This window comes from Notamacropus eugenii, chromosome 3, assembly GCF_028372415.1.
Source record: "Notamacropus eugenii isolate mMacEug1 chromosome 3, mMacEug1.pri_v2, whole genome shotgun sequence".
Taxonomy (NCBI): Eukaryota; Metazoa; Chordata; class Mammalia; order Diprotodontia; family Macropodidae; genus Notamacropus; species Notamacropus eugenii.
This window is the reverse complement of record NC_092874.1, coordinates 149,964,159-150,426,932: the sequence shown is the minus strand read 5'-3', so window position 1 is coordinate 150,426,932 and position 462,774 is coordinate 149,964,159. Positions and strand designations below refer to the sequence as shown.

At 39.2% G+C, this 462,774-nt stretch overlaps 4 protein-coding genes, 2 long non-coding RNA genes and 1 other non-coding gene across 20 annotated transcripts; 2 read left to right on the top strand and 5 right to left on the bottom strand.

Moving 5' to 3' along the window:
* Nucleotides 1–23,641: 23,641 nt before the first annotated feature.
* On the bottom strand, nt 23,642–91,444 carry PUS7 (pseudouridine synthase 7). 6 transcript variants are annotated; one of them, XM_072653105.1, is made up of 16 exons: nt 91,173–91,444; nt 83,094–83,523; nt 81,012–81,099; nt 80,776–80,877; nt 72,729–72,873; nt 66,421–66,532; nt 63,715–63,792; nt 59,529–59,657; nt 58,966–59,091; nt 51,145–51,206; nt 49,200–49,360; nt 47,626–47,752; nt 46,666–46,767; nt 44,210–44,339; nt 37,511–37,602; nt 23,642–26,136 (listed from the first exon to the last, which is right to left on the bottom strand). In XM_072653105.1, the coding sequence occupies exons 2-16, from the start codon at nt 83,489–83,491 to the stop codon at nt 26,000–26,002; spliced, it is 1,989 nt and encodes a 662-aa protein (XP_072509206.1). In that variant the 5' UTR covers nt 83,492–83,523; nt 91,173–91,444; the 3' UTR covers nt 23,642–25,999. The 6 variants fall into 6 exon arrangements, with proteins under 6 accessions (XP_072509206.1, XP_072509207.1, XP_072509204.1 ...); XM_072653106.1 differs by having other exon boundaries at nt 81,015–81,099; XM_072653103.1 differs by lacking the exon at nt 91,173–91,444 and adding an exon at nt 90,533–90,838 and having other exon boundaries at nt 81,015–81,099.
* LOC140497917 (small nucleolar RNA SNORA70) lies at nt 50,552–50,675 on the bottom strand. Its single transcript, XR_011964920.1, has one exon. It is a non-coding gene; the product is annotated as a small nucleolar RNA SNORA70 (small nucleolar RNA).
* A 6,538-nt stretch (nt 91,445–97,982) lies between the features above and the next one.
* Nucleotides 97,983–122,393, top strand: RINT1 (RAD50 interactor 1). Its single transcript, XM_072653098.1, has 14 exons — nt 97,983–98,825; nt 100,018–100,202; nt 101,293–101,534; nt 104,678–104,851; nt 104,942–105,088; nt 109,176–109,332; nt 111,025–111,135; nt 111,230–111,455; nt 112,971–113,108; nt 113,820–114,019; nt 118,874–119,088; nt 120,265–120,445; nt 120,528–120,646; nt 122,125–122,393. Exons 2-14 carry the CDS (start codon nt 100,029–100,031, stop codon nt 122,315–122,317), a joined length of 2,277 nt encoding a protein of 758 aa, XP_072509199.1. The 5' UTR covers nt 97,983–98,825; nt 100,018–100,028; the 3' UTR covers nt 122,318–122,393.
* A 1,409-nt stretch (nt 122,394–123,802) lies between these two features.
* Nucleotides 123,803–143,524, bottom strand: EFCAB10 (EF-hand calcium binding domain 10). Of its 2 annotated transcripts, none has more exons than XM_072653099.1 (4): nt 143,348–143,524; nt 126,726–126,890; nt 126,529–126,616; nt 123,803–123,998 (listed from the first exon to the last, which is right to left on the bottom strand). In XM_072653099.1, exons 1-4 carry the CDS (start codon nt 143,481–143,483, stop codon nt 123,962–123,964), a joined length of 426 nt encoding a protein of 141 aa, XP_072509200.1. In that variant the 5' UTR covers nt 143,484–143,524; the 3' UTR covers nt 123,803–123,961. The 2 variants fall into 2 exon arrangements, with proteins under 2 accessions (XP_072509200.1, XP_072509201.1); XM_072653100.1 differs by lacking the exon at nt 143,348–143,524 and adding an exon at nt 130,340–131,020.
* A 14,035-nt stretch (nt 143,525–157,559) lies between these two features.
* ATXN7L1 (ataxin 7 like 1) lies at nt 157,560–427,343 on the bottom strand. Of its 8 annotated transcripts, XM_072653092.1 has the most exons (13): nt 426,898–426,960; nt 426,269–426,337; nt 382,251–382,370; nt 332,713–332,817; nt 221,690–221,912; nt 197,361–197,638; nt 191,276–191,358; nt 190,183–190,442; nt 182,125–182,317; nt 177,008–177,129; nt 173,091–174,024; nt 168,780–168,854; nt 157,560–167,717 (listed from the first exon to the last, which is right to left on the bottom strand). In XM_072653092.1, exons 4-13 carry the CDS (start codon nt 332,813–332,815, stop codon nt 167,676–167,678), a joined length of 2,313 nt encoding a protein of 770 aa, XP_072509193.1. In that variant the 5' UTR covers nt 332,816–332,817; nt 382,251–382,370; nt 426,269–426,337; nt 426,898–426,960; the 3' UTR covers nt 157,560–167,675. The 8 variants fall into 8 exon arrangements, with proteins under 8 accessions (XP_072509193.1, XP_072509190.1, XP_072509191.1 ...); XM_072653089.1 differs by lacking the exon at nt 382,251–382,370 and having other exon boundaries at nt 426,898–427,343; XM_072653090.1 differs by lacking the exon at nt 382,251–382,370 and having other exon boundaries at nt 157,560–167,714; nt 426,898–427,343.
* Nucleotides 271,564–314,309, bottom strand: LOC140533425 (uncharacterized). Its single transcript, XR_011976916.1, has 2 exons — nt 303,611–314,309; nt 271,564–301,599 (listed from the first exon to the last, which is right to left on the bottom strand). It is a non-coding gene; the product is annotated as an uncharacterized lncRNA (long non-coding RNA).
* Nucleotides 427,344–427,849: 506 nt separating the features above from the next.
* Nucleotides 427,850–442,755, top strand: LOC140533426 (uncharacterized). The gene is made up of 2 exons (XR_011976917.1): nt 427,850–441,114; nt 442,583–442,755. It is a non-coding gene; the product is annotated as an uncharacterized lncRNA (long non-coding RNA).
* The last annotated feature ends 20,019 nt before the right edge of the window (nt 442,756–462,774 follow it).

Below are 462,774 nucleotides of genomic sequence, written 5' to 3'. Positions count from 1 at the left end.
GAATACAAAGGTGAAAAAATAGTACAATGTTTGCCTTCAATAAATTTATAATCAAAGAGGAAGATAGCATCCTCCCACCTGTACCCTAATCCTCAACTTCTCAGATACCCAATGATCTCATTATATACTAAGCTACCCATCGTAGAACTCCACCAAGACTTACCCTTACTTTACCTTTCAAATTGTTCTACATTTCATATTACCTTTTTACTGTCTCCACCAATCAAAACTTACTTTCACTCAGTGAAAGTCACAGAATCATATCATATAGATATGTCATATCATATAGATATGTCACATCACATAGATGTGCAAGGAGAAAGGTAATCAGGTTAAACTGATTCATAATAATGTGTAAATAAGTGTTTATATTTTATAAAAGATCTTTATTAACCAAAATGAATCTCTAATCAGCAGAATTTTAGATTACTGAAGAAAGTAGAGTGGAAAAAAAAATAGGAGGTGAGAAAGGGAATTTATTTTTGGGAAGGAGGATAACCATTTAACTGGGTCAGACAGCCTAAAAATCTGCTCCCTGGATGAGTTTTTGCGCAGATTATTTCCTTCCTCTACTTCCAAGCTACAGATTGTCTAAAAGCTTCAAGAGTTCTTCACGTTGGCTTTCATGAAAGTGGCAGTGGAATGTTTGGGGTGGGTAGAGGCAGATCTGGTAGCCAAGGGATGTATAAACAACCCATGTATATATATATATATATATATGTTGTTAATACATCAGTGACTGCTGGTTTTTGAAACCCTGAATATTTAACTTCCAAAATGGGTGCATGAGGAAAGAAATAAACACTTATTAAGCACTTACTAAGTGTCAGGTATTTTGCTAAGTGCTTAACAAAGATTGGTTGTCAAAACAATTCTGGGCAGTGGAAGGTGCTAGTATGAACCCCACTTTACATTTCAGGAAACAAAGGCAGACAGAAGTTAAGTGATTTTCTTAGTCACACAGCTAGTTAATGTTTAAGACCAAATTTGAATTCAGTTCTTCCAGACTCCAGGTCTAACACTCTATCCACTGTATCACCTATCTGCCTAAGAGTGGTCAGAACAAGGGAATAGCTGACCAGCCTAGGCATCTATATTGAAAATCAGGAAGACTTTAATTTAAACACTTTCTCTAGCATTTCCTACCTAAATGAGCCTAGGCAATTCACTCTCTCATTTCAGTACCAGCACCTACATGAAAAATGGCTTGACAGTGTTGTTCTGTGGCTCAAATGAGATAATTTGTGTTTTGTAAACCTTAAAACCCTATATAAATTCAGCCTTTATCATTATTAACCTCTGTAGCATATTGGGTATATTTATTACACTCTACATATAAAGAATAAGCCACAAATATATAGTGAATTTATCATCCCATAGTAAAAGAGGAGCCAGTCTTTAGGTAGGGCCCTGCTTTGATTCTTTCAAAGTCCTCACTTTCTGTGCTTTAATTCCAGGCCAGAGGATTGATAAGTTGTTTTTTCAGTTATATCTATCCCTTTATGACCCTATTTGGAGTTTTCTTGGTAGAGATACTGGAATTGTTTGCTATTTCCTTCTCTAGTTCATTTTACAGAAGAGGAAACTAAGACAAACAAAGTTAAGTGACTTGCCCAGGGTCCAGTAAGTGTGTGAGGCCAGACTTGAACTCAGGAAGATGAGTCTTCTTGACTCTAAGCCCTGCACTGAACTACATCACCTAGCTGCCCAGGAATGCCCAGCCAATCACAAATTGATTATGGTAAACTTAAAGGTAAGAATGTGCTGTTGGACAGCACAATACCCCTGCCCTTCCAAAGTCAAGCAAGAAGCCTGTGTGTACATTCTTCCTAGAACTTCGGATGGGGATGAACATTTTAGAGAGCAACATTGTAATAAGCAGTAATTCTCCAAAATGGTCATACCAAAGTAATAAAAAATGGAGCGAACAGAATGAGGAGAACCAATTATATGTTGATCACAGTAACATAAAGGAAAACAACTTTGAAAGGCAGAAACCTCAGATCAATGCACTGATTGATGCACCAACCAATCATGACTTCAAAAGACTGGTGATAAAGTATATCTCTTGAGAAAGACATGATAGACTTGAGATGTACATTGTGACCTACATTTCCAGACATGATCTGCATGTTGATTTGTTTTGTTCTACTGTATTTATTTTCACAAGGAGGGAATCCTATTAAGGAAGGGGAGGAGTTAGTGGGTGGAGATAGAGATGCAAAAAAGCATCAATTAAATATTTAAAAACACACTGGGGAAGACAAAAGGAAGCTCAGAGATTACACAAACAAATAGGGCAATTCAGTTACTCCCATGCTAAATTTTTAAAAGATTTTTAAAACTGTACATAAAAGAAATATGTTGTTTTATATAAAGTTCTCTCTTTTATCTTTGTGAATTGAAATGTTCATGCTTCATGATAATTAGGCTTATAATAAAAAGAAATTTTAAGAACTGACCATACTTTTTTGACTCTTGATTTTATCCTAAAAAAATCTCATATAAAGGAAAAAAGGATTCATCAGTACAAAAACATGGATAACTGCTATATTTGTAATCATCAAAAGATCAGAAATTATTTATATGTCTAATAAATAGAAAATAAGTGAATAAATTTAGATATATTAATGTAATGTCATAGTATCATAAAAATAATAACTATGAAGATCCATAAGGAAATATGGAAAGTTCTATAAGATAAAAAAACAAATTCAGGAGAAACAGACCTGTATGCACTTTAGTTATAACTATGTAAAATAGAGAATACAGCCAAAAGTAAAATTAAAACTATAGCTAGGATGAGGTAACCATGGCTCTCCCCCAGGATGCCCACAGTCCCAAAGTAGCTCAGAGACTTCCAATCCATACTTCATGTATCAAGGTCCTTTGTTGTCCTGTACTTCATGGATCAAACCCTATTCCCTCACATGTCCTTGCTATCACCTTCAGATTCACAATGGCACCCATCTCCTGGAGTCTTTATTTACGTACAACCCCTATAGAGGCATACAGCAGATTCACTAGAGGATTAGGCCCCCTACTTCCAGAGTGACCTTAGCTGGGTTCAGACTGCTCCTTTCTCCCCAATTATATTTGCAAATGAAAAGATTCCTAATTATAACTTCGAGTAATGTCTTCAAACAGACTTGCAAGGAGATACAAAGCAAAAAAAAATTTTTTATTCCATATTGTTAAAGTCTAAGCGTTTTTATGAAAGAATATATTTCTTATTTTGTGTACTTATTTGTTTTTGTTTATAAGTATTAAATATAAATTATAAATATAAAATATTGTCAGAAGTATTATCATTAAATACCATTCTTATTATAAAAGTATCATTTTTATAGTAATCGTAAAATTATTTTAAAAACCCAACAACTAGGGAATAGAGAGCAATGTGTTACATGCCAGAAAGAAGGAAAAACCAGATACAGTCCCTAGCCTAAAAGGAGATTAGAAATCCTGGGAATCATAACTCACTTTATGTGTCTATAAAAGGTAAAAGTTCATTAAGCTTGTAGAAACCAGGTAAGGCAAACTGGGGAACAAAGTTAAACTTAGCAGTCGCCAAACCACATGCTTATTCTCCGGCTGGAACAAACATTCTAATAGGAAAAAAGACAGACCTTCAACCATGTTCCAAAACTCAAAAGAGAGAACCGAACTGAATTTTCTTATATAACTACATACAGGTACATATATTTGGGGCAGTGGATAGAGCACCAGTGCAGGAGTCAGGAGGACCTGAGTACAAATCTCACCTCAGACACTTGACACTCACTAGCTGTGTGACCTTACAAGTCACTTAATCCCAATTGCCTCATCCTGGGTCATCTCCAGTCATCCTGATGAATATCTGGTCACTGGATTCAGATGACTCTGGAGGAGAAGTGAGACTGGTAACCTGCACAGCCCTTCCTCACTCAAAACAAAATTCAAGTGCAAGTCATGTCATTATTTCTCTGATAGCATGGTCTTCTTCGGCAATGAAGGACGAACACACACACACATATATATCCATATTACACATCTAAATATAGTTCCATAAGTAAATAAACAAATGACATTTATATAGCTATTAAAATTGCTTACAAATGAATAAACTAAAAGTCACTGGAAAATCATAGGAGTAAGTAGCTTGCATAACATATTCAAACCAGTCAAGGGGTGAAAAGTGATCATGTGTGGTTGTGGTCAGAAGATAAGTTATTCTTGAATGTACAAATCTCACGGTATTACAAGGAGTGTGGCAACGTTTACAGAATTATAAATGTCTCTCAAAGTTTTCTTAGATAGGAATTCCATAACATATAGTTCCAAGTACTATAGTTATACTATGGATTTTAATTGCCACCAGTTTCAGAAACCTCATGTTCCTGCAGCACCTTGGACAGTGAATTTGGTGGGTTTCAATACCATTAGCAAACTGCACAATACTTCATGCTTGGGAATTTTGTTTTAGTATCCTGTCATAATGTAATTTCAATTCCTAATAATCTTTGAAGACAGTGATATATAGGAATATAGGTATAAGAAAACTCTGTATGATGTTTTCTCCTGAATCTTTTGTTCAGATGTTTAGGGTGGGGTTTTTTTTTGGGGGGGTGAGGGTGGGAAGAGGATATATTCATAGAAACATATGCTTTAAAGGTAACAAAGATCACATTTCTTCATTATTTTAAGTAGACAGCATAAGGTTAGGATCTGTTTCCTCACATCATTCCACTCTGTGGTTACTCTTATCTTTTTATTGCCCTAATCTCCAGCTTCTCCTTACTTAAAAGCATTTTGCGTTAATCATATTTCTTGCCCATTACTTCTTGTTAGTCTGATACTCATAGCTTTAAGATAGCTCATCAAGGACTCCCCATAGCTCTTCACTGAAAAGCATTAATTCCCCCTAAGATCTCTACCAGATGGTCCCAATCTAGCTCTTATTTTTCCTCTTTGTTAAATCCCAGGAAATATAGCTCTTTCAAGTCAACCTACCCTTTTTGTGGCCCCTTACATTCTCCTGCTTCTAACCTTTTCCCTCAGGTGCCCCATACACATGGAATAAATCCTCTTCTGTCTACCATACCACAATCTTCCTCTTTATAAAATCTCTAATCCATTCTCCTCCACAAACCTTTCCTTCATTTACAGAACCATATAATAAAAATTATTCTTACATAATGGTAGCATAAACTATTATTTAAAGATTTAGGAACTCTCAAAAAGACCATGTAATAAATAATCTCACCTCCTAATGTTTGCCATGGTTTCTTAAATTCTAACATTAACTACTCATCTCTTTGGGTTAAGCCCTAACATTCTTAGTACACTTTGAAAATATTTCTGGAAGCTAATATCAATTATTAACTTCTTTTTGCCTGCTTTTCCAAAACATAGAGGGTATTTCAAAAGTCTCAGTGCAGTTTTAATCTATTAAAACTTAAATTATTAAGGCTAAAACTGCACCAAGATTTTTGGGATACTCTATAGAGGGAGTTAACCCAAATATTTATGACTATGAGCCATGCATGAATGGCTAAATAGTCAAAGGCTACAAGCAACTATTTCTCAAAAGAAGAATTGTAAAATTATTAATAATTTCATGAAACACTAAATCACTAATAATAAAAAAGGTGTATATCAGAACAATTCTGCATCATTGCCTCATACTCAATAAACTGATGAAACAAGGGGGGAATACTGTTGGAAAGATTATGAAGATACACACTAATGAACTGTTAGTGGATCATGGCTTGGTCTAGCCATCCTGGAAAGCAATTTGGAATCATGGTTTGTTGTGGGGTTTTTTAATTGGCCAAAATATTATACTCTTTGGCTCACTGCTAGGCATATTCACTTCTCACCTCAAGGAAGTCAATGACAGAAAGATCTCATATATACACAAATATTCATAGCAGTACTTTCTTTTTTTGTTAGAAAAGAAATAGAAACAATATATGTGCCCATTCATTAGGGGATGGATAGACAGAATGTAGTACATGAATGTAAAGAATATTTTTTTCCTAAGAAATAATGAATTGAAAAAAATCATGAAAAGATTTATATGAACTGATACAGGGTAAGGTTGGCAGAACCAAGAAAACAATATACACAATGACTACAATAATGTAAAAATAAAAAATAAAATAAAAACTAGATTGTGGTCTATGTAAATTATGATGACAAAGCTTGGTCCTGAAAAAGAGTCAAGAAAATAATAAAGTTCCCTACCTTCAATGAAGAAGCAGGGATTATGGGTATTTAATAATATATATTCTGATACCAGAAATGGCTTGTGTATATGTTGGTTAGTTTGGATAAGTCACTTTTTTCTCTTTTGAAAACATTTGTTGCAGGGGATGACTCATTGGGGGAAGCAATGGGTTTAGGTATATTTGGAAATGAATGGGATATAATAATAAGTAGTATCAATTAAGGATATTTTAAAAAATTATTAACACTTTTAAGATGATCAATTGATCAAATTACTTTCCACCATAACAATCAGATGAAAAGGAATGAATTGAGCCACAAGTTTTGGTATGAAGCGGCCTGATAAAATAGAAAGAGCTCTAGATTTTGCATCACATGACCTGGGTTGAAATCCTGATTTTCCTCAAAGTTCTTAAGTGACTAAGTCATTTAATCTAACCATAGGTTTCTTTTTCCTCAGCTATAAAATGAGGAGCTTGAATTAGATGATTTTTAATGTCTCTTCTAATATCGCATACTTTGATCTTTCAGGGGTGTGCTACAGCCAGCTCCAACCAGCTCCATAGAGCTGATTATTAAATTTTCAGTGTGAGCATTTATACCTCAGAAAAGAGAGGCCTACAAATCAAGTCTTGCTTTCTTGGTTTGCTGATTGTCACTCTGGACTTAAGAAAGGGAAGGAAAAATGTTAATGCATATTAAACCAAAAAAAGTGTATGTTGTGTACTTTATTCCCCCCAGAGAGCTGGTTGTTAAATATTTACCAGCATACTCTTGTCTATAGGTCTCAAATATCTGGAAAAGAAGGTGCTGCCCTGGGAGGATAGACCTGAATGTAGCATCATAGCTGGGAATCTGAACCTATCAGGAAAATTACATAGTTTGGGAGAAAATGGTATTGAAAAGGGAAGCAAGGGAGCAAAGACAGTTTTTGCCTTGCACAATTTTATTTAGCACTATCACCAAACTGTCAGCACAATCCCTAACCTTCAGTTATGCTTTTATACACACACTTCTGTTATCTCTTTGTTTCCCTTTTCTAGCCTAATAACTTTCTAGTACCTTAAAAACAGAGACCAAAGCAAATACCCTTCTCAACTCTCTCATATAATGACTCTGAACCTATAGTTGCTTGGTAAATATTTATTTACTGACTTATGATTTAACTTTTTTATTTTCAATTATTTTATAATCATAAAAATATGTAATTGTATTATACAAAATATATCATTTTAAAACATTTTATTTTCAAATTTGTTTTTATCTTACATTTTAAATTATTTTCTTCTTCCCATCCCCAATGAAAAAAGGAAAAGAAAAACAAAACCTTTCTAACAACCATACATAATTAAACAAATTAAATTCTCATGTTGGCTACACCCAAAAATATGTCTCATTCTATATATTGCTTAAAATTTTTTTTCTGATGTCTTTTTAAGAAATATGAAAGATCCCCTGAAACACAAACACGCATTGAGAATCCTTAATTTTCTTTGGTCTATATAACTATACCAAGCAGAAAGACTGATTTTAACACTTTATTTATTTGTAAAACAGCATGCTTACCATCCTTGACTTCTCAAAAGAAAAGAGATGAATCCTAAACACTGTCCTCTTCTTTGTTAGGGATTATTATCCATAAATTTGGATCTTCCACAACTCCAGTCATGAGTTAAAATTTATGAATTCATTTCTCTCCTCTCCAATTCATAGTCCACAAAGTTGCCAAAATAATCTTCCTAATGCCCAGTTTTGTGTATGAGGGAGTCATTTACCTGCTCAAAGACCATTAGTGATTCCCTTTTGCCTATTGGATACACTATACTAGGCTGAGTCCAGTATGTAAGGGCCTCTATAATTAAGTCCCAATCTATCTTTGCAATTTTATTTCACACTCTTCCCCTTCACATACTAATCTAGTCATACTGAATTGATAGATATTCCTAGATCTTGATCTGCTCTGTTCTGCCTCTGAGTTATTGGATAATTTGTTCCCTATACTTAGAATACGTTTCTTCCTTACCTTTACTTTTTGAAAATTTTCTTTTCCTTCATGGCTCAATTGACTTCTCCAGAAATCTTCCCTGATATCTCTTAGGTAAAAGCCATCTCTGATCAAATCTCCTTAGAGTACTTTTTCTGGGCCTTTTCTTTACCCTTATTATGTCCTCCTTATATTTATTTCCACAAATATATCATACTCTCAGGATTAAATCGTAATTGAAAAACAATAGTCCAGATGTAGTCTCACTAGGACCAAGTACAGAGGGACCATCACTTCCTTAATCCTGGAAGCAATGTTGTATAGCACTTTACATATGCTATTTATATATTTGTACCTTATGATAACCCTACAAAACAGCTGTTACGATTATGCCCATTTTACAGACAAGGAAACTGAGGCTCAGAAAGAGCAAGTGACTTGCCCATGGTCACATAGCTAATAATCGTCAGAGACAGGATTTGAACACAAATCTTTCTGGCTTCAAGTCAAACATGATAGACTGTGCCAGAATGCCTCCCAGATGACTGACTGGGTCTTTGGACTATGCTGCAGGAACTGACTGACTACACACAAAGGGCCCAAGGCTGCTGCTTGATCCCTTCAAACATTCCCAAAGTGAGCTACTAATTGGAGTGGAAGGGAAGGGCATGCTTTGGAGCAACAGCTGTGCCTAAGGGCCTTTCCATAAGTGGGTACTCTAAGAGTTGTCCTCCCTTGAGAATCCAATCATGCTCCTCTCAGGATATGAAGGGAAGCTGATATAGAAGGTTCCAGATCAATGGATCCACCTGAACATCTGTAGAACCTAATCAGCAGATCTTGTGATGGAATGTATATGGTGACTGTGATAACCATGTTAACCTGAAGGGGCCCAATGAAGCAGGTTGGCTGGGTGAGAATACAAATAGCAGACTGTGTTTCTAAACAGCGCTGCTGCTGGACAGTAAAACAGGAGAGAGAACTAAAAGATTGATATATAATAAAGCTTTATAGGATCATAGATCCAGGGCTAGAAAGGACCTCAGGAACTATTTAGTCTTTTGTAGATGATGATATTGAAGATCAGAGAGATTAAATAACTTGCCCATTTGTTTTTTTTAAATTCCCATTATTTAACCAGAAGTCCCCAATTTCTCTGCACTGGCAGGGATGATGCCACAGTTAAGCTTTAGGATAGCAGATATCCAGACATTTCAGAATACTTTCCACATATTGATTAAGACCTCAACCTAATTCTGAATTACAGGCTAAAAAGTGGATATCCAGAGCACACAGGTGTCACAGTAGATAGAGTGCTGGTGTTGAAATAAGAAAGACTCATCTTCCTGAGTTAAAATCTAGTCTCAGATACTTAGTAGCTGTGTGACTCTGGGCAACTCACTTAATCCTGTTTGCCTCAGTTTCCTCATCTGTAAAATGAATTAGAGAAGGAAATGGCAAACTACTCTAGTATCTTTGCCAAGAAAACCCCAAATGGAATCACAAAGAGTTGGACATGACTGAAATGACTTTACAACAACAGTGGATATCCCATTCATCTGCTCCTTACAGAGTAGAGTAGGTTCTGGCATACAAATTCATTCTGAAACCCAGTATAAACGATGCTTGAATATTTATGCTATGGTCTTCCCCTTACTATTCTTACCATTTCCCCCCAGATCAACATGGCTAATAGTGAGTTCCATTTAGTATCAGTTCTTTGAAATGTATCTATAGCTATATGAATACTCAAGCTTCATGGATCCACATATCTGTATATAAACACACACGTATATCATGCTATCTAAATGCTTTTTATTAGAAGCATGTCAAAACCGAGTGACTCATTAGATAGGAAAAATGATTTTTTTTTCAAATTCCCAGTTGGCTTATGTGAAATTCCTTAAGAAATATCAATGTCATCACAATAAGTATTATATCATTAGGTGACAGCTTAGGATAAAGGATGTGTTCACTTTCTTATTTTGATGACTGAATATTATAATGTATACCATATATTTTATTATTCCTTACTGGCTGGCGTGCTATAACTGCTAAAAGGTAAATATCTCCCTCTGGTGGCTACATTCACAAAGTGATAAGAGCTACATTTTTCAATAGTTGATATTAAAGTTCAAGTCTATTGTCAGTGGAATCCTAAGACCATAGAGCTGAAAGAGACCTTAAAAATCATCTCACTCAGCCCCAGAATTTTCCAAATGGGAAAAATTAGGTCCACTAAGGTCATGTAATTTATTTGACATCCCATAAGAGGTTGATGGCAGAGCTGGTATTTGAAATATAGCTGTAGACAGAGTGCCAAGCTGGAGTCAGGAAGTCTCATCTTCCTGAGTTAAAATACCAGACACTTACTAGCTGAGTGACCCTGGGCAAGCTACTCAACCTTATTTGCCTTAATTTTCTCATCTGTAAAATGAGCTGGAGAAGAAAGTGGCAAACCACTATGGTATCTTTGTGAAAAAAAACACCGAATGGGATTGCAAAGAGTCAGACAGGGCTAAAATAACTGCACAACAACCACTTCTGTCTCTAGAGTTAAATGTCCTTTTCCCTGTAATACACATATATTAACAATATATTAACTACTCTAGAATTAGCCTACTTTTAAAAATGGCACTTAGCTTCATGTTTTTATGTCTGTGCCATAACCAAAACATTGTCTCCAGTTTGCTCATAATTTCAAAAGACTCAGATTTATAAAAGGAAAAATTTGCTAGCTTAAGAAAGGAGAATAAAAAAACCCTCCCTAAAAAAAAGAAACAAAGCTAATCCATCAAGTTTGCACAGAGATACATTCATAAGTCAAAATGTTCTATATTGGTTGAATTATCTGGGTAGTCCTCTCTGCTATCTTCTGTGGGTAACTGGCCTTAAGCAGTAATATTTTTTTGTGGAATCAGAGAAAAAAAAAACTAAAAAAGTCTCAACTCAGCATTAATCTTCTAACTAGTGATTAAAATTAAATTTTTAAAATTTAAATTAATAAAAATTAAAAATAGTGAAAATAATGAATCATCTACATATGAATGTGTTTCTGTTTCTCTCATTGAGTCGTTTACCAACTCTTCATTACCCCCCTGGGGCTCTCTTGCCAACATACCAGAGTGGTTTGCTATTTCCTTCTCCAGCTCATTTTTTACAGAAGAGGAACAAACAAGGGTAAGTGACTTGTCCAAAGTCACTCTGCTAATAAATGTCTGAGGTTGGATTTGAACTCAGAAAGATGAGTGAGTCTTCCTGACTCTAGGGTCAGAGTTCTATCCCCTGTGCCACCTAGCTGCCTCTCTATGAATGTGTAGCTACCAGTAAATAAAAGGAATTTGAAAATAATGAAATGAAGAGCAATAAGGTAAACCTTATATTCCTATAATTCATTGCCTATTGTCTAGTTTTATCTTTTTTATAGCTAGATTTCACTGGTTTAAAAAAAGGAAAGATGTCAATATAAACAAATCAAATGTTTGATTGACTAGTTCAGGGTAAACATTTGGTTTTTTTTTAAATTTCTTTGTTACATTTTAAGTTCTAAACTGTCCTCCTCCCTCCCTCCCTCCCTCTACATATGGATATACATCTACATATAGATATATATCTGTATATGTAAAATCAAACCATGCATACTTCTATATATCTGGAGGCAGACAGAATATTTATAATACTCAGAATATTGCAGTTACTGTATATGACATTATCTTGGTTCTGTTCATTGAACTTCATTATTTCATGCAAGTCTTTCCATATTTTTCTAAAATCAACTTGCTCCTCATTTCTTATAGTACAGTACTCCGTCATATACCACATAGTACATATACCATATAGTACATTCTGTCATATACCACAACTCTTTTAGTCATTCCCCAATTAAAAGGCATTCTCTTAATTTCCAATTTACCACCATAAAGAGAGTTGTTATAAATATTTTAGAACATATAAGTTGTTGTTTTTCCCCTTGGTCACCTTGGGAAACACACCTAATAGTTCCATTGCTGGGTCAAAGGGTATACACAGTTTACTAACTTTTTGGGTAGAATTCCAGATTGCTCTCCAAAATGTTTAGATTAGGTCAGCTCCACCAATAGTGTATGAGCACCCCAACTTTTCTACATCCCCTTCAACATTTGTCATTTTCCCTTCTATCAGTTAAGCCAATCTGATAGGTGTGAGATGGTATCTCAAAATTGTTTTAATTTGCACTTCTCTAACGATTTAGAGCATTTTATGTGAAAATATATATATATGTATATGTATAGTTTTGATTTCTTCATCTAAAAACTGCTTGTTTATATCTTTGACCATTTTATCAGTTGGGGATTCACTCATATTAGTATTCCATTTACATTCAGACCAAGGTAGAATGAGACCTCTGCTTCCTTAATTCTGGATATTACATTCTGTCACTTGGGACTGGATTAGGTCTTTTGGCTCCCATTTCTCTCTCTTGACCTATACTGAGTGTGCAGCCAACTAAAATCAGTCTTTTCACATTAATTTCATTCTAGCCCGTGTTTCCTAAGCCTGTTCTTGGGCAGCTGTAAGATTAAATTGTAAAAGCTACTAATTTTTAAAAATTTATTTATTTAACTTTTAAAATTCATTTTCACAAAATTTTGGGTTCCAAATTTTCTCCCCATTTTTCCCCTCCCCCCACCCCAAAACACTGAGCATTCTAATTTTCCCTATCATCAATCTGCCCTCTCTTCTATCATCCCTCCCTTCCCTTGTCCCCATCTATTCTTTTGTCCTGTAGGGCCAGATAACTTTCTATACCCCATTATCTGTATTTCTTATTTCCTAGTAGCAAGAACAGTACTTGACAGTTGTTCCTAAAACTTTGAGTTCCAACTTCTCTTCATCCCTCCCTCCCCACCTATTCCCTTTGGGAAGGCAAGCAATTCAATATAGGCCATATCTGCATAGTTTTGCAAATGACTTCCAGAATAGTCGTGTTGTATAAGACTAACTATATTTCCCTCCATCCTATCCTGTCCCCCATTGCTTCTGTTCTCTCTTTTGATCCTGTCCCTCCCGAAGAGTGTTGACTTCAAATTGTTCCCTCCTCCCATTTGCCCTCCCTTCCATCATCCCCCCCACCCTGCTGATCCCCTTCTCCCCCACTTTCCTGTATTGTAAGATAGGTTTTCATACCAAAATGAGTGTGCATTTTATTCCTTCCTTTAGTTGAATGTGATGAGAGTAAACTTCATGTTTTTCTCTCACCTCCCCTCTTTTTCCCTCCACTAAAAGTCTTTTGCTTGCCTCTTTTATGAGAGATAATTTGCCCCATTTCATTTCTCCCTTTCTCTTCCAATATATTTCTCTCTCACCCCTTAATTTCATTTTTTAAGATATGATTCCCATCCTCTTCAATTCACTCTGTGCTCTCTTTCTCTGTGTATGTGTGTGCATGTATATGTGTGTGTGTGTGTGTGTGTGTGTGTGTGTGTGTGTGTGTGTAACCCCACCAACTACTCAGATACCAAAAAAAGTTTCAAGAGTTACAAATATTGTCTTTCCATGTAGGAATGTAAACAGTTCAACTTTAGTAAGTCCCTTATGACTTCTCTTTGCTGTTTACCTTTTCATGCTTCTCTTCATTCTTGTGTTTAAAAGTCAATTTTCTTTTCAGCTCTGGTCTTCTCATCAAGAATGCTTGAAAGCCCTCTATTTCATTGAAATACCATTTTTTCCCCTGAAGTATTATACTCAGTTTTGCTGGGTAGGTGATTCTTGGTTTTAGTCCTAGTTCCTTTGACTTCTGGAATATCATATTCCACTCCCTTCGATCCCTTAATGTAGAAGCTGCTAGATCTTGTGTTATCCTGATTGTATTCCCACAATACTTGAATTGTTTCTTTCTAGCTGCTTGAAATATTTTCTTCTTGACTTGGGAACTCTGGAATTTGGCCACAATGTTCCTAGGAGTTTCTCTTTTTGGATCTCTTTCAGGTGGTGATCAGTGGATTCTTTCAATATTTTTTTGCCCTTTGGTTCTAGAATCTCAGGGCAGTTTTCCTTGATAATTTCATGAAAGATGATGTCTAGGCTCTTTTTTTTGATCATGGCTTTCAGGTAGTCCCATAATTGTTAAATTGTCTCTCCTGGATCTATTTTCCAGGTCAGTTGTTTTTCCAATGAGATATTTCACATTATCTTCCATTTTGTCATTCTTTTGGTTTTGTTTTGTGATTTCTTGGTTTCTCATAAAGTCATTAGCCTCCATCTGTTCCATTCTAATTTTGAAAGAACTATTTTCTTCAGTGAGCTTTTGAATCTCCTTTTCCATTTGGCTAATTCTGCTTTTGAAAGCATTCTTTTCCTCATTGGCTTTTTGACCCTCTTTTGCCAATTGAGTTAGCCTATTTTTCAAGGTGTTATTTTCTTCAGCATTTTTTTGGATCTCCTTTAGCAGGGTGCTGACCTGCTGTTCATGCTTTGACTGCATGTCTCTCATTTCTCTTCCCAGCTTTTCCTCCACCTCTCTAACTTGATTTTCAAAATTCTTTTTGAGCTCTTCCATGGCCTGAGCCCATTGAGTAGGCTGGGATACAGAAGCCTTGACTGTTGTTGTCTTTGCCTGATGGTAAGCATTGTTCTTCCTCATCAGAAAGGAAGGGAGGAAATACCTGTTCACCAAGAAAGTAACCTTCTATAGTCTTATTTCTTTTCCCTTTTCTGGGCATTTTCCCAGCCAGTGACTTGACCTCTGAATATTCTCCTCACACCCACCTCACCTCCTGATCCTCCCAGCCAGCGTTTGGGGTCTGAGATTCAAATGCTGCTTCCCAGCCTCAGGGCTTCTGCGGGGGTGGGGCTGCTATTCAGTATAAGATTAAGTTCAGGTGCTCAGGTCAGGGCAGGGCCGCCTCACGGGCTCAGTTCCCTCAGGGGCTTTATGCAGAGACCTTCAACAATGGAGCCAGGCTCCTGCCTGCTTGGGGAGCCCTGGTCTGCCACTGCCTCAGCTGCTGCCTCCGGAGGGGGCCTGAGTTATGGGGGCACCCCACTCTCCTCTCGACCCGCCAAAAAGACCCTCTCACCGACCCCCGTCACCTGTGGGTGGAGGGACCCACATGGCTGCTGGAGATCCTGTCCCTGAAGCCCGCTCAGATCTGCTCCTCTAGCTGCCGCAGCCGGGGCAGGACTGGGCTGGGCTCCACGTCTGCAGCACGACGGACCTTTTGCAAGAGGTTTGCAGGTCCCTCTGGAACAGAAATCTCCTTCACTCCACTGTTCTGTGGCCTCTACTGCTCCAGAATTCGCCCTGAGTTCCTTTTTACAGATGTTCTATGGGTTGTGGGTTCGGAGCTATGTGTATGTGCGTCTTTCTACTCCGCCATCTTGGCTCCGCCCAATTTATTTATTTTTTTTCAACATTCACTTTTATAAGATTTTGAGTTTCAAATTTTTTTCTTTCTCCTTCTGTCCCCTCCCCCTTTTCCCAAGATGGCAAGCAATCTAATATAGGTTATATATGTACAATCATATTAAACATAAACACCTAGCATTTGGTTTTGTAACTACTGAACAATGCAATAGTATAGCTGTGTGACATAAGAAAAATAACACATTAACACAGGGATTTAAAATTTATAATGCATTTTCTTCATAACTTATGGGATAGGAACTGCATATATTGTAACCCACATTTCATAGAATATAGCATTTTGCCTCTCTCATGGATGATATTCAACATAGAGTAGAAATGGAAGAAGTCTTTTTAGGGACTTTAGCACAATGACTGCCCAGTATGTACTCAATAAATGTTTGCTGTATTTGTTGTGTTATATACTTTATTATCTTATTTTAAAATGGTTTATCAGAAAGATCATCAAGAAACTTCACATAGAATCGGTTTTCAAATGTCCTATTTATGGGTATTTCTTAGAGTGCATAGCCATATATATATATACACACATATATATGCACACACACATATACACATTATATATGTGTATGCTTTTGTATATATACATGTATATATACATGAGTGTATGTGTATATATATATGTGTGTGTGCATATATGTATATGCATATATATATATATATATATATATATATATATATATATATATATATACAGAGAGAGAGAGAGAGAGAGAAAACACAGATTAGAGAAATTTCAGTATAAGGAGTTAAAGCTCCAATAAGAGAGACCAATTATAACAGAATTCTAGAAGGTCAAAATTTTTAAAAGACCAGCATATATGGTTGTTTTTAAAAAGATATTGTAATTGCTCAAAAAATATTTACTTCTGTAATGTTGACCCCAACAAAGGTCATTGAAAAGCCTCTAAAAATTGTTAGTAGAAATTATATTGTTGTATGTGTGTGTGTGACCAACTGGGAGAGAAATTCATTTACAATTTGTTGTCTCAATGGCAAGACCAACAGTTAATAACCAACTCCTAATTATGGTCTAATAGATATTAGTTTAATTGCTTCTAATTATATGGTTATTTAACAATAAATGCATAGTTTCTTATTTATCTGCTTTTACTTTGATGTATCAGTGATTTCATTATTTCAGATCAATACATATTACAACCCACAGACATTTTATTTTGGGTAATTCTTATCTGTATAAGACTGATAGAATACTGGTATTAAAAGGAGTTCTGTGATTTCTTAAAGGCAATCTAGTTCATTATTCTCTTTCTGTTTATTTATGAGCTCTACTCATTTATTTGGTGCTGTGCATCCCAGATACAAGGGCATTCCAACAGTCAGTGCATTTTAAAATTTTGATAACTTTGTAGCATAAATGCTACAAAATTACAAAGCTCCATAATTTGAAAGTTTAGTTACTTAAATTTATTTAGTTTTGTGAATTTTGAAAAATAAATTTTGAATTTTAACAAGATAGGGCACTGTGTTTTGAAACAGTTTTCACATAGCACATTCTCAGACTGGTAGATTGGTAGAGGAAGTCTCCTTGCTGGGTCATCTTGATCATCTGAACTATTGCCATTATACTTTTTTTTTGATGGGGTCACAGCAAGATATCATTTGCAAAAACTTCCTATTGAATGAGACATTATTAGACATTGCCAATATGTGAAATTGTTTTGTTTGATTCTACTTGTTAGAAGAGAAGGTTTCTATTTGATGGTAGAGATAGTAATTAAAAAAAGAAAAAGAAAAGGTGCCTGTGAAACACTGAAAAAATAGAAGATGCCAGAAAAGTTCAGAAGGATAAGCAGAGTAGTTTTGTTACTATCATGTTAGGTTTAATATACACTTTAAAAAAACTGTTTAGCAAACTTCACAGGATTGTGTGTAATCCTTTTTTATATTCTTTGTTTATTTAAATATTCATATTTGTTGATATTTATTAGGTTGAGAGAAAGAAAAAAAATTTAAAGCCTGCTTCTTCCCTAAGAAAATGTACATCAAGGATTCTCTCACTACGTATATGAATGATTTTCATAAAAATCTTACAACAATAGAAATATTGGCACATAAGTCAATAGTTATTGATGTTTTCTAAGTTGCCTTTTTTGGATATTAATAAGGTCAGATATTTTCCCATGCTTTTGGTATCTCCCCCTACATTATATACCTTGTGAATCAGTTTCTAAATAATCTAACAATTGTGTAGTCTCCAAGGAAGAACCTCTGAATGAATATTTGGTCTAATCTATCTGCCTTTCCCATCTTTATTCTCTCCAGTGCCATTTCTGGGGCTTTGATGTCAAGTTCAAGGGCAGCAGTTCTTCTGTTTTTCATAGTGAAAAAAAAAATTTGTTAGAAAACCCTTGGCAAAATCTTTTATACTTTTCTTCTATCTACTGTCCTTCCACTCTCATCTTTAAATGCTTTTGAGATGCCTTTCTTTAGGAGGGTCTCTTGCTAAGCTTTCTTTAAACCAGTTTGATCTTCCTCTGCTTGTCTCTGTTTAAGGAGGTGATACTACTCATAATCTTCCAGTATCTTTCTGCGTAAGATAGAACAAATGAATCTGTTCTAAACCAGTATTGTCACTGACTGCCATCTCTCTCTGTATACCAAGTTGGCTAAGTATTTGGCGACTAAGTCATTTTTAGTCTCCTTATCAAAACAACTGTTTAAATGTATTATGAAATCATTACAGTCTATATTTATGTCTTTTCTTCCATCCATGACCCATTTTGCATTTTCAATAACTTGTCTGAACAGGTGAAGATTGAGTTATTTCAACAGTACATTCTATTTTCTCATTTTTACTCCTCTAGTTTCATACTAATTTTGACCTTTGCTTTAACAAATGTGATTCCCACGTGTCACGAGTCTTTTCTTGCCTGTTAGAATGTAATTCATCTCCTTTTTTTGTGACATTATTTGGTGGTCTCCATGTGGAGTGCCTGCCTATTCTCTTCTTAAATCAAGTATTCACAATATATAGGTCTATAGTTTCTGTGCAGTTTATTAGTCTTTGATCTGTTTTTTTCTGATCCATATTTTTCAACATATTTCATTTTCACTTATTTTTTAAATTACAGGCATTTTTACTAACAGACTATTAGAAAAATGATCACAGTAATCAACTTTAGTTCATTCCTCTAATACAAGCTGTTCATCTGGATGTTCCTGCTACCAGCATTTCCACCTTTCACAAATTATTCAGTCTTTTTTTCCTATCCACCCAAGGAGAAAACAATTTGAAGGGCCACAGGAAGTTGTTAGCAGCTTTGAAGTGCTTGCCAAAAGTATAACTCTCATGGGTCAAGATGTCCATGGAGATTTACCATGAGATTTTGCAATAAGGGTATTATGGTTTAGGGCCATTTTCAGTTTCTCGATCTTGCCATAATCACATTTACAAATCTAGTCATTCACAGATTTCTACTTTGGGTAATCTCCTGAAATGGACGGTTCCACAATCCTTGGCAGGAGCCTTGCTGAATTTAACAAACATTCCATTCAAGATTTTTAGAAAGATGTTGAAACTGCTGTATCTTACAGACCTCTGAGCTGATACCATTGATATCTCCAATTCTGACCACCCCTACTAGTGTGAATTAAGTCACTTCCTCTAGTATCATTCAGCTGCATCAAGGGTGTAGTAAGCCATAAGCAGTGACAAAACAAGGGAGCAAGGAATTTAAGAGTAGAGGACTGTGTGTGGTTTGGACTAATTAACCATAGGGCCAAGGTTATAAAGGACTGAAAATGAAGCCAGAACAGGAGAGATGGCCTGGCACAGCACTGCAGGGCAAAGGGTTTGGAGGTCAGGTTTTGGAGGAGGGAGGTATACGAATGGGTAAAATAAGATGGTATGGTCAAAGGAAGGACTTTCAGATTTCTTTATAATGAAAATGGAATAATTGGCAATAGTGATGATTCCTGTGTGAGACTGAGGTAGAGGGAAGGATTAGATCAAGGGAGTAGAAATTAATGAATTGGGAGGTGAAGGTGATTGAGGGAACATCAACTTGTATACTGGCATCCCTTAGTATAAGGACAAGAAGAATGAGCTAAGTACTGAAATCCTCGAAAAAGGAAGAATGATGGGGAGTCAAAGAGAGACTACTCATATTTTTGGACTAGCTCCCTTATCCATATAATTGGTATGTGCTTAGGAATTACACTTATTTCAATATTTGCCTAAGCAAAAGTAATTAGGAAAATAAATATGCAGCAAAAAAGCTGATTTACTGCATTATGAAACTATATGTATACACACGAATTATGTATGAGTATTTGCATTATTCATTGTGAGTTTATCTGGACTACTGCTCCCTTCTATTAGCACACATAATCAAGAGTTACCAGGAAATCTAATCATTGTAGGGGGAATTGAAAATTTTCACTGTGTCCTAGAAAGCAACAGGTTTAAAATATACCTTTATCTTAAATCTTTTGGTCCTTATTAACAGTTTAAAATGGCATTTTGAGATTTATAAAATGCATTCCTCACAAGAATCCTGTGATTTTGCCAAAAGTCACGTTTAGGTTTGATGTAAGAAAATTCCAAACAACTAAATTTATCCAAAAGTGGAAAGTGCCATGGAAGGTAGTGGGTGCTCTCACTAGAGATGTTCAAAGTAGAAAAGGGCAGCTGGGTAGTGCAGTGGATAGAACACTAGTGCAGGAGTCAGGAAGACCCGAGTTCAAATCTCACCTCACTTGATGTGTGACCTTGGGCAAGTCACTTAACCCCAACTGCCTCATCCTGGGTCATCTCCAGTCATCCTGACGAATATCTGGTCACTGGATTCAGATGGCTCTGGAAGAGAAGTGAGGCTGGTGACCTGCACAACCCTCCCTCACTCAAAACAAAGTCAAGTGCAAGTCATCATTATTTCTCTGATGGCATGGTCTTCTTTGGCAACGAAGGACGAACACACATCAAAGTAGATGACCAGATGATCACTTACCAAAGATATTCTAGAAGGTGTTCTTGTGCAGGTGTGGGCTGGAATAGACAACATCTAAAGGTCCCTTCCTATTCTTGAGGTACTGATTCTATATTATCCCCATTTTGTCGATGAGGAAACTAAAGTGAGGTGAGGAAATGTGTATGGTTACTGCTAATGTCACAGCAGAAAGGTAGACTTGGGCCTCTTGACTCCAAATTCAGAGTTCTTTGTACCATAAAGCATAGGACTGGGAAAATATCATTAAATATCACATTATTTCATACTTAGAGAATGTTATTTAATTGGTGGGAGTGCTTCCTTCATCAGTGCAGGCCACTACTTGTGCATGCCTTAGTAGATAATCTTTGAGTTTCTGTGGACAGTAAAATAAAGTAGCATCTGGTAACCAATCCTCTGGTAATACTTAATTGCAATAATATTAAAAAAAATACATATTGAAAAATTTTTTTGCAAGCTTGTCAGCTCTAGCCAGTAGAGGCAGTGTCAAGGCTTTGAGTGTGACCTCTGGCAGTTGAGGACAGAATGAGCTATGGATTCAGGAGAGAATTAGCCCTGGCAGTTGGCAGAAAAGACCAAACCTGGTTAAGGTAAGGAATCTACCTAGGACAGATGCTGCCCCCGAGCCAAAGCAGCTGGAGAACATCAGCAGATGAGATGGAACACGGGAGCCCTCCAGTGCTGGAGACGTGAGTTGCTTTGTCCTGTGGATGGTGCACCAATTCTTTCCACTGATAATGTGCACAGTTGCGAGAAAACAAACTGTAGGCATTACTACTATTACTCTTAGGCCTTCCCAGTAAATGCCTTTGCTTTGAAAAAAAAAACCCATCAACCCCTCCCCCCCCACAGTAAACATTCATTATTCATAAAGTTAATATGGCAGGTAGGTTTATTAAACAAGGTGAACGTCATTTAAACAAAAACTTTACTGTAGTGAAAATTAGATGGCTCATGTGTCCAGGTCTGAGAGATTTTACATGCTGAAAATGGTTTTTGTGAATAGTAAGGAAAGAATGTAGAAAACTGATTAGCCTGGCCTAGAAAGAACAGGGGTGGGTGGGTGGGTATCAGTCTGAGAAGAAAGTGGGAGTATTGTTCTCCACACAGTCACCGTTTGTGTGAAAGCAATGCTAACTGGTTGTAGCTGGAGTTGTTCCAAGGAAAGAAAGAAAGCAGCCCCACGTGAACTAAATGCATTTTGCCTTTCCCAGTCATTTCATTACTACTCCATAATGATCTCCACCCTATTCAGCCCCTGTTCTCAACTGATGACATTCCTCTGCTTCACAACAAGCCTGGCTTGCCATGGAAATCGAGTCCTGGCTTGGGTTCTCACTCTGGGCTGCTGCATTGTGGACTTCATAGAAGCTAGTTTACATGTGATTCATAAAGATTAGCTGTTAAGCTTTTACCTCTTCTCTCAATTGCCTGGCCCATGAAGATTTGTTTGCCTACTCAAGACAGAACAAAGGGAGAAAGATGAAAGTATGACAGGAAACAAGGAAGGCAGGACAAACAACACAAATCGCTTTAAAAAAAGATTCTATGGCTCATGAAACAAAGTCTCCTTTAGGAGTATGGTAGCTGAAAGAAAGATAATTTAACAGTGACCAAGAAGAACTTCAAATTTGTATCCTGAAACACTCGTGTGAGTTCTGGATAGAGACATTAACCGTACGTTACACTTAGAAGCAGCATCATGTTGTAGTGGATAAAAGGCTGTCCTAGGAGTGAGAAAGTCCCGAGTTCAAGACCTACCTCTAAGGCATACTGGTGATCATACTAGGTGATCATGGGCTGAAAGTCACTTAACTTCTCTGTGACTCCAGCAACTTTCTTAGGATGTAAGCTCCTGATGAGTCGCTGATCTGCACCAGTGAAGGAAGTTACTACATGGGAAGTTCCTCAGATGAAACCACAAGTCCAGACCAAAGACCTCTCAAAAGCATATGTATTAACAATGCATCAAATGTCCATAAGCGGGGATGTGACAGTGTTTAGACCAATGCAGATCTTCCCTTATCTTAGAAACAATGATAAAGAGCCACACAAAATCTATACTTATCTACCGGCTTTGTTGATTTGTCTCATCTTCCCTTTGTACTGTCTCCTGTGATTGACTCCAAGTTTCTAGGATTAATGAATTTCCTCAGTCTTATGATAGCATTTAGGGCAGGACCTGAATTATCATGTATCAACAATGTTTGGAATGGAATAAGCTATTCATTATTTCATACCGCCATAAAATGACATCATAATTACTTGGTCCTGCTTGGGGACCAAAGAATCATACCCTACTTGGTCACCAAGTAAATGTATGATCGCATTTTATGGTGGTATGGATTCTACTCTGTGTGTGTATATACATATTTAAATGTATGTAAATAGGTATATGTACTTACGCATACATACATGCATGCATGTGCATATACACATGTATACATATATTTATATCCTCACAAAATAGAAAAATGTTAAGACTACCTTAGATTCTTAAGTTCCTTCCCTACAAATTTAGATTTTCATGAGCACTGATGCATTTACCATAGATAAAATATTTAAGTTCTTTTACATGGATACAGTTGAGAACCCCAAAGTTAAAATACAGTATAATGAGCAACGGACCCAGAGTCAGAAAGTGACCATGGTTGTTGCATAATTCTTCTGAGCTTTAGCTCTCCATTTGTAAAATGGGAATAAATGCCTCTACTGGGTCTGTTATAGAATGGTTTTGAGCAAAATACTGTGATAAGGAGGGCGTATGAGGAGCTAGGTGGTACAGTGGATAGAATTGGGCCTGGAATCAGGAAGACTTGAGTTCAAATGTGGCCTGAGATACTTCCGAGCTGTGCTATCCTGGGCAAATCACTTAAACCTCTGTTTGCCTCAGTTTCCTCTTTTGCAAAATGAAGATAATAGCAGCAACTACCTCCCAGCATTGTAGAGAAGAACAAATGAGAAAACTGCAAAGTGCACGGTGACCTGGCACATAGTAGGTGCTATATAAATGTTAACTTTTATTATTATTACAAAGCTAGAAAAGCATAAGTTATTCCTATAGATAAATACTTGATTCATATATTGTTTATTTATATATATTTATATTATTTACATATATATTTATATACTCCAAAGAAGGAAAACCCGTTATCGTTGCTGCCAACAAAGACAGCCCAACATGAGGTACTTTTGCTTTACTGACTTCTCATCACATGTTCGCTATTGTGGGGGGAGAGAAGTGGTCAAAAGGGACCTTCAATTTACTTCAACAAACATAAAAATCATAGAGTGCATTACACAGGACACAAACCTCTCATCCACACTCCATTTCAGTTAATCACATGGCTCATTAAAAGAAACAGGTATTGACCCATTTGTTTAAATTTAAGTGACAGAAAAATCCAACTGGAACATAAACGCAACATGATGCTAGCATGGCTAATTTATTCTTCTGCGTCTTTTCGTCAGAAAACATTTTCCATTGCCAGCAATGGCAACATCAAAATTGCTGATGACCAAAAACACAACAGTTGGCATGAACTCGGTATTTCTAGTTACCTTTCCCACCCTTACCTTTCTAAAAGTACCTGTCTCTATGGAAAGAATCCTCAACATAAAAATACTTACAATAAAAATTATACCTTAAGCTGATAAAAAAAAATAACAGCTGTCCATTTACATCAAGTTAAAAGCCTCCGTCACAGTAGAGTTCTCTAGTATACTGACATAGAAGCTTTTGTGCAAACATGGAGTGATTCAAAAGCCCTTTATGCTGAAAATGTCTTACTTGCCTTCTGGACCTTACTTGACTTTTGACAAATAGGTGATTCTAGATAATGGAATCATTGTTGTACTTAAGACCACCCAAGGGCCATTCATTGTGACTTAAGTACATATGAATTTATATTTAAGTGTAAAGGTTTTTGAATTACAGAGGAAGAGGGATTTTAGCCTCATTCTTCATGTCCACCTATGTTAGTTGTCATTCCTAACAGTTTAAACAGTTAACTTTACAGCTTCTGGTGCTTTTCAACTCCTTTGGGTAGTAAAAATCCTTGCTGTCTCCTTAAGGAAATATTAAATCCCTAAAATCACTAACTTAATCCAAGACTGTTTTTCTTACTGAAAGCAAATATAATTGCCATGTTACCTTTTTGTCCCATTCAGACCAGTCATTTCACCTATGCATGGAGCTCTATCAGGAAACCTCCTCTACCAATAGTACCTGCTGTAAAATGATCAGGTCCACACAGAGCTGTTGGAGGGCACTGAGAAGTTATGGAGCTTGCTCTGGGTGACACAGCCAGTACATATCAGAGGTGGGGCCGGAAACCATGTCTCTAGTCAGTCAGTCAATAATCATGAAATGCCTACTATGTGCCCAGGACACAAAAACAGGCAGGCAATCCCAGTTCTCAAGGATATCACAGTCTAACAGGAAAGGCAAATACAAATAATTATCTATAAACAAGGCATATATAGGGTAAATTGTTGAGATAATTAACAGAGAGAACGCACTAGAATTAGACCAGGAAAGGCTTCCTATAGAAGGTGGGATTTTTAACTGAGATTTGAAAGAAGCCAGAAGGTGGATGGGGAGAAGGATAGAGGGCATCCCAGGCATGGGGGACAGTCAGTGAAGACACCCAGAGTCAGGAGGAGTGTTGTGTAAGGCCAGTGTCACTGGACTTCAGAGTACTTAGGAGGTAGAGGGTGGACATGGGTGGGAGGAGGGAGACTTGAAAGGTGGGGATGGCACCTGATCATGCTGTGAAAGAAAAATAAAGGTCTTCTTGATTCTGAGACCAGCATTACACTCATTATTCCTCATATAATAGTGATTTCCCCTCCATGCCTTGTAACCCTTCTTCCTGCCTCATTCTTGGTTTCTTTCAAGATTCAAAAGGCCAGTCACTTAAGTCTTCCCCCTCTAAGCCTTCCTTCTACTCTATTTGTACCCTTATAGTTAAGTACTTATCCACATGATGTCTCCTTCATTGTTATGTAAGCCCCTTGAGGTGGGGACTTTGCATTTTTGCCTTTCTTTGTATTCCCAAGGGCAGGCACAATGCCAGGTACACAGGAAGCACTTAATAAATGTTTGTGGATTTACTGGTTACTCCTCTCATGTCTCTGTGTGTCAGTATGAGTGAGTGTGTGTGTGTGTGTATGTATGTGTTTGTGTGTGTAAAGACACACAAAATAAACCAACCAATTTTTTGTTTTGAATTTTAGTTAGGATCTCCAGAATTTGTACATTTGTACAAACATTGCAAATTATTGATTTAAGCTACTAAAAACTTGAAAAAATACAAAGTCTTTTGCTACAAATTATCAAAACCCACATGGGGTTTGTACTAAGAAGACAGAACAGTGAACCGAGGCACTTCCACTTCCCCCATACATGGATCTTCAGAGAGCACATCAGCGCAGCCAAGTAGTATTCAGCTGTGTCTGGTTCTTGATACTTGTATCCATTTTGAGCACTTCTCGAATGGCCATTGTTGCATATGTGGAAGGAGGGAGTGAGAAATCCATCTTCAGGGCCCTGTATTTGCCTTCTGTCACCCAAGAAAGAAGAGAAGAGTCAGAAAAACAAAGGCAGCTGCAAATGAGCTGGAGGGTGATATAATCTCTAAACCAGACAAACAAAGATGGTGGCCATGCCCTATTCTTCCAACCACCAGCATACCTCATTGTACTGGGACAGCCCTCCAGTGTTTCTGAATGACAGATGTAAATGTATGCTCTTAGGTGAGCATCTAAGGTAATTCTACCTATGAACTTTCCTGGCACCTTATAGTGCTATCAGAACAAGGAATAAGTAGAAAACCAAAGAGGATGAGGATGATCTTGTGAAAAATAACAATCTTTCTTTTAACTGGGGCATAATAAAAAACAAAAAATTGATTCAAAAGGAAGAGATTTGAGGAGAGTCAACTTTGATGTCAAGAAATGGAAATCCAGTTCCAAAAACTGGGTTCCTGGCCTTCCCCCAACATTTGTTACTCTCTAGGGCAGATACAATTCTAGCTCCTGTATCACTTATTTGACCTATGCTACTCAACTCCTTTCTTACTGGGTTTTGTGTTAGTTCCAAACAGCTGCTTACTGGTCCAAATCACAAGGCACCGTGACATAGGAAGTACTGAACAGAAGGCCTTGAGAGAATATGAACTTGCTGACTATACTTATGGGATGCTTTAGAGGGTCTGATGAGTTAAATCAGAAATTTGGTCCATGAATATACTATGTCAACTTTGTTCTTTGTTCTGCCATGATGGCCCATTATGAGTTAATGGCTAAACAGTATAAAGATGGAGAAAGAACCTCCCAGTAATATTCACACCCACATCAATCACTTATTATTCCACTTGGCACTCATCACTATTTTTTGCTTTGTGTTTCTAAATCACCAGAAAGGAGCCCCCTATTTTCAAAATGTTGACTTCATCTAGATAAGTGTGTACTTGGGCCCAAATGACTCCATTATAGATAAAATGCTTTGGCATCTTTTTGTTTAGTAGCACAAGCAGCAAACATTCTAATCTTTGGTAAATCTGATTCTGAAATCTTGTGTTCCTAGCCTCCGACCATTACAATGCTCAAAGATTCCAAAATACAGATCTAGGAGCAGTGGTAACAGATAATACTTTACTTCTGCTCCAGTGCTTGAGAAGCCCTGGGGAAGCAAATAAAGCTGGCTGGAAGACTTCACAAAATGAATTCATCTCATTGAAAAGGAGAAATCAGGGAAAGCCATTTTCAGAACTGTTACATTCTTAAACATCCCAATAAGTTGCACTCAACTCATACTTTGGAATTTGCATTATCTCCATTTCAAGCCCTCCTGAGGTCTTATTCAGTTGTAAATAATATCTTTCAAGAAATTTCATTTAGATATAAGGGGTAAATTTTGTATATGAGTTCATTATCCTCTTCCCTCCACTGTATGGTGTGTAGCTTGACCTGAGGATCATTCATTTGGAGAGCGATCTGCCATTTAGTGTAGGAAAGAAAATTCTACAAACCTAAAAAAAAACCAAATCACTAATTCAATTCTGTGTTTCAGTTACTGATGCCTAAGTCAAAATTATGACTGCAGAAGAGAAGCTATCACACAGGCTGACAAAAGCAGTAGACATCTTGATCATTTCACAGACACTTTTTTGATATGTGAGAAAATTTGGGGGAATGCACAAACTTGGCATGGTGAAAGGAGAGGCACCATTTTAAGGAAGGTAACCATGACACTGAGAGGTAGCTTAGGAGAGTGGAAACAGCCAGGGAGTTTGGCATGAAAAGACCTACATTCAAGTCCAGGCTCTGACAATGTATGACTAATGTCAAGTTAATTAACTTTCCTGAGCCTTTGTCTCCGCATCTATAAAATGAGGATAACTATACTATCGCATTAGGATCATGGGGGAAAGTGCTTTGTAAATGTTCAAATTTTATATAAACAGGGGTTGAAATGGAGACTTCTGTATCCAGCACAGCCAGATTGTAGGAAGAGAAGGTGTAAAGTAGGAACCTAAAATTAAAAACCTTAAGCCACCAACAGAGAAAGCTAAAAAGGGGATGCTGGTAAGAGGGAAAGAACTTGAGTGAATCTCCTTAATTTAGAATTGCAAGTGACCTCAGACAGGGATTTTGCACTTGACAAAATAGTCAGACTCCCAGAACATTCATGGTGGCAGGTGGACTCCAGTGGAGTGCCCCAGGAATCCGTGCTTGGCCCTGTACTGCTTAACATGTCTTATCAATCATTTGGATACAGGCATAGATGACATGCTGATCAAATATGCAGCAGACACAAAGCTGGGAAGGACAGCTAATACACTGGCTGACCGAGTGAGGCTCCAACAATTGATAGAGTACAGCACAATTTTTTGTTTTGAATTTTAGTTAGGATCTCTAGAATTTGTACATTTGTAAAAACACTGCAAATTACCTAATAAAAACCTGAAAAAATACAGTCTTTAGACAAATAATCACAGCATTCGATGGAGGTGTAAATGTAAAAGTCATGTTACTCCTTGGTTCAAAAAAATAACTTCCAAGTTTGGGGAGAGAATGGGTACTCTGAAAAAGATCTAAGAGTTTTGGTCCACTGGAAATCCAAGGAATCAGCAGTATGATATGGCAAACCCGACGCCCCCCCCCCCAAAAAAAAACTCTAGTAGAGCAGCTAGGTGGTACAGTGGATGGAGTACCTGCCCTAGAGTCTGCAGGACCTGAGTTCAAATGTGACCTCAGACACTTGACACTTAGTAGTTGTGTGACCCTGGGCATTTAACCCTGATTGTACCACCACCCCCCAGCCCCACCCCCAAAAATTCTGGGCCACATTAAGTGAAGCATAGCTTCTAGAAGAAGTGAGAGTTCTTCTGCTCCCTGCCCTGGTCAGACCATATCTAGAGTATCATGTTCAACTCTCTGCAATAGAGTGTAAGGACAATGATGAAGTGGAGAACACCCAGAGGAGGTCAATGAGGAAGAGGAAAGGCATTTAGTTCCTGTCATATGAGAACTCGTTGAAGGAAAGAGAAATCCCCACCCCGGAGAAGATAAAGAGAATATGAGAACTCTCTTCCCAGACCTGAAGGGCTATTGTGTGTCAGAGGAATTCGACATATTTTGTTTGACTCCAGGGAGCAAAATCAGGGGCAAAAGGTAGAATCTGCAGAGACCAAATCAGGCCTGATGTGAAGAACAACTCCCTAATCCAAAAAGATGGTTGGGCTGCCTTGGAGTTGGGGGCTGAGAGGATGCTCGGAGTCCTCCTCTCACTGGAGGTCTTCAGGCAGAATCTAGATGACCATATGTCAGGGAAGCTGCCTGGGTTTGACTATATGGTCAATGAAGTTCTTTCCTACTATTAAAATGCTGCAATTCTGTGAAATTCCTTTTGTTCAATTCCTAAATTTTATGAATGAGAAATTATGTCCAAACACGTAAAGTGACTTGTTCCAAGCTACAGAGAGTAACTGCAATAGGGGTACTGAGAGCCTTACTATACTTTTTCTGATTGCTATTTGTTAAAAGAAAGGGACAGTGCTTTAAATTTAATATTAGTACTAATGCTGTCTCATGATGTGTTTGTTATTATTATTACTGTTCAATGTGGTCTTAATTTACAAAGCTGTAACAAGCATATTAAGTGTATGGGGAAGTAGGTAGTGGACAGAGGCAGAGGCCTCAGAGTTGGGAAGAGGCTGGGCAAGTCACCTAACTGATTATCCTCTGGCCACTGGGACTTTGAAGATGCACAATAACCGCTGAGCGGCATCTGCAAAGGTTTCTTTGTCAGAAGCTCCTATGCAGATGAAATTAGGTCCAGACCAAGTAAGTGCATAATCTGTTGGTCTTTTGATTTGGCTTCTTTCCATTTATAGCATTTAAATCAAGCCTTTCCATATTTCTTTGAATTCTTACATTGTTCTTTATGATTTAGAATGAGAATATTCATATCTGAGTGCTTTCAAGTTTGCAGAGTACATGTTATCTCATCTAACCCTCACAACAACCTTGTGAGGTAGATCCCATGATCATCAACTTTTTAGGTAAGAGATTGAAAGAAGGTAAGTAACATGTCCAGGCTCACAGGGGTAGGTAGTGAGCACCTGAGGCAGGATTTTCACACAGGTCTTTCTGACTTCAAGTCTGGCACTCTACCCACTAGACCAACTTAAGTCATATATGACCAATTAGTCAGCACTTTCCTAATAATTAGAAAAATAGTTTCCAACCTTCTGCTGTTATAAATAGTGCCATTATTGACTGCCTGTATATAGAAAGGTATTTTTTTCCTTTCAGTCTCCCTGGGTATAAACCTAGTATTCATACTGCCAAGTCAAAGGGTAAGAAGAATGTTGTATCTTTTCTTGTACAATTCCAAACTGTTTCCAAAATGGCCAGACTCTTCTTTCAATCCCTGGCCTATTCCTTCACCGACACCACCCTGGCTTTGTCCTGGAGGGGGAGTGAGAACATTTTTTTGTCTCCATTGGCACCTTCAGACTTTCTTTTTACCATCATCATATCTCTGTTCTCTGAAGTCTACAGTATCAGAGTTCTCCATCCAGACTAGCCCTCAGATCATTCTTTTTTCTCAGGGAGGTCAGCACCTCAGCCACCATTTTGCTCTTCTTTCCCTTATACTATATGACTTCAGCATCCATGTTATGTTTCCTTGTAAGCTCTCAATTCTTCAGTCTCCTCGTAAGCACAACCTACTGCTTTACTCCACCCCAACCAGAAGGTGATGGTCACATACTGGATGTCTCTATTACATAAGTGTAACTCCTCTCTACTGAAAAACTCTTGACATTCCTTTTTCTGACCCTAATTCCGTCTCTCTCTATGTCTCACTCACCCCAAACCCATTCTTTGTCCTCACTGAAATCTTCAATCACAAGTCCCCACCTCAGCTCCTTCTCAAGGCATTTTCCCTGCTCTATCTTCCCTTTCCTCGCTCTCTAATCTTGAACCTGTAGTTGGCCAGTTCAACTCAACATTGTCCTTTATGCTTATATCTCTTGTTCCTTTGTCCTCTCTCCTCTTCAAACCTCAGCTTTGGATTACTCCCACCATCTGCCTTCTGTACTGAATGGAGCCAGAGGAATAAATTCATATTATCTGACTTCCAATGGGCCCTCATTACATCAAGACAATCCTTCTCTTCTCCCCAATTCCCTAGCTCACTCTCCACAAAAGCTTTTCCAAACATTCTCTTCACTCAAGTCTCCTCTACTTCCCCTGCTTTCTTCTCTTTCAGCTAAGGACCTTTCTTCTTATTTTCTGGAAAAAAAAAAAAGGGGGGGAGGAGCCAAGATGGCAAAGTAGAAAGTTGCACATACACTAGTTCTTCCCCCATAGCCCATAAAATCCCTGTAAAGAAGGACCCTCAACAAATTCTAGAGCAGCAGAAGCCACAGAACAACAGAGTGGAGATTTCTAGCCCAGAGTGACCTGAAAGACCAATGGAAAAGGTATGTCACACTGGACACAGAGCAGAGCCCAGCCCAGCCTCGGCCGTGTACATCGGGAGGAGCAGGACCAAGCAGGCTTCAGGGACAGAATCTCCAGCAGCAGCACAGATCCCTCAACCCACAGGCGCTAAAGGTCAGTGAGAGGTTTTTTTCAGCTGACCAAGAAGGGAGCAGGATGTCCCCATAACTCAGTCCTCCTCAGGTGTGAGCAGCAGAGGCAGCAGCAGATGGGGTGCGGGGGCCGCTCCCAAGGCAGGCAACAGCCTGCATCTATTGTTGAAGGCGGCCCTGCCCCCACCTGAGCAGCTGATCTTAATCTCACACTGAATGGTGACCCTGCCCCCACCTAAAGACCCTGGGGGATTGGAGCAGCTCATCTGAATCTCAGCCCCCAGTGCTGGCTTGCCAGAACTGGAGGCAAGGTGGTTGTGGAGAGGAAACTCAGAAGTCAAGTAACTGGCTGGGAAAATGCCCAAAAAAGGGAAAAAAAATAAGACCATAGAGGGTTACTTTCTTGGTGAACAGGTGTCTCCTCCCATCCTTTCAGATGAGGAAGAACAATGCATACTGTCAGAGGAAGTTAAGGCCCCTGCCTCCAGGGCCTCCAAAGGGAACTTAAACTGAGCTCAGGCAATAGAAGAGCATGAAAAGTGAGTTAGCAGCTTACTAAAGGAGAACCAAAAAAATGCTGAGGAAAATAACACTTTTAAAAAGAGGCTAACTCAACTGGAAAAAGAGGTCCAAAAAGCCAATGAGGAGAAGGAGGCTTTAAAAAGCAGAATTAGCCAAATGGAGGAGAAGGTTCAAAAGCTCACTGAACAAAATAGTTTGTTGAAAGAGAGAACTGAGTTCAGGGAAATGAATGACTATGAGGTAAAGTAAGCAGTTAAAAACAAAACCAAAGGAATGAAAAAATAGGAGACAATGTGAAATCTCATCGGAAAAACAACTCACCTGAAAAACAGATCCAGGGGAAATAATTTAAAAATTATGGGGCTACCTGAAAGCCATGATGAAAAAAGAGCCTAGACATCATCTTTCATGAAATTATCAAGGAAAACTACCCTGATATTCTAGAACCAGAGTATAAAATAAATATTGAGAGAATTCACTGATCACCTCCTGAAAGAGACCTGAACAGAGAAACTCCTAGGAATATTGTGGCCAAATTTCAGAGTTCCCAGATCAAGGAGAAAATACTGAAAACACCGAGAAAGAAACAATTTGAGTACTGTGGAAATACAATCAGGATAACACAGGATCTGGCAGCTTCAGCATTAAGGGATCGAAGGGCTTGGAATAGGATATTCCAGAAGTCAAAGGAACTGGGATTAAGCCAAGAATTACCTACCCAGCAAAACTGAGTATAATACTTCAAGGGAATAAATGGTCATTCAATGATATAGAGGACTTTGAAGCATTCATATTGATGAAAAGACCAGAACTGTATAGAAAATTTGACTTTCCAACACAAGAATCAAGAGAAGCATGAAAAGGAAACAGGAAAGAGAAGTCATAAAACACTTTCTAAAGCTGAACTGTTTACATTCCTACATGGAAAGAAAATCTTTATAACTCTTGAATTTTTTCTCAGTATTTCGGTAGGTGGAGGGAATTGGACATACACACACACACATACACATATATACACAGAGAGTACAGGTTGTGTTGAATCAGAAGAGATGATATCCACACACACAAAAAAAATAAAATAAAAATTAAAGGGTGAGGGAGGAAAATACTGGGAGGAGAAAGGGAGAAATGGAATGGGGCAGGCTATAACTCATAAAAGACATAAGAAAAATCTTGTTCAATGGAGGAGAAAAGGGAGAAGGGGAGAGAGGAAAAGTGAAGCTACTCTCTCCACATGTGGCTGAAGGAGGGAATAACATGCTCACTAAATTTGATATGAAAATCTATTTTATATTACAGCAAAGTAGGGGAGGAGGGGACAAGTGGGGTGAGGGGAATGACAGAAGGGAGGGCAAATGGGAGAAGGGAGTAATAAACACTTCTGGGAAGGGACAAGGTCAAATGAGGGAATAAAAAAATAAAAATAAAAATAAGGGGGATAGAGTAGGATAGAGGGCAATATAGTTAGTATTACACAACATGATTATTATGGAAGTCTTTTGCAAAATGACACATATTTAGTCTGTACTGAACTGCTTGCCTTCTCAGTAGGGATGGGTAGGGAGGGAGGGAGAGAAGTTGGAATTCAAAGTATTAGTACCAAATGTTGAGAATTTTTATTGCATATAACTGGGAAATAAGAAATACAGGGAATGGGGTATAGAAATTTATCTTACCCTACAAGAAGAGAGAGAAGATGGGGATAAGGGAAGTGGGGGGGGGTGATGGAAAGGAAGGTACATTGAGGGAAGGAGTAATCAGAATGCAAGGTATTAGGAAGTAGGGGGAAGGGAGTGATGTGGAGAAAATTGGACATGTTACAAATTGATGTAAAAGTAAGTAGTATTAAAACAATTGACTGAATTACTGAGAATAAATCAAAGACATCTTTAGATTGGGGAAAAGAATTTCAGTCCAAATTTCTTAGAGGCAGGTAACCTCGGGTAAAATTTGGCATTGATAGAAAAGTTAAGGTTTTAATGGTAAATTTGATTTTATGACTGCTATTCAATCAGGAACTAGAACATGTATAGAAAGGTATGTAAGCCACTTAAGACTTACCTCAAAAGATGTTCCATAACCAAAGTAAAATTATAGTCATATTTGAAACCTGGTTATTGGAACTTGCTATTTTAAGATGTTATGGGACTATTAAGTGACTGTTCTTCTGAGTCTAACTCTAGGTATGGATAGCAAGAAAGTCAGTCAGAGCCTCCAATCCATGATGCCAGTAAGCCTGTGAGATGCTGGTATGGACTGAAAAAGGTGATCTCATGGGAAGGGCGGGAGAGCTCCTGTTCAGCCTGGCCTGAGGTAGGATTCTCCTGACTCAATTTCCCCACTGACACCTGGCAGACTTTAAGCCTGACTGAATGCAAGTGGACAATCTAATCCTGCCTGGAACTGACATGAAGTTGGGGAGATATTGTATCCCTGCAATGTCCCTACTCTTGGTGGCGATTTCCTATAGTCAAAAGGTTTGTAAGCTTAATACCAGATCTATTCAATTATAGATATGGGTAGGGGAACATCCGAGGTTAAGTCTAAAATTAAGCTATTAGGCATAGGACTTTAGACCAACAACAATAAGTTAGGGTCCTTTAATTCTTAGTAATACTGTGGAGACAATTAGGTCAAGAGCTTGTGAAGTTAGCAACATAAATATTATTTGTGTCTCAGTTGGTTAATGTTTAAAAAAAAGTTCTTTTGTGGTCCATATTGTAAATGCTTTAAAAAGAAGTATCACCTGACCAAAAGTTTGAACTGTATTATCTGTTATAAACTGTGTTAGAAATGAAAAATAAAATTAAAAAAAAATGGAGGTGATTCAACATGAGCTCTCTCTTCTTCCATCCCCTTCATCTCTCCTTTCCCACAATCTCTAACTATGAGGTGGCCCTTCTCTTTGCCAAGGCCAACTCCTCTATCTTTGATCTCATCCCCTTCTATTTTTTCTATAGGACTGCAACCTCAATAATGCTCGCCCTCCAGTCTTAATCTTTAGCTTTTCCATATCTACTACCACTAAACATACTCAAGTCTCTCTCATCCTTAAAAATATTTCATTAGTCACTATGATCTCTTAAGTCACTGTCCTATATCTTTCCTCCCTTTCTCAGGCAAACTACTAGACAAAGATGCCTATGCTCACTGCATCCACTCCTCCTCTCACTCACTCTTTAACCATTTGCATATTGGCTTCTGACATCAGTGCTCACTTGAAACTGCCCTCGCTGAAGCTGCAAATGAACCCTTGATTATCAAACTCCTTCCAAGGCCCTACATAATCCCTCAATGACTAAAATCTGGTGCTCTTTTTTTTTAGTCTTCTCCCCTCTAGGCCTCTCTGCTGCATTTGACACTGCAGGCCATCCTTTCTTCCTGGGCTTTCCTTCTATTAGGTTCTCCTGGTTCCGTGACCTAACCATTCTTTCTCAGTCTTGTTTGCTGGTTCATTACCTCCACACATCTCTCACATCCAATCCTGTTCCCTTGTTCATAAGCTGGCACCTTCATCTTTCACCCAGACTTCTACAATGCACTCCTACCTGGTTTCCCTGGCTCAAGTCCATCCTCCACATAGCTCCCAGTGCAATTTTCTTTAAGCAAAGATCTGACCATGTTATTTTCCCCTACTCAATAAACTCTAGTACTTTCTTATTTCCTCTAGAATCAAATAAAACCTCCTCATAGTGTTTAAAGCCCTTCAAAATACTGCCAAAGTATCTTTCCAATCTCTCTGTAATCCAATCAAACTAGCCTCCTCTCTGTTCCTTACGCATGACACCTCATTTTCCATCATGCTGCATGCCTGGAATGCAAACTCCTTCAGAGCAGGCATCACAGTGCCTGAGTCCATAATACAAATTTTAAAAATACAGGTTAACTGTCTGAATTAACATGCTTATTTCCTTCCATCAATCACCTTTTCCAATTTGAGTAAAGGGACACCTCAAAATTGTTTCAATTTTATTTCTTAATTATGAAATTCAATAGCCTTTTCTCAGTCCTCATTCTCCTTGACTCCTTTACAACTTCTGAATGTCCATCAATCATTTCTCCCTTAGTTTTCATGATGTCACCCCAATTCTCTTCTGTACTCGACTACTCCTCAGTTTCCTTTGGTCATTCAACATTCAATTCCCACTCCACTTTGTGTGGATGTCCTCTGGAACTCTGCCCCGTATTATCTCCTCTGGGGACAGCATGAACTCCCATGGGTTCAATTACCATATGCAGAAAGCTCCCACATCTATACATGCAGCTATACTCTCTCTCGAACATTAGTCTCATATCACCAACTACCTAATGGACATAAGATTATGGGTTTAGAGCTGTAAGGGATCACAGAAGTAATCTTGTCCAGCTCCTTCACTTTATAAATTAGAAACTGAGATCAAGAGAAGTTAAGTGATTTGCCAGGGTCATAGTAAGTGTCTGAGTCGGGATTTTAACCCAGATTTTCCCTGTCTTAAACCCAGTACTCTCTCTATTACACTATGATGTCCAGGATGCCCTATAAATTTTTCAAATATAACAAGCTCCAAACTCAAAATTCACTATTTCTACCTCATCCTGGCCCTCCAAATCTGACCCTGCTCCAAACTTCCTTATATCTATTGAGAATCACATCCTTTTCCTGGTTACCCACATTCATGAACTTGAAGTCTATGTGATCCTTCCTTCTCCATCACTTCCCAAATCAAATCGTTTCTAAGTCTTACTGTAGAACCAGAACTGATATCTTTTGCATTCATCATCTCCACTCACATGGCCACCACTCTAGTTTTAAGTCCCTGACTGCTTCCTCAAGACAGTCTGTAAGTCATCATGGCATTCAGCTTTAACTTCTTTATGTCTTCTGTTCTAAGTTACAATAAGAACTTCAATGTTAAGATAGTTCACTTCCTTTAGCTATATATACACCTGTTGGTCTTTGGTCAAGGATCTCACATTTAGTTTTGTTTTTCCATTGTTTTAGTCGTATTCTACTCTTCAAGACACCATTTGGGGTTTTCTTGGCAAAGATACTGGAGTGGTTTGCCATTTCCTTCTCCAGCTCATTTTGAAGATGAGGAAACTGAGGCAAACAGGGTTAAATGATTTGCCCAAGGTCAGTGTCACCCAAGCCACAGAATTTAACCCTTGGGAGCTCAGGTGGGATGAGAAAAGTTGTGTTTTCAACAGAAGGAATGCCCTCCTTCAAGACACTAATTTCTATTCATATATGAAACAGACCTCATAGTTTATGGCAACAATAATACAGCAACTGTTATCAAAATGCTCACAATTTAAAAGTGCTACTTACCAGCAGCAAACACAGGTGGTGGCTTTCCTTCTAGGTTGTCCAAATCTGTGTTGAAAAGCGGAATTCTAGGATCATCGTATGAAACAACCTCCCTTTAAAAACATATTTATGAAGGGATTAATTTGAATACAGTCTCATTCGAGATAAGAAACACTTCACTGTTAAATCTTCAAAGTAATCAGGGGGATGAATCTAAAATACAACATAAAATTATAGATTTTCAATTACAAAATTGGAGTAGGTTTCAAACATACCTCCATTTAAAAATCTGGCTGGATAATGACAAGCATTAAAGTACTTTAAGATGGATTAAAATACAAGAGGTATCTTCCTGCCTCTCTGCCCCCTCACTCACCAGTCTATGGAAGTCTATATTATAAGACATAAAATATTCCCTGAGGTGGCAAGTTCTTGCATCTAAACCATGTTACTTAATTACCAGGATACAACTGCTTAATACATTTTCTTCACTTGGGGACAAACTTCAATGGGGAGTGCCTCTCTCTAAAACAGCATAGCAGGAAGTAGGCATTGAACAGTGGCATGATCTGGATATTAGCATTAGATCTTTGACCTGAAATCTTCAATAGCTAATATAGAGAGTAAAAGAAAAATAGCCACTGGTAAGTAATAAGTCCTTCTTTATTCCATCTAGTCAATCTCAAATTTCTAGTGACTTGGAAATTAGAAATTCAAGGTTTTAATAAGTCAATTACTAGATTTATTTCTTCTGACAATGACAGGCATTTAAGTATTATAAAATGGACTGAAGTACAAAAAGCATCTTTCTGCCTCCCTGTCCCTTCCACTCATGGAGTACCTGACATGAAAATTACTAGATGAATTCTTAGAACGGTTTCAGCCAATTTGAAATAAAAGGATTCTTTTTCTTATAAATTATTAAATCGGAGCAGAGCCAAGATGGCGGAGTAGAAGGACTACCTGTAAAGCTCTCCCCCTACAACCCATAAAACACCTGTAAAAAATGACTCTAAACAAATTTGAGAGCAGCAGAAGCCACAAAACAACAGAGTGATAGAGATTTCCAGCCCAAGGTAGCCTGGAAAGCCAACACACTGGGCTTGGAGTAGAGTGCAGCCCAACCTAGGCTATGGTGTGGCAGGGACAGGAACAGAACAGGCTTCAGGACACTACCAGCAGCAACTGTGGTTCCCAGATCCCTCAAACCACAAATGCCAGAAACAGCTTCAAAGGTCAGTTAGAAAGCTGTTTCACCTGGGTGAGAAGGGAACAGGGTCCTCCTGCCTGAGCCCTAGACCTGGCCCTAGGTGGCCCAAGCATCTATTTTTGGAGCCCTCAGCCTAAGCCCCTAGGGGAATCAAGCTGCTGATCTGAGTCTCAGCTCTGAGTGGTGGCCCTGGGGTGAGAAGGAGTGCTGGCCTGGTGGAGCTGGTGGAGTCTCTGGAGAGGGAATTCTACTTGCAGAGCCTGGGCAGAAAAGCTTGCAGTAGCTCAAAGACCAGAATGCCACTTTGGAGAAACTGAGAACTTACAGGTCCCCAGAGTATACCATCCTCTTGACAAAGGACTCAAAAGTCAAGTAACTGACTGGGAAAATGCCCAAAAAAGGGAAAAAGAATAAGGCAGTAGAAGGTTATTTTCTTGGTGAACAGATATTTTCTTCCATCCTTTCAAATGAGGAAGAACAATGCATACCATCAGAAGAAGACATCAAAGTCAAGGCTTCTGCATCCAAAACCTCCAAAATAAATATGCAATGTCTCAGGCAATGGAAGAGCTCAAAAAGGATTTTGAAAATCAAGTAAGAGAGGTGGAGAAAAAATTGGGAAGAGAAATGAGAGTGATACAAGAAAATCACGAAAAGCAAATCAACAGCTTGCTAAAGGAGACCCCAAAAATGCTAAAGAAATTAACACCTTTAAAAATAGGTGAACTCTAGGGGGCAGAGCCAAGATGGAGGAGTAGAAAGACTCACATATGCTAGCTCCAAACCCACAGCCCACAAAATATCTGTAAAAAAGAACTCTCAACAAATTCTGGAGCAGCAAAAGCCACAGAACAACGGAGCGGACGAGATTTCTGTTCCACAGAGCCCTGAAAACCTCTCGCAAAAGGTCCTTCGTGCCCTGGACCCAGAGCCGAGCCCAGCCCTGCCTTGGCCGTGCGGTACTGGCACTGAGAGGAGCAGATCTGAGCAGGCTTCAGGGATGGAATCTCCAGCAGCTGCGTGGGTCCCTCCACCCACGGGCCCCAAAGGTTGGTGAGAGGGTCTTCTTGGCTAGCCGAGAGGGGAGTGGGGTGCCCCCATAACTCAGGCCCCCTCGGGAGGCAGCAGCAGAGGCGGGAGCAGACCAGGGCTCCCTAAGAAGGCAGGAGCCCGGATCCATTGTTGAAGGTCTCTGCATAAACCCCTTGAGGGAACTGAGCCTGTGAGGTGGCCCTGTCCCCACTCGAGCACCTGAACTTAATCTCACATTGAATAGCAGCCCTGCCCCCACCCAAAGCCCTGAGGCTGGGAAGCAGCATTTGAATCTCAGACCCCAAACGCTGGCTGGGAGGATCTGGAGGCAAAGTGGGTGTGAAGAGAATATTCAGAGGTGTAGTCACTGGCTGGGAAAATGCCCAGAAAAGGGAAAAAAAATAAGACTATAGAAGGTTACTTTCTTAGTGAACAGGTATTTCCTCCCTTCCTTTCTGATGAGGAAGAACAAGGCTTACCATCAGGGAAAGACACAACAGTCAAGGCTTCTGTATCCCAGCCCACTCAATGGGCTCAGGTCATGGAAGAGCTCAAAAAGGATTTTGAAAATCAAGTTAGAGAGGTGGAGGAAAAACTGGGAAGAGAAATGAGAGAGATGCAAGCAAAGCACAAAAAACAAGTAAACACCCTGCTAAAGGAGACCCAAAAAAATGCTGAAGAAAATAATACCTTAAAAAATAGGCTAACTCAATTGGCAAAAGAGGGTCAAAAAGCCAATGAAGAGAAGAATGCTTTCAAAAGCAGAATTAGCCAAATGGAAAAGGAGGTTCAAAAGCTCACTGAAGAAAACAGTTCTTTCAAAATTAGAATGGAACAGATGGAGGCTAATGACTTTATGAGAAACCAAGAAATCACAAAACAAAACCAAAAGAATGACAAAATGGAAGATAATGTGAAATATCTCATTGGAAAAACAACTGACCTGGAAAATAGATCCAGGAGAGACAATTTAACAATTATGGGACTACCTGAAAGCCATGATCAAAAAAAGAGCCTAGACATCATCTTTCATGAAATTATCAAGGAAAACTGCCCTGAGATTCTAGAACCAGAGGGCAAAATAAGTATTCAAGGAATCCACAGATCACTGCCTGAAAGAGATCCAAAAAGAGAAACCCCTAGGAACACTGTGGCCAAATTCCAGAGTTCCCAGGTCAAGGAGAAAATATTGCAAGCAGCTAGAAAGAAACAATTCAAGTATTGTGGAAATACAATCAGGATAACACAAGATCTAGCAGCTTCTACATTAAGGGATTGAAGGGCATGGAATAGGATATTCCAGAAGTCAAAGGAAGTAGGACTAAAACCAAGAATCACCTATCCAGAAAAACTGAGTATAATACTTCAGGGGAAAAATTGGTCATTCTTCAGGGGAAAAATAGAGGACTTTCAAGCATTCTTGATGAAAAGACCAGAGCTGAAAAGAAAATCTGACTGTCAAACACAAGAATGAAGAGAAGCATGAAAAGGTAAACAGCAAAGAGAAGTCATAAGGGACTTACTAACGCTGAACTGTTTACATTCCTACATGGAAAGACAATATTTGTAACTCTTGAAACTATTCAGCATCTGGGTACTGGGTGGGATTACACACACACACATGCACACGTACATGCACACACACATAGAGACAGAGTGCACAGAGTGAATTGAAGAGGATGGGATCATATCTTAAAAAAATGAAATCAAGCAGTGAGAGAGAAATATATTGGGAGGAGAAAGGGAGAAATGGAATGGGGCAAATTATCTCTCATAAAAGAGGCAAGCAAAAGACTTTTCAGTGGAGGGATAAAGAGGGGAGGTGAGAGAAAAACATGAAGTTTACTCTCATCACATTCCACTAAAGGAAGGAATAAAATGCACACTCATTTTGGTATGAAAACCTATCTTACAATACAGGAAAGTGGGGGATAAGGGGAGAAGCAGGGTGGGGGGGATGATGGAAAGGAGGGCATGGGGAGGAGGAAGCAATTTGAGGTTGACACTCATGGGGAGGGGCAGGATCAAAAGAGAGAGTGGAAGTAATGGGGGACAGGATAGGATGGAGGGAAATGTAGTTAGTCTTGTACAACATGACTATTATGGAAGTCATTTGCAAAACTACACAGATTTGGCCTGTATTGAATTGCTTGCCTTCCGAAGGGAAGGGGTGGGGAGGGAGGGAGGAAAAGAAGTTGGAACAAAAAGTTTTAGGAACAACTGTCGAGTACTGTTCTTGCCACTAGGAAATAAGAAATACAGGTAAGGGGGTATAGAAAGTTATCTGGCCCTACAGGACAAAAGAGAAGATGGGGACAAGGGAAGGGAGGGATGATAGAAGAGAGGGCAGATTGGTGATAGGGGCGATTAGAATGCTCGGTGTTTTGGGGTGGGGGAGGGGACAAAAGGGGAGAAAATTTGGAACCCAAAATTTTGTGAAAATGAATGTTAAAAGTTAAATTAAAAAAAAAAAATAGATGAACTCAAATGGCAAAAGAGGTCCAGAAAGCCAATGAGGAGAAAAATGCTTTAAAAAAACAGAATTAGCTAAAGGGAAAAGGAGTTTCAAAAGTTCACTGAAGAAAATAGTTCTTTAAAAATTAGAATGGAGCAGATGGAAGCTAATGACTTTATGAGAAACTAAGAAATTACAAAAAAACCCCAAAAGAATGAAAAAATACAAGAGAATGTGAAATATCTCACTAGAAGAACAACTGACCTGGAAAACAGATTCAGGAGAGACAATTTAAAAATTATGGGACTACCTGAAAGTCATGATGATGAAAAGAGCCTAGACATCATCCTTCATGAAATTATCAAGGAAAACTGTCCTGATATTCTAGAACCACAGGATAAAATAAATATTGAAAGAATTCACCGGTCACCTCCTGAATGAGATCTGAAAAGAAAATCGAGATTCTAGGAATATTGTAGCCAAATTCCAGAGTTCCCAGGTCAAGGAGAAAATATTGCAAGCTGGCAGAAAGAAACAATTTGAATATTAGGGAAATACAATCAGGATAACACAAGATCTAGCAGCTTCTACATTAAGGGATCAAAGGCCTTAGAATATGATAGTCCAGAAGTCAAAGGAACTAGGACTAAAACCAAGAATCACCTACCCAGCAAAACTGAGTCTAATACTTCAGGGGAAAAAATGGTCATTCAATGAAATAGAGGACTTTGAAGCATTCTTGATGAAAAGACCAGAGCTGAAAAGAAAATCTGACTTTCAATCACAAGAATCAAGAGAAGCATGAAAAGGTAAACAGCAAAGAGAAATCATAAGGGACTCACTAAAACTGAACTACTTACATTACTACATGGAAAGATAATATTTGTAACTCTTGAAACTTTTCTCAGTATTTGGGTAGTTGGAGGGATTACACACACACATACACACACACACACAGAGGGCACAAGGTGAGTTGAAGAGGAAGGGATGATATGTAAAAAAATAAAATTAAGGAGTGAGAGAGGAATATATTGGAAGGAGAAAGGGAGAAATGGAATGGGAAACATTATCTCTCATAAAACAGGCAAGAAAAAGTTTTTTCAATGTGGGGGAAAAGGGGGTAGGTGAGAGGGAAAAAGTGAAGCTTATTCTCTTCACATTTGGCTTTTGGAGGGAGTAACATGCACACTCAATTTGGTATGAAAATCTATCTTATACTACAGGAAAGTAGGGGATAAGTGGGGAGGGGGGAAGACAGAAGGTGGGGCAAATGGGAGAAGGGAATAATTAGAAGTAAACACTTTAGAGGAGAGACAAGGTCTAAAGAGAGAACAGAATAAATAGGGGGCAGCATAGGATGGAGGGAAATATAGTTAGTCTTTCACAACATGACTATTATGGAAGTCTTCAGCAAAACTACACATATATAATCTATATTGAATTGCTTGTCTTCTCAGTGGGGATGAATGGGGAGGTAGGAAGGGAAAGAAGTTAGAACTCAACGTTTAAGGAATGAATATTGAGAACTGTTTTTGCATGCAACTGAGAAATAAGAAATACAGGTAATGGGGTATAGAAATCTATCTTGCCCTACAAGAAAAGAGAGAAGATGGGGATAAAGGAAGGGAGGGCAGATTGGGGGAAGGGGCCATCAGAATGCACAGTGTTTTGGGGTAGGAGAAGGGAGAGATGGGGAGAAAATTTGGAACTTAAAATCTTGTGGACATGAATGTTGAAAACTAACAATAAATAAATAAAAATAAATTATTAAATCAGATTTAGGTTTTCCACAGCAGGGAAAAATTTATGCTCTATACACATTTCTTACTCATAATTTAATAATGTTATTCTACCATTAAGTAAGTCTCTTTTGCATCTGTCTGTCATTCCAAATAAGTTTATTTGTTTCTAGGTTTATGCAGAAACACTAAATCACAAAAATATGAAAAATTCTTCTAAGTGCTGTCAACATTATAGAGTAGACACAATTCAATTCCATTCCACTCCAAAATATATTACTCACCAGCTAACATCCTGAGGGCGAATGATGATCTTTCGGTAGGCACCTGATAAGGAATAATCTCGGATTTTATGTTTCATGTTTTCAATATTTAGATGGTCCGCAGCTAGCATTTCCTTATAAGTCTCACTAACTAAAGTGAAACAGAAAAGAATCAAAGGGAATGTAGGGTAACATGTTAAACAGTATGTGAAGGATTAAAAGTAAGTTTTATTGGACTTCCTCTTGGACAAAAATCCATCCTCTTGTTCTGTAAACATTAACATACTTTTAGCATTACATAAAAATGTATCTCCAAACTACCAGAAGCAGAACACCTGGAATTACAATACCCCAAAGCAAGAAGATCAAAAAACTTATTTATTGGTTTATATTCCAAAAGATGGTTGCTGATTAATTTTTTGGAAATTAGACACATTTTCTCATTCACATGCAGGTTAAACTAGATGACTTCTGAGTCAGTCTAGGTTAGAGTTGGGGCTTGATCCTCTAGAATACACTGCCACTCAACCAGGTTTATAAGAGCTATGTATTTGGGCCTACTAAGACACCACTGATTATAACTGATTCCCTATGCACATCCTGGCAGATCCATATTCTCCAAACTAAAAAATCCAGCAGTGCTATCAAAGGGTCCATACTGGGACCCAGCAAATAGAATGAGGAGGAAGGTGGTCACCAACTTTTCCCCTCTGTTTCCCTTCTAGTTTGGAGGTGCATTAGCTAAAACTCCATTAGAGGAAAAATGGAAGGGCTGTCGAAGGAGCTTTTGGCCTTTTTTAAAACTAGAGTACCTTGTGCATGGAGGGGTGAGGGATGGAGAGGCTTTTCTGCATAACCAGAAGCATAAGGAAGGCTTTCTGACCTTGAAACCAAAACGGTATCCTCGGTAAGCAGCATTAAGCTTGTGATTTCAATCATTTAAGTGGCATTTATAAAAACAACAGTTTGCATAAAGAGATTCTTGAGGATATTATAACAGCATAATCAATAGCAAAGAAAGACAACTTCCATTAGAAGTAGGGAATATGCACTCTGGAATATAGCAGTCATGTTTTATTCATCTTCTATTACTATACGGGCTATCTGAGAAGTCTTGGTGCAGTTTCAATCTTTAACAATATTGAGATTTCAAGAATATCTTATATATGCTACAGAACCCCCTAGTGGTGAAACTAGCAAGTATTAAACTCCCTGTATTGAACAACACTTATTCAATATTTTGTTCAAATTCCTTTTTTTAAAAACTCTTCTCCTTTCATGTTAATGGAATTATAGATGGGACAAGGAAATTCAGAATACAGAGCACCAGGACTGGAGGCTGTGGTAGCTCTGCTCTGCCCTTGTAGATCAAATCCCATTTCCAAGAACTCCAAACACTTCGGTGACACTTAAGTTTAGTCATACACTAAGCCTCTAGGGTATAGGATTAAAGTAGGTCAGCAGTTCCCATTCAGTGGTTCTCAATCCCCTTGGGGTTTTCTCAATGATGATCCAAGGGGCTGATGCTTAAAATTCTTTAATAATACCTTAAGCAATAAATTATTATGCAATATTATAAGCAGCATGTTAAATATTCCAAAGGGTTCATTGAGCAAAAAACACTGGGAACCAGTGAAGTAGTTGACTCTTAGAAGTAACATGTTCAGATTTCTACATTAATTTATTACTTTAATTATTTCCTATTTATACTTCATATAGCTTGGTTTAGATATGTTTTGTTTGCATGTCATTTCTGTAATGAGACTGTGAACTCCTTGAGGGCAGAGACTGTCTTTTACCTCTTTTTGTAACCCCAGCACTTAGAAAAGCCTGGCACACAGTAGTCATTTAATGGATGTTCATAATGGAATGAAAGAACTCTAAACACGAATAGGTTAAGGGAGTACTTTATTTCTAAATAAAAGCATACTTTATTGACTTTAATTCAACTTTCAGCAGAGATCCCAGGCTATCTTATGATAATTCTCTCTGTGTCCCCAAAATGTAACATAATAAAGAAAATCACATGATTATTTGCTTTAGTCCTTAATAACTATTTTTTTAAAATATGAAATTTAGTACTTTCCATCTGCCCTGGTAAACTACAAGGATTAGAAAATCCGCATTAGCTAGTTTCTGATTAACTTTATTTAACTAACTGAAAGGTGAATCTATAACATAAAGGTCACAAAAAAGCTCTGTATACATGCTAGTGCTTAATAAATATTTCATTCATTCATTCCAACAAATACTTATTCAGTAGCTTTGTAAACAATGCAAGTCTACTTGAGTTTGGAAGAGATTTAGAGTCAGGGTCCCCAAACAGCAAACTAAAGTTAAAAACTAAAGTAAGTGAATTTCTTTTGCCCTTCTCCCTCAGCTTCTGGAAATGCTGCAGGTGGCTAAGAATTAAGAAAGTCTAATCATCTCTAAACACATTTTTAATTTCTTAAAAATAAAACAAAAGAGAAGCTTACTTTTATGTTTAGGGTAGAGAACATCAAAACCAGGTAAAGGCATCACCACATCATGGATGGAGTAGGAATTAACATCTGCTTCCTCAATGTATGTGGCTGTAGCTACAAAATCACAAATATGAAATAATTGAAGCAAATAGCAAATATTCTCATTTCAGGCTGAAATGAGCTATTTTATGGGTATGCTCAGGAAAGGGCATTTTGAGAAAGAGGATCAGAACTACTTTTTCTTTTTTGAAAAGGATCCATCTGGAGACTAGTTAATGATTACAAGGCATCATAAAAGCTTCAGGAGGAAAGGAATGTTTTTGTGGCTTCTGTTTAATGGCAGTTTTAAATGACTGGTCTTTTAAATCAGTAATTTTATAATGGAATCAAGCTGACCAAAAAAATCGGTCACAGGATTCTGAAATCACTAAAACAAAGTCTGATAATAAATAAATAATAAAATAAAAGGCTCTACATGTACAGTTGTCCCAGATGAATGTAATGCGGGACTAAAGGAAAGTCAGCTTGTCTTTAAGGATAAAATAAAGATCTGTCTCCACATTCTAAAATCATTTTCCATAAGAATAAATCACTTCATTGAGTAGGGCTTAAAATTTGGCTTTTTACTAGTTATTTGAAGATGAAATTTCTATCCTAACAGAAACGGTTGTCTGGTGTTGTGTAGGTCAGAGGTTTCTGCTGGACCACATACCTGTGGCCACCATGAGATTAGCAACATGAAGGGAATGCTCCAGTCTGAGTCAGCCTATAAGCCAAATCTTGAACCACAGTCTAGAACCAGAGACTGTGCCATTGTCATTATCTGTTGGAAAAACTCCAAGTGTCCAAACACCAGACACATGCTTCCTCAACTTAGTTGCCAGGCTAAACCCAAAGCTATTTGGTGGTGTCCTAGCAACGGTCTATTCAAGGTCAGGGGCCAAAGATAGACTGACAGGTTTGCCTTTTTACCTCCTTTAAGTACAAGATCTCCTGGAACAGGTTCCAGTCCATATTCTTCAATTCTCTTGCTCACCATGTTATTCCACACATAACTCTGGTAACTATGAATATACATCAAACGATTATTTCTTGGTATCTGTGGAGAGGAAAACAACAGAAAGACACAAAAGTGAGTGAAGAAACCAGACACTGAAGGCATCTTTCAAATCATCTTAAGGGTTCTTAAATCTTTTTTATGCTATGTCATGGACCCCTTTGACAGAAGGGTGAAGCTCAGGGACCCTTTCTCAGAAAAATATATTTAAATGCATAAAATAAAATTCATAAGTTTAAAAGTGAACCTATTATCCTGAAGGAGTAACCAGGATATTTTAAAGAAACAAGTTCACAGAATATAGAGTAAGAACTTTTTTGAGAGATGATCTTGATTGTTCCTTATTTATTGTCTGCTGTTCCTTAATATACTAAATTTTTCAAGCTACAAAAAAATCCTCAAATCCCTAATTCTCACTACACTCTAGAGAAGTCTGCAAACAATTAACATTAATCTTCTTTTTATAGATGGGAATGCAGCAAAGCTGACATTGTCCAACAGTCATTTTCATCAGCTAATGATAAGGATGATGAATGGTTTATAGGTTACATTCAAATATACCAAACGCTACAGTGATTTTAAAAAATTTTTTTATTTATTTTAATTTTAATTTAGTGATTTTAAGAAAAAGAACTTGTAAATGTATGGAAAACCTAACAGGCCTTTCATCTCCATATTCTAAGGCATTCCTAAGTGAAAAAAATACAAGGAATTTTACTAACAGTGAGTTCTATGGAGAAACCAAATGGCTTTCTGTTTGTCATGCAGGGAAAAGAGACACCATTACTCAAATAAGTCTAGTCTGGATTACAGAGATCTAAATATCAGGTGAAGTTTCATCTCATAAAGCTATCATGATTTTACCAGATGCTTAATGTACAAAGCAAGAAGAGGGCAAAAATATGCCTTCAGTTTCATTCATGACAAATGCAAATTTGCTTAATTTCAGGTGTATCTTTTGATTCTACCAAGAGTCCCTCCCTTTCTATGTTCTAATAAAGAAAACATAAAGGCCAGGGACCCATTCCCTCAATTAGAGAAGGTCTGGATTTTGCAACTTTTAATTTTTTAAACTACCAAGAAAGTCTAATAGCAGGAAGCATATGAAATTAATTAGTTGTGAAATGCCCATTAGTATAGATTGCTTTTCCATCCTGTAAGTCCCACAAAGCCAAATGGTACTATTTTTAGTTCCTATATACCTAAGTTCCTAGCACATTACATACAATAGATATTTTTGAAGTGTTTACTGAATTGAATTACTGCTTTCTTCTATTAAAACTATTTTATCCATTAGTATTTATGACTAAAAATAAGTTACATAAATTCACCTTCAGAGTTAATTTTTCTTCTTTACCTTTTGTCTATAAAAAAAAATCCCAAATCACCCCCCTAAAAAAACCAATAAAAACAAAACTCTGAAGGTCAGCACCTAAAAGATTTGTTACACCTCTTAAAGTCATCACTTGACTTCACAAATCACACTCACTATGCCAAATGCAGACACAATATTCTTCAGTCCATATTTTGAAAGTCCTCGAAGCAGCTGCCCTTCCACACACCTTTTGACAGGTAGTTTTTTGAGGGCAGCATCAGGATCTTTGGTCTTGGCCCACTCTTCTCGGCATTTGACCAAGTACCCCTTTTCGGCTGCAAAAACAAGTGGACAGTAAACAATTTAATCAGTACAAATTCTTCCAAATCTTAAAATAAAATGCTCATTACAAAACATTTATTTCAACCCAAAACAGAGTCCTGTGGACACATCCTCATTTTACAGGACTGGTGAAAGGAAGAACACGTATAGATTTTCTGAAGTGGCTAAGCCGACCACTGTGCTGAGAACTGGTACTCATACCCTAGTTGACTAAACAGGAATATCTGCTTTTTCTTTTCTCTCTGCTCTTTTAATTCAATACTATTAAACTCCATAAGGCAAGTTTTCTTCTAATGAAGTGACTAAGCCACCTATTGTAAGCTCTATGCCTAAAGTTCAAAGGGGTCTCAGAGGTTTTCTAGTCCAACCCTCTCATCTGACCAATGAGGATAGCAGGGTCCAGAGAGGTTAAAATCTTACCATGTTTACATAAGTTTATAGTAGCAAGTGGCAGAGCCAGGAATTTAACTCAGACAAGTCCTTATCACTCCAAGTTCAGTGATATTATACTGTCTTTAGACCAGTACTACACAAAATCAGCACTGTCAAAGTCATTGTAAATTCAATCCTTTTTACAAAGTCTAGTTTTAGGGACTTTTTTCCCCACAAAATTATTTTAAAGTCTTAAAAAAAAATCCCCAGGCTTAATTCCACAAGGAATTAAAAGAATAACGTTTCTCTGTATTTTTAATAAATGTCTGTTAATTGATCTACTGATTCTAATACTTTTTGTTGGACTTAGAAGCATAGATTTCTTTGTGCCTGAAAAGGTATAGAGGCTGGTGTCACAACTGACACCTACCTATTCCTTCATGACGTTGGCCAAATTTGTCTAAGAGTCTTTGGCTAGAGATATATAGGGATGAAACATTTCTCAATGAGCAGGCTCAAGTTCATCAGCACTGAATTTGGAGAAACTCTCCCAGATGAGCATACCATTGTGCTCAGAGCTAAAACAAACAGGACCTTCTGAAAGCAAAGGACCATATGAAGTGAGCACTGCATATAGAGGCTTTCTGCAGTTCTAGACATTGGCCCAAAAGGCTACTGCGATTTCTCAATGACTACACAGTGCCCAAGGACTTCTTAAATAAATTCCAGGTATCTTGTCCACGGAAGAAAAGGTGGGGAGAGGGACAGAAGTCATAGTAGCGTCAGAAAAAGGAATCTAACCCAAGTCTGGGAAGTATGCCCAAGGTCCCTTATATACGGTCCCATATAAAGAACAAGGCATATACACAACCAAAAAGGGCTGCTTTCTACAATCACTGGCTCTTGACTGAAATGGGGCCAGTCAGCTTAATTAGATATGAGGATCCCAATGCTATCAAAGTTCTCCTGCATGGCATATGGTTAAAAGGAAATGGACTGAACAGTATATCACAGCAAACCATCAACTCCTATACAAAAGTTCTACTCTAAGAAAGCATCATCATGGCATGGAGATGACCCCTCAAAGGCTAGCACAATAGAGCTGTAAGCTCTGGGAAGTCCTAATCAAGCTGGAAACACTTCAATAATGACACAACTCCAGTGACAAATGACCTTTGTCACCTAAAGACTAGCCTGGCTAAGTTTGCAGAGGTTCATCACCAGACTGACCATAGCAACTCTTTAAGATCATTTGCTAATTCTCAGAAGGGCTTCCATCTGTGATAACAAAAAGAGTATAAAATCATGGATCTTTTCATTTTAACTATGAATTGTAATGCTTATATAAATGGATATATAATGAAATAAAGTTGTTGTTTTTTAAAATAAGAAAAAAATGCCTTACCTCCAGGACGAGGTTTCAATATTAAATCTACGACTTCATCCCAACAATTCTGTAAGATGGCTCTGAAATTGAGCAAATCATTTACTTTACTAAACTTTGTATTATAATAAATTTCTCTGCATGTGGATTATGTGAGTGTTGAGATATTTTATTTCCTTTGTTATAATATGTAACAGTATGATAAAGGATAAAGATGTTATGACAGATTCTAACAAAAAAATGCAAAAGAATAAAATAAAGGAAGAAATGGTTCTAGCTGTTTAACTTTTTTACATTTGACTTAGCCCTAATTAGCCATCATAGATTTAAAATGTTAAAGCACATTTATAGCAAGTATTCCAACTATTTGGCATCAGTAGCTGTATAAAATGTTCTGGATAAATGGGATGAATCAGTGCTGACCGTAAGACATACTCTTAAAATTTATTTCTTTTGATAAATAAATCCCTGGTGATGTAACCATGATTTCTTGCCATTTACTTCATTCTCATTAAAGAGGTCTACAGAATATGCAAAGCAACATAACTACTTTCTGGAAAATTAGTCATTAAATGAAAAGCTGAAAACAACTTTCTCACAAATTTTCTTTTTCTTAAAAAAAAATCACTATCTCCACTTGCCCTTATTAGTGTGCTCTGACATTTTAGCATGTTTCAAACATTCTTTTTCAGTAATCCCTGTATCCTCCTAGTCTTGTTTCAATTCATTCTTTACCTCTGTTGAATAAACTTCATGAGAAAGACTAACTAAAATCCTTTATGATATTGCCAGTAAAAACCATTAAAGCCAGACTTTGCGTTTTCACAACTAAAGGAAAAAACTGTGTCCTGTATCTTTAACTTCTCAAGCACTGGATGACTGGATGTGAAGAGATTTGGGCTTAAATACTAGTTCTGCTACTAACTAGCTCATTTCTAAAGTGAAAAGGTTACCCTTACACCTAACAGTAATACTACTAGGCCTATAACCCTGACGAGAAGGGGGAAAAAGTAAAAAGATAAATTTTGTGCTACATGTACAAATATATTTACAGCAACTCTTTGCGTAGTGGCAAAGAACTAGAAACTAAGAGGAGACACATCAGTTGTAAAATGGCTGAATAAATTATGTATACAATGGAATGGGATACTATTGTGCTGTAAGAAATTATGAAAGGTATAGTTTCAGAGAAGAAACCTTGGAAGATTTGTATGAATTGATGCAGCATGAGTAACCAGAACGAGGAGAATAATTTATACCAAAACAATAATGTTATAAAAACAAACAATTGTGAAAGACTTAAGAGCTCTGATTAATGCAATACCCTATACTTAGTATAGAGGACCCATGATGAAACATGTTTACACACCTTCTGACAGAGAGATGGGTAACCTCTGCCACACAAGATGGGACATGTCTTTTTAGATATGGTCAAACAGGATTTTGTTTTGCCTAACTATGTATATCGGTTATAAAGGTACTATTTTTTTTCTTTTGGAGGGGAAGGGTTGAGAGGGAGAAAATAATGCTTAAGACTTTTTTTTAAGTTAGTTTTTAAAAACACTAAAAGACCCTTCCAGTTCAAAAAACCTGTGATTTTACTGTATTATGTACAGTATGTACTATGTACTGTATTATTCTCATTTTTTAACTAATGAAGAATCATGAGTCAAAGTATAAAAGGGATTCCCAATTCTGGTCTTGCCATACTTTTAACTGTCAAAAATTATTTCAAAAATTTCTATATAGCTATTCCTCAAATTATAAGTGATCAAAGGATATGAACAGGCAGTTTATAGAAGAAGAAATCAAAGCATTCATAGACATATGAAAAAAATGCCCTAAATCACTACTGAGTAGAGAAATGTAAATTAAAACAACTGAGATACTGCCTCACACCTATCAGAGTGTCTAACATATCAGAAAAGGAAAATGACAAATGTTGGAGGGGGTGTGGAAAAACAGATGCATTGCTGATGGAGTCATGGACTACTCCTAACATTCTTGAGAACAAGCTGGAAATATGTACAAAGGGCTATAAAGCTGTGCATACCCACTGATCCAGCAATACCACTACTAGATCTGTATTCCAGAGAGCAAATAAAAAGGGAAGGGTCTTGTATGTACAAAAATACTGATAGCAACTCTTTTCTGTCGTGGCAAATAACTGGAAATCAGCTGGAGAATGGCTAAATAAACTGTGACAAATGATTGTGATGGAATACTATTCTGCTATAAAAAATGATGAGGGACATAGTTTCAGAAGCACCTGGGAAGATTCATATGAACTGATGCAAAGTGAAGTGACCAGAACCAAGAGACTGCTGTAGACAGCAACAGCAATACTGTAATGAAGATGAACTAACTGTGAGAGATTTGGCTATCCATGATAATGCCAAAGGATTCGTGAAATACGCTATCCACCTCCAGATAGGGAATTAATGAACTGAGTACAGAGTGAAGCATATTTTTTCACTTTATTTTTCTTACTTTTTTTTGTAACATAGCAAATATGGAAATATGTTTTATAAGACTTTGCATGTATAATAGGTATCATATGGCTTACCTTTTCAATGAGTAGGAGAGAAGCTATAGGGAGGGAGAGAATTTAGAACTCAAAATGTAAAAAATGAATGCTTTGAAAATGATTAATAAATTTTTTAAAATTTCCTAAGCACTTAAAAATAAATTTTGTAAGTAAGTGGAAAAACATCAGTTGCTCATGGGTAGGCTGAGCCAATATAATAAAAATGACAATTCTATCTAAATTAATTTACTTATTTAGTGCCATACCAATTAAATTATCAGATAATTATTTTCTAGAGCTGGAAAAAATAATATTAAAATTCATCTGGAAGAACAAAAGGTCCAGAATATCAAAGGGACGACTGAAAAGAAATGTTAGGGAAGGTGGCCTAGCACTACCAGATCTCAAATTGTATTATAAAGCAGCAAATATCAAAACCACTTGGTATTGGCTAAGAAACAGAAGGGTAGAGAAGTGGAATAAGCTAGGTACTCAAGACACAGTAGGCAATGAATATAGCAATCTCCTGTTTGATAAACCCAAGGACCCCAGCTTCTGGGATAAGAACTCACTGTTCAACAAAAATTGCTGGGAAAACTGGATACAGTGTGGCGGAAACTAGGGATAGACCCACGCCTGACACCCTACACAAGAATAAAGTCCAAATGGGTACACAATCCAGGTATAAAGACTGATACCATGGACAAACTGGAAGAGCAAGGGATAGTGTATTTATCAGATTTATGGAGAAGGGAAGAATTTTGAACTAAAGAAGAGACAGAAAGCATTATGAAGTGCAAGATGGATAATTTTGATTACATTAAACTGAAAAGTTTTTGCACAACCAAACCCAATGCAACCAAAATCTGGAGGCATGTAGTAAATTGGGAAAGAATTTTTACGGCTAAGCTTGGGGATAAAGGCCTCATTTCTAGAATATATAGAGAACTGAGTCAAATGTACAACAATACAAGTCATTCCCCAATTGATAAATGGTCAAAGGATATGAACAGGCAATTCTCAGAGGAAGAAATTAAAGACATCTATAATTATATGAAAAAATGCTTTAAGTTACTTTTGATTAGAGAGATGCAAATCAAAACAACTCTGAGGTACCACATCACACCTATTAGACTGGCAAACATGACAGAACAGGAAAATCATAAATGTTGGAAAGGATGTGGGAGAGTTGGAATACTAATTCATTGTTGGTGCAGCTGTGAGCTTATCCAACCATTCTGGAGAGCAATTTGGAACTATGCCCAAAGGGCTACAAAAATGTGCATACCCTCTGACCCAGCAATATTGCTTCTAGGACTGTATCTCCAAGAGATCATAAAAATGGGAAAGGGTCCCACATGCACAAAAATATTTATAGCAGCACTCTTTGTAGTGGCCAAAAACTGGAAATCAAGGGGATGCCCATCAATTGAGGAATAGCTGAATAAATTATGGTATACGAATGTAATGGAATACTATTGCGCCATAAGAAATGATGAACAAGAAGACTTCAGAGAGGCCTGGAAAGACTTATATGATCTGATGCTGAGTGAAAGGAGCAGAACCAGGAAAACTTTGTGCACAGCAATGACCACAGTGTGCGAGAGCTTTTTCTGGTAGACTTGGATCTTCATAGTAATGCAAGGATATTAAAAAAAAAAATTCTCAATGGTCTTCTAAGGCAAAATGCCTTCCACATTCAGAGAAAAAACTATGGAATTCAATTGCAGAATGTAGGAGATCATTTTTGTGTATGTGTGTGTGTGTGTGTGTGTGTGTGTGTGTGTGTGTATGTGTGTGTGTAATGTTTTGGTTTGTTATATGATTTCTCCCATTTATTTTAGTTCTTCTACATAGCATGACTATAATGAAAATGTATTCAATAGGAATGTATGTGCAGATCCTATATAGAATTATATGCCATCTTGGGGAGGGAGGGAAGTGGTGGGGAGTAGCTAAAGGAAAAAAAAAAATCTAAGTTTTATGGTAGTGATTGTAGAGCATTAAAAATAAATAAAATGAACATATTAAAAAAATGTCCGGGGAGGTGGAGCCAAGATGGTAGAGCAGAAAGACACACATACGGAGGCTGCCCCCCACACAGCCCATAAAACACCTGTAGAAAGGGACTCTCAACAAATTTTGGAGCAACAGAAGTGGAGAACAACAGAGTGGAGGAGATTTCCAGCCCAGGGTGACCTGAAAGACCCACAGGAAGCGTCAGCTGCACCAGATGTGGAGCAGAGCTTGGAGCCCAGCCCAGCCTTGGCCATGCGTGCATGGCTCATGAACAGCCCTCCAGGGTGGAATCTCCAGTTGCAGACTCCCCAGTCCCAGCAGCAGAAGGTCAGCAGATCCCTCAACCCACAGGCACCAAAGGTCAGTGACGGGGTTTATTCAACTGGCCAGGAAGGGAGAAGGGCCTTCAAATCGGGCAGGCGGCAGGAGTTCTCAGGGCAGCCTCTACAGCAGCCTGAGACCATAGCTGGATCGTAAAAACCACTGGGGGCACTGAAGAGCTGAGTTTTACCTCAGCCCTGTGTAGATGCCCTGAGGCAGCTGGTCTTTGTCTCCCACTGAATGGAGGCCCTGCCCCTGCAGCTTGACTGAATCCCAGCCCCCCAGTGCTAGCTTGGCAGAACTGGAGGTCAGGTGCCTGTGGAGAGGAAATGCTGCTAAGATTCTGGGCTGCTAAAATTCTCCCCTGCGCCCAGACCAGTACACACTTGATTGTGCCACTTTGGAGGAACTGAGATCTTACAGGTCCCCAGAGTATACCCTACTCTTGACAAAGGACCCAAAAGTCAAGTAACTGGTTGGGAAAATGCCCAAAAAAGGGAAAAAAAATAAGACTATAGAAGGTTACTTTCTTGGTGAACAGATATCTCCTCCCATCCTTTCTGATGAGGAAGATCAATGCTTACCATCAGGGAAAGACATAGAAATCAAGGCTTCTGTATCCCAAACATCCAAAAGAAATACTCAGTGGGCTCAGGCCATGGATGAACTCAAAAAGGATTTTGAAAATCAAGTTAGAGAGGTGGAGGAAAAACTGGGAAGAGAAATGAGAGACATGCAAAAAAACATGAGAAGCGGGTCAACACCTTGCTAAAAGAGACCCAAAAAATGCTGAAGAAAATAACACCTTGAAAAACAGGCTAACTCAATTGGCAAAAGAGCTTCAAAAAGCCAATGAGGAGAAGAATGCTTTCAAAAGCAGAATTAGCCAAATGGAAAAGGAGGTTCAAAAGCTCACTGAAGAAAATAGTTCTTTCAAAATTAGAATGGAACAGATGGAGGCTAATGACTTTATGAGAAACCAAGAAATCACAAAACAAAACCAAAAGAATGACAAAATGGAAGATAATATGAAATATCTCATTGGAAAAACAACTGACCTGGAAAATAGATCCAGGAGAGACAATTTAAAAATTATGGGACTACCTGAAAGCCATGATCAAAAAAAAGAGCCTAGACATCATCTTTCATGAAATTATCAAGGAAAACTGCCCTGAGATTCTAGAACCAGAGGGCAAAATAAATATTGAAAGAATCCACTGATCACCACATGAAAGAGATCCAAAAAGAGAAGCTCCTAAGAACATTGTGGCCAAATTCCAGAGTTCCCAGATCAAAGAGAAAATATTGCAAGCAGCTAGAAAGAAACAATTCAAGTATTGTGGAAATATAATCAGGATAACACAAGATCTAGCAGCTTCTATATTAAGGGATCGAAGGGTGTGGAATATGATATTCCAGAAGTCAAAGGAACTAGGACTGAAACCAAGAATCACCTACCCAGCAAAACTGAGTATAATACTTCAGGGGAAAAAATGGTCTTTCAATGAAATCAAGGACTTTCAAGCATTCTTGATGAAAAGACCAGAGCTGAAAAGAAAATCTGACCCTCAAACGATAGAATCAAGAGAAGCATGAAAGGGTAAACAGCAAAGAGAAATCATAAGGGACTTACTGAAGTTGAACTGTTTACATTCCTACATGGAAAGACAATATTTGTAACTCTTGAACCTTTTTTCAGTATCTGGGTAGTTGGTGGGATTATACACACACACACACACACACACACACACACACAGCACAGGGTGAATTGAATAGGATGGGATCATATCTTAAAAAAATGAAATTAAGGGGTGAGAGAGAAATATATTAGGAGGAGAAAGGGAGAAATGGAATGGGGCAGGTTATCTCTCATAAAAGAGGCAAATAAAAGACTTTTCAGTGGAGGGAAAAAAAGGGGAGGTGAGAGAAAAAACATGAAGCTTACTCTCATCACATTCCACTAAAGGGAAGAATAAAATACACACTCATTTTGGTATGAAAACCTATCTTACAAAACAGGAAAGTGGGAGAGAAGGGGATCAGCAGGGTGGGGGGGATGATGGAAGGGAGGGCAGTGGGAGGAGGGAGCAATTTGAAGTCAACACTCTTGGGGAGGGACAGGATCAAAAGAGAGAACAGAAGCAATGGGGGGCAGGATAGGATGGAGGGAATTATAGTTAGTCATACACAACACGACTATTATGGAAGTCATTTGCAAAACTATACAGATATGGCCTATATTGAACTGCCTGCCTTTCCAAAGGGAATGGGTGGGGAAGGGGGGATGGGGAGAAGTTGGAATTCAAAGTTTTAGGAACAACTGTTGAGTTCTGTTCTTGCAACTAGGAAACAGAATACAGGTAATGGGGTATAGAAAGTTATCTTGCCCTACAGGACAAAAGAGAAGATGGGGATAATGGAAGGGAGGGATGTTAGAAGAGAGGGCAGATTGGTGATAGGGGCAATTAGAATGCTTGGCGTTTTGGGGGAGGGGGAGGGGGAAAATGGGGAGAAAATTTGGAACCCAAAATTTTGTGGAAATGAATGCTGAAAAGTTAAATAAATAAATAAATAAATGAAAATGTCCTAAGCACCTAAAAATAAATTTTGACAAATTTTTTATTTTAAAAAACATATATATTCCTTATAAGATTTTTAGGGAAGGTGAAGAGGAAAAGATTTGTCAAAACCCTGAAACAGTTGGGAATCACTGTTTGATAAGAGCGTGTAGGCTACACAAGCAAAAATTTCTGCTAAATGAGAATCCTATTCAAGATCAAACTCAGAAAGATCAAACAGTTAAGTGATGTGCCCCAGGTTACATGGTCAATAAGGAATAAATCCATGAGAAACATCAGAAGTTCCACCATTTCCTCTTCCTACTATTTTCCAAAAGGACATTAAAACAGATTTTACAACAAGGTACCTTTTAAGATAAACAATGGAAAACAAGTGAATATGAATTAAACACGGACCTGCCAACCTGATATGTGGGGACAGCCGTAGTCCCAAACCGTTGCATCCCGTAATAGTTAATGAATCCAATTTCCTTGAGAGAATTCATCGCCTGCTGTACTTGATGGTCAGTTCCTGTTATATTTCTGCAAGGATTTGAGTCAACCAAATAAAGTTTTATTCCATGAACAGCTGCAAGACCAGTTTATCATAAAGTGGTTCTGATTTGGGCACTATTTCTTTCCTTTTCTTCAATGCCTTTGTCTTACTTTCTGACTTTTTATTCTGACCTCTTCCTTACTTAATGTATTATTAATAATGTTAAATATTTCTAAATTTTCTAAGAGAAAATACAATTTCCATTGAAATCCTCTGTTAGCTCTTTTAGAAGGGCATGGTGGTAATTTTAAAAACATCACTAACTTTTCTGGGTCATTTCCTTCCTTATTTTTCTTTTTTTCCCCCCTTGAATCTCTTTGCACCAGTTAACCTAAACATGGATCATTTTTCTTTATCATTCATTCAACACAATGACCAGGTAAATACCTGACAATCTCTCTTCCTCCTGACAAGAGCTTTTTACCTGAGGACAACAGTGAAATGATTTCCTTGAAGTTCTCCCAACTTCAGAGGGTTTTTCTGATAGCTGAAGTTGCCCAGCTTGAAGTTCATTAAGCACTTGTTCAAATGGGCAAGTCTCTGTGCAGTTATTCTAAAAAGAGAAAGGCAAAGAAAAAGTCCTTGTTTCATCGGGAAATTCAAGGACATGGGCAGATGATGGGGAACTGATGCCTACCTAATGTGATCATAGCTACTAAAGAAGGAAGAGCAGCACAGAACAGAAGAGAGGTTACATTTTTATTTGGGTTATAGACCTCCCTGTAAATCACAAGGCCTACAACCTAGGAGACTTAATTAAACTGTGTTGCTTGTACTTTTTAAAAACTCTGGACTTCAGCTGTGTATTGAATCATATTGAAATAATCCCCAAATATTTTTCTAAATGATCCATTTAGATTTAGTTCTAAATTACATATATATATATATATACACATATATATGTATATATATATGTATATATACATACATATATACATATATATATATATGTGGAACAGCCTGTCACAACTGAAAAGCATGTTAAAGAAAATGATTTATTTATTCCCTTTTATAAAGAAAATGATTTAATGACCAACCATGACTCCAGAGGACCAGTGATAATGCATGATACCTACACTGCCTGACGGAGAGGTGAGAGAGTTGAGGGGTAAATCTGATATACATTTTTGAACATGTTCAAAGATGGATTTGTTTTGCTTCACTATAGCTTTATAGAAATTTTGGGGGATACCTGACACCGTACACAAGAATAAAGTCCAAATGGGTACATGATTTAGGTATAAAGATTGATACCATGAATAAACTGGAGAAGCAAGGAATAGTGTATTTATCAGATCTATGGAGAAGGGAAGAATTCTTTACTAAAGGAGAGATAGAATGCATTATGAAATGCAAAATGGATAACTTTGATTACATTAAACTGAGAAGTTTTTGCACAACCAAACCCAATGCAACCAAAATCTGGAGGGATGTAGTAAATTGGGAAAAAATTTTTACAGCTAAGCTCGGGGATAAAGGCCTCATTTCTAGAATATATAGAGAACTGACCCAAATGTATAATCATACAAGTCATTCCCCAATTGATAAATGGTCAAAGGATATGAACAGGCAATTTTCAGAGGAAGAAATTAAAGCTATCTATAATCATATGAAAAAATGCTCTAAATCACTATTGGTTAGAGAGATGCAAATCAAAACAACTCTGAGGTACCACATCACACCTATAAGATTGGCAAACATGACAGAACAAGAAAATGATAAATGCTGGAGAGGATGTGGGAGAGTTGGAACACTAATTCATTGTTGGTGGAGCTGCGAGCACATCCAACCATTCTGGAGAGCAATTTGGAACTATGCCCAAAGGGCTACAAAAATGTGCATACCCTTTGACCCAGCAATATCGCTACTAGGACTATATCCCCAAGAGATCATAAAAATGGGAAAGGGTCCCACATGTACAAAAATATTTATAGCAGCACTCTATGTAGTTGCCAAAAACTGGAAGTCAGGGGGATGTCCATCAATTGGGGAATGGCTGAATAAATTATGGTATATGAATGTAATGGAGTACTATTGTGCCATAAGAAATGATGAACAAGAGGACTTCAGAGAGGCCTGGAAGGACTTATATGACCTGATGCTGAGTGAAAGGAGCAGAACCAGGAGAACTTTATGCACAGCAACAACCACAGTGTGTGAGAGTTTTTTCTGGTAGACTTAGATTTTTGTAATAACACAAGAACTTCTTACCAAAAAAAAAAAAAATCCCAATGGTGGACCTCAAGGCAAAATGCCTTCCACACTCAGAGAGAGAAATATGGAAGTCACTCACATAATGTAGCAGATCATGTTTGTGTATGTGTATCTGTTTGTGTATCATGTTCTGATTTGTTATACGGATTCTTTCATTTATCTTAGTCTGACTACATAGCATGACTATAGTGAAAATATACTCAATAGGAAAGTATATGTAGAATCTATACAGAATTGTATGCAGTCGTGGGGAGGGAGGGAGGTAGTGGGGGGTGGGTGGGGAGGGATAAAATCGCAATTGTATGGCAGTGATTGTTAAACATTAAAAAAATAAAAAAAATAAAAAAAATAAAAAGAAATTTTGGGGGAGGGGGGAAGAGACAAGAGACAGAGATGCCAAAAGTAGAAAAGAAATAGAAGGTCACTGTAGCATTAAAAAAAAAAAATCACACAACAGAAGAGTAGGAGGCTCCAAAGGGATCAAACCAGATAGCTCTGAAACAAGAATATTAAATTTGTTCTATTGTTGAAAATTATGCAAGCTGTGTATTAGAGAGATTTGCGGTTTCATGTACTATTCTCTCTTTCTGTTCTATGAATGTGGAAATGATCATGTTTGTATGACTGTTAAGTTCAGAGTAACAACAAAAAAAATTAAAATAGAAGTATAACAACAACAAAGGAAGTACTTGATTATTTGCCAATATCCAATCTATCCAAGTCAATATTTTCAAGCTGCTATTCCTGGTGTTTATTCCTGATGGTTCACAAGAGCAGAAACAACCCAACTCTACATAAGGGCAGAGATCTCAGAAGATCTTTTATTAGATGTGTTTCTCAATTTTGGAGATGCTGCTCCCAAAGGTCTAATATGGAGTTAGGAAAGCTCAAAAAGGCAGATGGGAAGACAGAAACAGACTTATGAAAGTATGTAGAACTCTGCTCTGAAGGGCCTTAATCTCAACATTTCACACCAAAAAAATATGAAATTTGTAATAAGAATTTGCCAATATGTAACAAATAAAATCAAACCCTAAGTACGCTGCTGTTGTTAAGTTTTTGCAGTCATGTCCAACTCTTCATGATTCCATTTGGGGTTTTCTTGGCAAAGATACTGGACTGGTTTGCCATTTCCTTCTCCAGTTCATTTTACAGATGAGGAAATTGAGGCAAATAGAATTAAATGACTTGTCCAGGGTGTCAAACAACTAGTGAAAATGTCTGAGTCTCTTTTTGAACATAGGTCTTCCTGGTCTCAGGCTCAGAGCTCTATCCACTGAGCTCGAGTTCAAGGAAAGTATATGGACCAAGATTTTAACCCTTTTCCCTAATTACAAAGACACAGGATTACGCAAATTGCTGAAAAAGCTTATATTAGTAGCAGTTTGATATTTATATGGTAAAACTGCTGTTTCTTTGCTTAAAGATTCCCCACAACTTTCTTCTTTCAATACTGATTTTAAAAAGTTATAATTATGTAATAGATTAGAATCTCTCTCTTATGAACTTAAGAGACACAGTTGACTTAAGATTTATATGATTTGACAGAGGAAAGGGAGCCAAACCAAATCAACTGATACAATAATAACATTGTAAAACAAACACACTTGATAGCCTTAATAACTCTACCAATGTAATGACCAACCATGATTCCAGAAGGTTTCGTAAAGAAGCACACTGCCTATCTTCTGACAGAGAAATGATGGACTTAAGGCAAAGACTGGGACATACTTTGGACTTGGGCCATGTAAGTATTCATTTGCTTAATCATGCAAAGTTCTGGCCATTTGTTGATGAAGGCAAGAAGGGCTACCTCTTCATCAGAGATTGGAAGGATTGCGGAAATAATGGGGGATGATGTCAGAGGGATGCAAAGTGAGAAAGGGAGAAGAGGGAGTTCTAAATGAATTGCTTCAATATTTTTTAATGAGATATGAGGCAAGGATGATTTATTTTATAATTAATGAAGAGTAAAAGGAACCCTTCCTTTTCTTTTCTTTTTTTTCTGCTTAGGGGCCATGAATCATAATTTATGCCAACAGTGGCAGCAACTGTGCAGAACATCAGACACCATCTCTTTCTTGCTACCCAGAAGAGAAGATGGTGCTGCCCCCTGGAAAAAGGAAAGCCAGGAGGAAATCTAAATTCAAAGCCCAGGAAGAATTCCTTTGGAATCAGTGAAAAGGGAGGGAAAAGAAACAGAAAACTATAAATGTACTCTAAGACGCCTGTAAGTAAATACATATCACTCAAACACCACAAAATATGAGAGTAAATCAATGAGTAAAGGAAAGCTACAGAACAACGATAGAAATTACACCTAAAAAAGCATCAAGTAGTCTACATTTAAACAATTATTTATCATGAAAATATAAGCATCATCACTCTATACTTACTTAAGAACAGCAATCTCTTGAACGGTTATAGCCCTTTTGTCTTTGGTTCCCATGTAAGAAAATATGTTTGGTTTAACTCTGTTAAGAAACAAACAAGCAAAAAAATAAGTGAAATAACCAATATTCCTGCTAATGATAACTATATGAAATTATATGTATACATTCCACAATTTGTTTAATCATTGCCCAGTTAATTGATGGGCATCTACACTTTTCTAGTCATTTACTACCACAAAAAAACATTGCTGCAAATCTAAGACCATGCTTTCTTTCTCTGACTTCTAGCAGTGGGATCTCTGAGTCAAATTCCGAATCGCTCTCCAGACTAGTTGCACCAGTTCACAACTCCACAAACAGTGTATTTGTGTGCCTCTCTTTTCATAGCTCTTCCAACAATGACTTTCCATCTTTGCCAATTTGTCTGGTATGAGGTGAAACCTAGGTGCTGTTTTAATTTGTAATTCCCTCACAATTAATGATTTGGATCTATGTTTTATATAACCTGTAACAGTTTGGAATTCTTCTTTTGAGAACAAAATATTCATTCATATTAGTTCTTTATACAGCCTGGCTATAAGGCTCTTATCAGAGATACGTTACAAAGCTTCCTTTGTTCCCTCCTCTCCCCCCACTGTCATCAATAGTTATCTTTTTATTTAAGTTGTATTCTGTTCATGCAAAGGCTTTTTAATTTTACGTAAGTTAAATTATCTAGTTTATCTTTCATGGCTGCCTCTATCCCTTGTTGCATTAATAATGTTCCCTCAAGCCATAGTTGTTATGAAAGGATACTTCTAATTTTGTTAAGAGTTGGACCTTTCTATTTTGTTCCTCTGTCCACTGTTATGATTTACTACAGTTTTCTCCATAAGATGTTGATCTAAACCCAAATTGTGCCAAACTCCTTTCCCATACTTTTAGCAATTCTTGTCAAATAAGGAGATCTTCCTGAAGTAAATTATGTTTTAAGATTTATCACACAACAAATTATTTAGTTAAGATGTGTCTGATTCTCCCATATCGGGGCTGTTTCACTGATCTACTTTTCTATTTTTTAAAATCAATACCAAATTAAATTATATTATAAAGCAATAATTACCAAAACTAAGTCCACAACTGTGATTCTCCTTTGAAATTCTGTATCTTTTGTTCCTGAAATGAATTTTATTTTTTTTTTGTATACGTAGTTCTAAAAAGTATCCCCTCAATTCCTAATACTTTGCCCCCTGGAAAGTGTTGCTATAAATATTTTCTGGGGGCAAAGAATTTGAAATTGAGGGGATGTCCTTTAATTGTGGAATGGCTGAAAAGGATGTGTTATGTGATTATGAAAGGATACTATTGTACTATAAGAAATGAGTAGAATGCTCTCAGAAAACCTGGAAAGACTTGCATGGGCTGATGCAAAGTGAAATGTACTGGATACAAAGTAACCAAGATGATCAGCTGCAAATAACTTAGCTATTTTCAGCAATAAAATGATCCAAGACAACTCTGAGGAACTTACGATGAAAAATGTTATCCATCCCCAGAGAAAGAAATGATGGTGACTAAATACAGATTGAAACATACTTTTTAACTTTATTTTTCTTGAGATTTTTGCATCACTACACACATATAATCTATATCAAATTGTTAGTCTCAATGGGGGGGGGGAGGAAGGAGGAAGGGAGAAAATTTGGAACTCCAGTGTTAAAAATGAATGCTAAAAATTGTTTTTACATGTAACTGGAGAAAAATAAAATACTAAATATAAAAAAGGAAAAAAAAACTTCCTTAGTAGTTGGGAGATTGCTGGCACTAAATCTGTAAACTAAATGTGGCATCTTTTTAATTATATTGACAAAGCTCAACCATGAACAATGACTATCCCTCCAATTATTAAACCCATTCTTTATTTGTTTAAAGAATGTTTTTTACTTACGTTATAATATTACTTCTTGGTGAGAATCAATTTTAACTTTTTCAGGAATGGAATCAGAAAAAAATTCAAGGGTTCTGTGTATGGCAAAATGAGATTTCTACAGTGTGAGTCACTTAAATAGAGATTTTTATAGGAGGGAGAAGGTTAATTTATATAATAAGCTATGTGCTAATTCTCAATTATCCATATGTGGATTATCCATTTTCTGGCAGTTTTTATATCAAATATTTGGCATCTGCTACATACTACATGACTTCAGGCAAATCATTTAACATCTCTGGGTCTCAGTTTCCTTATATGTAAATTAAGTAGACTAGACTAGATGATCTCTAAGGACCTTTCCAAATCTATGACCCTATGAACAAAAACAATTTTTCTACTACCCTAAACAAGGTTTATAGGATAATAGATCTAGAGCTAAAATGATCTTCAGAGGTCATCAAGTTTGGTCCTTCATTGTACAGACCAAAGAACTGAAGCCTGTGGGGGTTAAGTGGCTTGACCAAACTCACAAATGTAGTTAGTCAGAGATAAGATTTGAACCCAGGTCCTCCAACTCCAGCCAGTGTTCTTTTTTTTTCCTATTACACCATACTAATACAGACATGAATGTAATAGTCCAAAAAGCTATGTTTTCTTTCCCAATCCAAACAGAAATGACTTTTCTATTATCTATTTCTTCAGATTGCCTCTACCACAGCCCCTTCACAATGCTAGTTTAATTGAAAACTATCCACATTTTCATAGTACATAAGAAAAAGATTTAAAAAACCAAAACTAACCTCAAAAATTTGGAAAGTACATTAATAGCATCCATGGTGTCCTTGTTTTCCTTGTATAATACAAAGTGGCAGTAACTTCCCCTAGATTTTGGCCAAGAATGTTTCCTTGGATCTTTAAAAGCAAGCAAACAATATTAAATGTATTTAACCATCGCACAGATTGGCACTACTGCTTTGACTTTTGTTTTTTTATGATACTATGAGTGCTCAATTACTTGCTCCTGAATCCTGGAAGTAAGAAATTGATCTAACTAGCCAGCCCACACAGGTACTGGTTATAGTTTAAATTGACCTCCTGGGATCTCCAAAGGCTTGTTTTGTGGCTTTGGACAATCACTTAACTTGCCATAAATGCTATGAAATACGAGTGCTGTGAAGAGATCTACAAACTGATCTGTGACCTCTTCCTGTAAAATACTATAAGAGGCACCATCAATTCTGGGAGAGTCACTTTATAAAAAGTGTTTCTGGCATCTGAGCATCTCTCAGTTCCGTAGGAAGCCAGGGTTAAAATGGAATATATTTTCCTAACATCCACTGGTCTGTGGATTTTCACAAAGACAATTAAATTTTATGCTCTGTAATAACAAGAATAGAAAAAAATTAAAAAATGATATAAAGTTGGCTTTTAAAAAGACATTTCTAATGCTCCTTTCCTCTCAAAAATGTAATACCATCATTTGTTACATTGTATATCAATCTGGACCTTGCAGAGAAATTTTTTGGGCATATGAGGTCTGTTTACCATTTCTGGAGAAAGAGAGAGGTTGGGAATAAACATGACTAAATATACTTTAGGAGCTGCCGCTCTAAATGTTCCAGACATTTTTTCTTACCAGAGTGACATACATTTCATGAACTGCTACAGCCTGTTTTTTGAAACACTCAAGCAATAAAACTGTGTAGCTACATTTAAATCCATCTGAAGATCTATAATTAAATAATTTATAGGTTCTGGTTTGAGTCGTACCTCAAAGCTCAAATTTCAATGGGACCAAAGTGGTATATTGCAGTCTGGAAAAATCTACTACATGAACAGGCTACAGCTATATATGCCAAACGTTGTGTAATATACATTGGTCTTAGAGAATAATTAATTATATATGTTCCCTGAACAAACATAACAGAGTCACATATGTTTTACACAGCTGTTAGGAATCAGGAAGAATGTAAAAGGATATAAAATAAACAATCTCTTACTGCTGGTTATTCTTAAAAATGTTTCACTCATTTGCATGTTAATATGGATCTGTGCTCTTCCAAAAGTCAGATGCTTCTGTCTGCTGAAGCTGCAGCTAAAAATTATTTTGCAAAAGAAACAAATTATATTCTTACAGACTTGTGGTTTTAGCTGAGGAACAAGGAACATATAAGAATTATCAAATAAATGTCCTGAATATTGTCCTAGCATCTAAAAGTAACTACATGAATGCAGTAACACCAGCATGAAATGTTGCCTTATTGAGAAGTATATAAGAATGTTTTTCTATAGGTCTGCTATACTCTTCAATCTCAGTTCCTGGCCTGGGCCCTCCTCCAAAGTTTCGTCTTCCCAATTCCTCTCCACCCCCAAAAAATTCCTCCAAAAATTTGAGATGGAAACATTATCTTAGTTTTTCCTTCTGACTTAATGTTACTGAAGAAAAAAATTTCTCTGATTTTTATTACCTTTCTAGCCAGCAGATTTATGCATGAGAATTGCTGGCATTTCATTTTATCTACATGGAATGCCAACAGCTCTTACCTGTGGCGGTTCTGACCTCTGTCCAAACGCACAGCAAAAAGAGCATAAGAGAGCAACGTTTAATTTATAGACGAATCGAAGTGCTTTAGAAGTGAACATGCAAAAGTTACATTTGTACGTAGATTTCTGCAGCACCGAGCAGTGGTAGTGATAGCAATTCAGACAATTATGCAATGCAAAACCCAGGAGAGGGAACAGTAAATGTGTATGGGGGGGGGAGGGCAAATAAATTACCAGGCATAAACCTCCCTGAAGACAAAATAAACTGGGCTCCCCCAGCTCGCTGACACTCACCTCCTGCACGAGAAGCTTGTGTATACGTGAGTGTGTGTGTGTTCCTGGCCACAAAAACAAGAAACCCCTTCCAAATTGCTGCAAGATTCCATTTAGAGTTTTCAGTGAAAAGTTGAAGATGTGAAATAAAAATAAAATAATCCATAGTTTTGCTTTCTTGTATATAATTATCACAGATAATTATCATATAATTATCCATTTTTAAAGTGCCCAGTGGTGAGAATTCCTAAAATTTAATTGGATAGTCTCTTACCTAGAAATTCTACATTTCCACTTAGCTGCAAGGTTCTCCACAAAGGGAGAACCAGTAGAAAACACTGTATCTCAAAAGAAAATAAACCTATTGGGATTTAAGTTTTCATTCATACACCTGCATTCTCTAATTAGTAAGTGCATGAAAAAAACAAGCAAAGGGTCTCACATAAGCACACATGAACATATACAGGTATTATGGTCTAAATAAACACTATATACAGAAGTTAAACTTTATAGAATTGCGTAGGAAATGAATCTAATGACTTCAAGTTATTTAGAGCTAAGAAATATAATTAATACGCATTTTGCCTTCATGACATTTCAATTCCTCCTTCTAAAAGTGATACGGAGTTTCTAAATCCAAAAATAATTCTATCATTATTTGCTTAATTATTTTATATTAGTAACTAATAACAGCTAATATATAACACTTACCATGTACCAGCGTACTGTGCTAAGCCCTTTACAATTATTCTCTCATGTGCTCATCACACAATAATCCTGGGAGGCAGGTTCTTATGCCCATTTCACAGATGAAGAAACTGAGGCAAATGCGGATTAAATGACTTGCCCAACATCACCATGCTGGTATTTGGAATTCAGGTCTTCCTAAACCCAGGCCCGGCACTCTGTACACTACGGGGCCATCCAGCTGCCTCTATGCTCAATTCAAGCAAGTCCCATGATTTCACTGGTATGTAACAGACTCTCAGGTATAAAAAGTCCCTCTGCCAATTCAGGGCCTGCAACTCCTTGTCAACTTAAAAGTCTTGTAGAACTGCCTTGAACACTGGGAGGTTAAATACAAACACTATATATCAGGTGGGATTTGAACCCAGTTCTCCCTGATTTCAATAGCAAAGTTCAAGCAAATAAAAATAAATTTCCTTAAGGTTTTAAGGAAATTTTTATAATACCTCTTCTGAATTAAAGATACCCTTTGGAGTCCATTAGACATAAAAGATGAATGAATGAATGACTTAAGAGTTAATCTGAGTTCAAGCCCTAGCTTGGACTTTCAAGATGTACTTTAAGTCACTTAACTTGTCTAAATTCCGGTATCATCACGTGTAAAATAGGGATGATCCTTGTACTTGTGTTACTGGAGAGGTATGGGTATCAGAGCTCTTTCTATAGGATATTATCAACTGAAGTCTGCACACTTCTTGTTATTCAGGATACAGTAGTGCTATCTAAAACAAGTTTTTTTTAGAGATACTATGTACTACAGATTTACTAAGTAGCACATTTATATGGACAGAAAATACTTTAGCTCTCTTTTTAATTTTTGGGGGGCTTAGAAATAAGGGCTGTTCTGGGACTATAGTAAGGGCTTATTTAGCTTTGCAAAAAAAGAGGGAAAGTAAGGGGGGAAGCATTTACATGGAGCCTACTATGTGCCAGGCACTGTGCTAAGCACAGTTTCAAATGTCACCAAAAATGCCTGGTTTTTTTTCTCCCCTTTCAGGATTATGGAGGTGATGTCATCTGTAAATCTAGTATGGCCACAAGCCTATTGCTAACCAGCTTTTACTACCCCTTATATTTCTGCTTGTATTACACATCTGGTATGGTTTCTAGTCTTCTGTTACTAGTTTTTACTACCTCCTAATAGTATGGATTTTCTGTTCCCAGAGAGTGTAAGACAGAACACTGTGAATAAAAGAAAGTTAGAACCTGTACTCAGGTGGTGGCAGAGGGATCAGACAAAGAACAGAGGTAACAGATGTGCTGAGGAGTACCTGATGTGAATTGTTCAATTATTCAATTGGGATAACTATGAAATAATTCTATGGAATGAAGAGACAGATTTGGAGGGAAAAGAGTATGGTTCAAATCCACCTACTGACACTTATTGCCTCTATGATCGCCCACGGTCAGGCCACTTAAACTTCTTGGCCCTCAATTTCCTCATCTGTAAAATGAGAGGACTGGACCAGCTGATCTCTGAGGTCCCTACCAGCTCTAACTCAAAAGATATTATGAAATGAAGCATAAAAAAACCAAACGGTGGGTTGTGTAAGGACTTGTGGAATTGCATGAAAAGCAGAAGAGATGGAATGGAGAAGAAATACAAAGGGAATGGAGGGAAGATTCATTTGAGGTAAGCAAAGGAAATGGGTAAAAAAAGGTACAATGACGTAGAACAAGCCAAGACTAGATATACTTCCCTAAGGAAATAGTCATTTCCAAGAACAACCATAAAAACACCAAAGGTTTGAGGGGGTGTTTTTTCTTGGTGCTTTAACAATTAGACTGAATGGGGCAAATTATCTCTCATAAAAGAGGCAAGCAAAAGACTTTTTAGTGGAGGGAAAAAGAGGAGAGGTGAGAGAAAAACATGGTTTACTCTCATCACACTTGACTCAAGGAAGGAACAAAATACACACTCATTTTGGTATGAAAACCTATCTTACAATACAGGAAAGTGGGGGAGAATGGGATAAGCAGGGTGGGGGGGATGATGGAAGGGAGGGCAATGGGAGGAGGGAGCAATCTGAAGTCAACACGCTTGGGGAGGGACAGGATCAAAAGAGAATAGAAGCAATGGGGGGCAGGATAGGATGGAGAAATATAGTTAGTCTTACACAACACGATTATTATGGCAGTCATTTGCAAAACTGCACAGATATGGCCTATATTGAATTGCTTGCCTTCCCAAAGAGAAGGGGTGGGGAGGGAGGGATGAAGAGAAGCTGGAACTCAAAGTTCTAGGAACAACTGTCGACTACTGTTCTTGCTACTAGGAAATAAGAAATACAGGTAATAGGGTACAGAAAGTTATCTGGCCCTACAGGACAAAAGAGAAGATGGGGACAAGGGAAGGGAGGGATGATAGAAGAGAGAGCAGATTGGTGATAGGGGCAATCAGAATGCTTGGTGTTTTGGGGTGGTGGGAGGGGACAAATGGGGAGAAAATTTGGAACCCAAAATTTTGTGAAAATGAATGTTAAAAGTTAAATAAATAAATAAATAAATAATAAATTTAAAAAAAAACAAACAATTAGACTAAGGCATCCTTTATTGATACCTTTTTCTGATCTTAGAGAGACAGGTGTTGTTAACTAAAAATACAATGAACTAACCTGAATTTTAGATGTATCTCTTAAAAAGAAGATATCAAATGTCTCATTTTGATCTAAAATTTTCTCAAAATACTATTTAAATAATTTTGCTTATGGGCAGGAGAAAAATCAACATTTGCTTTTTTTATCACATACATGTTTCATTTTCTCAATACACTATTTCATTATCTACTTTAAGACATTACTTTGAGATAAGTAAGACATAATTCATCACTTTCACATGAATTTCCTTAATACACAGAAACACCTCTCCCACTTTTTTTCTGTAATGAAAGACTGAAAATATACAATAAATTTCCATTTCAAGAAAGCCCATATAACAAATACTATATACTGTGTTCAAAGCTATCCATCTTTTCTCTGTTTTAAGTTTTCTTTTGTTCTCTGCTGTGTACTTTTTATTTTGTTCTTTTTCCCCCACTTTCCCTCCAAGGAGGCTTCAATGAAGCTCAGAGATAGAGATACATGCACATGAGGGTGCGTGTGCACATACACATGCATGCATGCACGCACGCATGCACACACACACACACACACACACACACACACACACACACATACACACTCTTTCTTACCAAATTTATACCCAACCCTCTTCAGGTTACATTTACCAAAAATTATTCAAGAAAATCATAAGGATTTTATAAATTCTTTGTCCCCAAAGAAAGGGACCTTGGCAAAGCATATTATTTATTTCTAGCATTCTGAATTGGATCAACAATCCACACAATGCCCTGGGCTTCCAAAGGACAATATTCACCTTTTCTGAAGGACTGACATCCTGAACATCATTCCCTGGATGACAATTAAACAGTCATACAGATCAATAAGAAATGGACAAGTATCAATTACCCCTTCCCTGGAAAACTTAAGTGTCAAGGTCTCACACACACACACACACACGCACACACAATCACACACTCACTTACTTGCCAAAGCCTTTTTTCCAGCCGCATGGTAAGCCACGATGTATTTTTTCCCTTCTCTTTCCTCTGTTTTTGTCTCCAATCCGGGAAACAAAGATTTCACTGCCTGATGGATGATAGTTCTTTTCTCTTTAGTATCTTCAAAAACCTACAACAAAAATAGTAATCGACAAGAATTTCTTTTTTCTTCTTGACAGTTGAATACTTTTATTTAAACCCATACTCTTGTTTTAGGATTGTAATGAAGGAGAGAGATTACAGATGACTTGCCATGAACACATTAACACTGCAGTTACTAAGTGCAAAGGCAGTAGTAAAGTGGTAAAGAAGGCATCAGAGCAAACACTCATGTTCTTTCATTTCAACATGATTCCAATTACCTTTTTCGACAGCAAATTCAGGCAGAAATAGGAAATACACATTCATATTATGAGTGATGAACTGACAAAATAAGAATTTTTTAAACACCTATTATAACAGTACACATTGCATAAATGCTGGGTATTATCATCCTTATATTTTAAGGAATTTTCCACCCAAATTGGAAGCGTTTAAAATACTAATAATATAATAACATAACATTAGTAACAAGATAATAAGATGATTTAAATAATAACTAACATTTAGATAGTTTCTATTATGTGCCAAGCACTGTGGTAAGTGCTTGGTCCTATAATTGATCCTATAATAACTCTGAGAGATAGGTGATATTACCATCCCCATTTTCCACATGAGGAAACTAAGGTAAACAAGTTAAGTGACTTGCCCATAGTCATACAGCTAGTAAATGTGAAGCCATATCTGAACCCAGGCACTAGAGATTCAAAGACAAAAATATAAAGTGCCCCTATCATTAAGAAGTTTACATTCTGTCGAGAGGAAACAATGTGTATATATTCAAGGAAATACATACTATACAAAACAGAATTTTTGGAAGTGAAGACAATGGTCACTAAGGGGTTTGGGGAAAGGCTTCATTTGGAATTGGCATGTAAGCTTAGATTTGAAAGATGAGGACTTTAGGAGGCAGAGGTGAGGAGAAAATACATTTCAGGAATGGGAAATAGAACAAGATAGCCAATTTGGCTGGCAGGCCAAATAAAAAGCAATAATGTATAAGCCTGGAAAGGGAAGCAAGAGCCAATTAAGCAACCAGTCTTAATTAAGTGCCAGGCATTGTGCTAAACAAGACTGGAAAAGCACACTGAATGCCAAGCAGAAGAACTCATATTTTTCCTAGAAGCAAAAGGGAGTTATTGGAGGTTTGTAAGTAGGTAAAGAGCACGATAAGACTCCTGCGCTTTATGAATGTCATTTTGGCAGCTACTGGGAGTGGGGAAATAGAGGAGGCAGGTAGCCCAATTAGGAAATTATCAAAATAGCTCACGGAAGAGCTGATGCAAAATCTTTGTTATGTACTTTTTTTCTTGTTTGAATAGTAAGGCAAATCTATTTCAAACAACTAAGGATTTTATTGAAAAGGGTTTGTAGTATTCCAGGGTTTGATCTCAGGACTTCTTAAAACCTTCCACTCTGGACCCCTTTAGTTATGGCAGCATTCATTAGCTGCATGGCCTGAGGGCATGTGCAGTACAAAGTGAACATGTTTGTGTTGCAAGCTAAGGCTACAGTGCAATTGTACAATGCAACACAGGCAAGCACTGCAGAAACACCTCGGATCCACTCTGAGTTTGATTTTTAATTAATTTCTGGTCGTTGATATGTTTAGAAACCTTTTGTTGTTTCCAAATTTTTCTTGACCCGCAGTGTAAGAAGCACTGAATTCTAAACTAACATAACACTGGCTGAAAATAGCATCTAGAAGATCTAATAATAATGATGATGATAACAGCTACATTTATATAATATGTACCATCATGCATCAGACACTGTGTTAAGTGCTTTAAAAATGTCATCTCATTTGAGTCTCACATCAACCCAAAGAGGTAGGTGCTATTATATCCCCAATTGACAGTAGAAGAAACTCAAACACAGGTTCTAAATGACTTGCCCAAGGTCACACAGCTAGTAAGTGTCTAAAGCTAAATTTAAACTCAGGTATTCCTGATTCTAAGCCCAGTGCTCTATCCACTACGCCATCTAGCTGTCTCTCTCTCTCTCTCTCTCCATATATATTATATATATGTATATATATACATATATATATACATATATATGTATATATATATATATATATACACATGTATATAAATAAAATATAATAATATAAAAATCAGTTAATATTTATACAGTACCTAAAGGTTTGCAAAATGCTTTTACACATTCTCTTACCTGATGTTAGAGACAAAAAGGCTCAATTTTATTTTAATTTTAATTTAAAGTTTAATTTAATTAAATAAATTTAATAAAGTTTAACATAAATTTAATTTTATTTTAAATTTAAAAGTCATTACAGAAATTTTTTAAAAAGCAATGAAATGGTCAAACAGTTCCTGATATCTTATAAGTCATCTTTTTTGGTTAAATTGCCATGCATGAGCACTTCCCAAGTGCAAAAAAGAAGAGGCAGTTGGCCTGCAGAACATATAAAACTTCAAGAAGTGACTTCTGTTTCTAAATTATATGGCATGTTCTCTTCTAGTATTTGAATTCTCCTTCTCTCTGAGATTTATTGTAAAGTGGTCCCTGGATGCCTTTAAAATTATATCCCATGCCCATCAACTAGGGAATGGCAGAACAAGTTGTGGTATATGAATGTGTAATGGAATACGCTCCATAAGAAATGGTGAGCTGGCAGACCAGAAAAACCTGGAAAGACTTATATGAACTGATGCTAAGAGCAATGAGCAGAACCAGCAGAACATTATACACAGTAAGTGCCACATTGTGCAATGACTCACTTTCACAGACTTGGCTCTTCTTGGCAACTCAAGGATCTAAGACAACTCCAAAAGACTCATGATGGAAAATGCTGACCACATTCAGAGAAAGAACTATGGAGTCTGAATGCAGACTGAAGCATATTACTGGCTCTCTTTTTTGCTGTTACTATTTTGTTTTGTTTCTTCTTTCTCATGGTTCCTCCCATTGGCCCTAATTCTTCTTTACAACAGGACTAATGCGAAAATGTTTGATATGAATGTATATGAAGAGCCTATATTAGATTGCATGCTGTCTTGGGGAGGGAGGAAAAGAGGGAAGGGGAGAAAAATGTAAAACTGAAAAATTTATGGAAGTAAATGCTGAAAACTAAAAACAAATAAATTAAAAAAAATTGTATCCCACCCCCAGGTACATATTTCATATATACTTATTTGGTCAAGTCCAGCTATTACCTATCTTCATTTTAAGATCAAAGATTTAGATCTGAAAGGAATTTAACAGATCACCTACTACAACTGCTTTGCTTTTATAGATGAGGAAGTAAAGGTAACAGAAGGGATAAGTAACCAAAGGTTATATAACTAACATTTATAAAGCATCTACTATGTGCCAGACACCGAGCTAAGTGCTTGACAATCATCTCATTTGATTGTCACAACAACCCTGAGAAGTAGGTGTTATTACGCCCATTTTACATATGAGGAAACTGAGGCAAATGGGATTAAGTGATTTGCCTGGGGTCACACAATTAGTAAGAGTCTTGAAGCTGGACTTGAACTCACTCAGGGATTCTTAACTCCAGGCAGCTAACTGGCTCAGTAGATAGAGCATCAGGCCTACCCAGAGTCAAGAAGATCTGAGTTCAAATCCGGTCTCAGACACTGTGTGACCCTGGACAAGTCACTTAATCTGTTTGCCTCAGTTTTTTCATCTATAAAATGAGCTGGGGAAGGAAATGGCAAACTACTCCAGTACCTCTGCTAAGAAAACCCCAAATGGGGTCACAAAGGGTCAGACACAACTGAACCAACACAGCAAGAACAACAAAAGTCTTTGACTCCAAGCAAGGTGCTTTATTCACCACTCCACCTCGCTGCCTCATGTAAGTGCAGTAAGCAGAAGAGCCAGAATTTGAACTCACTTCTCCTTCTACTGCACCATGATTTTAACCATCATTCCAGTTTCCTCTCACAGTCCATGGTGTGCTCAGGTGGCAGGGATGAAAAATCCTCATTTCATTATTGCCAGCAATGAAAACAGAACACTATAGAAACATTGGCAGGCTCGTTTTACTCCTTCCCATTTGAGCTATAAATGCTCTTGGGATGATTTGGCTAAGCTGGGTCTCACACCAAGCTTTCTGTAGGCTTGTTTTCTCTTCTATTTGTTTTAATTGTTTTTGAAGCAATAGTGCTCATAACCTTTCATCTTTCTCTGCTATAATATTTTGTTAATGTGCTTGTACTCTAAATGGCTACCAGTGGCTGCTATGTTTCCCTGTTTAGCAAAGAAATCGTATTTGCTGGCTGAAGCTGTCTTAGATTTCTCCATGGTAACTGTTTTCCACTGGTGAAAAGGGATACACAGGGACCTGTGATTTTATCGGCATGGGGAACTCCCAAGTGAGGTAACTAACTCCATCAACGCAGGTCACTACCTCCACTGTAAATCACAGACTTAGAAAATCATCCCAGTGCACTGAGAGGTTAAGTAATTTGTCCAGTGTCACAAAGCCAGGATGTGTGAGAGGTGAGAATTGAACCCAGGTCTTCCTGGCTTTGGAGACAGCTCTCTGCTGCCTCTTGGCTAAAAATTGCTAAGAAGTGGTGATAAGGTTAACATCTTTATTTTTGTCCATTGTGCACTTTTGGACTTGACAGCTTGTCTGAATAGGTCAGACTAAAACAGCTCTCTTCAAGCACAGTCTCTTCTCAAGTATATTCTTTTTTCTAATTTGCTACTGATTTTGACCTTTGCTCTAAGCATTTAGGACTAAAGAAAGACTTTACTCATCTGTAGCATACAAAGATAAAGTCAATTTCATTTTCTGTGCTCACTACATCCATTAGCTTCTGAGTCTCTTCTTGAAGGAAACAGACATATCACAAAGGCATGAATGAGGCAGCTTCTGAATTCCCTATAGGTCTTTAGCCTTTAACTTCTTGATCCTAAACTACATCTTCTTATAGATTTTTCACTCTTTTATCTTGTATTCTGTCTGCACACTGAAGTCACCAGGTACAAAGGTGCATATTGATTGAGTTTACAGAACTCCTTTAAATCCTTCACAAAATTTCTACATTTTCATCTTCTGTAACAGCTGTTGGCAGAGAAGTTATCATTTTCACGATGGTGTGTTTGGCAATATATGTCATGAGCTTTCAGAGATGAGATTACCAATTGTCCCATTAAAGTTTTCTAACTGCCTTGGTGTTCATGATCATACAAACCCTGCCAACTCCTTTATTTGCCCCTCTATACGGTGTCCTATAAGGTGTTTCTCCTCCTCCATTTAAATCTTGCTTAATTTTTAGCAAGAATGTTAATGTAGCTGTGGTTCAGTATAACCAGCAATTGAAGTGTGGTGTACAAGGCAAGTCAAAAAACCTGGGCTCAGGTACAAGCATTCCTACTTATTAGCTCTGTAATCCTGGGCAAAAAAAGGTCACCTGTCTGAGACAGAGACCAGATTACTCATCTCAAAGTTGCATCTACTTATATTCTCTTATTTTGTATCCATTCACTAGTCACTGAATGCCAGGCCTAGAGGCCTGTGTGGGCTACCCGAGTCTTCTTACCTCACCTCCGAGGTCTTCGGTTGGCCAAAACTGGATGCTCATATGAGAGAAAGGACGTTCCAGAGTCGAACAAGGGTTGAGCTTTATTTCAGGGTCTAGTTACAAGTGCAGGGGAGTCTTCCTTAGGAGGAAGAGGGGGAGATTTCCTAAGGAGGCTAGGATCTTAAGGGATTGGAAGTAGAAGTACAAGCGGGGAGAGAGGGGGAGGGGAGAGAGGAAAGAAGAAAGCGGAGCCTACTGTCCTCTTGGCTCCTCACGTGCTAAGAGAGCTTTCAGGCTTCCTCAATCCTACTTAACCTTCAGCCGCATAGTTTGCATCTCAATACCGTGCTGTTAGGTAACTAGGTGTGCCCAGATCCGGGACAATCTCGAGGGCGGGGAGATCTCTCTCCCATCACGTTTCTCACGGGAAGAGGCGGAATTACTCGAGATAGCTCGGTTCACCTCGATTCCCTGCCGTGTCCTGGGGGGGTCTCGTGAGAGCTCTAAGATTTAGAAGCTCCCACCTTTACCCGCCCGAGACTGTCCACATGGAATTGAGCTTCCAATCCCAACAACTGAATATAGCTTGCACACTAGCTTTACCAGCAGGTAAATCAATGCTTGTAGATAATCTGAGAATACCAGGACTCCATGTTTGCAGTCATTTAGAAATAAAGGGAGGGAGGAAAACAGGGAAGAGGAAGGGGCCACACACTAAAGAGGACTGTTTGGAACTTTTGTTTCATAAGTCTCCATGGCTCACAACAAATTCACCACGAACTGGCCAACTGAACGACGAGATACCTTTCTCAGACAACAAATACAACCTGTCCCAGAGTCCAGACTTGAGGGCTTTCCAGCTTGGTAGAAACTGCTAGACCTTTTTTTTTTTCTGACAGCACATTCTTTCAAAACTCAAAGTTACCTCCACATCATGATAAAGCACTGGATTAGTAATATTTCTGGTTGGGGAAGAGGGGAGAGGAGCCACAAGATGGTAGATAAATATGACTTACTATTGCTACTGATAATAATAGTAGTAATGATGACAGTCACTAATACAAGAACTAAATGTGGATTGGAACAATATTCTAAAGCCAACTCCCATGCAAGTTAAGCTACCATTTCCTTAAAAGGTGTTGAAACTGTCCTTGAGATCTAATTGGCTCTGAGGGCTAAAGGCTTAAGACTGTTGATATCACTTCTTGGTCACCTAAGAACAAATAGTCAGGAGGAGCTATGGCCTCTCTCTGATCAAGAAAGATCACCATGTGTAGTTCAAAGGTAGGGGAGCTCAGTGCAGCTGAATCAACCTGCAGTGTCCTTAATGCATATCCTTCCCCAGCTATGAGAAAATCTCCTTTTGTTAACTATTAAATCATCTCTGAGCAATTCTTTTATTCCAATATTAAACTAATAATAAAATATTAAAACTAACAGGGGACTGTACTGAGTCTGTAGTGGCCAGGAATATTTAATGGTTAAATTCCAAACACCTGGAGGGACAGAGTGGGATAAAGAAGATTTTATTGTTATCCAGTCATGTCTGACCCTTTGTGACCTCACTGAGGATCTTCTTGGCAGAGACACTGGAATGGTTTGCCATTTCCTTTTCCAAATCATTTTACAGATAAAGAAACTGAGGCAAACAGGATTAAGTGACTTGCCCAGGATCACATAGCTAGGAAGTGTCTGAGGCCAGATTTGAACTCGGGAAGATGAATCTCCCTAACTGCAGGCCTGGCACTCTAGCCACTGCACCACTTAGCTGCCTCAAAGAGCATTTAAGCAATCTAAAAGGAAATAAGTCCAAAGCGTCAAATAAGGGAATGTCCTTGAAATTTCAAGGTGAACATAAAGTAACTGACACTCACATATACGTCCAAAAATAGCTAGTATTTATATAGCACTTTAGGATTTGCAAATCGCTTTACAAATATCACCTCATTTTATCTTCACAATGACCTTGGATTTAAGGGTGTCGGAAGAACATAAGTATTTATTAAAAACCTACTACGTGCCAGGCGCCGTGTCTTCACAAATATTATCTCACTTGACCCCCACAACAACCTTGGGAAATGGTGCTATGATTATCCCCATTTTACAGATGAGGTAGCTGGAAAGAAAGATGTTAAGCTACTTTCTCAGCTGGAGTCTGAGGCCACAGTTGAACTCAGGTCTTCCTGACTTCAAGGCTAAAGTTTTATCTACTGTATCACTGAAGGTCAAAACATTTTCATAAAGAGGAACTGCCAGAAATTCCAATGATGTTTCATTTTAAAGTGGTTATGTTGATGATTTACAAATAGCATGATTTATGTTAGCCATATTAAGGTCTGCCTTCAACAGAGCCTTAATCACATTCTACTCCAAAAAGATAATGCAAAAACACTGGTAAAACTATTCACATTTTTTCTGTTATTTACCTCAAGAGCTACACTAGTTTCTTTATTCTTAAAAAGCTGAAGTTCTTCCAAACGCTGCTTATTTTCTTCTGTCAGGACTGTAAATATATCATCAGAAGGATCCTTTAATATGACCAAAAAAAAAGCAAAGAAGACAAATTTAAAAAAAATACCACCACCACTCACAAATAGAATTCCAAGCAAGAAAATAACATGATCTTATTAAAATCAGTAACTTTGTTAAAAAATTCTACAACTACCTCATCATCCACAGGCACGGTTAAGTTATCCAAATAGCTTATACGGCCATCTTTTCCTATTTCATGAACAATGAAGTCGGAGTACCTAATAAAAAGAAAATAGGCAAATAAGCATTCAATTTTCATTAAATTTTAAGATCACACTTGCATGCAGTTAAGAAGTCAACAAAAGCCTTGAATAGGTTAAAACTATTCATTTTTTCTCCATCTTCACCATTAAGCTATAAGGAATCATTATTATGGTGGTGGTGGGGTATTTTTGTTTTTTTAATGAATGCTGACTTGTGTACAGTATGAGCCTAGCACTATACTTAATAGAGAGGTTTTGTGGACTTTTAAGGTAATCCTGCAGAGATGTACAAAAATATCAGTTCATGATTTTTTCCTCTAACTTATGCAAATAAAAATCAGTGTTAAACAAAAGGTGAAATAGATAAAAACTGTATTAATTTAGGATACTTTTTTATCACAATAATTTCAACAAGAAGCAGTATTGCTAGAGGGTAATGGCTACGGGTCTGGTCTTGGAGTTGCGAAGACCTGAGCTCATTTGTGTCTTTGCCTCTGACATCCATTGACTTTGGGATTCTGGCCAAGTCACAACTTTTCAGTGCCATAGGCAACATTCTAAAGCTATAAAGCTACATATTCATTACTGAGCTGAATTCATGGAGGGAAGTTTCACACCAAGAATTCCCTAGAGCAATGAAATAAAAAGATCCCAATCAGAAGAGGAAAAAAAATTCTGAGAGGTTGAAATTTGCCTTAGTATCCTCTATGAAAACACGAGACAAAAGGAGCTAAAGCAATTCAGTTATAACATTCCAAAAGAAAACTTTAACTTATTTAATAAAACAAATTGTTTTGGAAATTATCAGCAGCATTATTTATAGACTGATTACAAATTACATAGTTTGGAACAGGACTTCTACTTGACAATACAACCCAGAGCATGTAAATGAAACCACCAAGCAATCAATCAAAAAGCACTAAGTACTCACTGGGTACCAAGGACCATGCTAAGAGCTGGGCATACAAAGAAGGAACTCAAGGAGTTTACACACTATCATGAATATATAGGTACATACAGAAGCAAGAGTATATAAGAGCTGAGGGTACAAGCAGCTGGGGGAGTGGGGATGAGGGGGTGGCAGCATCTGAACTAAGTCTTAAAGGAACTAGGGATTCTAATAGGCAGAAGTGAGGTAATTTGTTCTATGTATGGTAGCCAGTACAAAGGCCTGGACATGGTTTACCATTTTCAGTTGTAGAATGCCACATATGAGGAACAGTAAGAAATTCAGTTTGATCAGACCACAGGGAATATGAAGGGGAATAATGTATAATAAGATTGGAAAGATAATTTGGGCCCAGGCTGGTGAAAGCTTAAATGTGCCAGAGGAGTTTACAATTAATCCTAACAGTAACAAAGAGCCACTGGAATTTATTGAAGAAGAAGAGCTTTAATTAGGGTGGTTACATGGGTGGAAAGATAGGGGCATGTGAGACAGAGATGTAGAGGCAGAAATGTCAAGATTTGGCCAAGTATAGATATGTGGCTTAAGGAAGAAGGAACAATCAAGGAAGCCACTAAGGTTGCAGACCTAGGTGACTGGAAGGGTAATGGTGCCCTTGACAGAAATAAGGAAGTTAGGAATATGGGATCGATTTGGTGGAAAAGATAATGTGTTTTGAACATTTTGAGACTGAGATGCCTACAAGGAATCCAGATCAAAATATCCAACAGACATACAGACAATAGTTGGTGACATGGATTTGGAACTCAGGAGGGAAACTAGGTATGGATATATGGAAATTAATTAAATCCAATTAACAACATATCATTTTTCTAAGTAATATTTTGCAATAGAGACTGGCCTACTTCTTTCTTTCCCTCCTTCTAAAAAAGGTCAAACATTTCAATATTAATAGAATATTATTATTTAATATTAATATTTAATATCACATTAAACAGAAATGGAAAGCATGAATTTACAGGCTGTGCTTTCGGAACCTCAGAGATAAATTTCAGCTCTGCACACAGCCTTGCCAAATCTCCTATATACAAAATGAAGATACCTCTCCTTTAAGATTCCTGAGAAGCCTTGATGAGAACTCACAAACTTTGTGATGCCCACATCAACCTCGGTGAGTCCATGCTTCATCATATCAGCAAAGCTCTCGCCATCCTCCTCCTCCTCTTCCTCCTCTCCCAAAAGTGCATCTTCCTCCTCCTCCTCTTCTTCAACCTGCTCCTCAACACTGTTTCTCCCTTCTCTGGTAGTTGTGGTTTCTGTCCGTCTACTCACAGTCTCATTGCTCAGGACACAATCATTACCCAGAGTCTCTTGATCTTTAACCAAACAGCATTCTGAGACCTTTTGTCTTTTAGCTTCATCAGCTGGGGCCAGATCATCATTTTCATCAATGGAAAGAGAACGTTTCATCGATACTCCAGTCACTTCCATTGTCTCCATTTTTAATGTCCCAAGACAGCATCCAAGATAATCTTTGGAAAAGGGGAAAAAAATAGAGTAAAGAAAGAACACAGACATTTTAAGAAGTATTTAACAAGTATGTCTTAGCACCTACTATGTGCCAGGGATCATGATAGGTGCTTCAGTTACAATAACAGCAAAGTAATAGTCCCTGTCCTCAAAAAGTTCATATTCTATAGAGGGAAAATCCACATAAAAAATTAAATACAACATTTAGAGAAAGGTGGCACTTGAGCTGAATTCTGAATAAAGCTAGGTTATTGTCTCACTTGAGAAATAAGGAAGGAGTTCATCCCAGACAAGGGGGAAAGTCTGTGCAAAGGTATGTTGATGAGAGATGGAATACTGTGTATGGAGAATAGCAAGCAGCCTGGTTTGTAAATTCTCAATAGGACTGGAAAAGTAGCCTTGTACCAGGCTGTGAAAGACTTTAAATAGTTTGTGATCTGTCCCAGAAGCAAAAGGGAGCCACTGAAGAGTGACATAATCGAACCTATGCTTTAGGAAGTCATTTGGGCAGGTGTGGGAGGGTGCACTTCAGTGGAGACAGTCTACAGGAAGGGAAAAGGCTTAGAAGACTACTTCACTAGCCCAGGCAAGAGGTGATGAGGGCCTATATAAAAGGAGAGAAAGAGACCTGTGCTCAACTGAGGTTGTGCTTGGTTTTGTTCAGCTGTTTGGCTCTTCCTTTCTTTTTCTGTTCTTGGTAAAACATGTCCTGGAAAGAGGGGAGGGTTTTTTTTAAAGGTATCATTTTCATCTGTTCAAAGAGATAGTTCACTTAGCACAAACTTTGATGAGTGTTAGAGTCTGAATGAGTGTAGTCAAAAACATTGTACAATTTGCTTATGCCTCACACACCCAGAAGCTAAGAATGTGTTCCTTTATTAGAACCTGACAGCCAACTCTTCATTTCCTACCAGCTGCTCTGCTTGGAAACATCACACCCCAAGTACAGGGTGGCCTCTAGTGGCCTCCCTACATCCACACAATTTTCAGCTTCCCTTAGAGTACTATCTTCCCCCACTAGATTCTAAGCTTCTTGAGGGCAGGGGCTATCTTTTCTTATTTGTGTTCTAGCACTCAGCACACTGCCCAGCACATAGTAGGTGCTTAATAAATGACTATGGAAAGAGCACTTTGGAGTCAGAGGACCTGAGATCAAGTCCTACTTCTGTCTCTTACTGCCTGGATTACCTAGGGAAAGTAATTTCCTTCTCTGGACTCAGTTTAACCATCTGTAAAAAGAATGGGTTAAACCAAATGGCTTCTAAGACTCTTTGTACTTCTAAATCTACAATCACTGATACAACCTCCCCCCAGGGATCATAAGTGAATTTTTAAATGGCTCTAGCCAGTCTACTGCTTGTTCACTGAAGTTTTAATACTGAAATAAACCACTGGGACTTATTTCTTAGTATTATACTCATATCTCCACAAAATGTTCCTCCTCCTCTGAATTCTCCAATTGTGCAGGTGACCCCAGGTGACCTATAAATGGAACATACACTCAAGTTGAGGAAAGGTTTCGAAGTATAGTTTGAGAAAGAGATTCTCTATTTTCCAAGGTCAACCCTAGGTCCGATGAGACTTATCATTAGTCAGTTAGCCACTGACAAATTCTTTGGCCATGGAAACCCAAAACAAAACAAAATACAAAATGGCCCTTAGTCTTATATACAGTGGCCTACAGTGGTCGAGTGGCAAATAAGGGGGGAAAGGATGCTAAGAATTACTTTGTTTTCATACCATCTATAAACATAAACTTAGCTCCTTGTACACTAAATATGAAATTCTTGTTCAGTAGCCAACTTTTCAACATCACATCTCTCTTGATGTTATAATAAAAGAAAGACTAAAGAAAGTTGGAGGAATGACTCACAGGTTTTCCTTGAAGAGGCAAATAAAAGAGTTGGTTATCATGTATCAAAGGCAATAAAAACATTTCACGAGACTTAGTCACTTCAAACTGCAATGTTCCTGGTAAATGTTTGCAAAAAAGACTACCACAAAAAAAACTGTGGTTTGTATGGCAATATCTGTTGCTGAGAATAAGAAGGCAGAGAAATTCCACAAAGAACTCAATGAGAGTCCTTCTAAAGTAAATCAACATATACTTTAATACTTGCTCAATCTGATGCAAAGGTGGACATGGTAGATGAAAAAATATGCTGAAAACTTCTAGACCCACATCTGAAAGGCAGCTTATTGCAGAGAGAACTGGCCTTGGAGTCAGGAACATGTAAACTGCAGTCTCACCTCTGACACATATTTGCTATGGGACCCTGTGCAAGTAACAACTTCTTAGTGCCCTGGGAACCCTGCAAAGAAGTATATAGAATCTGAAATGAGGTCTCAGAGATTTCCAGTCTGATCTACTTCTTTTTAACTGCCAGAGCAGGGAGAGAAAGCTGCCTTATTTGGATTTCCCTATAAGAAAAAAATCACAGGTCCAGTCTTTTTTTTTTTTTAAAAAAAAAAGCCCCTTAAGCTAGGCCATAGAATTATAGATTTAGAGTGGAAAGAAACCTTGGAAACCATCTCATGATAAGCTGGTATATGAATGAATGTCATAAGAAATAAGCAGCTGAATTTCAGAAAAACCTGGAAAGACTTATATGAACTGATACTTAGTGAGGGGAGCAGAACCAGGAGAACATTGTACATAATAACAGCAACATTGTTCGATGACCAACTTTCACAGACTTAGCTCTTTTCAATCTAAGACAATTCCAAAAGACTCATGATGGAAAATGCTGTCCACAGCCAAGGAATTATGGAATCTGAATGAAGATTTTTCTTTTCTATTTCTCTCTTTTTTTTTCCTTTTTCATGGTTTTTCCATATTGTTCTGATTCTTCTTCACAACAAGACTAATGTGGATGTATGTTTAATATGACTGTACATATGTATCCTATATCAGATTGCCTGCCATCTTGGGGAGGAGAGAGGGAGGAAGAAAAAAAATTTGGAATTCAAAATCTTATAAAAGTAAATAGTGAAAACTATCATGTAATTGGAAAAAATAAAATGCTATTAAGTGGGGGGAAAAAAAACCCATCTCATTCAACCTTCTCATTTTACAGAAGAAGAGACCCAAAGAGATTACTTGACTAAGGTCACACAAATAGAAATATTGGAGTAAGACTTGAACACATGTCCTCTAGGACCTATATAAGCATGAATATTTTCTCAAACAAGAATCAAGAGGCACTGGTACATGGTGAGTGCCAAATAACACCACAAAAAATGAAAGTAATACTTAATGTTCAGAAAATTACTGTTTACTGATGTCAGTCATTTCCAAATTATCTTGTAGTTCTGCCAGACTACCAACTTGTTAGAACAAAAGTTAGAATCAATATCAAAACTGAATGAGATAATATGAATGCAATCCAGGCAACTTCACCTAGACTTAATGTAAAATGCACCAAAAAAAAATGACAAACTTTATTTGCTAAGGAAATTTACTTATTAAATTGATTGCCACAATAAGAAAACCGAAAGAGCCTAGAAACTACCTCAGTCAGCAAAGACATGATCGATCTCTTTGCCAGATGAAGAAAGATGGCAAACAACAGTAATAAAGGTTTTAGAATATAAATTCATTTGTAAGATTTTACAGAGGATAGAATATAAGCTCCTTGAGGGTAGGGATTCTTTATTTCACTTTTGTCTTTATACTCCTAGCATTTAGCATAGTGCCTGGTATAATAATCCTTGCTGATTGACTGATGGATAGTATAAGATTATGAGTACTACTCTCTCCTAAAACATCTAAAAGCAGTAGAGGGAAAAAACAAGTTTAGAGAAAGCCTGGCATGAGACCCATCTGGGTAAGAGCATTTAAATGGTATTTAAGGATGAAACTGGCAGGAAAACAACAAACATGAAAAAACGACAGAGATCCTAACAAACTCTTCTCCGTCACTGACAACTACACTATGATTTTTGGGACAAAAATCCCTTAGTGTGACAACTGGGAGGACACATTGAGAAATTACAGGCTCATAGATTCAGAACTAGAACTGTTTGTAGGTATCATCTCATCTAACCACTTCACTTACAGACAGGATTTTATCAATGAAAATGACTTTTAAGAGGCACTACCATCTACTTTGCTGCTGCAACCTAAGGACCATGGAACTTTTCTATCTGATTTTCTGGTGAAACCTTCCATATAAGTTCTCTCCCCCATTAGAATGGGAGCTCCCTGAGGGCAGCGCCTGTATTATTTTCTATTTGTGTCTCCACAGTTTAGAAGAGAGTTTTGCACATACTAAGCTTAAGAAATTCTTTATTCACTCATTCACATGATAATGAGGATGAGAATGACAAACAAGAAAAGAAGAAAGAAGAACAGAGAGGTTAAGAAACAACCAAGGTCACAAAGGTGAACTAAGGCAATAACTCAGGTTCTCTATCTCCAAATCCAGAACCCACCAGCCAACGTGACCTATGTCTTGCCACTGGAAAAAATGAGGCTGATGACTTTGCATGGAGGGCTCTGCCTCACTTAAATCTGATTGACTTGTAAGTCAAGACATCGCCCTCCTAAGGTCATTGGTCCTTTATGAGAATGAAGGATGAACAGCGACATGCAGTTGGATGGACAGCCCGTATTATCAGGATGTGTATTTTGAACAGATACTCCTGATGACAAATGGATTGGGCCAAAAATTGACTAAAAGGAAAACGACCTGGATTATCTTAGAAAAACTACACTTTCTGATGACCTCCTAACCTTCTTCCTGAAACACTCACCTTTTTAACATCAGTGTTCATCTGGTGATGCTACATTGCCCTCAGTAATTAAATATCACATTTTCTCAAGGACTACAGTTGCACGGTGCCCAAAGGACTAAAGGGAGGCACACAGTGTTTATGAATACACTGTAACATGTTATGAACAAAGAAGTATATAGGGAGAAGCAAAAAGAAATAAGATGGATATTATATATGTACATAAATACATATATTCATGTATACGTGTGTATATATACATATGAGACTGAAAAAGGACAAATATGCTACCTAGAAAGTGAGAATGAGTAATAAACTAGTGAACAGCCCATGTGCTCTTTACTGCTATCCACATACATGTGAAGAGATCTAGTGGAAGATCAGCCAAAAGTTATAGGGGATTTACAGAAGGATATGGACGAGAGGTCCCCAGGATGGACAAGCCAAAGATAAGTAGCAATCTGCATGAGGAGGGAACACCTACAGCTCTATTAAAGTATATCTCCATTCATCCAGGTGATACATGGTTGGTCATGAAGCAAACATAGAGGGAACATGGATACACTCCAAGAGTTTCCTGGTTACTCAAAGTATGTTAAAGTACCTCAAAACTTCCAACATACTGGATGATCACCTCTATGGAAGATATGGAAGAAAAAGTCATGCAAGATGAGAAGGTATCGAAGACCTGTTAGAGGCATCTCAGAACAGACATAGATCAGATTCCCAGATTCATTCCTATGTGCTTCAGGTCCAAGTTCAATTAGAAGACAAAACCATACAATTCTATTACCAACACTACATAACTCTTTGACCATGTGTTCCTCCTGCACAGTGGTAAAAAGTAAATTTGACTATATCTATTGTTTTTCTTTGTTTTTTTAATGGAAAGGAAATGGGAGAGAGGAAATAATGCCTGTTGATTGAAAAAACTAATTTCTTAACAAAAAGTAAATCACAGTTCATAGAATCTTAAGAGTTGGAAGGAACTTTAGAAAGCATCTCCTCCAACTCCTGTCTAGAGTATGTAAGAGGCCAGGTAGCTTTCTCTAACCACCTTTTTTTTTTTTGTTCTTGTTCCTTTGTGTCTGATTATACCCTATTTGGGGTTTTCTTGGCAAAGATACTGGAGTAGTTAGCCATTGCCTTCTCCAGCTTATTTTAACATAGGAAGCAACTGAGGCAAAAAAGGTGAAGTGACTCACCCAGGGTCACACGGCTAATAAAGTGTCTGAGGTTGGATCTGAATTTAGGGAGTCTTTTTTATCTATCTAATCAGTGTTCTATCCACTTCACCACCTAGCTGGCCTTAATCTAGTGAACAAGAATTCACTGCTATAAAACCTCTATGTATAGGGAAAAGCCCATCCCACTTTTACATTGCTTTTAACAGTTAAAAAGTTCTTCCTTATTTTGAGCATTTTACCTCACACACACACAGAAAATGCAAAGTTTGAAAACTGGAACCGTTTAAGGTATCCTTAGGGAAATGAGGTCCTAAAAAATCCTGATTAATGACTGACTGCCTGCCCTAAGGCCTAAAAGTAAACTTCTAGGCATCAGACTTAAAAGACTGCTCCAATCCTTTTCAAAGGAGAGATACCAAGTCAGTGGCTTGCAAAACAGTACTAATAACTAGAATTTACCCAGAGCCAATCGCTTTACAAATGCCACCTTTTATCCTTACGCCTCCCGGAGGTGGGTGTTATTATACCCCATTTTACAGATCAGGCGAAGCAGACGAATGAAGTGACCATCGCGCCTTCCTGGCTCCGGGGCCAGCCTGCATCCGCTGGATCCCACCAGGGATTCCCACAAGACGGACGTAATCCGTTTTCACATCTGATCAATGATTTTTCCTACCGGTTCAAAAACCCTTCGGTGATCCAGCCCCTCGCCACTGTCGGAGCCCCATAATTTCTTCCTCATCCGTACGCTATTTTGCCAGGAAAGGCCAACGGTCTCCTGCTAATCACATGGAAGGGGGAAGGAGTGGGGAAGGAAAGGGACAAGCTGTCAAGAGGGACAGAAGAAAGAAGGGGCAGGAGACGTGGGGGAGCCATGCACCGTGCCAAGCCCAGGGAAGCGGCGGAGAGCGCAGACCCCAGGGCTGGGGATGAAGGCGTGGAGGAGGAGGAGGAGGAGGGCGGGGTGGCTCAAGAGCCGGGTGCTGAGGAGAGTGACTCAGGCCACGCTCCGGCCGACGTAGCCTCTAATGAAGACTAACAGGCCGAGGGGTCCGGCTTAGGGCCGGGGGCGCGCCTAGTGCCAACTCACCCGTGGGCGCGGGCCAGGGGCTCCGGGCTCGGGGACTGCGGCCCGAGGCTGGGTTCGCGGAGCGAGGCCCGGGAAGCGCGCCGTGGGAGGCCCAAGCCCTTCCTGGGACCCGGGGGAGGCGGAGGAAGCGCTGTCCGAGGTGGCGCCGCCCGAGGCCGGGAGAAGCGGCGAAGCGGGACCGCAGGAGCCGGCGGCCGAGGCCGCGGAACATAGACGAGCGCCCCCGCCACCCGCGCCGCCCCCACCGAAGGACCCGGAGCCCGCTGCCGGAGATCGCACACGTGCGGCGGCGCGAGCGACGCGCCGAGGAGGCGGACCCGGCGCCGGGCTCGGCCCTCCCGGCAGGGGGCGGCAGGGGGCAGGTGTCTCCCGCCACGTTCCTCCGCGCCGGCGCCTCGGCTCGCGCCCTGGCCTGAACGGCGCCGGTGGCTTCGGGCCCCGATCCCCGCGGACCCGACCGCCCGAGACCTCGCCCTGGTGCGAGCGTGGTTGGAAGGCCTGCCCTCGCCCACCAAAGGCCAACCAACCAGAGCAAGCCCGAGAGCGTCTGCAGAAGGCTCCCAAGCCCCGTATTAATGCCAGCTCTTCTTTGTTGCCGTCCTAGTTATTTTATCCCTTTCGCCTTTCCTGATGCATTTACCTTACGCTTACCGATGACTCCCACTCCACTGGAGGGCTCCAGTAACGAAGTCCAAACGGTTCTTTAGACTAACCCTGCAGAGACCTCGATGACGGGTAATGGGAATTTATGCCTCGATTCGTGGCAGGGGCTGCCTGACTCGGCGGGCGTCCGGTAGAATGGAGAAAAGTGGGCTCATTTCTGAGGGACTGCTGCGAGTCTGGCAGGAGGCACGGCGAGGCTGCCGCTGGCCGAGCGTGGGAGCTGTAGCCCGGCCCTGGACTCCAGCTGCATGATCCTGCCGAGCCAGCGCTTTAAGGTCCTGGAGCCTCCAGAGCGGCTCCTCAGCACTTACTAACCTACTTGGGGGCGCTTACGAAGTATATTGCAACTGAGCTGCGAGCCATGTCTTACCTCCTCCACACCACGCTGTAACTGGGTACTCATTCAATAATAAAAAATATTTACGAGAATGGGGATCTTATTTAAATGGAATGGGAAGGGGGGTGCAGATAAGAATGTGAATCTGAAAAGAAAGTAAGTTTTAATTTTAAAAATTACTCCTGTTCTTACTTATATTGAAAATGTAATTTCTTCATAAGTCCCAGGGACAGGAGGTGTGTTCTTCCGCATTTGCACCCTTCTTCATAGAGAAAACAGCCGTACCAAGGAGGGCTTCTGTGAGAAGCACCTTTGTGGCAAGCCTAGACTGCTTTAGAGCTCAGCACTGAACGATGTGGAGAGAGACATTTTGAAAACTTAAGGATTCCCTCATCATCCCACGTTTTTCAAGAAACACACATTTTCTCAAAGCCACCCCGTGGTCAGATTTTAAATTCAATTCTGCAAACTAACTATTGACCCATGTACATGGCACTGTTAGGCCCGGTCTAATTATCCTACTCATTTCAAAACCAAACAAGGATTAACTTTCTGGTCTGTTGCATTACTTGTAGGGATTCTTCACTTGATTAATATCTAAATTATTCACACTTGAAAGTGGAAAGGAAAACTAATTAAAATTAAAAGTAGTTTTTGTTTATAATACTACAGGGGGAGGAGAATACTACAGGGAGGAGAACATATGGGGATCATCACACTTTTCTTAGGGCTATTGTTGATTCATAGTTAATGTCACAATGAGATAGATTGCAGTATGTTTGGAGCCAAAAGGACCTGAATTCAAGTTCTAGCTATGCGTTACTTAACCTGTGTGACCTCAGGTAAGTCATTATTTAACTTTCCAGGACTTGGTTTTCTCATCTAAAATAAGGTGGCTGCACTAAACTATCTCTCAGGTCCTCTAAAACTCTGAATCTATGAAAATGGGGGGATCGGGGTGAGAAGTGACTGCAAAATATAGTCAGAGTGCCCTTTGACCAGCAATACCACTTCTAGATCTGTATCCCAAAGAAATCATAAAAATGGGGAAAAGACCCACATGTACAAAAACATTTATAGCAGCTTTTTCTGTGGTGGCCAAGAATTCCAAATTAAGGGGGATGCTCATCAGTTGGGAAATAGCTGAACAAGTTGTATATGAATGTAATGGAGTACTACTATGCTATAAGAAATGAGGAGCAGGACATAGCTCCGAACCCACAACCCATAGAACAACTACAAAGAAGTAACTCACGGCGAATTCTGCACCCAGAGGCCACAGAACATTGGAGCGAGGGAGATTTCTGTTCCGGAGAGACCTGCAAACCTCTCGTAAAAGGTCCTTTGTGCTGCGGACTGGGCTCCGGGACTGGGAGCTGAGTACAGCCCTGCCGTGGCCGCGGCACCGAGAGGAACAGATCCGAGCAGGCTTCAGGGACGGGATCTCCAGCGGCCGCACAAGTACCTCCACCCACAGGTGACGGGGGTCTGTGAGAGAGTCCCTTTGGTGGGTCGAGAGGGGAGTGGGGTGCCCCCATGGCTCGGGCCCCCTCGGGAGACAGAAGCTGAGGGGCAGCGGCAGACCAGGGCTCTCCAAGCAGGCAGGAGCCTGGATCCATTGTTGAAGGTCTGTGCATAAACTCCCTGAGGGAACTGAGCCTGAGAGGCAGCCCTGCCCTCACCTGAGCATCTGAATTTAATCTCACACTGAATAGCAGCCCTGCCCCCGCCCAAAGCCCTGAGGCTGGAAGCAGCATTTGAATCTCAGACCCCAAACACTGGCTGGGAGGATCAGGAGGTGAGGTGGGTGTGAGGAAAATATTCAGAGGTCAAGTCACTGGCTGGGAAAATGCCCAGAAAAGGGAAAAGAAATAAGACTATAGAAGGTTACTTTCTTGGTGAACAGGCATTTCCTCCCTTCCTTTCTGATGAGGAAGAACAATGCTTACCATCAGGCAAAGACACAGAAATCAAGGCTTCTGTGTCCCAGCCCACTCAATGGGCACAGGCCATGAAAGAGCTCAAAAAGAATTTTGAAAATCAAGTTAGAGAGGTGGAGGAAAAGCTGGGAAGAGAAATGAGAGACATGAAGTCAAAGCATGAACAGCAAATCAGCTCCCTGCTAAAGGAGACCCAAAAAAATGTTGAAGAAAATAACACCTTGAAAACTAGCCTAACTCAATTGGCAAAAGAGGTTCAAAAAGCCAATGAGGAGAAGAATGCTTTCAAAAGCAGAATTAGCCAAATGGAAAAGGAGATTCAAAAGCTCACTGAAGAAAATAGTTCTTTCAAAATTAGAATGGAACAGATGGAGGCTAATGACTTTATGAGAAACCAAAAAATCACAAAACAAAACCAAAAGAATGAAAAAATGGAAGATAATGTGAAATATCTCATTGGAAAAACAACTGACCTGGAAAATAGAGCCAGGAGAGACAATTTAAAAATTGTGGGCCTACCTGAAAGCCATGATCAGAAAAAGAGCCTAGACATCATCTTTCATGAAATTATCAATGAAAACTGCCCTGAGATTCTAGAACCAGAGGGCAAAATAAATATTCAAGGAATCCACAGAACACCGCCTGAAAGAGATCCAAAAAGAGAAACTCCTAGGAACATTGTGGCCAAATTCCAGAACTCCCAGGTGAAAGAGAAAATATTGCAAGCAGCTAGAAAGAAACAATTCAAGTATTGTGGAAATACAATCAGGATAACACAAGATCTAGCAGCTTCTACATTAAGGGATCGAAGGGCATGGAATAGGATATTCCAGAAGTCAAAGGAACTAGGACTAAAACCAAGAATCACCTACCCAGCAAAACTGAGTATAATACTTCAGGGGAAAAATTGGTCTTTCAATGAAATAGAGGATTTTCAAGCATTCTTGATGAAAAGACCAGAGCTGAAAAGAAAATTTGACTTCCAAACACAAGAATGAAGAGAACCATGAAAAGGTGAACAGCAAAGAGAAGTCATAAGGGACTTACTAAAGTTGAACTGTTTACATTCCTACATGGAAAGACAATATTTGTAACTCTTGAAACATTTCAGTATCTGGGTACTGGGTGGGATTACACACACACACATGCACACACGCACACACACATAGAGACAGAGTGCACAGAGTGAATTGAAGAGGATGGGATCATATCTTAAAAAAAAATGAAATCAAGCAGTGAGAGAGAAAGATATTGGGAGGAGAAAGGGAGAATTGAATGGGGCAAATTATCTCTCATAAAAGAGGCAAGCAAAAGACTCATTAGTGGAGGGATAAAGAGGGGAGGTGAGAGAAAAACATGAAGTCTACTCTCATCACATTCCACTAAAGGAAAGAATAAAATGCCTACTCATCTTGGTATGAAAACCTATCTTACAATACAGAAAAGTGGAGGATAAGGGGATAAGCAGAGTGGGGGGGGATGATAGAAGGGAGGGCATGGGGAGGAGAGTGCAATTTGAGGTCAACACTCATGGGGAGGGATAGGATCAAAAGAGAATAGAAGTAATGGGGGACAGGATAGGATGGAGGGAAATATAGTTAGTCCTATACAACACAACTATTATGGAAGTCATTTGCAAAACTACACAGATTTGGCCTATATTGAATTGCTTGCCTTCCAAAGGGAAGGGGTGGAGAGGGAGGGAGCTAAAGAAGTTGGAACTCAAAGTGTTAGGATCAGCTGTAATGTTCTTACCACTAGGAAATAAGAAATACAGGTAAAGGGGAATAGAAAGCTATCTGGCCCTACAGGACAAAAGAGAAGACAGAGACAAGGGCAGAGAGGGATGATAGAAGAGAGAGCAGATTGGTCATAGGGGCAATTAGAATGCTTGGCGTTTGGGGGGGGAGGGGAGAAAAGGGGAAAAATTTGAAACCCAAAATTTTGTGAAAATGAATGTTAAAAGCTAAATAAAAAAAAAAAAAAGAAAAAAGAAAAAAAGAAGAAAAAAAAAAAAAAAGAAATGAGGAGCAGGCAGATTTCAGAAAAACCTGGAAAGACTTGTATGAACTGATGCTGAGTGAAGTCAGCAGAACCAGGAGAACATTGTACACAGTAACAGCCACATTGTTTGATGACTGACAGATAGACTTTTCTTAGCATGCAAGGATCTAAGACAACTCCAAAAGACTCATGATGGAAAATGGTGTCCACATCCAAAAAAAGAACTATGGAGTCTGAATGTAGATCAAAACACATTATTTGCTCTCTCTTTTTTCTTTTTTTGTTTCTTTCTTGTTTCTCATGGTTTCTCCCATTGGTTCTAATTCTTCTTTACAACATGACTAATGTGAAAATTGGTTTAATATGAATGTATACGGAGCACTTATATCAAATTGCAGGCTGTCTTGGGGTGGGGGAGGGGAGAGATGGGGAGAGATTTGGAACTCAAAATTTTATGGAAGTGGATGTTGAAAACTAAAAATTAATGAATTAATTAGAAAAAATATAGTCAGGGTGGCAGTTCAGTAGTAACTCCAAATTCCAGTATTAATTTACCTGAAAAGCACATCTTTCCCTAGTACAACAATCATTATACCAACTGTTTGTTTTAAGAGAGGTTCACATATATTTCTTCCCAATAGTCAAGATCATGAAAGGAGAAAAATAAGACCAGTGCAAGGGTGATGGAGTGGAAGAGCAGGTGAGACCAGTGATTAGAAGATGAAAATTCTGTTTTGGAGGAGTGAGGAAGAGATGGAAAAGGAGAGGAGAGGAATATAGGTTCAGACTGCATAATGACCTACATGTGAACCAGGAAACCAATTTTCTGTTCATGTTTTAAATTTTCCTGGATAGTATTAAAATGCATTCTTTGAGGCTCCTCTGATATCGTCCCCATGGGTAATGCCACCCATGATGATTTCGACCCCTTCTAGACCTTAGTCATTTCATGAGTCTATGGTCAATCTTCCCCTGGTGACTCTCTCTAAATCTGATAAAATAGTCCTCTAATGCAACAGATTCAGTCTGTCACTAAGCTCATTTATTAAAATCCAAATGTTACCAAATTACAACCTTAAATGGAGAAGAAAAAAGTTTGTTTTCATTCCTCTTCACTTTATTTTTTTTAAGTATTATACTACCAAAAGTATAGTTGTTAAGTGTCAGTGACTGAGGTCTGAATACAGGATATAGATGAAGATGACTGGGGGAAGGAGGAAATTAAATACAAATTTTAAATACACATTTTAGGAAATAAATCCCAGCACCTGAATAAACTCTTGTTTGTTTATCCCATCTTGTGTTCACTTTTTTTTTTTTAACAAAGCAGTTAAAAGTTAGATCCTAACTAAAAAAGTTCATTTGAAAAAACTCCACCTTTTTCTTGCCTTTAACTGGGGTTCCAAATTCTAATAATCTCAGATGATGTTTGTATCATTGCACAGGAACTGAACTCTTCCTAGTTCCTAACCTTCCTCTTCCTCTTCCTAACCTCTATTCCTAGTTAATCTTGAAATTTCTATTAATTTTGAGTTAATCTTGAGCTCATCTTCTTTGCTGAAGAGTGTCTAAGAGAATCACTCTTGACAAAATTAGAAAGCAGAAAATTTGGGAAATTGTATTTGCCTTAGGATCCTCAAAGTCTCAGATATAATACTTTATATTATATAATACTTTCAGACACAATACTTTCCTTCAGAGAAGGGTTGGAAGGGCCAGGAATACCTCTTCAGTTGTCATAATCAAGGAGTGAAGGAGGTGGAGGTAGAGTCATGGAGTCAGGGATCATTAAAATTGGACCTTGAAATTCAGCCTCTTCATTGGATAAATAAGGAAATGGAGGCACAGAGTCATCTGGGGAACTCTGGTTCAGTGGAAAGATCAATGAATTTAAGAGTCAGAGGACCTGTGTTCAAATTCTGACTTTGTCAGTTATGACTATGTGACCCTGGGCAAGTCTCTTAACCTCTCTGGGTCTCAGTTACCTTGTCTGTAGAATGAGTTTGGACTCCTACCAGCTCTAAATCTGTGATATTAGTGAATCGCTCAGAAGTGATAGGAGTTTGTGTTGGATTATCCACTTTCCTTAGTGACTAACAGCCCACATTTTGGGTACCCACAACCCTTAATAAAGGCCAGGACACTTGTCTCCTTTGAGCAAAGTTAAAAGGCATAGAAAAACAATGGACCAGTTATCCCAAATGCCATGCCATTAGGGTGGGGAGATTTGGTTGCATATATTTGCCATCATGCAAAATTTGGAAGGTGGTACTATTGGCATTTTTTTTCTTTAAAAAAAACAAACAATTTCACAGTATTTCAACTTCACAAAACTATAATGGTGTGACTGCACTTATGGATTTTATTGTTTAAATCTTCAAAATAAAATACAGAGGATTTTAGGTGCATAAAGCAGTATTCCTTGCTACTACAACTGTTCTCAACCATCATCTGCAAGATTTGTGATCCATTAGTAATAACAATAGCTAACATTTTATATAGTGCCTTAAGATTTGCAAAGTCAAAGTACTTTCCATATGTTATCTCACTGGATCCTCACCACAACCCTGTGAGGTAGGTGCCATTTTACAGATGAGGAAACTGAGAATGAGAGACACAGCACCATTTGTCCAGCAAGGTTCAAATTCAGGTCAGCCTGACTCTATGTCCAGTGCCCTGTATCCACCATGTCACTTCTGTTTGCCTCCATACAACATGCAAGCTTATGATTAGTAAATGTAAATGTTACATATAATGCGATGTCATTATTGGTAATTCTTGATGTTTACTGCTGCTACTACTGCTGCTGCCGCTACTTTTTAGAGGCATCTCTACTCCAAATCTTCATTTGTGCTGGACTTATGGTAGTCTCCCAAGCTCAGCCACAGTACACCCCGTACCTTGACCCCAACATAGTGATGTCATTTTGGTCTTCTTCAAGCATAAAGGACAACAACCAACCAACTACTACCAGTACTATCACTACGACCATGACCCAGGTTCCTAGGAAGTTCTTAGACTAGCATCAGGACCAGTTTTTGTCTGGCCTCCCCGTAAGAACTGCAGCGCGACCTCCAGGCAGGCGGTGGCGCCACAGGCTAGTTATCCGCGGCCGGGGAAAACGAAGAGTGTGTTCCTCTGGGAACGAGGGGAAGGAGTCAGCGAGTTCGGGAGAGGAAGTGGCGTGGGCGGCCACCGCGGCATCCTCCGGGTGAAACGCCCGTCTCGGCGTCTGCGAGTCCGGTCCTGGAGGGGCTCCCTCGGCGCCTCTCACAGGCTGCCCCGGGCAGGCGGGCTGCGCATGGAGCCGAGAAGACGGAGAGCAGACGGCGGCCGGCGCTGAGCCGAGGTCAGGGGAGACCACGCGGGCCGGGGGCGAAGGACCTCCCCTAAGTAAAGCCCGCGAGAGCCTCCCAGGCGGCTTACGCCCGGGAGGGCTGCGGTGCGGTGTCCTGGGTTCGAGTCCGAGCTCTGACGCTTATTACCTACCCGTCCCAGGCCAAGTTACCTGACCTCCCTCCACTGCAGCTTTTCCAGCCTGCAAAGTCAGGGAGGACTTGGGGGTGCATTTCTGGGGGGGTCCGTGAATTCTGAACTTTTACAACTTGTTAATAGCTGAAAGTCTCCAAAGCTTTCTCTGTGATCAGGGTCGATCTGGACGTTGTGCCTGTACCACCCTAATGCAGACTGGTGGGCGCCCACCGTGTGCCAGTCTGGGCGGGGCGGGGAGGGACGCGGCGTGCCAGCAGCTTGTAGAAACAAGAGAAGTAAAAAAACTGAGTAATAAAGACAAACGCGACAGGGTGAACTGGAAATACATCCGCAGATTAATAAATAATTCCTAAGGGGGCGGGGACACCAAGAGTAAGGAGACTTGAGAAAGGTGGCACTTTAATGGAGACTTGAAGGAAGGCCAGGGAAGCTGGGAGGCTGGGAGAAGGATGAAGCCGGTGACAATGCTAGGAGCTTCGGATGGAGTGTTGGGTGTGGGAAAGAGCCAGAAAGGCGGCGTGTCCTGGTGGGGGAACGTAGGGAGAAGGGTAGGAGGGAGCCAAGTTTAACTGATGGTTTTCTGTTTCATCTGGATGTCCTGGAGAGCTGCTGGAGCTGATTGAGGGAAGGGTAGAAGTTGTCATACACTTAGGAAAGATCAGGGGTGGGCAGGAGTGCAGAGAGACTGGGCAGGAGACCAGTCAGAAGGCTGTGGCAGTAGTTAAAGCTTGAGGTGTAGGAAAGGCAAGAAATATCAATGATCTCCCACATTATTTACCCCGTCGGATGATGACCCTTTTCCCATATGGTGTTTTGTATATGATAAATCTTTGTTACCAGCCTGTAACTTAGTAGCTAAGTCTTAGAGAGTTACCTGAAGCACATGGAAGTTAAAGGATTTAGAGCGCACATCTTACACCAAAGTGTCAGTTTAATAAATGCTTGTGGATCGTCTGAGTGATTCTAGTGTGCCGTCACGTGTATGTTCTGTAGCATACAGTTGTTGTTATTCAGTAAATTTTTTGCTTTACAATTTAAAAAAAAATTAGGAGATCTAAGAATGGCAGCTCCTGTCAGAAAAGAACAGACCAACCAAGATGTAGATACCTGTGATATCCCCTCCTACGTGTCTGAATTTGTGGAAAAGGAAGTTGGAAATGATCTTCAATCTTTAAAGAAACTTGGAAAACTCATAGAACAGTTGACAAACAATAAAGTACAATTAGAAGAACAGGTAAGTATTAAAAATTAAAATTGAATTGTACATTTGATGAGTTCCTTGCACATTTATGTAGAATGAATAGCTGTTGGTAAAAACAGGAAAAATATTCATGGCATTTTGACTTTGGGATCAGGAGAGTTAGGTAATAGTTGTATAGCTCTTAAATTTATAAAGGATCCACCACCTATTAAGTATTCTGCAAAATAAATAAAAGACAAATTTCCTACTTGAATGACATTATGTAATTGGAAAAATGATGTTGGTAATGTTGGTAACATTTTATGGAGCTTTTATTATAATTACTTTAAAATGCTTTTACACTTAGTTGTATTATTGTCTTTTTGGCAAAGATTAAGAAATTTTCTTTCTACTACATTGGTGAAAAATAAATTCTGTGTCCATATTCTTTTTTTCCCTGAACAGTGCATACTTTTTGTAATATATTGTTGTTTAAAATATATTTTTACCTATGTCGCTGTCAAAATGGATGCAAGATTAGCATTCCTAATCTCTTATATTTCCATAATATGGGAATCTGTAGTAAATCTTACGGTACCATTCTAAATATAGGAAAAACTTCCTCTTTTTCCCTTCCCTCCCCTGCCCTCTCCTATCCTCCCCTCCCCTCTGTGTATAGCAATACCTTTTTACTGATTTTCCTCTTATTTTATCACATTTAAATATAAACAAGCTACAGTCTAGAGTGAATGATGTTACTGGTTCTGCGTGACACAGAGAATCCCTAGTTGTTTAGTTGTTACAGGGCTTTCTCTCGAACCCCAAATTCCCTGACCTTATTCTGGTTTTGAACAGCCACAGTTAAAGTGAACTGCATTTAAGTGCCTCATAGGTTATTGAGGGTCAAAACATCAGCATGATAAAAGCTTTTAGACAAGATAAAATCTAAGGAAAAATTTGAAATTATGAGTTTGGTGTACATATTTTTCTGTTTTTTAGTTTAGTACCATGTTATGATAATATGAAATTATATTATTTTCTACACATAATAAAAGAACTTAAAATATTTTGGATGTAAAAAGTAAGACTGCAGATATTTTGACATTAATCTCCCTTTTTGTAAATTTTTTTTTGGTGTGTTCAGGTACTTACAATTTCATCAGAAGTCCCTAAAAGAATTCAGAATGCCTTAAAAAATGCTGAAGATTCAAAGAAATTTCTTAGTCAGCTTCTAGAAAAAGAAGCCCTTCTCTTTAGTTCAATCAACAGTCATTTGTTGACAGCACAGCCATGGATGGATGAACTTGGAGTATCGATTAGCCAAATAGAAGAGATTGAGCGGCATCTGGCCTATCTGAAGTGGATTTCACAAATAGAGGAGCTAAGGTAAAAGATGCTTTGTTTATTATATTCTTACTTATCATTTCCCTGGAGGCTTCTGTCTTTACCAGGGCATTGTTGACATCAAACAGATTAATTAGAGATTATAAAAACTAAATTCTTTCAGTTGTCATAAAAATAGTATAATGGTAATTTTTTCTTGCATTGTGAATGAGTGTTCACTTTTTAGAGTTTTATTTCAATTTGAAAGAAAAATAGGTATGAATACTTACAAATGATCTAGTATAGACAGTTTTCCTTCAACAGGCATTTATTAAAGGCCTACTATAGGATGTACTAAATGCCAGGGATGCAAAGGCAAAAAATGAAGTAGTTCCTTCCCTCAAAGCCCTTATACTCTAATGGTAGAAACAACATTCACTCATGTAGATAGATATAAAAGGCATACAAAGCAAATGCAAGGTAAGCAGGTAGATTGTAGGAGATGAGATACTAGCAGAGAGAGAACCCAAGGAGCAGCTCATTTAGAAGGTATCATTTGAGCGGAGGCTTGAAGGAAGCCCAGGGATTCTTTGAGTAAGGAAGGAGTGCATCTAGAGAATGAGGGATAGACAGTACAAAGACTTGGAGATGGAACGTGGAATGTTGTATATGAAGAATATGTTATGTATGAGGAATGAGAACTCTAGAAAGGTAGGAAGGAGCCAACTTGTGAAGAGTTTTAAATACCACACACAGGAATTTACATTTGATCCCAGGAGGCTTGTTGTTGTTCAGTCATTTCAGTCATGTTTGACTCTTCGTGACCCCATTTGGGGTTTTCTTGGCAAAGATACTGGAATGGTTTGCCATTTCCTTCTTGTATCAGTAAGTACCCCAATTTATACAGGAGGGCCTGCTGTCACAGGTTCTTAGATGTACATTCATAAAAGGAGAGGCAACTTTTGAGGGGTTAGCAATCACTTTAATCAAAGGGTGGGGGTCTTCCCAGAATCCTCATCTGGCACTCAAACCTTCTTACCAAAATTCATCGCCAAGAGAAAACCTCACCCTCAGAGTATTTATACACTTTTTTAGAGCCAGAGGCCATTGCCCTCTGACCCAGTGCTTCTATACAAAAAAAAAAGGTTCTTGGGACCCTCCTATGAAACAACTCTTCCTAATCAAGCTTCTCACTATGGGCAGGCCCATCCATGGGTGGGAAAGATCCTCTCCAATGACATTATTCAATCGGAGGCACTTTTAGTAAAACAAAAACAGCAAAAGATCCTAATCTGATTGCCATTACACTTCTCCAGCTCATTTTACAGATGAGGAAACTGAGGTAAACAGGGTTAAGGGATTGGCCTAAGAGCACACAGCTAGTAAGTGCCTGAGCTGGCATTTGAACTCAAAGGTCCTCCGGATTCCAGCCACAAACTCTAACCACTGCACTACTACCTAGTTGCCATATAGGGAGCTACTGGAGTTTATTGAATGATGTGAATTGAGTGATGTGATTTCGCATATGCTTTAAAAAATCACTTTGGAAACTGTATGGAGGAGCATCAGGCACATGTATATCCTCTGTTTAAAAGTGTTTTCTGAATTTTGATACTTAAAGGTGGAGATTTTTGATTGTCTGCGTCACCTACCTGGTTCTTAGTGTGTGGATTGCTTGACTTGAGACCTGCTGTGTCCTGCAGGCTTCATATTTAGTTCACTTTCCTTGATCCTTGGCCCTTTTGCTTTTCTACCCCACCTTCCACCTTATCTTTGCTGTTTACTGAAGTCTGTTTCAATTGCCTCAAATCAATTAGTGGTATTGTTGCTAGTAAATATTACAGTGTCTGACACGCTAAAGAAAAAAATCAGAGACAGAAAAAATAGCATTTCAGATGTAATAAAGTTAAAGTCTGCATTCTGTTTCAGTTGGAAGACTGTCTCAGTGACTGTAAGCTGCTCATGTCTCTCCAAAACAAAGAAGTTATTTTACATAGTTTCCATCAACAAGCATGTATTAAAACACCTATAATGTGCCCCACAATATATTATTCCCTGAGTATATAAGTACAAAGAATGAAACAATCCCTGCTCACAAGGAACTAACATGATACTAGGGCATACAAGAAGTACACATGCAAATAGACAACACAAATATAAAGTGAAGACATTCAAAAACGTATTAAAGTGGTTGAATATAGGATTGATTTGAGGGAGAGCACAAGCATTTGGAGGAATCAAAGGCTTCGTGCACAAGACAGTACTGTCTTAAAGCAAGCGAGGGCCACAGGAGTAAAGAGGGAGTGTGTTCCAAGTATATAAGATGGCCGATGCAAAGGAATGGAGATGGGAGATGGAATACTGCATCTAGGGAACAGAGGGAAGGCCAGTTTGGCTGGATTAGGAGTGTGGGAGGGGGAGTAAAGTATGAAAATACTTGCTTTGTAGAATTTCAAATATAAAATGTTTGTCTGTGAGTAACTGTAGTAAGTCACGGAAAGAGCTCGTAGTAAGCCCATGGTAGAGGTTAGGGTTCCAAAACATCTCATTCCTTTTGTTTAAATTATTTAAACTGAGACTATCTGAATCCCTGCTTTACCCGTTTTGCCACATATTTATGTTCTAGGAGGACAGCAATAAGTCTGGGGAAAACTTTATAAGAAATGTCTCAGTTAAAATAGTATATCCCATATCTGGTATTTGCAGTAATCCTTGAAAGAGAAATGTGGTATCCTAATGATGCTTTGATTAATAACATTGAAGGCTTCTGCTAAAATGGAAGGAAGGATAAAACATTAAGATATTTGCACCATATCTATAATCAGTCGGATTAGTTAGCTAGTTACCTAACAGGACCCTGAAACAATGGGACTTGGGTCAGGTAAGTTTTAATGGTGGAGGAAAGGAACAGTGACATTGGGCAATAGAGAAAGATCTAGAACTTAAAATTCAAGTAATTAAGATCCTGCATTGCTGGGAGGATGGGGAGAGGGTTTGGGGCAGCACATGGGTATTAGATAGTAAAGGATTACATATGAGAATAGAGGAAAGGTAAATGTTGCCTATATCATTATTTTGTTTGAGCCAGATCTGTATTGAGTTTCATCTAAAAATCAATTGGAAAATCTTTTTTTTCTGATTTTAAACAGTTTTTCTAATTTTTTTATTGTACTATATGCAAATTTATTTTAATATTTGCTTTACAGTGATAATATTCAACAGTATCTAATGACCAATAATGTTCCAGAGGCAGCTACTACTTTAGTATCCATGGCACAACTGGATATTAAGCTTCAGGACTCATCATGTTCTCATCTCCTTAGTTTTGTTAGATCTACTGTTAAATTCTGGCATAAAATCCTCAAGGACAAGCTAACATGGTAGGTAACATACCCATGCTGAATATTATGGAAAGTTTACCTAGATTTCTGTTTTAACTAAAATATATTAGTATTAATTTTCTATTGCAGTGACTTTGAAGAGATATTAACACAGCTTCATTGGCCATTCATTGGACCCCCTCAGCCTCAGAATGTTGGCCAGAAGATAGCTGGCACCCCAGAGGTATATAGTAACTTGGAGACACTGTTCTGTCAAGTTCTGAAACTTCAAACCTCGTATCTTTTTGGAACTATTACTTTTTATACAATCAGTATGTGATTAAAGAATGAAATCTTTTTAAAATGCTGTGTGTGTGTGTGTGTGTGTGTGTGTGTGTGTGTGTGTGTGTGTGTGTGTTTAAAATGGTGTGTGTGTGAGGGAGAGAGAGAGAGAGAGAAAGATGAACTTAGGAATTATTATATTATTGTTGTTGGATTTGGACCTGATATTCATATGCCCTTGCAGAAAATGTAATGTCCTATTTTAAGACAATTTTTATACGTTGAGTAAAAGAATTTCAAAGTGTTTACTTGACCCAAGAGACTTGTATTTCCTTCTGTAAGAAAATAGTGCTTTATAACGGTAATATTTATCATATTTTAGGTTCCTTGAGACAAATATTAGAAATCAGTCAACAGATACTTTACATACCTGCTAGGTTATAAGCATTCTGCTAGGCACTGGGGACTTGAAAACAGAAGAAAAACAGTCCCTACCTTCAAGCAACTGACATTTTATGTAGTGAGATGTATCCATATGTAGATATAGAACATACTTGTGGCCCATGGAAATCATTTTCAGAAAAGGATTATAACTCTGAATGTGTGGAATCTGACCCGAAGGAGTCTGACCCTTCATTTCCTACCCCAACAAGAAAAAGTTAAGGTTTTTGTTTTTTTCTTTTTTCCTTACACTTTCTGGCTCATTATGTCCCCACACCAGAGTAGAATTCAGTATGTTAATAGGGGAAAATCTAACAGGATTTTTTTTTAAAGGTGATACCTAGGCTTTGAACCTGGTTTACCTTTCACAGTAACAGGGAAGCTTGGAAATGAAGAGGATTTTTTTGAGGGTGGAGGATGAGTTCAGTTTTGAACATGATGATTTTAAGATGAATACAATATCTGATTTGAGATATCTAATAGGCATTTGGAGATGCAAAAGTGAAGGTCAGCAGGATTTGCTGGATAAGCAATTTGAGAATCATCAGCATAGAGATAATAATTGAATCCGTGGAAGCCATTGACATCCCTAAAGAGAAGAAAAGAGGGGTAAGGTTAGAGCTCTGCGGGACAACCATGGCTAGCAGATCTCATCTGGATGAAGATCTAGCAAAGGAGACTGAAGATGAGTGGTCAGATAGATAAGAGGAGCACTAGGAGAGAGTATCAAAAAGACAGCTATTAATAGTGTTAAAGGGTGCAGAGAGATCAAGAAGAATGAGGATTGAGAAGTGGCCATTAGATTTGGCAATAAAGAGATCACTGGCAACTTTGGAGAGAGTAGTTTGAGATTGATAGCCAAACAATAGAGAGCTAAGAAGAGAGTGAGAGAAAAGGAAGTGGAGGTCCCTATTGTAGAAAAAATTTAACCTGGAGCCTCAGTTTCCTTATCTGTAAAATGAGACCAATAATGCCTGTAGTACTTATCTCATGAGTAGAGTTTGTTGGGAAAAGCACCATAACAGTTAGACTTTATCCTCATTGTCATCATCCTTATCTGTACTGATAGTGATGCTTTGCATGATCTGTGAATGAATGAACGAATAAAAAATGTATTAAGCTTTTACTTTGTGCAAAGCACTGAGATGCAAATAGAAAAGTAAGACAGTCTCTGTCTTACTCTCAAGGATCTCATATTCTAATTGTGGAGACATATGAAAGATTTTGTCAGTAAATCAGATGGAAAGGTCTCATGGTCCTTAGGTTGCAGCAGGAAAGCAGATGTTAATGTTTCTTCTTTAATGTCATTTCCTCTGAAAAAAATTCATATGAGTTTCTGATCTGGGACCATTTGAGAGTGCCAAGGACTTTCGTGATAAATCCTAGGTCTTTAGTAGCTATGGCTTTAGTACAGCTAAACCTGTAGGAACAGTTGCCAGGCTACTTTTCCATAGAAATTGCTTCTCAGTGTGATGGCTATAGACGCTGGGTTGTGTTTCGAATGAAATCTAACGAAAAGGTAAATGGGAAATTTTCTGAGCAAGATAACATTTATTAGCAGGGTCATGCTACCTGTCAATAAATGGGTCAGTAACTTGCCTCCATTTATACCAAGAACCCCGAGCAAAAGTTCAGGGTTCCCCTTATTGCAGGTTTTGGGGAGTGCAGAACAAAAAAACAGAACAGGATAGATGAAATAGGAGTGAGGGCAACATGATTGGTTACAGAGTTAAGGTGCAGAGAACAACATGATTGATTAGAAGTTTGGTAGTGGAGGCTAGCAGTGACCCCCTCCTCTCCTGAGAGTTCAGGTGCAAGATGGTGAACAAGGCATCCTTTATGGGCAGCTTGGTGGCATAAAGCTATAAGGCTTGGCTCTCTTGTGTTCACAAGCATTCCCTAAGATTAGTTAAATTCCTTGAGGCAAGAATAGATCAATAATTAACAGGAGAGTTGGATTTTTAAACTTTATCCATTACAGACCAGATGAATTCTGAACCAAGTTCAGGGACAGAGAACCATGATTTAAGCAGTTACAAGACAAAAAGCAATTAATTGTGAATAGGATCAGTAAGAAAATGGTATAAGATTAATTCACTGTTCTCAACTGGAAGCATTGTTCTTCCCAGGGCTCTTGGGTTCAGGGTCCTGAGCTCTCTCTATCAGGGTTTGAAAGGAGATGGTAGTCAAGTTGGTGGTGATGGTTTGACTTTCCTGGTACAAGCTTTCTTTCTTCTCAGCATGTCTTGCTACTTCAACTTAGTCTGGTTCACCTGCCCAGTGAGTAGCAGTTGGTAGTGATGACTGGTCCCTTCGTTATGGAATTGCTTCCCACAGTGATGGCTTCCAAGGCTGAGCTGGAAGAAGACTTGATTGTCTGCTCTGGGGATGCTACCATTCCCAGGACTCTTGCTTATCTACCTTTTAGAGGCAGAGAGTCAGCAGTTGCTGCTTCTGGGGGTGAGGAAGCTAAGCTCCCTCTCCACAATGATTTTTCCCCTCAAAGATGGGTATAGGGATTGGACTGGAAGCAGATAAGAGTGTTGAGGGAGCACTGCTGTTTGCAGAACTTTTGGGTTCAGAATATGAGACTATTAAGATTTGAGGGGAAAATAGTGGTCAAGCAGGTGGGAGGGGGGAGTTACTCTGCCATACAAATGGTGATCATCCACTGATGAAAATTATAATCCCTCCATATTTCATGCTGTTGTAATGCTTAATCATAGTTTACTATAAATCCTCTATAGAGGATTTACCCAGATTAATGGAAACTTTTTCTTTTGTATTTTTAGGATACTAGGCTACCATTTGAGTTGGCTGTGAATGTTATAGTTGAATAATTTCAACTATAATAGTTATGTTGAATAATTCACTTATTTCAGTATTAATTTTTTTAAAAATTCAATAAATGTTGCATTTTTTGTGTTAGTTTTTTTAATAAATTTTTTGGTATTGTTTTTTATTTCACCAAAATTTCCCTCAATATTTCTCTCCCTCCTAAAGAGCTATCCCAAATAAAAAATAATATTTTTAACAACAAAAAAAAGGAAAAAGAAAGGGGAAAAAATTAGGAAAGCTGATCAACCTTTCAAAAAAACTTGAAAATATGTGCAGCGTACTACGTCCATGAATCTCTTGCCTCTACAAGGGGGTAAGATAAGGTGTCATATATTTTTTGGAGACATGCTCGTTCTTTGTAATCTTGCATCCATTTTTGTGTATTCTGTGATTGTTTCCACTTATATTATTGTAGTCATTGTATATATTAGGTTTTTGGGGCTCGATTCATTTTATATCAGTTCATGTAGATATTTTGCTTGTCTGTAGTCATCAAATTTGTCATTTCTTAAAACACAGTAATATGCCGTTACGTTCACATATCACAGTTTGTTTAACCATTCCCTAATCAATGGACATTTATTTTATTTCTAGTTCTTTTTTATCATAAAAAGTGCTACTATAAATATTTTGGTGTATATGGGGACTTTCTTCTGATTATCAGTGGCCTCATTGGGGGCATATAAACCTAGTAGTAGTAGAATCTCTGAGTAAAAATGGTTAAAATGTACATATTACATTCCAATGCTGAACATTTCTTTTGTAAACTTAAGATTTGTAAAATATGATTTTTGGGATTTTTACCTTGACTTAATCATCCCAGAGATGAATTACTGACTGAACCAAAAAAACTTCCAGAAAAATATTCTCTTCCAGCTTCACCCCTGGTCATCCTTCCCATTCAGATTATGCTGACTCCCCTCCAGAAGAGGTTCAGGTATCACTTCAGTGGGAATCGACAAACTAATGTCATAAGCAAGGTGTGAGGTTGTCATCTTTTATATGAAGTTTTTGTTCACATCAAACAGAATTTATATGTATTCTTTAGTTTTAAATGAAAACATGACTCCATTCAGAAACCTTTGTAGTTAATATGCTTTATGTTTTGTTCTCTAGAAATCCAAATTCCTTTGGTCTGACTAGAAACCTACCTTAGCAGAATGCATTCATGGGATTAGTGATGTGCATAAGTTGGGCCTTAACCCATTAACATGCTGTAACAGGAATGCATGCACTCCAGCAAGCTCCAACTGGGAGCTTTTACTATACCTTCTACTATTTAATTACCTTTCTCAAAACAAGAGTACAAGAATGTTTTTATCATGGCAGTTTTTATGACTGGATCCACATACATTTTAGTGTTTGAATTCTTCTAAATTTGGTGGGGGAGGAATGTGGAAGATACAGATCAATGGATTTTGTGCCAGAGGTTGAGCCTGAAAAAGGTAGGTCAGTGCAAGGAAAGGGAACAGAAATGGAAGGCAGGGAAGGCTTGGGTGTGGAGATTCCTGTCAGCTGTGTCACTGGCCATTTCCTGCCCACTGGGTAACTTTGTTCAGGAATTTCTTCTGTTCGCAGTGCATGGATAGTCAGGCTGTCTTCATCCTGAGGAAATGGGAAACAGTCTTGCATATGCTTGTTTTCATAGAATAATAAAGATGTTATTAAAAACCACACTGTTCAATGGATTGTATTTCAATAGTTAAAATATAGTTTGCCTTTCTGTAACTTGAAAATAAACAAGGATTTAATGAGCATGAGAGGTATATTGATTTTTCAAAAAACAGTTTAGTTTTTATTGAAACTTCTGTTTTTCAGGAAAAGAGAGAAATAGAGCAGGGCAGCAGAGAGGGAAGTCTAGAAAAGTCAGTGGAATTGGAGTTGTAGAGGGGCAGGAAGGAACTTCTGGATTGTGACAAACTTTTTATCAACCTCAGCCCTTTTAAAACCAGTATTCTGCCCACCAACTCTTTGCTCCAGAGTTGTTTACCCCTATCAACCAGAAATACTGTCATGAATAATTCTCAGAGACATAGATATTCTAGGTTCTTTGGGAAAGAGTGAAATTTGGGGAGAAAAGACCATCAGAATTCAAAATGATTCTTTTATTTGTTATTCAAACCTCATTGTATATAGTTAATGCAGCTCCAATCTAGAGAGGGTTCTGTTGGATAATTTAATTAATTGCCTTTGATTTTAGGCACTGAACTCTGATATTAAAGGGATGAAGACTTAACATGGACTGACTTATAATTTTTCTTTAAGCAATTTTGAGAAATTTGAGTTTCTCCTTTGAAAGGAAAAAAACCATTAAAAATCATATTTTAAGTACCCATTCCAAATTTTCATATTTTACAGACTAGTTGTCTTAATCATTTTCTTTTTCCCTATACTCTGAATATTTTTTTTAAAAGTATGTTACTAGCTTTTAGTACCATTTTTTAAATCTGTGGATACCAAAATTAGTGTGAAGAATATTTAAATACTTTAATGCCAAATTCTAGATAAGTACAAAATATAGGACAGAAATACTCCTTTCAGATAAAAGGATTTTTAATTGACCTTAGTGAGGTTAATTATGATGCTGTGTTATGCAATTAAATAAATATATTTTGTAGGATTAATATTAATCATGCTTTTGTAACACATTTTTGTTTTGTCTTCTTTTTCAGCCTGAGTGGTACCTGACTCAGGTACTTATGTGGATTGGAAACCATGCTAGATTTCTAGACGAGAAAATTCAACCAATATTAGATAAAGTAGGCTCTCCTGTAAATGCAAGGGTAAGAAAATCATTGTCAAAGTGCCCGTTTTAAAGCTAAGTGTGTATTACATAGTAACATGTTATTTACATACCTGTGCTTCTATTTCTTCTAGCTAGAATTTTCTCGTGCTCTTATGATGCTGGTTCTTGAGAAATTAGCTGCTGATATTCCTTGTCTTTTGTATGATGACAATCTCTTCTGTCATTTGGTGGATGAAGTACTTCTGTTTGAAAGGGAGCTACAAAGTGTTCATGGATATCCCAGCACCTTTCCTAGTTGTATGCATATTCTCTCAGAGGAAACCTGCTTTCAGAGATGGTTAACCATGGAAAGAAAATGTAAGAAGCTGTATTGTTATTAGGCTTGGGAGGGAGACAAGGTGTGTACATATATGGTTTATCGTTTTTGTGCTTTTCCCCCAGCCTAGAGAGATCAGAAGCAGGAAGAGACCAATTAGGAGACTATTCTAATAGTACACTTGAGAGATGATGATAGCTTGTATGTACTAACAAAAATGGCCATGGGACAGGAGTGAAGGCAACCTGTATGAGAGATGCCATGGAAGCAAATTGACAGAATCTGACAAGTATTTGGAGATAGAAAAGGGAGATGAGAGGGAGAAGGAAGCATTTAAGGTGCCTGAGGTTACAAATGTAGGTGAGTAGGAAGCAGTGGTATACACATCATAAATAGGGGAGTTTGGAATTGAGGCAAGATTAGAGAGACAGATCATGAGTTCTCAGTCTTAGTGCCGTCTTGTTCATTTCCTTCTTGCTGTGAGAGCCAGGCAGAGGAAGAAATAAACATAAAGGTGAAAGGAGAGAGAGGAGGCAGAAATTTAAGAAGGGTGATTGTGTTGACCCAGAAGCTACAGGAACAGAGATGGGAAATGCCAGGTCCTTGTACACAACTGGCTGAAGTCTTCTGAGAAGTTGTCACCCTTTGTAGATTCAGAAGAACTAAAGGGCTCTTACCATTAGAATCTTCCTTGATAAAGGACATTCCATCCTTTAATGTAAGACCTACATGGCTGAAATAACTTATTTTTGGTCTGGGGTTTACCAGTTGAATCATTTCCTTTCCTTTACTACTCCCACCCATTGTACAGTTTATAGTTTTACTGAAGAGTATACAAATATCCTTATCTGTCAGAAGTAAGGGCTAATTGAATTAGATCGGGGGTTCTTGGAATCCATAATACAATTTTTTGATAATTATATTTTAATAGAATTTATGCTTAAAAATATATTAAAAATCATTATTTCGAGAAACAGTCCATGGACTTCACCAGCCTACCAAAAGGTCCATATTACAGAATATAGTATGATCCCTGAAATCTATTCTAACTCTAAAATTCTATGATTCTGACAGTGGTGTAAGAAAAGTCACCTTGGGTGGTAGGTATGGACTTGATGTCAGGAAGACCTGAGTTCAGATCCTGCCTCAGACATTTAATTAGCTTTTTGACCTTAAGCAAGTCATTTATTTTCTGCCTGTCTGAATTTTCTCGTAAAATAAGGGGGTTAGATTTGATGGTCTCTAACATTTTTCCTAGCTTTAAATCTATGATTCTATGACTCTTTGTCCTACAGTATTTACAATATCAAAAGAATCTTCAGTAATAGCATTTAAGTCAATTAAATGTATAATTATTTTAGGACACTTTTATTAGGAATGAGTACTTTAATGTTAAAGTAAGGAGGTCTGATGTAATATAGACAATGAATAATGCTGGGTGTTCAGTTTGAGAGTTTTTGTTTCTTACTTTTTTTAAATCATATCCCTTCCTAAGAAACTTGAGTTTGAAGGTGAGTAGTGTAAACACTTGAAGTGATATGCTTTATGCATTTCAGTTGCTCTTCAGAAGATGGACTCGATGCTTTCATCCGAAGCTGCCTGGGTCTCACAGTATAAAGACATCACAGATGTTGATGAAATGAAGGTTCCGGATTGTGCAGAGACTTTTATGACCCTGCTGCTGGTTATAACAGGTAATTATGTTTTGAGATTTGACTACTCAAATGTGTATTTCCAAGCAATTGGAAATTCTGGCTTCAGCTAAAATGAAGACCACACTGCACTACAGAGCCATCAAATTCAAAATTTGGATTTTGGCAGATTGTAGCCCAGTATTCTATTTCTGAAATTTTTTTAATAATTCAGAAGAGACCTTAGTAATTTATGTGTATATGGAGAAGACTGCTGTACTGCTCCAGATACAAACAAGTGAGTAGAAATTTCATAAAGCACAGTGTTTAGGAATTGTAAGTCTTTTCAGTAAATACCTGGTAATTGGTTGATTAGTATATTCTTCGCAATAAGTTACCAAAAAGAGAGGAAGACATGATTCTTTTTGAATTGGTGTAATAATGAGAAACGTTCTTCATAATATTTATGGAAGATGCCTGTGTTTCAGAGGGGGGCACCACAGTCTTGTCCGTGTTTTCTCCAGATGCTTTCTCAAGTCCTCCACCCCTGTCCCAGCTGTCCCAGCATTGCCCATCACTCTGTCTTAAGTTTCCATGCTTGTCTCCTGGCAGTAATAGTTCACAAAATAAGGAGCCACGATTGTGTGTTGTAGCCAATTTAATAATAATCCTGTGTTTTTAGAAAACAAATGACATAAAAAAACACTGAAAAAACCTAATTTGGGAACATCCGTTAAATCAAAGTTCTAATGTTGTTTTGACTTTTCTTTGCAGATAGGTATAAGAATCTTCCTACAGCTTCTAGAAAGCTTCAATTCCTGGAGTTACAGAAAGATTTGGTTGATGATTTCAGGATACGATTAACTCAGGTTATGAAAGAAGAGACCAGAGCCTCCCTTGCCTTTCGATACTGTGCAATTCTTAATGCCGTCAACTACATTTCAACAGTACTGGCAGACTGGGCTGACAATGTTGTAAGTGAATGTTTTTTTCTATTAAATAATTCAGTCATTTTAAGTAAATATAATTCTAAACTATTTCATTCTTTTAAAAGTTTAATATATGAGGGATGCTAACATGATAATTTTGAGACTGTGTGACCAAGGTATAGAATTTTCTCAAATTGAAACCTCAAATGTGATAATTAATCCTGGTATTCTAATTAACAAATCATTGGAGAACAAGAGGGTCAACCATTCCATCAGTTTATAGGTGATGGCACAAACTTTATCTCTAGGGAGAGTTTTTCTTTCTACTTTGTTCCTAAAGAAAATATACAGGAATTTGATTAACTTAACTTTAAAATAATTTTTTACATTAAAAAATAGCTTTAGAACCAGTAGGAGTCACTGCTTCAATTCTTTGGCTATCACTCAATAGTTGTTTTGAACTTGTTAATACCAACTACAGAGATTTGTATGATTGTTATTTTTATCTTAATGCCTCACTTCAAGAAAAATGTCATATTATTGTAGTTTTAAAATAATTTTAAAAAGTTATTCAGGAGTAGCAAGGGTAGATTACTTGTGATCTTTTTAGTTTATAAATTACTAAAGTCAACACAGTCTTTTAGTGAATAACATGTTCTCTCCATTTAAAATTTTTTTTTCTGATAAAAGTTAACAATTAGCAAACAAAATAGGATGAAATTCCAAATAAGACTATAAAATTAAGATACATTACATTTTTATTTGCTATATATCCTCCCAGTTTCTTTTCCATCTGTGTACTTAGTTTTGTTGCTACTCTTGGTACGTGTATGTGTGTGTTTGTGTGTGCAAGTTTATGTTTGTGGTCTGCAGACTAATATAATCATCCTGTAGAAATTCAGCCAGGTTTTCTTCTGCTGTATTCATTGCTTTGCATGACTTTGTATAAATATTTCCATATGTCATTTTTATGATGCAGTAATATGTCATTGTGTTGGTATGCCACAATTTATTCAACCATTCGCCACAAGAGTCATTGAAACATAGGCTGGTTTCCACCGTTTGGGTACCACAAATAAAATAGCCAAAATATTAATAAGAGGAAGCATCTGGTCAGGGATAAGGCTGCCTGTGGAGTCAGGAAGCTTGGGGATCAAATTCAGCCACTTAATTTCCCAGAGCCCCAAGAAGCTTCTCCAGAAATCCAATAGTCTTTATTTTTCTTTTCTTTTTTCATTATATTGCTTTTATATAATAAATTATGTAATATATAGTTATATATTTACATATTATATATTTCCTTTATATTCATTTCATGTTGTTTTGAAATCACAGAAATTAGGTGGAGAAAAAAAAAAACCCAAAGGAACAAATACAACTGAAGAGCGCAGCATCTCCCCAAAATTCTCAGCTTTACAAAATAGTTGGTCAGAGTTTGCATGATAGTAATTCCCTATACTGATGAAATCAAAGATGCAGAGCAACAAAAATTTGTGCTGATGGAATAGAGTGTGATCCACTTTATAACTCATAGTGTATTACCAGATAGCTTCCCAGAAGACATACATCAGGTCCATTTCCACCAACAATATGTTCAGATTTTTTTTTTCAGAAAACTTGGACAGTTTTTAAAATTTTCATTTCTTTGGGTATTTGGATAATTTAAAGATGTTTTCAACTGATTATTAACAATTTGTTTCCTACATCAAAGATGGATCATTTTTTCATTTTCATCATCATTTGATCATTTTTTCCTGTGGAGAATTGACATTTTTCATACACATTCAAAACAGAAGAGACCTACACTTGAATAGGAATCCTTTCTCCTGTATGTTTGACAGGTAGCCTTTTAACCTTCCCTTAAAGTCCTCATTCCAAGACTTGTACTTTTTTCCCAACAGCCTTCTTAGCCTCAAAGTGCACTCTACTACACTACCATCCCTTTCTTCTTGAACCTCCATTTTAAGGAAAGTGCCCAGGCCAGTCATGTGTTTGTTCTCTAGAATCTATTCCTTATTCTCTGGACATTCTCTGCCGTGCCCCTTTGTAGGCACCTTTTCCATCTCTTTCTCATCTCCCTTTTATGTATCCCTTTCTCTCATTAGAATATAATCCTTGTCCATGGGGGCAAGCATTGGCTTCCTGTTTATGGTTGTATTCCCAGTACAGTGCCTGGCACGTGGGGCCATAATAATCAAAGCATAGTGTCATGCATAAATGCTTGTTAACTCACTGAACATTCTAGTTTTAGACAGTTTCAAGTCAACAGAGGAATTCTTTCCTTGCTCTTCAGAAAATGAACTCAGGGCTTTCATCAGAAGCTGACAATGTCTTGCAGTATTAGGAGCCCAAAATGTTTCTGCAACTACCACCAGATTTAATGTTTAAAAAGAGGTACAGATGATTTTTACCCAACAGCTCTCCAAAACTTAAAGACACCTTTCATGTCCCTCTTTTCCTTTCAACCACTTTGGCATTAGGTTTTGTGTCCCCTCACCATCTTAGTCACAGTCCTCTAGCTTTACAATGGCCTTATAGATGTCACATACATGCTTTACTGCATACATTTACTGTGAAGATTATGTTCTAGTGTATTTCATTTTGGAAATTGACTTTTATTGTGCAGATTCTTTTTTTTTTTATTTGTAATTAAATGATCACATTTGTTGGCCCTGGCCTAAGCTGGGTAGAATACAATGGGACTATAGCTCCCCGTGTTCTAGACACCTTGCTGCTTTTGACTTACTGTGGCCCAAAATCTTTTTTGACTTCCATGTTATACTTCACTCATTTTGTTTGTATTCCCCTATCCTATACTTGTGCAGCTGGGCTTTTTTAACCCAAATATAGGATTTTACATTTTTCCCTTTTACAGTTATATTTCAAATGTTTATGTTGGTCTTCAGTGGAAATGTAAGTGGACCTGGGCTTGTTCTTTCTTAGTTTCCCTTGATTTCTACTGACTTTTTTTATTCTCTCATCATTTCAAAGTAGTGGATTTTGCTCTCAAAGCCAGCTCTATTTGAATCTTCTCATTTCGTTCAGTCCCAGCTTGGATTTCACTACATCTTCATTTGTAATCTAAGTGGGTTTTATAGCTCTTAGGTCCTTTCTACATCTAAGTGTGTGATCCTTGGGCACCTCTTCCCATTTCTTTCACTCTCATTCTCTCATGTTGACTTATAGGTGGGAAAGTAAGAGGTTTTTTAATCTAATTATGATATGCATCTTGGGAAATTCCAGACTACTTCTTATATGAAATCCAAAGCCATTTCCTTCCATTCCTGTTTCCCACAGTTTTGTCAGCACTCTGGCATTCCTCTGAGTGTGAGTAGAGGATATGCCAAAGAACTTAGGTATTAGTCTTATTGTCCTCTCAAATATAAAATCATTTGTTAAAAAATACTTCTTTCATTTGAATATTTTTCACTATGAAGATAGGCTTAATTTCCCTAATATTCCTTTAAAATTTCCTCATTCTCTGTTTATCCTATTTAACCTAAATAAATGCAGGTTTTATCAGTATCTTTCAAATGCTGTATGGACACATTGACATGAGGAATGCTGCCTTACATTATGTTTATTCTTTTCTTATGTGTTGGAATATTTTTTAGCTTTTATTGAAATGTTCTCATGCTATACCACTTATTCTGTGTCTGCTTGTTTCTAGGCATCACAGACACACATACACACATATATGCATACATATATTCTGAATTATTCAAATTTTACCTAGCTTAAGGAAAATCTTAAATTTCATATATATGACTTTCCAAAAGGTGTGAGGCTTTTTTGTTTCTGCTTGTTTTTATATCATCTTTGTTTCCAACTATATTACTCCCCTATTCAGTGAGCCTTCCTTTGTAATAAAGAAGAAGTGGAAGGAATGCCTATCAGCGAAACTTAACCACACATCAGCTGTATGACACTGTAAAGTATTCTGGACCTGTAAAAGGGAGGGACGTGTTTTCTCATCTCTTTTTGGGGCCAAGCTTGGTTCATTATAATTACAGAGGTTTCTTTTTGCGGGGGGGCGGGGGGGGGAGGCAGGTTTCTGTCCATTTACATTGTATTCATTGCATATATTATTTTTCTGTCTCTGTGAATTTAACTCTGCTTATGTCTTCGTGTGCTTTTCTGAATTCTTCACCTTCATCATTTGTTACGTTGCAGTACCAGGTCATTATATTCATGTCCCACCAGATTTTTAGCTATTCTAAGTCGATGGACATTTACTTTGTTCTTTGCTACCACAAAAGGTGCTGTAAATATTTTGGTTTATATTGAACCTTCTTTTATGTTCAGTGCCTTTGGAGTATGTAAAAAGAGACCCATAAGGAAAGTTTTATTGGTGCCTCATTTTTACAAAATCAGTCATTTCTGGATAGACCCCTCATCCCAGACAAAGCAGAGCCAAAGATACATCTTATCTGTGGTTGACACATATAGCATCTCACACTCATAGGTTGTCACCTCTCCTCTTCATGAAAGGCAGAAATTATATTTCCTCAGGAGAGACTTGTAAACCAAAAGAATTGCCTTAGGGAAAACTCAGCAAGTTTCTAGAGAAAGATCATACTCTGTTTTTTCTTTTATAGTCACATATGGGAGAATAAGAAGGCAGGATGAAAATAAACTATCTGACATTTCAATGATCAAATATTCTCCATAAGAGCAGTTTAAAAAAAAATGACTATACTCACAATACCACTGTAAAAGCCAATGATATTTTTGGTTGCATTCTTTAACTTCCCATACAACTTCTACTACACAGTTCTTATAGGAAAAAAGAATCCCTATAAAAGTAGTAGATTAATCTATCTATCTACCTATCTATCTATATCTATATATATGTATATCACTGTGTGAGAATATGTAAGCTTTGTTTTTTCCTTTTAGTTTTTTCTGCAACTTCAGCAGGCTGCTTTGGAAGTTCTCGCAGAGAGTAAGACTCTCAGTAAATTGCAGTTAGGGCAACTAGCGTCTATGGAGAGCTCAGTCTTTGATGATATGATTAACCTCCTGGAGCGCTTGAAACTTGACATGTTGACTCGTCAAGTAGACCATGTCTTCAGAGATATCAAAGATGCAGCAAAATTGTATACAAAAGAAAGGTGAGTTTTCTGTATCCTCATTTATAGGTATCTTCTTAGTCTAAGTCAATCAGAATTAAGTTTTTTGTAATAAAATCTATTTAGAATCAACATCCAGAATCATTAGAGAATGCACTGTCCTCGATAGTAGAGGTTTATTTACTCTTTATACTCTAATCCTATTTATTTGAAATTGCCCGATTAAATCTTTCTAAAATTAGTTTATATTTTTTGCTATTTTAACCCGAGTTCATGGAACATAACTTTCTTAATGATTCTGTCATGATCAGTTAGTGAACCATATCAATGGGCTAATAGAGCTGAATGAACTATAGTACTGTATCCTCCCCCAACCACTCCTGTAGTTAATAATGCATCGAGGTGTCCACCCCAGGAGCTTGTAGATGCAGATGTTCCTAACTTGCAGCTTCTCTTGTGGTTCTTTCCTCTTTCTTGTCACAATGTTTGTTGCCTTTGCCTTCTTCCAGGTCCTGCTTCCCTGACTACTGTCATTTCTTCTATCATCCCTCTGTCAAAAGCTTTTCCTTCTTGTCTTTTCTGTATTTTGTTGCTTCTATCACATTTCTTGATTTTTAGCTGAAAAGGATGAACATTTATAGACAACATCACCAGTCAAGCCAAAGGTTTCATTAAATCTTTTCACAGCCAGTCACAGCCTTTTTATATCATTGGTCCCCTTTCAGTTATTTTTGTTGGTGCTGAAAAGTTTTCTTCTCTGCCATAAATGCTCTTTTCCCCCATCTCTTCTGGGTTTGTAGTTCACTCTTCAGAATGCTTGATGATGCCTGGAGGCTAGCCTTAAAGTAACTGAGATGTTTACTATATTTAAAATCTATCGTAAACACTTTGAACCTTTTAAAATATTCCTTTGGATATGAAAATATCACTACCCCTCGTTGTTTCATTTTGGAAATCAGTACAAAAACTGAACATTTACTTTAAATATTCACAATAACCAGTATTAGCATGGCATAAAATCTTGAAGTATTTTCTTTAGGATTTATATTATTTTAATTTTACTCAACTGATAACCAAGGCTTATTTTTTTACTCAAAGTAATGCCCATATAGTTTGAATAAATTTTGAAATGAATGTTGTTACAGCTTTGTAAAAAAATGTAAATAACTTTTGCTGTATAGATTTTTCAGCATTGGCCTGCGGTTTTGATTCTTTCAGGTGGTTGTCCTTGCCCTCTCAGTCAGAGCAAGCAGTAATGTCCCTGTCAAGTTCAGCTTGCCCATTGCTGCTTTCTTTAAGGGATCACCTTCTTCAACTGGAACAACAGCTTTGTTACTCCTTATTTAAGATTTTCTGGCAAATGCTTGTAGAAAAGCTGGATGTATACATCTATCAGGAAGTAAGTAGATTGCCTAGTTGGCCTTGGGCTATACCTGTGAAAGAATCTCTTACATGGGATAAATTGTTCTTTATTTACACAGATAATTCTTGCAAATTACTTCAATGAAGGAGGAGCAGCTCAGCTTCAGTTTGACATGACTCGGAATCTTTTCCCTTTGTTTTCCCACTATTGCAAGAGACCAGAAAACTATTTCAAGCAGTAAGCAAATTGCAGATTTGTTAATATTTCAACATGTATTTCTATAACAAGTTTGATTAGGTTAATTCCTCTTAAAAAAAAATTTAAGACTGGCAGTGGTAGACTTTCTCATTTATGGTGAAAATGTTATAGGCATATCAATTAAATTCAGTAAGTATGATGAATAATGTAATCCATTTAATATAATTCCTTTATGATTTTTAAAGTGATTTCTTCACAGATTTCTTATGCTCAGCTCTATAGGAGGCACTACAGAAGTATAAGATCAGCCCCTGTTTCCAGAGAACTTAACAGAAATTAAAAGGAGCTAAATCTTGACTTTTATCTAACAATTTTGTTTTTAAAATTTTGCATGATGCTATATGATAAAGTATAAAAATAATAGCTTCACATATTTGTGTGATTTACAAAGTGAATTTCCCACAACATGGAAAGCAAATTCAGTTCTGTGAAATACATTTAGATGTAGAATTAAGATGGCAAAATGTAAAACATTTTATATTGAAGGTTAGGCCAGACCTGAAGTTTACTTGTCACCTACTTAAAATGTGAGTGTGCATCTTAGTTATCATTATTCCCTGAGGTCTAGACCTTAGAATTCGTTAGAGAAATTCGTTCCCACCACCACAGTTTAGCAACTTTTTTTTTTTTTAATCAAGCCTTGCTTGGGGATGCTTCATTTTTAAGGGCCTTGCTCAGGATAACTTAGTTCTTTATAGTGTAGGTTCAGCTTACCTTCCTAACTCTGATCATTCTGCCACACTTTCTCTCTTGCATGAAACAAAATTTACGCAAGTGCTTTCAAGATTGGTTTTAAAATTGAGTCTTTTAAACAAATCTAAATACAGAGTGGCAGGCTTTTTTTTTTTAAGCACTGCTTCTGTTGGATAGTACAATAAAACATAACTAGTCAATACTGCCCTTCCTACTTTCACTTTGGTCTTTTTTTCTCTTAATTTTTTTCCTTCCTCATATCCTAAATCTGCCTTTATATATGCATGATATATTGACTGATAGCAGGGTAAATATGTACAGCAGGAACAGATGAGCTATTGAAAATAAAAATGTACAAAATTCCATTTTTAAAGATTGGAAATATTTTTATGTAGTTTTAACAGGGCTAAAACTACAGCAATTTATATAAAAGGTTTCTAAATACAGACTGAAGCATACTGTTTTTCTCTTTATTTTTTTTTTGTTCAAATCTTCTTGCACAAAATATGGAAACACTTTACATGATTGCACATGTATAGCCTCTGTCATATTGCTTACTGTTTCAGGGAGGGATAGAATTTGGAACTCAGAACTTTAAAAAAAAAAAACAAGGAATGTTAAAAATTGTTTTTACACATAATTGGGGAGAAAACATTGTTTAAAAAAATCATTAAGCTATCAGTGAGGGATACTTAGTGTCTCAAAATGAAATTGCTTTGTAACAATGTAGTTTTTTTGTTTGTTTCTTCCTCTTTTAAAAATAGTATCAAAGAAGCCTGTATTGTCTTGAATTTAAATGTTGGATCTGCCCTACTTTTGAAGGATGTGCTGCAGTCGGCTATAGAAGAACCTATCGCCACAGCAGCATTAAATGAACTTGGGATTTATAAACTAGCTCCACAAGATGTTGAGATTCTTCTTAATTTAAGAACGAACTGGCCCAACACAGGAAAATAATGCAACTCCTTTTTCAAAAGGCTTTTGATTCTGATTTTTTAAAAAGCTGAATAAACAAGTCAAACTTGATTCAAAATTGCTTAATGAAGTTCTGTCTGCGGTATTTCATCACGGGTTGCACTGTAATACAAGGCTACTTAATAGTCATTTGTTTCCTACGTGAGGTTCAACATTTACATACTTTGAGCTCAGTTACTAAACAAGAGCGGTTTCCTTTCTATATTTGTTGAATATATATACCTCATTGTTTCATGTTCTCATTGACCTTTCCAAATACTTGTTTAAACTCAAGTTTTTTGATCTAGGTGACTTTCTTCTGAAATGCAAAATACTGGCAGTACTTTGACCAGCTAATTTTGTTCATTATCCTAATAAAATGTGATATTGGTCATTCCTTACCAGTAAAATCATCTCTACCTAGTAATTAGGGTTTTTTGAAGTATTTTGTGGGTGCTGATCTTAGAAACCACCAAACAGTTTTCTCAATGTAGCAAAACTAGGGCTAGCTCACTAATTAAAGGCAATGTGGAGCCCTGAGAGACTTCCTTTACATTAAGTAAAGTTAGGGAGACCTACAGCCTTGTGCTGTGAGAAGCTTCAGTACACAATAATCTCCCAAAGACCACATGTGAAGACTCTTGGACCTTGAGATGAATTTGAAAATTTGGCAAAGGGTTGCTGTCTTTCCCTGGAAATGAAATAGAAATCGAGTTCAAAGTGGATAGCGATGATATGCAGCATCTAGATTCCCCCACCCACCTGCTCCAGCATTTGCCTCAACCACCAGTCACCTCTCTTGTTTACTGAAGTCTGTCATCACCCTGAAGGAATCGATGGCTGAAGCCTTCTAACGTGAGCTTTCATATGTGTAAAGATTTATACTTCACAGAAAGTCCCAGAAGACAGCCCAGACATCAAATTAGCACAAGTTGTCAGTGCCTATTAGCTCCTTTCAAGTCACCTGACATCTGGCGTGCTGTGGTTAGAGAAGAGCGCTTTTGCCCAGAATGCGCATCCTGATGTGCACCTATTTACTAGACTGTAAATGTGATGATAAAGACTTAAGGAAATCTTCAGATTTCATCTTGGTAGCCCTCGCACCTAGCACTGGCCTATGCACACCAGATGCTTAAATAAGCGAGCTCTCTTCATAAAGGCGATCCCTCACTTCTGTTAAGAACCTCCCAAAGAAACAGGGATTTATGACAGTCTGGCTGTATCTTAATGTAAATGCATATGCTTATCTGTAGAGTCTTACACTCTGCCCATCTTCCACATTGCAACAGGACCTGCAATAAATCAGGAATAGAGAAATACAAGAGTTTGTCCCAAAACAAATAGGAATATAGCAATAAAGCAAATGTTTCCCCAATAGGATTATGTTAGTTTGTGGAGAAGAGGGTTTCCCTGTCATCCTCCCTACCCCCTTATCTGAGAACTAGATTAAAGATGAAAAGCGATACAGAAATAAAACTTTCCATGACCTTTTTACTGTAACAATTTAGGTCATTTAATGTAATACATTTAACTCATTTAATTTAACATATAGACAAAACACTAATCTTTAGAGAGAAATGCACTTAGTATCTTAACTGGATAGCCATAAACTTTAGGAACCATTTATTTCGTCCTGGATCCACAGCATTAAAAAGCTGACCACAGCTTGAAGGTCCTCCTGTTCCTAAAAGGAACAAAAATAAAAATTCTGTTTACTCACACTTGAATATAATGCTGATGGCAATTAAGGAAAAGAAAAGGCCTAAACAAAATATAAATTAACCAATCATTTCCTATACTATAAGGGGGTGTCTGGACAATTCAGAACCACAAATAACCCAAATCCCACATTTGTCTCATCATGATGCATATTTATGCTTATGTGAATATAATTGTGTTTGATTTTTAAATTATTCATGCTTCCAATAAGAGGATGAAACCACATTTTTGAGGCCAAATTTAGGAAGAACTGGAAATCTCTCCATTTATACTCATTTCCCTAATCAATTTCTTTGTGTACTGCCAGCAGGGAATGTATGTTGTGACTGAAGCAGATCAAGACAAAGCAGAGTTGTTGGGGCTGGGATAAAGGTGGCCTTTCTTGGAGGCTGAATCTGAGTATAGGGAGAGAATTTCAAGTGCTCTTTCAGTTCTTGCCTAGCTATAGGACATAGACTACAAAACTGGAAACAACCAGAAGGAAAGATATCCACATCTCCAGGGAACTGTGTGCACTCTTCCTATCTTCTGTTTCTGGGAGTGAATTTGTTGTCTTGCAATGTATGAATATGCTACTGTCTTCAGAGTAAATGGAGACAATAATCCTCCACTAAAACCCACATCTGTCCCATCATTGTTAGGAGGTGGTCAAGCTTTGTTATCAGAGTGACTGAAAACTCCGGTAGTTCTCATAAGTTGGGCAGGCTTTGAGATCAGGCTCTGTAACTGATCGCCAAAGTGAATTTGTAATTCATTGATACAGATAGATTCTCTTTTATAAACTACTAAAATATCAGAAGGCGCTCGGGATCAAGGAATCCCTAAATTTGTCATCTAATATTCTTAATGTCTTTGATTAGCCATACATATGTCCCCCAGGCCATGTATTTCTCCACTATGCATTAAATACTTAGGATCACATGCTCAGCACAGAACACAAATATGTACATACCAACGTTTCCATGTCAAGGATATAAGAAGTACATACCAAAGAATGGACATGGTGCTCATCTTGTTCACAGATATTAATAACAATAATAACTAATATTTAGATGGTGCTACGTGGCCAGACACTGTGATCTTTACAATGATCTCATTTGATTCTTACAACAACCCTTGGAGCTAGGTGCTATTATTAACCTCATTTTACAGTTGAGGAGACTGAGACAAATAAGTTAGTTTACTTGTCCAGTGTCACACAGCTCTAAGTGTCTGAGGTCCTTTCTGACACCAGGTCCAGTGCTCTATCCAATGGGCCAGGGAAGTGCCTCTATAGCTGGCACCCCAAGAGAAGATTTCATTCTAAGGCATGCACTGGATGTTTTTTTGATCTTAGATGGAATGACTATTGCACAAGTAATTGTAATTTTGCTATTGTAATAGGGGCCAAAATTTTCTCTTGGGTAAGACATCTCTGAAATGGTATGTTTGTCTGAGAAAATGTGGTTTTTTTTTCATAACTTTGGGCTATGACAGCATTCAGCTAATACTTTTCCTAGTATCAATTTGATTCAATAAGTGTGATTCAAATAAGTCAACTTATTTGTTAATTTGAGTCAAATAAGCGTCAGCTATGTGGGTGCAAGAGAGAGAAAAAAATGGAGAACAGTTCCTGTCCTCAAGGGACTTACATTATAAATTATTTAAATTAAATATCAAATCTCAGCTAAAGTTCTACTGGGGTGCCTCTCTGTGGCATAGAGGTGATCCTAGTTTTTTGAAGAATGTGTCAGCAAAGTACAAATTTTGGTACGTCACATACCAAGATGGAAACATTTTGAGTATGGTTAGTGAGTATGGTTAGTGAGGACCAGCCCAATTAAGTTTGGAAAGGCTTGTTACTAGCAAATCAGTCACTAGGCAAGTGATTTCTTTGGTCATAGCTACTCATGAAATAATCTGTTGACTGGTTAGGATATAAACTGGTAGGAAAAATTTGTATAATCATGGAATTATACTGAAGAAATTAGTATTAAGTACACATTATTTATCTATAATTATACACTTATATATAAAGAATGCAGATTTAATACTAGTATTTTTATTTAATTACATATATAAACATTGATCTTGATTGTGTTTATTCTTGCTATATTAGTTTAAAGGAAAAAGAAAACCATTTTAACATTTATAAAACATACTCCAAAAGACAGAAGCACTTTCTAAATTCTAAAATCAAAGATCAGAAGCTACTAATATCTCAAAGGATCACTTAGGAGACCATGGCAAATTACCACTAAGATCACTTCTATGGGACTGTCAACTAGGAAGGGAGTGTGGGGTGGCCTTTCACCCTTGACTTTTTACTGTCTACTAAGCACTTCTGCTCAGGCCCCTTAGTGTCAACACTGTCCTCATTACCTCCTAGCTAAACCAAAGGTGTGTCAGAATGAAAAGTAGTCCTTTCTCAGAAAAAGTTGGGGCACCTTCTCTAAGCAATACTCATTCTACTTGAAGATCACTTCATATTTTCATTTTATATTAAATAAACTTACACATCACTCCTGAAATCATCCCTAGTTATAACTTCTCCATCTTCAGGTATTACTTCATCTGGATCCAGTAGACCAAGGTTCTTTAGGGCTATACATGTGAAAATAAGAAAAGAAATTCATAAAATGTAAATTATTTAAACCAAAGTGAATTCTAGAGTGACTACGAACTATATACAGTTAAAATAAAAATTACTAACCTTCTTTGTACTGAACAGGAGTTATAAAACCTTGATTTGTGGGGTCCATTATTTCAAACATAGAAATCAAGTTAGAGTCATCCATGAGATAAGGAAAGTCTACAGCGGTTAATTTTGCAATCTTAATTCTTGCTAATATATTTAGCAAAAAATCTCTTGGTTTATCTGTAACAGAATAATTTGTATTTTCAGAAGACACAATAAAATTAAAACAACAGGTATTCCAAACAAAATATTCTCAAAACACCTAAACATTAAAAAATAATTTGGCTAAAACACAGAATCCCAGGATTCTTAACCCTAAATTTTAAAATTTAATTTCTAGCAAAAGCAGATGTGTCTATATGGAATAACTTATTACATAAAGTGAAAAATCATGTAACTCACACTTTCTGGAACACTGATGAAAGGATAAGGGACATAAGAGCCGCAGAAAATAGGAGAAATAAAGGTTTGAACAGGAAATGAGGATTGATCCTGGCCGTTCATTCATACTCCTTTTATTTAGCTTACCTCTAAATGTTACTTTTTATATAGCTGACAAACCATCTCTATGAGAAGCCTTCTTCAGTAGTTTGAGAGGAGAGGGTTAGGGTACAACACACAATCACACACACGTCTACCTTCCTGACCATTTCAAGAAGGCAAATACTATTAGAAATGGCAACAACCCACAAGATACAATCAGTTCTCTGCATTGGACTGCCTTTTATAGATGGCAATTAAAACACAAATGGGGACTAAGGGAAACGGGAGTATAAGAGATAGTAAGAAATGAGTAAGGTCATTTTGGCCCTTAAAGAAAGTCAACAACAGATATGCCAAAAAAAAACCCTCTTAAAAGTAAATTGCATTTAGATAAAAATAAGACAATCAATCTTTTTTTATGGATTTGAAGAAGCAAAAGACTAACATCTCAGAAGGTAAATATGCTCAAATACCAATAGAAACACCAGAAAAAAACCCTACCAAACTAGAAGGTAATCAAAGTACAATTAAATGGAGTATGAACACTCTAAAGGAATTATGGGAGAAAAAGATGAGCAAACTATCATTAAATGAAATCAAGAAACTATGAAACCAAGAAAATATGTTATTAAGAAATCTCAAGATTTTCTAGCAGCTCTTTTTGTAGTAGTAAATTGAAAAGAAAGGGATTGTCCATCACTTAGAGAAGGCTTGGATGAATTATGGTATATGGGTGCAATAGAATACTATTGTGTCATAAAAAATGGTGAAAAAGATGGTTTCAGTGAAACCTAGGAAGACTAATATGAACTGATGCAAACTGAGCAGAATATGGAGAATAATTTACATAACAGCACTGGAAAGCCTTAAGAACTCTGATCAATGCAAGGACCAGCCAGGATTTCTGAGAGCCAATGAAGCACATGCTACCCAGCTTTCTCAGAGGTGTTGGACTCAGGGGGCAGAATAAGACAATTTTTGTAAATGGCCAATATAGAGATTTGTTTTGCTTGACTATGTATGTTTGTACAAGGGTTTTTGTTCTTTTTTTTTTCAACAATAGGGGGAGAAAACATTTGTTTTTTGATTTCTGAAGGAAAATGAATTTAAAACATCAAAAGAAATGATGCAGATCAATGAAGTGGATATGATATAAAAAAAACCTAGGAAAAGGAAAAATTAAAACCCCCCAATTAAACATCAAATTGGAAATCCTAAAAATTAAAGGTGAAATTAATAAAATTAAGTGAAAGTTATTGAATTAATAAACAAAACTAGGAGTTGGCTTTATGGAAAAATTAAATTGATTGGTTAGTATGATTTTTAAAACAGAAGAAAATCGAACCACTAGTATCAAAAATGAGAAGGGTGAATATAGCACTAATGAAGATAAAATCAAAGCAATTTTTGAGTTATTTTGCTAATTATATGCCATAAATTTAACAATTTAAAGGAGACAGAAGACTACTTACAAAAATATAAACTGCCTAGATAAACAGAAGGGAAAATAAAATATCTAAATAAACCTATTTCAGAAAAAGAAATTAAACAGATCATAAATGAGCATCCTAAGAAAAAAAAAATCAGGACCAGAGGGATTTACAAATGAATTCCGCCAAACATTTAAAGATCAACTAATTTCAATATTAAATAAATTATTTGAAATAACAAGCAAAAAAGAATCCTACCAAACTGCTTTTATGAAGCAAATATGGTGCTGATACATAAACCAGGAAGAACAAAAACAGAGAAAGAAAATTCTAGACCAATTTCACTAATGGATATGGATGCAAAATCCCTAAATAAAATACTAGGTAGGAGATTACAACAGTATATCACAAAGATTATACACTATGACCAAGTGGGACTTGGAATGCTAGGATGATTTAACATAAAGAAAACTATTAACACAAATGATCATATCAATAACAAAAGTACAAAAATCATATAATTATATCAATACATGAAGAAAAAGCTTTTGACAAAATACAACACTCATTCCAATTAAAAACACTTGAAAGCATAGGTATAAATAGATTTTTCCTTAAAACGATAAGAAGCATCTTTCTAAACTCACCCGCAAGCATTATTTGTAACTTGGATAAGCTAGAAGCATGAGAACTGAGCAGAGGCTGTAGGATTTGGCCATTAAGAGTGGAATGGCAACTTTGGAAGGGCACTATCAGCTGGGTGATGAGGCTAGAACCCAGCACGTAAGGGTTGAGGAGTGAAAAAACTTTGAAGAGAAAACTTTGAAAGCAAAGAGAGTGGGGAGTTCTTTCCTTCAGCCCCTTTTCCCCTAGTTTGGCTCTGAAGGACCTCTGATGGCATGATAGCTTTGGTTGGTAGAGTCCTGAGGATGTGGGGAGTTCTGTTTGGTTTTGTTTTTATAATGGAGAAGACCTGAGTAGACCCGGAGGTAGCAAATAGAAGGGATAGGATATGAGTTGGCTGAGGACTTGTGAGTTCAGAGTGAAGAAACGTAACATTATTGTCCCCCCAACTTAAGGGAAGGTGTGAGGAGACATGAGACAGGTACTAAACTCCATGAGAAAAGCGGGGGAATGATCAGGTAAATATATTTGGACAGAATGAACCTCAAAGGAAGACAAGTTGCTAAATGGTGGCAGAGTGAGTCTCTGAGGGGCAACACGCTCACCACCCCACCACCCATTTGGGACAGGGGGAGAGGGGCGACAGATTACTCTGAGGGTAGGAGAACGGAAAAGAATGAGAGGAAGACATATAAAAGTTAGGAAAATGTATTAAATACAAAGCTGCAAAACAGTTACTGCTCACCAGGAGTCTGCACTCTGGTCAAGGAGTGCAGTGAGTTACTTAAGGTCATACTGTTGACAGAACAAAACTAGGCCTAAACCCAGGTGTCCTGGCTCCCAGCCCCTACACCACACTGATCCTGCTCGCTGCTATTGATGATCTGGAGGAAAGACGAGAGGGTGGAGGGTGCTTGGTAGGAAGCGGTGTAGGGGATGCACTGGGACAGGGGGTGTCGGGGGGGGGGGGGGGGCGGGGCGGTCCCTGCACGGGAAGGGAAGTAGAAAGCTTCTAGGGGAAAGTCGGGATCTTGGCTCCAGTGTCGCGCCAAGCAAAGCAGAGCCAAGCCAGAGGGCAGGAGGAGCCCTTACCAGGGCGATGGTAGAGCAGCTCACAAGTGAGGTGGTTCAGCAGTTCCATGATATGATGCTTTTTCAAATAAAGCTTGGCCTTCTCCTCCGGGCTCAGGTAAGGACCGTCCGCCATGGCCAAAAGATCTGCAACTTTAGCTGTTGCTAAGAGACGCTCAGCAGCCGCCCGGGCTCTGTTAGCTCACTTGCCGCCCCGTTTTCCTTCTCCAGGCAAGCCACGCCCAGGACCCGCTATTAAAACTGTGGAATAGGCTCAGCCTTGGCCACAGCCTAGGGGGTCAGGCCCGAGGGCCTCTTCTCACCTCAGATTGTCACTGCGGTCCCAAAGTCTTGCTGCGCACGGGGTGTGTGTGTGCGCCCCCAAAGGGACACCAGTTACAGCTGATTTGGCACAAACAGAACTTCTGCTATTACTCGCCTCGCATGAAGCAGCCTTGTCGCCCAGGGATGTGGCGAGGACTGCTTCAGTGATGAATTTCCTGGGACTCCCGAGTGAAGTCTGCGGCATCCAGGATCAGATCCAGCCGAGCTCACACTTCCTGAAGGGTGGGAATTCTAGAGTTCTGGTCAAAGCGGGAATCTTGGAGGGACCTTAGAGGCCATCAGCTCCAGCCTCCAAATGTTACGGATGGTGGGCTTCGTGCCCAAGATCACGGGCTAAGGAGCAGATTTTGATGTAAACCCCCATCTTCTGATCCGAGTCCTGTTATCTACCTTTGTTTCTTTCTTTTTAATTCTTGCCCGTTAGACATGTTGGGCAACGGAATATGTAAGAAACTATCACACAAAGTTTATGTATCTCACCTTTAGACCCGTTCAATTAACTGGTCAACTAATTAAACGCGTTCTGCCTCTGGCAAATAAAACCTCCATCCAGTCCAAGCTTTTCATAAGTATTTGGAGGCCTGGCAAGCCAGCCAGTACAAAGCCATGCGCTAGAGGTCCCAGCCCCAGAAAGTTCAGAGTTCTCAGTAAACACTCAACTTCCTTTCACAGTAATGGTCACAGATAGCTTTAACCCATGAGCCAGCTGCACTGGCACCAGGTGGCTTTGGGGGGTGAGGGGGAAGAGGAGACTCACTTCAGACCAGAGGAAGTGAGTGATAAGAAAGACCCCATCCTCTCCATAGTGGAGAGGAAATTTGGGTCTGGGGAAGAAGAATCATTTGAACTGGAGAATGAACAGGCCAACTCAGCTTTGGCTTTCATCTCTGCCTCCCTTGGGGCTGCAGGGGCCACTGAATCATGCTGCGACAAATTCAAGGTGCATAAAGCTCAAGAGGTAGTGCTTTATTGGCAGAAGAAGGTCTTGACTGGGATTCCAGACAACCTGAGGTCTAGTTGAGACTCTGCTACCAATTAGCTGTATGACCTTCACCAAGTCCAAAGCAACATCTCTCTGTTTTAGATCCTTGTCTATAAAATGAGACCATAGAGCTTCATGACTCTTAAGGCTCTTAGTTTTAAAACTATGAAATGGGAGACCAGGTTAAGTTCTAGGAAGGAAAAGGAAGTCAAAGAATTTGATCATGGCACTAAAGCACAGACCTGCTCTCTCTGTGCTGCTTTCCTTCTCACTCCCCCCAACCAACTCCCCACGTGCATACCTGGTTAGCAATGGAGTTATCATTTAACCAATAAAGAAACCCTTAATTTCTTCCCATGACCACAATTCTTTCAAACCTTAAGGCTGTCTGTATACGATATAGTGTCTAGACATAAGGCAAAGTGTCTAGGGTATAATGCGGATAGGAAACATGAGTTGGAAAACAACCAGAAAGACTTTTCAGGTTGTTGTTGTTGTAGTGGATGCATCACAAGGGTAATGTCTTGACTTTTGAGTGAACTGGATTTAAGTTGAGGCAGACTCATCGGCCTCACTCTCTCCTCCAAGGTCATCAGAGTCCACTGTCAAGAGTCAAAATGGCTGACAATGGTCTAGGATACATTGAGTGATCTTGGCCTTTTTAAATGAAGGTCTTTTCCCAAGGCTCAGTTTGTCTAGAGTAATGGCCATTTAACGACTAGGGATCTTTAGGGTAAGAAAGTTCAGGAGCACAAATCCCCATAAATCAGAACTGAAGACAATTCATCTCCATGTCTCCAAAACTAAGCTTGAGGCCAGCCAAGACAATCAGGCTCCTACCTGCAGCATAGAAATACTCTAGGGAAACACACACACGGCAACACTAAGCAATGTTCACACAGTGGGGTGTTGTGTCTAACAGGAGAGGCAACATGATACAATTCAGTGGCATCAAACTAAAATAGAAACAGGGCCACCAAACCACATATAAGGATCTCTGGATTGACTTTGAAAACCACATATTAACATTATCTATATTCCATTTTGTTATCTATTTTCTATTTTGTTATCTATTTCCCATTTTAATCTGATTCTTCTTCAGGTGTTATGGGCTCATGTCTGATGACTAGTGAAGGGGAAGGACTGTTGGACTTGGGATCAGAAAGACCTGGGTAATCCTGTCTCTGACATACCCTAATAGAGTGACCAAAGGCAAGTTAATTAACTGCTCTGCATCCCAGCTAATGCTCCAAGGTCATAGAAGTAGCAGCAATTTCACTGAACTGCTGTGAGTACAAAGAGTTTCCAAACAGATTCAGAAAGTTTCAGAAACTGAGTTGCTTGTTCTCAATGAGCCCTTCCTCAGTATCCTCCCTGGGTAATCAATCATCCAAACTGCAAGAATTTGTTAGGCATCTCCTATACGCAAAGACAAAAGAAAATGCAGTCCATGCCTTCAAGGAGCTTACTGTCTCTTGGGGGAGACAACATACACATATAGTGATAGTGATGGAGTGCTTGAGTGCATGTGCTTGGACCCCAATGCTAAAATCACATTTCTCTCTAACAATCACATTTCTCCCTAGCCTCAAAACACTATTCCAGGCAGTTTCTCCCTAGTCCAAGGACAAGCCTGCTCTAGCAAAACTTTTATCTCTTTTCCTAAAAGAGTAGCCAGCTGCACCTATAGAACTTATTCATCTGAACCAGCTGTGTACTGGCTGAGCTGGCTGGGTACTGGGTCATAACGACATTTACTACACACTGACAAATCATATGTATCCTAGACTTAGACATACATATACTCCCTTACATTTATCTTGTCTAACTGGACACTGATGAGAACAGCCTGGTATTCCTTAGTCAGTCCTGACCACTAGTTGACTTAGTGATGTTTCAGGCCTAAAACCACATCCCCATATAGCCTCCTCTTGGGCTATTTCCTGATGAATTCTGGAAAAAATACTTTTGCAGTAGATACCAAATGTGCATGTTCCTTCAAGAACTAACCACTCCTTAACTACTCCCTAATCCCATCCTGAATCACCTAGTTAGCATATTTGGCACATGTTTTATTATAGAATATCTTATAAAAACTTTACTTGTACCCCTCTAAAATTGCAAGTTCCCTAAGAACTCTTTCCTGACCTTAACAATCCTTGAGTCCGTGAATTCTTTCCCAGATGACCCATGTAGGGAACTACAGTCTTGCAGTTCCTGAATCTCTATCTTTCCAGCCCTCATCAGCAGGTTACCAAATGTGTACAAGGCAATGGTGATAGGTACTAGAAACTTGGAGTATCAGGAAGGATATCATGAGCTTTGAGGAACAGTAAGGAGCAGAGTTTGCCTAGAATACAGTGAATGAAGAGGAGAAATGTGTAGTAAGGGTAGAAAAGGAGGTTAGGGCAGGGGTTATGAAAGGCTTTAAAATGTTGAACAGAGAAGTATACTTTGGGACCTGGAGGTCCTAGGGAGCCACTAGTGCTTGCTTAGACAGAAAGTAACAAAGAAGATCCATCTTAGAAAGATTGACTGGGAGCAGCTGTGTGAAGAGGGGACTGAAGGCAGGAGGAGTCTATTAATTAGAAGTAATTACAGTGACCCAGTCATCCTGATCTATCTTGCTAATGGGCCCCAATGGCTCTGGAGGACAAAATGAGGTTGGTGACCTTGCACAGCCCTCCCTCGCTTAAATCTATTTCACTTGCATGTCATGGCATCACCTCCCTGAGGTCATGGTCCTCTGAGAACAAAGGTCAAACAACCAAACAGAACTCCAATATAAGGAATTTAATATGTAGTTGAAATCACAGAACTAGGGAAAAAAAAATTGAAACTGGCAAATATGGATACAAACAAATAAGACATGTCTTAAAGTGAGTCAGATTGAAGAAAGACTCAAATGTATATACATCAGCTACAACTATGTAAACAATAGTAATAAAACAACAAAATCTTGAAAAATACATAGAAGAAATTGTTTAAAAGAGGATTAAAAAATGTTTTGCAAAGTTAATACATGGATTAAAGACTTTTAGACAAACCAATGGAAGTTAATGGTTTCATGTGACTTTAAAGAATTTTTACTTGCATATTTGTTTTATTGATGTTTACTAAGTAATAAAACCTATAAAAGCCAAAAAAGTGTTTTATAAAACATTTACATAAGTAGAAATCAAAAGGTAGATGTTGAAAAGATGTTAAGCTAAATGTGGAAGGCTGATGAGATGAAAAAGTAAAAGCAGAATTAGTACATTACATATACTGACTATAATATAAAGTAAGTTTATATATTCAAATGGAAAAGAGATAAACTGGAAGGTGATAATTTTTATCAGAATATATATAAAAATTTCCTTTTTTACAGATTAAATCTTTAAAGAAAATCTTTTTAATTGCTTCAACTTAAGGAATTTTCCATTTATTTTAAAGGCATAATTGTTGGGTATGCATTTGAATCATTAAATGTTAAAGTTGGAAATGACCTTAAAGATAATCTGGTTTGATCTCCTCATTTTATGTGTAAAGGGAATGATCAGAGGAGCCCCTTATCAATTTGATGAGTTCCCAAATCAACTTAACGACACTATAGTTTTTGTACATTTGTGTGAAGGGCACATTCCAGGGAAGTAGATACACATACACACACACACACACACACACACACACACAGATAGAGAGGAAACTCTGATCTCTGATTGGTCCCCAACGATTGGAGATGCTTCCAAGATGAAGAGAATGGGAAGAACTAATTCTTATTGAAGGACTTGTCCTTTCTCCTCTTCACTATAGCACTGAGCTATGAACTGGCTGGACCCCTTCCTTTCCCTGTGTTCTCTCTCCCTTGTACTCATACCAGAATTAGGGTGGAGAGGAATTTCTTCTCCTTCCTAGGCTCCCAAAAGTCAACAACAAGAAATATTTATTAAGAGCCTATGAGCAAGCAATGTGCTAAGAACTAGTGATAAAAGAGAACCAACAACAGCCTTCAAGGAGCTCACATTGTAAAGGAGAAGACAACGTGCAGACAACCACGTACAAACAACTTGTAATAAGGATAAATAGGAGATAATTTCAGAAAGAAGGAACTAGCATGAAAGGGGATCAGGAAAAGTTTCTTGGAGAAGATAGGATTTTAGTTAAGATTTGAAGGAAGCTGGAAGAATCTAAGAGGTAGCTATGATGGAGAAAATTCCAGGTCTTAGGGACAGTCAATGAAAATGCACCAAGTTGGGAAGAACAGGAAGGATACCAAAGTCACTAGACTGCAGACTATTTGAAGAGGAGAAAAGTGTAAGAAGACTGGAAAGGTAGGAAGGGGCCAGATTATGTAGGGATTTAAAAGCCAAAAAGAAGATTTCATATTTGATTCTGGAGGTAACAAAGAACCACTGGAATTTATTGTTGGGGAGAGGTAGTGTGACATAGTTAGACTCGTACTTAAGGAAGATATATTTGACTGCTGAATGGATGATGAACTACAATGAGAAGAGACTTGAGAGACAAGGAGTTGAACCAGAAGGATGCTGCAATAATCCAGGCATGAAGTGGTGAAGGCCTGGACCAAGGTGGTGGCAGTCTCTGTGTGGTAGATGCTGTGAAAGTAGAATTTACAGGACTGGACAAGAAACTGGATAAGAGGGAATGAGGGAGAGTGAAGAGTCAGGGATGACACTTGTTTTGCAAGCCTGAATGACTGGGGGAATGTCAGTGCCTTCAAAGTTAGGGAAAAGAAAAAGGTTTTGGGGAAAGATGTTTAAGTCCAAGTAACCTCCGGTTTGAGATGCTTAATAGACATTTTCCTGGAGCCCAGGAGAGACATTAGAACTGGATAAATGTATATGAGAATCATCTGCATAGAGATAATAAATCCATAAGAGATGTTGAATGTGCCAAGTGAAATAACAACGATGGAGAAATGAAGTCCCAAGATAGAGACTTGGGAGACACCTATGGTCAGTGAACAAGACCTGGATTAAGATCTAGCAAAGACAACTGAAGAGGGATCAGAGAGGTAAGAGGAAAATGAGAAGAAAACAATGTCAGGAAGAGGGAGAAAAAAGAGAGGATCAAGGAGAAGAGAATGATCAACAGTGTGAAAGTCTGTGGAGGAATGAAGAGGATAAGGATTGAGAAAAGGCCATTAGATCTGACAATTCAGAGATCTTTGATAACTTTGTGGAGAGCAGTTCAGTTGTATGATAAGCTCAGAAACTAGACTGCAGAGTTAAAAAGAGAGTGAGAGGAAATGAAGTGGTGGCACCAATCGTAGATGGCATTCTCTAAGAGTTTTGAGACAAAAGAGAGGAGAGGTAACTGTGTGGAATGGACAGATCAAGTCCATTTTTGAGAATAGGGAGAAATGGGTGTATTTCTAGGCAAGTAAGTAAGCAGCCAGTAGATAGGAAGATATTGAAGATTAGTGAGAGGGCTAGGTGGATAGAAGGGGCAGTCTGCTAGAGAAAACAGGGTTGGAATATGATTACTTATGCATGTAAAGGAGTTTGCCTTGGCAAAAAGGCAATCTCTTCATGTGAGAGGAGTGAAGGAGAAATAGCAGAACGTGCCTGAGCGATGAGAGATGAGGAGTGGAGAGAAGAGGGAGCTTCTGACAAATGACCCCAATTTTTTCAGTGAAATATGAAACAAATACGAAAAAATGGTGACTTGCAGGAGAAGCACATAGCAAACTTGCTATGCTTGCCTATGCACACCCAAGAGGAGACTTCCTAGAGTGTCCAAAGGGTAATGTGACCAAAGGGTGAGGACTGGGGAAAACTTCTGACCCCCCATTATATCATTAAATATATACTCTCTCTGTCTCTCTCTCTGTCTCTCTTTCTCTCTCTGTCTCTCTCACACACACAACACACACACACACACACATACGCATCTGATTTTTAGCTGTATTCTTTTCTTTCTTGTTACAACAGGACAAGAAACATTTACAACTAATAAATCAGATGATGTAAAAAATGTCTGCTATAAACTTATTAAGTCATAATTGCCTGTCATAAGGTTTCAATTATACAAAAAAAATCTTTCCGGAATCATAGGGCCTAAGCATTGGAACAGACCTCAGAAGCTTTTCTGGTTTAACCTAAACCTGAACACAAGTACCACAATTACCCCAGTCCCAAGTGAGTCATCTAACTGGTCCTTGAAGAGGTGTGGTCATCAGGAATCCACTAGCACTATTTGAGACACCTCTGTACTTCTGGTCAATAAGAGTTAGGAAGATTTTCTGTGTATCAAGTTTAAATCTGACTTCCTATTTCTACACACCCCCAGGACCAATGGGAGCAAATTTAATCTTTGTTCCAAATAGTAGGCTTCTAATATTTGAGGTTCTGTCATAATACTTACCATGCTCTTCTTCCTCAAGAAAAATACTTCCCCAAATTGATCCTTTTACCACAGAGGCATCAAACATGTTGCCCACAGGCCACATGCAGCCCACCAATACTCCTGAATGTGGTTGAAACCAAATTAAAATGTAATTGAGAAATACTTAACAGAATAAATAAAAGTACAATAAAACATAGATAATATTATTATGTGATTTTCTAAATCACCGTGAGGCCCACAGTATCTTGTATGTTGCATATGATAAATGTCCCCCATTTCTATTTGAGTTTGATAACACTGTTGTACAGCATGTTTTCTAGTCCTTTTATGATGTTGGTTGCCCCCTTCTTAAACCATTCCAACTTGTTTATATATCCTTCCTAACCCTTGCTAAAAATTGCTCAGAACCAAACAATGTGTTCTTTTTTTTCAACATTCACCTTTATAAGATTTTGAGTTCCAAATTTTTTTCCCCTCTCACCCTCCCCTCCCTTCTTTTCTCCCCCCTCCCCAAGATGGCATGTGATCTGCTATAGGTTATACATGTATAATCACATTAAACATATTCCCATATTAGTCATGTTGTGAAAGAAGAAAGAAAACAAAAAGGTGAAAATAGCTTTCTCTGGCGGTGGATAGCATTTTCCATCATGAGTCTTTTGGAACTGTCTTAGGTCATTGCATTGCTGAGAAGAGGCAAATCCATCAAAGTTGATCAACACACAATGTTGCTGTTACTGTGTACAATTGAACAAAGTATTCTTAGATAATGTCTGATCAGGGAAGAACACAATAAAGTTATTGCTTTATTTGCTTTGTCCATAAACTTCTCAATATAGCACACTGGTTGTCATCTCATTGATTCCTATTGAGCTTGCAGTCCACTAAAAACTATAGATCTTTCTCACTGGATTGTGCCTCTCCATGCCTATCCAATATGGTGTCCCTATGAAGCTGATTTTTTTAACCCAACTGCAGAACTTAACATTTATCCCTATCACATTTTATCTTATTCCCATATTTCCAGGCTATTGAAACCTTGCTTTATTCTGGTTCTGTCATCCATATTATTTTGCCCTTCCAACTTCGTATTATGGATGACACCAAAGTTGTGAGTCTGGTGACTGGGAGGTGGAGTGGTGGACTGGGCACTGGGCTTGGAATCAGGAAGACTCATCCTCCTGAGTTCAAATCCAGCCTCAGACACATAGTTGCTAGATGGCCCTGGGCAAGTCACTTAACCCTCAATTTTCTCATCTGTAAAATGAGCTGGAGAAGGAAATGGCAAACTACTCTAGTATCTTTGCCAATAAAACTCCAAATGGGGTTATAAAGAGTGGAATATGACTGAAGAACTCCTGGACAACAACCACCAAGGTAATAAATAGGGAAGTTTTTAAGGGAGGAAGGTGGAAGAGTTTTGGGGGAAAGAGAAGGATTTTTGTTTTATATATGTTGAATCTGAGATGTCTACAGAGCATCCAGGTCAAAGTCAAATTTTCTATTCAGCTCTGGTCTTTTCATTAAGAATGCTTGAAAGTCCTCTATTTCATTGAGTTACCATTTTTTCCCCTGAAGTATTATACTCAGTTTTGCTCAGATTCTTGGTTTTAATTCTACTTCCTTTTACTTCTAGAATATCATATTCCAAGTCCTTCAATCCCTTAATGTAGAAGCTGCCAGATCCTGTGTTATCCTGATTGTATTTTCACAATACTCAAATTGTTTCTTTCTGGCTGCTTACAATATTTTCTCCTTGACCTGGGAACTCTGGAATTTGGCTACAATATTCCTAGGAGTTTTTCTTTTTGGTTCTCTTTCAGGAGATGATTGGTGGATTCTCTCAATATTTATTTTACCCTCTGGTTCCAGAATATCAGGGCAGTTTTCCTTGATAATTTCATAAAAGATGATGTCTAAGTTCTTTTTTTGATCATGGCTTTCAGGTAGTCCCATAATTTTAAAATTATCTCTCCTGGATCTATTTTCCAGGTCAGTTGTTTTTCCAATGAGATATTTCACATTGTCTTCTATTTTTTCATTCTTTTGGTTTTTTGGGTTTTTTTTTTTGTAATTTCTTGGTTTCTCATAAGTCATTAGCTTCCACCTGCACCATTCTAATTTTTAAAGAACTATTTTCTTCAGTGAACTTTGGAACCTCCTTTTCCATTTGGCTAATTCTGCCTTTTAAAGCATTCCTCTCCTCACTGGCTTTTTGGGCCTCTTTTGCCATTTGAGTTCATCTATTTTTAAAGTGTTAATTTCTTCAGCATTTTTGGGGTCTCCTTTAGCAAGCTATTGATTTGCTTTTCATGATTTTCTTGCATCACTCTCATTTCTCTTCCCAATTTTTTCTCCACCTCTCTTACTTGATTTTCAAAATCCTTTTTGAGCTCTTCCATGGCCTGAGACATTGCATATTTATTTTGGAGGCTTTGGATCCAGAAGCCTTGACTTTGATGTCTTCCTCTGATAGTATGCATTGTTCTTCCTCATCCAAAAAGGATGGAAGAAAATACCTGCTCACCAAGAAAGTAACCCTCTATTGTCTTATTCTTTTTCCCTTTTTTGGGCATTTTCCCAACTAGTTACTTGACTTTTGAGTTCTTTGTCAAGAGGAGAGTATACTCTGGGGAGTTAACTTGAGTTCTCAGTTCCTCCAAGGTGGCACAATCATAAGAGAGGAGTTTACTCCTCTCCAAGCCTGCACTCTGGTCTGGGAGCAACTACAAGCACTCTTTTCTGCGAGTAGAATTCCCTCTTCAAAGCCTCTGCCAGCTCCACCAGCCAGTGTTCCTCCTCACCCCAGGGCCACCACTCATGGCTGAGATTCAGATCAGCTGCTCAGTTCCTCCAGGGTCTTTAGTCCAGGGCTCCAACAATGGAAGTTGCCATCGCCTGATTGCTGCATTCTCTTCTCACTCAGGTGAAAGAGCTTTCTCACTCACCCCTCTCCTCCCCCGAGCATCCAGTTCAAAATGTCCAAAAGATAGTTGGTGATTGGGACTAGAGGTCAGGAGAACAGTTACTCTGTATATATAGATCTGGGCATAGAGATGATAACTGAATCCATGGGACCCAGTGTAATCACCAAGCAAGGGAAAAGGGGAGGAGATGAGAACCTAGGGCAGAATCTAAGAGGATACCTACTATTGGTGAAAATGACTTGAAGATCCAAAAAAGGAACCTGAAAAGGGGGCAATCAGACAGGTAGGAGGAGAAAGAAGAGAGAATCAGTTTCATAAACACCTAGAGAGGAGAGAGTATCCAGGAGAAGCAGGCTGAAAAGAGATCAAGAAGGATGAGAACCAAGAAAAGGCTGTGGGATTTGAGAAGAGATCATTGATAAATGCTGGGGATGGAAGCTCAATTCCATGTGGACAGTCTCAGGCAGGTAAAGGTGGGAACTTCTAAATCTTAGAGTTCTCACGAGGCCCCCCAGGAAACGGCTGGGAATCGAGGTGAACCAAGCTATCTCGTGTATTTCCGCCTCTTCCCGTGAGAAACGTGATGGGAGAGAGCTCTCCCCGCCCTCTAGACTGTCCCGGATCTGGGAACACCTATTGTCATCTAACAGGCACGGTATTCAGGTGCAAACTATGCGGCTGGAGAGCTTAATTAGGATCAGGAAAGCCTGAAAGCGCTCTTAGCTCGGGAGGGGCCCTGACTGACAGAAGGCCTCTCCTCCCTTTCCCTCTCTTCGCTCTTCCCTCCCCCTCTCTCCCCACTTACACTTCTGCTTCCAATCTCTTATTGTAAGATCTTTGCCTCCTTGGGAGATTCCTCGCTCCCTCCTAAGGAAGAATTCCCCTGCACTTGTAACCAGAACCCTGAATAAAAGCTTAACCCTTGTTCGACTCTGGGAGGTCTCTTCTCTCATACGACTATCCGGTTTGGCCAGCTGAAGACCTGCGAGAGGTAAGGTAAGAAGACTCGGGTAGCCCTCAGGCCTCTAGGCCTGGCAGATAAATCTGGAGGGAGTATTTCAGTTGAATGATGAAGCTGGAAACTAAATTGCAGAACGTTTAGAACACAGAGGAGAAAAAAATGAAAGAACTAAGTGTAGAGAATGCTTTTGCAACTAGCTGATTGAAAAAAGAGAGGAGAAATTTATAGGATGATGGCTAATAGGGATATCAGTAACAAGTGAGGGTTTGTGGGGTTTTAAAATTTAATTTAAATTTTTTAAGCATGAAGAGAGAAGAGGGTGATTGTAGACAAGGAAGGAGACTGGATAAGAAGAGATTGAAAATTGGAGAGCATAGGAATGAAAGAGGGGGAAACCTGCTGAAGAGAATGGAATGGGATAGGATCAAGGGTACAGGGATAGGTTTGCACCGACAAGGGGAATGTACCATTTTTTCATGTGAGACATAGATGAAGGAGGAGATGAGGGGAAGGAGGTAGGATTGATATTAAAAGAGGAGAGAAAAACTCTAAGAGAATGGCCTCAGTTTTTCCCCCCAGTGAAGCAGGAGTCCAAGTACTCAGCTTAGAGGGTAGGGTAGGGGGTACCACCATTGGAGGGTTGAAAATAGGAAGAGGGATGAAAAGAAACAAAAAATTTGTAGTGGAGCATATTTTTATGACTTTCTCCAGCTTATTCAGCCATAAGTGAAAAAGAGGGAAGCCATCAGAAGGTGGGAGTAATTCAGTCATTTTGTTTTTTCCTCAAGGCATGATTGGAAATAAGACAAGGGAGCAAGGGATCCCAGTCTACAAGAAGTTTGCAGTCTGAACAGAGAAGTGAAATGACTAAATAACTCAGTCATGGGACCAGCTGGAAGCAGAGCCGGGACTAGAACCCAAGTCTCAGAATCCCAGTCACCACACTTGTCCAAGTCTTTTTACTTCACTCTGCAGAAATCTGCTTTCTGTGATCCAAGGACACTGACCAACCTGCCGTCCCTCAGATAGGACACTGCCTCTCCCATTTGGTGCCTACATCCCAGAGGCCTGGAATGTTCTACTTCCTCACCTCTGGGTTTCTCTAGTTTTTTTGAAGGAGGCCTTTCCTAATAGTCTAATGCCTTTCCCTCTGAGATCACTTTCCTTCTAGTTTGTACGTATCTCGTAAGTGCTTGGTTATTCTCATGTTATGTCTATTAAAAGATGAACTCTTTGAGAGTAGGGATTTTTTTTCCTTTCTTTGTATCCCCAGAGTTTAGTACAGTTCCTGGCATACAGTAAACGCTTGATAATTACTTAGTTAACGCTTAATAATTAAAACTGACTGACGTTACACCATAAGCCCTGCTTCGAGGTGGGCAGTGAGTGCCCCGAGGCATGTACAAGGAATGGATGGAGAAGTGAGTCCAAGGGAGGGGGGGCACCAAGTGGGACTGCTTTACCTGGTCGGTGAAAGAGGAGGCTGCTGGTGAGGTGGACCAGCAAGTCCAAGACCCTATGTTTTTCCAAATACTGTAGAGCTTGCTGCTCCTGGAGACTGTTCAGTTCCAACCTACGGGTAAGAAACTCAAAAGCCATGATCAGCTGTTTGGATGCACGCCGTTGCTAGGAGCCCCGGCAGCCGCCGCCAAGATTCTAGATTTCCACATTGTCCTCCACTTGGTTCTTTCGGTCGATGGCAGTTGACCCCACCCTCCCAGTTTTCCTCCCCGCCTTTTCTGGGCACGTGCATTATTCGCCAGGGGTACTACCGCGATCTCGACCTCGGTCAAGATCTCGGCTTTTTGACCTCCCCCTAGAGCCCATCAGGCAGCTGAGGAAGGCGGACCCGAGCTGCTCTGGCCCTCCTGGGCCTCCGGGGCCAGGGCCCGGACTCAGGACTGATGTTCCGAGAAGAAGGTGCGTTGGATGCACTGCCTGCCTAGTGCGCCTGCTTGGGGAGGAGGGCGGTGTCCCACTTCCACCCCCCCACCCCATCCCCACCCCCGACCCCCCACCCGGCCGCGCTGCAGTCCGCTCTGCTCAGCCCGGCTTTCGGCTGCGGTCTACAAGGCTTCCTACAGGCTTCGGGAGAGGAGGATCGGTTACAGTTGCTAGCTCAAGTAACAGCTGGTTGGCTGCCACGTTGGAAACCTGTCTGGTTCGCTCGCTGCTGCGCCCGGTGATGCTCGGGCGGCTTTGCTCCGGTGTTTCCTGGGGCTCAGCCCTGCGCCTTGTCTACCCCAGAGCCTGCCCTGGGGGTCCTGCAGCCCCGTGGGCAGCCAGAGAATTCCGGGGCGTCTGAGCTGCTCCAAATTTTCTCTTAGAGGAGGCCTTCTCGTCTCACAGGGGCCGTCTGGCTTGCCTCGCGTCACCGTCTGGTGAGCGACAGGGCTTTGACTTGCTTTCTAGGCAAGCCAGCCAGCATTTAGGAAGCACCTGCAGTATGCCAGCAATGGTGCTACACGCTGGAAATACAGAGAAAGGCTAGCCCTCCCCCCAAAAAACCCCCGGCCCTCAAGGTCTTCACAGTCTAATAGGGGAGAGGAGGAGCAAAGAATTAGGTACAAATACATACTAGACTGAAAGTCTTAGCGTAGCTTAAAGCTGCTAATAGCCTGGAACCGGGACACCCTGTTGTACAGAGTTAATTGGAAGTCATTTCAATGGGAAGACGCAGAAAGGCTTCTTACAGAAGGTGGGAGTTAAAAGGAGGGGAAAGATTTAAAACTTGATCTTTCTGACTCAGCCCCAGGGATACATATTCCTTTCTTTCTGTCTTTCTCGTTTTCTAGGTTTCTTTTCTTTCCCCCACTCCCTACTCCTTTTCAGCTTTTTGATTACCCTTGTCAGGCCTAGCCTCCTGAAAGAAGCTGTCATATAGAATATATGAAACAGTCTCTCCAGTCCGTTCAAAACTAATCATTGTAACGGCTAACATTGATATGAGCTTTCGGATTTGCAAAGTGTGCTACATGTGTTATACAAGTGCTACTTCTACAGATGACAACACTGAGATTGAAGTTGGTTGAGTGAACTGTCCAGGGTCACACAACTAGAGTGTGAGATAGAATTCAAGCTCATCTCTTCCTGACCCCAAATCAAACCTTCTAGTCTTTTGGAACACAGAGCTGCCATTAATTAGAAAACAATCTCCTCTCTTTCTGACAAACAATATCCTCATCATAAGTAAGCTCTTCCTAAGTAAGCGTTTCACAAGAATCTCTGTTGCACACACACAGGAGCACATCCAAGTAAGCCATGTCTAAGAGCCCCAAACTCGAAAATTTTGGTATCCTAGATGGATCACAGTTTTAAATCAAGACAATAATGGAAGCCATTCTCACAAAAACATACAACTTAATTTCACAGCAAAGGCCACAGTCAACTCTGCCCTCTGAGCTTGACTAACATCAGACAGTGCCAGGGTCATTTGAGCCCAGAGGGCTGATCCAGGAAAGGTCTCCTTCCTCCTCAGGGTTGGGAGTAGATCTAGGTCTAAGGAAGAAATATGACTCTACAGGTTTAGCTCAGTTTTGGTTTTCATCTCCGCCTTGGTGCAGTGAGAACTACTATATTTCAAGGTGGGACAACTTCAGGGTCATTAAAGAGGAGTTGTGATACCAATTATCAAGAAAAAATAATTTTCTGAGAGTTAGGTTTCTGTCTGAGGCTGCATGACCCTAGGCATGTGTACCTTTCTTTCACTTTTAAGGCTATAAAATGGGTGACCTGAAAAAGGAAGTTGAAGAGGTTGGTCCAGGTGCAAAAAAACCAGAGACCTACCTTCTTACTATTTATTTAACCAGCAAAGAAGCCTTTAATTCGCTTCATGGATATGAATCTCTTAATGACTAGTGATGGCCATTAAAGTGAATGAGTCTAGGCAAGTATCTGGAGTGTAGTAGGAAATAAAGAGAAATAGTTGGGAAATAGCCCAACCAGAAGGAACTTTGGGGTAAGACATTTGGGAGCCTTTGTGATCGTGTCCCAGACCTAAAGATTTCTATGCTCAACCAAGCCAAGAGAGTTTTTAAGAGTTCTATCCTCAGTAATGTGGTACTTTGGGGAGGGATGTGTGAAAAAGACAGCAATACTGGGTTGTAGCTAACAGGAGATGTGACATAAAATAGTTAAAAGAGTGTTATACTTGGTGTCAGAAAGACCTAGGTTAGGATTCTGCTTATCACACCCTACTTAAGTGACCATGAGCAAGTGACTTAACTTCTCTGAGCCTCAGTTTCCTCATGGGGGAAAAATGTCTATAGTACTTTCCTTGAGGTGTGATTGAATGTATTGATTGCTACTGCAGAGACAAGAAAACCTGGACTCAAGTCCTACCATAATATATATTAGCTATGTGACCCTGTGTTAAATGACTGTGTAAGGCACTTAATCTCTTAATGGCCCTGGCAGCCCTTTAAGATTATACATTGCCAAGAAGATACTGATCTGCATTGGTAAAGTAAGTTCTTCCCTGGTAGCACCCTACGACAATTGAAATCCTAGAATATTTTTTTTAAAAGTACTTACTCCATACAGTTGTTGTGAGGATAAAGAGAGATAGTATATTCAGGGGGTTGATTAGGGGAGTTCTCTGATCAACTTGATGATCTTTCAGGGTGAGAAACCTTTCCTTGTGACGTATCATATCTAGTGGCATTGAACTGATTGATTATGACTCTTGTGTAAGGGCACACCTTTGTACTGGCTGATCATGTCTTTTTTTGCCCCATTTCCCCTTTCCTCCTTTTCTAAGCACAGTCTGGAAACCTGAGTGAATATTTTTAGTTATTAGTGGAGCTGGGGGTGCCTACACATTTGTAGAGCCCCCCCTGTCCGCCAGGGACCAAATGAGCAGTAGTACCTCATTCCAATATGGTAGCTTTTTGGTCCAACATATGGCAGCAGCTAGGGATGGGATTCTGATTGCTTGAAGAGCCTGGAGAGCTTGAAGAGTCACTGGAGAGACAGTGACTAAGGAATGTTCGGCTGAGCGGGTTCTTAACCTCATGGCCTCAGGAGAGGGGAGTCATTGTGGAGAGCTATTCTGAGTCTACTTGCTGAAAACTGAGGCACAGGAACATTAAATGACTTGCCCATGGTCCTTTTTAATGTGTTGTCTTCCCCCTGAATATGAGTTCCTTGAGGGTAGGGACTGTTTTTTGCTTTTATTTGTATCCTTAGTGCTTAGCACAGCGCCTAACTTGATAAATGTTTATTGACTGACAATAAACAGCCAGTGGCAGAAGGGGATCCGAATCCAAGTTCCTTGATTCCAAATTCTGAACGCTATCCACTATAGCATGCTAACTTTACATTTGGGTGGGGAGGTAGACGGAAATTAGCATTTATTAAGTACCTACTATGTGCCAGGCACTAGGGGTAGATGGTGTTACTATTCCTCTATGACAGTTGAGGAAACTGAAGTAGGCAGTGGTTAAATGACTTGCCTAGAGTCACACAGCTAGTAAGTGTCTGTGGTCAGATTTGAACTGAGGTCTTCCTGACTCCAAAGTCAGCTATTCTATCCATTGCAACTCTGTCTTTCACGTTTCCCTTAATTACATCGTGTTCAAACAAATCACACATACTGACACGAAACCATTTCTACCTGGTATCTGTAAATAGTTAGAATTGGAAGAAAGAACATCAGGCAATACAATTTTGTTTGTGTTTATCATCATACAGATTTGCATTTGTGCAGGAAGTCTATCTTTCCTTTTCAAAAAAAAAAAAAACCAAAAAGTGATCATGTTTGAAATTCTTCATCACGGAATGTTTTAAGGCAGCCATTGCCCCAGATTTTAAGGATGTCTCAATGATCCCTGATTCCATAGAGGTAAACATTTCTGGAAAACAAGCTATTTTGGGAAGCTAATAAGAAGTGTCCGGATGCCATCTAGTGGAGCTCTGCTGGTATGTGCCAAATGATATTTCACCCTCACTTCTGTAGTTGGTGGCTTGGGTTTGGGTTTGGATTTTTCTCTTTAAATCCCAAATAACATACTATGGACATAAAGAGAAAAAAGAATCAAGGACAATACCCAGACAGTTAGGCTCTTGTGTTCTACCTCAGGTTGAGCTTCGAAGTGACTTGTGGGAGTATTTTCAGATAAAAATAATTTCATCAGCCCAGTTGGGATGATGGAAAACAGATTATTTTCTGCTGTAATCAAGAGCTAACGGTCAGTCTCTGCTTTGAGAATTGTCTTTAAGAGTACTGTATCCAAAGGGAGCAGATTAGACTTGACTTCTTGCAGTAAGGCAGCCCTAACCTAAATATTATGTTTATGTGTGTTTGTAAACCTCCTAATTTTCAGATACAGTATTTCTGCCATACAATAGATGTAAATAACCTCAAGAACCTAGGAAATAAGAGGTTGTAGCAAAATAAGTAGAAGTTTTAAATATTTATTATCTCTGTTTTTATTATAATTTAATTTAAAATTTATAGTATTTAATTTTAATAATGACTGTGTTTAATAATCAGCTTGCAGAATTCTGGAACATTTACATATATATATTTATATATTTTACAATTGGCTCTTGCAGACTTGTATGGGCTGACGTACAGATGCTGCAAGTCTCATGTGATCCTGATTTGGTTTCTTGGTACTTGAACTATTTCTTTCTGGATACTTGCAATATTTTTTCTTTGATATGGAAGCTTTGAGCTTTGCCTTTAATATTCTTGGGATTTTTCCTTTCCTTTTATTTTTTTAAGAGGTGAACAATGGATTCCTTGCATCTTCACTTTGCCCTCTGGTTCTAATAGGTCTTGACAGTTTGGGTTTATGATTTCTTGAAATACAGTGTCTAGACTTTTTTTTAAAAAAAAATCATACTGTTATAGTTTTAATTGTGGTTTCTTAAATTTTCATTGACCTATTTTTCAGATCAGTTGTTTTAATATCAAATATCTCACATTTTCTTCTGTTTTTTCCGATCTTTTGATTTTATTGCAACATTTCATCTTGTTTCATGGAGTCACTGATTTCTGTTTGATCTATTCTGGTTTTTAGGAAGTCTGTTCCTGAATATGAAAATATTCATATTTTCATGAATATGAAAAAATTCATATTTTTTTCCCTTTGGGTCTCTGCATGCAGTTGGTGTGGGGTGTATGGAGTCACTCTTTTCTTCAAGGGTGGATTTGGGGGCATCACTAAGTCTATAGTAATCTTCTTATACTGCTCAATGTCTTCTTTGCTTCACTCATCTCTACAGATTTAGTTCCCTTGGGGCTTGGGGCCATGGCCAGGCTTAGCCTCTTGCTGCACTTTGGCATGAAATGACTGGCCCTGTTTGGTCTTGCATGGGTCACCTGAGTATTTTTGCTGATCTCTATTTCCTAGAGTAAGGCTCTCATGGGTCTTTGAGGTTCAAAACTCTTGTCTTTGGGGCCCTCCATGGCCCCATGGCAGGACAGAGGGTTGGGGATCTCAGATCCCAAGATCCTGGGTGTTTTACCTTGAGCACAGCCTTTCCTATACTAGTCATTTCCATTCCTCAGGCCTTCTAAGGTCCCTGCTGTAGGTATTCCTTCGCCCTGGGAATTTGAGGGAAGCTGTCATTCTTGCTGCTTGTGGACATGGAGTCCTGCACACAACATATATCTGACGCTTTTGGACTTCTGGCTGACTTCTTTGTGGAGTTCTTGGGTGGAAGAAGTCTGTAGTGTCTCATTGGATTTCTTGATCATCATTGCTGAAGTATGTGTGTAGGTTCTTGATGGTTTACTTTTAGTTAGGGAACCCTCTTGGCTAGAAGTCTCTGTATTCATCTGTTTTCTAGTACCAGTTGTCCTGTTACATACCTAGTGGGCACTCAATAAATCCTTGTTGACTGATTAATTGATTGCAGTTAATCTGAATTCTAAGCTAGGTACTTCTTAGGAAAAAAAGTTTGAAAGAAAAAGAAATAAGTAAAAAGAATACTGAATTGGAAGACATAAGACCTAGGTTCTAGTTCTAACTTAATCCCTAACTTAATTAGCCATAGTATCTTGGGCAAGCCATTTAACTTTTCTGAGATTCATTTTCCTCATCTTTACATTGAGGGGATTGGAGTAGAAAACCATTATTTGTCAACCAATCAGAGTTGATTGCCACCCTCAGGATCTCTTTTTTATGAGTTCAAATCCAGCCTCAGACACTTACTAGCTGGGTGACCCTGGGCAAGTCACTTCATCTTGTTTGCCTCAGTTTCCTTTTCTGTAAAATGAGTTGGAGAAGAAAATTGTAGACCACTTTGCCAAGAAAACTCCAAGCTGTAAGGTTATATCTATAACTCTATTATAAAACCAAGATTTTCAGTGTATAACGTAGCTTAAGTTCTAAACTCAACGTTGAGTTTATCCAAAACAAATTTTACTAGTGAATGCTGACAGATGGAAAATTTCTCGGAGGCACTAATTATAGCCCATCAAGCAGCACTATGCTTAAACCAATCCAGACAGTTGTGAATTTCATTCCATTTTTAAAGCCCTTCAGGGAAGGAAACAATACAATGAATGATCTTCTGTAATCCAGGCCAATGTTTAATTACTTTCATCAGGAAGGGCTTCCTTATTTCTAACATGAAACCACCATGATAGAATTTAATGTAAGCCCATTTTTTCCCCATTTCTTCTCAGTGGAAACAAAAAATAATTGCAGAGGAATCTTGGTGTAGTAAATTTTTTTATTTTTTAAGGTTTTGTAAATGGACTTTTAGTCTTCTTTTTTCCTGACAGAATCATCAAAGGTTTTCTCTTCTAGCTCTTTGGCCTCTCAATTATCTGTTCCAAGATTTGCACATTCCTTTTAAGTTATGGAGTATGATTTTAAAAAGTTCAACATAGTTTCTGGGTAATTAGTAATTAGTCATTTTATTAACAATGCTAACATATTATTAATAAAAAATCAGTGACACTCTTAAAAGACCCCTCATAGGACCCACTCAATGCTTATATGCCCTTGGAAAGGTGGGTGTTCCTGAGGATGGCAATCAACTCTGATTGGTTAACAAATAATGAGAGAGAATGAATATTAAAATGAGAGGTGGACCTATGCTAAATGAGGGACTAGGGGACTTAACTTTGATCATGTCATTTATTTCCAAATCATTTTCAGCCTTCAGTTTAATCAAAGAATTTACTTCCACTCAAACCTGAGTAGAGAACTTTCCCACCTGGGTGGGGTCTGAACAAGATAGTTAAGAAAGTTAATCCAGTCTTATTATCAGCAATGTCCTTCAGAGGTTGAACAACCTACAGCCTTCTGAAAATATCCTGGTCTTAATTCAAGTTGATTATTAATATGAGGCAGAAATAATAATTTCTCTCAGGAGTCTATAACCAGATGTAATGCTCTTAGAAGGAAGTGTAAAGCAAAGAGGTTGGGGGTTGATTCAGTAACAAAATTAGTACTGATTATAGTAGGGAGGATAACTCATGATTCCGCTATTCTGTATTCCTATTTATATAACCCACTATCATGTTCTCTTTAAGCTTTGATGCCACATTGCTATCTCATGGTTGGAATCTCTTCCTTTGACTGACTGATGCTTTTAGGCCTGTCCTATTTATTCAGAGCAAGTCCTTCCCTATGATTCATTTCATTTGGTTTGATTTTGTTCCCCAGGTGCAGAAAACTGTAGCTAGGAATTTTTATACCTTGGGTAAGCTGACTGAAAAGTACCTTCACTTGGTGTTGTGGGATGATGGGAACCTCACCAAAGTGGGGAAGACAGATACTGCCAGGTCATCACAAGGCTTCCTTTGAGAAGGCTCTCCTACCACAACCTTCCAAAAAGGGAAAGAAGGCCATCAGATTGCTTCCTATTTAAACCAACCTGATTATAGAGAATAAATTAGTTGTTCATACTTAAAATGCTTTGGGGGAAGTAGCTTTAAGAGGTCTTGAAGCCAAACTTCACATCCCTCTTTCTCTACTTCTCCCAAACATCATGCTAGGTCTGGAAGAGACCTTGGAACATCAATTACAATGCCTTCATTTTAGAGAGAAGGAAAGTAAGTTGTAAGAAAGAAAGAGAAAGAGATTTGCCTAAGGAAATGGATCACAACTCAGTCACTCAACAAACATTTTTTGAATGCTTACTAGGTGCCAGGCATTTTGCTAAACACTAGTGATGCAAAGGAATGCCCCAAAAAACCTAGTTACTGTCTTCAAGGAGAGAACTTTTTAATGGGAGAGAAAATGTATAAAGAGCTAGATACATAATATTTAGAGCAGACTGGAAATAATCTGAGAAGGGAAGGTATTAATAGCTTCAAGGGATCAAAAAAGGTCTCCTGTAGAATATCAGAATTGAACTGAGTCTTGGAGAAAGCTGGGAAAACTAAATAGCAGAGATGGGGCAGAATATTCCAAAGGCCTGGATATGGGAAGATAGGTATTTGAGGAACTATAAGTACTCCATATAACTGGAGTGAAATGTGAGAAGGCTGCAAAGATAGGAAGAGTTCCAGTTATGAAGAGCTGTAAATGACAGAGAACATGATATTTGATGGAGGGAGCCACTGGCGCTTGAGCACAGAGGTGACATGGTCATCACGACACGTTAGAAAATATCACTTCAGCAGTGGAGCCAAAGAAAGATGGGAGAGGACAGATCCTAGGATGAATTGGAAGGCTATTGTGGTAACTGTCCAGGTAAGAGGTGATGAAGGCCTGAACCAGGGCTGTGCCAGTGAAGAGAAGGGGATGGAGAGGAGAGATGTTGTGAAGGGGATCAGTGAAATTGAGGTTGAGGTGGAGATGAGGCAAAAGGAATCTAAACAGCATGGACTCAGACGAGTAGAGCTTGAAGGGGCCTTAGAGATCATCTTGTCCAACCCCCTAATTATATATAGAGGGATATATGGGCTGGGAGGACTGGCACCTCTGCTGTGACCTACCTTTGATGTCCACTTCTCTTTGATGTTCACCCACCTCTCACTTGTGGCTCCAAGAAGCTGTAGCATACATAGTGACCACACTCCGGTAAACCATCTGGGCAGACAGGCTAACCCAGGTAGTGGGTAACTGACAAGCCTCAAACCCATCAGTAAATTAGGAGGATATCTACCCCAAGCATGTGAAGACTTTCCCTGATGGAGTAGGGGATGAAGAACAATTTGTTCTTGTTTCTCAAAGAGATCATAAAAATGGGAAAAGGACCCACATGTACAAAAATATTTATAGCAGTTCTTTTTGTGGTGGCTAAGAACTGGAAATCGAGGGGATGCCCATCAACTGAGGAATGGCTGAACAAGTTGCAGTACATGAATGTAATGGAATACTGTTGTGCTATAAGAAATGTTGAACAGGCAGACTTCAGAAAAACCTGGAAAGACTTAAATGAACTGATGCTGAGCAAAATGAGCAGAACCAGGAGAACATTATACAAAGTAATGGCCACAGTATGCAAGGAATGTTTTTGATAGACTTAGCCCTTCACAGCAATGCAAGGACCTAAAACATGTCCAAAGGACTCATTATGGAAAATGCTATCCCCATCCAGAGAAAGAACTATGGAGTCAGAATGCAAAATGAAGTCTCCTTTGTTATGTTTTTGTTTTTCTCATGGTTTCTCCCATTCGTTTTAATTCTTCTATCCACCATAGCTAATGTGAAAATGTGTTTAGTAGGAATGTATGTGTAGAGCCCATATAAGATTGCATGGCATCTTGGGGAAGAAGAGGGTAGGGAGGGGGAGAAAACTTGGAACTTATGGAAGTGATGGTTGAAACTGAAAACAAATTAATAAATGTTTTGGGGAAAAAAGAACAATTTGTTCCAATGGCCATGAAGACAGTTAAAGCAGGAGCTGTAGATCGCTGAGAGCTTGGTCAGCCATCCAAGACTCCAAGATCATCAGTTGCATCCTGGGCCACTGCCAGTCCTGACTTTTGTCTTGTTATTACACTTTGATGATTCTGGAAGAGTGGGATTGAAGACTTTTCCCAACTCTTCCTCACTAACATCCAATTCATGCACGAATCAAGACATCACTCTGTGATATCATTGGTCCTCTTTGAAAACAAATGGTAAACAACATATATATTGAGGAGGAAACAGTCTTAGAGTTAGTCGTAGATGAGGGTCTGTAGCCCAGTTCTCTTGTCTTGTAGGCCGGTGCTCCTGTTAGAACTATGTCTTCCCTCACTGGTGAAGAGGCTTTCCTGCACAATGACTTAAGGTTTCATGAGTCAGGACTAGCAGCTAGGTAGGGAGGGGCCCCTTTCATTTTCCCAGGTACACCCAAAGCCCAAGTTCATCATCTCCCAACCTCTACCCTCACTCTCCAGGAAAAGTTTAAGCAGGTTGGGAGAGTAAAAGTTCCAAGGAAAGAAAAAGTCTTGTGCATGGAGAGACGACATGCAGAGGCATTCCCAGGAAGGGAATTCTTTCCCTGTCTTTCCCCATTTGAAATGTTCTCTCATTCTGGTCCCTGCCCATATGGAAGATTCTGCTGAAAGCCTGATAAGAAATTCAGATTCTTAGACCAGAAAGCACTCCAAGCAGTTTTTGAGTTGTCCCCTCCCCTCCTTTCATCATACACAAAAGGATGAAACTGAGGTTCTGAGAAGGCAAGTGATGAGGTCACAAAGTAAGTAGTAGAGCTTGAATTCAAACCTCCAAACCTCAAGTCGGTGCTCTAACTATACTCCATTGGCTTCCCAAGCCCTCTCCCAATCTGCCATCTCCCTACAGCCAAGCTTTGATGGAAATGCCAGTTTTGAATCGATCAGCCTAATAGCTTTTTTGTTATTACTGATTTTTTTTCATCAGAACTTAGCCATCTTAGGATGGCCATCCTTTCTTTTCTTAGAGTATTTTTGCTTTTTTGCTTTTCATATTTTTCAACCTGGTCATCTTGATTGAGGTATAAGTTTGAGAAACTCAGGAAAGCAAAATATCAAGCAAAAACCAGGTTCCTGAGATTTGGAAGCAGAGCTTGGAAGGTCTGACATCTGGCATTGTTCTCATCTTTGTCCCCTTCTCCCTCTCTCCCAGCTTAAGGCTGGGCAGGAGAGGTAGGGTACTTTTTTTTTTTTTTTGGAGGCAATCAGGTTTAAGTGACTTGCCCAGGATCACACAACTAGTAAATGTCAGAGGCCATATTTGAACTCCTGACTTTGGGCCTGGTGCTCTATCCACTGCACCACTTAGCTGTACCTAGGGAGGGTAGTTCTAAACCGAGGACTGCTTCTCCACTAGGCCCTTTCTGGACCATAGTCTCGTTAGCATCCTTTTAATTGCTCCACCCTAGGATAAATTTTCCTGTCCTTAGACAATTCTCTGCTTGGGGGCAAAGCTCTAATATTAACCCCTAGTTACGTCACTTACAGGTGTATCCTTCATTTCTTTTGGCATTCGGATCCCTTTGTTTCTGAACCTATTTCTAGCTTACCAAGATGACTCTGAAGCCTGATTCTATTTTCTGTGTTTCAAAAGCACATTCTCTTTTTCATAACAGATCATTAATGAAAACAGTGGAAGGCTCTATGCCCAGGATCAGATAAGATAAGGATCAGGACCTGATAAGAACATCCTTTATATACTAAAATGCAGTGATCTATTCACAACTACTTTCTGGGTATGACCCCATTCTCTCCTAAAGATTGTTGTAATCTTGATTTTCTTTCCCCAGTTTATTGACTATATCCTGGGTTCAGGATTCTTAAGAATTAAGATGAATTACATCAAATATCTACTAATTTTTCCTTGTTTTCTGAAAAGTACTGAAGCTTTCATTTACCTTATGTATGGCCTTGATTACATCCATCCTTCTCAATCTACGGTTTAGCATGGAACACTCTAGAATACAAGGGTTCTTAGAATATGAGACATATCGGAAAAATTAGTCAAGGAAGTAGGGTAAGTAGAAGGAAAATGGAGAGCCTATTTTAGGATGACTCAGATCCCATTTTTCAAGTCAGCTCCATGATCCTGCTGTATTTGCTAAAGTTGCAAAGGAAGCAAAGACTTCTGGGATATCTGTTTTTCATGATTTTTGCTATTCAGTGAAGTATTAGGAAGTTATGAATGAAATGGAGCCCTCACACAGAGCACTTTGCATAACAGAATAAACATTTAAGTAAAGAGACCAGCAGGGTTTGGGCCATCTGGAAGGTAGCACAACAAAGATGGATGATTTTGTCGCAGGCACACAGACAGACATAAAGGCAGGAATGTGGGCCCTCTAGGCTTCACCTAGGCTTTGTTCTTGTTTCTACCTTCATTTGCATGCTAATTTGAGAGGAACTTGGATTGGGGTGGGCCTCATCACATCCATCGCTGCAGCTTCTGTGCTTTATTTTTTGTGGCACACTCCAACATGGGTTTTGGGAGCACAGGCTCACAAGGAGAGATTTAAGGCAGTTACGAGGAATGTTCTCTCTTTTCCTCTTGCTTCTCCACCAATGAGATGGTTGTCTAGAACCATCTAGAGTCAAAACCAAAGAAAGATAGTAAAAAGAATAGACACAGCCTGGGACTCTGGTATTTGTTGACTCCTTGGTTAGGTGAGATGTTCACACTCTCAACTATGGACTATGAGTGTCAGTCTGCCCTTATTAGGGACAGGTTTACCTGGCAAATGCATCTGTATAGAAGGAACCCAGAATTCAGTAGATGGCCTAATAGATGTTGCAGAGAGCATCTCGGTGACTGTGACCACTGACCAGCTGCTGAGTAGGGACAATGGGATGAAGGGCAGAGATTCACACTTATCCCTTCTGTATGGGGGGCAGGGGTTGGGGTATGGCATAGAGTTTCTTGGTCCTCCCTGTGAACCAGAGAAGTCTGAATTTTTTCTTTAGGCATCTGTTTTATGCATTTCTGAGTTTCTAAACTGTTTCTGTTATCATCTGCTGGTCTTTGTATGTCATCTGCGCCTTTCACAAAACTCCCCCCAAATTCTAATTTAATTTCTTTCACTGACCTGTGATATATCAAAACCCTGAGATGGGGAAAGTTTCAGTGTGGAAGGGATAATGGTAATGCCAAACAGAACAGCATGATGGCATCCTATGAGAACATTGCCAGAAGTGGGAATTACCCTGGATATTCAAATTCTTCATGTGTGCCCCTTCTTGCAGGCTCACTGGCTACAGATGTTTTTTGCCTTTGTCCTTCAGTGGTAGTTTGGTAACTGGTGAGAGAGTGTATTCCAGATGTGTATGAGGGGCCAGGGGAGGGATCTTTTATTGTTATTGTATTTTTTGTTTGATTTCATTCCTTTGATTTTGAACTAATATGTCCTCTGGATAGCTGGCAATAGAGTAGTGATTAGACAGGCCTTTATAACGATAAGATCAGTGTCTGTATTTGCCCATATTTTTGAATCTTTCCCCCAAACTCTGAAATCCCAATTTAGGCGGCAGCTTCCCACTATGGTTCTAAGAGTGAGTGGTCAAGATTGACTTGACTGTAAATCCTCTCAGCCTTTTTTTTTTTTTTTAATTTTTAATCTCATTAACTTTTCTGGTAAAATGGACGTTGTAGAGAAGCAATGAATAAAAAACCAAACTAACTAAATGTATTTTGGAGAACCTCTTTTAGAAACCTGGAGCTATCAAATCTGTTCTCAAAAGATCCAAAGCAAATCTAAAAACAGGACATAACCTAATAAATAAGCAAGAAGCAGTTGCCTATTGAGGAAAAAAAAAAGTTCTCCATTCAATTCAATTCAATCCAACAAGCATTTATTAAGGTGCCTACTATGTGCCAGGCACTATGCCAGTTCCTTGGAGATACAAAGACAAAAACAAAACAGTCCCTGCCCCCAAGGAGCTTACATTTTACTGGATGCATAGAAATAGTCAAAGCATAAAAATTGCAGATGTTACTGAAGTCTGAGTGAACCAACCAAGTGATAGGCAAATGCTATTTTAAAATCTTTGTAGAAACACTTAGAGATAATAGCTTACAAAGAAGAATCTGTAAGTGGAATTTAGATTACTTCTGCAGGAGACCAGGTGATGAAGGAGAAAGAACAGTGGAAGAGAAGTCAAAACCCCTGAGTTCTAGTCCCAGCTCAGCCACCAACCAGCTATTCTAGACTGTTCTAGACCTGGGCTTTCTCATTTATAAAATGAGGAGTATTGATCCCTAGGTCCTTTCAATGTCTAAAATTCATGTAACTAGTTATATTGAAGGAGAAAGATGTTACAGAGTGAAACACTCCCACTAGTTCATAGTAGAAAGATTTTTCTGACAATATGTCCCCAAATGCTTTAGCATTACCTACCTACTATCAGGGAATCAGTGGCGCCTCTGGCTTTTCTCCCATAATTCCAAATTGTTTTCCAGAAAAGTTGGACTCATCCATAATGCCATTAACTCTTAGTGTGACTGCCTTTCTGCATTCCTGCCAATGCTGCTTCCATCTTTTTATCATCTTTGCTCATCTGCTGGGGGAGGTGAAACTTCAGAGTTGTTTAAATTTGTGTTTGTCTTACTATTAGTTAATGGAAGTACTCTTTCATATGGTTGTTGATTGCATATCCTGAGACCCAGAGTTTCCGCTGCTAGGCATTTACCCCTCCCAAGGAGGTCAAAGACAAAAAGGAAGACTTGGTATACTGACAGATTCAGAGCAACATTTTTTTTGTGGTAGTAAAAAACTGGAAGCAAAGTAAGTTTTCATTGATTGGGAAATCAATGAACAAATTGTGACATATTCCTATAATTGAATATTCTTGTATCCTAAGAACTGATAAAAATTAAGAAACATGGAAAGATTCATCAATTAATGCAGTGAAATAAGCAGAACTAGGAAAACAATTTGCAGAAGTACAATAATGCGGATAAAAAACAAACTAAAATGTAGTTGAGTGCTGTGTGATTGTCATGACCATTCTTGGCCCCAGAGAATAGATAAGGAAAAGTCCTTCTTTCTCTTTTCCTTGGAGAGGTGGGATAAGTCACCTATTCTGTCAGGCTCATTTAGTCCATCTTGTCCACAGTGAATGCTTGGTGATGGACTGTTTTTGTTGTACGAGATCAGCACAGGGGCTAAGGAATGGCAAATGGAAATGACTGATACAGAAACAAAGGGCATCCATAAAACATTCATCTTTATAAACAAAGAAAATAGAATGGATGCCTAGTAATAATATAGTCTCCCACCTGCTTTTTTTTTTTTTCTCCTGACAGCACTGTATTGGCTGTTTGTGGTTTCAGGCAAGTCCTTTAAAACCTTGTTGATAGTTTTCCATTATACAAAATAGGGGAAATACTAACTTACTGTATAGGACCATGGCAAAATGGCAAAGTATAACAGGTAAAATTTGTCTTAGGTGTTTTTTTCCTCATCTTTAGTTCCCAGGGCTCTTACATCACATCACCTCTTGCCCAAAGTATTCTAATTGCCTCCTAATTGGTGTTTGTGCCTGCTAGTCTCTCTTAACTTCTCTGGACCTCAGTTTCCTCATCTGTGAAATGAGGAAGTTGGACTAAATGATTTTGAATGTCCCTTCTAGTGCTAAATCTTTGATCCTCTGATCTCCATTCTGATTGGCCCTACCAAAGTTGTCTGTCAAAGTAATCTTCCCATAAACCCACGACTGACTGTGTAATTATCTCTCCAAGAAAATCTTCACTGGCTCCTTTCAAAGCCTTCAGGATAAAATACAAACTTATTGGCATCGCTTTGAAAGATCTTCACCCTACCCTTCCAGACTTATTTTACTTCACGGCCCTTCACCTCCACTATAGTAGCCTAATTGGCCACATTCCCATTGTTCTCCAAGGCCAACTTTGCCCAGGTTGTCCACCCATGCCTCCAATGCACAAGCTCCTTGTCTCTGGCTCTTAGACTCCTTCCTCAGTCTTTTTCAAGGTTCGGTGTAAGTGCCACCTCTTAAATACGCTTTCTTTTCCTGATCCCTCTAGTTACTATAGCCTTCTTCCTCCTCAAAGCATCAGGTATTTACTTTGCCTTTGTCACTGCCGTTGCAGTTAATAGGCACTTTAATAAACAGTTGTTGAACTGTTCTTTGGTTTTTTAGGATCCCCCTACTTTTATACCTCCCACTATCCCTTCCTCCCCCCAGGGGAAAGAAATATCTGTCATACTGTCTATCTCTTGATTATTTTCTACTGAGTTAAAAACTAATCTAATAAACTGATTCATGCTAATGTATTACATAAAAGGGTTCCCTCACCCAACATGTGCATTTTAATAGCAAGGAGGTTTGTTAAAAATATATACATATATTTTATATATACACATATATGTATATATACACATATACATACATACATATATACACATATATTTGCCCACATAATGCAAATCTTATTGAGAGAATTTTGAACTGAAAAGGGAGGGTGGGAATGAAAACTACTGCCTCTATCTACCAAGCAGGACACTACAGGGAGTAGTGACTGCAATGAAGGAAGAACAGAAGGAGGGAGGGAATCTGTAATTTGGAGTTAAAAATCCAAGAAAATAAGAACGATAAAAACTCATGGCTTTGGATGTCTGCACACAGTTTTCTTTTTTGACTGATTTCATTTCCTTGCTTCTTGCAAAGAAATTCTCCCTACCAAATGAATATCAATACTTCCTCATAATTTACAGCTTTAGGAAGAATTGTCTGAGAGTGCTGAGAAGTTAAGAGATTTGCCCAGGGTCACACAGCCAGCAAGTAATAATGTCTGGAACCCAGTTTTCCTGAATCTATCCACTGTTCTACAATACCTCTCACATACATAAAGTATGAGTATTAAACATGTAGGATGTAAATGAATTTTATTTCTGCTGGTCTGCTTTTTATTTTTTTACACTGTGTGCACTTCTGAATTTCTCCCCTACTAAGTGAATTACTTCTTCTAACAAAAATTAAGAAAAAGACAATTCAGCAAAACCAACCAACATACCAACTACATCTGACAATACATGTAATATTCCATACCTATAGTCCCTCTTACATCACCAAGATTTAGTAGGATGGGTCTCATGACTGAGAATATAGCTCTGAAAAGGTATGACTTATTAACAAAGAACAGACTAGATAAAAGGTCTAGTGGAACAGCACTGCAAATTAAAAATTATACTCACATGAGGAAATCCAAGAAAGAGAGGAGGGAAATATGATAGATAACAGTATTTTTATGAAAGAATATACAGTATCACTTGGACATGAAGAAATGAATTCAGAAACCACATCATAAAGCTTGGCATGGAAAATGACAGAGTAATGACAAGGGTCTTCAATTTCTCTTTATTTTCTGGACCTTTTTCTATATCAAAAGCAGAGCATCTACTCAACTATTGGTTTATCTCAATAATAATTTCATCCTTCTAAATGTGTAGGAAACAGAGAGGGGAACTGACTAAATTTGAAATGATGGTAACTTTGAAGGCAAAATGATCTTTTAAATTCATGATAGAGTACATTCTGATACTATGCACTCTGGATTTTGGGAAAGTAGGTTTGAACAGGTTCAGAGAAAGAATGAAGAGCTCATGAATTTAAATTCTCTAAAGGAAGTCAGCCCTGGAAGGATTGGAGATGCTCTAGAATAATGTTTCTAGATGTAAGGAAAATCAGTTCCAATAAAGAACCGATAAAGAAATCGTTTGAAGGGACTTGATATGGATGTTCAGACCACTCATTGATGACCTTAGATTTAAAAGACACCTGGGGTAGATGATAGAGACTGAATGCAAATGGCTGATGCACTTAAGGATCTTATAATAAACTGATTGGTGATAAATGTTAAGGATAACCAAAAAAAGGCTTATCAGGATTAGAGAAAAGAGGGTACAGTTGGAGTACTGCTGAGGGTTGAGAGGCCCATGAGCAAGAGCCATGGCCTACAGGCAGAACTACCCAATGCCTATTTTATTTTGGTTTTCTCCATAAGGGAATATGGCTGTAGGACTAGAAAGGACAGAATAAAAATGGTTATTGGAGAATATAAATTCACATGGAGTAAATAGTAAAAGAGCAACTTTGTGGCCTTGACAAGTTCAAATGACTTGTCTTGGATGAACTACACCCCAGACTACTAAAAAACTACTGGCATGTATATTCCCAGCACTTAGCACAGTGCCTGGCACACTCTAAGTGCTCAAGAAATGCTTGTTGCCTGACTAATGGACCACCATCAGTGATTTTTGAAGAAACTAGATGCCTCAAGACTGGAGAAGGGCAAATGTTTATCTGGCGGTTGAACGACGGAAGACTGGAACCTTTCTACGGTGCTTGTTACCAAAACCAGTGACCTGATTTGAATCTGGGCAAAATTCAAGAAGGTATTAATAAAGGGATGGTTTGGGAACATCTAGAAAGGGAAAATGGTGCTAAGAGTCTGCACAGTTTCACTTAAAACCAATCATTTCAGCCTAACTTCATTTCCGTTTCTGACACATTTCTCAGACTGGTAGATTATGGGAATGCTGTTAATATTTCCGTTCCGCAAAGAGCATGACAAACCCTCTCATATTATTCTTTTGGATGAGATGGAGACAAATGGATTAGAAGTAGCACAGGGTGGATTCAAAACTGGATGAATGGCAGGACCGAAGGAATACGAAGATATCAACTTGTAATAAAGTGTTTTAATGGATTGCCTTGAGGAATCTGTCCTTTTTCCTGCACTGTTCATTTTTATTAGTGACATGGAAGGGATGGAGGCAGACAAAGATGGCTCATCAAATCTGCAGATGGTACAATCCTGGATTCAAAAAGATATTGCCAAGCTAGAACAGCGTGCCAGATTTAACAAGATGAAATGTTGTAATGCAATACAGGTAAGCGTAGACTTGTGCTAAAAAATTAACTTCACAGCCACTCATGACAACTGTCTACTAATTTGAAGAGGGGCTGTACTCTGTAGTAGAGAAGGAACCAATGAAATCACAGTTCTTTCAATTGTGACAAGTCACAATCAGAAAAAAAATAATTCAACACCATAACGGTATGATTTCAGGTGACATCATTACTTCAAGTCATTGGCGGGGGGGCTAGGCTACAATGCCATCTTTCTGTATTTGATTTAGTTTTTTCTGGACCTACAGCTTCAGTGTTGCACAAAACCTTTCAATAGGAGACTCAGAATATACCAGGAATCCAATGTGGTTTTTGCTATTAAGGCTCAAATGTTTTCACAAGACACCACATATAAGGGACACAGGCATTAATTAGCCATGATGACCCAAGGAATTTAAAATAGTCATAGAAAGTCTGGTAAGAGGTTCATCAATATTCTCTGCTATAAATATTTAGTACTGGAGTTGATGAATCTTAGGGCTGGGTGTCTCTTGGGATGAAAGTTAAAGAAATTCTAGGAATTTAAATTTTCCCAAGGGTTCTCTTGCCTCAATAAGCTACAACTTAGGCTACAACTGCTAGTCTATGCTGAGCATCAGAGTGGGCCAGTGAAGTGAGCAGAGGGGTTTGAGTCGAGGGCCCGGGTTCAAATTTACACGTACGACCTCAGGCACATAACTTCATATTTATGGTCTCAGTGTTCTCTGAGAGCACTGGACAAGAAGATCTAGAACATAGGTCCCTTCCAGGCCCAAATCCATAATCTTATAATTTTTGGAGAAATTTAGACATTCTCATTTGATTCTAATACTAAAAAATGGTCAGATTCAGTTTCACTGAGAGAGAGGTCCGAAACAGGCAACTTTTCCATTTGGGAAGGCTACGCTCATTCTCTTTGTCTTTTTGGCCGGTTTCTCTTGCAGAATAATGGGCTGCTGCTACTACAGAGCAGGAAAAGACAAACCCCAATCCACAATAATCCACTAATAAAAAGGGCTTTTAGAAGAAGGACAGCATCAGTTATGTCTAATTTATATAAAAATAAATAACAATAGCACATTTTTCTTACAAACATATAAATTATTTTATTTACAAAGCCATGTTACAAAAAAAGCCAAACCCCGCCCCCCCCCCAAAAACAAAACCCCAAAACAAAAAATACAATCCCTCACTAGAGAATATCTCCAGGCCCGGTGACGAACCATGGCAGTATCAATCAGATACATGTTTGTTCTGTTTGTCCTTTTTTTTTTAAACTGTAAGCCATAGAATTTACTATTTACACCTACTTTAGACATTTATTCTGCTTACAATGATCACAAGCATGGAATGAATTCTATCTGATAGTGCTAATACATAAAGGTGCGGGACAAAGAATGGAAATACTTAGTGTTACAAAATATGGATCATAGAAAAGAAATCCACTCTACAAGTATGGCATATAATTTTTTTTTTAATGATTGGACATGCTTTCTTCAAAAGTCTTCTGGAAAAGGTTCTAAAATCTGTAGTAGGAAAGCACAATAGAGCAGGTGCAAATTCTTTTCTGTGCAACAACAGTATTTAATATACCCCATGACTGACCAGCTATGCAAAACCCACAGAGTTTTGTTAAAGTGCCATGGGTCGACAGCATAACAAAATATAAGGTGTAAATAGAAAAATTTCTTTTTTTCCTTTTTTTAAAACAATAGTTCACTGAGAATCAGCAGTAATAGAATATGCTGTATAAACTATTCTCTACAAAGGTTGATCAGCATTATTTACAATTGGTACATTGATACAAAAGAAGGCATACAAGTTATCCAAGTCGCTTTTTTTAATTTTTTTTTTTTTATGGCTGACAGGTCTATGCATTGCGTATGTGGAACAACCAAAGCTTCGGAGCCTCTATTGCTGGAGACAAATCACAAGATCTTCAGGCAAATGGAGATGGAGGTGACTGGGGTGAGCAGTGACAGGACGGGCTGAAGAAAGTCGATGAGTGTTGGTGGAAAAATAATGGTTGAATGAATGCTACACTAATAATGCTTTACAGACTGGTCCAGTTTAACTCCATTAAGAATCCAAAAGAAAATGTTTTCTTTCCATTTCTTTTTTTTCAGACTGAGCATCTTAACATATTAGGAAGTAAACCACTGATTTGCTGTGAAGGAAGAAATACCATGGGTTTTCAGGATGCTCAGTTTTCCAGAAAGGCCATCACTTAGTTCAGAGCCAGCTGACAAATGTAAGCAGCATTTGATGGAGAATCTCAACATTGCAGCTTCCCAATGAAAAGATGTGTGGAAAGAGCTAAAAATGCGGCCAAACTACTGGTAATCAATCGCTCCTTTAGTAATTGTCAAGACTTTCTTTCTCAGAAGCAGCCACTGAATCTCACAACCTTTGCTTTCCCTCCAGAAGAAGCAACAGTCCATTAATCACAGAGGGTCACCTTGTTGTTGAGATCAAAAAGCAAAAACAGAAACAAGAACTCCTGAAAGTTTTACAACTTAAAATAAATTATGTGTATAAAAAACCAAAACAGACTTCTGCTCCTACACTGAACAAGACAAAGAAACTGTGCAAAAATAACAAAGATATGTACATACTTTTCAGTTCGAAGAAATGTACAATAAAAACATAATTCAAAGAACACTTTAAAATATAAACATTGCTTAAACTTTCCTAAGTTTCATATTGTTTCTGAAACTATTCTGGTCAGTTAGCTCTGTAATATAGCAAAACATAAATTATTACAAAATTAACACTATAAAAATTTACTTTAAGAATATTTTCTAAACTTTTTTCCAAAGGGTCTAGCCTTATTTATTATAGTTGCTTAAACATTTATAAGTCTTAAAATCTGTCTTAAGCCTTTTTTTAAAAAAAGAAAAAAGTAACAATCTCCCTTCTATTTGCAGTCTCTTCTTTTTTCTCCAAGACATAATTAAACCAGCATATAAGTGCACTTTTAACACTGTAGAAATAAAAATGAAATCCTCTGTACTAATGTCCTGGTACCTATTATCAACTCCTGATTAAAAAAATCTTTATTTTATACATATAAAAATTTAGTAATCCTCTAAGAAACACTGTCAGTGCAATTCCATTGAGCAAACCAATCGGTTTGCCTCTTATCTTTGCAAATTCCAGTTCTGACGAAGCCCAACAGTAGCATCATTGGGTGTGGGGATAGGAAGGTAAAGGAAGAATTCAGGGGCCGTGCTTGTGCCCAGCTGCGGCTGTGATCAGTGTCTAACTTGGTAACAAAGACTTCTTAGCATTTCTATTCCTAACCCCCCAAAATAGTCTAACAGTAAAGAAATGATGTTTACATCTATTTTATTAACTAAATTTATTATCAATACCAAGAAATCCTAATTCAAGATTGAATGTCTTCTTGGCACTGTGATTACCCACTGGCCCCAGAGATATTTCCTGTTCCACTTGCCTTTCCATCTCCTGACTATCCTCCACCATTCCAGCCAGCACATTCTCATGAGCTTAACTTTTCCACTCCTCTAAAGTACTGGCTTTCTTCCCATACAGTGGGATGTTGTTATTCCATTGCCCCCAAGGGGAGGACAGGAATAACCTGGCCATGTTAAGGCAGGTGAACTTGGAACTTTGGAAGACAGTCAAGTAATGTCTGGATGCTTGGGGGTAAGCAAGGTGGACATGCCTACTTGGTAGTCTTATGGTGGCCCCTGCGGCCTGTGGGTTCATGGATGTACAGGGGTTGGCTGGGAAATGCTTGTGTTTGTCCCTACAGGGTGTTGAAGTGGTACTGACCCCTCCTTCTCAGGCGCCTTCATTAGGGAGACTCCTCTTTCCTCCTTGTGGTTAGTTTTTTTTTTTTTTTCCACCTGATGCAGGTGAGGGATACAGTGGAAAACTCATGAAAACTTTAGCAGCGTGCAGGAGCCCTGCTCCTTCCTGAAATTGCTTCCGTGTCTCTTCCTTTCACTTTTGGTTCCTACAACTTTGGGTTCTTGCATATTGGACACTAAGTATGGGCTTTTCCAGAGTGGAAGGCAGAGGAAGAGATGGGCTCCTAAAAATTTCAGAATTATCATAGTCTACTTGGTGGGGGTATAAGCTGTGGCTCAGGCATCTTGGAGAATTTCCCCCCCACACATGCCTATTCCTCAATTCATAGGAATGTGGGATGTGATGGATCATCCTCTTAAATGGTACTTGCTTTGCTGTCTCAGACCATTTATCCCCAATCTCCCTCAATACTTAATTCCCTTCTCCTTCTACTCTGAGAGAAACCCTTGGTTCCACCTTCCAAAGCTATTTTTTCCCAACATCACACCTAGATAATGACGTTGGGCAAATCACCACACTAGTAGCAACTCTCCTGAAACATTGGTGTGGCTTATACCAAAATACCTAGTTTTGCCCTCAGCATTTGGCTCATGCCCCAGTGGGCAGCTTAAACCCTGATTAACAAGAGCTTCACACAACCTCTCACTCCTACCTGCTCCCAGGGCACTGGGTCTGTGGCCCAGACCTCTCACAAACAGAGTGTCCCCTATAATTACAGGAGCATGTTAACACCCAGCTCCCTCTAAAGCGACCAGGTTGGACACAGAGTAATGGGAGGTATGAGGGAATGAGGAGGAAAACAAAACCAAAAACAGAAAAAGTAAGTAGTGTCTGTGTGAGAGCTTCAAGAGCTAAGGAAGATGCCAACCAGGAACCGAGGTTCTGGAATGTCTACTTTGAATTATTTTAACAAACTGATGGTGCGGTGCAACATCAGAAGCTAGAGGAGGAGTGAAGGAAAATCAACAGAAACAACTAAAACCGTGATTCCAGCTTTCGGTAAATAGAAAATTCACGTTGTCTTCTTTCACCTCTTTCTTAAACCTTCAATTGATTTTAAAGAGGTGGGCAGACACTTGGAGGATGCAGGAAGTCAGCTCTTCTCCCATCCCACCCTGCCCTGCCCTCCCGACCCCCTAACACCTGTGGTGGGATAGGGCGGCTGGGAATTGGACAGCAAAGCTTGGTTTCTTTCCTCATTATGGAAGAGTCCTTATTCTGCCCGTCCGGTTTGCAGTCTTCTAGGAAAGAAAAAAATGGCAAAGCCTGTTTCAAAACAATAAACACAGCCATGGCAAGAAATAACCATAATAACGCCAGAAACAACAACAAAAACGGTAAGGAGAACCTCTTGACAGCACCTCCAGCTGCGCAGAGTGCTCTGAGCTAGCAGTGTGTATATATTCCAGCTTGGGACTGCAAAGTCAATGTAACACAGTCCTATTCCAGGTCAGGCTACTGGATGACAGTCATTTCTAAAGGATGTCAGCCTTAAGCAGACTACCTCTATGGTAGCAAACAGCCTTCTCAAAGAGCTGAGTTGGAATGAATGAAAAAGCATTTCTTAAGAGCTTACTGTAGGGGTGGAGAACCCGCGGCCTCGAGGCCACATGTGTTGATCAGTTTTGCTAAACTGTGTTTTTCTCTCTTTTTTATTCTTTATCGCAGGGGATGGGCTCTCTAAAGAAAGGAGGAGAGATATATTTGCAAATGGAGGTGATTTAAAAACAAAAGATCAATACACTTTTAAAAAGATATATTGGGATATGGTAAAATCAAAGCTGAGTGACCTAACACAATCATCCCATTGGGGGTGGAAATAAGATCACACTTTTGACACTTCTTGTTTTAAGACTCTGGTTAAATGTTAAACTCAGCGGCCCTCACCTCAGACAACTCCCTAAGACTTATTCATTAATTCACAGCTGGACCGCTAGGGTGAGTTCTTATACCAGTGGTTTGCTATGGTGATGAAATCACAGGGCCTTTGCATAAACTCCCCTAGTTTATATATTTTGTGGCTGTTCAAAAAATTTTTGTGGACCGAGTCAGATAGAAGGGCCAGGAGAAAGCCTGGGACATGACTGCGATGTCTCTCCTCTCTCCTCATTCTTTTGCCCAAGAATGACTAACTCATCCTTTGAGTTTCGCCAGCCTCAGATTCCAAGAACATTCCCTGGTTCTTGTAAGGACTCCCATACGTACTGCGCATGCTTCTAACACGATGCTCTAACTTTCATGAAATTACATCCCATGGGGAGTTTTTGTGGAAGCATTAGAGCGTTCTGGATGAAGTCACTCACCTGTCGGCTGTGTGCCAGGCTGGGTGTGCTCGAAGGACTGGATTGGGACAAAGCTATGCTGCTATTTTTTCCAACCTGAAAGACACCAATGAAGAAATACTCAGATACACAACCTGGCTTGGGAAAGGAGAGAGTGAGAATTTGGCAGGAGGACGAAGGGGCAGAAAAGGGGTTTGTTTTCTTTTCCTTCACAGAAGGCTACTAAGCATGACTGTTTTTGCCTTAGAAAAAAGGTAATGACAGTGCCTCAGAATAGACCCTTGGTGATCTAATCTCACCTCTGAAGGAGCAACTCCAGAGCAGGGCAGGAAATTCTAAATTCTATTTCCTCAGACATAGATGCCAATTATAGGTCCTGGATGGTGGTGGTTTGGTTAGGGGACCTGACAATCACTTGACTCAGTCAAAACCCATTCTGTGAATGATAATGTCTAGGATGGATCCAGAACACAGCAGACTCTCCCCACACTTGTCTTTATCTCCAACAAAGACAGCCTTTTACCTAGGAGGACATGGACCTGATAGAAAACCTTCCCCATAACTCTTAGGCTCACCTTTTAGCTCACTGTGCCATGGCTGGAGAGGGAGCAAAAAAACTTATCAAGGAGACAAAGGAACAGTGTTAAGCTTTTGTTTCCTCAAGCAGAAAATGGGGATAATAATTGTACCTGCCTCCCAGGTCTATTCTGAGGATCAAATTAGACAGTATTTGTAAAGCCTTGGCAAATCCTCCCTCTATCCTTCCCTCCTGTCCTTCCTTTCTTCCATCTCATGATCAAGCCAAAGACAAGATTACACAAGTAAAAAAAAATTCTTCATGGAATAGGTTAAGTTATGATTCTTAACCTAGTTATTTCAAATCAACTCTTACGTGGGGGTGGGATGGAGAATGGAAACAAAAATGAAGGCTAGGTTCCTACTCTTGATATTTAGAACTGCCTAGGATAACATTAACTATGAGCCCTCAGAATAGGTCCGGGATATAGCAGCCAAAGTCTGTGTAGGTAAATCCAGCTCAATGGAAGCTGAAGGTGATTGAGAATCATATCAGCCACCTCAACTACTGGTGTTATATAGCCCAGACGACATCTGTTCTCTTCTTGCTTTCCCTTCTCTGGTCCTGGCTTACAGTTGTTGTGGTTCCCTTAGGACTCTTTGAAAATGTCTGGTGTTATCATCTCATCAGGATTCTTAACCCCTCTGATCGGACCCTCTGACTGGCTGAGGAGGACAGGGCTGAGGGTTCCAAGGCCTCTACCTGAAGAGGGACCTCAGCACAAACTTCATTTTCTACCAACCATCCAGCTTTTCGACTTCTCCACCCAAAACGTGCCCTTGCCCCAGGTACTGTGGGTGGGACTCTCCCTGGTCAGTTCCTCCCCTTTAAGCTCCTTGTTGTGTGTTATCTTCTCTTATTAGATGAAGGGAGGGCCTATCATTGTTTCTATTTGTATTCCAAGTGCTTGGGACAATGTCTGGAACACAGGAGGCACTTAATAAATGTTTAGTGGCTAATATTCTCTTCTACTCAGTCTTGCCGGCTCTACCTCAGCATCCTCTTATCCCCTTACATGTTTTGATGAGGTTGTACACTTCAACAGATACAATCAAAACACAGAAACGACTGTGTTTTTAACAGTTTTAATGACTTAATGTCCATCCTTGTCCCCAAACCTAAGTGCTCATATCAAGTTATTCCATGCCAAGATAGGACATTGTTCTTTGCCCACACTGTTCTGCTGATGCAAACTGTGGACTTGTGTCACAGGGAAAGAGGAAGAGAGATACCCATCACTGAGGAGAGATCCTACAACATAAAGGTGTTCTAGATAGATAAAGCTCCCATTCATGCCTAGTACTGGTAGCACAGCTTCCAATCTTGTCATCCTGATCTATCCTTTTAATTCTCCTTAAGTGCTAATTGTAATTCCAAACTGTATTACACAGAGCCACTAGATGGTGTGGTGTAGAGTGTGGCATTTGGAGTCAAAAAGATCTGAGTTCAAATTCAGTTTCAGAAGCTTACTACCTATGTGACCAAGTTAAGTGCAAGTCACTTAATCTCTGTCTGCCTCAGTTTTCTCAACTGGGAAACTGGGGTAATAACACCACCTATGTGCCTCAATTTTCATACCTGTAAAATAGAGCCCCCACTTCATAAAGCTGTTTTGAGTACTGAATGAGTTAAGATATAAAGCACTTTGCAAACCTTCACGTGACATGTGTTACCATCATCATCACAAATCTATTTCCCTAAGAGTACAATTGTTATTGTTGTTGCTACAGCACCTCCATTTTCCTATAGGTACAAGTGGTTTCTTTGGTAAATGGGTGGGATACAAGTATATTTTCCTCTGCCTGAGCAGAAGGAAAATGAAGAGGTCTCTCTAGCCCAGCTATGGAATAAGACTGGAGAACAGGGAAAAGAAACATGATATCATGATCAAGTTCTATCTGACTGACCTATTTTATCATTTCTTTCCTGGTTAGTTTATGTTTCGGAGTCAATTCGCACAAGCAGATGTAGAGAACCCAAGGCGCTGGTAACCAAGTAAATTAGGGATCACACAGGTAGGATGTTTAAATTTTTTTTTAAAACCAAACTAGGGAATCACATTATCTTTCAAACACTAGTCCTCTTCACTCAGCTACAATGATGCCACTCCCTTCAGTTTTCTGTGTCAACCCAATGTTAGACTTTACTGCAGACAAAGAGCTCTCTGGCCATACCCTCTCGTTCAGCGTAGCCCTCCAGTGCAGCACTAAAAGGATTTGGCTCTTTCTGGGGAGTTGGTTGGAAGTAGAGTCAGTCCTGTTCTTCTGATAATCCTGAAGGCTTTACTACTCTCCAGAGCCATTTTCCTGAAACTTGCTTTTTTCTAAGCCACTACCACAGGAACTCACATTTCAGCAGGTCCGCATTTTTAGGAACTTAGCCTAAGAGCACCATGAAAAAGACTGTGGTCTGAACAAGGAAAGGGGCTGCAGGAGATAGGCTCAGAGTGACTAAGTGGAAAAACTTGGGAAGACTTATATGAACTGATACAAAGAGCAGAACCAGAACGTTGTGCACAGTAACAGCGATACTATATGATGATCAACTGTGAATGATTTAGCTGTTCTCAGCAATACAATGATTTAGGACAATTCTAAAGGACTTATGATGAAAAATGCCATCTACCTCCAGAGAGAGAAATGACAGAATGTGAATGTGAGCTGAAGTACATTTTTTACTTTATTCATATTTTTGCCTGTGTTTTACAACATGGCTAACTTTAAATGTTTTGCATGTGTGCACATGTATAATCTGTATTTAAATTGCTTACCTTCTCAAGAGGCGGAAGAAGGTAGGTAGGTAAGGAGAGATATGGAACTCAAAATGAAAAAAGGAACAAAAATGACGGCCCATGAATAAAATACATCCTTCTGTTTGAAAGAGAGCCCTTACTCTCTCACCCCAACCCCTGTATTTCTTTCCTATAGTTCTGAAAAGAGCTCAGCCCCTTAGAAGAGAGTGAAGGGTATGGAGAAAATAAGTCAACAAGTGGTATTAGGCACTTGGTATAAGCTAGAGAGAGTGCTAGGCATTGAGAACAGATATAAGCAGAAAGAAAAATGATGGTCCCTGCTCTCAAGGAGCTTATATTCTAATGTGGGAAGAAAACAAATGAAAAGAAGGTAGGAACATGGGTAGAAAAAGTTCATAGAATTAGGAGTAGAGTGTGGAGAGAAATGAAGATATGAGGTTTTGGGAGGAACCAGTTAATCAGAATAAGGGAACAGAGGGGCAATTCTTGACCCTGAAGAGGTAGATGGGACCATTTGGGCCAACTAACTCAAACTGTTAAATAGAAAAGGACAATGAAAGCATTCAAGCCTTTGGGGGTGCTAATAATAATGAAAAGAATAATAACAAATATTCATCTAGCACTTTACAATTTACAAAGCATTTTAAATACATTGTCTCATTTGATACTCACAACTCTGTATAGTATTACAGGTACTATTATCCCCATTTTACAGCTGAAGAAACTGAGGCCCAGGGAGGTTAAGTGACTTGCCCATGTTCACAAGATAAGTACCAGAGGCGGTATTCAAAACTAGGTCTTCCTGATTCCAAATGCAACATTTTATCTAATGCCCCTCCCTGACTCTACCTACCTAGTGATGTCTAAGATACCCTGTCTGAACCAGCCTGGACAGGAGATCACCATTTCTCTTTGATCAGCTCATGCAGCCCACCAACACTGATGAGGACGTGCTTTCTCTGGAACCTAAAAAACAGGTACCTGGAAGGATGGGGTCCCTTACCTGCCGAGCGATGGAACTGTTAGCAGGATCTGGCACTGGCGAGATAAGGCTGGAAGGACTTTTTTTGTGAACGCTATTCATACCAGGCATTTTAGTGATTTTACAGGCTTTGTTACTAGAACTAGAGTTCTTACGCTTTTTCCCTTCTGATTTGTCAAAAGAAAGGGGTAGAGAAGACACTGCATTGTGTGCAGCCAGGGACAGATCCCCTGCATGGTGCACCAGGGAGGGCACTGACAGGTTACAGGAGTCAATACTGCTGACTACTGTGCTCATGTGTTTTACGGAGTCTGTGGAGCTACTTGACAGTGAAGTCCGTCCTGAGGGCTCCATTTTGGCACTGAGTGGACTTGTTCCATTGTTTGTATTGTGTACAGACAGACTGTTATAGGAAGATGTTGCCTGATAGGAGTTCAGTGTTGAACTTGGGTTCAAGACACAGTTCTTTTTGTGGGGCCCTGAAAATGAAGACGAGGGAGATGTCTGCAAGGTTAATGAGGAAGAAGACTGTGGCTTTCTTTTTTTGTTACTCGAAGACTCATCACTACGGGCAGACAGGTCTTTGACCTTTGAGGATTTGCTGGTTTTTGTTTTGGATGGCTTGTGGGATGGGGAAGGGATGACAGCTGGCACTGGGGACATAGCAGATGGAGCCTTAAAAGTTGGGTCCAGGATGCTTAGCGTCGCAGCCATATGAGGGAAAGCTGTGGTGTGTGACATGATGGAACCCGTGTCCGACGCTGTCACAAAGGCTGCATTTGAGAGCATGGCTGATGTCACTATGTAAGAAGAAGCGATTCTTGAGCTGATGGGTGCTGAGGGAAGATACACGGCATTAGGGTTGCTGAAAGGCTGTAAAACAGATGCTGGAACAGGGGTGGTGATATGTGCTGCTGGCGAGGGCATGGGACTATCTGCTGCAGGAGGAATCTTCCTAAATATGAAAGAAAAATGAGAGAAGACAGCAAAAGCATCAGCATTGGCAATGTCCTTCTGAAACTCAGATTAGGTCTGAGCAGTTCAGTTCAGGAAAGAGAACCTCTTGGGGACCAAACCATGGAAAACAAAAACCTTCAGGAGGCCAGATTCTTAATTATTGCCACTACATATTATTTCCTCTCACCTTTATGTGTACATTGTTATTGGAAATTACAGTAGCAGAGTCTCTAAATTTTTGCAGATGAGGAAACTGAGGCCAAGAGAGATGAAATGACTTGCCTTAGGTTCCAGAGGTAGTAAGTGGCAGAGCGACAATCTGAACCCTAGTCCTTTAACCATTCTCCTTCCACTGGACCAGGCTATTTCTCTCCATGTTCTAGTCTATTCCCCAGGTTGGAGTGGTTGAACTTTAGAAAAAATCCACATTTTCAGTGGGAGTAAATTCTCAGAACTGGATCCCCCATATTGAGCGGAGTGTTGGGAGTGTTCAGTTTTCTGCTTCTTGGTCTTGCTTGCTATCAAGGCAATACCTGAGACCATGCTGTCTTATTGGACCAGCTCTGACATATAATTCATTATTAGCAATACTGGTACAGCTAACTTGTGAAATATCAAAATTAGTAATATATAACCAAGCTTCTGCTATACCACCTGATGAACACTTAAATTCTGGATCAAGATCAAGGTCTGCATTCTGCTGTCTTCACGCTTGAGGGTTTCTACCTTTCCCCTCCGGGCCACCCATCATAGCATTGCTTTTCCAAACCAGTCTTAGAGGGAAGTGTTCCTTCCTTGCCTACACAGCATAATTTTTGTTGTTCTTCCCCTCACCTTTCTCTCCTCCCACCACAACAAGAAGACAGTGGAGCCAAGATGGGGCATGACATTATACAGGTGAGGAGCAGTGGAAGGAGAAGGGGGAAGCAGGGGAAAGTTTTTTACTTGGAGTGCTCACCTTAAATCAGGAGGTAGCTTTCTCAGTTAGTCTACACGTACTTATTTCTGAGAACCAAAAGGCAGGGGATTTCAGAGCTGCTAGACTTGTTTCCTTTTAAGCTCTCAGGTAACTTCCATATGATATGGAACAGATATGTGTTAAAAAACTGTTGAAAACGTACAGTTATTCTGTCAGTAGGCTTGGTGAGTATGGCGTTAACCTTGTTGAATTTATGATGATAATACCATGTCAGAATCTCCCAAGATAATGTTAAAAGTTAATCATGGTCCTGACTTTTTTTCCCCCTAATAAATTCAATGCCCTCACCGGTTGTCATTTTTCCAGGTTTGGGTCCAGTGGATGTGGGTAAAGGGGTGTTGAGGGCAATGGGGTATCTCACTGCTCAACATTAACTTTAATGTTGCTCAGTGATGGGAGAAACTACACATACACACACACACACACACACACACACACACACACACACACACTTGGAGAATAAAAGAATGTTTGGGTTGTGGGGGGTGGGGTGAAGAATACTGAATTTCATCTGAATGAACACCAGGGATTCAGATATAGGTCAACTCTATCTTTCATAATACATGAAGAAAGCATCTGTGAATATTGAAGGCTCCTTCTGATCCCTAGAGAACACAGAAGGGCAGACACTTCACAAGGGCAAATAATACCTGGCATCCAAGTAATTAGAGACAAAGATCTTGTATGCAATGCTAACTGGAGGCATCCTTAGTGGACACAGACACTATCTTTATCCTTATATTCTTCCTCTTCTTCCTTACAAATATATTACCATTCAATCCATAGTCACTATATGTGTTGTAGACTGTTTAGTTCAGCTGGTACCTCAAAGGAAATCAGATTTGGTATTTTTTTTTTTTTTGTAGGGTAACAATCCTTTTAGATTGAGCTTGGAGAGAAGAAAAATACCACTGAATGAAGAAGTCTTATCCAGGAGATGCACCTTCCTAAACTCTTGGTTTGGCTTATATGGAGAAAGTTCATGGAGTAAAAGCTTATGTATTGTTTTCATCAGAATTAGGGACCATGATACTGGGCATAAAAACATAAGAACTGTGATACTGATGTGCCAATAAACAGAATTGTAGTAGCTCAAAAGAAACGTGAGAAGTGCAAGTTTAACTTAACTCTAAATGTTCATATGGATTATTTGTGCCTGACCTGCGGTAGAGCCTTCTGAGTTCCTATTGGTCTGAACAGCCACAGACAGACTTATTTTACCTTGACTCCCAATATGGTGATGTCACTTTGGTCCTTTCTGAGAATGAAGGACAATAACCAGTGTGCCAATGCAGCTCCCCTTCTAGGAACAGAAAACCTTGGGACCTCTTTTGGGGAGAGGGGGTGGCTATCTATGCAGTGTGATTTGAGGGAGGTGTTGGGCAGGTCTTCTCATCCCCACAATATTAACCTTACTTTCTGCTAGTCAACCATTAAAGTTTTATTCCTTTGAGGTTTTAGTGTTGTTATTTTTTTCCTTTTCAAGAGTTCCTTATTAAAATGTAAATATCCTTAGGAAATATTAAGCCTTAGATACCAACATCTCAGCTATCAACATCCATTATTTGGTAACCATTTCCAAATTAAGACTATGAAAGAATAGAAAACAGGACAGGAACTGGGGGGTTTAGAAGGAATCACACACTAAGGTGATGGGAGAGCTAGGAGGTGAGGTCAGGAGAGAAAGAATTAAATTCTGTCCCTTCCTCATTCTGCTGTGGACCTACCTTATATAGATTACTCGTGTAAGGAAGAAAGCCTAGGGATGGAACCTGTGACTTCACTGGCACAGGGAACTCCTCCACCAATGTGATTTGGCACAATCTCTGTAATCTAGCTTTAGAAAGTCGCCTACAACACTGACTTGTTCAGAGTCCCAGAGCCAGAATATGTCAAAGGCAGGACTTGAAGCTTTCTTTGTGGATCTGAGGCTGGCTTTCTATGCCACAATGCCATAAAGGAAAACATGTAGCATTATGCTGCATGGAAAATTTTCACTTACTTCCACATTTGTGAATTCAAGTGTTTTTCTATCATAGAGTTTAGTGCGAATCGAAAGCGATCCCATCTCCGATCAAACACGTAGTACCCTCGTCCCATGAGGCGACTCCCAAATGAACAAAACTGAAACAAAACATTTTCATTTTAGTTACAGGTTAATAAGCTAATATAAACTATAGAGAGAAAGCAACATTTGCATAAATATACTCTTGGGCACAATCTCACTTGAAATAAAGAAGCAAATAGTACTGAAGCCAAAAAACATCTCCATTTTGCCTCAGTTTGAGATCTAGGTTTTCTGCAGAAACCTAGATGCAACCCAGCATTAGGTCACACTAGAGTTGTCTGCATGAGCTAAAGGCTAGATTCACAATAGAGGCCTGACCTGGAAAAGAACAGAGGCATAGGTGGATGTAGTAGGTCATGAAGTCCTATTAACCCACAGTCAGCTGAATGTTCCTTAAAAGCAGTTTTGTTACATTATAACTTTATCAGATTCAAATGCAAATCCTGATCTTGGACTAGAAGGGCCCTAGTACAGAGCAGAAAAGTTAGGAGAGGCATCTTCGTTCAGTGAGAAGAATGTTAGATTTGGAGTCAAAAATCCTGGATTTGAACTCTGGCTCTGTTCCCTTACTACCTGTGTGACCCTGAGGGAGTTAAATAACTGGGAAGTTAATTAACTTCTTTGGGTCTCTGTTTCTTCATCTGTGAAATGAAAGTGTTGGATTGTACTCTAGAGATCCTTCTGTTTTGAAATCTGTGCTTTAAAGTCCTCTATTGATTTACTTACCTAGCCAATCTTCTAATAAAAATGCTTGGCATATAACAAGATCAGAGATTTGGAGCTAAAGGGATCCTTAAAGGTCATTAAACACAATCCCCTCATTTTAAGGACGAGGGAACTGATGCCTAGAAAAGCTAAGTGATTTGCCTCATATCATACAGCTAATAAATACTGAGAAGGATTGGAACCCAGGTCTTCTTGACTCCAATTTCAATACTCTATTATACCATAATGCTTCTACATCAGGGGTTCTTAACCTAGGGTACAAGAATTTTTTTTTTAATTTTATTTATTTTTTTTTAATGTTCTACAATCACTACCATAAAACTTAGATTTTTACCTACCCCACCTACCCTCCACCCTGCTCCCTCCCCAAGACAACATACAATTCTATATAGGCTCTACATATACTTTCCCATAATATGTTTTCACTATAGTCAAGCTGTGTAGACGAACAAAAATAAATGGAAGAAATCATATAGCAAATCAAAACATAATACACACACACATATACACACACACAAAATCTGCTATATTCTGTGAATGAATTCCATAGTTCTTTCTCTGAGTGTGGAAGGCATTTTGCCTTAGAAAACCATTGGGAATTTTTTTTTTTAAGTTCTCGCGTTATTATGAAGTTCCAAGTCTACCAGAAAAAACTCTTGCACACTGTGGTCGTTGCTGTGCACAAAGTTCTCCTGGTTCTGCTTCTTTCACTCAGCATCACATCATATAAGTCTTTCCAGGCCTCTCTGAAGTCTTCTTGTTCATCATTTCTTATGGCACAATAATATTCCATTACATTCATATACCATATTTATTCAGCCATTCTCCAATTGATGGACATCCTCTTGATTTCCAGTTTTGGGCAACTACAAAGAGTGCTACTATAAATATTTTTGCACATGTGGTACCCTTTCCCATTTTTGTGATCTCTTGGGGATACAGTCCTAGTAGTGATATTGCTGGGTGGGTACAAGAATTTTTTAAAAAATATTTTGCTAACTATTTCAACATCACTGGTTTCCTATACATTTAATAGCATTATTCTGAGAAAAGTTCTGTGGATTTTACCTGACTGTCCTTCCTGCTCTATAAATTTACAGAGGGCTTTGTATACACCTAATTTAATTCTTAAAACAACAACAATAAAAACAATCTCTGCCAGGTAGGTATGGGTGCATTTTATGGATGAGGAAACAGACTCACTGACTGGTCCATATTCAGAGGTGCCACAGTTGGGATTGGCCGGGCTCCAATGGGACTCCTCTGTACTAAGCTGCCTTGCATAACCTTCTCCTTAAGGAGAAGGGCCCTTCTAGTCCCAGCCAGGCCAGTCTTCTTACTGGTTCTCATTTCTATTCCTTTTCCTAAAGTCAAAAGTTAAATTCAAAATCCACATCAAAAACACATTCATTTCAGTCTTCACATCTTCCCTCTGCTGACTTCTTCGTTTAGATTGTCCTTGTTCATCTTCTTGACCAATCCTTAATGTATTCCTCAATGCCTATGTATGATGTGCCCCTTCTATGAATTTTTCCTGACTAATCTCCCTAGTAACCTGATTTCTTACTCTGAACTTCGGTGGTACCTGTCTTCATATGGCTATGTTGCCTTGTAATTATTTATATGTTTTTATCAGACTGGTGACCCTGTGTTCTAAGTTCATCAGGTTAGGAGCTATATGCTTTTTTCTTCCTTTGTATTCTTCATAACAGATCCATGTTTATACAGAGCAGAAGATGCATAAATGTGGGTTGAATTGAGCCAAATCTCATGGTAGCTGGAGAAAATTCATTTTATTGTATTCTCATGTTAAGATCTTTGGTTTGTCTTAGAATAGACTCTGAAAGACTACAGGAAGAGAGGATGACCATTTATCAGAGATGTGGGAAGACTTGTTCTAGAGGACTTTTTGAGGTCTCTTTGATGACTCTTGAGATGCTACAGCTCTTTGGGAAAAGGAATTCAAAAGTAGGAGCGCATATAGGTATTGAACAAAGGACGAATCTAGAGAGAAAACATCTCCTCAATGAGATCATTTTCAGAAAACCTTCTATGGCCTTCTCTTTTTCCTTACACATAACATTCCATCTTTCATTTCATCCCAGAATGCACTCCCTCCTTACTTCTGCCTCATAGAATTCATTTCTACTTTTAAGATGCAGCTCAGGTACCATTTTCTACATGAAGTCTTCCTAATCCCACCAATCACTGGTGTTCTCTCTCCCAAACTGTCTTAAAACAAACTCTTTGATATGTATTTATATTTAAGCTCTCTCTCTGTGCATGTATATATATGTATGTATGTATGTATGTATTCATGTATGCTTGTATGTCCCATTAGAATATAAACTCATTGTGAGAAGGGAATGTTTCATTCTTTGTAACTTACATCCTCAGGGACTAGCAGAGTGCCTGGCACACGGTAGGTACTTAATACTTGTGGATTTGAAACATTTGGTTGAAATATATGGATGAAGCTGCCTAATAAATACTATTTGATTATGACAATAAAAGTCTTAGAGGACCAATAGAAGGAGAAGAGAGACTGTGAAAAGGTGACATTTGGCTGAATCAGAAGCTTAGGTAAGTTTGCAAATGACTCTATAACTCAAATTTAGCTTTTCTCCTTTCCTTTAGGACTTCCAGCAGCTCTTTGGCCTTCATCCCAGACATAGTACTGGCTTAGTTCTCATACTGGAAACTCTTCCTGGAAATCAACCCATCTGATGGAACAGTTCTCAGGAGGAAGTGGGAAAACTTCCCTTTGTTGTTACTGGGCATTTTTTTGGGGGGTGGTGGTGGAGGATTCAGATTTTACTATGCCCTGAATCTGAGGCTGTTCATGAAAAATATTTTCTACATTAGATTATGATGAATTTACAAAAGGTTTCTTTCAAAGTCGGAGTCAGCTAGCTATAGTATGTGGGGATTATTTTAACCCAGGGTGGGATACCTAATATATTCAAAAGCCTGACTTTCTGATCACCACCCATTCCCTGCTTTCTTAGGAGAACTGCTTTCCTTGGTAGAGATCTTGGAAAGTACGTAAGGTACTTAGATCTTCAGATCTAAGCAACCTCTAGATTATTCTCATCATGGAGGTCTCTAAAAGGCAACTCTTTTGTGGTATAAGATCTACCACTATCACCTTCCCTTTCTACCCAAAAATCTATAAATGCTCCAACCGGTGATGTCAAGTTCAAATTGAAACAGATCCTTGCTGTCCACATATTGACTTTGAAACCCTCAAATTATTGACATTATCTATGTTGTACTGTGTTTTTATTTATTTTGTTAATTTTAATCTGGTTCAGGCCCACTAGGAAGTTTTGCAGGGGTGGGGATACCTCTGCTCTTCCTCACTCTTGGCTCACTGGTGACACATTGCCTCTGTGAGTCTCTTTCTAATATTCACATGTCAAAAATGAAAAAGTCTCTGGTATTACCTTGTTGTTCCACCACATGAGGAAACTAGGAGGCTCAGTGGATAGAATGCTGGGCCTGGAGTCAGGAACACCCAAGTACAAACCAGACACTTACTAGCTGTGTGACCCTGGGCAAACCACTTAGCCCCTGTTTGCCGTTATCCACTGGAGAAGGAAATAACCAACCACTCCAGGATCTCTGACAAGAAAATTCCATGGACATCACTGGTGTGATATGATCCACAGGGTTACGAAGAGTCAGTCATGACTGAACTACCAAACACCACCATCACCACCACCACCACCTCAATTTCCACTGGCTTCCTTTATTTAACAAATGTCAGCTGAGGGTTCTGACAGCTGCCTTTTACCGACTGACATAATTCTCCTTCCCTTACTTCACTGACACATACAGCTTCCTTGCTTCTGGTGCCATCTGGTCATGCTTACTAATAACAATAAAATTTAGAAGCAACAGGGAAGAAAAGTAACTAGAGCAGCCAGGCTGGGGCACTGCGAAAACAGCCAGTTCTCTGAGCAGATGGGTGAGAGCGGCCCTTGAAAGCCGAAGCTCCGTTTTTAGATAGATGAGGCCATGAGCTCAGTGTACAAGTGCACTTACATAAATACCATTCCTCAAGTGTTACTGCTTCAAGGTGGACCACAAATACTCAGCAATTTAAAGGATCTTAATCAGCCTGCAGCTCTTTATCTCTCTTAGGAGATTTTCAAGGGTGTTTTTATGGCAGCCATTCAACCTTAAGGGCTAGCACACTCCCAAACACAAAAACCCTTGCTGTCACTGGCGACTCATTGTGCCTGTGAACCTTGTGATGCTGAGAGCTGAATACTCGAGAAGTATAGCAGAAAAAGGAGAGGAGGAGGCATAGAGAAACCTACCCCAAGAGGTCGAGGATGATGCGAAGAATAATGACAGTCTAACTTCTCGGTCTCTTCCGTGCCATCCATTTCCCCTTCATCGCTAGATAACCGGCTGGCTAGATCTCCTCCGATTGAGGACAGGGGCAATTCTGGTGCATAACCACTGTGATTTGAAGATGTGGTACTATTTATGCTGTTTGCAGACGATGGTCTAAGGAATAAAGGAGAAATTAAACAATAAGAACATTATTAAGATCCCCAATTTCAGTCAATTTTAAAAGCCTAAATAGTTGTACATTGTGCTGGTTAAGATGGTTCTCTAAGAGACCACCTCATAAATCTTTACAATACATCAGAGAGTGAGAAGGTAATGGGAAATGTCATCATCCCCACTTTTTGGGGGGAGGGGTTTGGTTGGTTGATTAATTGCATCCATACAGTGAACTCCCAGTGTAGAAACTCTCTCCACTACTACACATCAGTAACTGCTCTGTAATTTAGTTTCTGAGAGCTTCTTGGAGGCACTGAGAGGTTATGGGATTTTTCTCACAGTCTTACAGATATAATGTGCATCAGGGCAGGCTCTGTACCCATGTCCCAAATCTAATACACCAGACTGCTTCTAACAACCTGTACATGGAAAGCTTGAATCTTGGAGAAGACAACTGACTGATCTGGAGAGACATCATGAGTCAGTGACATCAATTCTAGGTTTTCAGACCCCTCAATCTTGGACTCCAGCTTAAAGTCACTGGTTTGGGGGCATAATGCATGAAAAAGGTAAAAAAATATCACAGAAGAAGCCAAGAGAGATGCATGGTGTAGTGGACAGAGAGCTGGCCTTGGGGCCAGGAAAACCTGAGTTCAAGTCTCATCTCTGCCAGATATTGGCTGTGTGACCCTAGGCAAGTCACTTAATCTACTGAGTCCTCTAGGGGGTTATAGACTCATCTGGCAGTCTGATGAAGCTTATAGACCTTAGAATAATTTCAAATATGCATGTAGTTGAAGGAAATGCTGAATTTCAATTCAAGGATGAAAATAAAGATGTAATTTTTTCCCATCCAAGTTTATGGACCTCCTGGAATCTATCTATTGACCCTTTTGGGTCCTGTGGATCCCAGGTTAAAAACCTCTCTTCTTCTAAAACTATAAGTTACAGAAAAGGTGACAAACTTCATTGGAAGAGAAAGTCTGTCATCAGGAGCTTCACAGACCAATGAAATCACTGGTGTAATCCTTATCTCCTAATATGCAAATAAAATACTTCATATGACAAGAAATTAATTTTAAAGGAAGTTTGTTTTCCAACTTCAGACAATGATAACCAGACCTGTCATCCATGTGAATTATTAACTGAATCTATGGAGAACAAACATCTTATAAAATTGATTTCATGTCCTATGGAGTATTTTATTTGCATTTTAGGGGATAAAACCTGGACCAATGGTTTCATTGGTCTATGGAGCTCCTGGTGGGGAACTGAGAACAAGACTAAGTGGAAGAATACATTGAAAATGAAACAAATGAACAAGAAAGACATCTCCTCCCCTCCCAGCATCCTCTTTGCTGCTAAACTCTTATTTTATGATACTGATATTATGTTGGCAGGAAAAAAACCTTGCCTCTCAGAGGATGCTACTACTACTAGCTCCTATTAGGTAACCAAATGTCTTTTAAAGTATCAAGTCCCACATCACTTAACTGTTGCTTACTTAATGAGCATAAATAGTTCTGCATAATAAGATCTGCTCAGTGGCATGCTTTAGTCAAAAAATTCATTAAAACAAATAAAAGTCATTCCAATCTGGATTATAGGTAAACTTGTTTAACAAACCCCACCCTCCCAAGGGCCATAGCAAGTTCTGCATAGCGCCAGATTCTTCCAAAGCAACAGCAGATCCAACTATCTTAGTAAAAGTTTGGTGTGTTTTTTGTTTTTTAAAGGAAGATATATTCAATTAGTGACCATCTCCTTACCACTCTTTCACCAGATGGCTAAAGAGGGAAAGGAGAGATGGAAGGAGGCAAGAAGCTCTTGAGAGTGGAATTCTTGCTCTGTTTTTTTTTTCCCTTCTGCTTTGATGGTTGTCCCTTCAATTCACAAGAGAATGCTAATACTGTTCATTTGCATCCTTTCCCTTTCATTTTTACCACTAATTTCTGGTTGCTTTGAAATCTGACCTGGCCCCCATGGGCCTGATTCTAAATCAGAGCTGCCAAAAGATAGTTGCTTTAAAAGAAAAGCTACTCAGGGTCTTTCAGGCTTACTACAAGAAATACTTTGGCCTGATTATGATTAACCAGCATCACTTTCTCCATGAGTAGGAAAAACCTCTATTACACTGGGAGCAAAAAGGACTAGGACAAGGAAATATATCACTCCATTAGTCTTCCTGAAACTCCCCAACCACAAAACTTTTATTTACTTGCATATGGCTGAGGGTAAACAGAACGGTCAGCTGCAAAGCATGGGGATGCTATATGATTACAGTGGAAGGAGTGCTGGCTTTGCGAGTCAGAGGACCTCAGTTCAAACCCTACCTTTGAGGATTGCTTGTGTGACTTTGGGCAGGACACTAAAACTCCCTGGGCCTCAGTTTTGTCATCTGTAAAATGGCAGAGACTGGACCAGGTGACCTGCTAAGTCCATTCCAGCTGTATATCTGTAATCCTTTGAAGTTGTGTTTGTCTTTTGTTGCCAAAGAAGACCATGCCATCAGAGAAATAATGACAAGACTTGCACGTGACTTGTTTTGAGTGAGGAAGGGCTGTGCAAGGTCACCAGCCTCACTTCCCTCCCTAGCCATCTGGATCCAGCAACCAGATATTCATCAGGATGACTGGAGATGGCCCAGGATGCAATGGGAGACCTTGGGCCCTTTAGGCCAAGGCCTATTTGGTACTCACTTGGGGTAAGGTAACACTCATTCAGTGAATAGGCCTGTTTAAGAAGTATTCAGAGGATGGCTCCTTTAATGAGGCAAAGAAAAATAAATCAGGCTGGGAGGGAAACAGCAACAGTTACTATTGGTAATCACTCTTAAGCCAGGAGGGTCCAGAAAACAGCCTTTAAGTGGAACTTGTCAAATATAGCTCTAGAAACAGAAGCTTTAGAAAAAAAGGTTTCTAAAGGAGTTCAAGGATTCTCTGGACCAGTCCACTGTGTTTCAAATGGAGCTACTTGACAACCTCCCAGTCTAGGCTGGTGAATACCAAAGACCTACAGTTTTAGCACTGGTGAGCCCAGAAGCCCCTAGAGCTTTCTAATTCAATCAATAAGTAATTTATTCAGTGCCTATACTCTGTCAGGTCTTAGGGATAAGAAATCTAATACCTGCCCTCAAGGAACTCACAATCTACTGGAAGAAGCAACATGTACATAGAGAGGTCTACAGGAAAGAAGGGGTTTGGGTGGGAGGAGGGAACTGGCAGCTCCAGGGTAAGGAAGGGCCTCATGGAGGAGGTGGAACTTGAGCTGAGGATTCAGGAAAAGGAAGGACTTTAAGAGGTAGAGGGGAGGAGGTAGTGAGGGGAAAGCAGCACATAACCTAAGGGCTGTTGCTAACACCACATTTACAAAAGGCCATCTTCACAAGCTGAGGCAGCTAGGTGGCTCAGTAAATAGAGCACCAGGCCTGGAGTCAGGAAGACCTGAGTTCAAATCCAGCCTCAGACACTTAATGGCTGTGTGACCCTGGCAAGTCACTTAACCTCTGTTTGCCTTAATCCACTGGAGAAGGAAAGAGTAAACCATTGCAGTGTCTTTACTAAGAAAACCCCATGGACACGTGCTATGGTCCATGGGGTCATGAAGAACGTTCACAAGTCAACCATATTCTCAGAGGCCACAGATGTAGTTAAATGGGCAGTGTTGGAGGCAAGCCAAAATGGCAGAGCCTGAGCAGTTGCCAGTACCATGACCCCTTACCAATGGCAGTGGACTAGCCCCTGAAAATAGGGAGAGGAGGCGATGCATGTCTTCAAATTCCTCATCCCCCTGTGCCTTGAGAGCTTTAGCAAAGCATGGAATTAAACTTTGTGGGAGATGCTTTAATAACAAATTGTGATGTAGCCATCTCATGATGACACAAAAGTCTACAAGTGAACCGTGAAGTACATAAGATTTTTCTTTTTAAGTCCTTTTATTTACTCAGTGGCACTACTTCTGTTCTGAAGTGGAACAAAGCTAATAGAGGCAGTGAGTATATTCTCATATGTGTTCTCCTGCATGTAAATGGTCTGCATATAGGGAGAGAAAATCAGAAACCATGCCTTTTTCTTTTCTTAGGTATATTCCTTTCAGGGGGAGCAGGTGATAAAGATTCTTGCTAGGTACAGAATGCTCCCTAACCAACATCCTGCTAGTTCTCCTTTTATAACAGAGACCAAGGCAGAGTCCTATAGCTAAAAAGGGGATATTTCCAGTCAACTTATATATCAGATGAGGCAGAGCTCAAGGGGTACAGTGGCAAGGGTCTTGGCCTGGGGAAGTTGGTGAAGAAGTCATACACTTTAGCTTCTATCTCACTACCATTTACCTCCACCAGCCTATTCCAGTCTGGAAGGCAAATTTGATCTTACTACTTTGTTCAGCTTGATTCATGGAAACCTGGAGAAAAGCAGCTTCCCCTTCTTGATCTGGAGCTCCCAAAACTGAGAGAAAAGGAGGGAAAGGAAATGTGATACGAATGTTCATAGAATCACAGACTTAGAGTTGGAAGGGACTGGAGAGGTCATGCAGACCAATTTCCTCACAGCACAGATGAAGAGGTCCAGACAGGTTAAGAGTTGCACAGGGTCATACAGGTAATAAAGTGGCAGATGGCAGCAGAGGACAGGGGAAAGAATGTTGGACTTCAAGTCAGGAAGATTTAGGGTCAAATTCTATCTCATAGGTCCTTGATAATTTTGTTAAGACCTATATTTCCTTATTAGCACCCTTGAAATCAACAAGAGATAGATGAGTGCATATATGTAATATGGTAATAATGACAGCTAGCGTTTATATATGTGCAAGGCACTGTACGAAGTCCTTCATAAATATAAATATCTCATCTGATCCTCACAACAACCTTCAGAGATGGATGCTATTACTGTCCTCATTTTACAGCTGAGGAAACTGAGGCATGAAAAAGTTTAGTGACTTGTTCAAGGTTACACAGCTAGTAAATATCTGAGGAGGGATTTGAACTCAGATATTCCTAACTCCAGGCCCGATTCTCAATCCATTATTCTACCTATCACTATTGATGCGCAATCATTATCACCATTCCTTTTCACTCTTATATCACACTTCTACACTCATAATTTATTTGATACAACAATTGTGTGAAGTAGGAAAGGCAAGGATTATCATTTTACATTAAAAGAACAGAAAATTGAAAATGAGAGGGATAGGGAGGTAAGGAGAGAGAGAGGGAGAGGGAGAGAGAGAGAGAGAGAGAGAGAGAGAGAGAGAGAGAGAGAGAGAGAGAGAGAGAGAGAGAAATGCCTTGACTGAGGAAACAGCTAATTAACAGGAGAGCTGCCTCTTTACAGCAGTATTGGTTTAGGGGAATCCCCAGTATCTGGTGAGAATGGACTCATGGGTTCACCAGTTAGAGATCATCCCATGTAGAAGGCAAATCCAAGTGTTCAGCAGGTAGGACTATCAGTCTTGCTCTCAAATTGGGTTTAATAGTTCATAGAGAGTTAATTCTTAAAGACTGCTTTCCTTTGTGCCCTAAACCTAAGAAGCATTTGAAGATCATAGCTTAGACTCTACAGTGCTTCTTAAACTGTAGGGTCAGGACCCACAGTTTAAAAAGTGCTGAAGAGGTCTCAAGTGGAAAAAATAATTTAGAACTTTCTTTTCCACACTAGGAAGAAAGTTATCTCTAGCTGTCCTTGGTGCTGAAGGACTCAAGGCAGAAACTGTGGCAAGACGCTGGTAATAACTAGGAAAATGGTACATGAAATCAGGGAAAATCAACAATACTCGTGCTATTTATAGATACCACAGAATTAATGAAGAGAAGACAAAATTAAAAAAAACCTTAGCTATATAAAAGTAAAACTGATTACTTACATTTATCAGAATTACTTAGCATTCACATAAGACGTGACATAACTACTACTATACCAATCATTAATAAGCATCAGATCACTTGTTAAGTTTTACTTGATTACAATACCAAACTCTCTTTATGTATGGTGTATGCTTAGTCTTCTTGGCTTATGTAACATCTCTGTTCACAACTTTGAACATTTACAGGAAACCTTGATTCCCATGAACTCTGTAACAAATTTGGGTCAGTGTTTTTCTTGCCTATGTTAACTTTGAAAAGAGCTTTTAAAAACGACATTACTAACGTTGGAAAGGTACTAATTATCCCTGCATTTCCAATGATATGCCCATTTCCCATCCCCTTGAACCATCTTGGCCATATCTACTTACTCCCCAAAGTCACTAGACTAAGAGAGCATGAACACATGCAGTTTCCTCAAAGACACACGCTTCTTTGACAATACAATGAAAAATGAAGAAAGAAGACACTGCACACAGATACAGACATTCATATGTATACACACATGAGCACACATGCTCATGATGAGCCTAAGGACTGAGTACGAGCTCAAGTTTTTCTTCTTGGAAGAGTGCTATAGAAATAGGCATACAAGTAGACAATTTGGAGTATGGAGAGGGAGAGATAAGACTAGTTAGTACCCAACCTGAAAGTGTGAAACAGTTTTCTCATTGTGAAAGAGTGACAATAAGACCAGATAACTTCCAGGTTTATGGTAGGGAACATAATAAAATGATAGCAAAGAAAGAGACTCTTAGATAATGCCATACAAACAGAGAGCTGCCACTGCTGCTGACTACAATAATGACAATGTGGGCCTGAACCAAATTGGTGCCACTGTGGACTCCACTACATCCAGAGTCTTAGGCCAGTATTACATTTTCCCATTCAGACAGAGGGACTCACTCTACCAATCACAGTGGACTAAATACAAGCTCCAAAACAAGAGAAGTGATATAAACGGGTTGTTGATTGTTTAACAATTAATTGTTGGAAAATGTTTTTTTTCTAGTTTCCCCACCTTTTTGAAAACAAACAAACAAACAAACAAACAAACAAACAAACAAACACAACCTTCTGTACTTCTCATTGAACTCACTTTATACTCATTTACTTGCTGGACACAAGCCCCCATGAGCATAGTATGTTATCTAGTCACTTTTATAACTAGAAATCACTTTAATACTCAAAATAGCTCTTGATTTCTCAACACACAAAAAAAATGTAGATCTTTAACTGCTTGAAAATCCAAATGAGTTTTAATTCTGTATATCCTGTTCTCTCATTTCTGTTCAAGACGGCAAAATGGAGCCCAACCAAAGTGATTTAATTGTTTCCAAGAGCAATGAATTGAGAGAAGGAACAGATTCCTCTGTGTGAAAAGAAGTGAGAGAAGAACATCTTCTGCTCTCCTAGTTTTCATTTCAGCTTGCTTCTGGGAAAGTCCCAAAGACTTCAAGAAATGCAGTTAATTGATGCTAATCTGAAATGGCCTAGGTACACTATATACTGATTGGTCTAAAGAAGCAGTATCAAACTCAAATAGAAACAGATCTCTGGAGGTTGCATATTGACTTAGAAAACCACAAATTAACATTACACATGTTATATTCTATTTTCATTTTTTTTGTTCAACATTTCCCTATTACATTTTAATCTGGATCCTGCCTCACTGGGGAGTTTTGCAGGCCGAGCCACCTGAAGACTGAGTTTGACACTTCTGGTCTAAAGGACGTTCTCACAATTCATTTGTTTAGCATTTGTTTTATTCTCTCTTCTGCCATCTATAACAAAGATGACAACCAGCAGATGACTAGATAAATAACTAGTGACTGATACAGCATCCTCCCAGGTGTCTACTTCCATCTGGTACAAGGAAACACAAACCCTAATGGATTGTGTCTTACTACACTGAGACAAATGCAATGTGATACCAAATCCTGTGCCAAAAGAAACACTACCACAGACCCAGAGCATGACAAAGACTATTCCCAAGGTGGAGGCTTACCTAGGAAGTACAGAATTAGGTGGTCTGGATTTTGCAGGAGATGCTACTTTCAGTTCTGGACCAGAGTTCACTGAAGATCCCAAAAGAGAGTCTTGTGGTGGTATAGGTTGGTTCTGATGTATTTCCCTTGTTGATGATGGGAGATGTTCTTTGTCTTTAGAGACTTCTTTTTCCCTGGACCGAGCTTTGTGTTCAGCCAGAAGAATGTCAAATTGCTTCTTCCGGCCTGGGACTGCCCTTCGATGATTAAGTGAATGTGTCTAAAAGAAAAGGAGGATCAAAAGAGCAGCTTCTTTGGTCAGCATGTACACCTGCTTCCCCATTCCCTCTATTTCTGAAATTGCAATTCAAAGAAATTAAGAGATGCTGAAAAGTCAACTTTCAGGCAACGGCTTTCTGTGGTTATAAAGATGCAACCAGTACGCCAAGTGCTAGGTTAAACTGTGCCCAATATGTATATCGCTGAGAAGCGGAAGCTTTATCTAAAAATGGCATAAAATGACAACTTTCATAATGGACACCATCCAATCAACTTTGCTGAAAAAAGCAACATGAGGGAGCTAGATATACACCATAATTCATGGCAAAGGCAGGCTGACTTACTGTCCCAATACAACAGAGCCCCAATACAGAGAAGGGGAAGAGCTCCTCTCTCCATTCAGGATGCTAAGTGGGGCTTTTGGTTGACCAATAACAGTGCTTTCGGTCAGCTATTCCATTGGCAGCCCAGGTGTTGCTGCATTTGAGGCAAGGCACATCATCTTTACTACAGGGTTTGCTCTCAGCAGTGCGGCTGCTGCTGCATACATAAGAATGGAGCAGGGTTTAGAACAGTGCCTGTGAGTGCCTATAAATACGATTTAGTGTCTGGCCTCACAAGTGACAAGGGAAGCCTATTTTTTTCCCTTAAAATGCCAGCCTGCTAGAGGCAGGCACTCTGCTCTGCTGAAAGAGAAGAAAGCATTTCCCTACAAAGAACAGCCAGGGGTCGTGTCGAAGTTCCACACCCTGCCGCGTGCAGAGTGACATGCAAACATTTCGACAACCGGCCCCAGCAAGAGCAGGAAGTATTGTTTTATGGAAAGAGAAATACCTTGCAGGTGAGTGATCTTGTGCAAGGTTTCTTTGTCTCAGGATCCAATACTCCACAGTGTTTATTTGGGTCAAATTCTCTCTCTGGTTTAAAAAAACAAACAAAAAAAAATAAGAAAGAAAAAGGAAACTAAAAAGGATTTGGCATCAAGACTACATTTTAAAAAAAAATGCACAGTAGATAAAATGCTTTTACCTTTTTTTTCCCCTTTGAGAAACACTTAGAGGAAAGTGACATATTTCCCTTTGAATCCAGAGAGTCTGTAAGACCTGCCACCATGGACAGACACAGGACAAAGGGCTCTCAGGGAAGACAAGGAAAGGGTGTGGTGCCAGCACATCATGTGTGATTTAAAATTGTGAGATCAAAAATAAAGGCAAATTATTAACAAATCAAGAAGGGTCACCAGAGGAGTGAGAGGTCAATTTTTACTGAGCTATTCTACATTTGAAACTCTAATCTCTTTTTACCTGCTATAGCTTATATTTAACTAGAGAACGTTCCTTCGAAATATCCTCTTCCCTGTGTCTCTTTTGTCTTGCAAAAACCTTCCCCTGTAGCAAGGCTTGCCATCAGAATAATTTTAAACCAGACCTGTGATTTCTTCAGTATAGGGAACTCCCAGTGGAGAATACTCCCTCTACCAATGCAGGTCAGGCAATTTAAGAGTCTCAGAGAGGTTGCCTGGGGAACTGAGAGGTTAAGTAACTTGCTCTGAATTGCACAGCTGGTATACATCAGGGGTGGAAGTTGAGTCTAGGTCTTTCTGACTCTGAGGTCAGCTCCCTATTCAGTGAGGCTAATGTCTCCCCATCAGAATCTGAGCTATCATAGAAAAACAAAAACAAAAAAAAAGAACAAGAAAAACCACTCAATCCTTTCTGTCCAGGGCATGATTCTGGCAGCATCCCAGGCAAGAGGCAAGGGAATGAATGTATGTATGAATGTATGTACGTATGTATGTAAAGGAGTCAGACCAAAGTTGTGGGTCACGAGTGGGCAGACACCTCCTAAACACTTATCTGCAGTTGTTTTTATCAAGACAGGGCAGCAAGTTCCGTTTTGATTAGTTGGAGAGATGGAAGAAAGACAGGGTTAGCTTTCACAGACTCCTGCAAACTGTTCTGTCTCAATGTCAATGCTGAGCGGTCATGCTAAGCACTCCTAGGAATGCCTGCCTTATGTTTAATCTTTTTGGTAGACCATTACCCCTTCCGGGACCACCAAAACCCTTTCTTGCTGCCTACACATCTTTTGACTTTCAGAATTTATGGCTAAGGTATAACCTGAGCTCAACTCAGCTTTTCACCTTTCAGAACGTGAAAGATAGCTAATAGGTTCAGGGATTGGTAGGGACAACCCTTTGGAGGTCCAAGGTTCAAGTGTACTCTCCATACCTTTTGGAGAACCTCCCTGGGGTGCTGTTGCTCCACAAAAGGAATTATAAAGAGCAGCCTTGGATGGCTAACTTTTCATGTGTGGGTGGGACTCCTGGAAGATGTGGGAAGAGGAGAGTCCTAAAGCCATTTACAAATGGGTCCAGGTTTGCTATTGTGCTTGAGGTCCCTGGATGACAGAAGACAGACCCAAGGAAAAGATGGCTCCCTATTGCCTCCAGGATAAAATTAAAATCCTCTGTTTGATTTTTAAGCCCTTTACAAACTGGCTGGCTTCCTACCTTTCCATTCTTCTTACATCTTATTTCTGTCCACATACTCTACAATTTAATAATGTCTTGGTTATTCCTTGTACGAGGTGTTCACCTCCTCACTTAATGCCTTTCTCTGGCGGTCCTCCATGCCGCCTTCACGCCGTGGAATGCTCTCCACCTAATGGCTTCCTCCAAGTCCCAGCTAAAATCCCACCTTTCCTATTCCTCCTTAAATGCTAATGCCTTCCCTCTGTAGATTATCTCCAATGTAGCCTTTCTATATCTTGTTTGTACATAGCTGTTTACATGTTCTAGCCTGGATTTAATTCTGAGGTCCTTGAAGGCAAGGGCTGTTTTTGCCTTTTTGTCTCCAATGTTCCTGGCACACAGCAGGCACTTAATAAATGCTGGTTAAATGTTTAGAGGCAGCTAGTTGGCACAATGGAGAAAGTATCAGACCTGGAGTCAGGTCAACACTAGCTGCACTACCCAAGCAAGCCATCTCCATCTGCCATAGTTTCTTCTTCTGCAAAATGGGGTATAATAATAGTACCTGCTTCCCAGGGTGGTTGTGAGAATAAAATTCAGTACTATTTGTAAAGCGCTTTGCAAACCTTAAAGTTCTTTATAAATGTCAGCTATCACTGCTGTTGTGGCTACTGACTTGAGTCTAAAAGGTCAGGGTCTCCCAGTGCATCCTGGGCCATCTCCAGTCGTCCTGATGAATATCTGGTTACCTGATCCAGATGGCTCAGGAGGAGAAAGTGAGGCTGGTATCCCTAAAGAGCCCTCCCTCCCTCAAATCAAAGTCAACTGCAAGTCATGTCATTATTTCCCTTTGAAAATGAAGGACAAACACAGTAGCCTGCTATTGACTTGACTTGGTAGGTAGTTTCCTTTTCATATTTTGTAACAAGCACCACCTACATAAAAAGGGACAAGTTTGACTTGCCAATTTCTCTGAAATATTCATGCCTTCTGGGATATGTGACATTTCCATGGTGTCCACTCTAAATTTCTTCCACTGAATCCTGTTCAGCAGGAATCACAGGATCATTGAATTTCAGCACTAGAAGGCACTTCAGTGGCCATTTAGTTCAACTGGGGGAAAAAATAAACCTTCTATAATATACTGAGCATGTGGCCATAGAGTCACTGCTTCAGGGCCTCCAAAGAGGGGAAGAATCCACTTTGTCCAAGATCCCATATTTGGATTGCTCTATTTTAAGGAAGTTTTTCCTGACATTAAATCTAAACATGCCTCTGTGACTTCTACTCTTTGTTCCTAGTTCTGTACTCTAGTGCTAAGCAGAGTGAAGTCTCATCCCTCTTTCTTATGAAAACCCTTCAAATATTTGAAGACAGTGATCATGAGTTTTCTTTAAGCTAAATAGCCACAGTTTCTTCAATTGATTTCTTTTATGGTATGAACTTGAAACCCTTTAACACTGAGTTCAAATCCCACCTGTGACACTCCTTACATGACATCAAGTAAGTCGTGCAACCTTCCAGAACCTCAGTTTCCTTATCTATAAGATTACTGGAGCATTGGACTGAAGGCCCTGAGGCCTGTTTATAGCTCTAGCTCTATCCATGATCCTATGACCATCTGGTTGCCCTCCACTGGACACTTCCAATTCTCCATGTCCTTCCTAAATGTGGCTCCGAGGGAACAACACAACATTGCAGATGTGCTCTGTACAATAGAACTAAATCCTCCTCATCCCTGGAAGCCTGCACTATCCCAATGTAACCCATCATTCAATTAATTTTCCTGGCTTTCTTGGAGAGTGGGGCCTGGGAAGCTTCTCCGAAACTTCCTGTGGGTTTCTTCAGATGCAGTTTTAAACTTGCTGTGTTATGTAAGAGGGACAATGTAGGGTCATTGAAAGAACCTTGGGCTACATGTGCTGAGTCCTAGTCTGTCTTAGCTGAACCAGCTGTAGGACTCCAGGGCAAGTCATTTAATTTCTTCACCTAAATGTCCTCATTTATCAAATTAAGAAGGCTGCTCTAGATGACATTCAAAGCTCTTTCTAGCTCAAAAATTCTAGGATTGTTCCCTTCTGATGGTTTATGCCATTTGAGGGCTTTGCCTCATCCTTGAAGCCACCTTGAAACAGGTTAAGCTCCCAGGTGAGGCAGTGGAAAGAACAGCAAACTGACTCATTAGGAGTCGGAAGAGTCACTTGGTCTCTTTTCCTCCCAATTTTCATATCTACAAAATGAAGAATTTGGACCCAATATGCTATGACATAGGTGTAGGGAAAAGAGAACAGGAATGAAGTAACGAAGGCCTGCTTCAGACACATACTATCTATGTGACCCTAGGCATGTCACTTAACTTTTCTTAGCCTTAGTTTCCTCATGTGTAAGTTGGGATAGCTGCAGAACCAATTTTACCCTGCTAAGGATCAAATGAGATAACGTATGTAAATGATTAACAAACCTCAAAGTCCTATATAAATTTAGCTATTATTTTGAAAATGATCACAACAAATACTCCCCAGGACGTGGATGGTGGTGGTGGTGTTATCTGTGTGGGTAGAAACTGAATATGGGATAAATCAACTTAATGGAGAGTCTGGATGGTTTCTATAATGGACTGGGGGTGGGGGAAGGGCACTGGTGTTGGGGGGGATAGTTGTAAACTGAGCAGATTTTGCTCAGCCTCTAAAAATCTGTCTGGATGGCTGCTGGTACAAAGTCTGAAACTAATGAATGGAAGTGTTCCATTTTAAAGAAATGGAGATGGAAGTGGGGGGTGGGGTGGGGGTGGAGGAGGGGTGTGAATAAAACAGCCTTTAGTCCTAAGCCAAATTCCCCAGCAGGTTTCTGCCAAAGTGCCTTTTATTTTTGCTTCATTTTTAAGGGCTGAAAACAGTTATCACTAGGGGTACCGCTTTCCTTGTGAGCTGCTCTCAAGTCATTAAGAAAGAAGCCTTGGTGGAAGGCACTCAGCCTACCCTGGCATGGAGCCCTCCCCCATCCTCCCCCCCTCCCCCCCACAGCAAACACCTCACATTGCTTTGGATTTGGAGCTGGGCCATTCAGGCAGGGACAGAAAGATGGCTGCCAAGTGTTAAAGAGAGGTGGAAAAAAAAGGAAGAAAGGCAGAGAGATTAAAAAAAATATACACCATCCAAAACCAAAATGAAAACCAAACCAATGACAACAGCCTTTCTTCCCTTCCCCTTCCCCCCAATGGCAGACTGGTGCTCAAGATCACATATTTGTCATAGAAAAGGAAGTGAATGCCTTTGGATAGATCATGTTTACATCGCACTATTTAAAAAAAAAATCTTCCCATTCACTTCTGGGAGACAAAGCTGCAAATTCCCATTCAGGAGAACAGCCATGGGCATGGAGGCACAATAAGAAAACGAGTCCCTGACCCCGAACTTTGCCATGCCAATGAATAGGACATGCTGAGCATTTAAGGCTGTGAAACTTGATTCACTAACTTTCTCTGAAGTCTGGGTCTGAAGTCTTATTTTTAGTTGCATCTCTACTACAGATATTATTTTCTACTCTCCCCCGCCCCACTATTCTTCACCCCAGTGTGGGTCTTTCTTTTAGCATGTTGTCAATGAGTCTTGCACCCACACTGTCTTCTTATGCCACTTGGGCTGACAAATCTAAACCAATGCCCCATTCACATGGGGAATCCTACTGTAAAACAAAACGAAACAAAACAAAACATTGAGAGAGATCACTCAGTCCTCCAGGGAACTAACTCAGGGGTGGCCAGGCAGGGTTGCTCAAGTGACTGTTCTCAGGGGCACTGAAGCCAATCCCAATGACAAAAGCCACTGTCAACAGCTCTGGCTTGGGCTTTTAAAAAAGAGAACACTGAACCAATCACGTGGCGGAAGCCAGAGCAGGAAAACCCAGAATGAACTTGGAAACCTACCATGAAAAAGGGCAGAGGCTGAATTTCCTTCTTTGAAACCTAGTGGCATGACCATTCCTAATCTCCGCTGAGCCCTTTGAGAAATGTCATTGAGAGCTTTCCTAAGCCACTGTTGAAAGTTACTAGAGTGAGTCAATGAGCCCGTCTGTCAGCAGAAAATGGCTGTGCAGAACTAGATTACTACAATGGCCCTGGAAATGATGTGGAATTGTTGATGTTGTTGTGTGTCTGGAATCCCCTCCATCAGTTATTTAGGCTGGAAGAGAGGGCACTTAAGCAAAGATACAGATTTAGTCGGATCCCAATAACACTAAAGCCACTTTAAGCTGGGATTTTGTGAATGAATGCTCTTTCCAGGGGGGACTTTTTGTAGGTCAATACCACCTGCAGCTCCCCTTTCATAGGAATAGGAAGAATGGCCTTGCTTGGAGGCACCAGGGCTGATAGGAGTTGGAGTAGCGGCTGCTCAGCTCAGGGAGAGGGCCGGCAGGCTGCCAGACCCGGAAGGTGCTAGGACCTACCTGAAAGTCTCTTGTAAGGCTTGTTGCTTTTGGTGCCATTCTGGTGTTTCTTGTCTACTGAGGGAGATACGATTCCTTTGCCATTCAATATCTTCTCTGGTGATGGTGGCACTGGCTTGGACATCAACACCGGTTTAACTAAAGGTGGGGTAGGCACGGCAGAGGAAGAGGTGGCAGAGGTCACAGGAGTAGTGGTTGTTGAGTTCATTTTGACATTGGCACCGTCTGCCTTCACTAGGTTAGGAATTTTCTCTAAACTGACTATAGGAACAGGAACGCTGCAAAACAAAGAAACAAACACAAATTCTTTCTTTGATGCATCATGTCCACTGAGGGGAGATGTTCACCCTATCCCACATGTCAGTTGCCAAGCCACTCCATGATCACTCATTTCTAATAACCCTGGTGATGTGGGCTGTAGGGAGTTCAGTTTTGCTGGGAAGGAGTCTTATGACAAGGAGGAAAACTGGTTTCTCAGGTTAGGTGCAGGACCAGGAATGGCATCAAAGCTGACCTCTTCTTTCTCCCCCCACCCACATCCTGCTTGATTGCCTGCTTCCACTTCCCCCTTTGTCGGGCACAATGTCCCTGTTGTGATGCTCAAGAAGAGATGCTATTTGTTACCAAAGAAAGTGTGTCATTTGCTGAAAGACTCTCCTCACTTGCTCTAGTATGCAGCTAAGACTCCCATCCTCATCCTGATCAGGCCTGACATCTGCTTAGCTCGAGAGTGCTGACAGGTTCACACAACATGATGGGATGGCTTCAGGCCAGAGGACTGCACAACATGCTGTCTGAAGGCTTCTGGATTACTCTCATATCCTGGAAACAGGCTAAAATTGAGTGAGCCGCTGTGTAACATTATCTAATATCCCATTTTAGTCAGCTAGTTATGTAAATGGGCAATTCTCAGAAGCTGGCAGCTTTCTTTCCATGATGAATTTTAAAAAGGCAGTACATGAAAGTGTACTTTGAGTCCTTAGAATTAGCTCTAATCATAGTCATTTCTTCCATAATACCTGTGCACAGGAGTTTTTAAATGGGGTTAGTCATTTCATAGGGATCTATGAAGGACTCCACCCTGGGCTAGGTCCCTGAATGAGAAGGGTCAGATTTCCTTTAGTCTCCATACAGGCTACAGGAGAACCTCTCCATTCTCCCCTCAAAGCACTGGCTGCTTCTTTAGATCCTGGCTGATCTGTGAGCCAAGAGCTGAGCACTCAAGTCTACTTAGGAATCTAACAAGACAGACCATATACAATTAAGTCTTTTTGGTCCAGCAGCCACTAAAGGGGTGTCGGAGGATAGAGCACAGGGGGCACAGTGGGTCAAGTACTAGACTTGGAGTCAAGAAGCTCCTGGTTCAAATCCCCACATTCACATATTTAGTAGTTGTGTGATCTTGGGCAACTCATTTAGTTTCTCCGAGGCTTATTTTCCTCATGTGTGAAATGGGATCCTAACAGTCCTTACCTCACAGGATTGGTGTGAGGATCAAATGAAATCATACATTAAAAGCATTTTTTAAACACTAAAATGCTAAACAAATTTCAACTATTATCATCATTATTATTACTACTCCTGGAAATTGTATAGAGTTAGGGAAGAATATTTTATGTCTACAGAGATAAGGAGTTCCCCCTTCTCTAAGTTTCATGAAATGTTTATTTGATTAACTTATTAATTTAATAATTAGGGTAACTTTTTTGCCCCTACCCTCATTCCTCTTTTTAAACAGGAACACAGATGCTGTTTACAGATTCCCTTGGAGAGAATCCTGGAAGGCAAATATTGGACCTGACAAATCTACTCTGCTGGTCGGGAATCTGGAGTCTGCCCACTCCTGTGTTCTTTCTAGGATGCTCTTCTCCTTGGATTGGGAAAAAGTTACACAAGACTCTGTGTCTTTCAATGGGGACAAGCAGGCTGGCAGTTTGGGGTGAGACATAAAACCGTTACTATTTCAAGGATTTTCAGAGTAGGTAAAATTGTATCTAAACTATTACAGACACAAGTGGACATCTGCTGATTTCTAAAATCTCACCTCAAAGCACTCAAATACACTGAAAAACCAAAACAACACTGAAAAAGAGAAATTGCAAACCTTCTAATTTAAAAATAAATGAGAAAAATGAAAACCACACATACACATAAAACAAAATCCCAAACTTAAAACCTGTACCAGGGAATTAAGGATAATTAGGAACTCTTTTTCCCTTTTTCCTTCCTTCCTTCCTTTTTCCTTCCTTCTACATATCTGATACCTGATTTATATCAACCATTGGCTTCATTCCTATTTCTTGTTTTAATACACTGCCTTTTTTTCTATTTCTATTTATTTCTATTCTTTGAGTGTGGATAATGTGCTATGTGGTACATCTAAGTCCTTGACCTAGTAGGTACAAATATCGTCTAACTGCCCTTTTGTTTTCTTTATCATCCATCTTTGGATACAAGGTAAGGACAGGGGCAGAGAATTAGCAATGATGTACCACCTACTAAATGCACTGTGCTCAATGTTTTACAAATAATATTTCATTTGAGGTTTGAAACAACTCTTTGATGTACATGCTATTATTATTCCCACTTTACAGCTGGAGAAACTGAGGCAATCAGGGTTAAGTGACCTGTCCAGGATCTCATGGCTAGTAAGTGTCTTAGGCTGAATTTAAACTCAGGTCTTCCTGACTCCGGAAGCACTATCCACTGAGTCACCTAGCTGCCTCTAAGAAAGGTACGTATGGTAAAGTAAAAAACACTTTGGGGTTTTGAACCAGCAGAGTCAGATTCCTGATTTTAGAGCTATATGACCTTGGGCAAGTCACATATCCATAAGCCTTCACTTCCTCACAGGAAAAATGAAGATAATAATCCTTTTTTCTTTGTATGGGGGCAACAAAAAGGTGAGTACTTATAATGAGGAGTCTGCCTACCAAATAAAATTCAGGAAAGGGAATTTAAACTTCTCAGTTCTAGTCTAATTTCTTGCTTGGAAACTTTGTGTGAGTCAAAGACCATAGGATTACAGATTTAGACATGAAAAGGTCCTTACGAGGCATCTAAATTCCATATTTAACAGATGAGAAAAGTAAGGCATGGAGAGGCTAAGTCACCTGTCCGAAGTCACAGAGGAAGGGGCAGAATTGGAATTTGGACTTAGGTCCTCTGATTCCAAAATCAGTTCTTTTCCCACTGTAGCACGCTGCCTTCTGAGTCTTTGTGGCCCTCATTTACCCATTTGCAAAATAACCCAGCAAAGTGCTAGGCACATAGTAACTTAGAAACATTTTTACTTGAATAGAATAACCCAAGGAAACTGTGAGTATGATGCAAATACAAAACAAAAATTAAGTGTTTAATGTAGTGTGCTGTATTTTCCCCCCAAAGTGACTATACAGCTAAGATTTGGCTTCCCCAAATCAATCACAAAATTGCACATGAAGCCAGTCCAGCTCTTCAGAAAAATGTCAATTGTTTCATCTCCTTAGAACTCTGTCATCCCAATTATGTTTACTTATACTCTAACCAGGTTAGATAACATACCTATTACCTCTCTCCTATTTTGAGCTTTCTGTCAATGGATAGTGGAGTGCTTGTTTACTATTCTTAAACTGCTAGTTAGTGTTCCTAGAAATCCTGCTGGGCCCTAATTACCCCCTGCCCTGAAAATCTCAATATATAGAAGCTGACAGCAGAATCAGAATGAAGCCACCCAACTGGAGAATTAACTCATCAGGAGCCTGAGAAATAGCAACATCTAATTCTTTCAAGCCCCAATTTTATTTTGGAAGAGGGTAGAATCTGGAGAGAGTCTGGACAAACATCTAGCAAAGAATTCCAAATATAATGTGATCAGTGTTGGAGTTCTGCCTGGCAAAGTTCCATGATGCCAAGCTATGGGGTACAACTCTGTGGGTCATAGGAAGGGTGCACTTTCTTGGGAGCGTGTATTCAAGGGTCTAAGATGTCTCACAGACCAAGGCTATGGAGCAGAGGAGGTAGAACTTGGCAGCTGCTCCTTTTGATTACTTACTTGGTCACTTTTTTCTTCCCTAGAAAAATACAGGGTAGCCCTCAAGTCCCTGGGAATATGTCCAAACATCCTTCTGAAGTAATATGATTCTAGCTAGAGCCAAGGAGGAGACTCTGCTGGGAATCAACAGAAAAGAGAAACTGGCAACTAGAATGGTTCTAGGGGAAGAGAACCCAGGAGCCAAAACACATCACCAGGAGAAATTAAGAGGAAGAGAGAGAAGTGAAAATCATACCTATGTGACCTTACCACCCTCATCCCACCCAGTATAAATGGCAGCCATGAGCTCATCCCAGTATTCAGACTCCTTTCTTCACTGTTACTGGCAACAGTCTTGAATTCCTAAATTAGTGAACAGAGGAGGAAATGTATGCAAGATTGTGCCATACACAATTTGGAAAATAAATCCCAGGGGTTTTCAACTTTTTATTTATAAGCAGAACATGAAACTGACCCTGAAACTTGGAGAGCACTTCCCCCTCCCTCGATGTCACTCCCCACTTTTTCATTTTACTTGCTTAATTAGCATTTTCATGGGCTTTTCTTATAAGCTAGGACAGGAGCTCTTAACATGGGATCCTTAGAACCCAATTTCTTGGAGAGACTTCAGAGGATCTCTGAACTCGAAAGGAAAACCCCCCAACAACTATTTCTGAGCAAAGTTCATGGGCTACAGCAATCCATGACATGTAACAAGTTTTAAGAATTCCTGCCCTACCATAAGAAAGAATATGTGTGGTAAGCACCTCTGGAAAGTTTTTTTCTTTATCCCTATCTCTCTGTCTGCCCATCACCCTCAGTTTTTTTGCTCCAGTTCCTTTCCCAGGACACAATGGGTCTAAACAGGATTTACTTAGCACTCTTTTGAGGAATGTGGAGTCCTGAAGAACAAGGTGCTGCCATTTTGGAGGTGAGTAAAGCATGCTCTCATACTTCTCCAATAATGGGACCACATACCTCCTTTTCTGTACCTGATCATATTAACTTTAACACTTCAAAGGGAGGATGGACTGCAATGAGTAGATCCCAATTTGCTGCCTATACCATTTGTTTCTGCCCTGTTTGCCAGGGTGGTGAGCCCAGCCGTCATCACTTGGGTCTGATGGCTCATTTCCTATCACTTCCTTCCCCCAGTTACAAGGAATTCCCCTATTCCCTCCCAGAAGCCTCACAATTAGTTACATTTACCCACTCACTATCGTCCTCTTTGCAAGCAGTATGTGAAAGAGAAGGATGATTCTCTGATCTTCTCCCGCTGATTCCATAATGCCTGTTTTGTTCGCTTGGGATGAACTCTTTAAGGGAGCACAGGGCAGCAGCTTGTTTCCCTGCTGTGTGTAATATACTGGGAGTAGTTATCTCCTTGTTATCTCTGTACCTCTGCACGGCTGTCATGGAGAGAGGATTGCACAGTCAGGGACCGCCCTCCCCCATCCCTGCTATGGAAAATACGGGCTCCCCACAACCAAGAGTGTTTTGCTATATTGGGGGACAATCTACCCAATGGTTTGTAGGCCCTCTATTAAGCGCACATTTTTCTTCTAATGTGCTTGGCATATGTAACTTGCCCTTTCTAGCCAAAGTGACCCTTTGGCCTTCACGAATAACATTCCTCTTACATGCATTCACACAAGGTGCCTTTCACACACCCTCACCACCTCCCCTCTCCCCCCTACCCCCTTCTCATTGTCTGCAATGGAGCTGAGGCAGATTATCTCAATTTCCATTTGAAGAAGGTGGCTTCCATACCCCTAGATCCAGTTGCTATCAGAATGATTATACATTATTGATGATCATAATGTACTGTTTCATCACTGTCAACAAATAAGTCTTAAGAAATGGAGAATTTTAGAGTCAGAAGGGTCCTTAGAAATAGGTGTGCAAAAATGTTTCCCAGTTCATCCTTATACTTACCAGTATAGAAACAAGATACGTTTACTGAGTGAGGGTCTAAAAAACATAGTGCTACTGCTGTGGACTATATTTTTGATGAAAATTCTTAGTAATCTTCAAACTAATTTCTTTTAGAAACCTGTGCTCGTAACCCCAATTCAGTCCAGTTCTCTCTTCTTGGAGGTAGGAAACAGCAATACATTATCCCTGAAGGACTAGCATTGTCTTATTTGAAAAGACCTTAATGCAGATGATTCCATAATCTGTCCTGATTTCCCTCCTTTAAAGTGACTATTAGGAAATTATCACCTGTATCTTTCAAACTGAAACAAGACTTGGGAAGAACTTTAAAAAGCACAATATCATCAATGAGGATGCTAAATTTAGAAATATCTAGGTGTCAGCTTGAAAACTGGAAACCTTAAAATACCAAGTGTGGCACACAATAGGTATCCAATACATGTTTGATGAATGATTATTATCTCTTATAAGGCAACACTTGGAAAAAATCCTTATAAATTCAGTTTGCAAACAACTTCATAAGCACAGATTACAAGCACAGCCTAGGGAACAAACAAACAAACAACTCCGAAGCTATCAGACTAAACCAACTCCTTTCTGATTATTAGGCCTTGGAAATAGAAGGCATCAGAGGTATTCTTTTTGAGTTTTAGCACGGCTTGGAATTCTATCCTACATGATACATCTTCAGTAATTCATAAGTCATAGTTATTAGGTGGGTACGCATTTGGCTACAGAGACAAAACCACACAGGTTATTGGTGAATGACTTAGGGGCCATGAGAGCAGGTGTGATGCACAGACCTGTCCTGGGTGGAGTGTTTTATGGTATTTTCATCAATGACCTAAGGGACAGAACAGAAATTTGGCTCATCAGGTTGGCAGAGGCCCTTAAGGCTAAAAAGTTGATCAGCTCCTCAGAAGGAACAAACTGAATGAAGTTCAATAAAGACCAACAGTGCTAAGTTAAGGGTTCAGCTATCAAGCTTCCTTCTCAGACTGGATGTGAAGTTCACATTTCTGAGGTCTGAGTTTCTGATTGGTAAGTATTCTTATCTTGCCTAAAACCACTCTTCAGCTTTCTCCATTCCATACCATGCCACCATGCCATGCTATCTCCCATGTACTTCCTTCCTACCCTCCAATCTGCTTTCCAGTTCTAGCTCTGAAAACAAATCAACTCAACATTATGATTCCTGGAAAGGCTGACTCAATTGTTATATGGTTTTACTCACCACCCCTGTGATACCCTTGTTCAAAACACTTCTTTTTGGCCATCACTCCCCACTAAGTGTTATATTCCTCTATTTAAAGATAAGCCCCATGAGGGCAAGGACTGTCTTGCTTGCATGAAATCAAATGATATAACCTATATTAAGAACTTTGCAAATATAAAAACATTATTATAATGATTATGAGAAGAAATCTTGGTGTATTGGCTAGTGCTATTAAAGAACATGATAAACAATGGAGATGCCTGCTGATTATTCACACACTTCAAGAGGAGAAACCATTGTGTGGTCTCCAAAGTGGGATCTATGGCCTCCACTCAAGGGATGTGACCAACTAGTGGAGGTTGGGAGGATGGCGCCCACTTCAGTCTATAAAATATACAATGTAGTCATACTTGCTCTTATTCCTCTTGTCCCACATATTATTCCTGTATCTTCCCAGTGTAAAATCCTAATGTAATCCTCCCTCCCTCACCTTCAGAGGCAGGCACTGGCCCCCAAGGATAGTTATAACCTAATTATTAACTGGTTACTCATAGCAACAGCTGCCAATGATGCCACTGGGAAACACACTCATCCTCCACCCCTCATTCAGGCAACTCACCCTCAGTCCTAGAGGTCACCTCATAGCTTTTATACCCTTCAGAGGGTGAGCTATACCCTGAGGCAGTGAAAAGTCATTCATGAGCATTAATTAAATACTATGTACCAGGCATTGTACTAAGAACTGGAACAATAAGACCCTTGCCTTTGCATCATACTGTTCTTTGTTGTTTTGGGTAAGGCACGATGAATCTCACATGGTTAGCAGGCATAGGTGGGTTGTTAAATGCCTTGAAGATCTTATATACTCACCCCTCTTCCAAATTTCCATATTTTGGTCAAGGGTATAACCATCCTTCCAGTCATTCAGTTTGGCAACCTCGGTATCATCTTTAATTCCTCATTCTCTCATACCTCATGGCAAAACTGTGTCATTTCTATCTCCACAACATCTCCCCGACTTGTCCCCTGCTCCCCCTAACACAGTTCCCCATCCTCAATCAGGTTCTTTTCACCTTTCACACCTAGACCATTCCAATGACCTTCTAATCGGTTCTCATCTATTACATCTTTCCACTCTCCAATCCCATCCTTTCCACAGATGTGGAAGTAATTTTCCACAAATCTTTCTGATATCTGACCATATCACTACTCACCTACTCACTTGATTCTAAGACCAAAAATTATTTCATCTTTGTGTCCTTGTGTCAGTTTTATAACATAGTTATCAGCACAGAAGTACATGAAGATAACTCATGAATAAGTAAATATCTACCTACTGTGGGTGCATGCTCCAATTTTTCTTTTTTTTTTTTTAACACTGAGTTTCTTAAAGTTTATTGTATAAACAAACAGGAAGGCTACAATTACTACATATCAGTAGCATACACATATGCAACCCATCCCCTACAAAGAATTACAATATTTAAATGCCCAATTCAAAGTAAAGCATGTTTTAGCTTTTACTTAATAATTAAAATGTATACAACCACACACATGAATGTATTTCATTGTTCAGCCTTTAGGAAAGCCTATTTAACACAAAATTACATAATAAAGACAAATTATGAGCACATAATAGGGGTCTTCAAATATTTTAAGGTTGTATGGAAAATGATGAGTCTATTTATTTTGTTTGTCCCAAGTGAGCAGACCAAAGATACAATGAAAAGTTAAAGTAGATAAATTGAATGAGTTCACTGACATGATACTAGAAAGAGCAGGTTGAATCATCATGCATCAGAGCTATTATACAAGGTTGTCCCAGAAACTTTAGTGTTGTTATAAGCTTTAATAGCTTTGGAAGTATACATGCCACAAACTTACAAAAAAAAATTTGAAAAGTTAATTATTTACAGTTTAACATATTGATACTTCTTAAAATTCAATATAACCACCATCTTGTGCTATATATTGCTCTAGCTGATTTTCAAACTTTGTGAAAACTTTCATCAGCTGCTGCTCTGTGACTGAGAGAACTGCATTTGTAATCCTTGCCTTAAGATCATCCAAAGAACAAGGTTTTGATGCATATACAACAGTTTTGACATAACCCCACAAGAAAAAGTCTAATGGAGACAGATCTGGTGATTGAGGTGGCCAATCAAGAGGACCTCCTCTACCAATCCACTGATCTGAGGAAGTGTCATCCAGGAAGTGTTGTACAGGCAATGACTGACAACAGGATGGCCCATCATGTTGGAAGATGGTGCTATTTAACAGATGTAACCTCTGCAGCTCAGGAATGAAAAAATTCTGAAGCATGGCTAAGTAAGATTCGCCACTGACTGTAGACTCTTCAAAAAAGAAAGGACTGATAACACACGTCTTCCTGATGGCACACCAAACATTAACTTTTGGGGAATCTGTCTCATGTTGCCAGACTTCCTGAGGTTTTTCTGTGCCCCAAATACGACAATTATGACGATTAACTATGCCAATTATGTGGAAAGTGGCTGCATCAGAAAAAGTCAATTTGCTCAGAAGGTCACTGGAATTTTCCATTTTTCACTTCATCATTTGACAGAAGCCTAACCTTGCATAGTAATCTTCTTCTTGCAGCATCTGAATAGTTCTAACTTTGTAAGCATACTTGCGTAGCTTCACAGTTAGTATCCTGTGCACAGTGGTCTTCGGAATGTTCAGTTCAGCATATACCCGGCGCACTGATTTTTGGGGATTCTGTTCAAATGCCCTCTCAATTTCAGCCATAGTCTCTTCACTTGCTTGACGTCTCCCAGATCTAGGCCTGTCAAGAATTGAGCCAGTTTCCTTGAATTTTTTCATCCAGTTGTTAATTAAATTTCTGTGGAGAGCTTCCCTCTTATAATGGGAGGCGAATTTTCTTCTTACTGCTGTTGTGGACTTGAGTTCAGCTAACCAGAGAACACAGTCAACTTTTTCTTTAATGTATGCCATCTTCAATCAGAGGGACAAGCCCCAGAGCCCGGTGGTGCGCGGAGCAGCCCCCACCGTAGCTGTGGCCCACCCGGGCCCTTGTCCCCATCCTGCCACCCAGCAGGCCGGGCCAGCCTCTGGCCGCCACTGTTGGGAGGAGGGAGCGTCCACGCCCAAGCTGTCTGGCCGGATGGAACATCCAATTTTTCTTATAAAGGAAAGTGCAGTGATCAAAAAAGTTTAAAGACTCCTGCTCTGTTAGTGGGGATGCAGAAGAGAATCAAACACTGAGATTTACAGAAGGTCTCTTGTTGGGAGATATAGTCTCAGTACACCAACCTGCACAAAAAAATTCTTAGTATCTCAGGAGAAAAAATGAGCAAGAAAACAACAGAGGCAGAGAAATGATGATGATGATGATCTTAACTGGCATTTATATACTCTTTAAGGTTTACAAAGTACTTTTAATGTACTCTCTCATTTAATCTTCACAACAACCTTGCAAAGTATATGCCATAGGCATTATTCTTACCATTTTGTGGATGAGACAGACACCTAGATTCAGAAAGGCTGAATGGTTTCCTTTGGTCACATAAGGCAATATTCAAACCCAGGCTTTCCTGGAGTGGAGTTAGTCGTTTTGTAGCAGATTATAGGGTCTCCTAGAGAACCTGGAGTTGTAAGGAACCTCAGAAGTCATCTAGTCCAATACCCTCATTTTACAGATGATACAAAAATGTATAGTGACACCGCCCCCCCCCCCCAACAAAGTAGCCAGGATTGGAACTCATTTCTTTTCAAGTTAAGCACTCTTTCTACTGGACCCCCCTAAATTACTGATACTGTGATTAAGACAATAAAGAACCTCTAACCCTCTCAGACCAGAAGAAAACAAACTTTACTTCAATGTTTACTGCTGTCTGAAATTGTTTTGACCAGGGACATTTTTAAAAATTCCACAGTGGTTTTTGGGAGAAGAAACAGAAACTTAAATTCACATTAAGGTCTAAATGTCTGATAGCAGATCTTTCCTAAGAGAAGGTTTCGACAGAAAGAAGAGGAAAGAGAGAAGTAAGGGACTGAGCCCTGGACAATAAAGGGGAAAGGAAGCCTGAGGGGACAGAGAGCCATGAACAAAGACAGCGTTCGAAGGTGGAAGTCTAAAGAGAAATTTCACTCACTACCCACTAATCTTGGGCCAACCTTGCTTTAGCGGAATAATGAAGTGGGAAAGTTACTGTCTTCAGCCACCAGATGTCGGTGTCCAGAAGGAAGCCTCTTTCAGGCTAATAACAGGCTCCCTTTGCTGACTCTGCTCCTGCATCTCCTCCTGGAGTCATAAGAGCCAAGCACTTCGCCATTATCCCTCCTTCACCAGGCTCTCCTATCAACAGGGGCGGGAGGGGAGGCTTCGGAGGTACACTGATAAAACTCAAGAGAGAGACAACTCCTTCTCCATGGCTGCCTTGGCTGGCCTAGGGAGAGAGGCCAGGTCACTGGGTGACATCAAGCACCTGGGCAGGGCAGGCGCTAATCCTGGGGCCTCTTCTCTTCCAGGCTTATTCATTCAGAGGGAACTTGGGAATAAAAAGAACTGGGTCCAAGCACTAAAGTGGTCATTTGAAATCAGTTGGTTTAGCCCACTGATCAGGATCCCAACCTCTGCCCATCATTGCCCTGTATGACCCGCTTGCTGCCCTCAGAAGGAAATAGGGCCTGGTGGTCCAAGCAGCCCCAAGCATCTTGTTCAGACTTCAGGGTTTTTCTACTCGACCCTTTTTCTTTTTCAGTCCTGGAATCTAAGAATCTTAAGACTAGAAGGGATTTGAGATATCATCTTGTCCCTGTGGTGAACCTAAGCACATTTTTTTGTCATGTTTTAGAAGATTCTCCTTTTCAAAGCTTTTAAGAAAGCGTACATACTGGGAAAATATAACAAAGACAGAAGTATAAACACATCTCTTCTCCCTTCCCCCAAGCAGGCACACTCCCCCTGCACTTGGTGGTCCCTGGGGAGAGTGGAGTCAAACATAAAGTAGCTGCTACAAAACATTTAGGATAATTAGATTTCACAGCTTCTTCCAGAAGCCTCATTCGAAGGTTAGAATTTTTTTTTTTTGCTAGGGTTAACCTACATCCTTTTCTCTGCAGTTCAAACTTGCTTTCCCATTTTGTCCTCAGCAGAGGACAACAAAAACAAACCCATCCACTAGTCTGCGCAAGAAGGAACTCCCTATATACGGGGGGAGTTGAACACTACCTCTCTGGCTGACCAATTCCAATCCTCCCATTGTTGTGTCTTCCATTTCTCAGCACTTAGCAAGTACTTCATTTTTGACTGAACTGGAAGCAAACACCAAAAAAACCCCTGTTCCATAAGCTCTTCATACTGTTTTCTAGTTACAAGTTCTGAACTAGCCATGGATTTCTTTTTTGGGGAGGCACTCGGGGGTAAGTGACTTGCTCAGGGTCACATAGCTAGTAAGTATCTGAGACTGGATTGGAACTCAAAGTCCTCCTGACTCTAGGGCCGATTCTCTATCCACCGTGCCACCTAGCTGCTCTTAGACATGAACTTCTAGTAAGACTGACTCAGGCTGAATATAATGAGGGAGTCATTCTAATGGTCTTATACTGTCTCCTCTTGCAAAGTTATTGATACAGCTCCATCTTTCACGCTTGTGGGGTTTTTTTTCTAAATGCAGTATGCCTTCATAAAAGGTGCACATTTGCTTGTTTAAGGTGTTTTCCTCTTAAAAAATAAGTTTTCTATCTGTTTTGCATCAGTCTTTTTTTTTTTTTTAACATATGCTTCTCCTCTTCTTCCGTTTGTAACAAAGCAATAGAAAGAGCACCAACTTTCAAGCCAGTGGTTCCAATCCCACCTCTGGCACTTACTACCCAAAGCTCAGGTGCTTTGTTTCACTTTCCCAGGCCTCAGTTTTCCCATCTGTCAAATGAGGGGATGGGTTCGAAGCCTCTGAGGTCCTTTCCAACTCCCTACCTAAGGAGGCCTTGTGATCCCATGACACAGTGACTGGGTATGCAGCATCTCCTTCATGCTTTTGAGAACTCCAGTGCTACAGACTCAAATCATTTGACGTTTGGGGACTTTTTTCTTCTTTTTAGGTCTATGTCATAAAAATGTCATGCTGGGTAAGGAAGGGAAGAAATATTTGGAAATGAAGGTGATATAAAAACAAAACATATTAATAAAAAACCCAGCAAAAAAGGTAACAAATATCCTCAGAAGAAGTTGGCATGAAAAAACATGTAAACAAGTAGCATTGTTCATCTGAAGTGAAGAAAAGGGGGGAAGGGAATTTGTATAGTATCTACTCTGGGTCAGGCACTGAGCTACACACTTAAAAAAATACCTCATTTGATCCTCACAACAACCCTGCAAGGAAGATGTCATTTGACAGATGAGAAAACTGAGGCAAAGGTTTGTGAATTTTCTAGAATCATAGAGCTAAGTGCCTGTGGCCATATCTGAACTCAGGTCTTCCTGACTCCAGGCTCAGTACTCTCTATGCATTGTGCCATCATGGTCAAAGAGAAAAATATTCCGGTGAGCAATAAAAAAAAGAACGATGGTCATTTTGTTATCTACTTTGGTCCACTGTCTGATCAGGCCACCCTCACACAGAACTGGTCATTCCTCATTCTTCAGTTTCCTTTTCCTTCCCAGTGGAGAGTAATAATACCCTTCCCTCCTCCTTGCAGGACTTCATTCTTTTTATTTCTGAGGACTTTTCTAATTTACCAAGGTCGCACAGAATTTAGAGACCATCTTTCAAGGTGTGAGGCTCTACCCCTAGATTCGCCTCATCTGAAACTTGAATGAGTGAGAGGTGCTTTCATGCTGAAAGAGCAGTAACTTTCTTGTCCCTGATTTCTCACTGGCGTAAGGAGGTATTTCCCAGCCAGCTTAAAGGAGCTCTGAAGCTTCCCACCTTCCTTCAAATCTTTCCTATCATCCTCCACTGCCCAATTCCTCTCCTTGTATCTGGGGAATTTCCTTCTAGTTCCTTCCTTTTTTTCCCCTCCCCTATGGTTACTTCTCTTCTGCAGTGGGGTGGAGAGGAAGGGCAGCAATGGGGAGAGGCCCAACCCCAGAGGCAGCCTGACAAAGTGGACAGAAGACTAGCTTTGAAGGAAGGCCTGAGTTCAAGTCCTATCTATGCACATCTCCAGCAAATCTCTTAACAAATGGCCCAAGAAGCAGGCTACAGATGAATTGTGAGCTGTATCAGTGGAGGGGCTTCAATGCTAAGATTTCCCATACCAATGAAATCATGGGTACAAACAAACAAATAAAAAAACCTATCTCCCTTCTCATTCTTTCCATTCTCCTCACATTGTCAGGGTTAAGAGCAGACTTCAGCAAACCTCCGACACTTTAAAAAAACCTTATCTCCTCCCTTTTGCAGTCAAACCCCTAGAAAAAAGTGATTTACTTGTCTTCACTTTTTCTCTTCTCATTCACTTCTCAACTAATTGAGGTTTGGATTATAATTTCGTTGTTGTTCAGTCCAGTCATGTTTGACCCTTTGTCACCCCATTTGGGGTTTTCTTGGTCTAGACACGAGAGTGGTTTCCCATTTCCTTCTTCAGTTCATTTTACAGATGAGGAAACTGAGGCAAAAAGGGGTAAGTGACTTGTGTGGTGTCACACAGCCAGTAAGTACCTGAGGTTGGATTTGAACTCAGACCTTCTGACTTCAGATCTGGCACCCCAATTCCCTGTGCCACTTAACTAGCTTCATTACTGAAGTGAAACTGTCCTCACAGATGGCTATCAATGACCTCTTTGCTAAATCTCATAGCCTTTTCTCATCGTTCTTGACCTCTCTGCATCATTAGACACTGTGGACCACCTCCTCCTTTGGGACATTTTCTTTTCTCTCAGTCAGTCTCCTTTGCTGGATCATCATCCATGCTCTGCCTACTAGCCAGGAATGTTCCCTGAGTCTCTTTCCTAGGCCATTCACTTTTCTTTTTCTAGGTGATATCCTCAGTTCTCACAGTTTCAATGATAATCTCTAGGCTTAGGACTTCCATCCTACCCTTGTCTCTCTCCAGAGTTCTAGTACTATATCCCTAGTTACCTCCTGGACCTTCAAACAATCTCTTAGGGATCTCAAACTCACCACCTCCCAAAGAGAGCATGTTATCTTTCCTTCCAAGCGAATCCCTCTCTCAAACTTCTCCATTCTGGTTGAGGGTGCCACCATCCTTCTGCACACTCAGGTTTACAACCTCAGTCATCCTCTCCTTTTTATCTTTCCTCACTATCCCTACAGTCAGCCAATTGCTAAGTCTTGTCAATTCCACCTCTCCATCTCTCATACCTGTCTATTTGTTCCCTATTCTCCTCTCATATGTCCAGCCACCTAGCTGTAGCCCTGGTTCCATCTCATCTGCACCACTGCCTTAGCCTGGGGATCGTTCTTCCATTATCTGATCTCTTCCCTCTGTTTCTAACCATTCTCCACACAACCGTCAAAATGATCACTCTAAAACACATGCTGACCACACTGCTTACCAGGCTCAATAGTCTTCAGTGGCTCCCTATAGCTTTTCAAGGCAAAATACAAACTCCTCTGGCATTTAAAACCCTTCACTCTCTGACTCCAATCTATGTTCCTAGCTTGATCTCACGTTACGCTCCTCTTCTCCCATGTTCCAGACAAGCTGGCCAACTTGCTCATCTGAGAACATGACATTTCGTCTCCTGTCTCTCTGCTTATACAATCTGTGTGCCTAAAATGCACCCCTCCTTACCTTCCCCTCTCGGAATCCTTAGCTTTTTTTAGGGCTCAACTCAGCTTTTCCTGATTCTCTTAATTGCTAAAGACACCCTCCCATTACTTTGTACACATCTGTATTTATTTATCTATGTACATCTAGTTTTTCCCAGTACAGTGTGAATTCCTTGATAACTTTTAAATTTTTGTCTGTGTATCCCCAGCACCTAACATAGTTCTTAGCACTTAACAGATGCTTAATGAAGGAAGAAAACAAGCATTTATTAAGCCCCTACTATATGCCAGGCACTGGGCTAAGTGCTTTATAAATATCATCACATTAGGTCCTCACAACAATCTTTGTGAGATAGGTACTGTCATTATCTCCATTTTATCATTGAGGAAACTGAGGCAGACAGAGGTTAAGGGACTTGTCCAGAGTCCCATAAGTATTAAATATGTTTTCATTATTATTTTAAAATTTTACATAATAATTTTATATTTAAATTATATATAATTTGTTATTTTACATAATTTATAGATAATACATTTATTTTTATATAATATAAATATATAAAATATAACCATATTTTATATAATATATAAATATATTACATTACATATGCAGATTTATATTATATAATATATAATTATATGTTATAGAATATAAATATTATATATTTTGTGTATAAATATAATATAAATTTATAATTTGTATAATATTTATGTAATTTTATATTTATTTTATTATTATTAAGTTCCAAAGGTATAAGAGACAAGATCTGAACCCAGATTTTCTTAACTCTAGGCCTAGTGCCCTATCCATTGTTCTACCTAGCTGCCTCAGTTGCAGGACTGTTATGAAATGGAGATAGAGCCTGTAAAAAATGTTAACTCCATGCAGCTTAACATTTTCCTAATATGGCCAAGGGTTGTTGAGAACTGGGGAAAAAATAACCAATGAAAATCCCAAGACTGATTAGTTTATCTTATTTCCCTTCCATGTCCTACCCTTGCTCTTTAATGGAAATCTCTTACATTAAAACACATAGAATTATATCAATTTCTTTTCTCTATCCAACCTCCTGTTAATCCTCTTTCCCTAATAATATCACCAAGAATGAGGATAATGAGGTGTCATAATGGATAAAGGTACCTTTCTTAATTCTGAAAAACTCAATATGCTTTTTACCTCACTTATCCTTAGACTGTCCCTGCAAGGTGAGGGAAGAGTAGTTCCATTTTTGAGCTACATAACATGAAGGAGGCACAGAGTGCTTAAGCCACTCAATCACTGACATACACACAGACACACACAGACACAGACACACACACACAAACACACACAGACTCTGTAAGTGATCTATTTCCTCAATTTGGTATACTGTCTGGTAGACTCAGCTGCCTCTTTCTTCCCAAGGCTGTTACTTCTGAGCACCACTTCTGGCCTTCACCAATACAAGGGAAGGAAAGATCAGCCAACCAGGTTTCTCCATTAGGCGGCTAGCCAGAGCCTCTCATTTATAATTTTCCTTTCCATAAAGTATTGGGAAGATTTCCAAAACACTTCCACTCCCACTACCATCACTTATGGGAAGACGTGCTTCCCATCTTGAGGGGAGACAAGCTTTTCAGAGGACGAGAAAAACATACAACAATCTACCGCTGCCAGAGTGTGCATGCAGAGAGAGCAACAAGCCTGCTAATTTTTCTTTTTGCTCCTTTTCTTTTGGAATAGCAGAACCACCTCTTGCATTTTTAATAGCTGGGCATATTTAGTATTCAACACACGTCTGGGTTGATAGGATCTAGGGAGAAAGCAATAAGCCATGCTAGGGAAGAAACCCCGTTCCCTTCCTTCCTTTCATTTATTAGGGCCAGTGTGAGTTCTTGACCAACTGGATGTGCTAGAAGAATTCAGTCACAGCAACGGTGGAAGAAGAAAAGACTGGGCGACTGTAAGTCCAGGTCCCTGCCTGGTTGGCTGTGTTCTTATGGCTAAAGACTGAAGACTACATCATAGCTCATAAAGCCCTGGCAGGTGTGATCCACTACTAGTAACCCAAACCAATTTGTTTGCATCTAGCATTGTTTTCCCTATGGGCTCTGTAGCAAAGGATTTCAGGATTTCACACATGGGTTCCTCTTAGTTCTTGCTATCTCAAGGAAAGCTATCTACAGGCCAGATAAATGATATTAACTGTAAAAAACAGAAGGTCCTAATACTCAGAAGACTGGAAACTTCCTAAGCACTGTGAATGCCTGTTTGAGGTCATCTGAACATGGCAGCTGATTCTGAAATGACTGCTATGTCTATCACCAGTTATTTCCACTCTGCTGAGAAATAATTAATTTATTTTTGTATTATGTCTTTTAGTTTTTGTCATTTTTAGCACTTTATGGTTCTTCTCAAACAAGGTCTCCAATGAATATACTGAAATTATGAAAGGGTCCATCACACATGACTAAACAATAACTGTGTCCAATGATTCCCTAAGTTTTAAGATCAAGTGAGGCACAAAACAGGGATATAAAAGCTCACCTACAGTGTTCTCTGGTATCACAAGAAGACATCTCTAATGAAATCGAAACAAAAGAAAGATTCCCTATCGATGATGTCTCCAAAGGCTCTACTTCGCAATGGCATGGTATTAATCATATCAAATTATGGAATACTACAAAGTCTCTTCTGTGAAAACCATGAACAACATGAAAGAAACTGGTCTATCTATACCAGAAAAACAAAGAGGTTGAATAAACATAGTGCCCAGACCATGACAAAAAGCTAGACAGACCAGGTGCAGTATATAGAAAATGATCTGGGAAGAGCACACAGCATTTGGGAAATAGTGAAGCGCTTTTAATAGCCCTAAACTGTTGGCTGCCAAAAAAAGTCCTTTTTTTTATCATCAGCATTCTCTTGGTGATGAACGACGAGTTTAAGGTTTCTGGTTTTTGTTTCTCTTCTTTTAAGTCATTGCTTTGTTTCTACGGTTAGTTTTGCTTAATCTACTTTAAGGCGACCTTATTCCCAAAGGAGAAAGCCCCGTGCCTCACCCTGTATAGCCAACCCTGTATGTTTGGGAGTTTTATCTAATGTGGAGGTTCACTATTATTTATTACCATATCGTTATTTATTATTTGTTCATGATTTATTATTATATAGTTAGCAGTTATCTACTTTTTTCCTTTTTAAATTTCCCTTCTTTTCTCCTCTTGGGTAAGAAGAACTAGGAAAATGAAGCATACAATGATGAGAATAATGTAAATGAAAAGAATCACCACAAAACAGCCAAGAAGAAAGTTATAAAATGATAAAGAACAAACATATAGAGGTGTAGCAGGGGTTCAGGGGCATGAAATATTGTATATAATACCAGATTCTTTTGGAGGGGGATGTTGATCAATTTTGTTGATTCTCTTTTTCTTAAAAAAAAAGTTTTAAGAGATAGCTCTCAGAGAAGGAAGCAGGAAGAGAGGGATACCAGGGGAAATATAGGTAATCTAAAAATAAAAGCTATCAAAAATCTATTTAAAAAGGAACAAAATGTAGCCTTGTAGTATCTTTTATAACAAGGTAGATCCTACCCATACATCAAAGTATTAAAGATTCCTTGAAAAACGGACCTACAAAAAAAGCCCTGTTCACCAGAATTCTGACCAAAACATCAGATGAGCGAATACAACAATAAGAACAGCAAACAACAACAAGAGGGTTGTGAACGGTCATCAAGGGCAGGAGTGGCACCGTGGATAAGAGTGCCAGGCCTGAAGGCAGGAAGACCTGAGTTCAAATCCAGCCTCAGACAACTCGAGCTGCCTCAGTATCCTAATCTGTAAAATGAGCTGGAGAAGGAAATGGCAAACCACTTAAAGTATCTCTGCCAAGAAAATACCAAATGGGGTCACAAACTGGACAGAATGGAATAACTGAATAGCAAATGGTCACCCATTTGTGATGAGATCGAAGTCCTCTAGAGGCTTCTGACTGCAGATAGCACTGGACTGATTGCTTCAAGCTTCAGAAGACTGCAGAGTTCTCCAGAAGAGAGCTAGAATGATTCAATGTAGTTAGGAAAGACCAACTGGATAAAGAATGTCTGCTGCCCAGACTATGACATGGATATGTATGGATAACTTACTCCAGAGCTTCTCCACTTTTATCTATTTTTCCATATGTCTATATACATGTAAGTATATATTAGCTCTCTCTAAATATATATTTGGAATAGACACACAAATAGACAAGTTGGCCTGGTGCTGAATGAGAGGAGAGCATGAAGGATTGCCTACAAGAAATTTCAAAGCTCCTTTAATGATCTTGAGGATCCCATGAAAGCAAAGGCCCACATTTTAATACTTGTTAATTGACTGACAAAACATTCTCCTGGTGTTACTATATGGTACAATACAAGTTACCAAAAAAAAAATAAAAATTAATATCGCACAGAGGCAAAGGTGGGTGTGAGTATAATCCATGAAGAATTCTGAAGAATAAGAGAAAAGACATCATTAAGGAATGGTACAATAAGAAGAGAAGGTCATGGTGAGGGCAAGGGATGATATGTGAGGAGCCAGAGTGCTCCACTAGTACCCTCGTAACACTGCGAGAAAGTAAAATACGCCTCCAGCATGCTGCATAGACCAACATGGTGTACTTATGGGGGACATGAACAAGAATCACCTAGGATGACAGGCAGAGAGGGGTTGCAATCTGCATTGTTGGAAGGAATTCCCATATAGGATCACAGATCCATTTGAACATTGATATAAAGCTGGAAATCATGGGATAGTACAATCTCAGAAGAATCAAACTTACAAGTGACCCAAAGGGCAATAGAAAAACATATGGTACATGTGACTAAGTTTTAACATGTTACCAGCAAGGAGTGAAAAGTGGTAGAAAAGGCATTGCTAAAGATATTTGATGGAAAAGAAAATGGGTCAGTTTATGTTGTAAGAATGAAAGATCCATAGGAAGGCCTACACAGCATTGGATATCCATCCAAAGGATACCTGCCTTTCTTTGTATCCCCATGCTTAACACTGTGTCTTGTAGACAGAAGATGCTTACTAAATGCTCAATGACTGATTCTCTAAGGAAAATTTAAGGACAGTTGCCAGCAAAAATCATATAGCATGAGGTGTGCAAAGGTTTAATTCTGCCTTGGTGGATTCATCAAAGCATTAAAGGGTAAGAATTTTTTAACTTATTAAGCCAAAAATAAAATTATACAGACTATTTAAGCTCATGGAAAAAAAATTCTAGGGGGTAAACTTGAATTTAGAATAACAATAAAAACAAACATTTTCACTCATAAGTAAGTCTAATCTATTTGAGAAAGTCTGTTTCTTATCTCCAGTTGTAGTTGGTTAAGGTCAGAGATGACCATTCTCAGGCAGTGTTTATTATGTCACAGCTTTCAGAAAGCTGACTGAATTCTCCATTTGGGATATCTAAATTGGATTTTACAATTCCCTGACCTAAAGACGGTCTTATTAATTGCGCTATCTTTGGTTCATATGTATATACCAATCTTCTGATGCTGAGATATCAAGCTAATGAAACTTTCTGTGAAGAAGAGATGAGAAATCTACATGCTTCTAAGTGAATGCCAGTCATGGTTAGATCCCCTTAAGCAAAACCATGGAACAGTATTTTTGCATTTACTGGGGAATGCCACTTCTTGCTAGAGAGTATTAATTTTAAAGGTTTCCTATTAGTAGTTCAGTGAACTAAAGTTAAATTACAGAATCAAAGACTTCATGGGTTCACCTGGTTCAGTTTCTTGCCTTCAAGTGACTGGCTAAATCAGCCAAAATGAGTACTTGCCTATCTCCAGGAACACAGAATCTTAAATCTTTGCTAGCCCTTTGCAATATTTAATCACTTTTAAATCAAAAAGTCCATCTTTACTTCTAAACAATTTCTCTCTTGCATCGCTTGCTCTTTTGTTCTATCCTTTGCGGAGAAGAAGGTCATCAGGTCAGCACTCTCCTTATAACATACTATTCATTACCCTCCTCTTCCTCATGTTAAGTCTAAGAGCAGCAGTATGGCATGGAAAAACATCTGAAGCTGGAGATAATAGAAAATTTGGTTTGAATCCTGCCTCTGACAATTATTGACTGTGAGGCCTTGGGCAAGTCCTTTATTATGGCTCCAGGCCTCAGGTTTCTCATTTCTAAAATGGGGACAATAACATCTTCAGAATTTTGTTCATAGGATTTTTGTAGGGATCAAATGAAGTGATCTATGTGAAGCCCCTTACGGGGCTACTGAAGACCCGTTACTATTATTATTAAGAAACCCAGTTCTCTTAACCATTTTCTCAAAGCATCTATTTTCCAGCCGTTTGAAAACTCTTGTCACCATTTTCTAGGCTTGCCCTCAGTAGATGCTAATAAATATTTGTAGAATTTAAGTGAACCTCTCCAGTTTTTACAAATTCTTTAAAAAATGTGGAGACTGAAAATTGGAAATAATAAGTTAGACTAACAGCTAATACATGGGAAGGATTCCTTCCTTGTTCTTCATGTCCCATGCTTCTATTACTGCATCTTGCTACCATCTTAACATTTTACTAACAGGATTACACCGGCAATTCGTTTGACTTGTGATCACCTGAATTTGTTCCACTCTTTTTACACTCACCCAGCCAGCCTTATCTCATCATTTGTGGATTTCAAACATGGTGCCCTATGTTTGTCCTTACATTAAACTTCACTCCGTTCTTGAAGATACATTTTTTTAGTGTCCTATCATCCAGGGCATCAGCAGTGCTGACTCTAATCAAATAATAATGAGCATTTCTTTCCATTCCTTCCTCTGGGTCACTGATAAAGGTAATAAATAATAATAACTATAGGACACATCCCTACATATGTGTTGCTGTTGGACCCCCAGACAGTCACTTTGAGTGTGACCCACTCAATTGGTTGTGTGTCCTCTGAACTAAAGGAAGAACCAGAGCCTGGTTTCTTCTCTGCCTGTGGATGAGGACAGCATGGGGAAAGAACCAAAGCCTTACTGTAAAGGGCAGATGTAGGGCATCTATTAACTTTCCATTGTCTGTGTTTCTATCACAAAAGGAAATTCCATTGATCTGAAAATGATTAGCTCTTCACTAAAGCATTCAAATTACTTACAATCAAAATCCTGTGGTTACAAATTGACTGACAAATGATTTATTGTACTATCTTTCCAGGAATGAAGTTCTGCCTAATGGTTCATAATGATCAATGTCATTTTTACTTAAACTGCACCTCTCCCTGACTCCTCCAGGCATTGTTTTTGGCCTTCTCATACTATTTTCACAGTCCCAAAGTTAAGGGTTAACACTTTTGTAATAATCGCTCCTAGTTCCCTAAGTATCTTAGGATGCATACATATCATCACACCCATGGACACAGGGAATGCCTTTTGAAGACACTCTTCAAATATTTCCTTTTCTGTTCTAGTTGGTTCTTCCTACTTTCCCATCACAGAGGGAACCAGCTCTAGTTAACCAATCAAAGTATAATATTTTTTGTAAAGATAGAGGTGAAAAAATTATACCACCCTCTGCATTTTCACAGGCATTTGTAATTCACTTTCTTTCAAAGGAATGCATTTTCCTTGGTCATCTTTGGCTTATACACCACTGCATTTTTGGGGGGGTCTGTATCATGAGTATCCACCAGAGATGTGATTCTGTAGTTCATGCCAGAAAAAGGTTCAGTACAAAGCAGAGTCCCAGACTCAGTTTCCTTCAGTAGAGGAGGAGCCTCCATCATGAGAGTGGTCCCTATAACCCAGTGGGTCAATACTTACTCTCTGTAATGGGGTTCCCTTTTTTCCCACTGGGGAAGATGACTTGTGGAATTTTGGGGTTAGGGCTAGGGATCTGACCTGGGATTTCACTGGTATAGGTTTCTTCTCAGTTAAGGAAACTGCTCTCAGTGCAGATCAGCACCTTTACTGAAAGTTATCATTTTACAGAACTGCCTGGAACACTTTGAAGTTAAGGGACATCTCCAGAGTTACACAGCCAGTATATATCAGAGGTAAGACTTGAACCCAGGTCTTCCTGGTTCCCAGGTCAGCTCCCTATCTACTATACCACTCTTCTTTTCATATGGAATTTTTAATAATATTATTTAGCATGAGAAATCATAAATTGGCTATATATTTAAAGAATATTTTCTGTGTTTCTTTACTTGGGCATCATTTACTCTTTCTAGTAAGGGGAGAAAAAAATTTCCCACATCAAGAAAATAAGACTTTTAAGCCCTCGCTTTCATTCCAGCTTTTAATTCTAGGACATCATTCTGATTTTCCTTCTTTTCTCTTCATTTTCCTATGTCTGGGAACATGCTGCCTAACCAAAAAGTAAGCACCATGTTTTAGTGTGAGGGCAACAAGGAATAAGGGTGAAAAGGTAAGCAAAGAGTTTGGTATTTCCAGCACCCAATGACTCACCATGGTTTATCCCTTGATGCTTTCGAAGAAAAGACTGTGTGCTGTTTGCTACTAGAGGTAAGTAGATTGTCTTTGGGCGTTTTGAATGGCTTTGTGTTGCTGCTGACAGGGTTATGGCCGCTGATACAGGGTTTTGCTTTCACTTGTAACAGTGATGTCCTGGAATTGGAGGGTGGTGATGCTGGAGAGGGCGAAGGTTTACACATCGAACTGTGTCTTCTTTCTGGAAAGGGAAGAAAGAACACATTTCAGCAGTTTGTTTTGAGTAGGGGAATAATTCCCTTTTTTTCCCACTCCTCCTACCTGCCCACACAGACAGACAGACACATAACATATATAAATATACACATAACTGCCAAAGAGGAAACTCTTTTCTTTGCCGTGTGCAAATCACTGAGGTTTTAGTCCTAATTATTCTTGCCAATTGCTCTGTTTTGCCAATTGGCAATTACTAAATACCAAATTCCTTTATCAAACTGCATTCCAAATTAACTCCAAGGTTCTCATGGGAGAGGCACAGAGATATTTATACAAGGACATTCCTCTTAATACCACAAACTTAGGAGGACCACAACCATAACCACAAAATTTAAAAAGCAGAGTACATGACATTAACTGGTCTCAGTTAATAAACTAACTGCTGTAAATTCTAACCCAGTAGCCTAGGAGTTACAAAGTCATGACTAGAGGTTAATAAGCATGAACACCCTGTCAAAAATGGTTAGAAATGGAAAATTCCCAAACCTGAACTTGGACAGAATTCTTAAATGTCATGAGAAACAGCAGCAGAACCTCACAAAGAGCATTTTACCAGTGGATGTCAGAAACTTTTTTGGACTGAGGTCAAACCACTAATTATATTACTTTCATATTCACTGTTATGGCGCCATTTTGGATCACATGGATGCAATGGTAAAAAAAACCCAAAAACACGTCAGTTAGAATTTCTGTGCCAGGGTGTCACAGATGGCAATGACATCTGACACACGATCCCCAAATCTTGGGCAAAATTTGTGGCAGCAACACAACAGAAAAACATTGGTTAGGGAGATGGTTCATTTTCAACAATTTTTTTTTGGCCTTAATGGCCATGAATTCAATGATTGAGGCCCAAGAAATGATTGTTGGGATACCAGCACTCTAAAGTAATACTCCACAAGATGAACACACAAATGCACACTGCAGAATACAGTAAATAATCCAGAGTCTGATGATTTCTTAATTTTGGAAGATATCTTAAAGATTTAGAATAACAGGAGTGTCTAACTCAAATTGAAACAAATACCTCCACCACATGTGGACTTCAAAAACTAAAAATTGTATTTTTATTTATTTTGATAAACATCTCTCCTTATTACATTTTAATCTGGTTTAGGAAAACTCTGGAGTTTTTTTGGTAACCTACAGGATGTGATTTTGACATTTCTGGAGTAAGACACACATTTCTGGACAAGGCCAATGTGGGAATGTGTTTGGCTTGACTATTCATATTTATTAAAAAGGATTTTGTTTTTCTTTTCTTTTTTTTTTTTCAATTGAGAGGAGACAGGAAGGAGAGAAAACAAATGACTATTAACTGAAAAAAAATTTAAATAAAAAGGTAGCCTGATGGAGAGTGTTAAGTGATACTAAACAATGGCTCATGGGTATGGAAGACTGTTGTAGATGGAATATTAAGGTGAAAGAAAATGATGTATCAGTTCCTTTTCTACCTGGCCTACTCCCAAAAGTATGGCCAATTTTAGTCTAGTTAGCAAGAAGCCTCCAGTACATAGAACTGGAAGAAAAAGAAAGATTTACTAAGAGGTCAACTACTCCAGGTAAACTATTCAAATACTACCTCTGCCTCTTAATACGCTGTGCCTCAGTTTCCTTCTCTGTAAATCAAGGATCCTACAAATGCAACTATGACGACCTCTAATGAGGTGAAAATCATTCTGCTTCCAAATGCAGCTCAATCTACTTTTGGAGAACTCAATGTTGTTGACCAATTTTTTCCTTATACTAAACTGAAATCTACTTCTCTGGAATTTCCAACCTTTGGCCCTCATTTTGCTTTTGGAACCGGGTGCCCTTTTTGCTGCCCTGTAAACCTTAGTACTACTAATACTATTTTTATATGACCAGTCATTTCAACATTTCACTGCTCTTCTTTTAAAATGAAATATAACAAAACCCCTGCAAAACTGGCAAAAAGGATTATGCCAAAGGTTTCCCAACAGGTTGAATAAGATGAGGATGATTACAGATTCTGACTTGACTGGATCCATGACTGCAGACACCATTTTGATAGATCACTGACCTGTAGTCCTTGGCTGGACTCCCTTTCTTTGAAGTCTATGAGCATTTGAAATACTAAAAATGCTAGTCAGCCAGGTCAGCAGCTCATTCATTCATGAAATAAACATTTATTAATCGCCTGCCTACTGTGCTTAATATACCATGATAGGTACTGAGGGAGGTACAAAGATTAATAAAACATAGCCTTTGTCCTTAGAGAGTTTATTATCTATGAACTATTGGCACACCTTCTCCCCCACCCCTTCCTGATCTTTCTGAATTTTTTATCAGCATGCTCTTCTGTTCCCAGAATTTTTAAATTAGGAACACAGTATATCATAACAACATTAAAGATTTTTGAATAATAAAGAATAAGGATCTTATCTTTCTTCCATATTCAATGCAGAAGATTCAGACCAATGATGTCTCCGCAGCTGTCTGTGCCAAGATCAACTACTCTTCACCAAGCATGTGACACACATCAAAAACCAGGCCAATCTCAGAACTCACCTCTAATTAGTGTTTCTCACATACTCAAATACTCAAAATTATCTCTGAAAAGCTAAGTTTCCAAACGTGAGTCCCAATCAGCTAGATAGCTCAGTGGATAGAGTGCTAGGCCAAAAATGTCAGGAAGGTCCAATTTCAAACGCAGACTTAGACACTTACTAGCTAGGTGATCCTGGGCAAATCTATCTGCCTCAGTTTCCCCAACTGTAAAATAGGGTTTATAATAGCCCCTACTTCCCCGAATTGTTGTAAGGATCAAATGAGATCATATTTGTAAAGCACTTAGCACAGTGCCTTGTATACAGTAGGTGCTTAATAAATGTTTATTCCCTTCCTTCCCTCTCTCCCTCCTCAATCATCCTAAGAGCCACCTACAGTTGTCATTGCCTCTCAACCTCAGTAGTTGACTCAGGTAATTTTCACTGAAAAGTTTCTGAACCTTTTCTCCATCTGCTTATCCACATAGACACTTTCAAAATAGTAACAGCATCTCATTCAAACTAATAGTTTGTAAGAACATAAACAGCATATGAGTGAAAGACCAAGATGGCGGCAGACCAAGAAGATGGCTTATTGGAGCCCATGGAAAATTTCCAATACAATTCCTAAAAAGACCAACCACCATTGGCAGGCTGTTAATGTTTTACTTTCAGTCCTCAACAAGAGGTTGCAGGAGCCCGTTCTGTGCATACTACTCCACTGGGTGTTTTCATATTTGGATTTTGAATTCCCACAAGCAGGTGACTGACTGGTAAATGATTAGCCAAACTATTTCTTAACTGACAGCAGTGGTAGGGTCAATTTCACTGCAAAAAGGATGCTCTTCCATAAGGGTCAGACTCTAACACTCAGGTACCTGCCACCAAAGGCATACTTTGTGGTGGCAACACAAGAGAATGACAGTGACTAGGAGACACCCTGAATTGTAGTGACAGATCAAAGGCGAGGGCAGGTCCAGAGCTATAAATTAGCCACTTTTGTACCTTCAATACACTCCTGATCCCCATGGAGGCTAGTGCCTTTCCATTGTAGATTACCTCCTTTTTAGCCCGTATATATCTCATATGGAAGTACTTGGTTGCAAGTTTTCTCTCCTATTAAAAGTGTGAGCACCTTGAAAGCAAAGACTGTTTTTGCCTTTCATTGCAATCTCAGCACTCAGCACAGTAAGCACATAGTAAGGGTTTAATAAATACTCACTGACTTGTATCTGGGGCTGTGGCACCAGATATACTCAGATCAAGTTCCTGGGCCAGGGTGTCACAGATAACAATGACACTTGACACAGACAGGATCCCCAAATCCTGGGCAACATTTACAGCAGTAACACAACCAAAAACATTGATCAGAGAGATGGATCATTTTCAAAGCTTTTTTTTCTTCAAGTCTTAATGGCCATGAATTGAATTCATTCTGAAGAGATGATGATTGGGATACCAGCACTCCAGAGTAATACTCCACAAAATGAATACAATAGGGCAGTTGGTGTTGGTAAATGATTAAGCAGGCTATTTCTTAATTGAAAGAAGTGATAATGGCCAATTTAGTTGCAAAAAGGATACTCTTACATAAGGGGCAGACTAACACCCATATATTCATACTTGGTAGTGTTGCTACAAGAGGGTGAAGGTGAGTAGGAGGCACTGGATTTTAATGACAGACAGATCAGAGGGGAGGAGACTAGGGAGATGAAACAGAGACAGTTGCAGGGGTGGGGTTGGGGGCTGAGAGAAGGGCCAGGGGTGGAAGAGGCCATTTGAAAACTAATTATTATGGCTAATGACCCATTAAGGCCAGTTGTTTCTATGCTGTCAAAGGATTGCAAATGCTATCAGCACCCTCTGAAATTTGGCATCCTGGGAGAAGACACTGGTTACCCTCACCTTAGTTATAGTTCAGGGAAATTTTGCCACAATGTGTGCATAGTTCAAGAAACAACACCTTGGAATCTTATATATGTTGTCAGAGGCTGGTTTTGCTGAACTGTGTTTTTCTTCCTCTATCTTTTTATTTTACTATCTTTATTACAAGGGTATGTTCATTGGATAAGCAGATATATGAATGAGGTACAAAACCAAAGACGACCAGTTTTTAAGAATAAAAGAAATACAAAACTATGGCAAGAAGAAACGGCCCATAGTCTCATGTGTCACACGAGAAAACTGAAACAGGAAATTTCAAAGGACTTTGAGAGAGCCCCACAACCGTTCCTGGCAGGCAGCCCCATACCAAGTTTTTCTCTCAGACACACTTATGAAACTTCCCTTCTCAATTACTCATTCTTTTTTCAGTTAAGAGGTTACAGAATCAGAAATTCAGGGCTAGAATGATGTCTGAGACCACCGAGTCCATTTCAGATAAGGAAATTGTCATCCAGAAGGTGAAAGAACTTGCCCAAGGTCACAGGGGTAGTAAGAAGTATCCAACATGGGATATGAACCCAGGTCCTGATCTCAGAGACAAGACTTTTCAATGAACCACAACTTGTGTACCTTTCCCAATCTCCTTCCTCTCAAGCATCTTTTTTTTTTTTTTAATATTACTGAGTTTGCCTTGAACTTTATCCATATCTCTTACTTGCCTTTGTACCATAAAGAGGGAGGTAGGGAACAGAAAGAGAAAGATTTACTTAGTTAACACCTATAGTAGCTAACTGGCTCTGAAACTGCTGAAAATGATGGTGACCACTGTCCCTCTGTTGTGGAGATAGCACAGTACAGTGGAAAGACTGATGAATTTGGATTCAGAAAGTCCTGGGTTCAAATCCCAAGTCTGTCCTAACATCCTAGATGAGTTTCCTCATATATAAAATGAGGAAATTGAAGCAGATGACCTCTAAGATTTTTTCTGCTCTGAACCTACAACAGGAGGATTTAAACTTTATGTCCAAGACCCCTTTGGAAGTCTGGACTTCTATGCAGGATAATGTCTTTAAATGCATAAAATAAAACAATTATAGAAAAAGAAATATTAATAAAATAAAAAACAATGAATTTAATAGAATAAAATAAACAGAGAATTTAAAAAGAAATCAATTATATCAAAAGTTTTTTTTTTTTTGAAGATTCCAGGTTAAAAATCCTCAGTCAATGACATTTTCCTTTTTTTTTTTCATTTTCCTGCTTCCAAAATGATTTGGTTAGTCACCATGCTAAACTGTGTCCTATAGGCCTGTGGCAAATACCATGTCTCAGTGGTCACACACTTAGCACAGATCTAGTGGCAGAGTGAAGAATGGAGTTCCCTATGTCCTGGGAATTTCCACTCTGAGGTAATACCATTCTCTGTGTCTGAAGTAAATCTGCTCCCTTTTAGCACACAGTTGGAGAACAGAGAGGGCACAGGATGTCCCGGACACTGTAATGCTCCTTGAATTCTCGTTTTTCAGTAGTAGTCCTCAGTGTCACACAAGCTGGCCCTATCTACAAATCTGCTACCTTGCTCAGCATCTCTGATTTCATCCACTTGGGGAACCACATCTTAAGCAGTTGCCTGTGGCACATAGTGGTCAAATAATTTGCTCAGGGACATGATATCGGAAGTGCAATTTGAACCCAGGTCTTCCTGTTTTCAAGTCCAGCTCTCTCTTCTAAGCCACACTGCCCCTACAATCTAAAACATGGTAAAAATTCTCCCTAGGCGAAATGGTGAAGCAGGCCAACTCAGGCATTCAATTCCTTGTCATCACTGTCCCTGGTTACTAGACCTACTCCCACATAATTCCCAAGACTCTCAACATATTCAAATTCCCCTTTCTCTCTACCAGCCTACTCTTTCAGAGTATGGTCATGGGCAGAGGATTTAGAGCTAACAGGGGGACTTTTGAGATCATCTATTCCAATCTTCTCTTTTGAAAGATGAGCAATCTGAGGCCCAAAGAGGTTGTGACTAATAACAGCTTGGTTTGCTACCGACCATGAGTAAAATGGGGATCCTAGCACTCAGCCTGCCTCCTTCACAGTGATGAACCCTACTGCTATAGAATCAGGAGTCACTTGCAGTTAGTATCATTATTACCCTTCCCAGAGATGTCTGCATTTAAAAAAAAAAAAAAGATGCTTCCTACTTGCTAGCTTCCTTTTTTTTTTTTTTTTGGCCTTGAGGCCTTCTGAAATTAGCCCAATCCTTTTTTCTAGTCTTAAAGCTCTGTTGGGGTTTTCATTGTCTTGATGGCTCTGTCCCCATGACAACCAAAGGTAGCCAAAAGGGAAAACGACAGCAAAATTTTCACTTTCCAAACACATCACTAACCAGAATGAACCTGTGAAAAACCAGCAAAGAAAGGGGAGAACAGCCGAGAGCTGCAACCACCCCTACCAATGTCATAATCAGTCACCGTTCCTGGAGAGGAAAGCAGATGAGGGACTCTAAACCTCTCTTCCAGAAGCAAATAAGAGTGGTTTCAGCCCCCTAGGGACTCAGCCATGGACTCTTCTTCCACTCTCCTAAAGGTTTCTTGACATTCCATACCAAGAATTTTGAGTACAAAACTGCCCTGTCCTTGAGGAATCGAGGAGAGTTCAAAGTTATCAGTGGTCCAGTGCCATGGGAGCCTCAGCCTTCTTCATAACATCAAGCCTTTCTCAGAAGGCTTAGAAGGACTGCATGAGAGATCAGGTGGCAAGGTGCTAATATCTAAGTGGCATTAATCTTCTCTTGATAGAGTTCAATTCCCTTCCTATTCCTCCCTCACCCCCCAACTGGATTAGCCTACATCTGAATTTTATTAGCAAGTACCACTGCTGCTGAAGCATGGAAAATGCTCGCCACTTTTGATTTTTATTCTTTTAAGCTTGCCACTCACAGAGCATGGCTAAAACTTGCCCCCATATCTCTGAGTTCCTAGAAATTTGTAAAGTGTTATGAAGCCACCTCCTATTAAGTAATGGTGGCAATCCAGTCCTTGGAGAAGATGCAGAATAGGTAGGTTGACGCTTCACAGTGTAAAGTATTTTAACTGATCTCATCCTTCTTGACATCTGGATTTGGAGTCAGAGAGAAGCAGTTTGAAATCTGCCTCAAACACTAGCTGTGTAAACCTAGGAAACTCATTTGACCTTTCTGGACCTCGGTTTCTTCATCTGCTGACCTCTTCATCTGCTGACCTCTAGGGTTCCAGCCAGCTCTAAATATATGATGCTACAATCTCTACAGCAGTATTTGGCACTCATGAGAGTTCTCTCCAGGATATTGTCTTCTTTTCTGACCTAACTACTCAGTCTGTTTTGCTGGATCATCATTTATACCTCCCCCTCCCCCCCATACTAACTGCGGGGTATACCCCAAGGCTCTGTCCTGGGCTCCCTTCTTCTCTTTCTCTACTTTCTCACTTGGTAACCTTATCAATTCTCATGGGTTTAATTATCACTTGTACACAGATGACTCCCAGATTTATGTATCCAGCTACCTAGTTTCTCTTCTGAGCTCTAGCCCTGGATTAGCAACTATCTATTGGACATTTTGAACTGGATGTCCTATAAGGCATCTCAAAGTTAACATGACCAAAACAGAATTCACTGAGTTTCCCCACAAACTCATCCCTCTTCTTTACTTCCTCATTTCAAGGGCTTTTCTTTTCCTTTTTTCCCTCCTTTCTTCATCTTCCTTCAAGTCACCCAGGTCCATATGCTATTCAGGTCTTTACTCTTCCTCCACCCCACTCCCCACACAAATCAGTTACCAAGATTCAGTATTTAAAATCTCTCACATAACCATTTTCTTCTCTTCATTCACACATGACCACCATGTAGTTCAGGAACTCATCACCTCTTTATAGTAGAACTGTTGTTGTTGTGTAGTCTTTTTGGTTGTGTCCAACTCTCTGTGACCCCATTTGGGATTTTCTTGCCACAGATATTAGGTGCTACATTGGTTTGCTATTTCCTTCCCCAGCTCAATTTACAGATAAGGAACTGAGGCAAATAGGGTTAAGCAACTTGCCCAGGGTCACACAAGCTAGTTAAGTGTCAGAGGCCAGATCTGAGCTCAGGAAGAGGAATCTTTCTGCTTCCAAGTCCAGTGCTCTAGCCACTACACCATCTAGTTGCCCCAGAAGCTCCATAGAGCTATGGAATTATAGGTTTCACCAAAAACACAACCGTATTTTGTATCTACTATTTTTCTATGCTCTTACTGGCTCCTGAGGTGCAACAGCTCCTTGAGGAAAGGACTATTTCATGTTTGTTTTTATATTTCCAATCTGGCACATAGTAGGTGCTTGATAAATGCTTGCTGAGTGATTTAATAATAATAATAAAAAAAGATCTACAAAATACCCTGAAGGTTGGAAACCTCAGAACTAAGAGAAAAACTTCTCCCTATTTCTATCCCAAATTTCTCTACAATGTCACATCAGATTTTGAAGCTGTTATTATCTAAGTGCTTTGAGGAGGCTAGCTGGCACAGTGTATAGAGCACTGGACTTGGAGTCTAGAAGACTTGAGCTCAATCCCATTCTCAGATATTCCCCATCTATATGACCTTGGGCAGTCACTTAATCTGTTAGCTTCAGTTTCCTTAATTGTAAAATGGGGATGATAATAGCACCTATCTTACAGGGTTGTTGTGTGGGCCAAATGAGATAATATTTGTAAAAATATTTTGCTTAGCACAAGACCTGGCCCACAGTAGATGCTTTAGTAGGATGTCATTAGGGAAATGACCTTTCCTACTACATGCCTTGTGTAATAACTACGTTAAGTAAATACTTTAGAAATATTATCTAATTTTATTCTTATAATAATTCTGGAGGTAGATGTAGTTATTTCCCCCATTTTACAAATGAGGAAACTGAGATAGGTGGAGTGACTTCCCTAGGGTATGTGTCTAAGTAGGGACTTAAGCTCAGATCTCCCTGATTTAAGGCCCAGAGATTGCCCTCCACTGAATCACCTACCTGCCTCTACAAAAACCTATGGATTCCTTTTTTGGAATAGCTGTTTTCAATGCACAAAACAAAATATAAAAGATTACAAAGGAAAACAAAAAGTGAAAATCAAGATGTCTTTTCTTTTGCCCAACCAAGTCCCCAGACTCCCTGAAATCTACAGGCTCACGGACCCTGGGAAGTCACTTATTCCCTCAGGGCCCAAAGGCTACTCTCCAGCACTACAAATCGCACAGCATGGGCTGATCTGTATCAGTACAGAGAATTCCTTATCAGAAGCTCCTTACTGGGATGAAATCGGTCAGCATTACTTAAAAAAAAAGCCAGCTTCCTGAGTGCAGTTCAAATGATTAAATTTACAAGAATTCAATACAAACACAGCTTCCTGGGAACACATATATTTAGCAAAGTGAGTCACTTCTGAACACAGCAACTTGTTTCAAATAAGATAATATAGGTAAAGCACTTTGCAAACTTCAAAGTCCTGTATAAATATTAGCTATTATTATTTATGGGGAGTGGACAGACATGGGGCTTGGAATCTGGAAGCTCATCTTCCTGAGTTCAAATCTGGCCCCAGACACTTACTAGTTGTGTGATCCTGGGCAAGTCACTTAACCTTACTTGTCTCAGTTTCCTTTTTTGTAAAATGAGCTGGAGAAGGAATGGGTAAACTACTCCAGCATTTCTGCCAAGAAAACCCCAAAATGGGGTCACAAAGAGTCAGACACAACTGAAATGACTGAATGATAAAACAAATTATTACTTGGGATGACTTCACCTCTTAAGAAGACTGGGACTTCTACGTCCCACAATCTACAGGCAAGAGAACTCAACTCCATGAGAAACAAGAAGCAGAAACATCCCAAGGCTTTCTGCCCAATAGCATACAGAAGGATCACGGGCAGCCACCCACATACGCTTTTGTCTGTTTCAGAACTCTCCTGGACAGAACCTTTTCTATTCTCTGTGGGTGGTTTCTGGCACTTGAAAACAGGAAGTTGTCTTAAAGTGCTTTAGGGTGTGGCTGTACCCAGTCAACACCTCCTTACATATGCCAATGCGGCAAAGAAAAATAGTCTAAATTATATCAATGTGAATAATGCTTCTCAGCTGGACTTTCTCAGTTTATTTTCTCTTTTTAACCTGGGATAAGGAGAAGGCTAAAAACCGGTAAGGGTGAAGTATTCTAGCGCCTGTCATGTGGCTTTCAATGCCCTTACAGTTATATTAATCTAGTCACATGTGTGCTGGTGCGTGCCTTTACCTGTGGGAAACAAGATCATAGCTAGAAACTGGTAGGCACACCTCTACCTCCACCCCACCCCCTCTTTTGTATAGTGAAAAAGATAGGAAATGTGATTGATCATCCCCTGCTTGAAAAGCTATCACTCCCAATCCATCAGTCAGTCTTGCAATCAACAACATTTAATCAGCGTTCTTTGCGCTGGAACTGGGCTGGGAGCCTATGGACAGAAAATATAGAAAGAAAACTCACTTCCTGCCCTCAAGGACTTCCATAATCTAAATAAAACACAACTAGAACTGGAAAAAAAAAAGACACCCCAAAGAAATACATGAATACAGGTAGATGGGTGTGCTATGACCTATGCCTCTCAATACTGATATGTAACACAAAGAGGTAAGGCAATTAGCAAAGGTTTCTGGAGGTGTGAAAGGCACTTTAAAACATTTCCACATCCACATTCCACATCCTATTCAAGGTCAAAAGACTCTCCTTAGAGAAGTTACTGGCTGTCTTAGTAGACTGGTCTAAGTTCACCCTCTTGCTTCAGACCTCTCAGGGCCATATACCGGGCTTTCCATTTGTCTGTCTGTCTGAGCTCCAGCCCACTAATTGGAATGGCCTCACTTAACTCAGTAGCTCCTAATTGCTGAATGAACATAAGACAGCTGGCATGCCCTTGACTGGCAGGTTCTCTTGTCAACACACTTTAGGAAGGCCCGGAATGGTCCAGTCAGACGAAGCAAATAAACACTTCATTCACACACTACAGGGCACCCCCCACTGGGACAGTCCTTGCCTTTTAGCTGAGGAGGCTGAGACATTGAGAAATTAAGTAACTGCATGTTAGGGATGTTTCCTGGCTCTCAGCCCAGTGTGATGACCTGTTAGACCACACTGCCTCCCTCTTAAGATATCTCAAGTAGACAGGAAAATGCCACAACTCACTCTATTCCAGGTGCCCGTAATCTCTCTATCTTCTGAGCAAAACCAGAAAAACACATGAAACAAAGGGTGGCTATGACTCGTTCTGATCCTGGCAGGCCTCGATGGGGTTTTCAGTCAGTCAGTCAATAAGCATTTATTAAGCGCTTACCACGTTATGTGCCAGGCACTGGGCTAAGTATGGCCACAAATGTGAAGTCTGCTTAGGCATTCTTACGACCGTAGACATTATTTGCAGTTGTCTTGTTTTAGGGCAATTCCTTTCCACAAACAAAAACACAACCTGAAGATATTGACCCAATGCTTTCTCCTCCAGGCTGCTTGCAGCTTTACACTCTCCTCTGATCCTTAGGGGCCCATGCATTTTGACAGAAACATTTTTTGTAGCCCCCAGGGTATAACAGTAGTAGTAGTGATAATAAATTATTATTATTGTTGTTACTATCATTTTAAAAGTATTTTCTACATTCTACTTTCTGCTAAGAATTTAGGCAGACCATTCAGACTCAGTCTTTTCCTGTGGAAAGAAACCTGAATTTGAATTCAGAAGATCTGGGTTCCAATTAACACCTGATAATTGTGTGACCTTGGGCAAGTAACTTCTCAGGGGTAAGGATTACATGCCTACAATTGCATGATCTCTGGTGGACAGACAGCAGGCCTCATAGGCAAGGTTTATGGGCTTGGAGGCCTCCAAATCCTAGTTGAAGGCAGCTGAGTGGTATTTTTAGATACAGCTGGGCCTGGAGGTGGGAAGACCTGAGTTCAAATCCAGCCTCAGATACTTCCTAGACATGTGACCTGGGTAAGTCTCTTAACCACTGTCTGTTTCAGTTTCCTCAACTGTCAAATGGAGATAATAATAAGCACCTACCTTCTGGTTGTTCTGAGGATCAAAGGAGGAAAGCAAGTATGCGGCAGAGTGGGCCACACAGTAGGCACTTAAACGCTTTCTGCTTTCCCTTCTTCCTTGCTTCTTCTGATTGTAGCAAGTCCCTTCTTGGTGCCCATATTTAAGACTATAAATTGCAGAACATTTACAGATCTACATTTGTGGAGTGAGTTCCTTACCAATGGAAATTAGGTCCAGACAAAAAACATTTTAGAACCATGAGAACCAAAAATTCAGGGATCCAGCCCATCAGGTCAATTTTTATGCTAATCAACAACAAAGGTAGCAGTATTTCCAGGATAAGCCCAATTAGGAATACACATCCATTCTCACAATAGATTGGTTGGAGGTGAGGGGGTGGAGAGTGAGTGCAAGTAGTTAGCTTTTATGCAGAGCTTGAAGGTTTACAAAGTATTTTACATACATTAACTCATTCTATCCTGTGAGGCAGGTGTTACGGTTACCCTTTTTTACAGATGAGAAAACTGAGGTATTTGGAGGTTAAATGAATTGCCCTTGGGTCACACAGCTACTAAGCGTCAGAGGGGTAGGATTTGAACTGTGCTCTTCTGACACCAAGTCCTAAGTACTATCTACTATGCCTACAAAACTTTTAGTAAAAAAGGTGAAGTTCGACTTTGGTATTCTCTTACCTCTTTCTCTCCACTCCCCCCCACTGTACCACCATCATTTCTTCCTTCACTTAGTTTAGGTCTTCTCGTAGCTCTTCGCTCTCAGTGGTAAATAACTATTAATGTCTCAGCTCTCCCTCACTCAAACAAAGTCCAGCGCAAGTCATGTCATCACTTCTCTGATGGCATAGTCTTCTTCGGCAACAAAGGATGAACATAACAACAATAACAACGATGACTATCTAATGTCTTGGTCCACAGACGTTTGCATTTGAATAGGGAATTATTAAGATCCAAAGCCAGGAATCTCTAAGGTAGAATTTCAGAAGGGAGGGGGAGATCACTCTTTCCAATCACAAGGTTCTCTGCCTTCCTTTACATTGGGGGCAGATAATAATCCCTAACATCAAAAAGCCCACAGGGCCACACAGAGTTAAATCTCTAGTGAGATGTGCAGAATATGACTGGCACAAGTTTGGCTTTCTCTTCCCTTTCCTTGCTTTAGACGAGGTAAAAGTTTCTGGCACAGAAATTCACAAGGAGAATGAATCAGCTTATGGCTGCAGGTCTTGGTGCTGGCTGGCCTGTCAAGGAGAGCTTATTTCCACAAATTCCATTTTTTGGAACAGGGCTGAATCAGAACAAGGGGGAGTGACTTTCCCTTCCCTCTGGAGCCCGCCCAGCTCATCCCCACTTCCAAGAATGCCAGAGACTCAATCTGCTCCCCAAGGGCTCAGGTAGAAGGAGCCACACAGCCCAATATAGCTTCAGGGGCAGGAATTCATTCAAAGCCAGGTTATCTACACGGAGCTTTGCCTATCCAGGGCAAAGAATTGACAGGAATTTTTCTTCCAAGACCAGCTTCTCCCTGTGGGGACTGTCCATTAAAGAATGTGTTGTAATGCTGCAATAATTAGAAGAAAGACAGAGCAAAGGCAAGGACAGCTGGCGTGTGAGTCACTCGAGTCTTCCCAGACCCAAACTGACTAGCTTTGTCAGGAGCCTGGAAGAGAGGGCTGAAGGTGTGCTGTGAAGGGAGTGGGGGTGGGGAGGGAGGAGAAGAGGTGAAGCCCTGTCCCGAGGCCAGTGTCCTACACCTTGGGACACCACCAGCTGGCCTAGTGTTTATTGGGGTCCAGCAGAGACAGATGTCTTCCCTCCGTACCCTTCCCCCCAAGCCATTTTATTCCGCCTCAAGTATTTTGGCACTAAAGAGTTAATAAAACCCCTTTCCCTAAACTTTGTGCCAAAAGTAGATTAAGATAACAAAATGAAATATTTACATAGCACTTACTTCTGAGGATCTCAAACTTCCCTACCCAACACCAAACATACTTTTTTTTTTCCCTTTGTAGAAATGTGTAAACTGAGGTAGGGCTTCCCATTCTTGGCTAACTTCACCTTTTCTATCTGTGGCATCACTTTTTCCTCAGGTTTAAAAGCTTCAAAACGACTGCCTTTCCCCTTTCATTCATCCCTTCTATCAGTTTTTTTCTCTGAAATCTCTACTACTTAGTTTCTTTCCAATTCTGTCTCACACCTGGATTGTGGAAACAAACTTCTGGCTTCCTTTCTTCCAGTCTATCCCCAATTCCAATTCATCCTATATAAACTAACACATGAATCTTCCAAAACTTTATCAATCTCTTCCTCACTCCACTGCTCAAAAAAGCTTTCATGTCTTCCAAATGCAGAAAGGATAGAGCCCACATTTTAGTCTAGCATATAAAGCTCTCCATATTTTGGTCCCACTTTGCTGATACAACTGTGTTTATTACTCCCAACAGGAAGCCCCTCCTCCAGCTAGGCTGGTCTCACTTTTCCCAGAAAAGAAACTTGGAATTTCTAATTCTAATTCTCCATTCCTACTTCATGCCACTCACTCTTCCCAAAGAGAATGCTCTTTTCCTTTGTCTCCACTGTCCCCATCCTACCAATCCTTCAACATTCAGCTCAAATTCCCCTTATCCAGGAGGTCTCCTGGGGAACTTCAGTCCATATTGATCCTTCCCTAACTGAATTCCTACTCACTGTCTCAATCACTCCTCTGGGCACTGCCCCATCCTGTTCTTCATCTTTTTATCTGTTTAGTACTAATCTTCCAAGTTAGGAGCTAAATTCACACAGCAAAGGGAGCAAGTCTTTGTTCTTCCTGTCTCTCTCTGTGTGTTCATTCTTCATTGCTGAAGAAGACCATGCCATCAGAGAAATGATGACATGACTTGCACTTGACTTTGTTTTGAGTGAGGGAGGGCTGTGCAGGTCACCAGCCTCACTTTTCCTCCAGAGCCATCTGAATCCAGTGACCAGATATTCCTCAGGATGACTGGAGATAACCCAGGATGAGGCAGTTGGGGTTAAGTGACTTGCCCAAGGTCACACAGCTAACTACTGGAGCTGTCCTCAAGTGCCTAGCACAATATCTGACATGCAGTTGGCATGTAGTAAATATCTGTTAAATGAATGAATGAATGAATCAAGTCAAATGCACTCAATGAATCTACCTCAAGAACCTGTATTCTTTCATCCTTTAGGCCAGATCATCCTCTCTGGTAGGAAGAAAAGATGCAAGTTAAAAACAAGTAAGAGCCACAGTGTTTATGGATAGAGATCATGGGCAAAATACAAAAGAGAATCAATATTCAGACTGTCAGCAGGAAAGGGGCTTTCAGGACAGAGCTGTGAAACCAACAGCAAAGAAGCAAATTTCGGTTTCTCTCTTCTCAGTAGTAATTGCTGTCTCTACCATCTCAAGCTAGAATAGGGCACTGGTTTATGAAGGGTCACGGATCTCTCCTCTGCATCGTCCTCCCTCCCTTCCTCCCCCACATTCCCCCAAATCATGCTGAGTAAACCTGGTGGTGTATTTTCTCTTTGTCATCACCCTGTTAAACTCCCAGGGCTGGAACAATATTCAGCAGAAAACCCCTGGCTGAAAGCTCCATTGTACCTGTACGTTTTTAAAGCGGCAGGATGTCTCCCCTTTGATAGGCCTGGCATAGCTCTCTTGGAAATCCACCTTTTTATCTCACTCAGGATGTTTGGATGATTAGAGAGGAGTCTGCCCTTCTCCCCCACTACCCACTTCCTGCTTTACTGATTTATCCCTGGAAAGGGTCTGAGGGGTTTCTCCAAAGGCTGTCAGAGGACATCTTGTTGGTGCTGTAAAACTAGCAATGAGGTGCCCCCACAGCAGAAGAGGAGGGAGAGTGAGAAATGGATGCCCTTGCCACAACTGGTTTGGGAATAGAACAGAAATTAGAGTGGAAACCAATAAAGGGCTAATTTTTACTTTCTCTAGCCTGGTCAGTTCAGTTTCCCCATATCTATGGTAAAAGGAATGAACACTAAGGAGAAATATGAAAAATAACTGTCAAATGGGGCTGAGTTCCACATGCCAATGGCCAAATATTATTAAATTAGGATAGGGAGCTATTCTGAGACTCCCAGGAAAGAGAATAGAGTAAGCAGGGGGGAAGCCAAAGAAATCTTGTCAGAGACATCTCTCCACTCAGTTTTAAATTGTTCTTCCTGTCTCTCTGTGTGTTCATTCTTCATTGCTGAAGAAGACCATGCCGTCAGAGAAATGATGACATGACTTGTACTTGACTTTGTTTTGAGTGAGGGAGGGCTGTGCAGGTCACCAGCCTCACTTTTCCTCCAGAGCCATCTGAATCCAGTGACCAGATATTCCTCAGGATGACTGGAGATGACCCAGGATGAGGCAGTTGGGGTTAAGTGACTTGCCCAAGGTCACACAGCTAGTGAGTGCCAAGTGTCTGAGGTGAGATTTGAACTCAGGTCCTCCTGACTCCTGCACTGGTGCTCTAGCCACTGCACCACCTAGTTGCCCTTGTTCTTCCTATAGTGTGGGTCTGACCATGTAAACTCCCACCTTCCCCCAATTCAATCAACTTCAGTTGTTCCCTTGAACTTCTAAGAGCAAACAGAAAATCTTCTATTTGGCAATTAACGCCTTTTATAATCTGGTCCCCTCCTACCTTTCCAGTCTTCTTACACCTTACTTACTTCCCATAAACTGTGAGCAAGTGACACTGCTCTCCCTGTTGGGTCCCTGATCAAGACACTTCTCCCAGCTTTGGGCATTTTTTCTGGCTGTTCCTCATGCCTAAAATGTTCTCTCTCCTCATCGCTACCCCCTGGCTTCCCTGGCCTGCTTAAAGTCTCAGCTAAAATCCCACCTTCTACAAGATGCCTTTTCCAATCCCCCTTAATTCTAATGCCTTCCCTTTGAAATCATCTCCAATTTGTCATATATATATAATGTATGTGTATGTATGTATGTGCATTTATGCATGTACAATTATGTGCATGACAAATATCCATCTATTCATTTATCCATCTATTTATCTATCTATCCATCCATCCATTTATCTATCCATCCTGTTTGTACATAACTGTTTACTTGCTATCTCCCCCATTAGATTGTGAGTTTCCTGAGGGCAGGGACATCTTTTGCCTTTCTTTGTATCCCCAGCGCTTAGAACAGTGCTTGGCACATAGTGGCACTTGATTGTGTTTGTCCTTTGTTGCCAAAGAAGACCATGTCATCAGAGAAATGATGACATGACTTGCACTTGACTTTGTTTTGAGTGAGGGAGGGCTGTGCAAGTCACCAGCCTCACTTTTCTTCTAGAGTCATCTGAATCCAGTGATCAGATATTTATCAGGATGATTGGAGATGACCCAGGACTTACTGGGAGACCTTGGGCCCTTTAGGCCAAGGTCTTTGCAGGTACTCACTTAGGGTGAGGCAAGGCCCATTCATTGAATAGGCCCGTTTAAGAAGTAGGCAGGGCATGGCTGAATAGGGACCCAGTTAGCTGGGTAACTCAACTCCTCCTTTCCTGTCTGCCTTCCCCTCCCCCCCTTCCTTCTCCTCTCCAAAGGATGGTAAATTTGGATGGCCAAAAGATGCCCAGTTGACTTGATGGCACTTGATAAACTCGTTGACTGACTAAGACTCTCAGCCATCTCCATCATCTAGCCATTTCCAACTTACTACCAGTATATTCCCTTTAAAATGACTGCTATGATGGCACCATACTAAAACTATAACAGGACTCCTTAAAGATAACGTGGGGCCACACTTTGGCGAGCTCATTCTTTTCCTCAGAAAGCAGGTTTTATCACCATTTAAATGACTCCAGAAACTTTTATTTGTCATGATCACAGTCACTGTCAATAAGCATTTATCAAGAACCTATTACATGCCAAGCACTGTGAGGGGGGTGTGGGGGTGTGTGTGTGTGTGTGTGTGTGTGTGTGTGTGTGTGTGTGTGTGTGTGTGTGTGTGTGTGTGTGTGTGTGTGTGTGTGTGTGTGTGTGTATCCTCATTAAGTGCCTTCTGATGGGAGGGGGTGATGCTATGATAAAGAATATGAGGACCTTCTGGTAACTTGCTCTGCCCAGTAATTTATTCCATTCTTCCTCCTAAAACCTACTAATGAAATAGAGCCTTAGCTATGTCAAGAAGGGAAGGTCAAATGTAAAAGTTACCTCAGCAACAGGTGCCTCCCAATGAATAACTCTGGAATCCCTGGTCTTCAGTAAACAGACATTGCTTTTTTTGTAGAGTTTGAGACAGTGTGGCGTAGCGGCTAGAGATCCGGTAGTACAGTGAGGAAGACCTGCCTTCAATCCCAGCTGGCCCTGTGACCTTGAGAAAGTTACTTAGCCTTTAAATGTCCTTTTGACAACTCTCTAAGACTATAAATTTTAGAGCACGTGCCACTGTACACTGATAGAAGGAATTTTTCACCACAGAACTCCATAGGTGAATCACAGGTTCAGTTAAGAAAAAAAATCTCCAGCTCTTAACAAAGGATATGATACATGGCAGGCTTGTGATAAATGTTTGTTGATTATTTACAGAATAATAACTTATATTTATAAAGCACTTTAAGGTGTGCTGAGGGAGTACTGCATAATGGAGGTTTGGGGATGGATTTGTATTCAAGTCATGGGTCTGATCCTAGCCATGAGCACAGCCAAGTCACTCAGCACCCCCTGAGCTTCAGATGTGGAAGTATGGGTAAGGTCTCAATCAGAAGAAAATGTAATCAGCAAATATTTAACAAAATAAATAAAAATACAATAAAACATAGACAACACTACATCTTAAAACTAAGTTACTATGTAGTCCACAGAGATCCTTATGTATAGATTAACAATAGCCCCAGTTTCAATTTGAGTTTGACACCACAGCTCTAAGTTACTGATGGGTTGTACTTGATAGTGGGAGAGTCAATAAAATCTTATCAGTATATATCATATTAATAAAATCCTAGATCCCTTGTTGTGTAGGAAGTCAAGTTTGCAAATTCCCCCACTTGAGCTTCATTTCATAGATGAGGTGACTGAGGCTCACAAAGCATAAGGGGTCTGCTCTTGGCTCCTGAGCTAATTAGTGTCAGAGGCAGGATATATATCCAGCTCTTTCCCCTTCAAATAAAAGGAACAGCTGTCCTTTACATAATTGTGTAATAGAGTTTGCAAAGCACTTTCCTCAAAGCAGTCTGATGAGGTAGGAGGTAGGAATATTTTACAGATGAGGAAATGGAGGCTCAGAGGAATTGAGTGATTTTATTAAGGCTGGGATTCAAACCCATGTCTTTTGACTTTGAATGTAGTACTTTTCCACTTGAAATAACTAAAGTTCACCCAACAGGCTGGGATAATTTGCCATTTCTGGACCAACTCTACCCAGAAAATCTAGAAGTTGTAGACCACAGTTTTTCTGAAGAGCACCAGAACAAGAAGCCCATTGAGGTGATCTCATTTTAAAAATTAATTCCTCATTTAATAAAAGAGAGAACAGAAGCAGAAGAAAGTTAGGAGGCTTGCCCTATGTCCAGAGTCACCAGAGTTCTGGGATACCAGGAATACCAATGATTTCCCACCTTGGTTTTGCAAGAATTATCTCATAGGATGCCATGAAATATCTTCCTTCTATTAATTACTTCCTATTTATCCAATATAAAGCTGGTTATATGTATGCGTATATATATACATATATATGAATATAAAAAAATGATGTCTACCCCATTAGATTGTAAGCTCCTTGAGGGCAGGAACTATCTTTTGCCTCTTTTTGTATTCTCATTGTTTAGCATAGTGTCTGGTACTACAATGCTTAATAAATATCTACTGATTATTAAATTTAACATTAAATTTACTTTAAGTTAAAAACTAAACCATGTACTCCAAGCCATTTTGGCTTTTCCTCAGAGGGTACAAGTAATTAAGCTCCCTTCCAGTGAGCTAGGGGGTACAGTGGATAGAGCTTGGGCCTGGAATCAGGAAGACCTGAGTTCAAATTTGACCTCAGACTCTAATGAGCTGTGTGACCTTGAGTATATCACTTGAGTATATCACTCAGTTTCCTCAACTGTAAAATGGGGATTATAACAATATCTCCCTCTAAGGGTAGTTGTGAGAATCAAATGGATAAAGTATAACCAGTGTCTGAGACCTAGTAGGTACTTAATAAATGCTCATTCTCATCCTCTTCTCAGCTCTAGATCCATGAATATATCACCAATATAGTTTGGGTTTGAACTTCTGACTAAGCAATGTTCCCTTCCCTATCCTCTATCACAGATTGGGTTTTGAAACTGAGTAGTGATATGACATACTGCAAATCACAGAGAAAGATAAATCTTGAACTTAAATTTTATAAAAATTCAGGAATCCTAATTCTCTGTCCAATGACTAAAACTGCAATAAGTCAACATCTGTTTTAAAATACAAGACTAATAAACATGTAAAATAATACAAATAAATGAAACTAACAAAAACAATAAAAGATGATCAAAATCTTCCCAAGGAAAGTAATCTAATAAACTATCACTGCACGTGTCCCCTCATTTCAAAGGAACATGTATAAACCTCAGTGGGATTCTAGATCCAAGATCCCATGCTTCCCTCTCAATCAGCCATACAGACACAATGCAGACCACAGAATCATAGATTTGGGAGGTCAAAGAGCCCTCAGAGGCCATCCAGTCAATACTCTCATTTTGCAGGAAACTGAGACGCTGAGTAATTAAATGGTTAACCCACTGACATATATGGAGTATCAGGCAGAATTTGACCCATCTTCTGACTCTACAGCCAGTGGTCTTTCCATTGTATCAAAGCTGCCTGGACCCCTACTTCCCTTCAAATCCTTCTCCCCCAAAACATCACCTTCAGGCTGTGGAATCTTCCTTGAGCATAAACTGGCATCTGGCCTCAGTGGGGTCCAGAGGGAGGTGGAGTAAATGGAGGTGGAGAACAGGAGGGTCATTTACATAGTTAACAACTACTGCTAATAAGTGGCCCAGAAATTGCAATAAATCACTCAAAAAATATTTATTTTGCCAGTGTTCTCAGTATCTTCCCTACCACTTTGGAGATCACATAACCATAAGGATGTTGAAAATTTACTCAAGTCAGGATAGCCAGACGGCAAAGAGTAAAGTTGCCTTAGTGAACAAGGATCAGAGATGACAAACTGGCAAATGACTAGGTCTCCTTCTTTCCCAAGGCTGACTAGGCAGTCCAGTCTGGCCAATTCAAATACATAAGAACAATAGAAGAGGATGACTGGGAAAATCTTTCAGTATTCATTTGCTATTTTTTCTCAAATTACAATAAAAAGGGTTTGAGGTTCAGTGGGAGAAGCCCTTAGAGTAATTTCTACCCAAGAAGCACAGAGAATAAAAATAAACACCCAAGGAGGGAGTACATAGTACAGTCCAGGGTGCTGTATGTGGGATCAGAGGACCTGGGTTCCAAGTCTAGCATCTTTTACTACCTGCGTGACCGTGGGTAAGTCATTTCCTTTCTCTGAATCTCCACTTTCATCATCTCTAAAATGAAGTGGTTGAACTCAGTAATCATTGAGGTCCCTTCTGGCTATAATCCCATCATCCTAAAACTGGAAGTCTGCAAAAGGTGAAATTCAAGATTACCTGAAAGACAGAAATGAAGTCCAAAAGAAACATCTATGGGGATACTTTGTCACTTCTCCCTATTCAGATGGGAACAGTCTCTGGGTTAATGGGAAGGCCTCTGGTGTAATGGATAAGACCAGGGCCTCTGACTTCAGTCCTCCAGCTTGTCTTCTGAAAGGCTACATACAACTCATGGCCTTGAATAATCACTTGTGTTTTCTGAATTGGTTTCTCCAGCAGAGACAATAATGAAATAATTTCTGACTTCTTCCTAGCTAGTGTGCTGGGACTAGTGAGAGAACCTCCACAGAGCTCCTAGAAATGAAAGCACTTTTAAAAAAGTTAGGCCTTATTGGTATCATTCTGTGATGCAGCTGGATGTCACTACAAAAAAATTTGTGAATGAGAGAAATATGCAGATGCAAAATATAATTCCTATTGGTAATAAAGTTATAAAAATTTTCTGGATCAGTTTAATGTTCAATTTTGTAGCAAGTTTTAATTGTCAACTGTAGTTTTGGGCCTAGTTTGGATTCAAAGTGGGAAGGAGTCCTGTCTGTGACCAAATGATTTTTATCAGTTCAGATTTCATAATCAGATGATCTTCTACACAGTCTAAATTTATATTTATCATCTCTCTCTCTCTCTCTTTTATTTGTTTGGTTTACAATATTTAACCAGAGGCACAATCAAGTGTCTCCTCTCATTTACAATGTTATCCTCCTCTATTAACCTGTGATGCAGAAATCATCATGCTGATGAAGAAGCTACTTAACAATGCAAATTTCACTAGTGAACAAACAGAGAGACAGGGATGCTTAAAGTACACTATCAAAAGCTAATTTAATTACACAGCTACTCACTGGGCAAAGCTGAGCAATTTTTAGCTTACTGTTCTGGTATATATTATGTGAAAAACTAATTCTGGTTTGGAGTTTTAAAATATGCTTAGCACTGGAGAGAGAGAGAAAGAGAGAGAGAGAGAGAGAGAGAGAGAGAGAGAGAGAGAGAGAGAGAGAGACAGAGACAGAGACAGAGACAGAGAGACAGACAGAGAGAGAGACAGAGAGAGAGAGAGACAGAGAGAGAGAGAGACAGAGAGAGAGAGAGACAGAGAGAGAAACAGAGAGAGAGAGAGAGACAGAGAGACAGAGAGAGACAGAGAGAGATGTTCACAAGAGGTAAAATGGATAATCTACCAGCCAGAAAGTTGGACGAATAATGTACTGGAAAGTGTCATCTTGCAGCTACAACTGGCACTTGTTTCACCTACAGTTTTTGTGTCTATTTTAAAGAAACACGTTAGAAGCACTCCTTTGGTAAAGACAAATTTACAATTACACGATCTCTCTTTCTCCTGGCTCTGTGGACTAGGCCCTCTGCACCAATCTGTTATACTAAGTCCCCAAGACCAGCTCTCTGGGCCACAGAGCAGGTCCCTTGGATGACGTAGATAACAAACCAGGTCCAGATGCAATAAGGTTTGGCAACAACCCCTCACCCTCACCCCCCACCCCCAGATTGACCGGAGAGGAAGCGGCATCATCAGTTTCACTCCGTTTCCTTTCGTAACAGAGGCAGGAGAAACAACAAATATCCTAAGAGCATTATCAGCGTTTCGGATAACCCCAGCGGGAGGAGAGCCTGCTCCCTCCGACTAGGTCAAGTGACATCACTGGGAAATTGACTACCAAGTGCAAAAGTAACTTTGCGTCCGCACTGCCGGTTACTTCTCCGCAAGGAGGGCAGATCTCACTTTCTGAAGCTCAAACAGGAACTAGCATGCATCCCTACTGCTTAAAAAAGGCCTATAAATAACACAGGAGCAGCACAAGTATGCAAAACATCCTGCTAGAAAGAAGAAGAAACGTAAACTCGAACCACTTACGAACGACTCAGGCTGCCAACTCAATCTGATTCTACGACGGCTGTAAACATGCTGTACTTTGGGAACCTGACGCGATTCGCATGAGCGCGGATGCCGTCACAAGGAAGGGAAAAAGAGCCCCCACCCCACCCCCACCCGAGCAGCAGCGATACGCCATGCACACACACGCACACGCGGAAAACAAGCCAGAACCCAACACGGCGACGTGACGCGGCGCGGCCGGGGCTGTGCGGTCCGGGAGCGCCCCGCGCCCGCGCACCCCGAGGCTCGGCTCCAGGCACTTGTTCACCCCGGCGTTGAGGTGCTCCCCGCGGGCCGCCACAAGTTCCCAGAACTGATCCCGAGCCAACCACCTCGGCGCCCGACACCGAAACGGCCGCCGGCCGCGTGTGCGCGTTGGCTGCTGGGGCCAGCCCGAGCTGAACAGAGTAGCAGGAGAAAAACCCAGACCACGGGGCGCTCAAGTAACAAAAAGGCCCCTACCACCTACCACGCGCCGTCAGCGAGGACGGAGCCAAGATGACATTCGATTTACTCCTCTTTCTGGGGGAGGGGGAAGGGACAGAGGTAGCGTGCTGTGCTTATTAGCGGAAGGAACTGGGTGCTTCCTAAAGCATCTTTTCCGAGGAGATTTACTTGTGAGATCCTCCGAACAGTCACACAAGAAGATGGCTTTGCAAGCCTGGAAAGTGGCCATGGGTTACTGGAAGAAGGCATTCCATAAGAAAGTAAAGGAATTTATGGGGTGAATTTTCCAAGAAACCAGAAGGGTTATCCAAGAGCAGCGCTTTGCTTCACAACCTATTAAGGTCACTGAGGGAAGCTAAGCGGCAGAGGCCGGGAAGCTGGGTGTTCACTGAGTCATTCCTGCCCTAAACCAAATCTGGTCCAAGGCTTCCCCCCCTTTCCCTTGCTAAGAAACAGCGCTTCTCTTCGCTCAAGATTACTGTTCTTTGCTTCTCTACCAATGAAAGAATTTAAAAAAATTTTCCCTGGCAAAGAGAAAATAAAATACAAAAATGCTTAGATCCCTTAGTTTTGCTTTGAGGTTTAGTCTCAGTTTCCCTGAGAATTCATCCCGGGCTATTCCCTTTTGGGAGTCAAGTAGGTTACTAGTTTGGGGAGGATCTCAAGTAACTAGGAAAATGACCTTCAAATTGTGTAACTGGGCTGGAGAGAGGGTAGGAGAGGGGTTTGAATTGCTGACTGGATTAAATCTTCCTAAATAAAAATCTAAGTGTCTTTTGGTATGGCACAAAAGATTTGCACTCCAAGGAGAATTTTGGAGAAAAATAAGGAGCAAGTGGAAATCAGGTGTTTTAGAAACCAAACTGTACTTACAGACCAAATTCCCCCTTTTTTCTACCAAAGACAAAGAAGAGTTAATTTGGCTTCCCAGAGTCCTGGGGTCACTAGAACCAATACTGCATTAATATTAATTTAGGCTGCCTCTGCAACTTTCCTCCCAAACCAACCCAAATTTTATTACATGCTATATATAGGAATCGTTTCACTTGCCTCTGAAACAGAGCCACCCTGGAGTGAACTACAACAGCTGTCTGACAGCACACAGAATAGCAAAGGAAAACTACTGCATCCAACCACAAGGATTGGAAGGGGGAGGGACTGAAGAAATGGGGAGTTCTATGAGTATTCTGGGGAATGGGAGAGGAGGCTCAGGTAGGCAGAAGATAATTGGCTGAATCTGAACCAGGTCATCACACCCTGACTCTTAGGAAGGGCAGCTCCTGAGATTTTGTCAACCTCAGCATCATTACACTATCCAGGAGAATAACTATCAACAATTGCCACTGATATAAGGCTTAATTCCATTCAAAGTGCATTTCTCATCAGATTCTTACAATGGCCCTGTAGGGTGGGTATGACATATTTCATCATCCTCATTTCCCAGGTAATGGTAGTAAGGCCCAGAGAGGTCAAGTGATTTGCCCAGGGTCACAGAGAAAATCAGGGACAGAACTAGGTATCCTGATTCCTAGTCCAGGGTGCTTTGCTCTATGCCATGAAATAAACAGCTCCTTGTTGCCTTGAGGATACAATACAGACTCTACAGTCTGACATTTAAAACTTTTCACACCCACCTACCTGTTCAGTCTTATTTCATATTACTCCCCTTCACACACTCTCTGCTCCTCACACAATGATGACACAAACACACATATCCCCAAACAATTTAACACTTAAAAAAAATTCTGACATTCAGAAAGATTTACAATGAAAAAATTTCACAGTAACAGGTTTTCTATTATTCATTTCTTTTCTGCGTACTCAAATCCTTTTTCATGTTATCACAGTCAGTGATGGGATGGGAATAGAGGCCAGATCTATGATTTCATCCTTCTACCAATGTATGTTGGCACCTTTCTGCAGCCTAGGAGTTACAGTTGCCTAGAGTGCTTAGAGGTTAAGTGATCTGCCCAGGGTCACACAGCCAGTGTGTGGCAGAGGCAGACCTTGAATGTGGGTCTTTCTATCCCCCAGAACCAAGCTCTCTGTCCACTTAAACTGGGCAGCAAGTCGTTCTCCAACAGAATGGCTCAACAGCTCCCTTTACCTTCTTAGTAATCCCTGTCTCTCTATCTCTTCTCTAGCTCTTACCAGATTATAAGCATCTAACATAGCACAAGGGTTATGAAACTGAGGATTTGCAAATGTTTATCCTCTGAGGTCCTCTCTATCTCATATGGCTATACACGGTTTTGAATAACAGTTTGAAATTCAAAATAAACTTTATTTGATCAGTATTCTCATAACAATCCTTAGTTCCAACCTTCATTTCCTTTTTAATCTTAATTTAAGAGATTATGTGCCTGTCACTTAAAAAGCACTTAATCAATCTTTTTTTTTATTCCTTATGTCATTTAAATTAAATGCAGAAATACAGAGTTGGATACTTGTCATTTTAAAAACCAAACAGTTTGGAGATGCATATTTTTTCTTGTTCTCTCCACAAGCCTTCATCACCTCTTGCCTGGAGTATTGCAATAGCCCTCTCATTGGTTTTCCTGCTTCAAGACTCTTTACTCTTCAATCAGCCCTCCATATAGTTGCCAAACTGATATTCCTAAAATACAAATCTTATTACATTGTCCCTCTCTACTCAAACATCTTCAATGGCTCCCTACTGGCCCTTGGATAAGATACAAACTCCTCTACTTGGCATTTAATTCCCTCTCCAATCTGGTTCCCCTGATTTTTCTTATCTTATTTCATATTCCCCTTCTCCTTCATGATTCCCCATTCCTATTAAAGTGGCCTTCTAGTTGTTCCCCATCCATAGCATTCCGTTGCTCTCTCTATCTGCAATTCATCCCCTCCTTGGATCTCTTTGACACTCTCTGGCCTTCTTCAAGTCACAATTCAAACGTCATTTCCTATATGAGGGCCTTTTTTGCTACCTCTTCCCACATCTCCCCAAGTTATTAGCAATCTGTCCCTCTTGAAATGACACTGTATTATATTGTATATACTGACTTGCATACGTGTTAGATCTTTCCATTACAATATAAGCTCCTTGCAGGCAGAGACAATTTCATTTTGGCTTTAGTATTAAGTGCTTAGCATATTGCCTTTCACATAGCAGGTGCTTAATAAAGATTTGTGGAACTGAAATAGTCAAATTACAGAGGAGGCCTTTGGTCTAGACCCTGGTTAAAACAACAACAAAACACCTCATATAGTGTTACAGTATAATGCTGCTGTCCAATCATTCATGTACTTCTGTGACAACTGCCATTGAAAATGCATGGATTAAGCTGAGGATGCTTTATTGCTATGTTAACTCATCCATGTTACATGGACATAATTACTGACCCAGCTGGTTGGTGTACCACATTATGTAGGCTGAGAAAGGAGTTTCATCTCCATTCTACATCTATATTTCTGCAAGGTCTTGGTATTTTTTCTTGGCACTCATGGTACAGTCATTGTAGACATCTCTAATGAGGTACAGGGGGACCTATGGACTGAGTGTCAGGACCAGAAGTGCTTAGGTGCCCACAGGAATTATCTGGCTGAAGGCACTAAATGTGAGATTTGGTGAGAAAGAAGGCAGAAATCAGTAAATCCTTGATTTTTCTAGTTTCCAGCCCTTCCACTCTCCAATTTTTCCATCAGCCAGATGCTAATGTTGTCTTCCTAATGTAGGATCTATGCATGCTATATTACTGCTCACACACCTTCAGAGACTCTGTACTGCTTATGGGATAAAAGATAAACTCCAAAATCCATAATCTAAGGCTTTCCACAATCTGGCTCCAGACTGCCTTTTTCAGCATTATTTTCCTCTAGACTTCATACATTCTATGTTCCAGCTAAACCTGACTATTAGGTCTTCCCAGATCTTGTCTTGCTCATTATCTTCATGCCTGTATCTCTATGCCTTTAATGAACTCCTCCCTATCCCCACCTTAAATGGCTGAAATCCTTCTTTTTCAAGACCCCCCTCATATTCTCCTTAGTGAATCCTGTCCCTAGACCCCTCCCTCAGATTTCTTAACATACATTATCTGAACCTCTCCTTGTTATATTCTATCTTGCATGACACTGACTTATGGGCAGATTCTCACCCTCCAGATTACAGATGCCTGGAACGTGAGGGACTGGGTTATTTTTCATCTTGGTATTGCTAGTATCTTGCACAGAGTAGGTGCCTAATAATTATTTATTGCATGAATTCACCCATTTGCTAAGTTTGCTCTTAATGCAATGCACTGTATTAGGCTCTGATAAATAAGATAATTAGGATCTGGATGCTTGCTGGTGGTTGTTAAGGAGTTCAGAATTTAATGTGACAAACATTTATGACAGGTTCTGCTGTGCAAACAGCTCTGTGTTAGATACCAGGACACATGAAGTTTGGTGCTGGCTTCACAGAGCTTATAGTCTAGAAAGGTAATGGGACATTTATTCCAATAATTAAATGCCAAAAGACAGTGCTGGACTTGAAACTGGAGTTGTTGTACAGTTGTTGAGTTGTATGTGACTCTTCTTGACCCCTCAGACCATGGCACACCAATATAGTTCAGGGAGATTTCTTGCTCAACATACTGGAGTGGTTTGCACAGTGGATTAAGGCATACTGAGATGAAGTGACTTGCCCAGGGTCACACAACTAATAAGTGTCTGAGGCTGGATTTGAACTCTGGCATTCCTGACTCCAGGCTCAGGGCTCTATCCATTAAGTCACCTAGATGCTCTGGAATCAGAGAAACCTGAGTTCAAATCCTGCCTTGGACACTCACTAGCTATGTGACCATGGGTGTCTTTTGACCTCTGTGAGCTTCAATTTCCTCATCTGTGAAATGGGGATAATGGTAACACTTACCTCCTAGGATTGTTGTGAGGACCGAAGGAGATACCATAGGTAATATGCTCTGCAAACCTGAAAGCACTATTACCATATTTTAAAAAGGCACACATTAGGGAACTGCAAAATGAAAAACAATGTGGTCTGAAAGGGAAGGGGTCCTTGATGATTAGCAGCATGGGAATATTAAGTATGGCTTCATGGTAGGCATGACATAACAGAACAGAGTAGGGGAAGATAAAACATGTTGTCAGATTAATGCAATACAAATCAGAATATAAATGCACTGGGATGAAAATAAAAAGAAATTCTTTCTCCTTTGCCTAGATCTTCCGAAATTACACTGTGATTAAATAGTATATGCAGATGACTTATCTTACTGTTTATAGTTTCTAGTGTCTCTGAAAGGGGATTCATATTTAAAATACTGATACTAGAACTGACTCAAGGAATAATGGGGTTGGGAAACATCTAGGTATAAAGGAATGATGGCACAGATAGTTCCAACAGGGAGAATCATGTATTTGCTAAGTACAAATATAGAGTTCTCCATCTTTCATGATTCAAGAATATAATAAATGTAGGAAATGGGGACTAATGGAGAGCTGTGACTCACAGACAAAAAGATCTATTTTAATGAACAGTCAGTATCTAGCTCTCCATAATGAAACTATTTCTCCATCTTGGCCAAAAGTTGAATGAGCTTGGAGTATAGGACTAGTAACACAAGAGGACCAATCTGACTAATTTCAGGGAGGTATGCAGTCACAGAAGCTTGGCAATGAGATGATTAATTTTTTTGACCACAGCAACTTTTAATTGCCCATTAAAGTGTGGAGGGGTTGCAATCTGCATCAGTGAACTACATGGATGAAGGCATGGACCTTTTTTAGTACTGCAGCAATTCAATTTGTCATGCATTTCAAAATACTGTATTAGGGATTTGAGAGTATAATGCTGGGCAATGAATAACTGTATTTGGAATCAGAAGAACTAAATTTAAATCCTGGTTTTCCTGCTTAGAATCAGAAAAGAACAGATTTAGGATTATAAGGACCTTTAGAAGTCATCTCATCCAACCTTTTCATTTTATACATGAAGAAATCAAAGTCCAGAGAGGTTAAGACAGTTGCCCAAGGTCACAGAGGTAATTAAGTGGTAGAGCTAAGATTTGAATCCAGGTTTTCTGATTCCAAATACACACAAACTATTTAAGTGGACTTTTATTTTATCGACCCATTACAAAAGTGTATTCTAGACTTGAGAGATAGCTTTGTCCACAGTGGTTATTCCAAACTGTTTCAATCTTTCTTCAAGCCTCTCATGGCATCTTTGCTCCTTAACTCTCTTAAATCAGAACCTAGCCTCACAAATGGAAATGAGGCCATTTGCTGAGATCTTCCTCTTCTCTTCTGAAATCTCATATCACTCAGACATCTTCCCCCCTGAGTTCCCCCTTCACTCTTGTTTTACATGAAGAGGTAACCCTTGAACAGATCCCCTCTCATCTTCTCCAACAGATTGCCCCCTCTATCATTACCATTCTAATCTTCAATCTTTCATCCATCGGCTTCCTTCCTGCTGCCTATAAACATGCTCATATCTCCCTTCTGTCATCCTTTATTTCTTCTATCCTTTTCCATTAAGCTCCTTTAGAAAGCTATCTATAACAGCTCTTCTTACACTTTCTCACTTGCTTCTAAACCTTCTACTATCAGGCTTCCAATCCCATCATTCAATTGAAATTGCTCTTTCCCAAATTACTAATTATTTCTGAATTGCAAATCTAAGGGACTTTTCTCAGTCATCCTTCTTGACTTTTCTGCAGCCTTGAATATTGCCAATTGCCCTCTTTTCTTGGATATTCTCCCCTCTTTGGGTTTTCCTGGCTGCATTCTCTCCTGATTTCTTACTTGTCTACCTCCTTCCTTCTTAGTTTCTTTTGCTAGACCTTCATTCAGATCTGGCCCTCTCATTGTGAGTGACCTCTACAGCTCTGCGCTGGTCCCTTTTCTCTTCTCTGTCTATGCTATCTCAGTTGATAATCTTGTCAGCTTCTTTGGATTCAGATATCAATTCTATGTAGAAGGTTACCAGATCTATATACACAGCCTTTTCTCCTTCCTGAATTCCAGCCATGTATCATCAACTGCCTTTTGAACATCACAAACCTGGACATCATAAACACCTCAAACTCAACATGCCAAAACAATTATCTTTCTTTCCAAACTTTTCCCTTTCCCCATCTTTCCTATTATTCTCAAGGGGACCAGCATTCTTCCCAACTTAACTAGGTTTGCAACTTGGACGTCAATTTCAACTCCTCCTTTATGCACATCCTACTCTCTTATCAAGTCAGGTCATTTCTACTTTCATAACATCTCTTTATAAGTTTCCTTCCTTTTTCTTATAAAGCCACCACTTGGTACAGGCCCTCAATCACCTCACAGCTGGAACACTGAAAAAGCCTTATGATTTGGTTTCCCTGCTTCAAACCATTCTCCATTACAATATCAATCAATCTACAAACATATACTGTATTTTACTGCATAACTGTCCCCACTGCATAACTGATGTATTCTATTATAAACTTTCATTATATAATTGTCACATGGGATAATTCTGTTCATCACGCCACTTAAAAAATAAACAGAGCAGCAACGTACTCATCAGTGGCATATCGATATGCATTTATCTCTGGTGCATTGCAAGCCATGAGTCTAGAATTCTCAGGGTGCACACACTGCCAGGATATTTCTAAAAACCAAGTTGTGTGGTTTGTTTAGAGTGCTGCAGTACTAATGGCATTGTCACAATGAAGAGCTGTAGGTGCAAGGGGAACAGGCGAGCAAGAAAAGTTGCCATGAGTAAGTCATGTGATATGGTAAGACTTGCATCTTCTCAATTTTAAAGTATATTCATAAATATTCCATACATTCTAATCTTGCACCAAAGACAGTTTAGTAATAAATGATTTTTAAGTAATATTGGCACAATTTTTTAAAAAGTTTCACATAATGGCTGCACCCCACTCTTTTATAAAAAATATTTGGCATAAAATCTGCAATGATTATGTGGTGAAATACAGTATATGCAAGGCAAGTTATATACAAAATAAGTAGGAGGTAATTAATAGTCAAAAGGCACTGCAATTAAAAAGAGTTGGGGAAATGTTCCTGTAGAAGAAAGTGGGATATTAGTTGGAACTTTAAGGAAGGCAGGGAAGTTAGTAGTTGGAGGAGAGGAGAGAAAGCATTCCAGGCATGGAGGACAGCCAGAGAAAATGCTGGGAGCTGAGATGGACTATGTTCCAGCCTCTGATCAGCTGCTACAGTGATTTTCCTAAAGTGCAGATCTGACTGGCCATGCCTCTACTCAATAAATTCTAGGACTCAGTATTACCTCTAGAATTAAATATAAAATGCTATTTGGCATTTAAAGCCCTTCATATTCTGACCCCTTCCTACCTTCCCAATCTTCTTATACTTGCTTCCCTTCTACACATTTTATGATTCAGCTACTCTGGCCTACTTTCTACTTCTGTGTTCCTTGAACACCACCCTCCATCCTCCAACTCTGCTTTTGCACTGGCTATTCTCCAAGTCTGGAATGTTAACCCTCCTCACTTCTGCCTCCCAGTTTCCCCTCAAGACAGAACTCAAATGCAACATTGTGGAGAAGGCTTTTGTTGCTTTCTTTTACTGCTAATACCTTCTCTTTGAGATTACCTTCCATTTACACTCGTAATTATCTGCATATTGTCTCCCCATCTGAAGATGTGCATCCAGACTTTGCGTACCCTTTCACCCAGCAATACCATTTCTAGGTCTTTATTCCAAAGAGATCATAAAAATGGGAAAAGGACCCATATGTACAACAATATTTAAAGCAGCTCTTTTTGTGGTATCCAAGAATTGGAAATTGAGGGGATGCCCATCAGTTGGGGAATGGCTGAACAAGTTGTGGTATATGAATGTAATGGAATACTATTGTGCTATGAGAAATGATGACCAGGCAGACTTCAGAAAGACCAGGAAAGACTTCTATGAACTAATGCTGAGTGAAATGAGTATATACTGTATACAATAACATAATGAGGAGAACGTTGCACACAATAACAACCATATTGTACGACGACTGACTTTGATAGACTTAGCTCTTCTCAGCAATGCAAGGATCTAAGACAACTCCAAAAAGCTCATAATGGAAAATACTATCCACATCCAGAGAAGGAACTCTGGAGTCTGAATCTGGATGGAAGCATACCATTTGCTCTCCTTTTATTTTGTTTCTTTTTTTTCACAGTTCCTCCCATTACTTCTAATTCTTCTTTACATCATGAGTAATGTGAAAATAGGTTTAATATGAATGCATAACTAGAGCCTATATCAGATTGCTGCCATCTTGGGGAGGGGGAGAAAAATTGAAACTCAAAATCTTATGGAAGTGAATGTTGAAAACTAAAAATAAATTAACTTTAAAAATGCTTGTTGACTGAGAAAAGAGATGGAATAACAAATTCGGGGAAAAATTAGTACTGTACTTTGGATGGAAGATAACAATTCATGAAAGGGAGTAAAATGAAATGAGAATAGAAAGGCAGACTGGGGGGAGATGATAGAGTCTTGAATGCCAGACTGAAGAGTAAGAATTTTATTCGAGGAGCCCCAGGGGATCAGTAATAGTTTTTAAATAAGGGTGTGACATGATCAGACGTGCCTTTGGAAGATTATTTTGCCAGCTATGTATGGTATGAGAAGAGGGGAGAGAATGAAGGCTAAGTTATCTGGGTAATAAGCTTACCCCTTTGAGAACCAAGATGTTTCCCTACAATTTTGATCATTTTTAAAAATGCAAATATAACTGCACCTGAAATATTTTCCAACTTTTAATTGAGTACATGCTCAAAGGAACTCATTTTTATTTTCAGTTACTCAAGATCATTATTCTGAATATCGATTATTATAGTGCACTATATTTGTGAAGTGGTGATGCCCTGATGGCTGCTGGTAGTTTTTGGGCCACATGTTCCTATGCTAAATGGTCCTAGACTGCTGTGCTTTTTAAGTTTTCGTGTCCCCTGCTTTTTCTGTCTTCTCCTTTCCTATCAGCTGTCACTTTTTGCTGTAGCTAGCATGCTTGACACTTCTAATTTGCTCTGGTCTTGCAGATGACATAACCAAGATGGTTAGACATGCATCAAATGTGCCTAAGTAGGCCCTCAATGAAGTAAAGTGCATGAGCTTTAGTGTTTGGATTCTGGCTGCTCAGGGACCCCTTTGGATTACTTCCTGTTTCTCCATAGTGTTCTGGATATATGCTAAAGTTGTAAAGAATTAAGTTCTAGATAAATAATGGATCATTGTACACATGTATTTTTTTTGGGGGGTGGTTAGGGGAGGTGGGATGGTGAAGATGATTTCTTCTTGGTAGCTAGACTAGTCTGGGCTATAAAATAATTGAACTCCAAGAAAGTATGAAGGTTGGCTTGTGAATGACTAAACTGAGCTGGTGATGACTTAGCTTAATAAGAAATTCACCGCACTGCAATTTGCTACCCTGCAAAATGTGAGCTTCACTCCTTTAGTTGTCCAGTGCTGAAGTATGTTACTGCCCCTGTCAGTCAGTATCACTAGCCAGAAAGCATTTTACAGAGGAAGCGGGGAATGAACAAGCCTCCCCTAAGGGGTGGCAGAGTGAAAAGAATGCTGGATTTGGAATTCAAAGTCCTGGCCTTAAATCCTGGCCCTGCCACTTTCTAGTTGAGGCATTGTGGGTAAATCCTGGCACCTCACTGGACCTTTGTTTTCTCATCTGTAACAGTTCACAATTAACTGACCGTAGCTCATACTTACATAGTATATTAAGATTTACAAAACACTGTAAAGGAGAGGGTGGGACTTGATGAGCCCTAAGGTCTTCTCCAACTCTAAACTCTATGCCTATATTTTGAAATAAGAATAGGAACTGGACCTGTGATTTCATTGATATGTGCATCAGAAATGAGACACAGATTTAGAAAATCTTTTTTTGAGCAAGTGCCATATATTTGCATATGTTAGAAGGGGCATGCCCTGTGCCCCAGCTTTGGAAAGGATAATAGAGAGCATTTCCCTTTTTGCTCATTCTTCTTTCCCCCTTCCCATTTGCTGCTTCCCAAATGCAGAACATAAACTAAACACAGGCCCCCTTTGCCACACCCTCTAATACCACCTGCAATTCAACAGGAATCAGAAGAAACGTTTGCCAGAAATGGAATACTGTATCCGTTCAACAGTTTACATTCTACTTAAAACACATATACCAACATCCTTCTGGCACTTAGTGTTATTATATCAAAAGCTTTTCCTCATGAAAATGAAAATAAGAATATTGGACTGAGTCTGCATCTAAACTCTCCTTAAGTTTCAAAAAAAACCCAACACCTTTCTATTTTCTTTAACACATATTCTGAGATACTTTTGACATCCCTGGGCTGCAGGAGAAATCAGTAAGTGGAAATCTATTGTTGCTCCTCTTTGTTTAGGCCGCCATGCCTTGGTCAGGGTGATATCAACCCATAAGGCAGCCAGAAGGAAACCCATGGATTTACCAACCCAGAGTAGTTTCAAGTGTCTGAGGTCTAGCTGACCTCAATGTTCCTTCTTTTCCAGTATTCTTTTTTTTAAATCCTAAAATGCCATAGTTTTATTTTATAAGGTGAAATAGATCACTAAATTCTTAGTTCTCTATCTAGTGACCTGGGATAGAGAAAACCTACAAGAGTTCTGAAATATTTTTTTAAACCTGGCTTGCTCTCAATCATATCTTGTTCTTTGGTGACATGAGAAGAAACAATTGTTCTTACCTTTGAACCAGAATGAGTCCAATAGCACCCAGGGACTCTGGGAAGTAGCGTGGCATAATGGAAAATGTTCTGTCTCTGGGGTCAGAGCACTTGAGTTAAAATCCTGTTTCCAAGGCTTACTGTCTGTGAGATGCTGGGCAACTCACAACTCTCCCCCCACCCCCAATCTCAGTTTCCTCATCTATAAAATGAGAGGAGCTGAACCCGGGGGGAGGCGGTTTCTGGCTCAAAATCTACGCTCCTATGGGACTGATGGCATGTACAGGCAGTTTATGAAACTTTCTTGGTCCAATATGTGTTGGAAAGGCCCCAGACTCAGTTTAATAGTTTAATAGATTCACACTTGTTTGGCTTGTGGATTTCCCAGCTTGTACAGAATAGAAAATTATTTAAAAAACAAAGAAATAAACCTACATTGCTAGTTAATAAAACATTTTGCCGATAATTTTTCAAACCTCTGTTTAGAGTATGGGCTATTACATAATGCATACATGTATATATAATACACAGAATCCCACCCTTTCTTTTATTATAGCGCATGGTACCATTAGATGTATAAACAACAGTGAGACAAATGGGAAAATGATGATGCTAAATTACCTAGTCATGACATTAACAGTTGCATGCTATGAATTTCCAAGACAGAAAATTGTCTTTACATGGAAAATCTTTACAATGTCTTGAGAATCCCCACACCCAGCTTCCCAGGATACCTCAACTTGTCCTGCAAACTACTACAAGCAGAAAGTAATTAATGGTTTGGTAAGGTGAAAGTAGATAACAGCATCCAAGTATTCAAAGCAAGAAGTAATGAACTATACAGAGGTTAAAAGATATTTCTCTTCCAAAGTCAGTGAAATTTGGGGTTGGAAAGCCAGACATGTGGTTGTAATTGGTCAGAGTTAGAATTCATTGCATAAGTGACATCTTTTTAAAAGATACAGAATATTTAGTTAAGGAAAAATTAATGATAGAATGAATTCTTCCCTTCTATGATACGTAGATGTTACCATCTTCTAAGGACCAGCCCATCTAAGTTCAGAAATACTCATCACCATGTTGGGCTGTAGATAGGTGATGAATTTGGGGGGGAATAGTAGTTCTCACAAACTAGTTATTAAGTAGAGAAATTGGCAAATGGATCAATGGAAGAAGTATCCACACTTACGCCATCAGACTCTCAAAATATTAGACACAAACCAAGGAATCTACAGTTTGTCAAGGAGAATATGATGTAGCCTACAGCAAAGGTTCTGTAGCTGTTTGGTGCATGAATCCAAAATGGCCTATTCCATTCTTTCAGGACTCCCAGACACCAAGACTTTGGGGACCTTTCCTTGTAGTTTATAAAGTTCTACAAAACAAAACTATGGTACCGTGCTGAAAATGCTTTTTAAAAATCAAAATGCTTTTTTAAAAAAAGGGAAAACAGTGATATTGTTCTATTATTTAAATATAAACTATTTCCCTCCAGTAGAAATAGGTCTGTTTAATTTTTGTTATTATATTTCCAGTACCTAGCATAAAAGTAAGAGTTTCATAATTGTCTGTTGGATTGTTGAAGGTTTTTTAAACATTCAGTTCATATTGTAGGAATGAAAGATAAAAACAAGCCACTTGCATTGTTCCATTTTTGTTTTTAGAACACAACTAGGACTTAGGAAATCGCCAGAGAAAATGGCATTCAGACAAAAATAGATCAATTATAAATTGACTGAAACTGTACCGAATGTATAAATAGATAAGATTTAATAAGCACTTACTATAAAGAAATCAAGAAATTCAGACAAGTCGCCATTAATGAAATTAAATACTGTTGTGAGTTATTATGTGTTATTATGTAACAAAACTATTAATAATTGCACAGATGAACTAAACCACCAGATGTCCCACTCCAGGGCATGGGGTTTGGGATTGGACTATGCCCCTGGAGAAGGGAGAGGCATATAGCAGCTAAGGCCGAGCCTGGGCCTGGGCCCTGTGGCAGTAGTCCTGGGTCTCCAAGGGCACTCACTACTTGGAGCATGTATCATCTGCCCATAGGCTCGGTTTTCCTGGGTTAGAACCTGGAAGCCTGGTCACTACTACAGCAGCAGCAGAAAGGAAGGAGGCAGGATGTAAACAAACAGTTTGAAACTTGTTTTGTACAGCAGAGCTCTCTCTCGGGAAGCCAATTTGGCTTCCATTTGTTAACTCTCTCACTTCCTAGGCATGGGCCTAGGAGGTCAAGCAGTTAAAATTGGAACTCTACATGGGGGCCAATTAAATCGCCAGACCAGAAGGACGAAAGAGAGGAGACGTGGTGGTGGTCAGGAGTAGGATTTGGTGCTGTTGCAGAAAGCAATTGCTAGAAACTTGACTGCTGTCATCCAACAGCAAAGGCCAGAGTTCAGCTTGCTACTGCTGTACTTGTTTGCATCAAAAATGATATCCTTACATCCCTATCGTGTGCTGGCTCTAGATTAAGGAAGAGGCTACCCCGAACATACCTATCCCACCTCCCATTCCACCCCAACCCCTCCACCCCATACAGGGAAGGAGGGAGGAAGAAGAGGGGGAGGAGGGCACAGGGAGTTTCACTGAAGGATACATTGATACTCTTTCTGACTTCTCTTTCCCTATTTTCTTCTCTACTAGTAGTAGGCCTTTTGTTACACAGCACAGTAGGTCAAAGGGTGGCTGCTACAAGGGAATGTGCTGGCAAATAGGAATGGGAAGCACAGGTCATTTACAAGGGGTTTTGTACCCATCAGGAAAGTTTGTGGACCTAAAAGTTAGAGAACTGGATTGGGGATCAGGAGACCAGGTTTAAAGTGGTCAAGTCATTTCTAATTTTGCATTTCAGGTTTTCTATTTGGTGAATGGGGGTGTGTGTACCTCATATATTTATGCATATATATAACCTATATATATATATCTATACACATTTATATGTAGGTATATACATATCTATCTTATAAATAGCTACATATACTTGGTATATATTATAGGGATAATATAATATGTAATTAAAACATATAATTACATATATCTATATATCCTATCACATATACTTATATAATAGGTATATAAGATATCTCATATATATATATTCTCATATATATATATAGGCATATATATATATATAGGTACACACGTATATGTACACACATACGTACACACACACACACACCCCATTCAGAGCTATTTACCCCAACAGAACACAGGCTTCTAGAGGACAGACACTGGTTCATTGTGGTATGTGTGTCCCCAAGGTCTAGTCCATGGCTGGTGCATAGCATGTGTTTAAGAAATGCCTGTTGATTGATATTGCAAGGATAAATATGCCAATAGGGACAACAAATCCTTTGGAAAAAAGCAAGTGTCAATAGAACAGGAAGCCTGGGGTGCATGGTGTCACAAGGGAGAAGTTACAAGGTGGGGGATGAGTTGGAAACTGAGGAACCTCCTGCTGTGCCTGGCCATTTCGAGGCCCTTTCCTCTAATGCTGTGTGTGACCTGGGGCACATTCAAGGAAGGCCACATTTCTCAGAGGAGTGTTGAGCTAGGCATGAAGACAGAGGGAGAAGCCCGGGGAGGTCTGCAAGGGGGGATCCTGGGAGGCAGGGACCCTTGGGAGTGCCTTTCACACGGGTTTCTTTGGAGCATTCATGTGCCTTACTTGTTTACCCTTAGGGAATGAGGGGTAAGGAGTGGAAGCTGTGGCCTCTGTGTCACCAAGGTGTCACAGAAGTGTTTCTATGCCATGATATTCACTGGCTGAGGGCTGGTACATTTCTATCTAGAGGGATAGGCTTCATCCATGAAGCCCCTCTGCTAGTGCCAGCAGGGGACCCTGGCAGCCAGGTTACCGGGAAGGAAGAAGAACAATAACACAGATTTGCATAACACCCATAACTGTTATGATCATCAATGATAATCAAAATAATAATAATATTAAGAGTGTGAGACAGAAGCAAAGGGCATTGCTTTAGTATCAGCCATATGAAGGGATTAATTTTTTCTCTCTCATTTTAATTTATGAATCTGGGAATCCTGTTCTGGAGTCAGAGGGCCAGAATTGTTATCTATTGTTCTCACTTATACATGATATGGTTAAGAAACATTTAGGGCCTTGGTAGATCCCATTCAAAATTCCAGTAAGAAGTGTACTAAATGAAGCAGGATTTCCTGCATGAAAGCCCAAGCTCAGTAGCTGCACTGCAAGTCTAATCACTGGGTTATGCAAATGAGTGCACTGCATGTGGGCTGAGCATGTTGCATTAATAATGAAGCACATGAGGAAACTGAGCACATGGCGGCAGGTAGCACAGAGCCCTGCCAACATCCTCTGGTGTGCGTTTTTCTTGCTCTGGGAATGACTAGGGTTCATGTCTTTTTACTAACCATAAATTAAATAAAATGCTTCAATTAAAACGAGGCAGAGCCTGAAGCGTTTCAAACCATTACTCGCTTTTACTGCAGCCAGCACAACTGTAGAGCAGGTGACGAATGACCAAACGGGGAAAGGTTAGCCAAAGGCCTTCTATAATTCAAAGAGGGGTGAGCGGTACTTCATTTACAGTGCCAGCCATTCTTTCCTAAGGCCATCTCTTCCGCAGGATACTCCTGCATTCTTTCTCCCTGCCATGACACTGATTGCTTCTGCAATTTGCTGCTACTATCAGTTAAGAGAATGTTCAGTAACCAGCTGTGCCCTTCTGGGCACTTAAGTGTTGGAGCATGCTGGCATCCTTCCACTTCCTCAGGGAAAACAGAAGGGCCCAGAAGTTATAACTGTCCAGAGAACACCTGGCTAGTACACTTGGAATCCTGGAAGCAGACTCAAGTGTTGTGACCTCTGGGGTGACCTTCCTTAAATGCAAATATCTCAGTTGCCCTGGTTAATTATCCATGGCACTACAGCAGAATTTCCTGGTATCTAGATGTTTCTCAAGGAGTGGCTGGATTCACTTTAGGCATACTCTGATGTGAGAGTTAGGTAAAAGCATTTGTGCAAGGTCTATCATAATTAGATCACAGTTAACCCATACATTCAATTTTGGGTCATATCCAGAGTCGTAACTAGAAAAAGGCAACCTAAGCTTTGGCCCAGGGTGAAAAAATTTATAGGGTGCTAATAATACTTGCACTCCATCAGTAACATAGAAACAACTGAGTTTAACACCTAGTTAGCAAGAAATATAAGTTAAAATTGGAAATATGCTTTTCCTAGCTTCCTGGTATTGACTGCCCTTACCTCCCCAGCAGTATCTAAGGGCATGTTTCATGCTGCTTGCCCCAGGTACATTTGTGCTAGTGCTTCAATCTTTAGACAGGTTAGCTCACTTCATTTCAAATGTAAAATAATGACAGCATTCTAAATGACTGTAGTGGGGGCTATTTAATAAAACAATTTTGGCTAGGATTTAGGCACTGTACATTTTAGAATTGAATATAGGGCCTAGACCACAGCCAAGGGGTGTTTGTTACTCAATTAACCTTTGCTAATTATTTAATTAACAATTTAATAATTATTTGATAATTTGTTAACCTTGTTACTCACAGATGACTTAGCCTATGGGTCTTCACTCAGCCTAGACCATAAGAATATTACAGAGAAGTTCATATATATTAATGAAGAGTTTTATCACACAGTTCAGATACCTGCAATTGCTACAGGAATAGTACCCAGAAGCCCATACAATATAACCAACTCCATCGTAACAGGAGATATGGGCACTTAAAACTCAGCACCCTCCATTTTTCCCAGAGTCATGTCACTGTCTATTACACTTCCCCACCTCAAATGACTTTAGTTGCCAAATCAAGGGAATGTGAGGGCACAGACTGCCTCATTTTCATCTCGGTATCACCACTGCTCAGTATAGAAGTCTGTCACAAGTAGGTGTTTAATAAATGCTTACCAGTTGATTAAATAGATAACTGTCAAGGAAAAGGAAGCTATATGCCAGCTGTCTTAACTAGGGCAGAAAAAAGACCTAATGTCCTATTTTGATGTCTATATGTGACATAGTGGAAACTCTGGGATCTGAGAGAGTGCCAGCAAAATGCAAACTTGGGCAGATCCTACAAATCTATGAGTCTAGGTGTGTGGCTGGCCAATATCAACTGGGTGTGAACCCACCTAGCTAAGTTCACAAAGGCTTCCCATTACATTGAGGTTTCTTAATGTATGTTTGTGTGTGTATGTGTGTGTGTGTGTGTGTGCATGTGTGTGTGTGTGTGTGTGCGCGTGCGTTTATGTGTATGTATGCACGTGCCCCTTTAGCAATCTGGTAAAACTATGGATCTCTTTTCAGAATAATATTTTTAAATGCATACAATAAAACACATAGGATTACCCATACTACGGAAATCGCTTTTCTGGCTTTGTGACCAAAGAGCCCAGTACAATGTGTGCCAACATACTCAACTGATTGACTGCATCATAAATTTAGGGCTCAGTGGAACCTTTAATGGCACTTAGTTGACTACTAAAAGACTGAGGCCTAGTGTGGTGAAATGACTTGCCTACAGTCATACCAATCATTAGTGAAATAGCCAGGTTGCAAACTAGTTCCTCTGATGCTAAATCTAGTGCTCTTTCTTCCGCAATGTGATATTCTATCTTGGGGTACCGAAGGAAGAGAAGTAAACAGATGGCCAAACAGCAAATCTCGAAATTGCTAAAAATGGACACAGATGCTCTCTTTCTCACACACATACACCTGAAACTCCAGGCATTCTTCTCAGCATTTCACTGAAAGTCTAATGCATAGTGTAGGTATACCTTCACTCATAAATGTGGAAAGACTCAAGTCTGAACAGCAGCAAAGATCAACCTTCTGCCCTTATTATTTAGTAGTGGAGAATGTAAAAAAGCCCTAACAAGAGGCATATGTTTAAAACTGATGGCCATCCAAAAGGTTTCTTGGAAATGGTTCTTCTTCAGCTGCACTTTGAGGGGGGAAGTTTTCTTGTGGGTCCTCAGGTATTTCTTATGCTGGTTAATTCTTCCCCTTCCCCTATCCCCATGAGTAACTAGGTTCTGACACCTCAGTCATTCTTCCCTGACAGGCACTGGTGAGGTAGTTACTATTGGTAGGTCGGAGAGGTCAAGCCAGGAGGAAAAGAGAGGAAGAAGAAATCAAGGTAAAAGAAAAGGGAAGGAAAAAGAAGAAGAAAGATAATGAAGTTATAAATAGCATAAATTATAAATACTATTAGAACATATATAATTATAAAATATATAATCATAAATCATAGATAGCATGAAAAGCATTTCTATAATGCTTAAAGATTTGCAAAGCACTTTATAAATATCTTATTTGTTCCTTACATTGAACTTGGGAGGTAGGTGCTATCATGGGAGGCATCTAGGTGGTTCAGTGGACAGAGTGCTGGGCCTGGAATCAGGAATATCTGAGTTCAAATCCACCCTCAGACACTTACTACCTGCGTGACCGTGGGCAAGGCACTTAACATTTGTTTGCTTTAATCTACCGGAAAAGGAAATGGCAAACCACTCCAGTATTTTTGCCAAGAAAATCCTATGGACAGTATAGTCCAAGGGGTCATGAAGATTTGGACATTACTGAACAAAAAGGTGCTATTATTATTTTCTCCATTTTACAGATGAGGAAATTGAGTCAGACAGAGGTTAAATGACTTGCTCAAGTTCACATGGTTAGTAAATATCTAAGCCTGTTTGGATGTGAACTCAGGTCTTCCTGGTTCCAGGTCCAGTTCAATTTCTACAACCTAGTTTCACATGCTGAAGGTGAGGGTGTAATTGCCTTAGGTGGTACCAGACTTCCCTGCCTTGGTCTATCCTATCTATATGCCAAATAAAATCTGCTTTTGAGCCACAAAAAGGGGGGAGTTGGCACAATCAAAGATGTAAAATGAGTAAAGAGGATAAAAAAGAATAATCACATCTTCATTAATTCATTTAAAATCCCACTGGGCCTTGCCTATAGTTATACTTTGTAGCTGTAAGGAAAAATCCAGTAAAAGGGTGAACGGATGCTTGTGTAGGCTTCATCTTCTCACTGATTGATCTCAGGGATTGGGCAACCTGTACAGGTTTGGTTGGGCAAATCCCCACGATGCCAAGCTGTTTTCTAAGGGTGGCAGGCTATTACTTCTCCCCATCCCAAAGAAATGCAAAAGGTTCAGGTCAATGTAATGTCCAATGGCCCTGGGGGAGCAGACCTGCCCTAATTCTACCCCTATCCTTTAATTCTACTTGAAATACTACTTGAAACTTCAGGCAGTATTAAAACAGTTAATCTGATTAAGCACCTTTAAGGGCAGTTGGGTTTTTGGAGGAGAACACAGAATCAGGACAAAAGTTCTTTGTTACACCTTTGCTGCGAACATTCCTCTCAAATGATCTATCCTAACCTATGTCCCAGCCTGCTAAAAAACTAAATCAAATCAAACCCAGAACACATAAAAAACAACCAGCACCTCTCCTCAAAATTCTTTGGAGTGGAGACAATACTGGACTCAGAATTTGAGGTTCTTGACTCTGAGACAACTTCTTGTGCTTCCATTTTCATATTGCTAATATGAGGTGGCTATGATCTCTACGGTCCCTTGTAGTTCAAAGATTCAATGACCTATGATCATTAAGTAGTTGGTAACTCTTCGGTTACCCTGTTTGCTAATAAGTCTGAATTAGAGTTCCAGCCATTTTGATATTCATATGCATTACAGGGCTGGAGTTCACACTTGTATAGAAATCAGTTTTTCAAATTATGAGTTCTTGTATACCACTGGCAAGCATCATAGTACCTCTGGATATACAATCACAACTGGGTTAAAATCTTTCCTTTGACACTAAATACTGTGTTACTTTGGGCAAATCACCACCTTCTGGGGCTGTTAGCTCATCTGTAAAATGAAGGGTTTAGACCAGCTGGCTTCAAAAGCTTCCTGCAGGTCTAAATTTATGAACCCCAACATCACATAAGAAGAATAGCTAGCGTTAATATAGTGCTTTAAATTTAAGGTTTACAATGCACTTCACATATAGTTATCTCATTTGTTAACTATCCTGTGAGGCAGGTATTATTATTATCTCCATCTGACAAATGAAGAGAGTGACTGAGAGTAAGTGTTTGAGGAGGTTTTGAATTCAGGTCTTCCTGACATTATTCACTGTACTATCTAGTTGCCTCATTTTTCTTCATCTTTTGGAATGGTCAGTGTTGAAGAAGACTCAACACTATTGTTAAGATACTCTCTTTGCTTTGGTAACTGCACCAGTGGGAAAGGGACACTTCTGCCTTTGGGAATTTATCTTAGCATGGGCTGGTATCATATGTTGCAATGGAGAAGAAGTCAGTAAAAGCTACAGATAGAGTGTGACATGTCCGTTTCTCCCTACTAACATATACCTTCACTCTCTCTGAGGCAAACAAAAACAACTCCAAGCACTAACTTGGTAGGCTAGCACCTGACCTCTAGGGATGGCAGAAGGTGGAAATTTAGACATCCTTGGAGCAGTAAAGATTGGCTGGTGCCAAGTTGATCCACTTTTGGTGAACCAAGCTGCTAATTGCATGCCAAATATTCAGGTCAGAGGCTTGCAATTCAAATAGTCTCTGTATCTGCTAAGGCATGTATTTCTGCTACAAGTTTTCAAAATAGAACAGGAAGCTTGAGATAGAAAGCCCTTGGAGAAGGCAGCAGCAACAGAAACAGAATACATGCTGGAGAGAGAATGACATCTTTTGAAGGAGGGTACAAAAACATACCCATAAGATACCTGAATCAGACCAATGCTGATATCACAAAAAAAAGGTTGTGGAAGGGAGGTCAGGCATCATATTATCAGGTGGTCTTCATATCAGCTTTGTATTCCACTATCAGCAGGAACGACGAACACTGTATTTAGGATAACTAAATCCTGTGGAAAGTACCTGTGAGTAGGGTGAAGGGGTAAGGCACAATGGGGTAGTGACTAAGATGCTGGCCCTGGAGTCAAGAAACCTGGGCCAGAATCTCACCACAGACACTTACTAGTGGTGTGACTATGATTACTTACTTAACCTTTCAAAGCCTCCTTTCATTATCTGTGAAATGGGGATAATACTTATGTTAAACTTTTATTACATGTTTGTGAGGACCTTAAAGCATTTGCCATATAAATGAGAGCTGTTATTCTGTATCTTCTGTTTTTATAGTCAGAAAATGGATGGGGGAGTGGAGGGTCTAGGGATGTTCAGGGAGGAGGAGGATCTTATTTTAAAATGCTGGAGTTTATTGATTTCCCAGGACTGAAAGACTGAAGTAACACTGTTAATTCCTGGGATAACTGAACAGTCCCACAGTAATATTGGTGGAGGATGAATCGAGGGATCCTGGCAGAATTCCCATGTTTTACTTGGGATCTTTGTTTGTCTCATACCCTAGAGGCCACATATCTGACAGGAGGTATACAGAACTGGCCATAGACAGATTAAGGTGGTGCCAAAGCTTTCTTTTTAAAGTGGCTGCTATGCTTTTCATCAAGCAGTGGGGACCAGAAAGACTGTAACCAGGAAGTTCCTAGATTCCCAGAATGTGTGTGTGTGTGCATGTGTGTATGTGTTAGAGATGGAGAAGAAGGGAAGGAATGAGTATCATTAGAACAAAACTCTACGTTTATTAAGGCTGGGAAGAATGAGCGGATGCCACAAGTCACTGATCCTCTCTGTTGCTCAGTTTCCCTCAGAATGCTAGTGCATGAGCATTTGCATTTTGGAATGGAACACTTGCTAGTGTGACACAACTCTAGTTTCATAATCTAGTCCCCTTCAATTCACCTCAAAGGGTTAATGTCTATTGGGCACATGTTAGATAACGGGCCTGGATACACGGCTCACTATCCCTTCTCTATAGTCAAAGCAAACCTTTAAAAGAGGCAGTGAAGTTCCCAAGGGGAGCTCTTTGTCCACTTGTGTAAAACCCGTTTTCCTTTCCCTCCAATTTAACTTCCCTTTGGATCTAGAGTTTAGGAAAATACTTCATAATTTCTACATTTGCCAAGGGGGCCAAAAATCCCATACTTCTCCCTGCCCTTCCCCCATTCAAGTCCCAAACCCTAACTAGTTCAAAACACTAGGGTGGGGGGATGGGATGGTAAGGCCAGGGCCTATAGGTCATACTTACAAAGAGCTGGTACCTCCTCTCCCAAGCACACATGCAGCGTCCTCACCCACCCGCTGCCAGTGGGTAACCAACTAACACAGTGAACCGGCACTAACTACAAAGCCATAGGGAGAGAAAGTAACAAAATTTCTGCCTTTGCCTCCTCCTCCTCCTCCTCCTCCTCCTCCTCCTCCTGCTTTCAACTGAAGCAAAAGAGGGGGGAGGACCTGAGGCCTGATTCAAATTTACCGCAGCAGGGGCAGGAGACAACAGGGTACTGAGCCGTTCTCTTCAAGATGCTGCTGGAATGGTTCCTGGATCATTCAGCCCAGCCCAGCTTTGAAGCAGCCCATCATTAATAACCATATTCCAAAGTCTCCTTAATTGTTCCAATGCAACTCGGTCACCCAAGCGCTGCTCCTCCTCCTCCTCTTTATCTCTGCTCTTATGCTTACATAACCCACGTGTCAGAGTCATATCTGGATGCTTTACACAGTGGGGAACCACACCTGGAAAGGTGCAGAAACACAAGCACATTCAAGGAGTTGAGCGACATTCTTTTGTGACATTCTTTGGGAAAAAAGTTGGGTTCGTCAGATGAGGGTGGAACTGCCCTCTAGGAATACTGGTAAGGGATCCTGGCAGCTTGGCAACCTCTCCATGAGTAGCTCCAAGCAACCTGCCTGTCCTTCAGTCTTCTTAAAAAAAATAACAGTTTTAATCATAAGAAAACAATTTGGTCAGTTGCTATTCAATGACTATTCTTTCTTTTTGTGACTTGCCCTAGGCAAAAATCCCCCAGCTTGGCATTTAATAACCAAACCCAAACTAACCAACCAGCAGCAAACCGAATCCCAGGGAGCTCTCCTTCAGAGGAATTCCTTTATGAATCTGAATTATGGATAGTATAGCTGATGGCGTAGGGAAGGAGGGCTTTTCCCTAAAGCCCAATCATCACTCTTAGCAGTGACTTAAGGACTAGTGCTCCCTCTCCTGGTTTTTAAGAGAGAGAATCAGAGTTGCTTCTACCAAATACTTCCCAAATGATGGGTTTGTTTTGTTTGATTGGTTTTAATTTTGGTCTGCATTCCCAGGTGCACTTTTACTGGGAAACAGTATTTGGTTGAAGCAATCTCTCTCTCTCTCTCTCTCTTTCTATGTCTTTCTCCTCTCTGTGTCTCTGTCCCTCCTTTCTCTCTGTCTCTCTTATCTCTTTCTGTCTCTCACACCCACACAAACATCCACATGTACCTCTTTCCCTCTCCCCCTCTCTCTTTCTACTCTTAATCCCTACACCTCTCTTTTACACAAGTTCCTTTTCAAAGGGTGATTTAAACAATATGCATCTCAACATGATGAAATACAATCTGTTATCAGAACTGACAATGTCAGAGTTATTTGTTAACAAAGCTGGGAAAGAAAACCTTTTCAGCTGAGGATGGAGAGCGAGAATGCTATAAACAGTGATAACTTGGGCCTCTCATTAACTCGCACCCAGCCACATCTGGTTGACATGCAGGGAACCTAGTAAGACAACTGAACTCTCCTCCCTAGGATTCAGTGTGTATATTTCATATGAACTCTTGCATGTCACAGGCGAGCAGAGATTTGGAAAGCATGGTGGCACAGACAGGAAGAGGCATTCCTAAATGTTGTACATTTAGATTAAAAACCTTTTTGCTATTTGTGGATTTTAGCTTGTTCCCCAAGCTGTTGCTCCACTATGCTTGGTTGTTAAGGTGGGCACGCAGGGTTATGGCTAACAGGACTGAAGTGCTCCTGCAGGCTGAATCATTTCAAAAGTCAAAGTAGAGGAGGAAGTGTTCAGGAGAGGAAATGAGAGCTGAAATGGCCAGGTTTGGAGATGGTGTCTGATTGCGTGTGCGTGAGCATGTGAGAGTGTGTGAGCATGTGAGTGTGCGTGTGGTGAGGAGGACTGGATCTTTCTTTAATTGTAAGAGGTGATATCGGGTAGTCTGGTGTAGCAGGGTCTACTAAACATAGAAGTAGTAAAAACCATATTAAATGTGGAAGCAGGAATACCTAGATTTTGATCCTGTCTCTGCCTTGCGCTGTGTGACTTTGGGCCAGTCATTTCAATAGCCTACAATGGCAGAGAAGACTTCCCCAGCATGGAGCTCCTGCTCTAAGGAGACCACAGTTCCAGATAGAAATCAATTGAGATAATAGTGACTGTAGTCCCTACTTCTCAGGGTAACTGGGACGTTCCCATGCTTTCGTTGTATTTACTGTAATGAGAAATCCCTATTTACCAGAGGCAGAATGAGCTCTTTCTTCTGTTTCCTTCCTTCCTTCCTTCCTTCCTTCCTTCCTTCCTTCCTTCCTTCCTTCCTTCCTTCCTTCCTTCCTTCCTTCCTTCTCTTTCTCACTAGATACCCCTTTAAAGTTTGGAAAGCATTTTACATATTACAATGTCATTTGATCCTCACAACCCTTTCAGGTAGGTGCTATTATTATTCTTATCTTACACATGAAGAAACTGAGTCTGAGAGGTCAGATGACTTGCCCAGGATCACAACAGCTAGTAAATGTCTGAGGCAGGATTCAAACTGAAGACTTACTAACTGCAAAACACCTAGCTCTCTCCACTATACCCAAATAACTGCTCTGGACCTGGAATCTAGAAGACCTGGATCCAAATCCTGCCAGTGACACTAGTTGTGTGACCACAGACATGTCACTTGACCTCTGTGTGCCTCAGTTTTTTTCATTCATAAAATAGGGATAAGAGTACTCACAGCACCCACCTCACAGTTATTGCAAAGCCCAAAGAAGAGAGTATAGAATTGTTTTTCAAACTTTAATGCATGCTATGAATGTAGGGTATTTTATTAAAAACTTCCCCTTAAATATGATTAAAGGACAGAGTGAACTAGATCCAGAATATTCTAGGTCAAAGGGGAATGGGAAAGTTAAGACAAAGGAAAAAGAGAGGGAAAGCCTACAGTTTTGTCAACAATAAACCTAGAAGAATTGCTTCTGCTTTGAAAAAGTCCATGAAACAATAATAAATGGAACCACACTTACTCCTTTCCCTACCCTTAATGCTCAGTGACAGCTGATAATAGTGTTAAAGCCCAGGACACTAACTTGCATGCTGCTTACTTCTCCCCAACATTTCCACCCTAGGTACAGAATTAGAGGCACATCTAAGGCAGGAATCCTTAAACTTTTGGGGATCATCGACCCTTTGGGAGGTCTGATGCAGCCAAAGAACCACTTCTCAGAACAAAGTTCTGAAATGCATAAACAGAGGATTACAAAGGAAACCAATTATATTTCAATATAGTTATCAAATTAAAAAAAAGTTCATGGACTTCAGGTTTTTTGTTTTTTAGTAAAGAATTTACTCAAATACTGACTTGTAAGTAGGATCAAAATATACAACTGCCACCCCTTTCCCTATCTGGATTTTTCTGGATCTTTGGATTTGAAGTCGATCAAATAATGGACATGATAATTATCATGATAGCTAACGTTAACGTAGAGATTTGGTTTACAGTGTGATTTACATATATTATCTCATTTATTCTACACAATAGGTTCTGGTGGGTCAGTACAACAAATATTTTGCTATGAGCATTTTTTTGGATGAAGAAACGGAGATCCAGAGACACTACATGACCCCAGGGTCAGAGACCCAAGGCTTCTGACTCAAAGACGAGTGCTCTTTCCAGTATTCCACAAGAGACTTCCATTTGAAATGTGGAAAATGTCATTTTAAATTTCTATTTCTACCTAAATTATAGCATTTAATGCCACGACCCACACATCCTCCCCTCACCCCACACTTTTCTTCTCTGCATCCTCAACTCAAAATTTCCAAACCATTCAGGAAATACCACTAGGGGAAATAACAAAAGGTGTTAGCAAATACCAGTGAAAGAAAAGGTTAGATCTGGTGGTATTCCAGGACAGAAGATCCAACAAAACAGCTGTAGATTGCTTAAGATACTATCCTTACAAACTATATCTTGTAAGCTTTGGGAAGGCTCTTGTACACAGTCACCTCTGCATGACTAAGCTGATAAAGAGCTGCCATCCATGACACAGTAATTGGGACCGTCTGAAATCTCAGGTACCCAGAGAGGCTCTAGGGAAATCTGAGGAATGAGGTGCCAATACTTGCCAATTCCCTCAAGGGGGCAGCAGGGAACACTTTCTTATCTCACGCCTGAATCTCCTGCTCTATGTGAGCATGCACCAGGATCCACCAGGAGATAGGGAAGGGCCAGAAAGAACTTTCTTATTAAGTAAATAGAACCAGGAAAACAACATACACCAGCAGACCTTAACCTGAACTCTATGCACTTTAAAAACTTGTTTTAAATAATGATTTCAATATAATTGGGTTTTTTTTGGCAGTGCTTTGTATTTTATCTTATGCATTTAAAAATATTATTCTGAGAATGGGTCTATACAGGCTTCATCAGACTGCCATGAGTCCATGACACACAAAGAAGTTAACACTATGGGATGCTGCTATATATTGCTGATTCTGGTAGATGTGTTGGTCAGTGTTATTGAGATGCTTTTTTACCTTTTTCTTTTAAATTCTTTGTTACAAGAGGTGGCTCACTAGGTAAGGAGGAAAGGGAGGGATATATTCAGAAACGAAGGTGATACAAAATAACAGATATCAGTAAAAATAAGATTTTAAAAAGAAAAAAAGGCACTCTGCACTTTCTTCCCTCTCCCTAAGACTAGGGTGAGGTATGCTCAAACGACTGAATTTGCTTCATTGATCGTCATTCAGGAAAAGTGATATTCCTGCAATAATGAGGCACATTACAAATTGCAATCACAATGTCAGAGTTGGAAAGGACTTCCTCATAATCTCTTATTCCCCCACTATAGAGATTAGGATGCTCTCTCTCAAAATAATAATTCATATTTATAGAGTTTTCACCACTTTACATACTGCTTTCCTCACAACAATCCTGTGAGGTAGTGCAAGAATAGCTCCATTTTACAGATGAGGAAACTGGGGCTAAAAGAGGTTGATGTGGCCGGGTCACAAAGCTTCTGTATTTTAAGAGCTAATATTTTTTGGGGGGAGGAAGCTGGGTTGCAGAGAGATAGAGTGATATGTACCAAGTTACTCAGCTGGGTAGTGGTATAACTGGGACCCACGTTTCAGGGCTCTTTCTAGGTATATCACACTGCCTTCCTTTATAATGATCAGAATTTAAGAAAAAAAATCTTTTAAACTATGAGGTTCTTTTAAAGTAACCCAGTATAATTCCTACCCCCTAATTCCTATTCCCTAGAAAGAAACATTAAGACAAATTAGATTACTGGCAAGCAGATCTTCCCTTCCAATCATACTGACCCCTCAGGTCACTGCAAGAGGATACAGTATTATTTAATGTAATAAGATTAAAAAATTCTGATTGCACAACTTGATTGTTCACGAGGGTTGTTCCCTGCCCAGCTGGTATTCTGCTGAAGATAAAATATGTGACATCATAGCCTCAGCCTCTTGGTTGCCAACCCTCTATATCTTGACATTATCTATTTTCCTCACTTACTAAGGTTGTGGAATGTTCTCCCTTGGAGATCTTTTTAAGATTGGGAAGGCCAATCACCTTAAGATAGATGGATTAAATATGATTATGATTTGAATCAGGGATTGGGACCAGATGACCTCTAGAGATCTTTTCCAGTTTTGTCATTCAATACCAAGTGACATTTGCTTAGGACTTAGCAAATTAGTTTGAATGAACAAACCCCGAATTGGGGCACTTACAGGTCAAAAACATATCTAAACAGTTCTCAGTTCTTGTTGACTGTACCTCTACAAGATCTTTAACAACTTCTTTCTTTCTTTTTCTCTCTGTTTCTATCTATTCACGTATCTATTTACCCACCTATGCATCTATCCATCCATCCCCTGCTCTCCACCTACAGAACCATGACCCCAGTTCTGGATTTTATCTTTCCTTGACTTTACTACTGTTATTGCCTCTCACTAATCTTTCTCCTTGCCAGTCCAACCTTCACACCACTGCAAAAGTAATCTTTCTACTGCATAGTTTTGACCATGACACCCCTGCTCAAAATCCTGCACTGGCTTCATTTTTGGCATTTTGGGCCCTGTACAGTTCACCTCCCATTCAACTTCTCCAAGTCATTACCTGGTACTTTTTCTATTTTCCTGTGAAATCTATTCCCTGGGTTTGAGCTCAACCTCTCTGGCCTCTGGGACAATTATGGATTCTATCTCTTCCATGAAGATTCCTGGATTCCCTCAAAGGGAAAACATTTTCCTTTCTCAACACTACTTAAAGCACTTTGTCCAGTTGCTACTACTACTTTGGTTACATTCTATCTCATACTATACTATGTGGGCATATGTTGTGTCTTTCAGAAAAGTGTATAGATATACCAGTCCCTTGGGCTACCTATCATGGCAGGCAGGCATCGTGTTATTGCTCCTCTTTGTACCCCAGTGCCTTACACATAGACATTTAATAAACGTCTATTGAATGAATTGAATGAAAGTATTAAGTCGGGGAATACATTAGCTCTTCCGATGGCTACTTTCAGCAGCTTCAGACAATGCTTTCCTTCAGACCCTAATGCATTAATGGGCCCAGGATTACCCAATCCTCTGCTCTTTCCTCCACCTTTGCTATTCTATTTGGTATGGTCTGAGTTAGAGCTATCACTGGTGAGTTCCCAAACTCAGGCTGGTTGGCTTTTTGTTTCTTTTTAAATCCTTTTAAAAGATCTCAAGTTTTCTGTGTAGTACTAACAATAAAAAAAAAAATCTCACGGTTTCTGTTTGTCCCTTCTCTTTAAAGGTCAAAAACTTAATCTCCTTTGCAAAATCTCTATCATTCACCCCCACATATATGACTCAGCTCTTTTTGCTCCAGCATGAAAAGGAACACATGTTTAAATAGGCACAGTGATAAACCATTTATACAGAGCTTTATGTTTTGGGTGGTGCTACGTAGTGATTTTGACTCCTCCCCAAATGTACTCAGTTAAAAAACCCTAGCAATTATGTGTGGAAATTCTTGAAATTAACCCTTCCGTATTAGTTTCAGGCATCAGCCCCAGCACCCATCATTGACTGGAGAAATCACTGTGGATAAAGGGTCAACCTTCTTCAACACCACTAAAATCAACAGCTGACCCACTGCCATAAGGCCCTGGGAAGAGCAGCACCACCCCCTAACCCCCCAACTCTGCTTCCAGCCCAACCCTCAAAGCCATTATTCTTGATCCTACATGTTGACTACTGCTCCTGCAGGTGCTGCAGCCACAGCTACCAAAGAGCCAGAAAAGAAAGTTCTCACTAAAATCCTTGGCACTAGCACACGGTCTAACATTAGAAACAGATGTGACTGTATTACTGGAAATGGCATTAAAGGAGATAAATCCCTCTATCTGCTCTGCCATATCCTAAGAACCTCCATGGGACCTTTCCATCTGACTTGAAACTAAAACCTCAAGGTATTGTCTCTCATATTAGAATGTGAGCCTCTTGAGAGAAGGGACTGTCTTCCTCTTCTATTTATATCTCCAGTGCTGAGGACACAGTAGAACACTCAACAAATTCCCATTCATTCATTCCTTCATTCATACTCTCATTACATTACTTATTGTTTAGACTAATGAAATAGCTTGGTGAACTTACAATCTTCCTCCTCTTCTATATGACTGATTAAGAAGTTGGATGTGGGGTCAGAAAGACCAAGATTCAAATTTGGCTTCAGACACTTATGACCTATGTGACCCTTGACATCTCACTTAACTTTCGAAGCCTCAGTTTCTTAATCTGTAAAATGGAGAAAAGAGCACCTACTTCACAGGGTTGTTGTGATCAGATGTAATCATTTATGTAAAAATGCTTTGCATACCATAAAGTGCTATATCAGCTATTCCTATTATTCCTACATATTCATCATGGTATAGTGCAAGACTATATAGGTAGGAAGTGGGAAGTAGGAAGCCATGAGTTCAAATCCCTCCTTTGATACTTAATATGTGATTCTAGGCAAATCACTTAAGCTTTCTTGGCCTCAGTTCTTCATCTGTAAAATGAGGGGGGCTGGGTCAGATAATGCCTGAGGTCTCTTCCAGTTCTAAATCTATGACTAGGATAATCTTTCTAGTGCTCTGGGATAAACACACCTGCTCAAAAACATTAAATCGTTTTCCACTGTCACCCTAATAAAATCTAAACTCCTTAACCTACCATTCATTCAAGGCTCTACAACTGGGCTCCAACTTATTTCTAAGGCCTTATTGCATAGTACTTCCTCTCACATACTCTCATCCTCCAGTCAAATGAATTACTCACATGTCCCTGCCAGATTTTCCCACCTTGATGCTTCTGTTCATCCTGCCACCAATAGCAAGAGTGCCCTACTCCTCAACATTTAAGGCTTAACTCCAATGCCATCCTCCTTAACGATATCTCAGACCTTACAGCTAAAAGGATGATCTCCTTCATTAGAAATCATTTAGCACTTTTTGGTCCTCTTACACAATTATATTATAATTTGCATTAGAGCGATTTATTTACATGTATTTCTAAACTATACTGTAAGTTCCCTGAGGGTCAGGATCATCTCTGATTTATCTCTGTATTTCTCCTAGAAGCCAGACCAGTGCATGGCACAGATGTTTAAATAAAAAGATTGTTTAATGACTACTGAATGAATTTATTTGTCCAGGAAGAGTGGGGGAAAAATCTGACTTGATACTAATTATTACAAAAACCAAATCCAGGTGTCAGAGAACATTCAATCTAGTTACTCCATATTCTTGACTCACTGTTTACTTCCTTCTCAAGGAAAACCTCTGATCCTCAAGGGCTTCTTACTCCCAGCATGGATCTCTCCTTTTCCTTGCTCTTAATTTCCTTATATGTCAACTTGCTTATACTTTTTTCTTGGACTGTCCCTTCTTGGACTAAACCCTTTATCTAGAGAATGGCATCTGAATATACACTAGAAATCAGAAAGGAGTAGTGGAGATAAGGGAGGAACTGTATGTTGCAATGGAAAAAGAATAGTGCAATACGGTTCAAGTCCTGACTGCTCTTCATATGCTGGGATGTTGTGTAAGCCAATGGACCTCTCTGGGCCTCCCCTATAAAATGAAGGGGTTGGACTTTTAATAACTTCCTGCTTTAAGAGAATGGGAGCCTTTTGCACTTTACAAATTGAAGAGACATTAAGGTCCCAAATCACACAAAATCTTAAGGTTTGATAAGTGTCAGGGTGGTTTGGGTCAATCCTAAACCAAAAAAAAAGGCCCCCAAAACTCCCAAACCCTAATCCCTTGCTGATGTTACAGAATCATTTAATTTTGTGGCTGGAAGGGATTTTGAGATAGTGAATAAAAATCAGTATCTAATTAGAAGCATACAGTGAATCTTCTCATTGTCCCACCTTCCTCTAACTAAACCAAGACAGGAACATTTGTAAGGTATGGTACAGTGGAATACAGACCACAGAGAAAGGTAGGCACTGCTTCCTGAATGGAAGTCAGAATTCTTTAATACGGCCTGGTTTTCCCAAGCCTCTTAATGCCTCTTCCTTCTCTGATAGGGGATGATTCTGACTCCATAACCCCAACATCTGGCAGCCTGGATTGAACAGTAAAACTTCTTTCTTGGGGAAAATATACTTATGTTATTTTAAAACTATTTGCTAGCACCTAGGTATGGAAAAAGTCTTCATACACTTCTGTTCAAGTCTTTTCTTCTGAGCAAAACTCCCTTTAAAGACCTACATTTGCATTATCTGTCCCTTGCACTCTGCCCAGAGCTTCCACTTGTCTTCCTACACATGAAGCCAATAGGGCTAAGTATCAGCAAAAGTCCTCAACTATGCTTCCAGTGAACCCAGCTTCTCTTTTCTGTTCCCTGCCCCTATCCTCAGTGGTATCATCTTGCCCTTGTCAGTGCCCTCTTCTTTTCTACTCCCCAGGTGCGAGAGAAGAGTGATACCATTATTCACACAGTCAAAAACTCATTTATACCAAGGGTCTCCTCTTCAAAATATCAGGATATTGGGGGTTATGTGTGGATTTTTTTTTTTTTGGCTTGGTTATACTTATTATAGGTGAAGGCTTAAGAACTTTTTTGGGGGGAGGAAGAAAGAGAGGGGAAATACTCCAATAGTGACACCCCAAAAAAGAGAGAAAGAAAAGAGCATCAATGAAGCTTTCAAAGTAATGCCCAGAAGAGAAGAGAGACATAGACAAACAGGGTAGTTTTGAAATTAATGTATTGACTTAATTATTTTCTTTTAAAAAATGAGATAAGCTGGATGTAGTGGAGAGTCATTCTTGGTTTCATGTGCAACCCCCCTTTTCTGTTCATTGTATATGAAAATGTTCATGTTTGTTGTTTGTTGAGTTCAGAACAAGAATATACATGCATCTATGTGTACACACACATATAAAGAATCTCATGAGTTACTTGAAGCACCAGCCTCTTTTTCTCTTTCATTCAACTTTTCCTTGAGCTTTGCCAAGGACAGGACCTCACTATATCCCCCAGACAGTCCATTTCATTTCTGGACAAATCTAACTGTTAGGAAGTCACACATACATATACACATGCACACATGAATATATTACAAGTACATACAAATAAACATACATAGCTACATCTGTATCTGCCTGCCCATAATTTCTATATAATGCCCATAGTTCTCTTCTCTGGAACTGCAAAATATAAATCCTCAACCTCCTTAACCAAAGGAGAGAGGTGGCTTTTCCTCATCTCTTTCCTGAGGCCAAGATTAGTCATTATAACTATCTGGTGTTTAGTTTTAATTTCATTGTACTTTTCACTTCCATTACTGTAGTCATTATTTAGTTCTCCTGGTAGTTAACTTCATTCTTTATCAGTTCACGCAAGTCTTTCTGTGCTTCTCAGAACTTCTCATCCAAATAACCTTTCAAAACAAATCCAAACACAGATAGATGCAGAGGCAATGAGGGATGGACATGAATGAATAAGCATTTATTAAGTGCTTACCATGTGCAACCACTGCAAATACAAACAGAAAAATAAGGCAGTCAATATCTGCCCTGGAAAACCCTGCGTAAATGAAATCCAGGACCTGAGGGAGCTGCTGTTGGGAAGAGGCATGCACTTGGTAGCTTACTTTTAAAACTAATCATTCTTGCTAATTAGGTGTTAATTAAAGAGGCCAAGAACTGTCAGGACCCTCTGAATTTTATTTCCCTTGGCACAAAGCTCTGGTTACGCTTCCTAATTATGGTATTGTATATTAATGTATATTGCAAGATATTTATACTACAGTCAAACTAATATAGCTCTAATGTTCACCTTGAATGTCTGAAATGCACTCTGCCTCACCTTAGTCTTTTAGAATCCCTAGCTTTCTTTCAGAATCAGCTCAAAGACCCCTTCTATGAGAAGTCTTTCCATATAACTCTAGCTGCTGGTGTCTTCACATCCAAAATTAGCTTCTATCTATTTTGCATTTATTTTTATATGTTAGTAGTTCTCCCTGACAGTAAGATCCTTAAAGGCAGGGATTATTTCATTTCTGTGTCTGTATCCCCAAGGCCTAGTACATGGTAGGCATTTAATAAATGCTTATTGATTGATCTTCCTATTTCCCATGGTTCTTAGGACAGAGACTTTGCATGAAATATAAGTAGTATAGCACTACTATACTAGGTACAAGTATCTTTGCTGAATGAATGAATGGTGAGGAACTTAGGAATCTCAGGAGGTCAATATTCTAAGGCAGGAGTTCTTTATCATTTTTATAGTTTTGAACCCTTTGGCAGTCTCCTGAAGTCTAGACCCCATTCTCTGAATAATTTTTTAAAATAATGGATGTGTTGGTAATGACACAGGATGACTGAAAGGGTAAGAAATTTTGTATGGTGGGAAGGGACCACCGTAGCTTTTCAAGCAGGGGAGTGACATAATTAAAACCTCTACGAGGGAGATTTTTCTAATAATATCATTCAGTCTTCCGTAGTTGAGGAAAAAATGGACATAGGACAATCAGCTTGGGTGCTACTAGTAGTGTTTCAGGACTATGGGTGTAAAGGCTTGTGACTTCATTTCTACATTTAAGAGGGAAAACCCTGCCACCTTTATCCATGGAGCCAGAAGACCTATGGAAAAGCTAGGTCAGCATAGTAACAGTGCTCAGTTCTGTACACAGCTTTTCATTCAGAATTGAGATATATAACTTTTAAAAATTTAGTTCTGAAATATCCTCTGGAATCACAAGTTTCAATAAGTGAATTTTTAAACATCATACACAACATTCTTTTCTTTTTCCTTCTTATGACCAATTTTACCTCAAAAAAACCAACTCATTTTCCCACTAGAGTGCCTACTTCCCATTTCCAATCTGAGACTTTTCAGCTATAACAGGCACTGATGGAAAACAGAAATGCCATTGGTAAAAAGAAGCCTTCTTTGGGGACAGCAAGGCCTCCCAAACCCCAGATCATACTTTTGCTGGCCTCCCAAACCCCAGATCATACTTTTGTTGGCCAGTGTGGCATGAGTATGTTTGCTTTTCTAAGCTGAGACAAGTGGATACTGTCAGACCAGGTCTGTACTGCCTTTATACCAAATTTGCCCAACCAATTAACATAAAAGCAATGGTAGCTTCTTTGTATTAATGTTGAAGATGTAGCTAGGAGAGTGTGATGGAGAGGTAGGTGAAGACTAGCAAAAGCGAGGAGGAAGGGTAATACAGTTTTTTCCGAAAGGGCTTAAAAGAAACTTTAGACCAGGCCCAGGAAGTATATATTCCTAACGTGGTATAATGGACAGAGTACTGTCCTTGAAGTACAGAAGACCTGGGTTCCAATCCTTACTCTGATACTTACTTGGCTTCATTACCATGGGCAAATCACTTAACCTCTTGCAACCTTTTTACTCAGTAAAAGGGAGAATATAATACCAGTAATATTCACCTCACAGGTTTTAGAGATTATAGAGCTGGAAGGGACATCTTAAGGTCCAACCTTCTGACTTTAGAGATGAAGAAATTGAGGCTTATGGAGGGTGAGTAACTTAGGTCACAAAACTAGCAAGTCAAATGAAACAATAAAGCACAGTCCTTGGCACAGAGCTGGTGCTTAATAGATGCTTCTTCCCTTCTTGTATCCTAAGTAGGATTTGAACCTAGGCCCTAGCACCTAGGGCTCCTTCCACTATAATAAGAGATAAGACACTGAAAATGCTCTGTAAACCTCAATGCTAGCTACGATACTAATTTATATCATATTGCCTATTTACTTATACAATTACATGTGATCGATCAATTACACAATACTGTCATTGTCATCTGACATTTGTGTAATGCTCTGTATAAACACTAAGATGTTTTCATCTCATTTGATCCACACATCAACGCTATGAAATAGGCAGGGCAGGTACTGTCATCTCCATTTTACAGACGAAGAAACACGTGTGGCGATGTTAAGAGATTTGTCCAATACCAGTATGAGAACCCAAGGCTGTTGATTAGCAGTGCAATACTCTGCTGATCCAGAATGCCCCAAAGCTTCCTTCCAGAATCTACCAGTCCTTTGTTAGCTCTCACCAAATCTGTTTATAAACTTATGGGGAATAGATCTTTCTGCATCAATAACAATGAAATTAGCCCTCACATCTGTGGAAATTGTGCCCTAGATTCGAGCAGGCCTTTACATGAATGTCGTATCAATCATTTGTAAGGAGTGGGAAATTAAGCTCAAGTCTTTATTAAACTCTTATTTCGCACAAGGCAAAACCAAGACTAATTGCTCTTCTGTAGAAATGACCAATTTGCTAAAACTAAATAAACAAAAACCCTTACACTAAACAAACCAAGAAATAACAGGAAATCTGTGGTTTTAAATTCAAATATAAAGGGGGGAAGGGCACTACACTATACATAAGGATCCCTTCATGTGGCATAGTGACTTGGAAAACCACACATTAATATTATCTAAGTTCTATTGTATTCTTATTTATTTTGTTAAGTATTTCACAATGACATTTCAATCGGGTGGTGGTGATGGTGGGATATAATGGAATATTTTTTCTGAGTGTTTCATACTTTTGCACTAAAACATTTAGAAACAGACTTAAGCCCATGTTCACATGCAGAGTCAGGCCTGGAATAATCTGACAGGAAAAAAAAATCTATCAGGAAGAAGGTCCTTCTTATTGACGGGTCATTAAATAATGTACAGCTTCACTATATATAAAAAAAGTCAATACACTTAACAAAGGCAATGCTGATAACTAAGTGAATATCACAATTGATGACCAACTCTATTGCTCTTTTGAGAATAAATTTACAGGGTGTCATATTAGTAAAAACAATCTGCTGGATGATTGGAGTCATCTACTTTTGGTTCTACTGTGGTAAATATGAGCCCATGGGTATCACCTCATGCCTGGACAAGCTTATGAATTGCTTTGTCTGTATTTTGCTTCTCATCATTTCAATGCACATTGATATAATAATAGTTGACATTTATATAGAAAGGTCTGTCTTTAGAAATGTCTGTCTTTCTAAATGTCTGTCTATCTATCTATATAAGGGGGAGTAAATGTGAACACAAACAGCCAATTTTTATTTGCATTGAACCTGTGATTTCAATGATGTAAGGAGTTCCTGGCAGGAATTTCTTCTATCAATGCACATTGTTATCACCTTGCAATTTATAGTCCTAGAAACAAGGGTTCTTGACTTTTGTGTGCCATGCATCCTTTCTAAGAATAATGTTTTAAAATACATTAAATACTAAGAAATGTAAAGGAAATCAGTTATATTGAAAGAGTTATCAATTTATCTGTCTTTAAAGTTCATGTTAAGAACCCCTTCCTTATAGTTGCTTGGGGTACAGAGGGTTTAATTATGATTTCCCTGGGGCTGTACAGGCAGACTGTCAGAGGCAGGCCCCAGCTGACTCTGAGGCTGGTTCTTTATCTACCATGACACATGACCTGTCCTCATGTATATAAGGACTTAATATTTGCAAAGTTATCCACCCATCTACCCATTCATCCGTCCACATAATTTCATTTGTCTTAATCCAACTTGGTGCTATCACATACCTAAAAACTGAGACGGGATAACTAATTTCCCCATTTTCACACAACAAGCTTATGTCAAAGATGGGGCATGAACTCTGAATCCAGTACTCTTCACTGTGCTGCGTTTCCTATCTACAGCTCCTTGAATACCTGTCCTTCATGGACCATACGACCAACAATGACTCCCTGTCTCAACACCTTCACTGAGCCAGATCAGTTTATTCTTTTAACAAGATCCTCATCTCAGGCCAAGCAAATCTCCATGCTGTTATTCTCACAAACCACAAAAATGGCAGGGATATGGAGAAATGATGAACATCTTCACCATTGCATGTGTCCTACATTTTCCCCTTGGCCTATACAAACTCATCCAGGCAGAGCTGCACCAAGTAATTCTAGAGCCTGGGGTCAGTTTCATAAAATGTGCTTGGGTCAAGTGGTACAAAAGGCACTCTCAGCTCAAATTGAGTGGGGGTATCAGGGACAGAAACTTTGGGTCTGGTAGACACAGAGTGTCATGGGGGAAGAGGGCCACTAATAGTGCCTCATGGGTAGGGAGGAGACCCTAGACCACTATACTCTGTTGACAGAGACTTTGGGACATAATAAAGCTATGGTTGGTAAGGTTTTCTCTTTGTTAGGGAGTAATGTATACTAGAAGAGAGGAGCTGACTCCTGGGGTGGGAGTGGGAGGAAGTAGGAGAAGTATGACATTTGGCAGCTTCCTAATTATTTTGTCAATTAGGTGTTAAGGCCAGTCATTTGTGTCTGCTATCACTTTGCTCTACGACAAAGACTTGTTCACCCACTCCTTGTTACAGCTCTGTTCTCTGGAAGTAAATTCACCTTCTTCAGCAATCTTGTGAGATCAGCACAACTATGCTGATTATTTTTTTACTTAATGTATCCTCACAGATAGTACGCTTACACAGTATTAATTTGTACTTAATTTTTAAGTTATTTTGTAAAGGGTTCATGTTGTATATCCTTCTAGATAGAGGCATACTTTCCAATTTTTATTTTTTTGTATTTTCCCATAGTACCTAACTTATAAGGTCTCATAAAATCATAGGTAGTTAAAAGATCATCTAATCCAACCTCCTTATTTTAGTGGAGAGGAAAAAGAGTCATAAAATAATGTCTTTACATCTGAAAAAGACTAATATTTTACAAACAAGGAAACTGTCTTTGTTACAGATGAAGAAAGTGGGGTAAGGAGAGCTGACATGATTTGCCCTAGATCACAGAACTAGGATCAGAACCTGAGGTTACTGACACCTGTTCTTCTGACCTTTTTACCACTGCCTCAGTATATATAATCTGCTCTTGTCAACAGTTAACTTAGTAACAGTTATGACTGAAATCCATTAACACATAAACCATTACGGAACACATCATGGCTTCTTACGTCAGAGCAAGCCTGAAGGCCCTTGGTCACACATATCAGCAAAGCTGCATACTTAAGACCTGTTCTAGACAGATTGATTTGGATAGTAGTCATGGGGAAAGGACTGTGTTGTTTTTTTATCTTTGCATCCCCAGTTCCTAAGCATGGGATCTTGCACAAAGTAATTGCTTAATCCATATTTGCTGAACTAAAATGAACTTTGTATTTATGATCTGTTGAAATAATGATGAAATTAAATGAGTATTTAAATGCTTTTTTGTTTTTATTTTGCTTTTATAAGAGGGCTTTGGGTAGGGTAAATTGGGGAGAAGAGTGGACTGGAGTCGGGGACTAGAGTTCTAGTCTTGGCTGTCTTACAAACTAGCTGTGTAATGAACATCAGTGATTTTACTTCTCTTGACTAGTTTTTTCATACATAAAATGAAGGTTTTGGACACTTTCTCAGATTCTTTCCAGTTCAGGCACTTGAAGATCCTGCTGTCTGAGAATCCTGCAATACTTTGCAAATGTTATTATGGGGCACCAGTGATGTAAAGACAGGCATGAAAACAAGGGTTGAATAAATCTAACTAATTAGCCATATAGTGTTGTGGAATGAGTAGTGTTTTTGGTGTCAGAAGACCTGGGTTCAAATCCAAACTGTTTATTATCTGTGTTGTCTTGGGCAAATCACTTTATACAGAAGAGTGGAAAGAGCACTAGATTCAAAATCAGGGGACCTGGGTGTAAATCTTTGTTCTGTGATTTGTGTGACCTTGGGAAAATCAGACAACCTCTCTGGAACTCAATTTTCTTATCTGCAAAATGAAGGGGTTGGATTCAGTGACCTCTAAGGTCCTTTTTACGTTTATAGCTATGATCCTATGATTCTGTCATTTAAAACTTAAATGAATTTGGGCAGGTGACTTGATATCTCTGGACCTCAGTTTCTTTATCTGTAAAATGAAGTGGTTTGGATTTTAATGATGCTCTGATGATCACATATTAAAGTGAAACACAATATAGACAAATTCTGTATTAAGACTGCTCTAATATTATTTTGTAACAATATGAATGTGATATAATCGGACCTCACAATAAACTCTGCTGTAACATCATTGCCCACATATAATATTGTTTTCAATGGAACGAAACTGTACCCTGGAATAGTTTCACTTGACATTGTGTTTGAACCAATTAAGGACATCAGCTGGGGATTGCCTGGATCAGCTGTCTGAGGAAAGGCCCAACTCCATAGACCTTATTCAGTAATTTAGAAGAAAGACGCACCTCTCTCAAACTGATGTTTTCAACAGCTTTACCCTGAAGATGGACATGTTGGCCCTTTGCACATCCTGTCTCTGCCTCCTTTTTTTTTTTTTTTAAGTTTATTATTAGAGGAATGAAGTGTTTCAGGGCACTACAACCCACAAGAAGAGCAAAACAACTCTCACAGCCAGGAGCAAACACTGTCTCCTCTGTGCTCCCACAGCTGGGCCTGACACTGGAGAGGAGAGAGAGCCATCAGGTGGTTTCTGAAAAGGTTGGACATGCCAGCAGGGCAGGCTATTAGAAAGGGCAATTTCTCTTCTAGAACAGCATGAGAAATACATACAAGAGAAATGTGGAGGAGAAGAGACATGTGAGTCTGGGGATTGGTCTGAACTTTGATCTAAGATGAAGCTGAAAGGAAATGCATACGTAGCCCATTCTTGATTATTTGTACTAGTGGAAAGAAGGAGTAGTAAGGATTATACAAAAAATATGCTTATGTTTTCCTTTGGAGTGCATATTACATTTCTATGTTAGATTCTTTTTAATCATTTCTGATTTAGGTGAATGTTTAAAATTAGTTTGTATTCGCTCTCCTCCCTATCAGTGTGATAATGGGACTTTCTTGTTAGAATGTTCATATATTAAGTGGTATGGATTCAGGATTCTACCAGGCTAATCTACAAAGGAACATTTAGTTTGGATAAGTTTTATAGCTGATGAGAAGGAAAAAAAGCAAAATATTTTTCATTTTCAAATAAAAATAAGAAAATAGGTGTTAAAGCAAAAATATGTTAGGTTTTAGGTTCTCCCTTTTCCTCTCCCTACTTAAGTTAAAGTTGTAGGACGTAACAAAGTTGGAGTACACAGAGAGTTGGTATTAAGGGAAGTTGTACAATCTCAAACTGGAAATCTTTGGGAAAAGATGAGATAATGGTTTAGACCCACTGAAAGACTGGACAAGATAACTTGGAATCATAAGAGTTATAGAACTTGAAATCCCTTCTCTCTCTATTGTAGAAAGCTGTGCCCTAAGAACACACTTCAGAGTGGGACAACAGAGCTACTGACTCATTTTTTCCTATCCTAACTGCAGTCTAGAATGGCACCATGTAGCAGAATGGCACTTTGGACTAATTCTGTCTGTACACAAGTTGGAAAAGAGTTGACGTTGAAACCTCCATTTTGAAGCCAAAGTCCCCATTCTTCCAGTTTAACTAGTTATATTTCAAACCATATACTCTTTTGGCAGCTAAATCAAAGAAGTTTGCTATTTAAAATTGTCACTAGGTTAATTTTCCTACAACAATGCTTATCAAGCCACTCCTCTGCGCATCAACCTTCAATGGTTCCCTACTACTTACAGAAAAAAGTCCAAATCCCTCAGCATGCCTTTCCTAATTACCTTATACTTTAATTCCACTCTCCCCAGAGGGGCAAAAGAAAATAGTAGTAAAAAAAAACAACAAACCAAACATTTGACTCAAAAAGTCACAAGACCTGGACTGGAATCCTGCATTAACATAGATAGACCCCCAGCTCTAAGAAACTACTTCCATTATGTTCCTGGTTCTAGAGAAGGATGAAAAAGTTCTACACTTTTCTGAGGTTTGGAGGCGTGGCTTTGTTCCAGATTCCCTCATCCTCCATCTACCAATTCACAGAGCTCATTGTTTTCTTTGAGCATGAAGCTAGTCCCTGAACAAAGGCAATGCTGATTATGCTCATAGTGAATTAGGGATACAGTCAAAAGGTCTTGGAAAAATTCAAGTTGTCAAGACAATATTCACTGTTTCCCTTTATTCATACTCACTCACTGCTCAATCCCTCGCAATATGGCTTTCAACCCCAACACTTAACTAGATCTGTTCCTTTCAAGGTCTCTAAAAACCCAGTGACCTTCTCTCCTCTCCTCTGACCTTGTTCCAGCGTTTGACTTCTCTCTTTCAGGATCTCTTGTCTCTTGGGTTTCCTTGATCCTGTTCTGTTCTGGTCCTCATCTGACCTGTCTGACTATTATTTTGGGGTCTCCTTGGTTCACAGTCTCTTCCTACTCCTTCTTCCTATCCCGTGTGTGTGTGTGTGTGTGTGTGTGTGTGTGTGTGTCCCTTGAGACTTTTCTTAGCTGCCTTCTCTCTCAATTCTTTTCCTTTGTGGATTTCATTAGCTTTCACGAGGATGACTCACAGACTCATCTTTTTATCTGGCATCAATCTTTCCTCTCAACTCCAGTCCTACATATCCAACTGCCTGTAGGACATTCACAAGAAGTTCAAATATGTCCAAAAATGAACTCATCAACTTTGGCCTCATCCAATTCCCCTGTTTCTGGTAATGGCATCACTACCCTTCCACTCACCCACGCTTGAATCCTCAAGTTTTATGATCATGAAATCACAGATTTAGAACTGGAAGGGACCTTAAAAGTCATGTAATCCAACTTACTAATAACTAGAATCAACATTACCCGACCTGCCTACATCCCAGGGTGGTAGTAAAGTTCAGATGAGATAACGGCTGTGACCAAGCCTTAGATGATCCCAAGCTAAAAGTCAACGAACAAATATATTATTATAAATACAATTATGGCCAATTCTCAATTTCTCCAGCTCAGTGATTTTAGAGGTAGAAGGGAACTTGGAAGATATCCAGTCCAACCTTTTTACAGATGAGCCAATTGTAGCCCAGAGACACTAAATGACTTGCCCATGGTCACATGGTGAGTTAGCAATAGAGCTGGGAATGGACCTCAGGTTTCTCTGGCTGTAAGTTCAGCCTTCTTTCCAGTGTACCACTACCCTGGGAACTGATATGGGATTTATATTTACCCCCCTCAATTAGAAAAGGGGCTTTCAGCTGCTTCTACAGGCCTTTCTTTGACAGGGTGACTCATGGGGTTTGAGCTTCCTGGTTTTTGTGTAACTAGTCAGAAGGCTACTGAAATCCTTAAACACTTTAACTAGCACAGTGCTGGGTATAGAGGATAATCTTGAAAAATGCTCTGTGTATTTTCTCTCTATTTCTAGTGCTTAGCACAGTATCTGGCACATTGTTGTCCCTGAGTCATTTTAGTTGTGTCTGACTCTTCATTATTCCATTTGGGGTTTTCTTAGCAAAGATACTGTGGTGATTTGCCATTTCCTTCTCCAGCTCATTTTACAGATGAGGAAACTGAGGTAAACAAGATTAAGGGACTTGCCCAGGGTCACATACCTAGTTTGTATCTGAAGTTGGATTTGAACTTAGGAAGAGTCTTCCTGACTTCAGTCCCAGAGCTCTATCCACTGCACCACCTAGCTGCCTGGCACATATTAAGCAGTTAATAAAATGCTTATTGACTGACAGGCTAGTCCCCTACCTGAGCACTAAGTAGTGGTAAAGGTTGAAGGCTTTCCCAGTGAAGTGAGGCAAGTGTTGCCAGCACAACTGGCATAATCACAATCACAAATGTGTTGATCTACACCAGAAGTATCAAATTTATGGCTTCAAAACTGCTGAAAGTGTCACCCAAACAGGATTAAAATATAATTGGGAAATGTTTAACGAAATAAAGAAAAATATAATACAATATGGATAAGTTTAATATCTGTTTTTTTAAGTTGGTATGTGGCCATTTCCACTTGAATGTGACACCCCTTGTATACACTTCAAAAGGGGAGGGAAGGAAGTAAGTACTGCATCCCTTCCCATCTCAATCCATTGGACTTTTTATTAGAAGTCAAGGATGCCTCTGTAATGTGGAGTAAGTTAGCCAGTTAGCAGTAGCAGCTGGATGAATGAACACATGGTGCTTGAGGAATAATTTCAAGTGAGATTTCAAATTTAAGCTAGAAAAATATTGAGTAACCTCTGAGGGTCGACAACGTGCTTAGCCAAGGTACAACTGTAAAGCAAGTGAAGGAAACTTGTTGCATTCCTTTCACCTCCACCATACCTTCCTTACCTCTCCCCCTTCTTCCTAAGAAACTATGTATTCATATTCTTAGCCTTCATCTAATACCTATTCTTGAGAAAAGACAGGAACTCATTCACCAACAGTATGAATGGCTGGCTGAGTGTTAATTATCCCACTGGATCTGCTTATAAAAGGGTTTAGAGCAGGTTTAGTTTCTTAAAACCTGTTTTGTGTTATGGACCCCGTTGGCCATCTGTGGAAGCCTATGAGCCTCTTCCCAGATTCCTTTCAAATGTCTAAATAAAATACATAAGTTTAAAAAGTAAACCAACTATATTAGTTGTTTGTTAACCCTTTCCCCCAAATTTATGGAATTCAGGTGAGCCTTAAAACTAAAGAACAAAAGTTCTACTGGCTGAGTTTTGAGCATAACTAGCTGGCGAGGATAGGGAGGATCTTTTCAGAGGGGCATTTGTGATGGGCAGATACTCCTAAAGTTGAACTCACTTTTCCACACTGTCCCTAGTGGGTGCAAAGGAAAGTGGAGATGGTGAGGTGAATGATGTGTGAAGCATCTCCAAATTAGGGAAGTATTTTGTGAATGGCCAGTCCTCAAAGCAGTTTCTTATTTCCCACACTGGGATCAACAGTCCTCTTCCATGGCCCAGGGCAAAAGTTGGAAGAAGAACTTCCTTTCCCAATAAAGCTCCCTCCCAGCCAATTTCATTTGGATCTCTAATTCTCTAATTAGAAGAACCTCAAGATACTTTCTATTGCACAACTATGCACAGGTGGCACCTTTCTTTCCAAAATAGCTGGGGTCTTGTAAAGTAATGTGTAAATTAAAACCTGCATTGAAATATTCTGTAAAGAATCCATTTTAAGGCAATCATCCTCTAACTCATCTGCTGTGTTAAGTCTGCATTTTAAAGACTTGATTTTCTTAAAGCACACCTGGAGTAGTCAGTTTATTATGGTCACTGCAAAGGTTTAGGGGAAATGGAGTAAATAGGCAATTCTCTGTTCAACAACTAATTGGTAAAATGTCTTCTTTGGAGAGAGATAGAAACAGATGTGTTTCTTTTCAATAGCTTCCAATATAATTAGCTTTCGTAAGTAACATTCCCATTTAGTGTCATTTCATGCTCCCAGGTCCATGATTGTACACAGAGATAGGGATAGGGCTATATCTGTGATTTCATTGCTATAGAGACCTCCCAAATGAGGCAATTCCTTCTACCAATGCAGATTAACAATGAAGAAATGCATGCTTGTTTGACTGTACCAGAATAGGTATTCTCACAGATGACACTTCTCAATAAGGGATCCTGGTGTAGGAAAAAACAACTACAACAAGGAATCTAAACGTCTAAACATACTGGCCAAATAGCATCAATTCGTTATGGAATCTGAAAGACGGTTTACATCTGGTCATTTGTCCTAAGGGCCAAAAGAAGGAACTTCTTTTTCCAGTTGCACGAGGAAGTCCCACTGTTGCAGCCTAGGGGGTCTTGGGAATCCCAAAATTTGAGGGTAAATTGTGTGGGTCTGCCTTGAAAGAATTCAACTACTCAAGCCTTCTTTCAGTTCAAGTAGTGAGTTTATTAAAACAGCAGTAGGGGTGGGCAAGATTCCTGGTGAGTCTGCACTATTATTTGCTTTTTCACTTTGAAAAAATTTTGGAGATTATGTACTTAATCACGGAAATGGCCCCATTCCCCATACAGCGACATCCAAATGGTTATTTATAAAGTGGAGATAGGGCACATGTACAATGAATTAAAATAGTGGTCACACAAAAGATTGGTGACTTTCCTAAAAATCTTAGGATCACAAATTTAGAATTGAAAAGGACATCAGAGGCTATGTTAAGGCCCAGATAAATTAAAAGACTTGTCCAGGATCACAAAGCTAGTAAGAGTTTGAGGCAGGTCTTGAATTCGGGTTTCCCAGACTCCAAGTCCAACACAGGTAGGATACTGTTCACAATGCTAATCGAGCTCCAGTTTCCTAAGGGAAGGAAAAGCAGCATAGCACACAGATATTGATAAAGAAGTTGCTAAAAGTCAAAGAGGGGTTTGAGTGTCCTTGAACTTTTTTGGGCACATTATCATCACCAGTATTAATTTATGCAGCCAGTAAGTAAAAGGAAGCAGCAGTTTCTGGCCTAGAAGTCTTGAGTATGTAAAAGAAATTAAGCATTGGATCTGAAATAAATCCATCCTATTCTGTTTCTACATTTTCATTCAGTTTTCTCTGGGAATTTGCCCATGTAGTGGAACTTCATGTGTGGCTACGATCTGCAGACTCCTGGGATGCAGCAGGGAGAATTAGGCAGTGGCACTGGTAAATGGGAATGCGACCCATGATCATAAGTTTGGCAGGCAGATTCAATTTTTTTCCCTAGGCTCAACAGGGCTAGAGACTGTTTGAAAGGCTGAGTTCATGTTGCCAAATGGTAAGTGATTCCCAATGATGTTTTCACAATACTCCAGAGTGTCTCCAGTTATCACGAGGCATATTACAAAATTCTCCAAACCAAGTTAATTTTAATTCATATGAATTTTAAAGGGTAAAGAGAACCCAGTGGGTTTTCCTCAGTTCTCATCATTCTCAACCTTTTTGAAATATTTCATACTGTGTCCTCCTTATAAGATCATACAGCTGAAGAGGCCAACTAGTCCAAACCTCTCATTTTCTAGATACAAAATGGAGGTCCATAAAAGTGGAATGAACTGCTCAGTCACACAGATAGTAGGTAGGAGAGCAAAGATTGGAAACCAGGTCTGCTGACCCCAAACACAATTCTTTCCACTGCCTGCTTGAATTTATCCTTCCATAGCTTCCATGACACTTTAGGCACACTTTGCATAAAGCTGTCCCTGTCAAGACTGTTAATTCTGATGAATATGTTATAACCCCAAATCTCTACCTTAAACATTTAGAAATTTTGTTCTAACACTGCAGTTAGTCCAATCACCAGACAGCAGCTGAGCTCTCCCTATTCCAGGTTATACTCCTTCCCTGGGTCCTCCTGGCACTTCAGGCAAGTGGCTTCCTAACCATTCTAGTCCTGGCTCCACTTAGCCTCCTCCCTTTTCAAAATCCTCCTCCCTTTTTGCCCAACCCCTAGCTCACTTTTTTGCCCCTACGATGCCCTGTATTCATACCTCTTATGGATGGAGTATCCAGGCCTCCCACTCCTCTCTACCTCCTAAGGATAATCATGGTCCTTTGTCTAGATGAGAAGGGACTTTGACCTCAAGGCCACATGTGGTCCTCGAGGTCCTCAAATGTGGCCCTTTGATTAAATCCAAACTTCAGTCAAAGGGCTGCACTTGAGGACTTTGAGGGCCACATGTGGCTTCGAGATCACAGGCTCTCCACTCTTGAAAGACGTTTGCCATCCCTCCTCCCTTCAAGGCAATGGACTCCTATTTATTATATTGTTCTGTACTAACTATCCCCTTCCCCACAGTTTCACCGAAAGTCACATTTCTGTGGAACCAATTAACAAAGTGGGGTGGGACACACCTGTGCATAGTATTATTTTTATTCTCTTCCAACGGCTTTGGTTGCTTCTCTGTTATTTTTGGCTGACCTTCTTCCTCCTCACCCCTAACTGTGGGCATCCCTAAGCTTCTGCTTGCTGTTCTTTCTACACTCTGTGTGTGTGTGTGTGTGTGTGTGTGTGTGTGTGTGCGCGTGTGCGCATGCACGTAGGAGAACAGATCTGTGATCTGATTGGTGTAAACTTCCAGTGCCAATGTGGATTAGCAACTGCTCTACAATTGTAGTTTATAGACTTGTCGCTATATTACTAACTCCCAAATCTCACCTTTGCCCCAGTTTTCCATTTTCACTGTATACTAGCAGGCAGTCTCCTTTTTAGGATGTTTCGTCACCTAAAATTCAGCACATTCAAAAGCAGACTGATCCCATCCTCCACCCTGGCTGGAAGGTGTTCTTCTCAACTTTCCCATTCCAAATGATGGCATCAGTCTCCTTGGTAAGAAAATCTGGAGTCACTTTTGATCCTTCACTCACCTTTGTTCTTTGCATCCAACCTGTCACCAATTCCTGTTGTTTGTTCCTTCAAAATGCGTCTTGAATTCACCCCTTCTCCTCTGTTCCTAGCATGTGGATTTATGTCTTCTTCATCACCTCCTCCTTGTATTACTATGACAGGCTCCTAGGCAATCAACCTGACCTCAATTTCTCCACTGCCAGGAATTTTACTGAAATATCAATTTCATTGTGCCATTCCCATGCTGAAGAGCCTGTAATGAGTCTTTATCAGAAGCAGTGTGACAAAGTGTTTAAAAAGCTGGCCTCACTCAAGAAGACTGACCTCTGACACATACTGTTGGCGTTACTCTGGGCAAGTCACTTTTCTTCAGTATTTCAGAAGCTCACTTGGACTACATAAGTTGTAGAGAAAGTGCTGACCTCTATTGGTGCCAAGCTTCTTTAACTGGAAATTGAATGAAATTGCAATCTACTCCTGATCTCTACTGATCTAGTTAGGACTAGTTAGGACTCAACCGCATTGCCTTCAACACATCTTTCATAACCTGGCTCTTTCTAACCTACTGAATGGTCTCCTGCTCTCTAACATAAACTCTACAGTCACACTGGTCTCTTCACTATCTGCTCTTGGAAATACTATTTTCATTATTAGACAATAACTCTTAGCAAAGTTGCTGTTGCTCAGATGACTGTAATAGCTCCTTAATTGGTCTCACTGCATCCGGATCTCCCCTCTCCAATCTAGCTTCTTCACAGCTGCCAAATCAATAGCCTTGAAGCACAGGTCTGATCATGTCACTCTCCCCTGCTCAGGAAGTACCAGTGGCTATTACCTCTAGGATAAAAAATAAACCACTCTGATTGGCATGGAAAGCCCTTCACAGTCTTTCCACAGTGACTGATTTGCCTATTACTTTCTCTCAAACATTATGTTCTGGCCAAATTGGCCTGTTTGCTGTTTTCTCTACATACCATTCCATCTCCTTCATATATACTTTTGTATAGACTGCCCTTGACCCACTAATGCTCTCCCTAATCATCCACCACCTCTTGGCTCCATTGAAGACTGAGCTCATGTGCCTTTTCTGATTTCATTCCCTGTTGGTGCCTCCTCCCAAATAATTTTATATTTATTTTGAATATATCTTGTATTAGCTATCAGGGAACCTACTGCATCTCTCAATAGAATGTAAGCTCTTGAAAGGCAGATACTACTTTACTTTTATATTTTTATCCTAAAACACCTACACCTCAGTGCTTGACAAGTAAACGGTAGGTGCTTTAAAAACGCCTAGTTGATTTTCCTCTAACTTTGAAATGCTCCTTTCCCTTTTATTTTCTCCTTCCAAATCCTATCCATTTTTATGACCAGCTCAAGCCCCACTTCCTTCATTCATGTTTATCTGCTTGCCCAAGCTCCTATTCCAGAATCTCATAATCTCAAAGTGAGACCTAGGGGTTCTTAATCTGGAGGCTTGAAACTTGCTTTCAAGAAAATATTTTGGTAACTATTTCAACACAACTGGTTTCAATTGTAATCCTATGTATTTTATTTTATGCATTTAAAAATATTATTCTGAAAAGGAACATGGGCTCACCAGACTCCCAAAAGGCTTCAGGAGACAAAAAAGGACAAGAAACCTTGCTCTGATCCAACCTAAAGAAGAATCACTTCTATATCACACCTGACAAGTGACCATAAAACCCTCTTATCTCCTGGGCAATTCATTCTGCTTTTTGGACAGCTCTCATTGTGAGGCTGTGTTTCTTTTTATCACCTCTTTGTCATTTCTATCTGCTCCTTGGGGCCAAAGACAACAAGTCTAACCCCTCTGCCAAATTACAGCCCTGCAGAGACTTGAAAACAACTATTCTGTGTTCCCTAAATCTGCTCCAGGCTAAATATTCCTAATTCTTTCAATCAGTTCTGCTATGGCGTGGTGATGGAGGCTTTTCATCATTCTCCTTGATCTTCTTTGCACACTTAACAGCTTACCAAGGTCTTTCTTAAAGTCTGGGGGCTTGGGACCCTATTAGGTTCCAATGTTCCAGATATGGTCCGACTAGCGCAGGGAAAAGTGAGACAATTCTCTTCTCAGTCCTGAAGTTAGGAAGACCTAAGTTCAAATCTGACCTCACACACTAGCCCTGTGACTCTAGGCAAGTCACTTAACCCTGTTTGTCTCAGTTTCATTATCTGTAAAATGAGCTGAAGAAGGAAATGGCCAACTATTATCTTTGCTAAGAAAACCCCAAATAGGGTCATGAAAAGTTGGACTTTACTGAAAAACCACTGAAAGTCCAGGACATTATAGCTTTCTTAATGTACCCTGGGACCACACTCACCTCTTAGCTGAATTATCATAACTATAGACTATTCCACATGACTGTTTCACAAATATGTATAATATATGACCTAGCACACATACATATGCCATTCTATATTCGTTTTGTTTCCCTCAGCTCATTTCTTTGTGGGCAGGAATCGTGTCTGACTTTATGTTTCTTTTGTGTCCCTCCAAAGTGTCCAATAAGACAAGTCAAGTCAGCTAGACCAGCGATAGAGATATAATAAATGTTTACTGATTCTGACTTAGGGCTTTTGGGTGGGAGTGATGGTAGGGCAGGAAAGATATGTCAATGAAAATTAAACAGCAAGAATCTCCCAACTCCCAAATGGCAGAAAAGTTTATCCAGGAAAGAAGGGTCTCTGTCTGCTTGATTTGGCTTTTAAAGTATCTTGCACAAAACCATGGCCAAATAAACAAGTCCTTGTTGGGTTCCAAGTAATCTTTAAGTATATCTGCTACAGATTTCATGATAAAAATAGCAGAATAACAAAACTAACAAAATAGGTGGGCTTTTTTCCTGGAAAGAGAAGTGTCTAGTATATAGACTCCTGTACACAGAAGCAGTGCTATAAATATGAAATGGTTTGATATAAAATGAAAAATGAATGGATCCTGAGCCAATCTGACTGCTTGGAGGAAAGAGCACTTAGATATCCCATACTTCACAAACCTTTTCAAGTTTCCTTGTGCCTTATTGCAGAGGACTGATTGTGATCTACTCCCCTTAAAGTGAGCATCCTTTTAGTTTCATGCTTTCCCCACTAAAAGACAGTTTTTTGGGTCTCCATGGTGATTCCAGGAGAATTTCTTTAAGTTCAGTAGATCCCTCCAGGCCAAGAGCAGCTATTTTCCACACGTAGATTTTAGGAGATGAACTCTTCGCAGAGAAACTTCCAAATTTTCTGAGTGCCTAGGAAGATCGCCAAAGCCAAGGAATATAAAATTTTTATTTTGCACAAACTGAATCCCTTTTAACTCTAGATAGATCTTGTCTGAGCTAGCATCTCTTCCATAAAGAGGAACTCTTAGAGTCTTTGGATGCTGTCCACTTCTCTGAGGTTCAAGGAACTGGTGCTTGAAACATTGAAAAGGTCTTTAATCGCAACTTTTGTTTATTTGGGTCCAAGGCTGTACAACTCTACTGTTTAAGGAATAACCATTTAAGGGGAGGAGGAATAGGCCTAAGCTGAATTTAATTGTTCCTGTTATCCTTGTTGCCCCCCAAGTACATTATTTTTCAACTCTTTGATGATGGAGAGATATTCATTCCTCTATCCACTTCCAGGCAGTTGAATCTAGTTCACACCCAAACAGAGGTCATCTGAGTCTTTAGAAAATGTGATGGACAGGGCCCACTTCTGGTGCCACCTCCTCCACAAAGACTTTCCTGATCCCCTTAGCTGAGAGTGAGATCTAGTTCAACTTCCTCGTTTTAGAAAAGAGGAAACAGGCTGTTAGTTTAACAAATTTTGTTTTACATTGTCTATCTCTTTTGTCCTTATTACATTTTATCTTGTATTATACCTGATGTGTACATGTCATATAACCCTATTAGACTCCAAACTTCTTGAGGGAAAGCATCATTGTTTTTCCTGCTTATATCCCCAGAATCTCCTAACATGCCTTGCAGATGAGGTGATTGAGAATATTTGTTGAATGTCACAGAAGGTTAGAATTGGAAGGAACCTCTAAACCAAATCCTCTGGTTTAAATGCTTTGTTCCACAGATGCAGAAAATGAGGCCTAGAAAGATTGGGTGACAGGCCTATGTTCATAAGGCCAGTTAGTGGCTGAAACAGGACTGGAATCCAGGTCTCCTGAATCCCAGTTCACAGTAAACAGATGAAAAAGGATCAGCCTTTGACTTGGCCTAGAGCAATTCTGGAATACCACCTGCTTGGTACCTGTGGGTACAGACACACTCCTGGTCAAATACATTTATGGAAACTGTGCAAATAAAACTGAGGGAGAAAACAAGTGGGTGAGAGTAGAGAGGGGAGGGAACTAACAGAAACATAACAGATCTTTCCCATTAGGAATCCCCACCCCCCCATATGTGTGTGTGTATGCATATATCCACACACACACATATAAATGAATGTATGGATATGTATATATGTGTGTATATACCCACATGTATATATATGCACACATGCATACATACATGTATATAGGTATTTATGTATATACACACACATATGTATATATGTATACATATGTGTGCGTGTGTGTATATACACATGTGTGTATATATATGTGTATATATATATATATATATATGCTTGTATGTATGCCACCTTACTGTTATGGGAGCACAGGGAGTTAAAAATGAAACAGTTCTCAAAACCGAAACCTAATTATCCCAGGCAATTTATTAAATGACTAAGGTTCTGGGTCTTATTAAAAGAAATATTTGGTATATTTTCTTCTCCTCTTACACTTCCCTTCGCTTGTCAGCACCTCCTGGCAGTGGCTGGAACAACCATACTGATTTTGCTGTATGTGCCAATCATTCTGATTTACCAAAAGAAAGAATAGATTAAAAAATCAGCCAAGTGATTAACAATGAACGCATGTCAATTAGAGCACAGCCACTATTAAGAGTCAGAGAAGGGACTGGTTTGAGGCTGCCTTTTCGTCCACATCCTCTTTTCCCTCTCTATATTGATCAAATGAGAAAATATGTCAAGTATTTTGTAAACTTTAAAGGGTCATATCAATGTCTGCTAATATGATTCTATGACACTCTGGGTGTCCCTTCCCTTACCTCCTTTCCACCTTCAAAGGTCTCTCCTTTCTTACCTTCTACTTCTCTAGTTTTCCTCCTGTTTCTCTGGCTTTCTGAGTTTAGAAATATATGACAATTCTTTTTTTTAAAATTCTTTTTTTCAATCCTTTTTCTCTGCCCATCTCTCTCTACACTCATCTCCTCCAGATATTTTCAACTATCACCAATATATAGGTTCTTCTAAAATCAGCATCTCTTTGTGAAGCTTTTCATTACAGCAGTAATCCCTTTCTCCAGCTACCTGCAACTCATTAAAATGCTCTTTCCTTCCCTACCTACCTGATTCCCTTGACCAATTTCCCCATTTCAAAGAATCGTAGAAAGGGACCTTAGAGAGATCATCTTAACTTGGCACCACCATTCATTCATCCCTTTCCCCAGGCTTAAAACTTGGGGGTCTTTTTTCATCTTCCACATCTAATTACATAGTTCAATTAAATCTTTCTTCACAAATGTCTTAGGACATTTATGGTCATTAGGTCATTAGGAATCTATTGCACAGATTAATTTTCTAAAAGAAAAATACCAACAAAAAACCAACACACAACCCACTTCTTTCATCATCAATTAATCAATCAACAAGTATTTATTAAGTACCTGCTGTGTGCTAGTCACTGCGCAAGGCATTATTAGGGAGGCAAATACAGACTATCTGTTGAAGAACCTATCATGGCTCCCTTCTGCTTACTGAATACTCTAAATTTCTCAGCTGGATATTTAAGGCTCTTCATCACCTGATCCCACCTTAACTATTCCATCTGGCTACTGCTCCATAATATGAACCCTCTGTTCTGGTCAGTGTGACTTACTTGCTAATTCCTCTTAGATGTCATGTGTAACCTCACCTCTGTGTTTGAGCTATTCTTCAAATCTGAAATGTCAACTTCATTCCTCTCCAGTAATCTACATTTTATGCTTCCTTCAAAGCATACTTAATAACCACTTCTTCCATGGGAACTTTTGAGAGTAATTTTAGCCCAAAATGATTTTCTCAATTTCTTTAGAATGAAAAATCAAATATATAATGAAAAGCCATTATACATTTTACATGTAATGAAAAAGCACAGAATGGAATATATATCTACATGTACAAATACACACTTATATATGCACATACACGCCTTTGTGTATAATCGTAATATATGTGGGGTAGGATATATCTCTCTTTTTTATATACTGCTCTGAATTGTTCTCCTGCTGTTTTTCTTATTTGTCTCCCTCACTAGATCATCACCTCCTTAAGGTGATATTAAAAAAAATCCCCCATAATGACAGTTATTATATTTCCTGAATTCCAAATTTAAACATATGGTGGGAAAACTGATCCCCTCCTCCCAATTTGTGAATTGGACAGAGTATTCCAAAATGGGACTATTCTAAAACATCTATGGTATGTGGTACCCTGGAACACCCTTGTTGAAGGAATGAATACTTTGGGTAAGTTAGCTACTCACCTTGTACTCTGAGGGAACTGATCCTTAAACGTCTAAGATATGCACTTAGTCGGTCCATTCCTGGGGATTTCCTCATTATTTTGCTGTCATCTTTGGAAAAGGATATTTTGCTGGCTCTGTTTTCAGTGAATAGCAACCACATGGATCTTTCTGCAACTTGAGTTTGTAAACTATGTCACAGATTGCTTTTATTGTTTTCTCCTGGATGAAACACTAATTCATCAAGTATTTCTTTATGATCTTTCTGAACCTAAACTTTTATTCCATTTTCCCATCTTTCCTCTAGAACTCAATTCCAGTTGCTTCCACACCTGAAATTTCCCATTAGGCAAAGGGCCACAGCTCCCTACCTGGAGTTCCCTCACTCCAGAATGGGGAATTTGATTAATCCTTTCCACAGGCACTATTTTTCATGTCATGATTGAATCTCCTTTCATAGCTCTTAATACACCTCCCAATTTATCCACATCATTCTTCTAATTCTTGTCATGCAAGTTATGAACAGTCTCTCTCTCAGTTTAAAATAATCTGCAAATTTGATTAGTTTATCACTACCAGCAGCCCTACCCATGAAAGGGAGATAGCAACTGTCATAAACCCATCCAACATGATCACAGATTGTTATGTGCTCCCCCTTAAAAATATTGGTATACCTCCCCCAACTATATTAATCTGCAGGTCAGCTTAGCCAAAGGTAGTAGCTATCTTTGTGGGAGGCTCTTTCCCTCTGAAGGATTCCCTCTAGACATAATGGACCAACTCTCTTTTGTTCCTTCTAGTGTGACCTCATCATCAAGGCTAGAATTATATTTCTGGAAAGTAGGTGACTATCCTGACAGAAAAGGATTAGCTTTGAAGTTCTGGCTCCTTGCCTAAGGTCCACAGTAACATCTAATCCATTTCATTCTCATTTCCCTATGTAAATGTCATTTGGAATCACAGCAAGTGACTTTCCACAGAGCATAGCTTTTCTTAGGCTAGATAATTTCAATCCAATCCTGACAGATGTACTAGGACTTCAACACAATACTGTGAGCCAACATGAAAAACTTTTGTATATAATGTAGGGCAGCAGTCTCATGGTAAAGTGGAAGGAGTGCTGGATCTGGAGCCAGAGGATCTGAGTTCAAGCTCCAGCTTTCCTCATTTGTAAATTGAGGGGATTGGACTAAATGACCTTTATATGTCTTTTCAGCTGTAATTTATGAACCTACTCTCTGTGATGTTCTCCTTATAGGATATACTCATCCCTTGCTCCCTCGGTGCTTATACATTGTTTTCCCATAAAAGTCAAGTTTCTTTTCAGCTTTCCTATTCAGCAGCTAAATGGACATTCTTCCACTGGATGGAGATGCAATTTGGCCTAAATGCTGCAAGGTGTGCTGATTACAACAGACTCCTGCTGGCTGTCCACTGCTCTGCAAACAGCATATTAAGTGGGCAATAATCTGATTCTCTTAATTTACTCATGGTTATAAAAAGATCAGAGATCAAGAAGTCAATCTTGAGCAAAGCATCCAGCCTGCTCTTCCATCTGTACAATTTCCCATAATTTTTACAAAATTCCACTATTCCAGTTCTGTGAGACAAGGTCAGACATTTATAAATTAACTAGTGCATTTTTAATCTTTCCAAGGAATGCAAAGATGTACGAGGACTTAAGTCCCAGCTCCAACAAGGAGAAGTCATATTTTGGCCTGCATAACCCAAATAATGTTATAAAGCTTTGTTAAAAAGCTAGGAAATAGAAAATCAATTTGATGATGTAAATCCAAGGGAGAAAAAAAGCCCCCATTTACATTTAAATATTTCCAAAAGTATGATGTACAGTAATGAGCTGTACTCTTAGCACAAAAATGTTCATGCTCTAATCAGTAACCTCTCTAAAGTAAATGTGTGGGTTTGAGGGAGTATATACAGCTGGCTCAGTTTTAGAAGTATAAGCAAATCAAGTTGATAACTTCATTTCATCATGAATGGAATTTAGAGATTATTTCGAAAGCTATGCTTCTGGTAACTGATCTGCATATATATATATATCAATTAACAAAGTATATTACTTTTTCATTAAATGTCATGGAATATATGTATATATTTTTCTTTTTCATATACATGTAGTCTACTTACTGAAGTACGTAGTCAACTGTCAGTTATTCACAGGAACTGATTATCCAAGCCCTCCACTTCTCTTCTCTCCCTTTGGTCATTTCACTGCTCACTAATATCACCACCACAGCATGAACAGGGAAAATATAAAAGGGAATCAGATATAAACCAGTCAATTTTTGCTTCTTGTTAGCTTTAGTTGGATCACAGATTTAGAACTGATGGTCCAACTCCTTCATTTTGGGGAAACTGGCAACTATTAAGTAACTTGCCCAAATTTGCATAGGTAGCAAAGCCTGAATTTAAATTTAGTTTTGTTGTTTCAGGTGTGTCTGACTTTTTTTGACCCTATTTGGGGTTTTCGTGGCAAAGTTACTGGAGTGGTTTGTCATTTCCTTTTCTAGCTCACTGTACAGATGAGGAAACTGAGGCAAACAGGGTTAAGTGACTTGCCCAGAGTCACATAGCTGATAAATGTCTGAGGCCAGATTTGAACTTGGGTCCTCCTGACTCCAGGGCTGGTGCTCTATCTATTGCACCACTTGACTAGAAAGTCTGATTCCAGATGGAGGTCTCTCACTCTGCCCTGCTGGCTCCTAATAAAGAAAGCTATTATTAGGATTTGGGAATTATCTGTGAATGGAAAATATTCATGTTAAACCATTCTTCCATTACTATAACCAATTTAGAGAACATTGGGGGCTTTACAACTTATAAAGAACTTTTACACTACGGTTTGCAAAACACTTCCAAGGTTATGGTGGAGAATATGCTGAATTAGAACCCCAACTTCCACTTACTATGTGTGTGCAAATGGGCAAGTTAATTAAACTCTCTAGAATCAGTTTCCTCATCTATTAAATCAAAGGGTTGACCTGGATGGCCTTTAACTCCTACAACATAGTTAAATCAAATAATACTCCTATTTTACACATAAGGTACAGATATTAAGTGACTTCCCATGGTCATATGGCTAGTAACATGGTAGAATTAGAACCTGAACCCAGATATTCTCTTCTACTCTGTTTTCTCCACTACAACAGTCTATCACTAGTATCTGAAGACTTGTAAAAAGGTTGTGTATTTCTCATCTTGTGTCACAGTAGCATCAAACTTGCACAGTTTTTTAGAAAAGGTTAGAAATTTCCTCTTTTTATAGATAAGAATAATGGTCTATACTGACTTGCTAAAATTAAAAGGGGTCTTAGGAGAGCTCATCTTGTCCAAAAAGCTCATTTTATACATGAGGAAAACGAAACTGAGAAGTGGAAGTGAAAATATCCATGATCTTTCTATGATGCTGCCACAGGATGACTTACTGAGTTACACTGTTAACACAGAATAGCAGGGTGGAGACTAAAGAACTAGAGCTGCAAGCAATTTCAGAGGCTACCTAGTTCAATTCACCCATTTTGCAGATCAGGAAACTCAGACCTAGAGAACTGAAGTGACTCTGAATTTGGGCTGACCCATACTTTAAAGACTTAGACCTAAAACTAACTTCAGAGGTCATCTAGTCTTATAAATGGAGGAACTGAGTGAGACCTAGAGAGGTCAAATGACTTGTCCAAAGTTGTATAGCTAGCAAGCGGCAGATCCATAATATGAACCTATGTCCTCAGTTATCAAATCCCACGTTATGCACACTGTGGCACATTGCGTCTTTCACCCAAGTCTTCGTTTTTGGGTTTTTTTTTTTTAATTTCTCTGGTTTTTTTTTTCTTTTTTAACCACGGGACCCAATTTGCTGGGAGCTACATTTAAGATTATTTTCTACTACCACAGAACAGAACAAAGCTAAAGTGCCCATCTGGGGAATGAAACATATGACTCTGGGGTCTTTAATTCTGTGATTTGAATCAATCAATAAGTATTTACTAGGTGTCTACTAACTGCTAGGCACTGTGTTAAGCACTGAATTAGACACAGACATTTTACTGATGGCAATTTTATCATCGGAACATTTTTTGCAGGCAGGAGACCTTTTCTGCTCATTGTGTTCTTATGAACATCCAAGCATCTGTAGTCATGTGACAGCAAGCTACCCGAAATGAAAGCTGGCTAGAAAAACACAGCAGCATCATTTGAACCATGAACGAATTTAGTGACTTCTTCGCTGAAAAGCAGCACTTTCAGTAGCACAACTAACCTTCCTCCTCTCTGTAACCAAAGTTTTCTTTCTCCCCTTTTTTCTCTTTTTATAAATTTTTAATTGATATTTTCTGCTTCTTACATCATCATAGTTATCCCAAGTATCTCTCCCCATCCCCCTCCTAGAAAGCTATTTCCTATCAAAAACTACTTTTTAGAGAAAAAAAAAACTGCTCTCCTGATCAATACATAGAAAATGCCTGAAAATATATGGAGTAAGTAATAGCTGTGGATTTCCTACCTCCTTGAAGGGCTGGGTCCAAAGTTTTCTAGAACAAAAGTCTAACTCTTGAATATTTTAAATCTAGTAAGTAATGTTGGCTTTTGTTAAGAAAGTGATTTGATTAGTATCATTCTGTGGAGCTACAGACATTAAATGTCTAGTTCTCAAGTATATGAGTCACTTCAAGATTCTGAAATGAGAAACAGACCTATCAGCAGTACACTCAGAAATTCTCAGAAAGTATTTCATGCATATAAATAGAGCACAGGACAAAAGATTTTGGCAGCAGTCAGTTTTTAAGGCTGGGCCCACCCAACTGTGTTCCTTATACCCACAGGAATGACAGTTCCATGGACGTTCATGGGAGACATGACAGTACTGTCTTTGCACACAGGTATGCAGCCTCATTTATCTGTCTATGACAGAGACAGAGCTGGAAAAGCCTCACAAAGATGACAAATCGCTTCTGGTTTTAAAGGAGCTGTTCAGGTTCTGCTCATGTTCAGGAAGTATCATGTTTCCTGCCAGGATCCCTTGCTTCACAGAGCTTGAAGGTCATATTTTGGCAAACATACTCCCACCTATAGTCACCTCTTTCCGCTACTAGATTTAAGGACACTTAAAATTCAAGAACAAAATTCAGGTTGACTTGTGCAGAAAGAGAGCTGCCCATGCTTCACATAATACAACAGAGTACAGGTAGGTAGGCACTAGCTAGTATTGAACAGCTTTTTCTGCTGTTTCCTCCTCTCTCTTCAGTGGACTTTTTTCAGTGGATGACCATACAAATAATTTCCTGGAATTCTGTTCACTTCTGATAACTGACTACTCAGTACCTTTCTGGGTCTTTCCTCCCCTCAACCAAATTAATTTGTGGCTTCCTCTGTGCCAGGTGACTCTGAAGAGCTTTTCTGGGCAAAACAAGCATATCATCTATCTGCTTTGTAAATTCCCCAACTTGCAACGTGCCCTCAGCTGAATTGCCTGCTCAAGATTTCCATCTCCCTCATATTCTCTGCCTTGGACGCTCTAGGTATCTGAAATTCGGCAGATGATACTTAACCTAGAGTCTCTAACAAAGGCAGATCATCATGCTCCAGCCTCATTTGATTCCACCTGCTGCCTATTTGTTTCAGGCTTCAGTCCAGATGTCCAAACTTTTAATTTTGCTCATTTGTCTTTAATTATTCCAGAGTTTTACTTTAGCCTACTCCATGGATGGTCTCCTGGTGATCCTCCCTATCTACAGAGCATCTGGCTCCTTCTTTCCTTTCAGGCTACTTCATTTCTATGGCATTTCCCTCCATCACTCCTGCTGCCAATAACTGATGTTCTTTGGCCTTCTACCTCATTACAAATCTTGACTAAAATCTCTTCTTCTCCATGTTGTGGTAAAGCATATTTATAGCACTTCATGTATGCCAAAATTTTAAAATTAGTCATTTCTCATCACAACCTTATAATCATCACCAAGTCCATTTTACAGATGAACAAATCAAGGGAGGCAGAAACTACCTATGAGACTATCACAGAAGGTCAGCAATGGAGTCCCAAGCAGCCAGGTCTCCTGTATCGTAGTCCTCTACTTTAGTCCCTTGAAAACCATCATGTATTCAGATTACTCTTCATCTTCTTCTGCTTTAACTTATTTACAACTTTGGAATATGAAATGCTATCAAAATAAAGTTGTATTGTATGTGTCTATGTTTGTGCTCCTAGAATACTAACAAGCAAAGTAAGCTTCAGCGTTCAGGGTACTGCCAAAACCATTTTCATCAGTAAGTTTACATTTGGTTTGCACAATTCTCTCATCAAACTAAATGACTAATTAGAATACTGGCCTGATTTATTTTAATGCAGCATACATTGAACAGCTATAGTATCAGCTGAATGACCATAGCTTTGGTTCTGATCACCTTCAAGTGTGCAAATAAAGGCATATCATATAATCTAATCACTCCTTCATAATGGAACCTGAAATGGTTTTCAAAATGCTATTGAAGAGGGCTGGGATCCAATAGGAGGGGAATGAAGGAAAGCATGAGAATGAGGGAACTATTAATAATGTATAAGAATATATTAGAATTAGGACCAGCAAACATAGGAAGCTTCCCAGTGACAAATTCATTTTTTTACTGGGCACATCATTTTAAAATGATTACATATTTTTGTTCAAGGGGTGCCAGTTAGGAATGGTTATTTTGACTAAAGATATCTGTCCACACTCTTAAAAGGCATTACTAACAACTAGTCTTAGCTATTTCTCTGAAGAAATCTTTTGTCCTAGAAATCTTCATGATGAAAAGTGGCACCAGTGGTGTGCTTGGGTTTGGAAGAGTATGACATACGGACGATCAGATGCCAATGACATTTCCAGTGTTTATGAGAAACAGATGCTAATCTATGATACTGACTCTAGAGGAGCCAAACTCTTTTGTTGTTGAGAGAGAAACCACTCCTACACTGAACCTCTAAGGTCATTTTATCTTACCTCTCTCCTAACTTAATTACAGTAATTTGTCTACATCTCATCTGTTCTCTTTATTCAATGGCAGAAACATCTGTACCCGAGCACAGTGCCTTGAATGTGGCAGGGAGGTATTTAATAAATATTTGTTGAATTGTTTGATCAAGTAGTACTTTGTATTATAGTCATTTGTGTATGTGTCACTTCTTCTTTCCAGGCTGGAAACTCCAGTCAAACTAGTTTACTAGCTGTCCACTAATCTTGTCTTGCCCTTTCCTACTCCCAAACATTTGAATACAACATTATTCCCTATGTAGAATGCACTCCCTCTACACATCTGCCTGCACTGAAATCTTGCCCTTCATTCTCTTCCATGATGTCTTCCCTGAGTCCCAACCTTCAACATCCACAGAAACATCCCTTGTTTTTAAATTTATCATGTCACTTTGACTTCTCCTATGCACTGAATCATATATTAATGTATGCTGGAGTTATTCATGTCTCTCTCTACTAAATTGTGAGCTTCTTGAGGGCAGGAATTATGTATTTCCCCTCCCTCATCCTTATCTCCCAGCACACGTCACAGTGCCTTGCACGAAGCTTAATGTCTGCTGACACAGGTAAGGGCTTTATATGACTTTTCTTCCACCTAAAGGAGAAAACCCCATGTTAAAAAAAGTAGAAAATTTTGGCAGAATTTTTAAATAGATTACATAGGAAGAACTGACAGAATGAAGTGGAAGAAGCATGGTATGATTAAAAAGGTATTGTAATGGTACTTTAAATGGAAAGATCTTTCCCCTTCATTAATAGGCCCATGTGACCTGTTTAAATCACATGGAACCCTAAGTCACATGTAGTAGGAGGAGCTTGCAGAATGGTGGAACAGGAAAGGTGGAGCAGACTGGGAGGAAGTGAGTTATTGCAGTTAGGGTGGAGAGAGAGAGGACACAGGCATGCAGACAAGTAGGCTCCTGAGTCTCTGTTTGTGGGAAGGCCTCAGCAGGTGGGTGAGGTTTGGAAATGCCTTTGTCCTCAGAAGTGCTAATATGTATTGACTTCTTGGCTACTATGATGGATTTGGCTTTCTGGTTTTGGGATTTGGCTTTATGGTACCTGAATTTTTTCTTCTGCTTTCTATATAGAAAGTCTGTTATACTTGGTGATTGAGAACTACGCTGGCATATTCATAGTCTCTGTCGGTGCTGTGAATATTGCCCTGGTAATATAGGTACATGCATAAGAAAGGAGAACTGGGTGCTAGTATCAGCTATATCTGAAGCTTGCTATGTGATTCTGGGCAAATAATTGAGCCTCTCTGGGTCTTGGTTTCCTCATGTAAAATGAGATGATGTGTGATCATTGTTAAGGCCCCATCTAGTCTTAATATTTTAGTATTCTCTGAGCATGGTTAAAATAAGACAGATCATTTTGGACTTGTATTCCAGCATGGAAATCATTCAGAGGATGTGATGTCATCAGGTATGACGTACCTGCATACAAATCACTTTCCCCACTGTTGAGAATCTAATGGACTCATAACCCATTTCCCCTTTCCTCCTCATCCTTTCTATTATCAGACTATGACTTATATTCAAAAAAATGCTCTCCCTTGACCCTCACTGCCATGTGCTTGGTGGGTTTATCAATTTACTATAGTCCCCAAATACAGATGTAAGCAAAATTTACACTTGCAGCTTTTGAAGGGAAAAAACTTTTTAGAAATATTCACCAGAAACCCCCATGCTCTGTAAAATTACTCTCTGGATCAGGATTTGACATGTAAACAGAAGAGGGAAATTATATTTGGGGTCAATGAGGAATTGTTATTAGTGAGGATTTCCCCTTTAAAAGGTAAAGTTGAGAGCAGCTTGAAATAATTCAATATTCATAAATGGAAAGCAGAATGGCTTTTCTGTTCTGCCAAGAGCAATAGCTATTTATCACAGCAAATGACTGAAATAGTTGAATGTATGATACTTTAACTCAGTGTTGTAAATTACAGTATACAGAAGATTAAACTTAAATCTAATGCTACCCTTGAGCTTCAACAGCTGAGTCCTATAAATGGATACCCTTAAAAGAAGAGAATCTTTTTGCTGGTTACTATTTAAAAAGGCATCTCTATTAAAACCTCATCTGAAACAGATTATCAGGGATGCCTTCTCTTGCCTCTGTGTTGTCTCTTACATGTGTCACATCAGTTGGATGAGGGCTCCACATGAGGGGCATTGTCGGATTTCTCTCTGTCAGCCTGCTAAGCTGATCTCCTGTGGGATGCCACCCTGACCAGGAAATGGCCCTGCAAGGGAATATATCACACACACAGAATGAAACTGCCATCATCTTCAAATTTCTGAAAAGGTTTTTGTCCATTAGTCTTTATGTTTTAATGCAAAATCAGCTAAGGCAGAGTTTAAGGTGCAGAGAATAAAAGGGACTCCAAACCCCACAAAACTCATTAATGTGACTGTCTTTGGTTTCTTATACTGTTTTTGTGACAACTGAACTGGAACAAAAGGTGACCCTGAACCTACCCAACTTACCTTCGGCTCTGAGGAAAGGATAAACAGATAACGAAGAGAATTTCTTTGGTTGTTTTCAAGCTGTTTTTCATAATGAGGACAACCATGGTTTAAAGGTACAGGTTCTATCACTGTGGGATTTTTTTGTGCAAGTTTGGACGATCATTAGTTCCTTGTTGCAATGTACCAGGTTAGAACATTTTCAAATATTCTGTTGTTAATCTGTCTTTATGTACTGAATCTATCCCCATCTACACAGTTGTGTCTACCTACCACAGCCCAGAAGTGTTGATGCCTATACTAAGCCCCCTTACAATTCTAACATTCTATTACTTCTTTATTCTAGGGAGATTCACACCAGACTTTTGGCTATTAAAAAACTCATGTTCTAACTCATATGGAAATATGTTTAATATGATCATACATGTATAACCCATATCAAATTGCATGCTGTCCTGGGGAGGGAGTATGGGGGGGGAAATTTGGAACTCAAAATCTTATAAAAGTGAATGCTGAAAACTAAAAATAAATAAATTAATTTAAAAAAATCAGAATACCAAAGAGATTACCTTTCAGATCTATTGATGGGGGAGAGTTCATGGCAAAACAGGGGGATGACAGAGGGAAAAAAATGGGTAATTTTGATTAAATAAAATTTAAAAAATTCTGCACAAACAAATTGACTATACTTGAAATAAAAAAGTTAACTGTGGGAAAAAATGCATATTCATTACAAGCTGTAATATCTTAATGATGATGCCTTGGCAAATCATTTCACTCTTAGGTCTCAGTTTACTCCTTTGTAAAATGAAAGGGCTGGACTAGTATGGGAAGCACCATGGAAACAGCACTGCCTTTGGAGTCAGACGATGGGGGTTCAAACTCTGTCTCTGACATTTACTACCAAATACTTTGGGTGACCTTAGTCACTTTACCTTCCCTGAGGTTTGGTTTTCTAACCTGTGAAATGAGAGTTTCAGATGATGGCCTCTGATGTCCCTTACAGTTCTGTGATCTTATACCTCAATTGTCTCTGAGGTACAAGACTGTAACCTGAAGGAGTACGATACCTGTATTTTGGGTCATGTTTCCAAATTCTATTTTAGTCTGATTTCTTATATGTGGCCTGATTTCTTTTAGGGTTGGTCTGATTGCTTGGGCGGGAAGCTAATTTGAGTGACTTTTACCTCACTCCTATTTATCTGTCTTCTATCTCTGTAAACAGAGAAAAGTTTCCATGCCCTACCACCATCATTATCATTACTTTGCAGTTTTAAGAAAACCATAAGGATAGGCATTAGGGATTATGAGAACACTATAAAACTAAAACTTAAGATTTTTGCCTTCACCCCAAAACCCCCCAAATCCGTGTTAAATACTAACAAGTCACACTAGGGCGAGGAATAGCTACTGGAGCACTCCAGTGGATCACCTTGTACCCTGCTGCCACCCACACACTTTTTCCTGTTCTGCCTATACCCACTTGGGAAATCCTGTTGACCAGGTGAAAGAAAAGTAATGGTGATGATTAGATTAGATAGAGGACCTTAAAGATCATTGCAGTTTACAAGTGAGGAAACTAATGCCCACAGAAAAGACATGACTGACAAGTTCAGAAAGCTGGTACATGGAAGAGCTGATCCTCCAACCCAAGTCCTTTGATTTCAAATAACGGTTCTTTGCACATCATCAGGTGGCCTACTTTTGAATGACTTTCTTTGCAAGAGCAGATTTCTGCATTTTATAACTTGGCCTCTGCCCTACAATTCAGAGACACAAGCTCTTCCCTAGAGGAATCATACCTTTTCCAAAAAATATACCTTTTTATCACCTCTCTATTAAAAAACCTTCCATGGATCTCCATTGCCTACAGAATTACTGGGCAACTCAATCCTCTATAAGTGCCTCTAAGTCTTTGGGAAAGCCAATTTTCTATTTCAGAACCATACTAATACATGTATGTCCTGCACTCTTCTGACAGCTCAGTATAACTTCAATCCCCAGATAAATAATGGAGTAAATACTGAAAATATCAACAACATGGAACCAGCGGACACCACAGCATCCCAGGCAGCAGTGAACAAGCCACGTGAGATAATTAGGTCTGCTATGTCTGTGACAAAGGCAAGAAACAAAACAAAACAAAAACATACAGGTGCAGGTAAAGGAAATGGGGCAGGTAGAATTTCTACCTACCTTCTCCCACCCAGGCTGTTTTTATTTTTTTAGTGGGGGGGGGGGGGAACACCAGAAAGGTCCTGACCCTATCACCACAGTCTAATGATCAAAAGGAATCAGATGTGGGAAAAAAAAGTATGACAAAAAAGTTGGGGTCCTTGGAGCATATGTAATAGAACATAAGGTAACAGATGAGATAGCTTTACAGTAGAAAGCATGGTGAAATAGTAAGAACCCTGATCATGGCTGAAGATATTTCCAACTAACAGTATTATCCCAGACAAGTCACTTAATCTCTCTGTATCCCCAATGCCAATTTCAGACTCTTCCTTTGCCGTCATACAATCCAAATTTATCATTCAATCAATATTCTAGCACCTGCAATCTACCAATCCTGGGACATTTCTCTTTTTTCTTAATAAGTTCAGTGCCTTGCCCACAGTCTTTCTGCCCCTCCCCCAACTTTCATTCTAGGGGATTTCAACAGAGATGTTGATATTTCCTCAAATACTTTAACTCCCCATTTCTTTAATCCTCTCTCTTCTCATGAGCTAATCCCTTACTCTGTCTACTACACACGATGGTCCTACCTTTGATTTTGCTATCTCCCATAAGGGTTTCAATTCTATGTTTAAGAACTCTGAGTTTCTTTTATTTGATCATAATCTGTAATCTTTCCATCTCTCAACATGTCTTAATCTTCCTAAATTTATTCTTTATCCTCATCTCCAATTTTTCTTATAGACTTGAGTTCATTACTTTAGTTACATTATCCTTCCTTTCCAGTGTCAATCCCTTGGTGAACCAATTCAACTCTATGTTATGCTTTATTCTGGAATCCTTAGTTTCCTTATCTAATAGCCTTTCATGCCTTGCCAAATACCAATCCTGGATTACTTCTACCATCTATTTCCTTTAATATTGTCAAGATACTGTTAGGAGACACCCTGTTTTTCATAGCTAAGAACCAGCAAGCAAGCTGTGCCCTGAGCTTGGCATAACAACAAGCCTTTGCGCTTACCCTCTGGATGATCTCACCCTCTGGCAAAATCACATAATTACTGTATTGCTTTGACCAGTGCCAGGTGTTCTCTGAGCTTGGATAAGTACTGGACAATCTCAGACAAGTTCTGGTCATGAAGCCCTGATATGAGTCAAACTTGTTTTATCGTTGCTGTTACACCCCACCCCACCCCACCCCCACCCCCACTCTCATGGCTACAGCTCACTGAACAGCCATTGGTATAAGTATCAAGGCTTAGCCACACTAAATCGGGTTGCCCCACTGGGGTATTTCAGCATGTGTCCTTGCTTGCAAGTCATTTCCCTCACCTTGAAATTAAACTTCTGTTTAATTCTTGACTCTTATGTCTCTAGCCTGCTCTGTTCAGCTCTGGCCACCCTCAGGTTAGAGGCTGGTTTGGTTTAGTTGACAATACACACAAGCTACTGAAAAAACTAAAGAAAATCATGGAACCATGGCATCTACTAGCAAATCTTGACTGGGCCCTCACTTAGGCAAGGCAGTCTTTTTTTTTAAGTTTTAAAATTTATTTTAAACTTAAGTACAAAATAAAAAAAGAAAAAAACACCATCATTTACACAGCAGAACATAAAAGAGAATTCAATATAAAGCAATAAATATCCATTTCAAGAAAATTTATGCAACAAATACTACACATTGTTTTCAAAGGTGACTAGCAAGGCAGTCTTATTATTCTTTCCTAACTGATTCCTCATCTCACTCTCTACAATGGCTGTTCCAAACCTTCTTTCTTACTTCAGGCCTACTCACTCTATCCCTTACTTGTACTCTTTCAGCTGGAGAACTCTCATATATTTCAAGAACAACTAAGGGTTTGCCAGGAGCTCCTTCCTTCCCCTACTTGATCTCACATGTCCCTGACATTATTCCCCACTATTTCCTTCTTTATTATAATGTCTGGGAGAAAAAGTTGCCTTTCTGCTTAACAAGGCCAAACCCTGTAGTTGTACCTTAATCCCCTCCCCTCCTGCCTCATAGCAGCTCGTGCCTATCACCATCTCCACAATCTCTCTCACCTTCAATCTTTCACCATCTACCAATTCCTTCCCAGCTGGCTACATATATGCCCCAAACCTCTCCCATTCATAAAAAAAACCAAAACCAAAACCAAAACCAAAAAAACCTTTCATTAGATCCTATCATGTGTACTGGGCATTTTCCTCTATCTCTACTACCCTTCTCAGCTAAACTTGAAAAGCCACCTATATTAGGTGACTTCACTTTCTCTCTTCTCACTTTTAAGCCCTCTGCAATATGGCTGCTGATCTTGTCATTAAAATGAAACTGCTTTCTTCTAAATTGCTGGTAATCTCTTAACTTCCAAATACAACAGCTTGCTTTGAATCCCAATCTTTTTATAATCTGTGACACTTCCTGGACACACTCTGGGTTTTTCTACTGTTCTCTCTTGGTTCTCTGGTTTATCTACCATCTCCCTTTTAGTCTCTCTTGCTGGATCTTTATCTGTATTATGCCCATTTATGGGTCCCCACAGTTGTGTCCTGATCCCTCATTTTTTTTCCCTCTACACGTTCTCACTTGGTGAGCTCATTGGCTCTACTGGTTTCAATTGGCATCTCTATGGAGAAGACTCTCAGATCTAGCTATCCATACCCAGGCTTTCTGTGTTCCAGCTCTAATCTTCCTATTGAACATTTCAAACGTGATGTCCTGTAAGCATCTCATAATTGTTTCCAGAACAGAACTCCTCTTCCCCCCTACCCCTAAACAACTCTTCTTCTAAAGTTCTTTATTATTGCAGAGGGTAACATCATGCTTATATTCACCCAGGTTCCTCACCTCAGTATTATCTTTGGTTTCTCTCAGAATTTCTTTCTCTACTTCTCTTGCATTCATTCCCTTCTCATGCTCAACCATCACTATAGCTTAGGTCCTGATGAACTCTAGACTGAATTATTAAAACAGTCTTCTAAATGGGACACTTGTCTCAAGCCTCTCTCTACTACAATCCATTCTCCACACAGCTAGTAAAGAGATTTTCCTAAGCACAGGCATAACCACTCTACTCAAGAAACTCCAATGCTCCCTATTATCACTACGATTACATATGAACTACCATTTGACATTAAAAAATCTCCACTCCCCTCTCTAACTTATATGTTTCAGCCATACTGACCTACTTATTAATCTTCACATGATGCTTCATCTTCTACCTCTGTGGCCTTTCCTTCATTTCTGGAAAGTTCTCCCTCCTAACTACCTAACTCTTTAGGCTCCACTCTTTATGACTCAACTCAGAGATCAATTTTTCCTGGGGGCTTCTACTGGTTCTACTAGTGCTACCCCTCTAAAACTGCCTTCTACCTACTCAGTATTTAGCTTGTTGTGTATCAATTTATGTCCATATTGTACCAATTTATGTATGTGTATCTTTCTCACTAGAAAGTAATCCCTTTAGGGTAGGGATCATTTCTGATTTTTTTTCTGTATTTCTAGATCTTAGTAGTGTTTGGCACAAAGGAGATGCCTAATGAATACTTGGAGACTGAATGACTGTAAGATGGGATAATAATATCTGTACTATTTATGTGACAGAACTGCTGGGAGGACGGCAATCTATAAACTTTAGAATGCTATCAAAATGTGAGTAATTAATAAAAGCATTATTTTAGTATTTCTTGATCTTGTGGGCAAAATTATTTTAAATGGACCTGGATATCACTACCACAAGGATTACACTCTTAAGATAACAATAAAATTGTACACTTAATACAAATAGTAAAATTACACACAATAAAAATTGTACACTTCTAAGTTACAGTAAAATGGTAACTAAGATGGGAGACTGGCAGAATCAATTTTTATTTCTATCTTATTAGGATGATCCGGAACAGCAGTCCACCGATTCATGACAGAAGCCTATGACCCACACCTAAGATGGGCTAACAACATCAGAGCTGGTGAGGTATAACATACTGATGCCTAGTTATTTTATAACCATGATTAGGAAACATACAAATGAAGAGTTAGCCTCACAAAATACAACTAAGACATGTAATACCTCAGATACAGGTCTGCAGTGCACAATTGTAGCAAAAGAGAAATTGGAATCCCCTACTTAAAAAGATCTTTTCACTTATGTGGGAAATGGATCTATTACAGTGTAATAATTTGTTCACATTATCAACATGCATTCATTTCTTGTATGATGCTAACATACAGAGCTCCTGCACTCACCTATTTCTATGAACAGCTCTATAAGTTTGGTGAGGAAGATAAAAAGGAAGTTCTCTTTTAAGTTGCTTATGAGTGCTCAGAGTCTAGTTCAGAAGTGCATAGCTCCCCTAAAGTAAGTTCGCAACAAAGTTCCCTACTTTATCCATGTTAAACACATCCTCAATTCTGGGCAGGTACTCAAGTTAAGACTGATGATATTCATTGATAAAGCTCTATTGGATGCTTAAAATGATTAAAATCTGTAACAATGACATTAACTTGTATTTTACCTGTGGAAATAGTTTCTTTTTTCAAAAATCTATAGCTCTCTTTGTGGTGGCCAAGAACTGGAAATTGAGGGGATGCCCATCAGTTGGGGAATGGTTGAACAAGTTGTGGTATATGAAATGTAACGGACTTTAGAAAAACCTGGAAAGATTTATATGAATTGATGCTGAGTGAGGGGAGTAGAACCAGGAGAACATTGTACATAGTAATAGTCACAGTCTGTAATGACTTAATCCTTCTCAGCAATGCAAGGACTTAAAACAATTCCAAAGGACTCATGATGGAAAATGCCGTCCACATCCAGAGAAAGAACTATGGAATCTGAACACAGAGCAAAGCAGACTATTTTCTTTTTTGTTATGTTTTTTCTTTCTCATGGTTTCTTCCATTCATATAATTCTTCTATGCAACATGACTCATGGGAAAATGTTTAATAGGAATGTATATGTAGAGCTTATATCGGGACTGCAGGCTGTCTTGGGGAAGAAGGGGGAGAAAATTTAACACTTATGGAAGTGAATGTTGAAAACTAAAAATAAGAAAATTAACAGCAAAAAAACCCCCCCCAAAACCCAAAAAACTATTCCAGTGCCTTTCCCCTCATGGAGCCTTAGCTTGATCTATCCCAGGTAAAAGTGATCTTTCTTTCTTCAACTTTCTTATAGCACTCTGCATAGACTTTACTTTTGCCCTTTTAAAATTCCATCTTGCATCATACTTATTTGTTCAAATGTCACACTCTCCTCATTTAACTGTAAGCTATTTGAGGGAAATGGCTGTTATTTTTTTCTCATTTTTTAATTCCCAGTGCTTGGCACCAATGCCTTGCACATGGTAGGCACTTAATAAATGCTTGCTGAATTTAGCTATTGAATAACAATATAATTTACCTTTACTGAAACTAAAATATGATAAACTACAGCTCAATTTATTAATTTCCTTCAGCTAATGTAGATATAAGGAATGGAATGATCTTCGAAGCTTCCTGCAATCTAAGAGACTGTTGCAAACAAGGGCAGATTCCTCGGGTAACATCTGTAGTCACAGATCATAGCACACACTTCCCTTGCCTCTGTGTGGAAGGGATTGATGTTCTTATATTGGTCTCTTTGGCCACATTTGAAGACACAGATCATAATTTATGGTCAACTACCAAGTAGCATTTCCTTCTTCAAAAAGGAATGTTGCCAAGCCTAGAGGCCTGTATTGGGCTACCCGAGTCTTTCTTACCTGTCCAGGTCTTCGGCTGGCCACGCCGGATGCACGTATGAGAGAAAGGACGTTCCAGAGTCAAACAGGGGTTGAGCTTTATTACAGGGTTTCGGTTACAAGTGCAGGGGGTCTTCTTTCTTAGGACGAAGAGGGGGAGATTTCCTAAGAAGGCTAAGCTTAAGGGATTGGAAGTAGAAGTACAAGCGGGGAGAGAGGGGGAGGGGAGAGAAGAAAGAAAAGAAGCGGAGCCCTACTTTTCTCTTTGGCTCCACACGTGCTAAGAGAGCTTTTTGGCTTCCTCAATCCTACTTAATCTTCAGCCACACAGTTTGCATCTCAATACCGTGCTGTTAGGTAACTAGGTGTGCTCCAATCCGGGATGACCTCGAGGGCAGGGAGACTCCACCCATCAGGTATCTCCGGGGGAGAGGTGGAAATACCCGAGCTAGCCGAGCTAGCTCGGTCTGACCTTCTCGAACCCCCGCTGTTCATGGAGGGCCTCGTAAGACTCTAAGATTTAGAAGTCCCACTTTTACCTGCCCGAGACTGTCCACACGGATTTGAGCTTCCAGTCCCAACAGAATGTATTGTCTTACATGTGGAAAATGGTTCACTGGCCAATATGTAAGCCAATATAGATGTCCACAGGACCTGGAACATAGGAACCTTTTAATAAATGGTTTTTTTTTCATTCATTCTGGCATCAGGCAGCCATCCTTACCAAAATGTGGAACTGATGGCATTCAAAATTAACTGAAATGTCATACTTATAAAATGTCTATTAGTGGTGTGAAAGCAATAGTTACACGCTCTTGGGCTGAATATAAAAAGCAAAACAGTATAGTTAATTACGACAGGACATATCCTACCTTTGGGGCATTGGCTCTGAAGAGCCTGAGAAGCTGAGAGAGAATCATGTATTTGTTTTCACATAGGCCAGCATTTGTTAGACAGAGATGACCATGCTCAGATTCTAAAGTATCTTAAGTGTTTTTCTAGAAAAGGATGGGAAATCATAGAAGTTCACTGGAATAGGGAACTACTGGTGAGGAACCTCTTTAGATTACTATTCTGCCCCTTGGGCACCGAGACATTAAGTGACCTTCCCAGGCTCACATAGTCTGTGTATGTCAGAAGTGGAACTTGAATCCAGAACTTCTTGATTAAGGGGATACTTTTCCCCTTTAATGTAATATTTTCCACAATACAGAGTATAAAAGTAATGTTATTATAACTGCTTAGGGGAAATTAGTCATTCTTTAGTGACAAACCTGCTCAGTCAATTGGCTGGAAATAACCTACAGATCAGAGGTAAAGACTTTTGTTACTTTATGCTCTTCCTGCCTCATCAAAATGCTGCTGCTACAAAAAAAAAATCCAAATCCATTGATTGTAATAAGCATCCTATTCTTCTCTCTGTAAATCTCTCTCCTCCTCCTTTACCTGTGTTACGAAGAAGGTAAGGTCTGTGGTATAGATTAGAAAGGAACGAAAGAGAAATGAAGTCATTCTCACTGACATCCTTTCATCTGCCATTGGGCTCTGTTTAATGCAAGAAGATTGCCCTGTAGGATACACAGATGAAAACCAGATTCCTGCTTCCAATATTAGTTAACAAAGTATTGCTCTAGAAAAGACTAAATTGGAGGCTTGAGACAAAGAAAATTCAAACTCTTTTTCCATCCACTAACATGGAAAATAACAAAGATTAGTATTTGTGGTCTGGATTGTGCCTTTGAGGAAACTATGACCATAGCTACAGCAAGGTAGAAGATAGGAAAGGTATAAATGCTCTTTGAAGTGGATTAGAAAATGATGCAATTTATCTGTAGACTCACTCACTATCTTCAGCGTGGTGCTTGGGTGAAGTCACATTCATTCATTCACTCATTCATTCATTCAACATTCATAAATATCTGCTAAGCCCCTATAATGTGTCTGGCCTTTACTAGGCTTGCAGCTAAACAGTTTAAGACTTAGTCCATGCTTATGAGGCTATAATAAGTAACTTCAACCCAAGAGTTAATCCTGCATCCAGAGTAAATTTGCTTTTTTTAAAAAAAGCAAGACAAAGTTTCTACATAAGCTATCATGAAATGTTGTTAATTAATGTCAACCAATGTTGTCAGCCTTCCAGAACAAATAGGATAGAACTAATTTCCTTTAATTATTTTATACTTTCATGGAGCGAAAAAGTCTTATAAAAGACAACCAGAAAAAAACTGCTAAACTCCAAACCCAAAGCTACCAAACCCCAGATTGTGATGATCAAGAGCTAGAAATGCACAGCCCTGACAGGTCAATCAGCTGACAAGTCATTATCAGTGGGAAGTTCAGTTTCAATGATTGGAAAGGATGCTCTCAAACTTTCTCAAATACTTAAACAGACAAATTGTTCTCTTTCCTTTGCAAAAGGTCACAACATGATGGACAATGTAAAAAGAACAATTACAGAAAGCATTTGTGCTTCATTAGTTAGGATCATGGATACTGGTAGATTAACTTGTTCTCAGTCTCAGTTTGTATCTAATCAAATGTGACACCAATAGCAATACCTTCAAATGAAGGTACCAGCTAGGGATGTTCTAGCCTTGTCTGTAGCATAAGCCATCACTCATTTACTTTGTCGCTTAGCTTCTCTGCTGTGCATCACAGTTCATTAAATTCTACTGTATTAAAAAACACCAAGCAAAACAGTAACTCTAAAGTACATGCAAAATATAATCTTTCAGAGAAAAAAAGCACACATTTATCCATCAACTACCATGCAACATCTAACTCCGTAGTTCAAAATTTTCTTCTTTTGAAACATTGATGTCCATGGAATGATAGTTTCTACCAAAAGGGTATAGGTTAAGTAAGGCTGAGAAATCGTGCAGATGGGAAGTAGAAATAAGAATTAGCTCTTGCCAACAGTTAGTTATCCTTAATGAAGGGAAGAGACCAAACTCCTCTCTGAAAACAGGAGGGTCTACATAAGTCCCACTCTTTCAAACGAAGTCAATTACATATTTTCAGGAAAGATTAAATAAATAGCAGTTCCTTTTCAAAAGAAACTAATATTTCTCTACAGAATATCAATATTTCAAGAGAATAGCAACTTTCAAGAATTCCTAGAATTATGATTTAAAATGTCATTTGCTTCAGCTATTTACAAAGATCTCAAAAGAATGAAAAAGATCAAATGGTGATTTCACAAAAACAAAAAAAAGAAAAGAAAAAAAAACATCAGCAACTATTGATCCACATGCTGGCATATTCATCTTTATAAAATCTTTTATGAGAATGTTCTATGCATGCAGCAAAGGAATCATTAAATGAAAACATGATATGGGAAGAGACAGGCTTATGTAGATGATTTTCTGTCTCAAGTGCGTGAAAAATATCACTTTATTAACTGTTCATCGGTTTTCAGAAACTCTTTAACACTATCTGAGTAAAAATGAACCACAAAGGCTTTCTTGGGACAAGGTGTATCTTATGTGTACATCAAATCACGTAAGACTCCAGGATGGACATGACTGGAAAATATTTTGATTAATGATCTTCTGGAACAAGCAAAATCTTAAACCTGGAGGTACATTTTTGTTCAGTTGTTCACTAGTGTCATGGAAGATATCTTGTATAAGGTCCAAAAGGGATGGATTTCCTATTAATAGTTAGGTTCTTCAAATGTTTTTATTCATATCATACACATTCCTTTGAACCCCAAGACCATCAAATCTCCCTGGAGAAATCCAGAGTAATGAGAAAAAGATCAGTCTCACAATGCAAAACCAAAATGGATGAAAAATGAATACTGCCCAGATTATGACATGCGTGTCAAATTAGTTCATCAATATGTGTAACTTGGAGATATCATACACATGGATAATGAGCTGGGCCTAGAATTTCATTAGGAGGTGATCAGACTGCATTACATTTCAGGAAATGTAGATGCTTTTGATAATCCTTAATACCCTTCTGCTACAAAAACCAACAACTCTTTAACACCTATTATCTTTCCATGATGCTATACAGCTATGAATTAACACAATGATTTCTGAAGAATTAAAATTACAAATAACAGAAAAAGCAACAAAGAAGTCTCGTGGTCATAAGTAGGATTTAATATATCAATAAAAATGAAGCAACAGAGAAGACATTATTTTGTCTAGACATGACCTGAAATTATGTTAGGCTAGTCATGTAGTGAGAATTTGAGGCCCAAATTAGGTAAATAGTTTTAGTGATACACTGGATGATTCTCTAAGAAAAAGAGGAAGGCCTTCAGTGTAATAAGATCATCAAGGAAGGATTTATGGGAGAAGGTGGATAAGAATCACACAGGGTGAACTGACCCTGAGGGGATGTGATCTAAACCAGGGGAGGGAGTATTTACACTAAGGAGCTCATAGATTCTTCAAAGCATCAAAATATTTACAGAGTGTTTCTATCTTTCTACATGCGTGCATGTGCACATACACACACATATGCACATACTTCTGAAAGAAGGCAAACAGGATACTTCTAAGAATGGATGGTATCAAAACCAAATTCTTTGAAATTATAATAACTAAACTTGGTTCCAATGAAGTGATATGAGAACACACCTGTTTGACATACACATACAATTCTTTGCAAAGGTAGGGAGCTTATGGATGTGAAACACTGCATATATTATACATTTCTGTGTGTGTGTGTGTGTGTGTGTGTGTGTGCATGTGTGCACATGCGTGTGTGCATGTGCTTGTGTATCTCCCACTTTTCTAGTCTTTTTATACTTTTCTTCCCCTTCATGTACTCTTCAATCTAATAACACTGGCATCCTTGTTATTTGCAGAGAATACACTATGTCCAGACTCTGAGCATTTTCCCTGGCTGTCTCCCATGCCTAAAACACTTCCCTTTTCACCTTCACCTCTAAGCTTTCATGTCTTTTTTTAAGTTTCATCTAAAGTCCCACCTTTAGTAAGAAGCCCTTCCCAGCCCTCCTTAATCTTAATGCCTTCTCTCTAAATTACCTTCCATTTATTCCATTTGTAGCTTATGTGTTCGCTGTTTGCGTAATGTCTCTCCAACAACAATAACAAGCATACATTAAGTGCTTACTTTGTCAATTGTGAGCCCTTTGAATGTAGGAACTGTTTTTTGTTCTTTCTTTGTATCCTCAGTTAATAAATGCTAGCTGACTGACTGACTATATGTCAACAGTTTTAGTAAACTGCTTTCTTCCTCTATTTTATTCTGTTATAAAGGATTTTTTTGGGGGGAGGGATGGCTTATGAGAGTATCAGGGAAGTATATATTGGAAAAAAGAGTAATGTAAAGATAAAAGAGAACAATAAAATCTATTTTCTTAGAAAAGGAGGAGGAGGATGGAAAATACTCCACTAATGGGCTAAATTTCTTAACACATAACAGCTATATAGAAACAGCACTAGTCGTATCTTTTCCCTTCTGTAACCATCGTGACTAAAATCACCTTTTGAAAGTATCTTACCATGTACTCCTTTACTCTGGATACTTTCCTGTGGCTCTCAATTATGTCAGTACAGCAGTGACACACAGGCCCAACAATAAAATAAGAGCTAGGGGGGAATGAATACCAGGAATACCTGCATGGGAGAAACCAACTAAGAAGGGGAGCAAATTTCTGGGAACAGATAACACTGTAGCATCTTTAGGAAAATATAATATCATAGGGGATTGCAGCTGAATTACCAAGGTGAGAATGCTTCAGTTCATTTCAACATTTACTGGGTGCTTATTATTTGTAGAGAACACTATATAAGATACATAAATACTATACAAGGTATAAGAGCTCCTGTGGAGAAGTGTAAATAAACTGCTACAGGAAGTAAAGAGGAGAATGGTCATTACTGACTGGGATGATTTGGGAGCATAGTATGAAGGGAGACTAATGGTAGGAAGATCTGTTAGAAGGATATTCTAATAATTTTGATTATATTATATTTAAAATGGTTTTGTCCAAACAAAACCAATGCAGCCAAGATTGGAAGGAGACAGAAAGTCAGACAATTTTTACAGAAAGTTTCTCTGATAAAAGCCTTATTTCACAAATATATAGAGAACTGAGTCAAATTTATAAAAATGAGTCATTTTCCAATTGATAAATGATCAAAGAATATAAATAGTTTTCAGAAGAAGAAATCAAAGTTATGTATAGTCACATAAAAAAATGCTCTAAATCACTACTGATCAGAGAAATGTAAATTAAAACAACTCAGAGGTACCCCCTCATACCCATCAGATTACCCAACATGACACGAAAAGGAAAATGACAACTGTTGGAAGAGATGTGGGAAAACTGGGACATTAATACACCACTGGTGTGGTTATGAATTGATCCAATCATTATGGAGAATAATTTGGAACTATGCTCATAGGGCAATAAAACTGTACATACCCCTTTCAACCAACAATACCATTACTAGGTCCATATCTCAAAAAGATCAAAGAAAAAGGAGAAGGACCTATATGTACAAAAATCTTTATAGCAGCTCTTTTTGTGGTGGCAAAGAACTGAAAATTGAGGGGATGCCCATCAAAATGACTGAAAATGTGGTATATGATTGCGATGTAATTCTATTGTACTATAAGAAATAATGAGCAGGAAAGTTTCAGAAAACCTGAGAAGACTTATATGAATTGATGCAAAGTGCAGTGAGCAGAACCAGGAGAACATTGTACACGGTAACAGCAATGCTGTATGATCAACTGTGAATGACTTAGCTATTCTGATCAATACAATGATCCAAGACAATTCCAAAGGACTTATGAAAAATGCTTTGTATGTCCAAAGGAAAAACTGATGGAGTCTGAGGGCAGATTGAAGCATAATTTTTTTCACTTTATTTTTCTTACCTTTTTTTTTTTGCAACATGGCTAATATGAAAATGTTTTGCATGATCTCAAATATAATTGACATTACATTTCTTGCCTTCTCAATGGGTGGGGGAGGGGCAGGAGAGAATTCAGTACACAAACTCTTTAAAAATAAATCAATGTTAAAAATAAATAATGAATTTCAATTTTTTTTTTAAAAAAGAAGGGTATTCTAATAGTCCAGGCAGGTGCTAGAGAGAACCAGTATCAAGGTAGTGAAAATCAGAATAGAGAAAAGTGGATGCCTCCTTTTTGCTTTATGTTCCCAGCATAATGCCTGGCACAGAGTAGATGTTTAAACATGCTTCTTGACTAATTGGATGTCATGAGGGTAAGGCTCAAAAGGACTTTGTTATCAACTGGAAATAAGTAGGGAAGAGAAGAAGTCCCAACATTTTCAACAAGGAAGAATGGGTAAATTATGTTGCCAATGTCTAGAATAGTGAAGTCTAAAAAATGTGTTGTAGAAATCAAGGGATCCTCTCATTAGAGAAAAGGAGACTACAGGTATCTGATGTTATATTTGTAATCACATAAGGTTTTGTTTAACTCTTTTTCTTTGAACAAAGGAGACTTTTATGGTGGGGCAGTGAAAGGCAGAATCAGGAAATGTCCATGGTCTAAAAAACAAAAGTCATTAATGAAATATTAAAGAAAAAAGGACTGAAGGGAAGTGACAAACTCTAGGAGAAGAGGACATTCAGTAGTGTCAAATACTGCAAAGGTCAAGGACTAAGAAAAGTCACTGTATTTGGTGATTAGGAACAAATCAACATTTGAGTGAGCCACTTGAGTAGAATGGTGGGAATGAGAGTCACTGAACTGAGTTCAGCAGACATGTAATGATGATGTGTCAGCCATGATTACAGACAACTTTGTACAAAGGAGTTTGGCTACAAAGGGAGGGAGGGATAGGACAACAGTCAGAAACAGTAAAGATCAATGCCAGGTTCTTTAAGCACTAGAGAAATGAGCATGTTTTACTGGCAGACTGGAAGGAGGATCCTCACCAAGGGAGGAGGAGAGATGGAAGATTCATGTTTTTTCCTTGGTTTCTCCTCTATTCCCAAACACCCAAACTTGTTTATAAACTCACTTCAGTATGGTACAGGGGATACAGCCTGGTATGGGAGAAAGAGTATTGTACCAGAATTCAGGAGACCTGGAATGGTACAGTAGAAAAGAGCAGGACTTGGGTGAGAGGATTTGGTTATTTATTCCCTATGTGATGTTGGGCAATTCACTAGACCTCTTTGGGTCTTAGTATCCTTATCTGGAAAATGAAGGGGTTGAATGAACACTTTTGAAACTGAATGGTCTCTAATTTCCCTTGCAGCTTTAAGTCTATGATCCAGTTTTGATCAAGGTCCAGTTTTGCCATTAATTAGCTCTGTGGTCTTTAGCAAATCACTTTACCACTGTGAGCCTCAGTTTCTTCATCTGTAATATGAGAGGATTAGGCTAGATGATCTTTAATTTCTCTTTCAGCAATAACATTCTACCAACTCAGTTTTGTTCAAGATGTTGTCAAAAATATCAAATTGTCTAAAGTAGGGACTTTAAAATGGTCTAAGGAAAGTGGAAGTTGACAGAGAAGTAGAAAAGAAGCAAGGTGTCTCAGCGTATTCTTTAGTACATATAATGAGTATGTCACCAACATGAGATCAACCTTCAAGCGTTCTCAATCTGCAATCCAATAAATTGTGGTTTTAAAATATTTATATATGTATATATATGCATATATATGTATATTTGATAACTATATCTCAATATAACTGGATTTCCTGTTTAATTCTACATATTTTATTTTTTGTACTTAAAATTATTTTTCTAAAAGGGGACCAAAAGTTTTCACTAGACTACCATAGGAGTCCATGCCACAAAAAAAGTTAAGAACACCAGCTCCAGACTGAAGCAAAAGTCTTTGGAATACAGATTGTATCAAACTTCTCCAAGTAATTTGGCTTAGAACTGCATTTCAAATCCAACTGTGTTTCACAAGGGACTCAGCTCTTCAATTTAGGGCAACAAGGCCCTATAGTCCAGCCAATTGAATGAAGGATAATTTTTGTTCCTATACAACTTCTATGGAGTTGAACTTGGAATGGAGGGCAGGTATTCAGTAGTGAATTCAAGCTGAAATAGGATGACCCTATGTGGACTAAATTGAAATGGTGCAGTTTCCAAATGGAAACGGAATTTCTGAAAAAGAAAGTGCTTTGTATACCTTAACATACTAAATAAAAGTGAATTATTTTCACTCTTAGCAAACTAGCCACCCCAACCTAGGCATTATGTTTTGAAACCAACATCTGTCAAATTCACCACTGAAGACCCAAAACAAATATAATTACGTTCAGGCTGTTAACATTTGTCTCTAGAGTGTTAGAAGCTAAAGGTGAATCATGATCAAATGCCCATATGCTGAACTTAAAGTGTATATCTACCATGGAAGGACAAAGAATGAATTCAGCAAACATACAACTGAGCAAGCTTTCTCATTTTTCCAGTGGAAAGACACTAATTACTAAGTTGCTTGGTGCCTCAGATTCTCAGGACAAACACCTAACTCTTTATTTTGTTTTTAACTAACCAATTAGTCAATAAGTATTTCCTAAATGCCCAGCCCTGTGCTAGGTTACATCAGAATAGAAAGAAGTCTGATACATGGTCCTTGCTCTTTGGTGGTAATATAACCGGGGTAGGAAGATAAGATTAGCATATACTACCATGTTCAACACACCACCCTAGGGGCTGGGGAGTAAGGGAATACAAAGATGATAAGACATGGTTCCTACTCTCAAGAAGTTTATAATATAGAGAGGGGAAGATACGTACACAGATAGTGTAGAATGATATAAGAACCCATAATCAAGCCATGAATAAACAAGTTTAGAGAAAAAGAAAATTATTTTCAACATAAAGTGTTCATAAACTGGCATCAGAATTGGGCCTTGAGGAATGTGCAGGATTTTAACATGTAGGGAGAGTAAAGGGAAGGGCACTACAAAAATAGGGAATTGCATGAAACAAATACATTATGAAAATATGAAGAGATTTTTTGTGTCACCCCCAAACAGCCCCTCCTACTTTACTGGGTCTCTTTAAGCCCCAAAGTGTACTTTGTATTTTGTATTTTCTTAGCATTATAAATAAGTATTTTACAGCATTTTAATAATGCATTTATACAACCATGGCTTAATGATTCATTTAAGCTGTGGCAATAAAGGCTGGCTTTTGGGGATGGGGGGGGATGTTAGGTAGGGAGGGTTGACCCATACGAAGCTGATTACTGCTAATGCCTAGAGTATTACTAATAATGTCAATAACCTAGGTCATTTCTTCTCTCTCTCCCTTCCACTCACTGATAAGAAATTACTAGTATCATATACAAAAATCACAGAATCACAGATGACTTTAGAGGTCATTTACTCCAAATTCCCAACTTTATAGAGGAGAAAACTGATTATTTGTGACTCTCTGGCAGGGGGTACCTTCGAGGGGTAATACCAGGCTGCAACAAAAGCTATGAGGAGCCACCAAGCTTTTCTTGAGTTGAATTTAATAGTAATTATTAGTAATTTAATAGTAATTAATAGGACTGAATTCAATAGTAATTAATCAACCAATTAATCAAAAAACACTTAGAGGGACTTCACAACTTTCCCTGTTTTCCAGGTTGATGATTCCACTGGTGAAGTCAGTATTAATTAATGACTTTTGATTTTAGGATCATCATGATTCTCAGCCTGAATGCTAAATGCTGCCCCTGCCAACCAATCATTTTTGCCTTTGCCCAAGTTTCAGATCCCCTTGACAAAGCCAATTTAATTCAATTCAAAAGACATTTATTAAGTGTCTACTATGCACAGGGCACTGTAGCAGTCAACACCTGGGTACCAATTAGTACTTAATGAGTTACCTTTCAATGAAGCTTGCTCCAGAGAAGAGAGGAAATGAACTGTTCTTTCTTTGTCAGAAACCTGGGTCATCTGCTTTGCCAAAACTGAACAAAAAAAGCAACTCCCTTAGGGTTCGTGGCCTATGTTCACTTTGCCATAAAATAGGATGTTAGAGCTGGGACGGACCTGAGAGCTTCTCTAGTCTAGTGGATTCCCAATTTTTTGGTTGTGCACCCCTATCAGCAAAAAAAAAAAAAAAAAAAAAAAAAGGAACGCACCTCCCAATATATGTATATTTATTTGTAAATTATATCTATGTACTACTATACTAGTAATCACATACTTTATAAAACTTATATAAAATAGAAATAAAAAAGTATAAGATAAAGATGAAATAGTGTTTGATCCCAGAGTCAACAGAGAGACCTTGGAGTTTACTGAGTTGTTAAATGCTCACAGGATCACTTCTGCAGCTGTGTGGAGAATGGACTGCAGACTGGGAGGCTGGAGGCAGAGAGATCAAGCAGGTATTCACTGCAATAGTATAGGTGTGAGGAAAGGGAAGAGTGAAGATGATACTCAGGCTGAGAAGCTAAGTGACTGGAAGGATGGTAGTGTCCTTGACACGAAAAATTTGGAAGAGGAGTGGGATGGGGGGGAAAAGATAATGTAATGATAAGTGAGATGCAGATGACCACAATTTAACTACTTTGGCTCATCTTGCATGACTGTCTCACCTAAAATGAAAAGGGGAGAAGCAGGGCTTTTACTCACCAGCAACTAACCCTGAGGGCAGCTAGGTGGTGCAGTGGATAAAGCACCAGTGCAGGAGTCAGGAGGACCTGAGTTCAAATGTCACCTCAGACACTTGACACTTACTAGCTGTGTGACCTTGGGCAAGTCACCTAATCCTAGCCTCATATTGGGTCATCTCCAGTCATCCTGATGAATATCTGGTCACTGGATTTAGATGGCTCTGGAGGAGAAGTGAGGCTGATGACTTTGCACAGCCCTCCCTCACTCAAAACAAAGTCAAGTGCAAGTCATGTCATTATTTCTCTGATGGCATGGTCTTCTTTGGCAACAAAGGATGAACACACACAATCACTACTACCTTGAGCACAAAGCCTGCCTTACAAGGGCACCTGACAAAGCCAAAAGGTGATATGGAGGGCATAGTGTGGGAGCCAAATTTTCTCAACGGCCCCTGTGGAACAGCTGCTGTGGGAGTTCCAGAGAAATGAGAAGCCAATACCTGGCTCAGAAGAGGTTGAGGGCAGGGGTGGAGGAAGAAGTCAGGAGGTTATATGCATTTGTGTTGGAGACAAGCCTCATAACTGGCTACTAAAGTGAGGGCAGGATGTAATTCCCCTCCTCCCTTCCCCAGTGGTTGATAACACACCCTTTGGGGTCAATCTATGGTTCCACTAGGGTAAGGCCACAGACTCCCAGTATGACCAGTATAAATTCTTCATTTCACAGATAAAGAGACTGAGGCCCAGAAAACTTAGGCAATTCACAAATGGCCATCCATGCATGTAGTGAGTGACAGACTCAGGATTAGAATATAGATCTCTTGATTCCCAATGCAGTGCTCCTTGACTAAAATGGAGTATGTTCATTGCTTTCTGCTTCAGCTTTTCCACTATTACCATTAACTACTTTCTATGTGATTACCCTTAAACCCAAATTATAAAAGACAATGAATAAAATTTTCAAGATCCTAGCAAGATTCTGAATGGAGCTAATTCCTGAATTTAAATACCGTAAGTATTGCTAACATTTATGTACCTAGATATTTGAATACAATAGGGACTGATGATTTTCTTGGTTTAGGTCCTCCTTTCACCGATAATGACCACAACTCCTTTACAACTGAGTGGAAAGCAGTAACAGCAGGGATTTAGTAAGTGCCTACTGTGTGGAAGACCAAGGGCAGTGCTTGACTGGTCTTTATGAAATGCTGTGGCCAAAATAACTTATCATCTGGTGACTACGTGTTGACTTTTGATGAGCAGCCATCATTATCTCTCAGTGATGATGCTGGACAGGCATTACTAAACTGGAGGGGCTTTAAAAACAACTTGCAATATAATAGATGTTTGCCAGTGATCAGCTCAGCTACCTTTACAGAGGCTCATCACCAAGTTGGCCTCAGCTGTAACAACTTTGAAAGACCATCTATTAATCTGCCACAGAGTTGCCACCTGCCTTGGAAGTGGAAGTACCTAAACAGATGAAATCACGGGTCCTTGAAGGATTGAGATTTATCCAAATTTCCTTGCTGACCCACCGAACCCTGCACCATCTGATAGATGAGAAAAAGTTGAGGGTGAGAGAATTTAAGCGACTTCTAAATGTCACACAGCCAGTTAAGGGCATTCTCAAGCACCAGTTCCTCCACATTAGGGACCACACTGGCTCTTTCTGTTGTATCTGCAAAGCTCTTAGTAGTGTTTTGCATACAATGAGACAAAAAAATCAGTAATGTTTATGTTGTTAATAATAATGAAAGAGAAGTAAAAGAGCTAGGAGAGAAATTTCCAAGGAAGTATGTATTCTTTAAGGAGGGAGATTCCAGAAAAGGGACATTCTAAACTTGGTTTCAACACGCAAAAAAATTTCTTGATAGTAACTATTCACTTTCACCAGATGGACTGTCCTTTGTTTCAAACCTCCTCCATGCAAACTTACTGATATTCTCTGCTTTTGGTCCTTTCCTTTGGTGTTCAAGTTAGAACACAAATCTGCCTGGAGCGAGTCCTGAAGGCACAGACCTCCCTCTCCTCATGTTCTCCATCAGATGACACCAAGCCAAGCTAAGTCTGAGTTGTTTCTATTTAGATCCTGGCCTCCCTAACAAGGCCCAGGTTTAGACCTGCAATTTCTAGAATAATAACTTTCCCTGAGAGCAGAGGTAGGGGAGGATGAATTTCTCCATCACTAGACACTCTGGAAGATGGTAGAGCCAGGTAGTAGCTGCTTCTCACAGAGAAAAACCAAGGAAGTCAGTCTATTCAGAACCATGGATGCAAGCTTGTCCATCAGAGATGGAGATTTGACTTACCACAGTGAGACTGGAAAACCTGGGGCTTGACTACCTGATTGCAGAAATTGCATACTACGAGATAGAAGTCATCATGTGCTGGACAGTGGCCAAATAAGTGCATATCTGTGGGGAAAAGGAAAAAAAAAATTTAAAAATAGCAATCACTTCTATTTTGGTGTACAATCTTGTTGGCAGCCCTTTGAGGACAAGTTTTCAAAAACAACAAAGAGAAACCTGAGGATTTTTATTAAAGGAGAAGCAGTCTGTCATAACCCAGCTCTTCAAGTCTCAAAGAGATCATTTTACTTAAAGGAGGTCTCCACATGTTGCCCTTGGAAGTGGAGAGTCCTTCTTGTCCACTTCTAGACCAATGCTGAATGTGAAAGATGTACCACGTGGACTTTTTCATGGCCTAAGAGGAAACAGAATGCTAGTAGTATTCTTCCCTCACTTCAGATTTTTTTGGTATCAAATCTGTGATATTATTAATGCAGGGAACTCCCAGTAAGGAGACTCCCTTTATCAATGTAGATTATCCACCTGCTCTGAAATTTAGGTTTAGGGAATTGCCTGGAGCACTGAGAAGTTAAGTCACTTGTGTAGGATCACACAGCCAGTATGTGCTTCCCAGTCCTTCGGGCACTCCCTGCCTAACTATATACTTTGCCATTCATTTCAGATTCAGCTTTCTATAAATGAGACTTTTCGCTTGTTTTGGGTTTGATTAAGTTCCCTAAATAATAACAGCAGCTTCCACTGATACAGTCTTTCACAGTTTACAGTACTTTCCTCATCACATCACAGAGACAGTAGTATATGTAATAACTCCATTTTATAAATGAGTAACTGAAGCTCAGAAAGGTGAAGTGGTTTAAGGTCATACAATAAATGCCAGAAATGAGACCGCAAAACCAAATGTTCTCTGACCCCAAGTCCATGGTTCTATGCCCTACATCAAAATGATGTTATATGAGGACTTAATCATTGGTCTTAGACCTCAGAATACCACACTGTCAGGAGCTCAAGTCTTTAACAGGGCAGCTTAAACACCTGCATTCTTTAAAAACTGACCCTAAAGACCAGAAGTTGAGTAATCCATCTAGAGAGATTTTCCACATGGGTGAGGGGCCAGGCAGAGCACTGGGTCAAGGAATCACAAATTTCAAGGTGGAAGGTTCCTGGGAGGTGATCTAATACAACCTCCTCAGTTCACAGGTGAGGCATTCAGGGTTTTGATGAGGGTAACTTGCCCAAGGTCACACATGTAATAAATGCCAGAGCCTGGATTGGAACCCAGGACCTCTGACTCTAGATCCAGCATTCTATCTACTGTGTTATGTTGCCTTCCTCTTAAAGGAGGCAACCAATTCACGGTCAACACTTTCATTTGGAGGGGTGGAGTAGCTAGGAAATCAGTTATTACCTCTCCTCAAAGTTATCTTTATATCTTCAAAGATATCTTATATTTTTATATCTTCAGTATATTGCATAGGTCAGTTTTATCACTGGCGTGTCATTAAAAAAAAAAAGTCCACAAAGGCTGAGTTGCTCATGATGCATGAAAGGCTCTTTCAAAACCTTCACAAATGCCTCAGTACAGCACCCGCACCCCCCTGCCCCAACTCATGCGGCTTAAAGAGAAATAAACCCAGTTTGTTGACAACATACCAAAGTGCTGAGAAACCTCCATTCACTGTGGTAGGAACAAGCTATCCAAAAGTTGAAGAGGCTTCAACTTTTTCTGGAGGAAAATTCCCAATGATGATGCCCAGGAAGGAGGCCTCTCAAGCTGTGCTCATAAAAGATTAGCCAGTTGAGTCAGTCACTTGCTCAGCTAGTTGGAGGGTAACTAGCAGAGAAGTTCCCTTGGCAAGTTTCATTAACTGCATTTGAATTCTGCCTGTTTCCTCTTCAGCCAATGAAAAGCAGTGGGCTGGAAGTAAGGAGTTCTAGGATGACTAGCATCATCATCTCTGATGGGGGAGGCCAGCAGAGAAAAAGGCTCAGTGAGAACTGATTGGGGATTTCCAGTGCCAAGGGAGGAAAGAGATGAAGGAGGGAAGGAAGGATAGAATTTGGAACTCAAAAACTTTTTTTTTTAACAAAAAATGTTAAAAATTACTTTAACCTGTAATTGGGGGAAATAAAATATTATTAACAATAACAACAACAAAGTTATATCATCACTGGTATATCATCTCTGATGATGGAAACCCAGATTAGGCCAGTACCAGTAAGAAAGGCAGGAAACAATGCTCTACATTTAGAAGTCTCACTGGCAGAGACATCAAGAATTAGTAAGAAATACCCCAATAGGTTATGAACAAACAGTTCTCAGAAAAAGAATTATAAAATGTGAAAGAATGCTCCAAATCATTAATTATAAGAGAAATGCAAATAAAACCAGCCCTGAGCTTTCACCACACACTCAGCAAATTGGCAAAGGTAATAAAAGATGGGAATAGTCAACAGTGGAGGGGATGGGGAAAGATAGGCACAGGAATGTTTTGTTGGTGGAACTATGAATTAGTACAACTACTTTGGAAAGCAATTTGGAGTTATGAAAATAGAAGGAAGTTTAAAACAAATGATGTGAAAACAAAAGATACCAATAAATTTTATTCTATAAAATAATTTAGTGACAAATTTCTGGCAAAACAATGGAGGCAATAGCATATTTTTATTCATAAGTGGTGGGAGTCAAGGAAGTCTTGCTTCCATCCCACTCCCACCCCAAGCTTAAAATTAGGAACAGCTAACAGTGACACCCAGCATATGTCATTCCTGTAACGCACATGGTCTCAACAGAGGTGACAGTACTTTCTGTGGGACCACATTTGGCCATGCTCAAGTCATTCCTAAAGGAAAATAAACTTTGTCCCCGGAGTCTCAGTTAGCTGAGACTTTTCTTGGTGTTCATTCAACAGAAATTTACTAAATGCTTACACAAGTAGGGAGGTATGGGGATAAAATAAAGTGATTTGTATCCTATGAAGCATGTTATGGTCTAGTAGGGGAGATAAGGCACGTACACAAATTTCTGTAACACAAGGTAGACTGTTTAGCAAGACAGAAAATACTGTTAGTTCAGTCAGATGAGAAAGAGATTACTTTAGGGTGGGGAGATTTTCCTCAGGGTAATCACAATGTATCTCTCCAGTGACAATGTATCTTTCAAGAAACTCTCACCAGTAAGTAGTCAGTAGTTTGGAAAAGATGGATTAACCTTGTCACCCAGGTCTCAAACTGGAGCATCACAACTTAGAAAAGGAAGATGATGGGATACACTTCCTGAGCCATTCCATTAGCTGGCTTTGGCCAAGAATAACCACTATGGAATTTCTAGGACTATTTTTTAAATTAAAATAAATTATTTCTAGGACTAATTGAGGAAAGCTAGGTGGCACAATAGATTGGGTGCTGAGATTGGAATAAGGAAGGCCTGAATTAAAATTCTATCTCATACATTTATTTGCTAACTGTGTGACCTTAGACAAGTCACTTAAACCCTTTTAGTCTTAGTTTTCTACATAAAGCAATTTGAAAACTTTAAAGAACTACATCTGTGCTATTATTAACTGAAATTCTAAGTGGGAGAATAGGCCCAAGAGATAGGGTTTTATGAGAACAAGGACACTCAGGTGGTTGTTCCAAGATCAGAGATTCTCAAACTTTTTGGTCTCATGAACCCCTTCAACACAATTAAAAATTATTAAGGACCTCAAAGAGTTTTTGTTTATGTGGGTTATAATCTATTGATATTTACCATATTAGAAATTAAAGCACACAAAATTTTAAAAATTAATTCATTCAAGATAACAGTAATAAACCTATTACATGTTAACATAAATATCATTTTAATGAAAAATAACTACTTTACAAAATAAAAAAATAACGAGAAGAGTGGCATTGTTCTACATAATTCTGAAAATTTTTTTAAATATCTGACATAATAGAAGACAGCTGGATTCTCATATTTATTTCTTTATTCAATCTGACACTATATTTGTTTTGGCTGAAATATATGAAAATTCAGCTTCACACATATGTAGTTGAAGAAAGGAGTAATATTTTAATAGGCAAGAAAAATCTTGGTATTACTAGGAAAAGCTTTCACCTTGTGGTCAAAGACCTAGGTTTGGGAACTACTGCCTGACGTGGAAGGAGTTAGAGCAATTTTGGTCCTGCTCCTAAAGGAGTTAAACCCAAGTTGGAACATGGGATAGGGGAGGGTAGAAACAGTCTACCAGACAGGGAGAGAAAGGTCTTAGGAATAGTACAGGAAAAGAATGCTAGATTTGGAGTCAAAGGACCTGAGTTTGAATCCTGATTACCATTTTCTACCTGCATAAAGTCAGGAATGTTATTTGACTTCTCTGGGCCTCAGTTTTCTCATTTGCCAAATGAGGAGTTAGACTAGAAGACATCTAAGGTCCCTTGAAGCTCTAAATCTATTACGGGTGAACTTTGTACTATTCTGGCTACACTGCCTTTTTTGGAAGAGGGGAGTGCTTGTTTCCTTCTCCAGATGGGTGATGTCAGTCACCTCCATTACAACCAATTTTCACAAACTTTTTTGATGCTAGAAATGATATGAATGGGGAACAGAAGCAAGAAGGGACCTCAGTTCCTATGAATACCATATTACCTTATATTCAGGGGTGTGCTATAGTCAGCTAAAAGGTGCTATTATTAAATTTTCAGTGTGAACATTTATACCTTGGAAATCAAATGCTAGAAATCAGGGCTTTTGATTTATTATTGTTTGTTGATATTCTAGACTTAAGAAAGAGATAGAGAAAATGTTAACCTTTCAGATTTAATTTAAAAGTGTGTTCATTTTCTTTTTTTTTTGTGGAGAGCTGGCTATTAAACATTTACCAGCATATGACTGCTTACATCCATATGGATCTTCATATTTTTAAAAATGCTTTCATATCTATTAACTCCTTTGATCTTCATGACACTCCTATGTAAAAAAAAAAAGTAGATGAGACAAATGTTATCACTCCCATTTTGTAGATGAGGTAACTGAAGCCTAGAAAGGTTAACTGACTACCCATGGTCATCTGGAGTCAATCATAGGTCTCCTGTATAACAATGATCTTAGAATACCAAGACACCTTAAAGAACAGAGTGAAAACATCACTGGACCCTACCAATGTGCCTCCGGGCTCAAAGCAGATATTCAGGTACAGTGGGAAAAGATTCTTAAAGTTTTACCAAAGGTCTTCTTTTCTTTTGCCTTTTCTGCAAAGCCTCTGGTTTTCTTTCCAGCTGCTAGAGTGCCTATTTCTGATGGACCAGTGTTTTGGATTTAGCTTACTCATACTAGTCAACAGCAAAACCACCTACAAGGAAGATGAGATCTTCAGTCTCCAGTTCCAGGGGAATGGTGACTGGGAGCTGAAAACCAGGAACTCTCAAGTTTGGAGTTGTACTCTGTACACAGACTTACACCAAGAGATAAAATCTCTCAGTTTCAAGCATATTGTTCAAAACAGTTGGAAGAGTCAAAACCAAACCTATTGTTTCATCCTTTCTTGCTCCTGTCAGTGGAATATTTGTTGATTAGAGATGGAGATAATAGTACCACCAAAGAGATTAGTGCAAAGACTGATGGTCTAGTCTTTGCAACATGTTTCTGAGCCCAAGAGAGCCAAGTTTTATTAGCTGCAGTCTGCAGATGGGGTGGGAAAGGGTAACTGACTAAGCCCTAGGTCATGCAATGAATCAGAGGAAGAGCTGAATCTGAATCATGTAAGTATCAAAGAATTTGTCCATCAAAGTTCCGAATCATTCCTAGCATGGGGATGTTGATGGTCAGTCTACTCAGAGAGGGCCAGTCAGAGCCTTCCTTCTAATTTAGGTCCTTCCCAAAGGACTGCAAAGAAGCAATAGGGCAGAGAGATACGCATCTCAGGGAAAGGGAGTCCAGATCAGAGATCCAGCAAAGCAGTGATTTTTGCAAGCCTGACTACTACTTGCCAAGAGATATGGCCACAAAGATTTATGGAAGAATATTTAACCAGGAGTATTACTAATTGGGGAGGGGGAAGGAAAAAAAGATGAATATTAACAGGTAGGAAAGAAACATATCAGACTGGGGCAAGAAGAAAGGGCAGGGGGCAAATGATAGCCTTGAGATTCTTCTTTACTTTTACGCCTATTAATAGTTTCAAATAACAAAAAACTACAATCGTGTAGGCAGAATTCTAACCTTCTGGCCACTCCCTCAGTTCTCTACATGAGCATCATTCAAGAGGGAATCAGCTTCATCAGCCGATGACTGTTATTCTCACACCAATGGGATAATGAATAGATGAAGGAGTCAGGTCTAGTGAAGGTAGCAGGGGATGGAAAGTCAGAAATTTGAAGTACTAATCTCATTCCTAAACAAGGTTATGCAGTAATGTTATTCCTCCCTGCCTCCATTTCCCCAACCAAAAAACTGAGAAGGTAATATTCATCATTTATTACACAAGAATGTTTTGAAAGAATAGCAAGCAGGGAGTATTTAGGGAATCAAGCAAAGGGAAAGTCTGTCTGTCTGTCTGTCTGTCTTGGTCTCCTTTAGCAGCATGGCCAATAGATAAGTAAGACAGCTAGCCTTGGAATCAAGAAGGCTAGGGTTCAAGACTTGCCTCTGGAACATAACTGCCTGTGTAGTACCCCAGGCAACTCCCTAAGAGAAACAATTATGCAACAGTTACCGATTGGCATTGGTAAAGAGAATTTCCTCACCAGGAATTCCTTATACTAAAAAAAATCATTGGCTCAGAGGGCACCAAAATATGTATATATCCATATAAAATGTTATTAGTATTATCTATCGAAGAAGATCTTATGCACAACTATAAAATAAATATCTGACCATTTTGTCTACTAAGAGGCCCGTTAAAGTAAAAGCTAACTACTACCTAGGGGAAGAAAATAAGTTGCTTAAGGACTCTAACTATTTTTGACTTAAATCTTATCCATTCTGAATTATTCAGATGAAACTTCAACTCATACTATTAAATCTTTGGTATTTATAGCCTTTATCCTACATAAGTAGTGCTCGATTTCCAGTGTTATAGCCAATCACACTCATGTTATCAGCAGACAGCATACTAATGAATTCATATCAGCCTGTCTGCTGGCTTCTTATAAGGCTCAGCCAAGCTCCACAGCCTCTCCCTTCACCAGCTTGGATGCACCACCTCTCCTCCCATCAAACTGGTGGCACAGAGGCAGAAGGGAGGGAAAGAGGATAGGTACAGCAAAGGACCAGGGGAATCCTGGTAGAGGGGATAGAAGAAGAGAGGACAAAGATCTTGGAAAAATCAAGAGGCCCAAGGGACCATATAAACAATGAGGCCAGTTTTCTTGTGTAGTTAGTAATTGCCTCTGAATGCAAATCCTAAAGAACAGTTCCAAATATGTTTTGAGTGATGGCAGGATCATTTGAGTAAGTGTCTATTCTCCCAAGGGGACTACTTTAAAAGACTGAACTTATTTAGATCTATGTTATGATATTTGTTTTTTTGGCGAAAAAAGTCACATATAATATTCAGTTCTTAAAAACTGACAATTAAGGGACAGCCAGGCTCTAATGACAGCTGCAATCCATTATTATAAAGAAATATGCAGGATTTGTGGGTAAAACAGAAAGACCCTTGATTTTTACGGATTTAGGATCAAACGGCACTATGTATACTTTTGAGTTGGCTTTCTGACACTGAAGCAACAAGTGCTGATAGATCAAAGGATGAAAAATTCAGTTCCAAATAAGGGTTGGTTCATGCATTTTAGTGGCAGCTACATCAAGGTGTAAAATGAAGCAAACTGCTAAGAAGGCAGTTCAGGGAAGCCAAAAGACTCTGCAGCAGGAGGTAGCAAAATGAATGACTCATAATTTGATTTTTAATGTTATAGAGACAGTCATAGTGAAAAACAGGAGCAAAACAGACATCCTTGCATTAGTGTCTCAAAAACTCATAAATGCTCTCCTTAAAGATACTTCTGAAGGCTTCCCAAAGAAATCCTCTCTTAAATTCTATGACTCTGATGAAAGGGTTATTTTATTTTCTGATTGGTTACAGTAAAAAAAAAAAAAAAAGAGACCTTAATTATGAAGTATACTCTGCTGGCAAAGAACCTAGGCCCCTGGGATCCTAAGGACCAGAGATCTAGAGACAGAAGGTACCTCAGAGGCCAATGATGTCATGTTAAGTAAGTTTAGAGGACTAGTTATTGTGAATCAATTTTTATAAATTTTGGAATAAATTTATACTGTATGGTTAGGTCATTTATAGTGGATTAAATACAGTGTTTGTGGTTATTTCTATTAAAAAACTGAACACCAGGAATATAATTCTATATTATATCATTTTTCCATGGGTAAGACAGATGCTACGTATATCTTTTTAATTACAGTACCTTTTCCAGGAAGAACACCTACATATTATGAAGATCACTTGCATCATAAGATTATACTACAAGAGAATAAGAAAATCTATTTAGTTTCATAGGACTGAGAGACAAGGTAACTAGCCATGAAGAGTAGAATATATGACATTAAGTTTCTTTAGAAAATGGCAGACATTGTATGTATCTGGTCACTGATTTCAGTTGTGCTTTGTGAGCCTTTCACAGCAGCATCTCAACAATAACAAAGTGGACAAATCATCTTCAACATCGGAGACAGTCCTTGAAAGTGCCTATGGCCAAAAGCATTCATCAACCACCTTGTGGCCAGCTTGGTGATGAACTTTCTGAACTTAGCTAGGCTGCTCCTGGGGTGAAAGACAAGCAGACCTATCACTGGGTCTCTTCTTGAAACTGTTCGAGATTGGTAGGATCAGCCAAATTTTTTGCTAGGCTGGCATAGTTTTCCAGAACCTAGCTGAAGAGAATCAGAAGTCTAGAGGGGGCCTATGAGGCCAGCTAGTCTCACTACCCCACCTCCCCCCATTTTATAGATGAGGAAACTGAGGCTCAGTGAAGTTAAGTAACTTGCCTCAGGTCTGAGAGATTGTAAGTATCAGAGAAAGGATTTGAATCCAGGCCTTCTGAGGCATCATTCGGATCTTTAGTGGAGGCTCATTTCTACAATCTCAAGTATCTGAAGTTATTCAAATATAAATCACTTTCTGACCAGACACAAAACAAGTTGATACAATGATTAGTATGGAATATATAGAAAATATAAGCTCCATTGTGGAAGGATCCGAAGTCTGGGCTTAGTCAAGTCAAAAAGCATTTATTAAGTGCCTACTAAGTGCTGGACTAAGTTAGTCTGAAGAAGCCCCCAGTGTCCTATCTGGTATTCAACAAGCTATTTGAGAAGGTATTACTTATAATTAAAATCTTCCTTTTTCTATATCAATCTTTAAAAAATCACCTTTTTTAAATTAATAAAAATTGTTAATTCTTCTATGGCCCCATCAGAAAAAAAGAAAACAAAATCTTTGTGACAGATGAGCATAATCAAGGAAAAAAAAAATCAACCAAACAAAAAAACCCCCAAACAACAAATGCCACATTAACTGACTCCAAAAATTATGTCTCATTTTTCACTCTGAGTCTGTCACCTCTTTGTCAGCAGGTAGATGGCATGCTTCACAATCCATCCTGTGGAAATGTGGTTGATCAGTTTCTAACTCTTTGAAAGTTGTTTGTTTTTCTTTAGATTATGTTTTATTTTTTTCAGTTAATGAAAATCTGCTTTTTCTTCCTCCCATTTCCCTCTACCCACTGAAAAAGAAATAATAAAGTTGTGAAAATATGTATAGTTAAGCAAAACAAATTCCTTTATTGGTCAATCTGTATCCTGAGTCCATCATCTCTCTTTTAGGAGGCAGGTAGCATCTTCATCATGAGTCCTCTGGAATCATGGCAGGTCATTGCATTTCTTAGGTCTGTTCTCCTATAAATTGTTTCCTTAGTTCGGCTCACTTCTCATATTAATCTTAGGTGCTTGTTTCACAGGTTTTATTAAAAAGTTAGGTAGGACGGATTTCCCATTGGAATATGTTTAGTAGTGTTCTTACAATTTAATTATTAGAGTCAAGTGCCTAGGCTTCAGTTTAATACAAAAATGCAACTTTTCTGAATTAACAAAATTAAGAAGGAAGCTATTTTTGTCTGTGGGCAAACTAAGATAAAAAAAAGGACAGAAAGAAGCAATATAGGAAAGGGAGACAGAAAAGGGGATTGAGGAAGAAAGGAAAGAGGAGGAAAGGAAAAAGAGATCCCATTAAATCCCTCAAGCAAGGAGAAAACCATCTTGGCTTTTGAAAATGATTAACTCAGAAGCTCCAAAGGGCAAGGGGCTGCTGCTTTTCTAGGGCCTCCTCAGTCAGTTACTTGACATCTTCCCCTCCACGGAAAGGAAAAGCCCATCAAAAGGCAAAAAGTTGCCACTTTTACATTTCCAGATTTCAGAAAACTGAAACCACTGCTCTGAAGGCCCAAAGTACTGAAGCTTGAGAATAGAAACTGAAACAAAGAGAGGGTCTAGAAATGCAAGCAGTTCCAGCGAGCTATTCAGAGCCAAAGTATGTCTGCACAGGTGATAGAAGATAAGGTTTTCTTCTTTTAAAAACCAAGTGACGAGAAGGCTGACTGTCCCTGCTTGAGGTGGAAAGGTGGGGAGGAATCTTCTTCCTGTAACTGAACAGTCTTTGTGGGGAGCTTTGCCTGTTAGTGAAGATGACATTTGGCTTTTGTCATGCTTCAAAACACTGGTGGCAAGCTATCTGCCCTCAACTGACTATTTCTATAAACCACCCTTCCCTTGAGAAAACCAAATCAAACCAAACCAAAAAGCCTAATACAATGACAAAAGAAACACTCAAAACTACCTTCCCAGGAAAATGAGTATATAAGTGTGTGTGTGTGTGTGTGTGTGTGTGTGTGTGTGTTATGTTAGTATAGGAGGGCTGCCTTTGAGTCACACAGGCTGAGGCTGCCACTCTCACACCTCAGTCAGCCCACTCTCACACAGATGTTTATCTTAACTCCAATCAGATTCTGCTAAAATTTCCTACACTGAAGAGCAAGAGAGGAATAACTGAAGCAAGAGAGATAGCAGTACTATTGCTGGGGGTATAGATTAGAAACCAAAAGGAGTTGGAGCTCACATAGTCGGAGCAATGACTGGACTAAGAGGGAATAGTCTTCAATTTTATTTCTATTCTCTTCCAATGTCCTCATGGAAATTACTCATCTTCCCTGTTCCTCAGTTTTCTCATCTGTAAAACACAGACAGTGGAACACAACTGTAAAGCTGAATTCCAAGTTTCTAGCCATAATTAGGAGGGATATGTAGTAGTTCTATGACTGCTAGTATGTCCCTCGAGAGAGGTATACTAACGAAAAAAATTCTGGTTTTGGAGTCCAAGGACCTGGGCTCAAATCTCACCTCCAATGCTTACTACCTACTTGATCTTGGGCAATATCACTTCAACTTCTTTCAGCCTCCATTCCTTTATCTGTAAAAGATGGGGGTGGAACTGGATGGCCAGTAGGGTATCTTTTAGCTTTAGAACTATGTTTTTATGATCTCCCTGGAAGAAAAAGTGGTACAGGAATCTAACTAGGAAAAAAGAATGTTAAATAGACATTTTCTACGTGGGCCATCTCAGAATGAGGAAGTGGCGAACTCCTGACCATCTCAAAGTATCCTCTCATAATACACACAGTGGACCTTAGCTTCTTGTATGGAGGTTTTGAGGTTCCTCCCTTTGGTCGGGTTTCCTGTTTCCTCATCCTACAACTGCTACTTGCATCAGGAACCTGGAAGACAAAGATTTCTTAATTTCTCTGTTCACTTTCCAGCTCTCATCCTGCCTGACTCAACAAACTCATTGGAATGACAAGAAATTACATCAGAGGTGTTGAAAACTTGTCCCAGCTATGGAAATTCACTCTGATGTTGGCAATGGGATAATTTTTCAAATAGCCTCCCTTTCACCTGTGTCCTGCCTAAGTTGCTGAACCTGAAAATGCAAAAATGAAGACCATCTGAAAGGGTCACAAGGAACCTAGTAAACAAAACAAAAGACAACCTCTTTCCCAATCTTGTTAGGGAGACAGGTACACATATTATACTTTGTTGGTGTCACTATAAATGTTGTTAATCCTTTTTGCAGAGCAATATGGAAATAATTAGCAAGAGTTAGAAAACTATTCATACTCTCAGATCCTGCACTTTCTCTCTGGAGAAATTCCCAAGAGAGTCACTCAAAATAAAAAAAAATCCTGATTCATAAAAAGATGGTCATAAATATCTTTTTGAAAAACTTAGAAACAACCCACATTACCCCAAATAAGAAAATGATTAGGCAATATGCAAACACAATTCAGTACCACACAGTTATTTTAAAAGACAAGCATTTGGATTATATCAATATATGTAAATGGAAACATGTACATGAAATAATGTGATGTGAAAAAAGCAAAGCAGCTCTAAACAAATATGTAATTTCATTAACAAAGATAACAAAATTAGGGATAAGAAAAAGTTATTTAAGGTCCCCTTAGTTTTTTGAGGGTTTTAGGGTCACTTAAGTTTAATTAAAACAACAGATTAAATAAAATAATAAATCTAATTTAATAATTAATTATATAATTATAATACATATACAAAATCACAATTAATAATTAATTTAAATATTTATTATATTTAAATTAATATTATTTAAATAAATTAAACAATAACAATACGTTAAAAACAAACACCTTCCCATCTCTCTGCTATGGAGCTCAGCTAAGTTGAACCTAGAACATAGCCTAAGTACTCCTCAAATTAACCACTTCGACCTTCCATCCTAAATGCACCTGACTGATGGTCCCTGTTCTTCCTATTGGTGGCCAGTGCCTACTCTCTCAAATAGATCTAGCTTCAGGGCTCTGTTCAGGTTCTCCCCACTCCTAATCATCCCATCTCCTATGAGGAGTCTCTAGTCTCCCTGACTGGTAGCTTCTGACACCGACATTGTGAGCTCCACCCATTCCTGACAGAAGAGCCTGTCATCATTTTGGCAGAGTGCAATGCTGGCCGTGACCTTGCTTTACTGAGATATGATGAGGGAGCCCCAATGCCTCTGAAACTGTTCTCATAGCAGGGACTGCCCTGGCTTAGGGAGCAATGGCAAGCAAAAAGGAACTCTATTTCCTCTTGCTAATCACTTTATTCCTTCTCAAAGGATGCTCATCAGCCAAACCAAGTGTCTTAATATGTGCCAACAAAATTTGTGTGGAGTTGAAAAGTATGGAGACATTATAGTGATCTAATTCAGAGAGAGTAGAGCAACCTTCCTTTTACTATAGGGGAATTTCTATTAAAATCTTCCAGATTTCCAAGCTTAACCACAGTTAGGAGAGGATAACAGACTCACTGGAATAAGTAAGCCTTTTTATTAGGTCAGGGAACAGTCACAGGGCAATCACAAGTGACAGCTGATAGCAAGACCCTTCTCACTCATGAGGCTCTGTTCTGAAGCAGAGTAGTATAATGGCACTGGATTTAGAGTCCAAAGACCTGGGTAAGTGACTGAGACAGTATTTAAATCTAGGTCTTCCTGCCTCCGAGGACAACTAGGTGGTACAGTGGATAGAGTGCTGAGCCTGGAGTCAGGAAGACAGTTCAAATCTGACCTCAGACACTTAGCTATGTGACCCTGGGCAAGTCATTTAGCTCTGTGTACCTCAGTTTCCTCATCTGTAAAATGAGATGGACAAAGAAATGACAAACCCCAAATGAAGTTGCAAAGAGTTAGGCACAACTGAAAACAACTAAATAATAGCTTCCTGCCTCCAAGTCCAGAACTCCACCCAGTACTTTGCACTGTTGAATTTCATTCAGACCAAACAGTCACATGGAATAGAGCAGGATCATAGCTTCAGAATTGGATGGGACCTAACCTTAACCCTACTGGATTTATGGATGAGGAAAGAGGTCTAAGGGTTTAATGATCTGCTAAGATAAAAAAAGATCCAGTCTATGGATTTGCAGGAGGAAGGATTTGTATCCAGGTCTTCATCTTTTTGTGTCATAGACCCCTTTGGCCTTCTGATGAAGTCTGTGGATCCTTTTTCAAAATAATGTTTTTAAATACACAGAGTAAAATATGTAGGATTGCAAAGAAAACCAGTTACGTTGAAGTACAAAGATCAATATTTAAAAAACAAAGCTTATGGACACAATGGTGGTAGGGAAGCCCTGTTCTTGATCCACTGTTCTGTCCACTGTGCGTTGATACCATCCAAATACTAGGAATTGCTTAATTATGTCATCAGAAACATTACTGGTTTAGCTTTAAGAAGAAAGTTGATAAGCATGTGAGTGCCTACTGCATTCAAAGCCCTATGCTAGGTACTAGGATCCTATATTTAAAGTTGGAAAGGTCCTCATAAGCCATCTGTTCATCATTGGTTTTATATGAGGAAGACAATTTAAATGACTTGACCAAGGTCATATAGATAATAATAAGGAGCAGGACTGGGGTTAGAACACTGACTCCAGAGCCAGTGGTACCCTTTTCAGTATACCATGGCACCTCCCCCAAATTATGCACAATCCTTTAAAAAACTTAGTTTTTGAAAACCTTAGTGCCAGTTTAGCTCAGCTGGCTAGATGACTGTGTTAATGAAGCCACTGCAGGGGTTTTGATTTCTGTAGCTGGCACAGAGAAAAAATTTGTTCCATGGCCCTGAAGCCCACCCCATCTGGGATAGCCAGCTTGCAGATCCATGTCACTGGTTATGGGGTGGGGGTGGGTAAATAAGATGAGTGTTTGGGGGCAAATCCATTACCACTACTGGAAAAACCACCCAGAGCTCATGTTCGGACAGCAAGTCACTAGCAGCAAAGCAAAATTGTAGCTTGTGGGCAGGAAAGCAGTTCTAACCTTTGAAGAAGGGAAACAAAATAAACTATTGTGCTCAGTTGAGGAAGGGCACTGACAAGAGAAGGTCAAGTGGTATGCCAGGGGGTAACTGAAACCGCATCCTACTGGTATCTGTTGAAGGAACTGGAGGTGTCTAGCCTGAAGAAGAGAAGACCTGGATGGGGAGGTGAAGGTGGGGAAAGGGAAGAGTAACAGGACTGAAGCTTTCTGTCTTTGAAAGGCTGTCAGGTAGAAGAGGGATTAAATTGCTTTTACTTGGTCCTAGAGTGCAGAATTAGGAGAAATCAGTAGGTAATAACAGTTGCTTCAAGAGGTAGTGAGCTCATCATTAAAGGTTTTAGTCTTTAAGCTAAAACTGGTTAAGCAGTGGAAGAAATATTTGTAGAGGTGTTTGTTGCTCAGTCCTGAACATGAAGACCGCTGAAGTGCTTTTTGATATTGATTTTCATGATTCATTTCCTAGGAAATGCATATTTTTGCATATGCTCAAAACCAGGAGCCTAGAGCTCAAACATCTTTTAAGGTGCTAAGGAGTAAATGGAAACCCATTTTACCTGATATTACTAGGAAAAAACAGAATTTTCATTTGAGTTTCTACATTCAGTAGTTGGGCGAATGGGAAAGAATTTTTAAAGTCTACTACATAACTCTGGAAGGTCATGGTTTAAAAAAAAACACACACTTTTAATGTGTTTTCATTTACTTCAGGACTATAGGCTTTTTAGAACACCTCCCTCCTTCCTCTTAAAAAAATCATCCCACCTTCCATAAAGTGGCACATCTACAACAACCTTTGCTTATTTTCAAATATCTATAAGTTACCATCTTGAAGAGAGAAATTCCCTTGTATCACCCAGGTATATAGGTTCCTTCAAGAAAGATGCTTTCAAGAGGTTAACCTTCTGTGCCCCTGGTTCCATGGGGGAAGTAGAGGAGCTAGAGGAGGCTGACTGCTGGGTGATATAGCTCCATGGTCCATCTTCTCAACTGTCCTCTTTCATACTGGCCAGGGAGGAACAGAGGCAAGAAAACATGGGATTTTTCCTCCCCTCCTTTCCAAAAGAATTTTCAAGTCTAAAGTCTTGTTTGTCTCAGTGGACTGGTACTATCTCAGTGTTTTCAGATAATAAACTATCCCAGGCAAAGATTAATTTCTTCACAAGTAAATCTATTGCAAAGAGCCTAATGCTCAACAAGTATTACATTCCAGCTGGAGTTTAAAGTTGCCTAAGTTGAACCAATTCAATTCAATAAAAATAATCACTGAGTAAAGTCACTATGTGAAAGGCACTCTGCTATGAGCTGTGGGTAAAAAAAAAATGAAGATGAATAGACACAGGCCTTTATCTTTACAATCAAGTATGGAGGGAGATGAGACAGGCAGAGTGTGGCAAGTGTCATGAAGGAGGTGAAAAACAAAACACAAAGAAGCTTCAGAAGAGAAAAATAGACAGGCAGGGGGTAGGAATCAGGAAGGGCTTCATTGAAGAGGTGGCATTCAAAATTCTCCATATCCATGATCTTATATTAAATGAGCAGGCTTTAAAAAACTGTAGGTAGAGATAGAAGTATGGGAGGAAAGAAGGAAAGGAATTTCTGATGAGGATTAGAAGAGCATGAGCATAGGTACAAAGGCAGGCAAACAGTCCAGTTTGACTGGAGTGGCAAGTAGCCACAAAAGAACTGGAAGAAATGAGGCTAGAAAGATAGATTGTCAGCAGTAACAGCAACAGTATAATGATGATCAACTGAGAAAGACTTAGCTACTCTAATCAATACAATGATCCAAAACAATTCCGAAGATCCATGAGGAAAAATGCTATCCACCTCTGGAGAGAGAACTGATGAACTTTGAGTGCAAGACTAAAGCATACTTTTTTTTCACTTACTGTCTCTCTCCTTCTGTCTCCTTCCTTCCACATGGCTAATATGGAAATGTTTTACACAACTTCACTGTATAATTGACATCATATTCCTTGTCTTCTCAATAGGCAGGGGAGGGGTAGAAGGAGAGAATTTAGAACTCAAAATTTTTTAAAATGAATGTAAAAATAAAGTATAACTTTAAAAAATGGATAAGCTGAGACCATGTTGTAGAAAGTCTAGGAGAACAGGTCAAGAAGTCTGGGTTTTATTCCAAAGTGTCTTCAGAGTAAAGCTGGGTATCAGTTAATTGTAGTCTTGAAAAAGAGGTTGGACAATATTTGGGAGAGTTACTTCTGTGACAAGTTTGTCTTCAAGCCTAATGTCTTAGCTTCCCTTCAGCAGGGTCTGTGGCAAGTTACACTGCAGCACCAGCCTTTCCTCCCCACCAATATTTTTATTTTTTCTTTTTGGACCCAATCTAGGATTTCACCCATGTAAAGACATTCCAGGGTAGAAACTTCCTCTAACAAATGCAGATGGGCCCATACCCATTAGAATCTTATGTGCCTGAGGCCGGAGAGGCTTAAGGACATGCTTAGGCTACCCTAAATACTATGTGTCAGAGCCAGTACTTGAACTCATATCTTCCTGACTATGAGATTAGGTCTCTATCCACTATACGACAGCCCACTCTCCTTCCATATTTTTAAACAAGTCAGGTTAAAACCAACACCAAAAGCAGAAAGGGGGAAAGAAATCCTTGAAGAGCAACATGAAGCCCAAGGGTGATATGTGTAAGGCATCCCAAACCTTTGCCTCAGGGATTAGGGATAAGGGAGTGGGGTTTATGGTGGGTTTGATGGGTGGACTGTACTTAGGTTTAAGCGCCAAGTTTTATCACTGCACATCAAAGCATTCTGCACAGCCTCCTTATCTTCCCCTTCCACAGATAAGATTCAGAACCAGTGCCCAGCCTGCCTGGTCCTAGAGGTGGGAAGATTCCTGCTTCTCTCTACATCCCCACCAGCAATCCACATGTAAGGATCTCTGCTTTTCAGCATGCATGCCTGAGAACACTGCAATTTAGGATTTAATTCAAATTTACTTTTTTCATGCAAATCTGAATTTGGGGAAGAAAAAAAGAATACACACACACATATACTCACTTCCTCCTCACTTCTTGGAATCTGTGTTTCCTTCACAGCTTAGCTCAAGTGCATGTACGCCTATCTCAATTCTTGCTCCTATCCTGCCCTGTGTCCTTCTTACCCTATATGAACTTCTTTTAATTTTGCATATATTTATGTTGCTTCAGGTGAAGAAAATATGAACTTCTTGAGAGAAGAGACTATTTCCCTTTTCTCTTTCTTTCTCCAGCATCTAGCACAAACCTTGGCACAGACAAGGCATTAGACTTGTGGATTGTTGACTGATTGACATTAATCAATTGAATAAAACGAGACCAATCTGTTGAACTAGGCAAGGAGCTGAAAACATTTTTATTCCAACTTTCAGCCAATCCACAAATCCCACAAAGGGAATGCTGGCTAAACCACAGTAAGGACAGATCAGTTCATTTTTACCATGCCTTTTAGGCATTTAGTCAACTTCAGGCTGAAGACAGCAAATACTTAAATACATAGAGACAGGACTCCTCCTAGGTAGTATATGGCAAAAAGAGTGAGAAAAGAAATGGGGAAATCAGCTTCGTGATTACCCCAAAGCTATGTGGAAGATCAGTGTTTATTTGAGAAATTTCCTCACAGCTATTTTTCTCTTCTGTGGTGGCTGGCCCAATGCAATCTTACCTGAAATGCATACCAGGTTCTACACGTTCCCACTTCACTGGCCTCTCTGCCAGAAAAAGCACTCTGAGACGAGATAATGAGATACCAGGATGAGTTGACTGTGAAAAGTGGAACTAGACATGCAAACAGAAATTGTCCCCACTCTAAAGGTTTTGACTATATTTTCATAATTCCCCCAAAGCATTTGATTAAAGAGCTGATTTGTGTGCACAGCTCTGTTTGGTGCCACAGGACAATCTGACAGGCCTGGTCACTACCTGCTAGGCCTTATAAATATAGATGATATATCTATATATATATATATCTCTGCATATATACAGAGAACAAATAGACCACAGAGTAATAAATGCTCAACAAAATATATTACATATTTATAATGCATTCGATATCTATGAAGTGTTTGGTGGTAGTAAGGCAGAAGTCAAAAGATAGTATTAGGAAAACTAGCATTTTCTTTTCAATCAGGATTTCTGAAAGAGATAAGGCATAGCTTAGGGGAAAGAACGCAGGATTTGAAATCAAAAGACCTGCGGCACTCAACTCCTTCCTGGGGCCACAAATTACTGGATTTACCTGGAAGGCCTAGGCTTTGTCATTTAATCTTTTTCTTTTTTTTTTTTTTTTTTTGAGAGCAAAGGGCAAGGCAGTTGGGATTAAGTCTCTTGCTCAAGGTCATACAGCTAGTAAGTATGAAGTGTCTGACCTTGAATTTGAACTCAGGTCTTCTAACTCTAGGGCTGATGTTCTGAAATTCACTGCACCACTTAGTTACCTTTCATTTAATCTTTCTAGGCCTCATTTTCCCTCTTCTGTAAAATGAAAAAGTTGAACTTGTTGATTTTTGAACAGTTTTCCATATTGAAACCCTGTGATCCTAAGAGTATGCCTGTAAAGTCATCCACATATTATTCCATGTTGGAATCTTAACTAGTAGCTTCAATTAAGGATAGTAGTGTTAGGTTGAGAATTCTGACAAGGAATTGAAAAGCAATGAAAATGATCAATTAAAGCTTACTTAACTGATCAGAACCTACTCTGTGCGTCAGTGTCTAAGTGTGTTGGACAATTCTTACCAACAAGAGATTTGTAGCAGAATAGACAAGATAGACATCTGAAACAATATATGTTCTTCATAGATCTACTGTTTGTGTATGTATATATGTATATGTACCATCTATTGTTTCTTTATCTGGATGCACGATAAACTTCACCTTTTTTTCCAGTCACTTTATGAAAAATTTAGGGAAAGATATAGATAAGCACTGCTCAGGATGAGAAGACAAGAAGGAAAGAAGTACGCAAATTCAGGAGACCCAGAATCGACCTAAAATGCTAGATTGTGATATACAGAGACAATCTCCCTTTCTACTCCATTAGATTTCTTATGCACTCATCACATTCTAACATGAGTTACAGTTATGTGCATTCATGTCTTATCTGCCCTGTTAGATATAAATTCCTTTGTGTGGGGGAGTGGGCAGGGATTGTACTATTTTTTTTGAACTTTTGTATCTCTATCACATTAGGACAATAACTTCCAGGCACATGGCAGGAGCTTAATAGACGTTTGTTGAATCATTGAAATATTTGTCAAATTAATCATCCGCCAATTGCCAAAATAACCTTTCTAAACCACAAGTGTGACTTTGTCACTTCCAGCTCAACAAGTTTATCTGGCTCCATACTGTCACTCCTCAGTTTGGCATCATGGCATGACTCTTTTGTAAACTGCTTTGCACACATAAAACACAATTATAAATAGGAATTATTAACAATATTACTACTGCTAGTACTATGTTATCTGGGTTACAACTTACAAAGGAACTGGGTTCCATTCTGAGAAGATTATTTCCTACACTCCTAGGAAGGCTGTTGGATCATTATGACTCTTGCGATTATAATCAGAATGAAAACTACTCAGGATTTAGCAGTATGCTACTTCAGGTAACTCCTGTCTTGGCTCATCCTAGTCAACAGTTGGGTAGGCGGTTATTTGGGAATATGGTCAAAATAAGACGTGTCTTCTCTGCATCTTGGTCTTTTTTTCAGTGTAATCTTACAACAAGAGATGCAGAAAGATTTCATCCAAGTAGGTGGGAGTCTGTACAGGGGATGCCATGAAAATAGGCATACTTTGGATACACTTAGTAAAGTGCTTGCAGTGATGACACAGAAATGAAATGATAACAAACCAGGGCATACTGATAAAAGAAATTATTTTTTTCCTACCCCTAAAGCCAAACCTACTACATAGGAAAGAAGGATCAGACAATCAGATCTTTTCAGTATCTGCAATTTCTTAAGTAGAAAGGATTCTTTGCTAAGGAAAAAGGAATCACAAGAAACAACTGGGATAGTTCTTTCCTAAAACATATTTATAGGAGGAGAATAAATTTGAAGTTAATTAGCATGAGGGCTGCAATCTAAATGACATAAAATGTAGTTAGTTTCATTAGTTCTGACCAAATGCTCCTTCAACATTGACTGGTTCCCACTGATGCCCACTATTTTAGAAAATTTTAGAAAACTGATATTTCTCCTTTGGTATTTCTAATGAAGCTTGAAATTAATATGGTCCTTTTGTTTACTCCCTTGTTAAATGAGCTTTAGCCTCTCATCAATAATACCAGTCCTGGTTCTAAAAGCAGGGTGGATTATTTATTTCTCATTGCCTACCCTATGGGCCATGGAATTGGTGAGGGCATTCTTTACAAACAGATACAAAGCATGGAGTATCCTCTGACTAGGGAGTGCAGGAGCCCTCGTTTCAGACACCTAACCTTTGTCAATGTTTATTTCTTGGTGAACACACTCTATAGCGCAGGAGATTTATAACTGACTTTGAAGAATGAGACGAACTTTCACACTGTAGGATAACAGGCTGAGCCAGAGTGACACAGTAGTACCAAGTGTACACTGGATATAGGTTCCAGTTCTGACTCAATCCCTTATTATTTACATGATCATAGACAAGTTACTCTCTCTGAGTCTCAATTTCTCCATATGTAAAATGGGGACAAGAATACCTGTACTGCCTTCTTCATAGATTTGTATGAAGATCAAATGGTGAAAACAGATGTAAAATTCATAAAGTAGAAAGCAATTATTATCAGTCACAATAATGACAGTACTTATATACTGCTTTAAGATTTACAAAGTGATTTACAAATATCAGCTCATCTTATCTTTGAAACAATCCTGAAAGTTAGTTGCTATTATTATTATTGTTCCCATTTTACAGATGAAGAGATTGAGGCAAGAGGTGGCTAAGTGACTTGTAGTAAGTGATCAAAACGGTATTTGAACTGTGGTCTTCCTCACTCTAGGGCCATAGAGCTCTATTCACTTTACCATCTAGCTGTAAGCTATAATTTCTATCCATCTATTGTAGTTATCTTTCACTAAAATGGTACTGGGATGCTTGATGAGAATCAAAGAAGATAATGACTATAAAGTTCTTTGGGATCTGAGAAAGTCAAGAGAATTCCCAGAATGATGGAAACACAGATCCTTGAACTTCATTAAACATAACTTTGACCCAGAGCTTATCTGATTCTATGTATTTTAGTGGTGTTGAGCAGGATACTTTTATGCTTTAAAGTGAGATTATATCAAGTTTGTGGCCTGAAGTGGTAATTAAAGTAAATTCCAGGGTCTATAATGGGAGCATTTTGAGGGAGACCAGAAGCTCCTGTTGAGGCAGCAGAAAAGGACAGTCCTTTATCAGGGAAGCTCCCCTGCTTTTCTTGGGTCATCAGCTCTCAACCCTGAGGAGCTGTAGTGTCACCACCTGGCTCTTCAGAGTCATGGTCTAATTAATCATGCTATAGTGCACAATAACTGTGTGACAGCATGACATTCCAGTGTATTGTAATATGAGAATGTTTTTATTTCCTGCACTTCTGAGGCTCCTTCTGATTGTCTTCATGGAAAGAGAGACAGTAACTATGCTTAAGGAATATCTTACATTCAAGAAGAATAAACACTCTGTGTGCATGCGTGCATGTGTGCGTGTGTGTGTGGTATATGGAAGTGGAGGAATTAGAGGTGACAGTGGGGGGTCAGTTGTTGCTAAAAGTAACTTCCCTCTTTGACACTGGGAAAATGACAGGTGAAGTGATCTCTCCAAGGCAACATACAGAATTAAAGCTGGGGTTCTCCTCATCCATACAAGGCTACCTTGGGGAAGGCTATATTAAATTTTAGTGCTCCCTTAATTTAAAATATTATTCCTCATTAAAAATCATTTAAAACATTTCTTACCAGTAGGTAGCACAGGGCTTAAGAGAAAGTAAAGCACACTCTCCTGAAGCATGTTGGGCTACAGCATGCTATATGATTTCCTTTGCCTAAGGCATTCTCAATGCCATGTACTAGATTTATGAATGGGTGGCACGAGTTTGAAGGAAGCCCTCACTATATCTGCTCACATCCTCCCTTCTCTGTCATCCACCTCCTTTTCACTGGTGCAACCTGATCGATGGAGATAGGCAGCAAAGTGAGGAGAAATAATGCCTTCAGTCTGCTCTAGATTCTCAGAGTTGCCACCTGACCCAGGCCCCAAGACTTCCTGTGATTGCTTTTCGGATGTGGAAAGGCAAAATGTCATTCATAAAAATGAAGTCCTGTATTAAAGAATGTATTTTCTCTTGTTTCACATCTTTGAGATGAATAAAACAAAGAGGAAAAAAAAAAGAGAGGGGTCGTTATTAGATCAGTTCCATGATAGGTAACTATTTCTGCCAGACCCCTAGTTATGCTTCACCTCACTCCCTGCACCGCAACCATCTTTTCAACAGCCTTACCAGCAGACTTCCCAAGTATCTTCCCTCAATTCCCTCCAATTATGGGGTCATGAAAATCAACTCTGCCATTGTTCCTGGAAGGGATGTGTCAATATACTGTCCTAGAGCCCCATTCCCTCTCAAAGTAACTTTCTGGATCAAACTGCCCTTTGTTGGCCACTGCTTTCTTATTTATATAATTTTCAAAATGTGAGTTTGTTGACAAGCAGCAAGGAGCAATGGTTACAAGTCAGCTAGGAAGACCTGGGTTCAAGTCTTACCTGCCACGTGACCCTGAACAACTCATTTAGCCTCTCAGTGCTCTTTTAAGAGTCTCCATTACAGAGCAAGTGGTGGCCTGCATCGGTAAAGGGGGTTTTCTGACCCAGAAGTTTCCTAGAACAATTAAATTATAGGTCTAGTCCTTAACCCTATCCAGGAAGTTTAGCGCAGTGCTTGGTAACACTAAGTACTTAATAAATTATTTTTTTCACGCATTCACTCATTCAACAAGTATTTAGAAAGTCATATGATGTAAGAGGCACCTGGCTTCCTTTTTCCTGGATGGGAAAACCAAGCTTTATTGGTTCTTCCCTTCCTTAAATGCAGAGACATGTATTAGGGATGGAATGAGTACTCCTGAGTTCTTTCTGGTTCAGTTATTTTAAAGTCAGTCACTCAATAAGCATTTAATTAAATGCTTACTAACTGTGCTAGGTACTGTGCTAAAACACACAGGATGAGGCCTAGATATGGGTCATCTGAATTCCAAATCATGACTGTTTCTTAGATTAGTCTGGCCTGACAAGGTTTTCATAAGGAACTCTCAAGAATATCCAGTTTTTTCCTTTCCATCCTTTCTTGGTTCTCCTCCTGGATGTCCCTCATGTCTAGTTGATCCCAAATTGCTCACATTATTAACCATATCTCATATTTCTGTAGTTACAAAATGCTTTACAGAAATTATCTCCCTAGATTCTTATGACAAGCTTGTGAGGCAGGCAATGTAAGTATCACCCTTCTTTTAGAAAGGAGGAAACTGGGAGGCTCAGAAAAAAACAGTTTCCACAAGATCATGCAGCTAGTAAATGTTAGAACCAAGAATCCTAGCCAGGTCTTATATGCCCAGTGCTTTTTCTGCCATGTTACATTACATACCATATACCATTCTAGGCAAATTCCCTTTCACCTTCTACCTTTCTCTTGACTATTGTCGTACAACCTTTTTACCTTAACTCAAACCTAGCTTTTTTCAGATAATAGCATATCCCATATTAGCCTTCCTGAATTAAGTTCAGTTCTCATTTCTCTTTCTCTTCTATTCAGGGCACACAGGTGGCACAGTGGATAGAGAGCTAAGCCTGGAGTCAAGAAGACTTCTCTTCAAGAGTTCAAATCTGGTCTCAGATACTTATTATCTGTGTGACCCTGGACAAGTTACTTAACCCTATTTGCCTCAGTTTCCTCCACTGTAAAATGAGCTGAAGAAGGAAACAGCAAACCACTCCAATATCTTTGCCAAGAAAACCTCAAATGAGGTCGCAAGGAGTTGAACATGACTGAAAAAGAATGAACAATTACTACTTACCTAGAGTCAGTGGAAGAGAAAAGGCCAGCCTATTTATTTCCCAAGGCTACTTTTAGGCTATTTTCCTATTACTATCATTCCTCCACTTCTCAAGTGAAGTCTACACCATCAGTCTATATTGGATGGCTGTCATATAATGCCCTTCACCATGCACCTCCTTTTTCTTCTTCAGCACCAAGCTCACTTCTTTTTCTTCCACCTTATCACCTGAAACTGTATTCAATACATTCGACATCTTTACTGATGTCTCCAATGACCTTGTAATTCCTTCTGAATCTTTAACCTGGGATGACTTTGATCTGCATTTCATTTCAGTCATCAAGAACATAGCCATGCTTTGGACCACATCATCACTTAAAACCATTCAGCTGCCAGGATCTGTAACTTCAATCATAATTTCCTCCCTCTAACCATAACCTCCTTCCCCATTCCCTCACCCTCTTACAGGTCATTATTACCTTTAGTTCTTCAACCCCATCTATTTTACCTAGTCTATTACTAATTTTTCAGTTTCACTTCACTTCCTGTCTAACACATATGCCACAGATAACCATTTCAGTGCTGCTCTCCTCACTTCTGCTGTTGCTAATTCCCAAACCTGAGGCACCTCCCACCATCTTCATTCAGGCTCCCAGATCTAATGAATGATACTGGAAAGTCATGGACCTGCATTGAGTAGATCTAACATATAGGATATCTCATACATGGAATGGAACCATAAAGGTCGTAATAAAAATAACATATTTTAAACTAAAGTTTATTAAAGAATATGGAACATTGGAAAATTCACATTGTTTATCCTCAGTGATGTTTGGCAATCCTTTTTTTTCTCATACTCTTGACTCCCTAAGGAAATCGTCAGTTATGGTTCCAAACTTTCCTCACTGTCCTCAGGGCAGCAATCCAGTTTGTCTCCAGCCTTGGCACGTGAAATCACTTCTCACATTCCTGAGAGGACTGACATCACTTGGCATGAGGTAATCAATTTCTTCTTTACCTTAAAACATCTCTATATTCTCAATATTCCTCTATATTCACCCATCCTTTTCCCCTTCCTTTACTTCTCAGAAAGAGCTGTTCCCTTGGGGAGCTAAGAGTTACAGAAATGAACAGTTTTAAAAAGGAAGAGAAATAAAAAATTACTCACTCAGGCTCAGAACCTCAGATTCATTTTTGACTTTGACTTGCCTGAGGTCACAGCAATGGTAAGAAGCCAAGACAGAAAGTGTTTGAACCCAGGTTTTCTGACTCCAAAACCAGCAGTCTTTCAATGGCATCATGATGCTTCCTCTTTTGTTCTTTGATCTGTTCTCATGTACCTGTCTCACCAATTCCTATCCTCTGTGTATGGAAATTCTTTAAAAAAGGATGGAGCAGGGAGAGAAAAGAGTAGGGGACCAGAGAAAGTGAGGGGGCCAATGGGACAACTAAAACACTGAACAGTTGAAAAATATTGTTCTAATTTACCTTCTTACCTAATAAAACATATATGTATTGAGAACGGATGGGGAAAAGAATTTGTTTTAAAGTATATTTTTCTTTACATCAGAATAAGTTGTTCAGAACTGCTCCTACTTTAGAATTCATGTTTATTGCTCTGTTTCATAGAAAAATGCCAGCTGAGAATGATCAGTTCACAGGACTATCACAAAGATCACTGACTGGGAACATATGATAAAAATGTTTCTTTCAGAGCAAAAAAGAGACGACTTTGGATATCCAGTTGTCTCTTTGCTTTAGAATGCTTGAAGACCATTTTGCATGATGTAGCTTCTAGAACAATTTTAACACTCCAGAGGGGAGGCACTATTTGACTCCAAAAAAGAAATAAAACTCTTGATTAGTTCTCTGGACAGCACTTCTCTAAACTTAAATTCTGTCCAGAGAAGCAGGTTGGGTGGAGGGAAGAAGAGATGTCAGGAAAAAGTGAAATAACCGAAATTCAAATTTCTAATTTTCAGTTCATATTTAATTTCACTGTCAGACGAGTCTTTCAAAAGGAGGGGAGGGGCAGAGGTAATGACTAGTTGTTTTACTGTTTTTTTAAAAATAAGAAAGAATAGGAAAAGAATCAGAATTAAGGGAGGAGTGGCGGAAGGGAGAAGTAACAAGAAATATTGCAAAACACTTAGAATGAAATATTTTGTGATCAAGATCCAAACTTGATTTGCTTGTGGTAGAGAATTTCTAATTACAACTCATAATGCAATGTTTTCCACCTTCTCTCTCCAGCAAGGGTATATCGCTGTCACTTCAGCATGGGTTTGGTACAGGGATCAGTTTCATGATTTTGTTGGTACTTTCACTAATACTGCTATCCCCAGAGCAAGTCACTGAAGTGACTGGGAAATACATATGGCTAGAACTTGCTACCAGCTGCAAACTAGACCACCCTATTAATAGCTAAGTCTGAGAAAGTTAAGGAACCTAAGAAAATAGCCACAGAAATGAGAAACAACCATCAAGTGTTAAGCAGGATATGAGTTAGGGTTAACAATAACAGCTACTACAAATGGTGACCACAAAGGCTTATCTATATCAGCAGTCCTCATCAGTACAGCAGCCAAGACAGACTGGATCATAGCTAATGCCTACCAACAAGCTAATGTGTATTAGTTATCAACAATTAATAGACTGTGCCTGTGTTTGACATTTCTGTTCTCAATCAAATTGTTTATTTTATTTAATTAGTGGCTTCTGTCTTCCTCAGGGACTGCATGCATAGCAAAATGGTGGTTATCCAGATTAGCAAAGTGAGAAACCACAACTGTGTTTATTCTTGTGTTTCTAAAACCAATTGTTGAAGTTTTATTTATTTTTAAAATAATCCTCTGATGTGTTAAGATCTCCTAATGGGGATAGTTAAATAAAGAAATCATTTGGCTGAGAAAAGAAACACCAATACAGGCATAATTGCATTATAGTAGAAAACATTACAGAAACCATATTTAACAAGCCTGCAGCAATGTGACATCGGAATTCCTCTACTGAATCCAAACCACAATAAAGTGGAAGCCCATGGCTGCAGTACAGAGAGAACACTCTCAGTTGTAATTTTTTGTATTTGTTTACCAATATACAAAATGTGACTATGAGACAACCCACTCAACTTTAAACAAATACTCATTATAGGTCCAAATTGTTGTTATCTTTCAAAGTAGTCCCCTGGAACAGAGAGGGAGGGGAAGAGGGGTACATTAAGAATCCAATGTCGCTGCCCTGGCTTAAACATTTTTGGGACCTTTATAATTATCTTCAGAGCCCGTGGCACATTCTTTTGAATATTGTCAGAGATTTAATTTTTTTTAAAACAGGCAAGCTTTATTAAACTGGTAGGTAATCAAGTCAGATAATACCATATTTGGTTAAAAACAAAGCAAAACAAAAAAAGTGAGGCTGTAATGGAAGAGAACTGTTTTCATGGTTTGATGAGAATTGAAGGGAGGTATTCTAAAACTGTTTTGAGCAATGGTGATGTTTGAATATGTGTATATTCTGTACAGCATGCACAATCTCCTTTGCTGCCCCATCATCCTCATTCTACTGTCTAATTTTAGAGAGTAGAAAGAAAGGCTTTGTACTGGACTCTCTTCCCTTCGTTCTCTTTCCATGACCCCAGTCTAATGAGGTCAATTTCATCTCTATTTAGTTGGTTCCCAGATCCATATAGGCCTAGGTTTTCTCCTCATCTCCAGCACCATAAACTACCTATTAGGTATTTTGAACAGGATGGTGTGTAGGCATCGCACACACAGTGACCATAACAAAACTCTTTTCTTCTCCACTCATCCGTTTTTCAAACCTCCCTATCTCAAGGACAGCATGATCATTCTAGTCATCCAAGTTTGCTACCTCAGTGTCATCCTTGATTTTTCTTACTTCCTTATTTCCTTTATCTAATCAGTTGCCAAATCTGGTTAATTTTATCTCCACAACCTTTCTCTCTTACCCCCCTTTCTCTGGCCATTCTAGTTCAGGTCCTCACCATCTAGCACTTGAACTACTGCAGCCTCCTAATTGGTCTCCTTCCTTTCCTAGATCTATCTTCTACCCAGCTGCAAACATATTATTCTTAAAATTATATAACTTGTCACTTCTCTGCTCAGTGAACTCCAGTAGATTCCTATAACTTCTAGGATCAAATATGTCCTCTATTTGGCACTGAAAGCTATTGAAATAACCTGGTTCCAAATGGTGTTTCCTATCTTAAACATCAGTCCTCATTCATACACTTTAGCCAGGCTGACCTTTGTCTTGTTCTCAATATATAACATTCCATTTCCCATCTCCATATCTTTCCATAGTCCCCTATGTCTGGAATGCTCTCTCTCTTCACTCTTTTCTCTTAAGATCCTTAGTTCCTTTCAAAGTTCAGTTCAAACAATGCTTCCTACATAAGGTCTTTTTAGAACTACCCAGATAACAATGTATTCGTTCTCCTTTTCCATTACCCTGTACTTACTTTATATATATTCTGGAATAAATTATATGCATACAAGTTGCCTTCCCAATAAAATATAAATAAGTCCCTTGAAGATAGAGGCTCATTTCTGTCTTTGTACTGCTGGCACCTAGTATTGTTGGTACTTGATAACTGATTTATTTATTTTTCTTAAGTTTTAATCTTAGATTGTATAAACAGTTACAAAAAAATCTGTGACCATTCTGGTAATGGTAGAGAAAGGCAGGGAATTTTCTCTCATATCAGGCACAGATTTTAATTCTGCTAACATGGAAGAGTTTGTCTTTCCCTCTATGCTAGCCATTTTTTGTCTGTCCAGAACCTGAAAAAAAAGTACATTGTATATAATATGTAATGTAGTTATCCGAAACTTTGATAAATCTGCTCTTAAGTGACATTTGTAGGTTATTTCTATCATACTTGCAGCCTAAGTGATTAATGTTTAAAGATGCCAAAGGACTTTATAAAGACTGTGTATAAATCACTGGAGATATGGATCAGCACATCTTTTGAATAATGGCTTTTTAAAAAAAATCCGTAAAACTGAGATCATAATATTCACCCCTAAATGCCACAGGGAAGTTTCTTAGGAAGAACTAAATTGGGGGAAAAATTAGTTCTGATTTTTTGGAAAATTTTAAAATATAAAACCTCATCAGTATTTTCAGCAAGTTGGGGTGTATTTGCAAGCAACAATGGCTCAAAAATCTTCAGTGGCTCCCTAGTGCCTTCAGGATAAAATATAAATCTTTAACCTGGCACATAAGGTCCTTTACAATTTGCCCCTACCTTTTCTTTTCAGCTTGATGTCACATTATCCTTCTCCATGCACTCTTCATTCCAATCACACTGGGAATGGACTAGATTCTTGTTCTAGAGCTGCATTCTCCCTTCCTTGTACAGTGGCCTATGACTAGAACACATGCCCTTTCCCCGGTAAACCTTTCACCTTTCTAGTTTTTTTCTTCATCCAAGACCCAGCTCAATTCCTACCTCCTCCACAAAGCTTCCCTTGATTCTGCCCCTAATCCCCACCCCAATCTCTCCCTGAGTAAAAAATGATCTTTCAGTTGCCTCCAACACACTCTACTTTGGATCCTGTATATCTGTATACCTGTCAGAGTTTCTTGTTAAGTTGTAAATTCCTTGAGAGGAAGGACCATAAATACAATTTTGTATCTGCTGGGCCTAACACAAGGCCTGGAAATAAGAGCTGCCTGAAAAACACTTGTTGAATTATAATAATTTTATAGCTGTAGTTCTTAAGTATTTGTGTTGGAAGCTATTCATAAAAATTGGATTTTCTTACTGGTTTTTTTTTTGTAAGATTCTGAAATTGTATATGCTTAATATTTGCAAGCACAGGACACATCTTCCATTTATATATACTAGGTGGCTCAGTAAACATTCTGCAAAGTAGACACACCCTCTTCTTTGGTGGTTAAGTATTTCCCTTTCACTTTATGAGGCTATACTGAAACCCTTTACATTTCAAAAATGCTACTGTTTTTTAAACCAAATATATGAATCCTCCAAATTTATGATTTCCTAGAGTACCATTCATAGAATTACAGAATGAATCACATGACCTTTTATATGGGGATAATACTATTGACTCAAAGTTATCAGTAGGACAAGTGCCTTGAGATGTTTTTCTACTAATCCTAATGAATTTGTGTTTATCTTTCTGCAATCTTTGTTTCCTATTACCATTAGCCTTTTTAATCTGAAAAGTGGCTAGGTTCACCTAGGTGTATAATCTGTGGCCATGGTACAAAGTGAAGTTATCTGGCTTATACAGCACATAAATGTACTATTCGGGGAGTATTTTATAGTTTTCACAATACTTTCTCATGCTGAGGTAGGCAGAACAAAGATTATTTCTATTTAAGGATAAAGAGCTGAAGCTACAGAGAATCTCCAAATTTCAGAGCTGAGAAGGAAAATCACTGACCCTCTAGTGGTTCTCAAAGTTTGTTTAACATCTCAAGGGGTCCACAAAGACAATTTTCATAATTTTTATTTTTAAATTTTTAATATGGTAATTATCAATAACCACAATCTACATAAAAACTCTTAAGGGGAATGTCTTCAATATTTTTAAGAGTATAAGGAGGTCCTGAAACCAAAACACTTGAGAAGTGCTGCTCTAGCCTAATACGTGCTTCTTTGACAACATCTCTGGCAAGTGGTTATCCATCGAGCTTTTGCTTTAAACCCTCTAATGAGGAAGTCAGCCCACTCCAACTGGTCTATTTAGGGATACCTCTAATTGCTAGCAAGCTTTCCCGTACACTTTTGTCTTTGTCTCTTCAGTGCCTAACACAGTGCCCAGTGTACAATATATTCTAAATAAATGCTTCTTAATTAACTGACTGATGATGCAGAGCTAAACCTGCCTCTCTAGAACTTCCAATCATTGCTCCTAGTTCTGGCCTCTGGGGTCAAGCAGAATATGAATCCCTCTTTCATATGACAGCCTTTTACATTCTTAAAGACAGGTATCATGTCATCCTCAAATCTTTTCTCCTCCAGGATAAACATCCTCAGTTCAATTCAATTGGATTCAACAAATATTTATTAAGGATCTGCTTTGTACAAGTCTCTATGCTGGACGGTAGGGTTTCAAAGACAAAAAAAAGCATGTCCTCAAAAAGCTTATGCTTTATTGTAAAACAATCAGAAGGTTCCCGAAAGGGGAGTAGATGGGGAGGACAGAGGTGAATAGGAAATAGGAAGGTTGAGAGGTACTTACGAGTGACTTAAGTGTGAACAGATGAATGAAAGTCATTGTCCTTTTCGGGGGTTGGGGGGGTGGGGAACAGTATTATATACCAAAGAAGAATAGATTCATTCATAGACTGATCTTCCAGCCCATATAGGGCATAGAACTTCTTGGACACTGATGGAAGTCTCAAGGATGCATACGTATGTCCAAATGTACATAAACATAAATTCTTGCACTATTTCAAAATTTCAAGAAGTTCTGGGTGCAATATATGAGCATGTAGCTCTTGAATAAGAGGTCTTGAATACGTCAGGGCTTGAATAATTTTAAGGAAGGGAGGAAAGAGAACTATATAGCACCTGCTATCTGCTAAATACTGTACTAAGTGCTTTGCAAATATCTCATTTGATCTTTATATCAACCCTCAGATGTAGGTGCTGTTATTTATTCCCATTTTATAGTTGAGGAAATGAAAGCTTGTCCAAGGTCAAACAGTTAGCAAATATTTGAGTCTAGATTTAATCATAGGTCTTCCTGTCTCCAGACCAAGCGTTCTACCCATAGCACCATGTGTCCACCTGAAATTCATTTAACTGATCCTCATGTAGCATACTGTTGAGGTCTTTCACCTTTATGGTCATTCTCCTCTGGATGCTCTTGGGTTTATCAATTTCTTTCCTAGAAGGTGGTTATCAGAACTGCACACAAGACTCCAGATGAGGCTTAAGTAGGGCCGGATACAGCAGAACTCTCACCTCCCTTGTTCAAAATACTGCACTTGTCTTAAAGCAACCTACAATTATGGCTAACGTGGGAAATTTCCTACAGATATCTTCCATTTCCCAGTATGGCTGGGTCCAGCACACAAATGGAAAAGAACAGGAATTCCATTTCCCATGAAGCCATGTACCTACAACACAGCTTGTTGACTGGGGCAAGAGAACTTTGCAGGACTAGAGTGGAAATGGAGAAGTAACAGAGAGCTTTTCTGGGTTCATGACCATATAGAACAGAAAACAGCCTGAGAGGAAAACTAAGGTGGGGAGCTACAAGCAGAGAGCAATGGCCAGATAAATGATGAGCAGCATGGTACAGGCACTAAACATTGCCAAATACATCTGCACGGAAGCTTCCATAGCCTTCAGTTGGGCTACAGAGAAAATCTTTCCCATGCCTTTCTTACCAGAACTGTGAGCATTAGAGGTGTTAATTTCCTAAACAAGTCAGGGGCAAGGTGATGAGACTGTACTAATTTGGGTAATGGATACTAAGATTGATTCCTATGGCTTTACTACCCATTTCTGTCCCAATTTCTATTTTACTGGTTCAGTGTTGGTCTTTTCCCAAGACTACTAACATTGTAAACAATTGAATAGGTAGTCCTGAGTTAAATTTCAAAGTTCTCAGTTTTGTAAAGTGAGCCAGATGCCTGAATTATCACTGAGGATTCCAAGTAAATTAACTGTGCATCCAGGAGGATTCAGAGAGGGCTAGACCATAGGGTGTATTAAGCTTGCATTAGGGTTTTGGTTTGAAGAATCCTATTGAACTTGCAGTCCACTAAAACTGCTAGATTTTTTTTTTTCAGATGAACTACTATCTAGCCATACCACTCCCATCTGATACTTGGGAATGTGGTTTTTTGAATTCAAGTATAAGATTTCATATCTCCTTCTATTAAACGTCATCTTATTAGACTAAGTGGAATAGTGCTAGACTTGGGAGTCCTCATCTGTATGTCCTTGGGCAAATCACTTAACCTCTGTCAGCCTCAGTTTTTCATCAGTAGAATGGGAATAATAATAGTACCTATCTCAGGCTTGATGTGAGGATTAAATGAATCAGTAAGTTTAAAATGTTTTACCAACCTTAAAGTTCCAAATAAATGCTAGCATCACAGCCCTTTACCAACCTCAAAGTTCCATATTGATGCTAAGCTATTATTTAGCTCAACATTCAATCCAGTAGAGATCTTTTTAGATTTTGACTCATAGAAGCCAACATATTAAGCTATCCTTCTACACATTTGTGTCATCTAGTGGTCTGAGAAACATATTATCTATGCACTTATCCAATTTATTGATAAAAATGTTAAGCAATAGAGGAGTATAGGAGAGAACGTTAGAGTGACACTCCATTACAGATCTCCTTTCAAGGTTGACATCTAGAGATTAATAATTTATCTTTGAGTTCAACCTTTCAGCTCTGAATCTACCTAACTATAATACTGTGTAGTTCATCCAAAAGAAGAACCTAAGAGACTTAGTCAAATGCTTTGTTAAAATGTAGGTGTACTCTATTTATAACATTCTTCAACCCTCCAAATCTTGTAATCACATCAAAAAAGGAAATGTAGTTGGTATGTCATGAGCTGTTCTTCATGAAGCTATGCTGGATTTTGGTGATCGCTTATTCCCTTTTCTAAATGATCATTAACTATCTCCTTAATAAATACATTATAGAATTTTTCTAGGAAAAAAATGTCAAGCTCATTGGATCATGGTTTACAGATTCTATACTCTTCCCTGCTTTGAAAATTAGGACTTTTCCTCTTTATCCAGTCCTGAAGTACCTTACTAATTTTCTGTAATCTTTCAAGACTCACCAACAGTGGCTCAGCAATCATATCTGCCTATCCTTTCAGTATCCAGAATTCATCAGGGCTTGATGACATATTTATCAAAGGTAGCGAGGTATTCCCTTCCTATCTACAAATAATAACGATAAAATGATGACAATAATAATAACATTTATATATTGTTTACTATGTGCCAGGCACCATGCTAAGTGCTTTATAATTATTATCTCATTTGGTCCTTACAACAATTCTGGGAGGTAAGTGGTATTATTCTTATTTTATAGATAAGGAAATAGAAGCACACTGAGGTTAAGTGCCTTGCACAGCTAATACATGTCTGAGGCCAGATCTGAACCTAGATCTTGACTCCGGATCCAGCGTCTATCAACTGTGCCAGCTAGCTGCCTTCCCATTAGCCATTTTTTCCATTTCTGGTCCAAAGGTAATTCTCCTTGGAGAGAAACAAAAGTAGAATAAGGTTTCATTGCTCTGCCTTTTCTTCCTTCTCATCCACAATGAGCAGCAGCCCTAACCCTTTTTTGATCCTCCACTTTTAATACTGCTATAAACAAGCAAAACACTTTTGCTGCTCCTAGCATTCCTCATCAGTCTTAGCTCATTCTGACATTTAGTACTATTATAGGGCCATGCCACTTAAAGAAAATTATCCTGCATTATCAGCTCTTGCTTCTATCTTCTGTATATGTCTTTAAAAAGTCTAAGTGGGTCTGTCTGAAACATTGGTATCTTTAAACAACATCTTCTTTTCATCTTGATTAGAACAGTTTCTTTTAGTGTCTTCAAAATATCATTCTTGAAATCTTTCTATCCCTCCTGGACTGATTTCTCCTACTTGTCCTTTCTCTGAACCCCTGAAATCTGCTCTCCAAATATCCAAAGTACTACCAAGACATCAAAGAAAGAGGAAAAGAACTCATTTATATAAAAAAATTATAGCTACCTTTTTTTAGTGTCAAAGAACTAGGAACTTGAGGGTGCCCATCAGTTGGGGAATGGCTGAACAAATTATGGTATGTGAATATAATGGGATATATTATGGAGCCTTGAAAAATAAGAAATCTGATATGAATTGATGGAGGCAGAAATGAGCACAACTAGGTGAACAACACACACATACACACACACACACACACACCACTGTAAAGACAAACATCTCTAAAGACTTAAGAACTCTGATCAATACAATGACCCACAATTTAAGAGAACAAATGAAGCAAGCAGCATGCTTGTCTCCAAACACTGAGGTAACAGATTCACCATACAAATGAGACACTTTTTTTGGACATGGCCAATAAGGAAGTTTGCTTTGCTCAACTACACTTATAAGGGTTTTGTTTTTGTTTTCTTTTTTCAATGGGGGGAAGGTAAGAGGGAAATTTGTTTTTGTTAATTTGAAAAAATAAAGAAAAAACAATAAATTTAACAATAGATGGGACTAGCTTTCATGTCTTCTGTGACAAATTACAATATGAAGGTTCACTTCTTTCCAGAGTTCCCATCATCTCAACTTCAGCAAATAGTTATTCCTACATTGTAGTTATTCTCTGTGATACTCAGTTTCTAGATTGACACAAGCAGTTTTCTCCTTTTCTCCTTCCTTTTCAGATGGATTTTTCCTTTAGATTAGATTTGTAAAACTCTAAGCAGATAAATTCTTACCAGCTTTTGTTAGGTGCATTCCATTCCTCCTCAACAGCCTATCATTTCTATATTTTGATCTATGAAATCTAAAAGCCATTATCAGACACCATCTTCTTAACAGATTTTCAGTTCTAAATTTGCCTGCCTTTTCTAAAGTCTTTGCTATAATGATGGCAGTAGGGGTGAAAAGCACCACTTCTGACCCTGAAGTCTCCTTGCCTAGGACTTCATATTTTTACATTACCTTTATAGCAATCTTTTTATATTCTCTCTAGCACTATCATTGTGCCCATATTAGTCACTAGAAGTGGATAGAAATCATCAGGTTTGGCAAATCACAGAAATCCATGTGTCATGGATACATGCCATAGGAAGACAACAGACCTCTTTCTACTGTAAATTTCAGGTCAACAAACTGTCGCCCTAGGACTCCTCAGCAGTGAGTCACTGACCATCACTCATTTCTCCTTCCTTTGGCCTTTATTGGCTGACCTGATACTTGATGACTCCTGTGGATGTACAGCATTATTCCTTAAAGCACAAGTGCCTGCTTCCTTCTCAAAGAGTCCAGCTCCTTCCAGAATATAAAGCAGGAACCTTGCTCAAAGTAAGATAGTTAGTAAATGACTGTACCTGTAACTCTAACCTTTTTACTAATGTTCTCTCACCAACAAATATGGTGTGAGAATCTCTCTTGGTAATTTCTTCCTTTACTGTTTCTTTCAGATCAGTTTCTATACCTAAAAATCAGAGTGCCAGAACTTCATCTCTGAGATTACATCCAACTCTGAAATGCAATAACTTTTAGATAAATGATATTGTATTGAATCACAGCATGATGAAAAGATAAATATTTATTAATGAAACTGTCCAGCAGGTGTTTATTTCATTTATTTAGTTTTCTCAGTAAAGAGTCTGGCTATAGGTAAATTTGGTAGTTACTAATGTTAACATCAGTCCATTATTTCAACGTTAAACTTTTTTACATGTAATTAAGAAATATTTAATGAAACAAATAAAAATGTATGGGGGGGGGGGACTTTTGATCCTGAGTTTGTAAGGGACCCTGTTACCTTTGAAAATACCCAAAATGTTCAGTGTCTGAAGACAGAACAAAGGCATATTAAAATGGAGATGAACTTTGGTTCTGGCAAGTGTAAAGACCCTTGTTATATACAAACTATATATCTATTGGTCAACAAGTTCTAAAACAGGAAAACAATCTCAAAATCATTTGTTGCTGATAATTCCCCCAAAGCACTAGGATTTTTTCTCTGTTATAACAAAAAAAGGTGAACAAACTATTGGGTATAATCAGGAAAAGTAATGGAAACAAAACATAGAATATTAACCTACCCCTGGCAACATCATGGTACAGTGATGTAAACCTTTGGATCCCTGCACAGTTTCGTCTGCTGCATCTCAAGAAAAATGTAACAGAAGTGGAAAATTCCAGAGGACTGTACCTTAAATGACAAATCTAGGCAGAGAATGTAAGAGACTGCTATATGAGAAGAGGCTAAGAAGATTCGTACTCTTCAGGTTTTATAAAGATAGAGGCTGAGCTGGGATGTGATGGAAATTTATTTTAAAAATATGGACTGGGATAACTTAGACCTTATTCACCAAAAAAGCACACCAGAATAAGGAAATATCTCTTGAATTTGAAAAGAGTTAAACTAAGGGGAAATGAAAGGGCACAGGCCTTTACTCAGTGACAAGTCAACTTGAGGGACACTCAAAGATGAGTAGCACAGGCAGAAAACATAAATATGGTAGTTAGAGCTCACCCATTTAAAACCTGGCTAGGTGTCACCTACTTGAAACACAGTCCAGTATCTAGAACCAGGTCTTGCAGTTGGTTAATGAGCACTTACTAAGCATTAATTATGGGTCAGACACTACACTAAGTGCTAGGAAGAAAAGGAAAAGCAAAAACATGGCTCTTGTCCTCAGGAAGCTCATTCTAATGGGGGAGATGACAACAACAATAACAAACCCTGTACATACGAAACATGTGACACAAACAGAGAGAAGGCACAAGGAGCTGGGAGGATCATGAAAGGAATCCTGGAGAAGGGACTGGAGCTGTGTCCTAAGGAAGGTCTAGGAAGCCAGGAGCCAAGGTGAAGACAGGGAACACCAGAGACAATGCCCAGAATCAGGAGATGGAGTGCTTTGTTTGAAGAAAAGCAAGGAGGCCAGATGGAGCCTATGGAGGGAGAATGAGGGTATAACATTTCAGAAGGCTGGAGGGGCAGCCAGGAGGACCTGAGTTCAAAGCCAGCCTCTCAGCTGTGAGACTCTGAGCAGATCACTTAATCCAGATTGCCACCACCACCACCAAAAAAGACCGGAAAGTCATATGGGGGTAGGGTATGACAGGCTTTGAACACCAAAGAGATGATTTTTTGTTTGATTTTGGAGGTGACAGCGGGCTACTGGACTTCATTAAGTTGGGCGAGGAGGAGGTGGTACACAGTACAACCAACAACTTATAAAAATCTCTTTTCCAACTGAGTAGAGGACAAATTGGAGTGGTAAGAGACTTGAGGAAGGTAGGCTGGCCAGAAATCTATTGCAACATTCTGGTGATGAGGAGCCTACACCAGGGTGGTGGTGAGTGAAGCGGAGACACATTGAAGAGATGATACAAAAGCAGAAATGATAGGATGAGAACAGGTTGGATATATGAGATCAGTGCTACTCAAGAGCAGAAGATGAGACGGGGGCTGTGAGCCTAGATAACTGGGAGGTTGGTGGTACCCTTAACAGTAATAGGAAGTTCAGAAGAGGGGAAGGAATAATTAGTTCTGTTTTAAACATGATGAATTTGAGATACTTATCATAATCCAGTTAGAGATATATAAAAAAAAAAAACAATTGGTGACATGAGACTGGATGTTAGGGCCTGAATATAAAGATCTGAGAAATATTTACAAAGATATAATAACTGAACTGTGGGCATTGGAGAGGTCATGAATCAAGATAGCATGGAAGGCTAAGAGAAGAGGGCCCAGGACAAAGCTATGGGGTATATTCATTGTACATGACCCAGAGGAAGATCCCTGGCAAAGGAAATTGAGAAGGAACAATCAGATAGGTAGTAGAACCGAGAGAGAGCAATGTCACGAAAACCTATAGAGGACAGAGTACCTTGGAGAAGAGGGTGATCAATAGTGTCAAAAATCTGTAAGGAAGTCAAGAAGGATGAGTACTGAGAAAGGCCATCAGATTTGGTGATTAAGAGGACACTCATTACTTAGGCTGGAGCAGTTTGGGGTGAATGATGATGTCAAAAGGTAGACTGCAGAAGTTCTAGAACTGAGTGAGGAAGGGAAGTAGAAGCATTGAATGGAGAGTTTTCTCAAGTCATATAAGCAAGAAGGAGAGGAGAGATATAGAACAAGAGTTTTCAAGAATGTAAGGATCAAGTGAGGGTTTTTTTTTTTTTAAGATGAAGGAAATATGGTTATGTTTATAGCCAGTAGGGAAGTAGTCAGTAGGTAGAGAGAGACTAAAGATTAATGATAGAGTGAGGGTGATACTGGAGTGGGGGAGCAATCTATAGGAGAAGATGGGATGAGATGTGAACCAGGGTGCAGGTAGATGCATCTACACTTAGTAGGCATTTAATGTTTTAAAAATTAAGATAAGCTTTAAAAAAAGCCTATGAGTAGTCAAAATAGATAGCATCCATTCCTTCATTCAGTAAACATCCCCATATATATGCATGCATGTATATGAGTATGTATATGTGTACATGTATGTTTTTATGCATATAATCTTATTATACATGTAATATATGGAATTATTGCATATTATAAATGTAATATGAAAGCCATTGCTACAAAGTACCTATACTTGGGCAGTTAGGTAGCAGAGTGAAAGAGACAAGTCTGAAGTCAGGAAGACTCATCTTCCTGAGTTCAAATCTAGCCTCAGACATTTACCAGCTGTGTGATCTTGGGCAAGTCACTTAACCCTGTTTGCCTCAATTCCTCATCTGTAAAATGAGCTGGAGAAGAAAAGGGCAAACCACTGTACAACCTCTGCCAAGAAAACCCCAAATGGGGTCACAAAGTGTCAGATACAACTGAAACTGCTGAACAAGAATGACCTATATACTAAAGGGACACACAAAAAAGTCTTTCCAATCTCTCTCCTTGACCATTTACTTTGCACACAGTTTTACTAAGTTTGTTTCTAGGTCTGTGGCAAATAAAAATCAGCAAATTCAAAAGAGGGAAAGGGGCTAAATAGGAGCCATGACATTGACAATAATAAGAAGTCACAGCAAATCGTGAGAAAAGGGAGAAATGTATAAAAAGAAACAAGAACTGAAAGATAAGTGCAGCAGGATGAAGTCATTGAACATAAAGCCAACAGCCTTATATACCAGGAGGGCCTTATTAAAGCACAGCAAAATACCTAATAATCGTGATACTGACACATTAAGGAAAAGTTAAATTATGTTTAATGTACTTTCTAAGAAAGTGGGAATGAATATAATAAATTTTTTTAAAAGCTCCCATCCAAAATGTTTTTCTTTCCAGTTTGCTTAAAGTGGTAAGCTTTCAGCTTCTTGAAAAACTCAGCTTTCCCTCATTCATTCATCACTCACTAAGTACCTACTCTGTGCAAAAAACCTTCTATATTAGGTTCCCAAAAATGTTTCAGTCCCTGAGGATTCTGGATAGTTGTGTTTTAACATGCACATTTATTAAGTACTTACTAATTACTAAGTTCCAAAGATGCTTAAAAAAAAGCAAAAGATTCCTGCCCACAAGGAGTTTGTACAGTCTAATGGAGGATGTAACGACATAAATAGATATTTACAAGATACATATAGATGGGCTAACCTCAGGGGAGGAAATGGAATTGGTCTTGGCAAGAGGGGTCACTACTTCATCTGAGATTGAGGTGAAGGAAGAAGCTCAATGGTAGGGAAAGATGTTGGGGAATGCAAGATGAGGAGAAAGAGAGAAGAGAGAGCTTGTGGAGAGTTACCAAGTCTTTGGCTGAGAGGATGGGGTGGGAGGTACTGTGAGAAACTTGAGGAGAAAAGGTAAGGTTTGCAACAGTCACTACTATGATAAAGAAATCAATTAGGAGATGCAGAATGATGCATAACTTTTTGGGCATGGGCAGTGTGGAAATTTGGTTTACTTGACTAAGTATATTTGTAACAAGGTTTTTTGTTTTTGCTTGTTTCTAATGGGGGGAGGCAAATATAAATGCTTAATTGAAAAAAAGTTAAAAAAAGAAACAACACAAGAAAAAAACCCCAGAGTCAATTAGGGAGGAATAAAATTGCCATACTGCAGTGAGGACCCCACTGAGGTTAGATAACAAATTTGTAGCGCACTCAGTCTGAACAGTGTCATGAATTCCTCCAATTCCATTCAGTGAAATGTGAATAGGAACAAAGGAAGCAGATGGTGGAAGTAATCCATGTCTGGTGTTTGGCAAGGAATGAGCATATCAGAACAAAGGAGCAAGGCATTTGGGAATACAGTACAGTGTAGACCCAAGTTGGATGACCAAGGGATTAAGATTGGGAAGGGAGGAGAATACAACAGGATGAGGGTTGATGGCCTAAGAAAGGAACAAGCAGCACAAGGACCAGAGGTCCCAGTGAGGAGGAATAACTGGTACTAGGTCGAGAAGCAACATGCCATAGGGAGAGTTGGAATGATAAAAGATTGTTGAATTTTAGAGTTCTTGGAATAAAAAACAATTTATTATTATGAATCTGATAAACATCAATACACATGACTAGAAAGAGGACTACATAAGAAAGTATGCTTCTCTACGACTTGTTGGCACATATACATACATGCATGCATACATACATATATACATACACATATACACAGACATATATATGTACACACACATACACATACCCATATATATTTTTAATTGAACATGACAGCTCCAGTATTTATTCTGATAATCTATACTCCCTTTTGAGGAATTTCAGAGTTCTTAAATATGAAAGCAGAATACTGTGGCTGATGGCAAGTCGGAGGTTACAAAACTATCTGTGGGTTGCTGAGGAGTAAATCATGGGAGCTGAATAGGTGGAGGAACTGAGAAATGAGGGTATTTGAGGGAATATCAGCATGTATATTGAAATCCACTTGTATCAGGGCAGAAGTTGTGGGTATGGAGAAAGACTATAAATCAGGCCCTGACCTTACTAAGAAAGGAGGGAGAACGTATTGAGGGCTAGTAGATAAGGAATACCAGGATCTGAATCAAGTGATAAATGAGTACAGAGTGAACATCAGAGAAGTGGTTGAAACCATTCTTTCTTCTTTTAAAACTGAAGAATTTATCTATTATGAGGCAGTCTACTGAATTTTGTTTTTCTTTCCTCCTTTTTCCTATTCTTTGAATTTTATTTTTACAAGCATTTTAAATTTCTCTATCCTAGTACCCCCCCAATTAAACCATAAAAATAAACCAATTACTGAGAGGATATATATTTCTTTCATTTTCAGAATCCCTCTTTACCCCCAACATTTACATTTTTTCTACACACATGGCAAGGTATACATATCATTTAGACTTACAATGCCCGAGCTGAGAAATGCTGATGTAGAATGCAACCAGGAGATGATTACATTGAGTAGTCTTGAATAACTGGACTGATAAAAAAGAAAGAAAAGGAAGAAAGCAATAGTGAAAGGAATTTTGGAGGACAAGTCATTTGGCAAAGACTTGGAATCAGAAAAACCTTGAGCAAATTAACATCAAGGAGAAGGAAGCAGTTGCAGTAGAAACCATGGGAAAAGTGAAGATAATTAGTATTTAAATACAGTACTGAACTTTACCAAGGAATTGTGACTTGGGACACAGATGAATACAAAGTAAGAGGACTGGGGAACTAGCAGTTGAAGGAGGAAATGAAAAAAAGCTAGGAGGTAGGAAATGGAAAAGTTTGGCAGGTGGGAAATAATACCGAAGGAAAAAAAGATACTTTAAATACCACAAAATAGCTAAAGGAGAAAGTTCTGCTGTCAAGGTTAGCCCATTTCCCAGAGACCAGACAGTTGTGTTTTGGAAAGATTCTTTTTAAAGTTATGTCAAGTGAAAAGAGAATTTAAATTCTAAATAAGATGAGCTATTTATTCTAGGAAGATGACGTGATGTCCTATTTCAACTTTGAGAAAGCAAGTTCTTGAGTTCCTCTACACTTCTCCCCCTCGCCCACAGACCCCATATCAAGGGTCATCCATGTACAGTTATAGCTCATATGGGATTGCAAGAGGGAAGAAACAGGGACTGACAATTCAGTTAATCTGATTAGTTCCAAAACACTTGCAAAAAATGAATTTCTAGATCCCAGTCAAAAAATGTCAGGAAAGCTGCACCACCGCCAACTTTTTCATTCAATGAAGCAACAAAAAAGAGCAGGAATCAGTGTCTATTATTAAAATGCATTTGGATTTACTAAAATAAGGTTCTTCCACTTAGAAGACCAAAGTTAAACATTCCTCTCAGAAGTGGCTCAAAGATGCTGTTTATATTTCAAAAGAAATGACAAGCACTTAACAACTGGATGTTACAATAACCTCACAAAGACCTTCTAGGGGAGCATGACATTAAAAAAACCTCAAACTTTTTACAAACTGCCTGCTGTAGTGGTGGCAGAATTTAAACCACTGATTTTTGAAAAACTAATATGGGAGCTGTGAGGAAATACATGGTTTTCTTTTTAGAAAAATTCTCTTAGTTGAAGGCAGCATCATAATGCAGAACACTGGCATCTTGGAGGGGAAATCTTGGGACTTAAAGAAGCAGGAGACCTGGGTTCTAGAGGCCCAACTCAACCACTCCCTAGCTCAGTGACAGTGGGCAAAGTTACATCCTCATTGGAGTATCTGCAAAAGTGTGTATTGGATTAGGTGCTCCTAACTTTTTTGGTGTCATGGACTTCTTTGACAATCCAGTGAAGCCCATGGACCCCTTTCTCAGAATAATGTTTTTAAATGCATAAAATAATAATGATGATGACAGTACACCTTTATGTAACGCCTTAAGGTCTGCAAAATATTTTTAAAAAACTATCTCACTGGATCATCAAAACAATGTTGGGAAGTAGATGCTTATTATACTCATTTTGCCATTGAGGAAACTGAGGCAAATTGAGCTTAAGTGGCTTTCCCATTATCACACATCTAGTAAGTATCTAAGGCTGACTAAGAACTCAAGTCTTACTGACTTAAGATACAGTACTGTATCTATTGTGCCACCTGGTTGGTCCTATCCTATGTAATAAAATACACAGGATTACAAACCAATTATAAATAAAATTATAATTATTAAATAAATAATGCAGTTATCAAAATATTTTAAAAAAACAAGTTCGCAGATGACTTAAGAACCCAGGCTCCTTTCAACTCAAAAACTCTATAATTCTGATTTTTAAAAAAATTTCATTGGACCACAAATTTGATTGAGGTTTTTGTTTATTTTTTGATGGGTTAAGATAGGGGACTAAAGCATAGAGATATGGGAAGAGAATAAAACATTACTAAATGGAAAATTGTAAATGTATACCTACTATGTAATATGACAACTATGAGAACAGTACAGAAAAGTACATAAAGAAAAGTAAGCAAAAAACAATGCAGGGACAACAAACATGTATGCACTTATAGGATGGGGATGCAAAGATCCAATTCTATCTCAGAGTCTACCAATAAATTCAGGGATAGTAAATACCAAGATCTCAAGATTTTATACTGGGAAAGTGAGTGACTTTACCAAAAGCTCTGACTCTGGCGAAGGAGATGAATACTCCAAGAGACACTGAGGACAGGGGAGAGAGGGTAGTGGGTGGGAAGCAAAACAACTAAACATCTGCAGAGAACTTTGGTCCACAGGGCAAAGTGTTGTGGTTTTTTTTTTTAACTCACAGTTAGAAAAATTTCACAGCTTCAAATGTAAACTTGGAGAGGATGAGTTTATTTATTAGGATTTTATGTCAGAGTATCTTCTTAAATTTAAAGTAAACAATAATTTTAAAATTAAAGAGAATGAAAATTTGAAGTACCCAAAAAATTTCTGTGAGAAATTGGGGGTGGTGGGGATTTTAGATTCCCCAAGAACTACTAGATCTACTGGTTTGAAATATTTCCCAAGTAGTTTCCAAACTTTGTGGAATAGTTTTGAAGCCTGAGTTGGGACATAGTAGCAAGAAGTTACCATTTAAAAAAAACATCGTTACTATGACTCAGAACCTTTGAAAAATGCTGGCTTGGTGACCAACTCATTAAAAGATTCAATCAGAAGAGAAATTTTACTAAAATTCCTATTTAGGGGAGTATTCTTATAGAAATACTAACTCATTTCCATGCCTCCAGTGTGAGGCTCAGGTATAATAATCTACCTAGCACACCAGATTCAATCTCCCTATGACTCCTATGCTTTTTTGGCCATCACATCACATTGCTGCCACAGACTGTAAGTACAGTTCCTGTAAAACTCTGTTGCTATTTTGCTTTTTCCACATAAACTGTTTTCAATCTAGTCACATTCCATCTATCTTACACTTTGAGCAGTTGCTTTTTGGAATCCAGGCATAGGATTTTGTAGAATAATTGTTAAATCCCATGTTTTTCATTCCAGCCCACACCTAAAGTCTGAGACACCCATCCATCCATCTAGGATGACTGAATATGAAATGAATGAGCAGGTGCTAGAAGAACAAGGAAGCTAGGTATACAGAACCAGAATTACTATTACAATTACCCCTCTCCAAGCTGCCCCGCCCCTGCATTCACTACTACATACTTTTCTTACTGGAGGAGACAATGCAAAAGTGCTAACTACATTTTAAGGAAACCACAACATCGATGAAATGAGGTCTGTGTCTTCACTGTTCAAATATATGACAAGAGTGAGGAATCTTCAATACTAATGAAGTTGTGTCTATCATGGCTGTATGATCTACAATTCACAATTGGACAGAAATGCAGGAGCATTTTGACCCACAAAAAGGACTGAGATACTGAAAGGACAGGCCATGACAGTGAGTACAAAACATACTAAACTCTACCCATGCTTGAGAGACTCAAGTAACTCAAAAAGACAAAATAAACCAAAATACCAATGGACTGACAAAGCTGGTGGGAAAAAAGGAAGCACTCACATTGCTTTGCTCCAGCAACATCTCCTCCAGCACGTGGGATGGGGACCAAAGAGACCTCTTATGATTCTCTCCTCTGCCTCTACCACTTCCTAGTCCTAGTCAGTTTGTGCTTTGATAAGGAGAAGGAAAATGGAATGAGAGTGAAGATGGAAGAGGGTAGGAATGGACCTCCATTTGCACTTTCTCTAGATGGGGTTAGAATAGAATTAAGCCACTAAAAGAATCAGAAGGCTGTACCTGTCCCCAGACCCCCTGTGAGGAATAGAGAAGCAATTCTAATAAGAGGGACGTCTCACTTGACTCTGATCTATTGTTTTTTCTTACAATAATTACAACTCACCTTCAGATAATACTTTCAGGTTTACAAAATTCTTTGCTCACAGCAACCTAACGAGGTTAGTAGAACAAGTTTTATAATCTTCATTTTATAGATAAGGAAATTGAGGCTCTGAGGGGTTAAATGACTTGTCCAAGGTCACAAAGCTAGTTAGTGTAAGAACTGAGACTAAAACCAAATTCTGACTCCAAATGCTATGGGCTCCCCTCCTGCCCCTGCCTTTTCCACTCTACCATATGGCCTCCCTAAGGAGTTCAAATGGTTTGGAAACTACAAGGAAGGTCAATGAATAACCAGAGAAAAACTCAAGGCTCATACCCCAAGTGTCAATCACTGAAGGACAAAGAACAGGCTCCTGTGATTTATGTCTTCAGAAACAAAGAGGTTGTGAAAGCCTGTCTTAGAAAGAGCAGAACATGGCCTGCATCATTTCTGCTCTACTTGTTTGGGAAGAGGGGATCACAGAATGATGACTTGTTTAATCAGCGCAGAACAGGCTCTGTATGTGGGTCCTTGCCAGTCTGGCCGCAACATACCCATTATGTTGTGACCAGATCACATCCCTTCTAAGTTTTCAGTCACCCCATGGATCAAAATCACAAGGGGGAATCATTCTTTTTTGATCATGTTCTTCTTTGGAGGCTGTTAATTTCTTTACACGACTTCTATCACAATGGAATGAACTGGAAAGAGGGGACCTGGGTTCAAGTCTGATTCTTCTATTTACTAATTGTATGATCTTAAGTAAGTCAAATGAGTTTTCTGAGCCTCAATTCTTTATCTGTAAAATGAAGACTAGATGACTGCTAAGATCTGTGAGCCTTTGAATTAGTGACTATCACATCAATCTAAAACATTCTCCATGTTTCTTTTCTTAGTTCTGCTTACAAGTAGGGGGTAAAGAAATTGGTGGTAAGAAAAGGAAAAGAGGAACTATTCTGGCTTAGTTGTGCCCTCTCTTGTAACTCTCCACTTGCTGCCCCTGATTCCCTCACCTTAAATCCTGGACACAGAAGAAATTTTGTCCATGAGTTTAAATTTTAAGGCTTTACCTAACAGCACCTTCTCTCCCAAGACCTACCTCTCCATACTACTCTAGTCAGGAAAACTTTACAGACCTTTACTTGAGAAGTCAGCTTGAAAAGCCTGCTTCTTCCCTCCCATCCTGTGTCTTTTGTATCTGACAGCTCTCAGTTCAAAATACACTTCTTAGAAGTTTTCTTTAATTAACCTCAAATTAGCTTCCACTCTACATTAGCTCATGATTGTGTGTATGCATGTCTCAGTCATTTGTTTAACTTAAGTGTTTCCCTGCCCTGTACAAATCACTACTTCCTACTCTGAAACATGTCATTGATCTTTTTCATCAACTTTGTCTGTTTCCAAAAGTCAAACATGCCCTCAAAGGACAAACGAGAGCCACCACTGAGGATATTCAAAGGAACGTACCGCTGGCTCTGAAAGGGTCTTCAAAGAAGTTAAAAACCTGGGTTCAGCAATGGTAGCACTGATAGAATAACTACTCAGTCTGCCAAGGGGATTACTTTGAAGCAGATCATACTCATTTAGATGTAGAAGTTCTGGGATGTATTTTTTAAAAATCACATTACTGATAGTCATGCTTCATATTTAATCATATCTCTATGGACTATGTAGTTCCTTAAGGGCTATAATCAAAATTTTCAAATTTTTTTTGCCATTTAACAAATGTTTGTGGATAACGTTGATAAAAGAGCCTGTCTCAGGCATGTGAGCAAGTTGCTATCTGCAAATCTGCATTAAATTACACATCAGACTACAATTCTGAAGGGTAGCGTCCAAAATGATAACAAGAGGAACCAAGCCAACAATCTTTCTGAGAGTCTTCTTAAAGAATGAGGCACACAAAAAGTCAGGCCCGAGAAATGAAAAATGGAAATGAGCAAATATCTTCATTCTTTGAAAGCTAATCTGGAAAAACGGAGGGAGGAAGTTTGCCTCTCTCCACCAGCACTCTTCACCCCAGCCCCCTGGCAAAAACAAAAGCAAAACACACATCAACAAACACAAAAACGAGCAAAGAGGTGTTCTTTCTTCTTTTTTTTGACAAGAAAAGTTGAAGAACACAAACAAAAGGCTCTTACAAATACACAATACCTAAATCAGGGAGGTTCTCAAAGAAGCCAAGATCGGAGATTTTTTTCCCTGGGTAAAGAGATAAAGGGCTGGGAAATGCATCCTGGCATTTCAGGTTAGGGAGAGAACTAGTACTTTTCCCCTTTGCTGTGAAAAGACTTGTAAATAAATCAGTGACAAAGAGGAGATGTGACGTAATGGTTAATAAGGTGATGTGATGGTTAATAAGGATCCTTTTAAAAAAAACAAACAAACCCCCAAAACCAAACCAACAATTTAGAACTATAGAACTGAGATCTGGATGGTGTGGAAATAATGAAGACCTGAAGAATATAATGCCTTACTAGGTGAAGAAGCAGTTGAAACAAATGTGTATATGTAAATATATAAAGTAGTACATTTCACATGACCCATCCTTTGCACTAGCCAGTCTAGATCCATTGCTGCACCACTGGTCTTTACTACTGATCTCTTCTGTTTCCCTTATATCCCATCCCTTATCTCCCTTCCCATCAACATCCCCCAGGCCCTCACCCCCACAAATACTTACATACATTGTGGCTCACCTTCAACTCGCCTCCTCTTGGATGCTGAGGTGATAGCAGAAGTCAGCCTCACTTATCAGGCCCTGCTCCACTGCCTCCTCGCCCGGTCCAACTTGGTCCTGCTTCCAAGCTCCTCTAGGGCTAAAAAAAGCCCAAATGCCAAATGATGTTCAATCCCTGAATTGTGGTGATGCCTTGCAGTAAAATTTGACTTCATCACAATCCTGGGTTTGGACATTATAATATCAGATTAGCTGCTATGCTCACAGTCATTTTCAAAAGAGAAGTCATTGAAAACTAAAGAAATACATCTAACTAGGCAAAGTATCAGCCTTTCTAAAAGTTAAAGTGACCAAAAGAAGGATTCTGAAAATTAACGTCAGTTAAATCCAATCATCAATAGAACGGATTCAAGAAATACGAAATGGGAAAGTTTGTAAAATAAAGCACAATGGAATCATGTGCAGTGATCAACATGGGTTTACTTCAAACTAAAGACAAGGAAAACTGAACAGAATCGTGGCAGTATGGTATGGTAAGTTATGGTTAAGAGCACCGGATAAGGAGTTAGGAGATCTGGGTTCTAGTCTTAGTCCTGTTTCTAATTTGCTGTGTGACCACAGGCAAGGAATTTAATCTTTCTGAAATGAGGAGGAGAGACTGGATGATTGCTAAGGTTTAAAAAATTACGACTCTGCAAGGAAAAAAAAACTGATGATGAAGGCAATAGAGGAGATGTAATGGATTTAGGTCCCAGTAGACCCTTCGCCTGTAAAAGACGAGTTTGACATAAATTTCAAATGGGCACAGAAAAGAACAAAATGAGATTCAAATTGCAAAAAAGGAAAATGAATATGTCTAGGAATGACAATTCAACACACAATCGGTTAGGTGAATCTGAAAGGTAATAACAGTACAAAGGATCTGGGGTGAGAGGAGAGGAACTTAGAAATGAATATTGATATGACAACAAAAAGTATCCAAGTTATTCTGCACTGCATTCAAAGGAATCTTGAATTTGATTCTTTTTCAGTGTCAAAGTGAGTACGTGCTGCAAACCTTTGGTACCAACAACTCTCTCTGGTAACTAGGTACAATTCAGCATGGTTGTTTATTTTATACTTATTTCAGTAGTTTGAAATTTACCACACAGGCAATCCTTGATTTACAATCCAGTTTTGTTCTCAAAGTTTACTTGTAAATCAGTTGTTTGCAACTTAGAGCGCATCTTCCTATAAAAAACATTTTAAATGGTGGTTTGGTTCCTAGGTCAGTCCATAAAGGCCCACTGAACCCACAAAAGAACTAAAATGCTACACATGCACCATGAAAATCTTTGAACTGTTTCTTTGTGGAGATTCTGATGAGACATCAGGGCAACTTCAGGGGCTTTAGAGGTTGATGGCATGGCTTCCTTTGGAACACCTCTCTTCAAAAATCAATGTAGAGAAATCTAAATAATGCTTTCTTTTTCTCAAAATATATTTCCTCTTAGAGGCATGGACTAAGGGACTTTCCCAAGGGAATAAGCAGTTTGTTTTTCTTTAAGGATGCATATATGTATATAAGGATGTATATATGAAAAAGATGCTCATTTGAGGTAGTGAAAGGAGCTCAGTATATGATCTCCTGAGGTAATGGAAGAAAGGAAAGTAGGATCAGACAGTTTCCTACACTGATTCCCAAAGGGACACTTTAGCTGCTAGATTAGAGAGGTCCTTGGGGTTATTAGGGTCATTAAGATTAGGCTAGAGGTATATATATGTGAGGGATGGGACAGAGTAAATATATACCTTCCATTTCTATCTATGAGTCACCTTACACTGAACGATTTATAAGTTACACAGTGCTTGCACATAGTAGGTGCTTAAAAATATATGATGAATCATTAAGGGGATACCTTGTACCACAGTGATACTGTCTTCAGCAGACAATCAATTTCCTGATCCTGATCAAAAGTGGTGGAAATTGGGAGGCTCCAGTGCACAGGATTTCAGCGGCTCTCCATCAGCAAAGTAACCCATTCATTAGTAAGCAGATGACAATAACAGCTGGAGTAAATAATTTCTATTTCTATCACCATTGATGGTTCAGTGCTGTATTGAGGAGAATATCCTGTCAAGCCTTGAAAATTTAAGAACAAGAAAGACCCTAAAGCTGAATCTGGCTAACAAAGTAACCAAAATGAATCAACTACTGAAAGAAATTACTTACGAAGCAACCTGAAGCTGTTAAACATTTAAATGTAAGTAACACTTAAGGGGAAGAAGATGAGATGCCAGCATATAAGTGTCGAAAATGCAGAAGCACTAGTAGCCAAAAAAAAAAAAAAAAAGGAACTATTTTGGTTCATGCTAGTGAGGAAAAAAATAAAATCTGAGTTGAATATGAAGAACAGTTAGAGTAACTAATCCAGTGATAGGATGGCCAGCAAGACTGAGTAAACCCTTCAGCAGGGATTGTCTTTAAACTTTTTTTGCATTGTTCATCACATAGACTGACTACATGGGGCTTCCCATGGAGTAGGCCTTGGATAAATGTCTGTTAATCTGGTTCGGATTTTAGATAATAAATAAATCCTTTGGTTTCCAGCCATGATTTACAAAGGTACTGCTTGCTTATGGTGAGACTCAGGCCATAACAGAGAATCATGAAGATGGGGTACAAATAAAGAAAGGGAAAAAGGTCCAACAGACACAGATCAGTCATCACTACAACTGATAAAGAAACATTATGGTAGTGCTACTACCTGATATGACCTTCAGTGAGTCACTTCATATCTCTGGGCCTCAGGATGCATAAATGATAAGTCTGGACAAATGCTTTCTCTGGTCTCTGTAAGCTCTAACTCTATGAGCTGAGAAATAACTTAATTAGGCTGTGGTGCAGAGAGAGGTGAAAGAGTCCTTAGGGACCTTCTCAGCCCTTTGTGCAGCATGAATACTGGAGCTGGAAGAGGAATAAAAAAAGAAAGGGGACCCTAGAACGTCAAAGAATCTGCCCTCCTCTCACTCTGGACCCAGCCGGGGCTCTGCAGGCCACTACTCCACAGTACAGCACTTGACAAGAACCAGCTGGACCTTCTGAAGGTCTTGCCTATCTCACTTTTGCCTCAATCTTTCATGAGGGGCAGCTAGGTGGGGCAGTGGATAGGACACCAGTGCAGGAGTCAGGAGGACTGAGTTCAAATCTCACCTCAGACACTTGACACTCACTAGCTGTGTGACCTTGGGCAAGTCACTTAACCCCAACTGCCTCATCCTGGGTCATCTCCAGTCATCCTGATGAATCTCTGCTCACTGGATTCAGATGGCTCTGGAGGAGAAGTGAGGCTGGTGACCTGCACAGCCCTCCCTCCCTCCCTCAAAACAAGTCAAGTGCAAGTCATGTCATCATTTCTCTGATGGCATGGTCTTCTTCAGCAACGAAGGACGAACACACACACAATCTTTCATGGTTATCACACATAGCCCTGTACAACTATGGAAGAGCATGTCCTACTGCTACATCTCACAATCTTAAAAGCAGGAGCACAGCCAGGAAATGTTTTACAAGAAATGAAACCCATCTTTCTCCCTGAAAATTAGTCTCCATCCACCACACTTCAAGAGAGTTAGAAAGAAATTCTGTACATTTGCAAATTGATAACTCACATTGGCTATAGGAATGATAAAACTCAATATGCTACTCTGGAGACCAATAATGACTTAGTTTTCAAACACAATCCTTTTCTTTGAGAACCAGGCAAGAATATGACACATACCTCCTGTCCAAGGCCTCATTATACCAATGAACTTTTTTTATTTGGTGGAAATATCAATAGACTGGTAGTAAGAATGCTATTAGAAGTTGTGTCATCATACATTTTACCACTTGCTCCTTTTCAAAGAAATTGGCACAAGGGTTATTAATTAGATGTTAGAGAAATCTCTCTACCAGAGAAAAAACAATTTGCAAAAAACTGCATTTTAATCACTCAGCTTAAAAACTCTTTTTGCCAGAATCTCACACACTTTGGGGCACTTCTGATTTCTCTTGCAATTCTTGCTGAGAAGCAGTTATCTGCCTTGCCACACCTCCAATGACTTCACCCATTTTCACAATCACTTACATAGGAGTTACCAGTTGTTTGTTAGAACATGTGAAATTCTTGTCTGGAATGAAGGTTGTTATGCCTAATGATGGAGCTAACCTTAGAACCTGGTTCGGTAATATGCCTAATCCAATGGGGATTAATGATGAGAAAAGGAAAGGCATTTTATCCTGATTCATCCATTCTCCCTTTGTCTTCAGGCATCCATGAACCAAGTAAACGCCCTAAACAATCAGAGAGAGGACCACAATTCCCAATCACCTTAAACTGACCCAGTCAGGTCTCTAGAGTACGCAGTTAGCTTCCCATTTTCAGAAGCATTTGCTACATGGTTCTTGGAAATCTGTTGGATGCTGATTTTTTCCCCCTCATTAGAAAGAGTCTCAGAAACCCTCGCTCTTCACACAAACAGGCAACAGAAGCAACCTTTCAGAAGTACAACCCCTTAAAAAGGACATAATCCTTCACAGATTTAGAGCTAATACAGGGATATCAGAGTCACTTAATCACTTAAAAGATGAGGAAAATGACGCCCAGGTAAGTTATGTGGTTTGCCCAAAGTCACAAAAGAAAAATTAGAGACATGATTTGAACTAGAGTCCTCGAAGTCTAATCCAATTTTCTTTCCACTATCTGTTGAACACCTTTCACATCCACTGACACTTGGAAGGGGGTAACACTGCCTACAACTGATGGTCCTAACCTGAAAACAGTGCAAAGCAGACCAGCACACTAGCAAACCGAATCTGACATTCAATTGTAGGTGTTCTCTAAGTGGTAAACACTGGCATACCATTTTTACAAAGGCCAAATTATGGGCTATGCTAGAGGAGATTTTTTTTAGGTAGCTGTTTCAAAACTGAAAAGGGGCTTGTAGACTCTTTGTACTAAAATAAGACTCAAAACTGGAAGACAAGCTAATGGTTTGGCATCTTTCCCTCGCCCAGGTCCTCCAGACCTAGCACAGGGACTTCCATGCCTCGACCTAGAACACTCTTCAAGAGGCCTGGCTGCCAATTTGTCCAACACATTGGTGTGAATGCTGGCAGCTTCCCTTTTCGGAGCTAGTACAAATAAGAGAAAACAGCACCTGAGTAGCACAGAATAAAGCTATTTTAAGCATTTGGTCTTGATTTTTGCTGGTCCATACAAGGGAGGTTTGAATAGCAGCTGTTATGCAACTGTAGCAGAGAAAGATAATTAAGGCAGATTCTTTTCCCCTTTCCCATCCTCTGCTTCTGCTTTTCCACCAACATTACTTACGCTCACCAACACTACTAACTATGCCGACTGACAGTATCTTAAACAAGAGATTTCATTCCATCCAGTTTAGGTGGAATGTGAGGTGAGCATATCTACTAAGCAAATATAGGAAAAGGGGATTCCAACACTGAACCTATGGCTGAGAATACTGACTATAAAGAAAAATGGATTTTTAGTTAAGAGATAATCTGATGACTACATGCTTATCTATCCACATGAACATATGTAGGATATTTGCAGATATAAGCATTAGGCACAGTTGGGGAACCTGACTATGGCTCTGATATGGATCAGCCCTTATGGATAAATGCCTCTGACTCCACACTGGATACCTCTGACCTGGGTCACTTGGTAATAACAGCTTCAATTTATACAGTTTTTCAAGGTCTACTAACTGCTTTCCACTGGGGATCACTGTTGTTTTCCAAGATTTACCATCTACTCTGAAGCACATGTATCTACTCCTTTGCTGGCTCTCAAATTTCCCCTCATCCCCAAACCCTTTCCTCTCTTTTCTCACCAGATGCTAGAGGAATGGGGTCTTCATGCCTTCTCATTTTCACTATAGGCCCTGTGGGGAGAAACCCCAAAATAAAGTTTGGATATGGATCAAGAAAAGTCTAGCATTGCAGGACCATCCACTTCAAGTGTGTATTTATCAATGAGCTCTCCTACAAATATAAAACAACAAATAACCCACATATGGGTGGTTACTTTCCCAGGTTTTACCTGGAGAATGCCAAGAATTTCAAAATTCTTTTTGGATACCAGATCAACCATTAAGCTATTGGCCCCATGTAGTCATAGAAATCTCTGAGTCCTTCCCTAAGACCTTCTAGGACCTATTTACAATCTCCTCGACTAATTTTTTCAGAGTTCCTGGATAGGATGCAATGACCTTAACGTTCTTTGCTGAGTTCCAGACACTTTACGTATGGTGAAAATGTCTAGAGTAAGAACAATGGGAAGACAGCACCCTCTGATGAAGATATCAGGTGGCCTCAGATACTTTTCTTGGAACCCAACTCCCCAGTCTCTAATTTAAAGTCTCTTACCCTATCTTTGAGAAGGGAGAAATACAAAGGGATCAAAACATAAATTGTCATTGTTGATGAACACTACTAAACTATATTAGAGTTATAAAGACCTCATATAGGCTAAGGGTGATACAAATAAATGAATTCCACATAATTGGAAGAAATGTCTCAGGATCCTTTCTCTTAATGGAAGAGAGGCTGGAATAACTGGATGCAGTTGGGAATCATGCTGATGTGTAGGTAGATGCACTGGCTCTCTCCAGTATACATAAACCTCTTGGGCTGTAAATGCTTGCTGAAGAAGCCCCAATGTACAATATAATTTAAGTAGCAAGGAAAATGGTGATGCCAATGGGCAGAGCTGGGGCTGCATTGGACTCTCAATCATCTTCATGGTAATTCAGTGTCCCTTATCCAATATTCATCTCAGACTATCGCACCACAGCCAATCTTTTTAGTTCTCTTTCTGCTGCTTCTATCTTCTTATTTGTTCCCACCCTTAGCCCACAGGCTTGAAGATATTCAACTGGTGAAATTGAATACAAACTTAGGAGAGAAACATTACTGGAGACACACAGTGGTAAATATCATGCAACACAGTGATATGGAAAACTACAACAGCAGACAAAACATGCTGGCATGCAAAAATCAGAGCTAGGAAATAAGAGAAGAATTAAGAGAAGGTGAATATCTCATGTAGTCTATGAAGGTAGTAATAAGCTCTGCAAATAGCAGCCATGAATCAAAGTTGATGCTATGCATTTAACCAATAAGTGGAAACTTTTGGGTCACTATCTCATATGCATTGGTAAGAATATATATGAGAAAAGAATGGTTGAAATATAGTCCAACTATTGATTAGGGAGGCAATATGGTACATTGGGAAAGGACTGTATCTCACTCTCTCTATCCCTGCAGCTTAGATTTTCCCCAAGTAGTTCTAGAGTCAAAGGCCCTGGGTTCAAATCTTGTCTCTGACCCTAATTACCTGTGTGACCTTAGGCAAGTCACTTAAAACTCCTTCAAGTTTTTCAGCTGTAAAATGAAGGGATCAAACTAAATCTGAGGTATTTTACAGATCTAGGTCTACAATATTTTCTTCCATATTTTAAGTTGTTTACACCAGAGAGGGGCCTAGGAATATAGAAAAAGTAAACTCAATTGAGTATTCAGGCAGTTCTGGTTAAAAAACAAAAATCTGTGGCAAGGGATAAATTGAAACTAACAGCCAAAAAATGGGAAGTTGGTATTATTTGTGGATTTCAACTCTCTCAGCCATTTCTGTGTTGAGTAGGGTGAGATAACTGAGAATTGGCTTTTGGATCAAAGACTGAACTAGGAATTTTCTGTTCTGATTCCCTGTCCTGAAATTCAGGGGGAATATCATAATGTGGTATTTAGTAAGATTTCCTGTCCACATTGGTTCTTCCCAATTCACCTGAGGCTCCTTTCTCTTCTTCATGGGGATCCACCTTCCCCCCTCCACAGATCAGGAGCTATACAAGGTCATGTGCCTGGGGCAGAATTTAATCTGTGAAAAAAAATGTAGTAGTAACAGTGGCAGTTGGACCAGCCAAGCTGGTCTCTTTTCTCCAGAAAATCCACTGGGATGTGATTGGGAAGTAGATAAGGTGTCATAAAGTGTGCTATGCCTGCAGTTACTTGCCCATAGGATAGGTGCAAAGGGCTATATGGACAGTTAGAGTCATATAAGCTCTTGCTCCAGCCACACTGATATGTGGACAGTAACGCCATCAGTAGCTGTACTTTAGAATCTATACAAATTGAAATACAGAACCAGGGGATATAAGGGGAGAATCTGATTCAGTTCCTGGCCTGGCACAAAGTATGGGTGCTAGAGGACTGAGTGGTCATTTTATTGGTATAAGCTGCTTTACACAATCTTCCTGTGGGGATGGTACAGCTGTGACATGCTCATCTCCCAAAAAGGATGGAAGGAATTCATGGGACAATGTTTACAAAGTTGATTCCCTCAGCAGTATGTGATGGTATCCTTAATAGGATCAGCTAGTATTTACCTAACCTACTTCCCAAGGAGCTCATAGTACTCTTCTGTGTCTCTTCTTCCCTCTTTTACAAAAGCAATCCTCAAACATTGTTAAGAATGTAAGGAGTTACTAGGGCTTTTATTTTCAAATGAGGAGAACTAGGTACCTGAAATCCAAATGACTGGAAAGTCTACCTTATAAATTGAGAAGCATCATGCTATACTCTGGATACTATACTGGATGTATGCCTGACCTTTGAAGTTAGGAAGGCGTGGGTTCATGTTCTGACCCTACTAGATATTGACTGGGTGATCTTGGGGAATTCACTTCTCATTATCCTAGATAACTCTCTAAGACCATAAACTGCACAGAAGGTGTCAACCTGTAATGGTAGAGGAAGTTCAACACACTGTACTCCTTATGTTGATAAAAACACAGAACAGATCCAAAACATCTCAAAAAAACCCCAACAACCCGATAACTTATGGATGAGCTTTCAAAATAGCCTGTGTTGAGTAAGAAGCCTTTTCTGGTCCTTTTAAATCTAATGTTAATGCCTTTTCTCAGAAATTAGCTCTTTTTGTCTTGTATGTATCTTTTCTGTACACAGCTGTTTGGTGTAGTCTCCACCATTACATTCTGAGTTCCCTGAGGGCAGACTGTATATTTTTGTCTCTTTGTATCCTTAGCATTTAGCACAGTAGTAGGTGTTTAATAAATACTTGTTGATTTGACTACATTGAAAGACCATGATGAACTCTCCTGGGCCAGCATATACGAGGCTATCTCAGACAGACTTGTTAATGCAGGCTTGGTTATAACTGGCAATGGTGATTTTTCTGTAAGAGAAATTAGAATCTTTCATGAATACAAGCATAACAGGTGGGTTGCTGAAGAGAGATAACAAATGGTACAGTGGAAAGAGCACTGGCTCTAGAGAAAGAGTACCTGGGTTCAAATTCCACCTCTGACCTCTACTACTTGGGTAAGAAACCATTGTACTTGTCTGGGTCTCAACTCCTTCATCTGTAAAATGCAAAGACTGGACCAGATCTTCTCTGAGCTACCTTCAAGCTCCTGATCTATGAGCCTATTTTCAAAGCAAAGGAAGGATTTTGCTCTCATCTTTTCCACACTTGAGCTCACTGCTTTGTGGCTTACAAAAGATGCGCACCCTTGATTTTTAATTTCAAAGGTACAAACTTGCTAAGTCTCACACATGAGCATCGAAGGAACAATGTTTATTTCCTGGAATTAAGGTTTAAATTTTGCCAACCAATTTTTTAGGTACTGTTTTCATAGGTACCCTCAACTATGAACATCTAGCCTGTGAGTCCACAAGTCAATAGTCATTATACTCTGGATGGGCAAGATGGGAAAGAAAGGAGGAGGAACTTAAAGCAATCTGTTTGTGAAGCATTTTGGTCAAGGGGTGGGATAGAGAAGCTGAAATTTCTGAATCAGATGTGGTCTGGGGATTATCTCTGGGTTTCAATTTTCAAAGTTGTTGCTGTTCAGTCATTCAGTCATACCGACTCTTCATGACCCCATGGACCAACTGCTGTGGAATTTTCTTGGCAAAGATACTGTAGTGGTTTGCCATTTCCTTCTCCAGTTTCATGCAGGCAGAATTTAAATGACTTGCCCAGGGTCACACAGTTAGTAAGTGTCTGAAGTAAAATTTGAACTCATATCTTTCTGACTCTAGTGTTCTAGCCACTAAACCACCCAGGTGCCCCTTTAGTAAATACTGTCACCCAATGTCATGGATTAGAAAATCATAGAAATTTCAAGACAGAAGGGACCTCAGAGGTCAGCTTAGTTTGATGATCTCACTGTGTGTAGGGGGATTCAGAAGTGATTTCACTGGGATAGGATTCCCTCTCCCAAAGCAGACTGGGAAATTTGCAGTTTATCAGAGAACTGTGTGAGGGCCTGAAAATTTAAAGTGTCTTGCCTGGGTTGAGTCAGTATGCACTACAGGCAGTCCTGAAACCCAAATCATCCCAACTACGGGGCTATCTCTCTATTCACAACAACATGCTTTATTATTTCCTGAAATTAAGGTTTACTTTCTGCTGAACAACTTTTCATGGATTCTTTTCTTGGAGTAGAAGAAGAAAATTCCACTTGACTTTGATTTTTAGTATGACTGCTTCATTTTACAGGCTCAAGGTCCACAGATATTTATTGAAAGAGCAGGGCTAGAATACAAGGTTTCTGATTCCCAGATCAAACCTCTTTCTTACTTTCAACACAGCCTCTAAGTTGGTGAACCTTATTTCTTACTTCTACTTTTCACTGCAATGGAGTTAGAACTGGCTAATGTTTTGAGCCACTTTTCTCTCAGGCATCTCATTAGATAACTTCTCCCAAGCCATTTTCCTGAGAGTTTAAAATATTAGGTTCTAGTCACATTTCCATCACTAATTGTGACCCTGACCAAATTACCTCTCTGTTTCTCTGTTCTTTCATATATAAAATGTTTACCCAACTCATGGAACAAAACATTTAAGAAAGAAAGAAGGAAGGGAAGGAGAGAGGAAGGAAGAAAGAAAAATGAAAGAAATAAAGAAGGAAGGAAGTCCTGGACTTGAAGCCAACAAGACCTAGATTTGATGCTTGGGTCAAGTATTAAGTACTTGACTGATCTTAGATAAGCCATTTCATATTCTCACATACATATATATATATGTATATGTATATATGTATGTATATATGTGTATATATGTGTGTATACGTACATATATATATGTGTGTATATATATGTGTGTGTGTGTGTATTTATGTATGTACATATCATACTACTATGAGGCTGAGAATGGGAAGGGACTTTGGAGGTATTTTAGAACAACTTTTCATTTTACAGATATAGACACTAAGCCCTAGAGAGGCTTAGTGTTCTTTCAAGAACAAACAAGGAGTGTCAGAACCAGAATTTGAAACCAGGTCCTTTGACTATAAATCTAGTATGTGATACAGTCTCCCTGGGCTTCAGCTTCTTTAGGTGTAAAATGAGTAGGTCAGATTATGTGATCTATAAATTCCTTCCCAGCTCAAAATCCCATGAGTCTATGATATAACACATGTAGAGGGCTTTGGGAAAAAAAAAGTGCCAAGGTATCATTTTAACCTCAGTCAGGCCCCTGATAGTACTCAGTAATACCTCCATTCCACTTTTATTGACTGCATGTCATTCTCCCACAGTGACTGTTCAAATCTTTTCTTCTCTCCTCAGACTCTCAATTCTTCTCCACTCCCATTTAGGGTAAAAGATTTAGCCTTCTATTTTCCTGAGGCTGTCAAGAGATCGCTCAACTTCTCTCAACTATTCAGCCTTATTCTCATTCTCTCCTTCCCCCTACTCCTTGCTAAAGCTAACCCTGTTATAAGTACCTTTGATTTCCTTGCCCTCCTGTCTCTCTAACAGGCCCTCTGTCCAATAATCAGACCTGTTATCTCAGGCAACTTTTTTAAAAAAAATTAAACTAGATTATATTTTCAAACAAAGATTCACCTTCTTTCCAGCCTCACCTTGAGAAAGAAAAACAAAATCTATGTTATTTCATATATCTTTAGTCTCTTACTTTTTACTGAGGTACTTACTGTACCACCCTTCAAGACACAAAAAAGTTCTCAGGTTGCCCTTCCCACTACAGTCTAAAAAGCCTACCTTCATTGCCAAACTCTTGAAAAACTGTCTATATTACCCATTTCTCTTTTACCTCTCGCAATATGTGTCCTATTCCCCCTACTGTCCTGAAACCGCTTTCTCAAGGTTACCAATGACCTCCTAAATCACCAAAGCCAATGGCTCTTTTTTCAGTCCTAAACCCTGTTCTCTCTAAAGTCTGTTAAGCTGTTTATATCTTTGTGGATATATTCTCTCCCTTTGGCTTCTGAGCTACCACATTCTCCTAGTTTTCCACCAACCTAACTGTTGCTCCTTTCTTTTTCACTACATCTTTTTTCCAACTCTTTTAAGCTGAAAGTATTTTGCCAGGTTCTGTTCTCCACCCACTTCATTACACTTTCCCTCTTGGTAATTTCAATCACTCCAATAGCATCAACTATCACTTTGCAAATGACTACCAGATTTCTAGTTGTAGTCCTTACTTCTCTGTGAAGCCCAGCTCCACTTCTCCACTTGCCTTCAGGATGTATCTAGTTGGATGTTCCATAGAGAGGTCCCAAAGTGAGCTTATCTTTCCTGCTTCCTTATCTTTGTTAGTGGAAGCACCATTCAAAGAGCCTTCCGTCTTTGACACTCCTGTATTGTTTACTTTTCCCCTTAGCTCTCATTTCCAGACATTTATCAAATTTGTTACTGCCATCACCCAGCACACTCAGTTCATCTTTAGCACCTGCCTGAACTCTGGCAATCACCTCCTAAGAGGTCTTTCAGTCTCCATTCTCTCTTCCTTCCAATCCACCCTTCATGGTTCTGCTAGACCTATCTTCATCACACCCAGATCTGGTCCTATTTCTCCAGGGCTCAGAACCAGTGGTTTTCTATAACTTAGCCACCCTATTCTATTTACCTAAAATGCCTCCCCTCTCAATATCTTTTCTTTTAGCCTTTGAAGCCTAATCCAAATGCTACTTACTTTAAAAGACCTTCCCTGATATCCCAGTTTGGCAATAACCTTTCTTAGAATGAGTGCTGAACCTAAAATCATCAGAGTTGAGCCTAAATCCCGGTTCCACCATTTACTACCTGCATGATCTTGGGAAAAGTTATGTGACATCGCTAGAGATCAGTTTTCTCATCTGTAAAATGAATAGGTTGTACTGTGGTTGTTCAGTCTTTTCAGTTGTGTCTGACTCTTTCTGACCCCATCTGAAGTTTTCTTGGCAAAGATTTTACTGGAGTGGCTTATCATTTCCTTCTCTAGCTCATTTTACAGATGAGAAAACTGAGGCAAACAGGGATGAGTCACTTGCCCAGTGTCACACAGCTAGTAATTGTCTGAGTCTGGATTTGAACTCAGGTCTTATGAGACAACCTATAACATCCTATTCAGCTCCTAACCTATGATCTTCTGATTTATCTATCTTCCTTCTGTCAAATAGCAACTGAAATTCCTCCAATATACTTAGAATCATAGGCTTAGAAAAAAACTCAGAAATCACCTGGATCACCTAATGCTTGAAGAGGAATACCTTCTAAAACACTGTTCAGTTATCAGGCACTATTTTGTGTTATGTATATCTTAATTAAACTTTGTATCTCCACTAGCACATCATCTTCATCCTCATCCTCATCAGAGCAAAAATAACAACTCACATTTTTATAACCCTTCAAAGTTTACAAAGTGTTTTTCTTACAATAACCCTTTAAGGCAAGCCCTACAAGTTTTATTATACCCATTTTATACCTAAAAAATTGAGGTACAGAGAGGTTAAATGATTTGCCTACAGTCACACTGCTAGTAAATTAAACAGATTTTAATCTGGAGTTCATTAATTCTAGCCCTACCGTTCTTTATCCTATACTACAATTCTCCATACCAAAATGGCACTTAATAAGTGTTTGTTTAATTGAATGGAATTTGTAGTTCTCATTCAAGCAGACAAACTTCAGTCATCCCACCTCTGAAATGAGATGAGCAGTCCAAACTGGGCCCTACAAGGTAACGTTCCATTTCAATGTTGAGCCTTTTGCTGCATGAAAAAGACTGGAAAGGCTGCTTGGGAAGGGGAAAGGAACACAGGATTTATGACACTATCCTCTACTTTTGGTTGTAACTGGCCTCAAGTCTCCCACAGACAGCTAGTTACTAAGCATTTATTAAGGACCTACAAAACAAAAGTGCCAAAAAGAGAGGCAAAAGATGATTCCTCCCCTCACAATCTAATGGGTGAGACAAGCAAACAAATAAGTATAAAAAAGCATTATGTGGCAGAAACTAGGCATAGACCAACACCTAACACTGTACACAAGAATAAAGTCCAAATGGGTACACAATCTAGGTATAAACATTGATACCACGGACAAACTGGAGGAGCAAGGAATAGAGTATTTATCAGATTTATGGAGAAGGGGAGAATTTTTGACTAAAGAAGAGACAGAAAGCATTATGAAGTGCAAGATGGATAATTTTGATTACATTAAACTGAAAAGTTTTTGCACAACGAAAACCAATGCAACCAAAATTCAGAGGGATGTAGTATACTGGGAAAATTTTTTTACAGTTAATCTTGGGGATAAAGGCCTCATTTCTAGAATATATAGAGAACTGAGTCAAATGTACAACAATACAAGTCATTCCCCAATTGATAAATGGTCAAAGGATATGAACAAGCAATTTTCTGAGGAAGAAATTAAAGATATCTATAATCATATGAAAAAATGCTCTAAATCACTTTTGATTAGAGAGATGCAAATTAAAACCACTCTGAAGTACCACATCACACCTATCAGATTGGCAAACATGACAGAACAGGAAAATGATAAATGTTGAAAAGGATGTGGGAGAGCTGGAACACTAATTCATTGTTGGTGGAGCTGTGAGCTCATCCAACCATTCTGAAGAGCAATTTGGAACTGTGCCCAAAGAGCTACAAAAATGTGCATACCCTTTGACCCAGCAATACCATTTCTAGGACTGTATCCCCAAGAAATCATAAAAATGGGAAAGGGTCCCACATGTATAAAAATATTTAAAGCAGCACTCTTTGTGATGGCCCAAAACTGGAAATCAAGGGGATGCCCATTAATTGGGGAATGGATGAACAAATTATGGTATATGAATATAATGGAATACTATTGTGTTATAAGAAATGATGAACAAGAAGACTTCGGAGAGGTGTGGAAAGATTTACGTGATCTGATGCTGAGCGAAAGGAGCAGAATCAGGAGAACTTTGTGCACAGCAACGACCAGAGTGTGTGAGAGTTTTATCTGGTAGAACTGGATCTTCATAGCAATGCAAGGACTTAAAAAAAAAATTCCCCAATGATCTTTTAAGGCAAAATGCCTTCTACATCCAGAGAAAGAACTATGGAATTCAATTGCAGAATGTAGCCGATCATTTTTTTGTGTGTGTATAATTAATGTTTTGGTTTGTTATATGATTTCTCCCATTTATTTTAGTTCTTCTACACAGCATGACTATACTGAAAATGTATTCAATAGGAATGTATGTGTAGCTCCTATATAGAATTGTATGCTATCTCAGGGAGGGAGAGGGGAGGTGTGGGGTAGGTAGGGGGAAAAAAAATCTAAGTTTTATGGTAGTGATTGTAGAACACTAAAAATAAATAAAATTAAAATTAAAAAAAGCATTATGAAGGATAACCAGGAAGTAATTAAATGAGAGAAGACACTTTATAGAATTGAGGGGTTGGAAAAAGTTTCCTGCAGAATATGAGATTTTAGTTGGGGTTTAAATAAAGGAAGCCGGAGAAATCAGGAAGCGGAGATGAGGAGGGAGAGCACTCTAGGCAGCATTGCAGACAGCCAGAGAAAGTGCCCAGAGCTAAGAGGTGGAGTGTCTTGTTCAAGGAACAGCAAGGAACAGCAGGATTGAAAATTATTATGGTGGGGAATAAGGTCTAAGAAGATTGGAAAAATGGGATGGGGCTAGTTAATGAAGGGCTATGAAAGCAAATAGAAGATTTTTAAAAACTGATCCTGGAGGTAACAAGGAGCCACTGGAATTTACTGAGTAGGGAAGTGACATGGTCAGACCTGTGCTTTAGAAAAAATCACTTTGGCAGCTGAATGGAGAATGAATTAGAGTGGGGAGGGAATTAAGGTAGGGATATCCACCAGCAGGCTATTGCAACAATCCAACTGTGAGGTGCTAAGGGGCCTGCATCAGTGGGATAGAAGTGTCAAAAAAAAAAAAAAAAAAAGAGAGAAGGGGGCACATTTATGAGATGCTGCAAAGGTGAAATCGCTGGGCCTTGGTAACATATTGGATATGGGAGGTAAGAAATAGTGAGAAGTCAAGGACAACATCTGGATTGTGAGCCTGAGGGACTAGGAGGATGAAGATGATTTCTATAGTATTAGGAAAGGTAAGAGAGAGAGGGTTTAAAGGAAAGGATGATGAATTTAATATCGGACATGCTGAAATGTCTACTGCACATGCACTGTACGTGAAGCTAGGTGGTAGTATGTGAATAGAGCACTGGGGTAGAAATCAGGAAGACTCAACTTTGTGAGTTCAAATGTGGTCGCAGATATTCACTAGCTGTGTGACCCAGAGCAGGTCACTTCGCCCTGTTTACCTCAGTTTCCTCATCTGTAAAATGAGCTGGAGAAGGAAATGGCAAATCACTCTAGTATCTTTGCCAAGAAAACCCCAAGTGGAGTCATGAAGAGTCAGACACAACTGAACTACAACAGCAACAGCACTAAATTAACTGAGGCAATACAATGGATAAACAAGTCAGCCATGAAGCCCTGGTTCAAATCCTAGGGGCAGCTAGGTAGTGCAGTGGATAGAGTGCCAAGTCTGAAGTCAAAAGACTCATTTTCCTGAGTTCAAATCTGGCTTATTATTAGCTTATTAGCTGTGTGACCCTAGGCAGTCATTTAATCCTGCTTCCCTCAGTTTCCTCATCTGTAAAATGAGCTGGAGGAGGAAACGGCAAACTACTTTAGTGTCTTTACCAAGAAAACCCCAAATAGGATAATGAAGAGTCAGACACAACTGAAAAACGACTGAACACGACTGAACAATAACAACAGACACAACTGTACATCCAGTTCAAGATGTCTGTAAAGTAGTTGGAGATGTGAGACTACAAGACAGCAGAGAGATCAGGGCAGGAAAAGTAAACCTGACATTCATCAACATAGTGTTGATAATTAAATCTATGGGAGCTGATAAGTTCACCAAGTGAAGTAATACAGGGAGATTAGCAAAGAGGACCCAGGAAACAACACTGTGGGACATCTATGGTTAGAGGACATGAGCTGGGTAAGGATCCAACAAAGAAGACTGATAGGAATACCAAGAGAATGTGGTGATTTGAAAACCTAGAAAGAACAGAGAGCATCAAGAAGAAGTGGGTGAATGACAGTGTTACAGGCTGCAGAGAAGTCAAGAAGAATGAAGATTGAGAAAAGTCATTGAATTTGGCAATCAAGAGATCCTTAGTAACCTTGGAGAGAGCCGTTTCCTTGGAATAATGAGGTTGGAAGACTGACTGTAAGGAGTTAAGAAGAGAGGGGAGGAGAGAACTGGAGGTACCAATTATAGACAGCTTTCTCAAGGAGTTTAGTCACAAAGAGCAGAATATAGGACAATAGTTAGCTGGGATGGAAGGATCAAGTGAAGGGTTTTTTTGAGGATGGGGGGGAAGGGGAGAGGACAGGACATGGGCATGTTTGTAGGCAGCAAGGAAGGAGCCAGACAAGGAAGCAATTGAAGAAAAGTGAAAGAGGGGGGATGAGAGGAGATTATCTGTTGGAGAAGACAGGATGGAATGAGATTGCTTGTGCAGGAAGAGAGGTTTACCTTGGAAAAGAGTAAGGTCACCTCATCATGTGAGGTAGGGGTGAAGGAAGAGATTGTGGCAGAAGGCAGAGGAAGCTCACTGTAAAAAACTGAATTTTTTTTTTCCTGTAAAATATAAGGCAAGGTTCTCAGCTGAGAATGGGGGAGAGGGGAAGATGGTGGAGTAGAAAGATGCACATACGCAAGCTGTTACCCCACAGCCCATGAAATACCTGTAAAGAAGAACTCTCAACAAATTCTAGAGCAGCAGAAGCCACAGAACAATGGAGTGGAGGAGATTTCTAGTCCAGAGTTACCTGAAAGACCAAAAGGAAAGATCTGTCCCACTGGAGGCAGAGCAGAGCCCAGCCCAGCCTTGGCCACACAGCACTGAGAAGAGCAGAACCCAGCAGGCTTCAGGGACAGAATCTCCAGCAGTAGTGCAGATCCCTCAACCCAAAGGTGCAAAAGGTCAGTGAGAGGGTCTTTTCGGCTGGCTGAGAAGGGAACAGGGTGTCCCCATAACTCAGGCCTCCTCAGGTGGCAGCAGTGGAGGCAGCAGTGGATGGGGCTCCCAAAGCAGGAAGTAGCCCACATCCATTGTTGAAGGTCTCTTTGTAAACCTCCTGAGGGAACTGAGCCCTGTGTGGCAGCCCTACCCCCACCTGAGCAGCTGATCTTAATCTCACACTGAATAGAGGCCCTGGCCCCACCTAAAGCCCCTGAAGGTTTGGAGCAGCTCATCTGAATCTCAGCCCCTAGTGCTGGCTTGGCTGAACTGGAGGCAAGGTGGTTGTGGAGAGAAAACTCAGAAGTCAAGTAACTGGTTGGGAAAATGCCCAAAAAAGGGGAAAAAAAAATAAGACCACAGAAGGTTACTTTCTTTGGGGACAGGTGTCTCCCCCCATTCTTTCAGATGAGGAAGAACAAGGAATACTGTCAGAGGAAGTCAAGGCCTCTGCCTCCAGGGCCTCCAAAGAGAACTTAAATTGGGCTCAGGCAATAGAAGACCTTAAAAAACAAGTTAGTAGCTTACTAAAGGAGAACCAAAAAAAAAATGCTGAGGAAAATAACAGCTTTAAAAAGAGGCTAACTCAATTGGAAAAAGAGGTCCAAAAAGCCAATGAGGAGAAGGAGGTTTTAAAAAGCAGAATTACCCAAATGGAGGGGAAGGTTCAAAAGCTCACTGAACAAAATAATTCGTTGAAAGAGAGAATTGAGTTCAGGGAAATGAATGACTATGAGATAAACTAAGCAGTTAGTAAACAAAACCAAAAGTTGGAAAAAATAGAAGATAATGTGAAACATCTCATTGGAAAAACAACTGACCTGGAAAACAGATCCAGGAGAAACGACTTAAAAATTAGGGGAATACTTGAAAGTCATGATCAAAAAAAGAGCCTAGACATTATCTTCCATGAAATTATCAAGGAAAACTGCCCTGATATTCTAGAACCAGAGGGCAAAATAAATATTGAAAGAAACCACTGATCACCTCCTGAAAGAGACCTGAACAGAGAAACTCCTAGGAATATTGTGGCCAAATTTCAGAGTTCCCAGATCAAGGAGAAAATACTGCAAGCAGCTAGAAAGAAACAATTTGAGTATTGTGGAAATACAATCAGGATAACATAGGATCTGGCAGCTTCAACATTAAGGAATCAAAGGGCTTGGAATGGGATATTCCAGAGGTCAAAGGAACTGAGATTGAAACCAAGAATCACCTACCCAGCAAATCTGAGTATAATACTTCAAGGGAATAAATGGTCATTCAAGGATATAGAGGACTTTCAATCATTCATATTGAGGAAAAGACCAGATCTGTATAGAAAATTTGACTTTACAATACAAGAATCAAGAGAAGCATGAAAAAGTAAACAGGAAAGAAAAATCATAAAAGACTCTCTAAAGCTGAACTGTTTATATTACTACATGGAAAGAAAATATTTATAACTCTTGAATCTTTTCTCAGTATTTGGGTAGATGGAGAGATTGTACACACACACACACACACACACACACACACACACACACACACATATATAGACAGAGGGTAGAGAGTGTGTTGAATCAAAAGAGATGATATCTACACAAAATAAAAATAAAATAAAATAAAGATTAAGGGGTGAGGGAGGAAAATACCAGGAAGAGAAAGGGAGAAATGAAATGGGGCAGGCTGTAACGCAAAAAAGAGATAAGAAAAATCTTGTTCAGTGGGGGAGAAAAGGGAAAAGGGGAGAGAGGAAAAATGAAGCTACTCTCTCCATATGTGGCTGAAGGAGAGAATAACATGCTCACTAAATTTGACATGAAAATTTATATCACACCACAGGAAAGTAGAGGAGGAGGCGACAAGTGGGGTGAGGGGAATGATAGAAGGGGGGCAAATGGGAGAAGGGAGTTACTAGAAATAAACACTTTCAAGAAGGGACAAGGTCAATTGTGGTGGGGAAAAATAAGGGGGGACAGAGTAGGATAGAGGGCACTATAATTAGTATTACACAACATGATTATTATGGATGACTTTTGCAAAACGACACATATTTAGTCTGCATTGAATTGCTTGCCTTCTCAGTGGGGTTGGGGTGGGGAGAGAGAGAAGTTGGAATTCAAAGTATTAGCAACAAATGTTGATAATTTTTATGACATATAATCGGGAAATAAGAAATACAGGGAATGGGGTATAGAGATTTATCTTGCCCTACAAGAAAAGAAAGAAGATGGAGATAAGGGAAGGGTGGGGTGTGATAGAAAGGAGGGTACATTGAGGGAAGGAGTAATCAGAATGCAAGGTATTAGGAAGTGGGGGGGGGGGTTGATGGGGAAAAAAATTGGACATGTTACAAAGTAAGGTAAAAGCAATTAGTATTAAAACAATTGACTGAATTAATTACTGAGAATAAATCAATGACATCTTTAGTTTGGGGAAAAGAATTTTAGTCTAAATTTCCTAGAGGAAGGTAACCTCAGGTAAAATTTGGCATTGATGGAAAAGTTAAGGTTTTAATGGTAAATTTGATTTTGTGATTGCTATTCAATCAGGAACTAGAACATGTATAGTAAGGCATGTAAGCCACTTAAGACTTACCTCAAAAGATGTTCCTTAGCCAAAGTGAAATTATAATCATATTTGAAACCTCGTTATTGGAACTTGTCATTTTTAGATGCTATGGGACTATTAAGTGATTGTTCTTCTAAGTCTAACTCCAGGTATGGATAGCAAGAAAGTCAGTCTGAGCCTCGAGTCCATGACGCCAGTAAGCCTGTGAGATGCTGGTATGAACTGAAAAAGGTGATCTCATGGGAAGGGTGGGAGAGCTGCTGTTCAGCCTGGCCTGAGGTAGGATTCTCCTGACTCAATTTCCCCACTGACACCTGGCAGACTTTAAGCCTGACTGAATGCAAGTGGACAATCTAATCCTGCCTGGAATTGACATGAAGTTGGGGAGATATTGTATACCTGCAATGTCCCTACTCTTGGTGGCAATTTCCTGTAGTCAAAAGGTTTGTAAGCTTAATACCAGATCTATTCAATTATAGATATGGGTAGGGGAACATCCGAGGTTAAGTCTAAAATTAAGCTATTAGGCATAGGACTTTAGACCAACAACAATAAGTTAGGGTCCTTTAATTCTTAGTAATACTGTGGAGACAATTAGGTCAAGAGCTTGTGAAGTTAGCAACATAAATATTATTTGTGTCTCAGTTGGTTAATGTTTAAAAAAAAAATTCTTTTGTGGTCCATATTGTAAATGCTTTAAAAAGAAGTGTCACCTGACCAAAAGTTTGAATTGTTTTATCTGTTATAAACTGTGTTAGAAATGAAAAAAAAAATTAAAAAAAAGAAGATGCAGATTAAAAAAAAAGAATGGGGGAGAGGGTGCCATGGGAGAATTTTGGAAGGGATTAAAAGGTTTGGTAGAGCCTCTGTGGAGTAGAACAGTGAGTTGATAAGGGATGTATAAAAGGACTGCCTAGTAGCAGCGAGGGCCCAATTACATAAATTTGTAGTGGACCGGTCTGAATCATTGCATGGTTTTCTCCAAGTTCATTCAGCAGCACATACATTAGGAACAAAGAAAGTGAACAGTGGGAGTCATCCAAGGGTGAGCCTTGGCAGAGTGCAATAGGCTATTGCATATATGTGTGTGTATGTATGTATGTATGTATGTAAGTATATATATATATGTATATATATATATACATATATAGTATACATAGTGCATATATATATATATATATATATATATATATATATATATATATATATATATACACACACAATATAAACATATATATGCATATATAGAAACTCAAGAGGAGGAGAAAGGAAAGTTGAACTGATTCACCAAAGAGTCAAAACAGGGAAGAGAAGAGAGAACAACAAGTGCAGGGTAGATGGCTGGGGAGAGATTTGAGAGGTCAATGGATTGGAGGGCATGTGGTGAACACAGTAGGGTTTGGGAAGGGGAAGCAGAGGGAGAGCTTAAAAGTCAAGAGATTATGGTCTGATAAAGGGATTTTGGAATTCTTAAACTTGGAAAGCCTGCATGGTGATGATAATATCAAGGGAATGACCATCTTTGTGTATGGCTGGGGTGGGCTGGAGCAGTAGGTGATGGGAATAAATAGGCTGAGGAACTGAGTGGTTAGGGCAAATCAATATGTATGCTGAGGCCCCCTCTGTAAGGCCAGAAAGAGTGGTGAGGAAAGAAAAACTGAAAGAAGAGAAGTGACCTGGAGGTCTGTAAGAAGCAGCTATTAGGATTCTAATATGGACTGCATGAACCTCAAAGAAGGAGACATTATGGAATGACACACAACCAACACCCTACTCCCGCTGCCTTGACTGCTGAGCTGAGAGGAATAAGTGAAGTGCAGCCAGTAACTACATAAGGTGACTAAGGAAGCTATGTCATCAAGGGGGGAAGGGGAAATAGAGCCAGATCTTTGGGACCTGTGAATCCCTTTCAAGGCAGCATGATATGGTGGATAAAGAAATGGTCTTGGAGTCAGGAATGCCTATGATTAAGCCCATCTCTAACATGTGGTTGTGGTACTTGGGGAAAGTTATCTCACAGTGCTTCAGGGAGGGAGCTTCCTCACTTGGGAATAACAGGATCATAGGTCTGGTTCCCCACCCCACCTCAATCAATCAGTCAGTAAAAGCACTCCATCCATGCACCCTACCCCAGTGGCTTGAGGAACATCTAGGAGCTGTGCTGTGACAGAAATTAAGGCAATTCCACAAGCCAGGGAGACTATGGTTACTGAGTCAGTCAATGTGAGACAACTTTTTAGTAAACCGATGCCAAAGGTCTTTTTTAGGTGCAGAACTTCACTGGGTTATCTCACATGAAGGGAAGGTTGGTGGTTGATATGCCATAACAGGTGTTACATTCTTCTGTGAATCAGGATAGAAATGAGTCTTCCTTTCTCCCCCAGCTTCACCTCTGTTAATCAGAGGCGGGAAACAAATCTGCTCTGGGCATCCCTTCTGAGAGGGGATAAACATACCCCACCCACTGAAGAGAGATCTGTGTGTGTGTCTTGTCTCTCCTCGTCACCCCCACCCCCCTCCTTCCCTCTCTCTGTTTCTCTCTCTGTCTGGGATTTTCAGGTCAGGGATGACAGTGTTTTTGCTTTACTTTTAGGTCTACTGTAATCAACACTATGAAGGAGCCAGGGGAAGCCTCCTCTTCTGCTAGATTTTCTTCCTACATGTCTGTGGTCCTGATTTCTAACTTTTCTGTTGTGATACTCCACCATCATTTCATGGCCCTCTGCTTGATTTCATGGCACCTCCTTGTGCTAAGAAGGCTGTCTTGTCTGCACTGACTTTTTAAAATTGAGTACACTAAAATTAACACCCCTTATGAAAACTGGAAGCATAACAGGGTATCACAAGACTAGGGTTAGAAAAAAATCCCTGTTCTGAGAAATGACACCAGTCATTTTGATACTTCATTTTACTCTTTAAGATCTGGATGCACTGTGAAATTAAGCTTCTCCATTTTCTCGTTCCTAGAACTGTGAACTCCGTAAAACAGACTGGGTTTTTTTCCTTCTAAACTATCAAGTCCCTGTGGTATCCCTTAAATTGCTATTCTAACTTTTGGGCTATAACAGATGATAAAGAAGGACCTAGAGCATATGAGGGTGACAATGATACTAATACTAACAATATCATACTAATATTAGTATAATAATAGTAATAAGTAATAATAATAAACTTTATGGCTTACAAAGTGATTTACAAATATGATCTCATTTTATCCTTTACCCTGGGAAGTAAGAGCTATTATTATCCTCATTTTACAGATGAGGAAACTGAGGAAAACAGAGGTTTAAACGATTTGCCTGGGGTCACATATTTAGTAAGTAAAGCTGAATTTAAAAGCTGGTCTTCTAGATTTAAAGTTCAGCAATCTAGCATATTACTAGAATGCAAATAAAACGTAATACCTTTATGTTTCCTGCCTCACAGCAAAAAAAAAAAAAAAAGGAAAACCAATTCAATGGAAGTAGTTCTAGGGCAAAGATCTGGGGTTTCAAATTCCATTTTAGAGAGCATACGCTCCTGAGGATTTTGTTATCCGGGTTTCACAGATATCTTTCTAAAATTCCATACTCAGGACCAAAGATCTTAATCTCAAAGGGAATTCAGAGATCAACTATATGGTCTACTCCCTTCATTTTACAAATGAGGGAACTGGAGAACAGAAGAGTTAAAGTGACTAGCTCAAAGTCACACAAGTGGTAAACCTAAAAAACAAAATTTGAACTCGGATCTTCCAAGTGCAGAGCTAGTGGCACTTCTCATTCTATTACACTTCATTCTAAATTGAATTCTTTCCTGACTCTGGGCCTTGGTTACCAGGCTCACATCCACCTAACAGAGCCGTTCATGTCTGTAATCAAATGAATCAATTCTTGGTATCCGACCTGGGGCCATAGTGATTTTGGAACAGGGATGAAAAAGAGGAAATCACATAATACCAAAATAAATAGAAGACCTGATCTCTGCCCTCAAGTTTGTAATTCAGAACACTTCCCTTTCTTCTCTATTTATGGTATCTATTTCTTTCTCAGATACTTTACTATCAACCTTTAAATCTCACTTTGGTTTCTGCTGCTCTCAATACCTCATGCTTTCTAAATCCACATTTTCTACTGTTTCAGAAATTTTCTGAGTAGGCCAGTCTTTCTCATATTTCATCTGCTTACCTTGGGAAAGCAGCAAATTATTTACCTCACAGATTCCTTAGAATATAATTCTTTAGTCTATTATGGCTATTTTAGAATATTATAGTCCAGGGTATTTTCTCTAGTTTTTTTCATGTCTCACCCTTTTCTCAATTCATCTTTAAGTTTTTACGTTGGTCCCTCTTCTGTTGGCTGCGTTAAATTCCAACTTCTTTCTTTTCTTAGCCCTTAGCAGCACTGCTCTCCCTTTCTCTGATAATTCTACCTTCTTTCTTGCCTTTACAATTTTCTTCCCTTACCCTCAGCCCTTTTAATTCACTATTAACTCACTCCTAAAAGCCAAATACAATGTATTGCAACTACCTACCTAACACCAATAATGTTCTCTTCTCTCTTCTCTGGGCTGCTACATGCTTCTGATCGCCAGTTTTCATGTAAGTCGCTGACTGTTAGTGACTGGGTGAGATGAGGTTAAGGTAGCTTGCTGGGCTGGGGCATGGAATAAGAATACAGAGACTTGGGTTTTATCTTCAGAAACTGTTTCATTTAGATATAACCTCTGAAAAATGGCTTTCTTCTCCCTGTGTCTCTTGTTAATCAACTTAATAACAGGGAAAACAATACCCTTCCTTTCCGGACCTCAAAAGAGACACGAGGATTAATTGACTTACTATGGGCATCACCTTATCCCATAATTCCACTAGTGTCTGAATCTTCGTGGCTATACCAAGATGACTAACACCACTGTTCAGCAACTAGTATAATGTGAGACATCTCTGGACGAAAGATATGGTAGAAAAATAAAAGTAATATTCTTTTTTCTCTTAGGTTCTTAGCCTCTTAGGCTCCCTACACCTGTTGATTTTGTCCATATGGTTGGTCCATCTATTCCATACACTCCCTCCCCCCAAGCAAAGCTGAGCTGCCTGTGCTCATTCTTGGTAGGTATGAACTGCCAGCCCTGTTATAAATCCTCTCCCACAAAACACTGGAGATGGTTTCTTTCATTGTGCCAAGAAATCTCTTTTGACCATCTGTAATCTATCCAAAGGCAACAGGCAGGAAATGATGTAAAGAGAAAACCCCTGTAAAATGCAACTGGTGGCATTGCCCCCTTCTTTCCATGCTCACTGCCAGGAACAGGAAGTTGCCTTTCGGGGGGACATGGAACATCTGTGAAAGTTCTGAAAGCTGTTGGGCATCTGTCAGAAGCTAAATGTACTCAAGACAGATGCTCACAGAATTCGGTAACAAATGTGTGTGGCATACTGTATTGACTTTTTAAATTAAGACTGAAAAAAAAATCTTATAAAAAACTCCCAGCATTACCCAAATACCATTTTAAAAAAAATCATCCCTAAAAACCTACTATATAACAAACAAAACTCAAAAACATTTCTTTCTGATGGCAAAGACCCAGTAAGTCCACAATTTCAAACAGACCAGATCTTTCTTCTGGTGGTTCCCTCGCCTACCTAGCACTGCTGCTTTGTTCTATTAATGATGACTTGACTATTTTGGCACTCTCAGCCAAGGGTATCAAGGCATCCTAAAATAAATACAAATACAAGTTATAAATGAAGTAGGCAACAGGTTCTAACAAGTGAGAGCAAAGACATGACAAGCCTTCCTCAGCACACAGACAATAACAACTACACTGATACTGCCAGGAAAATTTGCCCAAGCGTTCTCCTGAAGGTCATAATGCACATGAAAGGAAGCAGAAGTCATGGGATCCACTTTAGTAAAGTAGACTCTGTGTTCAGGTTATTATCATCATCTCTCCACTAAGATGAGAGGGAGAATGACTTAAGAGATAGGGAATTGGTCTCCCAGACAGGAAGGCATAGGTTCAAATCATGCCTTTGATACATACTAGCTGTGTGTGTGATTTTGGGCAAGGCATTGACCCTCTAAGTATTTCAGGGAGCTCTCTAAAAGTACAAAATGTAGAGCTGATGACAATTTATGTTGATAAAGTGCATTTCCTCACATGGAATTCCAATAAAAGAACAGGTTCAGTCTGCAGAAAAAAAAGTGCCACTTCAGCACTGTGGTACAGATGTGGCCATAGGTTTCTAAAGGCCAGATATCAAGGACATTCCAGTTGTAGCAGGCCCTACCAAGCTGGAAAAGCTTCAAGCCTGAGGATGGGCTGCAGAGCATCACTCAGAATCATGGAATCATAGAGTTGGAAAGGGCTTCAGAGGCCATCTACATCACACCTCAACAGAAATGCTGTCTACAATGTCTCTGACAATCCACAGCCTCTGCTTCAAGACCTCCTGTGAGGAAAAACCCAACATCCTACTTTGAGACAAATCTCATGGTGAGGAAGTTTTTCTTAGCTCAAGCCTAAATCTTGCCTTTGCAACTGTCAGTCAGTATTCTTGACTCTAACCTCTGGAGACATACAGAACAATGTCATGTCTTGTCCACAAAGCAGCCCTTCAAAGATTTGGAAGATGGCCACTAGTTCCTTCTAAATCTTCTCTAAGCTAAACGTCCTCAGTTCCTTTGGTCAGTTCATGGATGGCATGATCTCCAGACCTCTCACTAACCTGGCTGTCCTCTTTTGGCCAAGTTCCTGACTTTCATTGTCCTTCTTGGAGCGAGAAAGCCAGAACTCAAAGTATTAGTCTATGAATGATCTGGTTAGGTTACAATACACAGTTGAATTCTCACGTTCTTGTTCTGGACACTGTGCTTCTCTTAATATGGGCTAGGAACACTGGCTTTTCTAGCAACTATAACATTTTGGTAGCTCATTCATACTTAACTTGTCCCCCAGACTGTATTCAAATGAACTGCTATCTAGCCATGTCTTCCCCATTTCGTACTAGTGAAGCTGCTTTTTTTGAACCCAAGTAATAAGAATTTTTATTTATCCCTTTATTACATTTCATCTCATTAGATCTGGCCCACTGTTCTAGTCTGCTGAGTTGTGTTCTAGCCTGTAATATCAAGTAGTGAAAAGCTCACTGCCAGGTTAGCTAGAGTAACAAATTTTTCAGCTACAGTAACACTCTTGAACACAGATTTCTCCCTCAGTAGAGGAAATATGCACATTCCTGAAATCACTTTGGGTACTGAAATATCATTATGATTATTGAGATATCTTTGAATAAAATGAGCAGCTCCTCTGATGCTGCAGTTTCAGGACTTGTCGCATTTTGCACTGCCAGCTACAATCGCTGTTTGCTTAAGTGTAATTTTCTGCATCATTTCAAAAGGAAGGTTGGAGACCTCTGGCTGTCACAACAGTCTGTTGATCATTAAAGCCTGTCTTATGTGTAGGACACAAAAGAGGTTATGTGACTTGCTCATGGTCGTTCAGCTAATATGTATTAGAGGTAGAACAAAGTCAAGTCAAGAAGCATTAATTAAGTGTTCCAGGCCTTGCATTGTACACCAGGGATACAAATAAAGGCAAAAAATAGTCCCTGCCCTCAAGGAGCTGACCATCTAATGAGGGATAAAACATGAAAATAAGCAAACGAGATATATACAGGATAAACTGGAGGTAATCTCAGAGGGACTGCCTTCAGGTTCAGTATTCTTAACATTGGTCGAGCAATCCTACATGCAAGCCATCAGAGGGGCAGAAGATTTCTTGGGGACATACCACATAAGAATTAATGCTCATAGTTAGGGTATTTGAAAAGATTTAGTGAGGCAGGGGTGAAAACACTGGATCTGAGACTAGCTATGTGTCCACAGGTAAACTGCTTAATCTCTCTCAGCCTCTATTTCCTCAGCTGTAAGTTGGAGAGAATAATAACTGCATTACTTACCAAACAGTGTTGTTGTGGGGTAGGTACTCTGTAAAATGGTATATCAATATGGTTATTATTATTACTAATGTTTTAGTGCTGGCAGAACTGCTGACCCTAAGCTGTCATGCTGATTTGCTCTTAGTTTCAGATAATATAGATGATTGTTTAACAGCATTAGATAATCTGCCAGTACCCATTATTTAAGTTATCTCAAATACACAGGATAAATCAATGATGTCCACAGGTAATCCCCAGATTGCATTTCTGTTAATACAGGTGCGCCTTGTTTTATATACTGCTGGAGTTCTGGCCCTATGCTCAGTTCTGAGGTGAATGTGAATGATCACCAAAGACTTGTGATCAAGTTGAGGGACAAGATGTGCACAAGGGAAAGAGAGTTCAAGGCAATACATGACTGAGTGTCCAAATGAGTAACATAAATAAATTGTTAGAACAGGTTGGGGAAACCAGTAGAGGATGGAATTAACTTTCCAGCTTGTGTCTCAGAAAAGACCCAGTTGTTACTGCCTCCTCTACAGTCTTTGAAATTGGATTGTACTTGCTTTGTACATTATTTTGTATTTACCTATATGTAAACATGATGTTTCCCACACAGACAGTAAGCTCCCTGAGGACAGGGATTATTTTGTTTAGGTCTTTGTATTCTCAGCTCCTGGTATAACGGCTAGCAAAGAGTAGGTATTTAATAAATGCTTACTGAATAATTGAATGGCTGGGAAGGCTTTTTGGAAGAGAAAGAACTTGATCTCAGGCCTGAAGGATAGATAGGATTTGGAAAGGTGTAGATAGACAGGAAAGGTATTCCTGCCAGGGAAAACAGCATGAGCAAAAGCTAGGAGACAAATGAGCCTGGCTTTTTCAGGAAGTAGTGAGCCCAGTCTGGTGATATCAGAAAATTCTTACTAGAGAATACGGTTGTTACAGAGTTAGATAGGGCCTTAGAGATTATGGAGTCTACACCCCTCATTTTTCATTTGGGGAAATAGGTCCAAGATGTTAAGGGACTTGTCCAAGGTCATACAGCTGGTGTGGAGTTGTGATTTTTCAGGTCTTCTGATTTCAGATCCATATCTATTTACCACATAACCTTGCCTTTCTCTGGGAGAGATGATAAATGGGGTCAATTATAGAAGGGGCAAAAAGCTAGGATGAGGAGTTTAAACTAGTTTTTAGGGAAAACATGGAATAGTGGAAAAGGCACAGGTCTTGTGGTCACAAGAGACCTGGCTCTGATTCCTGCTTTTGATATTAACTGGTGATCCCATGAACCTCAGTTTCCTCATCTGTCAAATGGGAACAATAATACCTATAGTACCCACCTCACCAGGCTATTGTGAGGCTTAATTATACGAAAATGTACTCTGCCAACTTTAAAGCATGATATAAATGTCAGCTATTTAGTCAATGGGGTGTCATTAAAGATTTTTGAATCCAAGAGAAACATGACAAATTTGGTGTTCTAGGGAGATTCATCTTGAAGTTGTCTATACAGCTGACTGTATAAGGGAGAAGCTGGAGTCAAGGAACAGTTTGGAAAATGATACAGATGTAAGATGAGGACTGGGATTATCATGATAGCAAGGAAAGAGGGAGGAAGTCATTTAAAAGAAAGAATAAATAGGACAGGGGGACAAAAAAAATTGTGAAAAGACTAAGTTTTCAGATAATCATACTTCCCACATTTACATAGAATTATTTCCCAACCATAACCCTGTGAGAGATTAAGTACCAAATATCTCTGGCTCAGAGATGTTAGATGATTTGCTCAGGTTCATAGTTTGTGTGAGAGCTGTGACTTGACCATTTGGAACTCTCTTCCTCCAAAATACATACACTATCTTTCTAACTTGGGTGCAGGGGTAAACAGAGGCAGCAGTGAAGGAAACAGGGAAGTCAAAAGTGGAAATGAATTTGAATGGGACTGAGGGAAACAGAGGGGAGGCAATGAGTTTAACTTTAGATACAATGACTTCGAAGGGTCAGCGAGATATTTAAGCAGAGAAAGGAGGCAGTTTAGTGGACAGAAGATTAGACTTGAGTCAGAGGATGTGAAATCTCAGCTCTTCTGTGTAACCTTGGGAAAGTCCGAGATGGGGTTTGGCCAGATGCCCTCTAAGGCCCCTTCTAACCATAAAGCCATGAGTCTACAATCATAGGCAGTTGGAAATAGGAAACTATGAAACAAAATTAGTTTACTGAGAAAAATGAAACCAAAAAAGCAGAAGGTCAAAGAACTAGGTCTTCGGGAGTAACCCCTTAAAGGTAAGAGACACCACAGAAGGAATCAGCAAACAAGAATTTAAAACTTTTATGTAAAATATATATTTGCATTGGGCAAATTCAATCATATTTCAAAAGTGCTAATGCAGCTTATGATTTAGAGAAATCCTATTTAAAATCCTTATGTAAGGCAGGTAATCATTCCTTTCACTTATCCTTTATGTAAATCTGGATTTTCATATACTGAGCTTACTGAAATCAAGGTACACCTGTATTTTTAATTCTCTTCTGTCACCAAGCCTTTGTCAGAGCTGCAAAAAAAAAAAAAAAGTAGCAGAACTAATTTTAATTTCATATCTCTTTCCTGTTGCTGGTCTGTTTCTGAAACTGAAGGTGGTAAGGAAGTGTTACACAAGGCAAGAGAAGCAAGAAGTATAGTCTATTAACTGATTAGATTGGATCACAAACTTAAGAACTGAAAGGGACCATGGAGGTCCCCGACATCATAAACCTCATTTTACATATGTGGAAACCAAGGGCTACAGAGAATAAGGGACATGCCCAATACAAATAGGAAGAAGCAGAGTCTGACTCCAAATCCAGCACTCCTTCCCTTGGGCCAGGAGATGACCTACACCCCATACACCTCAGCACAGCCACCTGCTCCATCCTCCTTGACCCTACTTCTACTATTTTTATAGAGAGAGAGAGAGAGAGAGAGAAGAGTTTTATTTCTTTGAGCTATGCTTTAGTATACAATCTTTTATGCCTTGGTCAATGAATGCTCCAGTGTTAGGAGAGAGTTGAGTCAGCAAGCAAGTATTCATTGGATTCTAGATTTCATTGGTGTCCCTGATGGTTCTTGAAACCTCAGACTCCAAAGTCCTCTGACTGAGGGACAAGCAAGTAGAAACCAACCTTCTCAGATTCTCCGTTTTTTCCCACCAACATCTTTTTCTGAGAAAGGAATCACCAATTCATCCGTGACCTAAAGGCTTATTATTTATGAAATGCATAAGAGCCCAAGTTAATCAATTAGGTGAAATCTGGAATCACTGAAATTGAAAATTACCAGATTATATACAGTAAAAGTAATTTAGACCTTTTCTCAATCCATACTAGTCTAAGGAACGTTGTCTATTCATTCAGCCTTGAGACAGACTCTACCAGGTATACCTCTGACTTGAGACAACAAAGACTTTCAAACCTCCTTAACAAGTATTTCAGAACCTATGGAAAGGATGGTCCTAAAGTGATCCATACTGAAAAGTCATCTCTATTCCATCCCTTAAAGGATATCACCCTTCATTGCAAACCCTTACAATCCCAGTGCCAAAAGGGAAATTGAAAAGCAGCCCAGAAAATGTTAAAAAGGAAAAAAAAGAAGAAAGAGAAAGGGAAAAAAAAATCACTGTAGATAGATGCCCCTGGAGTTGCTTGGCAACCATCTTTTCTAACACCTTCTTTCAAAAAAGGAAAGGTTTGAATCTGCACCAAAGATTTCATTCAGGCCGGTCCCCTGCCATTAAAGGCTCTGAAATTAACACCTTCAGTAAAAGTATTGGGGAATCACAGCTGAATCTCAAAGATTCCCTGCCCATCATGAATGTTCTAGTGCTGTATCCCCTCAGAACAGGTCTCCTTTGGGTTGGGGAGAGGCAAGAAACAGTGAAAGAAAAAGGCCATTCAAACTTGACTGGATTTCCTAAAAACAATGTTGCCTGTAGATCTTGAAGGAATTTCTCAAGGGAAAGGCAATCAATCCAAAGGGCCAAACTCTTCATCACCGCTGGAAAATTCTGTTGTGTAATTCTAGGCCAAAACAAAGAACTTGATCTCACAACTCTAACTGTGCTACTGAGGAAAAAAAGACTTCATACCTTTTGCTAGTCTCACAACTATACCTCAATTGGTGTGTTTACCCCTGAGGTATGATGGGAACACAAACTGGGGATAAGGCATTTGCAAAGGCTATCCAATTGTCCTGTCTCATCTCTGATCCCCTTGTAATACCTCCTTATTTGTGGCAGATTGAAGCACAGAACTGACTCGGTCCACCAAGTCCACTACTCAATTTCAGAATGCTTTTCTTAGACTGTATGTAGTCTTGGTTAACGTGGTAGGTGCAAGGAAGAAATTAATGTGGAGAATAAGGAGGCATGCCACCTGATCATCTAGATGGGGAGACCACAAGAGGAGTGCATCACAGGATTTTATACCAGATTCAATTGATTCAATACTAAGTATTCTCAACAACCTACTAAGAATTGCTCACAGTTTCTGTGGCCTGCTGTTGGTGGCATTCTCAATAGAAACGCTCTAGAGTCACCATAACCTGGTGACAGAATTTGAGTTATTCTCTTTTTTATTCCTGTGAAACCCAAAGAGCCACCGATGTATGAGAGGCAAAAGACTTTATCAGCACAAGTAAGAAGGCTGGGTTTGAAGGAAGGATACCTGCATTTGCACCCCTGCTCTGGTTAGCTAGATGACTGGAACAAGTCACTTAACCTCTCTGAGACTTAATTTCCTCATCTGTAAAATGGGGGTCATAAATGCTTACCTCACCATTCTTGTGAAGGAAGGAGTCTGTAAACCTCCAAGTGTTGTAGCAAACTGTTACCGAATAGATCAATCAACAAGCATTTATAAGCACCTGTTTTGTGTGCTAGGCACTGAGAATATAAAAGCAAAAATGAAACAATCCTTGATCTCACACTTGAAGGATCTATGCAATATAGATTGCAAACCACCTACAACTTATTCGTATACATATAATGAATTCATACTTAGCAGACAATCTTCAAGAGCTGCAGGCTCCCCAGAGGCCTTCAATGACTTATCTATGGTCATATAGCTAGGAATTATCTGAGGCAGGTTTTGAACATAGTTTTTTCCTGACTCCAGGTGTAGCACTCTATCCACTACAAAACAGTGCTTCTATAATAATGATTATCATAAAAAAAAAATAGAGAATGTCACCTCTACTCAAAAGACATTCTCTTAAAGCAGTGAAATTGCTGCAACACAATAAAGTGGAAAAAACGTTATATCTGGAGCCAGAAGACTTGGGTTCAAATCCTGCCTCTCCTACTTACCACCTATACAACCTATATAACACTAAAGTACTGTGGGCCTCACTACATCCCATTTACTAAATTTCTTCCTTCGGTGCAAGTATTGGGGAAAGCATAGCCTATGATACTTATGATATCTTATTCTCTGGCTTTGGGTAGCATATAGTAAGGATTCAATTTCTTAGAACTTTCCTTCAGTGAAAGTAAATTGGGGAAAATATAGCCTAAGGTACTTACGATATCTTGCTCTTTGGCTTTGGGTAGCACATAGTAAGGATTCGATTTCCTAGAACTTTATATCTACCGTAAGTCTAATGAAACCAAGCTAGGAACACAACTATTCCATTTCCCAATTCAGATGAATGAAACATGTAAGACCTAGCTAAACTAAGTTCATTATCTTTCCCTCTAAATCTACTCCAACCCCTAACTTTGAGATTTAAGTCAAAGGTGTCAGTCAATCAATAAACTTTAAGTGCCTATTATGTGCCAGGAACTGTGTTAAATGCCCTTCTTTCAGGTACCCAAATTTAGAGTCTAAGAGATATGCTTGAGTCTTCACTCTCTTGTACCAGCCTCTCTCCCCTTGTGGCCAATAAGTTGTCAAGTCTCACTGAGTCGATCTCCTCACTATTTCTTGCTTACTTCCCTTTCTCTCCATTTTTACCACAACTACCCTCGTTTAGACTCTTCCATCCTCTCAGCCAGACCAAGGCAATAGCCCCTAAGTGACTCACTCCTGCTCCTACCCAGTCTAGTCTTCTTTACTGCAACCTTCAAAAAATTAGATTTATATTACTAACACAAAGGTCTGACTATACCCTCAGCCCACCCTTTCCTCTCTTGGAGAAGCTTTAGCTGCTTCCTACTGCCCCAGGATAAAATATAAACTCCTCTACTTAGCATTCACAATCTGGCCCATCTTCCCAGTCTGACTTCATATTGCACTCTCCAGCCAAACTTGCTATTCCATGTACATAACATTCCATTTCCTATCTCCATGCCTTTTTACAGTTTGGACCCTATGCCAAGAATGCTTTCCCTCTTCAACTCCAGTTCTTGGAACCCCAAACTCAGTTCAACATTCAATTCAAGTCCCTTCTTCTCCAAGAGACTTTCCCTTCATTGCTCTACCCCAACCCCCAGCCCCAAATTATCACTTTTTTATTTATTTTGCACATACCCTACAAGTCCCAACCCCAAATTATCACTTTGTATTTATTTTGCACATATCCCACATGTAAAACTTAGCAGCAGGTATGGGTCAGAATTAAAATAGGTTAAACTTCTTTGGGCTGCAGTTAGGTTTTTAGCAGCTCATTTTCCAGGCAATTAATGATTAAACTACTTTGCAAATAAACCATATTTTTAAAAAGGGAAATTTTAATTAATATCAATTACACTTATTACTCGAGATTTTTATTTATCATGAAATCACATTAATGTTAAAAAAAATTACTTTGCTAAGTGGTGTAAGTTTTAATATATTTTTCTGGTTTTCTGTTTACATTTAGTTAATGGGACATACTACACTTCTTGTGATCAATTAGTTTATCATACTCCAGAACCATGTTTGAAATTGATTTCTTTAGAAATCTGAAAACTAACCTTAGTAGCCACCTTATTTTCTGAGTTTACTTCCTTGAAAAACTGTTGATCCCCACTGAGATTTTTCAACAATTTAGATGCTTTAATTTGTTTTTCATTGGTATCCAATTTGTTCAAGTCAGAATATTTCGATTTGAAATGGCGACGAAGATTGTATTCTTTCAGAAAGGATATTACTTCTCAGCAAACAAGGCATGATATTTTGTCTCATGTGTAAGTAAACAAATATCTATTTGTCCATTCTGGATTAAACACTTTATGTTCTGATTCGATCTTCCATTTTTTTTTAATCACCCATTTTACAAAGTCACCCCAAAAACCTGAGTGTTAGAACCACAAAATCTCCACAGCAACTGCTCACATACAAAGAAATATTGAACTGAGTATCTAACCTTAGAGAGAACACCAGATACTCATGTAACTTGGAGGGCAGCCTTGCAGAGAGGGAAGGGAAGAAGCTCTTGGGTTACTGCTTCTCATTGCATAGCCGGCATCAACTGCATTGGCATGTGTTGCACTCACTTTGTCCATGTTCAATGCCAATAATGACCGAAAACACAGCAAAAAGATATGACTCGTTCCTCTTAGAATTGAGAGAGACTGACAATGGTTGGTTGTCACAGGCCATGTGACAAACAGGAGAAATTGCACAGTGGCAACCCACCTACTAAGTAACATGATGAGTACAACCCTGACAAGCGGAAGGACAAAGCATCATTACTTTCTTTTATATCTTCCACATTTTTTGAGAGATGCCTGAAATCCTTCGGCCAGCTGTAAGCAGCCCATGGGCTGTATGTACAGTGCAGGCCTGTCCTATACATTCACCTATCTGCTGACATTTTGTATTCTCCCAGTAGAATATAAGCTTCTTGAGGGCAAGGACTATCTCACTTTTGTATACAAATTTCTAGCAAATAACACAGTACTTGGTCCAGAAAAGGCACTTAATAACTGCTTGTGGACTGACTGACTGACAGCTGATATAGTGGATAGAATGCTGGCCTTGGAGTCAGAAGGACTGAGTTTAAAACCCATCTCAGTTACTTACTAGGTGTGTGATCCTAGGAAAGTCACCTAACCTCTTCTTAGCCTCAGTTTTCTCATATATGAAATGAGGAGAAGAAAAGCACTTATTTTATATAGCTGTTGTGAGGACCAAATAAGATAACATATGAAAAGTGCTTTGCAAACTTCAAAGTGTTATACAAATGTTAGCTCTTATTTATTATTATTGTTTTTGTTACTATTGATGGGCTGTGGTCAGTGCCATTTGACTGGGCTTGTTCTCTTCCCCCAGCTACATTTCCATCACACATTACTGCTTTGGGGCAGGATCAGACATATTCCAACTTGACTCTGCAACAATCAACCTCCCCTTATGCCAGATGATTGCGTTGGAGTTCTATTCACCGTGATGGTATCGTAAGGGGACTCCATTTGGGCTCTACAGAAACAGCAGTATCAGTCATCACTGCTACATACAAAAAGCCTAGGACCAATACAAGTTTATCTTCTGAGATATGACACTGCTTTCTTCTTGCCTCCACATGTACTTATTTGATTAAAAATCAAAACTAAAATGTACCTAATGCCTCAGAATTGCATAACAAAATCCCAGGCACAAAATTAAAACCATTCACTTAAAAATAAAAACTTTCCCCAACAGCTGAATTCCAGTGGTGCCTGTCTCATTCTACTTTTAAATTGTTTCCTTGGGTGAGACGGAATGAACTGTAGGCTCTGGAGTGAAAGGCTCTGGTCCCAAAGGTTAGGAGAATCAGACTTTGCTAAACTGCGGGAAGAAGGGAATTCATAAACTTCAGTTTCAAGCACTAATTCTCTCTCTCTCCATTACTGCTATATTTGATGGTCATAGTCATTAACCTGACTGTAGCATTTAGATCTGAGTAGGCAGCAACCAACCTATTCAGAGTAGGAAAGTCTTTGGTTAAAAGGGATTATATACAAAGACAGGCTATTATTGTGACTAGTGCTACCATTATATAACTACTTCTGAAGGCCAAAACCATCATAAATAAAAGGTTACCCAAAGATACATAAAAACACACACAACAATGTATAAATATCGACTATACAAAAAAGAATCCTCTTCGCCATTCCCTCTAACCTGTTAAATTCAATTCTGAAGAAATGAACAGCAGGAAGCTGTGAAACCTTGGAATGAAGGAGGTGAACATGAACTCAAAGCCTTAGATAACAACGCAGTCCACTTGACACCAAGTACAGAAGCCTTCAAGAATCTAATCCTCTTCTGTCCTTTATACTTTCCAAACCCACAGGCAGCAACCCAGACACCAGCCTCTTCTCTGCCACGAACACCATCCATTCAGATGGATCCCATGTGTAATCAAACTCCCAAGAGTAATAGATGTGATTTCAGACATGATTTAATATAAGTACAATCCCTTAACACTTTACAGTGACAACTTGCACAGCTACAGGATCACAGATTTAGGGGTGTTAGGACTCATCTGAAGCAAAACTCTGATTTTACACAAGAGGAAACTGAGATTCCAGAAAGCTTGTAAGTGATAAGAGACTAGATTTAAAGTCAGATTCTATGACTTCAAATCCCAACTCTTTCTACTCTATTAAGCTGTGACATGATTTTTTTGACATTAGAAGTCATACATAATGAACATTAACCCTCTTAAATCACTTAAAAACTGGTATTATGGGATTTTAGAAATTTTTTCATCTCTAATATTTCTTACTGCTCTATGTCTAGTATCCTGTGATCTGAACAGCTGAAATGACAATTTACTGCTTGTGGTTAGAATACTGCTATTTGTCAAAGAGAAAAACTCAGCATAGAGTAGCTATAACTAATATCACCAAAGGCGGTTTACCTATAACTAGAGACCAAAAGCCCTTGTTATTTTTTTTTTTTTTTTTAAGCCCTTGTTATTTTAAGTTCCTAGAAGACACGGGCCATGCTTTGTATCCCCAACAGTGTCTACCCAATGCTCTTAGTATAAAAGGTAAACAATAAATGTATAAATTTGATAAAAGATATCTACAATTCAACCCAATAGCTTGGAACCTTAGTACAGCATTTAAGTAAGTATACTACGGATTTAAATAAGTATACTCTGACTCCTCTATTACAATTTTATTACATTATCATGGTTCTAACTATATTTTGTCATTTTGTGATATCCTGCATGAATCTATAGAAGGAGGAATTCACATAGATTGCAAAGGATGAGAAGTGCTACTGTATAACTTCTTCAACAGATGTAGTTTAGCAAAATGTATGTATCATATCCTGTCGACCACATTATGATAGAAAAAAAAAATCTACCCCAGCATCTCAACATGGGCACTCAGGCATATCAGAATATTAGGAAAGCATAAAAAATTGGAAGTGTCTTCAAAATTAACCAGAGGTAACTGTGGTTTTGTTTCTTTTAATGTTGGCTTTGACAGTTATGACCATGTACTTCTTGATCAATCAGGGTCTGATTACATAGGCCTGTGAATTATCCAAGGCCTTTGCTTCTCCTTTCCATTTTTTCTTTCTTCTGTTTTTTGGGCTACTCCACAGCTTCTCTTTACCCTTACAAAAAGCTAGACAAAGAAAGGGAAGGCCAATGAATCTCAAAATCAGCAAACTTTGCACACACAAAAAAAGGCTCACTAGAGAAAGAAATTGAAATTAATGGCTAAAGTAGCCATTAATAAAAGTTAACATACAATGCACTTACAGAACTGGAATCATTACAAAAAACAAAACAAAAAAAGCTCTCCAAAATTGTATCTGGGTAAACTGTGGATATCACTTATTTTGGTCCCCTATTATCATACATAACCACAAACTGCCTGCACAATGATAAACGAAGGTAGTTTATAGTTTTCCACAAATCTATATTACTTTTCTCCCTCCTTCCTTCAATACTCGTTGGCATTTCAAAAACATTTGCTTCTACTGGGAAGGCTGGAGTTCATTTTCTTCAAGTACAAGGCTTCAACGATGCATGCTCACATACTTTAACAACTAAAACTCTCTCAGGTCCTTTGCAGGCCTTCTAAACCCTACCTTTTGCCCTATTATCAAGGATGTTCAGATCAATACTCTCTTTCCTCCAAAACACAGTTTCAGCCCAATTCCACCAATGTCTCAAGAGAAAAGCAAGTTCTACAGTCACAGCTAGTCTTCAGTGGCCCCTTCACACAGTCTGCAAACTGATAATTTTCCATAAATTTACCTGCGTAACATCTGGGAACATTAAAATATAAACTACAAAGATGACAAGCTTCAGATCCTAAAAAGGAGGGCGTCCCATTCTGTGAGTTTCACGATACTTAAAAAAAAATTATAGTTCACAGGGCACTTTCCAAGCCTCTGGTTCCTATAAAGAATTCTGTAAACCTTCCTCAGCCATATATTGTAAATTGGCTAAAAGTATTTGATAAAACACTTCAATGATTCTTTACTGTATATACCCAGTTGAAAACATACAGGAATTGGTAATTTCTCCTTCCCTTTTCCTCACTCCCACCCCCCAGTCTAACAGGTTATACATTACTGGCTTGAAATTGTTGGTTTTCTAAAAAGATGGATTTGCTGAGGTTTCTCCTTGCCCTACTCCCTAACACCTTCTCTTTCTTCCTCCCCTCCCACAATTAATGATATATTCTAATATTCTGCAACGAAGGGAGCGATGTACAGTGGAAAGAGCCCTGGCTCTGTGGTCAGAGAACCTGCGTTCAAATCCCACCTCTGTGGCTCAGGACCCATGTGACCTTCAGCAACTTAATGTCCTTAAGCTCCAACTTTATCATTTATAAAATTATAATTATTTATAAAATTTATAAAATTAGGGAACTGGAAGACATGGCCTCAGAAGTTCCTTTCAGCTCCAATTTATGATCCTAAGTAGTTTTCTAGGACTTGTTCAAGATGACCAAAAAGAATAAGCAATACACTGCACAAAACAATCCACTTATAGAACTGGAATCATTAAAAAAAAAAATAATGAAAGCTCTCCAAAATTGTATTAGAGTAAGACAGTCAGTAAGAGGAAAACCTTTCGTATTACTGACTGTTTTATCTTCTACCTAAGGTGAAAAGAATCTTTTTGGAAGAAGTACCTAACATCTGATCCTGGATAAATACAGGTATATTTACTATTCATCAAGGAAAATATGATAGATGAGAATGAGTAGCTTTTGCAAATAACTTTCTATCATAAACAAATTTCTTCATGTCTCACATGCTACATTTCTGGGAATTGTGTTCTTATCTAATCTCAGTGCCTGACTGCTTTAAATGAACAATTAACTCATCAAAAAGGTCACAAAATATATGACTGAGATTTGAATCCACACCCCTAATAGCCCAAAGTCCAGTCACAAACTGTTGCCAGACAAACATTATATGGGATACATATAAACATGAGATGTAAGAATTTCTGACACCATGAAATTCAACAATTACAGGGTATATTTAACACGAGGTAGTTTTGTTTTTAATGTGAATGCTTTATTTTCAAAGCAAAGAAATTGTGTTCTTTCTATGACAGTATCTTAGATAGAGTATTTAACTGCTAAACCTTTGGCACCTGAATAACCCAGAAACATATGCAAACCATATCATATATTTAAAACGAGAATCTGATATGCCAAATACTGCTTGCCCATGCTCTTGATTAATTCTGGATAAATCAATTATAATTATATTAGGACTTTACATCAGAGATCCCAAAGCAAACATTTCATCTGTGATGTATAGGTAAGGATGAAAAGCTAAGGAAGGTTAAGGAAAGAGTGAATGGAAGAGGGCAATATTTCATAATTCTAAATATGTATTTGAATTGTCTATAAGTCCATCCACTATTTATCAAACCAATGGTTAGACAGCTATGAGATGATTATTTATCATTATCATCCTATCTGCCCTCTGATTAACTCAATCTATAAAATGTACATCAAATTCTGTGGAAGAGAGTATCTAACAGTATTCACAGTTACGATTTCTCATTCCCAAACTTTATCCTATTTGGCCACCATTACTCATGTACAAAGCTTTTTTTAAGATTTCCTTATTTTCCTCTACTTTGGTATATAAATCTATCTCGATACAAGCATATATATGTATAAACATACATATATAGTTTGTGAATACATAATGAATGCACACAGAGAGGGGTCTTGCTTTAACTCTATGGTACAGGATCTTATTAAAGGTGACACCATAATAATGAGGCTCTTTGGATACTTTTGGCAACTATACTTTCTTGGACTGAGTCCAAGATAGACCTATAGTATGTTACATTCCATACTATAGTGGGTCATGTTTTTAACATATGTGCATTTCTTAGACATAAAATAAAGCATACACACATATCTATACCAACAAATCTCTTAGGAATCTAGTACCACAACCTACAAGGCACATGAACAATGGGAAATCAGAACCCTTACTTGGCTAATTTCACAATTTATACCATATATTGACCACAGTGGGAGTCAATACAAATGTAAATAATCAAGCACTAAGTCTTTTCACTAACACATGACAAATAACCTAGTGATGTCTGAGGAAAAGTGCTCTCTATCTTTCCTCAGAAATCTCAGTATTGCATGGGAAAGTGGAATCTAAGAATGAGAGTCTTTTGGGAAAAAAATTCTAAGTCTGGAATTTGTTTCAGAATTAGCAGCCCAGTCACTGAATTCCATCTAATACTTTCCTGTATTATGACCTTGATTCAACTTAATTTTAAAAGGCCCTTCCACAGCATCTCGTGCGCTATCCTAAGAACATTCCATTGCAAGTGGTCTGTCTTATAGGTCCATGAGCTCTTAAAGACCTTAAGAGTTTGTCTGAAAAGGAAAAGGAAATGCTGGTATCAATTTCCGTTCCCAACTACCATGGCCTTCTAACACAGATAAGCACCCAAGTAGCCTTCTTAATGTAATTCCATCACTCACATCCTAAGTGCACAGGTTGAGATGGCACTAGAGTATTTGGAAGCAAAAACAAAAAGAAAAACCTCTTTAAAATGGAGTCTTATTCTTTATGCTGTTACTTAATAATCAGAATGCCAAAGCTAAAGTGATGCTAAAGAACTGTCCCTGTGTAGGCATAAATTTGACTCTCCAGGTTCTCTCTCCATATTTGAATGTCTTGTTCTCTGGAGAGTAAGGAAACAGACTGAACTTATAAACTTGCATGCTGTCCTCAGGTGTTAAATAAACAGTCAAGCTTATTACTACTTCATCTTTCCAGCTAGGGGCAGCTAGGCCTTGGGGGGGCTAGGGAGGGGGTTGGTGTATTTTCCCAATGAGCACTTCTGCTTTGGGGACGGCCCTTTGGCACTCTTATAGATTCTGCTGGGGGCTTTAATGCAGGGATGCTACTGTGGCCTGTTTTCAACCATAGCATTTCATACCTTCTTCTTTGACTCATGCCCACCCCATTCACAAGACTTCATGATAGCTCACTGCAATACAAACAAGTCCATCCTTCTGCTTAGCTGAAAGTTGCCATTAGAGTTTCCATTTTGGAATACACAGGCCACAGCCACATATGGCATGCTTGTATATGATAACAGGATGTGATTTATTTATGATGACCATGTGTGTTCATATGCACAGCACCAGCAGGTTACTGATCAAGGCCACAGCCTCACTTGCATGTTATTTGGTCTGCGATGACTTACTCACTATGTCCCATTTCAGGTACTGTATTTCCATTCTAAGGAAACATAGATGGAGAGGAGGTGAAGGCACACATACAGATGCTTATAACAATGCTCGCCACATAATGATCTGTGACCAAACGCAAATTGTACCAAATGTGAACCTCTTTAAAGACTTGCCATGTACAATTGTTTTTGATGGAGAGCAAAGGAGCTGCAGAAATTACTGGACATGTGGGGTCAATTAAACTCTTGTGAGTTTATCCACAGTTACTAACGACTTTTAAAAGATAAATATGCTTCAGGATGGTACAACTCAATGTGCATCTGGCTATTTCTGCACCAAAAAAAAAAAAAAAAAAAGCAATGTCCATTTGAGCAAGAACTGAAGTCTGGTAAACTTCTGTCTTAAACAGCCTTCCTCCCCCCTCTATTTGTATTTATACTTTGAAGGAAGTTACCATGAAGCGATAGTCACCTGGGCGTGCTCAATTTTTGACAAGCCTTAGTCACTCTGTAACCTAGCAGAACAATTCACATTATATTAGCTATATCCTGTGAAGATTCTGCCACACACACTGCCACTAAAAATGCCAGTGGTTTCACTTACCTTCTTTATTAAGCCTCATAACCTCCCTGCTTTTTCCACCCTCTTTTCCAGCCTCTTCTAAATCTACATCTGCAGATGAAAAGCAGAAAAAAAAAGCCAAAGTCAAGGGGGAGGGAAGAATGTTTATTTGCAAACATTTATATGAATATATAAAAACAGATGGATTCTACGGACTGCAGAGGACAGCCATCCCCAAATCAAAAAATAAATAAACAAACAGGGACAATGCCCATCTGTATCCCAAGTGCGGGTTCCATCTACCTGGCCCAGATAGGTATCTCTCCCCTCCCCCCCACCAGCCCCACCAAACTGTGCAGGCGGCACCAGAGCAGCCCTTTAAACCGACCGCGGCAGGGCTGTGAAAGCCCACCGGGGGCTGCGGTGGGAAGCCCGGGCGGACAGACGGACGCACGGACTGACGGCCGTGGCGGCCGGGCCGCTGCTGGGCACGGAGGCTCGGTCTCTACGTGTCTTTATTCGGAGAGAGAGGGAGCAGCATGGAGGACACCGGGGGCCACTCGCTCGCTCTCCCCCACACACTTTTTTCCTTTCTCCCGTGGCTCTAGGTGAATGGAAAGGTTACAGGACAATAAAGGAGGAGGAGGAGGAGGCGGCGGCGGGGTTCTTACTGTCGGAGCAGTGTATTTTGGCGGCGTCGATCCAGGAGGACCAGGGCTTGCCCAGAAACGCCTCCGGACTGGGCACTTTGCGATCCAGTGTCGCCATTGCTCTTCCTTCTTGTTGCTTTTCCCCTTTTCCTTCGGCAGCAGCAGCCGAGAGACACGGGATTCGAGAACGCTCCGACGTCATCTTCGGAACGTTCCGACATTGAGTGTTCTGAGAGGGGGAGGGGGAGCAGGCGAGAGAGAGGAGGAGGGGGGAGGAGGGAGGGGGAGGGGGAGGAGAAGAGGGAGGAGGAGGGGGAGGAGGACGGCGGAGGAGGACCGGAGAGGAGGAGGAGGGGCCGTCGGGCGCCCCAGAGCCAGCTCCACTCGCAGCCCCGACGGCCGCCAGAGGCAGCAGAGAGGCGCGCTGCCTGAGAGGGCCCGAGACAGCCGCTCCCGGAGGTGCAGGCATTGGCTGGGGGGGAGGGGGAGGGGGAGAGGCGGGGGGAGGAGGGGGGAGGGGCGGGGGCGGGGGAGACCCGGGCCGGAGCGCGTCTCGCGGCGGGTAATGCTTCTGCTGCTGCTGGCGAGCAGCTGCCGCCGGCCTCGGCGCGACCGATCCGCGGGGAGCCCCGGCGGGAGGGGCGGGGAGGTGGGGGACGGCCGGGGCCCGGCGGAAGACAAGTCTTTCCGGGAGAGTTTACAAGTTTGCCCATCCCCTCCTCGGGCGCCGGCAGCCGGTAGAGCGCTCGCGCGGCGCACGCTGCGGACCGGACGGGGGACCTCTGCGTGCGTGGGGGGGCAGGAAGGAGCGGGGTGCCGTCCCAGGCCCCCAGCCAGGAGGGAGGCCGGCTCCCCCTCCCCCCGCCCGTCGCTCGCCGCCTGCCTGCCATCCCTCCTACGGCGCTGCCCTGGAAGGAGGCCTGGGGCGGAGGGGAGGGAGGGGTGACGGGGACCGCTCTGGGGGGCTGGGGGTCCGGGGGGGGCGTGAGGAGCCGCCGAGTGTGCAGGGAGGAGCGCGGCTTCCGAATTTCTCTGAGAAGTAGCCCTCCTCGCCCTGCTGCTAGGCTGGCTGGCACGTTTAGAGGGTCACGGACCGGGATCCTCGTCCTTCGTCTCGCAGAGGAGACATGCCCCCCTGCGGCCAGGTGGCTTCCCCGAGCCCCCCGGGCGCTAGCACGCGGCGGAATCGGGGCTGCTCCCTCTGACTGAGGTCGCCCTGCCAGTGCAAGGCTTCCATTCAGTCATTCAGTCCGTGTGAAGTGCCTGGGGTGAGGCGGGCACGGGGCTAAGCCAGGGGGTGCTAGAAGAGGCGAAAGGAGGCGCCTGCCCTCAGCGAGCTCACCGTCCGACTGGAGAGACTTCGTGCCAGCCAGTACATCCGAGCAAGATACCTCCAGGGTAGACAGAAAGCCGCTAACGGAGGGGCAGATAGGGAATTAGGAGGCCTGGGGAAGACTTGCAAAACAGGTGATTTCAGTGGGCACCAAGGAGCCTGGGGATTTAGGAGGTGCAGTGGAGGAGGGGAGCTTTCCAGGTCGGGGGCTCCGCGGTAGAGAAAATGCCCGGATCTAAGAGATGGGACCAGAGCCCAGGCAGTACGATGCAGCAGAAGAAGCACTGGGTTTGAATCCTGCCGCCTTGTTTCCTGATTTGTAAGAAGGGACATTTGATCGAATGACCTGCAGGCTTCCCCTGCCCTACATTGCCTGGTTTTGCTTAACTGCCTGTTGGTCACCGCAAACTGTGAGCCTCAAAGACATCTTATACTCAATATGTCCCAGATTAAACGCATTGTCTTCCCCTCACCCCGTCCCTTCCTTTTTCTTAACTTTCCTTTTACTGTCCTGGGTACCACGGTGCTCTCAGTCTCCCTCAGTGTCATTCTCCACTCCTCACTCTCTCCCAGCCTCTCCCCCAGTATCCAATCTATGGCCAAGTCCTGTCAGTCCTATCTTCAGCAACATCTCTTGTATACAACTCTCTGTCCACTCATGGATGCCTCTCCTTGGTACAGGTTCTCATCGCATCTCCCTCCCAAACTATTGCGAAAGACTTTTGGTTGGTCTCCTTTCCACAGTCTCTCCCCACTTCAGTTCATGTTCCGCTCAGCTAACACAATTATTTTTCCTGTGTGTGAGGTGACCATGTCACCTCTCATGTTGCCTCTCAAATCAGTAAACTTCAGTGGTTCCCCATTACGTCCAAGATCAAATATAAAATCCTTTGTCTAGCTTTTAAAACTTTACAACCTGTCCTTTTCCTACCTATCCCATGTTCTTAGATTTTATTCTTTTCTGTGTATTCTACAATCCAGCAACAATGGCCTCCTTAAAGTTCCTCAGACATTCCATCTCCCTACCCAGAGTTTTTTCAATGTTCCAAATGCCTGGAATGCTTTCTCTCCTCATCCTCTGCCTCTTGGCTTCCTTTAACTCAAATCAAATCCCGTCTTTTGCAAAGGGCCTTTTGTGATCCTTCTAGCTGTTATTGCCTTGCCTCTGAATCTAACTTCAATTTTAACTACATATGGTTTCTATATACAATTATTTTTTTTCATGCTTTCTTCCCAATTAGAATTTGATCTCCTTTAGGTCAGGGACTGTTTTTGCCTTTTTTTGTATCCCCATGGCTTAACACAATTCTTGGTACATAGTAAGTACTTAATAAATATCTTGGGAGTAGCTCACATTTGGAAAGAACCGAGTTATAAAAGAGAACAATAATAAAACACTTATTTTATTTTTTAAAAAAGAGATTTACTGGTGATCCACTCTATTGCCAATTCTCGTATTCATCATTTTTGAGTTTAGATGAAAAACCAGGAAAGACAAGCAGGCATGTAGCTGGTCACTGCAAATAACTCTCTTTAGGCTCCTGTGGCATTCATTTTGTCCAGAGGGCACATGCTTTGAGGTGTGTTTCCTTTAATTTGAATTGAAGCCCTGGTCCTTCACCTTCCTGCACCCATTTCTGAGTTATTTCTAAGGGATCGAACATTTATTATATGACCAGGGACTAATAAAAAAAGTGAAATTTGTTTGTAGGGAATTGGACTTGACTTTGAAATTTCACTCCATACTTTATTCATTTGAGCTAACTAGCCACAAAGGAAGACATTCTTCTACAATTTGAATCTGAGATCTTTCACAGTCATGGTCACAGATATGAGGTAGGCATTAGGAGTATTCAAAATGCCTGGTTTGCTTTATTGCTTTAGAAAAGAATCCAGGAAATGAAACTCATCTTCATTGTAGTAATGGGAAACTTTGGGTGTGGAATCTAACATATATGAGCAGATGTGCTTGATGTATTAGCTAGTTTTGCTGAAGTGTTTTTTTTTTCCTCTTTTAAGAATATTATAAGGAATGACTTTCCAGGGAAAGGAGGAGGGAGAGATCTGGTCAGAAATTAATGTGATGTAAAAAAATGCATCAACAAATTTGAGATAACTTTTTTTTTTTAAAGAAACATAGACCTCAGATTTTGTCCGAGTCAGATTTGAGGAGGGAAAGTGTAGGCTATCTTTGGAATATATATGCAAACTAAATGATGTATCAGTCTTTCCTTTTATCTGGGTATGGGGCAACTTTGAGGCTTCAATAGATTAGATTAGTCTCACAATCCATTAGTGATTTTCTTATGCCTTTACTAGTTATTTTTTTTTTTGTTCTCTTCCATGTCATTATTTGAAAATTTAGTATTTTTTTTCCTAATCACTATATTTCTTCTCCAAGGAATCAGAGGGCTTTTTATAAGGAAAAAAAATCTTACTAGAGCTATCTAAAAATGGAATGGGCTGTCTCACAAAGTTCTCCATCTCCAGAAATCTCCAAGCAGAGGCTGAATGACCACTTGTCAGGAATGTTGCCGAAGGATTCTTTCCTTGAGTGGGAGGTTGGATTATGTGACCTAACCCTTCTATCTCTTCACAAGGAGGCAGCATACTCTCAGGCAGCAAGCACTGAGTCCTAATTCTGGTCCCAATTCAACCATTTATTACATGTGATCTTGTTCTAGTCCCTTTACCTCTCTGGGTCTCCATTTCTTCATCTATAAAATGAGAGATTTGGGTGAGATCTTCTCTTAGGTCCCTTCTAAATTTTTATTTTATTTTTTTATCGGTCTAAAAATCTATAGTTCTTTAATTTTAATCTCCATTCAGCCCTTTCTTATTTGGATTCCCAGTTTCCTGAGAGCTTGGTACCCATGAACACTATTAAGTCTTTAAATACTCAGAAAAACACGCCTCTGAGGGTGCTGATTATTTTAGTCCAAGTTTCATCATACTGCCCAGTAAGTCTTGGGGACTGAAAGGTAGTGTGAGAAGGAAAAAGGGGTTAAAGAGGAGCTAGGATAGATCTTTGCACCATGTGAACTTGTTTTTATTATCTGATGAGTTTTATTTGTCTTAATTACCTTCTAGAGGACACAGATAAGTTGCCCCTGTCATTGAGAAGTCCTGTTTTAGATAGTGCTGTGTATCAATCAACAAATATTCCAAAGTACTTGTGCTTTTTCTGCACAACACATAGCATCTTAGATAAGAGTGCTATTAGGGATGTTAGGGACTATCTCATCCAACCCCTTCATTTTTTCAAATGAGGAAACTGAGGCCTGTAGAAGTTAAGTATTACTCAAGTTCAGCAAGTAGGAAGTGGGAGAAAGAGAATTTGAACCTCTTAGTCCTTTGACTCAAATGCAAGACTTGTTTCTCTATACCACAGGGACAGCTAGATACAGTAATGGATAGAATGCTAAACTTGGAATTAGGAAGACCTGAGTTCAAATCTAGACTCAGATTCTTATTAGCTGTGTGACCTTGGCAAGCCACTTAACTCTCTGTCTGCCTTAGTTTTTTCAGCTTTAAAATGGGGATAACAATAGCACTTACCTCCCAGGGTTGTTGTGAGGATCAAATGAGATAATATTTGTAAAGTGCTGAGCACAATGCATGGCACATAATAAGTTCTATATAATGTTTATTCACTTTCCTTTTCCTCACTATACCTCAACAGAACCCTTGTCTTCAAGGAGCCAATGTTTTCAGGCGGACAGGATCTAACACTGCAAAATGTTAACTAAATACACAGAGCAGTAGAGGAGAATGACAAAGCTGGGCAAGTCATCTGACTTCTCTGCACCTCAATTTCCTTGTCTGAAAAATTGGCACAATAATGTTTTCATTAGAGGAACAGTGTGACCTAGTGGCCCCAGAGTTAAGAAGACCAGAGTTAAATGTGCTTATGACACATATTAACTTCATGGCCCTGGACAAGTTATTTAATAATGGGTGCCTGTGGCAACTCTTTAAGACTTACTGGCAGACCAATTGCTGAACTGCCACCTCACTGACTGTAAAACAGTTTGTAAACTTTACAGGGCTGTCTTAGCACTTCTTTTGTTGTTCATTCTTTCAATCATGTCCAACTCTTTATGACTTCATAGACCTAACTGTAGACTCCTATTATTCCTGAAAGTCTGAGAAAGGTGAACTCCTCATGGGCTGGTGTGATCAGGGTAGAGCTAGATTTTAAAAGTCAGAAATTAGGTGAAAAATGTGGAATGGTATTCTAGGGGAGAGAATTGTAGCACCAAAGGCCATGAGTTGGAAATGAGATGATTTGTTTAAAGGATGATGTGGGTATCATGATGAGAGCTTTTATACTGGTGAATAGTGGAGAAGGGAAATTGGAGAAACAAATTGAATGCCAGGGTAAGGGAGCTGAATTTTAGCCTCTGGTCCATGGGGGACTGGTCTTTGAGTAAAGGAATGATAGGATAAAAATGATATTTTAAGATTAACCTAGAGGTAATTGGCAAAATGAATTGGAGTAGGGGGGAAACTAGACTCAGAGACACCAGTTAGGAGGCTTTTCAAATATCCCTTGTGTGAACTGATAAAAGTTTGAATGAGACTGGTGAGAGTAGGTATGGAAAGGAGGGGTCATATGACAGAGACTACAGAGGGGAAGTATGAACTGGATTTTTGGTGAAATTGATTAGATGTGAGAGGAACAAGAAAAAGGAAGATAGAGGTCCAAGGTCCAAGGCTTTAATATTTCCTTTTTTCTCATTGTCTCAGTTTTTTCCTTTTATTGTTAACTTTTCTTAATTATTGTCATTGTCAGACTTTTATAGCCATGAGAGAAGAACAGAAGCTGGGTGAGGTAAAGGAATAGAGACGCCTCATTGAAGAAGTAAACTGAACAAGAGAAAAGCCTGAGTAAATTGGCTCAGTTTCTTGAGCCTCCTATAAAATGGGGTGTCTTATTCCTCTTATGAATATGGACCATCTGGTGAGACTAGTCCATAAGAGTATTTCACACATCCTATAACTTATAATTTAGCTTCATCATGTACAAGTTATCTACTTCAACCTGCCTGACGATAGCAGTCTTCTAATGACTTTGGAAAGAAAGGCTCTCGCTTTCCAATTTGTAGATTGGACACATCTACTAGTAAAATTCAAAACCCTACCTGGTAGATCTCCAGACTGGTTACCACTGCCCCCTGCCCTCTCCAGCTCTAAGGTGCAGAAGGGAGTTGAAGTCTAGCAACTCCCAGCAAACAGCTTATATTCCAAGACCTGAAAATGTCTCACATTTATATAGTGCTTAAAGGCTTTTAAAGCCATTTGGCCACTAGTACCCTTATGAGGTAGGTATCATAAGTATTATTATCCCTGTCTTGTAGCTGTCAAAACTGGAGCCCAGAGAGGTTACTTGACTTATCCACCATCACAAACTCTTGTCTTCTGACTCTACTGTACTCTGCTTGACCCTGATTCTGGTAGTAATCACAAGACTTCAGTCAAGGCAACTTTTCATGATGGAAAGGTTGGGCATTCCTTTTGTAGGAAAATGAGAGAACTGTTTTTTCCTTAGTAATAGCTAACTACAGAGGCAGCGTGGTCCAGTGGAAAGAATGCTAGATTTAGAATCAGAAGATTTGAATAAAATTTTGGTTTGTCATTTCCTGTCTTTATGGCCTTAAGTGACTTAACATCTCTAGGTCTCATTTTTGTCACCTAAAACATGAGAAAATTGGATTACATGGTATCTGAGGTGTCATTCAGCATTAAGTCTATGATAAAAAGGTGCCTCTGATCCTAACCTTAGAAAGACAACTTGGTGAAGTCATTAGAATGCTGGATGTGGAGTCAGGAAGACATGTTTTCAAATCCTGCTTCAGACAGTTACTAGTTGTATACCTTATCTGTAAAATGGAGTTGGTAATAATAACAATAACTACTCCATAGGGTTTTTGTGAGGGTCAAGTAAAATACTGAACATAAAGTACTTTGCAAATCTTAAAGCACTGAAGACTTTTGGGACACCCTGTAGAGAATATACAGATTTAGTAACACCACCATGAAATAAATCTTGTGGCCAGATAGAATAACCAAAGCATGCCTTACTGATAATCAGAACATATATACACCTGAGCAGTGATAATACCAGTGAAATGTGGTTCTTTCTGCATCAGTCCTCCAACAGCTTCTCTGCCCACTAAAGGTGCTATTAATAATACCCTGCTTTGTGAAACCTGTAACAAATCGATGTCTTCATAGGTATGGACACCAGAGTTGCAATGAAATTACATAGATGGAAACCAGAGAATACAGAGATTCTTGTTCCTCCAACCATCAGGCCCCTTATGATTTGTTAATTTGGTAAATCTATACTTTTGTTAAGTGTAGAAACTCATTCTCTTGATGTGGATGCAGCCTTTCCATGCCTGATCCTCTGCAATTCTTAGGTATTTCTTCAGGTGCTAAAAATCTGTTACCTTTTAGCCAACTAATGAGTTTCTCTAAATAATGAGCCTCTCTAAAATTATCTAGGACAGTCCTTAAAATGCAGGCAACAGCAATTTTCTGGCCCCTACTTGAAGTCATTCTCTCTTGGTTGAAACTTTGAGAACTAGCTGTAGGGAGCCAGCTGGTGCAGTGAATAAGAGTGCTAGGCCTGGAGTCAGAAAGACCTGAGTTCAAATCTGACTTCAGACATTTACTAGCTGTGTGACTCTGGGTAAGTCACTTACCCTCTGCCTCAGTTTTATCATCTGTAAAGTGGCAATAATAATAGCACCTTCTTCATAGGGTTGTTGTGAGGAGTAAATGAAGCAATATTTGCAAAGTGCTTCACATAGTGCCTGGCACAATAGGAGTTAATAAAAGCTTCTTCTCTCTCATAGTTTACACTCCACTGGTATACCCTTTTTTTTTTAAATTTTATTTATTTTTGGTGTTCTGCAATCACTACCATAGAACTTAGATTTTTCCCCCTACCTACCCCACTACTTCCCCCTCCCTCCCCGAGATGGCATACAATTTTATATAGGATCTACACATATATTCCTATTAAATACTTTTCACTATAGTCGTGCTGTGTAGAAGAACTAAAATGAATGGGAGAAATCATATAACAAACCAAAACATAATACACACACACACACACAAAATGATCTGCTACATTCTGCGATTGACTTCCATAGTTATTTCTCTGGATGTGGAGGGGATTTTGCCTTAGAAGACCATTGGGAATTTTTTTTTAAGTCCTTGCATTGCTATGAAGTTCCAAGTCTACCAGGAAAAACTCTCACACACGGTGGTCATTGCTATGCACAAAGTTCTTCTGGTTCTGCTCCTTTCACTCAGCATCAGATCATATAAGTCTTTCCAGGCCTCTCTGAAGTCTTCTTGTTCATCATTTCTTATAGCACAATAATATTCCATTACATTCATATACCATAATTTATTCAGCCATTCCCCAATTGATGGGCATCCCTTTGATTTCCAGTTTTTGGCCATCACAAAGAGGGCTGTTATAAATATTTTTGAACATGTGGGACGCTTTCCCATTTTTATGATTTCTTGGGGATACAGTCCTAGAAATGGTATTGCTGGGTCAAAGGGTATGCATATTTTTGTAGCCCTGTGAGCATAGTTCCAAATTGCTCTCCAGAATGTTGGATGAGCTCACAGCTCCACCAACAGTGAATTAGTGTTCCAACTCTCCCACATCCTTTCCAGCATTTATCCTCTTCCTGTTCTGTCATGTTTCCCAATCTGATAGGTGTGATGGGGTACCTCAGAGTGGTTTTGATTTGCATCTCTCTAATCAATAGTGATTTAGAGCATTTTTTCATATGACTATAGATTTCTTTAATTTCTTCCTCTGAAAACTGCCTGTTCATATCCTTTGACCATTTACCAGTTGGGAAATGCCTTGTATTTTTGTACATTTGAATCAGTTCTCTATATATTCTAGAAATGAGTCCTTTATCACAGATACTAGCTGCAAAAATTCTTTCCCAGTTTTCTGTATCCCTACGAATCTTGGTTGCATTGGTTTTGGTTGTGCAAAAACTTTTCAGTTTAATGTAATCAAAATTATCCATCTTGCACTTCATAATGATTTCTATCTCTTCTTTAGTCAAAAATTCTTCCCTTCTCCATAAATCTGATAAATACACTATTCTTTGCTCCACCAATTTGTCCATAGTATCAATCTTTATACCTAGATTGTGTACCCATTTGGACTTTATTCTTGTGTACAGAGTCAGGCATTGATCTATGACTAGTTTCTGCCCAACTGTTAGCCAGTTTTGCCAGCAATTTTTGTCAAACATTGAGTTCTTATCCCAGAAACTGGGGTCCTTGGGCTTATCAAACAGTAGATTGCGCTATTCATTGCCTACTGTGTCTTGAGAAATTGATCTATGATTTTCTTTCTCTGTTTTGTCTCTTCCTGGGTTAGGTATCAAAACCATATTTGTATCATAAAAAGAATTTGGTAGGACTCCTTCCCCAATTTTCAAAAATAGTCTATATAGTATTGGAATGAACTGTTCTTTAAATGTTTGATAGAATTCACTTGTAAATCCATCCTGCCCTGGAGATTTTTTCCTGGGGAGTTCATTGATGGCTTGTTCAATTTCTTTTTCTGAGATGGGGTTGTTTAAGTATTCAACTTCCTCTTCTGTTAATCTGGGCAATTTGTATTTTTAAAAATACTCATCCATCTCATTTAGATTGTCGAATTTATGGGCATAAAGTTGGGCAAAGTAATTTCTAATTATCCTTTTAATTTCCTCCTCATTGGAGGTGAGTTCACCCCTTTCATTTTTGATATTAGTAATTTGGTTTTCTTCTTTCTTTTTTTAAATCAAATTGACCAAAGGTTTATCAATTTTATTAGTTTTTTCATAAAACCAATTCTTGGTTTTATTTATTAGTCCAATAGTTTTCTTAATTTCAATTTTATTAATCTCTCCTTTGGTTTTCAATATTTCTAATTTAGTATTTACTTGGGAATTTTCAATTTGTTCTTTTTCTAGCTTTTTCAACTGCATGCCCAAGTCATTGATCTCCTCTTTCTCTATTTTATTCATGTAGGCATCCAAAGATATAAAACTTCCCCTAAGAACTGCTTTTGCAGTATCCCATAAGATGTGGTAGGTTGTCTCATTATTGTCATTCTCTTAAATGAAGTTGTTGATTGCTTCTATGATTTGTTGTTTAACCTACTCCTTTTTTAGGATTAGATTATTTAGTTTCCAATTAATTTTTGGTTTATCTTTCCATGGCCTTTTATTACATATAATTTTTATTGCATTATGATCTGAGAAGGATGGAATGACTGTCTCTACCTTTCTGCACTGGATTATGAGGTTTTTATGCCCTAGAACATGGTCAATTTTTGTATATGTGCCAGGTACTGTTGAGAAAAAGGTAAATTCCTTTCTATTCCCATTCAATTTTCTCCAGAGATCTACCATATCTACCTTATCCAGAGTTTTATTTACCTCCTTAACCTCTTACTTGTTTATTTTGAGGTTAGATTTATCCAGTTCAGAGAGGGGGAGGTTGAGGTCCCCCACTAGTATAGTTTTGCTGTCTATTTCTTCCTTCAACTCCCCCAACCTCTCCTCTAAGAATTTAGATGCAATACCACTTGGAGCATACATGTTTAGTAATGATATTGCTTCATTGTCTATGGTGCCTTTTAGCAGGATATAGTTTCCTTCCTTATCTCTTTCGATTAGATCTATTTCTGCTTTTGCTTTGTCTGAGACTAGGATTGCTACCCCTGCTTTTCTTACATCAGCTGAAGCACGATATATTCTGTTTCAACCTTTTACCTTTACCCTGTGTGTATCCCCCCATTTCAAATGTGTTTCTTGTAAACAATGTATTGTTGGATTATGGCTTTTAATCCATTCTGCTGACTGTTTCCGTTTTATGGGAGAGTTCACTCCATTCACATTCACATCTATGATTATAATCTGTGTATTTCCCTCCATCCTCTTTCCTACCATTTTTGCTTTTACTTCTCCCGTCTCCCTTCCCCTCCTCAATAGTTTTCACTTTTCACCACCTCCCATAGTCTTCTCTTCCTTCTTTTAGCCCTCCTCCCTTTTACTCCCCTTTACCCTTACTACTTCTTCCCTCCCTTTTAGCTTCCCCTCCCCTTTCTTCCCCCTTCCCCTCCTTCTGCCTGTAGAGCTAATTAGAATTATATACTTAAGTTTATTGTTCCCTTCTTGAACCAAATCAGATGAGAGTACCTCTCAAACAATGCTCATCTCCCTCCCCTCTTTCCCTCTAGTATAATTTTGTATTTCTTCCTGTGATGTAATTTACCATTTTCTGCTTCCTCCTTTTCACATCTTGTTACAATCCCTTCACATGCTTAAATCATATTTTTATCATCACATCATTTACTTTATACCCATTCCCCCTATGTATATTCCTTTTATATTTCATAATAGATGTGCAATTCTCAAGATTATCAGGTATCATCTTCCCTTGTAGGGAGGTAAATAGTTTGCCCAAACTGAGTAATAAATTTTGGTTGTTTTTTTCCCCCTGTTTACCTTTTTATGCCTCTCTTGAGACTTGCTTTTGAAGATAGAATTTTCTATTGAGTTCTGGCCTTTTTGTCAGTAAGGTCTGGAAATCCCTTACCTCTTTGAATAACCATCTCCTTGCCTGAAATGTTATGCTGAACTTTGCTGTGTAATTGACTTGGTTGTAGTCACAACTCCTTTGCCTCACAGAATATTGGATTCCATTTGCTTTGATCTTTTAATGTAGAAGCTGCAAGGTCCTGTGTGATCCTGACTGTGGCTCCTCTATATTTGGATGATTTCTTTCTGACTGCCTGTAGTATTTTCTCCTTCACTTGATAGTTCTGGAATTTGGCAGTAATATTTCTTGGGGTTTTTAGTTTGGGATCCTTTCAGGAGGTAAATGGTGGATTCTTTCAATGACTATTTTCCCCCTGGATCTAACACTTTTCGGCAATTTTCCTTGATGATTTCTTGGAAGATATTGTTCAGACTTTTTTTCATCGTGGCTTTCTGGTAGGCCAATAATTCTTAAATTTCTCTCCTTGATCTATTTTCCAGGTCAGTTGTTTTTCCAATTAGATATTTTACATTTTCTTCTATCTTTTCATTCTTTAGATTTTGTTTGACTGATTCTTGATGTCTCATAGAGTCATGAGTTTCTACTTGCCCAATTCTAATTTTTAATCAAATTGTTTTCTTCAGTTAACATTTGCATCTCCTTTTCCATCTGTCCAATTATTCCTTTTAAGGACTTATTTTCTCCAATTAGTTTTTGAACTTCCTTTTCCGTTTGTTCAATTTTCCTTCTTAAAGAGATGTTCTCTTCATGGAATTCTTTTTTCATGCTTTTAAAAGTCATTGGCCAGTTTTTCTTCTAATTCCTTCTTCAGCTGTTCCAGGAGAGCTCTTTGTACATGCAAGCATTTCATAGCCCCTTCTGAAGTTTCAGATGGGAGTACAGTCTCACTGCTGACCTCTTTGGTATTCGTGTTTTGGTCCTTGTCCTCAGAGAAAGATTCTATGGTTTTTTGCCCTTGCTCATGATGGTGATTGTGTGCTGTGACCTCTGGTTCTTTCAGTGAGAAGCTGCAGAACTTGGTGCTGAGCTGACTGGTGTGAAAAGCTAAGGGCAGGTGCTGATTTATCTTTTTGTTTTGTGTTCCCAGATCAGCCGGGGGCTAGCTTGTTAAGTGTGGGGGAGGGGTGGCCTGGTCAAGGGGAGATCTCAGCTGAGCTGAGGCAAAGGTAAGCTGAGGAGTTGGTGGTCCCAGCTGCCCTATTGTCTTCCTGTTTCCCCTGGAGGGGGAGGCATGCCTGGGTCCTAGTGCGAGTTTCCACCTCCCCTGGAGCTCCTCTCCTAGCACTGAGGCACACCTGGGTCCTAGTGCAAGTTTCCACCACCCTGGGGCCCCTCTTATTCCAGTTTGCCTCTGCCAGAGTAAGAGGAATGCCCCTTAGCTATTTTCCTAGCCTCAAGTGTTATGAGACTGTTTGCCTCGTCAGCTGTTCCTACTGATCCAGGACTTTTCTCGGGAAATATTTTATGGTTCTTTGGGGTCAACAAGGGGGGAGAAGAGAGCATTTACTGTTCACTCCGCCATTGTGGCTCCTGGAAGTTCAAGAAGGTGACTTACAAACATTTAATCTGAGGGCTTATAGTCTCAGGAGCTGCTGTGGCTGATATCTGGTGCTCAGTGGCTGTCACTTGTTGAGCTCTGCTGGTCTCCCACCCTGGGTGCCACTTTGCCTTTCTGCTGCCATGCTGCTACTGTCTCCAGCTGCCCTGGGGTATTCCTGCTCAGCCACGCTACTGTGCTGTGTGATGTGGGATCACCCCCATGGAATAGATCCTTCCTGTTTACCTTCCAGTCTGTCCTGGGCTGGGAATCTGCCACAGTCTGTCTCCTATTGGATTCTGCAGCTCCAAAATTTGGTCAGATTGTCTTTTTAGAGGTATCTGAAGGAGTTTGTCTAAAAGCTTAGGTGAGTCGTTGCTCTCACTCAGCCATCTTGGCTCCACCTTGCTGGTGTAGCCTTTTGAGAACTTGTGTTACCTCCATGCCATGATGAGTCATCAGAGTAAGACTTTCTTGAAGATACATACACATTTTTTTATATATCATATTGGACCAAATATAGGACGAACTGCAAGAGGAGATATTTTTTCAGAGAAAAAATCAGGATATATGTGTGCATCTTGTAGTACCTCATGCCTCTCACATGCTATGTATGAACATCTCTTTACTCTTGAGACTGGTTTTATTTACTGTAACCTGTCTTCACACCAGTAGGTCCAAGTTCCCAGAAAAGGACCACCATCATAGTGCCTGGCACATAGGAAGAGCTTAATAGATGTTTGTTGACTGACTGACTGATTCTCAGGTATAAACTGTTGTGGAAGGAATAGAGTCTTCTTACTTGCCACCTAAGTTCTTAAGTTCCCACCAATGCATTTCCATTTACGTAAAACAATTATTCATGCTGATGATACTTTTAGATCTTCAGTACAACCATTTACTTTAGCAATAAGGTAAGAGAAATAATAAAAACTCACACATTTATGTATATTAAAGTAGCTCAGGAATGGTAAATATGTCTCAATCCATAAATATGTTAGTCACACTTTCCCATCAATGTATTGAGTATCTGTGGCACATAATGAGCATGCACAGAATCTGGCAGTGGTGAGTGAGCAAAATCTATGTACTTGGGGTGACTCGCAACTCTGGACTGCAGCCTTTGATGGCATCTATCCTTTGAGGAATTTCTACACCACACAAAAACATTTCCCTGCTATTATTTTTCCGCATCACTTTCTAGTTAAATAAATCCCTTCAGCTCTTAAACCAATGAAGTATTTACACCCTTAAAAGGGCAGTGAGAAGTTGTTACTTTTTAATTTGGATAGCTGTAATTTTAAGCCAAGGAACTACTAAGCTTATCAGGCTGGTTATCTCAGGGCAATATAGACCAATCCAGCCCAGACCACACACCAGGACACTGCTTCATTCAGTCAACTTGTAACAAACAGAGATCTTAGCAAAACTACTCAGGTTGACTGGGCAGTGTGAATGAACCTAGCCATCTCTTTTTACTCTCCAGAATTCTGTATCATTGAATTAGAAGTACTTATTACTATACAACAAAACAGTCGCACAGCCTGAGTTTTCCCTTTCCAAAAGGAGGGTGGGGAAGAACAATGGGTACTTCTGAGAGGTTTCACCTTTCTAACGCTAGATGGCACTGGAGAGCAATAACTGGAATTGACAGTCTTCTAATATTACTCAGCCAATCAGAAATTTGCAGATGAAGCCTTTTAATCAAGCGACTGGCTCTGCTACTGGTTTCTTAGGTAGCTTGACTAATCTAGCCAGACTTCTCCAACCTTTATGCGCCTACTTACCAAGTTCTTTAATATCTTTCAGTATGCTAAAACAGAAATTTCTGGTACTTGCTGACTCACCTTTTCACTTTTGAGGTAAAAATCTCCCCAGATCTTCCCTATAAAATCAATAGCAGATACTTAATCATCTCCTACTTTCTAAATAGGCATATAATATTCAGCATTTTGAGCTTTACCCTTTCAAATCTTGAAATAGTTTTATGTAAATTAACTAAGGGACCATAATGCCCTGACGTTCCAACCATTTATTGATTCTCAGGGTGATTCTCTGTCAAAATCTTGTCTTAAAAAACTATTTCTTCACTCTCTTGTTTTATTCTGTTACTAATAAACAAAAATTCTTTCTCTGCTTTAAGCCATAAAACTATCAATTAATGAGACAATATCTTAAAACTTAATCAGTTAATTTACTTATTTTTTATGCAAATGTGTTTTTTTCTGTTTCAGCTCCAAATTGCTCCAAATGAAAGAGCAGTACCTTCAAGGAACAGTACCTATGGGTATGTGTGAGTGTGTGTGTGTGTGTGTGTGTGTGTGTGTATGTGTATACAGACACACACATATATACACAGATGTGTGTATATGTAAAACTTTCTCAATAAATATATTTTATATGAGGATATTGATGTAATTATTTTTCAGTGTGTGCTTGCTAATGTATACATACATACATACATACATAAATCCCAAACTTCCAAACCTATTCAGGGAAGCTAACAGCATGACAGACAAAAGCCAATTTTAGCTTAATTAATTGTTTTACATGAAAAAAAGTGCAGTTAAGATAGGATGGGAACCCATCAAGTGGGGGAAAATTTTTGCATCAAATATTTTTGATAAGTGTCTTTTATCCAAGATATTTAGGGAAGCAATTAGCATAAATGCATGAGATCAAGTGTTAGGACTCAGTGGAAAGTCATCAAAGGGTTCAAACAGTCCTCAAAAGAATTGTAAACTATTAACAATTATATAAAAGATTGTACCATATTATTAATAAGAAATGCGAACCAAAACAACATAGAGGTTTTACATCTAGCAAATTTACAATGAAGATGCAGTAGGCAAGGAATATAGCAACCTTCTGTTTGATAAACCCAAGGACCCCAGCTTCTGGGATAAGAACTCATTGTTTGACAAAAATTGCTGGGAAAACTGGATAACAGTGTGGCGGAAATTAGGCATAGACCCATACCTGACGCCGTACACAAGAATAAAGTCCAAATGGGTACATGATTTAGGTATAAAGATTGATACCATGAATAAACTGGAGAAGCAAGGAATAGTGTATTTATCAGATCTATGGAGAAGGGAAGAATTCTTTACTAAAGGAGAGATAGAATGCATTATGAAATGCAAAATGGATAACTTTGATTACATTAAACTGAGAAGTTTTTGCACAACCAAACCCAATGCAACCAAAATCCAGAGGGATGTAGTAAATTGGGAAAGAATTTTTACAGCTAAGCTTGGGGATAAAGGCCTCATTTCTAGAATATATAGAGAACTGATCCAAATGTATAATCATACAAGTCATTCCCCAATTGATAAATGGTCAAAGGATATGAACAGGCAATTTTCAGAGGAAGAAATTAAAGCTATCTATAATCATATGAAAAAATGCTCTAAATCACTATTGATTAGAGAGATGCAAATCAAAACAACTCTGAGGTACCACATCACACCTATAAGATTGGCAAACATGACAGAACAAGAAAATGATAAATGCTGGAGAGGATGTGGGAAAGTTGGAACACTAATTCATTGTTGGTGGAGCTGCGAGCGCATCCAACCATTCTGGAGAGCAATTTGGAACTATGCCCAAAGGGCTACAAAAATGTGCATACCCTTTGACCCAGCAATATCGCTACTAGGACTATATCCCCAAGAGATCATAAAAATGGGAAAGGGTCCCACATGTACAAAAATATTTATAGCAGCACTCTATGTAGTTGCCAAAAACTGGAAGTCAAGGGGATGTCCATCAATTGGGGAATGGCTGAATAAATTATGGTATATGAATGTAATGGAGTACTATTGTGCCATAAGAAGTGATGAACAAGAAGACTTCAGAGAGGCCTGGAAGGACTTATATGACCTGATGCTGAGTGAAAGGAGCAGAACCAGGAGAACTTTATGCACAGCAACAACCACAGTGTGTGAGAGTTTTTTCTGGTAGACTTAGATTTGTGTAATAACACAAGAACTTCTTACCAAAAAAAAAAAAAAATCCCAATGGAGGATCTCAAGGCAAAATGCCTGCCACACTCAGAGAGAGAAATATGGAAGTCACTCACATATTGTAGCAGATCATGTTTGTGTATGTGTATGTGTTTGTGTATCATGTTCTGATTTGTTATACGATTTCTTTCATTTATCTTAGTCTGACTACATAGCATGACTATAGTGAAAATATACTCAATAGGAAAGTATATGTAGAATCTATACAGAATTGTATGCAGTCGTGGGGAGGGAGGGGGGGAGTGGGGGGTAGGTGGGGGGGATAAAATCACAATTGTATGGCAGTGATTGTTAAACATTACAAAATAAAAAAAAATAAATAAAAAAAAATTTACAATGAAGCAAGAAAAAAGATGGGAATAGTTAATACTGAAGGAGTTTGGAAAGGTGGGCATATTTATGGCAGTGCTTATTGTGGTCACAAAGATCTAGGCAAGTCTATCAATTGGGAAGTGACTTAAATTGTGGTAGACAACTGTAACAGAATATTACTAGGGTGCCTTATGAAACAACAAATATGGAGAATGCAGAGAAGAGATAGAAGCAATATGAACATATGAATACAGACGTGAGTAAGCAGAACCCGTTAAATAATTTGCACTATAGGTACAATAGTGTAAATAAAAAGAACAATAAAAAACCCTCCAAACTGAATACTACATAATTATCATACCTAACTAGGTCCCAGAGAAGACTTGAGAAAATGCAACTCTTTCCCTTCCTTGTAGTGATGAGGGATAATAGGTGCGGAATCTCAAGTTTTCCTTTTTAAACATTCTCTAATTTGAGGGATGACTTGCTGAAAGGAGGGAGAGATATATACAAAAATTAATATAAAAACAAATCAGAAAGTTTGAGACAATGTAAAACAAATACAGATTACTTTATACAAGTACATTTTTTTTTGAGGGGGGAGTGTAGGTTATATTTGTAATGTATACATAAACATCCAAAGTGCTTTTTTTCTTTAAAAAAGTTTGCCAGGTCAGCTAGGTGGTGTAGTGGTTAGAACACTGGCCCCAGAGTCAGGAGGACCTGAGTTCAGATCCTACCTCAAGCACTTACTAGCTCTGTGATCCTGGGCAAGTCACTTAACCCCAATTGCATAGAAAAAATTGCTAAAAGTTTAGTTTAAAAAAAAATAGACTTAAAAAATTTTTTTGAGGTTATTTTCTTGTCCCAGAAGTCAAGGAAAAGTATATTTTTAATGGTTCATAATGGTTATACAATACTGGATAAAATGTGATGAACTTAATTTCATATGTATATTGTACACAATAGCATCACTGAACTTGGACTGATTTGTACCTACTCACTGCTGATAAGGGCAAGATGTTTAGTGACAAGGTCAATGAAGGTGACAAAATATCCAAACTTGCTGGTTCCACCACTGGCTTGTGGTCTCAAGATCAAAGCTAGTCATGTACTGGTCAAAAGTGCCTCGTGACAAATTTGTTAGTATACACACACACACATGCACATTCATATGCATGCACATGCAAACATATCTAATACCCTCATCCCTCAGTCTGTATGCATGTATAGACATACATGTATGTCTATATGTGTGTATACATGTACACACACATAGTATCCCCCCAAATCTGCAGTACAACTTTTGAGACATCCTGTATATGTATCAGTTTTTGCCTCTGTGTACTCACTTATCCCAATTAGAAAAAAAAAACCCACTGCAACACACATTTGTGTATATATGCATTTACACACATATATGTATGTATATGTGTGTATGCAAATGATGAAGTGATATAAAGTCAAACATATGAAGATTTAACATTCTTTTTAACAGAAGTTATATGTAACCAGCATGTAATATATTCATTATAGAATACAATGTCATATGCAAACCCGTAATTTTAGGTACACCAGATCTCTGTGTCTCTGTAATAAAACTTTTCTTTCAGCAGATATCTAGTACTCTCTTGATTCCAAAGAATTTGTTTAGGAAAACTGAAAGAAATATTTAAATCCAAAGTAAAAATGCTATTTGTAAAAAATTAACAAGGGAAAGGAAATTATAAAGCAGAATAACCAATATAATTAAGAAAAAGTGTCTCCCATAGATCAGAAAAAAAAAAGAAGCTAGGTCAAGTAAGATGACAGTATTAAATCACCTATCAAAGTCAAATGTCACACTGGTTTATAGAACCATGCATTTAATATATTTCAAGCAATCCTTTGGAGCTAAAAGTACAATTCACATACTACTTTGCTATGTTATTGAAAAAGCAGAACAGAGGGTATAATAGCTTTCCCTTTTGGGTGTGTGTCTCCCAGTGGGATCAAGGAACTCTATGTGCACCCTACTTCTTAGAATATTACTAGGAGTTACCTGTAGGCAACAAGGAGAAAACAGCATGTTCCATTAAAGGCAGGTTTTCTCTGAATTGTTTGATGTTCTTTTCCTTAATTGAATCCATCTATCCCATCTGCCACTCTTGCCTCTAAATTTATTTCCCTAACCCATTCGCTCTGAGAATTGTAATTTTGTGGAAAATTTTGCTGCATACATTGTTAAGTTTTGTAAAATCCATTAGCATCTGGAGGGCAGGTGTGCAGTCTGGTTCTCCTTGTTTGACAACTTTTCATGCCTTTTCCTTGCCCCACTCACATTGGGGAGAGGGGTAGAAATAGAATTATAATAATAGACCCACTATTTCTAATTGTTGTGAGAAAGTAACAGGAGTTTACTGTCACCAGTTCAAGCTGATGCTTACCAAAGACTGATGGATATGCGATATAGTTTCTGGCTATTGATTAACCTGCATGAAATAATTAGAAGTTCCAAAAATAACTTGAGTATAACTATGATAATCTGAAACTTCAATTTTTTGTTACACTCTTTCCCTACATTTCCTTTCCTCCTACTTTCTTTTCCTTAAAATCTAGCTTCATACCCAACCACTCAATTGAAACTAGTCTCTCCAAGGTTACCATTGATTTCTTAACACTCTATCTAATGGCCTTTCCTCACCCTCAGTCTACTTGTCCTCTAAGCATCTTCAGACATTGTCTAACATTCCCTTGTAGATTTTCACCCCTGTCCACTGGTTTCTCTTATGGTACTGCTTCTTGGTTCTTCTCTTGCCTGTCTGACAATTCTTTCTTAGTCTTTTTTTTTTCTAGATCATCCTTTTAATTCATTTAATTCATCAATCCATTAATTATGGACATTCCACATAACTTTGAAATGGGCCCTCTTCTCTTTCTGTTTTCCATTGGTTTAGTGTTGAGTCTATGTTCTTGACTCCCATATCTACATAGCCAGTGCTCCCCCTGTTCTTTAACAGTGGTAGGAATTATTATATGGCAACTTGTCCAGTATAAAATGTGTCCATCAGCAGAAAGTAGACCCAAAAAGTCTGGTTGTGGAGTTAAGAGAGATTTAGCCTTGGCAGTTGGAAGTTGAGCTGTGAAGATGAGGGCCAGGGAGCCCTGCTGAACTACTTGTTCAGCAGGGATACTGTGCCCAGAGAAAGCAATGAATTACCCAGGGTTTGCAGCATCATACCAAAATATCAAGTCCTTTAAAGGGAAGCATATTTGGTGGAATAGGAGCAGGAAGGTCAGTTTTGTGTATGCCTAAGGATACCCTAGGTTGCACATGTCTGTGGGATCAAAAGAATTTCTTGTATCTTGTAGAGTTGCTTACAGAATTGCTGAGTAAAAAGCCTTATTTGATAGGAAAAAATGCTGGGCTAGTATTGATATGATTTTTAAGATGATATACAAAGCAGTTTTGAATGGTTCTATTTGCAGATAATATGGTAGGAAAGAGAACTGCCCATATCTGGAGAACTTTATTATCAATTAATTAAGAAACTGACATTTTGCATTTCAGGTTGATGAAGTTAAATGATTAAAGATGATTACTTGACTACATATGTATAAATAAAGATATAGTTAAAAATGCTTATTTGATTACATACCTATGTGTTGAACCTGTTGTTAGGGAAGATTTGTTTCTTTCAGAATTTATTGATCATATCAACATAATTTCAATATAATTGATGGATTTTTGAAAATTATGTTAATGACATTTTTTGGGGGGGCTCTCTACTGATGGAGTTTGATTAACGTCAGGACTACATGCAAGTCTAAAAGCTTGAGTTTAAAATGTGACCTCTTATGTGGTTTGGAAACATTGTGTGCCTAATAGATAATCACTTATATTGACAAACATAGGTGAATAGGGACGTACAGGTTTTCAACTTGTCAAAAGAGTAATCCGCTTTATGAAAATAAATTCATTAAAAGAAAGATTCTTTGCAAAGTTATAAGATGAAATGAGGCAAAACATAGGGCACTCTTAAATTGTTCTGAAACATTCTGACTTTCTTGTGCCAAGTACTTTGAAGGGTGTTTAATCTAAAAGATGAAATTGTCATTTTTCTTATTAATAAAGATGAAGCAACAAAAATTTCCTTGGGAAACTTGAACACTGGGTAGATATTTCTGAAAAACTGAATATTCTACATCAATGCAAGGTTGTCAAATCATACTCCAAACAAGAAAGATAAAGTTCAGTTGGTTTCTATCAGGGAGCCTTCATAAATAATCCTGGTAGATGGTGCTACAGGTTCTGAGACATCAGTCTTAAGTCAGATACAAAGCTTCTTATATACTTTCTGGGCTTCCTCTCTTCTAACTCCCATACAGGCCATTTACCCTCAGGCCCTTTGACTGGGAACAGGATTCCTTCTGCCCAGTCAGTTCATCTGAATTTCTAAAGACTTTTCTTCTCAGTGTTTCAAGATTAACAAGTTGTCTGTATGGCTCTGTATTGCCAATGGGATACCTACAGCAGCATGGATATGCATGCATATTTCCAGGGTAAATTTGCAAAATATAAACTCTCTCTCTCAAAGATGAAACCAAGAGATTTATTCAAACACCAGAAAGCCAAATCCATCTTGGTAACAAAGATATCCATACACATTATCAATGCAGGGAGCATGGCCATCCCCAAACCTACCCTCCATGGTAGGCCTGCCTCTCTACAAACAAGCTTCCTTAGGCAAAATCACTCCTCTCACTCATGCTAGCTGCTCTGCTCTGCCTGTTCCCTCTCTCAGCTCCAACTCACTCTCTCTTCCTGCTCCACCCATTTGGCAAGCTCCTCCCACCGTTGGCTTCATGTGACTCAGGCTGTAGGCTGGGCTAGAGCTGAAAGCAGGTCACATGGGCCTATTAAGGGACAGGTAAGATCTTCAACTTCCCTTAACATTATAGGCTCTTCTTAAGAGAAGCAAGGCTGATCTCAAAAGCCAATGCTCCATTGTCCACTATGTAACAATTTTTGACAGCTACATCAATTTTTGCTTCTCTAATTTCTGACAATGTAAGACATCAGAGGCTCTATGTACCACTTTGGTATCAACTGGCAATTTTGCCCCATTTAGAATTGTGATGAGATCCCCTAAACTAAGGGATATCTAATGCAAATAGAAATGGCACCAATAAACCTTAATAAGGACCTTGTAGACATATATTGACTTAGAAAATGACATATTAATATTGTCTATGTTTTATTGATTTTTTTTGTTTTAAATATTTTCCAATTACATTTTAATCTAGTTCAACACTCTGAAGTGTTGTGGACTAGCATGTGTTTGATACCTTTGTCCCATACTCTTCTTTTTCCCATTCAACTTACACTTTCCCAGAAGAACTTCCTGAATGTCATGGAATCTTCTTTGGAGCCATGATTATATCAGATATCAGAATACTGAGGAGATTAAACATCAGGAGGAGAGTCAAAAAACTAGATGTTTTAAAATACGAATTCATAAGAACCCCTCTGCCATGGACAAATATGATATATTTGATCTTTCTCTAATGGAATAAAAATAGTTAGTAGACTTGTCTTGTGAAAGTATGTTGAAATAAGAATTTGAACCTGAAAAATCTTATGCTTTAGCTATGATAGAAAATGAGTTTTCTGATTTATCAAAGTGATAATACAGCTTACCATCGTTTATAATATCTTATTTGTGTAAAGTAGGATTTCATTCTATAATTATTGTAAAGATGGAATATCACTTTTGAGTAACTATTGAAAAATAATTATGAGTGATTATCATAAATGATAGGGTATTTTAAAAAGTTTTGCACCTACTCATTGCATTAATAACATTATTTCTGTGATTTTGTAAGTTCAAAATATTAAATTTGTCATGAATTTTACCAATAAATATCTATGCATATTGTTATTGTATATTTAAGATTTTAGTTATGAAATTGTAACCAATTTTTTATTTTATTGGAATAAAATCTTCACTAAGGAAATTATTTGCATATATTTTTAAAAATGAAAAAATATGGGAGCTTGACAGTCTTTTTTAAAAAGTGGAGACCATTGCTGCAAAAAGTTTGGACATTTATAGGGAAGTTGGTGTAAGTTCATTTTGATTATCATATTATTGAGGAACTTAATCTGTTTTATGTCCAGAGACTGAATTACCTATATAAGCTTATATGTGGGTCCCCTCATGTGTGATTAGGACTAGAAGGTTGCTGAGTTCTTTTTTAACTTTCAGATTCTGTGATTCTTGTAATTAATTGTATGTCCCTGATCACAAAAGAGATCTGGCAAATGAGTGTGAATTACTTAGGGCAAACCCATCATCATTACAGGAAAACTCAAAAGGCATTCCATGGCATAGTAAATAATGTTATTTTTACATACAGAGACAGTATGTTAACATTCTCTTTGTATAACTAAAATTAATGAAAAGTAATCACTTTCTGTATCTTGTAAGTAGAATTATAAGGTGATAATCAGGTAATTATATGTCTTATGAAAGTTTCCTCTTCACATCTGAAAATGAACATAGTAGGCATTTGCTTTTTGTTACTGAGTGGAAGTTTTGTCAGTGTTGTTATATCCATTTCATAGGTGAGAAAAAAATGAGTCTAGAAAAGAAAGAAATCTTCATTAAAAACTCATTTATCCATGGTATTGTGCTAACCATAAAGCTAAATTTAAACCAAAATAAAATATGGTCCTCATCAACTCATAATTTACAATCTAAAGTTACACAATACCTGAGACAAAATGGGGTATGGGGTAAATTCAAAAAGAAAAGAAGAAATAAATGATCAGAGGCTGTATGTAGAAGTAAGCAGCCCACCTGGAAGTTTTATCTTTTGCCTGTGCTTGGATTCCCTCCCCAACACACACACACACACACACACACACACACACACACACACACACACATACACACACACACACACGCACAGACACACACACACTTCTGCCCCAACCATGCATATGATTGCAGATCATTATGGTACAAGCTAATTTCACAGAAGGATGGGATAGGACTGACAATTGAGAAGCAACAATAGCTGTAGTAAGATATTCTATTCCACATTTATCTCCCCTTCCCCCCTTTTTAAAAAGAAGGTAGAAAAAAAATCTTATGGCTTACACAGGTGATTCATCTCAGGAAACTCAGCTTCTTGATAAGACACCAAGTACAAATTCACAATGGAAATAATTGTTATGCCAGTTGCATGTAACACATATTTCTAAGTTGGCAGACTTCCCAAGAAGAACCATAGATCTGCATATATTTTGGATAGATGTCTTGGATCAGGTAAAATATAAAATGGCCTCAATATGCATCTTCAATTACTCAAACACCAATTGGGACAGATGTCACCCTATGCTTGGCTTAGGGTAGAGATGCTGACATAGACATTCGTCCATGAAGGTTGGCAATTAACAGGTTTCTACAGTAGATTGATTTAGCAAAATGTGATGCTTAGATTGTGCTGGAATGACAAACAGCTCAAGGATAGAACATAGAGAGGATGAAGCCAGATGATGGGAAATTGACCTACTAATAAGCTCCATGTTGCCTCTGTTTCAGGACCAGTGAAACAAGTCACAAAGGACAAACGAAGGATTTGTGATTTCATTGGGCTTAGAAACTCCTTCCTCCAAAGCACATCTGATCACAGCCAATTATGACTTCCTATAATAGATTGATCAATCAATCAACAAACATTTTTTAAAGCTAGCCCTTGTGCTAAGCAGGGGGAATATAAAGGTAAAAGTACAAAAAGCTCTTGCCCTTATCATATCACCCAATCAATCAATAAACCTTTATTAAGCATCTTCAGAAGAAACAAAAGATGGCCTCTTCCCTCTAGGACCTTGCAATCTAATATGACTGTAATAGATTGTAATGTTGACATTCGATGGGAAAGACAACATAAACATACAGGTATATACAAATTAGTACCAGGTGATTTGGGCAGGAAGGGGACCAGGAGCATGAGCTGATTCTTGAAATAGGGGATTCTGAGAATTAGAGGTGAGGTGGAAGCAAGGGTATGCTAGAGCCTGCTGGTATAGATCTGGAGAGCTGATTGTAAAATTTTCAATGTGAACATATATAAGCTTCAGAAATTAACAAATGATACAAGACAGGGCTCAATTTATTGCTTTCTTGATTGTCTAGATTAGAGAGTGATAGAGAAAATGTTAATAATGCATTTTAGGTTGTTCTGAGAGTCCATTGTTAAACATTTACTAGCTAAGAAGAGGCACCTAAATGGTGCCAGGCCTGGAGTTAGGAAGACCTGAGTTCAAGTCCAACCTCAGAAACTTAGTAACTGTGTGACCCTGGGCAAGTCACAATCCTGTTTGTCTCCTCATCTGTAAAGTAAACTAGAGAAGGAATGGCAAACCACTCCATTAAAGAAAACCCCAAATGGGGTCATAAAGAGTTGGACAGGACTGAAATGACTGAATAAGAACCACAAAGTTAAGAAATGACCAATTTGTGAAGAGCTTTAAAGGCCAACCATAGGAGTTCATATTTGATTCTAAAGGGAGTGACTGGAGTTTATCAAGTATGGGAATGATCTTCACTTTGCAGCTATGTGGAGAATGGGTTGGAGTTGGGATGAGCCTTAAGGCAATGAGACCAAACAAGAAGTTTTTGCAGTTGATAAGGTCTGTGTGAATACTGAAGGTGTACACCACATGATTTAGCAACCAATTGGATATTTTAGGAGAGGATTATGCTGAGCTTGGGCCTAAAGGGTCCAAGGTCTCCCAGTACATCCTGGGTCATCTCCAGTCACCCTGATGAATATCTGGTCACTGGATTCAGATAGCTCTGGAGGAAAAGTGAGGCTGGTGAACTTGCACAACCTTCACTCAAAACAAAGTCACGTGCAAGTCATGGTCTCATTTCTCTGATGGCATGGTCTTCTTTGGCCACAAAGGAAGAACACAATGCTGAAGCTGAGAAGGTTAGGGAGTTGTTTTTTGTACATAGATGTTAAGTGATTTTCCCAGGGTCAGTCAATGAACACCTTTTATTATATACCTACCTAGACACTCTATAAGTTGCTGAGAACAAAGATACAGAAGCCAGTTCTTGCCTTCAAGGAGCTCATGTTTGATCAGAAGAAGCAACATGTAAAAGTATTAGTAGATACAAAACATATATAAAGTAAATTAAAGTAATTTGTTCTGGTAAGCTGTGTGTGAAGGAAGCTAGGAATTCGAAGAGGTAGATGTGAAGAAATAGTGCACTGACGGCATGGTAGCAACTCAAACACCAGCTAAGGCATGTATCACTGTGCAAAGAAACGGTGATGGAAGATGAAATGTCCTGAGAAACAGCCAACAGGCGAGTCTCACTGAACAATAGAGTATGAAAAAGGGAGTGGACCTAAATATATTATCAAATGTTTGGTTGCCTGTGTAAAAGTGGGAGTTTGTTTTATTATGTCTGAGGGGCTCCTAAGGGGAAGGTAGGGCAGATTCTTTATGCTTATTCCCTCTAGGTGAGCCCACCTACCCAAGGACCTGTGCTCATTTCATCCACCTACGAGGAAAATTCCTTATTAATTTTTGCCAGCTGCACTGTGTTAAAGTCAATTTCCAGCCATCCTCAGGGAGTAATGTGTAATAAGGTTGAAAAGGGTAGTCTGGAGCCTGATTGTAAAGAGTAATAAATACCAAACAGAGAACTTTGCATTTTGCCACTGAGGCACTGGAATTTTTTGAAAAGGGCTACATCATGGTTAGATATATGTTTTAGGAATATCACTTTGCCAGTGGTGTGGAGGATGATTTGAAGAAGGGATAGTCTTGAGGCAGGGAGACTAATTAGGAGGCTATGTAATAGGCCAGAGGTTGTGAAGGCCTCAACTAGGGTGGTGGTCATATGATGTATGAATGAAGAGAAAGTGACACATGCAAGATAAATTGTGAAGGGAGAGTCAACAGGATTTGTCAACTGAATGTATATGGGATATGAAGGAGATCAAGGAGTCAGAGATAACTTTTGAGTTTTGTGAACTTGGATATCCAGGATGATGTTGCCCTAGATAGAAAATGGGAATCTAGGAAGAAAGAACAATATAGAGAAGAAAGTAAATGATTTCTGTTATGAATGTGATGATTTTGAGATGCCTATGGGGTATCCAGTTGTATGAGCCCAATAGGCAGATGGTGTTGCTTATTAAATATCAGTCTGATCTGAACCTAGGTCTTTCTGACACCAAGTCCAGAATTTTCTCCACTATCTCCATGCTGCCTCTAGTCAAATAAAAACAAATAACATTCTGAAAGAATGGGTAATATTGAAAATGCTAATCTATTGGTTAACATTGACCTTCCACAAGGTATCATGCTTTGCATATACATGTGTATGTACATTCATATACATATATATGATACATATACATACATATATAAAATATATGTATATGTAATATAATATATATAATATATATGCATACATATATATTATTCTCACATCCATTTAATACTCGAAATACAGGTTAAAGAATTTTTAAAAATTTATAAATATTTGTCTCAGCTCCTCTGTTCCAGATCAAAAGACTACAACAAGGTTCCATCTTAGATCTCTTATAGAAGAAAATGTCCTCTGTTAATTTTTCTGTTTTGGATTAGTCAAATTTTCACATCCTTCATTCCATACATTCAAGGAAACTTCATGTACACAATATATAGGGCATTGTTGCTGTTATAATATCCAGTTAACATCTTCAGGAGACATGCAGAAACTCTTGTTCCCATTTTGAAGACAGAAAAACTGAATTTATATGACTTACTCTGAATCCTTAATAGCCTAATGAGTCATCATGGGATCATCTCTTGGTTTGGTAGTCTAATCCAGAAATGGGAAAGCTGCAGCCTTGAGGCTGCATGTGGCCCTCTAGGTTCTCAAGTGCAGCACTTTGATTGAATCCAAACTTCATGGAACAAATCCCCTCTAACCGTAACCCTTTTTTTTTTAAAATTAATTTTATTTATTTTCAGTGTTCTATAATCACTACCATATAACTTAGATTCCCCCTTTCCCCCTTCTCCTCCCTCCTCCCTGAGATGGCATACAATTTTATATACATTCTACACATGCATTCCTATTAAATACATTTTCACTATAGTCATGCTGTATAGAGGAATTAAAATGAATGCAAGAAATCATATAATAAACCAAAACATAATACACACACACAAAAATGACCTGCTACATTCTGCAATTGACTTCCATAGTTCTTACTCTGGATGTGGAAGGCATTTTGCCTTAAAAGACCATTGGGAATTTTTTTAAGTCCTTGCATTGCTATGAAGTTCCAAGTCTACCAGAAAAAACTCTCACATACTGTGGTCATTGCTATGCACAAAGTTCTACTGGTTCTGCTCCTTTCACTCAGCATCAGATCATATAAATCTTTCCAGGCCTCTCTGAAGTCTTCTTGTTCATCATTTCTTATAGCACAATAGTATTCCATTACATTCATATGCCATAATTTTTTCAGCCATTCCCCAATTGATGGGTATCCCCTCGATTTCCAGTTTTTGGCCATCACAAAGAGGGCTGCTATAAATATTTTTGAACATGTGGGACGCTTTCCCATTTTTATGATTTCTTGGGGATACAGTCCTAGAAATGGTGTTGCTGAGTCAAAGGATATGCATATTTTTGTAGCCCTGTGAGCATAGTTCCAAATTGCTCTCCAGAATGTTGGATGAGCTCACAGCTCCACCAACAGTGAATTAGTGTTCCAACTCTCCCACATCCTTTCCAGCATTTATCCTCTTCCTGTTCTGTCATGTTTGCCAATCTGATAGGTGTGATGGAGTACCTCAGAGTGGTTTTGATTTGCATCTCTCTAATCAATAGTGATTTAGAACATTTTTTCATGTGACTATAGATTTCTTTAATTTCTTCCTCTGAAAACTGCCTGTTCATATCCTTTGACCATTTACCAGTTGGGAAATGCCTTGTATTTTTGTACATTTGAATCAGTTCTCTATATAATCTAGAAATGAGGCTTTTATCACAGATACTAGCTGCAAAAATTCTTTTCCAGTTTTCTGTATCCCTACGAATCTTGGTTGCATTGGTTTTGGTTGTGCAAAAACTTTTCAGTGTAATGTAATCAAAATTATCCATCTTGTACTTCATAATGATTTCTATCTCTTCTTTAGTCAAAAATTCTTCCCTTCTCCATAAATCTGATAAATACACTATTCTTTGCTCCACCAATTTGTCCATAGTATCAATCTTTATACCTAGATTGTGTACCCATTTGGACTTTATTCTTGTGTACAGTGTCAGGCACTGATCTATGACTAGTTTCTGCCCAACTGTTAGCCAGTTTTGCCAGCAATTTTTGTCAAACATTGAGTTCTTATCCCAGAAACTGGGGTCCTTGGATTTATCAAACAGTAGATTGCTATAGTCATTGTGTACTGTGTCTTGAGTACCTAGCCTATTCCACTTGTCTACCCTTCTGTTTCTTAGCCAGTATCAAGTGGTTTTGATAATTGCTGCTTTATAATACAATTTGAGATCTGGTAGTGCTAGGCCACCTTCCCTAGCATTTCTTTTCATTAGTCCCCTTGATATTCTGGACCTTTTGTTCTTCCAGATGAACTTTCATGTTATTTTTTCCAGCTCTAGAAAATAATTATCTGATAGTTTAACTGGTATGACACTAAATAAGTAAATTAATTTAGGTAGAATTGTCATTTTTATTATATTAGCTCAGCCTACCCATGAGCAATTGATGTAACCTTAACCCTTTGGCAAAGGGGATTTGTTCCGTGAAATTTTGATTCAGTTAAAGGGCTGCACTTGAGGACCTAGAGGGTCACATGTAGCCTGGAGCTGCAGGTTCCCCACCCCTTGTCTAACCACTTTAACCAGGGGTTTGGTCTGTGGAATTCTGTGCTGTTGTGGGCAGTGTCAGAAACAAGTTACTCCTGTCTGTATAATTTATATTTCAGTTATCACTCACTTGCTTTTAGTCTGATTACATTTGGATAGATAATCAAGTAAATATTAATTAGGTCCTTAAAGAGGGGCAGCATGGTATAGTAGATAAAGCACTAGACTTGGACTTAGGAAAATCTAAGTTCATATCCTGCCTCATACACTAAAAAGGTGACTTTGAGCAAATCATTTAACTTCTATGCTTGTTTCCTCAAGCATAAAATGGTAGCTATCTGGAAAGTTCACACCCAGAATGAACCATGGTATGTCATTCTGACAACAAAAAGGGTTTTAAAAATAATTATATTGAGAGAAAATGGTTAAACAAGGAGGAAATGGGAACCTTTTGGGTGTGAATGGGAAGATAATAATATAGGATGGAAAGATGATATGGTTGCACTCCTATGAAACAGCACAGTGCTGTTAAAAAAAGGTCATAGATTGGAGTCAGAGGGGTCTTAATTTTAGATTTCAGTTTCCTTATCTATAAAATGAACAAGTTAAACCAGATGATCTTTAAGACTTCTAGTTCTAAATCCTGTAATTCTGTTATAAACCTTATCAGCACTAACACTAAGGACAGCACCAAGTCACTCAGCAGGCCACTGTTATGCTGCAGTATAGATGTACAGGATCAGTGCCAAGAAGGAAAAAGAATAAACCTTATTGCTGACTGTGATAAACTAATTGGTTTGGAAACCTTGTAGCAGCATCACTTGCTTTTTGGAGAGTGAACCCATGCCCAGGAATGCCTCCTCTGTTGCTTGGTTGCGTGGTCCAGATTCTTGGGAGCCTCCCCTAACATGAGTAAATTTCTCTTCAGATACTGCCTGTTGAAGAGATGTGTAAGGAAGCTCTGTGGGTCTCCGTTCTAACACCCCAAGACATCTTGTGGGCTGTGACTAATCCTAACTCTGTCTACTAGGTGAAGAGGAAAGGTGTCAGCCTTCTACTATAAGGTACGTATGTGTTGATAAGGCTTTTCTGAGACAGCTCCAACTGCACCTCTGCTTTAGTACCTTTCTGAGACTTTATGACAACTTCAGTGGTGGAGATAGTGGAGATTGACATCTTTAGACATACCACTACTTGTGTAACTGTGGAAGTCGTTTAACCTCTGTGAGCTTATTTCCTCATTGGTAAAAACAGATAATCCTACTTTAGCCACCTATCTCACAGAGTTGTTAAGAGTTATATAAATGTTGGCTATATGTATTATTATTTTTATTCTCAGTGGTATTGGTAAATGTTTACCAACCAGTTCTCTGAAAAAAAAGTATGCCCAGCACACTTTTAAGTTTAATGTGCATTATTAACATTTTTGACATCACTTTCTTAAGTCTAGGTAATCAACGGAATAATGAACCATGCCCTAATTTGTAGTATTCACTAATTTTCAAGGTATAAATGGTCACACTGAAATTTTAACAATCAGCTACTGGGAGCTGGTTTGAGGTGATTCCAGCACATCTCTGGTTATATTATTTTACTTCTGTCTTCTTGGGGAAGCTAGGTGGTGCAGTAGATAGAGTACTAGGCTCAGAGTTGGGAAGACCTAAATTCAAATGTGAGCTCAGATACTAACTAGCCGTGTGACCCTAGACTAGTCACTTAACCTCTCTCAGACTCTCTTCCTTTTCAATCTGTTGTCAACTCTTGTGTATTTTACCTTCAAAACATCTGTTTTACGTGACTCATCTCCTTTTTCATTGCCACCACCCTCATACAGGCCCTCATTAGCTCATTCTTGAGCTTTTTAAATTGCCTCCTGATTGGTCTTCCTGACTCTCCACTCCAGTGTATCCTCTACTCAGTTGCCAAAGTGGTTTTTTTCCCTAAAACCTAGGTTTGACTATGTTATCCCCCAGCTCTAGGACCAAAACAGGATCTCTGTTTGCTTTTTAAAACTCTTCATAACCAGGACTCCTCCTACCCTTTTAGTCTTCTTATGCCTGCCCTCCAGGTGCTCTGCAATACAACTACACTGCTATACTTTCTATTGATATAGTTCTTTGAGCCTAACACTATCTCTGTCTCCATGACTTGGCACTAGATGTCCCCTATATCTAGAATGCTTCTCCCTCATTTCCACTTTTTAGTTTCCTTACCTTCTTTCAAGACTTAGTTCAAGTCTCTTCCTTAAGATGCTTTTCCTGTTCTTTCCAGATGCTAATGCCTTCTCCTTTCAGATTACCTTCATTCATTCTGGATATGTCTTGCATGTCCCTATATATTTAACTCTTTCTCCTCCCCTTCTTTAGAATGTTTGCTTTCTGAGAGCAGGGCCAGGGTTAGTTGTTATTGTTGTTTACTTTCTTTATATATTTAACACTTATAATGCATAGTAACTCCTAATGCATAGTAAGAGCCTGACAATTTCTTGTTGACAGACTTATAAAACAGTTTCTGATCATTTTCTTTATTTCATTTTCAATTGTGCATTTACCTTTTTCATTTTTACTTGAAAGAATTTGGTTTACCTCTTTTTAAAAGACAGATTGACTATTTTATTTGTTATTTTAACTGCTTGTCTTATTCAGCAATTTAGCAGTTCTTTTTATTTTCAGTTTTTAAAAATCTCTGATTTTAAAATTTTTTTTATTTGACTTTTAACATTTATTTTCACAAAATTTTGGGTTACAAATTTTCTCCCCTTTTATCCCCTCCCCCCCCAAAACCCAAGTATTCTAATTGCCCCTGTGACCAATCTGCCCTCTCTTCTATCATCCCTCTCTGCCCTTGTCTCCGTCTTCTCTTTTGTCCTGTAGGGCCAGACAGCTTTCTTTACCCCTTTACCTGTATTTCTTATTTCCTAGTGGCAAGAACATTACAGTTGATCCTAACACTTTGAGTTCCAACTTCTTTAGCTCCCTCCCTCTCCACCCCTTCCCTTTGGAGGACAAGCAATTCAATATAGGCCAAATCTGTGTAGTTTGGCAAATGATTTCCATACTAGTTGTGTTGTATAGGACTAACTATAGTTCCCTCCATCCTATCCTGTCCCCCATTACTTCTATTCTCTTATGATCCTTTCCCTCCCCATGAGTGTCGACCTCGGATTACATTCTCCTCCCCATGCCCTCCCCTCTATCATCCCCCCCACCCTGCTTGTGCCCTTGTCCCCCACTCTCCTGTACTGTGAGATAGGTTTTCCTATCAAAATGAGTGTGCATTTTATTCTTTCCTTTAGTGGAATGTGATGAGAGTAGACCTCATGTTTTTCTCTCGCCTCCCCTCTTTATCCCTCCACTAATAAGTCTTTTGCTTGCCTCTTTTATGAGAGATAATTTGCCCTATTCAATTTCTCCCTTTCTCCTCCCAATATTTCTCTCTCACTGCTTGATTTCATTTTTTTTTTTAAGATATGATCCCATCCTCTTCAATTCACTCTGTGCACTCTGTCTCTATGTATGTGTGCGTGTGTGCATGTGTGTGTGTGTGTACTCCCACCCAGTACCCAGATACTGAAATGTTTCAAGAGTTACAAACATTGTCTTTCCATGTAGGAATGTAAACAGTTCAACTTTAGTAAGTCCCTTATGACTTCTCTTTGCTGTTCACCTTTTCATGCTTCTCTTCCTTCTTGTGTTTGAAAGTCAAATTTTCTTTTCAGCTCTGGTCTTTTCATCAAGAAAACCTGAAAATCCTCCATTTCATTGAAAGACCATTTTTTCTCCTGAAGTATTATACTCAGTTTTGCTGGGTAGGTGATTCTTGGTTTTAGTCCTAATTCCTTTGACTTCTGGAATATCCTATTCCATTCCCTTCGATCCCTTAATGTAGAGGGTGCTAGATCTTGTGTTATCCTGTACTGTGTAATCCAATACTTGAATTGTTTCTTTCTAGCTGCTTGCAATATTTTCTCTTTCACCTGGGAATTCTGGAATTTGGCCACAATGTTCCTAGGAGTTTCTCTTTTTGGATCTCTTTCATGTGGTGTTCTGTGGATTCCTTGAATATTTATTTTGCCCTCTGGTTCTAGAATCTCAGGGCAGTTTTCCTTGATAATTTCATGGAAGATGATGTCTAGGCTCTTCTTTTGATCATGGTTTTCAGGTAGTCCCAGAATTTTTACATTGTCTCTCCTGAATCTATTTTCCAGGTCAGTTGTTTTTCCAATAAGATATTTCACATTATCTTCCATTTTTTCAATCTTCTCGCTATGTTCTGTGATATCTGTCTTTCTCATAAAGTCCTTAGCGTCCATCTGTGCCATTCTAGTTTTGAAAGAACTATTTTCTTCAGTGAGCTTTTGAATCTCCTTTTCCATTTGGCTAATTCTGCTTTTGAAAGCATTCTTCTCCTCATTGGCTTTTTGAACCTCTTTTGCCAATTGAGTTAGGCTAGTTTTCAAGGTGTTAATTTCTTCAACATTTTTTTGGTTCTCCTTTAGCAGGGAGCTGATCTGCTTTTCATGCTTCTCTTTCATCCCTCTCATTTCTCTTCCCAGTTTTTCCTCCACCTCTCTAACTTGATTTTCAAAATTCTTTTTGAGCTCTTCCATGGCCTGAGCCCATTGGGTGGGCTGGGACACAGAATCCTTGATTTCTGTGTCTTTGCCTGATGGTAAGCATTGCTCTTCCTCATCAGAAAGGAAGGGAGGAAATGTCTGTTCTCCAAGAAAGTAGCCTTCAATCGTTTTATTTCTTTTCCCTTTTCTGGGCATTCTCCCCAGCCAGTGACTTGACCTCTGAATATTCTCCTCACATCCACCTCGCCTCCTGGTCCTCCCAGCTAGCGTTTGGAGACTGAGATTCAAATGCTGCTTCCCGCCTTAGGGCTTTTGGCGGGGGCAGGGCTGCTATTCAGTGTGAGAATTGAGTTCAGGTGGTCAGGTTGGGGCAGGGCCACCTCTCAGGCTCAGTTCCCTCAGGGGGTTTATGTACAGACCTTCCACAATGGATCCAGGCTCCCGCCCGCTTGGGGAGCCCCTGTCTGCAGCCGCCTCTCAGCTTCTATCTCCCGGGGGGGCCCGAGCCATGGGGGCACCCCACTCCCCTCTCGACCCACCAAAGAGACTCTCTCACCGACCCCCGTCACCTGTGGGTGGAGGGGCTTGTGCCACCGCTGGAGATCCCGTCCCCGTAGCCCGCTCGGATC

Excerpts from the sequence above, each read along its gene's own strand:
- PUS7 (XM_072653101.1), bottom strand. The coding sequence starts at position 90,743 with ATGTTCCGCGGCCTCGGCCGCCGGCTCCTGCGGTCCCGCTTCGCCGCT. Across the intron at positions 81,100-83,093 it reads TCAGGAATCTTAAAGGAGAG|GTACTCCGACTTCATTGTTC; the intron begins GTATCTTCATTT and ends TCTTTTTATTAG. Across the intron at positions 37,603-44,209 it reads CGCCCTCAGGATGTTAGCTG|GGAGGTTGTTTCATACGATG; the intron begins GTGAGTAATATA and ends ATGTTTTTAAAG.
- ATXN7L1 (XM_072653097.1), bottom strand. The coding sequence starts at position 427,078 with ATGACGTCGGAGCGTTCTCGAATCCCGTGTCTCTCGGCTGCTGCTGCC. Across the intron at positions 197,639-221,689 it reads GCATCAAGGGATAAACCATG|CGTTCCTGTTCCTATAGTCA; the intron begins GTGAGTCATTGG and ends TTTGTTTTGCAG. Across the intron at positions 164,470-168,779 it reads GCCTGGCACACAGCCGACAG|TTGGATAACTTGTATGCCTT; the intron begins GTGAGTGACTTC and ends AAAAAAAGCGAC.
- RINT1 (XM_072653098.1), top strand. The coding sequence starts at position 100,029 with ATGGCAGCTCCTGTCAGAAAAGAACAGACCAACCAAGATGTAGATACC. Across the intron at positions 104,852-104,941 it reads CTCAAGGACAAGCTAACATG|TGACTTTGAAGAGATATTAA; the intron begins GTAGGTAACATA and ends TTTCTATTGCAG. Across the intron at positions 113,109-113,819 it reads CCTGCTGCTGGTTATAACAG|ATAGGTATAAGAATCTTCCT; the intron begins GTAATTATGTTT and ends TTTTCTTTGCAG.
- EFCAB10 (XM_072653099.1), bottom strand. The coding sequence starts at position 143,483 with ATGGCTTTTGAGTTTCTTACCCGTAGGTTGGAACTGAACAGTCTCCAG. Across the intron at positions 126,891-143,347 it reads CCTCCTCTTTCACCGACCAG|ATAAACCAAGAGATTTTTTG; the intron begins GTAAAGCAGTCC and ends ATTCTGTTACAG. Across the intron at positions 126,617-126,725 it reads TCCTGTTCAGTACAAAGAAG|CCCTAAAGAACCTTGGTCTA; the intron begins GTTAGTAATTTT and ends TCACATGTATAG.